This window comes from Caretta caretta, chromosome 7 (assembly GCF_965140235.1).
Source record: "Caretta caretta isolate rCarCar2 chromosome 7, rCarCar1.hap1, whole genome shotgun sequence".
Taxonomy (NCBI): Eukaryota; Metazoa; Chordata; order Testudines; family Cheloniidae; genus Caretta; species Caretta caretta.
This window is the reverse complement of record NC_134212.1, coordinates 114,557,783-115,134,498: the sequence shown is the minus strand read 5'-3', so window position 1 is coordinate 115,134,498 and position 576,716 is coordinate 114,557,783. Positions and strand designations below refer to the sequence as shown.

The 576,716-nt window shown below is 42.1% G+C and overlaps 6 protein-coding genes, 2 long non-coding RNA genes and 1 pseudogene across 17 annotated transcripts; 5 read left to right on the top strand and 4 right to left on the bottom strand.

Moving 5' to 3' along the window:
• Positions 1–23,168: 23,168 nt before the first annotated feature.
• Positions 23,169–25,171, top strand: LOC142072913 (uncharacterized). The gene is made up of 3 exons (XR_012669519.1): positions 23,169–23,231; positions 23,529–23,639; positions 24,841–25,171. It is a non-coding gene; the product is annotated as an uncharacterized LOC142072913 (long non-coding RNA).
• A 258,582-nt stretch (positions 25,172–283,753) lies between these two features.
• On the top strand, positions 283,754–342,482 carry HABP2 (hyaluronan binding protein 2). Of its 5 annotated transcripts, XM_048858502.2 has the most exons (14): positions 283,754–283,853; positions 297,904–297,943; positions 312,112–312,231; positions 314,279–314,386; positions 315,122–315,238; positions 315,546–315,665; positions 317,021–317,192; positions 317,756–317,847; positions 318,791–319,046; positions 321,386–321,528; positions 321,941–322,075; positions 323,522–323,667; positions 324,555–324,756; positions 342,063–342,482. In XM_048858502.2, the coding sequence occupies exons 1-13, from the start codon at positions 283,785–283,787 to the stop codon at positions 324,729–324,731; spliced, it is 1,695 nt and encodes a 564-aa protein (XP_048714459.2). In that variant the 5' UTR covers positions 283,754–283,784; the 3' UTR covers positions 324,732–324,756; positions 342,063–342,482. The 5 variants fall into 5 exon arrangements, with proteins under 5 accessions (XP_048714459.2, XP_048714458.2, XP_074987170.1 ...); XM_048858501.2 differs by lacking the exon at positions 342,063–342,482 and having other exon boundaries at positions 324,555–326,664; XM_075131069.1 differs by lacking the exons at positions 312,112–312,231; positions 342,063–342,482 and having other exon boundaries at positions 324,555–326,664.
• NRAP (nebulin related anchoring protein) lies at positions 326,752–386,073 on the bottom strand. Of its 2 annotated transcripts, XM_048858499.2 has the most exons (42): positions 385,808–386,073; positions 385,337–385,431; positions 384,451–384,538; positions 380,205–380,309; positions 378,481–378,585; positions 377,560–377,667; positions 376,131–376,235; positions 375,706–375,813; positions 373,440–373,538; positions 371,680–371,784; positions 369,437–369,553; positions 366,556–366,660; positions 365,500–365,607; positions 364,665–364,769; positions 362,292–362,390; positions 361,691–361,795; positions 360,129–360,236; positions 359,068–359,169; positions 358,343–358,540; positions 358,019–358,123; positions 355,558–355,656; positions 352,330–352,434; positions 351,375–351,482; positions 349,944–350,255; positions 348,642–348,746; positions 345,427–345,525; positions 343,504–343,608; positions 342,867–342,974; positions 341,850–341,963; positions 340,084–340,281; positions 339,306–339,410; positions 338,147–338,245; positions 337,283–337,387; positions 336,813–336,920; positions 335,079–335,390; positions 332,151–332,255; positions 331,395–331,493; positions 331,170–331,274; positions 329,476–329,583; positions 328,452–328,763; positions 328,022–328,174; positions 326,752–327,227 (listed from the first exon to the last, which is right to left on the bottom strand). In XM_048858499.2, exons 1-42 carry the CDS (start codon positions 385,877–385,879, stop codon positions 327,126–327,128), a joined length of 5,208 nt encoding a protein of 1,735 aa, XP_048714456.2. In that variant the 5' UTR covers positions 385,880–386,073; the 3' UTR covers positions 326,752–327,125. The 2 variants fall into 2 exon arrangements, with proteins under 2 accessions (XP_048714456.2, XP_048714457.2); XM_048858500.2 differs by lacking the exon at positions 380,205–380,309.
• Positions 386,074–389,443: 3,370 nt separating this feature from the next.
• On the top strand, positions 389,444–423,739 carry CASP7 (caspase 7). Of its 3 annotated transcripts, XM_048857846.2 has the most exons (8): positions 389,451–389,694; positions 393,766–393,839; positions 394,181–394,287; positions 415,127–415,275; positions 416,507–416,635; positions 417,045–417,220; positions 419,860–419,998; positions 421,332–423,739. In XM_048857846.2, the coding sequence occupies exons 2-8, from the start codon at positions 393,837–393,839 to the stop codon at positions 421,553–421,555; spliced, it is 927 nt and encodes a 308-aa protein (XP_048713803.2). In that variant the 5' UTR covers positions 389,451–389,694; positions 393,766–393,836; the 3' UTR covers positions 421,556–423,739. The 3 variants fall into 3 exon arrangements, with proteins under 3 accessions (XP_048713805.2, XP_048713803.2, XP_048713804.2); XM_048857848.2 differs by lacking the exon at positions 416,507–416,635 and having other exon boundaries at positions 389,444–389,694; XM_048857847.2 differs by lacking the exon at positions 393,766–393,839.
• A 2,577-nt stretch (positions 423,740–426,316) lies between these two features.
• PLEKHS1 (pleckstrin homology domain containing S1) lies at positions 426,317–454,131 on the top strand. Of its 2 annotated transcripts, none has more exons than XM_048857845.2 (15): positions 426,317–426,614; positions 429,537–429,582; positions 431,311–431,399; positions 431,507–431,613; positions 433,270–433,404; positions 434,825–434,873; positions 435,413–435,529; positions 436,346–436,456; positions 441,718–441,828; positions 442,349–442,452; positions 444,677–444,886; positions 446,506–446,607; positions 449,307–449,442; positions 451,051–451,119; positions 452,157–454,131. In XM_048857845.2, exons 2-14 carry the CDS (start codon positions 429,552–429,554, stop codon positions 451,117–451,119), a joined length of 1,371 nt encoding a protein of 456 aa, XP_048713802.1. In that variant the 5' UTR covers positions 426,317–426,614; positions 429,537–429,551; the 3' UTR covers positions 452,157–454,131. The 2 variants fall into 2 exon arrangements, with proteins under 2 accessions (XP_048713802.1, XP_048713801.1); XM_048857844.2 differs by having other exon boundaries at positions 434,825–434,900.
• LOC142072833 (uncharacterized) lies at positions 440,280–472,220 on the bottom strand. Its single transcript, XR_012669426.1, has 3 exons — positions 472,138–472,220; positions 470,977–471,059; positions 440,280–440,626 (listed from the first exon to the last, which is right to left on the bottom strand). It is a non-coding gene; the product is annotated as an uncharacterized LOC142072833 (long non-coding RNA).
• Positions 455,296–455,665, bottom strand: LOC125640051 (small nuclear ribonucleoprotein F pseudogene; annotated as a pseudogene).
• Positions 472,221–481,447: 9,227 nt separating the features above from the next.
• On the bottom strand, positions 481,448–506,199 carry DCLRE1A (DNA cross-link repair 1A). Of its 2 annotated transcripts, none has more exons than XM_048856150.2 (10): positions 506,040–506,199; positions 503,713–504,911; positions 500,725–502,344; positions 498,595–498,728; positions 496,759–496,877; positions 494,534–494,677; positions 493,460–493,605; positions 490,701–490,855; positions 483,001–483,142; positions 481,448–482,277 (listed from the first exon to the last, which is right to left on the bottom strand). In XM_048856150.2, exons 2-10 carry the CDS (start codon positions 504,188–504,190, stop codon positions 482,048–482,050), a joined length of 3,168 nt encoding a protein of 1,055 aa, XP_048712107.2. In that variant the 5' UTR covers positions 504,191–504,911; positions 506,040–506,199; the 3' UTR covers positions 481,448–482,047. The 2 variants fall into 2 exon arrangements, with proteins under 2 accessions (XP_048712107.2, XP_048712105.2); XM_048856148.2 differs by lacking the exon at positions 506,040–506,199 and adding an exon at positions 505,582–505,968.
• A 292-nt stretch (positions 506,200–506,491) lies between these two features.
• On the top strand, positions 506,492–559,040 carry NHLRC2 (NHL repeat containing 2). Its single transcript, XM_048856153.2, has 11 exons — positions 506,492–506,697; positions 513,301–513,453; positions 528,716–529,171; positions 531,632–531,753; positions 533,791–533,920; positions 545,740–545,839; positions 546,151–546,382; positions 546,840–546,962; positions 551,024–551,233; positions 553,343–553,568; positions 556,440–559,040. The coding sequence occupies exons 1-11, from the start codon at positions 506,532–506,534 to the stop codon at positions 556,694–556,696; spliced, it is 2,175 nt and encodes a 724-aa protein (XP_048712110.2). The 5' UTR covers positions 506,492–506,531; the 3' UTR covers positions 556,697–559,040.
• Positions 559,041–576,716: the final 17,676 nt, after the last annotated feature.

Sequence of the window (576,716 nt, the reverse complement as noted above, 5' to 3'; positions counted from 1 at the left end):
GAATAAGATGGGATATGGTAATTCCATTTTCTGTGAACCTTGGACAAAGTGTCATTATCTTTTTTTGCTGTAGGATATAAAAGTCAGTTAGGAATCCACGCTAATGGGGTTCCTGGAACAGCCTCCATTTCTGGCCATTGAACTGTCCGGGTAATTATATCACAAGTAGAGTTTGCTAATCAAAGAAAATAACAAATAAATGATCACTTACATAGTCCTTTTCATTCTATATTTAATCCTTTCAACAGCCCTACTAAGTAGGTATTATTATCCCTGTTCTGCTGTTGGGGAAACTGAGGCAAAGAAACTTAAGGCCAAAGGGTGGGATGTTCAAAAGCATTAAATGGACTTAGGAGCACAACGCCGACTGAAAGTCAGTAGCACATGTGCACCCAAATCACTTAGGCATGTTTGAAAATCCCACCCAAAATATTCATGCTTTAGGCGCCTCAGGTTAGGCATCTAAATCCATATTTAGGCACTTCGGTATACTGAGTGATTTTCAGAGATGACGACTGCTCATAGCTCCCTCTGAAGTCAATAAGATACCCAGAAACTCAGGACCACAGAAGACCTGGTTGTAGAAGACAGGCTTTGCTCAAGTGATTATGGGACAATTCAGTTTAAACAAAACGGAAGGATAAACAAAAATAGGGATGCAACTAGGGTCCTTGATTTCAAAAGGGCAAACTTTAAAAAATAAAGAGAATTAGTTAGGGAAGTGGACTGGACTGAAGAATTCAAGGATCTGCATGTGGAGGAGACTTGGAATTCCTTTGTCAAAACTGCAGTAACTGTCTGAAGCTTGCATCCCAAGCAAGGGAAAAAAATTCACTGGGAAGGGTTGCAGACCAAACTGGTTGAATAAGCATCTCAAACAGGTTATTAAGAGAAAACAGAAAGCTGATGAGGAATGGAAAAAGAGATGGATCAGCGAGAAAAACTCTGGCCTTAAACTCTATGAGTCTATTTTATTTTGGTGCTTTGGTTTAGGCATACACATTTTTTTGGTGGTGGGGGCGGTAACTGTCTTACCCAAGGCCACAGAAGGAGTCAGTGTCAGAGCTGGGATTAGATGAGCCATAAACAATAGTGCATAAATAGCTAGGCCACATTGCTGTGTGGTTTGCTCAGAGCAATAGTGAAAAGATCCCTGCAACTGAGTAGCACTTCAGCTGACTGAGTTTTTTGCACACCCACAGCATCTTGTGTTGGGGTAGGTTCCTACCCCAGAAGGGAAGGGGTTAAAAAGCTGCTGTGGGCACAATCAGCCCCAATCTGGTGCACCTGTGAGGCATGCCATGCCTGGAGAGAGGTAGCTCCTTAAAAGGCAGGATCCAAGCCCAGTGCAAGGGAAACAGAACTAGGACAACAGAGCTCCCTAGTGCCACAAGACGAGGGCTAAATTCCAAGAAAGAGGCTGAAAAGCCTCTCATGCCTGGACCCTCTGAAGAAGCAGAGGGACCATCTTCATTTTGTTTTCCTTTTTAGAGCCCAGATTTGAGATTTTGACTTTTCATCCCAAGTCAGGAGGGGAAAATTTTTCAAAATCTCAAAAATTGTTGCAGGATGGGAAAACTGTTTACTTTCTAGTCCTAGTCCTTAACTTCCATTGAATTGCTCAGCTCCTTGCAAGATAGGGCCCTTAAAGAAGAAATGAAATGTCTGTAGTACATAAACAAAATTCATTCCACATGGTCACAAAAGTCATGGTCATAAAAGGTCAGATCATCCAATTGTGAGTCAGAATCAGTACCATGTGACTTAGGATATCAGTCGGAAAGGTGGACTAGCACATTCGTTATATCACATAATTGACTGAGCACTCGCTACAAATATTTTGTGAGCAAACTGTAGATCATGTGTGTTGGTAAAAGTTTTTCATCAAGCAGTTTGGAATAATGGACAAATGAATAAAAATACAATGTATTTGTGGACAATTCTTAATCAGAAAAAGGGCTACATTCGTCTAATAAATTGTTCAAAGTGAATAGCTTGGCCACCTCCACTTTTTGTAAGGGAAATCCTAAAGCCTTTATTTTTATTTTATCCCTACCATTTTGCCATCTCTAGTATCAGGCCATGGGGAGATTTATAGATGCAAGTAACTCCAGGAAAATCAAGCTGAATTATGGAGGCTCAAACATCCTGCTGTCATACTTGTGCCAGTCCTGATTGTTCCCCTGTATTATTTAATGTACAAATCCATTAGCATTGCTTTTTCTTACTGCATCAAAGAAGTTACAGTCTATCACTTAAGCTATTCACATGGCATTTTATCCTTTCTTTAGAAGACAATTGTGTCTTCAGTCAAAGACCTCTTGACAAAGAAATATGGGAGGAAGAACTTGAGATGGAATAATGCAGCAAAGTGCTTTCTGTACACCTGTGTAATATGACTCAGTCTGCCATTACTTTCAAAATTACTATGCTGAAAGATGTCTCTTGTTTATGTCTCTTTTTGTACCCTGTCCCATTGCTCATTTAACCTTGAGGCTCCTTTGATTTCCCTCTCCCCCCAAACCTACAACAGTTATTATTTCCTTTGTTGGTTGCATTTTGTATAATTATGTTGCCTCAGTCATCATGCAAACGTTTACTTAGCCTCATTCGAGACTGAAGAGGCTGTGCACGGTAGTTCTGTTTAAGTATGTTAGGTCATTTGTAAAACAGAATCTCCTGTTCCATTTATATGATGCCTCTTTAGGGCCAATTATAAGATTTTGAAGGAGTTGGGGTGTTTTTTAATTAAAGAAAAAAAAACCCACTTAGAAATTTTTCTTTCAATTCCAAAGCTTTCAGGGGCTGATTCCATAGCTCCAGAGTCAATGGGAGTTTAGCCAATGATTTCAATGGAGTTGGATCAGGCCCTGAAAGGATATGTGACAGATTCGCTTCAGCTGGCATAGGGAGCTGTGAATTATGTGCTTCCTATGCCAACCTGGCTCCTTCAATCCCAGGAGGGGATTGACTTAGTGGAAGGCAAGCAGTGTTGCTGCCATCATGCCTCCTGGTGTTTTCCATTAGCTGGGGTGGCTTTAAGTTTTGCTAGAGGATCCATAGGAACAACCCCTGAATACATTTGTCATGTCCTCTTGCTGCCTATTTTGGGGCTTGTGCTGGTCCCTGAACGGCTCTCTGGTTTGGAGGGGACGTTTTTGTGGTCAGTTTCTACCTTTGCCACCCACTCCATGACAGTTTTTTTCACCATCAAATGTCTCTGTTTGGTACTGGCAAAGACCCTGGGCTAAATCTGGTCCACTGTTTGTACACTGAAAAATGTAGGGCCTGATCCACAGCCTGTTGAATTCGGTGGGATTCTGTTAATTGATGTCAAGTCTTAGGGCCTGATAAAATGCCCATTGATGGGATATTATTCTTTCTTTCTCCTTGGCGTCCCTTCCTCTACCCTCTAGTGTTCCTTTATCCCTCACTATATCCTTGTTTACCTGATTTTTCATTTCCTGTGTCTTAATACCAGGCGCAGAGATTGCACATAGAGCCCGGCATGGACTTCTGTCCGCACAGCGGTGTGCAACTCCTGTCCAGGAGTGACCAGTGTGACCAGGGACAGCTGCTGGTGAGCCTGGTGCCTTCCCCAGTGAGCAGGGCTGGGGGACGGCACAGCCATGCCAAAGGAGCTGTCCGGGCTGGGTGCTGGCTCCCGCGAGCGGTGGGCTGACGTGCTCCTGCTTTCACCGCTGCTGTTCCTAGCCCAGTCGCTGGCCATGGCCCTGCTGGTCTCACTCATTGACGCTAGAGCCCTGCAGCTGCATGGCTATCCGCATGCACGAATATCAATTTTGTATCCATGAAGGGCTCTAATTATACAAGTCTCTCCCAACCCTCTTTCTCCATTTCCTAGTTCTTGTTATCACTCATGCCAGCCTACCCAATTCAATGGGAGTCTGTCCATTGGCTTCAATGGGCATTTTATCAGGCCTTTAGACAGAGAGGTGGTTTAGCGAGCACCAGGATAGATGCCAGGATCTAAGGAGTTCTAAGTACTGCTCTGACAATGAGCTTCCTTCTCATCTTGGGAGAGTCACTCAAATTCTCTAGACTCGGTTTCCTGACCTGTAAATACTTACTCGGCTCACAGAGGAGCTGTTAAAAATAAAAAAGATAAAGTTTGTAGAGCTCTCTGAAGGAGGAACATCACATGACGAGCCTGTCACATGATGAAGTAATCGATATTGTTTGTTGTTGTTTTGCCTAGCCTTCATAATTTGGGGGGATTTCTGTGTCCTAACTGGTAGTGTTTTTGGTGTTGTACCTTTCTGCCTCCTTAATGCTGATTTAAGGCTTATTATTATTATGGACCTTTCCTCAAAGCAATTGTGAGAAAACCAGATCCATCTCTTCCTGAGTGCCAGGTTTCAGGCACAGCTTTAACAGGGAGATGGCATTGCTCACTATGAGTGATGATTCCCCTTTGGCAATGGATCCAGGAGAGCCCATGCTGGTTTTGTAGGCACTGTTGTCAGCCTTTGACACCACTGGCCCTTTCCATGGTTTCATGCTGCACCACTGTCTCCGAGAGTAACGACTGAGTATGTACGCATCCCAAGGCATTCACATATAAGGTTTTACAGAGTTCCAGCCTGATACTTCTCCTGTTTAATGTGTATGTACTGTGGAGAGCTGATGTGCCCTGCAGTGTACCCAATATGGAGTGCATATGAGTGACCTAACAAGAGCTCAGCATCTATAAAATAGAAATGATGCTAACTAGAATGGGGCAGCATATAAAAGTATGTGAGGAAGATGGCTCCCTGCACTGCTAAGGCACTTGATGTAGCATCAACTATTGCAACAGAACCTGGACTATGGTCTTGGCAGATAGCAAACTTTTCATCTCACAGTAAATGGTAACCTCCCTTTTCCACTCTCCATTCTCTTGTTTTGGAATTAAGGCTGCTTCTTTTCACTGAGAAGTTGTAAATGATGATGAATTGCAGTTAGTTACCAGCAGGTAATGGCTTTTCATCATTTCAGGGTCAAAAAGAAAAAAGGCTACATAATATTCATTGGATGCATCCTAGGGTTTTAACACTAAAATATAAGAACCAGATTCTTCCCCCAGAACCACCAAAACATTAAAGAGCCTCTGTGGTTTAAACAGAGGACAGTTTTAAAGCTGCAATATGTAAAGGGTAGAAAATGGACTTAACCCTGTCAAAAGCATTTCTATCTGATCTTATTTGCTAAAAGAGCAACATTGAAAGGTCTGTTAATATTATGCAATGTTTAAAGGTGTTTTCCTACAATTTGCCCTGTGATGACATTCCCAGGAGTTGGACTGAGATTTCTTAGTGCTCATCAACGTTTCAGTGAGCTCACACCTGGCAGGTGCCAGCCCTACTGCACACTTTTTGCCCCTACTGGAAACAGTGTTGATGACCCAAGATTTACCCCATTGTTTTAGATATAAGACCACACTATAGTGCAAGTGGCATCACACCTGGTTGTGCTCCTATTACCTCTCACACACAAAACAGAGTCTGGCCTGGTTAGTAGTTTGATGGGAGATCTCTGAGGAAAACAATAGATTATGCAGTAAATGGTGTAGGTGATTTGGAAACTGTATTCATCCTTTGACTCAGCAGTAATTAATGCCCCATGTTGGTGTTAGGCAGTATCATAATGCTGAAGGTGCTATCTTTGTGATTTGTTATAGAAATGTGACCTTGATATAAATCCATGGTATGCCCACATCTTGAATACTGCATGAGGATGTGGTCGCCCCATCTCAAAAAAGATATATGGGAATTGGAAAAGGTTCAGAAAAGGGCAACAAAAATGGTTAGGGGTATGGAACAGCTTTTATATGAGGAGAGATTAATAAGACTGGGACTTTTCAGCTTGGAAAAGAGACGACTTTATATGATAGGGATCTATAAAATCATGACTGGTGTAGAGGAAGTAAATAAGGAAGTGTTATTTACTCCTTCTCATAAGACACAACTAGGGGTCACCAATAAAATTAATAGACAGCAGGTTTAAAACAAACAAAAGGAAGTATTTCTTCATACAATGCACAGTCAACCTGTGGAACTCCTTGCCAGAGGATGTTGTGCAGGCCAAGACTATAACAGGGTTCAAAAGAGAGCTAGATAAATTCATGGAGGATAGGTCCATCAATGGCATGGTGTCCCTAGCCTCTGTTTGCCAGAGGCTGGGAATGGGTGACAGGGGATAGATCACTTGATTACCTGTTCTGTTCATTCCCTCTGGCCACTGTCAGAAGACAGGATACTGGGCTAGATGGACCTTTGTATTGCTGTTCTTATGTTCTTCTGCTCTTATGATCACTGAGGCTTCTAAAAATCCTGTGTAACATTTCTCTAAGGTGGAGTTTCGCTATTCTTCATGCTGTGTGCTTAAACACCTATGTAGTATAAAAGGCAATATTATGAGCCATTCCACCCCAGAGATGGCTGCATTTTTCTAGTTAGTGAAATGAAGTGATCCTTTTATTTTTATAATTTTGTATAGTGGTATAAGGCTCATGATAGGTGCTTTATAAGTGGATCATTAATGATGATACCTATAAATATTTGTCTCTCGAAATCTGGTTATTTAGCACGTATAAAGAGAACTTCAGCTGGTATAAATTGGAGTCACTCCACTTAAGTCAATGGTGCGACACTACACAGATTTACATTGTCTAAGGATCTGGTCATCAGACACTTGTGTGCCAGATATGTGCTAATGTAGAGAGTGTCATATTTATATCCATCTCAGATGCTGAGCTATCAATGCGACATGACGACTCTTAGCCTCTACTGGAGATAGAATGATAGGGTTAGAAGGGGCCCCAAGGGTCACCTAGTCTACCTGCCAGTCGAGATGCAGGATTTGCTGTGTCTAACCTGTCTGAGACAGATGGCTACCCAGCCTCCTTTTGAAAACGTCCAGTACGGGAGCTTCCATGACTTCCCTGGATAGTTTGTTTCATCATCCTACTGATGTTGGTTACACAGGATGAAATCCATACCTTGTTAATTATATTGGGATCAATGATCCTATGTTAATGTACCACGTTATTAGAAAATGTTTTACCCCCAGAGTCCACACTTCCATTGCTTGTTGCATTCAGCTTTATATGGGATTTGATTCCAATACAAGTCCAAACACAAGCCCAACATTTGTTTCCTGCGGATGCGGGAACCATTTTGGGACATATTTGTGTCCATATTGGACTGTAAAACCCAAGTACTGTAAGCACAGTTGCAGATGCATCTCTGGAACACACCTCATCTTGATTGCTTTGCTTCAGGTGAGTTGGGAATAGGGATCCACTGGAGAGAAATTTCACAGCATAATTAGGAAATAGCAGGGTTTTTTCCCCACTCCCTCCTTGCTTCCCTAATTGTTTTTCTCACTTTAAACCTGTCCATGGACTTATTTTATCTCACCCTGGACTTGGGAGCTTGGCATAAAAAGAGCTTTCTCACCAGGTGGCATTTTCCCAAGCGTGTCCAGCTCTAATTCTAACATGAATGCTTTGTACGTGTAATTATTAAACCAAGGGCCAATAAAGTGCAGCTACAGAGCAAAATCTTGACTGTTCTCTATTCTGTTTTAATTATTAAGCCTTAGAGCAAAAACTAGGTTTCAAAGAAAACTTTCTGTACAGGCCTCAGTAGAGTTAAAGGAGAAACATTTTAAGCTGATGAGCTGACACTTGTAGAAGCAAATATATTAAATAAATCATGAATCATTTTGGGGCTAAGTCTGACTTACATCAGCTCTGGAAGAACTGGATCCTAATGAGTGACAGTTTGGTGTTTTCTGTCACTTCCTACAGTAATGGCCCCAAGCTGACACTGCTCTGTGGGAGTCTAATACTTCTGAACAAAAGTTTTTTTTGGAGTGAGACAGACAAGGTAGAAATCCCGAGGTGACTTGGAGGAATGTCTAATGACTGGAAAGACATATTTACTGGCAGTCTGTATGTAAGCTGTGACAGTTGACAGGGCTTGATTGTAATAAATATAGTTGATGAAGAGAAGGCTGACAGGTGAGGACAGAGAGAGAAGAAAAGTCAAAAGACCTGCATTGGCTGAACCTATTAATGGTAAGTTGGTTACAAAGCCCAGAGTCATAAAAGCAAATGGATAGCTTGAACTGATGTCTAAACACTGAAATGTGTAGGGATAGCAGATTGCTGTAACAGGCTCAGATTTGTTGACCTTTCTTCTAGCTGCTTTATAGGTGGTGTTTTTAGTTGTAATTCACACCAGCAGCAGGAAGGCACCTGATATTTTTAAATACTGCATATGATTAATCGTGTAACAGCCTGATCAAGGTCATAATTATGGCTTCAATCTCTCATTTTCAGTACTTTGATCAAGGAATTTGACATTTGAAAATGTGCCTCCATATGCTATGAAGGAAGGAATCTTGCTGGAGAGTGGTTCTGTTGAAAACAAAATAGGCCCCTGTAAAGAAAATTAGCCAAATAAAACCAGAACATGTTTCTTTAAACGCACACCCCCACATGCAGTGATTGACCCTGAAAATGGAGACAACTCTGGCATATTAAATCATGACACTCTATAACTGACTGGTCAGGGTTTCAACAATAGGATTTCAAATGAGCTCTGCACTTTCTTCCCCCAGGCAAATGTCACACACTGAAACTAAACAGGATCTCTCTCTTTTTTTTTCATCCTGCGTGCTGTTTTCTTCGCCTGAGATATGATTTTATATTTGCAAATGCATTAACCCTTTAAAAAGCCAGCCACTCCTTTTCATCCCCAATGATTAGGAAGTTTTACAGCAGGTATGGGCCTGCGATGTGTCTGCTTTGGTGCTGGAATGAGGCAGGATGCTAATTGTGCTCCCAATTCAAAGAGAAAAAGAGAGAAGAAGGCACGTGGGGATGCCTGGAGGAAAGCAGGCAGGAATGACACAAACTGAAAGGAAAAGATTATTAAAGAAAAGTACCTCACGTTCGGAGTGGTTGATGAAGGTGCTTCCGAACAATGGAAATGTATCCGTTTAATGGTAGAGTCCAGAACTTGTTTGCTCTCATAACTTCAGTTCCAAAGTCTTAATTCACCTGGCTGCTTGTGCGAAACACAAAGCCATTTCCAAAATGGTTAGACAACTTTTCTTTTAAAGGATCTTGTTATTTTGAACGGAAGCCATCCCGTCCCCCCAGCTTCCTCCCATGCCAGGGTCACTTCAAGCAGAGCTGCCACAAAACAACATTTAAGGAAGTGCCAGAACAACCAGATTAGACCATATAGCAACGTGATAAAGACTCATATAACACAGTGCTTATGTGTCAGTCATCTCCATGCTCTCTCTTTGCTGGCTGCCTGTCTCCCACGAGGCAGTGATTCTGCCTACTTTGCTTAACACAGCTACCTTTCTGGAACTGCTCAGATCGGCAGTCCATCAGCGCAGGGGATGTCAGCCTAATTGACACACATGTTCTCTTTCTTTCTTAAGTAGACACACACACTTACGCATGTATTTATGCATGCACACGATAGGCCAGATCCATAGCTGTGGTAAATTAGTGTAGCTTCCGTAGCGTTATTGACTTCACTAGAGCTAAACTCTGTGCCTCGGTGTCCATTTTGCGCACACATGCACTATAGGCATGGCAACATTTTTATAGATATACGTGTGTGCGTAAGTTTGTACTGTGCTTGTATGTATTTATATGAGCTTTGTGCCTTGCTCTTTTGTGGACACTTAGCCCTGTATCTGACAGGATGATGATATGCAGCATTGCAGCACATCTCCCAGTGAAAAGTGGCCATGTTACAATGGATACAAGCAGGTAAGGGGATTTCCTGAATCTGTTCCAAAAACTCATTAGACTTCCATGCCATTGGCAAAGTGAGAGGGGTTGGCAGCAAATGCAAATTGAGGATGATCCAGAGGGCTAGCTGGCTCAGTGGAAAGCCCTTTTTGTTGGGTAAAATTCTGGCCTCTTTGAAGTCAATGGGAGTTTGAGCATTGACTTCAATGGGGCCAACATTTCACCCTTTCTGTCAATACTATGTTTCAGAGTAGCAGCCATGTTAGTCTGTATCCGCAAAAAAGAAAAGGAGTACTTGTGGCACCTTAGAGACTAACAAATTTATTAGAGCATAAGCTTTCGTGAGCTACAGCCCACTTCATCAGATGCATAGAATGGAACATATAGTAAGATATATATATAGATATATAGATATATATACACACACACACAGATAAGTTGGAAGTTACCATACAAACTGTGAGAGGCTAATTAGTTAATCCTTAACTAATCTAATTAGTTAAGATGCGCTATTATCAGCAGGAGAAAAAAACTTTTGTAGTGATAATCACGTCTACATCTTGATTATCACTACAAAAGTTTTTTTCTCCTGATGATAATAGCTCATCTTAACTAATTAGCCTCTCAGAGTTTGCATGGTAACTTCCAACTTATCTGTGTGTATGTGTGTGTATGTATATCTATCTATCTATCTATCTATCTATCTATCTATCTAACTGTTCCATTCTATGCATCCGATGAAGTGGGCTGTAGCCCACAAAAGCTTATGCTCTAATAAATTTGTTAGTCTCTAAGGTGCCACAAGTACTCCTGTTCTTTTTGTTCATGCTATATAAATTATAACAACTCCCTTGGACAGATTTAATATCTAGCTCACTGATTTGAATCCAGCCCAAATCATCATCTGATGAAAGGGAAAGCTGAGATTGTATCTTAGGTAGAGCTGTCGAGCAATTAAAAAAGTTAATCATGATTAATTGCGTGATTAATCGTACTGTTAAACAATAATAGAATACTATTTATTTGGATGTTTTCTATATTTTCAAATATATTGATTTCAATTACAACACAGAATACAAAAAGTGTACAGTGCACACTTCATATTAATTTTGGATTACAAGTATTTGCACTCTAAAAAGCAAAAGAAATAGTATATTTAAATTCACCTAATACAAGTACCGTAGTGCAATCTCTTTATCATGAAAGTTGAACTTACAAATGTAGGATTATGTAAAAAACCTCTGTTTTCAAAAACAAAACAATGAAAAATTTTAGAAATTTGTTTACATTTGCAGGAGATAATGCTGCCTGCTTCTTGTTTACGATGTCACCTGAAAGTGAGAACAGACGTTCACATGACATTGTTGTAGCTGGCATTGCAAGATATTTACATGCCAGATGTGCTAAAGATTCATATGTCCCTTCATGCTTCAACCAGCATTCCAGGGGACATGCGTCCATGCTGATGACTGGTTCTGCTCGATAACAATCCAAAGCAGTGCAGACTGACGCATGTTCCTTTTCATTATCTGAGTCAGATGCCACCAGCAGAAGGTTGATTTTCTTTTGTGGTGGTTCGGGTTCTGTAGGTTTTGCATCTGACTGTTGCTCTTTTAAGACTTCTGAAAGCATTCTCCATGTCCCGTCCCTCTCAGATTTTGGAAGGCACTTCAGATTCTTAAACCTTGGGTCGAGTGCTATAGTTATTTTTAGAAATTTTGTTTTGGTACCTTCTTTGCGTTTTGTGAAATCTGCAGTGAAAGTGTTTTTAAAATGAACAACATGTGCTGGGTTATCATCCGATACTGCTATAACATGAAATATATGGTAGAATGCAGGTAAAAAAGAGCAGGGGACATACAATTCTCCCCCAAGGAGTTCAGTCACAAATTTAATTAATGCATTTTTTTAAACAAGTGTTATCAGCATGGAAGCATGTCCTCTGGAATGGTGGCTGAAGCATGAAGGGACATTGGAATGTTTAGCATATCTGGCATGTAAATATCTTGCAATGCTGACTACAGAAGTGCCATGCACTTTCTGGTGACATTGTAAATAAGAAGCGGGCAGCATTATCTCCTGTAAATGTAAACAAGCTTGTTTGTTTTAGCGATTGGCCAAACAAGAAGTAAGACTGAGTGGACTTGTAGGCTCTGAAGTTTTACATTGTTTTGTTTTTGAGTGCAGTTATGTAACAAAAAAAATTCTACATTTGTAAGTTGCACTTTCACAACAAACAGCTTGCCCTACAGTACTTGTATGAGGTGAATTGAAAAATAAACCTGAAACTGTTTATTTTGTTTATCATTTTTACAGTGCAAATATTTGTAATAAAAAATAATAGACACTGATTTCAATTACAACACAGAATACAAGATATATGAAAATGTAGAAGAACATCCAAAATATTTAATAAATTTCAATTGGTATTCTATCGTTTAACAGTGTGATTAAAACTGCGATTAATCGTGATTAATTTTTTTGAGTTAATCGTGTGAGTTTTACTGCGATTAATTGCCAGCCCTAATCTTAGGATAAACTTCCTGATAGTGAGATTTACTAAGCAATGGAATACTCTGCTCCAGGAACTGGTGAGTACCTAATAGAGTGACCCAAGCGCTAATCCTGCATCTGCCAGGAGATTGACTAGAGAGCATAGTAGGTTTTTCCTATCTTCAACATCTCTGATTCTACAATGCCTATGTGTACCCTGTGTGTGATGAGTTTCCATACAGGGTCTAATCTAATCTGGTCTATGTTATGAGGTCAGACTAGATGATTATAATAGATCCTTCTGGCTTTAAAATCTATGAACCTAACCTGAAACAAAACGTTTCAGAACATATATTGAAACGACTTTTAAAAAACTGATTCTGTATTTCTAGAGCTGACCTAAGAACTACCCCAATATTCACGGTAGGCCAGGTCCTGGATTTTGGAGTGAGCCATTTATAAAGATTAGAATCCATTTGCAAGATTGGCCTCTGAATTAGGATTTTGACCATTTAAATTTTGTTCTCTGGGTTTCACTACGAAGACAAAAGACTAAAAAAATAAAACATGTTGCTAGTATCTCAGGTTACGAGTTCCTTCCCCCAAAGATTGTTGGTGTGTTCACATCTGCTTTTCTAGTTTGGGCCCCTTTCTAGTATTTATTTATTTTTACTGCAAACAAACCTTTCATAATGATACTATAGAAATTATAGTACTGAAAACTCTACTGAAAACTGTAGCCTACCTATCTGGCTACAAGTACATCTCTATGTGACTTCAAACAAGTTAGCAGCACTGACATAAAGTTTTGGATTTCATTTTATTATTTTAAAGTAAGGGAGCTGGGAGCGAAGAAATGGCATTGTTGCTACAGCGCGAGGTGGAGGTTAATGCCCAAGGCTTCAGCTGCAACACTCCTGTTTTCTGTTATACCACTTCTTCATAAAAGGCGGCCAAGAACATTGAACCTCATTATATTCCCTGTCGTTATAATCACTCCATCAGAACACCCAGAATGTGCTTCTCTCCTGAGGGTGGGGTTTTGGGAAGAAGAGAAGAGCCTACATTGCTCTGAATTATGAATAGACAGAGAGAGAGAGATGTTTGGGGGCTGATATGCAGGACATTTATCACGACATCCACAGAGCAGAATACATCAAATCGAACTTTAAGGAGAAAACAACAACAACAAAACAACCCCACAGTGGACCAAGTGTATCCCTAGTATAAATCTGCTGAAGTAATGGAGTTACACCAAGGATGACTTTGGCCCAGTGTGTTCCAGCCTTTTCATTTAGGCTGATTACACGGTAACACAGAATTGATTTTTTTTGAGCTTAGGACAGTTGGCAAACTTGACTAGACTTAAAATGAACCTCTTTGATTCCATCTCCAAAATTAGACCAGATTTGATAAAGTAAAGATGTATCCTTTGAAGTATTCCCTATCAACATAAGTGCTAAGAACACTTGAGCAAAGGAATTTTAACAGTTTTGAAAGCAGTAGCAAAGGAACATCAATAAGGATTGCAGCTAAGGGCATGCCCACAAGGCACTAGACTAACTGGATCTATCCTGCAGGCAATAAGCAGTTGCTAAAGATTTCAGACTTTTTAAAGTTCGTGGTTCAACTCATAAAAACTTTATGTTTAACTTATGGTAGGTTTTGCTGTGTGGCTTTTGGTTTGTTGCAAGCTGCTCAGTGCGAGAGGGTTTTTTTTGTTTTTGTTTTTAAATGTTGGTATGCCAGTCTGCGTAGGGAAAGGAGTACTTGTGGCACCTTAGAGACTAACCAATTTATTTGAGCATGAGCTTTCGTGAGCTACAGCTCACTTCATCGGATGCATACTGTGGAAACTGCAGAAGACATTATATACACAGAGACCATGAAACAATACCTCCTCCCACCCCACTCTCCTGCTGGTAATAGCTTATCTAAAGTGATCACTCTCCTTACAATGTGTATGATAATCATAGGAGGGCATCAATGAGTATTTTTCGTCTTCATAGAAAATAATGATTGATTAAAGGCCCGATCCTGAATGGTGCTGCGTGCCCGCGACTCTGGGAGCTAACAAATCATTTAAACATGGGCTTAAAATTCAGCCTCTGATTAAGTGATTTGCTGAATCAGGGTCTCCACAATTGGGAAGATCAGGCCACCAGACTCTCAAATTGGCAGAGTCTACCACCCATGTCCGCAATGAGTAATACCTTTCTCCTTGAGGAGTAATAATAATAGTACCTAGCTCTTATATAGCGCTTTTTAATCAGTTGAACTCAAAGTGCTTTACAAATGAGGTCAGTGTCATTATCTCAATTTTACATAGAGGGAAACTGAGGCCCAGAGCGATGAAGTGCCTTACCCAAGTTCACCCAGCAGGCCAGTAGCAGTCCCACTCTGGTGTGCGATTCACTTGGCCACGCTGACTCTCCCAGCTCCATTAAAATCAATCTGGCTACTTGCGGAGTAATGTACTTACTCACTCTGAGTAAGGGTGGCAAGCTCTGAGCCAGAGTGCATGATTTTTCTTACATGATCCCCCAGTACCATAAATGCAGGGAATTGGGAGATACCTCCTAAAATGAGGATCTGGAGGGGAAAAAAAGTAACAAAACCAAGAGAGAAACAGGAATCTGGGGATTTAAAACAATTAAAAAAATAGTCGTCGCAGGGCAAGCTCCCTCACTCTGGACTGCTCTTTGCAAAGAGGTCTCACTCGCTCCTCTGGGCCATTTATTTACAATGCCTTGTACAGCTTCTTGTCCCATCATCATTCGGCTTTCCCTAAGCTTCGCCGAGCCCCTCAGGCACAGGGTGACAGGGTGGGGTGGCATTTACAAAGTCCACAGCATGGTGAGCCTACCCTAGGCTACTCCCCCACTCTCACACCCTGAATTACAGCTACTTTGGAATGTAGCTCTGAATAACTTTTAGAGTTCGTTGGGGTGGGAAGTGGGTGGAGTCTTTTAGTTAAAAGGTGGTGCGTTTTAAAGTGTATTTGATACCTGTGATATGTGCTATACTGACAGTCCAAAGAGTGAGACTAAAAGTCCTCTACAAACCCACAGAAGACTTACAGCATGGGCAACAATGGTGCAAGCCTACAGCACTTGTATGCGTCAAACCTGCATAGGATTGCCATTTATTAATAAATATAATAAATGTAGCTCACGAAAGCTTATGCTCAAATAAATTTGTTAGTTTCTAAGGTGCTCCCCACAAGTACTCCTTTTCTTTTTGAGGATACAGACTAACACGGCTGCTACTCTGAAATTTGTAATTTATTATAGTTTATTTATAGTGTTATCAACTATGTTCTAGGTGCTGTCCCAACACTTAAGAAGAGGGGACCCTGCTCTGGGAATCACAAAGCCTAAGGACAGATAAACTCTCAAGGGCAGAGATATGTGATTGGTCTTTTAAGTCACATGGCATGGTGCTCCTAAATCACATGGTTCCTGACTCGCTGACCTAACCTTTATAAACTAATTCCACTCAAAGTGCACCTTGACTATTTCCCCAAAATTCACTTTCAAAGCTTTCCTCCCAGGACTGTGCACAACATGAAGAATTCAAAGGGGCTGTGACCACAGGGGAGGCGAAACTGTATTTAGGAGTTATCAAAATGTTTGTGAATAATTTTTCTCCCTGTGGACCTGATCAAAAGCCCATCACAGTTTTCCTATTGACTTCAGTGGGGTTAGAATCAGGCCCTGTTTCCCCAGATTTAATGAAGAATCTATAGAAGGGAAAATTCTTAGCTCTTATTAATATAGTTCCTAGGTGTCACAATGATAGGTGCCTTAGAAATGCATATAATAATAATGAATAATAGTTTACCTTTGTAAACTTCCTACCTAAAAACCTACCTTGTTGTATGCTAAAGTTTCATTGCCGATTAGGTAGCTCCATATGCATTCCTTGAAAGCTAATAAAAATTGGCTGATTAGACAAGCACATCTTAAACAGTCATTAATCATTATACATGGAAACAGCTACAACTGGCTTCTCTTGGAATGCTGCTTATTATTATATAATCCTTTTTCAAGTCAAAATGAATCTGTAATCAAAGCACAAAGCAAACAGTTTGAAAGTTCTGAGCTGGCTGTGCAAAGCTATAATGCATCAACCAACCTCTAAATTAGTGCTCGAAATATTAAATGAGAACTGATACAGAATAGAGTAAGTAATGAAGTAAAAGCACTGATCCTACCGCCTATCTGAACTCATGACTGGACACACAGTGACAGCTTCCCCTGAAATCAGTTGATACAAATCCAGACATGAGAGGAGTGATGACTTTTGTGACTCTGACCCAAGGTCATTTAATTGGGGTCAAGATGTAAAATTCAGTTTCGTACCAAAACTCCTATATGTTGTATCTTTTTTACAGCCACTGTCTCCAAAAAGGATCATGCTAAAATCCTGGATCCAAACACTGAGAGGAGTTTGGAGCAGGATCCAAACTCTCTGAGTCAATTGCATTCCTACATTCCCCCAAAGGCCAGAGTCTTTAATGGAAATTCATAGAGTGCTCACAAAACCGACAGGGGATAACTGGTCTTTGTTATACTGGTGTAAATTTGCAGTAACTTCACTAAAGCCAGTGGAGTTGTTCTGGATTTTTCTGAATGCAAACGAGACCAGGATTAAGATCAGAGTTTAAGAAGTCATCAGACATTGAAACAGCTTTCTGGATTGAAATACCCATGCATTACATTTATGGTACAAAACCTTTTGTCTTTTCCTTCTTTGTAACAGTTACTCTTTAATGTTCCTTATTTATTCTTTACATATATTGCGTGCTATGCTGCAGTAAAAAGCCAAAGACATCTGAGGTTCCACCCCATAGCACCTGCAAGCTACAGGCAACGTGCCATCTGCTTGATTGAGGGAATGCAAGTCTCATTACCACATAGGTCAGGTGATTTTTTTTCCTTAAACACCTGCAAATGTAGGTCACATGGGAGTTTGAACCTATTAAGGATCTTATAATTGAGACAAGGGGTGATGTAGTTGACAATGGTACATGAACAGAAACGATTGGGAGAGATGCTGGTTGGATGGCAGGAAATAATATAACCATATTTGCAACTGAGCTTTGGGAGCATGGTTTTTGTAATGGGGTTAGCTAATCCAGATAGTAATAAGGATAGGAAAGTCAGCAATCATAATCATATTTAATGGATGCCAGATGGAGAAATATAATTGTTCTTATTATCATTGTAAAAACTCCAAGGAAATATAATCTCAAGATACTTTACCTTGACAGACAACCAGGAACAATAATGACATCGAGCCAAGGGTTTTGTAGGTAGAGTTGTCAGTTATTTCCTTTTTGTAACATTCCCTTTCTAGTGTAATGGTTTGATTAACCTAAGACATTTTAATATGAGTAGAAAAGCTATGTTAATGAAATGCCCCTTTAATTGACTGTACATCGTCTATGCTATATGATGTGGTGACTTACTAAGTACAGAGTGGCATTTTTAAAGAATACCTTGTATTTCATAAGACTTTTTGTAATGTGGTTGAAATGAAATATGGCTAGACGTATAAGCCTTTTTGGGTGCAGCTGTTCTTTTTGTTGGGATTATTAATTGGAACCAGTCCCAGGGTCTATTGGATGATATCTCTTATTTAAAACTTAACTGTCAAAAGCTATCCCCCTGCGTGCCCAATAGTGTTATAAAGGGACTAGTTCCAGGTAAACTTTCTTCGTGAGTCTTTTTAACCTCTACTCCCCAGACCCACGCTGTAAACCAGCTGTAAAATGGTGTGTACCCAGAGACACTTGTATCGCAAAATATTTCTTCATGGAAGGTTGATTCTCTTTATTATACTTGTCTTTATGGTGTGGGGGATAGGCCTGAACCACAATGGTTGGATCCAACACGAGAGGTCAGACTAGATTATCACAGTGGTCCCATCTGGCTTTATAATTTAGGAATCCCAATGTTTGCAGTATTCAGATCCTGAATTTTGGATCAGCCCATTTTACTGTAGGGAGCAGATCCAGAGTTTGATTCATGGAGCCCAAACAAGAGGGTGTTTTGGTTTGGGCCAATTTTTATTTCACCCCTTTCTTTTCCCTTATATGAGTAACAGTTTTTCGAGGCAGTGATTGCAGAAGTGAGCCACTCTTATAACTTAGAAAGGTCTTTGCTTCCATTACAGCTCTGTGGTCACTTCTTTAGTCCTGCCCCACTCTGGCACCTCGAATGAGCACCACAGACTTTGGTTTTTGGACTGACTGGTCATCTGCCAACTCTCTTCTGTTGTTCTAATGGCTGCAAACAAAAGGCCCTTTGCTAAACACAGTTTTGTCTGGGAATGGCCTGTTACCTCGTTATCCCTTTTACATGCTGTTTTTACTTAAAGTGATGCATGTATAAAGAGCCCGGCACTGAAGGCTGGAAATGGGAAGGGGGGAGTGAGAGACAATGAAGGAGCAATAATAGAAGTCGTTATCATTGTCATACCAACTGCTTCAGGTAAACAAGGAGGAAACCAAAACCACAGCCCTGCTGTGTTGATGATACTCTTTGTAAGACCCTATATGCTACAGTGACAGATAGAAGTCAAATGGCAGAACTCTCCTTGATTTCAGTTGTAGCAGGATTCACCCCTGTATTTTCCAGTTCCACTCAGAACTAAAGCCCAGCAGACCACATGCTGTGCATGCTGGGAAGATGCATGGCATGGGACAAACCCAATGCTGAAACAGTCTAAATGGGGCCCTTCTGATGCTTGGAAGGATTCTCACAGTGGTGGGTCCGTGGCTTCTTGCATGCTCCACCCTTCCCATGCCCTCTGTCCTTCCACCTGAATGACCCATGTGGAGCCCTCATTGCACAAGGCAATCACACTATCGTTAGTGCTTATAAAAGGTTGGATAGATAGAAGAGTTAAATAGCCATTCCTCCTCTAGCTGCCATTCATATGGTGGGGAACGCTGCACCTGCAGAGCTTGTAGTTCAAGTTAGGAGTCCTTGAATGCTATGTTGGTGGTGGGTTCTCCTTTCCTAGCATGAGCAGAGCATTTCTAATGTGGGTAGTAGAAGACAGCAGACGGTGACCTACTATTACTGTTCTGACCCTTGTTAGTGATGAAAAACTCCTAACAAGAGCTAGGTATTATTATATTGACCTCAAATACCTTGATTTTTATTCTGCAGTTCTTTCCAGTCCCATCCCTGCTAGGCTCTGACACCTGATCATAAACCAAATTCTTCCCAGTTACCGAATTCAGCTGCATCTCCTCTTCTCCCCAGAGGATCACAAGTGCCTACATGTTGGCCTCAGGCCAGCTGGCAACATTCCTAAGAAATTGAAATTGAAGCATAGTCATAAACAAAGAATCCAGCTAATAACTGGAAAAATAACACACACGTTTTCCAGGTAAGTGTCTTCTGGCCAACTTGATCTTTCTGCAGTGGACTTCAAAGAGTAGACTGGACAGGCTACCTAAGCAGTGACTGGTACACTGTCTGATGACTATATGTACCAATGTGATGCCTATCCATTCTGGTACAGCACTAGTGGAGACTGGCATAGAGGTTAGACTTGCTTGAGTAGACTTGAGTAGATCAAGTCTACTCAAAATAATGGTGTGGTTGCTTGTTTGCCAATGGTCCTATGGTGTGTTATAGAAGAGCTGGGGGTGGGGGTCCAAATAGTGGTTAGAATATCAAATTTCTGCAGTGCAAACAAAGTCTGGATTCAGGGACAGCCTAAGTAATCAACTCTACATTTAGCTTCTGTGATGCACTAAGGAGTCAGCCTGTTTAGAAAGAGGGCTAGACTAGGCTCAGCTCTGTGAAGGCAGGGAAGGACCCAGCCTTTTAAGAGAGGGAAGGCAACAACAGAGTTGGTCTCTCTTGCCAGTCCATTCAGCCAGTACACAGTCTACACAGATCTGTTGCATGTTTTGGGACAGGGGAGGGGGTGGGGGATGGGCTGATTCTGAAGTCTCTTTAAGGGTGTGTGAAGAATATGGGAACATTGGTAATATTTCTATAATTCCAATATGCATCTCAGTTTACACAACACACAGTCAACCTGTGGAACTCCTTGCCAGAGGATGTTGTGAAGGCCAAGACCATAACAGGGTTCACAAAAGAACTAGATAAATTCATGGAGGATAGGTCCATCAATGGCTATTAGCCAGGATGGTCAGGGATGTGTCCCTAGCCTCTGTTTTCCAGAAGCTGGGAATAGGCGACAGGGGATGGATCACTTGACGATAACCTGTTCTGTTCATTCCCTCTGGGGCACCTGGAACTGGCCACTGTTGGAAGACAGGATACTGGGCTAGATGGACCTTTGGTCTGACCCAGAAGGGCCGTTCTTATGTTCCCCTCTGTGCCTGGTATTGCTATGCTCTGAGTGTAAGGTGCAGGAGCCATGTGGTGTTTTGTCACATAGCTGTATGGGGTGATATGAATGGGTAGTTAAGGACTGAGTGGGACCAACCCCCAAGAACTGAACAATTGACACCTATCAATTCAGGAGTCCCCAGATTGACTGGATAGAGGATACGTAAACTCAGCAGGGGTTCTGGAGCATGAAGGTCTGGGCTCAGAGAGAGACAGGGCTCTCCTGGAACTAAGACAGAGGGACAGAGAAAGTAGACCAAGATGGTTCCTACAGCCGCATGGTGCAGAAGAGTCCTGGCGTTGGCCAGTATGGACTATATCTTAATCTTTGCTTCTCTAGAGTAACCTGAAGACTTCCCAATGCTGGGTTCCAGTTGTCTAATGAACCCTACTTTGCTTTAAAAGACTGCATAGGGTTGCTGCAACTATTTTCTGAGAGGCATTGATCCCTGAGGAGGGAAACACACGAGGAACAAAAATTTTGCTCAGTTGGACTTGCTAGGCAGTATTCATGGAGAGAAACAGGAGTACTGGAGCCAGAGGCTCAGACTTGAAGGCACTGAGGCCAGGTGACCTACCTTTGTAGAAGCATGGAAACCCTTGGAGATGTGGCACACTGAAGGGGGTATCTCCCAAGGACTGTTTAAAAGCCAGGACATAACATAGATCCTGTGGATCCATAATACCATGCCATGGTACATAGCAGATAAATATAAATTCCTATTTAACACTTGTAGTATTGGGATTAGACTGAGAATAGGCCAGTTCTAAAAAGACAGGAAATAACTAGATGGTTACAAAAGGGAATTTCCAGCTGTGGATAATCATACAATTCCCATATTAACAACGAGAATCCACTGAGCAAGGAAGAGGAACAGTAATTTGCATAAATGTGAAAGATAATGGGTCTCTTCCTAATCAGACCAGGTGGAAAAGAAGCAACAGAGAGAATACGTATCAAGAGAGAAAGGCAGCTTGGTGTGATGTGTTTTAAAAGGCCCTGTGAAAAGGGCTACACAAGAGAAGCCAATAAATCTCAGCTTGTTTTCTCAGGTAGGAAGGGAAGTGCGAGGGGAAAATGTGTAAAAGCATTTAGGAGGATTGGCCAGCCTAGGTGAGTGAGGCTAAGAGCATGGAGGTGACACAGTGAGAAGGGTGTTGGCCACATCTGCTAGGCAACAAAGAGTTTGGTCCTTTCTGTTTGCAGATTCCTACCTGAAAGGAGCAGCCCAGTAAATAAGAATAATACAAGTCAATAATTCATAAAGTGAATTTCACCCAAGGATTTCAAAGCAATTTAGAACCATTCATTCATTTTCACAATGCCCCTGAGGAAGAGTAGGTAATTATTATCCCACATAATTTACAAATGGGGAAACTGAGGCACAGTTGCTCAGTGGCAGAGTTAGGAACAAAACTCATGAGTCCTTACTTTGTTTTACCAACTCTAACCAGTAGATCTCACTTCCTCTTCTGCTAGCCTGTCACATGTGTGGGCCTTTTTGCTACAAAAGGCCCTGTATCACAGGGTGTGTCCACTTCTTATCACATTCTGGAAAAGTTGAATCTCCCTCCTGTAATTTTCTTCGGTCCTTAACAATTCTGTGGACAAATCTAAGTTGTCATAACAGTTATTTACAATTTTTATTTGCGATATGTGTGTTTCTTTATATGTACCTCTCCTTGGATCCCTCACCTTTAAAATCCCTCACTAATGAATGTCACTATTATTCTAAGTGATATTAGCTGGGTTTGATTTGTGGATCTATTTAAAAACTTTGCCATTAATCTGTCTGTCTCTGTCTGTACTCCACAGCAAGACAGAATGGATTTGGGGCAGTTGGAATGGTGGCCGTTGTGTACTGGGCTAATTTTAACAAAACTTCCAATTGTCAGGGTTTTTTGTTGTTCCTTATTTCAATAAGGTTCCTTTTAGGATTTCCTTTGGTCCCCTCTGCACTAAAGCCGAGATTGTGCAGTCACATTACTGAAACATTGCTGGAAGGTTTTTAGGCTCTAGCATGGTTTTCCTTCCTAGTGGAGACAGGCATATTTGCCTTATAGGAATCAGTGTGGCGCTGCTCACTTTTGGGGTTAAACCAGGCTGCTTTTCAGTCCCCTGCTGAGGTGGGGATTGCATGCACTTTGTGCGGCCATGCCCACATTGCAAGCAGAATTACCATTGCCATTGGTCTGCATCCTGGAGGCTAATCAGGTACCTAGTTCTACTAACCAAGGGCCTGATCCAAAACCCACTGAAGGCAGTGGAAGGAATCAAACCCTAGAGACTTGACCTTTCAAAGTGACTTTTTTTATTTTGTATTACACTCTGTATTATAATACACACTTTTAAAAAGTAAAAATCAATTATTTTTATTTTGTCAAAATGTAACATTCCAGTTGATCCCAAATAAATTTGGGAGGTGGGGGTGGATTTTGTTCCAAATTGGAACAAAACCAAATTTCAAAATCTCAAATCCTCAGTGAAATGGAATTTCCATTCTCTACCGCAGCTCTAGCTGTTGTCCTTACATGAACATAATGGCCATGAGGGCAATAACAAAAGTCTACAGGTATGTATGTGACTCATATGTTGCTAATGTCCTTTCCCCTACTCCTAATTAATCCATTTCCATAATTTTTCTTATTATAGCACAGCACTAAGCTGGTTAGCCGGAGTAACTTAATGCACATGGCTGATTTTAGAAAGTACAATAGACTTAATGCAAAAAACTTCCTTTCCTTTCCTTTCCTTTCCTTTCCTTTCCTTTCCTTTCCTTTGGCATAACAACCCAAAGTGTTACAGAAGTAAAAAAAAAATATCAGAGAGGTATCTGTGCTCAGACTGGATAAGATTGTTTATTTTACAGGCAGTATCCCTTGAGAGATACACATCTCAATTACAACTCATGTTCTACTAAGATTGCCTGCAGATAGGAGCCGTCATACCACAGAATTACTTGATCCTTGGCAGACTTGAGGTATTGGTGGTGTACTAAAAATAAAATAAAAATAAAAATAGTTTTATTTTTCCAATGTTTGTTTTTTCTTTTACCTATAGGCAATATGGAGGACATATATCTACTATGTTTTGTAGTTTTGTGCACATCAGGTCCCTGATAATATAATTGCACTGTAATTCTAAGTAAAATAGTGGCAGAGTGTTTTTTAATTTTTCTTAAGAAGTTTCCATGGCAAAATAATATTTACTTGCTTTGTTTTTGTAGTATCTGTATCTTCTCCGTAGTGTTATGGTATGTATCCCAGCCACTACTCTTCCTTAAGAAGGAAGGAACCAAATCATAGATGAGAAGAGAAGTTATTAGATATTCTGGTGCTAAACCCTTGTTGCTTTTTGCTTATCTTTCATTTCCAAATGGTGCAAAATTCTTTATAGCTCACAGTTGGCTGTTTCTATAAAAACTGAACAGTTGCTGTGTTCCAGTGCAGAGGTGGATGCATTTCAGGGTGGGTACTCAATAAGACTAAAAGTCTGGCTGCTTATACCGGGGCCCAAATATGAATTTAGAAGCCTGACAGTAGGCTGTAACTTTTGAAAACCTTGTCCATTATCTGTCTGTCCATCCATCAATCCACACACACAATTTCAACAGCTAAAATGTCAGGATTGACAACTCCAAATTTTTAAAAATGAGGAGTGAAGCCCAACAAAATCATTGGCTTAAAATTCATGATAGCTTTCAAAAGAATGCATTTGGGGTTCTTTGTATTTTTCTTTTGATTTCTGAGTCTTTAGGGTGGACTCAGGTCATGGTTTCAAGCTTTTCTCCATGACCACAAGGGCTAGAAACTTATTATATATAGTATATATAAAAGAAAGCTGACAGTCTTATGGAAACACAGGATTCCAGGAGCTGAGGCTTTAAGGAAAACACCTAATATCACAAGACTCATGATAAAATTGTGAGAGATGGTTCCACTGAATGGTTTGAGGGATCTGTCTTAAACCTTCAAAGCCAGAAAACCAGCATTAAGGGAATACCATCAACTTGAAATCTAGTTAATTTTTTTAAAAATAAGTTAAAAGTTATTAGAGATGTATCTGTGCTCAGACTGGATAAGATTCTTTATGTTACAGGACATATCCCTTGAGAGATACACATCTCAGTTACATCTCATGTTCTACTACAACGATTATTTGTTTATTTATTTGTATTGCAGAAGTTCTGGAGCACTACCAGTTTTGCTAGACACTGTACAACACAGAAGAAAAGGACGGTCCTTGGTGTTATAGCAGACTGAGTTCACCTGCCAGCTTTTGTGGCTTTACCATCTCATATTCCAGGTTTTACCGACCTTTCTCTCTCTCCCTGTTCCTGTGTGAAAGAGCTGCACAAACTCAAGGTGAACCGACTGATGGACTGTACAGGGAAACAATGAAGTTGACTTCACCAACGTGCAGTCAGGAGCACAGAATAAGCAAGCTCAAAAATAGACAAAAGATAATCAATTTTTGAACCGCTGTCAGATACGGTGATCTTAGGTGTTCCTTGTAGCAACAGAAAAGTGTAAAAAAATTGAGACAGATATGTGATTTTTAATTTGACAGTGTTGCTTTAGGGCTGAAACACAACTAAGTTTTGAGCCCAGTTCAGGCCCAGTGAAAGTGTTTCCTCTCCATTAATTTCAGCCCATCCGTGGCTGAGCTGAATTTGGTCCTTTGTGCCTAGATATTGCAGGTTTTGGTATGTGAGATCTTTCAGTGATGGCCTTCTTGCAACAGGTCTGCATCTGCTCTAGAACAAACAGGGTGAGCCTATGATAGCCTTTCAACTTGCGGCTTTGCCTGTTCTGGGTTCAACGTGATATAAGGCAGAGTCTAGCATTTTTCTCCACATTTCTCACTATCGTGCAAAAGGGGGAATGCTGGTGCCCGGCCGCTACTTGCAGTGGCTGAAGCCAGGGGTCGGCACCACCATTTTGCACGACGGACACTTGACAAAATTACCGTATTTAATGACGGACATCATTCATTACCACGGACCTCAAAATGTTTACCATGGACAGTTGTGTCCATGTATGGACACGTTGCTGACCCCTGGTGGAAGCTGAGATTTTCAAAAGAGCCTAGGATCATTAGACATCCAACTCTCATCGAAACTGCCAACTCTCGTTTGAAAATCCCAGCCGAAAATCCCAGCGACCCGTGTCCTACTTCTGCTACCGCCAGTGCTAGAGCAACTGTGGGAAATATGAAGAGAAATGCTAGTGTGGGCAAGGCCTTAAAGTTGCTCAGGGTCCTTTTAAAGTATATTAGATCTGGTGTGTTGGAAGGATTTTTTTTTTTTGAGCCGTTGAGGCGTACTGAAGAAATTTGTGCTGAGGGACTTTTAAAAAAAGGTGCTTTTGACCCAGCAGACCATAATGAGCCTTTTGGCTATATTTAGGGAGCCAACAAGTACCTGGGGACTCCTAAATCCACATAATATTCAACTACCCCATGGAAGTTCTGAATGAACTACTAAATTTACGCTGTTGGCAAACCCCTGTCGTGGCCCCTCTGTGTTTGCTCTTGCCTGTCTGGGTGTGAGCAAAGCCACAACCATGTTACTCCAGTATAAACACGTTCCCGGTTCTGTTTTGTAAGCTGGATAGTCCTCTGTGTCGGCAGAAGAGGAGTATGCTCAGAAGCAAGTCTTTCATTCTCTTTCGAGTCCATACATGAACAGTTTTCCCTCAATGTCTTCCAGGCCAGTGTTCGAAAGGGTTGAAGGACAGAAGTGATATTAGAGTCTGTTTTTTAATTTGTGTTCAATTGTTATTCGTAATAGGCACCCAGAAGTGACTTCAAGAGTGATTCTTCAGCAGCAATGGGTCCTTTCTCCATTGAACTTCCATTTTCTCTGGCTCTGTTTTTACAAAGCAGATAGGAGGTTACAGCAGGTCAAGTATAACATTTGCCTACACTATTCTTTTTTCACTAGTGTTTACTGCACCTGCCCCACTGCAAGAAGAATCATAGAGCAGAACTGGAATAGTCATCCAAGAGGCAGAATGCCTGTGAGTGTAGCTAAAACTAAATGAATCACACTCAAAGGAGTCAAAAGCATGCAAGATAATTCAGGATACATTAACATAATATTATCTTAACCTTGTAGATAAGATTATCTGATGTGTGAAAATGGTCATCTTTTATATTGATTCTGCAGTACCATACAGCAATTCTTAGGAAAATGAATGGGTCATTTAATGTTCATTACTTGATGTTCTCTATCGTCTTTGTTTGAGCAGAAAAGATGTTTTAGCAAATGAGTTAGCAGCCGTGCTGCAGTTTACTTATATTATTAACATGTACGTCCGTCTTGTGCAATAAATAAATGGTATGTCCCTCAAAGCAACAACATCTATGTTGACAGACAGCAGCAAGTGCTTATTATTCCAAGAACATTTACATTTCAGATATTCAGATATGCATGGGTAATTCATTTGGTAGCTGGGAAAGGAGAATTCGGTGAATTGTTGATCTAATACCAAAAGTGCCCTATCAGAGCTCTTTGCAGTGTTATAGCTGTGTGGTTCCCAGGATATAGAGATACAAGGCGGGTGAAGTAATATCTTATACTGGACCACGTTCTGTTGATGAAAGAGACCAAGCTTTCAAACTTACGTAGACCTCTTCTTCAGGTCTGGGAGAGGTACTCAGGCTATGGCTAAACTACAAATTTTGGTCAACACAAGTTACATCAGCATAATACTTAGTATATTGCTTGTGCATGTGCATATTTGGCTCCTGGTATCGACTGTGCAAGCACTCACCAGGAATGCTTGCACTAATGCACAGTGCGGTGCACCATGGCTAGGCAACCCACCACCGTCCAGCGCATTCTTTTGGGAAGTTTTGGCAATGCATGATGGGGCAGAAGCGAGTTGTGCAGGCATGGCTGGGTGCAAGGGGTCAACTTCCCAGTGTGCAACTGTCTCCATCCAATAATTTTTGCATCTTTTTCAAAATCCCACAAACCCGCACGGTCTTCTTCTCTGTCCGCCATTTCTGACACAAGCATGGAGCCTGTACAGCTCTGCACTATTGTCATGAGCATTGCACGCACAGGACGCACGATCCTCTGGTATTTACAGAGCCGCAAGACGGACTGAATCAGTGGGAAACGGGATGATTTCTTGGAGGATAGTTTGCTGTGGGACATAGAGAGAACCAGTTGAAGGTTGTTGATGACATTCATGGAGCAGCTGCAGGTGGAGAAGCGCTGTTTCTGGGCCCGAGAAACAAGCACTGACTGGTGGGATTGCATCATGATGCAGGCTTGGGACAATGAGCAGGGGCTGCAGAACTTTCGGATGCGCAAGGCCACGTTCCTGGATCTGTGTGCTGAGCTCGCCCCAGCCCAGGTGCTGGGGGGGGAAGGGTAGACACGCCCACCGTGCTGCACCTCCTCCCCTAGTAGCAGCAGCAGAGTTTGGGTGTGGGAGGGAGCAGGGGGTTGGGGCATGGGATGGGGTGAGGCAGGCTTTTTTGGACGGCGCTTACCTGGAGGGCTCCCTAGAAGCAGCAACATCCCCATTGCTCAGCTGCTAGGTGGAGGCCTGGCCGCCTCCACCTGCAGGCACCTCCCCCACTGCTTCCGGGGAGCCACACCCAAACTCTGCTGTTGGGGGGTGGAGATGGGTGATTCCGTGTGGTGGCCTGAGACAGCCCCAGGAGCAGCTGGTGCCTCTGGCGCAAGGGCTGTCTGAACTGCTGCTGAGCCAGGCGCACCGGCAGCTGCAGAAGTCACGGAGATCACAAAAAGTCATGGAATCTGTGACTTCCATGACCTCTGTGACAAATCCGCAGCCTTACCACTGGTCTATCTAGACCAGTATCCTGTCTTACAACAGTGGCCAATGCCAGGTGCTTCAGAGGGAATGAACAGAACAGGCAATCATCTAATGACCCATGCCCTGTTGTCCACTGCCAGCTTCTGGAAATCAGAGGCTAGGGACACCCAAAGCATGGGATTGCATCTCCGCCATCTTGGCTAATAGCCCTTGATAGACCTATCCTCCATGAACTTGTCTAATTCTTTTTTGGACCCTGATATAATTTTGACCTTCACAACATCCCCTGGCAATAAGCTCCACAAGTTAACTGTGTTGTGTGAAGAAGTATTTCCTTTTGCTTGTTGTAAATCTGCTGCCTATTAATTTCATTGGGTGCCCCCTAGTTCTTGTGTTATATGAAGAGTAAATAACACTTTCTTATTCAGTTTCTGTGGGTTGTACTGATCATCATAGCAGGGGTGATATGTCTGCAGGTTTTGTAGACATGAAGTTGGTGAGACTGGAGGGTTGTTTGAAGGTCAGAAGAGGGGGTTCAGGAAAGATTTATTGCAGGAGGTGGTCCCCATCAAGTATGGATTGTAATTGTTTAATGATACCTTGTATCAAGCTCATCATCAGAAGCAAGCTCCCCACAGACCAGGACACATCAAGTCAAAGAGGCACCCGATGCAAAACCTGCAGACAAATCTCCACTGCTAGTGTGGTCAATACCCCCTATAACACACCTTTCAAGATCCATGGATCCTACACACGCCTATCACAACATGTGGTATACCTCACCCAGTGCACTAAATGCCCAAATAACAACAATGTGGGTGAAAGCAGACAACTACTATGCTCTCAAATGAACTTGCACAGAAAAATGATAAAAGACAAAAACACCATATCACCTGTGGGTGACCATGATCATTCCATATCTGACCTCACAGTCCTGTTCTCAAAAGGAACATGCACAATACCTTCAAGAAATGAGCCTGGGAGCATGGGCTGCAGGTATTGTAGACAGGGGGAGGCTGTGCCTCCTCAAACAGCCTAGTGTGGTCCTGCCCACACTCCGCCCCGCCCCCCCTGCAGTTCCCAGTGCTCAGGGACTCAGGGTGGCTGGTACTGGGGCCGTGCTGCCTGGTACTCTGAGGCTGGCTGCCTGGCGTATGAAGGCTGGGGGCGCTGTGGCTACACTATCCGGAGCACCAAGGCTGGAGACCCTGCCGCCTGGCACTCTGGGGTTGGCTATCGAGTGTACTGAAGCTGGCCACAGCGCCCGGAGCACTGGGGCTGGGGGTGCTGCCACCTTGTGCACTGGGGCTGGCTGTGCTGCCCGGCCGCCCAGAGCACCAGGGCTGGGGGTGCTGCGGCCGTGCTGCCTGACCGCCTGGAGCATTGGGGCTAGGGCCTCGCTGGGGTCTGGGGCCGTGGTGGGGGTGCTCTGGGCTCCTGCAGGGGATGGGTCCAGAAGGGGAGAAGCAGAGCAGAAGAGGATGGTCGGGGCCTTGGGCACAAGGGGAGGGGCTGGAGGCTAGGCTCCCCCAATGCCCGGGTCACTGGCCACCCATGCCTGGGAGCTTAAATTCATAACTCTGAAAGATACCAAAAAAGATGGACTTAATAAAGACGCAGGATTTATGGGTCACTACAACAATCTGTAACCCACCAACCCTCCATTGTCCTACTACTTATGTAGAGGTGTTAACTGGCCACTTCACCTTTAATGGCAGTTTGCACCATGTGTTAATTTCTTTTCTGTTCCACCCTTGTATTTAGCTGTGACACTCTTAGTACCATTCTGGGACCCAAAGAAGAGCTCTGTGTAAGTTTGAAAGCTTGTTTCTCTCACCAACAGAAATAGATCCAGTAAAAGATATTACCTCAGCCACCTTGTCTCTCTCTATAAGAACTGCGTATTATTACACCCATACCTGGAAAAGAAAGCCCTCTCCACATTATTCTTATTTTCATTATAGTCAGGCCTAGAGCCCCCACCAGAGATAGTGAAAGTCTCTGCCCCAAAGTGTTTAGAATCTACCTAAATAAGACAAAGAAAGGATTCTCATCACCAATATAGAGAGATTAAGGCCCAGATTCTCAAATATATTTAGCCACCTAAATCCCATTGAAATCAATGAGAATTAGGCACCTAAATACATTTGAGAATATGTACCTAAGTATCTTACCTAAGGTCACAGAGGAAACCTGCGGACAAGGCAGGGATCAAACCCAGTTGTCTTGAGTCACATCTGGTGAGGTAACCACAAGGCCATCCTTCCTCTCCCCAGTGGTTGTGTTTACACTAGTCTTTGTTCTGAAAATGTTCCAAAAATTACAGCATGACTCAGAGCGTAGAGAGGGCTCTAGGCAGCTGATGGCACTTGAAGCGCCTAAACTGCCTCAGAGCTGCCTGGCGGTAAAAGCCCCAGTTACATGTCACTGAAAACTGCTTCACAACATGGTGGTAAAAATGCCAGGAGTTACCATTGCCTTGTCTACGCTATTGCTCCCATCAGTGCTGGGAACAGTGGGAAATCTTTCCAGAAACAGCCAAGTGTAGAAAAGATCAGTAGGATTTGTAACTATGTTTCAAACTGCTTTTCAAAGGTATTTGTGTCCACACCTACTCCAATCTATGTTATAAACGTATTAGCCAATTGCATGATAGATTGCCCAGAGGGGCCGTCCCTAGTGTGATTTTGGCTAGCACACTAGTTACAGAAATCCCAGTTTGGGATGCTGGATAGGGAAAGCGTGCCAGGAAAGCTGTGACAATGGTTTTGAACACAGCACAGCTGTGAATGCTAGCACAGTTCAAGCTGTAGCAGGGCCAGGGCCTTGGAGGCTGATAGCGCTTGTTACGGTGGGCCAAAGATTGTTCAGTCAGGGGCTGTGTAATGTAGCTCAGGCCTAACCCGCTACACCACCTGCTGTTTCAATGCTTGGTCTCTCCTAGTTGTGCTGAAGGGTTTGATGCGATGGCGATACTGAGACAAGCAAAGTGACTTCACTTGCCAATGCTGAGCATTCAGACTCAGGAGTGAGCATAAAAACCAAAACAAAATAACCAATCAAACAAAAGGCTTTAAAATCCTGAGCTGTAAAAAAGTGAATTGCTTTTTTGTATATATATTTTTTGGCCTGCCTTTTTATTTTTCTGCTTTTAAGGGGACGCCGCCAACCCCCAATTCATATGGGAACTTTTCAGATTAAAATTTCATTCTCAGTTGAATTGTAAAGGCAGACACTGTAAGGACGATAGATCTCATGATGCAGTGTTCGGCCCCTGTGGGACATATTGGACTCGGCTCTGTGATCCTGTATCTGGTCAGAAGTGGAGAGCTAGGAGTTCCTACAGGGACTGCACTGGGAGAGAGGGGAGCCATTTATGGAGGGTGGGGGGGCATCTCTCCCGCCCCCGGGTTTCATACCACGTTTGGGTGAAGTATGCAGCAGGAAGGAAGATGCTGCCCCACCTTCCCCAGCTGTCTATAGCCACAGTGCTGCCCCTGCCCCCCCGCCATGGAACGAGCTCTGGCCAAGCTGCTCCGGACCAGGAGCCTGCCTCCTGATCTGCTGTGCAGAGCCGGGGGGGGGAGGGGGGGAGTTATGTCAAGAGGTCCCCCTCCCTTGCTGACTGGGGGCCAGGGAGACAGAGATCCTGTCTGTTCTGGTGCCTCTAGCTTAGGCGTGGGTGCTGTGGGCAGCTGCTGCTGTACTGAATAAGTGTTCAGGCTCCCGAGTGCTAGGCTTAAAGAGAGTGTGCTGACACACTCAGGCACACACACGCACACACACAGTCCCCCTCACACACTCCCCTCAATACACTCTCACACACACACATGTGTTGCTGTTTTTACTTCTTCATGCTTCCTGTTGAAATGCGCAATGGACTTGTATTCTCTAATTTTATTCTTTCAAAGCTCATTAAGGATGACAGTGCTGTTATTTTAATTTTTGGACTGGTCTGTGCATTTCCTAATTTTATTTCTCTCTTATGCTTAAATTTAATTCTTTGAGTAGTGAGTTCTAACATGCCTAATTTGTCCTGGCTGAAGTAATTATCATTATTACCATATTGTGTTTTGTCGTTCATTATTTAAAGTGGTACAATCAAATAATAGTATCCTTCTAGAATATAAATTTACCTTGAACTCACCTTAGCAGTGCCTGTTTAAAAAACAAAAAACAAAACCCTCCAAAACATTAGTTAAACACATAACTTTAGACATTGTGCAGATGAGCGTCTCTTATTTTCAAATTGTAATTTTAGTTATTTCTCTAAAATGTGTACGAAAATAAATGCGGCTCCAAGTCTGATACCAATAGCTGTGAGGTAGTCAAATGTTAATGAGTCACGTACATGACTGTGATTGCAAACATAAATGCCAAAATAATTAGAAAATAAATTCCTTTTCTTAATAAAAGAGAAAAAAAACCTTAATCACCTATGTTAGAATTAAGTAAATACGTTTTTAGTGGAGTGAAAAACAATTGACTAAAATAGAGTAGTGAATGGCAGTAACACACAGTGTGTCTGTTGGAGAAAGTTAGCGGATTTTAAACAGATTTTATTTATTTTTAATTATATGCACTAAAGGTAGTGTACAAAGTCTCAAACTTGTGTTTTTGATCTGTCTTAAGTCTCCAAAACTGATACCTCAAAGCTTGGGAATGTCTTGCTGTATTATCTCCTGATTATTCTAAACTTACATATAAACTTAAAATATGCCTTTAATTGATGCTTGTATGTATTTTTTTCTTTCTTTATATAGGAATTAGATATAGTGCTCCTGTCAGCTAATTTCTAAGTTATCATCTGCAAAAAAGCCTAGAGTTTTCAGATGCCGAGGTAGCCCCTGGAATCATGGTTAAAGTTGCCACCCTAACTGAGCAGTTGTGATGCCACCTGTTGGCTTGTTACAGTAGGTACTCTATTCATTCTGTCGCATTGTCATATTTTTCTACTTTCCTATATTCTAAGTAAAGCTGTTCCAGGGTGTCTAATGATTTTCTTAGAGCAATAACTATCATTTGCCCTTATCTGCCAGGCCTATTGCATGGTTTAGGCCAAAGTTGTTTCTGGAAGCTATCAAGGCACCCTAATGGAAGTATATGGTGCATATCTAGGTGGAGGCATTGCCAACTGTGATTCTTCCTCTGAATAGAGAGCTTCTGCAGATGGATCGATAAAAGTTTCCCACCTATCCAACACCACCGTTGGGACCTCCTCAGGATCTCCATTCTCCTGAAGAATATCAGGCACCCGGGCTAGAGGTGAGCACTTTCCTGCTCCTGGGTGATCTGGAAGGGAAGACAGGGTTACACATATAATCTCCTGTCTCCTTCCAGTCCACTCCCTGTGTTACCTCCACCGTCAATGCTCCATGCTCCCCCACTGTCTTCTTTATATAGATGTTGGGACGGGGATGCTACCCATCCTGTATTGTCTCCCTGGAGCAGGTGTAAGATGGATGCATTCCCAGAATACCAGACATTCCACTACTTCTGAGAATGACATGGGTGTGAAGGTGAATAAGAGCCGGAGTGGGTGGAGCAGTGTCCCCTATCTGAAACTGGACAAAACCATGTCTGAGGCCCATCTGGTTTAATACTGGATGAGTGGCCTCCCTAAGCAGGTGGGTGGGGAATAGACAGAGTCTTGGCTCCACCCCCTACTTGCTAGCCAGTGCAACTGACCCAATGTGGGAAGGGATGGTGGCAGAATGTAGGGCAGGGTGAATGATGTTTCCATCATTCACAATTTCCAAAAGTTTAAAAAAAAAACATTTTGTGTTGATCCAAAACAGAAAATTCCTGAATTTTTTGGCAAATAAAAAGTAGAAAACAAAATTGTTTTGGATCAAATGAAACATTTAGTTTTGACAGAACTGAATTTTTTTTTGCTTCAACTTCAACCCTTTTAAAGTCTTTTTTTGAATTTGTAAAAATAAAACCAAAGGAAATTTTGAAATGAAAATTAATTTCCAACCAAAACATCAAAATGTTTCATTGTCAAAATGAACTGTTTTGATTTTTTCAGGATTATTTTTTTTTCCTGAGAGGAACAATTTGGCAAAATTGGCACAAATTCATGAAACCTTGCAGTGTCACCAAATTTTCATTTTTTTCTGGAAAAAAGCTTCAGAATTTTTTTTTTTACCCAGTTCTAGTGCATTGGGATATTAATTTACTCCTGTTGTAGGCTCAAGGGCAAGGGGCAAGCAGGGAAAGAATTCTCTCTCAGAGAAGACTCTCTAAGGTATGATGCCAGTTTGGGATTACTCCTGGGATACTGCAGTTTGTGGTCCCCTCCTTGTTCAGGATGGGGCCTTTAAGTTTCGACCTAGTCCCAAATAAATAACAAGTAGGATTCCATTTTTCTTTCTGTTTTCTTTGGGTGTCACAGTTTTCCAGGGAAGGTTTCTGCACCCCCCAATTCCTTTCTATTGCCTCCCCACAACATCACCTGTCCCTGCCACTTTTATATGACTCGCCTTCCTGCCTAAGGCACCGATCCTGTAAGATTTGAGTGGACAGATCCCTGTACTGATGCAGACCTCGCTGTTATTTTCCTTGCTGGATTGGGGTCTAATTAGGTCATGCTCTATGTTAGATTTAATTTGGGCCAAGAGAAACTGTGTTTTAAAAACAATATTTTCACCGTAAGACCAAGAAGTTTCCAACTTTGGGTTTTATATTTCTTTTAAATGTAGCATTTGCAAATGTTTTGTAGGCACCTGACTACTTCAACAAAAAGATAATCTGACAATTTTATTTTGCTGAGTCTTGAACTTTGGCCTGATTGCATTATTTACATAAGACCACCTGCAGCCATGATATATTTTGTGTTCTTCTAAGGAGAAATAAAATTGTAAGTAGGAGAGCATTATTCAGGTCTTTTCTGGTTCATGAATGGAGCTCACTATAACATGTGCAGTGGGACGTGGGTAGGAGATGAATTAATCCTGACACACTACAGAAAACGAAGTGCCTGGCATTCATTTAACAGTCAATCAAGTATCTTAGAAACCATATGTCTCTTTGTAGTTAAGAAACTGAATATTCCATCATGGTAGTACCTACAATGAGTTGGTGGTAGGAGACATAGTGTCATGGGCTGTTCATAATCATGTGACCTATTGCAATCATTAAACACTAATGAGAAAAAAAAAAACTTACTCCTGGGATGAGCAAGTGTGATGTGAGGATCGCTGAATGTTACACATAATGTCAGTACACAAACACATCTGCAGTCCTTATGTTCCTTTACCTTTGAGCAGACATTGAACACTATCAGACAAGTTGGGCACTATGCAAAGATTCAAAGATAGAAAAGTTTATCACAGTTTTAGGGAAGTCATCCTTTCTCCTGTCAAGATCCCAAGAAAGCTACTTTGTGAAAAATGTATAAGGCTAGATGTGTAATGCTTGTGTCTCATGTATCTTAGCCAAGAATATGTCACTTCACTGCTTTTGAATAGGCTAAACTGTGAATAGACTCCAAGTGGCTCCATTACGGTCAGGATGTGTGTAAAAAGTGGTAAGACTCAGAATCAGACAAAACATACTAAAGCAAGTGCATTTTGAAATTATCCATCTTATTTCTCACCTGTTAATACAATCAGTCTACTTCTCTTTGGGTTCATGAGAAGAAAGAAAGGAATATCATGACGTAGAGATGGTTCATAACAAGAATTTATTCAGCATCTTCAACCCTTTTATGATTCAGGTAAAATGGACTATTCCAGATCCAAGCTATCCCTGAATTTGTTTGTGGAAAACCAGTTCTTAAATGCTGAAGAAAACCAAAACTCACCTGCGTTTCCATATTTTATAGATACACAGATTCCTAGGTTCCAAGGACTGGGACTCCATCATGACCTTTGGTGAATTGTTCCAATAGTTAATTACTCTTACTTTAAAATTTACTTATTTCCAGTCTGAATTAGTCTAGTTTCAACGTCCAGCCATGGGATTGTGTCATACCTTTCTCTGCTAGATTGAAGATCCCATTATTAAATATTTGTTCCGCATGTAGATATTTATAGACTGTTATCAAGTCTCCCCTTAACCTTCTCTTTGTTAAGCTAAATAGATTGAGCTCCTTTACAGATGAGACAAAGTTGGCATATTTTACCAGAACTTCCCCTAAACTTTAAAAATCAGGTTAAAAGGCATTTAAACTAGAACCATCATCCCTGCTTTTTACCAAAACCAAAATATATCATCTTTGGCATGTCCTTCGTTTTCACTAGTTTGTCCCTACAACAGTCCCAATCCTGCAACCTTTACCTATAAGTAGTCGCTTAAGTCATCCAAGTCAGTTAGACTGGAGTAAACATTGTTTGTGGGATTAAGGGTTGCAGGATTACATGCAAAGAGCTGTTTAGGTGTAAGACATGAACAAAAATAGCTATTTCTGTTGACAAAAGCTCAGTGCAGCCTTGATGCAGCACTTGACTCACCTGGAAGATTTGGTGCTGCCTATAAACCAGGAGGCCCTGGGTGTATTATTTATTTATTTATTTGTTTGTTTATTTGTATTATATTAGCACCTAGATGCCTCAGTCAAGGGCATTCTGTACAGCATTCTGGAACTGATCTGAACCTTCACCAAACTCTACAGCAAAATTTTATTTGTTGAGGTTCAAAAAAAGTTGTGAGAACTTTTTTTTTATACCACCAGAGAGATCTCGCCAGACTGGAAGCAGGTAGCATAGGAATTCTCTTGGGGTAGGAGGAGAAATATCCTGTTCGCACAAGATTTCCAGCTCTATTTTTCAAACCCAGGAGTTTGGATAGAGGTGAGGGAGCAAGTCAGGACTGAAACGAACCTCTAAACCTCTCAGAGGTTTATTGGTCATTCATCCCTCTCTGAATCTTAGCTGCAGAAATGTGCTGGATAGAGATTGAATTCAGATTCGGTTAATTGGTTAAATCCACTCAAGTGTCTGGACATCACTTGGCAGGCACAACATGTAACAGTGCCACCTTGTCTTTCCCAGAAGATCATTGCTCTCAAATCCCCCAGTCTCTTTCTCCGTAAGTGATTGTTTCTTTAATTCATTATGGCAGTTTACTCTTTATTTTCTCCTTTTACAAGCATCTTTCTTTAGGGTTAACTTACTCCCCCTTCATTTCCTTCATTTGTCACCTTTGCCAGGAAATAGGCCTTGATTGTTTCAGTCATACAATCTAAGCAGAGATGAGCGGCGGCCAAACCTCTAGTACTGGGCTAATTAATGACACAGTAGTAAAGTTTCCCTGAAGGAAGGCCTGTCACATTACCAAAACTTGCATGTTAGCCCTTTCAAGAAGTGACAAAGTCTTACCCCAAACCTGTCTCTCCATCTCTTGTGTTTCCCATCTACCCCATTTCTTCTTCCCCTCTGAACTCTTTTCTCTGTCTTTCAGCAAGTGTGAAACTATTTCCTCTTTTCACAGGGGCCTAGTGGCAAGCAGATTAATGAACCCTTAATACAACACGGAACACTGCTGCCAAAAAATGTTTGAAATGCATTCAGCAGTCCCCATGGCACACTGTGTGAGGGACAGTTATAGAACACAAAAGTTGCAGAGCAGTTCAGTTAAGTTTCCAACAATCAGAGAGGCTTGGATCAGATCTGGTGAACTACAAAAATGAATCCGTCTTTTAATAAAATGTGGGTTGGCCTGTACCAGTTATCCTTTATGCCTTTATATACAAAACACTATAGAAGTTAGCTCTGCTAAGAATAGGCGGCCTGGTCCCTCTCTGGTGCAAGTGGCACTGACATTAGTATCTGCCTGCTAGAGTTCTCTATATTGCTCTGAAACGGCAGTTAATGTTTTATACTTCAGAATGAACTGGGAAGGTGAGGGAAGTCTCTCATCAGGATTCACTGATCCATGCTAGCATGGCCAATGGTTCTGTACAAAAGATTAGGAAAATAGCTCGGGTTTGGGTTTTTTTTTTAATGAGTCTGTTGGTCCAGCTTGCTCTCTCGGTCTCTTAACACACGTGTGTGTGGAACACTAACTCCATGAAATGTGAAACAGATGGACAAAGTGTGGGACTTGGAGACATTTGTTTTGGAACACGGCTGCACATCAGCGTCTGCGGAAGCATTTCCAGCAGCGAGGTGAGCCTTCTGAGACTTCCCACATTTCAGCACAAAAGAGGGTCCCCAAGGAGAATTTTGCCATCTCCATCACTCCCCTTGAGAGCAGCTTGCAGCACACAAAATACGGACAATATGCTCCCAGGTCGATGCAGAGTGCTTTCAAGTTAAACTGCTAAATGTGGAGCTAGTAAGCCCCTGGTATTTCTACTAGTGAAATGCACTCGATGTAATGCAATTTTAAAAAAACTTCATTAATAACACTTCTCACTTCTGCAGCACTTTCTACCCAAGGAGCTTAGAGCACTTAGAATTAAGCCTCATAACACTCTGTGAAGTAGTGAAGCATTCTTATCCCCATTTTACAGATGGGGAAACTGGGACACAGAAGACAAAATCCTGGCAATACTCACATAAACAAGGCTTAGCGGGATTAGGCTCCTAGGCCAACATTTTCAAAAGTGGCCCCAGGTTTTGGGTGCCCCAGGTTTGGGACATCCAATTTGAGACACCTTTGGGGGCTTTCACTTTCAAAGGTGTGGGTGCCTACAGCTCTCATTGTGCTCAGTGGGAGTTGGGAGCAATTCTGAAAAGCCACCCCAAAATTAGTAGACACCTTTGAAAAAATTGGGCTCGTGCAGGGTCACCCAGGAAATTCATAGCAGAGACAGGACTGTACCTGAATCACAAGACCATCTTTGAAGTTTATCAGCGAACATGGTGATGCTGTACCTCACTGACTTCTCAGGAGAAGGTAACTTCATCTGCTATAAAATGGCAAAGCACCACAATGAGTTTGAGTGGAAATCCTTGCCAGATGTGGTTAGTAAAATGAAACAAGTAACGGCTAGATCTGTTTGCAGTTCAGTAGGGAAGGGCGGACAGTTTGCAGGGAATTATGCACACTTCTTTCTTGCAGTTGTGTGGGATCCCATCCCCCTGGTGTTTGAGGTCAAATGATCAAAAACTCTCGGTGAAACTCAGCCAGAACTGACAAATCTTGCCTGCTTTAGGACTCAAGATAGGTAAAATCATGTGTTGGCCCAGGTTCCTGAACCTCCGTGAATAACGATACTTTTTTTGTTCTTATAGCACCTTTAATGCAAAAATATCAAAGTGCTTTATGAAGTAGTATAATCACATTTTATATTTGAGTTCAATGTTTTTTGAATCTGGCTTGGAAATTCCATTAGTTTATTCAAGGCCACCCAGTGAGACATCGGTAAAGTTAGGAACTGACTCCCAGTTTCCCTGTTCTAACCACTAGATACTACTGCCCCTCACCTTTTGTTGGCTCTGGTTTTCATTCCAGGTTTGTTTTTCCTCGTTATCGAAAGCTGTGCACAGCTCTAATAACAGCATGCAAGGCTTGATGGATAGTTGTAATCTATTATGAACCTGCTTAAGCATTGATTTAAGACCATAGAAGTGTATGAAAATGAACAAGGAACTACTGTGAGAGGTGTGCTCACAAGGGATAATGACAGTGAACGCTGTGGGAAGTACTGTATATAGCATATCAGGAAGGCTTTACAAAGTTCTCCAGTTTGGTTTTTAGATTGCTCTACAACTGTTAGGAGCTGGCAGTGAAAGTCATTGTCAGTGCACAACAATAACAAGTTTTATTTATCCTTTCCAGATCCAGGAACTGGAACTGTGCTACATTCTTCAGCACCCTATACCGTCACCGTCATCTGTTTAACTATTTACATATATACAGACATAGAGCGCTCCTGTAAGAGTAACCGTCTGTGTATTCTAGGCCTCAGGAATGAATTTTCCTCATCCTATTTTTCCTCCTGGCTGTCCTGTGGAATCAGAGATACAAGGTGGGTGAGGTAATATCTTTTATTGGACCAACTTCTATTGGCGAAGGACAAGCTTTTGAGCTAGACAGAACTCTTCTTCAGGTCTGGGAATGAAACTCAGAGTGTTATAGCTAAATAAAACATAAGAACTCAAGAATGGTCATACTTGGTCAGACCAATGGTCCATCTAGCCCAGTATTCCATCTTACAACAGTGGCTGGTGCCAGATGCTTCAGAGGGACTGAACAGAGTAAGGCAATTATGAAGTGATCCATCTCCTCTTGTCCAGTTCTAGCTACTGACAGACAGAGGTTTAGCAACACCCGGAGCATGGGCTTGCATCCCTGATCATCTTGGCTAATAGCCATTAATGGACCTATGCTCCATGAACTTATCTAATTCTTTTTTTAAACCAATTATACTTTTGGTCATCACAACATCCTCTGGCAATCAGTTCCACAGTATGATTGTCTGTTGTGTGAAGAAGTACTTCCTTATGCTTGTTTTAAACCTGCTGGTTATTAATTTCATTGTGTGACCCTTGGTTTTTCTCTTATGTGATGGGGTAAATAACAGTTCCTTCTTCACTTTCTATACACCTTCATGATATTACAGATCTCTTTCAGATCCCCCTGCCTGAATCAGATGGAACATATGGAACAGTTTGCATAGCATAAGTAGTTAACACATATCGTAAGAGACCATTCAAAGTGAAGTGGCCAGTTAACACCTCTGCAGTCATAAGACAAAAATGGGTGAGGGGGGAGGGGAGGTTTAGTGGGTTTCAGATTGTTGTAATAAGCCATAAATCCAGTGTCCATACTAAGACCATGATTTTTAGTTACGAATTTAAGCTTCCAAGCTTGTCTTTGGAAGGTGTTATGCAGGTTTCCTTTTGGGCTGAGGACTGAGAGGTCAGATATGTAGTGATCGTTTTGTGAAAAGTGAGTGATAGGGTATTTTTGTCTTTTATCATTTTTCTGTGTGAGTTTTTTTGCGAGTGTACAGATTGTCTGTTTTTACCTGTTATTGGGACATTTAGTGCACTGGAAGAGGTACGCTGTAGAATCAGGTCACTTTGGGCAAGTTAAGTTTTCAAACAATGGTATATTTTTGATGGACTCTGATCCCCTCCTAGGCACATATGAATGAGGGTGCTGTTTGTTATGTTAGTCTGTTAATCAACTTATTTATAAGTCCAGGCCCTTTGAATCTCGGTGATGAATTATTGTCTTTTCTTGGAGGCGGAAAGTCCAGGAGCAAGAATTAGTTTGTTGCTGTTATTTTTCTACAAGCAAGTATTAGAAAACATGTTCTGTTAATTACCTTTTACAAAACATGGGGCCAAATGACTAGACTTTTTGCAACAAGCTGGGGACTTATCAGTTGGAAGCAACAGAGGAGAAAAAAGATGTGGGTGTATTGGTTGATCACAGGATGACTATGAGCCATCAGTGTGATGCGGCTGTGAAAAAGGCTAATGCAGTCCTAGGATGCAGGCTAGATGATCACGATGTTCCCCTTGTTGACTGGATATTATACCTTGGCTGGGGGAACCAGTCTCAGGTTCATCTCCCTACCCTGTGTCTATCAACGGATTTTGTTTACCCAAAGAAAACTGAGAAGGGAAAAGGTGCAAAAACAGGTAACAGGTTTATTAATGGGTCAACAGTTAAAACAAGTAGGTAAAACAAGGAAGGTAGCACAGGTGAGTAAATACTAAACACTAAAGGACTCCCAAATGTAACAGAAAAAGGACTAAATACAAACAAGGCAAGGCTGTAACAGGAAGGAGGGCTTGAAGCCCTGACCCAAGATCTAATCCCAGGTTAGGCTAGTAAAGAACAAGATGTTGTATCTTTATCATCTCTTGCAGCTCGGTAGTAGGCGACTCACACTGAGACGACTGGTTCGACTCCAGATCTGGGTGACACTGGCAGGTACTGGAAGCAGGATCTCTGGACAGGTAGGTGATTATTCTGTCTTCTTTTGTAGATCTTCTTCCCCTGAGCTGTCGTGGGTGGAAGTGAGCCGAAGTATCAGAACAACAGATGACAGGCTGTCTGTGTGTGCAAGGTGAGTTACCCTCCCCAAACAACCCTGATGTGGTACTAGGCCTACATATTAGGTAAGTAACTGCACTAACTGGATCTCTAAGGAGCAGCAGCTCACGCTACCTCCAAGATGGGCAGCCCCCCCTGACTGGTGAACTGGTCTAAAATACTGTCCCAGTTGCTGGGCAGACTCTCAGTCAGGTGACCTGCCAGTTTCCCGCCTTTGGATGAGAAAAAGGCGGGAAACATGTGACCTCCAGAAGAGGTAAGCGGAATGTCCGGGTTCCAGTAACACAGACACAGGTAACTAACCGCTTTCATGTTCTCTCCACAGGTATCGTTGCGGAGAGTGGACCAGATGATATGTCTGGGGCGAGAAAGCAGAAGGAGACTCCGCTGGTTGGAAGGCATGAGATGCGCTGTCCTGAGGTTGGGAGTTCCACGACCACCACTCCCAAGGGGAGAAGGCGGGTGGTGGTGGTCGGGGACTCTCTCCTCCGGGGGACTGAGTCATCTATCTGCCGCTCTGACCGGGAAAACCGAGAAGTCTGCTGCTTGCCGGGGGCTAAGATTCATGATGTGACGGAGAGACTGCCGAGACTCATCAAGCCCTCGGATCGCTACCCCTTCCTGCTTCTCCACGTGGGCACCAATGATACTGCCAAGAATGACCTTGAGCGGATCACTGCGGACTATGTGGCTCTAGGAAGAAGGATAAAGGAGTTGGAGGCGCAAGTGGTGTTCTCGTCCATCCTCCCCGTGGAAGGAAAAGGCCTAGGTAGGGAGCGTCGAATCGTGGAAGTCAACGAATGGCTACGCAGGTGGTGTCGGAGAGAAGGCTTTGGATTCTTCGACCATGGGATGGTGTTCCAAGAAGGAGTGCTAGGCAGAGATGGGCTCCACTTAACGAAGAGAGGGAAGAGCATCTTCGCGAGCAGGCTGGCTAACCTAGTGAGGAGGGCTTTAAACTAGGTTCACCGGGGGAAGGAGACCAAAGCCCTGAGGTAAGTGGGAAAGCGGGATACCGGGAGGAAGCACAGGCAGGAATGTCTGTGAGGGGAGGGCTCCTGCCTCACACTGGGAATGAGGGGTGATCAACAGGTTATCTCAAGTGCTTATATACAAATGCACAAAGCCTTGGAAACAAGCAGGGAGAACTGGAGGTCCTGGTGATGTCAAAGAACTATGACGTGATCGGAATAACAGAGACTTGGTGGGATAACTCACATGACTGGAGTACTGTCATGGATGGTTATAAACTGTTCAGGAAGGACAGGCAGGGCAGAAAAGGTGGGGGAGTAGCACTGTATGTAAGGGAGCAGTATGACTGCTCAGAGCTCCGGTACGAAACTGCAGAAAAACCTGAGTGTCTCTGGATTAAGTTTAGAAGTGTGTGCAACAAGAGTGATGTAGTGGTGGGAGTCTGCTATAGACCACCGGACCAGGGGGATGAGGTAGATGAGGCTTTCTTCCGGCAGCTCACGGAAGCTACTGGATCGCATGCCCTGATTCTCATGGGTGACTTTAATTTTCCTGATATCTGCTGGGAGAGCAATACAGCGGTGCATAGACAATCCAGGAAGTTTTTGGAAAGCGTAGGGGACAATTGCCTGGCGCAAGTGCTAGAGGAGCCAACTAGGGGGGGCGCTTTTCTTGACCTGCTGCTCACAAACCGGGTAGAATTAGTGGGGGAAGCAAAAGTGGACGGGAATCTGGGAGGCAGTGACCATGAGTTGGTTGAGTTCAGGATCCTGACACAGGGAAGAAAGGTAAGCAGCACAATACGGACCCTGGACTTCAGGAAAGCAGACTTCGACTCCCTCAGGGAACGGATAGCCAGGATCCCCTGGGGGACTAACTTGAAGGGGAAAGGAGTCCAGGAGAGCTGGCTGTATTTCAAGGAATCCCTGTTGAGGTTACAGGGACAAACCATTCCGATGAGTCGAAAGAATAGTAAATATGGCAGGCGACCAGCTTGGCTTAATGGTGAAATCTTAGCGGATCTTAAACATAAAAAAGAAGCTTACAAGAAGTGGAAGGTTGGACATATGACCAGGGAAGAGTATAAAAATATTGCTCGGGCATGTAGGAATGTTATCAGGAGGGCCAAATCGCACCTGGAGCTGCAGCTAGCCAGAGATGTCAAGAGTAACAAGAAGGGTTTCTTCAGGTATGTTGGCAACAAGAAGAAAGCCAAGGCATGTGTGGGCCCCTTACTGAATGAGGGAGGCAAACTAGTGACAGAGGATGTGGAAAAAGCTAATGTACTCAATGCTTTTTTTGCCTCTGTTTTCACTAACAAGGTCAGCTCCCAGACTGCTACGCTGGGCATCACAAAATGGGGAAGAGATGGACAGCCCTCTGTGGAGATAGAGGTGGTTAGGGACTATTTAGAAAAGCTGGACGTGCACAAGTCCATGGGGCCGGACGAGTTGCATCCGAGAGTGCTGAAGGAACTGGCGGCTGTGATTGCAGAGCCATTGGCCATTATCTTTGAAAACTCGTGGCGAACCGGGGAAGTCCCGGATGACTGGAAAAAGGCTAATGTAGTGCCAATCTTTAAAAAAGGGAAGAAGGAGGATCCTGGGAACTACAGGCCAGTCAGCCTCACTTCAGTCCCTGGAAAAATCATGGAGCAGGTCCTCAAAGAATCAATCCTGAAGCACTTGCATGAGAGGAAAGTGATCAGGAACAGCCAGCATGGATTCACCAAGGGAAGGTCATGCCTGACTAATCTAATCGCCTTCTATGATGAGATTACTGGTTCTGTGGATGAAGGGAAAGCAGTGGATGTATTGTTTCTTGACTTTAGCAAAGCTTTTGACACGGTCTCCCACAGTATTCTTGTCAGCAAGTTAAGGAAGTATGGGCTGGATGAATGCACTACAAGGTGGGTAGAAAGCTGGCTAGATTGTCGGGCTCAACGGGTAGTTATCAATGGCTCCATGTCTAGTTGGCAGCCGGTATCAAGTGGAGTGCCCCAAGGGTCGGTCCTGGGGCCGGTTTTGTTCAATATCTTCATAAATGATCTGGAGGATGGTGTGGATTGCACTCTCAGCAAATTTGCGGATGATACTAAACTGGGAGGAGTGGTAGATACGCTGGAGGGGAGGGATAGGATACAGAAGGACCTAGACAAATTGGAGGATTGGGCCAAAAGAAATCTGATGAGGTTCAATAAGGATAAGTGCAGGGTCCTGCACTTAGGACGGAAGAACCCAATGTACAGCTACAGACTAGGGACCGAATGGCTAGGCAGCAGTTCTGCGGAAAAGGACCTAGGGGTGACAGTGGACGAGAAGCTGGATATGAGTCAGCAGTGTGCCCTTGTTGCCAAGAAGGCCAATGGCATTTTGGGATGTATAAGTAGGGGCATAGCGAGCAGATCGAGGGACGTGATCGTTCCCCTCTATTCGACATTGGTGAGGCCTCATCTGGAGTACTGTGTCCAGTTTTGGGCCCCACACTTCAAGAAGGATGTGGATAAATTGGAGAGAGTCCAGCGAAGGGCAACGAAAATGATTAGGGGTCTGGAACACATGAGTTATGAGGAGAGGCTGAGGGAGCTGGGATTGTTTAGCCTGCAGAAGAGAAGAATGAGGGGGGATTTGATAGCTGCTTTCAACTACCTGAAAGGGGGTTCCAAAGAGGATGGCTCTAGACTGTTCTCAATGGTATCAGATGACAGAACGAGGAGTAATGGTCTCAAGCTGCAGTGGGGGAGGTTTAGATTGGATATTAGGAAAAACTTTTTCACTAAGAGGGTGGTGAAACACTGGAATGCGTTACCTAGGGAGGTGGTAGAATCTCCTTCCTTAGAGGTTTTTAAGGTCAGGCTTGACAAAGCCCTGGCTGGGATGATTTAACTGGGAATTGGTCCTGCTTCGAGCAGGGGGTTGGACTAGATGACCTTCTGGGGTCCCTTCCAACCCTTATATTCTATGATTCTATGGCACCAAAACCAAAAGGGGTGGGGAAGAAGGGTACTCAACATGGATTCCTGGTTGTTGTTGTTGGAAATCCAAGAGGGCGTATAGGGGCAAATGTGAGATAGACAAAAATCCCCCTACACTTTCTGACCTTAAAGTCTCTAAGTCTAAGTCACATCACCTATTTATGCTCCAGTATCCCCATGGGGATAATGAAACTGAACTCCTTGGGTGAAGCACTTTGAGATTTATTGGTGAAAAGTGCTACATATGAGGCAGATATTTTACTTTAACTCCACTGACTTCTGTATGCTTACGCCTGGGATGAATTTGGCCTATTATGTATTTACAAAGAATTCGGCTTTGAGCTCGCTGAAGTACTCTGTCTGAGCTTGAACAGTAGGCAACAGGGGACAGAGAGCTGTTCTTCCACCTGTAATGCCAGAAAAAGGAAACTTCTGGAGCTTTTAAACTATAATAACACTACTTTGCATTTAATATTACTGTAATATTACTGTCATAATAATGCTTTTATCCAAGGATCCCCAAGCACTTAACAGACATGAATGAATTAATACCTCTGGGAGGTTGGGAGGTATTATTATGGCTTATTACAATTATATAGAGGCTCTTCTCCTTTAACCTAGCGTGAGCAAACAATTTTCCAAAGGTTCTGGTTCAGTTTTGGAGATCAGCTAAAAGTGACCTTTGTTAAGGCTGGTCCACTGTCTCATTAAGTCTTCTCTGTACCCTGATGCAGGACTCTGATACCCTACAAAGTCATAAAGACTGCACCCCTTTTAAGCTTTTCTTCCATTGTGGGGCTGCTGGGAATGAGGGGAGTGTCAGGAATCAGGGCCTGCAGCTGCATCTGGGACCGGGTAATTGACCTACAGCTGAACAGTCTAATTGACCAGACCCCCTGTTCGGCTGAGAGGTGTCTCCAAGCCTCCCAACAAGCTCAGCAGCTGCACTGGGATGGTGGTTGCTCAGTACCTTATGCCTGCCTCTGTGATTGTTTCTGTGCCTGGCTTGCTGGTTCCAATCTGCTCTGGCCCGGCTTGGTTTCTGATCACCACTGCTCCAACCACTGAGCCTGACAGCCCACGCCCCCTTTGTGACAACTAGAGCAGGGCTAAAAAATTTGGAAAGAACAGTTTTCTGTCAGAAAATGCAATCTCATTAATTCAAAAATTGTAACATTTCATGGGAATGTGTCAATTTCAATGAAACTTTTGGAAAAAGTAAATACCACCTTTAGATTTTATCATTTTGATAATATTGAAACATTTTGTTTCCGTCAGGTAAAACTCTTCTTTATCTTACGAAAGTAAAATCATTTTATTTAAAATTCATTACTTTGATTCGTTTCAATTCAACTTGTGTGTGACATTAAAATGTTATTTTTAATGTTATAGTTATATAGTAATAATATAGATTATATTGTGTTCTTGAAATGAAACCTTTTTACTTTGCCAAAAAGAACCAATTTGATATTATCAACACAAGCATTTCCATAGTTCTCAATTATCATTTTTTGGAATTTTCATTTAATGAGAAATTTTTTAATTTGGTATTTTAGCTCCTCTTCAGAATGGAAAACAGAAATCAAAATATCAGATTTTCCCCTGGAATGGAAATTCCAATCGGCTGTACTCTGAACTTCTCAAGTCTGCCAAATTGAGGGAAGAGCTCATGGAACTGGCTTCCCCATGCCATTTCTAGCCTTTCCATTTCAAACCATGACCATAAGAACATAGATCTGAACTTTTCAGAATTAGAGATGGGCCTGAATTGTGAATTTCACATGCAGGTCTGAGCTATATCCCCAAAGCTTACCCTACCAGCCCTCCTTCCCTTCACCTAAGGAAGAACCCCTTGAGGATTTTTAAAGGGGTGACTACCAATGTTCCCTCTAATTTTTGACAGGCCGTGTGCACAAAACATTTCTTCTGTGCAAATTTTTGACAGGCCGTGTGCTCAAAAAATTTCTTCTATTCAAATTGTTGTGCTTCTGTGCAAATTTTTGTGTGAGCAGTGTTTTGCCGTGTGCGTGAGGTTTAGGATCTGTGTGCGCGCGCTCAGTTTAGAGGGAACAGTGGTGATTACCCTGAGTCCTTTGTGTAATTTTCTCCCTGACCTGGGTTTTTCAGGGGGATATGCCAGAGATGGACAGAAAATATTATATATAGTAATTGCTGGAAGTTGCTTGAAAAAAAAACAGAAGAATACATATTTTTGTTTGTTTGTTTTAAGAAAGTTCTGAGATTGAAGAAATTATCTCTATTTTCAATAGATGTAGCATGCATGACTAGCTAATATGTAACCCATGCTCAACCGTCAGGGCACTCACTCACAGAAGACTGAAAATGTAATATTGGTCAATATAACTAAACGCTTTCATTTTCTTATGACAAATGACTGGGGAGCTAGCGATTATGTTCCCTTACAATGCACAAAGGTTATTTTTATCCTTGTAAACTTGCTTCTCTGAAAGGGATTATTATCAACATTATTTGGCCAAGAGCACACCTTTGAAAAGCCTGTGATGGAAGAAGACAAAAAAGAGCTCTCCACATGAGAAATGCTGGACAGAGAGCAACTGGGAGATGGTGTTTGATACTGGCTATGCTCCTGGAAACAGAAGGATATTTAGGGTACGTCTACACTGCAGTTAAAAACCTGTGCCTGTCCCGTGCCAGCTGGCTTGGGCTAAGGGGCTGTTTAACTGAGGTGTAGATGGTGGGGTTCAGGTTGGAGCCTCAGCTCTAGGACCCTGTGAGTTGGGAGGGTCCCAGAGCTTGGCCTGCAGCCCGAGCCTGCCTACACTACAATTAAACAGCCCTTGAGCCTGAGCTCTGAGACCCCAAGACAGCTGGCATGGGCCAGCCGTGGGGTCTAACTGCAATGCAGGCATACTCTTAGAGGGCAGGGAAGTCTGAGCTTCAATGCTCTGTGGATGAGCTGCATTCGAAACCAGTTAAGACTGTTACATTTGAAATCAGTGAGCACTCAGTACAAGTTACAAATTCTTGGTGATACTTACATATTTTTTGCAGGTTAAACTAAGATTTGCCTTCCACAACGTACAGCTGATGGGACAGAACCTGAGCTAATACCTCCACTGAGTTACACCAGCTGAGGATCTGGCCCGATATGTTTCCATTAATAAAGGTGGGTTTAGGGAATTGAGATAATTTGAACATATTGAGTTTGTGTAGATGTTGTGTTGATTTTACCTCAGCTGTGTGCCAGTTTCCCTTTAACAGCAACCTGATCCACAATGGTAAGAATAAGGATGATGTTGTTGTTCCTAGGATGAACTAGCAAATGATACCAGTAGAAAACAAATTGAAGTCAATGAGAATTGCAGCTGTTCACTACCTCTTAGGATTTGGCCTAATGTGACTTCAGTGAGAGTGTTTGCATGTAGAAGGACCTCATTATTATAATCAAAACATGACAAAATCAGTCATGGAGTTTAGGTAACAAAAGGCATATTTGATTGTGCACAGAACCAAAGAGAAACTCATCTGCCCACCAAACTGGTAATGCTTGCTGCTACATTACATTTAAGAGCTGTGTTGATTATGCCAGTGGAGGCTGTAGTTTGAGTGTTTTATTGGGATTAAATGTTCAGAATAAATTAAAGATTGCTTCATTTTAAGTGTGCTTTAGGAACTTGGCAGGTTAAAATAATCAATTTGTCACAAGAGATTTTCGTTAAGTCAATTAAGATGAGGAGATGAGGAATTCCACATCTTTTATCAACAAAAGGAATAAATTATCGCAGTAGCTAGAGTTTAGAACCCTTAGCCCTCGCACCATTTCTTAGTGCGGTAAATAATGCGTAGCTGTCAGCTGACTTGTAAGCACATTTTCAACGAAGAAATTTGAAGAGCAGTTCAGGTTGGCCTTGCCTGTGAGAACATAGTCTGTTTTTATTGTATGTTGGCACTCAGCATGCATGCCATATCATTTGATCAGGAAGAGGTAGATGAGCTATGTAATTACATGCAAATGTTTCCCAGGATTGGGGTTTCACTCTGTCAGCCTGGAAAAAGTATATCTTGTTCTTCAGAAAAGTTTCCAGACGTGTTCATTAGCGAAATAACAACTTAGCATTTTTTTTAAAGGTTTGTTTTAGGGAACTCGTTTCTCCTCTTAAAGCTGAAATCTACCCTAGAGAATTGTACATTTTGTTTGACTGATTGCCTCCTCCAAACAGCGCATACATGCCAGCATTGGAAAGCAATTATTAGAGACGTTTTAGAAGGAAATAGGGGACATATTGTGGGAATAGAAGTAGATATTTCTCATTCCTCTTCCCAGCTTAGGTTATGTGGCATGGACACCTAAGATGGAGTGAAGTTCACCCCAGTTTGGAGATCTGCAAAATTGGAATCCTGGTTTCAAATACTTCAGCATTACAGATATTAGGATGTGATGACGTGATCATTACAGAGAGAAGGGCCATTTGGAAAGTATGGAGAAGGATTCTAATTTGGAACTTTCTAAATTTGGGGGTGGTCAAATCTGGAGTTGTGGTTTGGGTCTATATCTTGTGACGGGGTCAGGCCAGATGGCTACAGGAGAGTGATAGAAGGCAGATATATTAGCCCCAGGTTAAGTAGGTCCCTTTTCCCTGGGTAAGGTAACAGGAAGGAAGGTTCCAATCAGGAACCTTCTGGAAACAATTAAGACAGACAGGCTGATTAGAGCACCTGCAGCCAATCAAGAAGCTACTAGAATCAATTAAGGCAGGCTAATCAGGGCACCTGGGTTTAAAAAGGAGCTCACTCCAGTTTGTGGTGCGCGTGTGAGGAGCTGGGAGCAAGAGGCACTAGGAGCTGAGAGTGAGAACGCGGACTGTTGGAGGACTGAGGAGTACAAGCATTATCAGACACCAGGAGGAAGGTCCTATGGTGAGGATAAAGAAGGGGTTGGGAGGAGGCCATGGGGAAGTAGCCCAGGGAGTTGTAGCTGTCACACAGCTGTTCCAGGAGGCACTCTAGACAGCTGCAATCCACAGGGCCCTGGGCTGGAACCCGGATTAGAGGGCGGGCCCGGGTTCCCCCCAAACCTCCCAACTCCTGGTCAGACACAGGAGAAGTTGACCTGGACTGTGGGTTCACGAAAACGGCCAAACTGAGGGCTGTCGTGAATCTCCAAGGTGAGCAAATCCACCAATAAGCGCAAACCCACCAAGGTAGAGAAGGAACTTTGTCACAATCTATATTAAACTAAAAGCTACTTTTGTTTCCAGTCCTCAGAAGTTACTTTTTTGCTGTTTTTCTCTCCGTCTGCTTCTTTTGAGCTAAAACAGACTCTGGGTGATGGAAGACTGATGCTATTTAGGTTTTTCCTTGTTTTAAAGGGTTATCCACAAGGAGATAAAGACAACAAGGCAAAAGTTTTTGTCTTGTTTTTTCAATTTTTTTTTTCCCCTCCCAGTTTGATGCAGACACAGACACCATACAATCATTAAATGCAGAGATCACAACTTTTTTCAAAATGGGGTAATCACCCCAAACTACTTGGCAGGGTTGTTCCAGTGCAGTTCTCAATGGGCACCAGTGGCCCTGGTGGAAAATATATAACCGGAAGGTGGTTGTGAAGGCCAAGTCCCCTCTACAACCTCAGGTCTGCCAAGTGACAATGACTGGAAGCCAGAGTCCTGACCCACTCCCCACCTCCTCACTGGAGGTAGGAGAGATGAGATGAAGCAACCATATGACCAATGCCTAGACAGTCCTCTGAGTTACAGGGACCTCATTTGGACACTTTCTAACCCCAAATTTGCACAGGAGCCTGCTGAAGTTAAAACAATTGTAATTTAAACCTCCTGGATGCTGGGTAGAATGTCGAAAAAACCCGCACAGTATTTAGCTGATTTTGCCATGTTGGAAACATCCCTTCCAGACCCCAGAATGGGTGACTGGCCTAGTCCCTGGCATCACCAGAGATCCAGCAACTAGATTATGGGTGGGGCTAGAACAGAGAGCCCAAAATGGCTACCCTGTGTAGGCAGAAAATGGTACTGAGTCCCGTCTACCCCACTACCCCAGCACAAACCCACCACCCAATGGCAATGGCAGCAACAGTAGTGGGACAGGCCCTGAAGCGTGGCACCCCACTTCTCCCCACACCCTGAGCATGAGAAAGGAAGTGGGAAAAGAGCAAAGAAGCAGCCCCCACATGCTGAGAGCACAGGGGTTGAGGGAGGAAAGAAAGAAGACAGAAACATAGACTGGTGCCTCATCTGCTCCCAGATGAGATCTCTCACCCCACCCAAAAAATGTCTCCATTACTCTGGGCTCCCATCTAAGCTCCTAAACTAAACTAAACTGGTTAGTGAGATGAGAATGTTTATATTAGACAGGTCTTGTCTAGCCTGTCTATTCTGGAAGTCTGTCCGGGCAAGCGGAGAACCGAAGGAGTTGTATGACATCACGGGTATGGAGGAAGTGAAGCCCAATTCATAGAAAGGGGAGGTGATTTACATTCTTACTATAGATAAAGCTTTTTTCATGAACTCCTCTAACTCAAACATCCAACAAGTACTTTGAAGAAAAGCTCTTGTGTTAACTCTTCAGTACTCCATCCTCTTTGATTAAAGGGTGAAAGAGGTTCTCGTTCACATATTTGAGTCCTCCCATGAAGGAAGACAACCAGGTAAACAGGGATATAGGCTGGATAAATCTGATACTTCTCAGGCAAAGAACAAGTTGATTTTTAATCTCTGATGGCCTCCCCTTTCCTGTCCTCCTTACAATTTTTTTCAACACAGAACCCTTATTGAAAAGCTCTACTAAAATATAATGGGATGACAACTGCAAGTTTCTATGAAACCAGTAATGTTCTATGAAAATAATTCTCAAAACCTAACAAACATATAATGAGATCCTTGCCACAGGATTATGAATAATCCTACAGAATTCTTTTTCAGGAATATAATTTTGTATTGGATTCTGTACGATGGTTCAAAAAAACCCCTGTACACGTTGCTTTCCTTTTCATTAAATTGTGTAAGTCCTATGCATAAGGGATACCTTTCAAACAGACCTAAAATAAAGGGGAAAAGTCACAGAAATATTTTTGAAAATTTTCCTGTTTTGTTCTGTTGAAAAATGTTGAAAAATATTGACTGGCTTCCTAGTTAGTTAAAAATGGGGGAAGGGAGAGTGGATTTTGTAAGTACATTGGCAGCTTTATCGTTTGGGGAATGGGTTTTGTTTTGTTTTGTTTTGTTTCTGTTTTTTTTTTTTTTTAACAAATTTTGAAATTTCAATGAAATTGAAACATTTTGACAATCTCTACTTTCAGGCTACAGTATTTTAAAACATCCTAAACAAAAAAGGTGACTGACTCTGACTCTCTCCCTTTAAAAAGATAAGCAACCTTGCTATGCTAATCTGTGGCGCAGTCCTGCAAACCTTTACTCATTGTGGTTCCATACTCTGCCATGAACAGCACTCTAACATTTTAAACCCTAGCCTATGACATGTGGCTGAGTATAGGAAATAAAGCCCAGTCTTCTACTGGCACTTATTAGATGGCTTCCAGGGCTTCTGACATCTAACCCACTTGAGGGCAAAGTTAGACAATCCCTTGTTAGAACAATGGCAGCCCCCATGGAATCCTTCCTACTCTAGTTTCTACACTAGTGGTTGCTACCTTTGCTGGAATGGCACTGGTGCTAGTAAGGGCGATCAACTTTTGCTGAAAATGCTAATCTAGAAAAGGCCTAAAAGACAGGTACGTAAGAAAAGACTCAGAATCAGCATTTCCTGTAGGTGCCCCGGACATGTTCCTTCCCTGGCTAGCACCACACACTTCTGATGCAGGGTTTGGAGGTGCTTTGATCTGATTCATGTTCCCCTCCCTCTGGCGCACTTTCTGACACTGAAGACTCACAGCCCTAGGTTACACTGGCAGAAACCTGCATAACTCAGGGCTGAATATAGCCCAGAGTATGTTATTTTTAAAATGCTTATATTAATCTTAGTAATAATAGTATGTGAATCGAGGAAAGAGTTTTCTGTGGTGAAGAAAAAGTATTTCTGGGAAGTCAGGGTGAAGAGGAAATAGCTTCAATGAAGTGATTGATCAGCGCTAAGATAACATGCATTTTAAGGCTAAAGTACTTCCATTTGGTTTGTTAATTTGCAGTCATATCCAATAAAGAGATGGATAATTCAGCAGTGAGTCATTATTAAGCACCATTGAGCCAAAATGTATTTGCAGGCAATTTTTAGGCAGTTAACAGTCATTTGCAGAACTAGTTTCATAGCAGATGCTTTCTTTTCATTTGTGTAATCTGTGGAAAGCCCAATAGGAAAAAAAAATCAACAACCAACATTTATGTTGAGGAATCCTCTGTAGGAATGCTGAATATTTTGATTTTGTGAGTGCCGTTATTTTTTCTGTTGGCTCTAGCAGACAAATACGTCTTTTAATGCAGATCTTGCTAAAAGCTTGAACTGTGGACTTGTAATATGAACCATGGGGACCCGGTGTCCAGTCAAGCAATAGATTCCCTCTTTGTTTCGTTGTTTGTCCAAGTGTTAGACAGACAACATATCAGTTCTCAAGACATTTCTTTATTTTTTTTTAAAGACCATGATTTCTCTCAATAGCCAAGGCCAAGCATTTCACGTTACCAAATAAAGAAAACGTGCAAAGGAAAAAAATTGTTACACAGACAAATTGTTTTAAAGCTTTCTAGGGATTGTATGTCTCTCTGGGATCCCATGGGTAAATATAAAAGAGCTATACCTTGGGGATGTAATGGAAAGTTATTATCAACCATGGTTTACAATAGAGAGAAAGAAGATACAGCCCAACTTCCCACAGGTTATGAGGACAATCCTAGAAGAGAGAATGAATCCAGTAGGGATAACTATGCCATATATGCTAATTGTGTGTATGAGACATATATTGTACCCCGGTGGAAGCCACCTGCTTTTCTTTCTGTACTAGTCTTTTAATTAATGCTTTAATATAATCTTTTAAAAATAATTCTGACCACAGTGACACATAGATTATCATGTATCAGTGTATGCATCATTTTGTTTCATTTGAGTAGTAGAGTGAGAGTCTAACATCTGCTCATTCAGTTCATGACTTTTGGGAATAATGGAGAAATATGTTGCAAAGAAATATTGACTACCTAGCCATTTGCTGAATGAGGGGTCTTGTGAAAAAAATATTTTGAGATTAAAGACTTTATCGTAATGCATATGGGTTGAATTAAGGTTGCACCAAGAACCTCTACTCTTGCATTTCCTAACTTCTGAAGGCCTAAACTTTGCATCCTTACCATTCTTTTAACATAATTTTTAATACCATTTCCTAGTTTAAAAAAAACCAAAAATTGAACAAAATAAATTCTATCATGTGGAACCATGTTGATGCCCAGCCTGAGTCATAAGTCAGGTTTGGAATCTTTAGATCCACCACACAGACCTCTGCCACAGAACCAACAGAGTAAATGGTAGCAGTAGTAGGTTGACATCCTCTCTGTGGACCAGCCACTAGAAGAGAATGAGAGAGACACTTTGCCAGGGGGTTTTCACAGCTATGTGCTGGCAGCAGATATAAGACTGAAGATTGCTAGGGTTCAATTTCAAGTTCTCTATAGGAATGTTTCCTAGTGGTTATATATGCTCCTGCTTCGGTCCACCCACCCAGTCTGTCTCTGTCCTCCTCTCTGCCTCTTTCCATCCCTATCTTCCCTCCTCCCATGCTCCTCTGACTCCCACCCTCTTTGCTCTTATCCTTCCTCCCCATCCGTGTCTATATATTTCCCCAAAATTTTAAACAACTGAAAACTGGGTCTTATAATGTGAAGTGTCAGGGAACCTTAACTCTATGCAGCATCACCTGAACTATCTAAAAATATATATCACAACTCTTGAGTACATCCCAAAATCTTTAATCAGGAAATTTAAAGTTGAACTGATCTGTTGAAAAGCTAGTGATCAGATATAAAAACAGATGTTTTGTGTTGAATTCTGTGATGGGCCAAATCCTATGGTTCCATTATTAACTAAAAGACCAGTGTTCTGTATATCTCCAGAGTTTGGGCTATTCAGAGAAAAATGGCTTTTTCTAAAACAGATATTCAACCTGTGATCCATGGATCTCATTGATAGTCCATGGAATACTTGGAGGTGGTCTGCAGAGAGCTGTTTGGTCTGTGGTGCTGGCTCTACCTCATTCCCTGCTGCTAAACTGCTTTAAAGAAGCTAAAAATGCATGACGTGCTTTCTCAGTATTGCTTCTCTGTGTAACTGATTGTTGTAATTTTCACAGGGCTGATGAATGGGATTGGAGCCGTTCTATGTAATAATGAACAGAAGAGCTGGTGGTCTGCGCAAGACAAGCTCTGCACTGAAAGGTGAGCCATGTTGTGAAAATGTTTGAGTCCCTGTGATGTGGAAGATAAAACAGAAGTGTGACATTTAGACTCCGATCCATGAAGCAATACAAAATGCTGTAAGGAAGTCAATGGTGAAGTCTAGTGGTGGATAATGTGCTCCTGTGGCCAAATACAAGTAAAAACGGAAGCAAATAAACAGAAATGAGAAAATAGAATCCAATTAGCAAAGGATAGCAGCAAGCACTTTAGGAGAAGGCCAAGAGCTCTGAAAGAAGATGGGCAAAAGTCGACACTGGGATAAAAACATTGTTGTACTTTGTGAACTTGGAAGTTACAAGCCAAGTCAGTTAACCCAGGTGATGTTCTGATTTGCTTATGAAATTATTTATGGGGCAACTGTTTGTCAGAGGAAGATGAAAACGCTGAGTCAATGATTGCTGATTATCAGTGGAGCTTGCTAAGTTTTCTATTTCTATTTTGACTTCAATCGGGTTTGGCTAAGAAAGCATATAGGGGGCTTCTCAGATGTGATGCAACCTGAATAAACTGTGCAACAGCTTGTCAGGACAAAATTTGGTAGAAGATGTCTTGTCTTTGTAACAGTGGCATTGGACAGTTTTTATATGGGGGGGGGGGTGCTAAAAGCCATTAACAAAACTATAAACCCTGTATGTGATAGCAAACACTTCAAGCAAGGAGGTTCTGCCACACCCCCAACACCCCTAGTACCAGCACCCCTGTTTTGTAGTAGCTGGCCCCACAAGAACAGGTAGATACTTGTAGGAGACAGGCAGGAGCTGGCAAATAGCTGCCCACTAATACAAACTAGAATCACCCAGTCAAATAAGGCCTAAACCAATCAAGTGGTGTGAACCAGAGATACTGGTGTATAATTCTAATCTTTGTACAGTAATAAGATTTCATGATTACTGCTTTGAGGGCTGCACTCTGGTCAAACAAGATAACTGCTGGCAATTTCCCTGAGCCTGAATTCAGTAAGCTATCACATGTCACTTTCAACAATGCTCCCTGTATGCTGTGTTGAGATCAAAACCTAGACTAGAGTGTATCAAACAGATCATACAGTTTGTTAGGTGATGGTGTAGTTAGGTTGCCACTATCTATTTCAATATCAGAATATTCAGGACAGAGACTTTTGTGAGTCTGCTGCTGTAATTTCAACCAGGGGTATAACAGTTGCAAAGACTAGATACTTAACTGATGTAATTTGGCAATCTGGCCCTTGGATTCGACGGATAAATCTCAGTAAGGATTTGTGGAATGGATAATTGGTATAAAACTTTCTTTTTAAAAAAGCAAGAAAATAAGTAATAAATAGGCCAGACATTTCAGGGGTCAGTTCTCTTCTGTGTTGAGCATTCTTAACATCCATCGACTTCAGTGGGATTTGAGGGTAATCTGTGTGATATATCCGATATGATGGGGTTTGGAACGAGACATAACTGAATTTTCAGACCTCAAACTTGTTGAATTGGTTTGGAAATCTGTGTATGGGAATCGCTTTAGCGAAAAGCTATTGACCAATGAGGTAAGTACTGAGTAACCACTGTGTTACACCAGTGGAATAATAGAGAAATCTGATGAAACCATCTGGTGTAACAGACTGGTGAACCAAGTCCATTATCAGGAATTAGGTATAAAGGTCTTCCAGTGTGACTTAGTGGTGAGAGCACTGGACTGGGACTCAGAAGACCATGATTCTGCCACTGGCCAGCTGGGTGACCGTGGGCAAATCTCTTCACCTTTCTGTCCCTCAGTTTCCCCATAGGGATAATGCTACTGACCTCCTTTATAAAGTGTCAGAGTAGCAGCCATGTTAGTCTGTATTCGCAAAAAGAAAAAGAGTACTTGTGGCACCTTAGAGACTACCAAATTTATTTGAGCATAAGCTTTCGTGAGCTACAGCTCACTTCATGACTGAATGCATCCGATGAAGTGAGCTGTAGCTCACGAAAGCTTATGCTCAAATAAATTTGGTAGTCTCTAAGGTGCCACTAGTACTCCTTTTCTTTTTATAAAGTGTGTTGAGATCTGCTGATAAAAAGTGCTATATAAGAGTCAGATATTGTTATTGAAAGAGGGGCTTATGGCTAAATTACTTGATTAGAACTCAAAAGGTCTGCTTTCAGTTTCAAGTTCAGCTATAGACTTCCTGGGTTAATTTAGGCAAATTATTTAATCTCTCTGTGTTTCAGTTCTCAGTCTGTAAAGTGGGATACTAGTTCCTTTCTCTTACCTTTTTGTGTGCAAGGTCTTTGGGCTTTGTTGCAAGGATAGGTTCCTGGGTTAGTGGTTCTGTTGTGTGGTGTGTGGTTGCTGGTGAGTATTTGCTTCAGGTTGGGGAGCTGTCCTTGCAACAAAGCCTGTTGCCAACTGTGTCCACATATCTATTCAGGGGACACCATCATAGGGCCTAATCACATCAGCCACACTATCAGAGGCTCGTTCACCTACACATCCACCGATGTGATATATGCCATCATGTGCCAGCAATGCCCCTCTGCCATGTACATTGGTCAAACTGGGCAGTCTCTACGTAAAAGAATAAATGGACACAAATCAGACGTCAAGAATTGTAACATTCAAAAACCAGTCGGAGAACACTTCAGTCTCTCTGGTCACTCGATTAGAGACCTAAAAGTGACAGTTCTTCAACAAAAAAAACTTCAAAAACAGACTCCAAGGAGAGACTGCTGAATTGGAATTAATTTGCAAACTGGATACAATTAACTTAGGCTTGACTAGAGACTGGGAGTGGATGGGTCATTACACAAAGTAAAACTATTTCCCCATCGTCCCCCGACCCTCCCCCCCAGTTCCTCAGACGTTCTTGTCAGCTGCTGGAAATGGCCCACCTTGATTATCACTACAAAAGGTTTCCCCGCTCCCCCGCTCGCTTGCTGGTAATCGCTCATCTTAAGTGATCACTCTCCTTACAGTGTGTATGGTAACACCCATTATTTCATGTTCTCTGTGTATATAAATCTCCCCACTGTATGCATGACTGAATGCATCCGAAGAAGTGAGCTGTAGCTCATGAAAGGTTATGCTCAAATAAATTTGTTAGTCTCTAAGGTGCCACAAGTACTCCTTTTCTTTTTAAGTAGGAAGTGAAAGGTTTTTTCCATTTCCCTGCCTCCCCCGGCAGTTAACATGTCTTAGGGCTGCCTGTAATGGACACAGTGATCTTTCTACAGTTGATAATGGATATTTAATTGAGCTTTATTTCCATAGAATTTTTGTACCTTCAGATCATTACAGCACCAAGGGACACTCATAGCCATGGGGATCAACATGGTCTCTCCAGAGGTTCTGTTTGATGAACGAGATTGGAAGGCACTGGCATATAGTTAGAGACCGTTACCATTTAGAAACACCTACAGGAGTAATAAGACTTCTTTTCAACCAGATCCTCTTTGTCCTTTGACTGCTGTCTGTGCCAGAGCTTCAAAAATGTAGCAAAATGACTAATTTTTTTTTTAAGTTTTACAATTCTTCAGCTTTCCTCAAAATTGTAAACATTTTTTCTAGAGGCATAAAACCACCAGCCCATGGAGTTTTTAAATATTGCAATTTTTCCTAGTTTTGGCATATTGTAAAAAGCCCACTGGGGAACAATCCGCTAGCTAATGAAAGGGGAAAATGTGCTCTGTGCAAGAGAGAGAAAGGTAGTCTGGAAATTACATCATTAGCAAGTGACTCAGGAGAACTGGGTATGTTTCTCATCTCTGCCACAGGTTTCCTACCTCAACTTGGGTAAGTCACCTACTTCTCAGTGTCTCGGTTTCCTCTTCTGAATGGCGGAGACAATAATACTTCCCTATTTCACAGGGCAGGACAAATGAGTTAATGTTTGGGTGATGCTCAGATACAATGGTGAGGTGTGCCAGAGAAAAGCAAATAAATAAATACAGTTTGGCCAGTCCCTTTGGGCTGTGTGATATCACAGCCTGAAATACACACTGTATCTCACCTAAACAGATCTGCAGCGAAGGACTATTGCTAGCTAAACGCAAGCTTCCTTAACAATGCCGCTTCACTGACGTTCCACAGCGTAACAACACAGCATTCTTCCCATCATCCAGACTTCAGCCGTTCCTTGTTGTCAGATTGCTGGGTCAAGTTCCTCCCCTCAGACCACTAGTTGGCCCTTTGCACATGATTCCCTCGTGGTTCCTGTCTTGTGTCACTGTGTGTAATGGTGTTGCACACACACCGTGACACGTGGAATAAGGACCTCCTCCGACAGGAAACTCCCTGTCTTGAGTGAGTACTTTAAAGAAGCCTCTGGCTCCCCAGTACAGTTTTGTTTGGCCTATGTTGGGGGGGAGGGATAGCTCAGTGGTTTGAGCATTGGCCTGCTAAACCCAGGGTTGTGAGTTCAATCCTTGAGGGAGCCATTTGGGATCTGGGGAAAAATTTGGGGATTGGTCCTGCTTTGAGCAGGGGGTTGGACTAGATGACCTTCTGAGGTCCCTTCCAACCCTGAGATTCTATAATCCTTCCCTTCTAGTCAGCCTCTAGGGGTTAATGCTATACAGTATGTGTCTCTAAAGGGGAATCACTTTGCATCCCTTGTTCTGGGGGGGGAGGGGGAGTTATTTTATTTATTGAGGGATTTTGATTTGACGTCTTCTTCGTCTTTTATGAGAGTGGGCATCAAGTGAGATGGAACACAGGGGGGTGGAATTAAGACAATAGGGAAGGGGGAAAAAGTCAGAAAACCATCAAATGCAACACAGAACTGCTTTTCTATCCACTTTCCTTGCCATTTTGAGTGGCAGGTTCAAGCTATATCTTCAGCTGAAAATCTGAACCATCCATCACAGCTATACATACAGGAATCCCTCATTTGGGTACCTCCCCTTCTCTACTCCGGGAGTTTATCATTGAGGCTGGGAGAGACCTGCAGATCTGTGGCTAAATGTCACCCACTACTTCTCCCACAACCCCATCATCCAGGTCTAGATGGGAGGTAGAGCTGGGAAAAATTTTCCAGCGCAACATAAAATGCTTGGTCTCATCCTCTTTGTGATGAATAGAAAATAAAAATCTTGAATAGAGCTGGAGGTGCTGTAGCTTCCTGGCATACCGTTCCCCTTCAATCTAGAATTTCAGATGATTTCCTCTTGGTGTTAGGCTGTATCTTGCTGTAAGGGACTGGTACATTCGGTAACACAAAGACAGGGTAGAGTCATTATACTGATCTAATATTTGACATAAAAATCTGATGCTTGGATCAAATTTTTCAGCTCCTCCTTCAAGCTACAGAACCATTGCAGCATCAGCTGCTTCTGATTTCCTGGATGGGGCTGACATCTATTTAAAAAGGAAGTTCTGACTCTTTTCAGGGGCACAAGAAGACAGTAAAAGGGAGAGGGACTTTTCACAGTCCTCTGCTGCCAATTTGACTGGATGTTGAAAAATATCCAATTAGGCGAATGAAAAATATAAGCTGTGTAGGGAGAGATGCAAGTAAGGAGGGTTCAAGTGGTTCCTAGGCTAAAGTTATGCTCTTACTTATCGGATAAATGGATTTTTAAAGAATCTGTTTACAATTGGATGACTTATGCAGCTGACTATTATGTAATTGGATAATGACATAATCTGCCATAATAATAGACAGAAGCCTTCTAATGTCTGGGAGAGGGCTATTATTTTCTTCTTACTTGGATATCTTTCAGATCCATTGTGATACAATTCTTTGCATGATGCTTCCTTTCTTTCTTCCTTGAAATTCTTCTGTGCTCATGGCATTTCATCTATTGTTATACTTCCTCATAAATGTCTTCCCTTTTTTTATTTATGTAAAGATAGACCTGAAGGCAATGTTGGAAATCTCTCTTCCCTTGCTTCAGCAAGTTACAGGCAATGGGTCCAGACCTGCATGGTCCTATCTATTGATAGGAATACTTCTTACTCACTTGGGATAAAACTCATCTCCATGCAGAGGACAAGCACAAGCTCTATGAAGGCTGAAGAGGGACTTAAGTGGGGCATAGGATTAGGCTGGAAATCTGCACAGGGATGAATTTCACCCTAGAATAGTCTAACAGGCTTCAGTGGGACTACTCGCTCAGCTGATGGCTCACGTGACTAAGGATTTACAGGATCAAGTGCTGTATCAGATACTCCACTGTTTACCTTGTATAATATACTGCAAACCTGCTTATGTTTTTGCTGAGAAAATGTTATATGTCAATTTGGGGTTTTTTTGTTCCATGAAATTCTGGAAGGATGTCCCAAAAATCCACACCGAGAATGAATGATGCTGAATGAATTTGCCCTTTCACATTCAATCAGTGGTATGTGGAGTTAGTCAATGGAATGGTTGTCTTAAACATTTTCAAGAAAATGAGAAAAAAATCAAGTTTTGAGATGAGATGTTTTTTCTATTTCTTTTTGAATTTGTGAAAAGCCAAACCATTTAGCCAAATCTTATGAACTGTTGAGGCTTCCATGTGAGAAGAGCACTGTTTCTGGCCTATTGTCCAGCAAAATCCTCAAGGGTTGTCCAGATTCTGAACTTTGGCCCTTGAAATCTCATGCAGAAGGATATCAATTTATTTACATTGAAACTTACATGTATTTGAATTTGCATTTGCATGTGTCATAAAATCATAGAAGATATGGGTTGGAAGAGACCTTAGGAGGTCATCTCATCCAACCCCCTGCTCAAAGCAGGACCAACCCCAACTAAATCATCCCAGCCAGGGCTTTGTCAAGCCAGGCCTTAAAAACCTCTACTAATGGAGATTCCACCACCTCCTTAGGTAACCCATTCCAGTGCTTCACCACCCTCCTAGTGAAATAATGTTTCCCAATATCCAACCTAGACCTTCCCCACTACAACTTGAGACCATTGGTTCTTGTTCTGTCATCTGCCACCACTGAGAACAGCCGAGCTCCATCCATGCGAAACTGGCCAAAGTAGTGTCTCTCTACTGAAATTAGGACCTTCCTTTCCCCGTTATGTTTGACAAACAAGAGTTTAGCATAACAACATTTGTTAATAACATAAACAGATTATTCCATGATCAGGGATTAGCTTAGCTCTAGGCTGAACTAGATTGGTCACATGTAGTGTTACGACTGACACAGTGTCATCAACGGACCGCCCCCTACAAGTGGCACGGTGCTGTTTTAAAAAAAAAAGATAGGAGAGGCAGAAAGAAAAAAGTTTAGAGAACTCGATAATTTCGCAGTTTAGCTGGGCTGCTGTTGATGTTTTGAATAATGCTCACTGCTTTTGAAGAGAAAGCTAGAATTGGTTGGAGTCTTAATAAGAAATAAAAAAATCGGAGGTGAAAGGGCTCAGTGATAAAAGAGCTGCTTTCATTTAGAGCTCTAGGCATCTGCTGTAAAGCAGCCAAAGTGAATGTGAGAGCATCTGAGACAGTCGCAGGAGGGAGGAGGCACCAGTCAGAGCGGTACATAAACATAATTTAAATCAAAACAGCTGAATAACAATTTAGGACCTAAAAGAAAAGAGAAAAGGTCAAATGAAGTAAAGAAAAACAAACCCTCCCAAGCAACTGCAGTCAAATGAGAGAGGGTCCCTCTAGAACTGCAAATGGAAGAGGGAGAATTTAGCAAAGCCACAAGGGTCCAGTGGGTCAGTCCAGTGGTACTTTGTGGTTCCAGGCTCAAATACTCAATCAATGTCATGCTTTCCAGGACACTAGAAGCTCAGAAGTACCAAATTCCTCCTTCAGGACTCTCATTCTTGAGTTCAAGGCACTTTACATCTCTGCCACTCCTTACTTCTCTGCTTGTGCCTTTCTGTGTTATTCCCCTGCTCTGCCCATGACCATGCCTTTGTGTCTTCTTTCATCCCTCACTCATGGAACACCCTGACCTAGTGCTTTTCTCTTTCAGCTCTCTTGCTCAGGACCCACTTCTCCTGTATCACTGCTTCTAGAAATCGGCCAGCAAATGATCACCAGGTTGAGGGGCAGTCAGTCATAGCCGGTGTCAGTTTATTTATTTGTATATTTTAAATAAACCACCATGATCTGGGAATAGTTATGCATCTAGCTGGCCTGGTTAACCACATGAGTTTATTGCTATTAGCCTCATATTCCCTCCCTTTTCTCTCCAATGTATGTGTCACATGCTACTATCTTTTTGTTCTGTGTTTGTACAGCGCCTAGCACAGTGGGGTTCTAGTCCATGACAAGGGCTCCTAGTCACGACAGTAAAACAAATCATAACTGTCATAGTTTTTCATACATATCAAGTACATTTGAGGAAGGTGTGAGAAACTGCATAATGGAATAAGTCACTCATCGGGGAATTATCTACCTAGTCTCCATCAGTTATTGGTTAGTTCATGTTCTGGAACCATGGAAGTTAGTATATCTTATACTTTTTAAAATCTGACCTAATGTAATTGGATGTTCTCATTATAAATACTTAGAGGTGTTGATATGTTTTTTATTCCTTCTAAGTCCTTGGCCTCAATTTTACCTTATGGCAATGAGTGTCACAGGTGAATCCATTTTAAATGTGTTTTCCTTTCAGTTTTGTTGGGTGGTGAGGATAAGGAGAAAATTGCAGGGTTAAGACGGCTAATCAGGAACGTTATTGATGGACTCCACAGAGAGCGATGGCTATCTGATTCATATCCAGAGGATGTTGCTGCAGTGTTAGTCTCCAAGTGGCACAGAAGCAGACATTTCTGATGGGGCGAGTGCAGTGATGTATAGAACATTTCTTGAAGTGGAGGGGAAATAGGAGGAGAAAAGGGAAGACAGGGCTTAGTTCAGTATCATGTCTCAAACTGAAGCTAGTACCAGATTCTCCAGAGGAAGATGTAAGAGACTGCAGTAGGCAGTTATGGAATAGTTTGCCTCCATGGGAATTTCCTTCCTGACCCCACTATTACAACCTTTTTTTGTTCTGAAGCATGAGAGTTTAAATTCCATCCCAAACTCTTGATGTTTTGTTTGTTTGTTGTAATCTTTTCCATGCCACTTTAACACTGCATTCATATAGAATCTGCACTTAATTTACTAGATTTTGTTGTATGGGGGAAAGGAATAATAAAAAAGCTCATTACCAGGAATCAGACTCTGTTATTGTATTTCAAATTAGTTCATGGATGCTCCTTTCAAGGAGTGCTATTTATACACAAGCTTCCAAGTTTCTCTGTGCTTGAGATCTCAGGGGAGCAAGGAGGGACGGGGAAATGTGTGGCAATAATTTTTCACAGCACGGTTGTATATGGGTTTTTTTGGTTGTTGTTTTGTTTTATAATGCATGTCTAATTTAAAAATGGGCTTTAGTTAAGCTTTCTCCAATCTTTTTTTTTTGTCTAAATCGTATTTCGGGCGAGATCAAGCAATAACACTTTCATCCCAAAAGGAAAACGTTTGGGAAAAGTTACTGTATCAAAGAAAGAAAACACTATGTTATAATTGAAAACAGTTTGCAATCTTTACTCTAGCCTTTTCTAGCAAGTGACTGCTATCATGCAGTTACAAAGATAAATTATATATAATAGCAAGGGTAGAGAGAAATGAAGAGATATAGACAAGGGAGGGAAAGATAGCTTTTCATCTTAGATTTGAAACGAAACAGAGACCAGAATCAGCAGGGTAGGAAGTCTGTTCCAGATGGCAGGAGCTGCAGAAGCTTTTTCACCAGTCATAGACGGATTATCAGAAGGAACAGAGAGGAATATTATGGTCTCATCCAACAAGCGCTCAGGTCATGTAAATGAGTGACTAACAGGTGCCAGAGCATTGATTGATAGAGCATTGATACAGGATAAATTCCTGGAGGGGCTAGTCCTGCAATAATTGGGGGAAATCATTGTGACTTAGAAACGATTCACTGTAAGAGCAGCAGAGGAGGTTGGGGGGTTAACACTTTCTTCCTCGGTACAGCTCGGAGTCATAAAGACTATTTTTTTCTCTTGTTAAATGAACATGATTTGGCGCACGTTTTCCATAAAGGTTTGAAGAGCACCTTCTCGAGAGGCAGCTCACAGAGTACAGCAAACCTTCAGTTGTCAGTTTGGTGCTACTGCACCAGATAGTCTTCCTTCCTCAGAACATCTGATTTTATCATTTGCTTTGCAACAGCCAACCGAAACGGAGTCTCCAGCACGCCAGGTGCCCCACAAGAAGAGACAGGCCGTGTAACAAAGAGCTTATAAGCTACATAGACAAGACAGAGGGGAAAAGATATATGATTATCCCCATTTTACAGAATCCAGGCATGCAGAGATTAAGTAACTTGCCCTGTCACACAGGAACGCTGTGGCAATGCCAGGAACTGAAAACCTGTCTCTTGAGTCCCAGGCAAGTGTCTGAACCATAAGATCATCTTCTATCTTAGATAGCTTGTTGGGTAAGACCCAGTTTCAGGGCCTATAAGGGTTAAAGTCTATTCATGAAATCTCTTTTTAAAATGTCTTTTTAAGCAACTGCAACAAGAAATAAAATGCCTGATGAGTGCTTTTATCTCTGTTATACCCTCTATTTTTGCATTAAAGGTACGATTAACAACAGCAAAAATACTCAGCTTTTTGGAAGTCCCCTCAAGATAATAGAATCCACAGCAAATTGATCTTTCAGGGCTTCCATAGCCTAATACTAGTTCCCAGTGCATTGAACCCTGACATATTTTGTTGTTGAAATGTGCCCAAAAAAACAGTTTCAGTGTGTATTTCTTTTTATGTTGCCTAAGACTCTGATAAGCAGCACAGCAAACGTACAGCTTTTTTGGGATCAACACGCAAAAGTGCAAGGTTGAAGTTTTCACTTTGATCTTTGAACCCACACTGATGTTTTGGAAGGATGGATATTTTGGAGCAGTTTGGTCATCTTTGAGTACCGTATAAATAGACAGGGTCTGATAAGATAGGGCCTCGATCCAGATTTGGATGCAGATTAGATTTAGGATGCAGTCAGTCACAAGGTTCAAATCCAAGGCGCACACAAGGGTGAGGGCTTAGGTTTGATAACTCCAAAATTCAGTGAGTTGTCCTTCCATCATTTTAGTTGCTAGATGTCAGAAATCTCATGAGAGCAGGTGATTTGGCAAGATTTCCTCCATTCTGAAATCTTGCAAGATCAGAAAGTTCCTTGCTAGTACTTCACTGTACGGGGTTAAAACAGAAAATGTAGACCCCTTGGGTCGATGAAACCAAAACAGTGAAGTCGTTTGGAATCTGGAACCCTTTAAGTTAAAGGAATTTGATTCAAAGTTATAGTTTTTTAAAGGAGTCAAACCTTATATTTAGTTTAAAACAAAAAGGCCTTAGTTATTTAAGTATTGTGCTTGCTTGATTATCACATAGGCTAACATCTTAAATTTGAGAAGGTTGATTGGGTATAGTAGTCATACTACCTTTGAGACCATGCACACAATATAGTGTGAAACACTATATAGTTTAAAATAGCAGTTGACCACACTGAGAGTGCCACATTCTCAGTTTTTAAATTGCTCCATGATCCTCCATGCAATTCCATTATGCTGCTGGCCCTTTAAAAAGCATCACTTTGTTGAAGGAAAGGCCCTGCCCTGGAAAGGGTCACATGCTATTTAGCAGACTGGAGGACTATGCTTTTAAAGGGCCATCAGCTTTCCAAATAGATATTCCAACCACACTGGGAGCCAAGCAAACTCCACAGCTGATGTGAATTCTTGACCTACATGGGTTGCAAAGGAAAACAGCGGAGAGCTGACTGCTGTAGACCAGTATCAGGGAGTAGCCGTGTTAGTCTGTATCCACAAAAACAACAAGGAGTCTGGTGGCACCTTAAAGACTAACAGATTTATTTGAGCATAAGCTTTTGTGGGTAAAAACCCCACTTCTTCAGATGCATGGAGTGAAAATTACAGATGCAGACATAAATATACTGATACATGAAGAGAAGGGAGTAACCTCACAAGTGGAGAACCAGTGTTGACAGGGCCAATTCGATCAGGGTGAATGTAGTCTACTCCCAATAATAGTTGAGGAGGTGTCAATTCCAGGAGAGGCAAAGCTGCTTCTGTAATGAGCCAGCCACTCCCAGTCCCTATTCAAGCCCAAATTAATGGTGTTAAATTTGCAAATGAATTTTAGTTCTGCGGTTTCTTTTTGAAGTCTGTTTCTGAAGCTTTTTTGTTCAAGTATAGCTACTTTCAAATCTGTTACAGAATGTCCAGGAAGATTGAAGTGTTCTCCTACTGGCTTTTGTATGTTACCGTTCCTGATGTCCGATTTGTGTCCATTTTATTCTTTTACGTAGGGACTGTCCGGTTTGGCCAATGTACATGGCAGAAGAGCATTGCTGGCACATGATGGCATATATCATTATTAGTAGACGTGCAGGTGAATGAGCCTCTGATGGTGTGGCCGATGTGATTGGGTCCTCTGATGGTGTCGCTAGAGTAGATATGGGGACAGAGTAGGCAACGAGGTTCCTGGGTTAGTGTTTCTGTGGTGTGTTTCTGTACTGTAGACCAGACATCTTTTCAAGGCCACGGCGGTCTGTTCAATAGCTACATTCGGTTTAGCGCTGCCATCTCTGGGAAATCTGAGAAGAACAAGATTACTTAGAAAAAACATTGAAATTGCAACCACTATCATTTTGCAAAATGTGATGATGAACAGAAAAGGTTGAAAGAGAAATCACAGTTGCTGAAGGAACCCCCTGAGGTTCCATAAGCACCTACCCTTTACCTCCTCAGCCTTCTTTTGCCTTCTTTTGCCAAAAATATTTTGCTGCTTTTTATGTATTGTTTTGTACTGTTGTGGGCAGGAGGTCTATAAATTGACTTTTATAAATCCTGGTAAAATTTCTATAATGTATTCCATGGAGATACATATATATGAGCACAGCCTATGTTGGTAAACAGACCTCAAAGAAGCCCACAAATTATGGGCACTCCACTGCTAATCTTCCAATGAATAGTTTAGCCAAGCCAGGTGACAAATTCAAGGGACTCCAATGTGCCTGAGACTGAGGGAGCTGCTGAAATGCAAGATTGAGCTCAGTGTGTTGGCACTGGGTCACATAAGCGCTGACTCCATGGGCGCTCTGGGGCTGGAATGCCTAAGGGGAAAAATAGTGGGTCCTCAGCACCCATCATGGATCAGCTCCTCCCCCAGCTCCGGCGCCCTCTGCCCACCAGCGGCCCTGCTGATCAGCTCCTTCCTTTCCCTCCCAGTGCCTCCCGCCCACTGTGATCAGCTGTTCAGCAGCGTGCAGGAGGTGCTGGGGGCAGGAGGAGCAGGGGCAGGAAGCAGTGGGGGAGGGGCGGAACAGAACAGGAAGGAGCGGGGTTTGGGGATGGAAGAGACAGGGCAGGAGGTTTTGGGGGGAAGGGGTGGACTGCGGGCAGGACCTGGAGCAGAGCAGGGGTCGAGCATCCCCCCAGGAACTTGGGAAATCGGCACCTCTTGCTGTGATCTGGGATCTTATTAACTGTACGTGTGAGGGGAGCTCTCGACCAGACACTGTGCGAGGTTGGGGAGTAGAAGAAAATTCCAGTGTGACTTTTTGGTGACGGTGGAATAGATAATTAATCCATCATACTTTTGTGAACCAGGCTGCAATCCAAACCCATGTCTCCAATGCTCCTGAGTCCTCAGCTGCCATTCCAGTCCTCGACGCCCACCTCTCTACCAATAAATATGGCTGCAGGTTTGTCATGGCAGGAAAAAAGCCACAGATGGCATGATTTTCCTGTTGGTCCATGACTTTGTCTCCATGACTCCCCCACAGCGGCAGCTCCTGCAGGGCTGGGTCAGGCTCCCCACTCCAGGCATTGCAACCAGGCCTGTGGGGGTCACAGCTCCAATCAAGTTAGGCCCAATCACCCCTCCATTGTGGCAAACCTGAGTGATGCTGCCCCATAGCATGCCAGGTCACAATGCCTGGGGTGCGGCGCTGGGCCAGCCCCCCAGGAGTTGCTGCTGCTCAAAGAATCACAGAATATCAGGGTTGGAAGGCACCTCAGGAGGTCATCTAGCCCCACCCCCTGCTCAAAGCAGGACCAATCCCCAACTAAATCATCCCAGCCAGGGCTTTGTCAAGCCTGATCTTAAAAACCTCTAAGGAAGAAGATTCCACCACTTCTCTAGGTAACCCATTCTAGTGCTTCACCACCCTCCTAGTGAAAGAGTTTTCCCTAATATCCAACCTAAACCTCCCTCACTGCAACTTGAGACCATTACTCCTTGTTCTGTCATCTGCTACCACTGAGAACAGTCTAGATCCATCCTCTTTGGAACCCCCTTTTAGGTAGTTGAAAGCAGCTTTCAAATCTCCCCTCATTCTTCTCTTCTGCAGACTAAATAAACCTAGTTCCCTCAACCTCTCCTCATAAGTCATGTGCTCCAGCCCCCCGCTAATCATTTTGGTTGCCCTTCGCTGGACTCTTTCCAATTTTTCCACATCCTTCTTGTAGTGTGGGGCCCAAAACTGGACACAGTACTCCAGATGAGGCCTCACCAATGTCGAATAGAGAGGAATGATCACATCCCTCGATCTGCTGGCAGTGCTCCTACTTATACAGCCCAAAATGCTGTTAGCCTTCTTGGCAACAAGGGCACACTGTTGACTCATATCCAGCTTCTCATCCGCTGTAACCCCAATGTCCTTTTCTGCAAAACTGCTGCCTAGCTGCTCAGTCCCTAGTCTGTAGCAGTGCATCGGATTCTTCCAACCGAAGTGCAGGACTCTGCACTTGTCCTTGTTGAACCTCATCAGATTTCTTTTGGCCCAATCCTCTAATTTGTCTAGGGCCCTCTGTATCCTATCCCTACCTTCCAGCGTATCTACCACTCCTCCCAGTTTAGTGTCATCTGCAAACTTGTTGAGGTTGCAATCCACGCCATCCTCTAGATCATTAATGAAGATACTGAACAAAACCAGCCCCAGGACCGACCCTTGGGGCACTTCGCTTGATGCCGGCTGCCAACTAGACATGGAGCCATTGATCACTACCTGTTGAGCCCAATGATCTAGTCAGCTTTCTATCCACCTTATAGTCCATTCATCCAGCCCATACTTCTTTAACTTACTGGCAAGAATACTGTGGGAGACCGTGCCAAAAGCTTTGCTAAAGTCAAGGAATAACACGTCCACTGCTTTCCCCTCATCCACAGAGCCAGTTATCTTGTCATAGAAGGCAATTAGATTAGTCAGGCATGACTTGCCCTTGGTGAATCCATGCTGACTGTTCCTGATCACTTTCCTCTCCTCTTAGAGCTTCAGAATTGATTCCTTGAGGACCTGCTCCATGATTTTTCCAGGGACTAAGGGGAGGCTGACTGGCCTGTAGTTCCCAGGATCCTCCTCCTTCCCTTTTTTAAAGATGGGCAGTACATTAGCCTTTTTCCAGTCATCCGAGACCTCCCCCGATCGCCATGAGTTTTCAAAGCTAATGGCCAGTGGCTCTGCAATGACATCCATGAACTCCTTTAGCACCTGGCCCCATGGACTTGTGCTCATCCAGCTTTTCTAAATAGTCCTGAACCACTTCTTTCTCCACTGAGGGCTGGTCACCTCCTCCCCATGAGTGCAGTAGTCTGGGAGCTGACCTTGTTCGTGAAGACAGAGGCAAAAAAAGCATGCCTGGGACAGGCTCGCTCTCCAGACCCTTCCCCACCCGGGCTGGATTAGGCTTGCAGTACCAGGGCTGAGACTGTTGCAGGTGGCTAATGCCCCCTCATTTCTCAGGGCATTTTTTATCAAAAATCTCAGCATGGTCACTAAACCCATCACTTTTACTAAATTGACTATGACTGCGCCATCATTTTTATTTTTGGCATTGGTAGGATTAAGGCAATATTCTTCTACACTGCCCATCCCCTAATCCTGAGGGACAGCCAGTGAGGGGCAGAGAATAATTCAGTTTCTTCTTGCCCATTCAGCAGTTTCTCTCCTTTAAATGCCCAATGAGAGGTGCCAGTACTGATGGTTTTCTACTGTGGATATTTATTTCATACACAGCATCTGATGGGGACACCTTTCGCTTGACCAGCTCTTCTGGGATTTAACCTCATGAGTGAGAGGTGTCTCTATTTAGAAATCCCCAAAGCCATTCAGCCTCCATCCCCTCACCCCACCTTAGTGTTGACACCCTTAGATTTTATTTCAGCAGCATTTGAGCTTTTTGTTGTCTGAGACAAGATGAAAGATTTTTAACAGTGATGGCACATACCTCTCCTGTGGCAGTTTGAGCAGACAAAGGAGCCTATTTTCCTCTCACCTTGTGTGTGCTAAGAACTCTCTGCCTTCATCCCACAAAGTTCAAAAGACAGAAAATCAGAAACCAAGTGAATAATTTTCCAAGCCGGTTAACAAAACAACCCCCCAAATGGTATAAAACAGCCTTCCTTTGCTGACCCTGGTTTCCCATGACAAATGCTGCTTCCGTGATCTCTGCCACCTCTTAGGAAGACAGAAAACCTTTAGAACTTGTGCAGGACTCTCAAACTTTCAGTGTGGCTTGTATGGTCTGTAATTTAGCCCCAGGCATTTGAGAATCTATTTTGTGTGTTTTGGCAGTGACAGGAGAATGCAGAGAGCACTGTACGTCTTGCAGTTGTGCATTGAACCAGGCGATCTGAGAGGCCTGTCTATAATAGCGGAATCATCTTTTCTTCAATGAAGTGCGACTATTGTTGTGATCTTCAATACAGGATATAATGGATGCATTCATGTGGAGGCTGTTATTTGTGTGTAATTCTCTTGACATACGGCTAAGCGCGCAAGTCTTTTAAACCCTCCTCCACTCCGATCCAGAAAGTTTAACATCTTATGCCAGACAGGGTTGGCTTTTCCCCTGTAAGCTTCTTTTCCTATTATTTTTGGATAAAGTCAATTGACCATGAAATACTTCTTTATTGCAAAATGATATTTCTAAATCTGCACCAAGGGATTGTGGGTCAAAACCATGGGTTAAAGCACATTTGCACTGAGGTGCCATTGAATTAATAAGAGAGAGAGAGAAAATGTTACTTTGAGCCTGCTCTAAAGAATATATTTAAATCAATATGCCTACATTCAAATTTAGATTTAATTATCCATTACAAATCCATTTTCCTGCCTTATTTGCTGGAAGCCTAGGCACTTTTATTAAAATTTGTACCTATCTCAACTTCATTTAACAACACAATGTGAACAGTTTAGAGGGAAAAAAAATCTTCCAACATCTTTTCTTTTTAGGTGAGTTGAAAAGGATGAGCACCTAGCAAGATTTTTTCTAAAGTCACTTTTTAAAGATTGTTATCTATTCATATTAAAGTTAACATTACCATATGCTGTTGAGCTTTTGTTGATGGTGATGCTTAAACTGGGATGTTGTTTCCTTTGGAGATTCTTACTGCCTGTCATTAATTTACATTTTTTTGAAATCTTACAGAGAGTGCTTTGTTGATGCCTGTTTTCATTTTGCTTCTCTCTCTTTTCAGGTCACACATGAAGAGTTTTTTCAAACAGCAAGTTAAGGCAATGGAATGAAATCAGTGACATCTGCCTCTCACTCTCTCCATCCTGTTCACCCGTAACCCCTTTTTTTTTTTGGTAACGCTTGTCATTTTCTTCCACTCCAAGGGCCAAATTCAGCCCCCAGTGTAACTCTGCTGAAGCCAGTAGTTGCTCCAGAGAATGCATTTGCAGCAGAATCTTCCTTTTTGTTGTGGTTGTCATTTTTGGGTTGCCTCAGTGTTTCCACTTGAACTGTGACGCCACCCTTCATAGGCTTTTGCTTCTCGCACAGTCTTGTCCATTTCTGCGTTTCCTCTGATGTAATTAAAGATCGTGCAATGCAAATGAAGTGTCCACCTGTTGACATTATCCTATGCTGACTGCAACAGCCTCCTATGAGTTGGCCTATGCTGTGCTTTTCAATTCTTTATTGTGGCTGACCATCTCCATAAGGATCTAAGTACAGGAAGGCTCACTTAAAAAAAGATGCACAATCTCACTGCTTCAAAAGCTGCATGAATAACACATTTTGTTGAATCATGTCCAGTAGGCAACTATATTAACCTGACAGTTAAGAACCTGATCCTGCAATCACACAAGTAATCCTTGCTCACGTGAGCTATCTCATTGGCTTCCACTCACATGAATAAGGGATGTAAGGATGAGCCCTAACATTTCAGAAACTTGCAGTGAAACAATTTTTCTTACAGTTGGAATTTACTTTTTGTGAACATTAACCATTGAATATGCAGACCGACACAATGGGTTAAATCCTGAGCTTCTTTACTCAATCTTTACTCAGGCAATCGAAGCTAATGGTAGTTTCCCTGAATAGGCTGAGGATTTAAATCCAATTGGAATACCACTAAAATTTCTCCAGTAATGTGCTCTAAGCTTCTATATCATGGTCTGATTAGAAGCAGGGCCCAACCAATCACCCATTGCATTGCAACATGGGGTAGGGATAGGATACAGAGGGACCTAGACAAATTGGAGGATTGGGCCTGATGAGGTTCAACAAGGACAAGTGCAGGGTCCTGCACTTAGGACGGAATAATCCAATGCACCGCTACAGACTAGGGACCGAGTGGCTCGGCGGCAGTTCTGCAGAAAAGGACCTAGGGGTTACAGTGGACGAGAAGCTGGATATGAGTCAACAGTGTGCCCTTGTTGCCAAGAAGGTCAATGGCATTTTGGGATGTATAAGTAGGGGCATTGCCAGCAGATCAAGGGACGTGATCATTCCCCTCTATTCGACACTGGTGAGGCCTCATCTGGAGTACTGTGTCCAGTTTTGGGCCCCACACTACAAGAAGGATGTGGAAAAATTGGAAAGAGTCCAGCGGAGGGCAACCGAAATGATTAGGGGACTGGAACACATGACTTACAAGGAGAGGCTGAGGGAACTGGGGATGTTTAGTCTACGGAAGAGAAGAATGAGGGGGGATTTGATAGCTGCTTTCAACTACCTGAAAGGGGGTTCCAAAGAGGATGGCTCTAGACTGTTCTCAGTGGTAGCAGATGACAGAACAAGGAGTAATGGTCTCATGTTGCAGTGAGGGAGATTTAGGTTGGATATTAGGAAAAACTTTTTCACTAGGAGGGTGGTGAAACACTGGAATGCGTTACCAAGGGAGGTGGTGGAATCTCCTTCCTTAGAAGTTTTTAAGGTCAGGCTTGACAAAGCCCTGGCTGGGATGGGCATCGGTCCTGCTTTGAGCAGGGGGTTGGACGAGATGACCTCCTGAGGTCCCTTCCAACCCTGATATTCTATGATTCTACCTGTTGAGATGCTCTTAACACTTAAAAATATGTTTAGAACACGTTGCTTTAAGGAAAGAATTGGATGCTTGTGTTGCGAACAGCATTTGTGATAAAGCTCATCAGGAAACAGAGGAAATTCTAGATTATAGTATAGTATGAGTGCTTCAGACTTAATGTGCACGGTGAGTATCCAGTGAAGTGAAATCGTCTATTGCTGAAACTTGGATTCCACAAGTCATTCTGTAAAGTTCCTTTCCTGATGTCATTGCAAAGCAAGAGAAGGAGAAGCAAATTGACACGTACTGTGATACATTCCTGTAATGGATTAGGAACAGCGCATGGCTGACACTGAAGTCAGAAGAACAGAACAGTTTGGGAGATTGTTCAGAGATGCTGGCTCTGGTTATTTCTTTCAACAGAGTAATAAGAATGCTGGAAACTTGCCGTGTGTGTGTGTGTGTTTGAGAGAGAGGGAGAGAGAGAATCTGGACTCCAGTCCCTATGGAAATGTATTAAACAGAGAGAGAGAGGGTAAAAGGTTTGGAAAATTACAGAAAACAATAAGAGGCAACTTTAGAAGATGGGTTATACTAGGGTTGCATAATGTTATTCAGATCAGGTCAAATTGTTCATGACTGAGTAAAAGCTGGAGGGAGCTCAGGATTTGGCTTGTAACTACTTCCCAAACAAATCAGGTCGGGGGATTCGATTTTGTCTTCACAAAGGTCTCTGGTATTGGCTTTTTAAGGAGCGGGATTCTGTGCTTATGTAGAGTATGTTGTTGAGTTAGGTATAAAATTACTCTCTTTCTTTCTGTTTTATATGTATAGACACACTCACACACACACCTCAGAGGTTACCCTCCAGCATCTGGGAATAATTTTTCTCACCAAATGATGGACAGGCAACCCCCAGGTATACCCCTTAACCCACCGCAATGCTGAAAAGAGCACGTATGCATGTGCTCTCCCCACTTACTCCCAGGTCCAGAGCAAATCTGTGGTGTTATTGATCTGTGCAGAATACTCTGACTGCAGGGGGAGCCCCCATCCTGTGACTGTGGGGGAGCCCATGGGAGCATTGGGCTTTGGCATGACCCAGTCAGCTTGGGTCATTCTAGCCTAGGCCAAAATCCTGCACTCCCTCCTCAGGGTTTAATCAGTGTTGGCCTGGCACAGGCAAAGCTCCCATCTGCATTTTGTGCAGTTGCTCAGGATTTTGGCCTTTTAATGTCAAAGGGAATTTTGCCTGAGTAAGGAGTTAACAGCTAACGACTAGATGGGGCCGTTTAGACACAGTTCACAGCAAGGGGTGCACGCTGTCCAGGGGGAGACGGGGCAAGGCATAATGCAGAGAGTGTGTGGCTTCTATTACACGCCTCTGTAGGATACAACTTCCTCCAGCCCAGCACAGATGTCTGGCCAGCTCCACTGGCGGGTACGTGTCCGGGGAGGTGTGGATGATCACACCCTTCCTCGTCCCTGGGGGGCCATCCCCAAACTTCCAAAAGAGAAGGCACCTCTCCTACTTTGATGGTGGAGGGGAGAGTAACCGTGACAGCCTCTCCCTCCCAAGCCCATGCACCTACCTGTGCAAGGACCAGGCTGAGTCTGGCTCTTAGAAAGGAGATCAGAATTTGCTCCCCTCTCCTCCCCTCCCTATGCAAAGCCTTGAGCAGAGAGATTTTAGTTCCATGCAGGGTTGGGTCTTCTTTCTTTTCCCCAGCACTGGCCTTGTGGAGGGGCTGCAGGCACTCTATCGAGTGGTGCAAGGACGGCGGTCTGGTCCAGTGTGCCATACCAGCAAGCTATTTCTACCCAGTACTCTGTGCCGGAAAGACACAGGAGGTACAGAACGTGGGGGGCTGCTGGACGGCCCCATGCCGGCAGCTCCTCCAGCGCGGCCGTACAGCGCCCAACCCCGCCCCTGGCCCTGTCCTCAGACAGGACTCAGGAAACGCAGCTGAGTGGCAGGGCTGGGGACAGTACTGCCATGCCAGAGGAGCTGCCTGCATGGGGCCACTGAGCGGCCCCACATTCTGCTCCTTTTGCTGCTGCGGTTCCGGAGAGCCCTGCGGTTCAGAAGTCTCTGGCACAGAGGGAGGAGGACAGAGCCCCCCTGCCCAGGGAACGTGGTATGGGTTATGGGGAGGGGACAGGGAGAGCGCGGGGGCCCTGGGCTGGGGGCAGGGTGGAGAGGGGTCATGTGAGGGGTCATGTGGGGAGGTCACGTGCCCCCCCCTTTAGCTGGTGCCCCCCCTTTGTGTCCCTCCCATGAGTGCAGCGTACCGGTAAGAAATGAATTCTACTTGCACCACTGATTCTATCCCAATTGTTATTGCGCTGCCCCCCTTCATGTGCAAACCGCACTCCGGTCTCTGAGAAGATTAATAACCTCTGACTCCTTGGGCAGGTTAAAATAGGGACCTTTGCCCCTCAGTGAACGGTATGAAGCAGCAGGGAGAAAAAGAGCACAGACTATTCCTGAGGAAGTCTGGCTGCTGGATCTTAATGGAGGATGCAAAGCTATGTAAGTGCTATGTATTGTTATTGTTATTTATAAACTACCCTTTCATATAATATCTGGCACCCAGGTAGCTCTCGCCGAGGTACTGTTTTATTTGCACATGCAAAACAATGCAGCTGTTCAGCATCCTTTCCTTGGCATACGTGTGGCTGTCACAGCCTGAACCTGGGCATTAGGGTGCCTTGATTCCAAAGCTGCAGATCCTTAGGGTAGGTATACAGTTCAGTCAAACATCCATGGCTGACCCGGGTCCTCTGACATGGGCTCAAGCTGTGGGGCTGTTTAATTGCGGAGCAAACACTCAGGCTGGAGCTGGGCCTCTGAGCTCCCAAAAGCTGGGAGGGTCTCAGAGCCCAGGCTCCAGCCTAAGCCTGAATGTCTACACCACAGTTAAACAGTCCCATAGCCCAAGCTTCTATTACACGCCGTGAGCCTGAGTCAGCTGACACGGGCCAGTCACTGGTGTTTAATTGCAGTGTAGACATACCCTCATTAACCAAAAATCATCATGAAAGACCTTTTGTCTCACAGGGAGTAAGTACTTGGGTAGAATTTTTGCATGTGCATCTTTACAGTGATCTGTAACCCAAATAGTTTTCCATGTGTGCTATATACCTGAGCAGACACTATAAGGAGTGGTGCAATAATTTGAAGTTCAACAATCTGAGCATCTAGGAATGACACCATAGTGTCATCAGATTAGCACTATTGCCGATTAGTCAGCTAATCAGGATTGGCACTTCAGAAGTTTTGTGTTTATGGATTGTATTGAAAAATATAAAAATTATAAGCTGTCATTTTAAATTTCAGGAGTTTTCCTCATCCTGCCTGCACTGAGGAGGCTCTGTACGGAAGCTGTGATCTGGGCCTAACTGCAGTTAGTTTGCAGCCAGCCAACCTAGAGTAAGGTGGGGTGAGATGTGCCTCTCTGTTTTGGGCGCACCCTGCTTTGTCTTTCTCTGTTGTGGGGGTTCTTATGTGTTATTCTGAGTTTTAAGAAATAAAATAGAGTTATGTTGCAATCTTACAGCAAGAGTGTTTATATTTTTAAATCCAACTTCTCTGTGTATATCCTGTGAAACATAACAGTTCATTGGCTGATAGCAAATGACCTGTGGCAGAGAGAACCAATGATCTGAACTGCTGTATCAATAGGTGTGTATGTGGACACCATGCTTTGAATCAGTTTTCCTCAACTCCAAATGCACCATAACCCAAAAGGGCAAGCTCTCTCATCATTTCCTGTGTGCAGGGTTGATCAGGTTAGATTGGGCATCTCCAGCAAAAATGAATGCCTTTCAGAGGAGAAGCATTGCCTAGTATCCCTGCTTTGCCCCTCATTTGGCAATCAGAGTAGCGTCATCAAAATATATCTAGTCTATTCATCCCCCAACCCCCAATATGGTGCTTATCTGTTGTTTTCCTGTGAATTAAATACCATGGATTTAGCCAGAGCACAGCAGCAAATCTTCCCTCTATTTTAGCTTTCTTACTCTCCTCTATAAAAGACATTAACTCCAGCACTGATTTATGTATGGTTATTCAGGAAAAGGGTCGGCAAAAGAAAGCTTCAGTCTTTGACAATACAGTCCAGAGATATGCAGTAAGCTTGCATACCTTGCCAGACTAGCTGCCGGGGATGCTCAGTCTACCTCTTGACTTTGCTTTCTCCACTGTTCACCAGATTTCCTGTGTATTCGTAGGTTTGCCAACACATTCATAGAATCATAGAATATCAGGGTTGGAAGGGACCTCAGGAGGTCATCTAGTCCAACCCCCTGCTCAAAGCAGGACCGATCCCCAATTAAATCATCCCAGCCAGGGCTTTGTCAAGCCTGATCTTAAAAACTTCTAAGGAAGGAGATTCCACCACCTCCCTAGGTAAAGCATTCCAGTGTTTCACCAACCTCCTAGTGAAAAAGTTTTTCCTAATATCCAACCTAAATCTCTCCCACTGCAACTTGAGACCATTACTCCTTGTTCTGTCATCTGCTACCACTGAGAACAGTCTAGAGCCATCCTCTTTGGAACCCCCTTTCAGGTAGTTGAAAGCAGCTATCAAATCTCCCCTCATTCTTCTCTTCTGCAGACTAAATAAACCTAGTTCCCTCAGCCTCTCCTCATAAGTCATGTGCTCCAGCCCCCTAATCATTTCGGTTGCCCTTCGCTGGACTCTTTCCAATTTTTCCACGTCCTTCTTGTAGTGTGGGGCCCAAAACTGGACACAGTACTCCAGATGAGGCCTCACCAATGTCGAATAGAGGGGAACGATCTCGTCCCTTGATCTGCTGGCAATGCCCCTACTTATACATCCCAAAATGCCATTGGCCTTCTTGGCTACAAGGGCACACTGTTGACTCATATTCAGCTTCTCATCCACTGTAACCCCAATGTACTTTTCTGCAGAACTGCTGCCTAACCATTCGGTCCCTAGTCTGTAGCAGTGCATTGGATTCTTCCGTCCTAAGTGCAGGACTCTGCACTTGTCCTTGTTGAACCTCATCAGATTTCTTTTGGCCCAATCCTCTAATTTGTCTAGGGCCCTCTGTATCCTATCCCTACCCTCCAGCGAATCTACCACTCCGCCCAGTTATTGTCATCTGCAAACTTGCTGAGGGTGCAATCCACACCATCCTCCAGATCATTAATGAAGATATTGAACAAAACCGGCCCCAGGACCGACCCTTGGGGCACTCTGCTTGATACTGGCTGCCAACTAGACATGGAGCCATTGATCACTACCCGTTGACCCCGACAATCTAGCCAATTTTCTACCCACCTTATAGTGCATTCATCCAGCCCATACTTGTTTAACTTGCTGACAAGAATACTGTGGGAGACAGTGTCAAAAGCTTTGCTAAAGTCAAGGAACACCACGTCCACTGCTTTCCCTTCATCCACAGAACCAGTTATCTTGTCATAGAAGGCATAGAAGAATTAGATTAGTCAGGCATGACTTGCCCTTGGTGAATCCATGCTGACTGTTCCTGATCACTTTCTTCTCCTCTAAGTGCTTCAGAATTGATTCCTTGAGGACCTGCTCCATGATTTTTGCTTTGATTGACACTGAATATGGCAAAAGAGTGGCCCAGAGAACCCAAGAGTATTTTAGTGGAGTCTGGAAATGCAGCCTGCAACCAGCCCTGAGTTTGACCCCAGTATCTTAGGGCTTGTCTACATCTGCAGCTGCACCACTGTAGCGCTTAGTGAAGATGCTACCTATGCCAACAGGAGAACGTCTCCTGTTGGTGTAGAGGCACTTCACCTCCCTGAGAGGTGATAGCTATGTAGAAGGGAGGAGCCCGCCTGTTGACATAACGCTGTCTACACCCGGGGTGTGTGTGTGTGAGGTCGGGTGGGTATAACTACAGTGCTCAGAGTTGTGGATTTCCCACATTCCTGAGCAATGTCGTTATACCGACATAAGATGGTAAGGTAGCCCAAGCCTGAGGTACAGAAGTTCAGCCTGCAAAGATTTAGAATTCTAAAAGGCCAGGGCCCCTTGTCTCTGGTTGTGTTGTGCATAGTGGTTTGTTGTGGAGACCGACAGTCAGGACTCCTGGGTTCTGTTCCTGGCCATGCCACCAGTTCACTCTCTGACACTGGGAAAGTCACTGAATGGGCCAACTTAAGGGAATTTGACCCTGTCTTTTTGTGCCTCAGCTTCTTTAACTGCCAAATGGGGATAATAATGAAATCTTCCTCAGATGGACGGTGCTGAGAACACCATGCTACGCCATTGTTGAACGCCTCCTGCATTCAGTGAGAACTGAAGTCAGTCTGCTTCCCAGGAAGTGCTCTGCACCTTGCAGGGTCTGCCTTATTAGGTGCAATCTATTATTAATTCTTCAGATTATTAATTCTTATCATTGCTCCTCTGCAATGCCTCAGTTTGCTGAGTGAATGTTGTTTTTTCATTGATAGTGATTAAGGAAATGTTTTAAACAGGAACCAATTTTGATTCATCTATCAAAGGATATATAAGTGCAAGCATATATCTGGTCATGCTCTTTCATTCCTGAAAGGAGTATCATCATCATCACCATCATCATCCTTCCTGCACCATCAGGTCCAGATGGCAGAAGCCAAACGGCACCAAGCATCCCTATCCTGAGCTCATTTTTCCAGATCTTTTATATTCAGATGTAACTCTGCTTCAGCCATTATTGTGCAACACAGCGTGTCTCTATGTAAGAGTATGCAAATGTACATGCATACTGGGCTTTTGACAAGTTGCTAATGTATCCCTCGGTGTCTCAGAGTTTGGGCTGTCCAGATGTACAGTATATTCAGCTAAGAGTTTCATGGATTCTTTTCTTATGTAGTTTCTTTGGAACGAAACAATGGAAGTCGGTCTATGTCACTCTTATACAACAGACACTCTGCATCCTCTATTCCAAGTACAGAATGTGATGGTCATACGGGCAGGATGAACTATTTTGCCACTCTGCATCTTACACTGATGATCCATAATATATAATAATGCAAAGAGTCCCGTTAATTTCAGTAGCCCCTGAATCAGGCTTTAGAACAGTTCTCCCTGTCTTTAATTTCTGACTTGGTGTTTTTCATTGAGGTGTTTAACTCAACCCAACTCTGAACAGCGTAAAGAGATGCCACAGCTCATCTGCTCTAACAGGTGGTCTTGAAAAAAAGAGGATTTCCTTGCTGAACTTTTATTCTGACTTTAAAAAAAAAGTCTTTGGTTGACTTTCCTAGGGTCTGTTTTGTTTCAGTAGGGAAACAACTTACTAATTAGGGCAAGGCTGTTTAAGAAAATATGTTTTCTATTGCACTGATAGTCAGTTACAAGCGATAACACTGTTAAATGTAGTGCCTAATAAATCTAGAAAAAACTACCCAATAAATGTAAGTAATAACAATGATTAACAATAAATTAAATGCAGAGAACTAGGAATGTACCACTTTATTTTTAACTAGTCTGGTCCATCAGGTTCTTATTATTCAGTTTGTCCTCCACACCTGGAGTTTATTAGAGTGTAATACAAACTAAACAGTCCCTCAGAGAGGCCATTGAGAGGGCTTAGTATAAAACAATATACAAGTTTAATAGTGGTAACTGGCCTTTTTTTTTCTTTTGCAGAAATATAGCTTTGTAACTTCAATCCCACGGAAATGTAAAGCTTTTTACATAATCCTAATTGCTAATTTTTTGTGCGCTTAATTTAGATGAATTTGTTTAATTTGCAAGATATCAGTTTCGATGGCAAGAGTCAAATGATCTCTCATAATACAAAACAGAGAGTAATCATTGTCCATTTTAGAATCCCAAGCAGACAAAAAGGGTTACTCCTGATAACATCCCTTTATAAATTAGAAATGGGCTTACACCCCAACATTTGGAGATGTCAAATGTCTCAAAGTTTAGGGTTGTTCAGACTGAAGTGGCTACATTGTTTGCCGTAGTGTAAAGATAGGGCTCATTTGCTAAAATATGAAGCCAGGGTCCACTTTTGAACACCTTGGAATATTTAGATCTGAGGTTTTGGTTTGAGTCAATCTTCAGGTTTTACATGCACCTTTTAAAAGAGCCAAATATTCAAAATTATACATGTTGGGTTTGCAGTTGAGATGTATTTGGCTAATTTTCCTTCAGGTTTTAAATTCTCATACCAAGATGTTAGAATTTCTCTCTCTCTCTTTTCTCTCTCTCGTTAACCAGAAAACTAGGGGCAGTGTAAATCTGCTATATCAGAGACTCCTTTCTAATTTAATTTCCTGGATTTCCATTGTTACACTTATGCCATCTAATGGACTGCTGTATTTTCTGTTCTGCCTCCCCCTCCCCCTTTTTGGAAATAAAATAAAATGTAATGCTGCTGGGGGGGGGGGGTTAAACCCCCTCCCCCGCAATAATCCTGTGTTTTAAAAGTTACAAATTCCTTTAGCAATGAGACATCGTTCATAGACCATGATCTGTGACATTCAGCATTCTGTGTATACCAGAACCGTGCTCCCATTGCAGGCATTCTAACAACCATACACTGTTGCAGACAAAAACTCTCTTTGCTTAGATGCCTTTACATGTTTTAAACCTCCAATATCTTGCAGACATCGACACTGGCAAATTAGTCCATAAAAATCCAACATAGAGATAATTAAATAAGAATGTTAAATATGGTGCTACTCAAAGGTGCAAATAAGTCACACAGCATATGGAATTTGATGCAGGGACAGGAATAGGTCTTTATAGCCTATATTATCGTCAAACCTACTCATCTTGCAGGATTGGCTCCAATTTTTACTCACCCAGATAGCGGTGCCAAAAACCACATGCAGCTTGCTAACTGCAAACCTTCATTTTATAATCAAAACCATTTTATTTTGATACACTCTCTGTTCATCTAAGGATTGAGCAACTGTTCCTTGGTTCTGCAAAGATTATCTTTGCTTCGAAAGCAGGATTGTTCAATGCTTGATGAAATGAACAGACCAACATTACAAATAACAAAGAAACAAAAACAAAAAACTAACCAGACAAAGATTCTGAAACAAATAAAGATAAATTAGTGTCCTTTTTTTTTAAAATTTTAAATGACTTGCAGAAAAAATCAAAGAGGGAGTAATATTTATGGATCCTTTTTGTAAATGCAGCCAGAAGAAAACAGAAATGTGTTGTTGCAACAAGAAGGGTTAATTAAATGGATTATAAAGCCTTTTCCTAGTAAAGCTGAACGTATGGATCCACTTTTTACACGTGTACAGGTCCACACTCCTAAAAAATTCATGGCTTGAAAACGTGCAATTCAACACAGACTCTGATGCTCTGCGTTCTAGTTAAAAAAAAAAAAGTGCCCGTTATTCCAGTTGGCAGTGGATTGTGGGGTTAGAATTTAAATACCAGTTCCACTCTTGGTGCCAGCGAACTGATGGCAGGACTTGCCAGTTAGAAGGGCTGCCATTGGTCAGTTCATTACTTTTCACAAATGGGCAGTCATGAACATCTCTTGTTTCCATTCGCAGCAGCACCCAGTTTGTTTAGTTCTCATAGGACATGGTTATTGGTGAGTTTCTGTGTGTTTAAATGGCCATTTCTCACTCTTTGCATGTGGATGATTTTGTGTTTCCATAGTATTTTGCGTTTCTGTTCACTTTACACTGGCTTGGGAGTTTTCCATGCAGTTGCATTGTCACATTGTGCTGGGCACAGACTCCAAGAATACAGACTTAGGTGTGAACTAAGTTCCATTTTTGTTTTGTTTCATGAGATCACCACTTTCGGTGGTGTGTCTTGGCAGCAAGGGTTAGATTAACCCTCAGGAAATGGGTTAAAATAATTGGGAGAGGGATGGCTTGAAGATGGAGGAGGTGCTTTTCGCTGGAGATTAGTCACAGTGAAAGGGTTGTTGGTTTTCCTGGACTGGTAGCTTGTGCAGAATGGTGGGTCTATCTAGACTTGGAAATATACAATTCCATCTGGGCCATGGTCAGCTTCTTAAATCTTAGATAAGATACCCATTGTTGGCCTTATTCATAGCCCATTGAAGTCAATGAAAAATTGGTGAATCTGGTGATGCCTCCTAGCTTCTTTGCTTCCTCCCCTTTCCACTGATGTCAAGATATTCTGAGCCTGATTCTGATCTTACTTACACTGATGTAGCTCTGTTGACTCCCATGGAGGAAGTCTGGTTTTATGTTGGGTTTGGCATAATTTAAGGTGCTGTCTTATATTATTTTCAGCCTCTTGGCTATAATTTACATAACTGGATGTCTGTCCTTATTGGTCCCTGCTCTCATGAATATGCTTCGTGCAAAGGATTTTTTTTTTTAATTTTGCTTTGCTGTGGAATCAAGCACATACTGACGGCACATAAAAATTCCTGGGGAAATGACACCGTTTCTGCAAAATGTTTTATTTTCATTGCACAGCAACCAAAGAAATTGGAGTCAGAGAGAGAGAGAGAGAGTATAGAGTTTTAGTATCAAAGTGGAAAGCTCTCAAAATAAGCTGAGATTGAAATAAAAATGCATAGATATAGGTAATCATAGCTTGGTGGGGAACTGTTCTTTTACGGTTGAATGTATTGAACATATAAACAAACCATAGTTTTTATGGAACACATTTCTTTTGGGAGTCAAAGTCCTATGCATAATTAAGTAAGTTTCTTTTTTACCCTGATGCATAGTAATGTGATGTGTGCCTGCTAAACAAAATAAATAACTATTACAATGTGTGAACCTCAGAATTATTTCATTTCTTCCCCTTGTTTTTTCTCCATGGAAAATCATATAGTGGATCCTATGACTCTAAGATCAGTTCAGCTATCTTATAGTCTGCTGCATCAGAGGAGTCCAGGGATTTGGCAAATATGAAATATTGGTTGGCATATCCTGCAAGGGGTACGGTACAAAGGAGGCAGCAGCATCCAGTGGGATTGGAGTGGGAATCAAGATAGCTGCCGACCTTTCTGAGCTTCATTTTCCCACCTTTAAAATATGGATAACAGTAATTGCTCTTTATTAGAACTTGCCCTCATCAATAGGTGTAATGTGAAGATTATTCCTGCACCTTCATTTGCAAAGTGCTTTGTGATCTACAGGTGAAAAGTGCTCTGTGTCATCATATCCTCACACTGATCCAGTCTGTCTTTCTAACTGGCATTTTGTGGCCATTCCCATGGCAGGATATTGTAGGGACCGGGGCATGGGCCTAATGGTTAGAGTCAGGCACCTGGAACTGGAGCTGGGGCCAACATGAAGGTCATAGCCAGAGTAGGAGCCAAACCAGGGTTCGAAGCTGGAGTCAGTGTCAGGGTAGAGCATATGAACAGTGATCTGGAGTGAGGCAGGAAAGCAGGAACTGACAACAGATAGGGGTCTTAGATAAGAAGAACAGGAACAGATGGACTCAGGAGTCAGGTGAGTAGGCAGGGTCCATAGTAGCAGCCAACCAAGGATTCCTCTAGTTGCTCAGACAACTTCCTTTGCCTCTTTCTGATTTAAGTAGATCTTCCCAGCCAATCGGTGGAGCTGGATGTCTCCCCAATCAGGAGCTTCATGAGTGGGATGCTTTGTGAGCCAGAGCTTCGCTGGCCCACTTCTCAAGTTGTTCAGGTGAGCTGCAGGGTGGGGAGCATTGTGTGGGGACCCATAGCCTAAGTCTGAGGGCCCATAAGCCCTCACAGATCTGACCCATGGGCTTAGCCCTGTAAAATGCTAAGCACTGTCTGTGAGACTGTGGGTGCCCTGGACACCCATTGAAATTACTGAATCACACAAGGAATGCTGTATTGAGCCCTTAATTTGATGCAATGAATGTACTCTCATCTGAAATGCATAGATGCAGAATAGACGCTGGGATCTCCTGCACAGCTTGGCAGGATACCAATTAATAACACAGCTGATGTTGGCATAGGAACAATTCTCTCAGCTAATCAAGCCATGCCTGTAGCACACGATCTAACTTTGTTTTGGTTTGCCTGTGCATCTGGCCGTTGCACGGTGTCTGAATTCACAGAAGAGCAGAATATTCCTTTCAGAAGCTCATTTGCCATTTTAAGGAGAGGCTGGAAACACGGGGCCAAATTACTGCTGTTGTAAATGGATGACAGCCCAGCGAGGCAGATGGCAACTGTTAGGTGCACAGTGCTTTTAAAAACTCAGGCCATTTACTTAGGTGCCTAAATATGGATTTAGGAAACTAGCTTTAAGCACCCATTTTTGAAAGTTTTGGCCTGGGTATCTACATCTGGGCTCCAAATCCAAATGTAGCGAGGCACAGTTTTTTGGATCCCGACTATAGGCACCTGGGTTTGAGTTGGCCATTGGCCTTAGTGGACATAGGCTGAATCCAGCAGCCCTTAAGATATTGAAAACAGGGGGAGATTTAAGTGTTTAAGGAACGGGGCTAGGTCCCTGTGGGATTCCCTTCTGTGCCAAGACAATGCTGAACTGCATTGCCGCTTCCTAAGGTATTTGCCCTGCCAGTTCCTATCAGCTAGTGCCTTCCCTGTAAAATAATTCACAAAGGGTGAAATAGTTCACTCTGGCACAGAGGGCACTGCCAGGACAGTAGTCACATGGGGTTCTCCACACCCTTTATATCCTGGGGAAGGAGTCTTTGCACTGATCCATCCTTAGAGGTTTTTAAGGCCCAGCTTGACAAAGCCCTGGCTGGGATGATTTAGTTGGGGTTGGTCCTCCTTTGAGCGGGGGATTGGACTAGATGACCTCCTGAGGTCTCTTCCAACCCTGATCTTCTATGATTCTATGATCCTGAACAGGCTGGCATGGAGGACAGCACTGGGACAGGCTGAGGGAGGGTCATGAGAGCCGCAGTGATATGGTTCTGGGCACCTTAAGTGAGCGGCATGGAGGGACAGAGGCCGCGGTAGTAGAATGGAGGAGGAGGTGGGGCTGTGCTGTGTCCACATTCTTGGCCGTTGTTCACAAGCTGGTTTTTGCATCCTCGCCACTCATACGTCACCCACATCCAGCCCAATCGCTCAGGCCTGAGGCAGCTGGAGTGAATTTCCTCCATGGCGTCACATTCTCTAGCTCGACTGTGCTCACTCTGTGCTTCTCTTGGGCTGTAGAGGGAGAGGGAAGGTGCTGTTTTTCTCAGCTGGGGATACCTCCACTGTAGGGGAGTCCCCATTGAGCACAGAGTCAGCATAGGCAGCTCCTATGCCAACCTCCCCACAGTCCCAAGAGTAGGAGATAAGGGAGAATCCAGATGGGGTGTAGCTGCAGCATGAAGTGCTTCAATAGTCTGCAGCTGCCATATGGCCTCTTGGGGACTATTAGCCAGCTAGGGAAGGTTAGAGCAGCCCCTGCACTGCTCTAACTTACACCAGGGCACACACAGATTGGCCATAGAAACAGGGAGCTGTCACTAGCTTCTTAATGGTCCCCCTCTGTACTGAGTGGATCTTGATACACTGGGGAACCTGGGCCATTGAGTCTGTCTTGCTAACGTATCTAGGGCCACTGAAACTAACGTTAACTGCTGGGCAATGTTTGGAATCTTACGTCTTTTGGGGAGAGAGGGTGGGTGTGGGGGAATTCTGTGTCTTTTTCCAAATGTTTCCCTCACATTCTAACATAACCGTGTCACAGTGATGTCAGAGACATTGAGCCAATCTGCTGTTTCGTGCCTCTCCAGGAGATTATAAACTTAGGTACTAACTTTGCCAAATTTGACTCTGTTGGAGGGATGGAGAGCTCCTCTGATGGACTATTGTATTTCAATCTGATCTTTGTTATGTTAAAGGGAAAAACAGTTTATATGAAACACTCTTCTCTCCCTATGTCCCATAGTTCTGTGGGGCCCGCTGGATAAGTGGTATCATAAAAGTGTGCTCTTGGCAGGGTTCAGATAGCAATAAAGTTATGTACTTTAAATTATAAGTCTGAGAGAGAAAAAAAAGGAAATTCCTTTGAAAATTGTAATTTCAACCTGATAAAGTTGGCTGAAGAACTGCAGCATCTGATGAAAATCTCTCTCAACAACAGGCTGTGACTATACAATAAAACAATGACATGAGCCTGAAGTGTTCTACCATGAATTAAAAGCGCAGAGTCTATCAATGTGCAGCAGTTAGCTAACGAGAAAAGCAGATGCGTGCATTTAGGAAACGTAAAGCAAACGTAAACCTTGTAAAATTTTATGTATTGCCTCTTGCACCAAAATAGGAAAACCTAGTTAAAAGGAAAAGACAAAAAGAATCTCTTATCTATAAGTTATTTCGGAGACACAGTTCCCTCCCCCCCCCCGCAAAAGGAGAGAGACAGAGAGAATGGATTTTAAAAAGGCAAGCCAAAATATTAAGAACAAAAATAATAAAACAAATTAAAAAGCATTCATTTTTGACTTCCCTAAAACCTTTTTTTAAATCACCATGCTATACACCAGAAAAATGTTCTCTCTCCCCTTAGAGACCCCACTTTTGACCTCCTTGGTAAGCCATGTCTGTTGAATATATTTGAAGAATGGATGTTTTATATAGGTAACATCCTCAGAAGGATATGTAGACATGATGAAGACATTTTTATCAACTGTTTGTTGAAGTCTATAGGTAAATGTTTGTCCAGAGACACCCAAACCCCCCCCCCCCCCAAGTTGCCTCTGGAAGAGCGAAGAGTCTGGAGACCCTGCGTTTTCACTGTTTGCTTATCATTTTTTAAAACAATGCCATTTGCTAACATGTCATTGAAATATGCAGCCCACAGCCTTGTCTCCAGGACAGGTAAGACAGCCTCTTTTCAATCAGCCGTTGGCGAGAATGAGTTAGTTGTTGATTTAAATAAAAGAAAGAGAGAGTTGTGAGGAAGTAGTGACAATGCAATTTGTTTTATGAAGGATTTGGTTTGAAAGGAATCTTTCCAGGATATTAAGTTCTTGAAAAAAAAATCAAAGACTTTCTGGTCTTTTACACATAGTAATAATTTTATTTATAATGGGCCAGATTCTGAAGCCCTTTGTGGTGACAGGTGGCAAAAATGGGAAATTATCTGCGTATGAATGGCCAGTGACAGACCTTAGGTATGTCTGGCAGCAGCTGTAGGTTCTATCACAGTCAAATCCTTAGAATATCGGGAAGCCCACTCCCGCTCCAGGGGCCCCACCCTCCTCAATGCAGAAGAGAATCTGTGCCATAGGCCCTGATTCAGCAAAACACGAATGCACATTTCAACTGTAGACACATGCTTAAGTCATTGACTTAAAAGTTACAGATGAGCTTAAGTGTTTTGCTGAGTAGCGATGGCTGCAAACATGTGCTTAAAGTTAAGTGTGTGCTTTAAATACTCTGCTGAATTGAAGCCTTAGCACCAAACTGCCAAAGGATCTCAGGTGCTAAAACAAATACAGATTAAGAGCTATGACTTTCTGGAAGTCAAAGGGAGATTGGCTAGAGAAAGGACATTAGGACTGGCTCTAATATGAAGTGATGCATATATATCCGTGTGTCCAGGCAGTGCATATAGACCTGTTTATATTTTGATCCTGCAAATAACTCCACTCAGATGCAGAGAGTCACCTATAGTGTACCTTGCAGGACTGAAACCTATGTCTATTTACAGCAGGCTAAATCATCAATCACATAGCTCCATAGGCTTCAGGATCTGGCCCAGCATACCTCTATCTAGCTACTCTATCTATAATACACGGTGAGAAGTTAACCATTGTAAGTGGTCATATAACTCAAGTGCTGAAGGTATTAGACTTTAAAGGTTCAACAGAAAACCCTATACTTGGGGTTTATTCTTTTTAATTTTAATGTGAAGGGCTAAAGTGTTCAAATTTAATCCTGTTGTTGTGTTATTTTCAGTCTATAAATTTTTTATTTCCCTGCAGTTAGGTTCCAACTGAACCCAAAAAGGAATCTGCTCTGCAATTGCCATTCCTGTTCCTTCACAGTAAAGGCAGTTGTCACCTCTGGATTTTTTTCTCTCTCATTCAGCTGTTGTGCAGCAGTTGATCAATTGCAACAGTACCAAAAAACCCCAAGGTTAGTCATACATGATCAGCAAAATGGCCCAAATGATGTCATCCATCAAGATGGACATCGCAATTTGCCAACTATTTTCTCATAAATCAAATCATAGTCCCACAAGGAAGAAGAGCAGCTCATGAAGAGCCAACATGGCAGCAGTTATCGGCAGACTGAGAGAAATGCTCCCTCAAGGATACAGTAATTATTTTACTCGATGGGAAATAAAGAGGGGAGAGATGGTAGTGTAGAGCTGGAGAGTGTCTGCCTCACTTCATTACGATTCCCTAGACAAGGGGTGCAGCATATGCTTTTCATTGTGAAGCCAATAATTTTGAATCTTGGGACAGGTGAAAACTTAAATGACATTTGCAAACCTTGATTTATTTCCCTGCTTAACTCTGGAACATGCTTTAGATTTAGCTATATAAGTTTCCATAGATAAGTGGTCAATGTATTTGCAGTGACCTGTACCAACCCTTTCACTTTCCCTATCAGTTAATTAAATATTTTTGATACTAGTCATTGCTTATTGAAATATTCCTCTTTTCCCTTTGGTGTACATTGTTAAAAGAAGGGTATATAGTTTTAACTTTCTATTTTTAAACTTAGATTCTCTCTTTCTCTCTGGTTTTTCCCCCATGTGCTATTTTAGTTGCTGGAAATCTCATTAAAAGTTATTTATGAGCTGTAAGCGATCCCGTAAGGATTACACCTAATTCAGTCTGTAAAGTTTTTGAGTTACATTGCTTCCCAGGAATAGTCCCAATAGCATAAAAGGACCACCTTTCCCATTGTTTGACTTTCATTATCATTAGAATAAATATTGCATGTGAGCTTTCTAGCAAATGTAAATTTCTTGTATCCTTAACCACACTGCATGATTTAGAGATTATCTGATACGCATTCTTCAGTTCTTTACATTGACTCTTTGTATACATCCTATTCTAGAGGTGAGGAAACTGAGGCATAATTTGTCCAGGGCTCACAGAGGGAGACAGTAAAAGAGCTCATGACTGGCTGAAAACAAAACCAGAGGTTAACAATACTGAGATCTGGAGTAGTTAACCAATCAAATGGACTATACAAATAATGCTTCATGATGGTTACATATTCAGTGAAAGCAATTATTCATCTCTTTATAAGTAAAGAATATATTTTTCCTAATTGTTTATGTCATTTCCCATTTACACTGTTAGGTTCCACTTTTGCACTTAATTCGTGGTGATCATGGATAAATTTTCTCGTATTAAGATGTTCAGAATGTATGTAATAATTCATATATCTCTTTCAATAAAAATGATAAATTATTGCCCTTCAAGCTTTGTCTCAGTTAGCTTTACATCTTGAGTGAACACATCTTTATAACCCCTAAAATAAAATCAATATTTGTTTATTATTTCTATTTTACAGATGAAGAAATGAAGTTAAGTGATTTGTCCAAAGGCACATGTTAGTAAATGGCAGAGGCAAGGAAGAAAATAAAAAGTCCTTTGCTCTAACCACTAGACATCACTGTTTTTCATCACTGTGATTTTGGCAAGACCAAGTTGTTGCAGTTAGAGCAGAATACCTAATTATCCAGTGGTTCGGATCTGAATACTGACACCTCTGAGTACTCAGTGGTCCAATTAATTTTATTTATTATTATGAAGAAGTATCTGCCTTGCAATCATCTATAGACCGCAGCCAAAATTGGGAAACCATTTTGCGAGGCACAGTACTAACACAAAGGGCACAGCGATACTTGGAGCTGCAGGCATAAACTCCTGCTCGCGGAGACTTAACGCAAGCTAGCTCTTGTTGAGCTAGAGTGCTAAAAGCAGTGCAGCCGAGTGAGTGAGAGGGGCCAACTGTCCAAATACTTACCTAGCATCTTATGGGTGGGATCTTCCCTGAGTCAGATTTTAGCAATGCTAGCTATTTATTGTGTGCTAATTCTATCAGAGCTTGCACAGGTATGTCTCCTTGAGCTGGAATTTATGTCTCCAGCTTGAAATACAGATGTACCACAGTGAGAAACAGTCCATACCCCAGTGAGACTACCTCTAAAGAGACCAGAGGCTGAAGGAAGAAGGGAAGTTGTTATTTTACAGGTAGGAAGCTGAGGCACAGAGAGTTGAAATGACTTACCCAAGGTCACCCAAAAAGTCTGAGGCGGAGCTGGGAATTTGAACCCAGAACTCCTGAGTCCCAATCTAGGGCCTTATCTCATAAACTTGTCTTTCCTTTCTGTTGACGCTTAATTGGTTTACCCAGCCCGCCTGGTAAACATTTAAAATCTTTCAGGCCAGCTGTTTAATAAGGGGAGTAATTTTTGAAGGGGGAATAAAAAGCTCAGTTGGGATGTAACCAGTGTTGTTTCATCAGCAGTCAGGCAGCATCGCAGGTCTGGTATGAAGGAAGGGCGGAAAGAAGGAAGTGAAACAAAATTTCTCAGTTGGTCTGTGGGGTGGTGGAGGAGGAGGAGGAGGGAAAAGAACATGCTGACATGGTCTATAGCACCTTGCTTCTGAGAATGTCCTGCCACTTGGTGTCTGTGGAAACATGAAGTCTCTCTAACATATTTCCCCTCTTCTACTTATTGTTCAAGAAGTGACTGCTGAGTTCAAAGCATGGTATGTAACATTGTTTCTTTCCTTTCTAAATACTTGTGTTTCATAAAAGTAATGAGGGAAAGGGAAAGGACAGAAAATATACACTTAGATGAATTGCAACCCAAACTGTAGACATTATTAAGCCAAGTTATATTAAGTAACTCTTGGGAATTACAAATAAAAGAATAAACATTTTGAAATAAGTCTTATGCTTAATTAATCATATAACTCTAAGAACAAAGACCACATTTCTTCAAAGTTCTCAGCTTTCCCTCTCATGCAGTACAAAATCATTTCTAGGATTCCTAGTTCACTCATACCAGAGTACCATTTGGCTCCATTCCACCTGTAATTGGATTTTCAATTTTTCAGAATAATCTGTCTTTTGCCAGTTTTCCCTATTTTCATCCAGGCTAGCAGGAGCCAGTGAGAGAGGATATTCCCCACCAGATTGCTTCAAAACACTTAATACATCTGTGTGTGTGTGCACACACGTGTGCACATGTGTAAATTGGCAAAACCATGTTTAAAATTATCTATAGAAAGATTTTGAATACCACTCCGACTGACTCTGAAGTTTTGTTCAAACTTTATGACCTGGGCTAAATATGTTTAAGGTCAGTAAAGTTTACTCACTCATATATGTTTTTTCTTAGAGGTGCCTGATCTGTCTTCTGTTTCTTTCCCACCTACCCCTTCTAATGGTTAGAGCAGGACTCCTGGGTTCTAGCCTCAACTCTTGTCATTGATTTGCTGTCTGACTTTGGGCAAGTCATTTAGACTTGGTCCTACACTCCTGAGTGGGGGAAGATAGTTGGTCCAGTCAGTGTATAGGCTAGTGGACTGGGCCACAGAAAAACTTGTTCCAGTTCCTGGTTCCTATGTGATCTTGGGTCAGATACTTAATCTACCCTGCACCTCAGTTAGTGATCTATAAAATGGGATTGATACCTCCCTACCTCATAGCATAAAATTTATTAACAGGAGTGAAGTGCTCAAATACTGTGGTGATGAGGGCTAGATAGATATTGAACTCAATGAGACTAGACACAGACATAGAAGTGTTTACAAGATTACATCTCTCTGTACCTTAACCTACTCATCTGTTAGGTAGGTAATTGTTATACCCATTTACCTCCAACTGTGGTTAAATTTACGAAGTGCTTTGAGTTCCTTGGATAAAAGGTACTACAGAAGGGCAAGCATTCACTGAGGAGCAACTGACAATTTATTCCCTATCTCACTGTGCATTAAATGAGGACGTAACTAGAGTTGCACCACATGTTATCGGGCTCCATGGTTTTCACTGCATAGAATCATAGAATATAAGGGTTGGAAGGGACCCCAGAAGGTCATCTAGTCCAACCCCCTGCTCGAAGCAGGACCAATTCCCAGTTAAATCATCCCAGCCAGGGCTTTGTCAAGCCTGACCTTAAAAACCTCTAAGGAAGGAGATTCTACCACCTCCCTAGGTAACGCATTCCAGTGTTTCACCACCCTCTTAGTGAAAAAGTTTTTCCTAATATCCAATCTAAACCTCCCCCACTGCAGCTTGAGACCATTACTCCTCGTTCTGTCATCTGCTACCATTGAGAACAGTCTAGAGCCATCCTCTTTGGAACCCCCTTTCAGGTAGTTGAAAGCAGCTATCAAATCCCCCCTCATTCTTCTCTTCTGCAGGCTAAACAATCCCAGCTCCCTCAGCCTCTCCTCATAACTCATGTGTTCCAGACCCCTAATCATTTTTGTTGCCCTTCGCTGGACTCTCTCCAATTTATCCACATCCTTCTTGAAGTGTGGGGCCCAAAACTGGACACAGTACTCCAGATGAGGCCTCACCAATGTCGAATAGAGGGGAACGATCACGTCCCTCGATCTGCTCGCTATGCCCCTACTTATGCATCCCAAAATGCCATTGGCCTTCTTGGCAACAAGGGCACACTGCTGACTCATGGTATGACTCACTTGCATGGTAAAGAAGAATAATTCTCCCCACTGTAGGAATCCCGGGGAGATCAGACTACATGATCACACTGGTCCCTTCTGCCATACTCTCGGTGAATCTATGGTCATGGTGTATGTACCACTGACCTTAAGCATGCTAGGATTTTTGGGCATCACTCAGCTCCGCTAAAAGGGCAAAGTTGTAACAGCCTCGGGGCACGACAAATCTTGCTTCTGTAACCCACACACTATCTGGGTGTGGTGTTCTGTGCCATCTAGTGGCACTGAGACCACTTCGAGAGAGATTAATGAGTCTGCTCTACAGCCTTAGCTAAGAGCCATATGGCTTTTAGCTCATGCAGTAGAGGCTCATGCACTAAGTTCCAAAGGTCCCAGGCTCGATCACGCCTGCCGACGACCGGAGTCTGTCGGTGTTACACTATGTCACAGAAAACAATGAAGTTTCCCAGGTGTGGAATTCACTCCCTACCTGTGATCAAATTCAGCTTAAAAATTGACATGTTTTATTTAGAACTAATCCTACGTAGCCCATCCCAGTCAGAGCAGGGCTAGCAGCGTGGAGATGGGGAGCAATCATCCTGGGTTATTTCAAATTGGACAAGGAGGCTGGAGTAATACTGTGCGGGGCGAGGATCCCCAACACCATTGCTGGTTGCAGATAAATATGACATGGGAAGGAGCCACAGGAGCTGGAAGCATGAGATAGATAATGCAGCTGAGTTGGTTCCCCGGCCTCCAGCTCTGTTAATTGAATAATGTTCTTATTTCAGAAAAGCAACAGATTCTTGTTTCTCCCTGGAATGGTCATCTGAGGTAACTTTCACGGTAATTGAAATGACACATGTAAAAGTCACCTTGCAACATCTTTCTGAGGGCTGTGTTTCACCTGACACTATAGACAGATAGTGGCCCCACCCATCTCAGAGCCAGCCACAGGCAAATGGACATATCCCACAGCGTTGCTGAGGTCACCTCAACAAAGGAAGTCACTGGTAAGGCTAAAGGGAATTTTTTTACCAGGGCTAAGTGCTTCCAAGGGTTGTGGGAGTAAAAATTTACCCGCAATGACTTCTGTGCAGTTCAAAAACAGGGATGGTTATATTTTATTTATATTCCCAATGCTCCCTAGTCTGAGTAGCCCATTAGTCATTACTGCTCTGAAGGCACAAGGGATGATAAAATGTAGCTCTGGGTGAGTTGAGGACTTCAATACCTCAGGCATAGGTGAGGTTTTTCGCAGGAATGGGTGGGTGATATTCTGTGGCCTGTGTTGTGCAGGAGGTCAGACTACATGATCATAATGGTCCCTTCTGACCTTATTATCTATGAATCTAGTTAGCACTGCATGAACATTTTAGTTCCAAGGGCAAACTGTTATTTATATTGCAGTGGCACCTAGAAGCCCATTGTGCTAGGCACTGTACATACACATAATAAGAGACAGTCCCTACCCCAAAGAGCTTGCAATCTAAATAATAAGATGGATGGGGAAACAGAGGTGAGCAATTTGCCCAAGGTCAGTAGCAGAACCAGGAATAGTACCCAGGTGTCCTGACTCCCAAAGCAGGACACAGGCCACTAGACCGCAATACCGCTCAGATGTAGAATCAGACCTGTTCAACTTCCACCTGTGCCCACAAACCAGCAGATCCCGATGCCTGTGAAGAGCTCCATTGTCTGCAAAGTTTTTCAAGGCTGCTGCTTTCTAAGTGTTTCAGATTTGAGCCTCATTTCTGGAGATGGGTCAGATGGGAAAGTCACATAGCATTTTTCTTGTTTCTCTGCTCGGCTGTGCCTATCTCATGTGATCAGAAAGAAGGGCCAGTCCAGCTCATTAGAAGCTGCTTCTGTGTAGTTTCCTAGAGACTGAGGTAGCATTTTGAAGTATCTCTTGGAGTGACACTGAAAAATCTGGAAAGGGGGAAAAATGTCTCCTCATCCTAGTTCCAATTTGCACCTCTGACTCTGGTTTGCAGAGGCCTTATACATTTAGTACCTTCTCTACTTCCTTTGGGAAGGGTCTTTTATTTTAGCCTGACATAAATATCTCCTAATTATACACAGGAAAATGTATTTGTTTCAGTGCCGGTTAAATTCTGTTGTGCCAATGGCACTTATAGGACCATATCCTCCGATAGCGTAAGGTGGAAAAGCTCCATGGACTTCAGTTCAGTTGTGCTGATTTACTGCAGTAAGGGTCCAGTCATAGTGTATTGCTTCTGGGTAGAGGCCTGTATAGCATGCTGACATTCTGCAGTCCCCTAGATGAAGGGAAAAGTATTGTAGGATTAACATTAGAGATGGAAATGGCCCTATCACAGAGCTGGTCACAAATGATAAGGAATTCTTGTGGAAAAAGTCAAACATTTTTTAATCATTCTCATTGCATAGGTTATTGCTAAGCCAAAGTATACATGTTTAAATCTTTCAATCTTTCCTTATGAATCAATTATCCAAGACTGCAAATATTTTTGTTGCTCTTTCCTGAATTCACTCCAATTTGTTAATATCTCTGTAGTAATGAAATGCCCTGAACTGAACGCAATATCTTAGTTACAGTCCACCTAGTCATGTTTGAGACCTCCCTGTTTTGTAATAGGATGTCTGCATTAGCAAAGTCTATTTGCTGCTTTTTTTTCACTGCCATATCCCATTTCAGTTATGTCTAGTTTGCTGTCTGCTATCACACCTAAATGTCTTTTATCTTTCTTGGCTTTTTCCTCCCATTAAATATAAGTGGTTCTGGAATATCTTCTTCAGATCTTGCTCCTTTCCCAGTTGAATTTCATTCCGAGTTTCATTCTGGCCTGACATTAAGCACAGAGTCTCATGAATGTACAGAAGAAAACTGTTTTTGTTTTACTGATTTACCACCAGATAACTTTCATGGTTCTGATTTGATAGCACTTTTCACTTGCTTTGAATTGGTACACATGACTACATAAGGTACAGGCCAATGGCGAATAGAGTTGGTTGAAAAATGTTTCCTTTTACCCCACAGAAAAACTTATGAAACGAGAAAAAATATCAGGATCTTTTTAAAGTGGAAATTCAAATATCAAAAAATTTTGGCTGAAAACTGAAATATTTTGGATTGTGGGCATTTTTGGGGGGCCAAAAAAATTACATTTTCTGAGGAAAGAAGAGACTTTTCATGAAAAATTTCAGTTAGTTGAAAACTCAATCTTTGACCAGAACTTTTGACCAATCCTAATGGTGAATCAGCCCTAACTTTGCATTAGTCCTGGACAGGGAACGAGAAAGAAAGAGAGAGGTTACAATACACAGTATGTTGTAACAGCTACAGTGCCAGTTACCGTATAATGTCTGTCTGACACTCTCCTCTTTTTGCTTGTTTTTATGAAGCTGAACAATAATTGTATTCAGCTGCTGTTTTGCATGTACAAAATAATCTTTGCATGGGTGAGTGAGTGGGGCTCAGTTATTTTCCTTTTGCCTCCAGTTATTTTAATGTTACATATTAAACACTATGTTCCATTGCTGAAGCACTCTTTGTGTTCTGAAACGTCTGCCTTCCTCTGCTGTGGAGAAGACCAGCTGTCCTGCCTTTACCTGAATTTAAAATATTTCATCTTTTTGGCTCTTCTTCAGCCCTGTGATTTCACACAGTGCAGATTCAGGAATGCTTTAGCTATATGTTTTGAAAACACCAGTATCCCACAAGGGTAACCCACTCATTGAGGCACTCTGGCCCCGTCTAGGGGCAGCTGGGCCATACATAGAGGCTCAAATAAATTTGTTAGTCTCTAAGGTGCCACAAGTACTCCTTTTCTTTTTACATAGAGGTCGGTGAGCCAGCTATGCCTCCGCTAATAGAAAAGAGTCTTTTAGCTCAGGTAGTAGAGGCTTATGCTTTTAAATTCAGAGGTCCCAGGTTCAATCCTTGCTGCTGACAACCCACCCAAGGGCATGCCATTACACAAGCTCACAGTCACCTAGGCGTTCACAATGAGCCCCTGATCCCAGGACCTCATATGCATGGCAGTGCAAGGATTTGTGTGTGAACCTATGTGGATTTTATGAATTCATGTGCAAATAGGGCCAGAGGTAAAGCGCATGAGCTAGTCTGGCAGTAGACCACACAGCTCTAAGATGAGTTAATGTCCTGCTTGGAGTTACATTAAATATTCTGAAATGGCTCCTCTGTTGTTGCCATTATATCCTATGAAGACCACAGTGCTGAACGGTCTAACTTTGCTATCTCACTATGCAAATCTTTATGCATCCGAGTAACTTTGCTTGTGTGATTGGCACCATTGAATTCAATAATGGATTGTGTTCTCTCCAGCTCATTGATCTCAATGGGTCGTTCATGAATGAACTTACTCATTTGCCTGAGTATTGGGAGATCACACTGTTATGTTCTCCTCCATTATTTTCCCCATTTGCCTGTTCCATTCACCTGTTGTGTCTGGTCATAGATTGTGAGCAGTGTTTTAGTTAGTAGAGTGCCTCGTGCAGTGGGGATCCTTGATGGAGATGTCTAGACACTACTGTAAAAGAAATAATAATAACTCTTGTGGGTTTTATGTCATTTGAACATTGTGCTATGCACTTAAAGACAAGAGAACAAAGATGTAAGGCCTGATTCTCCATTGCTTTGCAGCTTCTGCCATCATTCACATGTGTGCAAGGTGGGTGTAAAAAGCTACCATATCCAAATGATGGCATTTTACATAGAGCTGGTCAAAAAGGCACACATTTAGCAAAAAACAAAACAAAAACAAAACAAAAATGCAATAATAACCAAAAAGACCACACTTCCTCAAAAATCACTTTTTCTTCAATGAAAAGTTTCAAAGCTTTTTGGTAAATTCTAGTTTTACATCCGTTTTACACTGGTGTAAAGGATGTCCCAGTGTGCACTAGGTGGTGGCCTAGGTTCCCAGCTCTAAAGAGCTTCTGTTGTCAGCAGACAATGTACAAACAAAAGATGGGGAATAGGATATAATGAAAAGCAGCATGACTGAGCTGTGAAGATCTGGACGTGTCTTGCTAGTTACATGATTTTGTGTGTGTATATAGATCTATGTCTATTGTTTTCAGTCATTTAATTTGCTAACACTCATCTGCCAAGAAACCCAGGGATCTAGACTCTTGGGGGGGGGGGGTGGTGGTGGTGGTGGTGGTGGTGAAATACATTTTAAAGAGAAACTTGGAGAAGGAGTGATTTGAGGCATGCTGTACCAAATCAAAGCGATAACTTGACTTAGAGGCTGCATAAATGATATACAATGTTACAATACAATGCATTGACCTCTTCAGTTTAAGAAGACCATACCAAATGGAGCAGCAAATCATGAGTGGAGGGAGAATAACAAAGTTTTATAATTTTTTCTAGACAATGGAAATGTTTAATTCCTTCCTCTTGAATTACTAATCACCAGTACTCCTAGAAATCTAAGCCTGTAGCCTTTGTTTTGTATATAGCTGCATTTGAATTAAAATTGGATTTTTTTGTGTTCTTTCATTTCTTCAGCGTATTTATAAAAAGGCGCAGAACAGAACATGTGGCATCAGAGGAACACCTGGCAATCAAAGGATGCAGAGCCAGCTGTTGCCTCTGCAATCGGAATTGAAAATCCATGATCCCGATCCTTTATGGCAACATTTGTGTAGGGGAGGTAAGGCTGCATGCACATGTTTGAGGAGCCTCAGCCAGGAATGGTGCTCATTTGTATGCTAAAAAAAGAAAATCTTCTAATCTTTAAGAAGTGAAGGTTTTGAAGCCAGCTGTGTTTTGCGGCTCAGGGCTGTTCCAGAATCCTCTCTGTGCTGGGACACACATTTCTGGAGGACTCACTAGTTTTAACAATGTTGCTGGTAAAGCATCTAAGTTAAACCCACTCCATTCCTGACCTCCCTGCAGCTGATCCGTGCAATATCCTTCTCGCTTGGGTTCATAGGTCTCTCTTCTTCTCCTCCAGCTTATTTAGCTGCTGAGATATTGAAGACCATGGGTAATAAAAGATGCCTCTGTTACTCTCTCTTCCACACTGGGTACTGAAGGCATCGGTCAGGAATGCTGTTCATAAAAAACCAAAACAGCAGCTGAAATGCAGCTTGATTGCATGCGTCGTGCCCAAATAAAAAAAAAAAAAAAAAGAGTCAGAGCCACCATTTGAGAATGTGTGAGTCAATAAAGTTTTATAAAGAGAGCCCATAAACCTGCCATGGAAGTTTAACCACTGCATATAGCAAAGGGGAAGGCAATTCATTTGTGCTGGATGAGGCTATTTATCCATGCTCCTTTTATCTCCCATGCTGGGATCTTTTTTATTGAAAACATATGGGAAACGCTAGAGTTTGGCATGAATGTCTGTGGTGGGGAAAAAAAATCGAAACTGCTCAAACACACACACACACACACACACACACACACCAGATGTGAAGAAATTAAGACTGACTGATAGATGGGGCCTCACTTGCAGTAAAACATGTTTCAAATGATGGCAGAAGGAAAGACCTCGCTTTCCCCATGGCAGCTGATAGACACAAGCACTTGAGCAGTTCATACTCTCTCTGTTGTCCCTGTCATAAGATTTGTAGGTCGCTCTCAGCCAGCCACTGGGGTTAAAGGTCACAGGTCATGACCTGTTGATTTACCAAAGTATGATCAACTCTCACAAATTACAGGCGTAAGAGAGTCCTGACAACTTCAATATGATGAGCAATGAGAGCAATTATTTGTGACATGTGAAACCAGTGTGAGAGCATAATTCTGTCACTGCGTGACAAGGCATTATTAGCAGGGGCATGCAACAGCTTGAACCGGGAGCAGCTGTAAAAGAGGCAGTGAAGAGAGAGGGGCTTTACATGAGATAGCATGACTGAATTTCTCTAGCAGAGTCACAAATATCAACTTTGTCTCCTTGTGGTTAGGCACAAACAAAGCCATTCTACCTCAGAGGCTCTGAAAACGATAACCTTTTTTTTTGGGGGGGGTAGGAGGGAGGTGGAAAAAAGAAAACAATAGGAAGGGATCTGGCAAATGTCTACAGGACATTTTATATTTCAGTACCTGCATGGAGAGGTGCGAAATGTGGGGGCTTTAATTCTGATGGGAGGAACTAAGGAATTAAGACCTAGGAAAACACTATCTGGTGGTGTCGGTGTGGTTTAATAAAATGGTTGTATCATCTTCTTGAAGTTATCTTTGTGGGCCTTTGTCAGAATCTTTTTTCAACTTTGTTCATGTGGGAAACAATTTGCCTGGGGTGCGATGGGAAAAATTGTAGCTTCAGGGCATTTATCCATCAATTCTCCCTAATGCACCATGCTATTTAGATGGGGGCACATACTGGCAGAGGGAGTCAAAAAGATGTTCCCCCTTCTGTGGGATTGACTGAGAGGTTATGGCATGGATGTCAAGTGAGTGGGGAAAGGTTAGTATCTCCGCAGCACCTAATGCTGGGTGACATAGCGCTTTCTGCATCCGCAAACGTGGCAGTTACTGGAGGATGATGCAATGTCATATGAGTCTCTGCACAATTAAAATACAAACAGAGCTGAAAACTGCTTCTTCTCTGGTACAAATCTGGCAGTCCTCACACAGACAGCATACCCATTGACATCAGCTAATGCTCAGCTTCCTCTCTAAGGTGGCATTCTCTCTCTCTCTCTCTCTCTCTCTCTCTCTCTCTTTAACTTACTGGCCCCAGGTCTCAGATGGCATCAATAACAGCATGCAGGGGCTATCTTATCTCCCAGTCTTAACCTCCTCCCGTAGACTATGCCGTCAGCTACTGCTCCTATGGGATGCCTGGATAATGTTAACCTGCTGTTGGAAGAAATCACGTAGTGAGTAACACAAAGTAGTACATCCATAGAAGAGATGGGCATCCCTGTGACACTTGTCCTTATCATCCATCCCCCATATGAACAAATACACGGTGGCCTACCTTTCTCAACTGTGGATTATTCTGGGATCTGGACTATTCCAGGATTACCCTGTGCAGCTCATATTAAATAACAGTGCTCTGATCCATGCAGCATTTGATTGGAACGAATCCTAGAGACCTTCCACTGGCAAGAATCCCATTGACTCCAGTGAAATTTAGCCAGAGTGAGGACTGTAAGAACAGACCTGCTATCAGCAATAAATAACAAATTTACTTAAAGAAAAGTGCTGTCCTGTCCACACAATTCCATGGAACTACTGCATGGCCCAGATGTGATGGGTTGGACCCCTTTGGATGCCACCTGTTGTGCTGAGATACCACTGAGCCCACCTGTTAAGTCAGTTTGGGCACCCTTTTTACCTGTGTTGCTGAGTCAGGCTATTAAGCCTGCTCCAACACACATGCAGGCAGGGCCACACCCAACTGCAGAATGAAACAGACACTGAGATCAGTTCTGGGAAGGCTCAGCTTAAGGGATTTGCCTGAGCACTCAGGTGTCCACTTCCCTTGGAGTGCAAACCCAAAGATATATTATAAAATCTGCTTCCTCCCTCAATGAGGAGGAAGGTATGCATAACTTCTTGCCCCACCCCACCCCACCCCACCTCCAGTTAGAAATTATAGAAACTGGGTTTAATAATAAACAAAACAAATGTTATTAATTATAAAAGGCATATTTTAAGTGGTAAAAGGGGTAACAAACAGAACAAATCAGATTACTGACCAAATGAAATCAAACACGCAAACTGAGCTAGTTTCACTAAATAAATTGGTTACAAATAGTATTTCTCTCCCTAGATATTGCTGCAGGCAGGTTGCAAAGTTTCTGTGGTTCGGAGTGCCAGTTATATTCCTTTTCAGACTGGACCCGTCTCAGGCTGGACTCCCCCCTTGCCTTCCCTTCAGGTGGCTCTTGCAGTCTTTCTTCTTGGGCAGACTGCCACGGAGAGGAGGAGTCCTGTTTGCCTTGCTCCCCACCCTGAAATAGGATTTACATAAAGCGGGGGTTCTTTGTTTCCCAGACTTGACTCCCCTCCCCCTTCCCTTCCAGTGGAAAGTTACAAGAAGTCCCAGGTAATGTTTTAGTATCAGGTGACAGGACCACCTGACCCTGTACTATTACAGTGTCCATGAGTCAGGGGCAGTACGGAGTATCCGCAGGAAAGCCAAGCTTTTCACAGTCCGTTGTCCTCGCTGATGGGCCATCTGCCCTGTCTGGTTTTTCCATTGTTGTACCTGAAGTGTTGGCAGTGGGCATCTCCCAAAGTAGCATAGTTGAAATACAGATACATATTCAATATTCCTAATTTCAGATACAGAAATTATACAGGCATACAAATTGGCTAATCACATTCAGTAAATCATAACGTTTCCAATATTACCAGCAGGAGAGTGAGTTTGTGTGTGTATGGGGGTGGGGGGGGTGAGAAAACCTGGATTTGTGTTGGAAATGGTCCACCTTGATTATCATGCACATTGTAGGGAGAGTGGTCACTTTGGATGAGCTATTACCAGCAGGAGAGTGAGTTTGTGTGTGTGGTTTTTGGAGGGGGGTGATGGGGTGAGAGAACCTGGATTTGTGCAGGAAATGGCCCACCTTGATTGTCATACACATTGTGTAGAGAGTTGTCACTTTGGATGGGCTATTACCAGCAGGAGAGTGAGTTTGTGTGTGGGGGGGTGGAAAACCTGGATTTGTGCTGGAAATGGCCCAACTTGATGATCACTTTAGATAAGCTATTACCAGCTGGACAGTGGGGTGGGAGGAGGTATTGTTTTATGATCTCTGTGTGTATATAAAGTCTGCTGCAGTTTCCACGGTATGCATCCGATGAAGTGAGCTGTAGCTCATGAAAGCTCGTGCTCAAATAAATTGGTTAGTCTCTAAGGTGCCACAAGTACTCCTTTTCTTTTAACGTTTCTAATGATATCTCATATGAGCCATCTTGCTTAAAGTATATCTCAGTTACGTCATATTCATACCATACACATATTTTCATAAAGAATATGGAATCTCACATCACACCAGGTTTTAATGGAAACCATACAAAATTACATCAACTTCCCAGTATGTTATCTTCACAGTGAATGTATTGTACCCAGCCCAATGCTGAGTTTATTTGTATCCATTTGATTTCCATTTGGGGAAGGAAATGCTCAAAATAAGTATAGTGATCCACTATAGTAACATACCAAAGAAACCTAAAAACATTTATTTTGTAGCCACCAAACTGGCCAAAGCATCTGAGGTATTAAAGATTAAAAACCAGGATATTTCTTCATCTATTTGTATCATAATGCCTTTTTTAAAAAAATAAAAGGAGACAGTGCTTTAAATATATCTATGTAGCTAACCTTGGGTTTAAACCAAACATCATAATATTTAAAGAAACATTGAATAAATTATTTATTAGCCTGGCCATGCAGTTTATATAAACACATTACAATTCCAGCCATTCTAATTGCTGGGTTTTAAAAAAAACATCCAAAAACCTTAATGCAATTTTAATAAACCTTACAAGAAACCAAACTCTTGTTTTCAAGCTAAACGGTTTGCTGTTGCTGAATAATAATCATTCAAGACCTAAATCTAACCGAAAGAGTTCAGTGTGCAGAAGAAATATACTTGCTGGGAAACTGTGAACAAACACACATTTGATTCAGGACCTGAGTCAGTAAAACTAGATGCAGGAGTCTAGTGAGAATGGTTCTAAATAATATAAAAAGAAAGCAATCAACCTGGAAAGCAGGGGTGCAATTGTTTAAAGAATTCATTAGTGAACGAATAGCTCTGTGCACAGGTGGAGTACACATTAGTCAATTATAGATCATTATTCCCTTAAAATAAACAGGATTATCAGATGCTTCTGAAAAGAGGCAGATTCATCTGTGTTTTATTGAAGCATATGTGCCATGAATTGTACGGGAGAGTACATTTTTGTCAGGGGTCCAGACTGTGACAATCTTACTGATACTGAGTAATACCTCACTCCACATATAATCCCACTGTTTTTAGTGGGACTACTTGCAGTTTATGATAGGGTGACTAATATGGTGTGTGTGTGTGTGTGTGTGAGACAGATTCAAATACAATATTAATAGAACCAGCTGAGAAGCGAACAGCAGAGATGCTAACAGAGGGAGTTTGCCTGGGATCCGTCTGAGAGGAGGTACACTAAGGGCTGCATTAGGGAGGCCGTGTTGGTGAGTGTCTGTTGTGGGGACAGTTTGACTGTATGCTTGATTGGTTGTTTGTTTGAAAAGTGTGAATTGGGAGTGCTTTGTTCCAGGTGAGACTTGAGTGGGCCTGACTGTTATAAAAAGCCAGTGAGTGGCGAACAGCAGAGAGGCTAACAGAGGGAGTTTGCCTGGGAGTTCGCCCGGGGAGAGCCCACTGAGGCTTACATCTTGCCGGCTTCTCTGAGTAGTTACTACAACTCCTGAGGAAGCTCGTAGAAGGAAGGTAATATGGATGGGGAGCGTTCAGCTGTTGTGACCTGCACTGGATGTGCCATGTTTGCCTTTCTTCCACAGGACAGAAGTGACTTTGTCTGTACAAAGTGCAAGCTGGTCTCCATATTGGAAGAGAAGGTTCAAGGTCTGGAGAAACAAGTATCGACCCTGCGTTGCATAAAAGAAACTGAAGATTTCCTGGACAGAAGTCAGGATATGCTTCTACGGGCACAAGGTTCTGAAGATTCAGAGCAGGCTGTGCAGCAGGGACAGAAGGACGGTGAAGAAATTTGGCAGCATGTGACCTCCAGAAGAAGAAAGGGGAGTGTCCATGTACCAGCAGCGCAGATACAGGTAAGCAACCGTTTTCATGTTCTCTCACAGGTACTAATGCGGAGAGTGGACTAGATGATAAATCTGAGGGAAGGGAACAGAAGCAGACTCCGCCAATTGGAAGGCATGAGATGCACTGTCCTAGGGATGGGGTTTCCACGACCACCGCTCCGAAGAGGAGAGAGGTGGTGGTGGTTGGGGACTCTCTCCTCAGGGGGACTGAGTCATCTATCTGCCGCCCCGACCGGGAAAACTAAGAAATCTGCTGCTTGCCAGAAGCTAGGATTCACGATGTGACGGAGAGACTGCCGAGACTCATCAAGCCCTCGGATCGCTACCCCTTCCTGCTTCTCCACGTGGGCACCAATGATACTGCCAAGAATGACCTTGAGCAGATCACTGTGGGCTACGTGGCTCTGGGAAGAAGGAAAAAGGAGTTTGAGGTGCAAATGGTGTTTTCATCCATCCTCTCCGTGGAAGGAAAAGGCCTGGGTAGAGACTGTTGAATCATGCAAGTCAACGAATGGCTACGCAGGTGGTGTCGGAGAGAAGGCTTTGGATTCTTTGACCATGGGATGGTGTTCCAAGAAGGAGGCATGCTAGGCAGAGACGGGCTCCACCTAACGAAGAGAGGGAAGAGCATCTTCGGAAGCAGGCTGGCTAACCTAGTGAGGAGGGCTTTAAACTAGGTTCACCGGGGGAAGGAGACCAAAGCCCTGAGGTAAGTGGGGAAGTGGGATACCGGGAGGAAGCACGAGCAGGAGAACGCGAATGGGGAAGGCTCCTGCCTCATACTAAGAAAGCAGGACAAACAGCAAGTTATCTCAAGTGCCTATACACAAATGCAAGAAGCCTGGGAAACAAGCAGGGAGAACTGGAAGTCCTGGCACAGTCAAGGAATTATGATGTGATTGGAATAACAGAGACTTGGCAGGATAACTCACATGACTGGAGTACTGTCATGGACGGATATAAACTGTTCAGGAAGGACAGGCAGGGCAGAAAAGGTGGGGGAGTTGCACTGTATGTAAGGGAGCAGTATAAGTGCTCAGAGCTCCGGTATGAAGCTGCAGAAAAACCTGAGTGTCTCTGCATTAAGTTTAGAAGCGTGAGCAACAAGGGTGATGTCATGGTGGAGTCTGCTATAGACCACCAGACCAGGATGAGGCTTTCTTCCGGCAACTAACGGAAGTTACTAGATCGCAGGCCCTGGTTCTCATGGGAGACTTCAATCACCCTGATATTTGCTGGGAGAGCAATACAGCGGTGCACAGACAATCCAGGAAGTTTTTGGAAAGTGTAGGGGACAATTTCCTGGTGCAAGTGGTGGAGGAACCAACTAGGGGCAGAGCTCTTCTTGACCTGCTGCTCACAAGCCGGGAAGAATTAGTAGGGGAAGCAAAAGTGGATGGGAACCTGGGAGACAATTACCATGAAATGGTCGAGTTCAGGATCCTGACACAAGGAAGAAAGGAGAGCAGCAGAATATGGACCCTGGACTTTCGAAAAGCAGACTTTGACAACCTCAGGGAACTGATTGGCAGGATCCCCTGGGAGAATAACATGAGTGGGAAAGGAGTCCCGGAGAGCTGGCTGTATTTTAAAGAATCCTTGTTGAGGTTACAGGGACAAACCATCCCGATGTGTAGAAAGAATAGTAAATATGGCAGGCTACCAGCTTGGCTTAACAGTGAAATCCTTGCTGATCTTACACACAAAAAAGAAGCTTACAAGAAGTGGAAGATTGGACAAATGACCGGGAGGAGTATAAAAATATTGCTTGGGCATGCAGGAGTGAAATCAGGAAGGCCAAATCACACCTGGAGTTGCAGCTAGCAAGAGATGTTAAGAGTAACAAGAAGGGTTTCTTCAGGTATGTTAGCAACAAGAAGAAAGTCAAGGAAAGTGTGGGCCCCTTACTGAATGAAGGAGGCAACCTAGTGACAGAGGACGTGGAAAAAGCTAATGTATTCAATGCTTTTTTTTGCCTCTGTGTTCACGAATAAGGTCAGCTCCCAGACTGCTGCACTGGGCAGCACAGCATGGGGAGGAGGTGGCCAGCCCTCTGTGAAGAAAGAAGTGGTTTGGGACCATTTAGAAAAGCTGGACGAGCACAAGTCCATGGGGCCAGATGTGCTGCATCCGAGAGTGCTAAAGGAGTTGGCGGATGTGATTGCAGAGCCATTGGCCATTATCTTTGAAAACTCATGGCGGTCGGGGGAGGTCCCAGACGACTGGAAAAAGGCTAATGTAGTGCCCATCTTTAAAAAAGGGAAGAAGAAGGATCCTGGAAGCTACAGGCCAGTCAGCCTCACCTCAGTCCCTGGAAAAATCATGGAGCAGGTCCTCAAGGAATCAATTCTGAAGCACTTAGAGGAGAAGAAAGTGATCAGGAACAGTCAGCATGGATTCACCAAGGGCAAGTCATGCCTGACTAATCTAATTGCCTTCTATGACGAGATAACTGGCTCTGTGGATGGGGGGAAAGCAGTGGACGTGCTGTTCCTTGACTTTAACAAAGCTTTTGATATGGTCTCCCACAGTATTCTTGCCACTAAGTTAAAGAAGTATGGGCTGGATGAATGGACAATAAGGTGGATAGAAAGCTGGCTAGATTGTCGGGCTCAATGGGTAGTGATCAATGGCTCCATGTCTAGCTGGCAGCCAGTGTCAAGTGGAGTGCCCCAAGGGTCGGTTCTGGGGCCGGTTTTGTTCAATATCTTCATTAATGATCTAGAGGATGGTGTGGATTGCACCCTCAGCAAGTTTGCAGATGACAGTAAACTGGGAGGAGAGGTAGATACGCTGGAGGGTAGGGATAGGATACAGAGGGCCCTAGACAAATTAGAGGATTGGGCCAAAAGAAATCTGATGAGGTTCAACAAGGACAAGTGCAGAGTCCTGCACTTAGGATGGAAGAATCCCATGCACCGCTACAGACTAGGGACCGAATGGCTAGGCAGCAGTTCTGCAGAAAAGGACCTAGGGGTTACAGTGGACGAGAAGCTGGGTATGAGTCAACAGTGTGCCGTTGTTGCCAAGAAGGCCAGTGGCATTTTGGGATGTATAAGTAGGGGCATTGCCAGCAGATTGAGGGACGTGATTGTTCCCCTCTATTCGACATTGGTGAGGCCTCATCTGGAGTACTGTGTCCAGTTTTGGGCCCCACACTACAAGAAGGATGTGGAAAAATTGGAAAACATCCAGCGGAGAGCAACAAAAATGATTAGGGGAGTGGAACACATGACTTATGAGGAGAGGCTGAGGGAACTGGGATTGTTTAGTCTGCGGAAGAGAAGAATGAGGGGGGTTTTGATAGCTGCTTTCAACTACCTGAAAGGGGGTTCCAAAGAGGATGAATCTAAATTGTTCTCAGTGGTAGCAGATGACAGAACGAGGAGTAATGGTCTCAAGTTGCAGTGGGGGAGGTTTAGGTTGGATATTAGCAAAAACTTTTTCACTAGGAGGGTGGTGAAACACTGGAATGGCTTACCTAGGGAGGTGGTGGAATCTCCTTCCTTAGAAGTTTTTAAGGTCAGGCTTGACAAAGCCCTGGCTGGGATGATTTAGTTGAGGATTGGTCCTGCTTTGAGCAGGGGGTTGGACTAGATGACCTCCTGAGGTCCCTTCCAACCCTGATATTCTATGCTTCTATGATTAAAGAGCACCCTCATGCTTGCCACTGGTATTATTCAGAGTGAGTAAGGATAGCACAGCTTGGCCCAGAATAAATAAATAACTGTGTTAAAGGTAATAAATCAAAGTAATCCATTTTGAACAAGGAATCACTTTCAGTTGAAGAGTTGGCATTTTTGACATATATATATGCACCCTTTTGTTTGTGTCTAAAATAAAAAAGAGTGCATACATATACTTATTAGCTACAGCTTGCAATCAATTGATTTGGTTTTGTATTTGGCTTTCTCTTTCGCATACACAGCATACACAGCAATTTTCATGAAACTTTATAGGTGAAACCAATAGACACAAAAACAAGACGAATCATAAACTCTCAGTCAAGAATTATAAGCACTCATCAAGGTAATAGATGATACAATTTGGCCATTTCCTTTTGCTTTTCAGTTTTCCTAATGGGGCAAAAGAGCATGAAGAATAAAGTCAGGCATCCTTATTTGGCTGAAATAATAGCCCGTATACCAGAACTTCAGACAAATCCTTTTTGCTTTCTCTCACTGGCCTTAACCATTTTGATCTCATTTCATCATTGAATGGACCCCTTAACAGACGGTGACCCTATATTTAAGGACGGAAAAGATACACATTGTTAGTGTGAGTTTATTTTTTGTTGTTTGAAAAGTGGGCAAATGTAGTCAAAGCTTGCACAAAACATCACAAGAGGTTCTTTCTTCTTTTATCGCAGATTGAACATGTAAAGTGATCATTGTTTACAATACGGAAGCAGATAGCAAAGACTTGTTTGTTGTCTCACACTGGCTCTAATTATGCATTAGATTTTGATTTTGGTTGTTTTGCCTCTCCATGTTATTTTAATTTGAATTATGATCACTGAAAAACAAAAGAAAAAGGAACGGATCATTGAGGTAGTAGTCCCTTCTCTACAGAGCCCTTATGAGACTGGACCTAGGATACTGTATTCAGTTCTGGGTACCTCATTACCACAATCAAATTGGAAGGAGTTTAGACAAGAGCAACAAACATGATTAAGGGGCTGACAGGACTAACTTTGGAGGAAAGATTAAAAGAGTGAAATATATATAGGTTGGGCATAGGACAACTAAGCCCCCCACCTCCCAGCTGTCTCCCAGAACACAAAGGATGTAAACACCAAGGAAGGAGGGGAATTGTATAGAGTGGGGCCAAGAGACGCTAACTAGGAGCAATGGGATGAAATGAAACAAAAGCAAGTTTAAGTGCAATATCAGGAACATTTCTTTTCAGCAGTGAGAGCTATTAGGCAGTGGAATAGTCTCCCAGGAAAAGAGTGTCCTTAATTCAGGACACTGGACTGAGGAAAGCACAAAAAAATGTACTGTAGGGAAGAATCCTGGACTGGCTGGCGATGGACAAGCTGAACTAATAGGCTGTTGTGACCTCTGCTTCTATTATTTCTTTTTCTGCTCTGTGTTAGCTGCTACTTCCTGGTGTGTGTGGTGAGTTTATGTATCAAATGGACAGAGCTCTAATCTTTATAGTCCTAAAATGATGTGTCCTTTTGTATGTTCTTATTTAAGGGCCCATTCCAGCCACGCGGGATGCTCCCAACAGCCACAAAGCCCTGATTAACTTCAATGTGAATTCAAAGTTCTCAGCACCGTGCAGGGTTGGGCCCTACATGTGGAAACAAAGTGTGTGGTGGTGAGTGTATTATTAATTCGCTCATTGTCATTTCTGCCCTGGAAGCTGGGTAAGAGGGGGTGGCCTGGTGATTAATGCAATGATCTGGAGAGCTGGGTTCAGTTCTCAGCTCTGCTACAGACTCCTGTCTGACCTTTGGCAAGTCTGTGCTTCTGGGCCTTCAGTAACCACTGGGATAATAATGCATCTCTACCTCCCAGGGATGCTAATGCAATACATTAGTCAATGGCCGTGAGGTGCTGAGATACCATGATTATGAGGCCAACTGTGGGAAGGGCTTTTGGTCCACAGTATGATTATGGACTATGATTCTGAGATCTTAGGCATCTATTAATGAAAGTGAACATAGTGATTTATGATCTGTGTAAAATATGGGGCTTCTTGGAAGGAGGCAAAATTGGCTGAAAAGTGTGAAATCTCTACAGTTCCCCCTCCTCCCCACCCCAATTTCGAATTTTTTAACAGCTCTAGTGAGCATCTTGAAAGTAAGATGATTAACATGAAAAAATTACTCATTGCAAATGTGAAAATATTGATTGAAACTGACAGTTAGCCAGCAACAAAAGCAAAAGACATAACTAAAAAGCAATTAAAAATAAATTGAAATTAACAAATAAACAAAGACTTTTCCCTAATACAAGGCCCAAATATTTAGAGACAGAGGAAAAGAAAAACTGTACTTATATGTGTATATATAAATGGGTATAATGATAGATAGAGAGATAGATGAAAGTCAAAAGTAAATGAACCAGGGACTTGATCCAAAGCCCAGTGCAGTCAATTGAAAGACTCAGGCCTTGTCTACACTACCACAGTAAGTCGACCTAAGTTATGCAACTCCAGCTACTTGAATAATGTAGCTGGAGTCGACATAGAAGACACCGCACTGGGTCAACGGGAGCCACTCTACCATCGACTTACCTTACGCTTCTCGTTCCGGTGGAGTACCGGAGTTGACGGGAGAGTGATCTGCGGTTGGTTTAGCGGGTCTTCACTAGACCTGCTAAATCGACCCCGGTGCATCGATTGCTGAAGCATCAAGCCCAAATAAGCGTAGACATGCCCTTACATAGATTTCAATGGACTCTGGATGAGGCTCTAAATCCTAAACAGACACTATCAAATATCACAAATCAGTCTTGGGATCAAATTGCATCCATGTAATCTAATTGCAGATGAAACTACATAGTATTTATCATCTCATTAATTTAAATACCTGGGGCCATATCATGGCATCAATTTTTAAGCAGATGTCCCCATCAGTATCAAAGAAGTGTTGGTATAATATGGTCCATATATCTGAACCTTTAGGAGGAAAAACAGAGACCATTAAAAGGAAAAGAAAGGAAAAAAAGAGAATGGAGAAGAGAAATGTCTCTTCTCTTCCCTTTTCTTTTTCAGTTCATTATTGCACTTTGATCTACCCCATTTTGAAACAGAAGTAGGTCAAAGTGCCCAAGCTAATTGTTAGTTTGCATCAGCGGGGTCTACAAAGGCAGTTAGTATGCAGTGGGCTAGATTCATACCCCAGCTGGCCATGAAGTAAATGTTCATGTAGACAGGCCCTTAGCCTCTCTGTGCCTCAATTTCCCATTTTACAGATGGGAATGACAGCTCTTCCCTACCTCACAAGGGTATTGTAAAAATAAATGCATTGAAGATTAGCACTTTGACACCTACGGATGAAAAAGAGCCATTATTACTATTGAAAATTATTTTTTTCATGGGAAAATATCATTTTCATTAATTTTTTTATTTTTCAAAGAGAACTTTAGAAATGATGTGAAATGAAACATCTCCTTTTTTATTTTGCTTTTCAAAAACAGGAAAATGTTCACAATTTTACATTTTGTTTTTTTCCCTTTCCTTAGCTTCCCCTACCCCTGGTTTTTTGCCACTGATTGGAACAGAATTAATGATAACTAAGGGTATTGGGGGTTAGTTTGGTTTGGGTTTATTTTCCACTTTTTCCTTCTATTTTTTGACTCTGTAACTTTTCCAAAATGTCACAACTTCTGAAAAGTCACAGCGTGCCAAATGAAGAAAATATAAAACACTGTACCTCTGCTGATCTGTAACTTGTCAAAATGGAGGAAGTTTTGTTCCCATTCAAACTGCAAAATGGAAACAACTTTGGCATTTCACATTTTTGTGAAATTATTTTTCCATTTTTCGACCAGCTCGAATGAAGATGATTTGTGATAACTCTGGGACAGACCCTCAACTGGTGTAAAATGAATATAGTTCCACTGACCTCGGTGAAGCTTTCTTTGTGCATCTCCACCAGCTGAAGGTCTGGTTCAACATAGTGCAGTGATTCCTAACATGTGGCCCGCAGGCCGCTTGCGGCCAATCAGCTCACAGCTGTGCCCCATGTGACATCCTCAGGGCCATACAGGTAGTATATATACATTGTATGGATGTGGCCCACATCACACAGAGAGAGCTGCATATGCGGCTCACAGTGGTAAGTAGAAGCACTGCTGTAGCGTAATCCTTCTAAGGAACCTCGTCTTTTTGCGCCTCCCCCCTTAAAATTTGTTGAATCCCTTTTCTCTCTTAAATAAAAAAGAGGAAAGGGGAAGAAATAGTGAGGGGAAAAAAAAGAAAGTTATTTATGGACTTGCTTCAGAAAGCTACTTCAGCTCACGCCTATGAGCAGTCCCAGCGAGTTCAATGACTATTCACATACTTAAAATTAGGCACACGTTGAAATACTTCCAAGGCCTAAAATCAGTATGGTCCTGTGCAGCTGATTCAAGATTCACTTTAGTTGAAACAGATACTGAATGGTGCTGTGTAAGCCTCGTCCTGTTATAAAAGATGAAGATTGGCCTTTGTCAGGAAATGTAAAACATTGCAGCTCAGATACTGAAAGGTGTTTAGGTATCTAGAAATTTCCTAGAAATCAGTGGGAGGGAGGTGCCTAAATATCTCTGAGGATCTGGCCCTCCCTCATTACTTAGTTCTACTCCAAGAACAAAATAATAAGGAAACTCAGTACCTAGGTCTATTCTGTCCTGCCTATCCATGAAGGATCTCCACCTATGAGTTTGAGTAGGTTAAGATACAGCACGCTGAGGAATATCAGGTTTCAGAGTAGCAGCGGTGATAGTCTGTATCCGCAAAAAGAAAAGGAGTACTTGTGGCACCTTAGAGACTAAGTGAGCTGTAGCTCACGAAAGCTTATGCTCAAATAAATTTGTTAGTCTCTAAGGTGCCACAAGTACTCCTTTTCTTTTTGAGGAATATCAGTCTTTGCTTTCCGTAAGGGAGTTTATTACAGGACTGTCAATGAAGTTTTACAGTCCACTCTTATCATATAATAATACAAAGATCACTAATAAAGTTCTCAGTGGAGACTCTGGTAATACAAAGCCCATAATATAAGAAGAAGAAATATTTTCTGAATCTCCATACTTCTGCTTTGCAGTTACAGTTTTCACAGGTAACTGGAGTGTTGAATGTTCTTTCTTTTAAGAAAGATACTCCTTTACCTGCACTAAAACCCACAGCCTCCACTAGGTACTTTACAAGAATAGATTTTCTCTGGGTATTAGGAAACTAAGATTCTATGCCTCAGAGATATATTAGGCTACTCCTGCTTCTTGTGAAGTAAAACCCCCAATCCTCCAGTTTGTTTCACATGGTCCAACTCTGAATCTATGTGGTAACCCACTGACTTCAATGAGGTTCCATGCCAGTGCATTGGTCTGCCTAGGTGGAACAACTGACATGATCAGGGTCTAAGATATTATCCGGTTCCAAAGTTTGTATCATTGCTTGCAGAACAGGACTGAGATTTTCAAAGGAAATTAAGGGATTTTTGGTAACTCATAAATTTAAGATGATTTTCCATCTTCACAGCCCAGCTCACTTTTATAACTTTTTTATAACTTTTATATGTTCATGATTTTTCAACTAAAGAGCAAAGAATATTGGCTTAACATTTTCAGAAGTTACTTCTGATTCTGGTTGCCTCTAGTTTTGAGTATTGCAGTATCCCTTACAGTCATGCCTCACTAAGGTGTCCCAGTTGTGCACCCAAAATCATTTGTTACAAGAAATGTCGGCCATTGCACTGTGAAGAAACAGTGCCCCAGACTAGAACCAAAGCTTATCTGAACTACTCTGTCCTACAGTGCCAGGGTACCTGGCTCCCATATTACAAATTTTGCTTCTGGCCAATAATCCAATTTTAACATTTAAATTTTTGTTCAGGCTTCAGGTTTATGATCCTGAAAACTGCCAAAATCTGCTGTCTGTCTCTCTGAGCTTGTCACTCAACTCTTGAAAAGCTGGGGCCACCTACTATTTTGGGCCAGCCTGTTTTCGTGTGTAATCCAAAGTTTTATATATATGTGGGAGGGGGGAGGGTAGGGGGACACACACCTGTAATGCAGGCCCAACTTGTATCTTTGCAGGCTGATAGAACCTTTCCTTTTATTTCAGTAGAGTTCGGATTAGCACCTAAAACAGGAGGATATTAGTTTTACTGGACAATTACGGCTTATTTTGGAACATCTCAGTCAGTGGTAGGATGGATTTCATTTGAACAGAGGGGAAACCAATGTACGGTTTGAAATGATTCCATAGAGAAAGCTGCAGTGGAGAGTTTAAAGAAGTGGGCAGAAAGGAAGGGTCAGGACCATGGGAGAGCTGGGACAGAATCCAGGGGAGAGGAAGAAGCAGATAAAGTAAGCAGATGTGTGGGCAGGGAGGGAATAATCATAAGCAGTGACACACATAATGTAAGACCCAGCAAGAAAAAGAGAAAGACACACTGGGAGAGAATGTTAAGCGAAAAACTCAGGAAATGGAACTAAGGAAGCATGAGAGAAGTTCAGCGGTCACCTGGGGGAAGTTTCTAAGGTGGCTGTATATAAATGCAAGAAGCATGACAAAGAAATCAAGGGAAATAGACATCCCAATATGTAACACAGATAGGATTTTATCACCCCTTTCTCACTCTCTTTGAAGCAGTTTCAGGCCCTGATTCAGCAAGGTATTCAAACACATTAGTATCTTTAAATGCATGGAGTAGAACCATAAAGTTGCCCACATGCTTAAGTACCTTGCTGAACGGGAGCCTTAAAATCCCTGGCTATTTAAGCCTGCAGTGATCTTTATTAATGTATTGCTGGTGGAAAAGAACATCTGGGTGTAACTGAAATTGGAAAGTTTGGAGGAAGTGCCATGGTCTCTCCTCTTGGGCCAGGTCTACACTACCACTTATCTCGGCAAAACTTATGTCGCTCAGGGGTGTGAAACCCCCCCCCCCCCCCCCGAGTGACATAAATTCCGCCAGCATAAGTGGTAATGTGCAAAGTGCTCTGTTGGTGGGAGAGCTTCTCCTGTCGACCGAGCTACCGCTGCTTGTTGGGGGTAGTTTCATTATGTTGACGGGAGAGAGCTCTCTCCCGTCGGCATACGGCATACAGGAGCGAGCTTACAGTGGCATAGCTTGAGTGGTACGGGGGTGTTTGCTGCTGGAGAGAACTTGGCCCTAGAAATCCTAGCGCTCTGGGAACCTTCCCACTCAGCCTCTGCTGCTCTGAGAGGAAGGGGTTGCTGGAGTCTCTGTAGAAATCCTCCTGAACTCACCCGACCTTGGAGAGGGGGAGGTGGGACAATGCCCAGTGTCCTCTCATGTAAGACATTGTTCCAAGGGAAGCAATTAAAATCAGTATCCTGCGGCTCCTCCTCAAAGTTACTGTTGCTCTGGAGAAGGCTCAGGTTCTGGAGGCTTCTCCTGATAACTGTGCCGGTCATTAATGACAGGTACTCCGGGGGTTAAAGACAGCATGAGTCTTGAAGGGCAAATTTCAGACCTTGCAACTTCCTAGCTTCCTTTGCCAGCTTAGCAGCCGTTATATGTTGTAGCCTCTTGGCAAGAAATCAGATAGGCATAATATTCTGATTCCTAAAGGGGGTGGGAGATTAGCATGTATGGAAAAGGTCAATGAAAAAAGCAAGTCTCAAGCTGCTTTCATCTTGATCAGGGGAGCAGGTAAATCCTGCAAGCATGAGTTTAGTAGGTCTACAGCAGTATGCTAGTCATGTTTTTCTGCAGTAAATAGCTTCTACAGGTCCTTCTCTTACACAAGCACATACACACTGTGTTGGCCTTCAACTGGAGAATGCTGCAGGATTGCATTCATTTATTTTGGATGGATATGGGTACAAACCCACACAATGAGGATCCTGATACCAAACATCTCAAAATTTAAGAAAAAAGAAAAGGAGTACTTGTGGCACCTTAGAGACTAACCAATTTATTTGAGCATGAGCTTTCGTGAGCTACATCGGATGCATACCGTGGAAACTGCAGTAGACTTTATATACACACAGAGAATATGAAACAATACCTCCTCCCACCCCACTGTCCTGCTGGTAATAGCTTATCTAAAGTAATCATCAAGTTGGGCCATTTCCAGCACAAATCCAGGTTTTCTCACCCTCCACCCCCCCACACAAATTCACTCTCCTGCTGGTGATAGCCCATCCAAAGTGACAACTCTCTACACAATGTGCATGATAATCAAGTTGGGCCATTTCCTGCACAAATCCAGGTTCTCTCACCCCCCCACCCCCCTCCCAAAAACCACACACACAAACTCACTATCCTGCTGGTAATAGCTCATCCATAGTGACCACTCTCCCTACAATGTGCATGATAATCAAGGTGGGCCATTTCCAGCACAAAACCAGGTTTTCTCACCCCCCCACCCCCATACACACACAAACTCACTCTCCTGCTGGTAATAGCTCATCCAAACTGACCACTCTCCAAGTTTAAATCCAAGTTAAACCAGAACATCTGGGGGGGGGGGGGTAGGAAAAAACAAGAGGAAATAGGCTACCTTGCATAATGACTTAGCCACTCCCAGTCTCTATTTAAGCCTAAATTAATAGTATCCAATTTGCAAATGAATTCCAATTCAGCAGTTTCTCGCTGGAGTCTGGATTTGAAGTTTTTTTGTTTTAAGATAGCGACCTTCATGTCTGTGATTGCGTGACCAGAGAGATTGAAGTGTTCTCCGACTGGTTTATGAATGTTATAATTCTTGACATCGATTTGTGTCCATTTATTCTTTTACGTAGAGACTGTCCAGTTTGACCAATGTAAATGGCAGAGGGGCATTGCTGGCACATGATGGCATATATCACATTGGTGGATGTGCAGGTGAACGAACCTCTGATAGTGTGGCTGATGTTATTAGGGCCTGTGATGGTGTCCCCTGAATAGATATGTGGGCACAGTTGGCAACGGGCTTTGTTGCAAGGATAAGTTTCTGGGTTAGTGGTTCTGTTGTGTGGTATGTGGTTGTTGGTGAGTATTTGCTTCAGGTTGCGGGGCTGTTTGTAGGCAAGGACTGGCCTGTCTCCCAAGATTTGTGAGAGTGTTGGGTCATCCTTCAGGATAGGTTGTAGATCCTTAATAATGCGTTGGAGGGGTTTTAGTTGGGGGCTGAAGGTGACGGCTAGTGGCGTTCTGTTATTTTCTTTGTTAGGCCTGTCCTGTAGTAGGTAACTTCTGGGAACTCTTCTGGCTCTATCAATCTGTTTCCTTACTTCCGCAGGTGGGTATTGTAGTTGTAAGAAAGCTTGACAGAGATCTTGTAGGTGGATTTGTGCTGGAAATGGCCCACCTTGATTATCATGCACATTGTAGGGAGAGTGGTCACTTTGGATGAGCTATTACCAGCAGGATAGTGAGTTTGTGTGTGTGGTTTTTGGGAGGGGGGGAGGGGGTGAGAGAACCTGGATTTGTGCAGGAAATGGCCCAACTTGATTATCATGCACATTGTGTAGAGAGTTGTCACTTTGGATGGGCTATCACCAGCAGGAGAGTGAATTTGTGTGGGGGGGTGGAGGGTGAGAAAACCTGGATTTGTGCTGGAAATGGCCCAACTTGATGATCACTTTAGATAAGCTATTACCAGCAGGACAGTGGGGTGGGAGGAGGTATTGTTTCATATTCTCTGTGTGTATATAAAGTCTGCTGCAGTTTCCACGGTATGCATCCAATGAAGTGAGCTGTAGCTCACGAAAGCTCATGCTCAAATAAATTGGTTAGTCTCTAAGGTGCCACAAGTACTCCTTCTCTTTTTGCGAATACAGACTAACACGGCTGTTGCTCTGAAACCTGTCAAAATTTAAGAAGATGCTGATCTGGGTTTGGGGTTTGATATATTATAAAGATAGGAAAGGAGCTATTTACAAAATACCTCCTGACTTTCCCTCCTAGAATCAGACTCCGGGCCTTAGCCTCCTCTGAAATGTGCTTCCATGGGCTATCATTTAAAATATGTTAGTAGATCTGTTTGGGACACCTGTAGAATAAATACTAGGCCATCACTAGAGAAAGATAATTTAATACCCAGCATAATTTTGAATGGTGTCTGTCTACCCTTTGGAGTTCCTGTAGCCATATCTTAACCTGCATGCTCTAGCTACCCCCTTTTCTGCAGCTGGACAAGCTAGCCAACAGATCCCAGTCATCGGTGGCAGGATCAAACTGGGACCTCTGGAGCTTAGTGCATGAGCCTCTACAGCATGAGCTAAAAGCCAACTGGCTATTAGCTAAGGCTATAGAGCAGATTCATTTAACTCTCTCTAAATGGTCTTGGTGCCACTAGAGGGAACAGAACACCACACCCAGAAGGTGTGTGGGTTACACTAGCAACTTTGCTTACTGAGCTTAATGACCTAGGCAGCATGCTAGTTCACCTGGTGGTGTGTAATTTGCTCCACTTTGTCAGCACAATGATGTTTGTTACTCATATTAGAAGTGCCGTGTGCCATACAACAGAGTCTCTTTAGCTGCATGTTCTTAGCAGTTTCTCTGCATTGGCCCTTTCAGCTTAGAAGGGACTGAAGCAAAGTTCTTGATGCGTATGTTGTTAATAACATGGATAATGCACAGAGGCTCAATTGCAGAGTTAGGTTCAGCTACAAATAATTGTCAATGTCTTTCACTCCAGAGATTTAGAGGGACTATATGGGATGAACAGATAAGAGGGCGATCACTGTGACTTGGAATGAATCCATGGAATCCGCAAGAACAGGGGCCTTTGCCAGCTCTCCAACAAGCTACTGAAAGCGAGCAACGCATACTTTCAAATAAATGAGAATGCCTACACCAAAATCCAAATAGCATTGTGTATAAAGAGGGCAGGCTTCATAGACCGAGGACTGTAAAGGGGTCTTGGTAGAAACCAGAATATGTTTTTTCCCATAAAATAATTGTTGCTGGAATAAAACAAAGGGAATCGTTATCAGTAAGCAGTTATTATTATATACATTCTTCATTCCATCCAGCCCACCATGCTACTCTATACGTATGTGTGTTTGAGCTGCTATTATTATGAGTTACCCAACAAATCCAAATGCCAACCCTTTTCAGATTTCTTTCTTGAAATCACTGTGCTGTCGCATAAGCTAAGCAGTCTAGTTCAGGTTTTGGAAGGGGCCCCACCAAGCGATTCCAAGGTACTGCAGGGAATGAGTTTGATCATTCAACAGGTGGTACTATTCCCTCTACTTCATCAGTGTGGGAATACTGCAGCACGGCATTAGCACCATCTCTACTGGGGTATCTTTTGAATGACACGTAAAACCAAGGTCTGAAATATTTAGGATGGGATTTTCAAAGGCGTTTAGACCTAACTCTGCTACCATTCAATGCCATGGGCGCACAATTAAGCTGATTTAGAAAAGGTTGGAAACGTAACACTCTAAATAATGATAAGATTTTACTAGTCTTTATTATCTTGCCACCATTAAAACCGAGGCAAAAGTGCTTTAATCCTCCCCCGCCACTGCAGCTCTACCCTCCTGAGAAAATGAAAACCCTGTCATCATAAAAACATAGAAGGGGACTATTGGAAGGATCCAACCAGTATCCCACCCCCTTCGGTCCCAAGAAATGGACCCTGCGGGACACACCCAACTGATTGTACTGGGAGATCGCTGCTCAGAGCTGTCCCCCAAACAGTCAGTGTGAGAGAGAGAGAGATGATATTGAAAGAGTTCCAGATTCCTACTGTATAGCAGAGACACAATAAAAACCAGACTTAAAGAGACCCAATACATTCTCCGAAACAATATGCTATTGTGATGAAATCTAAGGCTATATTCTGTTTATTTACCCTGGGAACACACTTATATCCTTGGTGTTTAACCCCTAATATAATAATAATATCCAGTTCTTTTATAGGCTTTCCATCAGTAAATCTCAAAGCACTTTATAAAGGAGGTCAGTATCATTATCCCCATTTTATAGATGGGGAAAGTGAGGCACGGAAAGGAGAAGTGACTTGCCCAAGGTCACCCAGCAGGCCAGTAGTAGAGCCAGGAATAGAGCCCAGGTCTCCTGAGTCCCAGTCTAGTACACTATCCTCTAGTTAACACAGCCTTATTCCTGGCTCTTGGTGTTGGGATTTAGACCCCTTTTACCATCATTTACTTGACTTCTGGTTACTTTGGTTACCAACAAACCCTCCAGCCCGGGGAAAACTAAGGTCAGGCTTGACAAAGCCCTGGCTGGGATGATTTAACTGGGAATTGGTCCTGCTTCGAGCAGGGGGTTGGACTAGATGACCTTCTGGGGTCCCTTCCAACCCTGATATTCTATGATTCTATGAAAGCTTTCAACCTTTCCCACCATGCTCTCCGGGTCATTGGCCTTTTAAGTCTGGGAGAGGCAAGCAGCTATAGCTCTAAGGGGATCATTTGGCATCTGACTGCTATAGGTCGAACCTCCCTCCCTTATGGCTAGCAGTGTCTGTTGTTAAGTTTTCTCCTTGCTTTCCTTTTCTCTTTCTCCTGAGTAGGTGGCAAACATTCACATGCACTAAACTTATGGTACTTGTCAATATTCTTTGGGGCAAAGTTCCTTACTGACTCACAGTCTGGTTATCCTTGGTATGATCATGCCCACTCTAATTTGAGCAAGACTGCCCCATAGCTAATGCCTTTGATCCCATGTATCTGTAGTCTATGAAAAAAATTGGTGTCTCAGCAACTGTCTACATAGAGTGCTTCCGCCGACGTGCACGGGCTGAAATTATGGAAAAGCAGCATCACTTGCCGCATAACCTCAGCCGTGCAGAACACAATACCATCCACAGCCTCAGAAACAACTCTGACATCATAATCAAAAAGGCTGACAAAGGAGGTGCTGTCATCATCATGAATAGGTCGGAATATGAACAAGAGGCTGCTAGGCAGCTCTCCAACACCACCTTCTACAAGCCATTACCCTCTGATCCCACTGAGGGTTACCAAAAGAAACTACAGCATTTACTCAAGAAACTCCCTGAAAAAGCACAAGAACAAATCCGCACAGACACACCCCCTGGGGTATTCTATCTGCCTATATTCTGCAGATAGAATACCGACCTGGGGTATTCTATCTGCTACCCAAGATCCATAAACCTGGAAATCCTGGACGCCCCATCATCTCAGGCATTGGCACCCTGACAGCAGGATTATCTGGCTATGTAGACTCCCTCCTCAGGCCGTATGCTACCAGCACTCCCAGCTATCTTCGAGACACCATGACTTCCTGAGGAAACTACAATACATCAGTGATCTTCCTGAAAACACCATCCTGGCCACTATGGATATAGAAGCCCTCTACACCAACTTTCCACACAAAGATGGACTACAAGCCACCAGGAACAGTATCCCCAATAATGTCTCGGCAAACCTGGTGGCTGAATTTTGTGACTTTGTCCTCACCCATAACTATTTCACATTTGGGGACAATGTATACCTTCAAATCAGCGGCACTGCTATGGGTACCCATATGGCCCCACAGTATGCCAACATTTTTATGGCTGACTTAGAACAACCCTTCCTCAACTCTCATCCCCTAATGCCCCTACTCTACTTGCGCTACACTGATGACATCTTCATCATCTGGACCCATGGAAAAGAAGCCCTTGAGGAATTCCACCATGATTTCAACAATTTCCATCCCACCATCAACCTCAGCCTGGACCAGTCCACACAAGAGATCCACTTCCTGGGCACTACGGTGCTAATAAGTGATGGTCACATAAACAACCCTATACCGGAAACCTACTGACCGCTATAATTACCTACATGCCTCCAGCTTTCATCCAGACCACACCACACGATCCATTGTCGACAGCCAAGCTCTACGATACAACTGCATTTGCTCCAACCCCTCAGACAGAGACAAACACCTACAAGATCTCTATCAAGCATTTTTACAACTACAATACCCACCTGCTGAAGTGAAGAAACAGATTGACAGAGCCAGAAAAGTACCCAGAAGTCACCTACTACAGGACAGGCCCAACAAAGAAAATAACAAAACGCCACTAGCCATCACCTTCAGCCCCCAACTAAAACCTCACCAACGCATCATCAAGGATCTACAACCTATCCTGAAGGACAACCCATCACTCTCGCAGATCTTGGGAGACAGGCCAGTCCTTGCTTACAGACAGCCCCCCAACCGGAAGCAAATACTCACCAGCAACCACACACCACACAACAGAACTACGAACCCAGGAACCTATCCTTGCAACAAAGCCCGCTGCCAACTATGTCCACATATCTATTCAGGGGACACCATCATAGGGCCTAATCACATCAGCCACACTATCAGAGGCTCGTTCACCTGCACATATATGCCATCATGTGCCAGCAATGCCCCTCTGCCATGTACATTGGTCAAACTGGACAGTCTCTACGTGAAAGAATAAATGGACACAAATCAGACGTCAAGAATTATAACATTAAAAAACCAGTCGGAGAACACTTCAATCTCTTTGGTCACTCGATTACAGACCTAAAAGTTGCAATTCTTCAACAAAAAAACTTCAAAAACAGACTCCAACGAGAGACTGCTGAATTGGAATTAATTTGCAAACTGGATATAATTAACTTAGGCTTGAATAAAGACTGGGAGTGGATGGGTCATTACACAAAGTAAAACTATTTCCCCATGTTTATTCCCCACCCCCCACCCCCCACTGTTCCTCAGATGTTCTTGTCAACTGCTGGAAATGGCCCACCTTGATTATCACTACAAAAGATTTCCCCTCTCCCCCCCCCCCCCCGCTCTCCTGCTGGTAATAGCTCACCTTAAGTGATCACTCTCATTACAGTGTGTATGGTAACACCCATTGTTTCATGTTCTCTATGTATATAAATCTCCCCACTGTATTTTCCACTGAATGCATCTGATGAAGTGAGCTGTAGCTCACGAAAGCTTTTGCTCAAATAAATTTTTTAGTCTCTAAGGTGCCAGGAGTCCTCCTTTTCTTTTTGTGAATACAGACTAACACGGCTGCTACTCTGAAACCTGTCTATTTTTGTTGTCTCAAAGGTTGTTGGCTTTGTTCTTCTGATGGATTGTGTTTTTAAGCATTTGTCAGGACATCTAGAGCCTAGGATAGATTCTTATGTGTTGAACTCATATACATATAAATGTAGAGATTTGTTCAATTCAAAGCTGATTTGCATAATCACCGTACTCCCTAAATAAAAGATAATGGTGTGGGTGTGTGAGTGCAAGCTAAATCCGCTGAAATGGTTATGATTTTAGTAATTATATTACACGCAGTAGTTCCATTTTTAAACAATGTGCATCTAAAAGGTCCACTTTCTAGACAGCCTTCAATCCATATGTGCAAATCCTGTTGACACCAACGGAAACTGTGCTTGGGGATGGGAGGATTGGATGTGGCCCTCAGTGGTGGGCCTGTGGATTATGTCTTGTTTTCCTCACATGTCCTGCGAGCAAGAAAATAGAAAGTTTTAAACATGGGTAGCAGAAAAGCAGCACGACTTACCTCAAAAGACTTCAGAACAAACCCAAAGCATAATCGGTATGGAGTGGTGCTGACACATTGGGAAGTCGGGAAGCTGACTATGGATAAACTTACCTATTTCAAGACGAAGCATTCTGAAATGAGAGATGGTCAATTTATTTACTCTGAATAACTTATCCAGTGGCGTGGCCCTCCTTTTCTGTTGGTATGAGATTTGTGAACAACATTGAGTTTTACAAAGATACTCAATCACTGTGGCTGTTTGACAACAAATTTCAGCCTATGGGTCGTTCACAAACTGCTACTTCAACTATTCACTAATCATGGTGTGTAATTAGTCGCCTAAGCCATGTGGTATTCTGTCCATTCCCTGATTGGATGACTGAACAGAAACTGACTGATGAAAACTTTTGTTTGTGCATGAAATACTCTTGTTCTCATAAGTACAGAGGTATTAGAAGAAAGAACAGCCATTCAACAAATGTGCATGTACCAAAACCTACTAGCACATATGTTTGTGAACTGTACATCAGAACTGCCATATTGGATCAGACCAATGGTCCATCTATCCTAGTATCCTTCCAGCAATGGCTGGTGCCAGACGCTTCACAGGAAATGAGCAGAACTGGACAATTGATGGAGTGATTCAACCCCGGTCATCCAGTACTAGCTTATGGCAGTCAGAGGTTTAGGGATGTCCAGATGTTTGCATCCCCGACCACCTTGGCTAATAGCCATTGATGGACCTATCCTCCTTGAACTTATCTTATTCTTTTTGAATGCAGTTATACTTTGTATAGACCTAAAGTATACTTATAACAATGAATATAAAGGAGAAAGAATAGGTCCCAAATGAGCTGTTATTCAGAATACGAACAAATATTTGACCAGGTCTACACAAAACCAAAAGACTGGAGTTATTTTTCTGTAATTGAGAGACAACTCAACCCTTGTGAACATCTTAACTCCTCCCTGACAGCCTCCTCTTCTACTCCCCAAGCATTCTACTCAAGTTGAATTGGAATTAATTTTGTTTATATCTTCCTTGATCTGTAGCAGATAATGCTTCGGAGAGTCCCCAGATAGCTGTTTTGTGTTCTTACTGGTGTAATTTCTTTTGGCTTGTAATTTCTTCTGTTGGTTGCTGAAGCTTATGTCCATAAATCCAACGAGTGTATATTACAGAAATGGTGAGAAGGGGTAAATCCAGCCTCCACGGCTGGGAGAGAAGGCTGGATTTGGGGGGATGCATATTGCACAGAGCCCAGCTCAATGGGGACGGTCTGCATAGGGGAGGGAAGGGGGCAGAATACAGACTGAATTTTCATCACAATAGTCTAGCATTTTGCAGAATATATTTGTCTGTTTCTTATTGTCTCTATACTATCCAACAGAAATCTGGAGTCCTTTTGATATCATCTCTCTCTGTGTTTGGTGGGCCTCTTCGTGGGCAGAGCTCTCCCAGTACAATCAGGTGGCCATGTTCCGTGGGATCCATTTCTTGCAACTGAAGAGGGTGGGTTAGTGGTTGGATCCTTCCAATATTCTCCTGGTATGTTTTGATGATGACAGGGTTTTCATTGTCTCAGGAGAGCAGAGCAGCTGGGGTTGTGGGGTGGGTATTAAAGCTGCGGCTCAATTTTGCCTTATTTTTAATTGGGGCAAGATAATAAATGGTACAATCCTATGGTTAATTAGAGTCTTTTATCTACAACCTTTTAGAAATTGGTATCCAGTGCACAACTTTATTCACTGATGAAATGGAGTCACCTCTTGGATGAAGGGTAGAAGCCGTTTAATAACCTGCAGAATGCTGCTCAACAGTTTGACATAAGAAGTGAAGAGTGTGACATCTAAGTGAAAGCGCAGAAGGAATTTACATAATCAAAATGTAATTGCCTGAGTGCAAATGTGGTCAGAAAATCCCTATTCTTGCCAAAAGTGGCATGAAACCATTAAATACTTCAAGGGGAGAGTTAGCCAAAGTTTTCTCTGCTTTGCAATTCCTTCCCCAGCAGTAGAGGTAAGTTGAGGCAGAGAATAGCTACCACAGTGATTCAGAGACTTTAAACTACAGCCCCTTCCATCTGAGGATCTGAACGTACTTCATCAGCATTTCTACGGGGCTTGTCACCACCGTAGTACCTGAGCGCTTTGGAAAAACTGGGCAAAATTCCTGGCCCCATTGAAGTGAGCAGCAAAATGCTCATTTATTTAATTGAGCCTTTGAGTTGATCCTCAAAACACCACTGTAAGATAAATCTTACCGACCCCATTTTACAGATGAGGAAACTGGGATGCACAGAAATTAAATGACTTGCCCAAGGACGCCACACAGGAAGTCAGTGGCAACAGCAGAAGTAGAACCCTAACTTCCTAGCTCATTGATCTGACCCTCAACTCCATGGCCATCCTACCTCTGGCTAACTGAATTAGGCATGTGAAAGGAGTACTGTTCCATAGCCTATTAATATCCTAGGGCAGGGGTGGGCAAACTACGGCCCGGGGCCACATCTGGCCCTTCAGAGGTTTTAATTTGGCCCTTGAGCTCCTGCTGGGGAGCGGGGTCTGGGGCTTGGCCCACTCTGTCACTCCAGCAGGGGGCTTGCCCCGCTCCGTGCGTGCTGTGGCTCTGCACAGCTCCCGGAAGCAGCAGCATCTCAGTCCTCCAGCTCCTATGCATAGGGTCAGCCAAGGAACTCCGCAGCTCCCATTGGCCGGGAACCATAGGAGCCGGAGTGGGGATATGCCGCTGCTTCCGGGAGCTGCTTGAGGAAAGTGCCATCTGGAGCCTGCACCCCTGACCCCTTCCCGTGCCCCAACCCCCTGCTCCTATCCCCCTTGCGCCCTCTGAACCCCTTGGTCCCAACACAGAGCACCCTCCTGCACCCACAGCCCGTCATCCTCAGCCCCACCTCAGAGCCTGTACCCCCAGCTGGAGCCCTCACCCCTTTCTGCACTCCAACCCCCTGCCCCAGCCTGGAGCCCCCTCCCGCACCCTGAACTCCTAATTTCTGGCCCCAGGCGGAGCCCTCAGCCCCTCCCGCACCCCAACCCCCAATTTCATGAGCATTCATGGCCCGTCATACAATTTCCATACCCAGATGTGGCCCTCAGGCCAAAACATTTGCCCACCCCTGTCCTAGGGTCTTGCAGTCTATTATTGTCAATGGCTGTATTACACACAGGTGCAGCAGAGGGTATGATCCTCTAAATGCAAGTCCATTGATATCAGAGCAGAGAGGTCCATGGCCTAGATTATCTTAGTCTTGAGTCTGGAGAGTTATTCACAACACTCACAATGTAAGGCCCTATCTAAGCCTATCAACCTTCTTTTATAAGCCTGTTATACAATCCTAACTTTTTCATTTCACACCCTTTGAAAAGTTTGATTGGACGTTGATTTCTCTGAGAATCCATTTTTTTTCTATGTTCTATTAACCCTCCCTCCGCTCTGCTTTGTCATTGTGTTCTTGTTCTGTTGCCATTCAAACAACTTGACACAGGAGTTGGAGGGGGTAGAAAGGTCAGAGGTTACACTTTGGGAGGCCAGAGAAAATAAAAGAGTAGCAGATATACAAATGGCCTGGTTTTGCAACATCCTGAATGCTTTGCAACTCCCATTGCCTTGGGAGATATGGGAATTTAGTGCCTTGCAATATTCAGTCCTTTATAGCTGCTTTGAAAATTCATGACTAAATTAACTGCACCCAATCCATATTCAAACTTTGTACCATAGTTTATCTGTGATCCAGTGCCGAATTGCTACTGATACGAGCAGCAATTTTGTGCATCAATGGAGGCAGTATTTGGGCCATTATAATGTAATAGTATGTTTGCATAAATCCTACAATGGGGCAAATATCTCAATTATAGATCCACAGGGGTCCTGTACTGACCTTTTATTCTTGATTCATACAACAGCCTCTAGTGATTTCAGTGGCTTTTTTTGTATTGCATACCAGGCTAATACACATCATTAGAGCTTGGCAAAACTTTTTGGGGGGAATTTTTTGACTAAATGGAAATTTCCATAAACAAATCTCAATTTCTGGAAGAAAAAAAAGGGGGGGGGGATTTTTTTGTTTTGATTTTTCTATGAAAATCTTAAAATTTTCCAAGAAAAATGTTCTTTTTGTCAAACTGTTTCACAGTGAGAAATATAATTTCCCAACCTGCCTGATGTACTATTTGTACTATGGATAAGAGCTATGAAGAACAGATGGGAGAGAAAAATGCAGTTCTCACTATCAGAAACGCTCAATCTAGTGATATCCAAATCACAAGAAGTACCACCATCTCAACTAGTACCTTTAGCAGAGTCTAGTGGTGAAATAGGCATGGGAACAGAGCTACTCCTTTCCTCAGGGTCATACCTACAAGTCACTAGACTCTAGAACTCATCAAATGATTTGATGTGAATAATAGTTATTGCATCTGTAGCTCTTTAAAAAAATATTCACAAACAGTCCGTGATTTCTGAACACATACTTATTAAATGTTCACTGGACAGTTTGGATGAACCATTTTCTGCCTCTGGGCTGTTCAGCAATAGTTTATTTCATCTATTCACACTTCATGGGCTTGGACTGGTCACCTAAGTCACCTGGTATTCTTTTGGATCCCTGGTTGGATGATTGAAACTTTTTGAACAGAAGGGAGAGTAACAGCTACTCTTGCTTGTGTTTACGTGGGAAGATGGGTATTTGCATGAATAAGAGAGATTTCCTAAACATTCAGGCAAATAAAAACCCCATTCATCTGGGTGTTTGTGAATACTGACCGATAAGTAGGTGTGAACACCACTGAACTGGACAGTGGCTGGGAATTTGCAAAAAGAAAAAAAAAGAAAAAAAGAAAAAGTGTGCCTACACTGAAATCAGAGGTGTGATTTGCAGCTCCTATGGGCATACAGGCACTTGTTTTAATTCAGCTTACTCACTAGAAATACAGCGCAGCACTGAAGATACAGCAACACAGGCTAGGAACCCGAGCACATACCCAGGTTCCAGGCAGGCTTGTACAGCCAATGGTGAAGCCTGCGCTGCTGTGTCATCATTGCTGGTTTTACTGAGCTAGCTAGGTGAAACCACACACAATTTAATCAAATGTTGACGTGCCAGGCTGAAGGTGTTCAATATTCCCTTTTCAGGTGGCCATACAGTAGTCATCCATGTTTCGGAAATGAAGTCGAATTGAAAGTGGTTCTGCCATTTTAAGTTAGCTAAAGGCAATATATATTCCCAACAAAGCTGACATTTGGAGCAGCTAGTTATCATTTGAGTCTAGCGTTTTGTTTTCTCTTTCATTTTTTGAGGTGCTTCTACTGGTGAAGGTGCAGGTCCAGAGCTGGGCACCACGAAACACTTGCTTCATTCCTTCAGATCCAGCAGTGATAACAATTTGGAAGTTCATAGACTAAAAGACTATTTAAATTCAAGAACAGTATTTCTCAACCACACTCGTTCACCTGAACCCCTTGGCTTCTACACTCTTGTTTAAAATACCTACTACTAGGGCATTACTAGTTTTAAATATCAGATCCCGAACAAAGAGCTTTTTCTTATGTTCTAAGATGTAATTTTAGTGAAAGCTGAGCATAGCCCTGGATTTATATTAAATTCATCCTAAAGGCTTAGCATCCATCCCTCCTGAAACCCAATCTTACAAAAGTTTATATGGCTTCTCAGTGGGTACCATATATAATGGTATATATACATCCATAGTGTAAATTTATACTAGGTTCCAGAATTGGTCTATCCAAATGAGCTCCCGCCATTTTATCCAGTGTCCCACATAAACTTGAAAGAATATCTTCTAGTACAGCAAAGTTAATGAATCAGTGACTATCTTCCTTTTGTAAGATTCACTATAAATAATATGTGCTGTTTGATACTAGCTGGAAAAAATTCTGTTAGACAAAGATGAATGTTGGGTTGAATAATATCCTGTCTCCCTATTTATTTTTTGTCCGTAGTTTCTGTTTCTTTCATTTGTGAGTATTTTTAGTGAGCCGAGGAATTATTTGGTAAGATATTCAAGATTTCTAGTGGGATTTCTTGATAATGGACAGATTCTTTCTCGTCATAATGATAGCTGAGCTTCTCGAGAGCAAAGAGATACTTTGTTCTTTGTTCTCAAGGAGACAAACTGTTATTTCTTTCCCCTGAAGAAGCTTCTAATATGATGGGTGAAATATCAAGAATAATTAGACCAAATGATGATGTAAATCCCACTAGAAATAATGCATCCATTATTTCATTTTATGCCTATCGCTCTAGTTTCTGCCTGATTTAAGTCAATGTGAAGAAAGCTGTGGGTATTCCCTTTATAAGAACTACAATAAAATTCCTCATTGAATATTTACTAGTCCTGAGTTGCTCCTTTTTTGTTGGACCATCATTACACAATTTTAAAATATGATGATAATTTATCCGTTTGCTAGCCCTTTGTTGCTTAATTCCAGCAAGGCAGGCAGAAGGGCTGATAGTTCAAAGGTTAATATGTTTCAGTTGTTGGGCCCCTGAGGTTCACTTTCTAGAAAAAAGCTTTCACTTTTTATTAAGAAACCCGTGTAATGAAAGGGGAGGAAGTGCTGTCTCTTGCTTAGCAGAGAAGGTCTAGTGGAAGCCAAGATTCTAGGCCTGGCTCAGCTGCTGACTTGCTGAATGACCTTGGTCAAGTCACTTAACCACCCTGTGCCTCAGTTTCCCCAATCTACAAGATGGTGGTAATACTTATGTGCCTCACACAGGCCTTGTATGGTTTAAGGTGCTTTAAGTTCCTGGGACGAAAGTTGCTACACAAGGGCAAAGTATTATATGAAACTAAATTGAAAAACAGTTTACTGTATATTACTCTTGCAAACAAGTCCTGGACTGAGCAGAGAAGGGGTGAAGCCCTCACATTGGTGGTTCCTTCAACTTTGCAATTATTATGAAGGTTGGGAAGTTAATTTGCTTGGCCAATGTAGGTGCATCAATGTCATGTCCATTACAGGACCACATTGGTAACTCCCTAGGAATCCAGTGGTAACAATTTGTGGAATTGAAAATCTCAGCCAGACATTCTCCATCTTCAGCTATGCAGCCTACATACTGTAGCTGCTACAAAAGACACCTATTAAAGGCTTTGGGATGCATTGCACAAATGGCTGCATTTGTCTGATGCACTTTGGTCACCCTGTGATGTAATGTTTTCCAGTTGGTTAAAACGCTTAATGACCAAGAAGAACCGCCTCCCTCAAGTCTTGTCTGGCCTCAGGCCTAAGACGTGAAACTTAAAGAAGTGTACTTTGGGGAACAAGAAATTAAACCACAAGAAAACACTGTCAGCATTTTTCCTAAAATTGTACCATTGAAGCAATCTCCCAGATCCCTTCCCAGTGATACTTCTCTTTTGTGCCCCTGCTTGTTGTTTCATTCTGAGCTATGATCTCTTCTGACAATTGACAAGAAAAGTACTATTTTTCTAAGATTTAAGCAAGGCTGGGAAATACACATTTTATGCAATTAAATGTATTCACGTTAGCATGCTATTATAATTCACACGTTCACAGAAAAAGAGAGAACTCCATGCCATTTAAAAAGAGTGATGTTTGGTGCAGAGTAGACACAAACACAAACACACAGAGAAAATTTATTTAGTGGGGTCAACACATTGTGAGATAGCCTTAAATGAGAGAGTTAGTTTTACCCATATGCTGCCAGTGAGTGAACATTCCAGACCTGAGACCTTTCATATAAATATGGGCATTGTCTTAAAACTCTCCCATTTGGTAAATTAGCATGCAAGTGGTATTGCTTGACATAATTAACTCACTTGATTTTAATGTCTGAATCACAAGATTGTAATTCATTATTAAAAGAATTTTGTAAAAACTTCCAGAATGCTGATGACTCAGACTGATGTTTTGACTATTATAAAATCCTTGAAACTGAACCCTTAAAGGCACAAGGAGACACTAACAAATACATAAAAAAAACTAGTTCTTTGGGTCAGAAAGTTGTATGTGTTACAGGCTTCGGAGAAAAGGTTAATGAAAGAAAGAAAACAAAAAAATCCCTGATGGCTTGTGGTGCAACTGTCCAGAAGAGTTTTAAGAATGTCCCTATTTTTTGTTTCCTTCTGGAAATTGTTTCCCTCTAAGCCCTTAATGGGATGTTTTTAGTGATGATTCTCTGTCCCAAATTAGCATCTGAGATGAGCATTAAAAGCAATGTGGTTTCAGTTTGGGGAGTCGCACACATTATAAAGTCTCCTTAGACATTGTTCAGTATGAGACATGGGTGGGTTTGCTGTGCTCTCCTTCTAGTCCCAGTCTTTCTGCAGCTTTCTGGATCTGCTTAATGAAACGGCTTTTAAGCTGAAGTGACTTTAAAAAAAAAAAAAAGCACACGAAGTTCCAAACCCCCAACACTCACCCTGAAATCTTTAGTGATCGCTTGTTTTAACAAAATAAATCTGTTCTGAAATGGGGGAGATAAATGATCTTTTATTAGAGAGAGAAAAGATGAGTGAAACATAATAGGGGGAAAAAATCTCTACAATTCTGCTTGGAAGTCAGTCTCATAATTCGTGCAGATATTTTGAAGAAAAATACCTCTCTGAAGCCTGGAACAATTTGACTTTACTAGATTCATGGAATAAAATGGGTTTGTTTTCATGTAGTCCTAGCTTTTAGAAAAGAATTGCAGCTCTAAAAAGAAATCCAGTATCCTGCTAATCTGCTTACCCCTTAAACATGGTAGGCTGCTCAAAGAAAGAAAAATATTTATAATCCCAGAGAAATTGGTCATTACCAGCAGATAATGATGGGTGGGTTAATTAATGGAATGAATACAAAAGAGAACTGGGACAAACTGTTGGTTAATTTGGTAATGAACTACATTCAAAGAGACCTGATGACTATACACACTGTGTATTACAAGGGAGTAATTTTTATGCTTGTCCGTGTTAATTTTAGCAACCATAAAACACATGGAATTTGATGATTGAAAAAGAGGTTATTTCTCATTCTTAACAGACAGGGTTCCCTCCCCCCAGTCCCACCCCAGTGATCAGAATGCAGGACAACACTCAGTTTGAAAATGACACTTAAAATATTCCCTCTTCATCCACAGGTATTCACAAAAAATGCCTTCCGATGAGAATGGTGATATCCCTGCACCACTGTTGAAAAAGGCTGCTTTTCAAATGTCCTAAAACTATTTTTCTTAAACAAAAATAGTTGGGTTAAAAGAAATTGAAAAGCATAAAACAATCCAGCTCCAGAGTTTTAAAATGAATGTGCATCAGAAAATATAGCTTTGGTTCATATTTTTAAATACAGTCTAAATAACGTCTGAAGAAATAGTTACACCAACTTTAAATATTGGTTGCCAAATGATAATTATATTGTTTAATTTTAAATCATATGATAGAGTTGTACCACATGACGCTGTAAACATTAAGCAGAAACATTTTTTTGTTATCATGAGGGATTATATTTTAAAAACCACATAAGCATCTTAAAAATCAAAAGTAAATAGCTATTTTTATTACAAATGCTAACTTTTCCTATCTTCTTTTCCAAAAGTTATCATTGAATTCTAGATAGCATGCCAACTTCTGGTGGTAAATGTTCCCTAAATTTAGCCATATGCTGTAAAATACACTTATATAAACATTTCAGTGTGTTGATTCAAACCTAAAAATTGTCTTTTATGTATTGTAGTTCAATACCCTCTTTCTCGTCGAGGAAACTTTTGGAAGGAGAGACTCATTACAAGGCACAATCTTATTATACACCTACCAAAACAGTAATTAGGTAAGATAGCAACATTACTTAAAAAACCAAAACATTAGTTTAAAATTTAAAATAGTCCCAATAATCTAAAAGGCTGGCATGCTAATAGTGTTTGAAATAGTCTATAATTTGAAATGTAGATACTCATTAGTTCACCCTTCCGTCCTGCTTATGTAGCTGTTGTTTATGAAATGCCAAGGGCATTTCTGTCTCATTATCAAATACATAAATAGAAGAATATGCATTTAGTATGGGATCTATTTTCTCATCAGTTTTTTCCCTCCGTATCATATTTCTTGATGTTATCTCTTCCCTTCTCCAGCCTGTATATTTCCAAGAAACTCTTTAAAGAGCTGAAGACAACAAATAACATCTCCAACCAACAGAATGGAATTTTGAAGCAAAACAACTTTCTTTTACTCTAATGAGCATCTGAGGAACACTCGTGTTCCAGACCTTTCTCTTCTCCTGTGCAGTTTTTTTTTTTTAAAAACAGGCCTATCGTCTGGTAAAAATAATTTTTTTTAACACTTTACCATTTTGTGATGTTTCTCAGATTTTGCAATTGTAAGTTCTTGCGAATATTCGGGGTTTGATCCAGCTCCCATTGCAGGCATATTAAGACTCTCGGGGCAGAGCCTCAGCTGGCATAAATCATCATAACTCCATTGATTTCAGGGGAGCTATGACAATTTACTCCACCTGAGGATTTGCTCCCATTGACTGCAATGAGCTGGATCAGGCCCTAAAGCCTTACACAGGTAAAACTGCTACTGATACCAGTTATGAAACCCCATTGACTTTAATGGGAGTTTTGCCTGAGTAGGGAGGGCAGGTTTGCACCCCTAACATTCAAATGGAAGGTTTCAGAGTAGCAGCCGTGTTAGTCTGTATTCGCCAATGCCTGAGATGATGGGGACTTGTCTCTAAGGTGCCACAAGTCCCCATTCAAATGGAAGTCTTTCTATTGTCTTCAGTGGACTTTGGATCAGGCCCTAAATACATTGTCACATAAACAAGGAGCCCAGCAGGTAGCTATTGTTCAGAAAAAAAAAAAATCCATAGAAGCTAATGGAAATTTTGTCTGAGAAAAAAGAAGCAGGATCAGGCCCCAAATTATTACAATAGTGTCATTTAATACATCAGTTATGGGGAACATGGTAAGATAACATGTTCTGATGTGTTTTTTTAGCTTATGAGGTTAATATCCCCTGGGTTTTCTTAAGACAGATTTTATGAATATTGAATGTTGCAAACCAAATCCAAAGCAAAAGCCCAATTTTATTTGCTTTCTTTTGGTAATTAAGAATAGGAATTTTGTGATCAGTTTCTTTAAATTAGGAACTAAGAAAACAAAATCTTTCTGGCAAGTAATGCATTTAATTGACTCACAGTAGGAAGCAAACAAAGAGTCAAGAATGTTTTTCCTCAGAGAGCCGTAAGATGCACCATCCCTTGTTTGTGAATGAAAAGATAAGGATGTAATGAAATAGTGTTTGGAAATAATTGAGCGGGCTTTGAAAATAAAGTAAGAATAGCACTCAAGGAATAAAATAATGTGAAAATAGGTTCCCTGTATTTTTTTAAAAAGAAAAACCCCAAACTTACAAAAGTAGAGGACAACTTTTTTCTCTCCAAGATAGCTGTCTGCAAACGAGATATTTCATTTGTACAGCTGCACTGCTGCTGGAATTCTTCCTCTTAGATCAGTTTGGTTCTTGCCAATGAAATGTTCCTCCTCCTCATGCCCCCCCCCCCCCCCCCCGTAAAACAGTCCACCTTCATATTGGTATTTGTAGTTGTTTTAAAATAATCTGCCTGCTTTTCCCTTAATTTTAGCTTGATATGTCCATAATAAAAGCATTTTATATGGTTAAACTTGTTAGCCTAGACCTCAAGAATTATAAACAAATGATAAGTGCAGTACTTTATCCAGATAGACAGACTTGGCTTTTCACAAGTGCCAGCTTTATCTTCCAGCCAGCTCCGTCTTCTAGGTTATACTCTGCTGCCCCCTCCTGTTTCAAAGACTTATCGTGAGAGTTTCCATCCTTTGCCTGTCTGTGAAGAGCAGCAACTTCCTCACGCTGCTTTACCATACTTGATTTAATCAAGCACTATTAACCTATAACTCACTAAAATCTGCACCGTTGTAATATCAAGCCTGCTATTATTGCTTTGAGAGTCTGAATTTTCACAATGGAGCCTCTAAAAATAAATTGTTCTGAAATTATTTCCTCTGCTGTGGTAATGGTTGGGAGTAGGAAGTTGAAGGGGAAAGATGGTGTTGTTTCTATTGAACCTTCGGTCGACTGCTGCCCATAACCTAATTTGCCTACTAGAATTTAATGGGATGAAATTAGGAAAAGAAAATTTAGGTTGGAAAATCTTCTTGAGACTCTAAAGGGCCAATAGATGCTGGAATAGTCCCTCATGGGAAGTTGTGGAAAGCCCCCACACCTGAGACATTTAAAACTACACTGGGTAAAATATATAGCTTAGGGAACAAATTGGCATTGGCAGTTAGATGGACTAGTAGGTCTTTACTATCTTTAAATTCTGTGGCTCTCTGATTCTATACTAGTCATTTATTTATAAATCATTTGTTAACAGAACTCCTTGTGTTAGACGAATAGCCTATTATTTTAATTGTATTTTTCCCTGTAGTAATTCTTCATCATCATTTTATTTTTGCACAGTCTTTGTTCAAAAAGCTATTTTTCCCATTTAGTGAAGTGTTTAATGACCCAGGAATAAATGTAGAAATGCATGTGTAAGTCGCTGATATTTCTACGGTAAAGGAATCAGATTGTATAAGGGTTTTCTCACCAAGTCTAAAAGGTAGATTGAAAAAGAATCCAATTATTATTACAATTAAAATTGTCATCATGCAGGCTACGATTTTTAACCCAAGAGCAAAGATTTCTCTCCCCATATGTAGACGAGAGGAAAAACAAACAGTTTAAATTGATACCAAGAACACTATAGTTAGAGCAGCCGTCACGGTATAATTTTATAGACACTTAGGCAAGCCACGATGATCCTTAGGCTGGGTATACTAGAGGAAATAGAAATTCAACCCATCCTAAGACAAAACCTGTTATATGCAAGGCTAAATCACCCTTTGTTAATTATTGTTTAAGCATAAAGCTCCTCCCCCTTCCCCGACGGTCAACAAAGCCCAAATGGGTTTCTGTTCATGCTTAGCTAACTTTCACAGGAAGGCCATTCTAGACGTAGTGAAATAGGCCGTTGTGTTTAGTGTGGAGGTGCTGAATGAAGAGTGGTGTTCAATAAAAAAGGGTGGTTCACATCAGGTTAGTGAACACAGCTTCTGTTGCAGCTCCATGCGTTTATAGAGAGCAGACTCCTCTCCACCGAGCATCCCGTTCCAGGTGTTCGGCAAAGAAACAGTCACTCCATTCTCTGCCTCTGCTCGGCTGGCTCTATTTATTTATTTAGTTATCTATCTGTCTATTTCGCCCATGGCAAGGAAGGAAAGGTAAAATGTCAGGAGAGGGGGTTGTTCTGCGCCACCAGGTTGGCCACCACATTTCTGCCAATAGTGCTGAATAGGAAAAAAAAACACAGAGCAATATCCCATATAGCAAACAACTCTCCTGCAAAATGCCCTCACCCCCATCCCAGTCAACACAAGCATTGGTCATTCAGATGTTTGTCATCTGATGAGACCAGGTGTTCACGGTCAGTTCTGGATTGACTTAGCTACAGTGAGCTATAGACAATGACAGCTCATAGACATGTCTTAAAGTTTCTCTCAAAACTCCTATAACATTAACTGGATGCATCCGATGAAGTGAGCTGTAGCTCACGAAAGTTTATGCTCAAATAAATTTGTTAGTCTCTAAGGTGCCACAAGTCCTCCTTTTCTTTTTGCGGGTACAGACTAACACGGCTGCTACTCTGAAACCGGTCATTAACTAGACTGAACGCTACGTTATATCCATGGCCTCACAAGCTAAATCATAAGCCTCCTGCAACACTCACGTGACTTTTCCCTTTATGGATTTGTTCTTGAAGGACTTATGACCATGGCATACTCTATTTTCTAGCATGTGCTTCAGTGCACAGAGGGTGGGTGTAGTGAGAGCAGGGGGCTGGGATACAAGGTACCTGGGGTTCTAGTCTGTACTCTTCTGCTAACTTGCTGAATGACGCAACAGATTTTTTACAGATGGAGAGACTGATGGGGCATGGAGAATATAAGTAATGTGTCCAAGGTCACACAGCAAGAAAGCAGCAGAGCCTGGACTAAAATCTAGTACTACTCACCCCCAGTGTCCTGCTTTAACGAGGAAACCATATTCCCTCCATGATGCAGAGGATCAGAAGGAAGCACCAAGTGCCTGATTCTACAGTCTTCATTCACGTGTGCAGCCCTTATGTGTGTGACTAATCTTGAATTTAAAGGGACCTCTTCTAAGCATGGTGGGATTGGGCTCTTACGCAGTTGTTTTTAAGTCTAGCACTTGGTTCCAGCTAATGAACTACAGGGTGGAAGGGGTAAGCCAGTGCAGTAATCTGAGCCAGCCCATTTTAGTTCAGAGTCTTAACCTGCAGCAAGAGCAGAAACAGGAACATCAAAACCAGGCTAAGGGTTAATCTCCCAGATGAGAAAATTGCACTGCTTCTTAGAGAAACATTATTGCTAAGTACTAATTTCACAATAAAGAATTTACAGCAACGCAGCAATTCTCTTGGCTCAAAAGAATCCTTAAAAAAAAAATTCGGGATGGCTCCCTTGCCTGTTAGATGTCTGCAGTCCTGCCTAGAGTACTACTGTTGGGAGTCCAGGATTTTTTTAACACCCAATTAAATTAGTGTAATTGGGATAGAGTGGCAACTTCTTTGCCTCCAGCTGTGAGTCATAATCTGTTTAGCACCTGAGTGTTGTTTCACGTTATTTTTAGTACCTAACCAACCCATGTTTGGAAGAGGAAAAACAAACCCTCCCATCAATCAGGATTTTTTAAAGTGTAGATTACTTATCGTTAATTTAAACCTGGCATTTAAATGGCCGTTCACAGGTGGTTTTAATGCCATTATTAACTTCTTTTGGACTATGTAAGGGATACATTTGAAAAATAAATGGCAGCCACAGGTATAGCCAGCAATATGTCACCCTTGCTACATCGTGGTGAAAATTGTAAGATGAGAGAAGAGGTTTTTAGTGCAAAACCAAACAAGGAGGGGTTAAAAAGGATCAGAAACTTGTTCTTGTTTGGGCTACCAGTTCAATTTAAAATACATTTTGAAATGATAAATCAGCTGGAGAGAAAAACATAATCCAGATGTTTTCTGTGTTGTTCAGTGTATTTACTTCATTGTGGTTTGATTCATGCAGGTAATCTCAAGGAAATAAATGTTACAGTGCGTCCAATCAGTGAGAAAGAAATATTGAGTGTAGAGGGTTAAAAGAAAACATAGTGTTAGGCAAACAGCTCAGAATAAAATATAAACCAACCTCAAACTTTGTCTATGGCTCAGATCTTTGGCCATACCTCAAACCATACGAAACACAAACCCTGAAAAACTCCTTTTCAATATGAAACTGTGCCAGAGATGGACAAAAGCAATCTTGATGGATTGGAAAAGCAAGACCATGGAGCAATCAGAGAGCACTGGATTTCTACACTGTTGAATATAGCTAAATAAGACAGAATCTCGAACACATGCAAGAGTAAACAGGACAAATGTTTTAGCGTGTAATCCTCTCCTGAAACTGCACTGTGACTATCAGTTTGTTTGGCTTGGGTTAGCTTTATGTGCTAGAGGCAGGTGCCCGATGGACAAGGCCCATGACTACGAGTCTGGACTCTTGGGGCTCAATTCTACATTGGATAGCCATTTAAACAAGCGGAGTAGGGATGTAACAGGCTACCGAATCAGAATGGTAGTGACTTACACTGGCCTGGCATACACTGTATTGGTGTAAGTATCAGCATGTGGTGCAGGACAATTACTTGTTGTGTGACCTGGGGCAAGTCTTCTAAGCTCTAAAGCCTCCGTTTTCCCATTTGTAAAATAAAAACAATAATACTTGCCCAGCTGGGATGTTCAAATGAAATGGGCTGTATCAATGCAGATATTTATTATATTTGGTCTACCTTAGTGCAAACTTCAAATAAGTTCTTTCTTTCTTTCTTTCTTTCTTTCTTTCTTTCTTTCTTTCTTTCTTTCTTTCTTTCTTTCTTTCTTTCTTTCTTTCTTTCTTTCTTTCTGCTATTGTATCTGCCTTACAGTTTCAAATATAATTGCTCCATCAGCCTGATTTCTAAGAATGAGAGCTTGACCTTAATATTTGCGTGTACATGTGTGAGATGCCAGGAGAGACACAGTCCTTGTGGTAGTCCCAACCTGGCCAAAACCGGGATCACACAAGACAGCTCGATCTTGGGAGATCCTCAGTATGCTTTCCACACTAAAGAGATGCAGATAAGAATGGGAAAGGATCATGGTAGCTGGAGATGAAACAAAATCACTTAGATTATCAAGTTTATCTTCTTACGGGTCCAACAAATTACCTGGTGAAGGTTGTGTCAGATATGAAATAGATTTTATACCTTATACCTGCACTGAAACTCAAAGATGTAAAGTAGAGCAGAATATTTTAACAAAGAACTCTGGATAGATGGATACATCTAGCTAGGACCTTTAGAGGTTTCCCCATCCTTAAAAAAAAAAGCAACCAAAAACTAACTTAAGTTAAATGTAGCCTATTTATGAAAAGATTAAAAGCTGGGGTAGGGTTTGGAAGGGGCGGGAGGGTGAAAGGTTTCTGTAACTATATCTGCATCTCTAATATAGCTGCAAAAAGTAGCTCTTTAAAAAGATGTGTGCATCTTTATTTAGTTCCTCTTTGTGGAGACTGTTTACTTCAGGCCGTAGATGTGGTTATGTCATGTTTCCACTGTGTTTTTCATTCAGTGCTGCGCTGTATTTGTGGTTTTTTTCATTTGTGACAGTCTAGTAACTGGAACCATTTGTACCTGAGCAAATAATATCAAATCTGAATACTTTATAAATATTTACAGTATTTGGTGTGTCTCCCATTCACATCAAATGCAAAGTATAAAAAGCAAAAACAAACAGAAACAAACAGCACCCATGTTACGTTATAATAAATATTTACTGTACGTATTATTGACTAAAGCTTCCCATACAGCTATGTAGGGAGAGTCGGCGGCATTGTTCCTGCCAGGCTGTTCTATATTAAAACGCTCTAAATTAAGCTGTCTGAGAATAAAAATGTGTGCGTTAGGGAATGATTGATGTCTGCGACTTACTTAATTTTTTTTTTTTTTGCACTGGGAAGTCTTTTCTGAACATGTGGGTAGTGAATTAGGTAGAAGCCTGGGACTTTCTGGCACAGCTGCAGAATTCATTGGCATGAGGGTCCTGTGAAAGGTTTCTAAAGAACGTGACCCTTCATGCCCCGAAATTTTTTTAAGGGCAGATTCTAATTGCAAACAATCAAGTTCCCCAGCCTTGCTTGCTGCACTGAATATGGAGCCAACATTCATTTGAGCAGCAGCCTTGCCCCTGAAATAGTAAAAGAGTGCTCAACAAAACAAGGCTCAAAGCACATTGGGGAAGTACGGAGTTTGAAAGTGTGGAGCCTTAATTTTTTTTCTTTAAATAATGGCTTTATTCACTGAACATACTGATACTTGAGCGAAAGAGCATTACAGAATCTCTGGACTATTTAAAAGAAAGGTTCATCAGATCCTGTTCAGGGAGCAAGCTCAGATTCGCACCTGCAAACTCAGTCCCACAAGGGACCTCCTTAGCTTTCATTTTTGAATCCCTTACTGGAGTTTTTTTTTTTTTTTTCCTTTCTGTTCATTCCTCTCTGCTCTGTAATGCAGTTGCTCGTCGTCTTTTTGTTCTTCTCCTTTACAAAAGTTTTTAACTTTGCTTCTTCTAACTCTGTGTTTACTTACGTGGCACCCATTCCCATAGTATGTCACAGCCATTAATATATTTATGCTCACAACACCTCTGTAGGGAAGTACTACGATCCCCCTTTTCCAGGTGAGGAACTCAAACTAAGTGCATCCAAACAACTTCCTAAGGGAGAATTTCCCAGAAGCCCTCTTATTCCCGTCAACACCATCATTTCAAATTCAGCCCCTGGCCATGCAGCATGATCCACAAAAGGGGCCCTTTATGCCTACATTGAATCTTATTGAAATCAATGTCTGAGTAAAACCTAGTAAAAATCATAGGCACTGACTCCGTGGGTGCTTAGAATCCACCGGCAGCCAGTTCCCCCCTCATCCCCCAGTGCCTCCCTTCCACCAATCAACTCCTCCCCATCCCTCCCAACACCGCTCGCCCACTATGATCAGCTGTTCCACGGTGAGCAGGAGGTGCTGGGATCGGGGAGAGCAGGGATGGGGTGTGCTTGGGGGAGGGAGCGGAACTGGGTGAGAAGAGGTGGGGCGGGGGCGGAGCGGGAGCAGCAAGAGGCAGGGTGGGGGTGGAGGCTTGGGGGGAAGGGGTGGCTGGGGGCAGGGCCTGGGGCAGGGTGGGGGGGGTGGAGCATCCCCAGCGCCTGGAGGAAGCCAGCGCCTGTGGTAAAAATATTAGGATTTGGCCCAACCTAGCTATAAAATAGGGCTGGTCTGCACTAGAAAGTTAGGTCAGCTTAGCTACATTGCCCAGGGATGTGAAAAATGTTATGCCCTGTGCGATGCAATTAAATCAACCTAAACCCCAGTAGACACTTCTAGGCTGACAGAAGCATTCTTCCGTCGACCTAGCTACCACCTCTCAGAGAGGCAGATTTACTACAACGAAGGAAGAACGCCTTCCATTACTACACTAAGCATCTACACTGCCGTGCTAAGGCGGCAGTGCTGGAACAGTCCTGCCGTAGTTTTCCTAGTGTAAAAGGACCCATGTAAGGCAGCTCCTCATCATGACAGCCAATTTAATTTGACAGTGGAGATGTTAAAAAGCTCTTTTCTATTGGAAATTCCAGCCAAATTGTTCCCAGTTGACAGGAATGCTTTACACTAATGCACCCTGCTAGGTTCCTATTGTATTAACAGATTTCCTCTACAGGGAGGTAGGAAGAACTTGCAGAACCCCCCCCCTGCACTTGTAAACAAAGAGGCAGAAATGACTGCATGCACACAGACATTTTAGTTTCTTGTTTCTGGGACTCTTTTCCAAAACAGGCAGCAGAGCAGAAAAGCATTCCAAGTATTGCTATGCAGAGAAAGACAGGCCCAGGAAGTTTCAGGTGCTGGAAGCAGGCTGTTCTTTATCCCAGCCTGAGGATTCAGTGACCATTTTCAAGCTGTATCCTGTGAACCAGGGTTAGAAAATCACAGCCTCTGCTGTAGCTCACGAAAGCTCATGCTCAAATAAATTGGTTAGTCTCTAAGGTGCCACAAGTCCTCCTTTTCTTTTTGCGAAGACAGACTAACACGGCTGTTACTCTGAAGCCTCTTCTCTATTCCGTTTACACCCTTTCTATACCGTTCTGGCAGTAGAAAGGGGCCTTAAAGTTGGTGGAATTTCCCCTCTGAAAATGGCCCGTGCAAAGAACGCCCCACTACATTGCCAGCCAGCTTCGAACTGGTGTAAAGGCTCTACATTAGCCCTTCTTTCAACCCCCAGAGTGCTGTGCGCTTCAGCTATTTTCTACTTTCCAGGGCCCAGAGAGTGCTACTGGTAGCAAAGTTTCACTTTGAGCAGTGCGGAGACTCCTCTAACTTACACCAGGGGATGGGTAGGTGTACAGCAGAATAAGGGAAGCAAAAAGGAGGATTAAAGCTACCTTTGCCACCCCCGACACCCACTCGTGCCCCAAGTGCAGAAATGGAGTAACTTGGACTCTGCAAGAATTGGAAGCTTTCACCAACTTGACAACGCGTTTCCTACCTTTGGTGGCTCAGGAGATAGCAGACCTTAGAAACCACATCATTTGGATTATGCCCTTTCCTGTCCACCCTGTCCTGGCCTTGTAGGATAGCACTCTGCCCTTTGACCAGCCATTCTGCCCTACCTACGTCCAACTGAGAGAGTGACCACACTGCCAGCCCTGCTGGGCTCTCAGAACCAGTGCCCTTCGTCCCATGTCCCAGCTGCAAGCAGGCTGGTTGCACTGGCAGTGGTTCAGGCATGCCAGCAGGAATCATTTGTACAACACAATGCCACTGTCAGCAACGAAACTAGGATCATTCTGCAGTCCTCAGGACAACCTCACGCTCAACACTGTGGCAGTTTCCGCACGCCCCTACCCTTAAGCGAGGATCATCACTTGCACACACTGTCTATCTAGATAATACACAAAGAACAGAAACCTGTCTCCTTTTGTCTCCAGAACGCAAATGCATCTCTGTCCTAAACCATAGCTGAGTCAGCTGGAAAATCATCCCGGGCTTTGGCATGTAAATCAGCAGCACACATACCACTAGTGCTCTCGTCTGTGAAAAATCACCCTTTTCATGATAAACAACACACAAGTGAGGCCACCTGAAGCTGTTATAGAAGGCTGGGCTTGGCTCATTGTGGTCGGGGAGGAGGGGGGTCCTGTGGAAAATCAGTGTTCCATTTTGGTTGTCAACAGGAGCGGCATGGTTTATAGAAAAGTGGCTGGAAAATAAAGATCCTCATTAATAAGTTGTTTTTTGGTATTTTTTAATCAAGTTTTTATTTTTGAAGCTTATAGAGAGAGATAAATCACGTGTGCACAAATACTCAGAGGGGAACGTATGCATATTTATGCACTGTATAAGTGAATATATGCGTAGTATGTGGTGAGTACCCTATAACAAAACACCTTTCTTTCTTTAGGCGCAAAAGACCTACTTTAATGGTACCCATTCAACCCATTTATTCTGAGATGGTTCTGAAGAAGAATACCTAGCTAAATGGCTTGAAGTTACATTATAATGACCTGTCGCCCTCAGCCATTGGTATATTGGTTCCCTAGCACCTTCTTTCTCTTCTGTGCCCTCACAGACCTTTATGGTGCACAGATGACCTGCAACAAAAGCGTGAGGGAAGCTGGACTGAGGATCAGTGACTGAACTCTTTCTCCAAAGTGGGCAAATTGTGGCACAGAAGAGTTTCTGAAATCTTATGCCATGGCTCTGCAGATGACAGATGGACAATGTTTTCTTTAAATTTTGCCTGGTGCTCTGGCCCTGAGTCAGAAAAGCATCCCTGCTCAGGGATGTACTTAGCGCCATCAAAATCAACAAGACTCCAAAACTGGGGTCTGCTATGCTTTGACAGCGGGTACCGCTACATATGTATTTTAATTTTAAAAACTCTAAATAAACAGGGAATAAAAATCTTAAAAACAGAAAATACATTTTTAAAATAGTGATGCGAGGAATTGGAAGATTTGGGGGTCCCTGGAACCTTAAAACATTGTGAAATAAAATGTTCGTTCTCTGCCAAATGCCTTAGTACTTAGAACTTCCTCCTCATATTCTCTAACCCTGTTGTTGTTGTTTTGCAAAGGAAGTGATAAAAATGTCCTGCTCTTGCTAAATTGATTACTTCCTACCCGGTGGCATGAAAACTGGCAGATCCCATCAGCAAGCAAAAGGCTACTTACAGTAGCAGTGACTGACAGTAACCAAAAGGTTAGTCTGCAAGACACTGCATTCGATCACAGCTTTTACAGCTACGAATGGAAAGACTGCCATTGACTTCAATACATTATGGCTTAGGCCCTTTTTTCTCAAGGAGTCGCATTGCAGTAGGACAGAGGCAGGCTTAGGTCTGGTCTCCCCTAGCAAATTAGGTCGGTATAACTTTGTGGCTCACGAGTGTGAAAAATCCACACCTCTAAGTGATGCAGTTAAACCAGCCTAATCCTCGGTGTAGACAGCACTAGGTTGCTGGGAGCATTCTCCTCTGGACCTAGCTGCTCTCAGGGAGGTGGAGTACCTACGCCAACAGGAGAACCCCTCCTGGGTGTAGGTAGCGTTTTCATTGATGCACTACAGCCGTGCAGCTGCGCCACGGCAGGATTTTAAGGGTAGACAAGCCCTTAGCATTGAAGAGTTCCGACTCCCAGTTCTAGGCCTATTCCACTGTCTCTCAGTTGCTCTTTCCAATTACTGTTGGTGTTCTTGTGTAATACAGCGAGGCCACCATATTAGTTAATTCTCTTGCTTTAAAAATGTGCAGGGCAGAGAAAACCTATCTGAATGGTATAAAGGAGCAGTAGTGAAACATGCATTTGTTTTACACACAGGAGACATTGGTGGGGTGGGGGGCGTTGTGTGTAAATTCTTTTTTGTTTTCTCCTTGTCAAATTCAGTGGCTAAATTTCGTAGAGAGGCCTATTCATCCTTTTCACTACTGGTCCCCGATATACCACTATGGCAGCACACAGAAGCCAGAAAAGCCCCACAGTTGGCTAATTCACCCGAAGCATGTCCCTGGCAAGCCCCAGCACAGGCAGAATGCCAGGGACAGGAGGAGGGTCCCATTGCCTTTACTGCTATGGAAACGGGGCAGCTCTGGGTTGCGGAGTAGCTAATAGTTAGCCCAAGGAAGGAAGCAATTTTCAGTGGCTCTGCAAATATCCACTGCTTTTTGCAGAGCCAAGTCCATGGCTTGGAATAACCCTGCATTGACCCAGTTATCAACTACACCACAAAGAATTTGGTCTTTAATCAATCCATCTGTCAGCTGTCCGGATTTACATGGCTTAGCTTTTTTAGTAGGTAGATGTGTGACTGCATGGACAATGGTCTCATGTGGTCATTGGTTTATTGAAAAATGTGCCTGTTCTCTGTGTCATTCTTTCACGCCTTAAAATGGTCTTGACATTTCTGAGTGGCTCTTTTTTGCAGTTTGCAGTCCCCCTTATGCTCCCAATGGGATGTACTGTAGATCTTAAAGTGCCCTTTTTCCCTTCCTTTTTGTGGCTCTTAGTGTCATGAACTTGCCTTCATTAGGTTAAAGGGCACAGAAAACCCAACTGGGGAGGCTGCTCAGTGGTAGTACAACATGGCTACTGCTTTGCTCAATATGGCCCTTGCAACTTCATAAGCATCGGAGTAACTCCTTCCTGCAGTACGGCATCGCCAGTGGACCAAATAGCCCAGTGCTAGTAATTGCTTTTGACACGATGCACTGCAGTATTATTCACACCAGGCAGACTCATATTCCCTACCCAGACCCTTTCCCATCCCCTCTCATTTGATTCTCCCTCTGGAAAGAATCATGCAACTGAAAACATTTGCTCATATATTTTCATTGCAAGCCCAGAAAATAGAGAAGAAGAAAAATGAACAGCTACATTACAGATGTCTCTTTCACTGCTTAACAGCACTTCTTCTGTCCCTCTTTACAGTACTGTATTCTGCAAACCTTTTTCCCTGGAGACTCCCAGCTGAGCTCCCCCGACAAGTGCTTAAGTCCCCTGCTGTCAGCTCGAACCCTGCTGATTATTTGGGTCGGATTGAACCCGCAAAAACTTGATGCTGTGAGTGCCTGTTTCCCTTTGGATCTTCCCAGTGTGTTTTGCACCTTTTGTTTTCACTTAGAGCTCAGTCTTTCTCACTGGGAATAGTCCCTTTTATTTCAGGGCAAGACATAACAGGAAGATTTCTTTGGGGTTAGTCTCATGAACAGAGTGCAGATGTAACCCTAAATGGAAAAAAGCTTGCAAAAAAACACACTTGGTGAGCTTTCTTTCTTTCTTTCTTTCTTTCTTTCTTTCTTTCTTTCTTTCTTTCTTTCTTGCAAAGGCAACTTCTGCCCGTTGAAGCTGTGTGTGTGTGTGTGTGTGAACCCCTACACACAGCTGTATCCCTGACATACTTTCACACAGCATCTGACAGAGTGTGAAAGGTTAACTTACAGTGGCATGTACAGTATGTGGCCCAGATGTTCCTGCCATCTCCTGATTTGTTCTCGTGCAATTAGTTCCATTAACGATAAAGGTTACGGACTTCAGATATGGGGGAAGTGAAGTAATATGTGAGAGGTGAAACAAAGGCTAGCCCTGACCCTTGTGAGCTCAGCTTACATGATTGCATGTTCCTGTTTGAGAAATCGGGAGGGGTGTGTGTGTGTGGGGGGGGGAGAGATACATTTGCAAGAGATGGGAATATATCCTCTTTCTGCCAGGTGCCCCTCAAAGCTCCAGCCTGACGCAGGCCTGGAAATTCTCCACAGTGCTCTTGAGGGTTTAACAATAGGAAAGAGGAAATACTCTGTGCGTCTCATTAACCTTGAAGTACACACCGAGGGTACGTTCAAGGTCTGACAGTTATGACGATAGGAATGATCATCTGGCAGGCAATAACTGGCAATCTGGACTGATAAATAATAAAATGAGCCATGGCCCATGCTTCCCACTGAAAGAGCCCATTGATCAGCACACCTGATGAAAACTGGAGTGCTAATACAATCAGCTTGACATTGAAAAGCATCCCTTTGTCTCTAGTGCGAGCAGAGCACACAGGAGAGTGTGTTGGGGTCTCTGTATTAAGGACTCCTTCCTGGTACTTTTCCCCACTCCTGTGGCTGCCTTAGGGCTGCTAGGATTGTAGCCAAGGGCATGGAGGAGAAAATACAAGGGGCTGCATGACTACTGCTTCCCCAGCCCTGAAAGCAAGTGAGCAAAGATGAGTGGGGATGGATAAGGAATGGGCAGAAACATGGATCTGTCCCTGTGACGCTTCCCGGGGCACCTAGGACACCTGCCTTCAGTACGGGGGAGTTTTGCCTGTTCTGGCCAACTGGGCGTTAACTCCCTAACACAACCAGCCCATCAGTCACTCAAGTCACCCTCCTCTGGGCTGTTCTAGCCCTGCCTTTACCCTACCGGTTGACAATAGGTTCACCATTAGCCCTGGATTCCCTTTCAGGTGTCCCTCTTGTAGTATCCAGCCCCTGACCACCGGATACCCACAGAAATCCCAGGTCCTCCTTTTCCAAAGGAGGAGTGTAGCCCAGTTTACTGGTTTTATCTTAGCCCACTGCTCCTGTATTACCCACAGCGCTTGATTTCAGTGATAGGAAAACAAAATGAAATTGATATTCAGACAGAAGAGAGCATCAAATAGAAACAAGTGTGTGTGATGGAAACATATGGCTATGTACAAAACAAAATCATAAATAGTGAACTTTCTTAGCTAAGAGAGTAGAGTCTCACCCCCGGGCTCAGTCTTTCTGCAGCATTTGCTGGCCTCAAGGAGCCAGGACCCGATCTTTCATGAAGCACACCTACTATTTCAACTCCATATGGCTAAATGCAGTGCCTTGCATAATGACAGGTTTCAGAGTAGCAGCCGTGTTAGTCTGTATTCGCAAAAAGAAAAGGAGTACTAGTGGCACTTTAGAGACTAACCAATTTATATCAAGCATTCTTACAACTACAATACCCACCTGCTGAAGTGAAGAAACAGATTGACAGAGCCAGAAGAGTTCCCAGAAGTCACCTACTACAGGACGGGCCCAACAAAGATAATAACAGAACGCCACTAGCTGTCACCTTCAGTCCCCAACTAAAACCCCTCCAACGCATCATCAAGGATCTACAACCTATCCTGAAGGATGACCCATCACTCTCACAGATCTTGGGAGACAGGCCAGTCCTTGCCTACAGACAGCCCCGCAACCTGAAGCAAATACTCACCAGCAACCACATACCACACAACAGAACCACTAACCCAGGAACCTATCCTTGCAACAAAGCCCGTTGCCAACTGTGTCCACATATCTATTCAGGGGACACCATCATAGGGCCTAATCACATCAGCCACACTATCAGAGGCTCGTTCACTTGCACATCTACCAATGTGATATATGCCATCATGTGCCAGCAATGCCCCTCTGCCATGTACATTGGTCAAACTGGACAGTCTCTACGTAAAAGAATAAATGGACACAAATCAGATGTCAAGAATTATAACATTCATAAACCAGTCGGAGAACACTTCAGTCTCTCTGGTCATTCGATTTCAGACCTAAAGGTCGCAATATTAGAACAAAAAGTCTTCGAAAACAGACTCCAAAGAGAGACTGCTGAATCGGAATTAATTTGCAAACTGGATACAATTAACTTAGGCTTGAATAGAGACTGGGAGTGGATGTGTCATTCACAAAGTAAAACTATTTCCCCATGTTTATTTCCCCCACTCCCCACTGCTCCTCGGACGTTCCTGTTAACTGCTGGAAATGGCCCACCTTGATTATCACTACAAAAGGTTTTCTCCCCCCGCCTCCCACTCTCCTGCTGGTATTAGCTCATCTTAAGTGATCACTCTCCTTACAGTGTGTATGGTAACACCCATTTTTTCATGTTCTGTGTGTATATAAATCTCCTCACTGTATTTTCCACTGAATGCATCCGATGAAGTGAGCTGTAGGTCACGAAGGCTTATGCTCAAATAAATTGGTTAGTCTCTAAGGTGCCACTAGTACTCCTTTTCTTTTTGCGAATATAGACTAACACGGCTGCTACTCTGAAATATGGTTACATTATTCCTTAAATATTACCCCGTATGCACATCTCACAAGATTGTGAGTCTGGATAAGTTACAAGTTTTCTGTAGAGACCTCACATGCTATCCTCTATGGATAAATACCATAAAAGTGGTGTGTTAGGTGTAGGGAGTTTGTCAGGTCTGTGAAAGGAGTTGCTTGTCAAGAACTGTGAACCCTTTGCCAGTTGACACCCAGGGCCCTCTTTTGTGCACTGGCCAGCAAAGATCTCCACATTATGAGTGGGCAAGTAAGCTGCACTCCATCAGAGTGACACAATTGACTGACCCACCCAGCGCAACGAGGGAATGGGAGGAACTGTGGCCCAGATCCTCAAAGGTATTTAGGGTCCTAACTTCCATTGATTTCAGTAGAAGTTAGAGCCTAAATACTTTGAGGATCTGGACTGGTGAGTCTGAGTCCCAGAGGTCTTCCTGGGATATCACAGCTTTCACTTTCCCCATCACAGAACCGAAAGGCTAGCCCTTGTGGAGCACGGTTCTCAGCCCAAAGGTAATTCCATCTGCAATGATCATTACAGGCACAAATGCTGGTACTTAGACATTGTGGTACTTGACTTTGCCCTCAGATCAGGAAGTTAGATGCAGCCACACACAAAATGGAGGCTGAGCAAGGCCTCCTTTTAAAAATTAGGCTCAATATGTCTCAGTGAAAATGTTTTTATGTAGTGTCTCACAAGTATATACGATGTATTTTATAAGCTATTCTTCTAAGGGTCTTATATGGTGCCCATCACCATTGTATCTGGTCACTTTTAGGAGTAAAGAACAAAAAAAAAGACTAATGTCTGTCATGATGATTTACAAGCAAGATAAATTGAAAGTTCATGGAGCTTCAGCACGTTACACCAGCTGAGAAATCCAGCTCATCAGGCCTGGTTTTGCTCTCAGATATATCCAAGCAACCTAAGGGCAAAATCTGACCCCATACATAGTCCCTCTCTCTCTCTTTATATATATATAAAGAGTAAAGTGTATGTTACATTCAATATACTGAAAGTATGTGCAACCTTAATTCAGTTGCCTTGTGAGCATGCATTATGATACAGTCTTAAATGACATGATCACATACTGTTTTTTCCATGGAACCCCTGCCTGATTCAGTGCACAGGATGGCATAGTACTCATTTAATAAGCAGCTATGCAATATTTTGTTTTAATCTCATTGTTCAATGTGTGGCCCCAGGCTTTACTTACTGCACACTATGTACATGCTGCTTTGAAGACAGAAATATTCTTTGCCTCATCGGCTTTGCTATGGTGCTCATCACTGTAGTATCTGAGTGCTTCGCAAACATTAATTGTCTGTCTTCACAACAGTTGTGTGAGGTAAGGAGATATTGCTATTCCCATTTTACAGGTGGGGAACTGAGGCGGAGAGACATTAGTGTCAGAAGTGTCCACTAATTTTGGGTGCTCAATTCGAGATGCCTCTGGCTTAATTTTTCAGCACTTTTTATAGCACATCATTTGCCCATAGTACAGCTCTTATTGCAGTTGTGAGTGCTACGCACTTCTGTAAATCAAACCTTAGGTCTCTCAATTGCGACACCCAGAACACAAACAATTAGTGACCATTTGTGAAAAGTTTGGTTTAAGTGAGTTACCCAGCATCACACAGGAATTCTGTGGCAGATGCAGGGATTGAATCTAACTCACCAGGGCAGCACGAGATCATGTTTCTCTTCTTGAAATCCCCTGCCTCATTCACTACACACAACTTCTGCAACAAATGAGGCAGGGGTCCTACAGACAACTGCTTTCTTCCCTACATAACATGTTTCATTCCCTGATCATCATCCATCTGTGCACTGAAGTAGGGATCCTGTGGGGGGAAAAAAAAGTGATCATGTAACTAAAGACTGTGTATCATAATGACAGGTTTCAGAGTAGCAGCCGTGTTAGTCTGTATTCGCAAAAAGAAAAGGAGTACTTGTGGCACCTTAGAGACTAACCAATTTATTTGAGCATAAGCTTTCGTGAGCTGCTCACGAAAGCTTATGCTCAGATAAATTTGTTAGTCTCTAAGGTGCCACAAGTACTCCTTTTCTTTTTGTGTATCATAATGCATATGCACAAAGGGGCTGCATTAAGGATGTGCAGGCAATCTTCATTCTGGCATTTCCTAACTTTTGAGTGGCTGTCTTCAGACTTCTGCCACTTGAGATAACAGAGTAGTAGGTTGTTATTTGCTCTGTGGCATCGGCACTAGAAGAAGATGAGAAACAACATTTGCAACAGAGTTTCACAGCTATTCGCTGAAAGCAGAGGAATGGGGAAACTCAGGAATCTTGGGTTTCACTGCAGGTTCTGAAGGATTGTACCCTGGTGATTGCAGATCCCTGAAACCTGCCCCATCTTCAGATAATCCCTCCCATCTGTCTTTGTCCCAATCCTAGTCTCCACCGCCCCATCCCTTTGGCTCCTTGGCCCAGGCTTCTCCCATTCCTTGGTTCTACATCCCAGTCTACCACTCCCAGCTTGGCTCCATGTCCCAGTTTCATTCCCACCTGGCTACTCATCTTCATCCCATTCTCTTGCTCTCCCCCCAGATCCTCATCTCTGTTCCCTCCCAATCTCCCTGCCCCTTGACTGAATCTACCTCCTCGCTGACCCTAGGCCCAACTCCTTTGCATTTCAGTCAGGCTGTTTCCTCCTGCTCCTTGCCCTGGGCACCAGCATTGACAGCACAAAAGAGAGAGGCTCCCTGCTCTCAGTTCCTGTACCTGATGCCACAGCAGTCAGAAGCAGCAATATTAAGGGAAGTCCCTGCGTGCGCCATGTGGATGGATTCTTCAGAAATCGAACTCTAGCAAGGCTCTGCTGAGAATGTGTGAACTGCAAATTTTTAAAAGCTTATAATATGGCCAAATTTTGGTGGTTTTTTCCCTCACAGGGATAGCACAAGGCACATTCCTGATTCAAAGGCCAACCCGCTGTCAGATTTTAAGCCGTTATTCCAAAGCAGGGAAGCACTACAGCGTCTCAGCAAAACGGCTATAAGAATTGTTTAACAGAGGCAAGCCCCCACCCCTGTGTTTTCCTCTTACCTCTTTCTAAGAAAGGACTGAACCCTCTAGACTGAAATTTTCCAGAAATTTTCCAGAAATTTTCCTGAGGCAGATACTCTACATGGAAAATTTCATCCCAAACAGTTGAAGTCTGGCAACTATAAACAACTGAAAACAGGATCTTATAAGGGCGAGTGTCGGCAACCTTAACTATAGGCGTTGCTGTCTTCACTGTTTGTAACACACGCTGCACTCTGCGTGTGCATCTCCAGTTAGGTGTTCCGACGGACCAATTGTAGTTTCCTTCAGAAGTTCCTTTCTAAGTTATATGCTCGCAATGTACAGGGCATAGAAATAGCATTCCACTTTGCTATGTTCAGAGTGTCAGCACTAACAATGAAACTCATGTTCATTCAAGGAGGCCATCGTGTTTGCTGGGAGACCAGGCTCAGTTTAGAATGTCAAACACATTTTATGGGTTACATTTTTCAAAACTCCACAGGAGAAGCGAGGGAGCGTTATTTGCTAACTATTCCAGGGGGGGCATTTGGTGATTTCTCAAGAGGATCCAGAACTGTTGATATGAAAAGCCCTTAGTATTTTATTTGTGCTGTTTACTTTGCCTGTTTTGCCTGGAAAGAGAGGATATAGGAAAATGGAATTTATGTCAGAGAAGATGATATGGTAGCCTTCCAGTATGAGACAATGTTACATACGTAAGGACAAATTCTTGCTCTGAGGTGCACCTACTTCAGAGTAAAGCGTGGCCTATGGATCACAGAATTACAGCTCTTGAGTTTCAGCTTGATTCTCATGCATAAAACTGTTATGATTCTGAGTGTGCATCGTGAGACTACCTAGCACGTAGGGACTGATCCGAAAACCATTGAAGTCAAAGGACAAACTTGCATTGAGTTCATTGGGCTTTAGATCAGGCCTCTTATAACACATTTGATAACTTTCAGAGTCCTTGACAGACTTTATCTAGTTAATCCTCACAAAATCCCTACAAATTTGGTGTTGTTATCCCATTCATATGATGGGGAAACAGAAACACAGAGCGGTGAATTGACTTGTCCAATGCCACCGGAGTTGTCCGGTTCGCGCCAGAGATGATATGAAGGGCCATGTTGATTGCTGAGTCCAATTAACCACAGTGATGACTAGCCCCATGCTGCTGCACAGTATTTGGCAAATGCAATAATTAGGGCATCGGTAGGTATCCATTGCAGCACTAATGCCCAATGAGTTATTAGCAAGGCTGAAGAGGAGTGTGAGTCTCAGCTGGATTTTAACTTGTCTTCTCACTGTGCTGTTGAAAGGACGGGGAGCCGTCAAACTTTATCCCCAGATAAGTAGGGTATGGTTCAAAAACGATTGGCTGATTGTTCAGAGGGATGTGCAGCTGTCGATGAGCTAACCAGCTGGCGAGATGGAAACAAGATTATATTGGCTTTAGTGCATTTAGTTTGAGTCACCAGTTCAAAATTTACTTGGCCAAGGTGTCAAGGTCAGATGACAGGCAGAGCTCCTTCTGGCTATTGTTAGGCAGATGTCATCAGCATACGCTAACTGAGTTGCCAAGGTGGGTGGCGAGTCAGCTGTGTACATATGAAAGAGCATTGGAGGGAGTACAGATCTCTGGGGAAGTCCGTTGTTCATGTCACATGGGTAACTTGAACCATCTCCACACTTGACAATCGCTGTTCTGTTGGAAATCATCCGCATAATAAACTTTAAAAGTTTTTTTCTGGGACCGTGGAGTGTAATTTTAGGACTAGTCCATGGTGCCAAACTATTTAATACGCTGATGAAAGGTCAACAAAAACAGTGCTGGCCTATTGTCCTGCCTCAAAGGCGTCCTCAATAAAAGATGTCAGTCTTTGATTCTCAGCACTACGACCCTGCCTGGTAATGAGGTAACTATGGGTTGATTCAAGGCAACAGTCGTTTAAGTACCAGTCTCTCAAGCAACTTAAAAATTATGCTGATTAGAGGGATTGGGTGGTAATTCTTTGAGTCATCCACCATCCTTCCAAGCTTAAGAAGGACCATAATATGTGACTTTTGCCAGACCTCTGGAACCATACAGCATTCCAGACAAGTATTCTAGAGTTTTAGCAGAAAGTTGCAAAAGTATGAGCTCATGTGATGCAGGAACTCCCCATGGATATTGTCAAGCCAAACAGCCTGGTAAGGTTTTAAGAAAGAAACAGCTGATTCCACTCCCTTGTGAATGGCTGAGATAAGCTGGAGTCAGCTGAGGGGGCTGACCAAATCTTTCTGAGAGCAGACAATATTTTCTGATCATGATCTCTGTGATTGCTGGTAGGCTGTTGGCCACAAGGTGGGTGGCCTGTTGGGTAACCTCGGGCAAGCCACTTCATAGCCCCATGCCTCAGTTTCCCCATCTATAAAATAGGGATAATGATGTTGACCTCCTTTGTAAGGTGCTTTGAAATCTACCGATGAAAAACACTTATTACTTTATTTTATTATTTTATTTTATGTTATTAATGTACTGATGCTAGAATTTCCAAAACAGAGTCCAAAGGGAGTTAGATACCTAAATTTCAATGGAATTTGGCCCTATAGTATCTTCTTCATAGTCAAAACACTTATTTTCTGGAGGAGGAAAAACTTTCAGGCCATGAGCAAGGAATAACCTACCATATTAATCATTAATAGCTACTGATTCAAATGCCTTACTTCCTCTGATGCTATAAATAGAGTAATTACCAAATGAAAATTCAGAGAGAAACCCTGGTATTCTAAAACATTGAAAAGAACCACAGCTTGTGAATAAAATACATAATTACATTAAAGACAATTTGTGATTAATTAACATAAAAATGAATCCATTAATACTCATATGGGGGAAATGTTACTCTCTCGGAACGGTGGCTCTCATGGTATTTCCAATCCAGACATACCCATGCAGTACAATACTTGAAATTCCATAAGGAATTTCTACTAAGATTTGCTGCTGAACGTTGATAGGCACAGGTGGTTTGGATGAGCTTTGTATAAGCATCCACACATCAGTGGGTTTATCCAAACAGAGCCCACCCAACAAACCTTGTCATGTTCGTGCTTCACTGGTTTAAACCAGCCCGCCCACTGACACAAACTTTCTTGTATTCTGAATCTTCTTCTTAAAAGAGGAACAAAATATAGGTAAAATGGGAATTGTTCCATCTTCAGCATTTCATAAAGGCTCTAAGAATGACACAAATGTCCCATTAGGTGACTTTCCATCCTTTGCTTTTGTGTATTTATAATTTCACTGATAAATTCACTAAAAATTCTGCTTAATCTATTATTATTCTTATAATACAATAGATGTGCACAGGACTGAACAACAGGGGGAAAAATACCACATCTGCTACACAAATTCTCTCTCTCTCTCTGGCCTAGGGTTTGCTAAGGTGCCCATCACAATAGTATGCAAGCGCCGCATGGTGTCCCTTCCCCAGAGAACATGCAGTCTAGAGGCAGATGTGGTTACAATCTGGAACAAAATCAATGGAATGGGAGTTTGGTTTTATAACTGGAATGCTTTCAAGAAGAGAGCTGGTTGGGAATTTTTCCCAGTAATTTTTTTTTCCTTGTTGGAAAATGCTGAATCATTGAAACCAAAACTTCTCATGGAAACTTTTGTCAGGACAGTTTTTCAGGTCCAGGATGGAATGGGAGAGTGGGAGACCCACTCCACAATAACTGGTTGGGGACCCACCTCACTAGGTATTCCCATGGGAAGTGGGAGACCCAACGTTCAAGTCCCTGCTATAGGATCCAGGCACAGCAAGGACCTGAGCCTTGGTCTCCCATATGTGCCCTACTCATTGGCTATTGTGGGGTCTCTCTGTTTTGTTATTTTCCAAAAAATTTCAAAAGGTCTCTAGGACAGAGCTTACTCCCATCCCCTGTTAGACAAGGAGTTAAGAGCCAATTACTGCACCTGTGATTGATGGATCGCCTCCTAGGGAAGCAGCGTGAGGGCTGGAAACAGTGCAGGGAAGCAGCAGTATGACTGAAGAAACAGACCAAGCTGCTTAATACAGGTCTCTAGGCCAGAACCCAGAGTAGAGCGTGAGCCTGGGTTCCCCTAACAGCCCTCGAGGCAAGGCCGTGCAAGCCCAACAGAAGGAATATTAAGTTCAGCATGGGGTTGCAGTCTGACCACAAACGACAGGCCAAGGAATAGCCCAGGAAGGGTGCTGAAGGCTCACATATGTAGGGATGTTTTGTGAATTTTCAGTTGGATTTTTTTGTTAACTTGGAAGGGGACTGAACTTTATGTGACTTGGCTGAAGCCATGGAAGGCCTGGTGAGAGGCAGATGGCCTGCAGGAGGCGCTGAAGACAAGGACTCCTTGCAGAATTGCACCCTGACACAAGGGGGCACTGCAGATGGTGAGTACACTGTCTTAGTGTCTTTTTTCTTTCATTCCAATGTGGAACAAAAAACAAACTGAAACCTCAAAATTTTTGCATGTTCCTACCAGCCCTGCCGGTGAGGGTTTTTTTTTAATTCTTTGAAGAAGGGATGATGCTGGTAGAAAATTAACCCAGGGGATGCTTCAAATGTAAGGATGGAAGAGAGCACCAAGTAAGGGATACTAAAGCAATGAAAGAGAGCAGTCTAAAGTCCAATTATATATTCAATGTAGATTGAAACTTTTCAATCTTCTTGTTCTACAGCTAATATGACACTGACCAAATGACTTTTTTTGCAGCATGACTCCATCCATTGTTATCAAAATCATCTGTATGTCTAACTTAACTGGTTTAGTTAGTTAGCAGATGAAGCTGATTCCCCCCAGACATCTTGGCTTACAGTGGTATAGATGTCAGATTTCTACCTAGAGCCAAACTAACATGTCACTGATACAGAGTGATCTGGATCCTCCTGATAAGGTAGGTGCAAGCAAACCATATATGTTTTAATATGACCCAACGCAAATGTATACATCTAAGAACAAAGAATATAGGCTATACTTACAGGGTGGGGGGACTGTCTGGGAAGCAGTGACTGCAAAAAAGGTTTGGGGGCTATGATGGGTAATCAGCTGAACATAGGGTGACCAGACAACAAATGTGAAAAATCGGGACGGGGGTGGGGGGTAATAGGAGGCTATATAAGGAAAAGACCCAAAAATCAGGACTGTCCCTATAAAATCGGGACATCTGGTCACCCTAGCTGAACATGAGCTCCCAGTGTGATGCTGTGGCCAAAAGGACCAATGCAATCTTTGGATGCATAAACAGACGAATCTCAAGTAGGAGTAAAGAGCTTATTTTACCTCTATATTTGGCATTGGTGCAACTGCTGCTGGAATATTAAGTCCAGTTCTGGGGTCAGCAATTCAAGAAAGATGTTGATAAATTGAAGGGGGTTCAGAAAAGAGTCATGAGAATTATTAAAGGACTAGAAAACCTGCCGTATAGTGATAGACACAAGGAGCTCAATCTATTTAGTTTAGCAAAGAGAAAGTTAAGGGATGACTTGATTACAGTCTATAAGTATTTACATGGGGAACAAATATTTCTCTACTAGACTTTAGTCTAGTAGAGAAAGGGATAACAATATCCAGTCATTAGAAGTTGAAGCTAGATAAAGTCAGACTGGAAACAAGGTGTAAATTTTTAACCATGAGGGTAATAAATAATTGGAGCAGTTTACTAAGGGTTGTGATGGAGTCTCCATCACAGGCAATTTTTAAATCAAAATGTTGGATGTCTTTTCTGTAAGAGATGCTCTAGTTCAAACAGGAATTATCTGGGAGGCGTTCTGTGACTTGTGTTAAACAAGAGGTCAGACTAGATAATCATAATGTTGCCTTCTGGCCCTGGAATCTGGGAAACAATGGGCCAAATCCCAAAGTCAGTCCATTGTCTACCATGGGAGTGGTGCCAGAGTAGGAAATTTGAGGATTTGGCCCATAACTGAACATTTTACTTCTGTAGATTTTGCCTGAGGGCTGGTCTATGTGGTGAGCCACTGCATGGCAAGCTGGGTGTGAATCTATAGTGGAGCAGTTTGCCGTGTAGTAACTCACCTTGTGAACGCTTCTACAGTGCACTGAAAGTCCCAGAAGGAGGCTTAGCATACTACAGTTTCAAGCAGCAGCATGCTAAGCCTCACTTCAGGACTTTTACTGATCTCTAGCTCTGCCCACTCAGGACGTTACTATGTGGCAAGCGGGTTGCACTGTAGAGTCACATCCTGGCTTGCCACACAGTAACTCACTGTGAGACAAGGACTAATATCTAGCATCACGTTACTCCTTGGGCTTTCTCTCCTCAACCAAAGTGCTTAGATGAGCATTTCCCCACCCCCACCCAGAACCAAAAGATTTTGGAATAGCACTCCTTTTCTTTCTTTCTTTCTTTCTTTCTTTCTTTCTTTCTTTCTTTCTTTCTTTCTTTCTTTCTTTCTTTCTTTCTTTCTTTCTTTCAGTTTAAGAGTGTAATCGTATAGGTATTTAACCTGCTCATCTTTAGTGTTTGCCCAAAATGTTCACTATCCCTTAGAGGACTAATGGAGATTTGAAATGTACAAGAACATATTTAAAATTCTTGATCGCAAGGCTCCACTTTTTAAATACAAAACCCAGAGATTCCAAAAGCCCCCCTGAAGTTCTGAGTGCATCCCTCGACTATGGAGCAGGAGATATTTTATTTCAGAAATTCTTAAACAGAGAAACACCCAATTGATTTAGTAGCAGAAGTGTGAAATCATTTACACAGAGAACAGCCAACTGAGGCCAGAATGCCGCTGTTTCTGGAGTGTCCATGCCTGAAAACAAGCCCAGCTTGCCATTTATAATCATTTCCCACCCTCTCAATAGGCAAACAACGCATTTGTCAAAATCTTATGCTGATGCGTTCAGATTTAGTTCATTAGCTCTCGTTGTGTCGGGGGAATGGATCACTTCGAACGAACACCAAACAGCCTCCTTACTTTGTATTAATTGTATGTCAGCAGTCCCGTGAAAAGGCAACTTTTCCTCTCATCTCAATTTTAGTTTTGAAAGATATTATCAGTTCTGGGGACCCAAAGCAGAAACGTATGCATTTATACCGGACTCCAGTGGGTTTTCTTGTTTTTAAGTTCCCCATGCCAGTTTTATTCACCTCTCTTTGGCTCATTGAGCTCCATACTAGGAAACTCGGAGACACTGTAATTTAGGAGAGAGTTTTCCCAGGACCCCAGGCTTTAGGCATAATCAGTGCAAACAACTTCCTGAGGCCCCCAAATTTTCCTACCGCTCTTCCCCACCCCACAACAATCCTTTGTTGACTTGTCCACACTGGAACTTCACAAGCACTGGTTTAGCTGCAAAACCTGAATGGAGACAGGCTTTACACTAGCACCGTGTGATTCGTACCAATGCAGTGACCAGCTCTGAACCTGGAGTAAGTTGCACCAATGCAAATTTTACTGCACCAGTTAGAGCAGGAGATTGCATAACTGAGCTAATGCGGCCACACCAGTGCTTGAAATCCCCGTTCAGGTAAGGCCTCATTACAGGCTAAGACGGCTCCCCCCTCCAGCTGTGGGAGTGCGTGGGGAGAAAACTCCTTTCCCTAAGGCAGCTGGCAGTCAGATTTCCTCCTTTTGCCCATCAAACACTGACTGATTCCTCACTCTTTCTGGGTTGTGTTCATCTCATTTTGGCTTTAGTGGGAAGGACCCTTCTCAGCGTCAGTTCAGAGCTGCCCTGAGACATCTCCGTTTCCATGTTGCGTCAGGGCTGGCGTTCTAATTGCAGGTGATGTGTGGGCTTGTTCCCATTGTCATGTGGAAGTCGTCTCGGGGTGGGGGGAGGACGTTATACTTTCAGCTAGGCTGGGGTTATTGACAAAGAATTTGTAGGACTAGGTAGTTCTCCTCACTCAGCGTAAAAAAACCCACAATACTCTGGTGATAGCTTGAGGTCTGTGAAGCTAACTGGTTTAACGAGGTCTATTAAAACAATCACTTGGCATGTCAACTACCATATTTCTAGTGCGTGCATTGCTACAGGCAATATTGGCTTTTATGACAGGTTGTTGTAACAAAGTGCTGTTGCAGGATAGATCATCTCTTCAGCACCCTCAGGAGGGAGGAGATGTATTTGTCAAAGATCTATCCAATGGTCTTAGATCACACTACATAAATCCCCTGGGCAGTACAGGCAGTCAGGGTGACGGAAGCTCCCTAAAAGTGTGTGTGGGGGGGGCCACTGGCGCCCGAACTGTGGCCCACCCCCCGCGTAGTCCCTTCCCTCTGAGGGCCTGCTCCCACTCTGCCCACTCACCCCCATTGCCTACCCTTATGGCTGGTAAAAAATGATGGGGCCATGGCCCCCTGGACTCCCCTCTACTGGCACCCCTGCAAGCAGTGTCCAGTGGCCTCCATATATAAATGCTAACATCCATAGGAAGACAAAAATACTGTTTAAATAGCAAAGTTTAGTGAAGGCAAGACTTTGACGTGTATTCCCTTAGGACAGGAGGGATGAGCTCAGCAGCTCACTAGGGATTTGGATGTTGATATGTGGCCTCTTAGCAGCCAGTCCTGTAAGATGATGAGCACCTTAAATGCCCATTGCACCCTTTGGGGACTGAGGATGCTCAGAAGCTTAGGAGAGGGGTCACCAGATTGGTCCCTCATGTAGATATTGCTGTCAGCTTAAAAATCATGTAGGTCCAGCAAAGCATTTAGGCATGTGCTTAATTTTAAGCATCTGAGTAGTTCCAGGTCCATTCCAGAAAATCACTCAACCCGGTGTTTAAACTAAGGAGTGAGGACATATATTCCTCCCTGTGTCACACAATGAACAGAGATCTCCTTTGAGCTGTCCTTAGTGATGCCCACATCTTTTTCGAGAGCAGTCACAGTTAACCTGGAACCCAGCAACATATGTGAGTAGTACAGAGGGTTCCTTCCAATGTGCATGACCTTGAATTGGTCAGTAATGAATGTGCTGTATGACACTCCAGATGACCTCCGATCTTTTCCATCTCTAACATGATGCTGCTGGAGTAATGGAGACTTTAACTGGCTGAGGATTTAATTGTAGAAAGGAGTGAAATGACTGAAGCAGTGAGGGCTATGGACATTTCTAAAAATAACTTATGCAATATGGTCTGATTCAGTCTGGCAATTCCTAGATCTCATCCTGCAATCCTTAAGCAAAATTTCCATTGGCTTGTGTTGACCTTGGTGTTGAGACTGACTTCAGTGGGAGTTTTGCCTGAGTGAGGACTTCAAGATTGACCTTTCAAAGTAAAAGAAATCTACTGTTTTATGGTGTGTTTGACGGGATTACACTCCAGTCTTGTAAATGATGATGTAAGATATACCTGTCATAGGAGCCAATCTTGTGTACATTTCTTACAAGGCATAGTGTTTACTTTCAGGATCAGGCCCTGAGAGAGGGATAGTTCTGGCAAATTTGTGATTGACCTTTTATTAGTGGAAACATGTGATCAAAATAGAAAAAAATAGCTGTTATTAGGGACAGAAAATTCCCTATTATTATTCTGCACCAGCAGAAAAGCAGGTGCAATACTGATTTAGCCTACGGTTCTGGAGGAATCTTGACAGAGTGAAATTCATGCTCTTTTAATTTTCTCTTCATAAATACATAAGCAGTAGCAGGAATAAAGGAATTATTCTACCTAGATAGTTGGCCAAAAGTTAGGTATGATACGTGTGAACCCTTCAAAGTTCTTATTTCCTTTGGATAGGGCTGAAAAGTATAAATGCTTGTCGTAGTGTAGCGGAGCTATCTGGTCCTCTTGAGTCTACATTATTTGGCTAGAAATGTTGCAAGAACAGGATTTCTTGTGAGATTTCCTCTGCTTCCTGCCTCAGGATGGGCCAGGAAGACAGTGAGAACTGCCTTGCTTATGATATATCATCCCTTCTGGTTTCAGAGGGATGCTGAAAGGATTCTGTCTTGTCTGGTAAACGGCCAATACTTTTGCATGGTCTAGGGGACCACTTTATGGTATGATGTGTCAAACCAGCAGAGAGAGAAACTAATGTTAGCATGGAAGGCATTTCTAGCCCCGGGGGACCTTAAAATTGCATCATTCTGATTACTATCTTGCCTCAACTCACTTTCAACAATCTAAAAGCTTGTAATCCCCATTTTCAGATTGTGGAAATCATTAATCTCTTAGGAGAAGATTTTAACTTCGTTGGGCCATTGTAGCTGTTTTAGATCTTGTGTACAGGAAAAGCACATGACAGTAGCAGCATAGGGTTTAAACAGTGGGAGATGGAATCACGGCTGAGGGGGAAACATCAGCTTTTCTTTAAGCTTTGTGAAACTGTTGAAAGTTTTTGCATAACTCATATTCAGTAACTAAAAATATGTATCGGAGAAGATGGCAAATTAGATGACATGTCGACTTTAAGGTTAACGCTACTTGGATTGTAAACTCTTTGGGACCTGTCTTTTTTTATGTACTGTGCCCATCACATTGGGGTCCTCATCCCTGAATGGAGCTCAGTGGTGCTACTACTAAATGAAAAATAACAATTTAATTTACATTGTCGAAGCAGAGAAACACATTACAAAACAGAAATGCTTTCAAGACCAGTATATTTTTTCTAAGCAAATAGTCCCATTGGATTTACAATCTGTATATATTCTCGGAAGCAGGCACCGTCTTTTTGTTAGATGAATGTACAGTGCCTAGTACAGTAGAGCCCCAATCCCTGACTGGAGCAACCAGGTGTTATTGTAATAGAAATAATTAGAAATGTTCAGTACTATAGTCCCAGGAACTTCACCTGCTTTGGGGCTATTTCCTGCCCTGACCTCCCGCACCCAGCATTCACAACCCCACCACTATCACCCACTTATATCCAGCATACCCAGCAGTACCCAAGACCAGCATTTAAGGTGGGCCTCAGAGATGGTGGAAATTTGTTCAAATTTTGAAATTTCAACAACGTTTCAGCAAAAAAAAAAAATGTGGAAAAATGTGGATGACATTTCTCTCTTCTTCCACCAACGGTAGAATTGACTGGAATCTTTTGGAACTATTGAAAAAAATTTGGGAAATTAAAAAAAAAATCTGACCGTTTGCCCCATCTCGACGCAGCTCCAGTGAAATATATTTGCACTGGGTGGAAATGGACACTTACTTTCCTGAACTGAGGGTGGAAGGGAAGAGATTGGTAGTTATCTACGGGCATGAGGAACACCTCCAATGTGAAGCATAGCCTCCTGGCCCGACTGCCTCTGGGTTCAGGCACAAGAGCAGCAGGGAAGGAGAATCATTTAAAAAAAGAAACATTAGCCAGAGATTTTAGAACCTTCAGATAGATTTGATTCAACTGAGGCATCTGGCTGAGCAGGTTGGTTGTTCTTATTCTTTTAAAACCCAGTCATCATATTCTTACTGCTGTCCAACACACAGCCCATTGTATAGTGAACACCCAAAGCTCCTTATGCATGCTGAGGCTTGTATGAATTTATCAACCCTGTCAATCCTTAAATCTACTCTTCCATTGGAATTTCCTCCTCATTTGACATCTGCTTCTTGATTCTGTCTATTACAAGTTAGGGTGACTAACTAGGTTAGTCACAGACCCTTCAGGAATATATCCTCGAAGGCACATTGTAATTGACAATATTTAACACAAGCCACGACACAGCAACTATTATGGTTTCTCTTTGCTTTAATTTTGTATACGCAAATTGGTTGACTAGCTCAGGTCTCCTTTTTCACAAATGAGGTCTAGGGAAGACAGCATTGCCTGGTGATTAGAAGAGGGGACTGGAATTCAGCAGGCCTGGGTACAATTCCCCAATTCTGCCACTGCCTCACTGTGTGAGCTGGGGCATCTATAAAATAGGTATGGTAAAGTGGATAGTATTCACTACTGGTACATAGAGGCCAGAAGGGACCACTATGATGATCTAGTCTGATTTCCTGTAGAATGTAGGTCATAGCACCTCACCCAGTCATGAGAAGTGGACAATTATAGGACATGGAGGGACATGGACCCTGGAAGCCTTGAGGTCTCCATTTCCAGGCATGGAGCCTGGAAGGTGAGCTGGTGGGCAACCAGGCAGGAAATCTGCTAAAATTGCCCCAGTGAAACATTTCAACAAATCGGCAAACTCTGGTGGAAGAAATGTTTTTGTCAAAAAAATTCTGACCAACTCTACTGAATAGTCTAAGCTGCTGTCATAAACTAGCCATCTCCCCATAAACCATGGGTTCGAATCCCCGCCCCCGGCATATCTATACATGAAGTGTAAGTATTATTAATCCTAGTCTGTACATTCCATTATGCAATTTCTATCGTGTGCATATAGGTGCATTTTTCAATAAATCAAAATAATAGGTGCAGCTGGCTGGATGCCCAGATATCACAGTTATATGCACGGTGTAAAACTCTCGATAGTTGTAACTGTATAATGACTACAAAAGCCTGTATACAAAAAAAAAAAAAAGCCGAAAAGCTAGTCATACAAATATGGTCAGGCACATGTAGTCATATCCCGGTGTTTGTTAGAGTAGGGGTGATATTATTCTGAAATTTCAGTTCCACCAACAAAACCCCATTCCATCTTTAGTGGTAACTCTCCTGCTCCACAGGATTCATTAAATGTGAATTGTTTTGTCCAATAAACATCTTGTTGCTAGCTCATATAAACCCTCTTGCTTTGTACCACTTGCAAGCAGAGTAACAAACGTGAACATTCCATCATTTGTAAGTGTTTCTCCTCCCACTAGATTTCATATTTTAAGCTAAGGTCAGCTTCCTTTGTTTAATTTATTTTTACAGCCTGCATTGAAAGGGGTTACAGCAATAGTAATGTTTTTTAAAAAAAATAAGGAATAAATGAATTATTATATTCTTCTTGTGGTAGAATAATGGAGAAAGGTCCTCATGTTAGGCTGGTGGAATGCATGTCACTGTTTTGATACTTAAGAATTAGAAGTGATTCACTGCACAGAGCAAAATAGCAGCTGTGTTCAGATCCCAGACTTTCTCTGTTGGGAAAGAATGGCTGTTAGTCATAAAAACTAGCATGCTCATTTTCTCCATCCTGGGATAATGGAACACTGTGGGACTGATCCAAAACCCATTGACCTCTTTTTCATTAACCTCACGGAATCAAGATGAAGAGGATTTGTTTGTTTTTAAACAGAAAGGCAGAAACGTTTCCATTTTTCCCCCCATGTAATTTAAGGGCAGGGGAATTGTTTTATTTGCTACAAATAAAGACCATCAGTAAACAAAATTAACAGGTCCTGACTGGGGAATATTTAACAAGATTGACAAGACAGTTTAGGCTACAAATCTCCAGGTCTGTAAACTAACCCACAAAAGGAGATTCCCTGCACCCAATATGGAATACCATTCACCTCCAATGGGTATGCCATTAGCCATCTGTAAAATGGTATCTGGTTACTTGCTTACTGTACCCCTCCAGGTTGGTGTGAAGCTTAGCTAATATTGTAAAAGTGCTTTAAGATTCTCTACTTAAAATCATAGAATCGTAGGACTGGAAGGAATCTTGAGAGGTCATCTAGTCCAGTCCCCTGGACCCATGGCAGGACTAAGTATTACCTAGACCATCCATGACAGGTGTTTGTCTAACCTGCTCGTAAAAATCTCCAATGATGGAAATTCCACATCTTCCATAGGCAATTTACTCCACCCTGACAGAGAGGAAGTTTTTCCTAGTGTTCAACCTAAATCGCCCTTGCTGCAATTTAACACCGTTGTTTATTGTCTGATCTTCAGAGGTTAAGGAGAAATATTTTTCTCCCTTGTAACAACCTTTTATGTGCCTGAAAACTGTTATCATGTCCCCTCTCAGTCTTCTCTTCTCCAGACTAAACAAACCCAATTTTTTTCAATCTTCCCTCACAGGTCATGTTTTCTAGACATTTAATCATTTTTGTTGCGCTGCTCTAGACTCTCTCCAATTTGTCCACATCCTTCCTCAAATGTGGTGCCCAGAACTGGACCCAATACTCCAGTTGGGGCCTATTAGAGCAGAATAGAGTGGAAGAATTACTACTTATGTCTTGCTTACAACACTCCTGCTAATGCACCCAAGAATGATGTTTGCTTTTTTTGCAACGGTGTTACATTTAACTCATATTTAGCTTTATGATCCCCAGATCTCTTTCCACAGTACTCCCTCTTAGGCATCATTTTCCATTTTGTATGTGCGCAACTGATTGTTCCTTCCTAAGCAGAGTACTTTGCATTTGTCCTTATTGAATTTAATCTTATTTACTTCAGACCATTTCTCCAGTTTGTCCAGATCATTTTGAATTTTAGTCCTATCCTCCATAGCACTTGCAATCTTCCCAGCTTGGTATCGTCTGCAAAATTCATAAATGTACTCTCTATGCCATTATCTAAATCATTGATGATGATATTGAATAGAATCGGAGCCAGAACTGATCCCTGCAGGACCTCACTTGATATGCCCTTCCAGCATGACTGTGAACTACTGATAACTACTCTCTGTGAATGGTTTTCCAATCAGTTATGCACCCAGCTTCAGTAGGTCCATCTGGGCTGTATTTCCCTAGTTTGTTTATGAGAAGGTTGTGTGAGACAGTATCAAAAGCCTTACTAAAATCAAGATATACCACATCTACTGTTTTCTCCCTATCCACAAGGCGTGTTACCCTGTCAAAGAAAGCTATTAGGTTGGTTTGGCACCATTTGTTCTTGACAAATCCATGCTGACTGTTACTTGTCACCTTACTATCTTCTAGGTGTTTGCAAACTGATTGCTTAATTATTTGCTCCATTATCTTTCTGGGTACAGAAGTTAAGCTGACTGGTCTGTAATTCCCCGGGTTGTCCTTATTTCTCTTTTTATAGATGGGCACTATATTTGCCCTTTTCCAGTCTTCTGGAATCTCTCCCATAGGGTGACCAGATGTCCTGATATTATAGGGACAGTCCCGATTTTTGGGTCTTTTTCTTATATAGAGTCCTATTACACCCTCCCGCCCCCCCGTCCCAATTTTTCACATGTGCTGTCCGGTCACCCTACTCTCCGGTCTTCCATGACTTTTCAAAGATAATTGCTAATGGCTCAGATATCTCCTCAGTCAGCTCCTTGAGTATTCTAGGATGCATTTCATCAGGCCCTGGTGATTTGAAGACATCTAAGTAATTTTTGACTTGCTCTTTCCCTATTTTAGATCTGATCCTACCTCATTTTCACTGTCATTCACTATGTTAGATGTCCAAACGCCACCAACATTCTTGGTGAAAACCAAAACAAAGAAGTCATTAAGCACCTCTGCCATTTCCACATTTTCTGTTGTTTTTCCCCCCTCATTGAGTAATGTCCTACTCTGTCCTTGGTCTTCCTCTTGCATCTAATGTATTTGTAGAATGTTTTCTTGTTACCTTTTATGTCCCTAGCTAGTTTGATCTCATTTTGTGTCTTGGCTTTTCTAATTTTGTCCCTACATACTTATGTTATTTGTTTATATTCATCCTTTGTAGTTTGACCAAGTTTCCACTTTTTGTAAGACTCTTTTTTGAGTTTTAGATCATTAAAGATCTACTGGTTTAGCCAGGGTGGTCTCTTGCCATACTTTCTATATTTCTTATGTAGTGGGATAGTTTGCTCTTGTGTCCAGCCGCCCAAAATCCTGAATTTAGCTTTAAAATCATGAGGGTTTGGGTTTTTTTTTTTGTTTTTTGTTTTTTTGAAAAAAACATAGTCCCTTGGAGTTTCTTTTTCATTCCCTTCAGGTTTCTTAACAATTAGGGTGCGAACACAGTATTGCCAACTCCAAATGTTCAGCAATCAGGAGTCTGGCCCTAAAAATCATGAGATTGGCTTACAGATCACGAGGTTTCTTTAAAATAATAAATGTGTGTGTGTGTGTGGGAAGGGGGAGGGGTTATTTCTCTTCTAGCTAAGTTGGGATAGAGTGTTAAGCATAAGGGATTCACATATGCTGGAGGTGACCACTGAAAATGAAGCTGGCAATTGTAGCATTAGCAAGCAGTGAGGTGTGCTACAAATTGTTATGAGCCATAAAACCAGTCCCTGAATCAATGATTTTTAGCTTTCAGGCTTGCCTCTTGAAGGTACTGTGCAGGTTTCCTTTGAGGACAAGGACTGATAGGTCAGATACGGAGTGAAAAGTGAGAGTGTCCAGCTTCCATCTCTGAGCAGCCCTTGCGAATGCCCACAGCATATTTTTCAGAGCACTGTAAGCCAACTGCCCCACTGTTAATTTCTTTGGCTGCATCTTGTATCACAAAGTTCAGAAAATAATAATTGGTCTCGTGTTTAGCGCTTTTGCCATGTGTATCTGTGATAGGGAGGGGAGTTGCATTTGCGCAGAGTACGGGAGATAAAGGAGCTTTTGGCTGGAATTACAAGGCTGTGGACTAGCTCTATGCCTTGACCTGTAACAAACGGCTGTAAATGCTTCAGCTTTTGTTATGTTTTCCAAAGGTCATGGTCTTTAACAGTTTGTTTAGTGGAGGAGGAGGAAAGACATCCTGTTAAATTGTTCAGTAGTATCTGATGATTGTTTCCCTCAGACTGGCAGCTGGTGCTCACACAGTGCTGTTCTTCGGGTGTTACTTTGATGGAGAGTTCCCCCTTACACCGCAAGAAGCAGCAGGGGTGGCAGGAGGCTCCACTTAACCAGCTTTGGTTGAAGAAGAACCTGCAGAGTCTGTCAGAGTGGGACCCATAGCTGCCTCTCTATCCTTTTCATTACATTTCAGATGGAGACCAAGCTTTGCTCCAGCCTAATTGCCTACAGCCGAAATGAGCTTTCGCGGAGATCTAGTGGAGGCACAACTGCAGGATTGCAGTGGCAGGCCTATACTGGTACAACAATGTATAAGTAGGGGCATAGCGAGCAGATCGAGGGACGTGATCGTTCCCCTCTATTCGACATTGGTGAGGCCTCATCTGGAGTACTGTGTCCAGTTTTGGGCCCCACACTACAAGAAGGATGTGGATAAATTGGAGAGAGAGTCCAGCGAAGGGCAACAAAAATGATTAGGGGTCTGGAACACATGACTTATGAGGAGAGGCTGAGGGAGCTGGGATTGTTTAGCCTGCAGAAGAGAAGAATGAGGGGGGATTTGATAGCTGCTTTCAACTACCTGAAAGGGGGTTCCAAAGAGGATGGCTCTAGACTGTTCTCAATGGTAGCAGATGACAGAACGAGGAGTAATGGTCTCAAGTTGCAGTGGGGGAGGTTTAGATTGGATATTAGGAAAAACTTTTTCACTAAGAGGGTGGTGAAACACTGGAATGCGTTACCTAGGGAGGTGGTAGAATCTCCTTCCTTAGAGGTTTTTAAGGTCAGGCTTGACAAAGCCCTGGCTGGGATGATTTAACTGGGAATTGGTCCTGCTTCGAGCAGGGGGTTGGACTAGATGACCTTCGGGGTCCCTTCCAACCCTGATATTCTATGATTCTATGATTCTATGAACAGCCAACCCCAAACTAGTAGAGTATGGAGTCCTGGGAGGCAAAGACATTTAGAAACCCCAAGTGGGATGAGGAAGAGGAGATACAGTTTTACTGTGCCATGGGCTGTCTTTGTGCCGCAAAGCTACTTGATGTGGTGTGATCACATTGCGACTCCACACCATAATGCAGCATCCATATTTGAAGGGATGTTACTATGGTAAATGTTGCTTTGGGAGGCTGGGTCCTCCCGTGCTTTCCTAGGCAGTGTCTTTCAGATGCATGGTTATGCCCTCCTGCTCTTCCCTGGTAGTTATTAAAATGGAAGGTAAAGATGCCAGGGCCCTTTTCAAAAAGGCTGTTCTCTCCATTGCCTTCATATACATCCCCTTCATTGGATAACAGGTTTTACATGACAAGGTTATGTGGCATCTACTGCTGAGCACAAAATGGCTGTTGCGTTTGCTCCTTGCCTGTGTCCAGCTCCTTGCCTGTATCCAGCTCCTTGCTAAGGTTTTGAGACCTAGAGCATAAAATATGTTATGTGAAACCAGATTCATGAGGGAGATCAGGTAACAGGAGATGGCACAGGAAGACTCTAGGCCTGGTTCTACACACAGTCCCCATACAGCATTCCCACTGAAGAGAAATGGAGGTGGTTTGCTAACTAAGGCCCTGACCCAATACCCATCAGTAGCAAAGGGACTTCAGTGGCCTTGGGGTTGGGCCTTAAAAGAACAAAGATTTTTTTCACTACTCATGCTGGTTTTCCCAAGGATAAATTAGGCTATGTCTTCACTAGAAATGCTGCAGTGGTACAGCTGTAATGCTTCAGTATAGGCAGTCAAAACAGTCCTGGGAGGGGGTCTCCCATCACTGTAGTTAATCCACCTCCATACGAGGTGGTGGCTGGGTCAGCGGAAGAATTCATTCTGCTGACCTAGCACTGTCTACCCTGGGGGTTAGTTTATCTTAGCTACATTGCTCAGGAGTGTGGATTTTACACACCCCTGTGCAACGTAGCTGGATTCACCTAACTATTTAGTGTAGATCTGGCCTTAGATTAACAAATTCTGCCAGCGGATGGCAACCACTCTACCTGCTGGTCTCTACGAGCACCCATGTTCAGAGAGAACTCCCATCTGGCCAAATAGGTTGAGACAGCTGGCCATTAGGACCTTAAAAAAAGAATAAGCAGAAGAAAGCTTACTTTCTCCTAGGCATGTGGCTGAACTACACAAAACAAACCAACATAAAAGACAGACCAGTAGAACAGGGGGGAAATGCAGTAGTAAAACTCTTCCATCGTGACAAGAACTGTGATAAGATAAAGATTCAGTGTGTTTACCTTTTGCATGGAGGGATTAAGGTGAAAAGAAGTCCTGATACAAACCCCACATTTCTGTTCACATTTCTTTTAAAATACATGTCTTTCCACCTTTTTAATTTTAAAAAGCATGTAGGTTAAGCCTACACTTCTCTGTGGCTAAGAGGAATGGGGTCTGATTTGATTGTAATAAGGGACAGTCTAAATGAAGTGCTTGGACTTGCCCCAGGCTCTTCTATCTGCAGGTGCTGGTGAGCCCTCACCCATGAGAATGACTTTATGGAACATAAGTGATTATTTACTGCTGAAACAAGCCAAAGGCTATGCTTTTCCTCGCTGCTCCCAGCCCTCGGCCTCCAACAGGAAATGTATTTAGTTTTCAAATCCCTCTCCGAGCAAAAGAAATTCCAGAAAAATAGCAAAAAACTTTCAGAGAGTCTCCTCTTCTGTAAGAAAATATTAGCTCGGGTTTAAAAGAGGGTGTCCTGTGGCTAAGCTACTCTATGACTGGGATGGAGTTGGGCTGTTGTATGTGGGAGTCAGTGACAGGACCCTGGAGAAGGCCACCCCACCCTATTCCACCCCACACCCAATTTTTGAAACACAATAAATCACCAACAGGATGTTCTCAAACAATGCTCGCAAAAGAACTTGTTGTCTGATTCTTCTCAATCTGTCACTGATTTCCCCATCAAAATAGTTTGTGCAACCAATCCCAGCTGTATCCCTAGTGTTTTGTAGCTAATAAATAAAATCCAAATGTTAATTCTTTGGCTCACAAATCTCAGTGCCAAGAAATGAATAATCTGTACAGGGCTAAACAAACAGTATATTGATGGGGTGGAGCTGGGGGGGAACAGGGGGGACTGAGTCAGAGAGACAGACATACACAAGCATAAGGACTGCAAATGGTGCATCAAAGCTTCTTCTGTCAGAAGAGTCGGACACATGCTATTTGTTTTTTGTCTGCTAATCTCGTTACGTGTTAAACTATTAGTCTTTCTAAGCAACACTGTAGGCATTTTAAAACACAAAAATGGCAGAATTGTTCTCCTATACACTAAAATGTAGTAAGACTCGCCTTATTTGTCTTTCTATGTTAGCAATGCAACAGTAGCATTTGGCCTCCATAGCTCTCGGCAGGTGGCTAAGTGCAATCATCCTCATTTGACAAATGAGGGAAACTGAAATTCTTGGGCTTTTCACAGGAGCCCAAGGGAGTTAGGCACCTACATCCCCTTGAAATTCAATAGGTTCAACTCCCTTAGCAAATCCAAACCTTTTCTCCAAGGTCTCACAGCAAGTCAATGCAGAGGCAAAAATAGATCTGAAGTCTCTGGCATCTCAGTTTAATGCCCTAGCCACTGGATATGGAACAGTCATTGCGGTAGTCCCTGGATACTGACTCCTGTCACGGACAGGGTATCAAGATTTGCATCTGTGACCCAAGTCAGGTGATTGAGGCTAGGAACTGAAAATGATCCATTTGCCAGCACTCCTGTGTGTCATACCTTTTTCACAAGCCACACTGTCCTTCTCTGATGAAGGGATCAGTCCTCTTTTCCAACAAAAGCTGGGCAGTTCTATATGCTGGGTGAATAATGGAAACGAACATTAGTTGGAAAATTTATATTAAAGATCTCATAAAGTGTGTTGAATAAGTTGATGGGTGACCTATTATTTTACCAGCTCTAATTAAAACAATAATACTTGAGTTCCTGATGATTCATGTAGGCTGGAAGCAGCTTAATTCTGAAGGAAGTAACATGCTGCAATTTTCAGGTTGCAAAACTAGCTTAAATAAAAGACTTCTTCTGATCAAGGTCACATGGCATTAGTATTCAACAACACACACAAGGTTATTTGGCATTCAGTGGAATTCTCAGCTGTGTGTGTAGGGTGGATGGGGATTCAAGAAAAACGGGGAGGGGAATACCTAATAAAATCACCAGTTGTGACAGCAAGTTATAAAGGTGGGTGAGCTAGTTAGGTCTGTCCAGGGTTAATGTAACTCATGTACGGTAGTTGGCACTTATGTGCAGATAACTGATGCTGCTGTCAGCATTACAGCAGGAAGATTGTATCTTCATAGGATAAAGGACTGTATTTTCACAAGGGTAAATTGATCTGGAAAGGGACATGTTAGGTATGACCAGGCTTTTCCTATGCTGTCTTTTATCACCTACTTTTTCCTTGATCAAACACACTCAACTTGTATGGTCAGTGCAAGGAAAGTCATATTTCCCTTTATGCTGGATAAACCTTTTTGTCCTCCTTATAGTATTGCTGGCTCAGTCTACCTATCTAATTATCTTCACAGCCCTGATGGCCGTAGTACTGATGGAGCTGCAAAGACAAGCTTCTCCTTATTTTGTAATGCCCAGGGTTGTGTTAGATATTTCACAGAACACGAAAACCAACAATCATAGAATCATAAGGCTGGAAGGGACCTCAAGAGGTCTGCTAGTCCAGTCCCCTGCACTCATGGCAGGACTAAGTATTATCTAGACCATCCCTGTCAGCTCCAATGACAGAGACTCCACAACCTCCCTAACCAATTTATTCCAGTGCTGAACCACTCTGACAGGAATTTTTTCCTAATGTCCAACCTAAACTACCCTTGCTGCAATTTAAGCCCATTTCTTCTTGTCCTATCCTCCGAGGTTAAGGAGAACAATTTTTCTCCCTCCTCCTTGTAACAATCTTTTATGTACTTGAAAACTGTTATCATGTCCCCTCTCAGTCTTCTCTTCTCCAGACTAAACAAACACAATTTTTTCAATCTTCCCTCACAGGTCATGCTTTCTAGACCTTTAATCATTTTTGTTGCTCTTCTCTGGATTTTCTCCAATTTGTCCACATCTTTCCTGAAATGTGGTGCCCAGAACTGGCCACAATACTCCAGTTGAGGCCTAATGAGCGCAGAGTAGAGTGGAAGAATTACTTCTCGAGTCTTGCTTACAACATTCTTGCTAATACATCCCAAAATGTTTGCCCCCCCTTTTTTTTCCCCACAGTGCTAAGCTAGTTCTTGTTCCCAAACAGCTTATGAACTATACTGATGTGACATAAGTAGGTATGAATAATAGTGGGAGTGAAGGAGATAGAAGGAGAAGGAGGCAAAGAGATACAGCAATCCCTTGTCTACACGGAAAAGGGATTGTCTGTATAGATATACCAGTAGAGCTTTAAGCAGCATCTCCACTAGTGGGGTTTGCTGGTATATTGGCCACAGTTCTTTCGATGGTATAGCTTATACCAGTTCCCCAAACAGAATAGGCTATATTGACAAAAGAACTTTTTTTGCTAGTATAAATGCATACAGCTATGCTGGTAAAACTTTCTAGTGTAGACTAGGCCAGCAGGTTTTGCTGGTATAGCAATACTGACAAAACCCTCTGGTGCAGATGTAGTTGTATGAAAGTGCTTAAATTGGTATAGTTGCATTTACAGTAGGGCTTTACTGACATAGCTACATTGGTAGAAATATTACACTCCTAACCGACATAGCTATGTCAGTAAAACATCTAGTTGTAGACCAGGCCTAGGATCATGTGCAGATTCAGATAGGGGAGGATAGAGCAAGGCAGCTGAATTAAACGGTGTTCTCGGTTTTTTTTCTGAAAAATATTTATTAAAGCTATTTTATCACTGTATATCGTATTCTTGACAAAGAGGCATTGTAGTCTTTGTTCTGTTCCGAGGACCTGATCCCATACAGGGCTGAGACACAAGCTAGCTTCATCTCCCTTCTACACATCATCACCCTGCAAAGCCTTACTCAAAACTTGAAGAGTTTTTGAAAATTGCCTACTTTCCTTTCCCCGTGAGTGTTCTGTTTGGCACAGTTCTCACTTCTGGGCTATGTTTGGAGCTACCCGGGGAAGTGTGAAAGGCCAGAAATCTCCTGAGGCAGCCTAGTTTGGCAGGTCCAAGCAGTTTGGTTGCTGTAGATAACCATCTGAATTTTGGAGTTGTTTATCTGAACCAACTTCACATGCTACACCTCTTGAGATTGACTCATTCAGGGTTAGTACAGTGGAAGCTGGCATCCCCGATTAAGAAATAGGTAGAGATATAATGGTTGTATGTGACCAATCCTAATAGTTTCTTGCCTTGTACTGGAGACACCCTTCCCTAGCACATGCTGGAGGTCAAATGTGGGAGGTTCGGATGTCCATACCCACCGAAAAGGAACAACACACACTCACATGCTGTTAGAACACGTACAAAAAGGGCCTTCATTTCATTTGCTCAAACAGTTAGGGGTCGAAATAAAACTGTAATAGCAGCTCTGGGAAAACTGCAGGGTAGCCCTCCATCCTGCCTTAGACACGTCTATGAATTAGCCTGAGCTCTAAGATTAGACCAGACAATTCATTGGACTGTATGGATCAGAACTACAAGTTCATTTCCCTCTCCATCTCTGACTCTCCACCCACTATTCCCTGCTCCTGCTGAATTGCCATTTCTCAGAAGGGTCTGTGCAGATCATGGCAATTCCTTGCATTCTGCCCACACAATAATGTATATAACACCCTAATGTTCTTAACAAAATCAGAATAATATGCCGAGGCAAGGCGCCTGGTGATCTGTGGCTTGAAAGCAGGTGGGCATTGAGCTGTCGCTACCAGCCTCCATCATTTGAGGGCACCCTAGTCTTTGATGTGGGGAGTAGTATATCAGCCATCTCTCATGACGGGGCAGCTGTCTTTCATTGAAATGCTCTCTTTCTGCCAAAGCCCTGGGTTAGTGCTGCTGGGAATTGCTTCTTTATTGGTGGCGGAGCACATGTCGGACTCATAGATCACCAGTCTTATTGGTATACTGAGGATTGAGCGGGATTGCCTCCAGGGGGGAGGTGTTGGCATACCAGCACTGCCATTGATTATTCTTAATTATCATTTAATTTAACCTCCAATTAGAGTTAATCAATAGTCACTTTCTCCAGAGTTTTACTGCCGAGATGATTTAGAGCAAGGAGGCACTTGTCTTGAGGTTTCCCCGGCTTCCCAGATGGCTATTTTATATCCTTTTCCTTCACTTGTAATAGAGCCAGGCAAATAATTGATTTGCGTGAATTTAGTCTCCTCTTCTGCGTCAGATTTGTCTGCAAGCAGCTTTCGATTGTATTTATTAGTGAAAAATTATTTCTCAAGTAATAATTCTTGGGCTGTGGCTTGTGTGTGAGCAGCTATTTGATAACGGAAGTTCGCGCTGTGTGTTTAGTTTTCATTGGCCCTATAGTCAGGTCACATGGCATTGTTTCAATTTCCTGATTGGATAGGCATAACTCTTGGAATCTGATTTTGGATGATCAGGTTCAAAATTACTTTTCCCAATATTTGCTTAAAATGCTCTGTTTCCACTAATATTTTGGCCAGGAAAATCATTTGCTAATATATAAGAAGAAAGCAAACATAAACAAGAGTTACAAGTGGAGATTGCTTTCTGGCTGAGTTATCTGCAGGGGCTGATCCAAAGATCTGGGGATTGATCAGGATGAATTGCTATTGCTTTGGCTAAAGGACAACGCTATTATATGAGGGGCAGCAGCAGAATCACAAACCTCCTAATGGTTCAGCCACTAGAGGTGGACAAAGACCAACGTTAGTCTTAATGTCAGTTACACAAGCATAGCCATTCTGTTTTCTGTTTGGTTGAATAGTCACAGAATTTTTGACAGGTACTGGCCCAACGCCACTGGAACAATATTGGCAATAGCTCTTTCTATCCATGTGCATTACAAAAAACATCAATTAAACGCCACAATTGTTTTATGTAGGTCACCATTTTACTGGGAAAAGAGATGGGTCTCGCTGGGGCTTATTGGCATCTCACTCTATGTGACTAGATCCCTCCTGCGTGCAGTCTGAGACTGTGGTGAGCCCGCTGTGCACCCCTGATCTCCCCCTCCCTTGTCCCTGCTTGCCGGGAGCCGATCAAAAAAAGAAGCAACAAGCTGCAACAAGCTACAAGCCAAAAACTAGCCAACAAGCAACTCACAAGCCAATTAAGCCAAAAACAAGCCCAATTTCTGCATTTTTTTCCTCAGGTTTGGCACATCTGCTCATAGGCCTAACAAGATCATTGCAGAGCCCTGATTTTCATCCATCGCCAGGACTGCCTGTGCGGTGCAGTCTGTGTGCTGTAACCAGACTGACACAGGAAAAGATTGAGGTAGTCAGATACCCAGGGAATTATCTTCTCTCCAAAACTTTCTCTCTAACCTTACCCAAGGGTGGAAGGATAGAGACAAGATGATAGCTGGCCGGTGTGTCAGCAGCCAACGATGGTCTGTTTGAGTGGTCATACAACAGCTCCTCTGTGCTTTGCAGAGGTGTCATGTATTTGCCAACTGTCTTTGGTTGGTCAGATTGGCTCAATTCTCCTTCCCCACCGCCCCCAGCCAGCACTGCAGCAAAGTGGAATTTTAGTGCTAAGGGAAGGTGACAATTGGACAACCCTGGAGAGTGAAGTCCACAGATAAGATCAGTAAGGGAAGTGGCAGTAGAAGCTACCACCACCACTTCCTCTCAGGGTGTCTTGGCCCTGGCCTGGTGGGGCCCCTGAAGGAAGGCAAAAGTAATTGTGTCTCCATGCTCATGGAGTTTCCCTGATGAGACTCCCAACATGGGTGCCATTTTTGAGGAGAGAATTTTCTACCTCACTAAACATAATAAACTAAGAGCCTGATGGCTGAGGAACTGAGAACCCCCAACTCCCACAGAAATTCTCAGGAGGATTCAAGGGTGCTCAGCACCTCACAGGAAATACTCAGCTCCTTGAGGGACTTAACCCTACGTTCCACATCTTTTGTCTTGTTTTAGAAACTATCAAAGTCATCGGGCTGGTTTAAATTGGGTACAACAGAGCTCTTCCTCTTCCTACTCAGCCGGCTCCGACCTCAGCAGCTCGAGTTACATAGGCTTGTGTGTCCTCGGCAGCCAGTTACGATGTGGTTCAACATAATCTCATTAGAAGAATTTAAGTTAGAGAAGAGTTTTAGTAACAAAACAAAACAAAGGATAGAGTAAAGCAGATCCACTGCTCCACAGGAATAAAAAATGACCCTGTATTCCCCTAAGCACATGGGGCTAGAGAACACACCCATTCTACAATGAAAATAAAAAAAAGTTAAAGCTTGTTTTGTTCCAGTAAACACGGGACTTGAACTTTACTTTCCACAAAGCTTTGACGGGGCAGTGGAAGAAATTTGAGCTATCTCACAATGTTCCCTTGGCATAACACGGTGCTTTCAGTCTCATTATTATTGCATTATATGTTGCACATCTGTTACTGGTCAGGAGCCAAACTATTTAATTCTATTAGATACATCTATACAGCTAAGTGATAATCTACACCAGGTTTATGGAACAAGCACTTAATTCTTGGCAGGGAGCAGCTCAAGACTCGCACAAGAGCAACACAATATATGCAGCACGGTTGTAGATCAGTGTCAGAAACTGGCCAGAAATCATTTCTGCGTTCTTCTGCATGTAGGCATTCTAGTGTGGGAAACTATTCATTCAATTTATTGTTATAACATCTGTAAGTTATTGTTGGGGAGGGTGGGGAGAGAGAAGAGGGGGGGAATGCGCAGAGTGAAAAATGTTTACCTAACAAAATACTAACCCTTACAGGGGGTTTCACGTCAGCACTCTATAAATAATAGGATTCTTTTAATGCACATGTGGTAGTATTTACCCTACAGAGAGGTACACAAATTCATGTCCTGTTCAGTAACTTCTGTACCCAGGGGTTGCTTGGGCATGTATCTTTGCCATGCATATTTGAGCAAATCCATCTTTTATCTATTTAACATAGCTACTGAAAAACAGGTTACGTTGCATGGCCTTTCTCTGTGTGAGTATGTGTCTGGGTCCACATGCCAATCCTGGATTTCAGAGCGTTAGTCTAAAAAGAATGAGATCAGATACTCAGTGGGTGTAAACTGGCATAGCTCCCATTGAAGTTAATGGAGCAACACCAATTTACACCAGCTGATGATCTGGATTGCATTACTCCTTTCCCTCCTTCAGCACCATGTGAAAGCCACAAAACCCTCCTCAGATGTTAACGAATGAAGCCCTAGCAAAATAACACCCTCAGCAAGGTAAGTAAATATGTGCAGGAAACTGAGGCACAAAGAGATTATGACTTGCTCAGGGTCACACTGGGAAGTCTATGGCAGAAGTGGGACGAGAATGTGGTTCTCCTGACTATCAGCAGCGCCTGTGCCTTTACCCAGCGGACCTCCCTCCCTCCCTCTAGATTGAAGAACTTAAGTAATTCTGCTGCTCTGTAAAAAAAAAACCCATCTACAAACTTCCCTGACCTTCCATTACCTGGGTGTGGTTTTGTTTTGTTTTGCTTTTAGTCTCTGTGCAGGCAATTGAACATATTTCTAAAAGAAGTGATGTCAGGAGTCTTCCGTCTTCCAAGAATCGTTGTTTCCATACGCATGGGCTATATAGACTGGGACAAATACATAGTTATAGTTTGAAGGTATCTGGTAATTTGAATTGGGGTGATGGCCAATCTTTAAGGGTCTATAGCTGGAGAGGAATTCATTTACTCGATTGCCTTTAGGGACCATCAACATTTTTAACTGTCCTTTACCTCCAGTGTTCTGTTCTTGCCCTCTATTGGGCATGTGAACGACATACCCTGAACTGATTTAATTCCTAAGGGCCTGATCCAAAACTCATTGAAGTCAGTGGAAAGACTCACATTGACTTCAGTGAGCTTTGGATCAGGTCCTTAAAACTCCATGTAAATGTAATTGCTGCCCGTAATTGGACAATGAATGTTCTGTTAGCAGCAAGCTGATTGGCCAAATGTTCCATCCTATTACTGTTAAATATATACTAGTACTCAAGTAAATGGCACAGTCCCTGCCCTGGAATTTACTAGCTAAATTCAACACGACAAGTGCAGCTGTGAACAGAGTGAGAAAAGATGAGGGTGACAATAGTATCACACGGTGAGGCGCTGCAGAGTATCCATCTGTAAAAGGAATTGACAAGGTTGTGCTGCACTCTTGTAACTGATCCCTGAGTCAAAAACTGGCTGCCCCTCTGCCATATCAAGACTGGACTGGGAGCAGACTGGAAGCAAATCTCTGCTAGGTGCTCGTTCAGTCATTCCTGTGCTACACTCACGATGTGCATATAAACAGCTTGATGGTGAGGTTAAAATTGTTATGGTTATTTTGTTACCTGCTTCTTCCCCTTCCTCTCCTCCCACAGGAAGGATGGTCCAGTGGTTAGAGCACTAACCTGTACTGTGGGAGACTGGGTTGAATTCCTGCTCTGCCACAAACATCCCGTGTGACCCTGGGCAAGTCACTTAGTCTCTCTGTACCTCGGGTCCCTCTCTGTAAAATGAGGATAATAGCACTGCCCTGCCTCACAGAGATGTTGTAAGGATACATGCATTGAAGATTGTAAGGTGTTCTGATATTCTGTGGTGATGTGGGTTGTATAAATACCATAGACAGATATACATATGTCTCATAGGCAGGACATAGAAGGAAAGCTATAGAAGGGACCTCATACTGGTGAGGGCAGTGGCCTGGCAAAGCAGTAAGGTTAGCTACACCTGAAAAAGAAATCAAATTTTTTTTAAAAAATTTTCCCCCATGTTTTTGGCAGCTGGTGAGAATTTCTGAAAAATGTGAATGATTTCTTTTGAAAAGGGACAAAAAAAATCCCCCCCAAAACCTTTTTTTTTTAACCAACCAGCTTTTCAAAATGACAGTGTGATGTTTATTATTGCAAAGACTGGGCAGCCCTGCTTTTAGCCTCTTACAACACAGTCAAAGCATGGTGGATATTCATAGTAATAATACTTTGCGTCAATATAGCACTTTCTTCCCAGTATCTCAAATGACGTTATAAATAGGAATGAACAAATGAATCCTTATGAGATTGCTAAACTTTGCATTATTCATCCTATTTTAGGGATGGGGAAGCCAAGGCACAGAGGTGAAGAGACTTGCTCAAGGTCCAATAGATTGTAGCAGAGCCAGGAATAGAACTTAGATATTGTGGCTCCTGGTACAATGTTTTAACCACCCTGCCACTCCACAATTACCTTTCCTAGTGCATGTTGTGTGGCTATCTGACATATGTGCTATCATCGTTAAAAGTGCTGACACTTAAAAATACTTCAGCTTATTATTTGTTTGCCAATAGCAGATCCTTCCTGAAGGAGGGCACTAGGGACCATGGCATGAGAATGCTATTGCAAAAAGGTGAGTGACAAGCATTTAATTTCCAGGGCTGTTCAACAGATTTTTTTTTTGTTGCACTCTTCCCGTGGGAGAGAAGATGATGTAAATGGAATACCCCCAGGGGAGTAGCTTGTTGAAACTTCATATTGAGCCTGCAAACCAGACGGTGGACCCGAGTTAAATGTGCCAGCCCTGGCCTTTTATGTTAAAACTGTGAGCACAACATTGCTTGCTGTGTGTTTTGAGATACTTACCTTGTGGGCTGTCCTCGGTCATATGGCAATCTTGACTTTGGATTGATTGATTGTGCCACGGGGTTTTTGTCATTCACTGTTGTCAGTCATAATCTGGACTAGTCATCGGAACATAGATGTGGGGAAATAACCATTACTTCATTAAGTCTGTCCCCCTGCAACTATAGGATACAATCCCTCCTGAAAAAGAGGGAGCAAGACTGGCATTCTTCCACAACACCCCAAAGGCCAAATATACTCATTTATTACAGAAGTGTGTGAAAGGGTGATAAATATAGTAGACCAACCGCCATTTGCTGTTGGTTATAGGGGAGGGTAGTCCAGTGGTTAGGGCCTAGCCTGGGCTCTTGGAGACCTAGGTTCAGTCCCTGTGCCTCAACTCCTCTTCTGCAAAATGGGGATAATACCTCACAGGGATGCTCTCTGGATAAACACATTAAAGACTGTGAGGTAGATACAGCGATGGTGGCCATACGTACTGTTTCATCTGCACTAGCTTCTAGAGAATATAGGAATTTGATTTTTCCCTCATATCAACAGTACAGTAACCCCCACACCCCACAATTACCCAGAATGCCTCCAAATTATCCATACTTCCACACTATGTTGAATACCTGTGATATAGCACCATTGCTGGAAGCAGGCCTTCTAGCAATGACGGATAATGATTTTCATTTTCAATGTGCTTTACAGACATTAATTCATCCTCACAAGTTGCTTGTAAGGTAAGTAAGTAAAATAAAGCATTTATTTTCCATTGGAGATTTCAAAACATTTAAATTTTGTTTGGAAATTTTCTGCAATTTTTTTGCGGGGGGGGGGGAAAGGAAGGAAATGAACCCCAAACTTTTTTTCCGTTTTGAAAACCAAAAAGGTTATGCTCAAATAAATTTGTTAGTCACTAAGGTGCCACAAGTCCTCCTTTTCTTTTGAAAAAGGTTTTGGCTTTTCTAGGGTTTTTCCCTCTTTCTCTCCTTTTTTCCCCTTCTTTTTCCATTTTGTCGTGAAAAGGGGAAAGAAGGGGAAAAAAGAGGACAAGGAGAAAAGGGAGATGGGGAAACGCTGACGCCAAAATTCGTTTCTTTTCTTTTTGTAATTTTTTCTTTGTAAAAGTGAAATTTTGAACAGTACAAACATTTCCATTTTACACTTTAATAAAAGGGTCATTTTCACTGAAAAATATTGTTGAATGAAAAATGTCAACATCTCTGGGTATTATCATCTCCATTACATCGATGGGGAAACTGAGTCAAAGAGGCAAAGTGACTTAACCAAGGTCACAGAGGAAGTCACTGTTAGAGCTGGGATTAGAATCAGGAGTCCCTGGATCCCCATCCTCTGCTCAGAACTCGCTTGTCAAAAAAATCACCCAGGTGACCCTACAACAATGGGCACAAAGGTATCAAGGTTACAAAAAGCCCAAGGAAACTCTCCATGGTGAGAGAGATAAGGGTTAAAGTGTGCTCCTGAAACTTGGTGCAATTTCCTGCTTGAAGATCTCAAGGCATTCTGCCCCCAGGAGGGATGGAAGAGAGGCTGGCAGCTCTGCAGGTGGAGTAGGGGCAGAAATACAGCAGAACCTGCTCAACAGTGAGGTAGATAAAGTTCCACCCACATGGCTCCTGACATGCCAACTGGTACACCCTGCCACTGATTCCCCCTCCCACAGCATCCCTAATAGAGTAGTATCATCAATGTCAGGGTGGATTTCTCCAGGGATCACTGATAGATTTTCAGGGGAGTGTCCTTGGCAAAGCAGCCTTTCTGTCTCTATGGATGCCCCTCAAAACCTGTAATGCCAAATGGTGCATGCTCATAGAAGTGACTTTTTACTGGTTTGAAGGGTGTAATCATCTCTCCCCTCCTTCCGATCTTTTTTGGGGGGAAGGGGTGCTTTATTCCACTGGGGGACAGATATGGGACAGGAAGGATGGGTTGCAGATAGCATAGCTCCATGTTGTATTTCAGTGGGATGGGGGGAAGCAACAGGGGTGGGGTGTAGTATTGGGGAGGGGGAGGAGATGTTTGTAGATCTATAGACGCTTGCATTAATTGGCTGCAGTTTACAGACTGGGTTTATCGCTCAGCTTTTAATTAACTGTTTCCGGATTTAATCTCACAAATGTTCCATCTTTGTCCTTGTTTAATCCGGCATTCTAATGGCGAGTTTATTTATGCAGATCAATACTATTTACAAACATGAAAGCCGCCTGTTGGTTTTTGAACTTTAGGCACGATGGCATTGGTTATCAATAACGAAAGCAGCCTCAGCAGGTGGCCTGTCAATATGCAGCCAGTCAATATTCAGAGAGCAGCGAAGATTAAAAATTCTTTTAGCCGGAGTGGGAGGGGGCTCCCTGATCTCCTTATCCTGTTATCATATTGAGGATTTAGGATCTATCCCTCCCCTTTATTTCCCCTTCATTCCCAGCCATCTGAATGGAGCACTAATGAGGATAATCAGGTTATTCAAGAACATTCATTGTAGGGGGAAAGAAACCCAAAACCATTGCACAAACCTGCTTGGGAAGGTCTTTCTTTTTTAGAATTTCCTTCAGGTGTCAGCGAGTTTCTCGCCATTGAAGACTTGAGGTGACAGGGAGGAAAGGTGTGCTTGTGTTTTTCGCTTGCTCTCAGGACCTACCTTACCATTTATTTACTTTGAAGTTACTGATAGCGCTGGTTATTTTTTGCTGAGCTACTCCTGTTTTTTGCTGGTGAAACTCCATGGCATTCAGTGGAGTTACACCAGCACGAAACTGGAGGAACATACTGGAAAGTCAGGTTTAGGGGCTATATGTAAAACACTTCCTTTAAAAAAACAACACATATTGGACAGTAATCGCTTGGTTTTGCTTTAGGAATAATATGAAGTCCTGGAACAAAGGACTGGGTAACTCTTGATTTACAGGATGTACAATGTGTGTTTTCCATCTGTGTTGCACAGAGTCAATGACAAAGGCCCCAGTCCTGCAGAGACTTATGCACATGCTTATCTTCACGTGCCGTGAGTGGTCCCTGTTAAAGCGAATGGAACTAGTCGTAGAGATTATTGTTAAGCACATGGGGAAATCTTTTCAGAATGAGGGCCCGCGTCCTGTAGAGAACCAGGTCCAAAGGGAATTTTCCTCAGTAAAGGTTACAGATCAGGGCCTGATTCTGATTTTATAGCAGTGTAATCCTAATTTACAGTGGTGTAAATGAGGCCAGAATCAAGCTCTTAGTTCGCACAGCTCTATAATTATTGTTTGTTTGTATTACCATAGCATACGCTCGGTGCTGTACAAACGTATATGTTGATTCCATAGTTTCTATAAAGATGGCTGTTAGTTGCTACCCTTCTATTCACAAGCTTCTAATAATCAATAAACAATAGTGTTGGTGAGCCAGAAGCATAACCCATCCTGTCTGTAATAATACTTTGCACTTAATTACTGGCATTGGGCCTGTTTCTTTTCTCAGTTATACCAGTGTATGACCAGGTATAATTCCATTCAAATCAGTAACGCTGTAACCTGTGTGCCTTTTGGTGTAGCACTCTCTGTATAACGGCAATGACTGTTTAGGGCTATGTTATCAGACTGCCCAGGGCTTTAATAATTCAGGTTTCAGAGTAGCAGCCGTGTTAGTCTGTATCCGCAAAAAGAACAGGAGTACTTGTGGCACCTTAGAGACTAACAAATTAATCAGAGCATAAACTTTTGTGAGCTACAGTTCACTTCATCGGATGCATAGAATGGAACATATAGTAAGATATATATATATATGTATACATACAGATAAGCTGGAAGTTACCATACGAACTGTGAGAGGTGCCTCTCACAGTTTGTATGGTAAATTTCCATCTGTATGTGTGTATATATATATATCTTACGATATGTTCCATTCTGTGCATCCGATGAAGTGAGCTGTAGCTCACAAAAGCTTATGCTCTAATAAATTTGTTAGTCTCTAAGGTGCCACAAGTACTCCTGTTCTTTTTAATAATTCATTTCCGTATTCAACTAAGGTGCTGTGTAGGTAAAGTCTGGGCATAGATTAAGGGATCCCGTCCTTTTATTTAGACTTTTGCCTTGACCTTTAATTTTCAGACATCTGCCTTGTTTGCTGGCATGTTACACTTTGTTTATTTTTGTGTTCCTTTTCAATTATTTCACCAGGGACAGGCCCCTTCTGATTACAATCATGCTATTGGCAGGCGGATCCCTCGCATTTCTTGTAACAAAGAACCTCAACAGAATCCCAAGAAGCTATTTTATTGCAACCTACCTCAGGATTCCACAGGGAATCTCATTACTTGGGTTGATTTCCCCCCTCCCCCAAATTACCTGTGAGAGGGAGAGTGGTCATTTCTGAACAAACTACCGGAAGCACAGGATCACACTAGGAAGCTACAGTAATGCACTGCTCCTTAAAACAGAGCCCTGAACATATTTTTACACCACCCACCCTTGAATGCAGTCCTCGCGGCTACAAAGCTGCCCATCTTTTCTCTAGCAACTTGTGGTGCACCACAGCCTTTGTAACGCTGGCAGAGTAGGAGCAAATACTCAATCATTTCTGCTTTATTCTCTGTAGCCACAAAACCCAGCTCCCAAAGCAGGTTTTAATAATGACATCTTGAGCACCTTTCAGAGCTTGTCTGAAAGCAAATAAGGCCTTTAATAAGTTATTTTAATGCCCTTAACTCTGGAGAAAAGGAAGTGGGGGGACATATATCTCTGCAAAAGTTTCAAAATCTGGAAGAATCCGATTCAGAAACAAAAGCCTTTTGAATCTCTCTTGATTCCCTCCCCCACCCCCCATTCCTGATCCTCCCCCCTTCCTTCCTTCACTTTCCCTCCTTCCCCGCTGAGCAGTAACAGTGCCAACTTATCAGATACATTTAGCTGCCAGCTTCCCAGATCCTTTCCTTTCAATGTGACCTGGCAGCAGCTTGGTGGAACTTTTCAACTGCTCTATGTGTCATATGATATGAAGAAGAAGAAAAACGGAACTATAATGACTACTGGGATACATGATTGATGGTAAAGTGAAGAGTGGGGGAATGCGAGGCAATTTATTTTAACCCATAGGGCAACTAACTGTCCAACAGGAGACGGAGATCGGGAAACAAGCATCATAATATTTTGCCTTCATCTGGGGATCTCAATCCCCTTATAATCAGCTATGAATTAAGGCTCATGACAGCCCATTGGCAATGGCATGAGTAAAAGCTAGGCGGGGGGTGTGAAAATGAAGGAGCCCTGAAGCAATATGGATAGCAAGCGGGATGTCTAAAGTGGGTGGCGGGACGGTGGTTACACCTATGCCATGGTGGATGTGTCATTCAATCAGTCTGACACGGGGAAAATGAAGCATGTGGCCATTAAGTGACTTGTCCATAGTAAAACGGCAAGTCAGTAGCAGATTTGAGATTAGGAACCAGCTATCTTGACTTCCAGTCTTCTGCTTTCACCAGTAGATGATACTGCCTGTCTTTAAAATGAAAATTCCCAGCATAGAAACATGCAGCTTCACCTCTGTGAGTACCTGTTCAGGAAATGGCCTGTTCCAATATATCTAATTGTTATAAAACCAATGACCATCCTGTGTGTTGTTGCAATCATTTGTTTTTAAAAAGTGGGGAAGCGTGACTCAGAACACCTGGGTCCTCCTCCCAGCAATGCCACTGTCTCACTGAGGCCAATCACCTAACCCGCTTTGTACCTTAGTTTACCGCTCTGTAAACCAGATATAGTAATAATTTTTTGTTATTAAGCACCTGGAGGAAGGTCTCAGGCACAAATAAAGACAGCCCTTGCCCCAAGGAGTTTGCTGGTCCTCAGCTGCCCCACTAGAAATGTCAGGAGACTTAATGAATTACTTTTGCCAAGCGCTTTGAGATGTGGGGTGGACCGGCACTATAGAAGTGTAAAGTATAATGATTAATTGCCTTTTCTTGGTGGGAAGTTGGCCACTTCTCTTCACTTTCTGTGCCTGGCAAACAAGAGGGAGTGTTTAACTTTTAAAAACACCCAACATCTTTACAAAGTAACAAATTAAGATGCAAATCTGGAGTGGGTTTTTTTTTTTTTTTTTGCTAATTGGCAGAAAATTAATGAACGTGTTGCTGACTGAGCAGATGCTCTCGTCAAAAAAGGCAGATTTGGAGTTTCTCTAACCCTCATTTTTGAAAACACATCAAGAAGGCAGTAGCATGTGGCAGGTCAGAAATTAAGCGAAGGTAACTGTACAGATTGTAAAGAACACAAAAGAGGGTTTTGTGCGTGTCTGTGTGTGTGTGTGTGGTTTTTTTTTTTCTTCTCTCTCTTTTGTTTTAACTTCCTTGCATTGGATTTTACTTTATTTTTTTAAAGCCCATATTCCTCTGCAGCTCATAATTAGCAGCCAGGCCTCTGGGACCTAATTAACCAATTCAATTAACAAAAAAAAGCATACGAGTCACCCTGACATTTGTCAGCCATTAGGAGGGATGTGAGGCTGGCAGGTTCTGCCGACACACTAATGATGATTAACTCATTTGTAGCTCACTTTTACCCTAGATGTCCACCTGGAGAGACTGGCACAAAATGCTCTTCAGAGAGACAGTGGCTGGGGCTGGGGCTGGAGCCGGGACTGGGAAGAACATGGCGTGACCCTCAAAGGGAGTTTTGACCTTTTATTGAACGTATAATCATTATGTTTTTGCCTCAGTTAAGAGAAGCTGCTGTCCCCTCCACCAGCTGCTATGCTTGCTAACCTTCAGAGGAGCACTAGCCCAGAGAGCCAGGGGTCCCATGCTTGCCTCAGGGGCTAAAATCCCTTGTTTTCAACTCCTTCCGTGGGAGAGGCCTTTCTTTTCCTTGTCGATAGCACTCTTTGCTTGCTTATCACAGCAGGGCTCCTTCACTTGGCTGGGCTGTTTCTTAGTTCAAGCCAAGCTCTTTGTTCTTGGGATTGATTAACTGCAGCACTCTATATAATATACGCAGATATTGGTATAGGCGTTGCTCCCATCCCTGCCTCTGATTTTTCTTAATTTAACTCCATTTCCCCAGAAGCTCTGGTTTGGTAACAAGTGGCTGATTGTGATGGAAGTGAAACCCCAGAAAAAAACGGGTCCAAAGTGCTGACAGGTTCAGGGGACATGTGCCAGTTGCTTTTTAACAAACACCTGAGAGCAACTTTCCCTTTCCCATTTAGGGGGGATGTCCCTGCCCGATTTCAGTCTCTCTAGGTATTTGTGTAGCACTTGTCAACCTAGTGTGAGCCAGATCCAGGTGCTGTTGAAATCAATGGAAAGACACCCATGATTCAGTGGGATCAGGCCCTTGCTGAGCTTTGTCCAGAGGAGTGAAATTTACTTATGCTTCAGGGGATTCACTGTGGGTGTATGCATGGGGGGTGGGGGCAGGTATGGACTGGGATTGTATGCAGTGGAGACGTGTTTTGCACCAAGCACAGCCTGGTGGGAGCTTTTGGAGGGCTAGGAGCATGGTCCAATGATGTAGGCCCTGGGTTGCAAGCTAGGCAGCATGGGCACTGTTCCCAGTTCTGCTGCTGACCTACTGTGGAAAGTCACTGCACCTGTTTGCCCTCCCACCTGTTGTTTAGTTAGGCTGCAAGCTCTTCGGGTCAGGGACTTTCTGTGGCCATGCATAGTGGCTAGCACCATGGGGCTTTGTTCTTGGTTGGGCCCCCTGGGTGCTATTGTGAATCATACAGTAATAATGGCTAGTGCTTACGCTGATCCAGTGATCACAATCCCCTATGCAGGGTTTACACAGGGGTCATGGCAACTATTTCCTTAAGTGCATCTGGAGGGGCTGTGGAGCTGCCCTCACTAGCACTGGTCCCCACTACCCTTTATAGATCTCTACACAATCCATTTGCCTGGAATCTTCCATGAGCTTGGCTCTATGAATGTCATTCTCGTTACCTATTATTCTGGTCTACAATAGTTATCCACCTGCCTCAAGAAATGGCACCTTTGGAGATCACAGATGGATATGAATAAGCAGGTTTCGGCCTGGGCTGATGTTTCTAGCAAGTTTTCTGCTGAGGGGATAAACTGTCACTTCTCTGTATCCAGAGATGACAGCAACAGCAAAGTAAGGATTGAAAGACACAAGGAATGACTTTTTACTGGAGCAGAAAACATCCTGTATTTGAAAGGGATCCGGAAGCTGTCCTTAATTTTAAGTCATCTTAGTTCCAGGTATGTCTTGATTAATTACCATGAGGCTGATTAAGCTCCATGCACAAAGCAGAATCTGTAGCACTAGACAGAGCCAAACATTCCATCCAGGAAATCTACGGAGCACAATAGTAAACATAGAGAATTGGAACCATTCATGTATTAACAATCTAGTGGCGGCAGCCTTTTATTGTCATACACATTGTTAAATCCACAAAGAGCAACTGGTCGGTTAAACCTATTTTACCTGGCAAAGCTCAACAAAAATCCTTGCCACCAAGCATTTGATACTGATCACAGTGTCACATCAGGGAACAGCAGCTCAAAAGAACAAGTAATTTTTATTTCTGAACTTTACAGGCAACATCCTCTCCTCTGCTCCGGCTCCCCAGGTCTTAGTCCTCTTAGTAGGAGAAGGGTTTTTTGTGTGTGCTACTCAATGACAGCAGATTCATGGGGGGAAAAAAGAAGGAAACACACAATGCTGCATTGAGGCAGCAGAGGTGAACTGGGAACTCATTCAGCGCGAACATTGTGCACCCGAGGGAAATCAAATCAAACCTTGGAATTACAACAAAGGGCGTGGCTTCGAGTTTGACTTTTGACGGCACCATTTGGAACAATCATGGAATAAAACAGCTGCAGTATCATGGTGGGATCTCTGACCTAGCCTGTCTCCCTAGAGACGTCCTAAATGGGAATCCACACAAAAACCTCTACTCGGCTTAGTTTCTTTAAGTTACAGACATTGGCAGTAATTTATATATTTTTTCCTATGTGTTTTCTTGGCAATAGGACAAATATATGCCCAAATATACAAATATACATATTGTTCAAAATAGCCCAAATCTGCTGATCTACTGGTCATGCTGAAAAGACACTTGTTTGAGAGGGTTTTTGTAGAAGGCTGAGGGTTTGCTTCCCATAATGATGATGTGGTGGAAAGGAGTTTCTATAGTTGTCTGCCTGGCTCAGTTCCTGTTCTAATAGTTTCTTAATGCTGCAGGGGAGTTTACTGTGTTTTTAATGAGGTGTTAGAGCCTTGTATCTTTGTTGTTGTTTTTTAAATCTAAATAAATGGCCGTTGATTTCAGTAAGAACCTCTCATCATGGGTCATTGGAGGACCTTGGACCTTCAGCACAGAGCTTGGTCACTGCCACTTAAATTAAGGAGGAAATCCACTAGCGGGAGCAATTGTGGACCCTTATTTTCTATGCTAGCTACTAGCAAGGCACATGCCCTTAGTTAGTATGTTACATGTGGACTGACTATATGGATGAAGATAGGTTTTCGATTAAGAACTGGATATTTGGAAGAAGAAATGAATTAGTAATGGAGATACAGAGTCCTTGGCCTCTAAATCATGTGTTCAAAAGTTGCTACTATCTGATGGCTGGTTGCCTATGAATGACAAATCAGTTTGTGATACTAGTCCAGTTCTTAGGGGTCAAATATTCCCATTACCAAATGTTCTTGTTAGTCTAATTCAGCAGAAAACCCAAAAATGAAAGTGTATGGAGGCTAAAAGACCACCCGCACCAGAGATTGAACTGAGGACCTCCAGAACTAAAAAGCACAAACTGCTACAGCTTGAGCTAAAGACCTATAGCTAGGATTGTAACAGATATATCCTCTGCAGATCAGGTCAGGCACAGAGGCCAACATATACACACACTCACCAGTGGTTTACCCTAGCAGTGAGACTTGCCATGAAGGCAACGGCAGCATCTCACTTGACAATAACCAAGCAGTGCAATATGACTCATATGACTCACCCCTGCCCCTTCTGGTTCTCATGTTAGTCCCCTCATCGTGTCATGGCTGAAATGAGTTAACAAGTTCCTCAGGGCAGGGATCATGTCTCCTAGTCAAGAACCCAGCACACTCGCAGGGGGAACTGTAAGATAATAAGGGGAAGCCCATCTCACCATCCTCAAGGCCCACCAAGAGGGATCTAAGGTAGCCTATAGCCATTAGCATATCTAAGGAGACAGGCACAAGTTGGCTATTGCCATGCTTTTAAGTACCTTAAAACTCTTCTCTGTCCTTACCACTGTGTCCATGCGCCAAGGACAAGTCCCTAGAAGAGGCGACAGTGAGTGAATGCAGTATTAAGACTAAACCTCTCCAACCAGAACTTCAATGCTTGGTTTAAATTTACAGACCCGACACCGACCAGTGGCTCTCACACAAGGTCCAGTGGAGATGGGTTAGTCACCGTTGAGAATGCTGAGAACTGAATAACACCCCTACCTGCCCCAGCAACTAGAGTAACCTAGGCAGCATCACTGCTCTGATGTGCACAATGCCTCTGAGGAAGGCATCTTGTGCCACTGCCAGTCAGCACCCGGAGGCTGTTGGCTCAGCCATAGAAGAGTAATGCTGTAAATTGAACACTGCCATCTTGTGGCAGTTTGGCAAGAGACAGCAAGAAGAAAAGCTGTCGGGTGCCCATGCTGCTCCAAGGCTTGCAGACTTTAAAGAGGCTTTAAAAGGATGATTATTGTTTTGAAAATGAGTATAGCACTGCAGCTAATTTGTGGTCCTTGTGGCTGTCACTATGTTGCACACCATGGCTAGTTTCACAGTGACAGCAGGGATAGAACTTGCATCCTCCTCCTCCAAAAGGTCAAACACCTCTTTGGAAGAGACTCTCCATTAGCATTGGAGGCAATGACATACAGTTGAGTCGCTTTAATTATATCCACTCGCGGGCTGCGTGCGCTAGATGGTATATTACAGTCTTGCTACTTTTTATCCCTCCCGACTATTTCCCTTCTGAACTGTTTTGGGAAACGGCCTATCCTGATCTGGTTTTGAGCCTTCATTGGCTATCCACCCTGGATCCAAAAGAGACAGTTTCATTGGCTATGGCTTGCATTGGTGAGCACTTACTTGCATATATATGGGCTGCTTGTGCTCAGCAAAGCGTTCACAATCTGTCCCTATGATGCTATTGATCGGGAAGAAAATCCCATGGCCAAGTTGCAAACAGAGAGTCTCAGAAGCCTGGCACAAATAAGACATCTCTGGGTGTTGTAGAACACTGTTTTTAGACTCTTAACACTGATAGTACGGGAAACATCTGGCTACCGCTGAAGCAAAAATTTACATGGCTTCTGAGCACTAGTCAGGGCTCAGGAAGGGGCTGATGGTACCATAGCATGTATGTTATTACATACTCGCTGAAATATTCAACAACAACTCAAAGGGCTGATTGAACAGCAGACCACCAAACCACTACTGAAAAGCAAAGTGTTTGGCTAGGGAACCCACATGAAGGACCCTGGACTCAGTCCGAGATGCTTGTGCTTGAAAACATTATGTTTGTGTTTATTTCTTTGGCTGTTTGCTACTGGTTGAATTTTAAGGTTTCATTTACCAGAAATTAAAAGAAAAATGCCCCTCAAGGTTCAACATGAGCTTCATTTCCACAAAGATGGGAGGGCTCCCACAAAAACAGAAGGGCTGCAGTTTTACAAAGCGTCCGGCAATTTCTCTAGAAAGTGCACTCCAGCTGAAACCGTTCTCAGAGTCATTTCCGGGCCATGTTCTCCACTTGGAACAGGCCCAGTTCAGCCCATCCTATAATAGGCTGAACAAATAGGTTTTGTGCAGGGAAGTAACTGGACTCAATCTTCCAAGCCATGGACCGGTTGTAGGGCTGCAGTGCAATCCCTCTGTAAGGCAGCTGCCCCTCCAGGCCCTGTCTGCAGGGGTTTCTGGGAAGCAGATCTACAAACGCACACATCCAATGGCTCTTTCCCCACCCTGTTCCAATGCTCTCCTCTGTGTTGGAGTAGATCCCAGGCAAGGGGTTGGAGCTGTGCTGTGGAGGTTTCCCTGTACCTCCTGGTAATGCTGTGAGGGGGGATGTGCAGGGCATACACTCTCCAGAAGAGGGAAAACTTTGCTATTCGTGTGCTTAATTCTCATTAGCATGAGTGAGATTTTATCTGTGTATGTATCCCACATGCATCCATTGAGGAGCTCTGTCTCCTTCTAGTGATGGTTGGGCCACACATGGTTGATGAGCCTGCTTCTACAGCCTTGGCACTCAGAGGATGAGGGTTATACTAGCAAGTCAGAGACTGAGACAGCCTCAACCAGTTTGGGATCTTAGCCTGAATTCCTAGTGTACGCTCACACTGACTTCCGTGGGATGTTAGGATGCACAGGGGATGGCCCCTGCTCCGTACTTCCCAACATTTCCTGAGGCTGAAGAGAGACAAGTCTGATTCTGCTGCCAGGTGACAGGAGGCCCAGGCATGGGAGGCCTGGTGCAGGCCCAACCTTCCCTCAGCGCATAGCGGCAGCTCCGGCAGTGTCTGTCCCAACATAATCAGAAAGTGAAATTGATCAGTTTCATTCCCCAGTCCCAGCCCAGTGATCTGCAGTAATAGGCTACAGAACAGCATGCATAATGAATAGAGCTGGGTGTAGAAAATTGTCACCAAAAATATTCAAAGAATTTAATGAGATTTCCGATTTTTGAAAAACGTTGACCACTCGACAGGGAGTCCTCGGCCTTACAACACAATTCGTTCCTCAGAATTGCGTTGTAAATCGAAATGTTGTAAGTCGAAACCGCTTTTCCCATTGGAATTAAAGGGGGGATTGGTTCCTGATCCAAGGCTCGATACACTAGTTTCATCACAATAACCCATGTACTAGATGAATTATAGCTGACTAATGTTGCAATATCAATGTATTTACTGTACACTGTGATTCTGTAGCATTCAAATAAACATATCAACTTTCATATGGCTGCTCAGAATGCCGGCAACACATGCTCAGAAAGCCAGGAAGAACAGCACACACGCTAAGCCACACCCAATCACTGTTCAAGCTTTCTGATTGGCTGAGCCCAGGGCCAGGAGCCAATGAAAAACAAGCGGCAACCCAAGCCGGAAACAAGCTACCCTGCTGCCTCTAAGCCAATCAGAAGCGCCCCCTTCCAGCTCCATACCAATGTAACGGAACCAGCAAGTGATTTCAAGCGAACTTTATGCAAATCAAGCATTGTAAGGGCGAAACAAGTGTCATAGGGGCAAAACGCGCAGTCAGTGGAAAAGCATTGTAAGTGGCATCCGACATAAGTCAGGCATTGTAAGTCCGAGGGCTCCCTGTATATGCAGCTTGAAAACAGCAAAAATATTCAAAACTTTGAAATCAGCTCTAATAGAAAGGGCCCTAGGTCATTTTCAAAAGCCTTTTCTTTGAGAGGCACTGAAATGTTACTGGTAACTCTGGAAAGCAGTGTCATGGTAAGGCCAAAGAACTGCTTTCATTGGCCTAGGTTTTCTAAATTCAAGTTCTGCACACAGAGGAGGCAGTGGGGTTGGCGTACTCTTTCTGTACTACAGTTGTGTTTGGGCTTCATATATTTTAGAGCCAGAAGGGACCACTGTGATAATCTAATCTGACCTCCTGGATAGTACTGTCCATAGACCCTCCCCCAGTCATTTCTACACTAGCTCATAACTACTCTTTGAACTAGAGTGTCTCTTTTACATTCAGACTGGATATTGTCTTAAAGAATTCAAGTGATGGAAAATTCACAAAATCATATATTCTTAGATCCAAGACCAGAAAGGACCACTGCGATCATCTAGTCTGATCTCCTGTATAACACAGGCCAGAGCATGTCCTCAAAAAAATTCCCAGAGCAGATCTTTTAAAAAAAATCCAGTCTCGATTTAAAAATTGCCAGTGATGAAGAAGCCACCACAACCCTCGGTAAATTGTTCCAATGATTAATTACTCTCACTGTTAAACATATACACTTTATTTCCAGTCTGAATTTGTCTAGCTTAAATTTCCAGCCACTGGATCATGTTTTACCTTTCTCTGCTAGATTAAATATTTGTTCCCTATGTAGGTGCTTATAGACAGTAATCAAGTCACCCTTAAACCTCTCTTTATTAAGCTAAATAAATGGAGTTCCTTGAGTATATCACTATAAGGCAGGTTTTCTAGTCCTTTAATCATTCTCTTGGCTCTTCTCTTTACTCTCTCCAGTTTTTCAACAGCCTTCTTGAATAGTGGACACCAGAACTGAACGCAGTATTCCAGTGACAGTCACCCCAGTGCCAAATACAGCGATAAAATAACTTCTCTACTCCTACTCAAGATTCCCCTCTTTATGCATACAAAGATTGCATTGGCCCTTTTGGCCACAGCATCATATTGGAGCTCATGTTCAGCTGATTATCCACTGTGAAGCCCATATCTTTTTCAGAGACATTGCTTCCCAAATAGAGTTCCCCCATCCTGCAAGGGAGGCCTCCATCTGTATTCCTAGAGGTACACCTACATTTAGATTTCAGAGTAGCAGCCATGTTAGTCTGTATTCGCAAAAAGAAAAGGAGTACTTGTGGCACCTTAGAGACTAACCAATTTATTTGAGCATAAGCTCACGTGAGCTACAGCTCACGAAAGCTTATGCGCAAATAAATTGGTTAGTCTCTAAGGTGCCACAAGTACTCCTTTTCTTTTTACCTACATTTAGCTGTTTTAAAATGCATTTCGTTTGCTGGAGCCCAGAGATCCAGATCACTGTTATAGTGACCTGTCGTCTTCATTATTTATCACTCTTCCAATTTTTGTGTCATCTGCAAACTTTACCAGTGATGATTTTGTTTTCTTCTGTCATAAAAAATGTTAACTAGCATAGGATCGAGAACCTGTCGGTCCCTAGTAGAAACACACCCACTCAGTGATGATTCCCTGTTTACAATTACTTTTGGCCAGCTTTTAATCCATTTAAGGTATGCCATGTTCATTTTATATCATTCTAGTTTTGTGCCTCGTCAAGTGCTTTACAGGAGTCTAAGTATATTACATCAACACAATTATCTTTATCAACCAAGCTTGCAATCTCATAAAAAAAAAGATATCGAGTTAGTTTGACAAGATCTATTTTCCATAAACCCATGTTGATTGGCATTCATTATATTACTTTCCTTTAATTCTTTATTAATTGAGTACCGTATCAGCTGCTCCATTATCTTGCCTGGTGTCAGACTGACAGGCCTATAATTACCCAGGTCATCTTGTTTACCCTTTTAAAATATTGGCACAACGTTTGCTTTCTTCCAGTCTCCTGGAACTTCCCCAGTGTTCCAATACTCCAGATAACAAAGCTTGAATTTGTCTTACTTCACCTCCTAGCCACCGAATCTTGGTATGCCTTTTCCTGCTAGATGAAAGAACCCTCTGTTACTAGAAATCTCTTCTCCCTGTAGAGAAATGTGTACTCTGAGGGTGCGGGCTGGTAAGATAGGATGACATATTTTCTTGAATTGAGGGCGACATGCCATCTTAACAAAGATATAAAAGCTTACCATGTGGATATTCTTTATTCCCACCCCCCAACACGCCCCGATTTAATGCTGGTGAAAGGTGAAGCCAATAGACTACTCCTGTGAGTAAAGATTACTTGCAGAAATAAGGACTGTAGCATCAGGTTCCATCTCGTAACCACAGGTCACATATTGTGGATTCTAAAATCTCTCTTGAATTAATTACATCTCTTTTGGCTATGTAGTGACAGTCTACATGATGAAGCGTCTGCCCACATGATCACAGATCCTTTTTTTTTTAATAGGCATTTTCAATTCTATCCACTCAGGAATGATTTATTTTATACATTTTCATCCCTTGCTTTCTAAACACAAGCACAAGAAATAGCTTCACCTCGGGCTACATCTGTTTTAGAAAGGTTTACTATAGTCCCAACAAAAGCATCTGATTTTTATGTATAAATCAACATAAAGGACTAATTTTTGCTGTAGGCTAATTGTGAAATTACATGGACGTTTATAAAAAAGAAACAACCCCCAAACTCCTTAGTGGAAAATGGGTGGTCAGGGAGAGAGAAAGAAGGAAGAAATATTTGAGTGGAGGCTGCTGTATCCTAGATCTCTTAATGGAAGTCCCCCCCCCCCCGGGATTATTTGCAAGGGACATCTGTGGGTACATGGTTAAGAAGTTTGCAGGAAGTCATCCAAGGTAGAAACAGCTTGAATATTAATTTACCCTGAATCTCCCCACACCTTTGTGTAAAATATCAAGGAGCTTATTAATGATTAGCAGAAAGCCTCATGCTTTCTGTGATTCACACTATAAATTCTGTCCTGAGTCCTTTTCAATGGGACATACCAACTTGCCATTCACTTCCACCAGCAGCGACTGACTTGAAGTGCCTGAAAGCCCTTACATCTGATCAGCGCTGAGTAGTGGATTGATTTGTCATGGCTTGTCCTTCTCATGGTCAATTGTCTGAGTTGCTATTTTATTTATATTGGATGCTGTTTAGGACATTGGAATGCTGAGCAGCAGATACAGCCTCTTTTGTGCCAGTCTGTTTGGTCAAGATTTCCAAAAATGGGTGAGGATCCTGAATCCAAATTTAGCCTCCTAAATAAATTGCCAGATTTTCAAAGGTGCTCGCAGCTCCTATTGACTTCTCTAGGAGTCACTATGGGCTGGATCCTCAATCGTATTCAACCACCTAACTCCCTTTGCAATCAATGGGAGTTAGATGACCACATACCTTGGAGGGTCTGGGTTTTTGTGCAGTTCTTTTAAAAATCCAGCGCTTATTAGGTACCTAAAATATGGATTTAGGAGTCTAACTTTCAGTCCCCATTTTTGAACATTTTAACAATTTAAATCAAGACTGGGTGTGTTTCTAAAAGAGAGGCTATGGCTCAAACAAACGTCATAGGTGTGATGCAGGATTAATTGGGTGAGGTTCTATCTAGATCTTAGATGGTCTCCATTCATATAGTATCTAAGCACCTCACAATCTGTAATGTATTTAGCCTCACCGCACTCATGTGAGATAGGGCAGTGCTATGATCACCATTTTACAGATGGGGAACTGAGGCACAAGAGATTAAGTGACTAGTCCAAGGTCACACACAAAGCCTGTGGTGGAGCAGAAACTTGAGCCCAGTCCTCCCAAGTTCTAGGTGAGTGCCTCATCGCTCGATCATCCTTCCTATGATTTATGTTTTGAAGGAGATCAGACTAGATAGTCATAATGGTCCCTTCTTGCTTTAAGGTCTGTTAAAATCTTGATTTCTATGTGTACAGGAGGCACTTAATTTTAACAGCTAAAATTAGAGATAAGTCAAAGACCCTCCAGGTCTGAACACCCCAAAGTTTGATTAGAGGTGGACGCCCCTAAAACTTCACCCAGAACTGGAGCCGCTTCCTGATATGCATCTTTTCTTATAGTTCAATTAACATTTTATAGCTATGTTTTTAATCTTTGTGCGTGTGAAGGATAGAACTGGAAATGGCCCCTAAGAAACCTGAGCTCACGTTTTCTGCTCAGTCTAGCAAGCCTAAGTAGGTCTGAGAAACGTCCAAACTTCTGAGTGCTTCTCAGAGCTGACTCTACCGATCTTCTGAGGTTTACCCATATTAACTCTGATTCAGCCCCAGACTCTTTGGGCAGTGGCCATTTGGCATTCAACTGATTGAGTTAAAAGAGCTGAAAGGATGGGGGATGGTCAAGAGAAAAATGGGCGGATCTGCTTTTGAAAGGAGGCAGGGCCAGCTACCATTTTTCACCAACATCTGCCAATGCAAACCAATTTGTTTGGTGCTGGGCTGAGTTACACAGGACACAATTTTTAAAGCATTGCTGGATCAGGCCCTAACTCAGCTCTAGTACACTTCATGATCCCTGCAATGGAGCACCTTTTTTTTTAACCCAGCTACCATAATACAGGGTTGTACGTTGTCCACACTAGCTGGCCAACTCCAGTCGAGTCCAGTCACAAGCCTGTTTAAATAGTGCTTTGGCATGATTAAACACTATGGCTTTTTGTGCTGTGGAGATAGCCCTTAATATGTACATCCAGACTCTGTTACATGAGGATTACTAAACCAATGTTGGGTCAATACATATTTAAACCATGGACCTTTTCAAATGCAGATTATTATCTCAAGATAGTGCATCAGCTTCTCTGGAGACATTGTAGCCTATCTTCTCATACGCAGCATCAGGCTGCTAATAATTCTTAAGAAAGGGAAGAAAATCTGGTTAGAAAACAAGTTGTTTTGCACCTGCCAGAGGGTTTTAGTTGATTTTTTCCAGTATTTGTTGTATTTTTAAAACAAAAGCTTTGCCATTCACCTTCACTCCAAAGGACTTGCTTTTATATATCTCCTCACTTATGCCTCAGTCTAATCCCTCCCCCTCCACTGTAGGCAATTTCTCTACAGGATAGGAAAGATTGATTTCTATTGCAAAATGAAGGCAGCCAGTGCAGTTTGCCTGCCTCTGTGCTCTGAAAGTTCCCGAGCCCTGCATTATTAATAATCCCAAACCAAAACCCACAGTCCTCGCTTAGATGAAACTGCTGGTGAAGTCAACAGAAGTTGCATGCCTCTTCTGAAAGGAGAGGTTAGTCCAACAAGCTTTCTACAACAGAATCATCTTGTTGGAGGGGATATGGCAATTCTCAGTTATCAGTGGGCCCTGTTTGAGTAGCAATGCCATCCATGAAACTGCAGCGAGCTGGACAGGCCCAGGGATTTGGGTGCAGATGCTGTTCCTTCAGCATGCAGCACTTCAGGATGCCTGCCTCAGTCCAGTGGCAGCTACAAGATGCCAGCATGATGACCTTCCATGTGTACTTAGTGTAGGGTGGTCGCAATCACCCTATTTAGAGGTATTTGATTGGCATTTGGACAGACTCACCCTACTGTACCTCAGTGTAGCCAGCTCTTAGGTTACTATGCGAGCAATGGTCCTAGGCAACACACATCAGTGGCCTAGGCTTTAGGCCGGGGGCTTCTGGGTGCCTCATGCTCATGTTTCCTCATTCGGTTCTCTTCATAGCCCTTAGTTAAGGCTGTAGAGCAGACTCATTAATCTCTAAGGCCTGGTCTACACTGTGGGGGGGGAGTATCGATCTAAGTTACGCAACTTCAGCTACATGAATAATGTAGCTGAAGTCGACATACTTAGATCTACTCACCGCGGTGTCTTCACTGCGGTGAGTCGACGGCTGACGCTCCCCCCTCGACTCCGCCTGTGCCTTTCGCACCAGTAGAGTACAGGAGTTGATGGGAGAGTATTCGGGGGTTGATTTATCGCGTCTGTTTATCGACCCCTGCTGGATTGATCCAGTGGATAGTATAGACATACCCTAAGTGGTCTCGGTGTCCCTAGATGGGACAGAGCACCACACCCAGAAGATGTATGGGTTACATACTTCCTCTAGCTGAGCAAGTGCATCCCGAGCTTCAGAGACTTCCTGGGATCAAATCCCAGATGAGCCCCCACTTGTAACACCGACAGACCCCGGTTGTCGGTGGGCGGGATCAAATCTGGGACCTCTGGAGCTAAATGCATGAGCCTTTACTGCATGAGCTAAAAGCCACATGGCCCTTAGCTAAGGCTGTAGAGCAAACTCATTAATCTCTTTCTAAGTGGTCTCGATGCCACTTGATGGGACAGAACACCACACCCAAGAGGTGTGCGGGTTACACTTACAGATTTGAAATGTCATGTGGATAAATAAATATTTTCCTCTTCTTCTGGGTATGTCTGCAGCAGGAGTGCTGTCTACATGTCTTGGGAGGGAAAATCTCCCCTGAGTTTCAGACCAAAACTTTAAAAGTAGGAGAGGCAGGGAGAGGCCTTTAGAATCTCATTTTAAGTTCTACACAAGGCCCAGGTACATGGGAGTGCTTAGTTTGTTCTAGGGCAACATCCCAGCTTAGCATGTTTAATATAAGCGGCTAGTTCTTTTGGATCAGGATTAAACTGTTCAAACCTCAAACTTAAGTGATTTTAGTTCAAAGATTTGGAGGTTTGGTTCATGGCATTATAGATATCAGCCAACTGTGAAATTCAGATCTAGTTTTAGATTCTGAAATCGCCACAGTCCCTGGTTTCTGTTTTAGGCCTGTCTCTAAAATTAACTCATGTCTTCTGGTAACATGGGACAAAACAGCACCTCTAACTTTCCCTCTCAGGTGAGGCCCCCATCAACAGTTATACACAGGTCTCTTGTCTGCCATTTTGTTTTAGTGGCATAGGAATGTGTCCACTCCTCTGAGTTTCAGAGTAAGCTCCTGCAATATTCAGGGCTGTTTTCAGTACAGAGAGGGGGAAAGAAGTATGTGGGGTGGGGGAGGGAGGCTGGAAATTGGATTTCCAAAGGCCCCATATGGGTTGGGTTTTAGTCTACCATATCAGCCTGCAAGACCACCCACATTCTGGCATGCTAGGTCACTTGAGCAGCACGTTTATGCCCTGAATAAGGAACAAGCTTTGCAGAGCTCTGGCTCCATGCAGGAAGGTACTCTGCTGGGTAATGAATGAGGAGTCCAGTGGGAATGCAGCCTGTACGGGCTCAATAGCAGACAAGTGCTTCAGAAACAAATGCACTGGTGAGACCAGCACAAGGGGAAGGAGAATCTATGCTGCTCACCTTCCAACCCTCTGAGCTCGGTGGGCAATATTTTAAAAAAGTACCCACCTTATTTGCATGTAGCAAACTGGTAAATATGCACCTAAGTATGAGCAGACATGTATCTGGGTTTGCCCACATGCTTTAATTGCTAGATTAGCAATTTTGTCCCCATATGTGCCACGAGGCTCTCTCTGTAAAAGCAACTTGGCCGTTTTCATCCTTGCTTTCAGTTGTGCCACTGAATTTCATTCCACTCTCCAGAGGCTCACAAGCCTGGAGAGCTTTTGTTTCAAAAATGTATTTTGCTCACCCAGTTAGATTTCCCCCCGAAATTCTCTCAGCTCTGATCTCCTTGTAAAACCGTGGCTTTTTATGGTGAATGTACATATCTAAAAGGTGCCAGTCTATTCGACCTCAGAATGGCTGCAAGATCAACAGCATTCTCTTCAGGTGAGGAGAAGAGCCACAAAGATGCAGAGATCAACTGAATGGAGAAAGTACACTGAAAGTGCAGGTAGAGAAGTGGGGTCCGATATATAACAGCTGCTCATCAGGGGAGCACACCAGGCAGACAACTCCAGGTATCACCTCACTGCTCAGAGAAGCTGCAGAAAGGTATGGGCCTGCTTTATCCTTGTGTGTTGGAAGGAGCCTTTGAAGTAGGCTTCACCCACAGAAACAACACCAGAACCTGGGAAGTGCCAGAGTGGAGCAGATCCACGGTCCATCTAGTCCAGCAGTCTGTCTCTGGCAGTGGTCAGTACGAGATGCTTCATGTAAGAACCCTACTGCAGGCAGATGTGGGATAACAAAAGGGAGGGTCCAATACAATAAAAACAAGGACCAACGAAACAGCTGGGGGCAAATAAAGGACAAAAACAGGGATGGGAATGAGGTCACAGTTTGAAATAAGGGCTGAAGAAGGGGACACTGAGCAAAGCCCCTGATGCTTAAAGGTGGAATTCTCTTTCTCCACTTAATAGGCATAGTACTGGTCAGCAGTGGTTCAAACTCATCCCAGTACCAACAGAAAAATCTCCAGGGGCTAATTCAGTCTCCTGTTTAGTGTTTGGCCTCTTAGCTGCACCCACCAACAATGGTGCAAGTTACAATGATGTGAACACCTGTCCACTAGGAACTGGAGAGCACAAACTGATCTCACAGGCAACTGAACCACCATCCGCTTACGGTCGCTACTGACCCTGGTGGGATTCAATGGGTGACCTCGAGGTGAAAGACTTTGTATCCTGTTACTAATCTCCTGATCCTTCTGTCCAGGCCTCCTTTTCTTGCTCTCTTATTTTTTGAAGGGTTTATGCTGCTCCAGCTGCCAGAACATCTCAATTGCATTGTGTCAGAAGAGCCTTCTCAGGCTGATATTTTATACTCTGTAGGGCGGGTTTAACTCTTCTATTAAAAAATTAAATCCATCTGCATCCAACTCAAAACAGGCTCTGTTCTAAAAGAACAATAAATGTCAATGACTTGAGACATGCATGGCTTTTTATGATGTATGATGACAACTGGTATCACTTATAGAACTTGCATCATAAAGAAACAACAGTGATGTTGCATGTCAACAGACAACGTTAAATGTCAGAAGATATCTGTTTATCCTTTGTTTTTAGATCCAAGTTTGATTCAAGTGTCTAAGTGAAATCTAAACATTCTGGTGTTTATCGTGCAGCCTTATGCAAAGTGTTGGGGCGTTTTCTGTTTGTTTGCTTGGTTGTTCACTGGCAAAGATACATTCCTGTTCTTTCAATCTAGTTTGTGCCTACTAGAGCTTTCCTGTTGTGAAATAGTCCCTTCTTTCTCCACCCTCTCTTTCTCCCCTTTTATTTTTGTGGACCTTAATCCTATAGTGAAATCATGGTTCTGACTGACTGCTAAAAACCCTAAGATAATCAATGGCTCTATTGGACATGGGATGAGCATCACGAATGTAATGTAATGGAAATAAACCATATGTTTGTTGAAGAGGTTTGGAGACAGTGAGTTATAGATGAGAACACTGTCTCTAGATTCTTTTTTTTTAATGCTATATAAAATTAGGACTGCCTGGGCAACTGCACCAGAGCCTTGTGGTTGAAAGAAAACAAACTCTGTCTTTGGATATGAACCTCAAGGTCCTATTTATAGCTATGTAAATTAAAAATAAATGGCATTATTATGATATGGTCCCTCTGCTAAATGTTCTACTTGCATCTATTCTGGGTGCCTTAACAGCTATTGGTTAGGTATAATATATATAAATTTAGCCCACATATATATATTTATAAAAAAGGATGTAGGATATTTAAATATGTGGGCTAATTATATAGATATATAATATGGAGGATATTTAAAGAATGGAGGATATTTAAATTGATATATATATTCATAAAAAAGGATGGAGGGTATTTACATATGTGGGCTAATCGTGAGCTCCTTACTCAGTCTTTACTGAAGCAAAATCCTATTGAAGGCCTTTGCCTGAATAGGGATGGAGTAATGGATGCATGAGCGATTTGGCCCTATCTTTGTTTGGTTGTTTTTCATTTTTTGCTTTTGTTTATGTGAGGATTGTAACAAGAGTAGAACACTCTGTGTGTGTGATAATGCCATCCTTCAGGTGACAGGTCAAATGAGTCAGAGAATACTGCTAGGCAAACCTCAGGAGGGTTGTCTCAGTTTGGATCAGCACTCAGAAGTCTGAGTGTGGGGTTTTCAAAGCACTCAGCACTGGACTGAGTTTGCTCCCATTCAAGTCTATGGGAGCTTTAATGTTGACTGCAGTGGGAGCAAATTCCGACACAGGAGCTTACTCTGAAACTCAGAGGAGTGGACACATTCCTTTGCCACTAAAACAAAATGGCAGACAAGAGACCTGTGTACAACTGTTGATGGGGGCCTCACCTGAGAGGGAAAGTTAGAGGTGCTGTTTTGTCCCATGTTTTGAAAATCCCACTCTGAATGTCTATCTTCATCTTCTGTAAGTGCCTAGATGTCTACACTGTGTGAAACTCAGCCGATGTCTCACAAAAACATCCTTTCTTGTGAGACTTCCACTGCCTCCTACATACAAGGCCTTTACAATATTTAAACTATTGAGGGTCCCCAATTAACACTTGCCTAGTCTCTGGGAAACTTCAGAATTGGAATCAAATGATGCATTTGACCCCTTTCTTTATCATGGGGGATGTTAAACCACATATCCTTACACATCGGAGAAAGTTTAGATCCAGAACTGAATTTTGAAGCTGATCTCTATTTGTAAATTGATCTTTGACCTCTGAATCTGAGCATCCCTAAAGCTGTGGAAAGTTCTCACCTGGATCTTAATTGTAGCTTAGGCTTATCTGTGAGTTCAGCATTTTTGCTGCTAGGTGGATTCTGGACATGTTAAAAAGTGGTGTGTGCGTGCACATGCATATTTCAGTGTTGGGTTTGGGGGAATCAGACCTGAATATTTCAGAAATTTCAAAACGTAGTTTGGTCCAAGTCCAGTCCTAGAAATAAAGGTTCTGGCAGGTTTTTATTTTCTTTTTTGGAACATATTTGTCTTATCCCTGATTAGGGAAGTGGCTAAAATAAATGTAGCAAACTAATTGGAAAGGTTTTTTAAAAAACATTACATGTTGTCCCCCAATTCAGTGAATCAGAATAATCCTGGCAGATGGTTAGGACATTTAGATTCGCTGACATTTTAAAGCACGGGGGAGGAGGGGGAGTGAAGCGGGGGAAGCAGAGGAACAGTTATTTTAACAAAGGAATTTTATCAACATATTTTTTCTCCAGTTGAATTTGTGGTTGAATTGTTTAAATTATTCCTGCTCCCAAAGCAAACTGAGTTTGTTATATAAAATAAATTTTAAGGTTGTAAGTCTGCTGGAAAAAAATAGACATATGGTAGCAGTCAAAGTAGGAAAGTTCTTCTGGGAGACTACAAAAGCATCAAAAAGTAAATACAACCTAAAAAAAAAAAATTCAGACTCTCATAAGCAATCGGAGATACTGAGTTGCATTGCTTATTTGAATGTCTGTAGCCACAATGCTATGCCAGCTCATAGCTATTTCATAGCACCATTGGTGTCTGAGCCGTAGGGAACCATGTGAGAGGTCATCTGAGCATATTTATGGGTTCGCTGATTTCTTTTCAGTGTACTTTGGAAAATAAAACAAAAGTTGAGAGACGGGAGCTGTATCCAACACAATGGTTTGTCACTTGACCTTTCACGTCTTCATCAAAAGCATGGTAGCTGGTTTTCCAGCTACACTGCAATATCTGTGTGCATTAAACATTGCATTACAGGGGAAAATACGCCCACAGACTCCACAGTGGACTCTAGTACAGTACAACCTCAGAGTTACGAACACCAGAGTTACAAAAACTGACCAGTCAACCACCAACCTCATTTGGGACCAGAAGCATGCAATCAGGCACCAGAAGAGACAAAACAAAGCAAAAAAAGCAAATACAGTACAGTGTTACTGTGTTAAACGTAAACTACCAAAAAAGAAAAAAAAAAGGAAAAGCTGCATTTTTCTTCTGCATAGTAAAGTTTCAAAGCTGTATTAAGTCAATGTTCAGTTGTAAACTTTTGAAAGAACCACCATAAGGTTTTGTTCAGAGTTACGAACATTTCAGAATTACAGACAACCTCCATTCCTGAGATGTCCAAAATTCTGAGATTCTACTGCAGGGGTTCTCAAACTGGCGGTCGGGACCCCTCAGGGGGTCACAAGGTTATTACATGGGGGGTCACAAGCTGTCAGCCTCCACCTTAAACCCCGCTTTGCCCCCAGCATTTATAATGGTATTACATTAAAAATACTTTTTATATATTTATGGGGCGGGGGTCGCACTCGGAAGCTTGCTATGTGAAAGGGATCACCAGCACAAAAGTCTGAGAACCATTACTTTACTGTATTGTAATTGCTGTCTGTAATTTGAGATTTAGTGCAGCATATTTTGGGGGTATGTTTTATCCTAACTTGACTCTCCTCTGTTTATGTGTGAGCTTTTCCTTCCCTGAACTTAAACCAAGGTCAGAGTGGTTGAAATGAAAGAGCATCCAGCTTCAATAATACCTCTTTCAACTTCTATAAAACCTTTTCTCTGAAGATTGCCAGGCACTTTACAAACAAAAAGGGATAAACTCTGCTCTCATTTACACATGCACAGCTCCAGTTGAAGTAAATGGGAGCCACATACACAGAGCTGAGAGCAGAATTTAGACCAGGGATCGGCAACCTTTGGCACATGGCCCATCAGGGAAATCTGCTGGCGGGCCGGGCCGGTTTGTTTACCTGCAGTGTCAGCAGGTTCGGCCGATCGCAGCTCCCACTGGCCGCAGTTTGCCGTTCCAGGCCAATGGGGGCTGCGGGAAGTGGCGGCCAGCAGATCCCTTGGCCCGTGCTGCTTCTCGCAGCCCCCATTGGCCTGGAACGGCGAACCGCGGCCAGTGGGAGCTGCAATCGGCCGAACCTGCGGATGCTGCAGGTAAACAAACCGGCCCGGGCTGCATGCCAAAGGTTGCCGATCCCTGATTTAGATCTAACTAATGAAATCTCGTAGTACCCCATTGGTAGGTACTTTAAGAAAGACATAGATCATGTCACTAAGGCACTTTTGTCGGTAAAACTTTTGTCAGGCAGGGTGTGACATGGGTTTCACTGACAGAAGTGCCGGTGTGGACAGCGCTCTGTCAGCATGAAACACTCCCACTGAGATAGCTACTGACACTCATGGGGGGTGGTTTAATTATGCCGACGGAAGAGCAGCTACACAGAAGACCTTACAGCGGTGCAGCTACAGCAATATGGCCGTGTCGCTGTAAGGTCTCTGGAGTAGATATATTGCTTGATTTCCAGAGTGGAGCACAGAAGCTTTTTAACACATCCAGCAACATTCCACAAACATTTAGGACCAGAACTGTAGAAGAAAACCGTACCCAAAGTGAAACTGGAGAGCAGAAAAGTAGGCAGGCCTAATGGGACAGATCTTCCACTGGTGTAAATCAGTGTCGCTCCATTTACTTCAGTGGCGCTTTGTCACTTTATATTAACTGGGGATCTGGCCCAGCATACATGAGTTCACAGTTGGACAAGACATTAGAGCTAACACATCTGCAATTGCAAGCAGTGCCGTGATCCTTTATGACTCCAGTGGCCCATGCCCACAAGTTTGTGGGACCTCTGTTTTACATCTCATCATGAAGCCAGCACCTTCCTCTAGCAATGGGTGAAGAGCCAGTGTAGGACAGCTGCCAGCTCTTAAACCCCTAATGTCTAACCCTACTCAAAGCAGGAGACATGACAGGGTGGTAGAAACACTGATAGGTCTATAGTAGCCCCCCGCTGTGGCTAACACTGATGATGGTGATGATAATTTACTATTTGTGTTACCGTAGCACCTAGGAGCCCTAGTCAAGGACCAGGACTCCATTGTGCTAGGCTGCAGTGCTAGAACAACGGTGGGAGATGTCCCAAAAATCCTACACAAGGCTTCAGAAGCCTGTCATCCATGTACAGACGTGGCCTAACCTATTGTGTAAGGAAAGAGGGCTTGAAGATCTAAAAACAAATAGAGCAACTGGAAGATGCTGGGAGAAGGAGCTGCCAGCAAGCTCCTCCTGGCCAATTTTAGCTCATCAGCCTTTGCTGACAGCAGGCAGAGAAATGGAGTGATTTTCATTCATTACTATGTACCTGCCAAAGTAGATAACCAGAGCTTTCCACCTTAATGATCTGAGTTTTGCTCAGTTGTAATCTTTGAGTGATCTTTAAACTTCAGACTAGATGATCATAATGGTCCCTTCTGGGCTTAAAATCGATGAAAACCAGAAACAAAGCCCCTTTCTGGACTGAGATTGCATTTAATTAATTACAGGATTGATATTCTGCCTATTTTCATTCTGGAGCACATTTTTTAATGTCAAATGCTGACCCTCTTTGGTCTTGGATCCAGTTCTGCTGTGCTCAGATGGCTGTAAAGCATGCTTCCCACTGGAATGGTACCTTTTCATAGTCACAGGAAATCTGCTTCAGAGTACAAATGGAACCCAGAACTCTTGACTCTCCCGTCCATGTCTGAACCACAGGTCATTTGTTGGGACACCTGTACAGAACGAAGGGAGGCAGAGGAGGAACAATCTGGGGAAGGATGACAAAGGGAAAAATTAGCCAACCCCATGTGCACTGAACATCATGTTAAATGTATGGCTGCATGCTATTTGTCTCTCTTGTTTGTTTAGCTTGTTAACCCTTTGAGGAAGGGACTGTATGTAATACAAGCAATAATACAAATAAATAACAACACATTATCTCTCCTGTTCAGTATTTAGGAAAAGGCCATGAAGGCTAAATGGGTTTCATCCAGCCTTACTCCAGACTCATGGGATTAAACCTAGCCCTGAAGTAGGGCTTTTCCCCTTGCGGGCATTACTGTTCATGGTTAAACTAGGAATGTGTGAACTAGTTCTGATAATATAATACTAGTTAAACCTTCCCACAAAATCCAAATCAAACCTCTCTTGAGATTCAGAACATTATGGTTAACTACTTGGTGTGCTTTTGTACTTCCATGTTCCAGCCTGAATGTCCCAAGTTCTGAAATCTTACAAAAAAGCCAGTTCCCATGAAATTTCCAGCCCGATTTTAGAGGCTTAAGAGGCTTGTTTGATGGTTGCAGGGCTAGATGCGCCACTGTCTGTTTTGTGGTCTCTGATTGGACCCCCTCAGGTGTTGTGCCTTTTGCCTTTACCTTCCTGGTGTGGAATTCTGCAGTTCTCCCACTTCTAGAACGAGCCCTGGGCTACTGTGTATCAACCATGCATACTCAGCAGGTCTGACTAAGTTTTGTATCTGCAGTTTTTCCCTTTGAGACTCTGTGACCAGTGGTGTTTATAGTGACTGGACAGCCTTCTTAAAGCCAAAGTATTGTTCATTTTAATGTTGGGACAAGGCGTTTAGAGAAAAAGAATTTTAAAACAACAAACAGTCCACACACACATCTGTCTTACCTCCTCCTGATTGTAACCTAGGCCAGCCTAATTTCTTCACACACAGCAACAGATGCCCGTGTGCCACTCTGGTTCCGCCAAACAACTCTGTCCCATTCTTGATAGAGAGAGAGCCATTTTAAACTGTTATGGTCCTTTTGTACTTCTGCTTCCCTGGGCTTTGGCCTTGCTGGACAAAACCAATTTTGCAGGTTGGCTGGAGAGGAGATAAATCCTTCAAGATTAACAGTTCAGGCCATAACCCTTAACAACCCTCAAGTGTTTGCAATCAGGTGACTTATCCTGAGCCATTTTTTGCCCTTCCTGCTTATTTCTCCTTGCAGCCCACTATTAATCCAAAACCAATACAGTCAAACAGTAAACATCCCAATAACCAGGCCAGCATACAGTTCATAGATTAGATCAGCTCCAGTTTGGAGTCTGCATATAAGTTCCAGATGAGCTTCCAAACACTGGGCGATTCAGCATTTTGTATCTATTAAGTTGACAGTTCTGTTATGTTTAATTACCTTGCTGAATCGGGGCTTGGGTTTCTCTCCATACAAATCTTGTAGTTCAATTAATCCCTGATGTATCTCCATTGACTTCAGTGGAGCTGAATCCTGGCTGATTTTGCCCTTGGAATCATAAATTGTTTGATTTTCCTCCATCACTAGCCCATATCTGAACAAAAATAGCTTGAGCTGTTTTCGTAATTCAGTGTGAACATTTTAAGAAAGAAAAGTCCATCAATGGCTCTGCTAATTGTGCTTACATGTTTGTTTCCACATGATTGTGTCCAGCTGTTTAGCTTAACTCTTGGAACAGTCAGGCCCCATTAACTAATCAGACCTTCAGTGAAAAAAATTGAGTCTGACAGCTTCACGGACATAAATGCCCTCCAGCACCTGGCAATCACTGTAAGTAGCTGTACTTTAGATGTATGTATATGCTTTGGTAAACATCTTGTGTGGCTGTCCTGAAGAGTTACTTAACTATAACTTTACTGGCCTCTCATTTCCCCAGTCGGTTAGAGGAGATTTTAATGAAGTTTATTTTTTAAGCAAACAGCATTTTTTCCCCTCGCCCTTGAGCTCTGTACCAAATTAAAGCTACTGTATGTGGGAAACATCATCATGCGACTGCTTTGTTTATTCAGCTTTCCATGGCCTTTTTCCCTTAAATATCAGGAACAGATGATAGTCATCACTGATTCCTGATCAACCTTGTTGCCACATTTTCTGCAGCCTGGATGTGTTTTTTCTTCCCTTCAGCATGATTTAGTCCAATTGCATTTCTTCACAGCTGGAGTAAACTTCGCTCACTCTAATGAGCGGTGAGAGCAGGCAACTGGGAGGCAGGACTCCTGGGTTCTATTCCCAACTCTTCATGTGAATTTGTGCAAGTCATGGAGGGTCTCATCTGACTTCTATTCAAATCAGCAGGAGTCTTTCCGTTGTCTCCAAGGGAAGTTGCATCATGTGTACTCTTTGCCACAATTCACCCATCTGTAAAATGGAGATGACCATGTTTATTTACCTTGCAGGTGGCAGGGGGACACCTAATGTTTTGACAGTACTTTGAGGACTGAGATGCTTTGGTCTTACTAGCGTCATTGGGCTCAAAATAGGGGTATCAGGGTGAAATTAAATAGTCTGCGATATGCAAGAGGCCAGACTCGATGATCTAAAAGGCCCTTTTGCTCTTAAATTCTATTAAATGAACCAGATCATGCTATCCTTCCACATGACTCCTATTTTCGGAATTTTGTATTTGCTGAAATGCATTTGCTAAAAGTGATAAAATGCATTTGCTAAAAGTGCAAATATTATTAGTATCCACCAGCATTATTAGTTTATTTATTAGCAGATGGAGGGAAAATGCTCAGTTTAAGAAACGCCAAAATTTAAAATGTTGGTTCTGAGAAAATTTGTTTTTTGATGCCTCTGTGCCATTAAGGAACAAGGTTGATGAGTCGTTTTGTGGGTTCTTAACTCTGAAATATTCTTCTCAGTCATTTCACCCTCCTCTTCTTGTGGCTTCTAATCTTTTTTTGTGTACACATGCTGGGGTTGCCCAATTTTCAGGAGATGATATATGTGGAGACTGTAAGATTTAAGGGAGAAAAAGAATTTCATGGTATGCTTAAAAAAACCCGCCAATGTCTTAGCAAAGACACTGTCCTGTGCAGAACTCATGGTAACACCCCAGCACCATGGCGCAGTTGGATTTCCAGATCCTGCACATGATGACTCCTGGCAATATGCTTATTCACACATGTAGTCAAGCAAATTTGCAGGGGTAACTGTTTGCAAGATTGGGTCCTCATTTAAAATGTTATTTAATCTGAACATGATGGTAAAAGTGAACTCTAATAGCCGCGTTGTGAAGCTCCTATGTGAAGCGAATCCAGTGGTCTTAGCCCTTTTTCCCAGTGGACAAGTATCCACATCATAATAATGGCTACCCTTCGTTTTTCCCCAATCAATCTTTTTCTGTCTGTTGTATTTTTTTAGGTCATCAATCCCCCATCACCTGGACTCTTTAATCAAGGCCAGATGTCTTTCTAAAAGGGAGGCTGTAGTTCAACCACACTTTTTGGGGCTAGATGGGTGACATTTTCAGGTTCTTGTTATGCAGGCAGTCAGATGCGATGATCATAAAATCGCTTCTGGTCTTAAGTAAACTATTAATCTATTAAATCGATCACTATCATATGGAGACACCAAATTATAGCAGAATTTTTTAAAAGAAAAAATAATCGAGTTTTTGATGAAATTTCCTGTGCTTCCTGGCTAGGAATACTTTGGTAACAATTGCTAGCAGTCTCAACCACTGCCTGGATGTGGCATGGGCATAGTTTGGGGAGGTGCAGTGGGGGTATTGCCTCACCCCCAAACAGAGGTGAGTTGTGGGGGAGTTATGCGGAGTCATGTGCCACTCTCCTACCCCCGATTTCTGTGAGCGCCTCGGTACCCTACAGGGCTTGTTCTGTGCAGCCTGCTGAGGGGGAGGAGGAGGCTCTGTCCTTCCCATACTGCACCTCCCCACCCCGGGCACATTTCAGCTCCTGGTGGACACCACCTCCTGGGTCCTAGTGCCCACCTGTTTCCTGTACAACGGTGAGTGCCTGCGGGGCAGCAGGACAAGGGGTGTGGGGGGGGAGAGACAGTGGGGAAAGGGGTGGTATGGGGAAGGGGGTGGGGAGAAGGGGATAGGGCAGCAGACAGCGGGGAGAGGAAGGGGGAGAAGATGGTGAAGAGAAGGGGATATGGGAATGGGTGGGAGGAAGCAGGAGCCTGGCATGCAGCATCCCCTTGGCAGCAGAAGCCCCAGCAGGGAGGCAGCCGCAGCAGCACCAGAGCGGTGACATCGCTGCACCAGCCCATGCCAGAGTGGCTGCCAGCAGCAGCTGGGGTTCCCCTGTTAAGCCGACCCATTACCCCCCGCACCCCCCCGAGCACTGGCAGTCCAGGTACCGCTCCAGGTTGGGGGAGAAAGCCAGGGAGCCAAGGGGTGGTATGAGATCTGGAAAAGGTACGTGAAAATGGAGGGAAGAAGCAAGTTCATTGAACCTTTTTTTAACTTAAAAAAATGTTTAAATTCAATTTGTGCTCTAGGTAAAAGTCCAGATGAATTTTTATAAATCATATTGTAACAGGGTAAGCTGGCCCTTTAAGGCAGGATAGAGACTCAGCACAGCCCTGTTCCTAGTTCAATCCTGACCCAAAACATTCTGGAACTTGTAGTCCAGAGGGACTATGGGCGCTGTAGGCATCTCTGCAAGGAATGTTAGGAATGGTGGCTTGTATATAAGAGTTCCCTTTTGAACAGTGTGGGTCTATTTGGAAGGAAGTAGGACCAGACATTGATTGTCTGCAAAGAAAGTGCTAAGGAGGGACTTTAGAAGAGCTTGTGAAGGGACCTAGATGGACAACTTGCTACATACCCTGAGGAATGGGTGGTATTTTGGCTAGGAAGCCAGAGAAGGTCATGAATTAAGGGACTGTAGCAGAGCCTAGGAAAGAGCCCTAAAGGAAAATGAAGTGGGGATATTTTGAGATTACATAAAATGGCTGCTTCATTGTTTAGAGTTTGAGATTAACTACACCTTGAAGGACCATCGTTGTTATACCGCAAAAAGGGGGGTAAATTGATAGACCCTCAAAGGCGAGCTGCCACTAGAGCTGGTTGAAATGATCTGAATGAAAAGGTTATTTTTGTTTTTGAAAATGGCTTTTTTGACAATAAAAAAATGGGAAGAGGGATTTTTTCTCCTCTCCTCCCATGATTTAAAAAGCCATAGAATTTTTTTATCAAATTTTTTGTTTACTGAAAATACATTTTTCCAGTAAATAAAAGTCAGTAACCATTTAAATAATGATAAGAAATTATATTAAATTCTCTCTTGAAAACTTTTAAAAAACAATGAACCCTGAAAGATGGAATTAACATGGAAAGAGAAAAGAGATTGGGTGAAGGTCCTGGATTCTTCCTGTGTTTATTTTGAACTTCGGCTACCCTGTAAGGGGCAGAGTTGAAATTTTTGCTGGAGGGCTAAAATCCATCCCATTAGGGACATTCTATTATATTCTGTCCGGGTTCTTCTACCATAATAGACTCATAGATTCTAAGGCCAGAAAGGCCTAAGATCATGATCATCTAGTCTGACCTCTTGCACACTGCAGGCCACAGAACCTCACCCATCCTCTCCTGTAATAGACTCATGACCTCTGGGTGAATTACTGAAGTCCTTAAATCATGATTTAAAGACTTCAAGTTACAGAGAATCCACCATGGATGCCTCCAGTGAAGGAAAGGTAAGCCACTGTTACACTTATCCAAACCAACTTGCTTATTGCTAGTTTAACCCTTTCATACTGGCCTCAGTGGAAGTTTTGACTAAGGACTTCTGATATTTGAACTGGAATATTAGGCCAAGCCAAAAAACAGAACTTAAGAGGTGATCCCGCAATCATCAGGTTAACTTTGCTACATGGATTTCAACTCAGCTGTTCTTTTTATCCACCTTTTCTGTTGTTCTCTTCAGTTCACTTCCGTTGGTGTCCGCAGGTACAATAAAATTGTGTTTGGGTTTTTTTTGCTTCTGGAAATGGAAAGAGAGCAAACTATATGACACGTGAGAGGATAAAAACTGAGGGCCAACGAAACTATGCAGGGTTTGGTGAGGCTGGGGAAACCTGCTTAGGAGCCAAACTCTCTTTTAAAAAAAAAAGTTTATTAATTGTCTGGGTTCGTGAGCCAGGAATGATCTCAGTTACAGGGGAGAAAAATCTGAAAGTCTTTCTTTTGTAACTTAAAAAGTCCTGCTTCTGGTCCCAGATAATTATACTGTGCCCTCGGAAGCTTGGCATGAAAATTTGTTTGCTTCCTGTTGTCCTGTTTGTCTCCATCTTGCATGTGACTCATTACTGAGGGTTGTTTGTATGTTTGTACATTTGTTGTTTATAGGATTATTGTATTCACTGATGTATTAATACGGAGTTTCTCCTGAGAAATAGCAGTACGTGATGGATCCATTAGACTACCAGGGAATAAAGGGGGCTGTTAAGATGGATATGGACATTGTTGAGAAGCTAAATTATTTCTTTGGAACAGTGTACACCACAAAGACATTGGGAAGGTACATCTAAGCAGTCATGGGGTGAGAGGCAAAGTATTATCCTAGACTAGAAATCATTAGACTCATGCTTCTAATGGATAATAAAAATCGGAAGAATATATTAGATAGGAGTATAAACCAACCACTAGTCAACAAAAATTAGAAAGAAAATTCCCCTGTGGAAGGTTACGCCATAATTGTGCGCTAGAGGGTTTCTTGTACCTTCACCTGGAGCATCTGGTACTTACCACTGTATGAGACAGGATACCATGTTGGATCTGGTATGAAAATTCCTATTTTGCTATGAATTTTTTTTAAGGTGAGTAAACCTGACTCCCTGAAAACTTCCTTCCCCTCCCTCCTTCCTTATCTTCACCTCTGTACATTCCTCACAGGTCTGCATGTACCCTTTGTTCACTCCAGCCCTGCTGAGGTCCCACATATATATTGCCACTGCTAATTTGCATGCCTGTGCAAACTCGGCCAGCAAGGTGCCACTCAGGGCATGCAGTGTAGATTCTTGTGTTTACATAAATGCTGTTAATTCCTGGATCCTATGTAGGACAAATGCAGAACAGCTAGAGAGCCCTTTTTATCTAGGAAGGCTCCATAAATCCATACAGCAGGCACTTGAATGTTATGGGAAAAGAGACCAACTCCTCTTGCTAAGTTTGACTCTGTATCATGGTGACTGAAGGCTTTGCATCAGGCTCTGTTTTTGTTTTTGCTACCATTGGGCTAGTTGCATTATTTGTTAAACAAACATCTCCTGTGTGCCTTTCTGTGCATGTGTGCATGCCTCTCTCTGCTCCATGTTGCCACTGTATGGATTCCTCATTGCAATTCATATGCCTGTCACTTTTGGGAGTCATTGCCTCCTGCCATGCTGATTAAAAACCAGAAAAAAAAAAGGGGGGGGGGGGAATTGCCGTATAAATAAAAAATTATAGACTTGTCACATTTGAAAAAGGGACTGATGTTAAAACTGCCAATTTTCAGCACAAGGCTTGTTTCCTGATTACCTCTAGCTAGGGAGAAAAGCATCAAATGTCTTGTTTTTTAGTGATTAAGTGGTTAATGATTTAATGAACTAAAAAAAATCTCATTTGTTGCATCCCTTGGACTTAGAAAAAACCTCAAAGAGCTGATTTTCTGTGTACCTCAGTCCAATATTGCTACCTGCTGGGATATGAACACAATCTCTAAATAAATTGCAAGTGGCCTTGGGCAAATGGAAGAGTTTCACTTTGATCTTGCTAGAGAGAATGAAGTCAAATGTTCAATCAATCAATCAAATTCATAACTTCTAGCTACAGTCGGCCTGACAACAGCCTATTATTTATTTTTAAAATCACATATTTCATTATTGCAAAACACACACTCTCTTGGGGGGGAAAGAACTAAATTATTGATAAGCCTTATATGTGACTGAGTTTGTTGTTTTTGACATGCTTGTCACTAACTATTGTCAGGAAGAATTTACTAAGATGTTGAGTCTGAAAAGTTGGCCGCGAATGTGTGTGGTGCCAGATTTAAACTGGGTAGAGTAAACTTTAATGGCCTCTTTCTTAGTGAATTCCGAGTTGGTAAAGACAGCTGAAGGCAAACAAGCTTTCTAGTGTGAAAACAATGCTTTAAAAAGAACCCCCTTTGTTTTAATTGGTACGAAACAGATGATTCAGGCTCTGAAATTATCCATGAGGTGGGGATATGAAACTTTTGATTTATACGTTTCTGGAAATAACAATTCTCAGTTTGCAGCATAACTGTATAAATAGAAAAGGAAGAACAATTAACCCACACATCTCAAGAGTCTGTCTTTATAAGAGTGTCTGTCAAAAGCATCAGAAGAGCTGCAAAGATGAGAATACATCATATAACAATGTGTGGGGAGAGTTACAGTGTGCATTTGTTCGGTTGTACTATTGCAACTAACTAATTATTGTTAATCAGGGTGTTCCAATGGCGGCTCTGGCTGGATTTAGTAGTGAGGGAATTGCATGGACGCTATACATCTTATAAGTCTCTAAATTATTTTACAGCACCCAAAAGTGTTCTAGGCACCTCAAATCTGTCTAATTGTATTTGTCCCCATGTCCATATTATCGGAGTACCACGGAACAGAAAAAAATTTAGAGTGAAATTCTGGCCCCACTGGATATGTCTACATTGAAAACAAACAAAATCAGAGCAGCAAGTCTCAGAGTCTAGGTCAACTGACGCAAGTTTGCATTACAGGGCTAAAAACAGCACACTGGTCTGTAGATGTTCCTGCTCCGGCTGGAGTCTAGGCTCTGAAACTGGTGAGTGGGGAGGGTCTCAGACCCTGGGCTTCAGCCGACGTGGCAACATCTAAACTGCTATTATTAGCCTTGTCGCATGAGCCCAACTCAGTTAACCTGGGCTCTGTGTCTCGCTGCCATGGGTTGTTCGCTGGTTTGGTTTGGTTTGGTTTGGTTTGTTGCTGTGTAGAGGTTCCCATTAAAATTAGTGGGAGTTTTTGCCATTAACTTCAGTGGTGCCAGGGTGTCACCCTGAGTGTTCCCTGTCCCAGTGCTGACTGAGATAAATGAAAAGATTATCAGTGATTTCCTTGGGTACTGGATCAGATCCTGAGACCCCCAACTCCGCAAAGAGATCCACATACTGGAGCCATATGCTCACATGTAGTCCCCCAATAATACATAGCTCTTATATAACACTTTTCATCAGTAGGTCTCAAAGTGCTCTACAAAGGGGGCATCACATCCTTATCCATTAAGAGATGGGGAAACTGAGGTACAGAAAGGTGAAGTAACTAGCCTATGCTCACCCAGCAGGCAGGTAGCAGTCACAGGTATAGAGTGCCACATTCCTGATCTGAGGCGGTGAAGGGGAGTAACAGACAGTAGGGAGGAGGCAGGGCAGTAAGGACAGGGATGAGCAATCAGATCATGTGGTCACTTCAGAGACAGATAGAGTTGATACTTCTGGATGTTCAAAAGAACCGAAGGAAGGATTTAAGTAAAGAGGGCATTAAAGTGATCTGATTGTAAGGCACTTGGACACTTACAATAGTTGCTGCATATTGTCAACACAGAACAGCAATCGCGCTCTTGATACTCTTTATAAACAATGAAACTGCAGGCAGCTGAATAATTTTTTGGAAAAATATTTGACAAGTTTACAGAGTGGCTGAAATGTCTATAAAACTGCATCTGCCCCCTTACCCCAGCTCTAAATGAAACCTTGCAACATCCTGTGAGGTAGGAAAGCCAATAATATTATCCTTATTTTATAAATGGGGAAATTGAGGCACAGAGATTTAGTAATTTACTTGATTATGCTGAAATGTTTGATTTTTTTTTCATTAGGAAAATTGGAGTGAAATATTTCATTTCAGGTTGGTTTGACACAAATCAAATATCTGTTGAATGAAATGAAATGTTTCGGGTCAGTTTGACAAACAGAAATGAAATAGTTTGATTCAGGGCTATTGATGTATTTCATTTTAATCAATGCCAAAACAAAACATTGTGCCATTTCCGAACCAAAATTTTTCAAAACTTTTTGTTGATATTTCCTCTTTTGATTCAGGATTGTAACAGGCTGCAGGTGGGCCCCTCTAGCTTCTGCCCCTGCTGCGCCCACAAACCAGCCATAGACCTCTGCTTCTGTGCAATCACCCGCGGTCTTTATTTACAGTAGAAGTTTCCACCACCTTGTACCTACAGACAGCGTCAGGCTTATAACCTCAGGGACTGCTAGCTTCTGCAGCCAGCAGGGGAGAATGGCCTCTAACTCCCCTCCCTCGTTCATCGGTTTCCTCTCCCCTTTACTTCCTTCCTGCCAGCCTTTATGTAGCCCCTGGCTAATGAGGCAGGCAACTGTTCCCTGTTTGCCACTTAGTCCTGGGCTTACTCAGCCAGCTCCAATTCCCCTTTCCTGACTGGAGCCAGCGTGACAGAGGTATGGCTCAGGGTTTCTTAGCCAGCACCCTGTCACAAGGATCAACAATGCAGAACTATTGGATTTCCTGCTGTGTGGAAATTTTAAGTAGAACAGAAAATCAGAAGCATAAGGCACTCTTGACAAATGTACCCTGTGTCTAACAGAGAGACATGTGAGCTTAGTGGTCAGAATTCCAGACTAGAAACCATGAGCTCCTGAATGCTGCCCCTGCCTATCTCATGAATGTGTTCTACTGTACTGAACAAGTCAGTGAATCTCTCTGTGCTTCATTTTACCCCTCCGTAAAATGAGTATAAAATGCTAACCTAACTAATATGGATGCTGTGTGGATTAGACCCTGATTCTTCCAACACAGAGAGTATGTCTACACTTATCGGGGATTGACGCTACAGCGATTGATGCACCGGTGGTGGATTTAGTGGGTCTAGTGAAGACCGGCTAAATTGACTGCAGATCGCTCTCCCATCGACTCCGGTACTCCACTGGAACGAGAAGCATAAGGTAAGTTGACAGGAGAGTTTCTCCCGTTGAACTAGCACAGTGTAGACACTCAGTAAGTTGACCTAAGCTATGTTGACTCCAGCTATGTTATCTATCTAGCTGGAGTTGTGTAACTTAGATCGATTTACCCCCATAGCGTAGACCAGGTCTAAGTCATGTGGGGAGTCTTTACATAGCCTGCTAGTGGGTGGGACTATTCATGTGAAAAGCTTCTCAATTAAGGGTTTACAGAGTTGGGCCCTAGCTTATTAGAACTTTTCACTGTAGTTTTCCTTTAACTAATTTGAACCCTGTTTGACGGATTACCCCCCACTCTGGGGTGCCACCTGATATACTGGGTATCACTTAGTCTGCCTGTTCCACCAATCTGGGCTCCCTTACACTGCCCTGCTGAGCCAGGCCCTCAAGCCTCCTCCAGCATACACACAGGTAGGGACACAGATACTGAGATCAGCTCTGCATGGGAACACTCAGCTAGAGATTTGCCCAGCACTCAAGTGCTCTCCCCTTCTGGAGAATAAACCCAAAATTGTATTGTCTTGTGCTGCACAGAGAACTGTACAGCGTAAGCTAATTGAAATTCGCCTCCTCCCTCAATGTGGAGGAAGATATGCAGAGCTTTTTGTCCCCCAGTTATGAATTCCACAAACTGGTTTTAGAATAAACAAAAACAAGTTTATTAACTGCAAAAGGTAGATTTTAAGTGATAATAAGGGATGGCAAACAGATCAAAGCAGATTACCCAGCAAATAAAACAAACATGCAAACTAAGCTTAAGACACAAAAGAAACTGTTTACAAGCAGTAATTTCTCACCCTAAATGTTGTTTTAGGCATTTATTTCACAGGCCAGACACCTTTCCCAGCCTGGGCTCAGCTCTTCTCCCCTACCCCCACTTTTGTCTTTATTTCATAAATGTTTCCAGCGGTCATCCTGGGCAGGGATTCAGTGAAGAATGGCCCTGATTAACTCACTTCCCTGCCTTAAATAGGATTTACATATGGCAGGAATCCTTTGTTTCCGAGTTTGAGCCCCATCCCCTATTAGTGGAAAAATACTTGTAGTCCAAGCTGGAGTCCAGTACCAGGTGACATGATCACATGACCCATGAGTCTAAGGTTGTTTGCAGCATCCCAGGAAGCTTCTCATGAAGGTGGGAGATTAGCATCTTCAGAGTCCTATTGTTCTCCCTAATGGCCCATCCAGGCTGATTGCATTCTGTCTGGTAGGCCTTCACCAGGTGTAAACACAGTTGTAATAGGTACATAGACAACATTCCCAACTTTAGATACAAAATTGATACATGCATACAAATAGGATAATCATAATCAGTACCTCATTACCTTTCCAATGATACCTCACATGATCCATCTTGCATGAAACATATCTTAGTTATGCCATATGTATATTATAACAATATCTCTGTGAAGAATATGGGATGTAGTGGCACACCCTGTACTAGCCAACTTTGTTTTAGCAACACTTCCTCACTAGCCACAACACCTGTATGCCAGGGAGTGTATTATAATGAAAGAAGGATGGATTTTTCCTAGTGTTTGGGTCCTCAGTGGCTGGAAAGTACAATAAGGCTTTTGACCTTGCAAGTTGAATGACTTGTAAATGCTGCAGTTCAGACTGGAATCATTTTCTGCTTCCGTCCAAAGCCAGGTTACGGATACTTTAAATAACCAGAGGATTTTCAAGTCAGGAAGAAGGTAAAAGGTGACAGTTATGAGGATCACAAATGCCATTGTGCAAAACTTTGAGTGACAGTTCGCTTAGCAAGAAATACACAGAGAGAAATCCTCCTACTTCTGGTTAGTGCAAAGCGAGCTCATTGTCAGAGAAGTGCAGTATGAAAGTCGAAGAGTGCCCAAGCTGTAGCCTGTTGGCTAAGTGCAGTGCACACCCTCACTTTGAAGAGGTGTGATTACTAGAGAGGAAGGAAGAGTTTGAGGATAAGTCAACTGAGTGGGACTCAGGCAATAATGGGTCAATTCCCACGGGCTTCCTGTGTGATCTCAGGCAACTCCTTTTCTCTCTGTGTGCTTTAGTTCACCATTTGGAAAATGGATATTATTATTTCTTCCATCTCTTGTCTATCTAAATGGTGAGCTCTTCAGGGCAGGAACTATCTCTTGGTAAGTATATGTACCTAGCACAATGGGGCCCCCATCTTGGATCGGCTTCTAGGTACTATAATAATACAAATAATCTGTCTAGATCACATGTCCTAGCAAGCCATGTTCCATATTGATTTAAGTAGGACATTGCTTGTGTCAGACCTGGAATCTCTGTGGAATAAGGCATCTCGTTGAATATGATGATGGCTGCAGTCTGCTCTATTTGATGAAAACTAGGTTCACCATTACATGACAACTGCCAATTCAACCCTGGAAAGAACAAAGTTTAGCTGTCCCTGCTGTAGCAACAAGAAGACTTCCTGTGTCATAAATAATCAGGATTTATGCATAGAACTGTGGGTGAGTTGGAAAGGTGAATCCAGTCTTCCAGCTAAGGCCTGGGATTGGAATAGTGGTCACAGCCCCTCTGTGCTACTTGCACAAGTCACCAGGGCCACTGGATAATGATCTTGGAGGGATAGGAATACTTAATCAAAGCCCCACTGCACAGAGATCCAACCCTGGGCATAACTGGTACAGAAGCTGACCAGCAGGCTGTCAACACCTGGGTGAATTTCACCCTCAATGATCAGAGAACACTGGAAGAAGAACAGAAAAGCCTCACAAAGCCCTTCCCGGGTTCATCAGTTTGCAGAGTCATCAGAGGCAATGCTACAGAAGTATCCAGCCTATATTGTTGATGGCACTTGGTGCCAACAAACATGGATGTGGTTCAAGACATTCTCTTCCCAGTGTTTCCCTAGCAGCTTGAGCTTGGATTTGTATTATCTGTCAGTTTTGTGTCATGCTTGATCGTCATATTTACAGCTAGGCTTGGATCCAGCGCATGAATGCCTATTAAGCCACAGACTAATTCTTGCTTGTTAAAAAGCCCTGAAAATCAAACCCTTCCTGGATTTTACTCCTGAGGCATCATTACACCATATAATTAAACAAACTAATGGTATTTTATTACAAAGGTTTAGTGAGATGAGCAGTGGGACACTTAGTGTCTAATGTGCAGCTGACTTTGGCTTTGATTTCCATTGTGTTGTTTGTTAACGAGGGGAATACAAAATCCATTTATGATACCACTAGATGCCCATCTTTTCTGAGTATAAAGAGAGTTTAAGGTTAGGAATATTATTTTTTATCCCTTTCAGAATGTTACTTGTGACTAAAAAGTTGTTTGGAACAATTCTGATGAAAAAATAAATCTAGGAACCTCCCAATCATAAGAAGAGGATATCACTTACTGCATTTGCCATGTCCAGCTGAGAATGTTTCAGAATTATTTTTCCTGTCCAAGTTTCCACAGATTTATAAGGAATTGTTTCATAAGTACACTTTTTTTCCTTGGGTTCTCCAGCAAAGAACTATTGCCTTCACTAGGGCTAAGCTTTTTCATATCATATTGATGATAATACTTACTTGTCCTTCCATGAGTGCAGGAGACTCGACAAGATGACCTCTCGAGGTCCCTTTCAGTTCTACAATTCTGTGGTTGTCCACCGACTAATCTAACATCTTCCCTACAAGTGAATCCCATTTTAGAACCCTGTAGTATCCTAGCTTAATCTTGGAGGGTTTTTTTCTTAAATATGGGGCATTACTATCTAATACATTGCAAGGACAAGTGAATGATTTGTCAAGTATAGTTAGTTATTCATCAGATTTTGTTTCTCATGATTAGATTGTAATGTTCTCACATTTATTTGTTTGAAATAGTTCACTAAATATTTTCCCTCCATGTGAAAAGCTAGTGAACGTGTTTTTGAGAAGATTTGACTTGTACTATGTTGGTTACTTGCTGTAAAGAAGTCACCCAGTGAGAGAGAGAGGATTGTCCAGTGGTTAGGGTGCTAGCCTCAGACTTGGGAAACCCAGGTCAATTTTCTGCTCCCCCTCAGACTTTCTGTGTGACCTTGGGTAAGTCGCTTGGGTCCAGATCTTCAAAGGTATTTAGGTGCCTAAGTAGGATCTAGGTCTCAGCTCTCCATCTGTAAAATGTGTCTAATAGCACTTTCCTACCTCACCGGGGTATTGTGAGAATAAATACATTAAAGATGGCAAGGTGCACAGATCCTACAATAATGTGGGCCATAACAGTACCAGAGACATCTAGATAGATATTGTTTCTGTTCCCTGACTTGCTATTTTATAGATCTAACCAGCACAGATTTGGAATCTTACAACAAAATAGCATGCCAGCTTTAGATTCCCTTTTTTGATGTGTGTGGTGTGTGCTAGGAAAGTTCTCCACACTTTCAGTGATTGTGCCAGGGTTGTGAAGAGTCAAATACAAGTATTTGTTTAGTTCAAATGAACAGTCACAAAAAATGTTTCCCACTATATGTTCAGTTCTGTTACTGAGAAAGGGCAGGGTGGAGAATGTGGCTCAGCAGAATTGTAATTAGAACACGTTCTGCTTAGGGTAGTCAAAAAATGTTTTCATGGGGGGAAATGGCAGAAAAAATTATCATAATTTCATGTTTGGTTTGTTTTAACCAGTCCTACTTCCCTTCCAGTTCTATCACAAAGTTACTGTGTAACCTGGAGCAAGTCATATAACCTATCTGTCATCTTATCTCTCTGTAAAATTACCTGTAATTACACCCTGGACAGATCTCCTACAAGAATTGAACCCAGAACCTCGGAATCTAATAATTATGAATCAAAAGACCATGCCTGTTAGCACATATCTTAACACAGCTTACGTACTTAATCACATGGAGTGAAATCCCATTGTGGTCAAGAGAAGTTTTGCCATTGACATCAATGGGAATGGGATTTCAGTGTAGGTTTTATATGCTTAGTTAATGAATGTGTGTAACATCTTTGGATAATACCACTTATTACTGGACTGGGTTGTGTGAAGATTAATAGTTCTAAAGCCCTTTCAGATTCTCCAGTGAGAGTGCTACTTAAATATGAAATATTACTGTCTCCAGCCCATGTTTGCTATGCTATTTATTGTTCGCTTAACATTCAACATTGAATTCATGCTCTTGAACGCAAGGGACTAGTAGCACTGCTTCTTACCCAGGCAGGTGCTATGCAAGCTTACACCCATGGGTTATGTCTACACTAGGACCTGGGTGTGTTCCTCTGCTCGCATACACATACTAATGATAGTTCTCATTGAACTAGTAGGAGTATAAATAGCAGCGTAGCTGCATGGGTGCAGCAGTGAAGGCACAGTTTAGCCTAAGGGCTTGTCTACACTACCCGCCGGATCGGCAGCCAGTGATCGATCCAGCGAGAGTCGATTTATCGCGTCTAGTATAGATGCGCTAAATCGTCCACTGAGAGCTCTCCCATCAACTCCGGTACTCCACCAGAATGAGAAGCACAAGCGGCGTCAACGGGGGAGCATCAGCTGTCAACTTACTGCGGTGAAGACACCACGGTAAGTAGCTCTCTGTCAACTTCAGCTACGCTATTCACACAGCTGAAGTTGCGTATCTTAGATCGACCCCGCACGGTGGTGTAGACAAGCCCTTTAGCCACCTGCGCTACCGTAGCTACATTGCTATTTATGCTTGCACTAGCTCAATGAAAGCTAGCGTAAGTATGTGTATGCCAGATGCGAAATCACACCCATAGCTCTTACTGTAGACATAGCCACACACAGTTCTATCAATGCACCTCAGAAGTGACCTGAAAGGCCACTGCTAGTCCTTGGAAAAGTAACAGGTTCCCCATTGTTGGCTGGCTACACAATGTGCATTGCTGGGGTTGTCCCCACCAAATGGAATCCATTTTTGATGTATGGAAAAATGTGAACTTGGGTCTCCAATCAGTGAATGGCAAATGCACAGATATATCCGGCTGTGTAGAATGTCTCAATTCCTTCTGATATCTTTAGTAATATCCTTGCCAAAGGATTGTCCTGGCCAATTTCCTCAGACCCTTACAATGCAGTTCATCTGTGTCTTTTGTGCTTTATTAACATGTAATAAGTAGGCAATTATATCTATCTACCTGCAAAGATATACTCATTTTTACATTTCATTCCCAAAATAACATGGCTATAAAAAACTAGGTAACTAATCCATATTTAGACAGCTAAATGAAAGAAGTCTGATTTTTCAGAGCTTCTGCCCTTGCAGTTCCCATTGATTTCACATAAGTTTGAAAATTGTGGCCTATATACCTCTGGGATAACTTCTGAGTCTACAATATAACCCAATGAACAATACACTCAGGAGATATTTCCAGAACATTAGAAGTGATAGTTAAAAGATTAACAGGAGCACAAAAACACAACAGTCAAATCCAAACTAGAGAGAGGCCCAAGTAGCAACGTTTTAGATCTTGATTCCTTTTCATGTTTGGTGTACCGGTTCAGTCCATCATAATGAGACAATCAAATTGTGACGTTCAGATTGGACCCAAAGTTTGCGGGGGGAGTGTGTTGGTTCATTTCTAGGAATGACCAAAAGCTGTTTCATCATAAATAGGTCAGTCAGTAGCCACCAGATGGAAATGTGACAGTGGTTTCAGTTAATTTCTTAGTGGATGAGTGTCTGGAGCTGAAGAAGAACAGCTGTGTGTAGCTCAGACTTGTCTCTTTCGCCAACAGAATTTGGTCCAATAAAAGAAATTATCTCACCCACCTTGTCCCTCCAATATCCTGGAATCAACACCGTTACAACAACACTGCAAATGGCAGTCTCAGAAGATAGACGAAGGATGGATGGAGACAGAACAACCCTCTATCCCCTAGCAATACTCCCCAGAGCAAGGTACATTGGCTGGGCAATATTGTGAACTTGCTGTGCCACTGCCTACACTTACACCTTTTCTATTAACAAACAAATGATTCTGGTTTCCAGAAGTCAATGGAGTTATTCAGATTTACTCTGGTTTACCTGAGATCAGAATTTGAACTCAGCACTGGTATCCTTTCACCAGCACAAAAGTCACTAAAACACTAAATATATATATATTGTCTCTAAAGACAATAGCAAATATGGCAGGCAACCAGCTTGGCTTAACAGAAAAATCGTCGGTAAGCTTAAACACAAAAAGGAAGTTTACAGGAAGTAGAAACTTGGACAGATGACTAGGGAGGAGTATAAAAATATTGCTGAAGCACGCACGGGTGTAATCAGGAAGGCCAAAGCACAATTGGAGTTGCAGCTAGAAACGGATGTGAAGAGTAACAAGAAAGGTTTATACAGGTATGTTAGCAACAAGAAGAAGGTCAGGGAAAGTGTGGGATCTTTACTGAATGGGGGAGGCAACATAGTGACAGATGATGTGGAAAAAGCTGAAGTACTCAATGCTTTTTTTGCCTCTGTCTTCACAGACAAGGTCAGCTCTCAGACTGCTGCACTGGGCAGCACAGTATGGGGAGGAGGTGAGCAGCCCTCAGTGGTGAAAGAGTAGGTTAAGGACTATTTAGAAAAGCTGGACATGCACAAGTCCATGGATCTGGATCTAATGCATCCGAGGGTGCTGAGGGAATTGGCTGGTGTGATTGCAGAGCCATTGGCCATTATCTTTGAAACTCGTGGTGATCGGGGGAGGTCCCAGACTATTGGAAAAAGGCAAATATAGTGCCCATCTTTAAAAAAGGGAAGAAGGAGAATCCGGGGAACTACAGACAGGTCAGCCTCACCTCAGTCCCTGGAAAAATCATGGAGCAGGCCCTCAAGGAATCTATTTTGAAGCACTTGGAGGAAAGGAAGGTGATCAGTTATAGTCAACATGGATTCATCAAGGGCAAGTCATGCCTGACCAACGAGAAACTGCAGAACTGGAATTAATTTGCAAACTGGACACCATCAAATTAGGCCTGAATAAAGACTGGGAGTGGATGGGTCACTAGAAAAACTATTTTTCCCCATGCTGATACACCTTCTGGTCAACTGTTTGAAATGGGCCACCTTGGTTACATTGAACTCGTTAGCACTACAAAAGTGATTTTTCCTCCCTTCTTGTCAACTGTTGAGAATAGCCCACTTCCACCTTAATTGAATTGGCTCTTTAGCACTGACCCCCCACTTGGTAAGGCAACTCCCATCTTTTCATATGCTGTGTATTTATACCTCTCTACTGTATTTTCCACTCCATGCATCTGATGAAGTAGGTTTTAGCCCACGGAAGGTTATGCCCAAATAAATGTGTTAGTCTCGAAGGTGCCGCAAGGACTCCTCGTTGTTTTTGCTGATACAGATTAATATGGCTACCGCTCTGAAACCTTTCAATGATGAGATAACTGACTCTGTGGATATGGGGAAAGTGGTGGAAGTGATATATCTTGACTTTAGCAAAGCTTTTGATATGGTCTTCCACAGTATTCTTGCCAGCAAGTTAAAAAAATATGAATTGGATGAATGGACGATAAGATCAAAAGAAAGCTGGCTGGATCGTCTGGCTCAGCGGGTAGTGATCAATGGCTCAATATCTCGTTGGCAGCCAGTATCAAGCATAGTGCCACAGGGGTCAGTCCTGGGGCCAGTTTTGTTCAACATCTTCATTAATGATCTGGATGATGGGCTGGATTGCACTGTCAGCAAGTTCGCAGATGACACTAAGCTGGGGGGAGAGGTAGATATGCTGGAGGGTAGGGACAGGATCCAGAGTGACCTAGACAATTTGGAGGATTGGGCCAAAAGAAATCTGATGAGGTTCAACAAGGACAAGTGCAGAGTCTTGCACTTAGGATGGAAGAACCCCATGCACTGCTACAGGCTGGAGATCGACTGGCTAAGCAGCAGTTCCGCAGAAAAGGACCTGCGGATTACAGTGGACAAGAAGCTGGATATGAGTCAACAGTGTGCCGTTGTTGCCAAGAAGGCTAACAACATATTGGCCTGCATTAGTAGGAGCATTGCCAGCAGATCGAGGGAAGTGATTATTCCCTTCTATTTGGCACTGGTGAAGCCACATCTGGAGTACTGCATCCAGTTTTGGGCCCTCCACTACAGAAAGGATGTGGACAAATTGGAGAGAGCCCAGCGGAGGGCAGCAAAAATGATTAGGGGGCTGGGGCACATTATTAAGGGGCTGAGGGAACTGGGCTTATTTAGTCTGCAGAAGAGAAGAGTGAGGGGGGATTTGATAGCAGCCTTCAACTACCTGAAGGGGGTTCAAAAGAGAATGGTGCTAGGCTGTTCTCAGTGGTGGCAGATGACAGAACAAGAAGCAATGGTCTCAAATTGCAGTTGGGGAGGTCTAGGTTGGATATCAGGAAACACTATTTCACTAGTAGGGTGGTGAAGCACTGGAATAGGTTACCTAGGGAGGTGGTGGAATCTGCATCCTTATAGGTTTTTAAGGCCTGGCTTGACAAAGCCCTGGCTGGGATGATTTAGTTGGTGTTGGTCCTGCTTTGAGCAGGGGTTGGACTAGATGACCTCCTGACGTCTCTTCCAACCCTAATCTTCTATGTTTCTGTGATTCTATGACTCTTAGGGTATTGTCTACAGTGCAATAAAAAACCCATGACACCAAGCCACAGAGCCCAGCTCAATTGACTTGGGCTTGGACTGCACGGCTAAAAATAGCAGTGTTGACATTCCGGTGCAGTCTGGAGCCTGGGCTCGAAGACACAATCCCCTTATGGAGTTTTTGAGCCCAGGCTCAGCCTAAGCCCAAATGTGTGCGCTGCCATTTTTAGCCCAGCAGCCTGAGCTCTGCGAGCCTGCGTCAGCTGACGCAGGCCAGCCACAACCATGCCCTGAGTCTCCGATTGCAGTGTAGACATGCTGCTAAGGGCTAGAACCCCAGCCTCAAATTGACTTCAGTGGAGCCTTGCTGATTTGCATCAGCTGATGCTCAGTTTGCTGTTGATCTTGTAGTTCGTCCTGACACATTTTTTAGCTCTAGCTCCTTATATTGTGAAGTGCTGTGTTCCCATATTTATCCTCTTGGCAGCGTAAAATAAATACATCTCCTCTTGCAGACATAAGACTTGGTTATCTGTAATTGCATGGGGGAAACTGGATTATGCAAATATGATTATTACTCTCTAAGGTTTGTTGTGGTGTTGGTGGCTTTTTTTAAAAAAAAATCGGGCTCATTAACACCCCAGGCAACATGGATTTTTTTATTTTATTTTATTTATTTTTTTTGCTGCACTTTCAACAGAATATGCTGGGGGGAAAATTGCTTCCACATCTTTTCTGTCTGGGCTGGATGCATTTAAAAAAAAACAGACTTGAAATTGTTGACCGTTTTCCCAACCCCCTTCTCTCTTTTTTGGTCACAAGCTGAGAGTATCAGCCAGGAGCAAATATACAATATTTTTGTCGTGGTTTCCATAGAAATTAAGGCAGGTTTTTGTGCGTCACCTTAATCGCATATGTTGCAGATCATGGTCATAAGTCACCATGACAAAAAGGCCAGGAAACCTTAATATTTTTGTTTACAGTATGTTAGACAGATGTTTTTTTCAGTGTAGCGATAAGACTATGTTAAATATGATTTCATAAATAGAGCCTCTCTCAGTTCCATTCCTCTTGGGACTGCTCTGTGATTTGTTCATTGGATGATTATAATGGGTTTTAATTATACCTGTGAGCCAAGGTATATCAGAAGTAAATTCCAAAGCACCTTACAGTCAAGATTTTTCAACATACAATAAGCTAAATAAGGCTATTTGTCCAAAACGACAAAGAAAAACAATTTTCCCCACATTATTAACTTGCAAACACAGCCGTGACAACACAGAAGATTTAGACAGATAAGCTCCTAAACATTTTTGGAGGGGCAATTAACAAGCACTTATGAGTTAACCACTTATGAACCACAGAGTGGGCAGGGCTTTCTGTGCTTCTGGTATTTTCCTACTCAACAAATATTAGGTGGAATGTCCAGCAATCAGTTTTGCCTCATTATGGTTCTAAGGCTTGTCATAAGAATATGTGAGCTAAATATTATAATTGATTTAAAACTAAAATGAATATTTTAAAGTGAAGGACAACAAGCAATAATCAGTACTCCAGGGAAAAAAACCAAACAAACAATAACAAAAAGCACCACGGTACAGTCTCTTTCTCTGAGTCATCTACAGCTGCCCCATAGACTACAATGAACATCTTTAGTTCGATGCACATTTATCTATTCCGTCTAGAAACATGAAAAAGGATGAATATTTTATCCATAAACAGCGCTTAGTAAAGTCAGAAAAGCCCAGGAATTCTACACAGACACATGGCTCGACAAAACCATTTTGCACAGCCCTGTAAGAATGTTACTTAAAAAAGAAACAGGTGCTGTTATCTATCGGCCCATGGAAGTTGATGAAAATACTCCCACTGGTTTAGCTCAGATTGTGATCAGGTCCAGAATTTATGGCTTCTGATTGCAGTTGCACTAATCTGAGAAACAGGGTAAAATTTTCAAAAGCAGCTGAAAGTGATTTAGGCTCCTATGCCTGTTTTCAAAAGTGACTTGAGCACTCTGATGCTAAGTTTTATTGACAGTCATTAGTTCCTAATGGCCTAAGTCATTTAGGTGCTTTTGAAAATTGTATCCATTCATATAAGATCTTTTCTAAGATTTTTTCCATATAAAAATCCTAAGCCTAAGCCTCTCTTTGCAGATGCACAATTTCACACTAAATGAAAAGAATTCTTGGTGTTTGGAAAATGTGATTTTTTGGGGGGCCCAATCCTGATGTCTTTACACTGTGTCGCTTAGTCTTTAATCAAGCAAACCTCAGGACTTGGTTGCTGCATTTTGGGGCAGTTTGTTTGCTGACTCTTAGGCCACGCAGCCAGGAGTAGGTGGGGAGTCCAACAGTATCCCATGGGAGCCTAGATGTGTTTGGACGAGCCCTGCTTTTCAAACAGAGGAGAGGATGAAGGTTCAGGTTGTTTTTAATTTAATTTGAATGGCTTTTCTCCGTTTAATGATGGGTACAGTTATTCCACCTTAAACTCTCTGGTGCTGCACACGATGCTCTACTCATTCCAACATCATCTCTGGGAGGCAATCACAAAGAGATGCTGCTGTTCATCAGGGGAGTAATAATGGAGTTCAATTTAGTATAACTGGGAGCCAAAGTATATTACTCTGTGTGTTTATTTGTAGAGGGCTGTGTGGTAAATGTAAATTCTAATGAGTGACAATTTTTTTTACTTTTGAATTATCATTATGAAGAGTTATCACTGACCTTGCAAATAAGTCCTTTGACCTGTATTTCAAAGGCAAGTCTTCAAATTACTGGCTGCTTTGGTGAAATAAAAACATTCCTTAATTAATCATCCAGGTCTGCACTTTTTGAAAAGCGCACGAATCAATGCTTTCATAATGTGACTGTTAAATGTATCAGTCTATTTGAACAACAAGGCTCCAAGTTCTTTGGCGCTGTATAAAGAAGGAGGTCTTCGAGAGATCTGTTCCAAGTGACACATTAGTTGACACCACCACGGGCAAGGTAAAAAGTAAATGCTAGCATCCTTTCAAAGTTATGAAGCTTCTTGTTTGTTTATAGAAAAGTTCTTGATTTGTTTTTATCGTTTTTAATTTGGCCAATGACAGACTCATCTGGAAAAAGACAGGAAAAATGTTGATTGTGAATGGATGAATGATTAATTGTAAATATAGTTCTCAGAAAGCTGGTAGACAGTGTGTAATCAGCATACTGATTTTAATAAGACACAGGGGAGGTTAGGAACTCTGCAAAAATACAGTGTATGCTCTGCCAGTCATTGTTAGGTATTTTCTCACAGATGTGGTGGAGCAATGTGTTTGTGGCAGCTAGCTGGTGGTATATAACATACAAACGTTTCCATCTGTGCTCAGAGCAGCAGCAGTTCTAGGATGGTCGTACCAGAATGGACCTTGTCTCTGTTTCAGCCACTGCAGTTCTATTTGTGTAGATTGTGACACACAAAGCTACAACTACTGCTTGGGGCATACAGGTTTTGAGGAATGCAATTGCTGGGAAAGAATGTGCACAGGGCTCTGTGGTCATTGAGGGGCCTCTTTTCAGCTTCAGAAAACAAAAGGAGAGCACAATCCATCCTTTGTTAATTTCATTGGTGCCCTGTGGGTGCCAATACTATTAAAGATACACATATTTTAGCTGATCAGCTGTTAGGGGCTGATCCAAAGTCAGCTGAAGTGAATAGGAGTCTTTTCATTGTCTTCCATGGAGTATGCATCAGGCCTTGAACTGCCTCGGGCAAAATTAAGCTCTGGAGCAAGCAGGAGGTAACTCTCTGAATTTGGCCTAGTGACCTGTGGCCGGATCATGTAGGAAACCAATACCTTTTTTACAAGAGGAGGCTGAGTTGTCTATTGTTGATGCAGTGATAAGGATACCTTAGTGTAATGGCTTTCATCCTGAAGGATGCCCAGACACCTCACTGCAAGTGTTTAATATGGCACAGAAACTCTACACTACAGGAAAGTGGAAGTATAAGGACAAAAAATGAAGAATGCCCTAACCAGTTGAAACTCCTGGAGGGATTTAGGCAGGCTCAATGGTGCTGCAGTATAACACAACTTTGTTTGCTCTTGTTAATTATCCAGTCTGTAATTTGTCCAGGATCACCCCACTGTGTCTTTCATGACCACAGCTGTGACCTCCATGTCATGCAGAAACTTATTGTCTCGTGATGCCATGCTGGGTCATTATTTCTGTACCAAACTGTAGGCAAGTATACAACCTACTAATCGCGAACCCCACTTCCTGTGGCTCCCCATTTTCCTTAGACATCTCAAGTACTGACCGACCTAGCCTGGCTTGTGAGAGCTGGCAAGGAGGGCTGGTCGGAAAAGTTTCATTGGAATGATTTTCCAACAGCGAATTCCCTTTTCTCAAAATTGAAACTTTCTGAAGAAAACATTCTGTTTTGCTGAAAATTTTGTTGGAAAAATCAATATGGTGGTTCCCCAGCTGCTCAGAAGCATCTTGTTGGTTTCACTTTCTGTCACTGAAACTGAACAAAGCTTTCCTGGAGGGCTGCCCAGGCTAAGTACCCTGGCTCTCTGCCTCTCTGTCCCTAGAGCTGAGCAGGGAAGCTAAGTGGCTGTGCTTCCTGCTTCTCTGACCTCCAGACTGGAAGGCTCTTTAATTGACTAGAACCTTTGAGTCCCACTGCCAAGAAACTGAAAAATTCTCCCAGAGTGAAATTTACCCTATAAAAACCCCTCTCATGAAAATTTTCATGTTTCTATGTTTTGTCCCAATTTTGGACTCCCTTGTCCCCCAAAATACAAAATTTTTCACTGGAAGGAACTTACATTATCCAGCCAGCTCTAATGGCAAGCTAGAGCTGGTCTGACTGCAAACATCCACTTCTACTCTGCCAGGGCAGAAAACAATAATGATATATAATGTGTTTCGCTTACACAGCGAATAAAGGCCTATAGTAGCTCTATAGATGTGTAGAATGGAGATGTGTAGACCTTGCTGGTTGATTCAAAGACAGTCCTTTATCTTTTTGGTGTACCCTTTGTTGCAAGATGCCTAGAGATGTGATACTCAAAAATGCTCAGTGTTGATTTACCTCTGTTCCCACTGACTTCAACAGGAGCAGAGTTAGGCCAACAACGAACGTTCTGGAAAATCCCATCCCTAGCTAACAGAATGCAATGGCTAGTTTTCTGTTTTTGTGGCAACCAGAGCTTTGATTTCCAAACAAACTCTCCTTTTATTATAATTTGAGATCAGAAATGCTGATCCACACAAGTGAAGATCTAAACTCATCAAAGGAAACTAAACTGGCCTAATTTCTAGATTCCTTCTCTCTTTCTATGTGATAATCCAGCCCTTCACTGCCATAGAGTCCAGTATCCATCTGCAAGTGAAAGATGAGTATGCCTACAATAACAAGAGAGATACAGGAAGGTTATAACAACTGTAGCATATAGGATTATAACAAGTAGCTTTCAAACTGCTGTCAACTTTGACAAGCATTCCATTGAAATTCAGATACCTCATTCTTATACTGAAAGCATAAATTAAATTAGCAAGAGTCTGTTGCTCTAGTTCTAATGAGAAATATGAGGAAGGACCCACTCTTAATAATAGGAGTACTTGTGGCACCTTAGAGACTAACCAATTTATTTGAGCATGAGCTTTCGTGAGCTACAGCTCACTTCATCAGATGTTTACCGTGGAAACTGCAGCAGACTTTATATACACACAGAGAATATGAAACAATACCTCCTCCCACCCCACTGTCCTGCTGGTAATAGCTTATCTAAAATGATCAACAGGTGGCCCACCTGTTGATCATTTTAGATAAGCTATTACCAGCAGGACAGTGGGGTGGGAGGAGGTATTGTTTCATATTCTCTGTGTGTATATAAAGTCTGCTGCAGTTTCCACGGTAAACATCTGATGAAGTGAGCTGTAGCTCACGAAAGCTCATGCTCAAATAAATTGGTTAGTCTCTAAGGTGCCACAAGTACTCCTTTTCTTTTTGCGAATACAGACTAACACGGCTGTTCCTCTGAAACTCTTAATAATGATATATAATCCATAATCATGTCATTCTGTGAGCTCCTCGGTGCCCAGACTGTGTCTCCCTATAAATATGCACGTGCTTAGCACATTTTGAGTATTATTGTTTTATAATATAATAATGGGCAAAATCTGCCCAAGGCTCACACTTGAACATGAGGCTGGAATTTGGAATTGTTGCTGGGATTTTAGTAATATCAAGTGAAATAATATTACACATTTAGATATGAAACATCTACTTCTTTAAGTCTTTATCTGCATTTAGAAGATGTTAATAAGTATTTCTGATACTCTAATATCCTTCCATTTAAACATTATTAAGAAACTTCTCTCTTCCTTTGTTCACTGGAGCTAGACATTTCTGAGCTTTCTCGTCATCTGAGAAGCAAGAAACACACAACAAATTGCACTTGACTAATTTTGTTAAATTCTGCAGGAAAGCAAATGTGAAGTCAAGTCTCTCGTGGCTGGAGTCTTTGGCAAGAAGAATTTATAAGTGGCCTACATATCTATTTGTTCTCTGATTATTTGCCCTGCTGATAGTAGACGAAGGAAAGAAGAAGCAGAAGATTTGTACTAATTTAGAAAAAGGTTTGAAAATGTTGAGCTTGTAGATCCAAGTATATTAGCTAAATATTATGCAGTGAAAATGAGAACAGGCGTGTATCAGCTTAAGGACTTCGGATCTATATTAAATTAATTTGTATTTATTTAACCCTACTCTCAATGGCTCTTTGTTCAAGTTTCTGTAGCTTGGATTCTCTTGAAACAACGGATCTCTCTTTCAATCTCTTCTTTATTTTAGTAATCAGTCAAAGAGTGATATTCCCTAATGAAGTTAGAAGAAGCCATAAAGTAAATACATAAAGTTAAGAGTTCACTTATAGGAGATAATATTGTTTGTATTAGACAGACACCAACCAAAATCTGGGCCTCATTGTAGACCTCCCAACAATCCCAGCATTGGTTTCGCTGTCCCTTTTGGACCTACCAAAATCCCTGTCCTGGTTGAAGCAGCTACTTTCCCTCAGGGCTGGCTGGGCTTGGCTCCCTGCTCCAGGCATTGCAACCTGCTCCCCTTCCCTCGCAGCCCCTCTTCTCCCTGCTCTCCAATGTGCTCCTCAGTGCCAGCCCTCCCTGAGCCTGACATGCTCAGAACAGGGGAGCTGAGCCAAGCCAGCCAGACCCTCCCACCTTCTTGAGGGCAGCACCTATCCCACTTTAGCCACAGAAAATGTTGGGTGGTATGTCATTGGTAGATAACGCACAAACACATCATAAGAGCTAGTCCTTGTCCCAATCCTACATATCCAAACCAGACGAGAGATGGGAGAAAAGGAAGTACTATTATCCTTATGTTACAAATGGAACACTGAAGCACAGAGATTAAGAGACTTGCCCAAGGTGCTGCAGGAAATCTGTGGTAAAGCCAGAAATTGAACCCAGGTCTCCTGAGTTTCAACTATTATTTTATCCACACAACAGATCCTCCTTTTACTGGAGCTACAGTTTGCAAACAGATGCATTTTCATTAGGAAGGGGCAAAATATTTGATCCAACTAAAAGTGCAAGAGGAGCCTGACTGTGAATAATGTGACTGCTCAGTCGGAGAGACACTGGGGCAAACGCCACAACCATCCAAAGTGGTCAGGACCATAATTTTTCATCTCATCTGGAAAGTCAACCCTGCCAGCTGCACAGTGCCCACCAACACCCTGCTGGACCATTGTTAATACTGACTCAGAGGGAATGTGCCAGCTACTAAATCATTGACAACACTTCCTGACAACACTCAGCCTGAGAGGTCTTGCATCCAAGTACAGCTTAACCCGTGAGCTCTGATGCAATCACAGCCCAAGGTGGTATGGCTGCATATTGACACCAAATACTGAAGAAAATCCATCCAAATGTGACCTCTGTTGGAAGTAAGCATTGAGCTTTGAAATATATTTACTTCAAGATACGGGTCAACACACGGCTAGCCTCATTAGTACATGCTGGAGATTTAGACCAGTTACTAATGTGATCACTCTCGAGCCTTCCACTTTAGAGGGCCAAACATATTATGAAAAACTGATATTATATTACCAGAAGTGGAGAATTCTAAACCTATGAGGACTTTTGTCTTGTAACTTTAGCTGTATCTGAAATAGTTGGCATACAAAAGAGGCAAAACTGAAACCTCGTATCTCAATCTATTGATATTTCACAGGCTTTGGATTCAAAATGACATACTAGAATCCTCACTGCCTAAGCTTTTGGTTCCAACTTGGATCCCAAATGACAGGTGCTTGTAATTTGGTACCCATTCAGCTGCACTCAAATCTCACGGACAGCTGGTTTCATGAGATTTTGGTCCAAGGTAGTAGAACTCTCACATGTCCTGCTGTCTGAACACCATGTGTAAGCCACATCTCTCCAGCCTTGCTCTAATTCTGCATCCACATATTTGCTGTGTGGTTTCATTAAAGTAAAATAGAGACATAATCCTGGTGCTTGATGTTCTACCTGTCTTGCAGGATGGACTCTATTAAATAACATTTGAGTTCTTGTGAAAAAGAGATGGCCTTCCTGCTCATGAAATGTCAAGTTAGCAGGACTGTGCAGAAAAGCAACACTTTCCTGGTTTTTAGGGTTCCCTGGCTTCTTAATGACTTGCTTTGGTTTGACAACAAGAATTTGGTTTGACAACAAGAATGCAAGAATTCCTTCGGTCTGGTAAAATATAAGGAAAATGGAGCAAATCAGCAAACACTGGGGATGATTTCAGATGTGGGTCTGAGGTCTCTTCTGGTGGCTGCACAGGTAGAAGTTAAAGATTCAATGACTGTTCATGAAAATGAATAGGTGAGAAGTCTTATCATTCCTCCCTTGTCTGAGGGCTCAGTTATGTTAAGTGCTAAGTACCTTCATCTCCCACTGAACTCAATGGGAACTGAGGGCCCTTGGCATGTGGCAGGATCAGACTCTGAATGAACAACTGCTGCGCTATTGCCTACACAGTCATGTTATTTACAGCAACTCGTTGTTTTGCAGAGCGCTTTGGGAAAAGTCAGAGACAGACATCATTAAAAAAATAACAACTATCATAAATTCCCATGTATTTCTTTAGTCCATCTGGATTTAGGAAATAAAACATTGGACAGGATGATGTTTAGCATTAGCGCTAACAGGTTAGCATGTGCACTCTAAGCTAGGGCTTCCTGAACTTCTAATATTGCTCTGACACTGACTCACTTTGAAGCCTTACTAGCGCTTCTTTAAATTACCCATCTGTAAAATGGGCATAAATGTACCTGCTTACCTACCTTTATAAGGGTGTTCTGAGAGCATATTAGTTATTATTCATAATACATCTTATGTGAGATGAACAGTGTTATAAAGAGTTAAATATTCTCATTTGATACTTAAGGTCTGATGCTGCAAACTTGACTTGCCGAATTAGTTTTCAGGCCTATGAGTTGCCCTGTTGAAATCAGTGGGTCTTCTCCTTTGAGTGAGAGTCGGCAGAATTAAGCCCTGTCAATGCATTTAAAATAAGCTTGCTCTCATTGGGTTCAGTGGGAATCTAGCAACTGACTTCAGCTGAAGCAGACGCTGGTCCAAAGTCACAGATAGGGTTGCCAATCCTCCAGGATTGTTCTGGAGTCTCCAGGAATTAAAGATTAATCTTCAAAATCTCCAGGAATTCAGCCAAGCAAACCTGGCAACCCTAGTCCCGGACCAAGGCTGAGGGAATTTGAATGATATCTCATATCTGGCTGTTAAATGAAAAGTACTTTGTTTTTCCAGACTGGCAAGCAGCCTGTTTATAGTGAGAATGCTTGTGCATGAAAGATGGTTTATTTGGATTTCTATAATGAAAACTGGGTAGTCTATGCAAAGTGCTAGGTTGACCTTTTTCAGAAAAAACCTGCCAAAAATTGCAGATTTGGCAAACGTGAAATGTTTCATGAATTCCCATCACTTTTGCCAAACTGTTCATTTAAAACACAATCAAAGTTTTGTTGGGACATTTTCCAAACAAAAATTGTTGTTGTAAAGGACATTTTTCAAAATTTCCTTTAATTTTATTTTTTAAAATGAAATATTTTGATCATGTGAGAAAGCGTTTCATTGAATCTATGATATTCTTTTGACTCTTGGATATTGCCAACGAACCCAGAAATCCATTATCCCTCCACACATTTAAAGAACAAAAATTAAATAGCAGTTTAGCTCCAAGAGTCAGTGTAACACCGACAGACCTTGGGCAATGGCAGGTGGGATCGAACCTAGGACCTCCAGAACTTAGTGCATGAGCCTCTACTGCATGAGCTAAAAGCTATATGGCTCTTATCTAAGGGGGTAGAGCAAACTCATTAATCTCTCTCTAAGTGGTCTTCGTGCTCTGTCCCATCTAGTGGTACCACACCCAGGAGGCGTGTGGGTTACATCAGCAGAGCTCAACCCTCAGCCAAACAAACAACTCACCTCCCCTGCACATCTGCTCTCCATGAAATCTCATCCTCTGGGGCAGCCTGCCCACACAGAGGTAAAACTATAGCTATTAGCACATTATGTATAATTGTTGTGTGTATACTGTAATCTAAAGTCTATATCCTCATCCATTTTAGCCACGCTCAAAGCAGTACTAGGGTCTGAGGGTGAAGGTGGCTTTAAGGCACCCCTGTGGTCCTTAGAACATGGGGCCATTTGGGTATAAATCCAGTTCCAAGCATAAGTCAGAGGAATGTATGCCCAGTTTCCCACACTCCCAAGGGGCTCTTTCAGTAGCTGGGCACAGCCAGAGGACAGATGTACGCTGGCCACTTCCTTGTTCCTGAAAGAGCAGTCCCTGCTCTGGAGCCATTGTACCACTAGAGATTTCCCTCACTCAAGAGGGAATCCCCTTGTAGGTCTTCCAGACAAGCAAAAGGCAACTGCATCACAGGCCAGAATTAGGCTGGCCAGATAGCAAGCCTGAAAAATCGAGATGGGGATGGGGAGTAATAGGCATCTATATAAGACAAAGCCCCAAATATCAGGACTGTCCCTATAAAATTGGGACATTTGGTCACCCTAGCCAGAATATATCCCTAAAGCCCTGCTTTGTTCATCAGTGTGAGTAAGAGGATAAATAAGCCTTAGGTCACAATTCTTGGATTTAACAAGAAGAGGTTCTAATTTGTATTTATTTAGATATGACCATAGAGGGGAGAAGATGAAAACACTATTGTTCCTGTATCATAAAGCTTATCTAAGGAATCTCTGGCTTTGTGCCCCTGCCTCTTCCACCTTCTCTAAACCCCTGCAGTGAGTCTGTATGGCTTTTTTTGGAACGTGGTACAGAAAAAACATTTCCAGTGCTATTTTTATGGTCTTGACTCAGAGGATCAAGGACAGATGTGAATATACTTCTTAAACTTTGTAACCTGCTTTAAACAATAGGCAACTGGGGAAGAAAGATGCATAAAATATGATGTTATTTCCTGAGCTTTACTTCTGTTTTAATGGGTAAATTGGGAGAACTGGGCTAAAGAATATAGATATTTAATTGTTTGAAGAAATACGACTTTGGGAAGCAAAGGTATCTAGACATTTTTAGATACTATTTTAAAAATTTCTCTAATTTTTGTGCACATCTTCATTTCATTATAGAACCCCCCACAGCCAAAACAGTTAAAACTGGCTTCATTCAAGCCAGAGGTATAATAATATATGATATAGTACAAGCTAATGTGACAAGTAGGTCAAGATGTAGCTGTAATTTCAGGAGCTTTTTGTTTTTTTAAAATACTCAGAACAACTGCTCCCTTCTATCAAGAAGCAATTTTCATTGGCTGTTAAAATGTCTTGTGCTGTACAAGGAACATTTGGCTTTTTTCCTATCTGGTAAATCTGAATCTCTGTTCAACTCCTCCTCTGTCTCAGGTTGAGCCATTTAAATTTCATCTGTATGCTAAATGATTCGGCGAGTGAAATAGGAAAGTCTTCGAGCTAGTTAGATCTTCATACTGTATGCTTGGTATGATGCCTCCTGATGGGAAGCACTCTAATAAAGCTTCCATTTTCAAGTTGAGATAAAAGCATTACCTATCTGATAGATCTGTACGTAGACACTAATGCCTCGCTGCTTTGTTTTCATATATTATATGCAAAACTAACATTAATTGTTGCATTTCTCTTATGTCTTTCCAGTATGTTTTTAATCTCCATGGGCTATATTGATTTTTTTTTCTGTGTTGCTTCTGCACTTGCCACCAGGACCTCCTTGTAGATAAGCTGGTTCAATTCAGTGTGTGATATTTCTTGGGAAAATGCACTAAAACACTTTTTTAATGTTTTTTTTTCTCCTCTCCCTTTTGCGACATAGTAAAAGGAAGACACTGGAAAAGAATTCAGCGCTCAAAGCACACCCTTGCAATGCCCCTTCTCTTTCAGAAAACTCTTTTATTCTACTGTTGGGATTGAAGCAATTCTGTTATAGCAAATACAGACTCTTGTTTTATAGCAAAAGCTGTTTAAAAGGTTACGCAGATGGTACATGGAGCCGACCTAATAGCAAGCGCGCGCATGTATGTTTTATATTGGGAAGAAGGAACTAGATGCTGCTAACTTCATAACCAGCCCTGTTAAGGAATGATCCATCCTTTTTCATTGTTACTGTCTTCCTCAGCTCTAATTTACAGTTGAGGCGGATTCTAGAGGAGAAAAGTTAAGGCAAAATGTTAAACTGTCATAGACTCAGATGGAGGTTAAGGAAGGGTTATCCAAGACCATTCCCATTGTCATGACATCCATTCTTCCAGTACGATGGATGGACAAATAGCAAAAGCAAGTCTTCAAATGGGGTGGGTAAATTCCGTGATTGCAGAGGCATATATTGCAACATTTGGTGTTGTTTTCAGGTGTATAATGAATCCCTTTAAAAAAAAATAAGTGTGTGTGGGTGGGTGGGGGGTGCTCTTTATTGTTTGAGTCTATACAACATAAGATGGGTAACAGTATCACAACATTGCAGAAGGCTATTCCACCACTGGCTCAGGCCGAGGAATTTTTTTGATAGACGAGTTAAAAATCGTCACCATCACTGTAAAGCGGGGAAGGGGGAGTATGCGACTTTAGTGCCCAGACTGGTGATGGCAATTACAATGATGCATTTCCAGAACACCACATCCCACCCAGCAGTGTGCACTCATGCATTGACTCTGACACGTGCCAAGAGCAAGGCTCAGGTTGGCAACCTGTTGTTAAAAATAAAGCTGCAATTTTGTTAACTTCTTTTTTATCAAATCAGAATTATAAAGATTACATCTCTGGGATTTTAAGGGGTCAGTTTAGCTATTCCGAGTGACTTCTGCATTCAGGGCCATCACCTTGTGTCAAAAGTCCTAAGGAAAGGCTACCCCATTACCCCACATGCATCTAAGGCACTAGATGCTGCCCATCCAAGTTCTGTACCACCTCTTCCTCATGCAAGAGTTATAAGCCAAGATGAGGAACTGCCTCTGTCCAAACCTTTCAGAGCCACAGCCCAAGGCCTAAATTGCCTAATCGTATTGGGGCTGTCAGCGTGGGCCTTGCAAACTCCATAACCCCACTTGGACCTCTCCCATTAAGAATGCCAGTGACTAGCATGGATGTTTCCCCATCACACCTCACTAAGCCGGTACCATAAAGCTATAAGGCTAAGCCGGTACCATAAAGCTATAAGGAAACCGTCCAAGCCAATACCAGATGGGTGAATCCCATCCTCCCTAACTACCCCATACAGATTTTCTTGTTTCGGTGCTTGATTGACACATATCCTGGCCTAGTCTGGTGGGCAGGCCTTCTTCTGGAGCATCACTCACCACACAATCAAGGCCATGAGAAAGAGCTGCTTAATTGAGCCCAGGTGTCTCTTATTTCTAATGAACAGTACAACCCTGAGGGTTAGAACCAAGTCATTTTCCTACAAATGAATGAGACCCTGTGATGGAGGGAATGTCTCTGTTGACAGCGTATGCAGGAGGGGTATGATCTGTTCGCACAGTGTGTCAATCCTACTGTGCCAGAACACCAATAATGTGTCAGCATATCCCTAAGTTCAGTGGGCAAACTTGGTCGCACCAAGTTAAAATGAGTAACAAGAAATGACAAGACCGACACTGCAACCTCCTGCCTTTCAGTGCCTCAAAACTCACTCCCTTAAAATCTCCGTCACACTTACAAAACAACAAAAGACACTGATGCTGAAAGAGAAGGGTGGACGTAAGAGCCCAACTATTGTGACTGCCACCATCCCACAGACTGGATTTTACGGGCTTCCATACTCAAGGAGACAGCAACTACAGCAGCCCTGCCCCTACAGGAATGTGAGCCATAATCATTTGGTGGTAGGCCCAGGAATCTGATACCTTTCCTCACAACCACTATGAAAAGCTGGCAACGAAATGCTCATCCCATTGTATAAAAAGGGGGTTTGATGTTGCAGGCTGCCTTACCAGAAAATCCCACAGTGCCTCACCCATTGAGCCTGGTCACCCCCACTTTTCATTGGGACTGTCTGGGTATCCCTACTGTCTTTATTGGAGTACTTTAATGTCAGCGATATGTAATCCTAACTGCACTGTATAACGTCCCCCAATAATCCTCTACCTGACCTATTCACTGATCCTGCTACAATCTCACTTACCCGGAGGGCCCTAAAGGCTCTGACTGTGAATGGAGCCTTCAGAAATACCAGCCCATGGAGCACACCTGTGGGCAAGGCCCAAACCAATTCCAACAGCTCTAGATTATAATAAGTCACCATGGATTCTCTAGCTCCAGTTACTCAGAATGTGTCTCTCTACATGTTTCACTCCATGGGCTCTGAGCATGGGTCTGGGAACCTAGCCACTCTGCTATAACATATTCATCTAGATCTCGGGAACAAGGTGGCAGAAGAGAAAAGCTTGCAATGGACCAATTCCACCACAAACTGCATGACCCAGCATAGGCCCCAAAATGCCCCGAACTCAGTGAACTCTGCAAGCCCTGCAGTATATGCCTCAAATGACGTTGTAGTGACTGGGCTTGCCACCAGTGCAAATGGAGTTAAGATGCAGGTTCCATAGGGCAATGGAAGTAGGGGCTGGGCCCCGCCTCGCCTGGTCGATTTGTAGGGAAGACAGAGCTGTCTTGTTGTTTGTGATTGATTGGGACAAATCTTGCAGTAACATGACTATCCTGTGCCAGACATAGAAGTGCAAAATCTTGCACCAACTACTTCATCTCTGGGGAATGGGAGACAGACTGTTCATCACCCACACTGGAAGTTGGGTGTCACTCCAAAACCTGACCCACTTACTGAGGGATTCATTCCACAATGGGAAAGAGCTCCAGGAAAGTGATGTCCCTGCCATGGCCCTGGTGGATCCAGTTCTCTGGCCAACACTGACCACACCAACTAACCTGCAAATAAATCCCCCAAAGCCTTTCCCTCTTGCGGCGGTGTCCGACTGCACCAGCAGATCTGTGGCTGCCAGCCAATCTACTTGCCAGAATGAAACTCTGCTGTCACCTTTTTGGAAGATTTGTCTCCCTGACTGTTGCCCAGTCCACAAGGGAGCTGCATGTTTCATAAGTTACACAGGGTAATGAAGAGCGCAATGGCCTACAAACAGCACTTACCCTCCAATCGAAAGCCCACTAGGTTTGAAATCAGACACATGAATGGGAAGAAGAAAAGGAGTACTTGTGGCACCTTAGAGACTAACCAATTTATCTGAGCATAAACTTTCGTGAGCTACAGCTCACTTCATCGGATGCATACTGTGGAAAATACAGAAGATGTTTTTATACTCAAACCATAAAAGAATGGGTGTTTATCACCACAAAAGGTTTTCTCTCCCCCCACCCCACTCTCCTGCTGGTAATAGCTTATCTAAAGTGATCACTCTCCCTACAATGTGTATGATAATCAAGGTGGGCCATTTCCAGCACAAATCCAGGTTTTCTCCCCACCCTCCCCAACAAACCCACTCTCCTGTGCCCACATGTCTATTCGGGGGATGCCATCTTGGGGCCTAGTAACATCGGCCGCGCTGTCAGGGGCTCGTTCACCTGCACATCTACCAATGTGATGTATGCCATCGTGTGCCAGCAATGCCCCTCTGCCATGGACATTGGTCAAACTGGACAGTCTCTACATAAAAGAATAAATGGACACAAATCAGATGTCAAGAATTATAACATTCATAAAACAGTCGGAGAACACTTCAATCTCTCTGGTCACGCGATTACTGGAAATGGCCCACCTTGATTACCATACACATTGTAGGGAGAGTGATCACTTTAGATAAGCTATTACCAGCAGGAGAGTAGGGTGGGGGAAGAGAAAACCTTTTGTAGTGATAAACACCCATTTTTTCATGGTTTGTGTGTATAAAAACATCTTCCGTCTTTTCCACAGTATGCATCCGATGAAGTGAGCTGTAGCTCACGAAAGCTTATGCTCAAATAAATTGGTTAGTCTCTAAGGTGCCACAAGTACTCCTTTTCTTTTTGCGAATACAGACTAACACGGCTGTTACTCTGAAACCTGTCATGAATGGGAAAAAGGCTGAATGATGACATACTGTCACACTCTTCCAATGAGTCCCATACATCCTCATAGACTCATAGACTTTAAGGCCAGAAGGGACCATTATGATCGTCTAGTCTGACCTCCTGCACAATACAGGCCACAGAATCTCACCTACCCACTCCTGTAACAAACCCCTGATCTATGTCTGAGCTATTGAAGTCCTCAACTCGTGGTTTAAAGACTTCAAGGTGCAGAGAATCCTCCAGCAAGTGACCCGTGTCCCACGCTGCAGAGGAAAGCGAAAAAATCTGCCCTGGAGGAAAATTCTTTCCTTACCCCAAATATGGCAATCAGCTAAACCCTGAGCATGTAGGCAAGACTCGCAAGCCAGACACCCAGGAAAGAATTCTCTGTAGTAACTCAAATCCACCTATCTAGCGTCCCATCACAAACCATTGGGCATATTTACTGCTAATGTCAAAGATCAAGCATGGACACACCAGAATCAAATGACAAAATGCAGACGGAACAGAGAGCCCGTGTCAATTGCATAATTCACCAAATTCCCTCCGAGGATAAGCTAAATGATGAATTAAGTGATATTCCCTGCAATCTACTTGGGCTCCTAAGGAAGCAATACACAGGTCGAGAAGGGGCAGTTGGGGCTAGTTAGCCTGACAAATCACATAGGCTAAGCCCTTGACTGTTTTCAGATTTCTGGCCTTACTCCTTGATTCCGTGATCTGAAACCCACACAGAATCATCCCCATCAATGAGTGCCAGCATCCTTATTTGGGCCATCTCACAACAACAATCTGAGAATGCTAATTTTGTGTCATCCTGGGGCCTTCTCCTGCATTACCTGGGCCAGTGGCTGCACGGGGAGGCGGGAGCACACTATCTGACTGCCCTCCCCGTGTGCCCCTTGTGGGCTGTGCAGAAAACGCATGCTGTGCTGCCCACTGCCCTTGGAGCATTCGCACCGATACTTGCCAACAGCACAAACACATTTACTCACATTCAGCTGTGAACATCACACCGGGCACGGGCCTGCATTGGAATCCAATGACTACCCTCTGCCTGTGAGGTGATCGCTGGCAGAGTCAGCTGCTCCAGCCACAGATCATGATCTGGGCATTTCCACTGGATGCTCTAAATCTTCAGCTGCTCTTTAAATGAAATTCTTCATACTAGCCACACTGAGACATGTACCCCAAAAGCGTTACACGGGCCCTCCTAATTGTATCAATATCCTTGAGGAATGACGCACTGTTCCCTGCATCCTTTTCAGAAATCACTAGCACAAATCAGGAATGCAGCACTCCACTTATCCAGATGTTTGGACCCCTGGGGCTGGCTTGCCCTCTCTGATTCCTTTCTGTTGTCTTCTGCTTTGCTCTGCACAGTCTTGCCTAACTAGTAATGGAAATGTAACTACGTATTCACCTCTCCAAGTGTTAGCCTTTAACTTCAGAAGGTGGTGGCTTAGCCCAGGCTGTTCTGGAGTCCCCCTCTCTGCTACCTTCCCCTGGAGGCCCAGCCACAGCTCCCCCTCAAAGCCTACCTCCTATTGGCCAAAAGCTAAACCCTGGAGAGTGGGGTCGCTGGCTGGGTTGAACTTGGGTCCTCCAACAAGCAAACCCCACTCCTGAGCCCATGCACGGGTCCCTGCAGCCTCAGAACCAAAATCACTGCCTCAACTCTGACACCCACTGCCGGAGTCCTAACCTCTGTGCCACTGTTAGGGGGAGGGTGAGAGGGGCAACCACCTCAGTCATTCCGGTCAAGCTACCCACTTTCTTCTTTACCAGACACCCCCCCCCCCCCAAGCATGGTAAACACCAACTCAGAGATTCTGGGAGCTGAAGGCAAGCTGATTGCTATCTGAAAAGGTCCCAGCAGCCCTGATTGTGACCCTGGCCGCACATGAGCCAGGAGGAGCCCTCAGGGCCTCCTTCCCCCCCCCACCTTCAATTACAGCACTGAAGTGATGCCCCCTCGTTCCCCATTGTGCTCTGTGGTGTGGGACTTAGAGGGACTCATGTCCTCACATCATTGCAGGGCAAGCACTCCTCCAAGCAGGCTTGCCAAACAGCTATCTGCTCTTAGAGCACCTTGTTCAGTAACAGTCCTGGAGATGGAAGGGGAAATCGGGCCCTGAGGAAATTAGCCTCCACTCACCACCTAGTGCAGGAAGGCTTTCACCTAACATGATACCCCTGCTCCCTCCCCCAGTTGGATCGCAGCCCTATGCTGTCTTTGCTCCTGCTTGGAAGGGCTCTGCGGGGTGTTCTCCTCAGCTGCGGGTGGGGTGGCATCACCTTCTGCTCCCAGTGCCATCCAACCCGTCCAGGGCCATGAGCCAAATCACCTCCAGCAAGGCAATTCCGGCTGGCAGACTTTCAGATCCCATGTCAGGGCTACATCTATGTCCCCGTCCTCAGCTTCTACTGCCAAGAATCTTCACTTAGCGCCACCGGCTGCCAAATGCAGGCTGGGAGGAGTAATAAGACCCTCCCTCCCGCGAGGAGGTGAGGGAGGAGAGAGGGAAGAGCAAGCCAAACAGAGCCCCTGCTTACTCAAGCCAGCCAATCAAGGATTAGGGAAACAGACAGGACCACATCATCAGTCCATCCCAGCACACATGGAACAGGGGGCAGAAGCCTCTAGCCCCATTCCCACCCCCAGTGTCCAGACTGCACCCAGAGGGAGAAGTGGATGAAAGGAGCACCAACCACTCTGCCCAAGTGAGCAGAGTGGGTATTTCCAGTGTCTAATTATCCATTTTCACCCCTGCCCCAATTATATAATTATCCATTTTATAATTAATGTAATGATATAAAATCCGTCACCTCCACCGTTTAGTATGGGCGCTGGAGTGATGCAGCTGTGCAAGGTGGTTTGTATAAAATACACCCCTCCAGAGAGCCAAAGATGAAGCCAGCTCTGCTCTGAAATGCACCCCAGCTTCTTGTTGAAAAGTTTTGCAAAAGGTGAACTATTCTGCAGCTTATTTTGATTCGAGACTGATCCAGCTAACACTCGAAGAAACTGTGTCGGAGTCTGACATTTTAACAAGAAAAGAAAAGAAAAAGAGGGTAAAAGACTAAAAAAAGCAAATCAGATCTTCCCAATGAATTTAAAAAAAGAAATCTAAAGGAAAATGTGCCTAGAGCTCTGCTGTGCTGATGCATCTTCCAAGAGATCAGTTTTACCTGCACCACAAGCTGCCTTGGTTGAGTTCAATAAGAAAAACTTGTAGAGGTTTTTACAGGCCATGGGAGATTTGAAGCTGTAAAATACCGAATGAGCAACAGACTGAATATTCACCCATGAGTTTGAAAATATTGACTCTTCTTAGGCAATGAAATCATAAAACTTTGTGATTTCATTGACTAGAAGAAAGATCAAATTGGGGTACATTTTCTCTGTCTTGAGGCCCAGCCTCCCCTTTTTCACCAACACAATTTGTCGCTCAAAATTGTGTGTCTGCACTTTCAAAATGCATCGCAGATATACCTCTCCTCTGAGCTTGCAATCAGCTTGTTGGAGGTACAAGAACAACCTCATGTGCAGCACAAATTACACCTACAAAGAGGGGCCTCCCTACAGAAATTTTACTTCAATATAAAGTTGCGAAGTACAGCACATAGCGCATAAGCCAAGACCAAAAGGATTGTACTGACAACAGGGTCAAGCAATACGGATTCTTTGAACGATGGCCACGCACACATATGCAAAAATTGAACAAGTGGTTTGGGATTCAAAATATTCCACCGAGGAAATCTCCTAATCTCTGATGTTTTAAGAAAAATTAATGGCAAAATTCTCTCTGATCCCACAAAGGGATGGTCTGGGCAGTACTCTGTACTTGTTCCACTCCCAGTGTTCTCACGGATGCTAACAGAAAGTGTACATGCACAATGAGTGCCAGAATGATGTGTCTGTAATCGGGGAGAATTTAGCTTTAAGTAGTTCAAATAAAGGCCTCATTCATGTCAAACATGATGGTTATTACATAGGCTGGTGGTAGTCAGGGATGGAAAAGACATATTTGATTAAGTACATTCTCTTGAAAGGGCAGGATATAGACCTTGATCCTGCAAACTTTATTCACACCAATTGTTCTTACTCATAGGAGGCTTCCTGTGGGAGTAAAAACAAACTCCTAAATTATTCCTTCCTCTGAATTTCCCAATACATCCTGTCTTTTTTTTTCTTCTTTCTCTCCATTGGATTATAGAGGTTGGGACTATCCAGTGTTGTTGTGTTTTGTACAGTATTGAGAATAGAAGATTGCCTGTGCTTAACAAATCGTAAATAAAGCTGCCTGTGTGAGATGAGAGAGATTAAATACCAAGTGTTTGGCTGTTTAAAAAAAAATGCCACTGGGGTTTCAGTAGTTAAAATGAGCATCGACATGTATTTAATAGTTATGTAACTATCTGCAATCATTTTCATTTAGCACAGTACCTTATTAGAGTTACCAGAAAAAGTTCAATCAGCTATCATTTTTTTATTTCTAGGGATTTTATTTTTAATCTTTTTGTTTCATATGAGAAATCTAGGAATCCTGGCTGATGGGAATTTTTTTTGTAATGGGAAGAAACTAATTATGCTTAACAGTAATAGTAAAAGAAACTCTATTTGCATAAAGTATAAGAAAAATTATTGTTAAAGAGGGACCAAATCAGATTATCAAATTTTTCCTTTATCGGGGAGGTTATCTTCTGAGAAATTTAAGGCCACATTTTATCAAGCCTGTTTCAATCCCTACATCTTGCTTATTCCAGTCAGCTTTTATATATTTCCTATTACCTTTATGTGGTATATTCAGATTTGGGGCTTTTAGTCTTTATGTGTTGAGGATGCCTTTTTAATGTTTTTTCTTTACAGCTGTATTTTTACTGTATCCCTCTTCATAATAAAAACCCCCGCAGGTAAACTGAAGTGCACCAAATTCCCTTATAATATAAAAAAGAATTTAAAATAAAAAGGGGTGTTAGGGAGAAAAAAATCAAACTTCATGGTAGAAAAGTGTCTGTAATCAGTCGTTATAGGATATGCATAAAAAGCCGTCACAGTATGAATGATAATTCAAAGAGGGGAAAAAAGAGTGGTGGAAAGACAGAAAGAATGAAAGGATTTCAATTAAAATATACCAATCTTAACTGATTGTACAGCTAGAATATCTTTATGCAATGGTGATGAACACTATAAAAATGCCTGAGAGAGATTCCCAGGGCACAGCAAACAATTTGATTCTAAATGAATTTCAATACAATTATTGTTTTTGGTCTGACAAACAGCTACAACAGAGAGTCACATTTTATAGTACAAGCTAGCAATGTATGAAACATTGCATTGTACAGTATTTATGAACCCTATTTTTGTTTCGAACCTCATAATGGTTGAAACATATAGCAATGAATATACCCTTGCATCGGTTCTTTGTTCTGGAATTTTATCTGTAGATATAATTACAGCAAAAGAAGAAACCGAATCAGATCTAGGAATGTCCCCCTCGCACAGAATAGTTTCACACATTTTAAGTTCAGCAGTTTCAGTTTGTGTAGCCTTGTGCTTTAATGCCCTCTCGTGGTTGGCTGCATTATCATCTGTTGACGGAAGAAAATATTAAGAAATGACAAGCATGTCCAGATGTAGAAAGCAGAGTCAATCCTTGTTGGATAAAGAGACAGGTAGGTTCAGATCCAGCTAAGCACTTAAGCATGTATGTAACTTTAAGCCCAGTTTTTGTCTCAGTGGCTTCAATGGGACCACTCGCATTTTGCATATGCTTCAATATAGGTGCTGGAACTGCACCCCCAGGCTTGAAGTGGTTTCCATTATATACAGGGTTTACAGTTTAGTTCAGTGGCTTTCAGCACTCCCACTATAAACATTGTTCCAGCATCCCTGTGCTTCCATGTAGTACTGGATCAGGGTCTAATTGGGCATCTACATAAATCTCAAAAATGGGTCCAAACTATAAACTTAGACCTAAACTCTCCCAAATTTTTGTGAAGTTTCAATCTGGATTGGAGCTTCTTGGATGGTCTCTTACCCATACGAGCACCCTGGATCTGAACACCAAAGCTCTTTGTACCTCAGACCTGTCGCTAATGGATGTCTGTCTATACAACTTCTTTTATTAGAGGCACTATATGTATTATAGGATGGCTGCATTAGTATCACTTGCTTTCAGTGTGTGCATTTCAGAGTCTCCCCTGGCAAAACTTTTAAATGCTTTCAGTTAAAATGTACCTCCCTGTCTGTTTTTTCTTTCTACCACTTTTCCAATTCCCCTCCCTCTTCCTATATATATACATATTGAGTTTCATGAATTGCAGTGCTCATACAAATTTGATTTGATAACCTTAGCTGGAGGACTGGAGATGGGCATGCTATGGACAGTCGCTGTGTAAGCTTCCTTCACACATCACTGTCTATGCTCTTAATTCCTGACGTGAAGCTCCTTTTCTACAGCCTAGCCCTGAAGCCTGCTGTCAGTCATGCTGATTTGTACCACGCTGTATGGTATGTATGTTGTGATGTGGACAGATCTATTTATCTAATTCTAAATTGAAGTCATTTATCACCATGGTATCTAAAGTCTATTTAGGAGTCAAGCTGAGACCATCACATTCAGATCACTTATGACATAAGCTATATTTAAACACTTATCTCAAGACGCATAAGCCTGTGTCTTCTGACTTTACTTTGGTTTTAGATTATGGTAGAAGTCAGAACCACCACTATAATTATATCTATCCCTCTTTCTCAGAGATTTCAACAGTTGCCCATCACCATGGAACAGAGGGTATAATATGTGAAGGCTAAAACAACCTAGATCTGATATCAAACTTAGATCTTTTGGGTTGAGTTAGGTATTCTTTGCAATTCCAGAATTTAATGCAATATTCTTTGCAATGCCAGAACTTAGTGCAAGGAATAAGTCCTGTCTGTGCTGAGTATCTTCGATAGTTTCCATAGCTGTGTGGTACAGCTTCAGAATTTAAGGCTGAGGAGGTTATATAAATGGCACAGATCTATATTACAGGCTAAACGGATCCCACTTTTAATTCTACTGAACTCAGTAGAGTTGCAACTGGAGGCATTTGGCCCAGTATGTTTGGTGTAGCCATTTTTTTGAGCAAACAATCACACAGTTCCCTCCTCCATTTTGTGTCATGGAAGGGACAAAAGGAGCAAAATTAATTGAGCAAATTCAGCATCATGCTGCTTATTTTTTGTGACAGCACCTTCCTCTGAGCATCATTCATGTGGGGCTGTATGGTTTTGAGGGGCAGAGATGGGAAAGCCTGCTTTCTGTGGCATCATTGCCTTCCAGACCAGTGGGGATTTCCCCTGTAAGCTTGCACTGATCTTGCTGGCCTTATCTCTCATGGATTCCAGGGCTATGTTGCCATTCCTCTTGCAGAACAGAATTGGCCAGGGAGACTTCTGAGAAAGTCATGCTACCATGAGAAATGGGGAGGCAGAGAATCCTGCAGAGCTACTGGTACACTGCATAAATGCCCTTGTTCTCGCTTGGTCATCCAGAGATTTTAGGGCATCCATAGCAACAGGGCAGGGACTGCTTTTGTGTTCTTTGTCTGTACAGTGCCGAGTACAATCAGAGTCAATCCTTGTGTGGGGTCCTTAGGTACAACCACAATAGAAAAAAAAATAACAGAAAGCCATGAGCTCTGCTCACTCAGCAGTGACGCAAACCCTAGTCCTGATGGAATGATTCAGTGGGATACCTTCACTTTTGTCAAGTTTTCCTCATCACTTTGGCTCGCCAGGACCTCTCTTGTAGGAAGGCATGAGTTAGCCCATAGCTCTTTGTACATGTGTCCAAACCCAGTATTTATATAGATAATCGTTATTTAAATGAAGGTGGATGTTCTCATTTAAAGCCTATTTGTGACTGGATCATAGCTACAGCCTTCACTGTTCCACTTTGAGGGAATTAGTGGATTTAAACATTTTCACCTCAGGAGGCAGGGCTTCAAATCTTGTTTTCAGGTTACAGGTGAAAATATGTTCATGGTTTCGTCTGATTTCCTACTTTCCTATATCACAAAACTCTGCATGATTTGAAGTCTCTGTCCTAGGGAGTGAAATCTCAGGAGGTGCTACCATACAGGATGGAGGCAGCGACCTGGCAGTGCTCTTCACCTTGCAGGGCAGAGCTCTCTAACAATGGATGGTGTCAGAGCTGCATAACAGGAGTGTTAAATGACTGGGCCGAGGTGTACTGGTGGAGCTGGGTGACAGGGCCCAGAACTAAAGTACAGGGACAATGCAGGACTGAGGTGCCAGAGCCTTCGTTTTCACAAGCACTAAATTTGGCAGTCAGTTTTAAGAAGACATTTTGTCTTTGAGAAGGTTGGCACAGACGAGGGCCACCTGACAGGCAATGATTTCTGTCTAAACACTGTATTATAGCCATTTAATTCTAACTCTGCACGCATGTAGATCTCAATCCTGTATTGTATGAACCCTTAGAAAGAAAAAGTCTCCTTTACATAGTGCATAGTCACTTCTCTTCAGCTCTCAGTGTTTCAGGTATCGCCAGTATTTTTGGTTGACACACTGCGGGAACGTGGCCAGACAGTAGGTTCACCCAGTTAATGAATAGACCTGGTGCTAGGAGGTGCTAGGAGATGCTGAGCAAACACATTACTGAGCACCGTTAATGATGTTAGGGCGAGCTGTGGACATCCAGTGACCCCCTAAGAATCGAACTCTAAGATGCATGCCAGTTCCCATGGTGATGGTGGGTGCAGTAGAAACACAAGGCTGTTGCAGTTGATTGTTGATACGCCAACACACCACTGCCACCAACAGTCAAACTATTGTTCAAGACAGCTCTATTAGGCAAAAGAAAACTTCCGCTTCATCTGCTCAGGCCAATGGGATCTGTGCTAAGTGTGTATCAGCCTGAATTCCCTCTTGTATAGCTCAGATTTCAATAAGCCCTCAGAGCCTCGTGTCTGTATGGTCTTGTTGCTGATTGCCATTTCATCAAAGCTAACTGTTATTTACAGAATGACAGCTGAGTGCTCAAAAAATGGTTTGGAAGTCAGTAACTAAGGCCGGGGTTAATGGTTAGCTGTGTGCTAACACAGACTCTGACCCATCATCGGAGGGCATTGCTAACCTCTTCTCACACAATGCAGGACGGAACAACATGGAGCCAGTGAAGAGCGTGTTGTCTCCTGGTGTTGTTCCCTCATCTCTCATTAGCAGCAGCCTCTGCTGCAAGTGACATCGCTTTCAAAAGTTAAAGTGAGTGTGAATGCTTTTCAAAAGTGTGCTTGTTGGAAGAGTCAAGCTGAATGGCCGTCTAAGCTGGGGAGATATATGGGACTTAAAACACCATATAGATACTTGCATATTAGCCAGCTCATATATGAGCAGACCCCTAGATTTCATTACCACAGAGGAAACAAACTGAGCAATTCACCCATCATCAGAACACTTCCCCCTTTCTGCTGCATGTCCGTGGAGCACTGGTGTCATAGAAAAAATGGTATTTAGCAGACCACCAGTATTCATCACTTCTGCCTTTCTCTTTTCCCCTTCTGCCAGCCAGTGTAGCTGACCACCTAGTTCTCTGTCTCCAGCATTTCCACATCAGAAATGTGTCCCAGTTGCTACATGTGCTGGAATCAGTGTGGATTAGAGCTGGTCTTCACTGAAATGATTTTTTTAAGGCAAAATGTCTTTTTCATCAAAATCGGCCCATTTAGAAACTTGTGTCAATTTTGACAAAATTTCATTTCTAAAAAAAGAAACAAAGTGTTTGGATAATGTTGAAACATCCCATTTTGACATTTTCCAAATGGAATGCTTAGATTCTTTTCTTTCAAAATGACTGTCTGAAACAAAATTCCTTTTTATCTACTTTTTTTAAGTTTAAAAAGGTCAAAATGGGAACAAATTGTTTTGATTTTATCAAAATGAAATGTTTTAATCGGCCCAAAATGAATTTTTTTTTCAGAATTGCATTTCATAGGGATTTTTTTTTTTTTGTAAATTTTTTTTGGCTCTGTTTTGGAACAGAAAAAAACCACAAAATTATGGAATTTCCTGCAAAATGGAAAATCCAGTCCCCACTCAACTGCACTGGTGACCGGTTAGGCAGAAATTCTGCAGGTGGAGAAGATGGGTATTGTCATGCTGGTATGTAGTGACTATGGTCCCAGTATTGTTGTGAAAAGAAAAGGAGTACTTGTGGCACCTTAGAGACTAACCAATTTATTTGAGCATGAGCTTTCGTGAGCTACAGCTCATGGCTGTTCCTCTGAAACCTGTCAGTATTGTTGTGGCACCTTCTTAGGTTGTGGAAATTCAGTTAGCTGCATGCTTAGCTTAGAAAGAGGAGAAATAGTTCCACTATGTGTGGAAAGGAGAGAAGCCATTTCCAAACTGCTTCCTGGGTAGATGTATTCCTCAAAAGAAAAGCTTCTCAAGGAGGCAGTGTTCAGATCTGGGCTAGGCTGGTTCATGATTCAGGTTCCTAGACTCTGTGCTAGGATTTGAGTTCACATTCAATGGCACTGAACTCTATATATTCCCAGAAGATTTCTGCTCTAACCTGCAGAAATCTCTTAGCAGGCAATCATTCTTGTTAGGTTTCTCTGATCAAAACTTGCAAGAGTGGCTGTTTTATAGAAATGTTAACAGTCTCAACCAAAAAATAAGCACCTTCTGAGTTTGGATCTGACCCAGAACCAAAACCATAACAATGAGCTCAGTGATCCAAAGTTTCAAATCTGAACTCCTCAAAATTCAAAGTTTTTCTGATTCAAGGATCCGGTCCCTAGAACAGGCAAACACTATTATGGAATGGTGGCAGAAAGTGTTCTCCTCAGACACATATATATGGCATTGTGCTAATGGACACAATTCCATCATATTATAATTAGCCAACTAAGCGAAGAAAGTGTGTCCTTTCGGTCTGCAGGGACTAAATCTGGGGCAAAGAAACCAGATAAGGGACACTAGACGTCAGTTAGTGCAGGGAGCTTGAAATGATATTGGGTTCATTTCACTTTCTTTCACCTCTCCTTCTTGATTCAGCGTTTTTCATCTAAATGTTTTACAGTCATAAGTTATATTGCTGCAGCCCTGGAAGGGGAGTGAGGTAAACTTGCATTTTAAATGAGGAACAGTTGAGAAGTGTGAGCATGTCTGAGATTTTGTCATGCAATGTTGACAATGTTGCTTGGTAGCCTTCTGCTAGCTGCTGGGCTTCATCACTGATATTGTCTGATGCACACATGATTTTGCATCTACACCGACCCATACCCTCATCCTTTGTGCACGGTCACCTTGTGCTCATATGATCTAATTTATCGCATGTCCGGGCGATGGAATTTACACATATGGAATTCTGTCATACTAACAGTGACCACAGCCATGTGCACCTACAAATTGCATACATGTAAGTGGTCTCCCTGAGAATCGGGCCCATGGTGCATTCTGTGGGCTACACTTTGGCTTCAGATATTTGCACGAAACTCCCACCAAAGTCAATGGGGGCCCCAGACCCACCTCCGAAGCCTTATGAGCCCATGTATCTTTTCATTACAAATATGTGGGCCAGATCCTCAGCTGGTGTGGATCACATAACTCCATTGACTTAGATGGAGCTACACCGATTTACATTGGTTGAGGCTCTGGATCGATACGTATGCAGCTCCACCTGTTCCTGCAGTTTACAGGTTGCGTTGGTGTTTCCAGTATAAAAATCATTCTTTTCAAGGGATTGTCTGGGGTGCAAACTTCTGAGCTGAAATGTGCAGTGTAGCTCCACAGCAGTGAGGCATTTTACAATGATGTTTACTATTTACATCTTTGCTTAGAAGCTGCCCTCCATTAATTGCCAGCTTCCATTTAACAGACATCCCTTTCCTATGTGCATTTACCATGCAAGCTGCAGGGGAAAGTAATTATGTTTAAAACAAGCCACCCTTAGCTTGAAGCCACAGGGGGAAGTAATTCAATTGAGCAGAGGCCACAGCTTCTAGATGAAGATGCACAGTGCCTGTCTCTCAAGCAGTAATAAAGGACAGGGTGGGTAGTTACAGACTGACAAAGAACTTGAGGCTCTGTGTATTATGCACACTAGAGGCAAATTTGGAAGCAAAACTCCCCAAACTGTGCAACAAATGGAGAATTATATAGCTGCCCAACAGGATTTGTGGATGTAAAGAGGGTTAGGCTCCTTTTCTTGCACTATATTATTTAAAGATCCCTTCTTTGCACCTCACCCCCAGATGACATTGGTCTGCCTGCCACTTATACCTTAGTTTAGTGTGTTGGGCCAAATTGTGTCATTGGTTTTACTGACTCCAGGGGAAGTGACATGCACAGGGCTGAAGTTAGGATTTAGCCCCTGGGGTGTCTTCTTTCCCCATTTAAAATGTTTTTAACTATAATTAAATTGATATTAAGCTCAGATTGATAGAAAAATTGATCAGCTTTGATACCATACAATGTTGCCAATGGTATTATGCATGTATTTCCAGAGTGCGGAAGCCAGATATAGAATATTACAGTAGTATCAAGAGGTTTCATTGAGATCAGACTCCATTGCCCAAGGTGCTATACATACACTTAGTAGTAGACAGCCCCTGATCTGAAGAGCTTACTGTCTAAACAGACAAAGGATGGGAGAAAGAAAGTATTATTATCCATGTTTTGCATATGGGAAACTGCGGCAAGGAGAAATTAAGTCACTTGGCCAAGATGACACATAATGTCTGTAGAAGTGCCAAGAATTAAATGCAGATCCTGAGTCCCAGTCCAGTGCCTTGACCACAAGACCATCCTTCCTCTTTATATATTGTTTTTTGACAAATCGGACCTTAATGATTACCCTCTCCAGTAGACAGGCAACATTCAAATATCTAAGGCTGGTCATTCACATATCTGCCCTAACCTTCCAAATCACTGCAAATGGCACCACTGCTTCCCATTTGCATGTCAGGGCTACCGTGGTTTAACTTGAACTAATTTATCAAATGAAGACTTATGCAAGGAGTCGTATAAGGGCTTGAAAAGGTAGTTATTGTGCTTTTATATTAATTCAATTTCTTATTAAATGTAGATTTTTATTGATTGCATTTCAGGGGCCAGATCCTTAACTGCCATAAACCAAGTAGTTCCTTTTGACTTCAGTGAAGCTAGGCAGACTTATAGAAGCAGAGGATCTGGCCCTAAACATTTATATGCATACTTTTGAATGCACTCCTTCATGTCATTATGAAGGCCAAGGTTACTCCTGCATTGTGCCTAGTTTGTCTGAATGCAATTCTCAGATGTATTCATAAATAAGAATGTAACCTTTTTTTATTCATTATCCTTTCTTCCAGGGATTTGATAAAGAATTTCCATCCCATCTACTTTGTTCACATTTCAAGGAGCTGATGGCAATTATTTTATTAGTCATTTTTTTTGTTCAAAACCCAGTTCCTTCGATAGATTTCAAGCTGAAGGTGAACCCATGTCAATCATGAAATATACTATAGATTATACAAGGTCAATCTACAAAACACATTCCATTGCATTGTCCTCTATTCCATACAAAGTCTCCTCCAGCTCATAAACCCATAGAGTAACAAGCTTATCCAGGTTTGCAATAGGATTTTTAAAAGAGTTTTGAAAGAAATTTAAACTCTCAGGCATAAGAGAATGTGTAACTATTGGGAAGAAACTTTCCCTGCTCCATAATTTCCTGCTTCCGGGTTTCTAAAGCACCTCATACTGGCCACTATTTGAAATGGGATACAGGACTAAAAGGAGAACTGGTGTTACCCAGTAGAGCAGCAGTTCTCAAACTGTGGGTCGGGACCCCATTTTAATGGGGTCGCCAGGGCTGGCATTAGAATTGCTGGGGCCTGGGGCCGAAATCCGATGCAATGAAGTTTGAGTATTTCCTTCAGTAGAGTAATCCCTAAGAGTCACTACCTAGTTGGCTGATTCAGCTAGAAATCAACAAGGCCCAAGTAAACCTCCTTTTCCTTATCACCAATAACCTCATGGTGCTTTTTCATCTCTCTTTATTGCTGAGCCAGATGGAGGTTGGATGAACTTTCTTTCTGTAGTAAACTGCACAAGCCCTGATTCAACTGAGCGTTTGTTGTAGTTGATTGAGTTTTGGTGAAAGGTGCTGGATTAACAGCCTTGGTGATTGAAATGCCCCATTGATCTACCAAACAGGAATAGCATGAGTCAGAATAGATCAAGCTTCACCACATCTTGCCCCATAAATGTGTCTCAAGTCTGAAAGGCCCACCTTGAAGGGAACCACAGGGTATTTCAGCCCCTATGACTCAGCAGGCCTTTGCCTCCTTACTGAAACTGCCAGTAATTGTATTATATCTACTGTAGCCATAGAAGTAAATACATCCATATAGAAACATAGATTTTTAATATGCTCACAGTCTGGAACTGAGGGTTCTTTTAAATATTTCCCTGTGCAACCATGGATCACTTTGCACCAGAGCTGGGTGGGAAACAGTTTTCCCATCCCATGAGAATTTTTGAGTTTTTGAAAAATAGTCCTGTCTCAAATCAGGACAAAAGGTTAAAATCTGAAAATTTTTCACTAGCCAAACCCATCCCCCGTCCCCCCCAATATTTGGACTGGGTCAATTGAAACATTTTGTTTTGATTAATTTTGAAATATTTCATATCAATTTGACTTTTTTAATTATAACTTCAGTTTCAAAAGGAAAAGTCATTCATGGTCCCTTCTGTCCTTGGAATCTATTGTGATTATCTGTCTGACCTCCTGTAAAGAAACATTGAACTTTGTGCTTTGAAAGTGTTGAAATGGGTCAATTTGACAATTTCCAAACTTTTTTTTAATTTTATTTTATTTTCAAAACTGGAAGTTCATTGAAACTGACCCTCTCCCACAAAAGTTTCGGTTTCAATGAATTAGCCTTTTCCAACAACAACAAAATTTGTGTCAAAATATTCCCAACCTGCACTGCTATTGATCAGCTCAAGATTCACCCCTGTGGGGCTGTAACGTATGTGCTGAGGTCTTGGTGACAAGTACAAGATAAAAAGATTTACAAAACAATTAGCTTATAGTGTTCCCTTCTACTTGTGGTTCTCCTCTGCTACAGAGAACTGCCTGCTGTTTAATTGCAAAACTTGAAGCCATCAGAAAATTCTTAATCATCCCATTTGAGCTATTAAGTGAGTCATCAGAAAGAAACCATACTAATTGTCGGGGAATAATAACTTTATTTATAGATTTTTTTAAAGTTTTTTTTAAAGTATTTATAGAGTAGCCCATGCTTGCAATCCTCTGAGGAGCTAACAAAATACAGTATAACAAAAAACATGTCTCACAAAAACCTCTCTACGTGATCCAAGAAATGCCAAAGCTGGTGCAATAACATTATTTTTATTTATTTGGGCCTACTTTAAGGGATGTCAGGAGGGCTTTTAGCTCATGTTCTATGGGGCATCCCCTTGATGTCCTCTGTGAATGGCTGGGTGCCATATATGATAGCCTGAGGAGAGAGAGACACTCTAGCAGCAGTGATGACTTCATGTTTTAGCAGAAGAAATCTCCAGATCAGCTGTCTGACTTTAAGCAAGTTTTATGAATATAAATCCACATCCTTCCCCAAAGCCCCTTCACCATTGAAACAGCTAATGGGTGGAAGGTTTTAATGAATACTAAGTTCAGTTACTATTACCCACAGGCTCATCACTGGAATATGCCTCAAATTTTGAAGTGTTTCTTTCTGCAACCACAGGTAGTTCCCATCCCACAAAAGCAAATTCTTAGCTGGAGGCCTGTGGGTTAGTGGCTTATTGGTTACAGCTGTAGTCTGATCCTTTAAATCAATGAGAAAGATGGATAAACACCACTTCAAAGGACATGAATCCAAGATGGTGGCGATGAGATGTGTTTGGTCATGCTAGGTTGTAAAGACCAATGGGTCTGTCTTAGGGTACTGTGGAAAGGCAGTGTGGTTTCGTAGACAAAGCTGGCTCCTGGTTGATAGCAGGCAAGTCACTTCAACCCTCTGTGCTTCAGTTTCCCCATCTGTAAAATGGGGATGATTATATTGACCTCTTCTATACAGTGCTTTGAGATCTACTGATGGAAAGCTCTATATAAGAGCTACGTATCCTTATACACATAGAATATGTACAGCATTGAACACAAGGTTTTGAGAAGCCCATCACTATTGACTTGCTGCTGGGCCCCATCCCTTAATATAATGTTTGTGAAAGTTGCAAGATTGACAGAAAAAAGAGAATTAAGAGTCAGATCATGAGCAAGTGTAAATCAGCATACCTCTATTGTGTAGTGGAGCTGTGCTGATTCCTGTCAGCTGAGGATTTAACCAGAAGTCTTCTGCTAATTCACAAGTGCACTATGGCCTCTGACAGTGCAAGCTTCTTGTACCCTATAAGTACATTTCATCCCAGACCAGGACAGATCACATCGACCTAACTGCAAAAGAATAGTTCATTTTCAAATACTCATTCAACTTTGGCCTCTCTGTTGAGGTGCCTATTTGCTTTCTAGGGAGGATGACAGTGAGCTTTAGGACGGACACTACTGAAAACCAGGGCGCTGGTGATCTTAATTTATGCAGGTACACTATATCTCTTAATATCTTCCTTCCAACTACAGTCCCTGTATATTGTAGCTTTTATTTTAATTATTGCATTCCAAATGACTTGCCTTTCAGTCAGCATGACTGAAAGATCTTGAAAGACCCCAGAAGTAATTTATGTGCAATTATCTGATTTTCATTTTTAGCAGTTTGTACTGTTCCAGTTTCTGTCACCTTGGAATATTCTTCACTGCAGCCTAGATAATTTAACTAATAGGAGGGACACCCATTTTAAAAGGGAGCTTTAAAATGACAGGCCCTGCTGAGCCTGCTGACACTGGCCTGGGTAGTTTGAATTATTACAGTGATGCTCAGCATTTTCATTAAGATCCTCTGCATTCTCAGGGGTTTCTGATCTGAAACTTTCCATGCACGGATTCAGCGAAATGACAATCTTTCCACTCTTTGTGGCTATTGGAAAAGTGGATAAAAAAAAGTGTTCAAGACATTCTGAAGGGTGTAAATTAAGAAGCCTGCACATGGTGGTACATAGGCCTTGCTCTAGCTCTCTGCACAGGGGTGAATTACACCCAGCCCAAAACAGAGGGTTCAGGGAAATCGAATCTTCTCCCCTAGGATGCTGAACTGTTTCTGAACTGCTACTGCACGCTCAGAACGACAACAGCCTCAGCGGTTGCTCTGCTGGCTCCTGCCAAAAGGAGCCACCCACTGAATACCATTTGCTACAGGCCCAGTGGCCATGTTCTTGCTCCACTTTCCACCCCAAAATCCTGCCTGCATGTAAGTGAAGAAGAGAGCCTGCAAGGGCTCCCTGAATCCTCTCCACCCCATAATTCTTCCTTGTCCTCAGCTGAAGATGCTCCTCTCTCTTTAACATTACAAGCTGCAGTAGCAGCGGGGGTTCTGCCTCCACTTGGTGGGTTTGCAAAGTACAACCGGGGGCACTACGTGCTTTCTTTCTCCGCTGCCCCTTTAGGCCAGTCGGACGCGGTCACAGTTACCCTGCCGGCAGGTGGGGAGAGGAGAATGTAAGGAAAGCTCTGTGAGGTGTTCCACACGGATAGGTGAAGTCCATGCTCTCTCTCTCTTTCTCTCCTTCTCTCCAGCAAGTGGAAATAGTTTAATCAAAGAACGAAGGTTTTGAAGGAGCAGTGAGAGCAACAGGCGCTGGGGTGGGGTGAGGTCCAAGCAAGATGCCTCATTTCCCCAGACACACAACTAAGCAGGGTATCCCTCTGGGTGTACCTAGGCACATGGGCTGGCAAAGGGAGAACAAGAGCTCCTGGGTGAGGAGCTAGACCCCAGGAATGGCGACTGCCCTGGCAAGACTAACATTACTCTTGCTAAGCTTCATTCTGTTTCCTCACTTAGAGCTGGTCTACACCGAAAACTTACATCAGCATAGTGACATCTCTCAGGGGTGTAAAAAATACCTGAGCGATGTCGCTGATGTGACCTAACCAGCGATGTCATCAGCACAAGGTCAATGGAAGAATTCTTCTGTTGTCCGAGCTACTGGCTGTGGAGGAGGTGGATTAACTACAGCAATGGGAGAGTTGCTCCCGGCACTGTAGTTAGTATCTACACTGAAGCACTCCAGCAGCACCGCAGTAGTATTTTGAGTGTAGACATACCCTTCTATGATGCAGCTCTTTCCCTCCCACCTTTTGTTTATCTTGTCTGTTCAGACTGTAAGCTCTTCAGAGTAGGAATTGTCTTCCTATGTGCCTATGCCTGGTGAAGGAAGGATGGTTTAGTATTTAGGGCATTAGGCTAGGCCCTGGGTTTGGTTCCCTGCTCTGCTACAAACTTTCTGTGTGACCTTGGACATGTCACTTAGCCTCTTAGTGCTTCATTTCCTTATCTGATAAGTGGAGGAACTACCATTGCCCTACCTCACAGGAGTATAGTGATGCTCTCAGATACTATGTTCATGGGGGCCACATAAACACCTAAGATAGATGTACAGGGCCTGAGTCTCAGCTGGGCGCTAGGATAATACAAATCGTGAATGTCATTGAAAAGCTTATCATGTCTTTGATTTTTATGCAACTTCTTCTTTCTGATAGGTTTACAGGTAGATATTTGGTAGCGGTATGCTTTTTCCATAAGCAAACAGTATACATTTAATCAGAACAACTTATATTTTTTAATTAAGAGTGCAATGGGGCGGCGGAGGGGGAGGAGGAGGAGAACAGTAAAGTCTCTAGGAAGGGGGGGGGGGGTGTTCCCTCTGCAATAATACACAGAACTGAACACAAAAATGACTGCCTGTCCTTGCAGACAGCAAAGACCTTAGAGATAGAAACGTGCAATAGGCAGGGGGAAAAAAGCATGACAGGTACACAGCAAGATATATCCCAGTTCTCTGGGAGACTCCCCCCACACCTTATATCTTTTTCCATTCTTCTTGAGTGCAGTATGGGAAGATGGCTCACAGGATTTGATACATACTGGCTCTGTGGAAAACCCATCCCTAGTTTTGGGTATCTTCTTCTCCCAATCTGAAAGTCACAGCCTCAGACTGGGGTGTAAGGAAATGTTCACTTTCTCTCCCCCACCCCACGACTCCTCGGGTCAACGTTTTTCGTGTGTTACTCATAGTTTCTTTAAAACAGTGCTTCCACTGATACACCCCAATGTGATGAATGTTTTTCATGTATTATTAATGTATTCCTTTGTACCATGTTCTGAAAAAAAAAGTTTTGATTTATTCTGCACCTTAAACCCGATGTGACAAAATTGAGAGAAGGCAGCGGGCTGGCTCTTTCTTTCTCCAAGATTTGAAAACTGAACTTAAAAGTCTGGAATTACACTCAGATGCCTTCCGCTCTTGGAACATTAACATTTTTTTTTATTACCTGAACTATTTCCCCTCTCTCCCTTGACTCCCACAGCAGGGACCCTCATATTATTTCCTGCAGTGTTCCACCCCCGCTTTCAGAGACCTGGATTTGAGGAGCTGCCCTACCATTTATCAAAGCTTTTCCCTTGGTCATCAGAGAGAGTCTTGTCTGGTTTGGGCTCTATGAAATTGTCTGCTTCTACTTTTTTTCCTTGCTTTTTCTGCGTTTTCTTTGTATTGAGTTATCTGTTCAGAGCTGAGTAATCTCACTCGAACTGCTGGGATGGAGATCTTCTTCTCTTGTGTCAAAGACACAGAACCTTTCTCAGCTCAGCTGAGGGTTTGTGATATAGATGTGTTTTTATAGCTACACAAACAAACTGGCTATGAGGAGAGTGTGATGGCAATACCCTTGCAATTAACTGTATTTATCAGGCGTCTTTTGCCACCTCACCTGAACCTCTGCCCACTAACTCATTCCCACTAGGACTAACGACTTCTAACATTCTAAGCCACTGAGCATCTTTCAGGCAGTAGCTATCTTCAAAGAAATCCAACCACCCACAGAAATGGGTCCTTCCTTCCTCAAACATGTGTCATTTCCTCCCCAATCTCACACGTCTGTGATGTAACATTTGCAATATTCATTCTAGTTGACAGGGTTAAGGTGCAATATTTTGTCAACCACCCAGGTTAATTAAAGGCAGCGTTGCCTATTGGAGATTTGAGAATGCCCTCTTTCCATAGACAAATAAACTTTGGTGCAGCATTGCTACATAGAGGAAATGTCTTTTAGATCATTTTGAGAAGTTTCTAACATATTAGTTCTGCTCTGTTGAGACCACTATAGCTAGACTCAGGTACACTTTTGCGCAGGGAGCTGGAGTATATAGTACGAACGCAATTTTATCCATACACATGATGATGTGATGTGGTTCTAAAGTAAATGTTTTGTTGGCACTTTGTGTGAGAAGCTGACAGATTCATCCCAAATATCTTGCCTTCTGCCATATGGTATGACCTCTTTAAGCTCAACTCCAAGGCCCCTACCCTGTTTATGGTTAAGTCCCTCTTAGAGTATGTCTACAGTGCAATCTTCGCCCAAGTCTGTAAGGTGTAATTGAGCGTCCACACTGCACTGTAAACCTGGGTTTACAATTGCTGGACCTGGGTCTCACAGCTGTGCTACCATGCCCATGCTGCAGCATGCAGACCTTCTGACTCAGGTCTGTGGTTGGACCTTAGTCCACACGGCAAACTGACAGGGCTTAGACCCCTGTTACAGCGGGACTAGGGCTCTGAATCACGTACGCCCAGCAGAGTCTTCAGACCTGTGTCCTGTGGGCTTCCTGACCCAAGTCAGACTGATTTGTGTGTGGACAGAAGGCAGGCTTGGGCTGAAACCAGGCTTAGTGTGCAATGTAGGCATACCCGTTAAAACCCACTTCTACTGTACTGAGGATAGTAAATCAAGCTGATTTGTATAGAAATTGCCAGTGGTTGTTCCTATTCTTCTAACCTCTGTCTACTTGTCTAACTGTCCTGAGAGTGTGAACTTCACAGAACAGACACCATCCTTTTTGAGCTATTGTGACGCATCAGCCCAAACAGACCCTACTATAAAAATAACAATGGCCTGCAGAAATGATTTGTGGCTTTGCCTTGCCTGGATCATGCGGTCACCCCACCTGGTGCCAACACCTTTACACGGGACCATGCTGTGATGTTATGAATATATGTGTGCTTGAGCTGGGATCATACGGGACCTCATAGACCTTTCCCAGGAATATTTGCTTGAATATAAATTTGATTTTGCTTTGTCTCTGTTTACATTACAGGCAGTTGGGGGAAAAATGAATTTTGAAATTTTTTGATGAGCAACAGACAAATTTGTCATGAAAAATGTTTGATCTAGTTCGCTCCATTTTGTGGATTCATTTTCTGTGAATCATTTAGCGAATACGTTTACTGGCAAGAATTTTTGCAGAAATAGTGATTGTTATGTGAATTTTAGGAACTAGTCACACAGAATGAGTTTTGGACTCCAAAACATGAGTGTTTGGATTGGAAACCTGTTACTCTTAGCAACAGTCATCATCAAATCAGGAGACAAAAATGAATACCATGTGATTTCATTACCAACCACAAGTGACCCAGCTCAAATTTCAAATACTGAATGCTTGCAACAAACTGCTCGCGAACAATGTACAGAACATGAAGACATTAAGGTTCAAATGTTTCAAAACAGAAAAAGTGGGAAAATCCATTGAATAAATTGCACATTAAAATTTTTGCTCCACTTCTTTGGTGCGCCAGCATAACTCTGCCCATACTATGCTAAAAAATGTTTTAACTCATGTGTGATCTTAATTGTTGTGTCTATATTTATGAGTTGCCATGATGTATCTGTAGTAATAGAATTATTAATGTCTCTCTTGCTTACAATGGAGCACTAAAACAATCAATGCATGAAACACACCAGCCTGCAACAGTAGCTGGTTCATTAGTAGTGACTGCCCCAAGGAACATGAGGAACATTAAGGAATATGCATTTATCCTTAGCTGGTATTCAATATTCTGTACAAATCCAGCAAGGAAAGGAGGAATGGAATTTGTGAACATTTGATAGGCAAAGACCCTGTTTGAAACAGAGCTATGGTAAAGCATAACTCAGAGCAGTAACCTTAAAGTAACTGGTACCATCACAATGTCCTTGGGAAGAAAGGTGCATTTCCAAAGCACTTACTGGGGAGTTAGACTGAGGTTTACAGATAAGTCTAAGGGAGTTAGATGCACACACCCCTCCCCTAGTGAACTGATATGCTTGCTTGTGTTGAGTAGAACCCCACTTTGTGAGTAGCCCCATTGATTTCAGTGGGGCTACTCACAGTAAGGAACTACTCAATGTGAGCAAAGGTGGCACAATCTTAGGTTCTGGTGAAAATCCCAACCCTAACCGGGCAACGCCCATGTAATGTTGCAACTACAGTCTACTCCCAATTATTCAAATAGCCTGGGGGGAGACACATTTTATCTGGATAATCAGGAATTTAGATAAACAAGAGAGCGGGAACCACTCAGCAGCCTCCCCAGTGGTTGGCAGCTCATCTTCCTTCTCCTCCTTGCAGTCCTGGTCAGGGATCTCTGCTCTATTATCCGAACCTCCGAATTATCTAATGCCCTTCCTTGTCCCCCATGTATCTCATGCTGGGGACAAGGAAGGGATCTGGATAATGCGTAGGCTTGGATAATAGAATTGCAGACCAATGGGAGTATTCTGTAGCTGAGGAGTTCTTGCAGATTGTGAAACAGGCACATGGGTGGCCTAGATGCTGATTGGAGCACACACCTCCAAGATCTAGGAGGCCAGTTCCGGCACCCAAATTGCACCTTCCTAATGAAGGTGAGGAAGGGTTCTATGATTTAGGGAGCTATAGTAAGGAGCTCTGGACAACACAGAGTGTGGACCTTATTCAGATTTTAAAACATCAATCAATCAGCCTGGAAGTTCTGCTGGTCATCTGGAGAGAATCAATTGCAATATGATGAGGTAGTGACCGTTTAGGAAAATGTCATTGTCTCTAGTATTTCCATTATGCTTGTGGCTCTCAGATGTGTGTCCAGCACACTGAAGTTACATGCACAGTATTTTTCAAATTAAAGAGGTCTGTGTATGTTTGATGGACATGTCAAACTGAGGAGCGGAGCTGAAGTTCGGATTAAGCTGTCCTGCTAGTTTAAATCAAGGATACTTTTTTCCATGACAATATTTTGTTTATTAGGTGAACCAAACCCCCGTACGCAGATAGTTTTAGGATTTCAAAGTCCCTTCATACAGGTTGTAGGAAATAACTTCCAAAACATGCAGGTATTTATACAGAGATCTTTAATAAATCAAAGAGACACTTACAACAAGGAGCATCACTCAGTCTAGATGATTAGTTCTTTACAGTCATTAGGATTGGAGACCAGAGTGTGTGTGGACTAGTCTGTATAGATGATTGATGGGATAGGAGAGATCAGAAGCAATATTGTAGACAACAGATGAGCACAGAATATTAAAAAAAGCAAAGGGGAAGGATGGAAGCCCTGCTGAAAGATTAAAGAATAGAAAGAAGTACAAATGAGCAAATCAATTCTTGTGTGAAGATTTCTAGGATGTTGTTTAATTCATATTGGTCTGTTTTATATTTGGTTTCCTCACAGTTTCTTTTTATTGATGTTTCTTTTAGCTCCCTCTCTGGTATCTGATTCTAAGATGCCTCCTTGAATGATCCTTTGAGGGGAAGTGTTACAAAATGGGGGGCACGAGCCTGCCAATGTTTTCTGACACAAGTCATCCTTGCTCACACGAGCAGTTGTACGGACTTCAATGAGATCATGCCCGTGAGTGAGTACTACTTGGGCGAGTAAAGTTGAGCAGGACCAGGCAGTTGTGGGGGGTGGGGGGGGAAGTGTGTGTGTGTGTGTGTGAGAGAGAGAGAATATGCCCATAGAAAAGATTTTGCGCTCCTTTAACAATTTACCAGGTCTGTGGGAATCTAGCATCTCATCCCATAGACAGGATGGCTGGAAAAACAAAGTGGGGGCAGATCTAAGAGGCAGTGTGGCTAGCATTTGCCCCTGCTGAAATAGAAACAAGGGGTCGGAGTGCCCCTGAGGAGCAGTTCATTGCTAGCCAACTCTTCGGCTCCTGCTTTCCTCCCAGACTGAAGCCCCCTCTCCACAAAGATGTCCCATTGTGCCCAGTTGCAATACTTTCTCCTCCCTCACTGCATTGTTTGTCACCACTGTTGGGCCCAGCTCACTTAGCTGTGCAGCCAGCTCGGGGGAGGAAACTGTTTCTGCCTTGCTTCTTCAGTGGGGGAACTATGGGCAGCCTGCAGGGGAGAAGTAAAACTGGTCCCTCCCCTCCCCCCGTTTCCCTACTCAGCCTGAGGCACAAAGCAGCACCGTCGTTGGGTGGGTGGATGGGGAGGGGCAAGGGCAAAATAAGTGTGGGGGACAGCCGTGAGGAGCGTGAATGGAGGGGTGACGGGTAAATGAGTGCATGAGTGTTTGAGGAGCTGGGTTGGGGATGTCAGGAGGGTACATGAGTGTACTGAGTCTGGGCATGGACATAGGGGTGTGTGTGGGTGCGTGTGTGTTACAGAGAGCACACCGATGGATATTCGTGTTGAGGGTGACACCATCAAGGGAGTGAGGGGGAAGGAAGACAAAATTAAATATACCCTTAAAATCAGTTTAATCTAACCTGCAGACACTAAAATACTTTAATCATACCCCTATGGTTATTACAGGGCAGAGGCGTGGCTGGCTTCATGCCCTAACTGTGCAGTCCCACACTTTAATGGGTTCTGATTTCTTCTAAGTTTCCCCCTAACTCTGAGTTTCTTGGGTTTGCTGTAGTAAAGTGGTCATGATAGGGTTAAGTGGCTTACCCAGAGTATTATGAGCCAAGCTCCACCACTCCCCTATATCCTGTTTTGTAAGTGGGAGACCCCACCTTGTCTAGTTTTTCACTGAAAAACCCGACCACCCCCACCCAAAAAAAATTGTTAAACATTTTCGATTTTCAAAAACTGAAAAGTTTACCGGAAACTGTTTTTGAAAACTGAACTTTTTTTAAACCATAATCAGTTTTTTCCTTGGGATATTTTGACCCAAAAAACCCCCACACTCCAATCATTCAAAATTTCCTGCAAGCAGTAATTGCCATTTTTCAACTATTTCATGTTTCAATTACTCAGCAGAGGGGATCCCACAACGGTTATAAGAACAAAGACCTGAATCTTGTAACTTGTTCCATGTAGATGGACCATTAATGGTGCTCTGCCTAGGGACCAATTGATAAAAATTCACCATCTCACCAGTGCTATGCAACCTAAAAGGCTCTCCTGCCTCATGTCTTAGCAGTCACGATAAATTAATAATGTATTTGAGGTTAGAGCAATATCCACACCTCCTGAAAGTGGATGTCATCCCAACATCCCACTGAAGATAATGCAATCTTTGTTTAAAATGACTACACAGAAGCAGATAGGGAGAAAGGAACTGAGCAAAAACAGTTACTGGTTTTTGGCACGTGCTCTAGAGTTTTAAACGCAAGCCTAGTTCACACCAGCCTCGAGATGCTAACATAATTGCCTGGAAATCTGACTTGTTTACAGTTTTGTTTCTTCAGTGGAAAAAAGTCATCACAATGTTTGTTATACTTGTCTTCTTTGGGGATTATAAAAATAAAGATGTGGTGGGGTCATCTGTATCACGCCGTGAAGGAAACACAGACTCAGATGTTAAAAGAACCACTAAACAATTGCAACGGGGCCTGATCCTGAAAACCATGGCTCATCTGAATCCCACTGACTGCACTATTTAAGGTTTCCCAGGTTCCCTGGGATGGAACTTGTATTTTATAAAATATAAAGAGACAGAGTATTGTCTAGTGAGTATGGAAATGGGCTGATGCTTGAGACGTGTGTTCTATTCCTCCTTTTACCACTGACCTACTGCAACCTTGGCTAAGACAACATCACCTCTTTTTGCCTCTGTTTTTCCTCCCACTTCTTGTCTTTCTTGTCTATTTAGATTGCTAGCTTTTTGGCGTAGGGACTGTCTCTCACCAGATGTTTGTACAGGGCTGAGCACGATGATCTCAGTTGGGGACTCTAGGTACTACTGTAATACAGTCTTCGTCAAGTGTTGTCTGCTGAGATTTTAAAGGACATGGTTCTGATCTCACCTGTCCCAGGATAGATCAGCAGTAACTCTGTGCAAGTCAAGGCACTGGGCCAAGGAGTAACTAAGGGTTTTCCCTTGTGGACTCAGTATTGGTTTCTGTTCTTTCTCTTCCCTACATTCAGCAGCTTTGCTTATTGTTTTGTTTTTTTTTTTATTTTTATTCTTTTGCCTTGGCCTCTTCCTCCTTCTCTTTTGTCATCATTGTAATTCCCTGCCCAGGCTTGTTGTGGAAAGGCAAATTTTGCACTTTTTTTTTTAAACCTAATCACCAAGCTTTTTGCACCGCTACTTGTTCTCTAAAGCAAGCAGGCCGGCATTCACCACTAGCGTCAGCTCACGCTCACACTGAGGCTGTAGAGGCATTTCCTCTGTGTCACAATTCTCCCTTTGCACTGATCGGGATCAGTAGCTGCCTGTAAGTCCTCTGCTGGGGAATTTCTTGGTGTGAAGGAGTTTCCAGAGGGTGCAGAGCAGGCAGAGCTCACTCTACCTCGCAGCTCTATGCAGAGAAGGATCACCAGGGGTGTGGCCAGGGTTCAGTGTGCCCCAGCAATCCCCAATGGTGGTTGGTCCTTTATCAACAGGCGTTTGTTACAGTAGACACCAGTCTGCTCCAACCTGTACCTGAGGAGTGGCAGAGAAACAGGAAGCCCTAAGTGGCTCCCTGATGGCCTATCCTCTCTGTTATGGCCAGCATAAGATGGTCAGTTACAGCAGAGAATCTGGCCCTATTCAAATGGGTAGTTCTTATGTATCTAACCCTATTTATCAGTCACTGGCAGAACAGGCCTTAGAGTGGATTTCAAGGGTCGGGGGCATGATCTGTGTCCATTTAAGCCCCTAATTTGGATTAGTCCATTAATCTGCACATACCCTCATTGTCTGGTAGGAATAATTAGTGGGATGCTGTGCAGCAGGCTCTTGATAATTAGAATACAGACACACCTTATCACAACTTTGGCAGCATAACTGTGTATCGGTTTTGGGACAGTTGGGCAGAATTTGGCTCTTTCACCTTTCCATAGAACAATGTTACCCTACGGTAATTTCTGTCTACTTTTGATGAATGTGTTCAGCTGTAAAGCAGCATTCCCTCTTTCAGCAGCCGTTTTACTGTTCTATGGCTTTTTAGCAGCCAGCTGCAAGAAAGTAAAACAGGATTGGATACACCAAGAATATCTGGAGTTGTTATAGTAAGGAATAAAAAGAACACACAGGAGTTTTGGAAGGGCTCTAAACCCTCATGCTTGGGGCATAAGACAATGAGTAATGGGGGGTTAGGAAGAAACTTTCCCTGTGGCAGGTTATTCTGTGACCACTAGCTGTAAAGTTTCTTGCGCCTTCTTCTGAAGCATTTGGTACAGGCCACTGTCAAAGGTGGGATACTGGACTGGATGGATCTACTATGGCACTTCCTCGGTTCCTAACTTTTTGAGCTTGGTTCTTTTCTCACTTGCACCAATTTTAATGATCCATTGAGGAGTTACTCCTGGCTTACACCGATGGAAGTATGAGAAGAATGAGAACCTACACTGTAGCTGGGAACAAGTCTTCCAGCCCAGGTAGACAGACTCAGCTAGTGAGGCTCATGCTACCTCTCTAAAAGTAGCAAAATGGACATTCTGGCTCAGGTGGAAGCTTGGGCTCTCCAGCCTGCCGGACCCCCTAGACTTCAGACCCTGAGCACTAGCCTGAGCCGGAACATCCACACTGCTCTTTTTAGCGCTCTAACTCGAGTCCTGCTAGTGGTTTGCTCCCCACTGTGGTGTAGACATGCCCTGTGTATCTTACAAATCTTGCTTTTCTATTGCCAGCAATCATTCCATTTTTGGCTGTGCTTTTGATCTGACACACAGGAAGCAAAATAATCAGTGAGATGATTGTGGATTATTAAACAAAATGCAACCACAACATTTTACATTTCAAAGTAAGTGGTGTCTAGGCCTCACGCCGGCTCTCTGCACCAGGATGAAGTTCTTCCAGAAACTAAAAACTCCAAGATTTGGTATTAAAAGCCAATCCCTTATACTTTCTCTCAGTTTTGAGCCTTCTGTATGGACCATAACAATAGAGCTGCTGCTTTCCTTTTTTAGTCTGTGGTTTTTAAAGGTAGGTAAAGAAATCATGCCCATTTATAGGGAGTTTTATGTTATCATGTTATTGGAGAAAAGCCATGCTGATGGTGAAAAGTGCCAAAGTAATGGAAACATTGGCATTGATCCTGGAAGCTGCTATGCTTTTTTGGCAATCCCACTGTGCTCCATAGGACTGCTTGTGGGCCTCATGGAAAGACCTCATGAGCATCATTAGGCTTTGGATCTGGTCTCATGTGCATAAAGTTGCTCATAAGGAAATTATTTGTTTTTGAGGAGTCAAGTGTTAAAGGAGTTGATTTTTACTCTAGTAATTTGATTTCCTCATTTATTATCATGGTGATTTTTCTTTTTGGTGCTAATAATTAGATCTGTGCTTGGGCCATGTACAATATGTTTAACATTGACTGGGGCAAATATATGTAAATCTTGTCAAACTTGGCACAATATCATTTAACGCTTGTTTCTTTTACCAGGTGCCATGAAGAAGCATCCTTGACCACGGTGGAGTTCTCTGTCACTCAGGATTCACTGGTATTGTCTAGTGCTGGTAGAAAATGTTCCATAGAAAAGTTTTTCCCCCCAATGGAAATGGCTATTTTTGACCCAAAAAACCTCCATAAAAATGAAAATAAAATAATGGGGTTATAACCAAAAACCAAACATTTGGTTTTTGGCAACCAAAACGAAAACATGTCAGCTGAAAAGTCAAAAGTGAAAATAAATTTTTTTTTGTGGGGGAAAAAAAATGTTTTTGTAGGGACCCGCCTCTAATCTTGACCTTGGTGTGACCCAGCATTTTTGCCGTACTGTTGCTCTCTCTCAACTCTCATGCCGTCTTGGGCATAGCCTGACACCTTTCAAGGTCAACTTGGAAGCTGTTTCTTCCGTTTTATTACTGAACCCTCCTACCTACTCAAAACCCAAATGTCAAGTCATTAATGTGTTTAAAAGAGTGAAGATCACAGAGACCACTACTCCAGTGGCATCAACAAAATAATGTAGCCCTGCATGTGCTATTTATCCTATGTCGGGTCTGCTTGTGCAGACCCTTGTGCCGACTTGCTTCAGTGGGACTCCACACTGGCAAAAAGGATCTGTGAGACCAAGAGCTAACAAGACACACCCAAAGCCAGGTTGCTCACACATGCAAAGTAATTAGGCTGATGATCAGTGAGTGTCATGGTTGGTTCCAAATAAACTATCCTCAACTACAAGCAGACCATTAGTTCCCTTTTAAATTTATCTTCATATTAATTGTTCGAAAAACCTCAGCTCTTTATATAAACTATCCCCAACTAAATGTGGATGAGATTCATCCCTGTGCAAAAGGCCAGCATGAGGCTTATGTCCCACTGAAACCTGCAAAATAGGGCTTCAGCAGCACAGAGGCCTTGTGCTGATGACTTGCACAGTGGTGAATTTTGCTGCATGGGACTTGATTGATCAATAAATACAATATTGGATCTTTGTGTACAGTCTGACATACCCATCACATATAATATATAAATGCTTAACTGTTGGTGTGTGTATGTATATAGTCAGTCACATCTCCTCAAAGTCATCTGATTTTTCTTTTAGACTGAAAGCATTCCCCCTCCACCCCCAAATATTCTAACCCTTGGGAGGCATTCAGATATTACACTGCTGGGCCCTGTGTATGCACCTACAGTAGAGAAATAAATCACCTACTGCAGTGTGGTTTATTCTGTACTGGAACCCATAGGCCGGTGAGCAGAACCACCAGCCGTGGAAGAATTATAATGAAGATGAGTAAACACTTTCATCAGCAGCAGTTTCAAATCCTTTCCTTGAGGCTTTCTGCTATTGATTCGTAAACAAAGGATTCCAAGCAACGACCCCTCACAAAGAGCAGTGGGTCCCAATTGCCAGAGGCCTTGCTAACTGGGAGGGGAAAGGACAACCCTTCCCTCTCCCCAGATAGGCACTGCCACAGCCTTTTCCCCTCCACATTTATATCCTGGCCCGGATCACCCATGTGTGATGGATGGGTCTGGGTCAATCCCTCACGCATAAGGACTTTGGACTTTCCACCTTCTCGCACATTTCCAAAAGGTGGTTTGTGTGAGTAAACAGCTTTTGGGAGTAGTCAGATGATTTGCATGCACACATGCTTGTGGTTTGCAGGTGCAAATGACTGTGTTGGTAAGGCTGCAGTCGTAAATGCAACAGGTGGGATGAGGTCTCAGAGCTACTGGAAAGGATTTACCAATTTTCAGCGTGCTAATGGAAGGGCTTGAATATAGCAGAATTGCACACCATCCTACTGTGTGTGTGTGTGTGTGTGTGTGTGTGTGTGTTGTGGGAGCAAGTTTCAGAAACCGTGTATGGGGGACACTATATCTTCCAGTCTATAGCACAGCAGAGCTCCCTGTCTGTTCAATGCACTGGGATGAGCCAGGAGGATTGGAGCGGGTGGGAGAGTGGTTCCATTCACAAAACCGATCTGCTGGCCAAAACCTTGCACCGGGGAGGAGCAGTGCAACATGTCTGAGTCTCCTTCCCATGCCTGGTAACAATGACCGTGCTTGGCAGGTTGGGGATGAGGTTTTCATTTTTCAGCCCAATGAGTTACCACACAGAGCTAAGCCTGTTTACCCAGGCCTCATTATTTTTACCCAGTCTAAACTTTCTCTTAAGGTTATTAAAGTTCCCTCGTTTTGACGCAATGGTCAAAACCATAGTCCATCTTTTCCCATTAGCAGAAGACGCTACAAAGCTTGACTTTCAATAGAGCAAAATGTGACATGTGAGCACCCTTGCCACGGATTCATTGACAAGTATAAAACTGGGTGGTGGAGTAGTCACAGTGGGCAAAGTTGTCCCCTGTGCAAAGGGTCAGCAGAAGTTCTATAAATTAAGTTTGTTATTGAAGACTCATGTGAGATTTAAGTGCTGGCCTTCAGCGCAGGAGTGAAGTTCACCCAAGAACATGAGCAGCTCATTGAAGTGTTAAACAGCATCCAGGATAATACGTTGAGATGACAATGTACCATACAGCCTTTTCATGTAGCTTGAGCTACGCACAAGGGCACATCTAAATAAAATGCATAGGAAGTAGCATCACCCAAATATGATCTACATTTTTGTTGATCAAAGAGGCTGTGGAGAAAAAAATAATTAAAAAGTAAAAGCCTTACGCAATGAGATTTAAAAGAAAACTTTGGAGGCTGACAAGATGCATCTGGCACAACTTCAAAGTACATATAATCAATGTTTGTCAATAGCAGTTTTGCATCCTTTAATTTATCTTTCATGGATATAAAGCATGATGTTATTAGGATCCTGTCCATACCTTAATTCTGTTTGAGATTTGATGAATCAGGGGTCTATTAAAATTCAGTGCAAATCAGCTTATTCAAGGACACATTAGCTAAAGCTGAGCATTATCTAATTCCTTTTATCTTGCTGTCTTCCTAACTAGTTAAAGAATCTTGAATTGTTCTCTCAAACTTCTGTGTGACCACCAACATACGAACACCCCTATTATGTTGTGTGTATATATATAATTTACACACACACATATATATATTACACCAATATAAAATATATTACATCTAAATAGTATATTACACACTCCAAAAATTCCTTGAACATATAGCTTGCAAAGTCAAACCCTCAAAAGTTAGGAAATGCCACAATTAAAGTCGCATGTGCAACCTTAATTCAGCCCTCTTGTGTGTATGCGTAATGATGCAGTCTTTAATTACATGATCACATGCTATTTTTTTCCACAGGATGGCTGCCTCATTCAGTGCACAGGATGGACCGTGCTCATTTAATGAGCAGTTTTTCAATATTTTCTTTTCACCTCATGGTCTCATTTTTTTATTTACTGCCCATTATTCACATCCCTGCTCTGAAGACAGAATTATTCATTTCATCATGGGCTTCTATGGCACTCATCACTACAATATCTGAGTCCTTCATGAACCTACATGAAATGTATTAATAGGACTCCCTGAGAGACCTTGGGCAGGTCCCTTAATCTCTCTATACAATAATACTTCCCTTCCCCCACCCTTTTCTGTCTTTTTACTTAAGTTGCAAGCATTTGGGGCCAAGGTCTTATGTGTCTTTACAATGCCTTGCACATTGGAACTCCTAATCTTGGTAGGGCCTTCTAGGAGCTACCAAAATACAGTTGCCAACTCTTCTGCTGTTTTTATGAATCTCATGGTATTTGGTATTTCTCTTAAAGCTCCTGCTCATGGAGTCATGTTATTACATGAGACTCTCTGCTTTCATTTTAAAAAGAAGTAAATTCCTAGCTCTCCTGGTTGTGAGGGAAAGCTTGAAAACATAGCCCCTAAAGAATCAAAACCCAGAAGCCAATAAAAAAGAACCTAAAATTTATTATTTTCTCTTGATTTTTAAGCCAAATCTCATGGGGTTTTTTGCTGCTTGATTGTCTCTGACTCATATCTTTGAATGTCTAGAGTTGACAATAATGTTGATAATAATAAATACATACTACTATTTATTACCCACTAGATTGTTAAACTTTGTAATTTACTGTTTTGACATGTTCCCCAATGATCAAGACAATAATGAACTGGAATGGATTCACTGGTAGCACATATTTGATCAGGATAGTCTGTTGACCAAACATTAAACATTAGACAATATTTGAGGCATAGTTAATCATTTGCATTGCATGAACTTACTCTCTAACCATTGTAGTTTGACTTTACAGAAAAAAAAACCATAGTCAACAAATGCAAGATTATTTGTAGAAAAAAATTTAGTTTGTGAGGATGGTTAATGGAGCTGTGTCCCTTTGGGTTCTTCCTCTGATCCTATTGCTGGGGAATGCACCTTTCTGTGTGAGTATCCTTTTAAGGTAGTTACTGCTTGCATAGTTCTTTGCAGAACCTTTACCTAGCCATTACAAAATGAAGCTATATCTCAGAGCAGTGCTTAATTTGCAATGAAAGAGGTGCCGGGGCTCAAGAAATTTTTTTACATTCATAACTGATGCAGCAAACCCAGAGATGCTGGGGCTATGAACTGCCAAGACTCGAGGTGCCGGGGCACAGACCTGGCACTAATTAAGTACTGTCTCAGAGATTGGAAGGACTGATTTAGCCTAGGTTCAGATCCACTGGAATGTCGTGGGAAAGGTGGAAACCTGAGCATTATTGAATAGGCATTCCACCTCGGAGAGCCCCTTGGGGAAGAGGACACCCAAAAGGGACAGAGAAGGAAAATCCAATGCGAAAATAGGTTGAAAGATGGAGCAGAATAAAACAAGCAGAGAGAGAGTGTAAATAGGCAGATGGGGGACACAGAGTAGAGTGAAAAAATAAGTACTGTGGGCCAGATCCTCCGTTAGTATAAATCAGTGGAGCTCCGTTAAGAATCTGTAAAACACACAGTATTTATTTGAAAACGGTCAGGCAGCTGGTGTGCTGAAACCATTACCTATCATACTAACCAATGTTGTCTCATTGTTTCCTTGTACTCCCCCCCGCCTGTCTGGATCCACCTGTTGACTATTGTCTTATACTTAAATTGTCAGATCTTTGATGTAGGGACAGTCTTTGTTCTCTGTACAGCGCCTAGCACCATGAGGTCCATGACTGAGACTGCTAGGTGCTACTGCTATGAAAATAATAAATGATGACATTAACGTAGTGCACCCCCTTCTACCTGTCTAGCTCTTGAAGAATGTTCTTCTGTCCCTAATACATAGAACTGATTTCACTGTAGCTGGGAGAAAACATATGTATTAATAAGTCTCCTGATCAACACACTTTCTGAGTAAGCTTTTTAAACTATCCCCAGTTCCCAATTATCCTTAACAACTGGACCCAAATGATCTAGTTTTGACTCCTCCGGTATTATTTATTATCCATATAGAGTCAAGGTGTACATGGAGCTGTGCAATACGTGAACAATGCCAGACATATAATTGTACCCTGCTCGGAAGACCTGAGAGTCTCAAAACAAAGCACACACCAAACGTGGCATGTGGTTCTTAGAGCTAGTCATGGTTCAAATGGGTTTTCTACAATTTTTGGAGGAGACATTAAACATTAAAGAGACTGGTTGCCTGGATGGAGTTGTGCGTGCATGTGTGTTAAACAAAATGTTGGAGTTTGTTTAGGCTAATTCTGGTGAATGTTTGAGTGTTATTAAGTGTGACATTAGTACAGTAGCTCTGGACAGAGTAAAGCTTACAGCTCTGCTAATGTTTCCATACAAATACTAACACATCCCAGTCTTTGCTAGGTGGAGATGGCTTCCAAAAGAGGCTAGATTAAAAGGTACTATTTGGCCAATTTGTGTGAGGAGACAAGTACCAACAAAGCCAGTAGGATGTTTCTTTTTCCACAGTCCCACAATGCAAGAAAGGGAAACAATATGTTCATAGCCAATAAAAGGCAATACATGTTACCTCTTGTTAACCTATGGAACAACCTGCCACTGGATTTATTGAAGCAAAGATTTTTAAAAAGTTTTTTTTAACTATATAAGATCTTGGAGCTTTTGCTTGCTTCTATTAAAGTCAATGGAAATATTCCCCTAACTACAGTGAGAGCGTATTAGGCCCTTAATGAGTCAGAATCTGAACCAGAATTGCAGTTGCTGTGATAAAAATAAGGGCTTTCAGTCTTCATGTTTAATGGAGTAAAATAGGGCTCCTGAAGGAATTTGTCTCTCTGTAGTACAGTATTGCAGTTAGGTCCATATGTGTTTTTTGCAATGACCATTGCTGCAGAAAGGATTAGATATTCACCTAAAAGGGTCAGTCGTTTGCTTTGGTTTGTTAATTTTGCAAACTAATTCAAAGAGGATGAAATTCACTTAGCCAGATAAGTGCTTGGGTTGATTTAGTAGGGCTACTCACAGAATAAAATGCTATTCCCTATGAATAAGAGCATCAGAAAGTGGTGCTGAGCGGGTGATCTGTCTGCCAGATAACAAGAGATGCCAAACAGCAGCTCCTCAACATCAACAGAACCCCCAGAATATTCACATCTCTGACTATAGGGGGGAAAGGTTAACAGCAAAACATTCAACACAGCTAGAGAACTCCAAACCCTAGTCCAGGGGTCAGCAACCTTTCAGAAGTGGTGTGCCGAGTCTTCGTTTATTCACTCTAATTTAAGGTTTCACGTGCCAGTAATACATTTTAACGTTTTTAGAAGGTCTCTTTCTATAAGTCTTTAATACATAACTAAACTATTGTTGTATGTAAAGTAAATAAGGTTTTTAAAATGTTTAAGAAGCTTCATATTAAATTAAAATGCAGAGCCCCCGAGACTGGTGGCCAGGACCCAGGCAGTGTGAGTGCCACTGAAAATCAGCTGGCGTGCCGCCTTTGGGGATTGCCTACCCCTGCCCTAGTCTTATCAGAGCTAGAGAGAGACTTTTCCAGATCTGTTAATCCCATCACTAAAGAAGAATAAAAGATTGGCTTGTAACCCAAGAGAAGTTAAAAATCACTTTTAAAAACATTCCTCTGTTCCTCCAAATATTTCAGCCACGCAGATTTTCTTACAAAAGAGGTTTGGTTTTTTTACTTATTCTTTAATGAAGATTCCAGTTGATGAGAATTCATCTTGACTGAAATTCATTCTGAAATTCTTGATGTTGATGTGCTTAAATTCAGTCCTTTGGAAGAAAAAGAGAGAGGGTTTTTAATGGCTTATGGATCTTTTTGAACTGGCTGGTGAATACATGATCAGTGATTTTCACTGCACAACAGAGTTTTCTTTAAATAGTGTATTGTTAGGGCTGTCCATCCACAGACAACAACGGATACCACACACTTGATCCAATGATGCATTTGGCGACATTCTGGGGGCATCAATACTCTGGTACTTCAGTGTCAGTTTTACAGATTTTATGAGAACCCAATCAAATCTAAACAAGTCCAGAATGATTATGCTGCTTTAATTCACACCCATTGCAGAAGGTTGGATCCTGTACTAAATCTTGTACAGATTTTCCCATTGAGTCCTAAATGTTAGATCAATTAATTAGCTTTGATGGTTTTAATCTGACTTTCCTATAAATATCGCTGAGGAAAATGGAGTATATATATATATATATATATATATATTACCCCCCGCCCTCCAAAATTTCATTAACGTTGCTCAAATGCAAAAGCAATTCTGCTGTCACCGAAAAGCAGCACGGCAGAATATTCAGCAGGCTAGTTTTTAATAAAACATGTTTTTATTCATAATTAATAGAACAAGGTTTTTTGGCTTAGCACTTGGCATGAATCCCAGTAGGGGAAAAAAAAAGGCCCGGTTGCTGTGATGTCATGACATGACAAACATGTTACAAGAGGACATTTTTGGCTTAATGATTTGGTCCAAAGAAGTTGCACAGAAAGCAGTCTGTCAAAAAAGAAAAAATAGACTTTACACTCTGCCAAACTCAGTGGAAAAATTAAATTAATGTTTCCTTCCTTTCCATCATCATCCTCTTCATTTTATTTTTTATTATACTTGGGTTTTAGGAGTTTTTAATTCAGCAGTATAATTATTAAAGGGTTATTGTTATAATATTGCAGAAGCCAAATGACATTTCATGCATTCATTCGGTGTAGCCAGTCAGAACTGAACGGAAAAGCACCAGGATTTCAGGATCAGGGTCTAAGGCAAAATTCTCCTGTCCGTTCAATGCAATATGGTCGGAAAAGAAACCAGTTACAAATGTGTAAATCTGGAGTAAATCCATCCAGGGCTGTGGAATTACAACATTGGTGAAACTGAGAGCAGAATTTGGCCGTATTTAAACCTGACATAATTGAACTATAGGCAAGTTTTGCTTCAGTGACGAGAGATCCTTGACATTATTTATTTATTTTGCTTAGAATTTCAGTAGGAATTCACTGGTTATCACATCACTATTCTGAGAACCTGAGCTTTGCTTTTTTTTTTTTTTTTTTAATAATGACTGTCTCACTCAACTTCATACCAAATATCTAGTAGCAGAGAAATTCTCAGAATGAGGTCTGATATCGTTAAAGATTTGTTACTTTTGCAAAATTAAAACAAAAGTCTGTTATTGAAACACTGAAGTGGCAGAGTTCAGCACATTAAGAGTTAAGACATTGCTTCAGCAAAGTATCTTTTCTCAGCAAAGTACCGAAGCTTGTGTTTTAAGTGCTTTGCCTATTTCATCGAGGGTTTAAATTAGGGTGACCAGTTAGCAAATGTGAAAAATCGGGATGGGGGTGGGGGATAAGAGGTGCCTATATAAGAAAAAGTCCCAAATATCGGGACTATTCCTATAAAATCGGGACATCTGGTCACCCTAGTTTAAATACTTTGCTGTGTCAGGGCTTCAGAAGTCAGTAAATATGAGAGCTGTGTTTGTGCCCCGATTCCATGATGATGGGTGAATTTAGAAAAGTTTAGATAGGAAATTAAGGCCCTGATTTAGCAAAGCACTTATGCACGTGGTAGGTGTTAATGGGACTTAAGTATGTGCTTAAGGTTAAGCATACGCCTAAGTGCTTTGCTGAACTGATGCCTTAATGTTCAAACCTTTCCTCATAAGAATAGTCCCACTGACTTCAACAGCACTACTCACAGGAGTAAGGCTGACTCAGGTGAGTAATGGATGCAGAATCAAGCCCTTACCTCGGCCCATTTAAGTAGACCTTTCAGAAAGTATGAAAACTAAAAAAATGCAGGGTTATAATGGAGAATGTTTTGAACCCACCAGCATGCCCACTGTCTTAACCTATGGTGTATTTGCTCGTGAAGCGTGAATTATTAAGAGATTATTAAGATTTTTAAAATGCTGGTGCTAGAGGTCCCAGAGTGAGGCTATGTCTACACTACCGCAGTAAGTCGACCTAAGTTACGCCACTACAGCTACGTGAATAGTGTAGCTGAAGTCGACGTAGCTTAGGTCGACTTACTGCAGTGTCTACACCATGCTGGGTCGACGGGAGACACTCTCCCATCAAATTACCTTACTCCTCTCATTCCCAGTGGAGTACCAGGGTCGATCGGAGAGCACTCTGCCGTCGATTTAGCGGGTCTTCACTAGACCCGCTAAATCAACCCCCAGTGCATCGATCACCACAGCGTCGATCCCCCAGAAGTGTAGACAGGTGACAGCTTGTGATGCTGGCTGCCGCACTTGTCAACAGAGTGCATTGATGAAATAAATCAATGATTCTGGTCTATGCATATTCTCCTCATAGTTCTGTGGTACGCACAAATGGGCAGCATGTGCTATCGCATCATAAAACAATTCCCCATAAAGAGGAATATGAGTAGTCAAAGCAGCATTGATCATTGGTCCATCAAGGCCAATATCTTGCCACTGCAGCACTGGCCTAAATTTGCCTGATGCTGCAGGAAAGCAGAAAGCCTTCACAATGCCCCTAGCCAATTGTGCAATGCTATAACATAGAGGGAAATATTCCTTTCTGACCCCCGAAGGCAATCAGCTTATGCCCTGAAGCAGGAGGGTTGATATCCCTTGTAACTAAAGGGACTTAATGGCTTTGCATAAGCTTTAAGTCTAACAGCATAACCTGCATTCTCAGCACAGATTGCAGAATGTCTAATACCCAGCACTTCTGTCAGGGAGATAGAATCTACTTTTGCAGCCCCATTGAAACTGATTTTGCAGCCCCCTTTTTTGCTCCGGTTTCCTGAAACTGAGCCTGTTTTCCATGTAAGCACAAATGCACAAGCTCAACAACTGAGCCAGTTTGAAGACACCCACACTTTCCCAGGAAGCTTCTTGTGGTGCAAAGATTAACTCATGGTGCAAACATTGTTTTGAAATACAGTAGCCAGGAACCCTTGGGTAGGCAGCAGAGGTGGTTACAACAGCATCTCCAATAGCCATGCCTTCAGCTGCCTTCTGGGCCCCAAGAGGTTCCTGTATCAGATGCTAAAATAGGAAAGGGTTTCAACTTAACAGTGCCAAAAATAGAGACATTAAATAAATTCAGTTTCTGATATTCTGAAACCGGGCACATTCAGCGCTTGTCATCTGATCTCCTAAAGCAAACAAAAAAGATTTCAGCATAAATATCCTATTAGAATATATTTGGTTGTCTTTTCTCCTCAAGACTCTGGGGCTTGTAATGGAATCAAGAGGCAGACAGCATCTATATTGCTAACTTGGAAAAGGCAGGGGTTGCCGTATTGGGAAAGAAAAACCTAGAACCCACTACCATGATGTAGTCCTTTAAAGTAGACCATTTCCCGCTCTAAGGATAATGTGTGTATGTTCCCTGTATGCTCTATGCGAGAACACACCCCGCTTCCATTATAATCCAGTTATAACATTGACTGAGTAATGCAATGCCATTGGGAGGTTGGGGCTTTTCCAGCAAAGTTCCTGGAATGTTGCCATTCAACATGTTAGTACCCAAGAGTTTGGATGCTTGTTAGACTGTCAGAACATCTGATTCCTTTCTGGTCCGTCAAAAGCCCAGACAAAAGATCCCTTTGAAAGTTGTCAGAGTGGACAAGAGATTCACACTGGACAGGCAGGTGTGGCTATAGTTATAGATCTTTCAGACTTACTGTCAGTGATATCCCACATGATCATTTCTAGCAACTGCACTGGTCTTTCCCATCTTCTGCCTCTTTCTTTCAAAGATCTTTTGTCATGTTCTGCATAGCAAAGGGCAGCTATCTGAGAGTTCCTTGCCCTTCTACATTTCGTTCTTTCCCCAACCTGCCTCTTGATGAGTGTTACCCAGGGTATTTTTGTGGATTTAATTTATTTACTTTTATTTGAATTTTTATGGCAAGGGTCCAAGGAGAAAATTCTGGCTCCATGCAGAAATAGGCACAATTCTCATAGAGAGTTTTAGAGATGAGAGGCTGAAATATAGTCTCAAAAGCACCCAAGTGACTTAGGCTCATAAGTCCTATGTCCAAAAGAGACTTAGGAGCCTAAACCCCCTGACTTCCATTCACAAGACTTAGGCTCCTAAATGCTTTTTGTAAATTTTACCTATTATCATGGTCAGGTAGACATTTTTCTCAAAACAAGAACCATAAGAGTTTTAAAAAGCATTCTGCAGTTATACCAGTGGTTCTCAAACTAGGGCTGCTGCTTGTTCAGGAAAAGCCCCTGGTGGGCCGGGCTGGTTTGTTTACCTGCCGCGTCCACAGGTTCGGCCGATCATAGCTCCTACTGGCCGCGGTTCGTCGCTCCAGGCCAATAGGGGCTGCAGGAAGCGGCGCAGGCCAAGGGATGTGCTGGCCGCCCTTCCCGCAGCCCCCATTGGCCTGGAGCGGCAAACCTCAGCCACTGGGAGCTGCGATTGGCTGAACCTGTGGACACGGCAGGTAAACAAACTGGCCCAGCCCACCAGGGGCTTTCCCTGAACAGGCGGCGGCCCTAGTTTGAGAACCACTGAGTTACACTGTATATAGGTGGACAAACTAAAAAGTCAGTATTTATCTTACTGTGGCTGAGATTGGTTCACTGCAAGGTATAGGAACATGTCACAACTTACTCCAATGAGGTAACTAGCTCAATTCATGTTTTGTTTTTATTCATATATTCAGATATTTTAAGGCCAGAGGAGGCCATTATGATGATCTAGGCTGACCTCCTCCATAATATAGGCCATAGAACCTCTCCCGGAAATGTCTTCATCAAGCTCATAATGTCTGTTTGAGCTATAACTTATCTTTTATTAAGACACCCAGTTTTGATTTAAAGACTGCAAGTGTTGGTAATCCAACCACATCCCCAGGTAAGGTGTTCTAATGATTAATTGCCCTCAGTCTTCAAAATTTGCACCTTATTTCTGGTCCGAATTTGTTTAGTTTCAGATCCAACCATTGGATCTTATTATGCCTTTTTCTGCTAAATAAAAGAGTAGTCTACTATCATAAATCTCTTCCCAATGTAGGCACTTCTAGACCATGATCAACTCACTTCTTAAACTTCTTTTAGATCAACTAAACAGAGTGAGCTTCTTAAGTCTCTCAATATAAGCTATTTTTCTAGATCTCGACTCATTCTTGTAGCTTTGTTCTAAACCCTTTCAAATGTGTCAACATCATTTCAGAAGTGTTGACACCAAACTGGACACCATATTCCAGTAATGGTCTCACTAATACTGTATACAGAGGTAATAATACCTCCCTAACACTACTTGACATTCCCCTAACACTACTAGACATTCCCCTGGTTATACATTCAAGGATCACATTCACCTTCTTAGCTACAGTATTGCACTGGAAGCTCATGTTCAACTGGTTATCTACCATGATTGCTAACTCCTTTTCAGAGTATGACCTACATTTTTTTATTTGTAGACATATGACCTTGCATTTGGCTGTGTTAAAATGTGTGTTGTTCAAACGAGCCCAACTTATTACCAAACAATCCGGGTTGGTCTGTATAACTGACCTGTCCCCTTCATTATTTGCCATTCCACCAATTTTTATTTTACCTGAAAATTTTACTATCAATGATTTTATATTTTCTTCCACATCAATTAAGATAATGAACAGCACTGGTCCAAGAACAGATCCCTTGTGAGACCCTTATAGAAACTCTCCCAATGGATCACAATTCTCTGTTTACAGTGGTTGTTTGAGATCTATTACTGATCTAGTTTTTAATCCACTTCATATGGACTGCATTAATTTTATATAGATCTAATTTTTTATCATAATGTCATGCAGAACTAAATCAAATGCCTTATAGTAGTCTAAGCATATTACGTCAATGCACTTACCTTTATCAACTTGTGATATCATTAAAAAATGGCATCAAGCTTGTTTGATAAGATCTGTTTTCCAAAAAAATCATGTTGATTAGCTTTAATTCCACTACCATTTTTAATTCTTTACTGATTGGATCCCATATCAGCCATTCCATGATTTTACCTGAGATTGATGCCTCTTGTTTCCCAGGTCATCCTATTTACTCTTTTTAAATATTTGCACAACACTGGCATTTTCCAGTCCTCTAAACCTTTGCTATTGTTTGAAGATTTCTTAAAAATCAATATTATTGCTTCAGAGAGGGCCTTAGCCAGTTCCATTAATACTCTTGGGTGCAAGTTCTCATCCTACAACTTTAAAAATATTTTACTTCAATAGTTGCTGTTTAACATCATCCCTAGTTGCTGATGGAATACAAAGCATTTCATTACCACTGTGAAATATTACAATGTTCTGCTTCTTTCCTAACACAGAACAGAAATATTTGTTGAATATTTCTCTCTTTTCTGCATAACGTTATCATGCCTGTAAATCAGAACAAAAATCAGACCTTTAAGATTGCTAGGATTTATTTTATTGTTCCTGATAGATTTAAACAATTCCTTCTTTATTTGTCCCATTGTGTTTCTTTCATCTGAATCAGGATTGAAGGCTCTTTTCCAGCCATCACCTGAGGATATAGCCACTTTCAACCAGTCCTAGTGCCTGGTTTCCCAGTTCTCAGGATGCTCCAAAGGAAGGACACCCCTTTCTGAGCACTTGAGAGTGAACACTGGAAAATCAGTGAGTAAATTTGCTTCATGAAAAGGGACTTGCAACAAACAGCCAGATGCTTACTGGCAATTCCTGCTTACAACTAAGGCCATATCCTGCATTCTTTTCTCGGACAAAATTGCCATGGGCTTAAATAGGAGTTTTGCCTGCAAAAGGGCTGTAGGGTTTGGGCTTCAGTGCACAAAATACACAGTTCTGGCATTACAAGGTCCTATCTGTTACATTTAACTAGCTGAATCCTTTTGCTGTCCATGAAGTTAGAACATAGATGATAAACACCTAAAATGAAAAAATATAAAGTAGCAAACATTGGCAGTGTCTGCCTTTTGTGTTCTAAGTCATTAATGAGCTAATGTCTGTCAGTGCTTTGGAGAAATGAAGCCTTGGAGAATTGTTTATTCTTATTGCTGTAAAGTCCTGTCTAAGTTTGGCCATTTTACATTTCAGCCATTTTCCCAGTGCACTTCTAGCAGGTCCAGATATAGGTGACTCCAGGCTTAGCAAATTAACCAGATACATTTTATCTTAAATATTTTTGTAGGACTTTTGTTTGTTATGAGACTGAAGAATTACAATTTACAACGAGGTGCCTCTGACTTCAAGCTTCATCTTTTGTCTTTCTAATGACCTGATGGAAACAGGATTCACACATTCAGCAATTTTTTTTCTCTCTTGAGAACACAAAGTATCCGTGGCAGGCTGCAGAAATGATCATGTTTGGTGAAAGAAAACCCAGAATCTATTATTTTTCAACTTCTTTTGTTTGAATCCTGCTTATGACTTGTTTTATACTTCCACTGAAGAACAAGTGCCCCCTCTGGTGGCCTCGTGAAATATAGCAACATGCCAGGTGCAAGCATATAAAAACACAGGGAGGGCTCAGCCCTAGACTTTGATACTCACTGTGCATTGCTGTGAATCTTGGAAACTTGGCTACCCTGCTGATTTCACACAGCAACTCAAGGTGCTAATGCAAGAGCAAGAGCTATACCTTAGGAGCTGAGGAGGGTTGCACTTCTGTGCCATCTAAAGAAGAGAGCTACAGAAAGTTTTTGCAAAAAGAAAAGGAGTACTTGTGGCACCTTAGAGACTAACCAATTTATTTGAGCATAAGCTTTCGTGAACTACAGCTCACTGAAGTGAGCTGTAGTTCACGAAAGCTTATGCTCAAATAAATTGGTTAGTCTCTAAGGTGCCACAAGTACTCCTTTTCTTTTTGCGAATACAGACTAACACGGCTGTTACTCTGAAACCTGTCATTATGCAAGGCACTGCATTTAGCCGTATGGAGTGGAAATCTATCCACGGTATGCATCTGATGAAGTGAGCTGTAGCTCACGAAAGCTCATGCTCAAATAAATTGGTTAGTTTCTAAGGTGCCACAAGTACTCCTTTTCTTTTTGCGAATACAGACTAACACGGCTGTTACTCTGAAACCTGACAGAAAGTTTTGTACACAAAGCAAAACAGGCAAAATGTGGCTTTTTGCCAGTAAGCAAGAGAAAATTCCTTTAAGTCAGTATGGTTTGGTGAGTTCTCAAATGTAATGAATGCACCTCAGAAGGTTTGGGTTGGAGAAGCACTTCAAAGGCGAGAGGCCAATTCTCTCCTTCATTGTGCTAAGGTGGCTGGGTCATCAGAGGTAGCACTGCGGGAGGGGAAAACACAACACAAGATCCTGATGTTAAGAGTAATGGTTAACGCCCTGGTCTGGCACCTAAACGTTTTCCCTGCCTCCCTCTGCTGAGAAAAGCAAAGCCCTCACCCACATAGCCCTCGTGGCAAAGCCCTAGCGTAAATGGAGTTATATAGAGATGCAGTTTATTTAGCTGGCGGAACTGCTACAAGCTATATTGCCAGAATAAACTAGATGCCCACTAGGAGGGTTTGCCAGAATCGTTATACTGGTATATTTCTCCTGGCAAACCCCTTTCTCGTGTAGAGAAAGCCTTAGACATACCCCCTTTATGGAAAAGTCTTCTAGAAATCCATATGGCTCTCCACAAATTAATTCCTTAGTACTAGGAGTAATGTCTGTATTGCAGCAGCACCTAGAGGCCTTAGTCCAGGATCGAGCTTAATGTTAAGCATCTGCGTCAAGTCTTTGCTGTCTCAGACGAGGTGCCCCGCAAACAGTGATTTGCAGTCCCAATTGGACAGATAATGCCATGCATGATGGAATCCGACAAGGTGGGGAATTTGGGTTAAGTGCAGAGAGACATCTCTAACGAATGGGAAATATTCTTACTTTTGAGGGAAGGGGATTGTAAATGTAGCTTTGCTTTGTACCATTCTTGGCTTCTTGCTTGTTTCTTTTTGTTTAGTATATTTAGCCAACCAGGATTAAGTTCCATTTCAGAGTTTTGATTTAGACTCATCTCTAATATGTAGCCCAATACCCAATTTTGTACATTGTCTTACCTTGCAAAGGGTGAGATCAGATGCATTTTGCTTGTACAATTGCCTCTGTATCTGGGCTCTGGCAAGGGACTTGGGGAAACCTATACCTGCCCTAATGCATATATACCTAGTGTATTGCATTTATGGACCTATAATTGTCATCATCCCAGTCATTGACCTGAAAAAATTGCATGAGTGTGCTTCATCCTAGTTGCAAATGATTTGGTTAGATACTTGGATGATTCATTTAATTGCAGCTATATGGAGGCTCTGCTGAGAGGTCTGGGGAACGCTGCTCTGTTAAGTTTCAGAGTAGCAGCCATGTTAGTCTGTATTTGCAAAAAGAAAAGGAGTACTTTGTTAGTCTCTAAGGTGCCACAAGTACTCCTTTTCTTTTTGCTCTGTTAAGGTTCCTGTTGTAGTCAATGGAGTGGGTGGATTTGGAGCATCTCTTCTCCCTGTTTCAAACACCGGAGGGACACAAACACACCCACAACAAACTAGTTTACGTATTCAAGTTTGTATTCACAGAATGTTGTTTTCTGCGTTATTTAACCAGTTCATTGTCTCTCAAGCATAGATAATGAACCAAGTAAATAATGCAAAAAAGCAAAATCGAAACTCTCCAAATCATTCTGTGAATCCTAGTTTGAATACATAAACGAGGTTGTTTTGGGCATATTTGTACCCCTACTGTACTGTGAAATAGGGATATCTACCTTCTCTATACTATTAAGTATTCTGTATACTCGCATCCCATCCACAAAATCATGTATATAATGGAACTGTATGTGTTTTAACACAAGAAGAGGTGGCAGGTTAAAGCCTATTTAGTGTCTCATTGCTAGGGATGTTCATGCCAGTTTGGATTCAATAAAACACTCTTCAGCCACACCTTCTCTTAAAACTCAAACACTTCCAAAACTGGTAAAGGTTTGTTTAGCTTTCTTTCTCCATTATTTGTTGTTGCACATTCAGATGCTGACTGGGATCAAATGAGGAAGGGACAGAGCTCTGCAGGAGAGGTTGAACGTGTGGAATTTCCACACGGGAATTTCTGGAAAGCCCATGCAAACTCCTGTCATTGTTCTGAGCCTTCTAGCTTAGATTTTCAGGTCCTTTTTCAATTTTTCAGTTTTCAGATTTTCAGTTTTCTTTAACTTCACCCATTGATCAACAGGATCTTTGCACTGACTTCAGAGGTTACTGAATCGAGACCCAGGCAAACATCTGAACCAGCTATAATTCTAAGAGGCAATGTTTAGTTAAACAAACAATGCAGAGTCACTTAGTAGGGGAACAGGCAGTTTGAATAATTCAGACAAGATTTTCTGAAGTACGCAGGACAATAGTGGGTGGAACTTTTTGGCCAAAAGCCTTTTTTTCTCTGAAAAACGCAGATTGGGTTGACTGAAACATTTCCCAAATTTGTGTTGAATTTGCCAAATTGTTTTGGTTGAAAACAAAGCAAAACCAAAAAATTCAGCACAGTTTGTTTTGAAATTTCCCTTTGATATTATTTGTTTAAAAAAATTAAGTGAAAAATGCTCCATATAGAAATGAAAGGGTTCATTTCACCCCACATAATTTTTTTCCTGACTTTTGGATGAGCTGAAAATTTCAAAAAATTCATTTTTGGTTTGGCCAAAACAACCGTGTGTGAGTATATATAGAGAGAGAGTGATTTTTTGTACATTTAATTATTTTAAGGAATTACCAGCAAACCAAAAAATCTCTTATTCACTCCAAGCTCTACTCAAGATCCATAATAGTAGCTGGACTTTTACAGCTCAATTCCTATTTAGGCACTTCAATAAAGTGTGTGAATTTTCAAAAGTGTTTTTGAGAACACAGGAGCTAATGGGTCCTGAGTGCTTTTGAAAATGCACCAGCTTCATTCATTAGAATTCTTGGGAAACTGAAACTGCAAATACATTCAAACTAGGCTCCTATTGTGTTTTGGATTCAAAAACTTACCAGTCCAAAAATTTACCATCCTTTGTCTTCTATGCAGCTTTCCAGCCTCTTCTCTTCACTAGTTGACTTTCAGATTGGTAAGTGGTTCTGATTTCTTGCATAAAATGGTCTCCGTACATTATATTATGATTGTGGACCTGATTCAGCAAGGTTCTTGGCACATATCTGAATTCAGATCCTACCTACTTCAGTGGGACTACTCATATGGGTCTGTATTATTTCAGCTGCACACAATGCAAGTGTGATTTCTGTCAGAACACCAATTTAATTGTCATTTTCTGTGAGCAGTTGAGGTCAGAATTTGACTTCTATGACCATTTGGCCATCTAATTGCATAGGTCTCAGGGTCAAATCTTGCCCTGATTTACATCCTGTACCATCCAATTCACTGGGATTGTATAAGATGTAAAACAGATTGTAGCCTATATGATCAAACTGATATTGTCCACCTCTAACTTCCATGAATCTGTGTTCTATTCGTGATAACAGGGTCCTGCCCTAAAAGGTTTGGTACAAGCCTAAAACTTTAATTTATAAAACAAAAAGTCACTCGTCATAATGTTCTGGATATACACCTCAGATCCCACAAATAACCATCACTTTAGTTTAATGGCGTCACTGCTTGAGAAAATCAGGATATACAGCCTGAGAGCTACTTATATGGCAATAATATGTGGACTACCAAACCATTCAGTTGGATAGGGGTTAGCAAAATATTTTAAAACTAATTGCAAAAAATTTAACATGCTCAAGAATTGGTCTTAGGATCCATTTTATTCAATATTTCTGTTAATGTCTTTGGCACAGAAAGAAGCTCATGAAATGTGCTGGTAATATCAAGTTGGGGGCATGGTCAATACAGAGGAGGATCGGAATATTATACAGGGATATCTGGATGAACTTGAAGCCTGGAATGATAGAAATGGGATGAAATTCAATAGTACAAAGTTCAAGGTCACGCTCTTAGAGTCTAATAATAAGAATTTCTTCTACAAGCTGGGGGCTCATCAGTGGGAAGCAACAGAGGAGGAGAGAGACCTTGGTGTGTGGGTTGATCATGACGTGACTATGAGCCATCAATGTGATGCACCTGTGCAAAAGCCAAATGTGATCCTTGGAAATATTAGACAAGGCATTTCCAGTAGAGTTACAGAAGTATTAATGCCATTGTACAAGGCACTGGTAAGACCTCATCTGGAATACTGTGCATAGTTCTGGTCACCCATGTTCAGGAAACATAAATGTAAACTGGAACAGGTACAGAGAAGAGCTATTATGATGATCAGGGGAATGGGGAGCCTATTTTATGAGAGGAGACTGGAAGAGCTTGTCTTGTTTAGTTTAGCAAAAAGAAGGCTGAGAAGGGATATGATTGCTCTTTATAAATACATCAGGGAGGTAAATACCAGGGAGGGTGAAGAGGTATTTAAGCTAATGGGCAGTGTTGGCACAAGAACAAACAGATATAATCTGGCCATGAACAAATTCAGGCTGGAAATTAGAAGAAGGTTTCTAACCATACAGGGGTGAGGTTCTGGAACAGCCTCCCAATAGGAAATTGGGGGGCAAACAACATGCTGGTAATTAGTTTTAAAAGAGAGCTGGACAAATTTATGAGTGTGATTTGTATGACGGGGGTCACTTGTGATGCTGGAGGGCAAGGCTCAGCAGCCTTGGGGCTCACTTCCAGTTTAAGTCTTATGTTCCTACAGCTCATGCTCCAGGGTTTCAGCTGGCCACGAGCAGGGATCAGGAAGGGATTCCCCCCCACCCGCCACCACCATCATCGTATTCTGGGAGGAGTTTTTTTATGTTTTCCCTCTGAAGCATCAGCAATAGCCATGGCTGAAGATGGGGCACTAGGCAGGGTGGGCCAGATCTCTGAGGTGGCACTCGGCATTCTCTCTTTCAGTGCTTGACTGGCTGGTTCTTGCTCACATTCTCAGGGTCTAACTGATCATCATGTGTGGGGTCATGAAGGAGTTTTTCCCTCAAGCAGATTGGCAGTGGCCTGGTGGGGTGTAGGTTTCTTTCTTCTGCAGCAGGTAGATGCGGATCACTTGCCAGGATTACCTGGGTATATCTCACTTAATTATTTCTCAACCACTGCAGGGGCCTCAGACACTGGTGTACCTCGGTCCCTCCTCTGCTCTTCCTGCAACACATAATAGTCTAGTCCCCTGTGAGCTGTAATAGTTTGGTCTCATTTTGGTTGTTGGATTTAGAGTGCTGGGGCTGGGTGGTGTTGGTGGCCTGCAATATACAGGAGGTCAGACTAGATGATCTAGTGGTTCCTTCTGCCCTTAAACTCTGTGACTCTAATATCATCCCAGAGCAGAAGTGGAAATTAGTGTTGGTGGTTGAACTGGCCTGAGCAGAATAACGACATTTAGTGATGGGAATTACACTGGGAGCTAACCAGATGGCACTATAGCCACTTCTGTCTTCCTGTACCAGTGCCTCTGTTTGGAGCATGATCTTTGTTGTTGGTTGGAAGTTGAGGGAATAACAAACCTATCTAGAAAAAACAGGAGTACTTGTGGCACCTTAGAGACTAGCAAATTTATATGACCATAAGCTTTCGTGGGCTACAGCTCACTTCATCGGATGCATTCAGTGGAAAATACAGTAGGATGATTTTATATACATAGCGAACATGAAACAATGGGTGTTACCATGCACACTGTAACGAGAGTGATCAGTTAAGGTGAGCTATTACCAGCAGGAGAGGAAAAAAAACCAAAACCTTTTGTAGTGATAATCAAGATGGGCCATTTCCAGCGTTGACAAGAACGTCTGAGGAACAGGAGGGGGGGAAATAAACATGAAAAAATAGCTTTACTTTGTGTAATGACACATCCACTCCCAGTCTTTATTCAAGCCTAATTTAATGGTGTCCAGTTTGCAAATTAATTCCAATTCAGCAGTCTCTCGTTGGAGTCTCTTTTTGAATTTTTGTTGTTGTAATATTGCCACCTTTAGGTCTGAAATCGAGTGACCAGAGAGACTGAAGTGTTCTCCGACTGGTTTTTGAATGTTATAATTCTTGACATCTGATTTGTGTCCATTTACTCTTTTACGTAGAGACTGTCCAGTTTGACCAATGTACATGGCAGAGGGGCATTGCTGGCACATGATGGCATATATCACATTAGTAGATGTGCAGGTGAACGAGCCTCTGATAGTGTGGCTGATGTGATTAGGCCCTATGAAACCTATCTAGCTGTATGGTGCTAAGCAGAGCCTATGGGTCCAAACATGCATCCTATACTGGGTGTAAGGCTTTCCACAGTGAATCAACATTAACTCCAATGGGGCTAGTCACTGTATTAAACACTAGGCCGTGCAATAAGTGTTTTTAGGATTGGCCTCAATAGCAGAACTTCCCCTCCCTCCCATCTCCCCTGCCCGCCTCAGCCTCTATATTAAACTCAAATTCAGACCCAATTGACACCATGTTGGAATTATTTAAAAGTGTGGTTAATTTAATTATTTTTATTGCTTTTGCAATTGCTTTTCAAGGTTGCAGCTACTTCCGGCCAAGATCAGATGTGTAAGGGCCAAAATATCCTGGGTGAAGTCTGGGCTCCATCTGGAATTTTGCCATTGACTAAAATGGGGCCAGGATTTCACTCCAGGAGAATAGCTTTTTCCATGTTATTTTCAGTTGAACTGGAAACAGAAAGTGCCAGAAACCTAGCAAGAAAGCCCATCCCAGGTAGATCAATAGCTCAATTAAGCAGTCCCAAGAGTTTCTGAGAACTTGAGTAAAGTTTGGATAAGCATGTGGCTGCCTTGGTTCTTATTTGCGATAAGCTTTGGCTTTGCCCGGCACTCATCTCAACACCTACATCCCAGCAAAGTTACCGTGCAGTTCATTGGAGAGACAAGGTGGATGAGGTAATATCTTTTACTGGACCTACTTCTGCTGGTGAGAGAGACAAGCTTTAGAGCTTACACAGGGCTCTTCTTCAGGTCTGAGAAATGTACTCAGAGTGTCACAGCTAAATACAAGATGGAACAGATTGTTTAGCTTAAGCAGTTAACACATGTTTCAAGGGACCATTCAAGATTAAGTGGCCCTGCTAACACCCCTCTAGTCAGAGGGAGGAAAAGAAGTGGAGGGGAAGGCAGCTGTGGGGGTTTTAGTGGGTAATAGATTGTTGTAATAATCCATAAATCCAGTGTCTCAATTCAGTCCATAACTTTTAGTGTCTAGAAAAGTTATGAATTTAGCATGACACTAAACTGGGAGGAGTGGTAGATACGCTGGAGGGTAGGGATAGAATACAGACGGACCTAGACAAATTAGAGGATTGGGCCAAAAGAAATCTGATGAGGCTAAACAAGGACAAGTGCAGAGTCCTACACTTAGGACGGAAGAATCCCATGCACTGCTACAGAGTAGGGACAGAGCGGCTTCGCTGCAGTTCTGCAGAAAAGGACCTAGTGGTTACAGTGGATGAGAAGCTGGATATGAGTCAACAGTGTGCCCTGGTTGCTCAGAAGGCTAATGACATTTGGGCTGTGTAAGTAGGAGCATTGCTGGCAGATCAAGGGACGTGATCATTCCCCTCTATTCAGCATTGGTGAGGCCTCATCTGGAGTACTCTGTCCAGTTTTGGGCCCCACACTATAAGAAGGATGTGAAAAAATTGGAAAACGTCCAGCAGAGAGCAACAAAAATGATTAGGGGAGTGGAACACATGACTTATGAGGAGAGGCTGAGGGAACTGGGATTATTTAGACTGCAGAAGAGAAGAATGAGGGGGGATTTGATAGCTGCTTTCAACCACCTGAAAGGGGGTTCTAAAGGGGATGGATCTAGACTGTTCTCAGTGGTACTAGATGACAGAACAAGGAGTAATGGTCTCAAGTTGCAGTGGGGGAAGTTTAGGTTGGATATTAGGAAAATCTTTTTCAGCAGGAGGGTGGTGAAGCACTGGAATGGGTTACCTAGGGAGCTGGTGGATTCTCCTTCCTTAGAGGTTTTTAAGGCCTGGCTTGGCAAAGCCTTGGCTGGTATGATTTAGTTGGGGATCGGTCCCGCTTTGAGCAGGGGTTGGGCTAGATGACCTCCTGAGTTCCCTTCCAACCCTGATATTCTATGATTCTATGCCAGGTTCATCTTTTGAAACTGTTGAGCAGGTTTCCTTTGCGGATGAGGATTGATAGGTCAGATATAGAGTGATCAGTTTGTGAAAAGTGTTCACCCACAAGTGATGTGGGGTTTTTTGTCTTCTGTCATTTTCCTGTGTGAGTGCATTTGAGATAATAGTGATTGTCTGGTTTCACCCACCTACTTGTTATTGGGGCATTTAGTGCATTGGTTGAGGTACACCACATGTTATGATAGGCCTGTGTAGGACCCATGGATCTTGAAAGATGTGTTGTGGGGGGTGGAGATATGTCTGCAGTTTGTGCATCTTTTGTTCTGGCAGTATCTGGTGCCACTTTGAGTTGGTGGGTCCTGGTCTGTGGGGAGCTTGCTTCCAATGATGAGCTTGGCAAGGTTGGGGGGTTGTTTGAAGGCCGGAAGAGGGAGTTCAGGAAAGATTTCTTTCAGGATGGAGTCCCCATTGAGTAGAGGTTGTAGTTGTTTGATGATACCCCATATGGGTTCCAGTGTGGGGTGGTAGGAGAAAAGTAGGGGTGTTATTTCTCTATTGAAGTAGGTTCTCTTGCAGTATTTGGGTGGCCTGTTCCATGATGTGATCTAATTCTCTGTGGTGGAGTGTCCTTGTTTGGTGGAGGCAGTTTTGACTGTGTTAAGTTGTATATTCTGGAGTTTCTCCTCAGAGCCTGTTCTGTGGTATCTGATTGCTTGGCTGTAGGTTACAGATTTCTTGGTGCCTTTGGGGTGGTTACTGGATCTAGGAAGGTAGGTGTGGTGATCTGTGGGTTTCTTGTATATTGTTGTCAGAAGCTGATTTTGGAAGTTGATGCTGGTGAGGAAGTATTCCAGAAAGAGTTTAACGGATGGGTGGTGGTTGCTGCTGAAGTTGTGGTGGAAATCTATGAGGAAGTTTGTCATCTGGAATCCATGTCATTCAAGTGACATCCCATTTCCACTTGGAACATTAGTCACGGCTTGATCCACTGATCAAAACAGCATGACTGCCAGTGTTGGGACAGCTATTCTCTCAATAACAGAGCCTATTAAGCTAATGAATAAGAGGATATTGATCAGAAATCCACTAATTGATTGACTGGTCTCAGCAATGAAAAAACCTGGAGATGAAAACTGAACAGTTTAAAAAGATCATCCAAACCTCAAAGATGATTTGAAGCTTTAAAAGTTAATCTCTGCCTATCAATTATAGTGTGTGTGGGAGGGGAGGGAAAGGGTTGTACTACACAGAGAAAAGTTATTCTTTGAAAATTTGCATGCAGGATGTCTAATTTAATTTCATGTCATCATCACATTTCAGTGACAAATGTCAGATCACTGCTTTTTTAAGCATGCTAAGGTTTCCCGGCACTTACAAAGAACGAGCCCTCTGATTCAATAATATGTTTAAATCAGCCAGTGTATCAGACTTTGTGCGTTAATTATGTGCTCAGATAAAAAAAAATTGTTGCTTTTGCTTTACTAAACCTATGGCTTGTTATGAATAATTAAAAAAATGGAATGGGAACACTTCTTAAATCAGAGATGTGGAAGCCAAATAGTTATTTAATGCTGAGGCAATGATAAAGAGGAAAACAAATGTTATTTTGATGCAGGAATGTCATGTATCTGGGTGTGGGGGGGAGTTATTGTCACATGTAGCTGGGAGAGTGTTGGGTAAATGAGAGATGAGATGGACACTCTAGGGAATCTGTAGCAGTTACTTCAATTTAATGAACTTGTAGTTAAGGTATTGGAGTGGGACCTAGGTGACCTGGGTTCTCCCAGCTCTGCTAGTCTTCTTTGGCGATGTTGGGCAAGTTGCTTAGGGGCAGGTTTTCACAAGTGCCCGGCCAGGTATTCCAAAGTGCTCTGCACTCATGGACAGGGTCAGATTTTGCCAAGCAGCTCCAGTTGCTCTCAGTGTGGGGAGGATTCTCTGTTGTTCCCAATGGGGGCATGAAGCACCCTTTTAAAAATCTGGACATAGCTGTCGGGTGCTGAGTCTTTCTGAAAATTGAGGCCTTAATGTCACTGCTCCTCATGTGTCGAATGGGAATGATACTGCCCTATCTCACAGGGGTGTTGGGAGGATTCCTTCTGTAACATCTGGGAGGTGCCCAGACCCGGTGCACTGGCCAACACCAAAGGTCCCCTGTTAAACCCTCTGTCCCCTGGCATGGCTGAATATAGGGACCATGCTTTATATTCAGGGCACATCTATAAATAGTTTATAAAGGGTCAATACGTGATTAGTAAATGGTTAGTCAGTTGTTAATGAGTGGCCATAATGTTTATAAAGGGTTAAATAACGTAGGAGACGATGATATTGCCACCTGTTAAGGTCCTTTTAAAAAGCTTAATAGATGACATTCCGCATTCAGGTTATTGATGTGTACTGTGGAACAGTCAATAGGTGCTTCTAACCCTCTCTATCACAATGTTATACATTATTATTTGTAATGTTGTTTTTATCATGATAGTGCCTAGGAGCCCTTGTCATGGACCAGGCTCTGTGACAGAATGTATCCCTGTGTCCACACCCTACACACTATTGTAACAATCATTGTATAGAGTATGTTTTGTGAGATATCATTTAAAAACTCACAATTTGGTGATCAGTAATATCACGGCAAAATGCAAGTAGCAGCATTATATGTGAAACTGTAGAATCATAGGGTTAGAAGGAACTGCAAGGGTTATCTAGTCTACCCTCCTCTGCCAAGATTCAGGATTTGTTGTGTCTAAACCATCCAAGACAGATGGCTTGCCAGCCTCCTTTTGAAAATGTCCAGTGAAGGAGCTTCCACAACCTTCCTAGGCAGTCTGTTCCATTGTCCTACTGTTCTTACAGTTAGGAAGTTTTTCCTGAGATTGAATCTAAATCTGCTATGCTGTATTTTGAACCCATTGCCTCTTGTCCTGCCTTCTGTGGCAAGAGACAACTTTTCTCCATCTTTTTGTGACAATCTTTCAAGTATCTGAAGACCGCTATCATGTCCCCCCTTAATCTCCTCTTTTCCAAACTAAACATACCCAGTTCCTTCAGCCTTTGCTCATATGGCTTGCATTCCATCCTTTTGATCATCTTTGTCAGTCACCTTTCTATACATTGTTGATCAAAATTGGAGACATTACTCCAGCTGAGGCCTAACCAATGCCAAGTAGAGCAGCACTATCACCTCCCGTGACTTGCATGCTATGCCTGTGTTAATGCAACCTAAAATTGCATTTTCTTTTTTTGCAACTGTATCACATTGCTGACTCATGTTGAGGCTGTGATCCACCACAACTCCCAGATCCTTCTCAGCACGCTGCTGCCAAGCCAGTTATCCCCCATTCTGTATTTATGAATTTGGTTTTTCTTCCCTAAGTGTAACACCTTACACAGTTACTCTTTGTTTGTGGTAGTTTAACCCCTTATGTATCCACCTAATGGTAGTGCCGCTAAGCCCGCATTTCTCCAGTTTACTTATCATAATGTCAGGGGGGACTGTGTCAAAAGCCTTGCTGAAATCAAGGTATATTATGCCCACCACATTTCCCCTATCCACCAAACCAGTTACCCTGTCAAAGAAGGAAATTAAGCTGGCTTGGCATGATTTGCTCTTGGGAAATCTATGCTGGCTGCTAGTGATCACCCCTTCATCCTCCATGTATTCGCAGATTGAATGTTTTATACATTGCTCTAATAGCTTCCCGGATGTAATAATTGAAGTCAGGCTGTAGGGGCAGGATTTCAGAATTGCATTAGAAGAATTAATGTATAATTTGATTTCATCCTGCTAGCCACCCCATTTGAATAGCAGAAAGGAATGACCCTCTGGGACTATGAGATTCTGTTTTCCCATATGCATTACAAATTGGGACCTCTTTAGTTCTTTGTTTTAAGGTTTAGTTAGTAAGAGACAGGATTCTGTATTGTGTATATGTTAAGTAGATTAGAGGAACATTGAAGGCCTGGGTCTCAATGTAAATTGTCTTGGTTATTGGTTGTAAAACTTAGCAAGGTTTAATTTGCAATGCCTTTTTCCTCGATATAAAATACTACTGTTTGTATTCTCAAAGTCTTGTAAAAGATTGTTTGGTCTCTGTAAAAGACTGCTTGTGTGAATGAGGAATGCACGCATCAGGAAAAAATAAGGTGTGAAGTCTATTGTTAACCAGATGGTCAAGAAAGGAGGAGCGAAGACACTTATCAGGATTTGTTGATGCCAAAGAACCATCAATGCGTATCCATGATTGAGAAAGGGCAAATTGACAACCCTGAGGTGAAGGCTGGCATCCCTAAAGACAATTGATTAACTCAAAACCAGGATAGGATAACCCTCTCAGAGGTGTTCTGGAATGTTAACACCAATCAAGAAGTAACCAGTCAGAAACTGACACAGCAAAATCTATAGACTTCAATAGAGAAAAAGGACTATAAGAACAGGGTGCTTTGCCATGGGACTTTGGGTTCATCTTGCCACACTCCAGGAGCATTGGATCACAACCGACAAAGCCCTGCTCCCCTCTGTGATCAATCTGGCTGGCCACTAGATTGATCCAGACTCTGGACTGGTAACTATAAACATCAACTAGCAGGACTGTGTGCGTGGTGTGTGTGTGTGTGACAGAGAGCGAGAGAGATTGAAAAGCATATGCTAACTGTTGTATTCTCAATAAATGCGGGGTGCTGCCTTCTTCCCTATAAAGATCCTGTGTGCTTCTTATAAATATAACAAGGCTGACTGGTCTATAGTTCCCTGGCTCCTCCTCCCCCCCTCCCCCGACCTTTTTAAGGATGGGCACTATGTTAAACTTTCTTCGGTCTTCTGGGACTTCTCCTGTTATCCATGAGTTTGCAAATATTATTGCCAGTGGCTCTGCAATTTCTTCAGCTAATTCCTCCAGCATCTTGGGTGAATAGCATCAGGCCCTGCTGATTTCAATTCATTCAAACAACAGTTCTTAGTTAGGTGTCTGAAGCCCCCTGGGTCCACCAAGCAAGGCTGATATTAGACTCACTGGGGGCCAGAGCAGAAAGCTAAAGCCCCGCCACCTGGGACTGAAGCCGAGTAATTTAGTTTTGTGGGGCTCCCTGTGGTGGGGGGCCCTGGCCAAGTGCCCTGCTTGTTATGTGCTAATGCTGACCCTGGCTTTTATATGCAGAAAAACAATTGTGACACAGGTGGGCCGTGGAGTTTTTATAACATGTTAGGAGGGCCTCAGAAAAAAAAAGTTGAGAACCCTTGGGTCAGAAGATCTGACTTGTTCTTTACTTATTCTGATCTGCATCCCTTCCCCTTTATTGTCTACGGTAAACATAAGCTGAGATCACGACTAAAAGTATGTTTTCCAGAGAAGTCTAGGGTGTCCAGTTCTTTGGAGACAAAGGGCAAGCTGACATCTGACCCAGATGTAAACACTGCTGTCAGGCCATTACTTGCTAAATGGCCATTCTTTGGCAGGAAAGGGGATGGGGCAAAAAGAAATTTTAGCAAAGAAATGGCATGGAGTTCCCTTCCACACCGAGTGCTTGTCACCTTGTTTCCCCATTGGAAATGCTTCTCAAAAGGGGGACTATCAAAAGAAGGGGCAGACACCCCTTTGCCTCCCTCTCTTTCTGTCCATTGATTCACTGCATGAGAAAGAACAAAGGAAGCAGCCATTAAACAAACGAAGGGGTCCTGAGCTAACAAATTTGGCCAACAAGACTGTTGAGAGCATGTGGTGAGAAAAACTTTGCTTTGAATTTAACATAGTGTGTTAAGTTAGGCACTAGTTTTGTTTTGTCTTTATTTTTCTTGTAACCGTTTCTGACTTTTATGCCTCATTATGTGTATTCACTTAAAATTCATCTCCTTGTAGTTAATACACGTCTTTTATTGTTTTGTCTAATTCAGTGTTTGAATTGAAGGATTTGGGAAACTCCGTTTGGGGTAACAAGATGCGCGTGTGGGAGTTCTATTAATAAAATGACAGATTTTATATACGTTTGTATTGTCCAATAGAGGGCAGTATAGGCCATATATTTGTGGGGGGAAATACAGGATTGGGAGTGTGTTGTGGTCACCCTGCAATATAGCCCAGGCTGGTGAGAGCCAGAGTGTAACTCAAGTGTGGCTGGCAGGCTACAGTTGCACGCAGGCACTCAGGCTGTGGCTTGCATCCTGGAAGGCTACTTGTAAGCAGCCTAAGTGGGAACGTCTTGTGCCAAGGCATTGTAAGGCGCTCAAGGTTACGGGCAGGGGTGACTCAGCTACTCATCATTGTGGATTATACCCTGGGTATGTCACAGGCCTCTATTGTGCTTGGTGCTGTATAAACACAGAACAAAAAGATGGTCCCAGACCCAGTTTGTTGCAGTCCAAGATGTATAAGACAAGAGATGACAGAAGGACATTGCATCTATTACGCATTTATTAACCCTGCGTAGACCTTTTATACATTTCTTTTATATAAAGTATGTGCTAGGATCTGGCTACTCAGACCTTTGCAGCAATTACTTAAAGATGCCTATTGAAGCAAAGTCACCTTTCCCAAAAGATATTTAATAATAAAAGGGGGACGGAGGCTGGGGGTAAGGGCAGGGAAGAATCTAACTCCTGCAATATCTTCCCTCCTGCACAATGTCAGCTTGAAGGCTGAACTCTGGGCAGACGTTCTTTTTGTTTTCCTTTTTTAACTTCATCACTTTAAACTTTATTTGCTTGCTGAAGGCAATGGCTTTAGCTTCCAGCCAGATCCTTATGTTCCTCAACCAGGTGTGCTCTCCTTCAGCACTTTCATAACATGGAGACTCAGCTCCTGAGAAATAATGAGCCAGGAAAAAGGAGTCTGGATTTGACATAATGATAAATGAGGTGAATCTTCCCCCCCACCCCCACTCCCACCCCCCAAGAAACCAAGATTGGTGCATAGAAAAAGAAAGGGGGGGGAGATGTTTCTATTTTAATATGAAATATAAAACACCCATTGTACAAAAGTGGATTTTTTCGGAAGCAAAGAAGGAGTAAAGGTAAAGGCTACAAGCAAATGAATGAGGAGAAGAAACTAAGATAATGCAGTCGATAATCAGTTCAAGGTACAGCATGATCTGCAGGGTCATCGGCCCAGCCCTAGGGGAGAGCTTTTTTAAAGTTTACCTATATGCATTTTAGTCTGCTCATTAGCATACTTTGCCTTTGAAACTCATCAGAGTGGCTCCAACTGGCTGCAGTGACACCTGCTGGAGAGATGGGATGGCCCAAGCTGATCGGTTCTCCATCTGCAAAACATAAGCTGGAAGCGCTGCTGGTTCCGGCAGTGTTTAGGTGCACTCCAGGCTGCTACCTGCGTAATGTGTCAGACCTTAGGAGACAGGCCAGTCCTCGCTTATAGACAGCCCCCCAACCCGAAGCAAATACTCACCAGCAACTACACACCACACAACAAAAACACCAACCCAGGAACCAAACCCTGCTACAAACCCCAGGGCCAACTCTGTCCACATATCTATTCAAGGGACATCATCATAAGACTTAACCACATCAGCCACAACATCAAGGGCTCGTTCACCTGCACATTTACCAATGTGATATATGCCATCATGTGCCAGCAATGCGCCTCTGCCATGTACATTGGCCAAACCAGGCAGTCTCTATGCAAAAGAATAAATGGACACAAATCTGACATCAGGAATTATAACATTCAAAAACCAGTGGGAGAACACTTCAGTCTCTCTGGTCACTCAATAACAGACCTAAAAGTGGCAATTCTTCAGCAAAAAAACTTCAAAAACAGACTCCAACGTGAAGCTGCAGAACTGGAATTAATTTGCAAACTGGATACCATCAGATTAGGCCTGAATAGAGACTGGGAGTGGTTGGGTCATTACAAAACCTAAACTTAACTTCCCCAATACTAATTTCTCCCTACTATTACTCACACCTTCTTGTCAACTGTCTGTAATGGGCCACTCTCTTATTGCTTATCAAAAGTTATTTTTCCTCCCTTGGTATCCTAATGTTAATTGATTTATCTTGTTAGACTGACCTCACACTTGGTAAAGCAACCCCCATTCGTTCATGTATTTATACCTGCTCCTGTATTTTCACTTCATGCATCCGATGAAGTGGGTTCTAGCCCACGAAAACTTATGCCCAAATAAATTTGTTAGTCTCTAAGGTGCCACAAGGACTCCTCATTGTTCTTCTTTCTTACTGCCCTCTAAGATTGGAACAATTATTATTTGTCTTCCAGTAGTGTTTAAAAGCCCTAATTGGGATCAGGGCCCTATTGTAATAGGTGCTTTGTCTACAAATAGTAAGAGACAGTCCCTGCTCTGATAAGCTCATAGCCATCTTATAATATCACGTAAATAACTGCATTTTTAATACAATGGGCCACAGAGATATTAAACTTATTTCAATGAGGTTTGTCCAGGATATTGTCATATGTCACAAGGGGGGCGGGGAAGCAAATGAATAATAGGACCTGAGATGCTGACTGTCTACAGGCACTGCGGGTGTGATTCACAAAGATATTTAGACATCTAAATCCATTGACTTCAATGGGAGATGGGCACCTAAGAATCCCACCCTGAGGGTATAAAATAGTGCAATGAAATGCGAAACAACCACAGAACAGTGGGATCATCCAAATTATATTGGGGCACTGGAAATTTTCAATGCTGTGAATGGATGGATTCACAATATCCTGGACAAAGTCCCCTCAAGGGCACCATGGCATGAAGCTGCTTCCAATTCTAGCCGCTTAGGGGAGCTGCAAGACTGAGCACTGTTGCCTGATCCAGATTTCTGATTCACTCCAGCCCTCTCAAGTGAAGCAGTGAAGGAAAGGTAGCCAGAACGTTGCGATGAACATGTTACTGTTTGTGTGTGTGCGCTCTCTCGTGCACGCAGGAGCACCACTTCCGTCTATTGGATAGCCTCAGACCAGCTCATTTATGTGTTACGGGCCTTACAAAGCTAACAAAGAATACTTGTACTTTTATAGGATCAGGAAGAACTGTATGTGATGCGAACTGCTGTCATGACATCCCAAATGGCCCCAGTGTGCAGCAGAGTGGCAACCCTGGAGAAGGGATATTTTACAACACTATCTTTCCTTTAATATTATTTTCTCCTCTTTCCTTCCACGCTCCTTTAGACAGGACTGATTACTATGAATACAGCGATGAGTATGTTGCACCAGAAGAGAACACCGCCGCCACAGACAAAGAATACCTCACATATCCCGACTGGTTCTACGAATACTTTGGCTACAATGGTATTAAAATAGGTGTTAGCAATGCAACATTTTTAAAGTATGTTGGGAGGTGTCAGGGGTGGAAAACCCACCATTCCAGTTCTAAGTGTGGCAAATCTCATTGTCTCACTCCCCATCTTACCTTATCTGCCAGCGGCCTCTCAGAATGTCTGAATCAAAGGAATTAGTTAGGAGGGTTTGCCTGCAATGTTCTCCTTTGTATTCCTCTTGTAAGGAGCCCGTGTTTTATCTCCTGCTTTCGCAGAACGGATTCTGATCATGCAGAACATTTCTGATTGCTACTACAAAAAGCCCCGGCTTATTTGTCTACAGACAGCGTGAGATGTAATTGCTGCTTTCCTGGAATGTATGTTCTGTGACCAAATGTAGAGCAAATGTTTTTTCTGAGTCACATGTTATTTTCTATACTTCAGTATAGCGAGAAAGTACCTTGAGCCAGCTGCTTGGCACCACTTCCGCGGGTAGATAGCCCCTGGGGACCTATAGCCAACCAGGTGTCGTTTAAAGTAGAACTGAGGCCTACACCAGAAAGCTAAAGAGCTCCCAGATATCCCCAGGGTCAGAGGGGAGAAAGATAGCAACTCCTCCTTCACCCCTCCGACCCCCAGATGCACTGCACAGAGGTTGGCACTCCTTTCTATCTAACCCTTTATTTTCTGTGGCGCACAGTCATTTTGGTGAGAATAAGTTTATGCAGGGCCTAGCTCAATGGGGTCCCTCTGAGTAAACAGTAAATAATAATGATTACGGCTACGTTTTAGTCATAGGTATTTTTAATAAAAGGCCTGGACAGATCGCGGGCAGTAAACAAAAATTCACAGCCCGTGACCTGTCCATGACTTGTACTATATACCCCTGACTAAAACTTGGGGGGGGGCAGCCCTGGGGGCGCCACAGGTGCTGGAGGGGTGTGGCCTGGGGGGCGCCGCAGGTGCTCAGGGGGGGGAAGTCGCGGCTGGGGGGTGCAGGTATTGGGGGGGAGGGTTGCAGCCCAGGGAGTTGTAGATGCCGGGGGAGGTGCGGCCTGGGGGGGGGCGTCACAGCCTGGGGGGGGGGGGCGTCACGGGTGCTGGGGGGGGGGGACTGGGGAAGGCTCCTGGAAGCAGCAACCCCAGCTACTAGCTCCATGCTCCACACTCCACATGTTGCCTCCGTTTTGCTCTAAGCCCCGGTTCTGCAGTTTCCATTGGCTAGGAACCGTGGCCAATGGGAGCTGCAGGGGCGGTGCCTGCAGGCAGAGGCAGCATGTAGAGCTAGGAGCTGAGGGAGGGGAGTTCCTGTCATCCTTTTGGGAACCCCCACCCCAGGTAAGCACCGCCCCGCATCCCAATCCCCAGCCGTGAGTCCCCCCCACACCCAAACTCCTGCGTCTGGGTGTGGGCGGGGCCGAGACTGCCCCAGCAGCGTCCAGTGCACCTGGCCCTCGGCTGCCCGAGCTGCTTAGGCGGCCCCCAGGCCAGCCATTGCAGAAGTCACAGAGGTCACAGAAAGTCACAGAGTCCGTGACCTCTGTGACAAACATGGAGCCTTAATAATGATATATGACATCTTCAGGGGAATCTAACAACTACATTGCTCCAAGGAGAGATGGGCCCAAACACTTCCACGCTTTAGTGAAGTCCTCTATACCTGGAGCCAGACTCAGTAGCTTGGGGTCATCTCTGGTTCCTAATGCATCTGGTCCCACAGGCCTTATTCAGGTGAAACCCCCATTGATTACAATGGAAGTTTTGCCTGAGTAAGCAGTGCAGAACCTGGTTCAGCGCTGACTGGCTAACTGTTGTTAGGTGTGCTTCTGTGCTTAGGAAGACAGCATCAGATTGCTCTGGAAGGGGAACCTGTCAACTTTAGAGCAGGGTCACATTTTGGGGGGCGATCTGACCTGGGGTTCCACCTGAAACCAAATCAGAAGAACATGATCCAGAAACTGTCTATTGTCTAAACACATGAGATTTGTTGAGACTCTTATGGCAACGTCAAGCTAAGAGCCTGGCAAAAAGTCGATACTGGAGGGTGTAAATAAAAAGTCTCCATGCTCTCCTGGTAGATCCATGTTCCCCCAAGCCTTGCAAGAATAATGGTGAATGCAAAAGAAATGGAAATCACTACACCTGCCTCTGCCCTATGCCGTATGCCGGAACTAGGTGTGAGAAAGGTAGGTGCTGCTTTCATAATTTCATTATTATTAAAGGGAGGAAAAACCTCTAGCCAAAAAGCTCTAGAAAAATACATTGCCTTTGATTCACTTCTCAAAAAGCATCAGGTTGTGAAATAATCCAAAGGAACTGGTAAATGTGTGTCAGGTTTTAACTAGACCTGGTCGACAATTCATTGTTGAAATGTTCTCAAGGAATGTGTCGATTCCATCAAAACTTTCAGAGAAAACCAGGCAGATAGGTAGGCAGGCTGCCTGGCTTCTTGGTAGCTCACCCACCCTCGTGACTTCTTGGCAGGGCTTCTTGGCTGCCCACCTGGCAAGTTGCTGGGGAGCCCAGGTAGCTGGGCAGCTCCTCAGGCTCCCAGGCAGGCAGCTGGTAAGCCACAAAATTCCATTTCAGTTCTCCTGAAATGGATTTTTGGTACCCTTTTCTTCCCATGAAAAATATCAAGATTTTTTGTTGTTGTTCCGATTCAGAATGGAAAAAGAAACCATAGTCTTGACATTTTTCACAGGAAGGAAAATTCCATTTCTGCACAACTCTAGTTTTGACTTTAGGTGCTTAACAGGCAGCAGCACCCAAAGCTATAGCCAAAAATGGTGCAAGAGATTCAATTGAAAGTACATCTAGCCTGGCATCTATGGGACTCAGCACCTGTTCAGTGAATGCACGTCTAAAATGCAAGCAATTAATCTTATCTTGCTTTTCTGTTTTATCTGGCTCCACCACAGTGAAAAACGTGTGTGAAAGGAATAGCTGTCGTAAAGGAGACTGCGTTATAATGCTAACTCCACCTTATTCTCAGTGCGCTTGTAGACATCCTTATAAGCCACCATACTGCAACAAAGGTGAGAATAACAGCAGAAAAAAATCCTACGTGTTTGTGTGTTCAGTAAGTGGGCATGGAGCCTGCACTATCTGCTCACCCCAGAGAGGTGGTCTATTCAGGGAGAGTCAATCTGGCAGGATAGTGCTGGGGAAAGCCTATGTTTCCTATTGAATAGTATGTGTTACGCATCCGCTCTCTGCCAGACCCACCAAGGATGAGTCTGCTGCATCTCCCAGCTAGGGGAGTAAGTCCCTTAGGGGAGTCAGTTACCGCCGACCAGCTTCTAGCAGAATAATAGTGCTGTTTTATGCTTTAAATGTTGACAGTATCTGCAGCTTGCAAACCAAACCCATGTAAAAATGGAGGCGTCTGTCTACAGCGGAGACTCAGATCAAAATTCTCCTGCCAGTGTGCTGAACCCTTCAGAGGGAGGTTCTGTGAAATAGGTATGCCGGGATAGGTATGTTGGGATTTGCCTTTTTTCCACCAAGGGTGGGGAGAAGGTAATTATTAGGCTGCATTTGTCCAAAGCAAGGTTCAAGCCTGCAATCAGATTCACTAGCGCAGCTCCTAGACCAGGAGCCCAAGGGTAATATCCAGGGTAATCCTGGGCTCAGGAAGGTTTCAGAGGACTTCTTTCACCTATCGTAGGTTCTCTGTCCCCCCAAGTGACTAGTGAAAGGACGCTCAAGTGTTAGCAACATTAACTCCCCCCATTGCTCGGCAGGCACAACCAGTTGTTTGTAAGGTTTCTCAGGGCTTTTATCGTTCCCCCTCTGAGCTTTCCTGTACAATCTCCCTTCCTCTTAAAAAAAATCTTTCCCAATTTCCTCTCTTTGGGGCCCTCTTCAGGATGTACCCACACATTTTGGGGTTCACCCAGGCCAGAAAGGTGTTTGGTCACTGTCTGCCTTGTAACTCTGGAGTGTTTTGTGGCTGTGAAGCTTTGGTTCAGAACTCTGACCCCAACAGCCAGAAAGCCCCCCAAAAGACATTTAGGGTTACAAGGCAGATGGTGACCAAACCCCTTATTGGCCTGGGTGAACCCCAAATCTCACAAAAGGGTTCCCAGCTCTGATGTTTCCAAAACTGTGCTCCAGCCATTACCCACTTCTAGAAGAGTGTGACTGAACGAGGGTGCAGGGGCACACATTTGTAAGGGTAGGAGGGTGGGAATCGTAAATTCTCTATATACGTATATTAAAGGCTTCAGATCAGCTCCACGCAACAGACAGCCTTGTCATGAGCACTCCTCATTGCCATAATTCCTTCATTAACCTTTAACCCGCTCTTTCCTCTTGCCGGTGTGTCTATCCTTCTAGCATGATACCAACTCTCTGATCAGGTCTATCCATCATACCGGCACCCTCTGCTATACACAGCTCAAGTGGCAGGTTGCTACAGGAACAGATTCTGACCAATTGCTGACTTTTTAATAATGGAAGTTCTCCAACGCTACTTTGCTGAGCTGTTTAGAGCATGAGGTCTCAACCTGGGAGTGGCAAATAGGTTTCAGGGATTTGCAGTCATTTTCCTTTTCCTTATAGCTAGGTTGGAGTCGGGGGTCCTGAAACTTTTTTCCATTGTAACTTGGTGTCACAGTATAGATATGGTTGAGAATATGGATTAAGGTTCAGTTATTCCCACCTCCCTCATCCAAGACTACATTTGGTCCAGTTGCTCGCTGGATCTTGCAACAGGCATGACATTAACCCACGTCGTCCTTGGTGGGTGACACATCTGCTGTGTAGGAAATGAGTGACAGGCAGGACCTTTTCATACCAGCATTGTCTTCTTGTAGGACCAGAGGACTGTTATGAACAGGATGGCCATGAATACAGAGGGAAAGTGAGTCAAACAAGGTCTGGGGAGACATGCCTTCATTGGAATTCTAACCTGCTCTTGGACGAGAGTTACAATGCATTTATGGAGGATGCCAAATATTATGGCATCGGTGACCATAACTTCTGCAGGTAATCTACTGAAGCTACATATGCAGAGGTCTCCTCTCACAAAAAATGTGCAGAATAATTCCAGTGGGAGCAGCTCATATGGATCCATAGGGAAGTAAAGGGAAATCTCCAGGGGATGTAAAGCTGCCATCGCCTGCTCTACGCAACCTGCCTTTGTCATAATGAGAGTGACAAGGTGGGTGAGGTAAAATCTTTTATTGGACCAACTTCAGATGGTGACGTACACAGACTCTTCTTCAGCATCTGAAATAGTGGACATTCTGGGGCACTCCTCTAAAGAGCTCTGATGCTCCTGTCCTAGAAGAGACCACTCTAATTTGCACTGACCCAGCCCCTAGCTACTCCCAGGATCAGGAGGGTGGAAAAGTGGAAGAGAGTCACCTATGCCACCCATCTCCTCAGGTGTATCCCTTGTTAAAAATGAAAATAGCTTCTAGGGAAGCTTGGATCTTTATTTGGAGCATTTAGCTGCTCTGTTATGCACCCTTCAGTCCAACGGTTAACCTGTTCTCCTGGAGATTTCCTCACTCTGATTGGTGGATGTTGGAATCTGTTCCCTTCAGGAATCCAGATGGTGATGTAAAACCCTGGTGCTTCATCAAAACAGATAACAAGGTGAAATGGGACTGTGATGTTTCGCCCTGCTCAGTAACAGGTAGAGTGGAGAATAACACTGAACCTGCTCAATGAGTCTCAGAGGTGTTAAGGGCTTTCTCTTTGCCCTTCCCCAGGTTCTCGTCCCACAGACAGAAAACAGAAGACCAGAAGTCCAAAGTGCAAGCAATGCAATGTTTATTGGGGAAATCAAGCAAGCATATAAATAGCTCTGTACACCACAGAGCCTTTCCCATGTCCCCTTCCCGTTTCTTAGCAGGCATAATTATACCTGTAGTGCACACCCTTGATCCCAACCCTTATAATTTATGTCATGTTCTGTTTTGGGGGGTCTGGGGGCTTCAGAACCACCTCTTTTGTATCCCGTGGGAGGAGTAAGGAGTGAGGTTGTGCTTTGGTCAGGGTCAGGCATTTCTTTGGCTTTTAGTGTTTCTTATAACCCCTCTCCCCGCATTCCCCTCACCTCTCCCAACTGGTTGCTTGACCTTATCTCGGGAGAGCAGTTGAGACAGGACTGTCCTTCAAGTGTGCGCTTGTATATTAAACTCCCACTCTACCCAACAACACTTTAATTTTATTTCTTATCTCTTTTTACCCCATCTGCTTGTGGCCAGATGTAACACACAGTGTCTTTGTTCACACAAGAATATAAAAATATCAAAAGTCAAATGAGCAAACAAGACCCCAAATTCTATCTCAGGCAAAACTTGCTCCTAAGCTTCCAAGAAGCTCTGACAGCCAATCACCACTGCTGAACAGTGCTGCAGATGATCCTCCAAGTGGCTCCTACAGTACATCTGGCAGGATTGCCAATGTTGCTCCCAAACCCAGGTCTCCCCTATAGTATGTCATAACACTTCCAGTCCTATAACTGTGCGAGAGATTCCCAGAATGCGTTGCCATGTCCATTCCTGAGATTTATAATCATTATAGCAAGTTCAGTCTCTGCCTGTAGCAAGTTCAGTCGTATGTCTCCCCTGCAGAAAAGACTCCAGCGACTACAGTCGCCCTAGCCATTCTTTCTGTAGTGGGTAAGACATTCAATACATGTGGACAGCCAGAGGCTCAAAGAACACTCAAAAGGATTTATGGTGGGGCCAAGACCATGTCTGGCAAACATCCCTGGATGGCATCTCTGCAGAGCAAGTGGCCATGGAGGCCTCCCATGCCAAAGGGACACTTCTGTGGAGGAGCTCTGATTGAACCATGCTGGATTCTCACTGCTGGACACTGCATTCAGTAAGTACATTACCGGTGTCCTGCTAAGCATGAAAAAAATCACATAGTAGTTATTTGGTTGAAATTTATCCGCTGGAAACCGTTGGTAACAAAATGCCAGGTTGAATTTTTTTCCTGGAAAATGTCAATGCTGGCAACACTTTCTGATTTGTGTTTTTAATGGGAAAATTTCAAACAAAGCATTGAGATTGAAAGTGTTAGCATTTTTCATTTTGACATTTGAGTGGACATTTTTCCGAGCTTCCCATTCCATTAAAATGTTTGATAGTTTGATTTTTTTTTTCCATTCTGTTCCAGGATAGGGGAAAAAAAAGTCAAAATAGCAGAGTTTCCTGCAGGATGGGATTTCTGTGTTCTGAACAGCTTTAATAGCATTATAGAAATGTGTGGTGTTGTAGCCATATGAGTCCCAGGTCATTAGAGAGACAAGGTGGGTGAGGGAATATCTTTTATTGGACCAACTTCTGCTGGTGAGACAGACATGCTTCTGGGCTTACACAGAGCTCTTCTTTAGGTCTGGGAAACATACTCAGAGTGTCACAATTAAATACAAGATGAAACAGATTGTTCAGTTTAAGTAGTTAACACATGTTTCAAGGGACCGTTCAAGGTAATGTAGCCTGTTAACACCCCTACATCCATAGGGAGGAAAGGAAGTGGGCAGGGGAAAGACAGCTGCAGGGGGCAGGGAGAGGGGGTTGTTAATGGGTTATAGATTGTTGTAATAACTGCTTCTAGAAATGCTGAGTATGTTTCCCAGACCTGAAAAAGAGCTGTGCGTAAACTCAAAAGCTTGTCTTTCTCACCAGCAGAAGTTGATCTCATAAAAGATATTACCTCCCCACCCTGTCTCTCTCATTGAAAGATAGAGTCAGATCCCCAACTAATGTAAATCAGCATTAACTTCAATGGAGCTACACCACTTTGTCAGCTGAAAATAAAATCCTAAAACATTACTTAGGACTCGTATTGAGGGTTGCCAGAGAAAGAAGAATTAGACGGTAAAGGAATGTTGTTACCATATAGTTATAAACTCACAGAAAATTTAGATTAAAAACACCTATTAAATCATCCAGTCCACGTCCCTCCCACTGCATGAGTGTCCCAGAAGCTCATTAAAATACATGTTGTCCCTTTCACACCTTTGCTGCAGTTGCTCAAAGAGGATCTGACTTCTGCTTTTAATCAAATGCTAGTTAAGTTGAAACAAGGTTATACCGTGTGTACAGTACGCTACAGAAGGGGCTGTGAAGTGAGAGAGAAGGGAAGAGAGCGGATATTTCTACATGGAATATTAGGGAACTCCACTTCAAGAACCAATACGTAAATTGACCTTCTTCTCAAATTGGATTAAAGTTCAGAGGAGTCAGTTTCTGCTTGATTTAGCTGTGGTTGGTATTTTTATTAAGATCACATGCTAGTGAGTAGCTATGTACAGGAAGTTAAAAGGATATTATAAAAACATGTACTGATCATCCCCCCCAAAAGGTGTTACCTATGAAATTCTCTCCGCCCTCCTCTTACTTCTGTGTAGTGTAGATAAGGCAGTTGGCTGATGTGTTGGTGTTTTTATCACACCTTGCTGTAGGACTGATTCAAGCCTTCAATTAATTCCTTAGGGAAATGTTGTCAGTATCTGAAGGGGTCCCCTCTCTGAGGGTTTTCAGTGTCTGCTGGAGGAAAAGAGGAGGAATGTAGCAAGCTTTCTGGTGGTTGAAAGGAAAGTCCTCTGAAGACCTGGGGTTGGGGTTGACCACACAACATATGACACTACACACCATGGTATAAGGAAGAAAGCAGCGAGAGCTCTAGAACAGTGATTCTGTGATTTTTGCCTCCTGTTGCTAAACCCCAATTAGCCTCTGCCTAGAATACTATATTTCATTTTCAGAGGAGCATATGCCTCGGGGGTGTGTAGAAATGTCTAGGTTTGGAGACTGGTAAATTACAAAATGCAGGAGCTCATTCAAGCATTGCTGACTTGGTCACCATTCTGACTGCCTGCATTCCAAGCAGGCCGGCCACTGGGGGGCAAAGAGGACAATTGCCCAGGGGCCCAGTCAATTTAAAAGGACCCGGAGGCCCCTGACCCTTTTAAATCACCCAGGCGGGCCACAGGGTTCCTAGGCACACACGACCGCTCCAGGCCCCATTTGCTGGCGCAATTGGCCAGCACGGTCTGGCTCAGAAGTGACAGATTCATCACTTCCACCCCAGGCCCCCGGCCCCTTTAGGGACGGCCCTAGCCAGGCCGGAATTGCTGTCAGTGGGCCTGATTCTAAGCACCAAAGCTAAAAAGTTCAGCAGGCGATTTGTTTTTTTTTTTTCCTTCTTCTTAGCCTTCACCCAGACAACCTGCAAGTGTCCCTTGGAAAGCAAGACCTGGAGAAGACAGAGTACAATGAACAAAAATTTGATGTGGAGAAGATCATTCGGCATGGACATTACAAAGAAAGGAACGATATTCCATTCAATGATATCGGTAAGCTCCCACAGTGTTGCAACATGCGTGGTGAACTCTCTGATGAGGCATTGTTGGTTGGACCTTTTCACAGATGAAAATGGAGGTGCGGTTTCTATGGGCTGCACCTCTCTATTGGGCTGATCCTGCTCTCACTGAAATCAATGGCAGAACTCCTGCTGACTTCAATCTGTGCGAGGACAGGTTCTAGAAAAGATGAAGCCAGTGTGTGATTGTGTACAGTGTAGGCATTCTAGATTTTCAGGATAGTTACATAAACAAGTAAGTACATAGTAGAAGAGGGCAGGGTCCAGCAACAGGTACAAATAGTAGATTTCAGGCATTTGCACAGTGCACATGTGTACATTGTAGATTAATTTTAATCCCTTTTCATCTTTATCAATCGATATATTCTTTGTTACCCTGTGTATAGCTTTACTTAAGCTGAAGCCAGTTGATGGCCATTGTGCTCTAGAAACGAAGTATGTGAAAACAGTGTGTTTGCCCAGTGCTCCATTTCCTGATGGGACTGAATGCTATATCTCAGGATGGGGAGATACTGAAACGGGTAAGCTATTTAAGGGTTGGCTGATCTCAGTTATACCCATGTTAGAATAGAGTAACTCTCTCAGCAGAGTTGCTCTGCAATTCCCTGGATCAGAATCTAGGCCCTAGTATCTAATATTCAGATTAAGCAAAGAAACTTAACCAAATACTAATCATGTGTTAACCTGTCTAGGTAAAATAAGTATTGACTTGAACCTTCATCCAGTATCCAAACCTTTCTGGAAAATCTGAAAAAATTCCATTAACCTTTTTCTTTGCCACCTGACACTGTGCTTCTTGGCTTCATTCAGAACCAAAAACAGAAGCAATAAGGTACCGTGAATGAGGCTATGCTTTACTTACAGTATTTCCAGACAGGATCAGATACTGGAACTCTTGCAAGTTTTCCACACCCATTAAGCTTTTGATCAGCAGCATCTGAATTTGTTTGCTGCTTCTACACATCAAACATCCAAATCATTTCAAGTTTGAGCAATTCTACCCAAATCTTTATTACAGCCAGTAACTCTGAGTGGGAATTATGCTTTTTTTTTAAAAAGATCATGGCAATTTTCTGAAAAAAGTGTATTTTCTCGTGTTCTGATTGATGTGTTGCTGTAAAGTAACAGAAGGATCATGTGTCACTCAGGCTGCGTTAGGTGGCTTAGTACTTTGCAACTGATAGTCTGATATGACACATAGGGCCAAATTCTACCTGTTGATGTGACTCCCATTGAAGTCAACAATAGCAAAGCATGTCCAGTTGTTCAGAATGCGCCAATAGAATGTATATTTTTTAAAAAAATACAAATTGAACAGTTCTTTTAATTGTTTATTTAGAAAACCAATTACTTTATAAGCGTTCAAACTGGCTCTTTCTCTGAACAGAGCTATTATTAGCATTTCAGGAAATCACTGAGATGGCAAAATGTTTCCTGTAACTCTGGAGTAAGACCAAACTTATAAACCAGCCTTAAGTAGCTGCAGATATAGTGCTTTGAATCGGTGGCTCTCACCTTTAGATATGTCATGTCTTTAGATTCCCATTAGTTATCTCCTTTAAATATTGTAGGATTTTACCTTGCTTATCTGTTTCATTATTTTGTGTGTTAAAAAATATATAGTGGCTTGATTTTCAGAAGTGCTGAGCACCTACAAATCTCATTGAAGTCAATGGAGGCTGTAAGTGATCAGCATCTTTGAAAAATCAGGCCATTAATGCCACTAACAAATGTGTAGGTGGAATGACCAAATCCTGTAGACCTTCCCCGCCTCTACTCAGGCAAATCTCCATGACTTCAGTGTTCTGATTGAGGTTCCCAGGCACAGCTCTAACTAAATGTGTATAATTTCAGACAGACTTCCCTCCCCCCCCATCCAAATTACAAACAAACTCAGATTAAAAACATAACATGAAGTGGGGAAGGGAAAGGTGACTTTCCGCATTTTCCTGGCGCACATCTTGTAGGTGAAGGATCTCGTCAGCTGTTAGATGCCAGAGTAAAGCTGATCTCCAAGACGCGGTGCAATGCACGGTGTGCATATGATAACAAACTGGATGAAAGCATGCTTTGTGCAGGAAATCTGCAGACACCAGGAGTTGATACTTGTCAGGTCGGTTGCTTTTTCTGTATTTCTCTCTTTAAAAAACATCACATAAATAGGCTGTGCAGAGTAATGGCTCTGCCAGGATACTACATATATATTTCTGTTTCTCCTATCAATGCATTAAAACAGCCTTCTTCTTTCTTCAGTGTGATTTGAGAGACACAGTCTTAGAATTAATGTCATCACGATCAATGACAGAGAAGGTTTAGAGGTTCCGTTGGAAAACTTCAGATGCTTACCCAGAACTCTTCTTAATGCATATACCTTCTAATCTCTCTCTCTCCCCTCAAATCTATCAGATTCTTCTTTGTCATGAGCAGCAGACCTCCAACTTGATCTTCCTCATCAGATCTCATATTCATGGGGGGAAGTCAGGATTGATTTTACTGTTACTGTGGTGTAAATCTGAAGCCACTCCAGAGTTGAACTATTGTAACACAGCAAAACCTGGCTCAGTATGCCTCTGGAGTTTTTCCATAAACCTTTAAATGAAAATGACAAAACTAAAGACGGGCCCAACTCAGTTTCACAGATATTTTGATCCACAATCTGACTCTGCTCGTATAGTTATGAATCAAGGTTATGACCATAATGCCAAGTGACTTTCATTCATGACTCTGGAAGTGTCATGTGAACTTGTGAGATTTCTGCCAGTTTGAGCCAAAACTTCACAAGAACACTTTGAGTTTTCACTGTCATTTTAACGGAATCCAGAGAGGTGTCCTAAACCTAATCAGGATCTGAACACCACCTCCTTGGAACATCTGTATTAAGAAAAAAAAAATCATTCAAAACCTCAAAATCTTGTGCTTGAGAGAGAAATTTTGTTGTTGGGCAACATTTTGCTTTATTTTAGAATGCAAAGAATGGCTCTTATTTTTTTGTCTCCTCAGGGAGATTCTGGAGGTCCTCTAACCTGTGTACAAAATGGTTCCTATTATGTCTATGGAATTGTGAGCTGGGGCGAACAGTGTGGCATAAAAGATAAACCAGGAGTTTATACCCAAGTGACAAGATTCCTTAATTGGATTAAATCAAAAATTCAGCAGGAGTCCAGGTCACGCAAGTAAGCGACACTTTCTGGAAAGGCAAATGGTAAACCTGAGAAATTTAATTTTCTTTATCCCTCCTCCTCCAACTTTATTGATGGCACTATGACAATATACCCAAGATGGTGGTGGCTACAGAGAAAATAGCAATAGCTGCTGCTTCAGAACTCATGCAGCAACCACAAATTTCCATCCCCAGCGAACAGTAAAAAATGTGTGTATGTGTGTAATATTTAGCTGAAAACTGAAACTCTCGTAGATTCTCTTAAGGTCTTTTCAGTGACTTACAGGGCCTGATCCAAAGTCCGCTGAAGTCTTTTGGTGGATCAGATAGAAGGAATGAGAGCTGCTCTGCTTTGCCCAAAATCAATCGGACAGTCATTTTCTTATTTTCTTCTGAGATTTTTGTCTTGTAAAACACTTATGCATGTGAGCAGCTTTACACCGCTAAGTATTCCCCTTGACGTCAATGGTACTATGCATATGCATAAAGTTACTCATGTACATGTGTTTGCAGGCTCAGGGCCCAATTTGTGTATCTCAGGCTATCAGCAAAAATATATAAAATATTTCTATAATGTAAATCTAAATTATTTCAAAATTTTGAAAATGTTGATGATTTTTTCTGTTTTTTTTCTTCTTTGTATCCGATGATAGCTGGATTATTTACTAAACCTAGATTATAATCTCTGAATTGTTAGACATAAAACTGGAATTCCATTTTACAGATAGAATTGCATATTTTTGTCCAGTTATTCTACAGTCTTTAAGGAAAATTTGGAAAATATGGGATTGACGTTAATTCTGAGATGGAAGCGTGCCCACTGGTTTATGTGAAGAGTCGGTCTGCAAAGTGTAACAATGTCTCTCTCATTTGGCTATTTTTGGCTCTTTATGGTTGGTTTTAAACCTCATGCCATTGAGATGTTCTATAAACCGCCTGTGACGGGGTTGGGACTCACCACCACAGCGCTTCCTGTTGGTACCACCAGGAATTAGCTCAGTCCATGTGGAGCACCCTCTGCTGGTGGTGTCCTGTTGTCTCTCGCCCTCTGTTGGCATCTGGACCCACATTGCTCCCTTCTCGCAGCATCCTCTTCAGGACACTGCCATCCAGCAGTACCCCCTGGTCCACGCTCACCCCCTTCCGGGGGGGTGGGGGGGGAGGGGTTAACAGCAGTCCTTCTGCTTCGCCCCAGCCACAGTGGCGAACCAAACCCCTAAAGTCTAACCCCTTCTGTCAGGGGTCAGGTGCAGTCCGCTATGGCTGCGTCTAATGGCTGGGTGTAATACAAGGGGGAAGATCCAGGCCCACCCTCTACTCTGGGTCCCGGCCCAGGGACCCTCTGGCAGCAGCCTCCCTGCCCTCCTTTGCTCCCCTTGTCCACCTCTCCTCCCTGAGCCGCTTCCCCTTTGGCCCCTTTGTACCTTGTGGGCCCTTCTATCAGGGCCTGCAGCCTGGCAGGTACTGGGCTTGAGTTCCCTTCTGCTCCCCGAAGCCTGCGCTGCGCTGCGCTGTCCCAGGTGCTGGTCTCCTCATTCAGGAGACAGACCTTCCCCCTTTGAAGGTCTGGGAGAGACTGACTGTCTCTCTCCTGGGCAGCCTTTATATAGGGCCTAGCCTGGCCCTGATTGGCTGCCTCTTGCTCAGCCCTGATTGGCTCTCTAACAGGCGCTCCCTGATTGGCTGCCGCCTTGCGCAGCCGCTCTGGCCTGCTGTAACCCAATCTGGCATGTGAGTGGGGCAGCCACCCCACAACACCGCCCCATAAGCCATCAGAAGCAATTCCTATTGTAGTAACTTCTAACCACCTTCTTCAGCGGTTTGCAACAGAAGACTCAGGTAGTAATTGTGATCTCTGTCAATCAGGGATAACTCCTCTGAAGTCCCTTAAAGAATACGACCCAATTAATCAATGCTAATTTAGGTTCCATCAGCCCTTGCCTTGTGCATAGTCAGCTGCCAAGCCTTATCTTGTGTCCTTTAACATCAACATGCCAATAAACCAGGAACCAATCCCTAAAATATCTACAAGCATCATTTATGGAAACAAATGCATTTGATTTATTCAATACAAATGATTGTACATTCTACAAATCAGGGCTTATTCATCTTTAGTACAAAGCTGAGCCTGCCAGTCATCTAGTACTAATTTCATTGACAGCCATAAATAAATACCATACTTTGTATTACATAAAATTATAAATCACTTGTCTTAAAGTATCCACACAAAAATATAAAGATCAATATTAAATTGCAGGGTCTGGGTGGTTGTTATTTTTTAAAAGAAACTGAAATACACCAAAACTGTTCTTAGATGCCATCTACTGTGCTCCTTAGTCAGGAAAGCTACAGGACAAGCTGAAAAAGCTAAATGTTTTCATGTACCCTGCAGTGCTGCCTCATCTTTCTATTCATTTCTTGAGCAGCTGCATCTTCCTCCGCTTGACTTGCAGAATTTCTGAAGCATCAGGGTTGATGTTGACCTGCTGGGATCCTTCTGCCTCTGCCCGCTCCTGCAAAACCAAACCAACTAAGTTGTGGGGAAGAGCCACTACCAGGGTCACATGCTCCTCTGCCATGCAGCGGTGTGAGGAATTTAACAAATTAGGGGCCAAATCTGAGAAAAGGGAGAGAGGAAACACAGGAGAATCTCCACCCTCCCGCTCCATGCGTTAAGGGCTTTAATCCCCTGCTCTCTCTAGAACTGCAAAGTGCTGCGTGTTCTCCCCCACATCAAGGTAGATCTCTAAACAGAAATCATCCTGCAGTTATTGCCATTACACTGCTAGAAGCCCACCCCAAGAGGCTTTCAACATAGCTGTCAAAGGGGAGTCAATGGCGGACTAGTTCCTAAAGGCATCTTGCCAAAATTAGGGAAAGGGAAGACCAGGGGAGCCATGCAGGGACTCTGAGCCTGCTGCTCTCATGAGTATACCAAGATCCCTGTGGACCGAAGGCCACCCATAGGACAAAACCCTCTGCGCGTTCCCCAGGGGAGCCAAATCCTGTCCACCCTATGGAGTTTCCTAGCCCCAGCCTGGACGCTGAACTTCATGGAGAGTGACCTGTGCTCTCCTCCCTAGAGGAGATGCCTCTAGATGAGGGTTGAGGACAGTGATAGGGTTGTGTGGGGAAAGCATGAACGGACACTGCCCTTGTTCTGTGGTTAAATAACGGGGAGACTGCAGCCTCCAGGGCCTCTATCTGGTCGCTTTCACAAGCGCTCAATGGGATGACTGCTCAGATCCTGTCTAGGGGGCTGGGTTGTGTCCGAGGTTTTGTGAGAAGTGCGGTTTATTCCACTTACCACTCTGTGTTCATACTGGGCATAAGTACCCTGAGCTGCCATTCCCTGAGCATATGCCAGCTCCGCAGCTCTTCTTGCCATTTCCACTTTGTAAGAGCCTGGGGGAGTCCAGCCAATGCCTTTGATCCAGTTCAAGTCAGACTTGTATTTGACCTGGAAAAATGCAATAGACACCATTGGGTATTATCAGGTGTGACTCTAGTCAGACCACACACATTAAAGGTTAGACAGGACACACGCCAGGTGCTACAGGATCGAGGATCAAACACAACTATTTATTCTTAGAAAACGGATGCTCCTTTTTTAATTACAATAGGATTTTTGTATTAATCAAGACTAGTAAGCAGGGAGGGGTCTACAAGGATCACGAGTAGCTGATAGCCCTTGGAGTGAGTGCTGAAGACATAGCCTATAGAGCAAATATACTTACATCACTCTGGAGTCTGTAGGCCTGTTTAGCATGCTTCAGATTCAGCTGCTCGGGATCACAAGTGTACTGGTGCAGGGGCTGTTTGTAGTTTACATTGCTGACTAGCTGTTGGCTCTTCTTAGCATGGATGAATCTGGGTTGATTAATGTGACTCGTGAACTGTGTCCTGTTTTGGGCAAACTCCTTCTTGTATTGGTTGTCGCTCTGGAGTTTTCCCACCCTGACAAAATGCCTCATTTTGGGATCGTCATTTATATTACGGAATCCAATCTGTTGGCCTTTATCCCTCAGGAAGGCCTCTTTGTACCTGAACTACAGATCATTGGAGAAGGAAAATCTCATTTGCACATGCACATTATGATACAACTGCCTTATTAATTGAATTGCCCCTGCCCCATCAATAGTTCTCTCTTCAGCAGGCACAGGCTCCCCCTCTGTGCACTTAAACCAAGAGGAGTCTGACCCACGTATATTTTTTGTAACAAAGCCATTATTTACAGTACAACTGTGTAACCACAGTAGAATAAACTCTTTGGTAATTGTTAAAGAAACAGGACAAAATGTATGAAGCCACCACCCCTGCCAATGCAGGACCATTTCTTGGAGAGCTGTATGCCTTTTTCCTTGAGCTGGCTAGTCCATTTATAAATGACTCAAGCAAGGTCACTTCAATTTCCTTGCCTATGTGTTGAAAGGGTGACCCAATGTCTTGTGCATTCACACTCAATCTAATAAGTGGCCTAGGTAAGCCCACTATTTTGACTAATCAAAATCTTGTACCCAATTCACAGTACTATATCATCAGAAATCTACCCCCCGTGACTGGGTGCTTCAAAAATACTCCCGTCAAGGACGGTATATTATTAAACGGCATTCCTAGTGGAAAACTTCGAACTCAGTTCTGCACAAACATCTGGTTTGACGACATAACCACCTCACCCAAACTGGCCTCCACAACCCGCTTTTTTATGTCAGGGTTTAATGGTTTTGTAGGATTGTATTTTGTAAACCAAACACTTCTTACATCACTCGCAATTTCTCTTGAAGCTTTAGCTGTCTGGAATGGGATGGCATCCAACCTAAAATCATAGCCAGCTGCCCTTGTCTGTTCCCAAGCTGTTTTATACATTTTCTGTGTTAAAAAGAAGAGGAGAAAACAGTCAGTTTATTAAATCTAATTTTGTGGCTGCTGTAATACATGTTTTATTCTAAAGAATTCATTGTCATGATGAATCTGGATACCAATCTCCAAAGATTTGTGATCAGATTCTATGGCACTTCAGTTTCTTTCCTATTAAACACAATGATGAAAACTCTCATGTCTAAATACAACCATCAAGATTTCTTTTTGCATTTGCACATGGATTGGTTTTGATTTTATTTAGTTTATATTAGCGACTTTGATGCATCAGCCACATCAGTACTGCATCTGTACTTATTCTGTCTTTTGATGCATCCACTTGCAGTGCCTGGGGTTTTGTGTCTTCAAAATTTCCGTACCAGAGTTTCAGTAACTAGTCATTTCAACCTTTTCTAATGTCCTCTGTTTCAGTCCCATGTTACATGTGGTTTCATTAACTCATCTGGAATAACATCTGCCTGTAACACATTGGATATGACTTTGAGGCTGTGAAATGCATTCTCAAAGTGAAAGTGCTCTAGTTCTGGTTCTTGCCCAAGTGGAATTTATACAATAGCTTTCAGAGTGGCTAGGATGTAGTGTCAAATCCTATTTGCTGGCTACATAAACTGCTGTATCTGATTTTTTTAAGTCTCAGCTGACACTTCTATTTTTTCCCTTTCTAATTTTATTCACCTGCACCCTCTGAGGCTGTAGTCTAGTTTTTCTGGTGTCTGTTTTACACCTGAGCACATCACCAATATATATTTCAAGTTCTAAAATACATTAACCCATTTCTCATGTTTTGCAAGTGAAGGTGGTGTTTTAGCAAGACAGCAGATTGAGCCAGGAAAGGTTCTGAACAGTTACAGGAAGGGAGGTGGCAGTGTAAGGCCCACTAATGTGCCCTAGTCCTGGTTCAGTCTCCAGACCTCATCTGCCCCTTGCTTCTCTGCTGAGAATTCCAACCAGGAAGTTCACATGTGGAAACCGGGATGGTTGTTCTTCACGTGTGGACACCTGTTCACCTAGAATTGGACTGAGGCCCCTCAATAGCCTTCAGTCAGTCATTATTAGTGTGGGTTTTATAAGACTACCTGCTGCAATGTGAATCCGATGATGCTTATTCTCTCCCCAACAATGACATCTGCCCCGATGCTGAACTTGTACCCACAATGCCCCTTTATGTTTAGTAACTGCTGGGTGCAGGTTGTTTGCGACATCGCAGTCATTTCCTGTCTGATTTTTTTTTATTTAATCTCTCAAAGCTTTTCGTTGCCACTGTGAGTCTTAATATTACATGGGTCCTTTGATCTGGAACCCCAGGAGTCATTTTTCTTTATCACAGTGTGCAGAGTTTTGTCCTCATCCTCACACATTACATCCATTTGATTCGCAGTTATCTCCACAGCTTTAAAATATCAATGGCTCAGGTATGTCTCTGTTGTCCTCTGGCTTTTTCATTTTCAGTCAGAGTCACCAAAGGGCACCTTAACTTCTGTATCTATAGGAAAACTTCCTAAAGCCTCTTTTCCTTGATGAAGCAGTCCAGTTTATTACAAAGTCTACCGCCTGAAATGAAATGATCTGTCACTTACATCACTGATATGAAGTGCATTCAGGCGGGCTCTGATAAAATCTGGGTGGTCAGGAGGTAGGGTGTATCTGTGCATTGCATCAGAGTCTCCAGACCTATACAGCCTCTGTGAAATCAAAAAGTATTCAGCGTGAGGACTGTTGCTGGTAGCATTGTTGAGAAAAACCAATTGATGCACTACAATGTAACAAAAAGTTAAGGTCCATTACAGTAAAAGGAAACATACGTCACTGCACTGGATGTAGCTGTGCTTAGCATGGATCAGGTCTGGAGAGTCAACCACTGTGGTGAACTTCATACTCTCTGGCTTCTGACGATACTTTGCCTGCAAGTGAAAAAAACAAGAGGCTTCTATTAAATAGTGATCAATGAGAATTTTGCATATGTGACAACAGGAACAAAATGACCCAAAAAAAAAAATCACTATCCTGAAACCATGGTGTTAAAAACAAAGTGTTTTTGCTTTAGTGCCAACCCTTATTTGAATGCTGGCAAATGTGGTTCCAAGATGCCACTGCAGTGTGCACAAATAAAAGTTTCTTTTCTTTTTGCAAACAGGAGTTTGCTCTAACAAACTCCCTTCTTATATACAGATCTCATGTACTCTAGTTAGGAATGCTACACAGAGTTTCTGCAGTAATAAAAGATGCTGGTTAGGCTAAATCAACCTCCTGATGATGTTATGCACAATAACATGCAATTTTAAAAACTGGAGCTCATCCACTTAACATTTCATACTGGTGTTTACTGCATTTATTTGTTTGCATATTTTGTTTTTAGACAAGCATGTCCGTTGGAATAGAAAATATGCCACGAGTGTCACAAGTGGACTCTCATCGCCCATACTGCTCTTTGGTAACTTACGCTTTGTATAAACAGGCTCCCACATCAAAAGGAAATGATAAGCTACATTCGTAAGTGTCATGTAAGGAGGAGCCTTGATGGTAAACAATTCCAAATCCCATGAAAAATTTATCAGTACCTCACTGATGAGCTCTCCAGCCTTCTTTACATTTTCTATCTGTGGAGATCTTAGAGCCAACCAACCAACCCCTTTCATGAAGTTCAGGTCTGATTTATAGCGAGACTGTTAAAAATGAAAATGGTTAGCTTTTCTCAGTTTTGTATCCACAGCTATGACTCCCAGATTCATATTAAATGTTTCGACTTTTTCATTCTCCATGCATATATCACATCATAAAACCAAACTGTTTGCATTTGTTCATTCCACCAGGAATTAAATAATGAATCATATGCAAGTCATGAGAGGAGGCCTCACAAGTGAATTAGCATGATTCAAAGCAGAAATAACCTGTTTGTATGGGACGCAAAAGATCCCTTTTTAAAATAATTTTCTGAAGTAAGTTCACTCAGCAATACTAATTATTTTATCCAGTGCATGTTTTGTAATTAGCCTGACTTTGTAAGAGGACAGCAGTTCTCTGCTCTATATGTTTTAGAGCCCCATCTGCAAAGAGAATGGGCTAACAAAATGAATAGGGCCAATTGTTAAAGCAAGTGGAAGACGAACAAAAAACCTTGAGGTTCTCCTCCAGACTCTGCAAGTGACCCATTGTGTGACTTTGACCAAATCATTGAACAGTGCCATGCCTCCAGCTCTCCATATTTAAAATGCAGAGAACAGCAATTACTTATTTCAAAGGAGGGTTGCAAAGCAATCAAACTTATCTTAGCTTCTCAGGTGACAGGTGCTGTATAAGTGCAGAATTTTTATTCTTACTGGGTGGTAGATGGGATGGTAAAATCTGTTGTCTCGTCTGATAAGCTCCTAGACTATTTGGGTGACATCCCTCGTCAAATCATCTTGATTATTTTTCTAGCTTACTCATAACGTTTCTAATCACATGGGGCCAAATCCCAAGGTCCTTATCAATTCTTTACTCAGTCCCTACCAGAGAAACTCTGATGAACTCCAGTGGCAGTTTACCGTGTAAAGTTTGAAGGGTTTAGACCATGGAAATGTTACTTTTCTGTAACGTAATGCACAGGTTATCATAGTTCCTCTGTATCAAGGTTCTGTGTGCCATTTGGTCCCTGATGTGATTTCGGGGCACAAGAGGGGATTGGATGAAAAGGTAGCAAAGGACCGGTGTAAGGCAGGCAGCCTGCAACAGCCCGCCGAATGCCATTTCAATGGCAGGGAAGCATCAGAGCACAAGGGTACTCCAGCCAGGCTCTTGAAACCATTGTACACCTCTGCACCACTACAGAACTCCTCTATACAGGATCCACACACCTCAAGAACTGAAAGGGACTTATTCCCCACTGATCATCCAGCCCCTCACCAGATAGGATCCTTTCCCCACCTAACCAAACACAGCAAGAGGCTGAAGAACAACCCAGTCACCATCACAACTGCAGATATGAGGACCAGCTGTCAGACAGAAGGAGCCGACAACAGGAGTCTTGATGATACACTGAGGGGGTTGGTAAGCATGGTGAGTCAGGAGGACAGGACTGGAAGGTAGGGGTGGAAGGACTGATGGATTTGGGAAGGGGAGCACAAGAAACTGAGTGAGGTTTTTGGGGCAGTAGAAGGAGGAGGCATATGGAATTGATGGACAGGTTGAGCAGAAACCAAAGAGTATTTTATGCAAGAAATATGATATGTTGCTCATTGCAGGGGAACATTTTGAGGGACTTGATGAAACTTTCAGCAATACACTCCTGACCCAAAAGAAGTTGGCAATGCCTGCTTTTTCCCCAATGTATTCCCTAGTGGTTAATGTCTGTGTAAACTCTGTGCTACTGTCAAAGCAGAGAGGAAAGGAATCTACGGTTCCCCCCTCAACACAAAACTAAGCCCCCTGCTAATCGCTCTCTTTTACATTGGGATCCTCCATTTCCACTGGCAAATCTTTTGCTTTCTTTCCATTCTAACAAAGAACAAAGACAATTGGATACATTTATAACATAGAGAGGCAAATCCAAGAGGGATCCTTCAGTAGGATCGTGGCTTTCATCAGAAGAGATGAGGTGCATAAGACTCTTTCAAGGTGCCTTTTGTTGCAAAGAAGAGTACAATTTGGATATTACATTGTAGGTACAGTAAGTAAGAAAGCAAGATGCAAGCTCTTCAGAGCTTTGATTGCTGCTCAGACACTCTCATAAATGGACTGTTTACTAATATTTCTTCATCCAGATCAATTGACTCTAACAAATATCCTATTATTTGACCTCAATAAAATCTGGAGTTCAGCCAACAGTCAGTTCCCTGAAGATGTATTAAGAATTAGATCAACATCACAAGCTACATTCTTACACTGTATCGTTCAACCTCTCTTTTCCCATGCAACAAAAATGCAGCCAAAGGAGCTTTATGATGTGCAGTTATCAATTACAGAAAAGCTTTGTGGCCAAACTGCCAAAATGTGGCTATTTGCATGCAGGCAAATTTATATACGCAGTCACCTGTGCACACAATTTTTGAGTACTTTCAGCGGCATATGTGAACAATAGTACGTGCAAGTGCAAATGGAGCATGGGTTTTGCCTGTGTAGAGTTTATTCTTTACATAACATAATGGTGTGCAAAATCTGCATGAAACAAGCCATTTGCATGTGTAAATTTGTACCTACACAATTAGTAGCTGAGCTGACTCCTGTTTGAAAATTGGGCCATTGATATTACGGTCTCCATTTGCAAAAGAGCCTCCACAACTGACACTTGCAAATGAATCTCTGAATACGCAACCTCCTTCCCAGCGAACATTTATGCCTGGGGAAGATGTGGATCTAGTTGTACATGTGATCAAACATTCTGTAAATGCACGTGCAGAAGTTTGCAGGCGCATTTTCAGAGTGTTTGGCATCAACTTGTGGTTTGTGTCAGTGGTAAGTTTTGCTGTTTCTAAATCTGTTTGCAATTAACAAGAGGGTTCTGTCTTTACCTCACTCTGTAGCATGTGGGCTCTCTTTGCCCACTGCATCTTCAAGTCTTCAGGGAGTGCTGTATACACATGGAGTCTTTTCCTATAATCTTGCTCGCTCACTAAGGCCTGGGCCTTCCTAGCATGGACTAGATTCACCATGTCCATGGGCAGATGGTACTGAGACCAGATCTCCTGGGACCCTTTCTTATACTCCTGTTCGCTTTGCAACTTCCCAGCATGGAAGCAGTGTAGCAACCTGGTGTCATCCACAATGCTTCTGGCACCGATGTGCTTTCCTCTTTCCATCACAAAGTTGTGTTTGTATTGACACTGAAAATAAAAGGAGAAGGTGCTTAACTTCAGATTGTGTGTTATTTTAACTCCTATGAACTTCCTTTTTTTAGATATCAATTGTAAGAGGCCAAAAGAGAATGCAAAAAGAGGCCAAAAGAGAATGCAAAATCTATCCAAAAGAGAAACATTGTACACACTGTAACCTTCACCTTTACAACCTCCATCCAGTTTTTGCAACCAACTGTTGCTGGACCATAAACTGATTTGAGAGAGGAGTGTAGGGTACAGGTCTGAGCATAGGAATAAGCACCAGGAACGAGTAAATTCTCATTCTAGCTCTGACTATGATTCCCTCTTTGATTGTGCATTTATCCCCTCTGTGAAATGGCAAGGATTATTGTTGTTGTAGTTATTTATATAGCATCAACAGTGTGCAGGGAACTTTTAAAGAGAAGGTCCAGGACTGGCCTGAAAAGGTTATAATGTAGTCTAAATGGAATAATAATACTTATCTACCATGCAGGGGAATTGAGGGGATTAAATTACAGTAGCTAATGTTTATAAAGTGCTTTGAAGATGAAGAGGCAAATTCAGTCCTGCTGTAAGTGGACGTAATTTTATTATGGAATTGCAGATCTGAGGCTGCAGCCAGAAGCACTATATCATCGCTAAGTATAGCTACTTCGTGAAATGTATACACGTGTTTAAAGCATTCAGATTTTATTCCCCTAGACATAACAAAATATGCAGCTCAATGCTATGCAATATCAAATATTTATATTTCATTTTAATTATAGGTGATTCTTATAATTTGTTTACAAAATCCCTCGTGGGAAATGAAAGGACTTAAAAATGCCTAATGATAAAATAGCACCATGTCCTAATATATTCTGAAAATGATAATCCAAACCAGAGAAAATTCTAAAGAGGGACATATGTATTCCTTGCCTGGGAAGTTACTGAGACGTATATTTGCAGGAGAGTCCACTAATTTTCAGCACCCAACTTGAGATGTTTATGACCTGATTTCTGGAGGATCTGAAATCACAGCTTCTTGTGACTTCGGTATGAGTTGTAAGTGCTCTGTACTTCGGAAAGTCAGGCCCAAGGTGGGTGTCCAAAAACAGGCAGACACCCATAATTAGTGGATGCTTTGAAAGTTTGGGGCTGAAGATCTAGATAGATTGGAGAGGGGAAGAATTTCCCTACCTTGCACCATACTTAAAATCACTGGATGTTTCCCAAATCTTTGACTGGGTTTGGTTTCTAATTAGCTGTGACTCTTCTTTAAAAAAAAAAATCACACAAAGAATCACATTCATATGTAATATATTCTGTCTCACACTCGTCTCACATGGTTATGGGGTTGCTTTAATTCAGTAAAATCTGCCTTAGACATTGTTTAACATGAAGTTAACAGAAATTAGGCAAGATGGAAGGTTGAATCATTCAACTCACATCACTGGCAATTTCTCTGGAGGCCTTGGCGGTCTGGAAAGGGATTGCTTCCATTGTCAGCTTGTAGCCTTGAGCACACAGATTATGCCAAGACTCTCTGTACTTTGCCTACAGTGGGAAAGGCACATGTAGATTTCTCTGTTTCATTTTTAAATGCATGAAAGAACGAACAAAGAAACCCTCTTACGTTTGTTGTACAGTTAGTGAGTCAATTTCTCACTACCAAAGGATTTTTTATTATCTATAGAAGATCTTATTATCTCAAACAAACACATGCAGCTTATTCTTTATGTAGATTTATTTTACTCACATCTGTGTACATGTAATGGCCACAAGTGTACATGCAATCAAATCAGAGAAAACAGAAATAGAATATATCCAATAGTTCATCTAGTCCTAAACCCCTGCCAGTGCAGAACTGTTCCTCAAGGTAAATCCAAATATATGTAAGGGCAAAAACAAACACTTACATCACTGAGATTAGCTGCATTTATTCTTGCCCGTGAAAACTCAGGCAGACCTAGGGTTAGTGTGCAGTGATGCAGAATGTCTTCTCCAGCTGCTTTATACAGGCGCTAGGAAAGAGATTCGAGAATATAATTGCCATTAATTTTCTATAATGTTTAAATAATATAACAACAGTGCACAGCCTTACATATTTTGCTAGAATAAAAGTATAAAAGAAATATACCAAAGCTTACTGCAACTATATAGGTGTGTTGGGGGATTTTGTTGTTTTAGAATTAGGTTTGGTTTTGGTTTTTTTGAGTGAAGGGATTGTTCCAAATATCAAGGAAAATATTTCAGAACTGTTAGTTCTATCAGAAATTCCATGAGCAGATATTAGGTAAGAGGGTCTCAATGAGGGGTGAACTTTGGGGTGGTTGGATTGTTCCTGAAATTGGCATGTTTGCCAGGTCATGGTGAATTTTTCAAAAATGAGAAAGAGGTTCTTGTTCTCAGATAGCATTAGGTGGGCTCTAATGTTGCTTATTCAGTACTATGCAAATGAACCTCGTCAAAAATGTACTAGAATCTACCTTCTTTGCATTTTGCTTGCTTTCAAGTAGAAAAACCTGATTACAGGACTTCATCTCAAATGGAGGCTACCTATGAAGTTTTAAAGGAGAGATCTCATTGACAAAATGATACTAAGTGTTTGTCCGGAAATAATAAAATATGATCTAACTGTGCCAAAGCACAAATCAATGATGCCTTCTTTCCTTTTGATGTATTATGTTTCTCAGAATGAGGTTCTCTCCCTCCCACTCCTCCTTCCCCAGCTCACTGCGTTTTAAAAAGCGCATTTTCTGATCCACGTTACTAGAGCCTACCTCATTAGCAATCATGTTGCTGAATTTTGCATGAAGGAGGCCAGGAGAGTCTGTCACCGATGTATACTTGAAGGAATGTGGCTGCTGACGATATTTACTCTGAGTTCACACACAAAGAAAAATGAACAGAAGCACTAAATTGTCTTGTCAGATAAGGGACCTGTCTCCCTAATACTAGTGCTTTGGTTTTACTTCTTGTGCTTAAAATGGTGCTTTGTAAAGAATGTTCATCTATTAACCATTAGGCCAGTTTATCAATTGCTCCTATTAATCTGGTGCATTCATGTCTCATTAGTGACAATGAAGAACAGATAGGGAATATTGTATGGTTTAAATCAATGTGCTGCCAAACTTAATGTAGAAATTTTATTATTTTACCTCTTCCTGACTACTGAAATCAGAGTTTCCTTGCCAAAGGCTCAATCCCTAGTTGCTGCAGTTGAACTTTCCACTTTCAAGCCCTTGGAAAAGTTGAGGTTTCACATACTTTGAGGAGGTAAGTGAGAATTATGAACAAACACCAGAGCTCATCACAAAGATCAAAGCACCTGGTCTCTTCATCGGAGTAGGGCTAGAGATGTGCAGACTCATTTTGCCTAGTTCCAAACGTATTTGAACATGGTCACTGGATTCATCTTTTGCTTTGAAGAAACTAGCAAGGTGGACAGCCAGGAAAGAGCGGAGAAGGAAAAATCAAATGGGAAAATAGGGTGGAAAACAGAATTCTGAGTATGCAGAATGCAAAACACAGAGAAACTGAAAAAGGAGCAGAGTGGGGGCAGGGAACAATTGAATGTACAGGTCACTCCAGTGTGCCAGCCTAGCTTTTGGGGAATGTTACTATGTGTAATAGAGGGCACAGGTTTCCTCTTAGCTGGAAAGACACTTTTTTTATATAAAATAATGTATCTTAAAAATACCAACCACATGCGTTCAGAACACAGGAGGAAAAGATTGTGAAAATAGTTAATGAGGTCTGCAAAACCTTGAACTCCATCAGGTTCACCCATCTGAAATCAGGACATTAATGATGTGATCAAATAAAGGGGGAAGGGAGCCTACCATTAATCCAATGAGTCACTTTGCCAACCCAGTTTAATAGACACACATCTGGCAAATTCTTGTTTGTAGTGGAGAAATCAAAACCCTCTTTTGTTACCTCACTGATGAGTTCAGAAGCTTTCTTCTTCCCTTCAATCTCTAGGGCCCCTGGAGTAATACAGCCAACTCCTCTCATAAAGTTCATGTCAGACCGGTATAAATTCTATGGGAAACCAAAGAAAAGTAATTACAAGTTTGTATTTAAGATGCCCCCTCGGCACCCAGGTAGACACAATCTAACATTTTACAGATTATCTGAGTGAGAAGCCTAGGTTATAACAAGACAGCTCAAATGATCTTAAAGGTGTAAAACTGATCTATAGGGGCATACAGAGGTGTCTTTCTGAGGCACAACACTGCCTGTGGCGGCTTAGGCCCTGGATTTGTAAAGAATTGTGTAGCTCAAGATTACAAAGTGGGCCAAATTTGTCCTTATTAGAACTCCACTGATCATGTAGATTTAGTCTGAGGCTACAGTTTACAGGTCTCTTATGAAACAGACTTTTTAAAACTGCATGCAGCCTTCTTCTGAATATAGGCACCAATTACATTTAGATGCATAGCAGGTCAAAGGCCACAGGGCAACAGTTTACACAATCAACAGGGCCTTTAAAATGCCATCTCACTCATGGCAGAATTCCTTCTACTGTAACCCGTTACTGCCCAAGTACCAGACTGATACATGCCTCATTCATCAATGTAATCAAGGGAGAACAGTCACTGTTTACTCCACAATTGCTGCTCAGATATATATATCTGTGGATGTAATGGTCTGGAATATAACTATCATGTGTCAGACCCAATAGGATAATGGCACTGGGGTGACTTTCATTTACCTCACTCTGGAGTTTATAAGCGTTCTTAGCACACTGCAATCTCACATCATCCGTCACAGAGGTGTACTGGTGAAATAGTTTTCTATATTCCTGATCGCTGACCAATGCCTGGGCTTTCCGGGCATGCACTAAGTTTACCATATCCAGTGGCAGATGGAACTGGGTCTTCATATGCTCAAAACCTTTTTTGTATTTTACCTGTTACAAAAATAAATGGATCACTTTATAGACTGAGGTATGGCTTAAAATTCCAGCTCTGCCTAAAGGGATAGTCTCCACATTCCTCCAATTTCCCTTACAAATCATTCTCTTATTTTAATAAATTCCCCAGCCCAATTTAAGTATACATGAAATTAGATTATATGGCAGTCAATTTTTGGCCAAAAAAGAGTAGTCATCCACATTAGTTTTAAATAACTGCACTGTTATCTATATTTGGAGTCCTTTTAAGGCTGAATATAATTAAAGCTAAAGAAATAAGTTATTGGTAAAATTGCAAATCTCGCAGTTGATTTTTAAAAACTAATTAATTTTTACAAAGCACTGACAAAACCTTCAAGATATTTCATGATAATAAACCTATAGAGCAATATCTGAACCTTTTAGAGAAAACCAGAATCAGCCCGGACCTTCACGCAAAATAATTTTAAAGTTCTAACATACTTGTGTAACCTTTGAGACATTTTTAAAAATATTTTCACAGGAGTCTTTGCTCTACTTACTTCTGCCCAGAAAAAGAAGATGAAATAGTAGAAAAATTCAGAGAAATCTTATTCTCACGAAATTTCTAGATGACTTATGCTGACTCAGGAGGTTCAGATAAACATTCAGAGTTTTTGGTGCTAATCAAAATGATTTAATAAACTTGATGGGTGGTGCAGATGGTTCTTTATACAATAATTATTATTTTATTAAAATCTGCTCCAAGCTGACCTTTTTAGGTTTTCACATCATGAGAACTAATATCCATTGTTGGGCTTACAACAAAAAATATGATGTTCTCACCTTGATACAACAAAGCATTCCAGTACAAACCCAATCCAACAGTTGTTGAAGTTCATGGAAACATTCCTATCTACTTCAATAAGTGCTAGTTGCCTTGAGTGCCCCCAATGAATAAAACTATTAAGCATGTGACTAGCAGTATTGACTTCAATAAGACTACTCATGTGCTTAAACTCATACAAGTGCTTAAGCACTTTGCTGGATCAGGGCCGTAGAGTCTGATCCTGAGTGGCACTGGGTAGCCACAATTCCCATAAGAAGTCAATGAGAGTTGTGGTGCTCAGCACCTTTCAAGACCAGGACAATATACTGAATGTATGACAAAAGAAGCAACCTGAAATTCCATATGTTCATTCAACATATAGGCTCAATAGAGTACAGTGAGTAGAAAATACTCAATGTAAAAGTTAGATCTCCAAATTATATAGTTTAAATCCTTACATGAAAGCTGGTAATTCTTCTTAACCATTTCTAATTGTCCCTTGGTGATATATATACCTAGAATAACATACTGTATATCTGGAAACAGTTGCATGGCATAAGAGGCCTGTACAGAGAATGCAGTGTAGGGCTATTTTACACTCAGATTAATAATAATGTGTTTAATGTAAAAGAATAATCATGCAATTAATATAAAGTATTTAGCCAGTGTAAAGGAAGACTTGAGTAATATACTAAAGAACCTATGCCTAGCTAAGTCTATTTTTCATGGTCATTAGAAAAGTGTTTCTACATGTTCATTCCCAGATCCTTGTACTTACATCACTTTGTAGCAAAGCTGCATGCACTGAGTGAGCAATGTTAAGATCATCTTCCAAGCCCTGTGAGCCAACCATCTGTCCTTTCATTTTCTCAAATGCCTCCTTATATTTGTACTGAAGTGGAAAAAATAACAGAAGTTTGATAAGGGCCCAGTAACAAAAGAGGTGAGTTTCTGACCAAAATTGAGCCTTGCTTTTTTTTTTTTTAAACAGTAATTGAACAAATGAATTGAATGAACAAGAACTGCTGAAGCAGTCAAGAAGTCTATTCCTCTTTTCGACACAAGTCAAAGACGATGTAAAGAATTCTCTGACGAAGCAGTTGTAAATCTTTGGACTATAAATTCTATTTACACCTGCTAAGACATGTTATGTTTTGCCAAGTGTTAAGATATGAATCCTGAATAAATCTGAAGTGAATGCTGAGGGAGCCTCGTCAGTACACATCTTTCAGTATCTTGACTTATTTAGAAGAATATACAAATGTAGATATTTAGAAAGCAACATGGGTCCCACCACATGCTATCATATGATGGATATGACATTCTTTCCGAATGCATTTCTCTGTATATGACTATGTTGGCATAGTCTTTTATATACATAAAGCCTGCTATACCTATTTTTTCAGTAAAAAATCCGTTTCAGAGGACTATGTGTTTTAAGAAATTAAAGTTTGGTTCTGAAATCTCTTTCTTACCTATAGATTTCTGCTTCAGATGTAGTTTAGGTTGGTAATGACTGAAAGCAGTCAACAACCCTTATGGCTGTTCAGTGTATATCTGAAATGAGTTGGTCATCTCAGTACAATTCCATATTTGAAAGCCCTCAGTCACCAATGACACCTCATTGGGTCTTAGTCTCAGAAGGGAGGCCAAGAGTTGAATGGAGCATGGGGCAGATCCCTCTCAGCATGTAGGATGGAAATACTGTTTCCATGAACACTGACACACATCTACAGAAACAGTCTGGAGTAGCTGGTATTTTATACTGGACAAAATTAGCAGTAATTTCACTTACATCACTTATGATTTCACTTGAAGTCTTTGCTGCCTGGAAGGGAATGGCATCCAATTTCAGTTTATATCCACCATCTCTTATCTTGCTCCAGGATTCTTTGTAGTGAGTCTGTTTGGAAATATTGAACAGCATTTAAATTCATTTACTACACAGCAGGTTGACGTTGCACCTTTGTTGTTATAATAGAAGCATCATTGTGTTTGCTTCATTTTATTCAGACAGATGGGGCTGGTATAAATAAAGCTATCAATACAAGACAGATGTACAACAGAACACAAATCTCAGTAATGGGGCTGTAATTCACTTTCTCGGTTGTTCATTTCTAATCTGTCTAGTGGTCTGACTTATAGATTTATAGATTCCAAGGCTAGAAAAGACTATTGTGATCATTTAGTCTGATCTCATGTATAACACAGGCCAGAGAATTTCCCCAAAGTAATTCCTAGAGCATGTATTTTATAAAAATATCCAATCACATTTGATTTCTTATTTTACCAAGAGGATAATAGGGCCATAGAATGATCATATATGAGAGACAGGAAGTACATAGCAGAGTACTGTAAAATTAGCAAGATACTCTAGGGGTGTTTTTCACTTTTCTTCTGAAACATTAAAGGCCAGATTCTGATATCCTCACCTCACTGATATTCAAAGCATTTAATTTAGCCTGAAGGATTTCAGGAAGATCTGCTGTTTGTGTATAATGATGCTTTACGTTCTCTCCGTGCTCCTTGTACAGCCTCTGAAATGCAGAAAAATTTCAAATAGAACACTCACTACACATCTGATCACAGATTCAGATAAAAATGATAAGGCCTGAATTTATGAAAAGCAAAGAATACAGAAAAGCAACAGCAGTACGAATAAATACAGGCAATTGTATTAATCGAGAGGTCTTGAAAAGAGTTGGGGCCTGATACTTCTCTCAAGCAGGGTAAACTGGGAGTAACTCAACTGAAGTCACATGGGTATAAAACCAGTGTAAGACCCTAGATTTCTTAATATTAAAAAAACTGTTATCAATTTCATATGTGACTAAAGAGATAGCTAATTATTAACAGGCTATTCATTAAGGACTTGCAACTATGAGGGGTTGAGCCACCTACAATTCCCACTGAAAACACTGTGGATCCATTGGCATGCCTTTTTAAAATGATTGTCAACCCTAAGTAAATGCATATGGAGACAGTCATCTTACCATCCCCTCTTTTATAGAATAAAATGGGACAATTACGGACTATTGAAAGTTTGGGTAGTCAATCCCACAGGATAACACTGCAGTTGTTACTACATCTGCTACCAATACACGTATTCTAAATAACTAACTGATACTTGGCATACAATACGTGTTTTAGTATATCTAAACCTTTTGTGTGCAGATACATCTTCTGAAAGATTTTTTCACTTTACCTCTCAGTTTCCCCTTGCATTTAGATTTACAATGTAGCTACTGGGAGGACTAGTACAGTTGTCCAACATTTTGACTGCTTTTGACCATTTCGTAAATGCAAGATCCTCTCATGGACCATCTTCTCTTTCAATCTGCTTGCCTTCCCTATAGACTGTTCTGTCTGTTCTAGTGTTTAGGGTGTCCACAGCTTGAGACCCATTAGACTGCACCCCTATGCTTCTCAAATACTCTACTCTGCTGCTGTTCATTGATGTAGAGGGGCCCAGTTCTGTAGATGCTCCCGAGTGGAAAGCCAGTGACAGCTCCAAACATGGAGTAACTGTAACATTGCGCCGATGCTGAGTGCTAACTCATATTTACTCTGCTTTAGTATTAAGGACTTTGAATTTTATTAAGTCTACCAAAGGCAAAGGTACTGGAATATCACATTAGCATTTGCATTACACAAAGCTCTGTCATCTTTTTCTTGATTTTAAAAATACCTATTTTCACAAGTGTTTTTTCTCCTCAATAAAACATTCTCTCTTGGCTGAAACTTGTCTTTGTTGGGTGACTTTACCATTCACTTCCACATTATCTCAGTTAAGTCTACAACAGTTTCAAATAGTCCTGCTATTAAAAATAAAGGCAAAATAGCTTCTATTCTTCCCTTTTAGGTTCGTCCTCCTGGATTTCTCTCTCAGCAGGATGACAGCTTAAAATTATTAATTTATTTTTTCAGTCTTGTCACGTCACTTCACATTCCGTTTCTAAAGTCTCAACAGAAACTAAAATTTAAAACATTTGGGTTTGAAAATAGTAACCACAGAAATGTTTTTTTTTTCTTTGCTAGACCTCAAAAGGTCAAAAATTTCTAAATAAGGAAGGCAGGTCAGTCCCACTCCCAAATCATATTCCTGCAAAATATTTTTGTATAGAAAGCCTTCTGTGTGTGGAAGTCCCATTGACTTCAATGGGAGCTCTGTGCATAGAAGACTTCCATACTAAGTAAAAATCATGCCCTTTGTAAGGTGCACCTCACTAGAACATAGAAGCTTCGTGGTTCCCAAGAATAATCTTAGAGAGAGAAAGAGAAAACCAGTTCTTCAGTCAGGTTGTTCAAAGAGGATACCACTCTTATAATCTTAATGCATATACATTATAACTTACATCCACAGCCTGGTTATAACTAATTCTAGCCTGGATCATCTCAGGAGTGTCTTTAATACTGGTAAACTTCAAAGCACATGGATGCTGACGGTACTTCTTCTGTTGAGCAGAAAAAGATCAAAGCTGTGAATTTTGTGCTGCTCTTTCATGCTATTTGAAAGGGAAAAATCATAGGTTGCTTGAGATTAGAGTGAATTTGTGAACATAATTATTATTCCTCTTTCCTCATCTTTATGTCCTAGGTACTTTCCGATTAATATTTGTTTCAATTTAACAATAGCCATTTGCCGATTAATATTAAAGTATTTCTACCTAAATATAAAGGAAACATTTCAAAATCAGATTATGCCTACTAGAATACTCTGGGACCCACGTAAGAAAGCATTTTTTAAATGGCTTCAAACACAGTACAGTTGATTACATTTTTTATTTATAGTTCCTTTAAGCAAGAAATGGTACCCACTCGAACTGCGCTAAAAAATGGCAGTGATTACACTTATTGTTGGAAGTTTTATATTTCCTGCTAACACCTAAGCACGACAAATTGAACTAAAATCACTAATACTGGGTTTAATTATTGCTGCATATTTTACAGGTGCTGAGATTAATTCCGCTTATTTGAAAGGGCCCATAGTATCTTCTGAGAGGTCTTAAAATATAAATAATTAAAATGAAGGCTGCATATTGTCAAGCTTACACTTTGTCCATATGGCCCAATCCTTAAAGGCCACACATGTGTAGCAGTCAAATCAGCAGCCACTCTTCCTGCACTAGGCTGTACTACTTCCAGCTTCATTCTTATCTCCACGCCACATAGAGTCCGGCTGCGTGAGTGGGGCATTTGTGGCTCTTTTAGAAACTGCTCAGATTTCAATGTCCGAGTCTAAATCCCTATCCCTGCTACATCCTGTAACACAATTTTTAGGCTCCAGGGCCAAATCCTTAAGTGATGAACGACCTCTAAGATGTACAGACTTTAAATGGAGATGAAGGTGGTTTTGGACGTCTCAGAATTTGTCCCAAGACTGAAAACAGATCTGCAGAATAATTGACTAGAAATTCATTTAATTAAGTGCTGAGAGATATTGCTCTTGGAGATGCTTTTTAATCCCATCTTGCCAGATGCAGCCAGACTTTTAAATAAACAAACAATGTTACTGAGCATTCATAAAACGGGCCCGATTAACAGTCTTGGAGTCTGAGGTTCTGTATTCGAAGAACGGACAGACACAACATAGGAAGTAGGAACGCAACTTTGCTATAGTCTCCTGCCAGCGTGGGCCACACCTCACCTACACGGACCACTTCAAGGGGTTCAGCCTTCATATCCTACTGAAACACTAGCCTCCCAACTGACGGTGGTGTCCAGTTAGTGACAACGAAATGCGGATTTTTGTGACATCTGCATCATTTAGAAGTTTGTGGGCCAGATTTCCAGCTCGTATAAACAGGCAGAGTGCCACTGGCTTTAGCGGAGCCGGCCGAATACGTGGTCAGCTGTCTTTTAGAAGTCTGTTTTCTCTTACTGCAGACGATTACATGGAAATATATCAATAATGCCAGCACTTAGGATGCAACACATGCTAAAGGATAACTGCAAAGCTAAATTATTTGGTGCATCTTTATTCTCAATGTGTGGACAGGTGACCCCTCTAGGTTTTACCCAGTGATGAGCTGCCAAAAACTTAACAACCGGTTCCCTCGTGGCCCACCCCCGCCCCCCGGGACTCCTGCCCCATCCAACCCCCTGCATTCCTTGACGCCCCCAGAACCGGGCAGGAGGGTCTTGTGGGCCACCGAAGTGGGTGCCCGCCCCGCCCCTAAGAGCCAGAGAGACCTGCCGGGGGGCAAGGTGGGGAGTCCCAGCGGTGCTTACCTGGGGCAGCTCCCAGGAAGCATCCGGCAGGTCCCTCTGGCTCCTAGGGGCGGGGTAGCATAGCTGGGGGGGAGCAGGGGGAGCGGCTGCTCCCCCCACTGATCACATCAGAAGTGCTGCCTTAGGCACCAACTCAGTGGGTGCTCCGGGGCTAGAGCACCCACAGGGAAAATTTGGTGGGTGCTCAGCAGCTCCCTGCCCAGGAGCCAGAGGGGCCTGCCGGATGCTTCCTGGGAGCTGGCCCCTGCTCACCTCTGCCTCCTCCCCTGAATGCACCACCCCGCTCTGCTTCTCTCCCCTCTCCCTCCCCCCGCCCCGGCTTCCCGCGAATCAGCTGATTCGCGGGAAACTGGGGGGAGGGAGAAGCAGAGCGGGGCAATGCGTTCAGGGGAGGATGCAGAGGAGGAGCGGAGGTGAAGTGAGCTGGGGCCAGGCACAGGCGAGCTGGGGTGGGGAGCTGCTAGTGGGTGCTCTGCACCCCCCCAAATTTTCCCCGTTGGTGCTCCAGCCCCGGATCATCCATGGAATCGGCGCCTACGGTGCCACTTTTGGCCGGTTGTTAAATTTAGAAGCCCTTTCAGAACTGGTTGTCCGGACAACCAGTTCTAAAAGGGCTTCTAAATTTAACAACTGGTTCCAGCAAACCTGTGCGAACTGGCTCCAGCTCACCACTGGTTTTACCCATGGCTATCTAACATGTTGTAAGTCTTTCCGTTTTCTACTGACAAAGATTTGGTCAACAGGCCCTCCTTCAGAAACCTGCAAACTACTGAACTGATTCTGCCAGTGCCTCCTTTGAAGGACTGCAAAAACAGGCACAAAGGAGTCTCGAGCTCATCTAAAGAGCATTCTTTTTGAGTGGGTAATGTGGAAGTCACGAGGATAATAAGGATCAGATTCCACAGAGACAGACAGCTGGATCGAGAGAGATCCACATAGATGTCCATGTCCAATGTGAATATATATGAAAAAGAGAGCAAGAAAGAACGTCTTCAAAAGGAGGCTCTGGGTGCAGTAAGTGCATCTTTTCATCATCTTTCCTGTTTTGCTTCATTAAAAAGGTAGGCTAGTAGGTAGCAATTGAGCACTGTTTGACTGCCATTATTATTCATAATATCATTTGTCACCTGCTTTGTTTTTGCAAAGGCTAGATGGACTCCTACTGGTGTGTGTTTGGTATCTGGTTTCCCTCTAATTACCAGTCCTATTCCCGGTTTTGAGGGCTTTCATGTGGTATGCCTTTTTCTTTCCCCTTTGAGTGGAAATTATTTTAATTTTATACAGACATTTTGCACACATTATGCAGCAAGTTCTGTTACATGCTGTCATGAAATCTCACCTCGCTAATGAGTTCTCCTGCCTTCTTAGCTTGCTCCACATTTAATGACCCAGTAGCTATCCATCCAACTCCTTTCATCCAGTTCAAATCTGCTCTGTATTGGTTCTGACAAAGGGAAAAAAATGCCCCATTGTTGTTCATACATTTAAAGTGCCATTAGAGGATTCAGACATATCAGGAACACCAACTGAGCCAAATTAGTGCGTGCTTTTGTTTTATCCACGTCTGCGTAATTGCAGGTAAAACAAAAAATTACCGAGAGAGGCGGCAGTATAACCATCTATTATCAGTTCTGCTGCAAGCTTTGCAAGGCAATCTTTTAAAAAGGTTGGCCTGTTCCCTCACTGTCGTCTTCAATTCTTACTCTGAATACAAAAGGTAGGTTTGTTTCATCGTATGCAGTATCTTCCTGGATATTCTTTGTTTAAAAGGACACTGCAGAGACAATGAGGATTCTGAGGGTATAGATCTGTTTCAGAGAATTTCTTGTAACACTTAAAATGTCACAATGACAGGAAATGGTCTCAGCTGATATCGTCCAAGGACCTTGAACAATGAAGGGTGTTTAAATGAACACTTTTTCCCTAACACTGGTGACATTTTTCTACTCACCAATTACAAGGAGAGATCAAGCCCCCACTCCTCACCATCCCGCCCCCAGGCAAAAAAATAGCCAGTCATCAGTGCTGCAATTTTCAATGAGCCTAAGGGAGTTAGGCACACAATTCACAACAAATTGAGGAGATTTGGACACCTAATTCCCTTAGGTGCCTATGAAAAATCCCAGCCTCACTCATTAAAGAGGCAAGTCTATCTTACAACAAACACATATCACCTTCCCATAAAAGGAGGCAGTGTCTCAAGTGGTTAAAGCAGAGACTGGACTCTTGGGTTCTGTAATTGATTCTGTCATCATCTTGGGCAAATTACTTAGCCTCTTTCTACCTCAATTTACCTGTTTGCAAATGGTGAATAATAAACCTCACGGGAGAGTCCTGAGCGTTCATTAATGTCTAAAAGATGCTATACAAAAGACTTGACATACCGAACTGGGCAAATAAGTGCTGATTCTAAGGACTCCATTTTCAGATCCAAAAAAACATTTGTCCATGACAAAAAGTTCCATTGATTCAAGTGTTCTTATGAGCTAAATGGATTTTGTGAATATATAAGGTATATTTTTCTGGTCCTAAATGTATAAACCTAGATTTTAATTAATGAGCTATAGAAATTCATTTAAGTCCTAATGGTCTGAAAGAGCTGAATAAAACAGTTATGCAATGTATGAGATGGTGAACTTACATCACTTTGCAAACCATAGGCCTTCTTGGCCCATTCCACTTTCAAGTCAGTAGGCAGAGCAGTGAAACAATGCAGGGTTGTCTTATATCCTCTGTCTGTGATCAAATTCTGGGCCCTTTTGGCATGGACAAGGTTTATCATATCCATGGAGACATGAAACTGAGACTTTGTGTCCTCAGATGCCTTCTTATACTCCAGATCACTCTGTAACTTGGACATGTGGAGAGAATGCGCCATCTGTGAGTCTGCTTTCACGTCTTTCACTCCAATCAATTTACCCTTGGTCTTCTCATAACTTTCCTTATACTTTATCTGTGAAGAAAAAATGGATCATAGATACAAAGAGATGCAGCTGAGCTGTAGCCATTGATTAACTGGTAACTTAGCCACTTATCAAATGGTAACTTAGCCACTTAAAGTAAAGACGGCATTCCATTTTTGCCATTATTCAGGTTCTCTCAAAACGCATTTGCCTTTCCGTCTCTGGTAGAAACACTACAGTAGTGAGATCCACATTTGGAAACTGAACTCCCCTCAAAGATTCATAGATTCCAAGGCCATAAAGGACCATAGAACTTCCCCAAAATAATTCCTACAGAAGATCTTTTAGAAAAGCATGCAGTTTTGACTTAGGAATTACCAGTTTCCCAGGGTAGAGTCGCCCATCCTGCAAATATGGCCTACATTCTTTGTTCCAATTTGTATACATTTACATTTAGTGGTATTAAAACACATATTTTTGGAGCATCTCACTTACCCATTTAGATCGCTCTGTATGAGTGACTGTCCCCTTCATTATTTACCACTGCCCCAATTTTTGTTTCATATGCTAACTTTATCAGTGATGACCATATATTTTCTTCTACGTCATTGACAAAAACATTAAATTGCAAAGGACCAAGAACCAATCCCTGCAGGACCCCACTAGAAACACACTGGCTCAATGATGATTCCCAATGACAATTACATTTTGAGATGCCTATGATTTCACAGTAACACAGGAAAGAAAATGGAGCAAGACCTAGTCTCTAAGGCTTGTGAGCTTTCAGTACAAGTAATCAACGTGTCTTCTTTCCAAAAGGGAATCAGATTGGTGATAGGCGTATCTAAAAGAGGAAGCTTTTTTCTAATATTACATGTCACAATCTAAAAGATAAAGAATTCAGCCAAAATAATCTTTATTTGTTCGAAAACCAGCCTCTCTTCCAGAAATTTTCTGGCTTATTGGCCAGACCAGTGACTTAGATGCATTATTCTGCAGTGCCACTTAGCAAATTTTTGTTCAGTTTCTGGTTCTGAACATTCACCCTAAGGGCTAGAAGGGGCTAGGGTAGAGGTTGCATGGTCAGGTTTGTGGAGAAGGTTTATATTTTTCTACAACAAACCATCAGGTTAATTATGGAATATCATCTAATTAGAATCTGTACTCACATCACTTGCCAGATCCCTCTTTGCCTTAGCTGTCAAGAAAGACAGTGCATCAAGATGAAGTTCAAATCCTTTTTCCTTCTGCTTCTCCCAGCTACTCTTGTACAATTTCTAAGGAGATATCAATAACAACACTACTTTATTATGAATAACACAAATAATTTGCATTACAGTAGCACGCAGAGATCCATGTAAGATTGGAGCTCCATTACGGTAGGTGCACATAGTCAGAGATGGCCCCTGTCCCATAGAACTTAAAGTTTAAGGGGCCTGATTCGGATACCTTTACTCACACTGAGGAATACTTCCTCCACAAATCGCCCCATTGATTTGAAAGGAACTATTCATGTGCCACTAAAACTAGTGAGACTACTCACATGAATTAGTTGAGAATGTTTTAAAGGCTTTGAAGGATCGGAGCCTTCAGAGCAGCACTGGGATTGGCCAGGGATTCAAGCAAAAGCAAATAATTTGGTTCTGAAGTTTTTCAATTTAAATATTCAGATCAGCTCATGGGAAATGTCCTTCTATTAACTATAGAGCAATTACTTCAACAGCAGTAAAAAGAAAAGGAGTACTTGTGGCACCTTAGAGACTAACCAATTTATTTGAGCATGAGCTTTCGTGAGCCACAGCTCACTTCATCAGATGTGTACCGTGGAAACTGCAGCAGACTTTATATACACACAGAGAATATGAAACAGAGGTATTGTTTCATATTCTCTGTGTGTATATAAAGTCTGCTGCAGTTTCCACGGTACACATCTGATGAAGTGAGCTGTGGCTCACGAAAGCTCATGCTCAAATAAATTGGTTAGTCTCTAAGGTGCCACAAGTACTCCTTTTCTTTTTGCGAATACAGACTAACACGGCTGTTCCTCTGAAACCTGTCATTCAACAGCAGTAAATACCATTTGATAAGTTAAAGGGGTGGTGCCCAGCCCCAACCATACAGCACCTCACTAATATTTGCGGCATTTGCTCTGGCCTGTATGAAGAGAGGTTCGTCTTTGCTGATGGTGTAATGATGAAGAAACTGCTCTTTCCCCGACTTGTATGCAACCTGTCCATAGGAAACAAAGCAAACAATGTCAGTAGCATCAGGTTATGTTCAATTTCAAATGACAATTGAGTCTATGGAAAGAAACAGGCAAAAATATTTAAAGGAAAATTTACTTGATGATTTAGCCTTTAGTCAGGGTCCTTTTTCCAAAACCTGAATGGAGATGCTCTCCCATAAAGCATGAATCAATTCCAGGTTAGCCAATTCATTTATTATTAATTGTCAGTGATGTGATACAAAACACATACATTTGATAAAACAATAAACATCCTTTTATTGGGATTCTCTATTTTACCCTGATCTACACTACCTTTCCTCAATTCCCCGGGCCTCACTGGTTTTCCTTAGCCAAAGAGGGAGGGATAATGATATATTTATACATGCTATTCATCCCAAAGTACTTTATTTCAATAGACATAAAAGCTGATACAAACTAATGTTCTGTACAAAGTTTACACAAGAAATTACTTCATCTATCATGGAAATGAAGCTGCCTCTGCCATGGAATGAGTTAAGTTGTTCAATAGCACACAGCAATGCTACATTTTAGGGCAGGAAATGAAGAAGAAAACAGAATGCAACTAAACCTGCAGGGAGTATTTATGTGAGCTGGATATAATGAATCACATTATAATCTGGCCAGAACTAACATCCCTGCTTTAAATGAAAGTGCCAAGGATTTTTAATGGTCTGAAGCAGCAACCACCTCCATTTTACATCTCAGTGCATTTCTAACAGCGCGTACATTCCAGGAGGAGACACTCTGCTTCAGAGTCCATTGAGTTGCTTGTAGATTGGCTAGAAGGTTGTTGCATTCAGAGCTACATTTCGCTTAAAGGCTCAACATTCTGCATCTCACAGAGATTAGGGGTGGGGGGGAAGTTGTGTCTCCCACAAAGTGGCACAGAACCCTAACCCCAGGGCTACCAAACTTGCCTCAAGACACAATCTTTATAGCTACAGGGAGGCAGAATAATCTAGTGGATAAGACAAAAGAGAAGAGAGTCAGGAGAGCTATGTGCTTTTCTGATTCACTTTGAAAACCAACTTTTTAATGAGGTTTGAGCTATATGGATGAAAAAATGAAACTGCCAAATATTTGTAAGCAGGGTCTGAATGAGTTCTCCCCTGACAGCTAACTGGGAGGGGCAGAGACTTCAGGAGCAAACTGTATTTACATGAACACACCTACTCTGCCAAGATATCCAGCAGATAGAGTTGTGTTGCTCAAAGTGATCAACTCTGGCTGGTATTGGGACGGTGTCCCTAACTTCTGTTTGCCAGAAGCTGAAAATAAGCGACAGGGGATGGATCACTTGATGATTACCTGTTCTGTTCATTCCCTCTGGGGCACTTGACATTGGCCACTGTCGGAAGACAGGATACTGGGCTAGATGGACCTTTGGTCTGACCCAGTATGGTCATTCTTATGTTCTTTTGTAAATCACTTTAGTATTGAGAGCAGGGGGGGGTGAAAAGTAAGGCGGAGGAGGGGGTTTGGTGTCCCAGCCAGTAAGTGTGGACTCTCCCTACGAATCCCCCGGTCTGGTTTAACCTGTTCCTCCCCACTGTTCAAAGATAGAGCTAAATAGGCTCCATTAGGAGCCTTTGTTATTTTAAGTGCTTAAATGAGAGCTGAAATCACTTGTGGTGGGACAGCATTTCTGCCCAGCCTGCTAAAAGCTGAAAATCACTAAGAGACTGACCTGCAGAGGTCACAGCAGAGAGGCAGATGCCAGCAGAAGGTAACTGAAAGTCGGCCGGTGGGAGCGGCAAGCGGGAGTGGAACGACCGGATGGCAAGGTAGCCAGCAGAGAGGAACCGTGGCTGGTGGGGTGGCCAGCCAAAGCAAGTGCTCAGATGGCAGAGCAAGCAAGGTGCCTTCTTTCCTGGGTGGGAGGTGAACTCTCACAGATGCACCTCTCAACCCTGGGTCCTTACTGACCAAGGACAACCGCTGTGAGTGGGGTTTGGTGAGGGAGCAGAGAGGGGCACAGAAAAGGAACTTTTGGTTGTAGAACTGAGGAACATGAGGAGGAAGGCACTGCCCCACTCACTCTGGGACGGATGTCCTGCTCACAGTTTTATGCTTACGAATCCTGCTTGTGGCAATTTTCCCTAATTAATGTTGGGAGACTGCCTGCCTTTCGTTAAAAGTTTCTTTTCAACACTCAGACTCTGTGCTTACATACCAGGGGTGGTGCTGTTGAAGTAATTTTCCCAGGTTACTGGGTGGGGGCTCGAGCCAGTTCTGTATTGTTGAAAAGGAACCCCCTAGATATTGAACCCCCTGGTTGTTGCTGGCTCCACTGGCAGAAGGGTTACATATTAATAACACAGATGAACAAAAAAGGAAAGCAGGCAGCTGTTTAGGAAAGACCAACCAACCCAGGATGAAGTGTTGCTCACGTAATACTTGGACAGCTGCCAGTGTCCTCAGTTCAAGCCACAACATGTAACATATCTCATTCTCAGCAATTACCACTCTCACTAAATTAGGTGATCAGTACATTTAACAACAGGTGTCCCTTGATTTGAAAAATTAAAAACTGGTTGTGGTCCAGCTGTGCCTTCACCATGCCAGGAGTTCACAGATACCAGCTGGCAAGGTCATTGCTCTATTTCTCACATCTAAGGAAGGAAAGGGGAGTGGCAAAAAAAAATAGCAACCTTGAGAAAAAGCTTTATTTCCCTAAAAATAGCATAAGCATCTGTGCTCAGAAAGATGCAGTCCTAAGTGCACAGGGTATAGTTAAGGATTTGAGTGAGACAGGCAGAATAGTCTCACTGAGGAAAGAAAAACAGCAGAGGTCCATGCCAAATGCAGAAGTTGTAAAGGATTCGGTTTAGTCTCTATCCATCTATCCAGATGCCTATATGACCCTTATCACCACAGTATCTGAAGTCTGAGACTTTGCATATATCTGTTCCCTATCAAGTTTAAAGGTTTCTAGCTGTGAAGCAGGGGAAAGTTTAAAAAAAAAATAAAAGGTTTAAGAAGTAAAGCTCAAAGTTATTTAAAGTCATGGCAAGATTCAGAACTGAAGCCAATTTCTTTTTCAGTGGTTCCCATCTGTCCCCAAGAATTACCAAGTTAATGATAAAGCATCAATGAGGACTCACATCACTCTGCAGTTCTTGGCTTTTCTTCGCATGTTTGATCTGGGAACTGTCGGCCACACTGGTGAACTTTAGAGCATCGGCTTTTTGTCTGTATTTTTTCTGATTTTAAAAAAAAAAAAAGCATTCAGAAATTGTTATCACATTTATTTTCCCAAGTGAATTCAGTGCTTTTCAAAAGGGGAAGATTGAGAGCTCTGGAAACTGACATCTTCTTTTTACAGGTACCAGTACTGTCAGCGTCCACATTCTATCCTCTCTGAACCGGAGCTGGTGAGATCAGTGCGAGTGCTGAGAGCAGTGCCGTATGCATGCCCAGCCAATCAGTGTTCTCTCTGCTGAGACTGAAACCATGCATACTAATTAATGCCAGATATTCTGACTGTATGACCTAGATCCCTTTCTTGGTTCACATTGACAATGACCAACCTTCCCTACCTGTCCTGGATTTGAATCAGTAACAGAGAAGTTAAAAGGCTCTGTATGCCATTACCCATTTCCTGAGCCACCCAATGCATGTTACAACCACATTTTACGATATAAACCTTTTCAAACACAAGTTTCTGTTGTTCCTTTTGTAGTTTGTTAGATTATGGAAGAGTTTAATGCTGCTGTACTATTTGACAAAGACCTCAAAGCACAAAGGACATATTTTAGCCCTCTTGATACAAACTTTTCCCTATATATCATTGTGACAATTCAAAATATTACGCTGGCATTTTTCTCCAATATCAACTGGATGCTACTACAGAGTTTTGTCTTTAGTGGCAGCTGTAGGTGCCCCACACCCAGGCTCCAGGTTTGGGTGTCAGAAGGAGCATTCCATTCCGCCCAGCCCAGTGCATTAGTATCAGACAGTTAGCCCTGTTGCAGAGGCTTTGTGCAAGGAACCCGCGTTTCACCTTGCATGAATAAGACTGTCCTTCTGATCAATACACCATAATATTCCTTAATGGCCTGATCCAAGGTCCACTGAAGCCATAAGAAAGAGTCCTACTGACCTCAGTGGGCCTATTCTGAATTCATTTCAACAATCGAGCCTGGTGTTCCTTTCAGAGCAAACAACAAATTTCTGTCTGCTTTTGAGACAGTATAAGAAAACACATCATAACTATTTCAAGATAGCGTATGATGGGGAGACCAGGCAAACTCTTCTTATGTACTTTAATTGACTCTTTATTAATCTAACAATTCAGCAATCAAACCAACCATTCCTTGTTGCAGGGGTATATGTGACAGTGTTTCTATTACATCACAATTCGACAGTGAAAACCACTGTTTGAACTGATAGGTGAACAGATCAGTTCACACTGGGACTTTCCCAGCTGCATGCAAAACAGAAGTTAAAAAAGCATACTCCACTTCAAAGAGGTCCTCATTACTTTGTATTTAGAATTTAGAGGGGATGGAGGCAGATTAAGAACAGTGTGTTTTTGTCACAATTGTGTGCAACATAACATAATGACATTCTGCAAGTAAATGACAAAATGCCAGATTCTGGCTGGAAATTGAAATATTTAAAATAATATACACTTTTCATCTTAGGAGGTTAGTATCAGGCAGATCAACACAAATTAAATATTTGTGGCAGTGATCATTACTATTGCAAGCCGCAGCAGTAGATGTCAGTCCATCTCTAGCAAGATATTGGATCTGAGCGCTGTTGCTTCTTCTTTTGCTTCTGACATGTATTTTTCATTTTTGGGAGTAAAGAGTTGGATGTCGAAGGCCCAAGGTATCAGAGTATGTGATTTCCAGTAACTCTAACAGGCTTTTTTCCCTTCCTTTGCCTTTAAGGCAAACTTCTCCTAATTGTTTCTTCTTTCTATCCTCCTGCTTTCCTGTGACCAACGCTACAACTAGACTGGAGCTAGAAGGTTGAGAAAGTGTATTCCCATGAGGTTAATGGCAGTGGTAGGACAGGAATGAACCAAGGAAAAGAAATGAAGAGCCCTGCAAGCTAGTGCTGCCACCAAAGACTCAGAGCAAGTTCAGCCCTGACTGGCCATAGAGCAAAAAAAACATCTAATTTTTTATTTTTATCACTTAAAAGTTTGTGTGCCCTGTTTTAGCTCCTTGCTTTACTAAGATTTGAAAAATGGCCTAAACAAAAAAAAAACAGCAAATCCCATTCTTTCCCAGTGCTAAAGGGGCAGGCAGATGGAGAAGGGTAGGAGGGAACAATTATGATTACACAGAGATCTGTGTGAGAGCCCTGTAATGGAAATACTGAGTTCCAGGGAAGAAGAGTATAGTTGCATGATGGGCAAATATTTCCCAAACCGCAACCCAAAATTTCCCAAACCGCCTTGCCACACACATGCACCATCCCCATCAGCTCAGACATATCTCAAATTTCCAATATGCTTGATTCTCCCAATCCATTCCACATACAGCATCTATACTCCTGGTCAACCAGGCTTCAACCTTCCAGTCAGAAAAACATCCAGAAAGTGCAGCTCACCTCGCTAACAAGATCTCCTGCTTTTTTGGCTTGTTCTATATTAACACTCCCTTCTGTCATCCATCCAACTCCTTTCATCCATGTCAGATCTGCCCTGTACTGCAGCTACAGAGGAAAAAAAATGTTTTAGACTGAGACACAAATCTGAAAGTTAAAGTATGCACACTTTCCAGTTCTGCATTCGTGAAGAGACATTTTGAAGATGAAAACAGATAGAAAAGTGCTAAGGAATATTATTAAGTCATTTTGATCATCTAATATATCCCGATAACTCTTCAACCCTCAACCTGCAGTAACATTTAAAATGGGTTTGTCTGGCCTTACCTCACTCTGAAGTCCATAGGCCTTCTTGGCCCACTTTGTCTTCATGTCTTCTGGAACCACTGTGTACTCATGGAGTTTCTTCCTATATTCAAGGTCACTAGCCAAAGCCTGGGCTTTCTTGGCGTGCTTCAGGTTTACCATGTCCATGGGCAAATGGAAATGTCTCTTACTCTCCTCAAAACCTTTTTTATAAGCAATCTAGGATATAAAGGAACAATGCATTCACCATTACTTTAAGAGATACAAGAAAGAAAGCAATGGCTTATAAGTACTTTATTTGATATCACTATAGAATCAGGCATTATTTGTCCACAAAACCTATACTTAGTCTCCATCATCATTTGCAATAGAGTGAAATAAACTTGCCTACCCTGCTGCATATTAGGCAAAGAATTATAGGACTGAGGTTTCAAAAGCGGCCACATTGTAGCCCCAAAATGGCAGCATGGATTTGCAGGTTCCACTGGCAATTCCTCTTATGGACCCATAACACAGTCCAGCTCACTTCACTCTGTTCTTTTATCTTGCATCTCTTTGCAAAGTCTATGGGTTTTGTTTGTTTGTTTTTGTTTAGTTTGTTTTTTTAAGACAGGGTTCAATGTGCTTTCCTCTTCCGAAAATAAGATCAATACCAACAATGCAGTGTTCAAGATCTCCTACCCTAAACTAGCAAAATAGTATAATGATGAAAAACATCTTTTAAGTAAGAGAAATCAATCATTTACCTCACTACCCATCTTGGCCACTTGCAGAGAGTGCAGAAGTCTTGAATCTTTGTTTCCAATTGCTTTGCCTTTTGTCTTTTCATATTCTTCTTTGTATTTAATCTTTGAAGAGGAAAACAATTTACTGTAAATAACAGGTCATTTTCCAATTGCCACAAAGATATGCAGTATGTTTAGGGATTGGCCATTTGAGTGCAGGGCCTGGTTGCCAATTCAGAGCTCTCAGATATGCTTATGAATTCTGAAGGGCAATCAGGTTAGCCTTAGTTGTGTCTTCTTTAACCTATTAGAAGAGCTCAACCTTTCCTCGCATGGATATTTTTCTAGATATAAAACCTTTGAAACAGCTAAATCATTCTTTTGTTTTTAAGAAAAATGTGTTGGACTGAACTCTGATGTTCTTATTGAGGCAAATACGTAATGGGGTTCTAAGCAAAAACTGAACAAGGTCTTCGAGGTTTGACTTGATTTAACATAAACAGCTTCTATTCTATTCTGCAGGTTGTTATATTGCCCTCAGCAGTGTAATATCTGAGTGCCTTCCAGTAACTCATTAAGCAACTTGAATAACATCTGTCATATGTGATTCACTCTCTCCCTCAACATCTCCACAGGGGAGAGAATGATGCATGCAGTGTAGTGGTTTGTTTTGGTAGGGTTTTGTTTTTAGGATTCTTTTTAAATGTACATGCTGCTATGTGTTTATGTTAAAGAAGGTAAATCAAAGAAGAATGCCTTGTACTTGCATTGGAGGTGGTGAGGTTTGTGTTGGTCTAATTAATTCAAATGCTGAATTGTACAACATGGACATGGAGCTACTGCTCTTTTTCTAATTTTATTTCTTTATATACACAAAAAAATAAGCATTTTTCGGAGAGTGGGGCTGGTTGCCTATAGAAATTATTCTGAACAAATTTTTCTAGAGTTCATCAACCATCGAGAAAGATGAATGCATAACAGTAAAATTCAGGGCTTAAAACAGATGAAGCAACATATTTATTTCCCTGTTCTATAGCTGACTTCTGTTAGGAATAATTCCTAGTTAATTAAATATAACCTACATCGCTGGCAAGATCCCTTGAGGCTTTGGCAGCAAGTAAAGACATGGAATCCAGATTCATTTCAAAGCCCCGACCCTTGGTCTTCTCCCAACCTTCTTTGTACTTAATCTGAGAATGGAAATACAACAGCATGTCACTAACATCAATATACCTGCTTAAACAGCTAAAGCAACCATGGAAAATCATGAGGAACAAAACAAAAGTATAATACACTCTTTGAAATATAATATATTCATTTATTATTATTTTATGTTAAATAATTGCTTCTGGAAGAGGCCAGATTTAACCTCCTGGAGCTTGTGGTCTCCAATTATGCACAGAGCAGGTGGCAGGAATTCTTAGATTGTAAGGGTGGGATTTTTGAAGTGCCTAAAAGAGCCAGGGGCTCAACATCGATTGAAAGCCAATGGAAATTAGGTGCCCAATTCACTCAGCTGCTTTCGAAAATCCCACCCGAAATTCTTTGGAACAGAGGCCATCTTTACCTCTGTGTTTGTACACCACCTACCACAATGGGGCTAATTCTGATTGGGGCCTCTGGGCATGACCATCGCAACAATAGAGATAATAACTGTACATCACATGCACTGTGCATCTTCCCACATTTCTCCACCAATACACCTCCACCTTGAATTGGAGGAAGCACAATGGAGTGTGAAATCCCCATTAAGGATTTGCAGTATTGCCAGCCCCAAACACTGAAAAAACCACGAGATTGGCTTAAAAGGAATGAGATTTGTAGCAAATAATAAATGTACAGGGTGGGGGGTAACTGTCTTCTGTCTGATTCCAAGAGTTGCAGCTTTAAGTAAAGCACCAAATATTGTGATAAATCAGGGGTCGGCAACCTTTCAGAAGTGGTGTGCCGAGTCTTCATTTATTCACTCTAATTTAAGGTTTTGCATGCCAGTAATATATTTTAACATTTTTAGAAGGTCTCTTTCTATAAGTCCATAATATATAACTAAACTATTGTTGTATGTAAAGTAAATAAGGTTTTTAAAATGTTTAAGAAGCTTCATTTAAAATTAAATTAAAATGCAGAACCTCCCGGACCGGTGGCCAGGACCTGGGCAGTGTGAGTGCCACTGAAAATCAGCTCGCGTGCAGCCTTTGGCATGCGTGCCATAGGTTGCCTACCCCTGCGATAAATCATGAGAGTTGGCAATAGTGGCACTTGATCCAAAGCCCGTTGCAGTCAATGAGAGCCTTTCCCCTGACTTCAGTGGGCTTTGGATCAAGACCTAAATCTTTGGTCTTTGCACTAGCCCTGCCAGAAGAGTAATACATCCAATGAGCACCAATTTGGATGGTCAGTTTTGTGGTGTGGACATTTAATCTGCTAGACAAATTCAAGTCATTTCATGAGATCTCAGAACAAATTCCAAGGCTGTGCTTCACATTTTATCCCTACTAATTTGGATAACTTTGTCTCAGATTGTTGAATAAAGGCACAACAAAGATGCCTAGTTCTTCCTGAACAGTCTCAGCATCCGTGTGTTCATTATTGCTCATATTTGAGGACAATACATAGATCTACATTTGCAAGTCACTTTGCTTACCTCACTATATAGCTCAGCATTGGCTTTCGCCTTGACTAACTGAGGAACATCCCGTGGTAGAGTGTAATTCATTTTGGTTTTCTCATACTGGGCTCGGTAAGTCAACTGCCACAGACATTGAAACAAATTACCTTCAATACACCAAATGCAATTCCATTTAACTTGAAGAGGTTATTGTTTGTTTTAATGTGTTAAGTGCCATAATAAAAGTCTGTAATAACTAAATAAAATTGGGAATAATAAGAAAAGGCAAATATAACTTTCCCCTAGTTATTCAAAGAAAATTCCCAGTAAATGGTATAATATAAATAGGCCTGTAGGACAAGTCCAATAAAAACAAGTGTTAACAAATCAAATAGCCAGAAACTGAAGTTATATAGCTTCTTAAAGTTCAAGAAAGCATTTCATATTTCTTGATCTACTGATGTGGCCACTTGGGCTTTGAAAGCAATTTCATTCACTTTCTATGGTTTGTTTTAGTTTTAAACCTACTTATCAACTATGATCAACAAGAAAGAAAACACATGCAGTGAGAATATTAGGAAATAAAATATTTTCTTATCACTAATAAACAGAGATGGTCAGTGGGAGAAGGACTTACATCACTGAGCTGTTGTGAGTTTATTTTGGCTTGAATAATTTGTGGAGTGCTGGTAACAGAGCTGTACTTCAGTTTGTCTATGCTTTGTCTATAGTTTACCTAAATTAAAAATGAGAAACAAAAAAGGAAATGCTCAGACTGGCATGTGAAAGGTATGGTAGAGAAATTTCGTTTAGCTGAAATTTGGGGGTAAACCCACCACTTAAGTCATGAAAACTGAGGTGTAGAACAATTCCCAAAACCGGGAGCTGTGGATGAGATTAAGCACAGCCAATGCTTAATCCCCAGAACATTCCCTGTGCTGAGATTATTTCTTCTATATTACTTGAAAACGAACTTCCCTCAAACACAGTATGTGGATTTTATTAATGAGACACAGTTTCAATCAGTTCCTATAAAGCATTCCTATCCAATTAATATCCTGCATCATCTCTTAGGCTATGTCTACACTACCACGGTAAATTGACCTAAATTACGCAACTCCAGCTACGTGAACACTGTAACTGGAGTCGACATAGTTTAGGTCAATTTACTGAGGTGTCTACATCACGCTGTGTCAACAGGAGACACTCTGCCATTGATTTAGCTAGCAGGTCTTCACTAGACCAGCTAAATCGACCCCCAGTGTATCGATCACCAAAGCGTCGATCCCGCATAGTGTAAACATAGCCTTAGAATCCCTTTTATTTTGTAATCAGGAACTTACTTCAGTAGTGGTCTGTCCTGCCATATAACTACACAGAACAAATTGTATTCCAATGGGCTCTATTACTACTTGTCTTCAACTAGTTTTTAAAATGTAATAACTGATCATAAAAGTTTCTTATATGGTAAGAGTTTATTATGGAAGGGAAAATATATATGGTGCAGGGAAAAAACATTTCAGTGTCAGCCATCAGTAGGATTAGAGTGCACTAAATTCCTAGTATCATAGAATCACAGAAGATCAGGGTTGGAAGGGACCTCAGGAGGTCGTCTAGTCCCACCCCCTGCTCATGTATATGAATACAGTTGCAGCAATAATACATCTATAAAGATAAATATATTAAATCCCCAAACTATGCAAGATAAAATGTCATGGAGAAATTTTCTTTTAAACCACTTCCTGTCAAAGGCCTCAGGGTTACATTGCAGGACACAATTATTATCCTCTGTAGGCCGTAATATAAATTGCAGTTAATCACCAAACATTGCAAATTGTATGTTTCTTAAAGCTAGTTCTTTAAGAATGTTTTTTGCCATGAAGTGGAGTGTAATTCTAAAGGCAGTTAAAGCTATGAATCCATTTTAATAGGATCCTCTTTATCTAAGACACCTGCACATATACACACTTCTGCTACCCACCATGTTAACTCACATTACAAGAACTGCATGATTTATCTCACAAAGCCAAAAGTGATCAGTGTACTTAAAAGAGTTCATTCACTCTTTCTATATAGGTATCTAAGGCTCTCTTCAGCAGAGAGTTTCTTTTCTTCTTTTTAATTTCCTTCTTTTTCTCTTTAAACTTAACCACATGTACTTATTGCTGATGATGATCTTAGAACTGGAAATGTTGGCTGTGTGGTAATCCACAGAACCCACATCCAAATTGCTCAAGTGAGCTTTAGCCTCTGGACAGGTTAGGCCCAATGCTGTATTTGATTGCAGGTTCTTTCTTTGGAGCATATAGATCAATTTGCCGCAATGCCAGTCATGCACAAGTCCTGTCTGGAGTCATGGCAAACATGTACTAGATAAAATGCTCCAAGCCCAGTCTGCTCTTGGATAAGTGAAACGTTGGTGCCTACAGTCTCTGCCCTTGACATTCTTGCTTCACCTCTTGGGGGATGTACGTCTTCCACATGGCAAGAGGTAGAGAATAGTTAATTCGAATTCTCTTTCTCCCCTCCTTGACTCCCTAGCCCTTTCCACAGACAAAATGGAACTATTGCTGGAGAAGAAGCAATACAATTCCCGTTAGCAGTTAGAATATTAGGTATGGAAGAACCCACAAAAGAGATCAGCTATACCTATTCCACTAATATTTTCGGGGGGGGGGGGGTGTTAATGTTTGGAAAGGTGCCAGAATGACAAACTCTAGACTGAAGTCCTCAATTTATTGAGGTACAGCATAGGCAATAGTAGTGTAAACATCTCCACACCAATTCATCTTTAGGTTACCAATAATCTGGGCTGAACTGAAATTAGTGACTAGGGCTGGCAGTCTCTGTTTCCCATTCCCAATCCTCACAGCCTTCCTGACCACACTGAGCCTTGTGTTACCAGCTGTTTGCCACCAGGATAAAATCACACACTATGCTTCAGATTTTCTCCTCCAAGGAGATAATGAGCCATGCAAGAAACAGGATGAAAACCCATACGATTATTTACATCTTTCAAAGGAACCAACTTCCTTGTTGTTTGATATGAAGGAGTGAGTGTAGCTGGGTAATTGTAGTCAACATCGTCGTGCTTGTAATCAGATTTATAGGCTATCTGAAACAGGGAGAACAAAAAAAATCAGTCTTTTTTTAAAGCTGTCATTTGTTTGAATAATTATCCATCAAGAGGAAAGGAGAAACAATAATATTAATATTAAACACAAGAAACAAAGTAAGTTCAATGTCATCAACGACAAAGAAAATGAAATTATTTGCATAGTTTAGCCACTAATTGATTCTTTTTCAACTATACAATTAATCCAATGCCAACAGTCAGAGCATTAACTTAACTTCCACCTATGACACATCTCTTTTATCTTTCTGCTTAGTTCTTGAGTTTCTTACAGATTTGTAAATAATGTACTTGAAGGAACGGTATGTAACAAAATGGCTTCTTGACTAATCCAGTAAATTAACCAGGGTTCAGAAACCTCCATTAAAGATTGTTTTTTCACCTGACCCTACAGGGTGTTGACCAACTTCAACTCTTATTGATGTCCAAGAGAATTGAGGGAGCTCAGAATTTTGCAGGATTGGATACCTAAATGAATAATTTAAACTTCTTCTGCACAATAAAATACGTGTAAACTAGTTCAGGAGGGTTCCCAAGATTTATAGTCTTCTCAGCAAACCCATCCTCAGCACCTTCCAACATAATTCGATCTAAGATTTCTCATCAATTGAAGGCTGGCAATATTAAAGACAAAAAAAAAAAAAAGAAGAAGACATCTACATAACTGAATACTACCGCAGTACCTATTATAATATGAGTGCAAATGACTTACATTGCTTGCCAAGCTGCCAACCTTCATAGCATGCAGAGTGCGCCTGTCCATGCCAATGCCTTCATAATGACCTTTCATTTGATTCTGGTATTTTTCTCTGTATTTAAGCTATACACAAAAGCAAACATTGTCTCAGAAAATGTATTTCATTTCACTATCTGTTACAGCAGAGAGACAGGTACTGAGCATAGGAAAATATAGCCAGTTCAAATGATCTACTAGTGTTGCTATAGTGTGAAAACTCATCATGTTTATACAACAACTTGGACACCTAAAAAAAAAAAAAGATTATTGGCACACCTCCCAAGAGACCTTCATTTCAACAGATGTCAACTGTATTCCCAAAATTACCTACGTGCCACACAAATTTGGTGCCTTCTCACTTCACTCACTTGCTGAAAATTATTTACCTCAGAAATAACGGATCATTAAACTGAGAAAGAGTTATTTATAACAAAGGAATTAATCCCATGGTATTTTAAGATTCCTGCATGAATACTCTTTTGTGTCCTCATTCAGGATAGTCACCCATTTTGCCCTACTTTTGTGCTGATGGAGATCATCTTACTAATGTATTTTAGTTAAATATGTTTTTAAAATGAGTTATTGCTACACCAATAATAGTAAGCATTAGTTTTACAGATATTTAAATATGTTCTGCTCAATAATTTATTTCTCAAAAAATGGCTCCTGAGATTATCTGCTTATATGTCACTTCAATTAACAAATGGACATAAGTGATGAAGTAAATGAAAGTGTGACAAATAATGTTAATAGTCATCTTTGATTAGCTTAGCAATGCATTATAGTAAGTAATCTCTTTTCCCTATATTAATTATTATTATTTGTATTACTGTAGTGGCTAGGAGCCGTAGTCATGGACCAGGTCCCCATTATGCTAAGCGCTGTACAAACACAGAAAAATGACTATTCTATTCAAACTCCCAATGCAGCTTTTACTCAGGGCTTACATGGAATACACACAGATGAACTGTGAGTCCAGCAGCTGCTAAGTTAAACTTCCACTGCACTGCATACAAGGTACTGAGGACTTACATCACTGGTGTATTTTGAGATCTTGCTCACATTCTTGAACTGGGGAGTCTCACAGTAGTTAATACTGTGGCCTTTACTGTTTTCCAGATCCTTCTTGTACTTCACCTTAGAAGCCAAAAAAAATTCAAGGGTGAGATGTAGCAAAATCTGAATTCACTGCATAAAATATCTATGCACATAAGTCATACCTTAAATCCAGATAAGTTAAACATAAGGATTTTATTATATGTCATACAGTAAACTGTAGATTCCACACTTCTAATTCTACCCTTTCCAATAGTAAGCCCTATAGCCTTGATGATGATTTTGGGGCCTACGTTTTCAAAAAGCGACTAGTGATATTAGATGTCTCAGCTTTGGGTCCTTAGTATGAGACGTTTTTCAGAAAGTGCTGATTACTCAGCATCTACATATGAGGCCCCCTGGAGTATGCCTACCTTGCATCTGGGAGTGAGTTTCCCAGCTCAGGCAGATAGACTCGCACTAGCAGAGCTCAAGCTAGCGTGCTCAAAAAATAGCAGCATGGATGTTGAGGCTCGGATTCTCAAACCCACCTAGGCTTGCAACATTCCTATTGCTATTTTTACTATGCTAGCTCAAGCTCCACTAATGCGAGTCCATCTAACTAGGGTGGGAGGCTCACCCCCAGGTGCAATGTAGACATACCCTTAAAGACCTCTCAAGTGCGGCCCCCAAAACAAAGGCATCTAGAATCACGTATCAATCTTGAAAAAGTTATCCTTATTCTCACAGCACAATTCTATGAACAAATTAATACATGCTAATGTTCTTGATAAATAGACTACGTAGTTGCATCCCCAAAGGATGTACACATTATTTCAGTTATGCTGCTACAAAATAGATTTACACTTGATATCACAAGAGTACCCAAATGTAGAAGGCTGTGTCCTGGCACTTCAGTTGACACTGAATTGTTCTGGGTAATTGGAGAATACTCCTGACGCACTGCATCCATTAATCAGAGAATAGTGGACATGCCTTAACAACTCAGAATAGTTTGAGAATTCCTCTACATTGTTCTCTTACAAGCAGCTTTGTCTTTTTTGCATTATTTGTAAGCGACAGTCTTTTACAGGATGCTGGATTCTGTTCTCTATACATTAATACAGATGCACAGGTATAATGGAAATTGGATTTTGGCCCATTTTGCATATATTTTTCAAAGGTTAATTTTTCCAATGATCTGCAGAAAACACTTTAAAACACCGTAATATACACTTCTAAATTATCCTAAGTTACTTCTGTTTAGAACCCCAGAAAATGAGAAAACACAGCACTAAAAGCCATGCACAGAACTTCCTTAGGTTCGTATACTCGGTTGGCCAGAATCAGAAATATGCTGCTTTCTCTCTCTCTGTAACAGTGATGTCACTTTATAAGTCAAATTGAGATTCCCTGTATGAAAGTGTTAATTAGTATATCCAGTACTGTTACTGAGGGTCTAATTCTTCTCTTTAATTCACATACAAGTTTCCCATTGATTACGTCACATGTACATGTGGAGGCAGAAAAGGGTACAGAATTAGAGCTCAGCTGTATATTGGATTTGGATTTCATATTGAAATAGGTAAGCAAATCTTTCCCCAAAAATGTGAAAGTTCTGAAGTATAGAACTTGTATTTAAGCCACATCTAAAGACATACATACATTTCAGATACATTTGAAATTCAGAAAAGTAAAATAATAATACTCAGCATTTATGTAGCACTTTTCATGTATAGAGCTCAAAGCACTTTACAATAGAAGGCAAGTACCATTACCCCCATTTTATAGGTGGGAGAACTGAAGTGAACAGATTCCCAAGTTGACACAGCATGTCAGTGGCAGAGCTAGAAACAGAACTCAGGTCTCCTGACTACTAGTCCAACAATCTGTTCACTAAGTCACATTGACAACACTTTGGAAAACTTTATCTGAAACAAAATTCTGCATTTCTTGATCTCCTCTGCCTATAATATGTATATTCTTGGTTTCTTTTCCTTAAAAAAAAAAAAAAAAAAAAAAGAGGAGAAGAAGGAAGGGAAGATGTATTTTGGAGAAGGGCAGGGGTGCAAGTGGGCCAGTATGGGCCGGTACAGCATACTGGTAAAAAGTGGCCACCGGTATCGGCCCATATGCAGCTGACGTTAAAGCACTGTGGTAGCAAAGGACCCTGTTTAAAGCACTGCAGCGACAAAGGACCCTGCTTAACTCCCCCACCCCGGGCCGCCGACAGGGTGGGGGCAAAAGGAGCAGCTGCGCCGGGGGCCGGCGATTTAAAAGGGTCCGGGGCTCCGGCTGCTGCTACCGTGGCAGCGGCTGAAGCCTTGGGCCCTTTAAATCGCTGCTAGAGCCCTGGGCAGCGCGGGTCAGGCAGCTCGGATGGGCTGGCTGGGGGACGCTGACCGCCCAGGCCCGCCCCTTCCACCCCAGACCGGCCCCCATACCGGTAAGTGTTGAATGTTCCTTTCTCCAAGGGTGAAAGTAATTATGTGAAAAAACACCGGCGGTTAAAAGTGTAGTTCAAGAAACAGAAAAGCTATTTTAGTTCATCTGGAGATGGGTTCATTTTAAAAAACACAGAAAGGTGAGGGGAAGATCCTCAGCTTGTGTAACTTCTCAAAGCTCTACTGAAGTCAATGAAGCTATAACAATTTTCATCAGCTGAGGATCTGTCCCTGAATGTTTCTCCCAAGGAATGGCCATATTTTATAACTGTACTACACATTGATTGTTTTCATGTGTGCTAGTCATTAAGGACAACAACTGTTTACTTCCCTAGCCTGAGAAACCAGAACTTACCTGCCAGAGATAAATAGATATAGCTGTATCTAGTATGGGCTGCTCTCCTATCAGTCCATAATTGTATTTGACGCCTTACCTCACTGACAAGCTTGTTGACATTCTGGGCTTGTTTAAGAACTAAGTTGTCTTCGGCTGAAAGAGAATGGAAGTGGGCTGCCCCTTTCATCTTTGAATGATCCTTTTTGTACTTTATCTAAAAAAGGGAAAAATCATCAAAACAAAGATATTTTTTGTCATCGTTGTCATTTCCATTCACTTGAAGAGCCAGAGTAAGACTTTTCCTTAATTTCTACTAGTTTTAATATGCTTTAACAAAAGGGTAAATAAGTTGGAAAGGTAAATTAATTGTAGCCTGTTACTTCTTAAAATCATCTCCAGAGAAAATCACTAGTCACGTAATCCGACTGTTTCATGTGAAAACACTTCACAATTTACTATTTTTGTACAGAAGTTTTCCCATTGGCTGGACACACTTGTTCTTAGTTACTTGAACAGACATCTTCATATTAATAATCACTAGCAGATTCTTGGCTAGCAACTGATTGAGGCTTATACCCAATTCTATTAAAGAATTCAGTTCTCAGTAGTCTACGTTAGGGTGCCAGTCAGAGAACTATAGATGGTTACCCACTAGAATTTTCCTTCTACAGAAACCAGTTTATTGAGTGTACAGTACTTTTTATTTTTCACTCTTATGTATTGTTTTTTCTTTAAAGATGGCGATTCCCTCCTGTAAGGTAGTGCTAAGTGATATTTTAAAAAGGGGGGAGGTGAAGGAGGTGCCAATTTAGATTTGGAGTTCTACCATTGACTTAAATAGGCCAAGATTCTACTTCTGGGTCTGGATGATTATATTTGTGTTTTGCCTAACTTCTGCACACAAATCAATTAATTTTCACATGTACACAGACAGGCTCCTCACCTCATGCAATTGCAAATGCTTAACTTTGAAATTCTACCCCGTATGTTATGAAACAAAAGATATTTTAGAGTGTGCTGAAATGTTGTGATTATTCAGATTTGATTTTGGAGTCTGTGTTCAGTTTCTCAGACTTTAAGAAGAATTAAATTGCCTTATACTACGATATGTTCATACCCCTTGTACAGCAAAAAGAAAACCATAAAACCAACCCCCATAACAATTTGCCAATTAGGAAATATAATTTTGATTTTTACCATTCTGGAGACCTGTTACAATGGCATCTTTAATCAGGAAAGGTTAAATATTCATTCTTAAATTGGGCATCACTGGTTTTGTCATTGAAATAGGCCACAGTCATAGGAGGTCTTAGAAAGACAAGGTGGGCGAGGGAATATCTTTTATTGGACCCACTTCTGTTGGTGAGAGAGACAACTTTCGAGCCACACAGAGCTCTTCTTCAGATGTGGAAAAGGAAAGAACTCTGTGTGGCTCGAAAGCTTGTCTCTCTCACCAACAGAAGTGGGTCCAATAAAAGATATTAACTCATCCACTTTGTCTCTCTAATATCCTGGGACTGACACAGCTATAACTACACTGCATAGGAGGTGTTAGTTTTTTTATATTCTCCCAGTCATCAGTTCAAGTAATAAGATACTATGGAACCTTTCACCTCTAGGTTGCTGCTTGTGCCTGGCTTGGGTTGGTATTGACAGAAAGATTTTGCCATCTGTTAGCTTTTTAATGGTCTGCATGAGTTGATGGGCTCAGTCTACTCCCAGTGGACAGGTGTCCACATCACAAAAATTTCCACCAAGAGGCAGCCTTTTGGGCTGTCATGCTAGACAAAACAAGAAAGGATGGGAATGCAGTTAGACACATTTTGTGACTACTAGAGGTGGTCCCTTCAGAACTGAGCTGAGGTTCACTGGTTGGTGGTTGTATGGAAAAACCTTATGCTGCCACATCTAAGTCTGTTCCTCTTCTATAGATTACAACTAAAAAAAAAAATCAGTGTACTGCAGATAAGGAATTCAATCCTCATGATATGCCAATGTCGCATCCTATGTTCTCTTGTCTCAGTATCAATTGCTTTGTACTAAAGATACAATACAACATAATCAAAAAACTAGAAACTGTTTAGATCATTCAAGCTATATTTACTCACTATGGGAGTTACTGTAGCAAATCTCACAACTAAAACTACTAAGAACATAGTTTGCTTTGGTGATAACGGACATCATCAATCCCCCGAGCCATCTAGTCCTCTGCAATGCAGTGAAATGTCATTGTTTGTTTTTCTAGTTTAATTTTAGCATTCTGCTTCTAAGCACTACTTCGACAAACTGCTGCTTTTAATTGTTTATGTATTGTATTGATTATTCATGTTTTATACTTACATCACTTGCCAGTTCATTTGCTTTCTTGGCATTTTGATAAGCTGGAGTGATCATAGCAGGAAAGCTTCCTTTGCCTCTGTGCTGTTCATATTCATCCATATAATCCTGCAGAAAATTCAGGGTGTTTATTCATTACATATGAGCAAGTGGATGATTAATGACTTTTCTAAGCTCCCCAGTCTCTGTAATGTGCCTGTATAGTTCATTACTTCTATTTGTCTGTAAAGTTTGTTCATTTCATACTAGAATATATGTATTTAATCACCCACAATGTAAACTTTCTCTATGGCCTCTTTATTTATGTTGCAATGGAAGCACGGGTAACTTAGCTACTTTCAAAAAGGCATTCCTCCAGTACAGAGAAGATGAATACAGCCTCCAAATCTCACCCCAACTCCCGCAGGCCAAAAACTAAAAGAAAAGAAGAATGGGTCTCATGGTTAAGACACTCAGGAGATCTGGTTCAAGTCAGGCTCTGCATCACATGCCTTCTGTGATGCTGTGCAAGTCTCAACGTCTCTGTGACTGTAGTCCTCATGGGTACAGTAATACTTCTCAACTTCACAGGGGTATTTTGAGGATGAATTAATGAATGAATGAGAGGTGCTCAGGTATTATGGTGGCAAATACTTTAAAAAACAAAAAAGGGCCCACTCTTTTTTTATTATTATTATTTATTATTATTCTAGAATTAGTACCATAAAGCGGAATGTGTCTTTAGACAAGATTCTGCCCTCAAAAGCATATGGTTAAATCTCTTTAGCTTTCAGATTGCATGAGAATATCCAGGACGTTATCCCTATGTCAGGACAGAATTGAACCATTTCTGGACTAATGCCAGGTTTACAGAAAAAAGATTGTTCTGAACTTTAAAATCATTTCGCCAAAGGATTATTTATAACTTTTTCATAAACATATTAAGGGTTTTTGAAAAAGAAATTGTTAAATATTTTATTTTAAACAATCTTAGCAAAAGAAAAAACAATTTCCTCATTAGAAACCATATCATGTATGTGCTTATTATGTAACTTTGTATAAACCTTTTGTAGTAATGTGCCAGATCAGGTGAAATGAGGATGCCTGCTATAGCAGGAGTTGTGTAAATGCTACAAATATTCATGGTATTTCTCCTATGACTTCTCACAGCAAAGGGGTTCATTGTAGGTCATGCTATGTCACATCACATTTCACATGATAAGTTGAGTCACACTACAGTGAAGTCTATCAATAACATGGTAACAGCATCTATAGCTATTCTATACCCAAAATGTACTATAAGTATGTACAGAGAATCCAAAATAACCATGAATAACCTGTCACTCTTTTAAAATACTATTCTTCCAGCTGAATTCTAACTTGCTTGTAACTTCTGTTTTTCATAACTTCCTCAAGCAAATTTCTGAAATGTTAATTAATATTAATATTATGATATTAAATGCTAATCAATATTAGGATTTTTTAGCATTGCCCACAATAATTATATTTCCTGAAAAATGGAAAACAGCAAAGATGAATCCATAAAGAACAGGGTTGAAAGAAAACCTGTTTGTTCCCCTGCCAATGGTACACGCTCATTTACATACTCAGACTACAGTATTATCATGCTACTCTCTCCTTGAGGTCTTGATTTCTCATATGGGAAAACAAAGCTTACAACAGGAGACAGCAAATCCCATTGCCATTACTAAACTCTAAGCATTCGGCAGTATTAACAATCAGCTGTAGCATGGGTACATGGGTATCTCTTAGTTGTTGCATACCTGGCTAAAGTGATTTTCTTTTGTGAAAGCATCATCTGTTCCAGTTGCATGGCTGGCTTTTCCCTTCATCTCTTTTTCATATCTTTGATGATACCTCACCTAACAGAAAGAAAAGAAGATCAAGCCGGATGAGTTTGGCCTGTTACATATATGCTGCATCATAAATCGCATGCACATGTTAATAATAAAGGTTTGCCAAAAAATTTTTGCTTCAACCAGTCTTCAGAAGCCAAGTTTTCTACTTGTATTTAATAATATTTTAAGAACATAGGACTTGCTATATCAGTTCAGATCATTAGTTTGCCAAGTATAACATTCTACATCTGGCAGTGGCTAACATCTGATGTGCCAGAAGGTTAAAAATAAACATATAATTCACCTAAGTGCAGAGTCACTATGTAGTGCCTTTCATCCTACCTGATCTCAATGTGCTTTGCACACTCTACAGCAGGATCTTTTGCCCACCAATAATTATTTTTAATAATAAGAAGCTTGATTCTGAGAGGTGCTGATCACTAGCATGTCCACTAGGCCCAATGGTAGCTTTAGGTGAGCAGCTTTCAAGTTCAGGCCCAAGATTTACAGTATCTCTATTGAAGCCAAAATAATGCCTACAAGCTATACGCAAGCTTGCCTTTTATCCTACATAGGCGATTTTATACACCAATAAGAGTACCTCCACAGATCAAGGGCAGCGTATAAAGTTTCAATGTTTAGCACTCATCTGCCTTTGACTTTAAGACTAAGGCCTGGTCTATGCTGGGTGGGGAGAGGAGAATCAAACTAAGTTACGCAACTTCAGCTACCCGAATAACGTAGTTGAAGTCGACGTACTTAGATCTACTCACCTCGGTGTCTTCGCTGCGGTGAGTCGACTGCTGACGCTCTCCCGTCGACTCCACCTGTGCCTCTTGCCCTGGTTGAGTACCAGAGTCAACGGGAGAGCGCTTGGCGGGTGATTTATCGCGTCTTCACTATACGCGATAAATTGACACACACACACACACACCCCCGCTGGATCGATCGCTCCAGAGGTAAGTGTAGACATGCCCTAAGGGTCCTTCTTGACTTTCACTGATGAGTTAATAACCAGAAAATTCTCCATCCTGGTTTTAAAGTAATTTCTATGCAGCTAGCATAATATGCTATACGTATTTCCTTTCCCTGCCTGTGTAAAAATTGATACTAATGAGACAGTTTGAACACACATGATTTAATTTAACCTCCTAGGAGGCTGGTAATGTTATCTTCCCTTGAAACTGCTTTGTTAAATCATCACAACTTCTGGCAGTCGGGTTGGTACCCATTTAACAAATATTGCAATTGTGGCACTGAGGCAAAAGCAGACAAATTATATTCACTAAAAAGAAAAGGAGTACTTGTGGCACCTTAGAGACTAACCAATTTATTTGAGCATGAGCTTTCGTGAGCTACAGCTCACTTCATCAGATGTATGATACATGTATGATACATCTGATGAAGTGAGCTGTAGCTCACGAAAGCTCATGCTCAAATAAATTGGTTAGTCTCTAAGGTGCCACAAGTACTCCTTTTCTTTTTGCGAATACAGACTAACATGGCTGTTCCTCTGAAACCTATATTCACTAAAGATCCCAGGCTCACGCTGCTCCCTGAAGGGTCAATCCTGAAAGATGCTTAGCACTCCTGAAAGCTGCCACGTGAGTTCAGCTCCAAATGACTTCAGTAGGAATGCAGAGCATTCAGCCCCTCACAAGAGTGCTGAGCACCATGCACGATAGTACCCCAAGACAATGGCAAGAGAGGGATGTGCCTCTCAGTCAAAGCTCACTCCTGCACCAACATAAAGGGAAGGAGAGGGAATCAGGGATGAACTAGGGAAGGGACAGAGCTCTGGTAAAACCAATCCTCCTGTAAGAGGGACCTTGTGCCTGTGGTATAAATTAGAGCTCCTCTCTAACTTATACCAAGGCCTAGCAGAACAGGGTCAGAAAGCCACAAGTGGCTCCTTATGGCCACTCCCCTCATTCCTCTGTGTCCAAGTGCAGCTTGGGAGGGCCTTCTGCCCCCAGAGATTAACAGTATTGCTTTCAAAATATAATGGCCTTATTTTCCCTGATGTATAACACGGGACCTGTCCGTGCAAAAAATAATTACCTGAAATCCTACAGGCCACATTCTCTGCTGATGTAACTCCACTGGCACTGACAGGATTTTGCCAGAAAAAAATTTGGCCCTAAATCTGTTGGATTTTTTTCCTCAAAGAGATATTGCTTTTGATACTTACGTCACTGGCTAGTTCATTAGCTTTCTTGGCTATCTGATAAGCTGGAGTGATCATAGCAGGAAAGCTGCCTTTCCCTCTCTGCTGTTCATATTCTCCTGTGTATTTCAGCTGTAAAAAAAGCAAGATAATGTAGGAACAAGTATATTGCACACATTTATATATGCTACACACAAAAAAGCTACATTAAAAGAACACTACTGAGGTTGCAAAGTCAACTCAAAAGTCAGAAAATATCAGAATTAAGGTTGCCTGTGCAACCTTCATTCACCATCACCCCGCACAGCCTTGTATGCATCGTCACTAATTAGATGATCAAATACTATTTTTCCCAAAAGACCCCTGCCTCATTCTGTACTCAGGACAGGCCTGTTCTGGGGATTATTCAGGATTGAAACAGGTTGCCTGTTCTCTCCTGTTACACTTACATCACTCATAAGCCTCCCTCCAGCCTTTGCGTGCAGTAGATCTGGAGTGTCTACAACAGTGGTATAGCTGGAAACCCTGTCTTCATGTCCTCGCTTATATGTCACCTGGGAAGCAGAAGATATAAAGTGCATTTTAAAACTATTTACTAGCAAATATCTGGGTATTTCCTTCCATAAGGCTTGAAAAGGCAACAGAAGAACTGACCTTTGTTTCAGATAATGAATTATTCCCAGTTTTCTGTCCTTAATATAAGTCCTTCAGTTGTAAATACAAAGGTAGGTGTATCTACTACTGACTAAAAGTGACTGTCATTACAGTGTGTTCTAATTTTACTCATCAAACTATGTGCATTAGCTTAATTGTTCTATTATTTCACTCAGCCTAATCTATCAAGTGCCAAAGGTGTTCATTTTATGGCAGTTAAAGAAAACTGCACTATGGGGAAAAAACTATTTTTTCTGGTACTTCATACAGCGTTCTCTCTTTATTAATATAGGGAAACAGAAAAAAAAAGACTGGTTATGCTGATATCTACAACATAGTAAGCTGTCTACATATTACGGTCCCCATGCAATGCCTATAAAAGTCAATGGAAAGACTCCAAACTCAGTGGGAGCAGCTGGATATGGTCCAAAGTGTTTGTTTTGGGGGAACAGTATTCTTCAATAAAATCACTCCAAGATTCTTCAGTAATGTCCCAAACCCCTCTTGCTTACAACTATATTATTGCAACGGTTGACATGGAAGCCACAACAGCATTTTTCAAATGTTTTGTATGGTTCTTATTTTCACTGGATTTCTTTGGATTGTTATTTTTATAACATGGTACATTACGTGCATAGATAAGTTAAAGTAAATTCTAGGTAAATCAATTTACTAGTGTATTGTTATATAATGTTACATACTAAAAGGGAAAGAATGAGAGACGAAAAAGTTGGAATAAGTGGATAAGTAAATGAATAAAAATAAAAAAGGAAAATAAGAGCAAATAATTCACAGGGTATAGAATGGTACAGCAATTAATTGTTTTTAAATTTGAGATGGCGTAGAATGGTACAGCAATTCATTTTTTTAAAATTTGAGATGGCCATTATGTTATAAGTGTCCCATATATCTTAGAAAATGCCCATACTGTCACTTGTTATACATGAAAGACAAGGTGGGTGAGACAACATCTTTTATTGCACCAACTTATGTTGGTGAAAGAGACAAGTTTCAAGCTCCACTTGTTACATGGGACATTCTTCCAAGGCTATCTAGTTTGCTAGAGACTCCTGTGTTAATGTATCATGTTCAAGATTTTTTCACTTTTACAGGAATTATTTTACAATTAGTGTTGGTTATGGAATGCACCTTTTAACGTGAACTGTTTTAAATCCAAGTTTCGCTGAACTTCAGTAAGTTTGACACACACAAATTGGGACTTACGTCACTGCTTAGCTGAGTGGCTTTCTTAGCTATCTGGTAAGCTGGAGTCATCATGGCTGGAAAGCTGCCCTTGCCTTTCTGTTGTTCATATTCTTCAGTGTATTTCAACTAGAAAATTATACAATTTTTATTTTCTTAAAGAAAAATCCTCTGTCCATCAATGTGACACCTCTTTTAATGTTCACATTCTAATTGTTATGGGTTATATTATCCTGATGACTTTTAAAAACCATAATGGACTTAACCAAAGTGGAAATCCCATCAGTTTGGCTACACATGTTTAAAGAGTTTTAAAATAATTGACACATAAAAGAAAATGTATTTCTTAAGTTCAAAATTTAGGAACATTTCCTATGTAAAGTGGAAAAAATCTGTATATAATCCTTTAATATTTTTACGAACAAAATATTTACTATTAGTTACTAGTTTAGTAAAGACCACCTTGCATAGGCACAAGATCTTCAATTCTTATACCAAGTTTGATTTCCATTCACTTCAGGTTGATGGAAAGGCAATAGATCCTTATCTACTCTACAAAAAATAAGATGTGTAATCCACTGTTGGTGCAGCCTATAGGTGATAGCACCACTGGAAGATGTAGAATACATTAGACTCCATCTACAATCAAAGGTACTTAAGATGTTACTGTCCTGTAGCTGAAGTGTAACTTAATTGCAGAAGTTCATGGTAGTTCCATTTGAATATAATTTCTAAGCTTGGCAGTAACACTGTTAGGTGACCTTGACGGTATATATAGATAGCGCTCACAAGGCTCAACACTGTGTCTCAACATAGCAGTAAATGCATGTCACCTTCTCCTTTTGTAATTTGTAATTGAAACTTTGGCTATTCTAAACTGGAAAGTCCTCAGAACACTATAACTCATACAAATAAAGTTATTGCAAACATCAGCCCACATACATCATTGAGAGTCTTCTGTGCCTGAGCTATCCTGACCGTTTCAGGATCTGGGATGGTTCCAGAATACCAGGATTTGTTTTCTTCATATGCAGCTTGGTAGGCTTTCTAAAAAAAGGAAAGATTAAGTCAGCAGAAATGTGTATACTCATTTTTAAACCTGAATAGTTAATCTGCCAGGCAGGGAAAAGAAAACCATCATTCATTATGGGTGACACATACTCCTATGCAGACGGAAAGCATGAGGCCTATGCTCCTCTTCAGTCTCATTTTGAGAACACAGATGGATCTTAAGTGATATGAATTTTGTGCTGACCCTTTCCACATCAAAGAATATTTCTGAGCACATTCCATAAGATTTGCTTAAGCAATACGAAATTAGGGCCCATGTCCTGAAACTCCAGTAAAACATTTGCTGAGTGACGCCGAACATCACGCAAACAGCAATGAATTTGCTAGCCCAGCATTACTATTAGTGCTAAATCTGTGCCAGATGTTGTGCAGGCAAATCTGAAAACTGAAAATTCAGCAAATGGAAGACAGATACATTTTCTTTTTTGTCAGACCTATTTCATAAGAATTCAGAGTGTGTGAAAAATGCTAGATTGAAAGCTCTGAAAAGTGAAGTCCTCTGTTTACCCGTATAGGCAGCATCTACTTTGCCCAGCCAAAAGGGACAGCTTCTTGAGATGACAGTTATTTATAGACTTATGAGTACTTGGGCTGTCTTCTGAGACTGCCAAGAAGAGTGATAATGGGTTTAGACCATTTCAAAAGCAGCATATTTTAGTTATTACTGACGTGGGATGGGTCTGATCCACCAAAATAAGATGAATGGTTCTATAGCCTAATAAATCATCGAGCTAGCCCTCTACATTTTCTATTACTGTTCCAGTCTCTGCGTTAAGGGAGATTTATTTTTTAACACTAGCAAAAACCTTTTATTTTTAAATAAATAGTTATCTTGAGCAGTCATTTTCTGTTCTCCCTTTATTACTAGCTCACATAGATGAATTTAATCAGGGATTCCTAACTCCCTGCCCAATTTCTTTCTGTCCCTGATCCTGTGTTTGCAACACTCACCTTGAAAATTAATACTGTCACAAATTCAGCATTATGGCTCTACTTCAGGATCAAGTCAGAGGAGAAACTGGGGTAGGCAGAAAAAAAACACTAGCAAAACACAATGGGTGAAATCTTGGCCTCAGGGAAGTCAATGGGAGTTTTACCATTGACATTAATGGGGCCAGAATTTCATTCAATATTTGCAGTAAATAGAAAAAGTGGCAAGACAAATGATGGATTACAATAATACTTAGCACTTACACAGCAACTTTCATCTGAGGATCTCTGAAAGTTTTACAGAGATGGGCAAGTCTGATTATACTCATTTTAGGGAAGGGGAAACAAAGGCACAGAGAATGTAAGTGACTCGACCAAGCTCACGCATGACTCCATGGCCAAGTCAGGAATAGAATCCAAATGTCCTGACTCTTGCTCTCCTCTCTTTAATGACTAAAATATGCTACCTAGAAAAGCAAGTGCAATTTAAACAGGCTATTAAGGAAATAATAATAAATGGACTCTCATGACTAAAATATGGTGAATAAAAGCATAGCAATAATCATCCCATTTAGCATGGGGCAGTAGCTCACACCAGGCCGACGTTTGGCGGGTTGCATACTAGCTGCTCACATGAACATGTGTACTTGAAGAATGTCTCTAACCTGACTGGCCAGCTGTTGAACTCTATGGGCAGTTTCCATATCTGTAGATGTCACATCCCAGTGAAAAAACAATTTGAATTGTTCCCCCTCTTCTCGATATTTAATCTATAAAAAATAATGGCATCATTATGTATAGGTTTTTCTCACATCATGGATGCATGAGGCTGTCATTTTAAGGTGGGAAAGTGCTGAACGCGCCTGGGTACATAGTACTATACAGTAAGTGCAAAATGCAGCGAGAATAATTTTAAACCAGTGCAAGACTTTGTTTACTTCCTAACATAACAAAGCTATGATCAAATGCACACCTCTGCTACTTTGTGTGTATATCTATGTACCAGATCCTCAACTGGTGTAGACTGGCATTGAAAGCTATGTCAGTTTTCATCAACTGAGGATATAGCCGTATATTTTTAAAGATATACAGATACAGAGAGACACCATTTTATGTTAGGCCCTGCAAAACAAACACAGGCCTAGACAACCCAAACTCTGCAGCCCTTGAGAAAACATTGCTCACTGCACTCTCTTCTCCCTTTCCACCCCACCAGAGTCCCCTTTACTTGGCCAACTCTACTTCAATCCTTTTGTTTATCACCATCCTCCCTCTGCCAACTGCCATACAGGAAGGCCACACAAGCACTAGATTCTGTGCCATGCAAGGAACACAGACCTGCCTCCTACCACTGCCTAAGGTATCGGTGGAGAAGGAGGTTAGATTTATCCCTTAGTACAAACATCTGTTCTCTGATCCACATAGTGGCTTCTGACTAAGATATTCTGTTCCCACAGGAGCAGCACACTGGAATTGAAACCTACCATGAAAATCTGAGAAGAGAATTTGGTTCTTAGACACCAGTAATATAACAACAACTGAAATCAAGAGAGAAATCTGCACAGAACATACAGTTCAAGTGTTAGTATGAAACATTGGTCCTGTGTATCAGTCAGTGGGTAATATTCTACCTCCTTTACCCTGTGCAGCCTCAGTGAAGTCAGTGAGGTTGCACAAATGTAAATTAATGGCAAAATTGAGCTCCATGTCTTCACTTTATTACAATTTAGTATTAGTTTTGCAATAGCACCTAGAGGCCCCAACTGAGATCAGGGTGCTATCTTTGCTAGGTATTGTACCTGCACGTAAGAAACAGCTGCTGCTCTGAAGAGCTTACAATCTAAATAGACAAGACAGAAGAAGGCTGAAAATGTGTATCAATATCTCCATTTTACAGGTGAAGAGAAGTAGCAGAGAGAGATTAAGTGACTTGCCTGATGTCTCACAGGAAGTCAGTGGCATAGCAATGAATTGCACTCAATTCTTGAGTCCTAGTTTAGTGCCTTAAGAGCAAAACCATCCTTCTTCTCTAATGTAATGTAATGTTCTCAAATAAAAGCATATTCAGTTTTACCAGTTGAATATGCTTTTTACTTGATTCAGAGTAACAGCCGTGTTAGTCTGTATTCGCAAAAAGAAAAGGAGTACTTGTGGCACCTTAGAGACTAACCAATTTATTTGATTAAATCAAGTTGATTATCATACACATTGTGAAGAGAGTGGTCACTTTGGATGGGCTATTACCAGCAGGAGAGTGAGTTTGTGTGGAGGGGGGCGGAGGGTGAGAAAACCTGGATTTGTGCTGGAAATGGCCCAACTTGATGATCACTTTAGATAAACTATTACCAGCAGGACAGTGGGGTGGGAGGAGGTATTGTTTCATGGTCTCTGTGTGTATATAATGTCTTCTGCAGTTTCCATGGTATGCATCCGATGAAGTGAGCTGTAGCTCACGAAAGCTCATGCTCAAATAAATTGGTTAGTCTCTAAGGTGCCACAAGTACTCCTTTTCTTTTTACTTGAGATCATTAACATTTCAACTCAAACATTTTCTCAAGTGAGAATTCTTTTATACATTTAGCATACATAGTTCTAGACCCAAACCTGCCATATAAGTGAATGGGGACTTTCAGTGAGTAAGGACTGCAGAATCAGGCCCTTAAGTACACTTAGCTACCCCCTCTTTGGAGTTCAAAATTCCCTATGTGATTGAAAGGGACAGAAGTTCCTTTAGGTGAGAAAAAAAGGGAAAGTGATCTCTGAACTATAATTTGCCTTGCGTGTATATATACACACCAACACACTGGAAGTAACAGGGTCTCATATCACAGTCTGCAAACAGAAATAGAACCTGCAATAATCCCAGACTCATTCCAGACCAGCTCTGTCACACAAAATTTAAAGGAAGTATACTGGTTGTTGTTTTAAGATTGTCTGAGTTATTGCAAAAACCTGATGCATAAAAATGGTGTGCAAGAAAGATGGGAGAAAAAGTGCAACGTATGATGAATGCTGCTAAATGGATGATGCCAGCATTGTCCAGAAAGCAGAAAAAATATGAACAGTGTGTGCAATAATTTAAATAAGACAACTTCCTTCCCTTATTTTACAGAGAATTTTTAGTAGGACGTGAAATCATATATGAACACACTGTTTATGCTTACTATATATAATAATCACAATAGTTTTTATAGTATCAAAGGGGATTAAAGTCAATAAAGCTACATTACATATGGAAATGGGCCAGTTACCAGTGGTTATTTGCCATCTTACTATGTACTTTTTTAACGTTAAAGTTACCAGAAATACAAAATTGAAACAAATGTCTTTGGAGGAAAACACCACAAGACAGGAAAGAATGCCATAAAACAAAAAGACTTTGAGCTCCCCCAGTGTTTTTCAGGAGCACAACAGCCTTTGATACAGGTACAGGTACAAGAAAATCCAATGCGCCCATAATATTTCAGTTAAAATGTTCTCAAAACAAAACCATGCAAAACCTGACTTTGTATTTTTTATAAATCTCAGCCAAGTTCATCAGATGCTTGAAAAACCTTCTGGGTACAGATTATAATAAAACTGAAGCTGCTTTGTGGCTTGGTATCAAAGACTTGGGGATTTCAGTCAAGTTTTGCTTGGTGTTTGAACTCAGAATTCAAAGCAAGTGATAGAAAGTTTACAAAAATGCCTTCATGAACCCACATGATAGAAACTATCAAGTTTGCACAGCTTTGTTCAGCATTCCACCAATTTTCTGTGAGCACTGTCACTTACAATATTAGATAAGTATCCCTTTACACACTGAGCCTGCATTTCTCAATCAGGAAGATTCCCAATAATATTAATAGATTTGCTACCCGAGTAAGGACTGTGAGGCCCCAAATGTACAAGAAGTAAGGCTATATTTCTACCTTGGGGGTTCCTAGTGATATTGACAAAATTATTCTTTTGCTCTTTTTCTTTGCAATGTAATTCAACGGCTTTATAATGTAGAGTTGTAAGCAGTGTTGTAGCCATGTAGAGTGATAAGGCAAATTGAGGTAACATCTTTTGTTGGACGAATTTCTGTTGGTGAGAGAGACAAGCTTTTGAGCTTATGCAGAACTCTTCTTCAGGTCTAGAATACATGTAATATGTGTTAACTACTTACACTAAACAATCTGTTCCACCCTATATTTAGTAGTGACACCCTGAATACATTTCCCAGACATGAAGAAGAGCTCTGCGTAAGCTCAGAAGCTTGTCTCTCCCACCCACCTTGTTTCTCCAATGTAGAGCTGAACAGGCACAATATATTATTCCTCTTTTTAAAATGAATACTCAACACGTAGGATACAAATTCACCAGAGATAGAAAAAATTTTCTTGTTGAAAAAAGGAAAAAATATTCCACAAAATTACCTCATCCATCTTGTCTCTCTAATATCCTGGGACCGACACAGCAACAGCAACACTACATATAAAATTTTAGACATTTTCCCTCATTTCGTCTAAATTTCAAAAGTTTCCAGCCAGCTCCAGCATTCACTGAAATATTTATAACAAATGTTACAAACTGTGTCTTCTTCTACATAAAACTGATATATTTCTAGGGAAAAATTGTAACAAATCTGTACATCAGCATAAGCAAGCGAGAGATGGGATCAAACTGGGAAATTTGAATCAAGATCTGGATTTCAAACCCCTTAAGTATGGGAGTATTTGATTGTTGTGGCCCATTTTCAAAATTCTGATCCAAACCTGGGTACAAACTTTTAATACTCTCAAAGAGACCATGGGAGAGAAGAAGGAGTTTCTGCCTGGACTTTGTGTTTTAGAACATTTCTAGAACAGAACACATGACTACAATGGTGTCTTTTGAAACATAAAATACAGCTGAATATAAAACACATTTGTTCCTAAAGCTTCTTACCTCACTTACTGCTTCTGATTGTTTCTTCACATTTATATTTACAGGTGTCTCATATACGCTTGTGAATGTGTTGTTTTTTGGGTTATGTCTATAAAAGAAAGTGTAATGGGAAATTAGAAACGTTATTGACCACCAGAAAGATAGGTTTTCTTTTTAGTCTTATATTTCTTAAAAACACTGAACGAACCCGTCCCACTCCCCAACATGACTATTGGGTTACACACAAGTTATTGTTTTATAGAGTAGGTGCCTACAACTAAATTAATTTTAATGATCATATCATATCAATGCTTGTTTCTAATAACAAAAGAGAATAATAGAATAAAAAACAACTGTCATCTCTTCCTTTCAAATGACAAATTTGACAGGAATTGATCATTATGAAATAAAAAACTTTCAGAAAAAAACCTCCCTCTAAAATCTGCATTTTACATATTTTTCTGGCTACTAAGTGAATTCACATCTTGTTAACTCTTAATTGCCAATACAGAAATCATAGTATAGTCACAATAGTTTACTTTTCTAAATACTTCAAATGACACTTATTTTGGTGTCTTCTAAGCTACAAGACAACATGACAAATGTGGAAATGTTACATATGAGGTCAGATTCCGATCTCATCTGCCAGTGCTGCCCATATTAATCCAGAGTAATTCCGCTGAAGCATCATGGAATCATAGAATATTAGGGTTGGAAGAGACCTCAAGAGGTGATCTAGTCCAATCCCCGGCTCAAAGCAGGACCAACCCCAACTAAATCAGTAGAGTTATTCTGGTTTCACACCACAATATGTGAGACCAGAATCTGTCCCAAACATACTCTTCTAATGAATTATGGTAACTTAAATTTTACACCGTGATTATTTTTTATAAGGAAGCACACTTACGCTTGACAGTAAGGCTTTTTCTGATAGCTGATAAAGTTATTTACAGTCAGCATCATCTTGCAGACTTCACAGTGAAAACAGGCTTTGTGCCATGTCTAGAATTGCAAAAGATAAAAATATAGTGAAAGTTTCTTGTATTTCATATTGTATTATTCTAGTGATTTTTAAACACCAATATTGATCCCTTCTATCTATATAATTAATAACCATTTCCCATGTGTGAATGGACATGCACTAAATAGATCAATTGTCATTTTGAATTTGTTTGTTGTTTTTAATTTTGTTCCAACAAACTTTTATCATGAAGTTCATCTCAGTTCTGAAATCCAGTATGAATAAAGAATGTACAGTTTGGGGAGTTTTGGCAGTGTCTTCAATGGAAGCAGGATGAGGCCCAATATTAGTAAGTAAAGTACCAATGCATATGTTTATTAATGTCCAAAATGATCAAGATAGAGAATGTCTACTGACCTGATCTATACAGTTTATCTTCTCAGCAGAGTAAACCCCAAAACCGCATCTAGCACAAGGCTGAACATTCATCTTGAAATCAACAGAGTGAAGAATATATATATCTATATATACACAAAAGGTTCAAAGACTATGAAGATGACTTTCCACTCTGTATGTAACACACTCCAGATAGCGCAATCAAGCCCTTTTGCTCTGCAGTCAAGGATCACATTAAAGTTCTGAATCGAAGTGTCTCACTCTCTTTTGCTGACCTTCTGCTTCGAAGTCAGCTGCTGGCTGGCTTTTAAAGCTGCCAGTTACTAAGAGGGGTTATTTTGGCAACTGGGTAAGTATGTACAGAAGGGGAGCTCTCAGTGACATATTTCTCTAAATAGAAGAGTGAACTCATAGAAAAGAATCATGTTCATGTGAATGATAGAAACTGGTCATTCAGTTTCTAGGCTTTGCAGTTTAACACGAGTTGTCATAACCCCAGGATGGAGCTAATGGTATCAACAGTACCATTATCAAATTAGTAGGTAGCTGGTCACCTCCATGTGGGGTATATGAGCTCACTAGAGTGACCAGACAGCAAGTGTGAAAGATCGGGACGGGGGTGAGGGGTAATAGGACCCTATGTAAGAAAAAGCCCCAAATATCAGGACTGTCCCTATAAAATCAGGACATCTGGTCACCCTAGAGCTCACTAAGCGATAGTCTGTGCCTTTAGGAACAGCTCTGTATAAGGTAGCTGTGCCACCTATCAAAGTCAGATTCAAGGCTCACAGAATTTGTCAGACCACTCTGTTTATTAGCAAAGCGCTTTGCCAGTGCACCCAGATATGTGAGCCCCATACAAAAGCTCAAGCTAATTTATTTATACAGATAAGCCAAAGCCAATTTAACATAACAGACAAAAGGAAGAGAAACTGACAAATATACATACATATCTTATTTGCATACTAACCTTTACCAATCTCCTAGCTCAGTAGGAGCTCTAAGTTAATTAGTTTGAGGACCCATTGTCTCACACTCCTTAATGTTTCTCTTCCTGACAACTATATTTCAACAAACCTTTCAAGCAGCATTTCTTTAATGAATTATAATTTAAATGGTTTCAGAATAACAGCCGTGTTAGTCTGTATTCGCAAAAAGAAAAGGAGTACTTGTGGCACCTTAGAGACTAACCAATTTATTTGAGCATGAGCTTTCGTGAGCTACAGCTCACTTCATCAGATGCATACCGTGGATAGATTTCCACTCCAAACGGCTAAATGCAGTGCCTTGCATAATGACAGGTTTCAGAGTAACAGCCGTATAATTCATTCTACTTTCACACACCCCAGAAGGAGTTCAGGGAAGAAAATTGAACTCAGAGATTCACAATTTCCTCCATGCTCCCCATTTGCTCCTGGGGGGTGTAATCTGCTACATCCCAGACAAGAGCAAATTACTTCCCCTTACCTACGGTGACCAGATAGCAACTGTGAAAAAACGGGACGGGGGTGGGGGGTAATAGCCACCTATATAAGAAAAGTCCCAAAAAATGGGACTGTCCCTTTAAAAACGGGACATCTGGTCACCCTACCCTTGCCCCAAGTCACCTGCACTTGGTGTGCTGTGGGGAGGCAAAGCCAATACCAAGCTCATTCTCTGCCCCTCTCCCCCTCCTATTGCTTCTGCCGTTGAGATACAGGGAGGCCCCACCTGGGGTTGGGGGAAGCCTTTTATTTCAAAGAATTCCAAGCATTAACAAACCTAACAGGCTATGTAACAAACGGGACACTTGGCCTGTCAACCACAGCCAAGATAATGGCCCTAGTTACATCACAGCTAGAAAATCTAATCTAATAATATTATTAAATAACTCACTTGAGGTTCTTCCGTCCAGGAGAGGAGATGACAATGGCCATTGCAGCAATGGTGTTGATTATATTCATATTTCGTATTTTTAATTACTGTGAAAGCCATGGATGGGTTTGAAGTAAACCAAAGCCAAAGCCATGGATGGGGTTGAAGTAAACATTATAAGAATAAAAATAAAATGTTTTAACTACTTTTCAACAGAGGCCTAGAACTGGAAGAATGAAACAGGACTGAGTCCCGCCTGGTATTTCCAGTTCTTGTCGGAGTTCCTTAGAGAGGTACTGCTCTCTGTTTGTTGATTTCATTATCCTTCTGTTTTGGTGCAAGGCCACAAAGTTTTCACACCTGCATGTTAAAATCAGGCTTACAGATTATGCTGCGCATCTAGGATTTTTGACCTAGATATTCAATTTTTAACCATTTAAGGCTTTGATCCTGCAAAGTGAGGTGCACCTGCAGATCTATGCATGTCACAGGGGGTTGAAATTATTTTACTACTGTAATTTATTCTGCACGGTACACATTTAACTTTGTAGTCACCTGGAAGTGGGTCCTTTAGTGTAGAAAACCATTCCTTAGCTATGTGAATTTTATCAAGTGAAAAAGGATTTGTTTTTGAACAAAAAACATGCTTATTAGAAACAAAAATTGAGCTGTTCCAAGTAAAACCAAACCTGTTTCCTAGCAACAATGGCCTTGCTTTTAGAAGAGGGTGTTACCAAGTTTTGTGATTTTATCACAAGTTGTGTGGTATTTGGGGTCTTTCTAAAACCCTAGCTCATGAAGTCATATGAATACATGAGCTCAGCTTTAAAAAAATATATATTCCAGCCCTTAGAGGTGTGGAGAAAACCTTAAAAATGTAACCGAAATGCAGTGTTGATTTTATTGGGGGGGGCCTCACAAATTTTAGAAAAACAAGGTCAGTGAGATAGTCTCTTTTATTTAACCTTCTGTTGGTGAGAAAGATAAGCTTTTGAGTTTACACAGAGCTCTTCTTCAAATCAGGGAAACATTGTCACAAGGTGGAACAGATTGTTTAGCATAAGTAGTTGAAACAGGTATCAAGGGACCATTTAAGGTGAAGTGCCCTGTTAAGATCTCAGCAGTCATAGGGAGTTAGTTTAGTCAGTTACAAAATGCTTAATTTTTGTTAAAGGCCCAGCTACCTGAACCATGAGACTCTCAGCCTTCATTTAAAAAAGAAATAGGTTTCTAACTCTCAGGGTTGCAGAGAAACACCTGAACATATGAAGCAAACACAGCTGGATCAAAAGCTAGAAGAGAAATAACGCCCTGCCCTGCCAATTTATTATTTTAAAGACACCTCATGATTTGTAAACCAATCTCAGGACTTTTAGGGCCAGATTCCTGATCGCTGAGCGTTTGGACTTGGCAATACTGTGTTCACACCCTAATTGTTCAGAAACCAGAAGGGAATGAAAAAGAAACTCCAAAGTACTACGGGTGGGGTTTTTTCAACCCGCCTCCCCCTAAGCCCTCCTGCTTGTTAAGCCAAGCTCAGCATTTTGGGCAGCCGCCGGACACAGGATTTTGAAGGCTAGGGGTTGGCAGGAGGGCAAAGAGATTTGAGAAAATTCCCTTTTCAGGGCTCCCATGCTGCCAAACAGCGAGAAGGTGCAAATTTCCCCACCAAATTCGGGCCCTGAGGAGTGGCTGTGGGGCGCAGGGCTCCCCACAGGGCTGATGGGGGGCAAGTTTGGGGAGCTTCGCCTCGCCCCCTCTTGCGCTAGGGGGGCCGTCAGCAGCTCGGTCCCCACCCCGTGCCCCTCAGGGGCGGGATAGGGGGCAGCCGCCTGTGAGGCAGCGGAGGGTGGGGCTCGTATCTGCCCCCTCCGAGCCGGAAGAGCCGCCGCAGCTGCCCGCCCGGGCACAGGGCGGGGACGCTGGGCGCGGCCCGTGGGTCCTGCCGCTTTTCCTTTCGCTTTGCCCGCGCGGTCAGAGACCGCCGCGCTGACGGGAGCAGGAGCAGGAGCAGGCCCTGGCCCTGCTGCGGACGGAGAGGGGGACGGCGCAAGGTCAGTGGGCCCTGGCGAGGCGACCGCCCCCACCTGTCCGCGTCTGATCCCCCCTCCCCCGGGGCGGGGCGGGTCCGACCCGGCCCTCCCAGCCCTGATCCTCCCCCCGGTACCTGAACCCCCCCCCGACCCCTGTTCCCAGCCCTGACCCTCCCCCCGGTACCTGAACGCCCCCCCCCCACCCCTGTTCCCAGCCCTGACACTCCCCCGGTACTTGACCCCCCCCTCAAACCCCCTCCCACCCCTGTTCCCAGCCCTGACACTCCCCCGGTACTTGATCCCCCCCACCCCTGTTCCCAGCCCTGACACTCCCCCGGTACTTGATCCCCCCCCTCAACCCCCCCCACCCCTGTTCCCAGCCCTGACCCTCCCCCCGGTACCTGAACCCCCCCCAACCCCCTCCCACCCCTGTTCCCAGCCCTGACCCTCCCCCCGGTACCTGAACCCCCCTCAACCCCCCCCACCCCTGTTCCCAGCCCTGACCCTCCCCCCGGTACCTGAACCCCCCCCAACCCCCTCCCACCCCTGTTCCCAGCCCTGACCCTCCCCCCAGTACCCAACCCCCTCCCACCCCTGACACTCCCCCCGGTACCTGACCCCCCCCTCCCACCCCTGTTCCCAGCCCTGACCCTCCCCCCGGTACCTGACCCCCCCCCCCTCAAACCTCCTCCCACCCCTGTTCCCAGCCCTGACCCTCCCCCCGGTACCTGAACCCCCCCCAACCCCCTCCCACCCCTGTTCCCAGCCCTGACCCTCCCCCCAGTACCCGACCCCCCCCAACCCCCTCCCACCCCTGACACTCCCCCCGGTACCTGACCCCCCCCTCAAACCCCCTCCCACTCGTGTTCCCAGCCCTGACCCTCCCCCCGGTACCTGACACCCCCCCCCCTCAAACCCGCTCCCAGCCCTGACCCCCCCCCTTAAAACCCTTTCCCACCCCTGTTCCCAGCCCTGACCCTTCCCCTAACCCCCCCCCCCCCCCCCCCCGGTACCTGATCCCACCCTCAAACCCCCTCCCACCCCTGTTCCCAGCCCTGACCCTCCCCCCGGTACCTGAACCCCCTCCTCAAACCCCCTCCCACTCCTGTTCCCAGCCCTGACCTTCCCCCCCGGTACCTACCCCCCCGCCACCCCTGTTCCCAGCCCTGACCCTCCCCCCAGTACCTGACCTGACCCCCCCAACCCTGTTCCCAGCCGAGCTGATCCTCTCCCCAGTACCTGACCTCTCTACCTCACCCGCCCCTCAAACCGCCTCCCGCCCTGTTCCCAGCCCTGACTCTCCCCCAGTGCCTGACCCCTCCTCAAACCCCCTCCCACCCCTGTTCCCAGCGCTGACCCTCTCCCAGTACCTGAACCCCCCCCACCTCACCCGCCTCTCAAACCCTCTCCCATCCCTGTTCCCAGCCCTGACCCCCCAGTATCTGACCCCCCACCTCACCTGCCCTTCACACCCCCTCCCACCCCTGTTTCCAGCCCTGACCCTCCCCCCAGTACCTGACCCCCGCCTCCTTCCACCCCTCACCTCACCTTCCTTTCAAACCCCGTCCCACCCCTGTTCCCGCCCTGACTCCCCCTCCCCCAATACCTGACACCCCCCCTTCCACTCCTCACCTCACCGGCCCGAGTGGGGCCAAGCCGTGTGGTGCGGTCCCGACCCAGCGCCCTGGCCGGAGTGGCCTTGGGGCGCAGGGCTCCCCATAGGGGTGATGGGGGGCAGGTTTGGAGCCCCTCTATCCCCCTGTCCCCCCCGTGCCTAATCCTCTCTAACTCTGTCCTTCACCCCCCTCCCCAATCCTTTCCCTTCCTTCCCCAGTGTCTGCCCCTACTGACTTAACCCCATGTTCTACCTCCTGTCAGACCCCTCTAACCCCCACTCCAATTCTCTCCTCTCCCTTCCCATATCCGACCTCCGCTCTAACTCCGCTCTTTCCACCCCATGCTTCCACCCCCTCCCCCAGTGCCGGACCCTAACCCCTTCATTCCACCTCTCACTCCATGCCTGATCATCTTCCTCCCACCCTGTAACCATGGTTGCCCTGTTTTTTGTCCTGGCAAATCTGTAAGGGGGCTCTCAGTACACACTGCCGGATATCCTGTCTTATGGGCTCAGAATCATCCTGTACTTTGTACTTCAGAGATGGCAACGCTACCTCTAACCCTCCTTCCGCCACCCCAGCTCCTGGACCCCACCTTCCAATGTCTCTCCTTTTTCCCTGTCCCCAAGAATCTGACCCTGTCCTCCTCCTTCCCCACTGACCACTAGCAACTCATCCCCTCTAAGCTCCTTTTTCTTTCTGGCCCCAGAGCCTGATCCTGTCCTCCTTCCTACGCACCCCAGAGCTTAACCCTCCTCCCCCCCCTTTTCTGGCCACACTTTCTAACCCCCTGCTTCTCCCTAGCATCTGACCCTCCGCTTCCAGTGCCTGAGTCTTCCTCCAATCTTCAATGTTTCATCCCTTTCTTTTCTTCTTCCTTGAGCCCCAGAGGTTCTTCCCTTTCTGCCCCCCAGCCTTAGGCCTTGTCTACACCAGAAAGGTGGACTATACTGGTGTAGTTAAAGTGAAACAACACTCCATTTTCCGTGCCGTGTGGATGCAGTTCTGTTGGTATAAAGGTGCTTTATTCCTGTCTATTCCTGTACAGGAAAGGGAATAAGCTATATTGCTATAAGATAACTTTATACTGATATAACTGCCTCCACACTGATGTAACTATTTTTGTTAAAAAAAAAAAAAAAAAAAATCACACCCGAGAGGCTAACAGTTCATTTAGAATCCCGCAATTCCCGTAGGTAGTACAAATTATTCCATCCATTTGTGCATTATTTTGCATTTATTAATACTCATTTTCTTTCATGCATTCATTCACCTATCTGTATTAGGTCCCTTTGAAATTCCTCGTCTTCCCTAAATAATCTTTTCCCTTTTGCAATAATTTGCAAATTCCGCCACCTTCAAAGTTCATATCCTTTTCCAGATCACCGAGAAACATATTAAACATCATCAGACTTAGCCCTAGTGCTTTATGAACTGTGAGTATTCATATTCTGCGGGGGCTGAAAACCACTTTCCCTTTTACTTTCAACCTGCACTGGGGTTGGTACACAGTATTCAGATCAATGTCCACACAACCTATCTAATATCTGTTTGCATAGTCCTACATTCCACTGGTATCTAATCTGACAGTCCACGTTTCTAATCTGTCACTTGATGAGTTCAATAGGACATGTATGAGTAAGGGCTACTCTAATGAATAATTGTTTGCAGGAATGGGACAAGCATCAACTGTTCTGCTCTCCACTAAATACTGTGATTTTAAAAAAAACCTTTTCACCTGGTAAATAGTATGTTTTTTCTTATACAGGGGAAATGATTGCTTTCAGTTACACTGGCGTAATTCTGAAACAACTCCACTGACTTTGTGAAGTTGCTCTGAATTTATATTGGAGTGATTGAAAGCAGAATTTGTCCCAAGTGAAATAATTTACCTAGGGGGCTGCTATGAAATCTTAGAAGAGTAATATGCTTTTTAATTTCTGAGCATAACTTTCTTTACTTTTTTAAAAACACACGAATCTTAGGAAAATATAAAACAAATAATGTGTGAAGTAGACAGAAGTAGTGAAATTCAAAATTAAGACTGATCTACATCCATGAGTCACATCACTGTACTTTTCCCCCAAACACAATTGGATATATGTATGTGAGAAAAATCGAAATCTTCCATTCGTGTATGTTGTTGTAGTCATGCTGGTTCCAGAATATTAGAGAGCCAAGGTGAGTGGAAGTAATATGTCTTATTGCACTGACTTCTTTTGGGGAGAGAGAGAAATTTTTGAACTTGCACAAAGCTCTTCTTCAGGTCTGGGAAACTAGTTAGTTTGAAGTCTGAAGAAGAGCTCCGTGTAAGCTTGAAAGCTTGTTTCTCTCACCAACAGAAGCTGGTCCAATAAAAGATATTACCTCACCCAACTTGTCTCTAGAAAAATCAAAAGCATTCTTTTTGAGTTTTCAGGATATCTTCCAATTGGATTATAACTACAGTGGAATAACCTAAATATTTTGGTTTCAGATTTTTAGAGCTGCCTTTCCAACATACTGGTTTTGGTCCACTTTGACTGAATTACAAAGCATCTTGAAAACATGGTATGAGGACCTTTCACTAAAAATGTATTTTTATTTTTGATCTTAGCTGCAGTTTATGGACAGATTTTTAGAGTCACTTTTTAATAATTACAATAAAAAATGTAGCAGAGGTGGTTGAATACGTGTAGTATTGGATTGATGCAGGATCCAAAAAACGATGGTTACTCCTAGCCTATGAAACATCCTGCAACATAGCAGACTGATGATTAACCCCAAATACATTTGGGGTTATGCCTGGGGGATTTATTCGGCTTTTTAGTTACAGAAGTGTTTAAAAAAAATGATAGCACTCCTCAAAGGACACTTATATTCAAGTTCTCTGTTTTATTCTGTGTGCATAGATGGAAGAAAATCAATCCAGTCCTGTGCCCGCAGAGAAGGATGGAGATCGAGGTGATATGCTGGATGCAAGGCCAGACAGAAGTTTGAGACTCTCCTTGTTTGAAAAGTAAGTTTAGTTTTATTATATTTTTACATTTCAGTCTATATGCAATGGAATGAATCCCAGACCATCTATGCCCCAAAAGTGAACAGATACTGCTGGAAAAATGTTAAATATGCCATCTTAAATCAGGATTTAGAAAATTACATTCCGTCAGCGCTGCTTATGAATTTATACACCCCATGTCCATTGAAAGTATTTCTCTATCCAGACAGTGCATGATTGTATGGGAAGGAGAAACAGACCATGATGCATGATGCTTATTCTTCACTTTTACTGTACGCCCATGATTTCCAAAACGAAAATCTTGGAAATTCCTAGTTGGCTTAATTTTAGATTTTATTAATAATAATTATTTATGGTTCTTTTTCAAACATGGTTGCTTAGTGTTGTTTTTAAATTCATATTTAGTCATCTAAATAAGTGGCCTGTCTTTCTGTCTTGAACAGAGAGTCTGATCAAAGGGTTAGAGCACAAGCCTATGAGTCAGATGATCTGAGTTTTCTTCTTGCCACAGACACAGTGTGAGCTTAGGCAAGCCCCTTAATTTCTCTGCCTCCATTTCCTTATTTCTAAAATGAGCATTTTGTGAGGCTCAATCAGCATAAAGCACTTTGAGGTTCTCTGATGGAAGACACAATAGGCTAAGTATTATAATCAATTTCCTAAATATTTTGAGTACAGCATTACATTTTCTGCAGATATAAAATGGAGGATGTAACATTTCACTTCCAGAATCAACAAAACTTTTTTTTTTAAAAGGCTTATTCATTTAAAATGAATTAAACTTGTTTTAACAGTATACTAGCTTGTCTGTTCTAAGGGGAAATAGTCTATTTCTATCCTTATGCTAAATTGCTTACAGTTTACCTCTTGTTAATGAAGACCATTCATTGTGTGTTCGAGCAATCTGACTGGCTACTGTACCAGGCATCTATTCTTTGGGAATACCTTGAATCTACAAATTGAAGCTATATCACTCTTAAAATACTTCTGGACGTTTGTTGTACCTTAAAGCCAGGGTCTCAAAGTTAAAGGCCACATGCAGTAAGTCAGCGCCGGGCATAGAATCCAAGCGTCTTGTCTGCCAAGACCATGCTCTACAAGCTAACATTACAACCCAGTAACACCTCAGTATGAGACATTTCCTGGTGGTTAATTTTGGTTGTATTTAATGGTTCTTGGCTTTGTTCTTGCCATCAACTTTTCCTACCAGGTGGTCAGTACTTTCAAGGAAATATGTGTTATGCACTCAGTTTATTATTGCTAAAGTACATACGTGGGCACAAAAGGAAAACGGTTAACTTGGTGCTGTTGACAAGGCACCTCTTTGTTCCAATGTAGAAGGAAACAGAATTGTGACACTATAGAAAGTGAATTGTGAACCATGCAGAAGGGGAAAACTTTGCAGCTCCTGTTAGCCCCTCTGTGGCTGCAGCTTGGGGATTCGGTTCCATGCAGCCCTAGAGCAGAGAAAGGAAGTAGTTGAAAATCTACACCAGTCTGGTGTATTTCTCTCAGTGCAGTAAAACTTACAACGCAGACCACAGCATAAATTGGTGCAGTCTCACCAGAAATCATTTCCATTCTGTGGCTTTTCCACAGCAAATCTGTGATGCTATCAATCCAGTCGCGGGCCTCTGCCTTAGACACATGGCTAAGTGGCCCAGTGTCAGCTATCGAATTGCAACATGGCAATTTTCCTCTTCTTTTCTTCCAGTTGGGGGAATTTAATTCTGTATGTTTCATCTCTTTGAAAAGCTTTCTAGATTTATTACCATTTTAGGAAACAATGTGGTTCAAGGAAATAAGCTGATTTGTTAAAAATCACCTGCTTTTTTGCAAAAAGAAAAGGAGTACTTGTGGCACCTTAGAGACTAACCAATTTATCTGAGCATAAGCTTTCGTGAGCTACAGCTCACTTCTTCGGATGCATACTGTGGAAAATACAGAAGATGTTCTTATACATACAAACCATGAAAAAATGGGTGTTTACCACCACAAAAGGTTTTCTCTCCCCCCACCCCACTCTCCTGCTGGTAATAGCTTATCTAAAGTGATCACTCTCCTTACAATGATAATACTCTCCAGCACAAATCCAGGGTTTAACAAGAACGTCTGAGGAATGGGGGGGGGGGGGGGGAGGGGGAGGGTGTAGGAAAAAACAAGGGGAAATAGGTTACCTTGCCACTCCCAGTCTCTATTCAAGCCTAAGTTAATTGTATCCAATTTGCAAATGAATTCCAATTCAACAGTCTCTTGCTGGAGTCTGGATTTGAAGTTTTTCTGTTGTAATATCACAACTTTCATGTCTGTAATCGCATGAGCAGAGAGATTGAAGTGTTCTCTGACTGGTTTATGAATGTTATAATTCTTGACATCTGATTTGTGTCCATTTATTCTTTTACGTAGAGACTGTCTAGTTTGACCAATGTACATGGCAGAGGGGCATTGGTGGCACATGATGGCATATATCACATTGGTAGATGAGCAGGTGAACGAGCCTCTGATAGTGTGGCTGATGTTATTAGGCCCTGTGATGGTGTCCCCTGAATAGATATGTGGGCACAGTTGGCCAACGGGCTTTGTTGCAAGGATAGGTTAGTGGTTCTGTTGTGTGGTATGTGGTTGCTGGTGAGTATTTGCTTCAGGTTGGGGGGCTGTCTGTAGGCAAGGACTGGCCTGTCTCCCAAGATTTGTGAGAGTGTTGGGTCATCCATCAGGCTAGGTTGTAGATCCCTAATAATGCGTTGGAGGGGTTTTAGTTGAGGGCTGAAGGTGATGGCTAGTGGCGTTCTGTTATTTTCTTTGTTAGGCCTGTCCTGTAGTAGGTGACTTCTGGGAACTCTTCTGGCTCTATCAATCTGTTTCTTCACTTCCGCAGGTGGGTATTGTAGTTGTAAGAATGCTTGATAGAGATCTTGTAGGTGTTTGTCTCTGTCTGAGGGGTTGGAGCAAATGCGGTTGTATCGCAGAGCTTGGCTGTAGACAATGGATCTTGTGGTGTGGTCAGGGTGAAAGCTGGAGGCATGTAGGTAGGAATAGCGGTCAGTAGGTTTCCGGTATAGGGTGGTGGTTATGTGACCATCAAAACCTGCTTTTTTGTTTTGTTTCATTACCACTAGATGGCAGGCTAATATCATTTTTGTTTGTTAAAAAAAAATCACCAGAGAGTGATCACTTAGAGAATCACAGTTGTATGAGCAATTGATATGGTTTTTATTTTGCTGAGCAGAAATCACAAGGTACTGCATGGCAAGCTTGATGACAATAAAAGTGTGAAAAGTTAATGGTTAAAAGAAAATTTGGCTGATGATTTGAAAAATATATGTGCATTCTCCATGTGTTCTTTGGAAACAAAAATACGCTTTTTTCTCATCTCCTTTGTGTGATTCTGTAATACTTTTATGTGCCTTTTATCTCTTTGTAAAAAATTCTCATTTCTTCACAGGATGCTTTAATATCTTACCTTTCATGCACTTAAGCATCACTTGAAATTTCAAAGATGTCACCCCAAATAGTAACAAGGCATTTTAAAATTCATGTTGTGTTCTGCCTCCCTCCACATAATTGCTCTGTCCATTGTGTGTCATATGAAAATATGTGTGTGGTGGGCATTGGAGAAGCACAGGAGCCATCATTTCTTTTAAGCATCCAGAGGCCAGAATTCAACACAAATGGTAAAATTCTGGTCCCATTGAAGTCAGCGAGAGTTTAACCATTAACTTCAGTGGGGCTAGGATTTCATCCACAATGTATTTTTAAAACCAACTGAATGCCTCTGTAGTATGGCAGAGTAGAGCTTGCTTTGTTAGCATCCATGGTTGTATTTTTAGTGCACTTGGCTAAAGTGAAGCATCCATGGGCAGTGGCTGTAAGAATTTGGATACCAGTACAACTATTATTGAATTGTATAGAACTGTTTGTCCTTGGGTTACTTTACCTTTTGCCCACTGCTCTTCTCTATCTCTTTTACATTTCATATTCCCCTTCTCAGGGCATATCTACACTATAAACTTAAGTTGACTGTGTGGAGAGAGGAGAGCCCGGAGGGGGGTGAGGGTCAGCTGGGTTCCCAGTGGGGAGATCCGTGCCCAGTGTCTGGTTGGCTGCCACGTTCCCAGAAGGGAGCTGAGAAGCCCAGTGCAGTTGTCCCATTCCTGGCAGGGAGCGGGAAGCCGAGAGCTATGGGTCAGCCAGGCTTCCGGTGGGGACATCCGCACCCAGAGTCTGGTCAGCTGCCATGCTCCCAATGCGGAGCTGAAAGCCCGGGTGGCAGCCCGAATTGGAGCCAGGAACCTGGATGGCAGCCTGGCTAAAAGCCGGGATCCCGGGAGCCAGCCGAGCAGAGAGCCGAAGTGGCAGCCTGAGCTAGGAGCCTGAGTGGCAGCCTGGCTTGGAGTGGAGACCGGGCAGCAGGCCAGCTATTTTTTTGTCAATTTCATGGCTCCAGGGGAAGCCTCTAGGGGTGGTGAAAGTTATTACATCAGTATAGCAGGGCACTTACATCTGCAGGAGCAAGGCTGTAGTGTGTACGCTGACCTAATTAGGTCGACCTAAGGCATCTTACACTTCAGTGTTGACCAGACCTCAGTTGGAAAGAATTTTCTAGTATATAAATAAGTATCTATTTAAGAACTCTTAAGTTACTGTAACAGCATCCAGGCTCAGACCCCCTCAAGTGCACCCCTTAGGTGACAGGCCTGGCTTCATGCAATTAACTCTATATGGAGTTAATATGCTTCCACCATCTTAGACAGGATCTCCAGGCTGCAGCCTCCTGTTTCTCAACCATGTTAACAACACAGACACAATTCAATTTTGGCACCTGTAAGCTTTTCCCTTTGGGAGCCTGTGACGCTATACATTTGCTCTGATGTATAAATAGCATCTTTGGAACAAATCATTATTTATTCATTCCTCAAAGGTGCAAAGGGTAAAAACAATAAAAGACCCTTAACTTACACCGTACGTTTTTCTTGAGATGGAGTTAGCTGAGCTGATTGGGTCTCTGTAATATTGCTACAGTATTTCTATAAAGTAGTTAATTTTGCCTTCAGTAAGAATCAAAGCAAAAACCTATAACAATTTGAGAGCTCTCATTTTAATTAAATTGAGAAAAAACATCATCAATCTGTGTTTTGCTCTTCAGCTCATCAGCAGTTATGACATCCTCAGTTAAATAGACTATACACTCAAATTTTACATGAGCTTTCTCTGTTTTGCAAACTGAAATTCACATGAAAAAAGACTTACAAGTATAGAGAACTTTTTCATATTTCCTGTTTCTCCCAGGGCTATAGAGCATCAGGTTATGAGAACCATGGACTGAAATCATAGAATTGTAGGATTGGAAGGGACCTCGAGAGGTCATCTAGTCCAGTCCCCTGCACTCATGGCAGGACTAAGTATTATCTAGACCATCCCTGACAGGTAATCTTTCACCACCCATGTCTCTGTGTATCAAAATTTTTCAAAACAAAGAGCCAAATCTTTAGCTAGTGCAAAGTCTGCATAGCTTTATTGAAATAAATGTACCCCAATAAACACCAGCTAAGGTTCTACATTAAAATGTCATCAAAAATTCCTTCTTTCTTTTTTTTTCTTTTTCTTTTTGGAAGCGGGGGTTGGGGATGGGAATTGTGGCGTTGGTGGTGGGTTTTTTCCTTCATGCATTTGCACAAAACCAGAGTCTGCTGCGTGATTCTCATGCTGGAACTAGAATGGTAGGTTGGTAGAGCAATTTGTTCAGTGAGACCTGAATCATTTGAAGAATATACGTGTACATGGATTAATAACCAGTTACAATGACAGCTTTGGAGATTTAGGGGGATGGGGAATTTAAGGCTGACAAGAGATGCTCTTTTGTTGTTCTCTTTCATCCTCCCGGGAGTTATTTTCCACCCACCTTTGATTACCAGCAGTTTCCTTTTATTTGTTTGACAAGATACATCACAGGTAAGGATTTCAGGAGGAATTGTTTCTCAGAATGTGCTCTTGTTTGGTTTCCCCTCACGTCCACATACAGGGTGGGCAACTTATAAAAATGTATTGTGCAGGCCACTTGAAACACTGAACTTTGGGAAAAGAGCCCCTTCAGTACAGCACAGCATTGCCTTATTTACAGAAAAGCAAGTAGGGTAGGGTTGAAAGCATCTGCTTACAAAGCAATTGTAAAATTAGTCACTTCATGAAGTCTGAGTGCTCCTACCTTGTCCTAGTGTTGAAATCCTAATGATGAGCTGAATGACACCTCATTGGTTTCAGCAGCACCTTTGTATGTTTTTTTTACTGCAGTGTGCAGTTAAACAGTGAGCTTTGAAGCCACCAAATATTACAGATTTTTTTTAAAAATTAAACATTTATGTGACAAGTATTTCCTGTGTCCTCACAACAGCTAGGATAAAAATTGTCAGGCTTCCTGCTCCAGTTAATAGCTGATTGATCTCTCGCTATCTGGAACCATAGACTGACTGTGTCCAGATACAATGGTGATGGACACAGTGTGAGTAGATGGGCTTCTGGATGGATGTATCAGGAAGATATTTTATCCACATTGTATTGTCTTGTGATTATGGCAATGGATTGGGAACTTGGGAGATCTGTATTCAATTCCCAGTTCTGCCTCAGGCTTCCTTTTTGTCCTTTGGCAAGTCACTTACCATCCCTGTGTCTTAGTACCCTAGCTGTCAAATAAAGAAAATGATCCTTCCTTTTCACCCATTCTTCCTCTGTCTTGTCTAGTTCAATTGTAAGCTCCCTCAGGTAGGGGCTATCTTTCTTTGTGTTTCTAGTGTACCAAGCACAATGAGGGCCAGTCTCGTTTGGGGCTTGCAGGTGCTATTATAATCTAAACAGTAAGTAGCAATGATAAAAATCATATGTGCTTTCTGTCTGAAGCATTTGGCATTTCATCAGTTTGAGAGAGGATTACTGAACTAGGTGGTCTTTGCTGGTTATAGCAATTCCTGTGTGAGTAATAAAAGTATACTTTGGAAGATTTTTTTTCTCATATAATACACCAGGAATTTTTCACTTCTAATTAGTCTTTCTTTACCTTTTTTTGGTGAGAATCTAGAACTCAGTCACTAGAGAACACCTGCAGCCAGGCGGGTGTTGGCATAACAGTTCATTGAACCCAATCGGTACTTGTTCTTTTCTCCTAGAGACATTTGCATGTGGTACATAGTGTAAATGCTCAGCTATCTTGGAACTGTATTTTAGCAATCACAGCAGCAGGTAGGGTTCCCACCTCTGAGGTACAAAAAACCAAGACATCCAGGATAAAAAAACCAGGACATCCATAAAATCGAACACTTGGCAGTGTGTACCGAGCACCCTCACAGATATCTTACAGGACAGCTACTTCCAAAAAGTGATCCTAGCAAAACCTGGATAGGTGGCAACCCTAGCAGCGGATCAAGTATCAGGTTTGCTTTTAATTATAGTAATTTGCCTGTCTCTTTGCAAGGAAGCCAAGATAATAAAAAATAATTCAAAGTTTAGGGGAAAGCAAATCACACGTCATTTATTATTTTTTCCATTTTTTACATAAGCAACCAACAACAAAGAAATGGAAAAATGCAAACAAAATGTATAGGCATTAGAATACATAAAAAGTAAATTATATGGGAACTATTTCTAAGATACAGAGTACTAAGGATTTGTTGTTCTTTTTTAACTGTCTGTTCACTTGGGTTAAAAGTTTTCAGAAATGCTCTTTGTTATCCTGCTGTGGTGGGTAAGAGTTTGTTAAAAGGTAAAGTTGTGCTATTCCACCTCACTTTCCTTTCCTAAACTCCCTCACCGGAGCACTGATAGAATCATAGTGATGAGATGTTTTCTGCCTGTCAGCAAAGGTGGATCAGGCCTGCATGACCTCAGCAGCTTGCTAGGCCATAGCCATGGGGGTTTGAATAGCCCCACAGAAAAGTCCAGCGTAACCCACTGCTGACATAGGCGAACCTTTGGGCCTGAACGCAGAGCATCCTGTTTCACTGTCCATTATAGCCCTGAGCATGGTGGGCTCTTAACATTACTAAAGAAGATTAAACTTGCTCTTGGACACAAGGGTGAAACTATTTTCAGATGCAGAGTGGAGTGATATTTGATGATGAGCCAAGGTACTGTACAGTGTCATATCTCTCCTTCCTCCTCGGTTGCTGCCTTTGTGGGAGTGTCATGAATGAATTCCCTGAAATAATTCAGACATCGTGTTCTCCCCAGCTAAAGGTCACTCTGATGGTACAATGCTCTTGCTATTTCATATGCAAAGATATTCTGGAAAAGTGTACTTTTTTGCTTTGCTTTGTTTAGTTTTATTATTAGCTTTTATTAGTATGATGTTTATATAAAAATGTCTCTTTAGTTTATTAATATTATTATTATATTATTATTAATACCTGTGGTGATGGTGGTATATAGCAAAATTAGAAATTATCTGTGTATGTTATACAGCCTAAGATCCAATCCTGAGGGATCTCAATTTGCACAACTCCGATGGGAGGTTCATACATATAGGACTTGCAGAACAGAACTGTCTCCTGAAAAGTTATCTGTCCTCTTTTGTGTTTGTAAAGCCCTTAGTGACTTTTAGGTGCTATATAAATCATATCATGTATCACACAAAAAATTCATGAGTTACCACCCAACAGAGTGTTGGGCAAAGTAACAGAAATGTAAACCTAGGGTTAGAGAATAGAGCTTGCACTTTATTGGCTCCATTTAATTGTGAATATTACACTGCAGTGCTATCATGTAAGAGTGTGAATAGAAATTTGCAGAAAACAACGTGCTGTGTACAAAAGAACAGGAGACTGCTGCCTGACTTCTTAATTTTTTGACTGTTGCTAAATGTTTACACAATACTTGTCAGATATAGCCTATGTCCAATATTTGTACTAACATGTAACTGAATGAGCCCCACTTTGCTTCCTATAGTGAATAAAACTGCAAAGAAAGAATTAATTTTGAATACTATTGACTGTAACTCAAGTTAATATGTAGTTATAAAAGGACAAGAACAATGTATTTGTTTAGATTTTATAAACTGCTCATCTCAAACTCTAGGTGCATCTACAAGATGGAAAACGTGCCAGAAGTTACACACTAAGGTTCTGATCCCGTAAACAGCTGTACTTGGTAGACCCCGCCATTCCACAGAGAGCCATTGACTTCAGTGGCTTTTCATGTGTGGGGAGCCTTTGTGGAGCAGCTTGCAGGATGAGGGCCTAAGCCATTGGATGGCTTAAGAGAATCTAGGCCCTTTGTTGTTTAACTCCCTCTTTGAATTCAGTCTAGGTGGGTAACAGAAAGTTACTTCCTTTGAAAACTTTTAAGTGGCCTTTGTGCAGTGAGTTACAGTCACAGTATAGTTCCAAAGTTATCCTAAAAAATGCCACTGGGCCTGGAACTGATTGTCAGTCTTAGCAAAGAAGCTGAGAACTGAATAGTCACTATGGCTAATCCTGCAGACTTTTATGCACAAGCCTAACTTTACAGTCACAAATAGCCCCATTGATTTCAGTGGGCCCCCCACAATAGTAAAGTAAGCACTTGCATAAGGGTTTGCAGTATTGGAGCTTAAGCCTGAAGTACGCTTGCCCTCTTCTCTCTCCTTCCCAAAATTGAGGCTCAAAATTGAGGCACATATTCACTCAGCTCCTGTCAGGACCAACATTCCCTTTTTCTTTTCTCTCCTGAAGGAAGGGTTTCCTGTTCTGGTGAAAAGGTTCTTATGGTAATATTTGATAGTCCCCTCACTTTCTCATTGGAGTATTTTTCTAAAGCATGATTTAGAATTCTTCCAAGGTTGGTTATTTCATTAGTGAAAATCCTTCAAAGCTGGTAGTAATTTCAGTTAAATGAGGCAGATACGCTGGTCCCCTTAGGCAAATTAGTAGTGTAAACATTTGTTTGAATTCCATTTATCTTCCCTGTGTTTTTGAAGGTTAATTGTTTCTTTGTCATCAGAGGTTGGTTACTTGAATTGTTAAACTACTGGCCAGTTTTTCTTACAACCATTTCCTAAAGTGGTATGACAGTGAAGATTGACCTCTGTTAAACAAGATGGAACAATTATTAGATTTTATAAAATGCTTACAGTTGAATAATACTTAGGGCTTACATCGCATTCTTCAAAGCACTTGAGAGGAAGTTAAGATTTATCCCCATTTTACAGATGAGAAACCTGAGAAACAGAGAGATGAGGTGAATTGTCAAGAACATAGTGACTCAATAGCAGAGATGGGAATGAACCCCAAGCTCCTAATTCCCAGTCCAATGTCTTATCCACAGTACCATCCTGCCAGTTACAGTGATTTCAGTTATAGTGATTTCAGTTCCACATTTCAGTGTCTTGACTTCTTACATAAAGGGCCCGACCCTGAATACTTTATGCACAAACTTCGTTGTCAATCCCAATGCCAATTTTAAAACTTGGTGTTCAAGTCTGGTTCAACCGGTGTAGTTGGGGAAGGCACTCACCAAATATACCTACTCCTTAACCCACCTAATATCCTTTCTGTCTAAAGACTTGTAACACACAAGATTCTTTGCACAAATAAAATACGCAAAAAGAAAAGGAGTACTTGTGGCACCTTAGAGACTAACCAATTTATTTGAGCATGAGCTTTCGTGAGCCACAGCTCACTTCATCAGATGTGTACCGTGGATGTGTACAGTTTCCACGGTACACATCTGATGAAGTGAGCTGTGGCTCACGAAAGCTCATGCTCAAATAAATTGGTTAGTCTCTAAGGTGCCACAAGTACTCCTTTTCTTTTTGCGAATACAGACTAACACGGCTGTTCCTCTGAAACAAATAAAATACGGGGCATTTGGACATTCAAGCATTGGCATGTTCCTTCCACCCCCAAAATGGTATTTCTCTAATACAGAGTTGAGGGGGAAAGGGGACAGCATAATTATGTATGTGCCACTTTACTCAAGTAGATGTATCAAAGAACAAAATCTCTGCTTCAAAGAATTTATAACCTAAAAAGTACCAGTCAGGTACAAACAAAGAGTGGCTTGTGTCTGTTATTGCAGACAGGCTTCAAGTACAGGTACTTGTAAGGTGTGATGTGATAGGAGAGAGAAGGGTAACTGCCGGTGTTTGATAGATTAGGAAATCTGAAGAGGAGGAAGGAGTAAAAGAGAGCGGTTAGGAGTGAATCTTGAGTAGAATGTAGGAATGTTATGAAAACCGTATAATAACAAACCAAAGCATGGCCATAAGAATGCCACAGATAGAAACTGACCACAAAAATTGTATCACTTAAGCTGATACTTAAAAACAAATATGAAACCAGAGACAGCTATTTTTAGAAGTACTTTGGTAATGAAGTCCTAACAACAATTCCTCCAGACCACTTGAGAGGCATAGAGCAACACATTTTCCATGCTGAGGAAAGCACCAAAGTCCTTACAAGGTTCTGTTGACATTTTAAACTAATACTGTTTCCTGCTCACCCATCCAACTTACAATATTGTGACATAATGGGAAATATTCTCAAACACAGATTAGTAGTTGGTAGATAGATGTCTGTATTACATCACTACTATTCATCCATCACTTGCCGGCTCTAATAGAAGGCAAAGACTGAATGGGCCATAGCAGGACTGGCATCTGATACTTAGGATCATGAGATAATCATGATCAGAAGTATGGGATAGTTTATACTCTGTGAACAGAAGGCTTCAGTTTCTAGAACAGGCAATAAATTCTCTTTTCAATAGAATTTTATGTTCAGTCATACAAATGAATGACTGTCCTTGCAAAGCACGTTAAGGCAGCGGTGCCCAAACTTTTCCTGTTGTGCCCCGCCCCCTTACCAGTAATGGAATCTGTCCACCTCCCCTCCATTACTGCACAGTTGTCTCAGCAGTGGAGCGGGGGCTGAAAGCAGGACTGGGCGCAGAACTGGGGATGAGGGAGGAGCTTGGGCTAGAGGAGGAATTGGCCTGGGGTAGAGAGGGAATGAGAGCAGGGCTGGAGCTGGGCTGGGGACAGAGCAGGGCTGGGTGGCACTCCTTCCCCTCTCTCCATGGGGGCTGGCCTGGGCCGCACCATGCAGCCCCGCCTCTCCCCTCCCCCCCTCCCCCCGAATGTTCCTGTGCATGCCACAATTTGGGAACCACTGCGTTAAGGGGACATGTCAGCTTAAAAAAAGCACACTGATCTTAAATTTCTTCAGTATTCTTATAGATACCCAAAATGACTACAACTAGAAGAGATCAGAGAATTCTAGTTTGAGCATTTGACAGCACATTGTTCACTGTCAATTTCATATTCTTCCCCCCTTTTGTATAGTCAGTCAGGTAATCGGTTTTTCCCCAGTTGTTTATGTGGGTCTTCCATAGAGGAATAGTGGAGGCAGAACACTTGAAAAATGTGCTTGTAAAACCATCCAGATTGGCAGGACTCTGGAGCCTCTCTGCAGTATCTCAAGCTACTTCTAACTCACTTTGATCCGAATAGGCTTCAAGTTGACAGTGTATCTTTAGCTATACACATCCATCAATAAATCCCCAAAAGCCCCTAACCTTGGGGGGAGAAGGGACTTTCTAAGCCTCCTCCCTGCTTTCAAAACCAAAGTCTAGTTTACTGCAGAGTGTCACTTCACAATTCATTTTTGATTAAGGGCATTCAATTTCCTCTTTAAAAAAAATTCCCTTTCACACAGGAGTGGACCCTTACTATTTGTAATTTTGTCTTTATTCTCCTACTCCTCTGTATAGCCACTTCATTGACTGACTATTCTCTTCCAGGCAGAGATATTGTTTCCTTTATATACAAATCACCATTGAGCCTATTCCTCACAAGGTAAAGAAACTCATGGTTTTCAAAAGTTCACAAATGGAAATGGATCCTTGTCAGACTTTTTTTTTTTTTAATCCCTGCTAACTTTCAGCGGCAGTAATGGGATTAGTTTAGCGACAGCTTGTGTGGGTGAGATCACATTTTCTTCCTGCCAATACTTATCTTCTCTTCTTGCTGTAGAATTTCCCAGTTTATGTTGCTTTTCCAAGAAGTGGCCTTGCTTACCTGAACAAAGTGCTATTACAGACTCTGGCCTCTCTGGCACAATGTTCAATATTGCTGGAAGCTGCAGAGTTAAATCCCTTTTGCAATGTGCTGGATATCTGTCCTTATTAATAAGGTCCACCACTCATTGGGTCCAGTTTGATCATCATGTTGAGACTGCAATATCTTTTGTGGAAATATACATAGCTACAGTTACAGAGTGTTAGGGGGCTTATTCCTTCACCCACTTACTTCCCTGGTCCTTCTCGCATGAACAGAGAGCAACAATACCTGAAGTCCAAAGGTGCAAACAATTCGATGTTTATTGGGGTGAACTTCCAGCAAGCATGATTCCAGTTTCCTTCCTTAGTATCCTCCTTCCCAGCTCTGACACCACAGAGCCTTACACCTGTGTCCCTGTTCCCATTCCTACCCTTAGCCAAACATGATTCCAACTTCCTTACTCCCATTTCCCCCTTTAGCAAAACATGATTCCAATTTTCTTACCCCCATTCCCTGTTCCCATCTCCCCCACGCACCCACCCACTTCCTCATTGACTACAGATTATATAGTAAAACTTGAGTTCTGCTTAGCTATACCTTAACCAATCATTTTCCTGAAATTTAACTAACCAATCCTAACATATTGTAACATGATTATGTAACCAATTATATCCCACCACCTTAATTAGTTTACACCCAGCAAAATTAATTATACAGCAGACAGGAACAATCACAGAACCAGACAGAGATTATACAGACAAACAATAGCAAAGTGGGAACTATAATGACAAGACAATACAGAAGTGAGGATTTCACATCCCAGCTATTGATAAGTGAATTCTTGCCAGACCGGATGCTATCAAACTAAGTTTCCTTTTACATTTTCTAGGCATTTCCCTTTCTCTGGAGGTGATAGGAATACAATTCTGTCCTGATAGTGCCTAACAGCCCAATAGCACCTTATTTCAATGTGACTGGTTTGGAATGTGAGGATGTGACTGTTCGCTTCCTAGCTTATGGCTGCCTCTGCTGCTTAGCCAAAGGCCTTAGCCTAAGAACAGGGCCTCAGACTGTCACAGTAAGAGAAGGCCCTTACACCAGCAGACAGTGATTTTGATTCTTTCTTTTGTACCTCTAGAACTATCCAAGTGATAAGAATACACCTAAATTCTTAAAGTACAGGCCTTTGCAGACAGGCCTGAATATCTTTATCCTAACACTCCACCCCTTTTTTTTCTTTTGGGATCCTTCTGCCCAGGTATCCCTGGAAAAGCATAGGACATATGGCGACACATTTCCTGATAGGGCCAGGCATCAAGGTGGAAGGTGTCGATATTCCATTTGTCCCACTGCCCCTTGTGCAGTATAGTGCCCTGCACCTTCTCTCATATGGGCATACCACGCCTATTCCAATTAGTGTTCCAATTAGTGTCCCATTATAGTGGGCCCGAGAAGGTTAGGTCCAGGTTGTCTAGTACACTGCAGGATTTGGAGGGCTTATTACATTACTTATAGGTTATCTCCCTATGCAACGTAACACAAGTACAGTTAACAATTCGAAATCCCCAGCAACACTGAGTCCTGGCCACTGCAGTATGGTCCAACATCCGAGACACCCCCAAAACACTGCCTCTCCTCCTTCAATGGGGTCATGATCTTGTGTCCAGTTGCTGGCAGTTGCAACAAGCTTCCCCTGGAGGTTTTGCTTGCTTTTGTCCATATCATAAGTCCATTGAATGTTCACAGAGAAATGGGATATTGTCCAAATCAGCTTGATCACTTGGTATGGAATCAGGCAGTAAGCCCTGGCTTATTCACAGCAATAAGATTCACAGATCCATTTGTGCACCAAAGTCCATATAGCAGCATGTAGATGTGTTTAGTTTGGTTATGGGCTGGTGTAATTGTGCCCCCAGTAATATGTACATTCCCAGCAAAACACCTTATACACAGTATACCCAATTGTCCACCCCTTGCATAGGCCATTGATCCTGCTCCTCTATAGTCATAGGAGAGGGGCACATCCAAACATCTTCTATTGATTTACACTATTTTACACACCCCTCCATTAATTCCCAGTGAGCTCCTCCCCTTTTCATTATTTCCATAGGGCTTGTGGGGGCCACCTTAGCTGCCATTCCATTTCCAGGTACCACAGTAGCTATTACACAGGTGCTGGCCTCCTAGTTGAGCATTTTGCATTCCCATACACATCTTTCCCCCCAAGGTCAGCCTTTTGAAGCCATCCCCCACCCACATCATGAGGTTTTCTGTTCATTAAAACACAACAATGCTAGCAACAAGACAAACACCACAGACAAACAACACAAAACATAGATCCATGGTATTCTGAATTATTCTTCCGCTGGCACCAGCTTGCTCGTAGAGTGTCTGAAAAACAAAATAAACAATTTCCACCCCCCTGGTGGGGACAGATTATTGCTTAATAATAATACCACTTTCTTTTACAAATTTCCTTGCTAATTGCAGGAAAAACAGAAGAATTACCTCCAGGCTGTCCTTATTTTGTTCTATAGTTAGGCTAGTGAATTACCTCACTCACTGGTCATTTATGAAATTCATGAGATGGTGTACCTCAGTTTCCCCTCTTGTACAACAGACCAAGTTTGCAATAGTTTCTCTGCTGTACCAAGCTTTAAGTTTATTCTCAGGTAATAGCTGAGACACAGCTTCAGATTTTAGCACTGTACACACACACACACACACACACACACCCCTTAAGGTTAACCTGTCCCCCTTATTTTCAGGCTTGACTTGTTTTTTTCACCTCCCTTTCCTGGAGGGCCGTAGCTCACGAAAGCTCATACTCAAATAAATTGGTTAGTCTCTAAGGTGCCACAAGAACTCCTTTTCTTTTTGCGAATACAGACTAACACGGCTGTTACTCTGAAAACTGAGTCTTCTAGTAGCTTGTTTGCTGACCAGATGTATTGGTTATTTGCAGCTCCTTTGTGCCCATCAGCTAGGTAATTTGCATTTACACAGAGGCTTACTAGCTTGCTTCTGGATCCAAAGCTGTTAGCAGCTGAGACACTGTCTTAAAAGGGAAGCATTTTACTTCCATCAGAGTTCTGATTACTTTCATCTCCTGCTCCAAATCACACAGAGATCTGAAAAAGAAAGCACAACCTACTGTGGCCTCTTTTAGAGCCCTAATAGGATTTTAATTAAGTACCATGTTTTATTTGCATTTCTTTTACTCTTTCTCCAATATACACTGCACACGTCCTGGGAAAATGCACATTCCTTCCATATAGTTTAACCTCCATACATTATATTAGCCATATTAATTATACACAAGGTGTAACTGCCTCCCCCATGCCTACAGAGTTTTCATGCACACCCACCAAAGCAACAATCTAATCCCCCAGAGCCATCCCAAGGCTCAGTGTTCCCATCACAGAGTCTGATCTAATGTCTTATATGCATGGAGCTCCCACAGAGTCAACTGGAGTTCAATGCACACACGGCTGGTAGAATCAAGCCTACAATATGGATTGGAGTAAATAAATGAGCTAGGGTTACAAAAGGAAACACTAGAGCACACAAGGATAAGAGTCCATGCACTGAGCTTATTGCACAGCTTGTGGATTCTGAGAATGGTAAATGTAGTGCAGTGGAAATGGGGGAAGGGGGCATTGATATCCCAAGGAAAGAAGCCCTCTAACATGAAGAGAAGAAGACAGTAATACTGAGAGACTCCATTCTCAGCAAAAGAGCTTTTTCCCCTTAAAAGTGGTCTTTAGACATGTTTAACTATTAAATGGTAAAAATGTTTTCTAGCAGTTTAAACCCATGGGCTCAAATACCAAGGTCTTTACTCACTGGAGTAGTAATTTGATCCACAGTGAAGCAAGATGGAAATTACTTTATGTCCTCCCTGTGAATCTCTGGCGTCACGAAGTTCAGCAACCGGATGATGAACAGGATGAGACGGGCAAGCAGAAATACTAATCTTTTTTATCAACATTACGCTCATTTAAAAAATAGTAATCATTATCCCAGGGTAGACACAGAGTAAGTCCAGCCTTTGTAAGGTAAGACTCTAAGACACAATACCACTGTCAAGCCTAAGCCAGGACTTAGTGTGCACATTCTGGTTTTCATTCTGCCTTTACCTGTGGACAAACTGATGTTGCCAAAGGGGAATTCAGTTTTGCTGGACTCTTGATCTGACCAAAAGGAGGAAGAGGAGTGCAGTGCCTGAGAGGGCAGAGTGGGGGACTGGGCTGACTGACCAATGGAGGTTGACCAATAGTGGCGTGATATAGAAGAATTGTGGCATAATTTAGATGTAAAAGCTGAGAGACCACAACCATAACATACCATTGATCTTTTAATCCAGACAAAGTTGAATAAAAAAAATGGGGAAATTGCAGATTTTGGATTTCAGTGATGCAATATGAAAAATAGAAACTGATACTGAGTGTTCCTATTCAATCTTTCTTGTAATAGGAAAATGAGGGGACATCCATTGAAACTGACAGGTAAACAATATAAAAGTAGCAAAAGGAAACACATATTTACACAACTGATAATTAACCTGCCGAATTCCCGAAACAATAAATTATTGTGACCAGGGAGGTTAGTAAAAGCAAACAACAAAAAAGACATTTATATGGCTAATGAGACCATCCTCAGTTAAACAAGTTGAAGGATAAAAATGTTTATACATTTATAAAGCTTCATGCTTCCAGTCATAAACCAACTTCTCACTTACTAGTTTTAGGTAGGAACTTCCCCTCTGGGCAAATTCTTACATAATTGTCCATTATGCAATTTCTTCTACCTTTTTCTTATATATCTTGTATTGGGCTCTCTCAGACAGTAGATTTTTATCTTCTGCTGCTAGAAAGACCATTGATCTAGTCCAGTATGGCAATTTGTATTTGCCATTTGGGTATGTGGAGACATAGGGTGATCGAAAAGTTGGAGTCAAATAACAGATTCCGTGCTATCTGGGTTGAAGATCCAGTATGTACATACACCACAAGTTTGTTCCTTAGTGATTTGTCAGGCATTGGCTTGGACTATGACCAGGAGGAATTTGCTAGAATTGCTTTGTTGACTGCCAGTAAGTACACTGTGGGTCTGATCCTGAGAGGTACTGAGTGACTGTCTTGTCCCTTCAGCTTCCATTGAAGTCAACAGAACTCCTGCTCTCTTCTCAGAACCGTGCCTTACATGTCACACAGGAACAACAGAGAAATGGAATACATTCTTGTGTGTCTGGAGAAGATCTCATACTGTGATAGGGATCAGTTAAAATATTTGATGGGGACTATATAGCTGGGTTTTGGGAAGAGTACAGGTTTTTATATGCAGTTGGGAAGACAATGGGTTTACTGGATGCCATGGGAAAGTGTGTCAAGGAATGTTCATGGGATGGGTGCATCCTGTAAATTAACAATAATTGTGTGCTGATGCCACTTGAGGATGTTATATTGCATGTATCAACAGTGCTTCTTTATTTAGGAAACCAGTTAAAATATTTTTTCTGTCAAAACCAAAAGCTGCATAAGCCTGAAACCATCATGGGTTGAGGACGCTGTATACTGTGCATTTACCTGGATATAAAATTTTTAATGCCCTGCTCTTATTTTGAAATTGCCTTTCCTAGCATCTTTGCCAGATCTTGTGTATTACTGCAGGATCAGATTACAGACGGGAAAGATAATTTTAGAATAAAATAAAAATTGAAGCCCTCCTTGAAAGTCAAATTTAATAGTCCTATATTGTGGAGCTAAATGTGGATAACTCTTTCTGGTACCTCCACTTAGGGCAAAGTTGAATAATTGCCTTGACTGTTCTGATTGCTTCCAAAGCCCACAAACAATCTGAAGGAATGAGAGTATCAAGCAGGCAAATGGCTGACTACCAGAAAGTTTAACTTCGAAATATTAAATGCTTTTGAGAGTCTCCATAACTAGAGACTATTCAGGAGCTTTAGTAATCTAAGGAGAAGAGTAAGAGGAAATATGATGGAAGTACAGTACCATAATGAATGGTGCAGCGAAGGCCTCCTAGGTGCTGTCCCTTATCAGCAGAACACGAGGACACTTGAAGTTAAAGGACGACCATTTAAAAATGGAAAAGAGTTGCATATAAAAATGACAAATAGCATTAAGAAGAGCAGCCTGGTTTCTTGCTTACCCTGACCCTAATACTAGAGCAAGAGGGCACTCAAAGCTAAAAGGCAACCATTTTTAAATTGGGGGGGAAAAAAGAAAATGCATTTTTATAGACAACAATCAACTTGAGCTCTCACTGCTGCAGGATATGGTTGAGGCAAATAGCTTGGTAACTTTCTACAACGGCTTAGATAGAGGAATAAGAATAGCAGTAGTAGTTAGGTTAATTAGGCTAAAATTGCAAGGATATAGGCCCATCATCCTTGTATGATGAACCTTTAATTCTTTGTATTAAAAAGAAATTTCCCCCTATAATATAGTGTTGTGGACTGGAGATATGCCTTCCCCTGGGGCATCCAGCAACAGACACTGTTGGAGACAGGATACTGGACTAGATAAACCCAAGAGATCTGCTGATTCAGGTCCTCTGCCCCCTCCCTGACCATCACTTCAGATGTTGAATATGATCCAAAGTTCACTGAAGTCACTGGAAAGACTCCCATTGGCCTCAGAGGGGGTTAAATCAGGCCCTTTGTCGACTGTTATCATCTGACTTTTGTTTTATAAGCAGCGCAGAGGCTATAGGTAGTTTGCATTGCTGTAGTCCCTGTGTAGGAGACCTTGCCAGCACCAGATGCCTACTGCCAGGCCCCTGCCAACAGACTGATCAGGCCCCATTGGCTCTACCTATAGTAAAATCAGGGCCTGAAATAGCAGCTAACTTCCGATACACTTCCCCCACCTAAAATTAGCTAGAGGAACAACATTATTGCCGTGGTTTTGTTTGTTTTAAAACTTCACTTACAGTAAAAACTGTGAGTAATCTTCCTGTCATCTCTCTATAGAAAAGGTCCTCTTGACTCTAATACAACTGAAGTCTTTCATTACTCAGGAAGAAGTACAGTATGTAATTACATGAAAGAAGTGTATTTTTATCTTTCTAAAATTTTGTTGTATTATAAGAAAATCATAAGAAGAGTGCTGTTCCCAGGTGTAGTGCACTAGCTCAGGTTAAAGATACAGGTGTTTAAACCAAAAATTGAAGTCACGTTCACTTTCTATAATAGGCATTTGATACTTCATTGGCAGACAAAGTTTACATATGTCACTAGGTCATATGTTACTTTTAGGAGTGGGAACATTTTCATCCTGCGTTGTTACTCCCAGGGCTTGTAGAGCAAAGGGGCCTGTTGGGTCAGTCCACTGGCTCCTGCCAGGTCATAAGGTCAGCTCAAAACCCTCTGGCTGATTTTGGGGAGCAGCAGTGGATAGCTCCAAAGAAATCCCAATCATTTCTTCCTTGAACTGTTCCTTGAACCCTCTGGCTGATTTTGGGGAGCAGCAGTGGATAGCTCCAAAGAAATCCCAATCATTTCTTCCTTGAACTGTTTGCAGTGAAGTAGGCTGGTAGGTTGTGACTGGGACCATAGGCTGCAGGACTGTAGTTCCAACTGGACTCCCAAACTAAAGGATGATGATTGTGACATGCAGGGTCAGAGTTTTTGTGTGGGATGATCTTTACAGGTCTAGCTAGAATATAGAGGACTCTGTAGGTAAAAGAAGAAGAAAAAAGGTAGGGTGGCAGCGATTCTGGAATAAAATAAGGGGCTACAGAGCATGTGATTTCTGTCATTCAACATCCCTTCTGGTTTTGTTCTCACAGGAAAAAGAAGAATGGACAGGAACAGCAGCCAGAGGCCCCTGTCGATAACCAGTGCCGAATTGTTAACCCAACATTCAAGTATAATATGGACTACAAGAAAGTTGGCAAATGTATTATTATAAACAACAAAAATTTTGAGGACCAAACAGGTATTTCTTGTGCTTGTCTCATGCTTCAATTTGTTTCCCACCCTCTGCATTAACATTCTTTACAATGGCTTTAACATCAGTTGATGAACAAGCCCTCTTCCCCGACACACACACTTTTTTTTTTTTTTTTAAAGACATGGAACTTTGATAAATATTTTTCTTGCGTGGGAAATTGCTTTAACCATTTCTCTGCCTACTTCACATTTATTCACTACAGCAGTGCCCAGAGGCCCCCTTTTGCTATACCATGTGGTTCATGTCTCAAAGAACTTACCAGCTTGCTTTACCATGTTATCCTGTGCACCCAGCTTCCATGCTATGTTGGTAAAATTTGAACTTTTTCCATGACCTCCATCCTGAATTATAAGTGTCCCAAGCGGTCATATGGGCCAATGCTGTCATAGGCCGGAAATCCAAATTGAGCAGTATGTAAGACTTCCCAATACAATCTGGAGATTTCCCCTCCCCCTTACCTTGTTTATGCCGCAGAGTGGGTGTCATATCTTCACAGAACAAAACCAAATTACCTTATTAATGCACACAAGAGGGAAGGTGATATTATATAACATTTCTATTGTGGTAGTGCCGTGGAGCCTCCTCCAGATCAGAACCCCTTTTTCCTAAGCACTGTATAAACATAGTAAGTGGAAGTGCTTGCCTCAAAGAGCTTATATCCATTTCCTTTGTATGGGAGTTGTTGGGGATTTCTGGTCTGCAAGGGAGGGAGGTTGAGGACATGGGACTAAATTAAAGTTGAAACCTTAACTATAGTTTTTCTGACTTCAAAGCATTTTGTGGTTTGTGGTTTTGTTTGTGTTTAAATATAACAAGTTTGTTTGTTTGTTTGTTTGTTTTTTTAAAAAAAACTCTCCACACCCTCCCATTGTTCTTATCTTTGAATGCTGTACACATGAGTTGTACTGCCTAACCACACCAGAGAGAGAGAAGGCCACAGGCCCTACTCTGCAAGATGCTGAGGATACGAAGCACTTTGCAGGCCCAGGCCCATTTTAACATTGAACCTTGCATTATTTTAAATAAAAGCTAAAAAATCTTGCAGGTGGATCCGAAGATAATGGGGTTATTTGTGAATGTTTGTTTCAAAATCACGTCACCATATTCTTTTCTAAGCTAAGCAGTAAACTATAATCTAGAAAGTCACCTGTGACCATTCAAGTTATTTGCTTTGCTTTGTGTGTAGCCAGCTGTGGTGTTCTTCATTTTCTGCCAGGTATGTTTACACGCAATGGCACCGATAAAGATGCTGGAGAGCTTTCTAAATGTTTTAGAAGGTTAGGATTTGACGTTGTTACGTACAATGATCGATGCTGTTATGATATGAAGAAATTACTCAAGCAAGGTAACAGTTCAAGTTCCTCGTGTTGATGTACTTTTCCATATAATAAAAGACATGGTATCAGAACAGACTGAAGCTTTCATGTTTTTCCCCTTAATTCAGAGCTATTTTATTCCCTGGTTTTACTCAACTGAGAAAGTGGCCTATGCCAGTTGCTCTGCCTGCCCAGATCTTGGGTCTGGTACAGAGCTCAGTCCCTGCTCCCCGGATACTCTCCCAATTATCCACAAGTGGTTTATGTCTCCCCTCACATGCAATCTGTGGCACTGAAAAATCACTTCCCTGGTTGGAGTTGCATAGAGGGTCCCACTGTACATGTAGTGCTGCAAAGAGATGCTGTTTATAGTTCTTTCACTTATATTAAGTTTAATGTGATTTCCTTTGTGCTGAGAAAATGTTATTTGATTTGCAGCTGCAGATGAGAACCACAGTGATGCTGCTTGCTTTGCTTGTATCTTTTTAAGCCATGGGGAAGAGGGCTTCATTTATGGCACTGATGGAATTTTGGAAATCAAGGATCTGACCACATTCTTCAGAGGAGACAAGTGTAAAACTCTGATAGGCAAACCCAAATTATTTTTCATCCAGGTAACAACCTTACAAAGTAGATACTTCTGGGAGGAAAAGAGTTACCAGTTTACAAAGATGTTTGACCAGCAAATCGTAGATTGGAGGGTAGCTGGCTATAGATGTTGTGCATTTGACAATATATCACATGTATATAATACAAATGTGTAAAAATGTACATATTTTCATTGCAAGTCTCTCCTCCCAGCTCTTGTATGTTGCTTCTCTTCCTAGATGGTAATACAAGCTCTTCAGGCGGAAGGATTGTCTTCCTGGGTGTGTAGGAAGAGCTGAGCACATTGTAGATGGTACCCAAATACAGATAGCATTACTGTCCAAATTTCTGTGACCACAGGTTGTCCCTATAGACTATTGCATTCTATCAGGAGAAATCTGTGCATGCAATTATTATAGTGTATTATTACATTATACATACAATTAATAATGTTTTACTGAAACTTGTCAGTGACCTGCTGTGCTGGTGAAAGGTGCCCAGTTGACAGCCTAGGGGACTGAAGCCCCCTATTTATCTGTTTAGTATGTAGATTTTGGGGTGGCAGCAGGAGTGAAAGTTCCCTTATGCCATTCCACCATCTTCCCTATGCCACTCCACCTGTTGTGGAGGGTAAGAAGTACAGCATTTCAGACTCTTGGCCCTCTGCAGATTGCCAGCAAGAGTGTGAGAGTGACACTTGTGGTGTGTACAGTTTCCCAGTACAAACAACCAGTTCCTTGCACATAGTCCTACCAAACAGCAATCAAATGGTAACAGCTTTCAATCAGAGATGAGCTTTCATCAAGAGGTGAAAAATACTTGTCTGGAGTTCATTCCAACGTGTCAACTCACCACACAGCATAGCTAAATAATAAATAAATATTAAAAAAGAAGGGATTTGTATTTTGTAATTGTATAAATGTTAAACATGTAAAGTACTACAGTGGCATGACAGTGAATGACTTTGGTACTAAGGAGAACATATAATTCTGTACTTCATTATTACACTGCACAGTAACATTTACATTTCTTGTAACTGTGATAAATAAAGGGCGGGTAGCTCCCGTTTATGGACACCCCGCCAGCAAGTTAGCTATAAAATTCCTCTTAGTAGCTGTTCTCTACTCGCTTTACCTGTAAAGGGTTAGCAAGCCCACAGGTAAAATAAAAGGAAGTGGGCACCTGACCAAAAGAGCCATTGGGAAGGTAGGTATCAGAGGAACAGCCGTGTTAGTCTGTATTCGCAAAAAGAAAAGGAGTACTTGTGGCACCTTAGAGACTAACCAATTTATTTGAGCATGAGCTTTCGTGAGCTACAGATGAAGTGATGAAAGTGAGCTACTGATGAAGTGAGCTGTAGCTCACGAAAGCTCATGCTCAAATAAATTGGTTAGTCTCTAAGGTGCCACAAGTACTCCTTTTCTTATTGGGAAGGTAGAACTTTTTAAAATTGGGAAAAAAACTTTCCCTTTGCTGCTGTTCTCCGGAGAAGGAGATGGAGCAGCAATGCAATAAGCAGGAATGCTGCATAAGGCGTGAACCAGGTATGAAAATTCATCAGATCATATGTAGAATTACTTATTTGAAACCCCGCAAATATGTAAGTAAATTAGGAATGTTTAGCTAGACTAAGGTGACCAGACAGCAAGTGTGGAAAATCGGGACGGGGGTAGGGGGTAATAGGAGCCTATATAAGAAAAAGACCCAAAAAATATAACTGTCCCTATAAAATCGGGACATCTGGTCACTCTAAGCTAGATGCGATCAGGTTTATTCTTTATTTTGGCTTGTGGATCTCCTCTGTGGTAACCCCAGATGCTTTTGTTTGCTTGTAACCTTTAAGCTGAACCCCCAAGAAAGCTATTTTGGGAGCTTAATTTTTGTAATTTTTTCTTTTAAAATCTAGCAAAAAGCCTAAGTTCCAGATGTATTTTTTTCGTTTTTGTTTTTAATAAAATTTACCTTTTTTAAGAACAGGATTGGATTTTTGGTGTCCTAAGAGGTTTGTGCATGTTGTTTGATTAGCTAGTAGCCACACCTAATTTCCTTTGTTTTCTTTCTCAGCTCTTCCCCAGGGGTGGGCGGGGTGAAAGGGCTTGAGGAATACCTAAGTGCTCCTTCCTGGGTTCAAATGTGTTTTTTTGCATTTGGGTGGTGTCGGCATTTACCAAGCCAAGATGAGAGAAGCTGTAACCTTGGGAGTGTAATACAAGCCTGGAATGGCAAGTATTCATTTTTAAAATCCTTGCGGGCCCCGACTTCCTGCACTTGAGGTGCCAGAGTGGGGATTCAGCCTTGACAGTAATTTACGGACATAATTGATCATCCACTCAAACTAATAAACTAGTAGACTAGCCAAATTGGTTATGGTTTAAAATGTTAGCGAACATATTTTAACTAACCCAGTTCTAAACAGGATTTTGTACTTTGTGTAGATAAGGATATATCATGTTTAAAAATGTATCACTAGTTGTGGTCAACCCTAGACTCCCCCTACGGTTCAGGATGATCAACTAACACACTTTCCAACAAGACTTTCCCTGTCTATACTCGGTGCAAAGTCCTGTTTTAAATTTTCAGTTAAATCACAGTAACCAACAGTTTTTAAAACATGACCAATTTTCCCATTTTAGACACGCTCTTCTTGTCTTTACCATGTTTTCAGGCATGTAGAGGATCTGCATTTGATGACGGGATACAGACAGATTCTGGACCTGCAAACAACACGGGGGTAACAGATGCCAATCACAGATACAAGATTCCAGTAGAAGCAGATTTTCTCCTTGCATATTCCACAGTGCCAGGTAAGTAATGGGAAAGACAGGCTGACATCCGTATGCAATTGGCTGCATTGGCAATTAGGCATGCATTTTTGCACCTGAACTTTAGAAATTCAGCCCCTAAGATGGATAAGTAAATGTAAAAGAAATTGAATATTTTGGGACAAAATCATTTGCCTGTTAAGTATATTTTCTTGTAATTTTACTGAGTGACAGTTTATCCATTTTATTGTGGAAAGGATAATAAATAGAAGTGCCAGACTAGCTTTCTTTGCCTTTCAGTACTTCACTTACCTCTGTTGTTCTACTCTTCTTTTTTAATAAAAAGTGTTATTAAAGAAAAAATATTCTGTATATCTGTAGTGCTCTGGGAATAGAAATTATGATGTTTGGTGGCGGTAGGAGTTAAATATAAAGTACACAAAATAAAGACTACAAAGCTGAAAATGAAGTTCTGGCCATGAAAACTTCTTTAAAGGAACAGAAATAAGTTGCTTAAAATACATGCTGAAGTATAGTGGACTGAACATGGGCATCAAAGTCAATAACTCCTGAATTCTAGACCAAGCTTTGTTGATGACACAGTGTGCAACATTGAGCAAATCATAAACTCCTCAGGTCATAAACTGCCCCATTTACCCTGCATCAAAGGGCTGGAGTGTCATAAAGGTGGCTCTGAAAGCTCCAGAGGCAGTCAGGGGGAAATTCTCTGGCACCGGTAGTCTGGAAGACAGCTGAAAGGCTGTGTTCTGAGGACCTTTTCCAAGTCCTGGCATAGTGGGCATGAGCTGGTAAGGCTGCAGAACACAGCATATCCTCAGATGCACAGCACAAAATTTCACCCCTTAAATCAGTTTCCCCATTGGTGAAATTGTAATAGTGATACCTCATATGGGTATTGTGAGGCTTAATTAATTATAGATACTATCTTGATGATGTAGAATGTGCTGTATAAGGGCTAAGAATTATTAGCTTCTTTTCTAAATTGCTTCAGAAGTGGGTCATAACATAAGAACATAAAAATGGCCATAATGGGTCAGATCAGTGGTTCATCTAGCCCAGTATCCTGTCTTCCAACAGCGGCTGGTGCCAGATGCTTCAGAGGAAATGAACAGAACAGGGCAGTTTATCAAGTAATCCATCCTCTGTCCAGTCACAGCTTCTGGCATTCAGAGGTTTAGGGACAGCCAGATCATTAGGTTGCATCCCTAATATTCTTGGCTAATAGCCATTGATGGACCTATCCTCCATAAACTTATCTAATTCTTTTCTGAACACAGAGTCCCATTCCCCTCTATGTGCCAATAAGGGAGGAAAGATAATCCATGTGCTTTCTTATCTCTCTCGCTCCTTGTAGGTTATTTTTCCTGGAGGAACCCAGAGAGAGGCTCATGGTTTGTGCAGTCTTTGTGCTCCATGCTAAATGATCATGGGAAACAACTTGAGATAATGCAGATCCTCACCAGGGTCAACTACATGGTGGCCACAAACTATGAATCAAAGTCGGATGACCCACGCTTCAGCGAAAAGAAGCAGATACCCTGTGTGGTCTCCATGCTCACTAAAGAACTTTACTTCTGAAAGCATATTCAAAGAGTTGATGTTAGGGCACACTTCCTCCTCCCCTCCCCCCAGGAGATTTTATTGTATACTCGGTGCATATCTCATGATTTGTACTGGCTTCTTATATTTGGAAAACGTGATGTATCCGATTGCTGAGCCCTAATCAAGGCTTTATAGGAGGAAAAGCAACTCTGGACCAGACCCTCAGCTGATGTAAAGTCCATAACTCCATTTTCGTATATAGAGCTATACCGATTTAGACTAGCTGAGGATCTCATCCTCCATACTTAGCAGCAGAGAAAGATTGGAAGCTGTCCTCCATATTACTTGCTCTGTACACTCAACTGGATGCTGTTGAATTCTCTGTAGTAACTTTTTTCAATTTTATGTTTCATTTTCTATAGTTTGATTTTCCCCCCTCCCCCCATCTCAGAAGTTTTGGAAAACAAATCTTTTTTTTTTTCTGTCTAATTTTGTCCCTTCCATTTGATTGCTGATATTTTTGACTTCACATTGTTTCTAGTACTGCATCACTAAAAATGTGGAAGCCTTTCTACTTACTACTTCATGTTTAAGAAGAGCTGTATAATTATACATACAGTAGTTCTAGGAACCAATGTTAGTTAACAGTTAGAAGGCAGCACAGGGAGAGTACAGATTGCATTGGGGTGTGACTAATGCAAATTTTGTGGATGATGATTTATTTTTGCTGCTTAATTTCTCATTGATTAAATAGTGGATTTACAAACATTGATATTTAAAATCCAGAGAGCAGTTCCCTCTAGCAGCTCAAAATTAGTCTGATTTGGATCTAAATAAGTTGGCAGTGTCCCTTTCTAGCTTGCTTTCATTAGAAATCTGGTGATTGTATATACAAGTGTCTTTTTGCAAATCTTCCAATTCTACCTCCTTTTCAAAAAAAAAAAAACTGTTCTTGTAAAACGTAGGAACTACTTGAGCTATATCTTTTTCCAAGGTGGAAAAAGCGACATTCAGATTCTTGCTGAGTAATAGTTATTTCTCTTGACTTGGCGTTACCTTTCTTGCATTCTGTTCAATGCTAAATAACTGGATAGCGAAGATGCATTGTAACTCAACAGTTATACCAAAAAAAATGTTTTGTCCGTCCAGAGAAGTTAAACAATTCTGGAAAATAGTATGTCTAACTTTTACATTAAATACTAGCAAAATAAATTCTGGGAATCTTCCATTAAATTACTTCTCCCCAGGAACAACAGCTCTTCCCTGAAATCTTCATAGAGCAGCACCATTATGCATCACTTCTTATTACAGTTTGTGTCCTTAAAAATCTAACCCATAGTTGGGGTGGGGTTTCTGATCTCAGACATAAACCTCTTTCTCTAAGAAAAATAAAGAATAGTGACAGATATCCTTGGTTTACAGTGCTCTAAAATTTACTTAATTATAAGTCAAAAACAAGACAGGTAAATAAAGAGAACATCTTTAGAGAGTTAGTTAAATAGAAATGTAATGTTAATGTGGCAAAGATTTTCATCCAATTTTCTTATCACACAAGTAGATTTTTGCAAACTACATATAAAATGTAAAAGCAACCTGAAACAGTGAAATTACTGATTTTTGCGTGTAGGTTATTCAGATTAGGAAGTGTCTTGTTCAGAAATAGTTTTAAAATCAACAAAGAATCCATTAGTAGGTTTTATTTTAAAACACATAATTTTATTGTTGAATAGAAACAATGACATTTTTCAGTAATAAGTGTGATTATTTAAGTTGAGTTTGTCTGTTTGTTCCATTATGCATACACTGAAAGTACTTCATAGCAAGGTAAACATTAATCAGGTAGCAGAACTGCCTTTAACTGCTGTGCTGTCTTTCTTGTTTTCCTTTGGATCTGAGCTAGCAAATGCTTGAGTTCCTCTTTAATATGATCTCTCATGAATATTCAGTAGCTATCCCAAAAATGTGAGGCTAACCAATTGTTCACTTAACTGGTAATGGGTGAAGTATTCTTTCTTTTCCTAATCAAAATATACAGTAGGGTTCCTTGAAAACTTCTAAAAATATGCATATTAGTGCCAAATTTGTAAGTTTCAATATATTTTCTTACTGCTGTGACAGAATGAGGCACTTTTTCTTAAATTAAATCTACATGTCTGTGAATTTCATAAATAAATATTTTATGGAAAACTTGATCAATAAATAATTTAAATTTCCTGCAAACGTCTACTTGAGCATCATTTCAGGTGGTAATGCAGAATGCAACCTCTCTTCAGAAGAGATGATGGGTCTTTTGTGCCTTTGCCTACATGAGCTTTCCAGCCATGCCATGGAAGTATTTTGGAAGAGTTGGCTGCTCTCCATGGTTTTGATTTGGTGGGCCAGATCCTCAGTTGGAATAAAACAGCATAGGTCAAGTTACTTTTATGGAGTTATGCAAATTTACACCAACTGAAGATCTGTCCTTTACTCAGCAGACAAACCAGTTTAATGACCTGGTGATTAATCCAGCTAAAAGTTGAATTAATCGTTTTATGGAACTAGTTAGCAAGCATTTCTTTTTAAATCCCATTCCCTAGCTTCCTGACACTAGGGACTTGCCTCTGTTTGATCAAGAGAAACACGTCCTCCTCTCAACATTTTCAGTATTTATTTTTCCAGAGTTTTTCACGCTCATCATGGCCTGTTAGTAGCTGGTTTACTGAGATTTCGCCTGCCTATAAAGTTCCCCTATAGAATGTTCTGCTGTTTCAAAGGCTCCTGAATTGGAAAACTGTGGGGGCAGAGCCACAAAATATTGTGAAACCTCTACAAGCAACCTCTGCTGAACAAGGATTTCTTCTGCATATGCCCTTGGGAACTACGAAAAGACGCCAAGAGACATGGCCTAGCTTTGAGGGTTTAAAGCTTTTAAAATGATGCTGCGAATTGTAGTAATTGTTCTTAACATCCTTTTAAGCAGCAGTTCTTCTCTCTCCTGCTCCAGTTGTGCTCTTGGTTAAGAGTGGTAGAAAATTATATTTAAATAAGAGAGAACAACTGTGGCAAACTTATTTCAAGCAATATTAGTTACTGGGGTAAAATTAACTTGTGATGAGGAGGGATGTGCAAGACCCTTTTTACTACCCTTTGTGCATCCCCAACATGCTGTGGAGTTGGTCTCCAGGTCAACCCATGTGGGGCTAGTGAGGAAGGCCAGTTTGGAGTTAGGTTGGGTGAGGATTCTGCATCAGCTGGTTCCATATGAGAGCAACTAAAGCTGCTAGCCATACTTTGCCAACAAAGTGATCTGAAATTAGACACCAGTGAGGACAGTCTGGGAAGTCCTGGTGAGTAGAGGAAATGGCAGCTGTCCAGCTAAGGAGAAAAGCGACCTAGCTGTGCTGTTCTGAGAGGGGTTGAATCACTCCTCTGTTCTCTGTGGAGAACTGTTAACCTGGCACTCTCAACAGTAGTGAGACTGCTTTGCGGCTAAACCAAGTGTGAGCTGGAAAAGGATGATGCAACCAAATTCCTTTCTCATTTAGGCCCTGATCCAAAGGTCATTGAAGTCAATGCCTTTGCTTCAAGCCATAATATAAACACATTAATTGCTTTATTTCCCCCAACCCCTTTAAAGAAAGACTGTAAGAACTTGCTATTTTCCTCTAGGGGAAATCCAGGTTTGAGAGGAAACCCAGAGACAAGTTATTTGGGCAGGAGATGGGACAATTTCCTGAATTAAAATCTTTGTGTTACACTCCTCTGAAAATCCCTTCATGTATATTTATTGTGATATTTCAGGGGCTGCATGTATGCTTCTCTGTGTGGGAGGTTATTATCCTTTCTGCTCTATTCAGGTACTTATGTGTCTCCCACCTCCATAGCATTAGAGAGCATAGCAAGTGGATGTGCTGCTTAAGAAAGAGAAAGAAAGAAAGCTCAGCCCCAATCATCTTTCACTCCAATTCCAGCAAATACAATATACAGATCAAAGATCAAACCTACAGTGTGTGCAGATAATGCCAGAGAGGAGGTCAACTTTGGAAAGTTATCCAAAAGAAAAGGGTTTTATGGAGGAATTTGAAGAAAGAGAGAGGCTTCTTGACTTGTAGGAAAAACACTGTTCCAAGTATAGGGACCAATTTCTGTGTCTAGATGGACTATTACTTGAAATTATTTCTGCAAATATTCTTTTTTGAGTGATTTCTACAAACACAAATAGTCTCCCACCAGGGGAATTCTCAGCTGACCGTCTGTGTTCACATTCTAGCTCCTTCACTCTGTCTGAACAGTGAAAAGTAGCCAGTCAGGAGAAAAGAATCTGACCCAGTATCTTTGACTGGATGGCTGAGTCGTACTGAGCCAGAGAGCATTTTGGTAGAGATATTCCATTTAACAGGTCCTTTTGGTGACCTATATGACATGGGTTGTTGAACAACATGGTTCTAAGAGGGCAGGTATCAGAGTGACAAAACTCATTATAACTAGCACCCCTGTTGGATATCTCAGCAGAGAAGCCAATGAATGGGCATAAGACACCTCTGAGGTGGTGTCTCCATGCCAGGCTGAAAGTGCATTGACAGGGTAGTGTGGGGAAGGCTGCACCATCTTTCAAGGGCTGTACATTCAGTTCTAAATTTTTATATCAGACTCCTAAATGTTTGTTGGATTGTAAAATAACATTATCTACAAAGAATGATAGAGTAAGCAAAATGTCAGGCTTGTGCTGAGGAAAAATATAGACCAACAGCAAAACTGAAACAAGAAAACAAGGTTGTCATTGTTTTTCTTCTGTCTAGGAGACATTTATGGCTAAATCGAGCATGCATTTTTTTTAAATTAATCAGTGTATATTAATCTCCTGGATTTCCCCTTTTTGAACAATTTGTCATTCAACTAAGCTGCTCTGGTAAAATGTGCCATATGGTGGAAGCTTGGGAATTTCCTTGTGTGTCATATTTCACATTGTTTGTGTTTCGCCAACTGGTATAAGTAGGTAGTAACAGGGCATGGCAGCAACACAGAATAGTGAGGTTGGGAGACCGATACAGTGGATCTGTGACCATATAAAGGTGCATGTTTCTAAGATCATCTACACAGTAGCCACCTGTTGCCTGTAAGTACCAATACAGCTTGTTTGTCGTTCACAGTGTTATGTTTGAAGTTTAAGATTAACCTCCATGTTAATTCATTTGCAGGACTTAATTTGCATTTTTAAAGGCTGAAAGAAATCAAATCTCTTAATACAAAAGCCTGAAGAAGTACAATCATAAAATTGCCATTGTCTATCCTGAATGAGATCTTCTCTGTTTAAAAAGGTTCCGCCCCCACCCCAATGAAAGAAAATGATTAATCTCAATGATTAAACTGTTTACAAAATATCAGTTGAGATAATGTGGATGACTAAGAGCCCGATTGTAATTTAGTTTCTTTTGTCTTTCTACCCACATAGCCTAACCTTTACTCAAATTTAGATGAGTCTTTTTTCCTGCTCCCTTTGTAGACTCCTGCAACGTTGCTTTTGTGACTGTTACAGCCTTCTGAAGACTTTGTTAATCAGGCTTTAAAGAGCTTTCCTGGGCCGTCCATTGAAACAAAAAGGGTGTCAGAGTAATATGAAAATTAAGACGTAGAATGCAAGTGGCTACGCGTTCTTTTTTTCAATGCTCCAACATTTTTATTTGAAGTTTTAAAGGGCAATGGATGAAATCGTATTCAGTACATTAGATAACAGATATTCCACCATAGCATTTAACTACAAAACCCCCTCTCACAAGGGAAAAAACACACGGGTTTCCAAAAAGAAAAAAAAAAGTACAAATTCTCTCTCGAGGTCTCTAATGGCACTAGGTTTGCAGTGGGTTGTCTTCCCACCTGAAACAGCAGCCACCTGAGTCAACTGCTTCGATCTCTATCCTGGAATATGGTTGGGGTCACCCAAAAAGTTAAATGTCAGGAGACGGAGGCCAGAAAATAAAGAACTATCTCTTACCACCCACTTCACTGTCACACGTAGTGTCTGATGAAATTGGAGTAAAAGAAGCCACCTGAATCTCTCAGTCTGGAAGGGAACCTGGCTAAGCACTAGAGGAGGAAATTGCAACACTTTCAGATTTTCCTGGCAACGGGAGGCATTGAAACTACTTGTGTGGGACTAGTTAGTTATTGCTGCTATAACTGATAGCCAGGTCAAATCAAAGTTGTTATAAGAAGCAGACCTGTTACAAGTAACAGTGGCATTTTTTAGAGCTATTGAGAACTGCTTCCCAAGTGAAAGAACAGAACAGTATCTAACTGAGAGTGTCATCTACAAAAGGCAAACAAATGAAAGAGACCAGATTTGTTTTTCAATAAATGTGGAAGTAATTGCACTCCCATGCACTGCTACAGACTAGGGACCCAGTGGCTAGGCAGCAGTTCTGCAGAAAAGGACCTAGGGATTACAGTGGACGAGAAGCTGGATATGAGTCTACAGTGTGCCCTGCTTGCTAAGAAGACTAAGGGCATTTTGGGCTGTATAAGTAGGAACATTGCCAGCAGATCAAGGGACATGATCATTCCCCTCTATTCGGCATTGGTGAGACCTCATCTGGAGTACACTACAAGAAGGATGTGGAAAAATTGGAAAGAGTCCAGCGGAGGGCAACAAAAATGATTAGGGGACTGGAACACATGATTTATGAGGAGAGGCTGAGGGAACTGGGATTATTTAGTCTGAAGAAGAGAAGAATGAGGGGGGATTTGATAGTTGCTTTCAACTACCTGAAAGGGGGTTCCAAAGAGGATGGATCTAAAGACTGTTCTCAGTGGTAGCAGATGACAGAACAAGGAATAATGGTCTCAAGTTACAGTGGGGGAGGTTTAGGAAAAACTTTTTCACTAAGAGGGTGGTGAAGCATTGGAATGGGTTACCTAGGGAGGTGATGGAATCTCCTTCCTTAGAGGTTTTTAAGGTCAGGCCTGACAAAGCCCTGGCTGGGATGATGTAGTTGGGGATTGGTCAGGCTTTGAGCAGGGGGTTGGACTAGATGACCTCCTGACGTCCCTTCCAACCCTGATATTCTATGATTAATTGTAACATAATGCAAAGGCATCCAGCACATGGAGCGTGGTGACATACACACAATAAAGTAACCAGCTGGCACAAGTTTGTTGCTGTCAGCCCAAACTGCAAAGAAATAGGAAGGCAAAGTATAGCTAGAAGACAAAGCTGTGATTGTGATGATGCAGAAATGGAGTTCTTGGTTGGATAAAAGTGTTGAAAGGCACGATACCTAAAGCAACAACAAAAATACAGCAAATGGAGTATTAATCTAAAATCACTTCCTACCACCAAACTCCTTATGGGTTCAGTTCCACATTAGGATTCTGATGTAGGTCTGGTACTACTAAAAACTTATTTTTTTAAATGTTGTTAGAAATACACATCAAAGCACCTCTGCAAAATTCTACCCTACTATTAGACAGGTTCTTTTTCCTTCTCTGTTACTCACTGGGTATATAACATTGGGCAGATCACTTAACTTCTCTTGGTCACAGTGCAATCTCAATTACATCAATGAAAATGTGGAGTAATTCCAGTGAAAAGGAATCTGAATCTATACCGAGATAACTGAGAACAGATGTTCTCCCTCAAATACCCAGGCTATAAAATACATATCTACCCCCTTTGTTGTGTGTCATGGGCCCAGACCTTTCTAACTTCCATTGAAAATCATTCTGTTTTTCAGTGCCAATCACACTGGGCACTGCCAGAAACAAATAATCATAATAAACATTGTTTCATGGTTACAGTTGCTGTTTATTTGTGAAAGGGACAGAAAGTAAAATTCTTTGGGCAGGTTTCCTTGGTGCCAAGCAAATCCACTTGGCCTATATAAAAAGATATTTGTGATCATTTTTGGGAAAGTTTGTGATGTGTTTTCTTTACTAAGCGCTAGATTCTGCCAGTGGAGTTCCTTGCCAACAAAGGCACTGCTCAGCTCACGTCAGGGTGAAAGAATCTAGCCCTAAATCTCTGCTTGTTTTCATTTTCTAGGTCAAAGCAATCGGAATGGCTTTCAAATCTACAAAAAACTCCACAGGTAAGAATTAGAATCTACTGAGATTTGTCAAATGAAAACTTGTTCCAGCTTTCAAATTATTACAGTTCTTATGTAACATCCACACCAATGAGGTGCTGGGCATCTCACAGAGAAGGAATGAGGCAAGTCTCTTTCCTAAAGACATTTCAATGGACAACATAGAACGTACGGGAAAGGAATGCAGCATACAAAAAAGTGAGAGGTTAAATTGGCATATACCATATGTTAATGCCATAATTCTACCCCCTGTGGCTTCTTCCAGTAACCACATGCTCCAACGCAGCCTTCTCCCCTAAAAAAACAGCATCTTTTCCTGTCAGACTTGGTTTGAACTGAGTTTGAGATGGATAGAGTGTAAAGCAGTGGTCCCCAAACTTTTTATGTTGCACCCCCTTACCTCTGTCTGCGCCCGCCTCACTCCCTCCCTCCCTCCGAGAACTGCAGTCGGGAGCTGGGGCCATGGTCAGGGCTGGGGCCAGAGCTGCAGCTGTGGTTGGAGCCAAGGACCAAGAATGGGACTGAAGCCATGGCTGGGCCAGAAGCCAGGGCTGCAGTTGTGGCTTCAGGTTGGGGCAGGGCCGGGTATAGGGCTGGGACCGAGTGTGGGAGTGGAGTTGCTGCCGGGCCACGGAGCCACTTCTGGGCCATGGTCAGGGCCAGCAGCCGTGTGTGGGAGCAGGGCTGGGAGCCGGGGCCGGGGCTGGGAGTGGGGCCAGAGCAGAGCTGAGGCAGGCACTCCCTCCCCGCCCTCCTGGGAGCTGGCCTGGACCCCCTCCCCCCGAACCTTCCTCCAGACCCCCCAGTTTGGGGACCACTGGTGTAAAGGAACTAAACCAAACAAGTAGGGGACACATTTGGTAGTTCCAAGACATTCATGTCTTTTCTAAAGGCCATGGCAAAACTCCCATTGACTTCAGTGTGTATATCTATCTATCTATTTAGCTAGGTCCAAGATGGGGTTTGCTGTGGGTGAAGGCATGTCCTTTATAGGCTCTCCAGCTGCCTCAACATAGTCCTTGGGCACCTTAAAAATAAATCTACATCTTAAAGGCTGGCTTCCAGGTTATAAAGAGTTAAGACTAGAACTTGCTTATCTACAGCCCATTTGGAGGAATTGCAAAGCACATTAAATAGGAAGGAGTTAGATTTTGATTAATCAATTCCACCCAGTGATCACAAACTGAGCTAGCTTGCCGTGGTGTGCTGCATCATGAGTCTATGCATTTGGATTTGTTTTCCCCAGAGGCATTAGCTTGCATTTTCCCCATTTTACTTTCTGTCCATGTCGCTCCTCTTGTTAGATCCTGCCTTGCACCAAAGTATTTTCTGTCCTCTCTGGTGTTTGTAACTCTTCCAAATTGAATGCCATCTGCAAATTTCATTAGTGTGCTATTTACTCCCTCTTGCAAAACACTGATGAAGAAGTTAAATTAGACCAGACCTAACACAGACCCTTGCACCTCCTCAATGCAATACATTGTCAGTTATCACTACCCTGTGTTTACAATTTTGGGGCAGTCGGCAGCAATAAAATCAACATAAATGGGAATGTGATTGGACCTTGCACTTTATAGCTGTTATTTGTGCTTGTCTTCTCACTGAACAGGCTTCATGGCCTCTTAAGCACAGAAGCCAAGTGCTCAGGAGCACTTTGGAAGCAGGCCCATGTAGGAGATTAATTAACAACAAATGGAGTGACGGTGCCATTCGTTTCTCTTTGTTTGGTAGGAAATCAAGTCAACTTTTTTCAGGATGATGAAGTCTGCAAGCACGGTGACTTTATCAAATCCCCACCTCCTCAGCTTTTCACTACACAGGTACAGTAAACCCAAATTAGTCATCCTCCAGCAATCCCTTAACACGCCTCTGTTATTTCTGCTGTTCTGAGTTTTATCGAGAGGCAAACTGACTTTCCTTTCTGCAGAGTTCTTGGAAAAAGCGATGTTTTACCTTGTGCAAGTCTAGCAAGAGATGCTACACCCTGAAGTACCTTAAAGGCCAACAGATAAAGGGTTTCATTGCAATTGACCAGTAGGTATCTGAAGTTCATCACTTTTTCTTTTAAACCACACATCAGCAATCTGAAATGAGATCACAGATTTAACCTTTTGCTGCTGATTTAGCCCATGCAAGTCAATGGAAAGACTCCCACTGACTTCAGAAGGCTTTGGATGAGCTTGAAAGTGTTGTATTATTTGATAGACTTAATGGGATTTATATATACAAAAACCAAGCTACAACTGTGTAAAGGATCCAGGTATTATATCAGCTGCACACACTGCTAAAACAAAGGCTTCTATTACCTACAGTCATAGGTATCTTATCTTCTCCAAGGACAACATCAAGTACTCCTACATACAAAGGGATTCTGCCACACTGATGCTGATGAGCACCTTTCTCCACACTGGGACTTTACACGGAAGGATCTATTCAGCTTCGGGAGGGCTTTCAGAAACTGGTCCAAGGCTGGTGCATTTCAGCTGGATATACACTCTAGGCCTGATCCCACACTCCTTGTGCACTCCAGATACCTACATAGTCCTAGCAGGACCTAATTTTGTCAATTAGGCAGTGGCCCCTTGTGGGGAGCTCAGGGAGGGATTATATGGGCAATAGCCCAGGCTGCCCTGCCTCTTCCCACCCACGCTGGGATAGCACGCGACCATGGCAGTGCATAAAGGGATTAGTCACTGCACAGCACCGGGCACACTTCTTTGGGCAGGCTACAGCAAAGGAGGTTCGTTGGGCACTCTCTCCGGCCTTTGGCTGCGTGTATATGAACCAATCACACTCTAGCCCGGGGTGTTTGGGATATATAAGAAATGCAGGATCGGGCCCAGAAACAATAAAGCTTCTCCAATGGTTTTTGCACCTTGGGCCTGATCCAAAGCCCACTGAAGTGCACAAGAGTCTTTACATTGGCTTCAAAGACCTGTGGATGGGCCCTTCCCCCACCCCCACAGGCCTCATATTTCTGTTGTGCTTCTTCGTATAAGAAAGCAAACAGTGCAGTTCTCTTTAAGCAATTCTTTATGTCTGAAAACTTTCCAGCCAGCTGAATCAAAAGGGTTATTTTGAATGCTGTAACAACAGATTAATTCTACCCAGAAAGCTGTGGGGGGTGTTTTTTTTTTCTTTTACGAATATAAAAGTAGCTTTTTTCACCTCTAGTTGATGAATATTTTTTGTTTCTTTTAAAATTTTCTGATTTAAAAAAAAAAGGGAGGGGAAGGAAGGAAGGAAGGAAGGAAGGAAGAAATAGCAGTTTCAGGTTCCAAAAACTGAATTTTTCCCCATTTTCGAAAAACAAACATTGTGGGAGCATTTCCATTGAAAACCCAGGACATTTTTATTTTATGTATTTATTGACTTTTGCGTAACCCTTTCTGTGGAAAGACCTTACATTTCTCAGCCAGCTCTATTGTTAACGTTGGCTGTGTTTTAAAACATGTTGTAATCATTACAACAGTGCCTAGCAAAGTGAGGGCCTGTTCTTGGCTGGCCCTGAGGAACCACCATAGTAAACGTGATTCATTAATCTCAGAGGAAGAGTTATTGAAGCAAGAGCATAGAAATGATCAGGAAGGCTTTGATCTTCATGGCTTTTATGGATGATCATTTCACAGTGTGCATCAATGTATGGGATAAGCCTTATGTAAGTAAATGTTTCATATGCATGTCCAACAGGATTTCAAATATAAAGATTGGCATAAGTAATTATGAGAAGATGACAGCAGTAAGGAAGATGTTCAAATGCCACCCTGAGGAAGTGATATCCATCAGCACAAATAGCAGGGATTACTACCTCATTGGGAAGGACAGGTACTTGTGGTGAGGGTGGGGGGATGGCAGAGGGCATAGCCACCAGAACAAGTGTCTCTTGGGATCCATGGGGAAAGAAATTCTTAGCCCTGCTCACAGAGAATCAACTGTAGGGGACATGCCTGCCCTGGGGGAAATAGGGCAGGATCATTCTCTACAGTCCAGAGGGAGAATAGACTGTAGGGGAATGATTCAGGAGTTGACCCCTAGCTGCCTGGTTCCCACACATGTCCCCACTGTACCTAGAACCTACTCCCACTCCACAGGTGGAAAACAGAGAAAGAACCAGTGGAACTCTTTGCCAGAGGATGTTATGAAGGCCAAGACTGTAACAGGGTTCAAAAAAGAACTAGATAAGTTCATGGAGGATAGGTCCATCAATGGCTATTTTAGCCAGGATGGGCAGGGATAGTGTCCCTAGCCTCTGTTTGCCAGAAGCTGGGAATAGGCGACAGGGGATGGATCACTTGATGATTACCTGTTCTGTTCATTCCCTCTGGGGGCACCTGGCATTGGCCACTGTTGGAAGAGAGGATACTGGGCTAGACGGACCTTTGGTCTGACCCAGTATGGCCGTTCTTATGTTCTGTTGTTCTTAAAGAACAGGAATTAATGCTGCTTCAGCAGCCAATAGAAATTTGATCAGGAGGGAGCATGCTTTGTAGAGGGGCTCCCAGCTGTTTTGCCCCAGATTTTCTCCCTTTTCTTCCCCTCCTGCTGCTGTGTCAATGAGAGTGTTTTTCATCAAAGTAAGTACTGCAGGATGGTACCCTGTACTCATAAGCGAAGCAGGAAGAACATGCCTAAGCCCAAAGAGAAAAAACACCAAATACCTAGTTATCATTCAAGCATGCATTCACGCGGTGCATTGTTCCCTTAAGTCATCTAGTGGGAAAAGTTCCAGAGCCCATCAAATTGGTCCTACTTGTGAACAAAATGCAGCGTCTCCTTCCTAGTTGTCTTACAATGTGACCATGGTGTGGAGCCTGAGACGCACCTCACAGGAATTCTCCACACATGCCAGAAGTGAGCTTTTAGAGACCATCTTTCCACTGTGTAATCTCACTGGCCTTTATTAGCCAATGCTTTGTGTAATGGGCTGTAGTCATATGCTCCTATGCACAGCCCAAACTTGGTTTTGAATGGGCTGCCTACAGAAACAGGAGCCTCCTCACAGAACCAATCTTTCCGGGGACGTTTTGGCCAATGGGTCTGCATAGTTTTTGGGTCTGTTGGCCACACTCCTACCATTCCCTAAGGCCACCACGCTACAGCAGAGTGAGCTCCCCTAAGGCAGTAATCTACCATCATTGACATCAGTGGATGTAGGTTTAGGTTATTAGGAAGACAGAGATGCACCATTTATTTTTTCTTGTGCATGATAATACTGAACTTTTCGTTTCATCATTCCAACCCACAGGGAACAAGTTGAGGACTGGTTCACTTCCCTGTCTTCAGCCCGCATGAAGGTAAAAGAAGATGGCTTCTCTGCTCAGGTGACGTTATAGTACCAAAAGAGTCAGCTGTTACATGCACAAATCAGCCTCTTTAAAAAGAGCGGTTTGTAATTTCATTAGTAACTTGTGAAGAGAGGGAATCTATACATTGAAATTTGCTGGTTTAGACCCTAAGTATATTAAGTGCACTTTCCCTATAACACCGGTTTCCTAATGAACAAGAGATTCCTTTAGGGTGAAATCCACCCCTGTGCAGAGGCCCCGCACAATGCCTGCTCACCACTTAAGACCCACTTAAACGCTAAAGAATTTCTTGTTCATTAGGAAACATGTACTTGTAGAAGTAAAGTGCACAGGACTTAAAGAGTACATGGGCCTTGTGCAGGGGTGAATTTCACCCTTCATCTCTCAGAATGACAGTGTATCCCTAATTCTCATTTCTTGAGCCTTGGAGCTAAAACTCTGCAACACTGGGAACCACGTGGGCTTCTAAGAGCAGATTTTTGTCCATGGACCCATCTGTCCTCATACTGCTGTCACTGAACTCCTAGAACCAGAATCCTGCAGCTCAGAGAAGCAAAGGTCGGCCCCTCTCTTCGCCACCAGCCTTTGATGAAACAGTTGTGAGCACCCACGAGGAGATTCCGAGTGACTGCAACAAAACTGAAGTAAGGGGCTATTGCTAATGAGTCTGCTGCTAGTGCTACATGTGACCCTTGGTGTGTATAATTGAACCTCTCAGTGAAAAGGAAGTTCTCCTGAGCTCAGGGCAGCATGCACTCGGGCAAGTGGCCTGACAGGAACATTTTGCTTTCTCTTGGGATTGGAAAGTAGAAGTTAAGGCTCGAATGTGAGGGAATTCTGATAAAAGGCTCATGCTGTCTGGCCTATCGGCATTTAAGAAAATTTTGGGGTTTAGGATGGTGATGGCCTCAGCTGGAAACCTCACTGGCTATTTCAGCAAATGGGCCAAGGATGATGGGCCTGGAGACTGAACGACCCTCCCATCCCTAAAGGAGGTCCCCTTTAGCACATCAGGGTTGGCACATCTTACCAAAGCCAAGTGCAGGATGCTTCCCCGGCTGCCACCTGTGAAGTTCCTGATTGGTGGTTAGGATTTAAGGTCTGAAGAGAGAATCAAAGGCACAAATGGGAGGTAGGTGTCCGACTTCCATTGACTTTCTATGGGAGTGGGGCACCAAACTGTCCTTTGTCAATCCCGCTTCCCCCTCAATATTTAAAAAGAAAGGAAAAAAGTACTGCTGCGTTCCAGGTGTGCCTGTAGACTTGTCTAGGGAAAGCAAATGAATAGCTGCCAGGAAAGCAGTGCTTAGTGGAGTCGCAAAGTACCACACGAACAGGCAGCGCAACAAAGGTCCAGAGGGAGCGTAACAAAGACCGTGCTCTGTTACCAACCGACCCCCACCAATAACACAGCTGCAATACTCTGCACAGGGTGTCAGTGTTTTCCCTTTGGTGTGCAGGTGGAAGATCCCGCAGATGACAAGAAAAGGCCCCACTCAGATCCTGGCTCTCGCGGTCTCCCTGAACAGCAGCCTCACCACAGCTTACCGGCGCCTCTTCATCCTAGTCTGGTGAGCATGGCTAGCGGGGCCTGTAACGCCTCTTAGACATGGAAAGGTTGCAGGGATGCTCGTGAACCTGGGGCACTAGAAAGTTGACAGTGGCGCAGCTGCACTGATGCAGCTGCGGTGCTGTCAGGTCTCTCATGTCGCTGCTAGGACCTAGGGGTGACAGTGGACGAGAAGCTGGATATGAGTCAGCAGTGTGCCCTTGTTGCCAAGAAGGCCAATGGCATTTTGGGATGTATAAGTAGGGGCATAGCGAGCAGATCGAGGGATGTGATCGTTCCCCTCTATTCGACATTGGTGAGGCCTCATCTGGAGTACTGTGTCCAGTTTTGGGCCCCACACTACAAGAAGGATGTGGATAAATTGGAGAGAGTCCAGCGAAGGGCAACAAAAATGATTAGGGGTCTAGAACACATGACTTATGAGGAGAGGCTGAGGGAGCTGGGATTGTTTAGCCTGCAGAAGAGAAGAATGAGGGGGGATTTGATAGTTGCTTTCAACTACTTGAAAGGGGGTTCCAAAGAGGATGGCTCTAGACTGTTCTCAATGGTAGCAGATGACAGAACGAGGAGTAATGGTCTCAAGTTGCAGTGGGGGAGGTTTAGATTGGATATTAGGAAAAACTTTTTCACTAAGAGGGTGGTGAAACACTGGAATGCGTTACCTAGGGAGGTGGTAGAATCTCCTTCCTTAGAGGTTTTTAAGGTCAGGCTTGACAAAGCCCTGGCTGGGATGATTTAACTGGGAATTGGTCCTGCTTCGAGCAGGGGGTTGGACTAGATGACCTTCTGGGGTCCCTTCCAACCCTGATATTCTATGATTCTATGATTCTATGCTCTGAGCCAACAGGAGAGAGCTCTCCCACTGGCTTAACTACTCCAGCCCCACAAGCTCTGTTGGGGGGAGATGCTCTCTCGCCAACATAATGCTGTCCACCCAGGTATTTATGTCAGTGTCCCTTACATCACTCAGTGAGGTGATTTAAGCTGCAGCATGTACCTAGCTTTATTGTCATGCCTCATCTACCCTGAATATCTGTATGAACGGTGACTCAACACCCCCCTAGCAAGTCTAGCTGGCTCCGACTGTTAACCTCTTCTAACTGGCTGTGATTATTTCTTGTGTAGCTCTAACAGTTGCTCCTTCCCCTTCTGAGAGCATGACTGAGAATTCCCTCACAGTGGGGGCAAGTTGTCACAGCTCCATTGATTTTAATGGAGTTACAACACTTTACACAAGCTGAGGCTCTGCCCTTGCTAACGTAGTTGTAGACTGTGCCCATGTTCTTCCTGAATTGTCTTTCAAGCATCTCTCAGGGGTTGCCTACACACAAAAATTGCACTGGTTTAATTCAAATTGATTAAAAACCTCTTTAGTTAAACTGGGTGCCCTGCCCTGCATGAATACTCTTGAATCAGCATAAACCTGGTTTAGCTGGTTTAGCTTACACCTTTAACTGATTTCAGCCAGGCTTAAAATAGGAGTGTTTACACATAGACAGTTGCACCAGTTTAACTAAATCAGATGAAAATTACACCACTCGTTAAACCAGTGCTATTTTGTGTGCAGACCAGACCTCTGGCTCACCCACTTCTCTTTTACCTGCTAATCCTTCTCAGGTTTGTATTGCCTTGGAGCAAAATGCTGGGCCCTTGTTGTGTAACAGGCAGCATAGAAGTCCCTTTCTGCTGCGGGTGCCAGTTCTGGGCTGACGGACTAGGAGGACTGTGGACAGGAGAGGTGGGGCACACAGGGACTTCACACGACCTTCAGTTTGGATTGGGGGAGCTCTGTTTTCTGTTCGAGACTATGCAAAAAGTACAATGAATAGCCTTGCCCAACAGCTAACAAGGAATAGCATTCATCATGGTTTATTTGATAATAAGAGGTAGTAAATTTCTTAGTACAATATTATCAGCTCCAGATCATTCCTGCACGTATTGCTACTTGGATAGCTGTCTCCTGGCTTGTACTTTTGTGTTTATTTCCTTTTCTAGAAGTATGACTCTACATTTACTGGTATTAGATTGTAGTGAATTACTAGTGACTCACTATTGTAGGCCCTGATCTGTAAACTCTTCCTCAGGTAATTAATTCTGACTCTCACAAATAGACATGACTGGGTCTACTTGTGTAAGGACTCATTCATCTGAGTAAGGGTTTGCAGGATCCAGTCCCTAATCTATCCAAATCACTCCACACTTTGAGGCCAGGGACCCGTCTCTTTGTTGTCCCTCTGGTTCCCATGACAGCTAATTCCAAGTTGAATTTACATACTCTAAATAATGAATATGTTAAAAGGAACCCAGGTCCTGACTCCCACTCCCCGCTACTAACTCCTTGGATTAAGCTATTTATTATGATTTTATTACTTGTATTGCAGTAGCAACTAAAGGCCCCACTCAGAATGGGGGTCTTACTGTGCGAGGCACTGCCAACACACATAATGAAAAGGACTCAAAAGGGCTTATATTCTTGGCAGAACTCCTGATAGGCACTCCAGGTGGGGGAACACCACTGATCGCTATTCAGCCAGTTTCACATCCCACTTTGTGCTATTTTTAATCTGCGTGGTACTTATCCAATTTCTTCCTAGTTTTATGATGTGCCACTATGATCTGGATTCAACAAGGTACTCAAGTCATGCCTAGCTTTAAGCATATAAATACTCTCACTGAAGTTAACGACGCTACTCAAGTGCTTAAAGTTAGGTGTATGCTTAAGCACGTGGCTGAATCAGGGCCTATATCAAATGCCTTTTGAAATCCAGCACTGCTGCAGTATATCCTCTGCATTACATTTTTGTCCTGAATCTGTGATAATAGCTAATAAGATTATTCCATTTGTTTGGCAAGAGAGAATTTAGATACACATGTGTTGGTGTAATTTAGGGCTCAATCCTGGAAGGTAAGGAGTAGAGCTAGGAAGGAAATAGTTTTCCCATCCCAGAAAAATTTGAGATTTCAAAAGAGATTCCCATTCCAAATCAGGGCAAAATTAAATAAATAAATAAACCCCCAAAACAAACAAACGAACAAAAAACCACCTCAAATGTTCACAACTCAACGATCCCCAGAAAATTCTGTTTAGCTCAATCAAAATGTTTCATTTTTACTTTTTTTAAATGTTCCATTTTGTGATGGTTTTTTATTTAAAAAAAAAAAGTTAAACTATAATTAGCTTAAAATTTGAAACAAAATGTTGTTTTGAACCAAAAAACTGGAATTTTTCACTTCAAAAATGTCAGAAATACAACGGACAGTTTCAAAACTGTTTTGTTTTGTTTTTTAAATATTTTGAACTGAGAAATTGGTCAGAAATGACCCATCTTGCATGAACTGTTTCAGTTTTGACAAGTTAGCGTCTGACCAAAAAAAATGGTTACTTGAAAAATTCCAGCCAGCTCTAGTGTCAAGCTTCCTTCCCCACTCTAAACTCTAGGGTACAGATGTGGGGACCTGCATGAAAGACCCCCCTAAGCTTATTCTTACCAGCTTAGGTTAAAAACTTCCCCAAGGTACAAACTTTGCCTTGTCCTTGAACCCTATGCTGCTACCACCAAGCGTCTTACACAAAGACCAGGGAAAGAGCCCACTTGGAGACGTCTTCCCCCAAAATATCCCCCCAAGCCCTACACCCCCTTTCCTGGGGAAGACTTGATAAGAATCCTCACCAATTTGTACAGGTGAACACAGACCCAAACCCTTGGATCTTAAGAACAATGAAAAATCAATCAGGTTCTTAAAAGAAGAATTTTAATTAAAGAAAAGGTAAAAGAATCACCTCTGTAAAATCAGGATGGTAAATACCTTACAGGGTAATCAGATTCAAAACACAGAGAATCCCTCTAGGAAAAGCCTTAAGTTACAAAAAGACACAGAAACAGGAATATACATTCCACCCAGCACAGCTTATTTTACCAGCCATTAAACAAAGGAAAGTCCACTGAAGACAAGGGAGGGTCTGTCTCCACTGACGTCAGTGGACCTTAGATCAGGACTGTAGAGTCCCATCTTTGCTCCCATTGGCTTCTATGGGAACATTCTTGGACCTGTGTTGACTCTAGGCTCCAATAAGTGCCAGCCTTTGTGTTGTAATCAGTGAATACCAACAAGGCACAAAAATCGATTGGTCATTCCTCATTTCTGTTCAATGCCAGTTTCCTCCTTTTCCCTGAAAGAAAGAGTGTAATTAGTTTGCTTTATGTTGAAAACAGTAATATATTCAGTGGCACATTTAGTAGCTTTAAAATGTATTGCCATGGAAGATGTAATAGAGAGATAAAGAAGGAATGCATCAAACATGGCATGGAGAAGTTTTCTGATAAGAAGCTAAATACTAATTATACTCTGCAGGACAATCAAATCAAGAGGGGGAGGGAATGTAGAGATGGCGGATTTAGCTTGGAGAAGTGACTTGTTCCTCCATGACTTGTTAAATACTCCTGGTCTTTATGAAGGACCATTCTGTGCTAGCTCCTACTGAGGGCAAAGCAAACCATCCAGTATATACTGGGCTCAATTTCTACTCTCAGATAGCCAGGCATAGCTTCCAGCCCACTGAGCTTTGCAAGTCAATAGCTGAAACTGCTGTCTAGCCAATAATTCACTCTTTATTCAGGCAAGACTCCCACTGCTTTTAACAGAGGGGATCAAAGATGAATAATGTCTCCTTTTCATTGAAAAAAGTTGACACTTTTCAACCAGTTCTAGATTTCAGTGAGGGTGTTTGTTTAAGTGAGGACATCAGGACTGGGTGTGGAGCAAAGAACCCAGGTACAAATCCTCAAAGATATTTAGGCCCCTAACCCCCATTGTTGTCAAGGGGGTTAAGCATCTGAATAATTTTGAGGATTGGGGCCCCAGTGTGCACAAGGGACACAACATCCATACGGGATCCTGTGTAAATTTTTGACCATTAGACCTGATGTTTGAACGCAGCAGCTATTTCTGCATATGCAGTCATTTGCGAGGGCAGGCAACGGTGGGTACAAACATTGCATCCACAAATCAGCTATTTAGATATCTACAGTAAATGATATTAATACTCACAGCTTTGCACCTGCAGCTGATTGAGTGTATAACTGAGGGCAAAGACAGAAGCCTTGTTCAGAAGTCAGACGTATGGTGTTATTATTTCTGCCTTTGAGGAGCAAGTCTTCCCACAACCCTTCCCAACAGATTTTTGCCAAGGAAATGGAAAGAATATGTCAGATGTAGATAATGTAATGTCCTATTAAACATGGAAGCATTTTTTTTAAACAGAATAACAATTCTGAAAAGACCAGCCAATGTCAGCTGCTGCTGGATTCAGATGAGAACACCGGAGAGAAGGGGGAAGAATATTATGCTTCTCCAAGCAGTGTTCTAGCACAGGTAAGCCACATCAGGTAGGTTTCTCTGTTGATCCTGCTCCAAGAGAATATTCAGTTGTCCAAACCCAATGGTAGCAAGGTTGCTTGAGAACCTAACTCACAAATCATTGGCTAGCAGGAATCATAGAATATCAGGGTTGGAAGGGACCTCAGGAGGTCATCTAGTCCAACCCCCTGCTCAAAGCAGGACCAATCCCCAATTTTTGCCCCAGATTCCAAAATGGCCCCCTCAAGGATTGAACTCACAACCCTGGGTTTAGCAGGCTAATGCTCAAACCACTGAGCTATCCCTCCCCCCAGTTAAATTAAGATGGAAGAGAAGAACAATGTAGTGCACACTGGTTTGGGAAGGAATGCATCTGAGCTTGGATTAGCAGAGTATTTTGGTTAACTGAGGTTTGGCTGAGCTGCATTAGCCACAATACAGCACAAATGGACCCTACATAAAGAAGCTGAGGGGACTCCTTGGTGGATGAAGAGAGAAAATGTTTACCTCCCACGTTGTTTTTCATTGTCAACAGCTGGAAAGTGAGCTATCGAAGTCTGATCCCCCAGTTCAATCACACAACCCAATGCAGAAGGAGGATCATCTCAGCAGGAAGTTGTACGTGTTGATGAAACCTCTGTAGGTAGCACTTTCTTTTAGTATTTAAAAATCAATACAATGTAACGATATGATCAGAGCTGCATTCTTGCTGTCTACAGGAGGAAATCTACAGAACGCACCCTGTTTGGGAGAGGCTATCTTGGGGCTATGGGCAGAGGTGAAAGTAAGCCGGTATGCCCCAGTATGGCATACTGGCAAGAGCCGGTGCACGGTGCTTTCCCCAACGGCAATATAAAGCCCTGGAGTAGCAGCGGCGGGGCTCAGGCGGGGATTTAAAGGGCTGGAACGGTAGTGGCTGCCGGAGCCCCAAGCCCTTTAAATCTCCGCCTAAGCCCTGCTGCCAAAGCCCTGGGGTAGTGGTGGCGGGGCTCCGGCGGGGATTTAAAGGGCCATGGAGCTCCAGCCACTGCTACTGCCCCAGCCCTTTAAATCCCTGCCAGAGCCCTGGTGCTGGAGCCCTAGGGTAGCGGCAGTGGGGGTCCGGCAGGGATTTAAAGGGCCGGGGCGGTAGCAGCGGCTGGAGCCCCGGGGCCCTTTAAATTCCTGATGGAGCCTGGCCGCTGCTACCCCCGAGCTACCAGCTGCAGAGGTGGCTGGGAGCCCCGGGGCTCAGGAGCGATTTAAAGGGCCCAGGGCTCCAGCAGCTGCTACCACAGCGGAGCCCCAGGCCCTTTAAAGTTCTGCCAGAGCACAAAGCCCCAAGGTAGCGGTGGCAGCCGGGAGCCCCCAGGGCTCCTCAGTGATTTAAAGGGCCCGGGGCTCCGCTGCGGTAGCAGCTGGAGCCCCGGGCCCTTTAAATCACTGAGGGGCCCTGGGGGCTCCTGGCCGCCTCTGCAGCTGGTAGCTCAGGGGTGATTTAAAGGGCCCTGGGCTCCCAGTCTCCACTACTGCAGATGAAGCCCTGGCCCTTTAAATCAAGATTTAAAGGGCCCGGGGATTTAAGGCCCTGCCTCTTCCTGTTGAGGCCATGTCTCTTCCAGTTTAAGCCACGCCCCCTGCTCAGGACTCCGGCGTACCCGTAAATCCTTTAACTTACTTTCACCCCTGGCTATGGGGGAGAGATTACTAGAGTGAAAATCAAATTCACTTCAGCAATTTATATATTATGACATCCTGACAGGCTTACACAGAATAAAATGTGGCACTGTAAGAAGTTGACTGATGTTTTTTCTGGGCTAAACAATGTAACATCTGCAGCCATGTACATTCACAGACACCCAAGCCAGACACTCATTAGAGCAGGCAATGTTGTGCAGTTGTTAAAAAAGAACTGTTTCCTGGTATGCCTCTGCCTCGCTGGGCAATCTTGGACAAGTCACCTCTCTGTACCTCAATTTTCCTACCTATAAAACAGGTCTAATATTACTTACTTCATAGATGTTTGCTTGATGTTTGCAATATGCATCAGTATTGTCACATGAAAGACAGTACAGAAGTGCAGAGTATTAATCCAGGGTCACATAGAAACTTCACAGCTTTCACTATGCACCAGAGGGTGGCCACTAAGAACTTCAGTGACAACAGCATAGAAGTCAGATCCTCCAGTTCCAAAATATTAGGCCCCTAACTCTTGAGTTATAGGAGAATTTCCATTGGCTGTTGTCATTAATACTTGTGACACACAGATGAACAATTCTGATTCTCTCCAATGGAAGACAGTAGTCTGTACACACTCATATACACCAGTTCATTACAATATTATTTAATTGCACATTTTATATTAATATTATATGTGGAACTGGGAATAGAACTCAAGACCTTGCACTCCAGATCACAAGTCTGTCCCATTTGAGTTAAAGGATCTCTCCATTAACTGTTGGTACTAATTGGTACTCTTTTCAGGCCTCCAGCCACTAGAAGGTGCAACAAATAATCTGACAAGCATTTGAGCAGGTCTGACACATTGTATCCAGTAGAGGTTAATGATGCATGCTCCCACAAGCCAGTATATTGCAGTGCCAACAATCTCCACTTCCTTTCCTTGTTAAACCAAGTTGCTTGGAATAGTTTTCATTTTTAATAAATATTCTTTCAATATTGCAAGTGTTTTGGTTTTTATGCTCCATTTTTAGAAGGCCAGTTTAGTTCATTTAGCTGTAATTTTGGCCATTGGATTTGCTACAAGAACTTCTTGTTCTTTGCCTCACTGACATCTATTTGACACAACTTCAAACACAACAAGAGTAACCGTGACTTGACATGCCAGCCCTGTGCATTTTTTATTAGCGTTCTTATTCATTAGGTTGCCTGAAGAGAAACTCCAGCCCACATGCAGAAGTGATGAATTCCTGACCCTTCCCAGAAGCCAAGAAAATAGCATAGATTTAAGAAACTGCGAGGCAGATGAAAACCAACAACAGCTCATGCAAAGCAGTACCAATAAGCAGCTAACTGAAGAGAGAAAGCCAAATGCATCGTCACTATCCGTGGTTCAGTTATCTATAATAATCAAGTAAGGATGATTTGGGCTGAAATATGTAATAGAATGCTCTTTAAAAGTAATCACATTAGGCCCAGATCTTTGAGATAGCTATTATGGACTTAAATAGCGGCATTGCTCCTTGTTCTAGTCAATATCACACAAGCCAGAAATGGATGAATGTAAGAATTGTGAGCTTTGACTTTGCGATGGCCAGGTCTTAAAAACCAAACACACCGCATAACACTTTTAAGAGTAGGTGCTGTTGCTCTTTAGGGTCTGTTTTGGGCTGAGGAAGGAGATGAAAGCCCTGATCGTGTTTGGAAAGAGTTTACTAGTGGTGTTTTTATTTATTAATATGCACAATTAGAAGTTTTCTATCTGCTTCCTTGTCTCTTGCAAGATAGTGAAGAGTGTGATTTCTAGCACAAAACAGCAGTAAAAGCGTTAGAAGGTGTTTAGGCATTGAAATCAATGGGAGTTACGCATCTAAACGCCTTTCAAGATCAGAGCCAGAAGAGTCTGCCTATTAAACCCCCTATTTTACCTATCTCATCCAAGGAGAAAGGAGGTACTGTGTTAGTAATAAATAACAGCCACACCTTCGCCATCATCTAGACCAGAGGTAGGCAAACTACGGCCCGCGGGACCCTCCTGCCCAGCCCCTGAGCTCCTGGCTGGGGAGGCTAGTTCCTGGCCCCTCTCCTGCTGTTCCCCCTCCCCTGCAGCCTCAGCTCACTGCGCAGCCGGTGCAATGCTCTGGGCAATGGGGCTGTAAGCTTTTGCCAGGCAGCGCAGCTGCAGAGCCGCGGCCTAACTTGGTGCTCTGTGCTGCGTGGTGGCGTGGCTGGCTCCAGCTGGGCGGCACGGCTGCCTGTCCTGGTGCTCTGGGTGGCGTGGCTGTAATGCCGCCAGCCACTGGTGCTCCAGGCAGCACGGTAAGGGGGCAGGGAGCAGGAGGGGTTGGATAGAGGGCAGAGGAGTTTGGGGTGGTGGTCAGGGGTGTGTATAGGGGTTGGAGCAGTCAGAGGGCGGGGAACGGGGGGGTTGAATGGGGGCAGGGATCCCAGGGGGGCAGTCAGGAAGGAGAAGCGGGGTTGGATGGGGTGGTGGGGGGACAGTCAGGGGCAGGGGTTCCTGGGGCGGTCAGGGGACAGGGAACGGCAGGGGTTGGATGGGGCAGGAGTCCAGGGGGCCCATCAGGAGGCGAGAAGCAGGGCGTGAGAAGCAGGGGGGGGTCGGATAGGGGGCAGAGGCTGGGCCACGCCTGGCTGTTTGCGGAGGCACAGCCTCCCCTAACGGGCCCTCCATACAATTTCGGAAACCCGATATGGCCCTCAGGCCAAAACATTTGTGCGCCCCTGATCTAGACCTTGGGCAAGCTTCTTAATGGTGAGATCTCATGGAGCAGAATATTCTCCAAGAGAAATGCTGACAAATCCAGCATCTGCAATATTTAACAGTAGGCTAGATAATGCCCTGAAGGACAGACTGTAGGGAACAATAATGAACTTTCACAAGGGTGAGGAAGGAAGGCACGGATTAGATGACCTGAATGATGTTTTCCATCTCAACTTCCTATCATTAGTGAGTATGTGCTTCAGTTCTCTGATTGGTACAGTCTGACTTGTCTACAACATCCTCTCTTACAGCAAAGTCACAGAGGACAGCCAACTACAAGAGGTGGATATTTGCATCCCTCATGCTGATGTCACCAGTAATCTAACGCTTATTGAAGCAGCAGGACAAATATGGTAGGGCCTTTACGTCTGATGGTGGTGGGTACTTGTCCAGATGTAAATGCCTGTCAAGCACTATATAAGAGCTAGGTATTTCTTGTGTGTCAGGCAGGGGGTAGTAACCATTGGGAAAGCATTAGCCTAAAGGCTATTCTTCTAATATCAGCATGAATGGCATAATTTGTCAGTTGTCCATTATGCATATGGTAAACTCACTTGTGTTTATGTGACCCTCAGTGGAACAGGGGCAGGGAAGGGCCAATAGGATGATCAGAGGAATGGAAAATCTACCTTACAAGAGGAGACTCGAGGAGCTTGGCTTGATTAGCCTAACCAAAAGAAGGCTGAGGGGAGATATGATCATTCTCTATAAATACATCAGAGGGATAAATACCAGAGAGGGAGAGGAGTTATTTAAGTGCCAAAGCTAACACAAGAACAAATGGATATAAATTGGCCATCAACAAGTGTAGGCTTGAAATTAGATGAAGGTTTCTAACCATCAGAGGAGTGAAGTTCTGGAACAGCCTTCAAAGGGAAGTAGTGGGGGCAAAAAAAACTTAACTTGTTTCAAGACTGAACTTGATAAGTTTGTGGAGGAGATGGTGTGATGAGATTGCCTACAACGGCATGTGGCCCATCTGCAACTGCTAGCAGCAAAAATCCCCAGTGTCTGAAGATGGGGCAGGCTCTGATTTACTACAGAGAATTTTTTCCCAGGTATCTGGCTGGTGGATCTTGCCCATGTGATCAGGGTCTAACTAATTGCCATATTTGGGCCCAGGAAGGAATTTTCCCCTGGATCAGATTGGTAGAGACCTAGGGGGGTTTCACCTTCCTCTGTAGGTCACTTGCTGGTTTAAACTAGAGTAAATGGTAGCTTCTTTGTAACCTGAAGTATTTAAACCATGATTTGAGGACTTCCGTAACCTCTGGCTGAGTTGCCAGTCTATTACAGGAGGGGGGTGGGTGAGGTTCTGTAGCTTGTGATGTGCAAGATGGTCCAGTCTGTCCTTAAAGTCTATGAGGGCCAGGGGGTGCACGTCTTGTTAAATATCAATAAGTAAAAGCTTTTCTACCAAAAATCTCCCAGCATTTTGTATGGTTGGACAAGTTATTAGCCCCATATTATGGGTGGGGAAGCTGTAACCCAGGAAAATTCAGTGATATGCAGAAAGTGTCCGATTCTGACCCCAGTCTACCACTAATCAAGAGGCAGTTTTGTGGGAAGATGTGATAATACTTTGGGGTGGGGGAGTGTGTTTTGATGGTTCAAAGCATCAGAAAGATTATGGGCTCGTATTTGGAGCAAGGGCCTAGGAGGCAGGACTCTTGGATTCTACTCCCAGATGAATCGCTGGTTTGCTTTGTGTCTTAAAACAAATCACTTCAGCTCTTTGCACCGCAGGTTAATATTACTATGCACAGATGAGCAAAGCTATCTCACATGCCTGTGGTGTGGTTTAAATAAGGAGTGTTGGCAGAGAGCCTAGGGTTCAATGCAGACTGTAAGTGCAAAGTGCTAGTGAGTTGTTTCAGACAGGCTGACCTGAGTGGGAGTCCCAGCATAATGGCAGCCAGGTATTCTCTAACCATTTTCAGCACTGGGAATAGTCCAGACATGGTCACTCTTGGATGTTGGGTGCACAGTTCTCCCAGCAGCGTTGCAGGGTAAGTAGGCAGTGTGGAAGTCAATCCCCTCCCTAGATCTTCAGTATCAATAAAGTAGCAGAGAGGAAAGAGGAGCAGGGTAAAGGACAGACCGCGTGGAAGATTAGTTCAGTGTTTCATCCTTGTCCCCTGCTGTGCCGCCTCTTGCTCTTTCACTGCTGCTCAGCAGTAAGAGTGGCTCTCGCCACGGCTTTGATGTACCACACTTATCAGCTGGACTGTGCGTCTGGAGGAAATAATTTTTTCAGCCCCTATCCGCGAGAGCAGGAAACACCACAAAAGAATCAGAGATGGGGCCCAGCTGCAAAACTTGGATCTGGACCTAAATACCCAGGGCAACCCTAGTGGGAATTCATACTGAAAGGATTTGGCTGCTTTCAGCTGGCAACGGTTTTGGAAAAGAGCATCAGATCAAGGGGTCAACGGGCTTCCAGGCTGCTAATCCGCCAGGAGAAGCCAGGAGAGATCAGCAGCAAAGAGAGGCCAGCTGAAGGATTCTAAGGGAGTTGACTGAAATTGCCACAAGGGTAGTTGGAGGCAGAGTTTTGATGCATCCTTTTACAGGGACAGCCACAACGCTCTGATCCTGCTGTTCAGATGCCGAGTTTTAGTTCCGTCTGGGCTGCAAAGGTGGCCTGGAAAGAGCCTCTCAGGTAAATGAAGAGCTAACTTCTCTCCCTCAGAGGCAGTGTAGTTACATCAGCAGAGTGTTTGTCCCCGCACTGTTCAGAACCAAACAGGGTAAGTCCCTGCCCTGCCTGGTGACCCTACCCAAGCCAGACCTCTTAGATTAAGGGAGGACAATGCTGCATGACCTGTAATCAGATCCCCGCTAGAAGTACCAGCTGGAATGGATGAAGCCGTTTGGTTAAAACCAAGAATCAGACCAAAAAGCAATGATCCCTTTTAACCTGTTTACCACTTCCCATTTTGGTTCAGGGCCATGCAGCACAGTTAGAGTGAAACAGTTCAGTCAATTGTGTTTGGACAGTGGGCCCAAACAATCCCATTCATGCTCTTTGTCTCTTCTTCCCCCTCCCTAGTGTCTCTCACTGGAAGGGTCCCAGCCACTTAGGCTGTATATTTCACCACGGGGATCACATAGTGGCTGTGAATGACCTGCGCACACAGAGCATGGATGAGGTTTCCTTGTTTATCAGCAGGTCCATGAGAAAGAAGGTAAACCCTAATGGTGATTGGTCAGGGAAAAGAGACATAGCTTTGGGGGTCAGATTATGATCCCACAAGGGCTTCTGCCAATCCAAGCCTCAGAGTTTCAGGAGCTCACTCCTGTCCTGAGGAACTATGGAGAGTAGCTGAGATTAGCTGTGTTCCCTCACATCTCTTGGTCCCTAGCAATATCTGAATGGATATTGATCATCATCATATGACTGGGAGATTAGCCCTGGGGGCAGGGTTCCAAAGGTTGTGACTAGGGCCAGGAAGAGATCCAAATACATGACACAGCAGTGCTGGCAAGAAATCGTTACACCTTTCATAAAAGGCAGACACCCACTGAGAGTTAACCCTTTCTTAGCAGTCTATTCATGGCACCCACTCCATCATATAAATGTACATGTCTGTATAGTTAAGGTTGCAGAACAGTTTAACTTATAACCTTGGGTTTTCACACACTTATAACTGCCCACAAGTCACACTTGGGACTGATGCTTTCCATGCACGTTCTGTCCCAAAGGGGGAAATTCTTTGTGGGGGCGGGAAATCAGCGCAAACTCCTTTTTGCCATTTTTGAGCTCTGCAAGGGTTTATACCCGCCCTTTACCCCAGTGCCTGGCAAGCAGATAGCTCAAAATCACTCAACTTTGGAATCTGCATTCCGAGGGCTATTTACGTGCCAAAAGTCTATTGAATGTTTTTTTTTTAATTGGTTGGATGCTAATAAAGTTATAAGCAACAGAAAAATCATTTCTGGTCAGGAGCCTCAGCAGGGATAGAGGCTGCTGCTGAGACCATTTGCACAAAAGGTGGTTGTGAACACAAAATCCACCCCAACCACTGTTGTCTTAGCTCCAGGCATAGGAGGTAATCACCAGTAGCATCAACACCAAAATCCCACTCTGTACCGATTTGCAATAACACCCCAGACTCCCATGGAATGGAAGGGCCAGAGTGTCCACATTGTGATTCTTGAGATGCTGAGCAGTTATAAATCTCATGCAGTCCGTCAGTGGATGTGACGGGTGCTCAGCATCTTTTGGTTTCAAGCCTTTAGGCTGTTAGCTTCTTGGATTAAGGAAATGCCTGTTTATTGTGTATGTAGGAGGTTGCTTGAAGTGTTCAATCCATAGGATGTTTTACTCACACTCAGAATGTTGGGAACAGAACCTAGGAGTCCTGATTCCCCTTCCCTAACCGTTGGGCGTAACTCCTTTTTCAACACTCATCTCCTTCTGGTAGAGGGCTGGAAGTCTGAGTAGGCCCTCACAGTACATAGCACCGATATATGTTGGGTCCCATGTGGAGAGCTATATTTCTCTCAGCTAAGCTGCAATCTTGGCACGCATGATCTCCGCACCCCACCCTCCCCATACGGGCACCTTTATGTTTGGATCTGCTGAGGTCACCCAATGCCAGTGTAGCCTGAGCAATAGAAAGCCTGTCTCAAATACCAAGAGACAATCCAAATAACACTGTTAATAGATGAGGGTATTTAGATGGGGGGGTTACGGGGAGGCTTAGGGGAGCAGTGATATTTTATCAGATGTGGATTTACTGAGCTATAACAAGGTGAACCTTGTGTGTGTGTTTTGGTTTGTTTTTCTAAAGGTGAAACTTACTATCCGTCGGATCCCAGATTCAGACATTTTCCATATTAAAGGATGTTCATGTTCCTAGGTAAGTGCCACCATTTTAATGGCACCTGTTACTGCAAAAGAGGTTGTTTCTTCCCACCCTAGGAGTAATATAATTCACTGTACTCAAAGCAATGCACGTTTATTCTACCCCAGGCGAGGCTTAAGTTCATGTAGGGAGAAAAAAAATCTATGTTTTTATTGATCACGTTTATTGCAGTAGTGCATAGGGACCCGATTGTGCAGGGATTGTACAAACAGTTGTATAGTCCCTGCCCCAAAGTGCTTAAATAGATGTGCAGACAAAGGGTAGGGGAAAGGGATATAACATGTGATAAAGAAATAGTGCTTTCATATTCAGTACCACACAATCCTTCCAAACAGTCTTCCCCATTCAGAGTTGTCGCTGTTATGTGCGGCTCTATGAAGAGTAAGAACTGACTTTTTATTCCTGATTTGCAATGGTCTCCACACAAAAGTATCTCTCTCCTTGCTATGGAAACCTCTGTTTCAGTGCTCTCTAATGCGTAATAAAAGCTGACCTTGTCCCATGCTGTAGGGACTTCTGCCTACTGAAACAAGGGTGATCATGTTCTGCTGTAACATATACAGATTCAAAAGAGTCTTATAATAAAGCACGGAACACCTTGCTTGCCATAGCCTCCTTGAGAGTAGGTCAAATTTATTATGCCAACTAGATCATCGTATAGGGACATATTCACCATTGGTACTAGCAGCAGTAGATTTGTCTAAGCTTCAGCTAGTATGTCTGGATTCTAGCCGAACAGGATGGGCCAAAACTTACCACAGGTGTAAGAAGCAGCTATAACTCATATCCAAGTTGGTCTGGTTGCCCCCTGTTTACTCCAATAGTGAGTTTACCCACAAGTGTAGCATGTACACTTTGAAATTCCATGTGAACCTTCCCCCAAACCCAAGATTTTGCTCACTCAAGATGGCAACAGTATCAGTGAAGCCAATCATAAGGATTAATAATGTTTATACAATGAATTCACTTCATTTCTGCTCAGAAGGTCAATTTCTGAAGGTTTTCAAGCCTCTGTCTCTTCTGTTTTGCAGATAAGTGGTTGCCATGTGCATATTCCTGAAGATGGAAGGATCATTACTTAATATTTCTATTCCAGTTGCACTCAGATGCCTCACTGTGTTGTGCCCTGTATAAACACATAGGGTCCTATTTAGAAGGCATCAACTGTGACACTGAAGGCAGAAGGAAAAAGGACAACATCTGCCTGAAGAACTTCCATTCATTCAAAGTGGTGGTGGGGCTGTTTCTCTTTAAATTGTCTTTTTTGAGCAACATCACTGGTGCCACAACAACGCCGTTACTTGATCGGAGGACTGTTTTTCTCATGGCTAAGATGGCTTCAGATGTGATTCAAATTGGGAGTCGTCTTTGGTTTTGCTGACAAATCAGCCTTCAGGACAATCTTCCAGCCTTGAAAATGGCCACCATGCCATTGAATTGCAGTACAAACAACTAACTTCCTTCTCCTAACTAGGGGGGAACAAAGGAGGTAGAAATGGCGTTAGAAGTAATTTCCTGCCACTTCCTGGAGCAAATGTTCATGAAGGGAGGCATTAATAGGTATAAAATCTGTCTGCAGTTGTCTTTGGAAAAACACTATTGCAGAGAAATTTGCATATATCCGTTGAAGCAGAAAATGAACCATGCAATCTGCATCTCTCTGTTACGGCTCTCACTATTATGGCAATAGTGTTGTTCCTATGGCAAAATGAAGTTTTGGTAGATTTGTCTAGCACTGCAAGTTCATTTGTTTTCAGAAAATTTCAGAAAATTTGGGATTCATTTCCTACTTTTGTGAGTCAGAACCAAGGTGCTACCAAGTGATTGTCAGCTGCTGCTTGCTATTATGTCAGATTGTGTACAGCATAGATATTACATGGTGTGATTTTATTTTTGATGCAGATTGTATTCTATCTATAAAACACAGAGGTGAGAGCCATGTGATGAATTAGAGGGACATGAGCTATGTTCCACAGGGATGTGATGCAATTTAACACGTTCCTATGACTGCATCACCTGCCCAAAATTATCCCAGCTGGACTTGCTCTAACATTCCAAACCTTTCTGGGGCTTCAAACACCCCCTGCATTTAAACAAAAAATTGCCACAGAAGTATTGCCACAGAAGTATTGCTTTCTTCCCCCAATTACACCTGCCCAAAGCTCTGGATGGGCAATGTACAACCCGCGTCCAATAACAACTTTTCTAGACCTACAAGACTTTTCTAGACCTACATCATGGCTTAAATAGTCAACATCTCATGGCCCTTCTGGGGTAGCAACAGCAGCTTTATACTAATGGGAATGGGAGATACCCAACTCCCATTATGACCCAACACTCCCCTCTAGCAATGGAAGGCCCAAAGGCAATGACTTTAGACTTGTGCTATTCTTAGGTCGAGAGGTGTTATTTTTAGATCACTTTTAGGTGTTTTACCTTTAATTTTAAAGTTCTCTGAGCTGTGCACAGCTGAACCATAGTCCTTCTCTTTGTATCTAAGTGTTATATAAAATATAATATATTGTATGAATGATGTATGTGCCTTTGTAGCCATTACGTTCTACTGTGTGGTTATCCTAGCCAGCCTGGTGTAAGTTTAGTGCTACCTTGGGTGTTTTTTTTAAAGCAGCGAACTTCTGATGCAGTGCTTAAGGCCACATGACACCAGAAACTGAGGTAGTTAGCAGCAGATGCTCTGCTGGCTGGTTAAAGAAGGCTGCCTGCCTAAAGCCATGGCAATCCTGCAGGAATGTCAAAACCTGCTCACATTGCTGATACCTTAAGCTAACCGGCTCGGTGCCTGGGGCCAGTATCTGCCATAATATCTAGCAACACTCTAGGTGTATCAGCATCTGCAGAACTGGGCTCACCAGCTAGGGCAGCAAGGAGGAAGGGAGGTTGGAGCGTTAATTGTCATGATCAGTTAAAACATTAACAGGCTGCACATCTATTGTACTGTGATTTCCTGTAATCTAATGCAATAAATGCCTGTAAGAGGGTGAATAACTGACAGTTAATTTCCATTTTCCCATGGCACACACTTTCATTACTGGCCACTTTTCTTTTTTTTAAATCTCAGATATTAACTGTGACCTTTGTATCTCTCCATGATTGTTATGGTAAAGTCACTGGTGGGGGCAGGGGAGAATCCACAATTAGTCAGAGAGAAGAGGAGCTCATTAGAGGTTGATTGTGGGAAGGGACTTCTCCAAATTGACAAACTTGTATTGTGAAAGGTGGGGGAGGGAGGCACAAAATCTAACATGTATAAAACAAACTGTGGCTCATAATTTTTCTTGGCATTTCCCGTGCCATGAGACACATCAGCTGGGAACACCTCCTAATGGCTTGTCCCAGAGGACACAGAGGTCTTGATTAGTTGGCCAGATGTGGGCCTGTGCACCAGACACAGTAGCATGAGTCCAGCTATTGGACACGGTCTCTGCTAACTAGCTAAGCCCACTCCCCTATGTAGTTACTGATTAACAGATGCAAAGTACGGTATATAGCCAAGATTTTGTAAAGTGACTAGTGATTTTTAGTGTCCAACTTGTTACCTTAAAGGGGCCTGTTTTTTAGAGGGCAGGTGCTCAGCACTTCCTGAAAAATGAGGCCTATGAAGGTGTTTCAAGATGGGCACACAAAATCCACTAGTCACTTTTGACATATCTTGGCCTGTGTGACTATCCCATACATTGAGAGGCCTGTTCTCCAGCACACGGTGCTCTTTCTGTGTTGCTCAACCCCCCGAAGGGCCCTATAGTGCTGACTCCACAACCTCCCTCCCGACAGCGCTGGCGGTAGGGAGAAGAGGTTTGTCAGGACAGGAATACTGGAGGCAGCAGAGAATCTGTCCTGTACGGTGCATACTAAACGTCTATAGGCTAAATTCTGGTTTGTCCTGTGCAGGGGATTTGGGGATGGGAAGAAGACAAAGGGGTTTTTCTGCCCTGGAGCAGATCTGCAAAGGGTCCTGCCACAAGGCAGGGAGGGTGTAGCTAGACAGTGTGAGGGTTTGGTATCTGACAGCAGATGCAGATGGAGAGCACGCTACCTTTCCAAGGCAGCCGCTGGGCGTGTTTCCCCAGCACACCTCTGAGCAGAATGTCCACTGTGACAGTGTCAGGCCAGATGGCTACAGGAGAGTGGGTTTTTTTGTTTTTTGGGGGGTTTTTTTGTGAAAAACTGATCTTTATTTTCCAGAAATATACAAACTTATTCTCTCATTTCTCCATCTTTTTCTTCTTCTTCTACTTCTCTGATGTACAGGACATTGTTACATCTTATCAAAACTTCACCAAGGTGTCCTGACAATGCACCATCTATGTATTCTTCTGTGTTTGTGAGCTGCATGTTCATGTAACGGTCAACAGACACCAGGTAGCCCTTGTACTCCATCCCTCATTTCAGCTTCACCATCACCGGCTTCCCTGTCAGTCCGTTCAGGAAGGGCTTGGGGTTCAGGGGCAAGCTCATGGTAACGCGGCCTGGCACAAGACAGCGGTAAAAACAAAAATTACTTGCAGGGCCGCACGTGCACCCGCTTCCAAGAGAAAGGCAGGCAGATATATTAGTCCCAGATTAAGCAGGTCCATTTTCCCTGGGTAAGGTAACAGGCAGTTCCAGAACAGGAAGGAACTTGCTGGAACAAATTCAGGCAGGCAGGCTAATTAGGACACCTGGAGCCAATTAAGACGCTGCTAGAATCAATTAAGACAGGCCGGCTAATCCGAGCACCTGAGTTTAAAAAGGATCTCACTTCAGTTTGTGGCGTGCGTGCGAGGAGCTGGGAACAAGAGGCACTAGGAGCTGAGAGTGAGAAGGCGTACTGCTGGAGGACTGAGGAGTACAAGCATTATCAGACACCAGGAGGAAGATCCTGTGATGAGGCTAAAGAAGGGGTTGGGAGGAGGCCATGGGGAAGTAGCCCAGGGAGCTGGAGCTGTTGCGCAGCTGTTCCAGGAGGCACTCTAGACAGCTGTAGACCACAGGGCCCTGGGCTGGAACCCGGAGGAGAGGGCGGATGGGCCCAGGTTCCCCCCAAACCTCCAACTCCTGATCAGAAATAGGAGGAGTTGACCTGGACTGTGGGTTCCACCAGAGGGGAAGGTCTCTGGACTGTTCTCTGACCCATGTGGTGGATCAGCAGAGACTGTGGGGATTGTTCTCCTTTTTCCCCATGCTGGCCAGTGATGAGGTTATCTGAGTGAAGAGCGGATTTGAGCCACAGAAGTGGCCAAACTGAGGGCTGCCATGAATCTCTGAGGCGAGCAAATCTGCCAATAAGCACAGGCCCCACCAAGGTAGAAGAGCAACTTTGTCACACCATGGACACTTGTCCTACAGCTCCATAACCCCAGCAGTCCCTTACTAAAGGACAGACTGCATTTCCCAATTGTCAAATCCCAAAGTCAAAGGAAGCTGGACAAGCAATCGGGCCAGATCCTCATCCCATTTCTGCACCCAAGTTGCTGGAAGGGGACTTAGAATTGCCCTATGGGAAGATTTGAGGTTCCTGTGTCCTAAGGAACTCCCCTGGTTGTGTAAAGCTGCCACAGTCAGATTTACACTACATGCTCCCTCAGTTTCAGGACAGGAAGGGATGGAACAGAGTGGTGGCTGCAGCATACCACTCCAGAGAGTATTGTCGAGTGCTTAGTGCACTAGCCTCAGACTTGGGTTCAATTTGCTGCTCTGCCACAGACTTCCTGTGTCCCCTTGGGCAAGACACTAAGGCTAGATCCTCAACAGCTGATTAAGCTACTTTGTCTCCTGATCTCAGTTGCACTGACTGTGACCTCAGTACAACTGAGTTCTCTACGATCATATCCCACTGTATGAAACAAAAAGGGGTGTCTCTCCCTGAGTTTCAGTCTATCATGCCCAGACAAGACAGGAATGAGAGAGATTCACCAGTGGCTCTCTCCTGCGGTGGTAAAAAATGGACACACACACCTGATTCTGATGGATGATAAATACTTGAGAGGAAAGTGACTTTACTCTCCCTTCTCCCTATTAACCCTACCAGTATGCCCCGGGGAAATTGTATTCATGGCTGCAAATTAGATGACGCATCCACTCCTGTGGATGGGAGTGAATCACCCTGGTTAAGTGACTCATCCCACTTATAGGCAGTTTACCACAAGACTAAGAAATTAATCTCACCACAGTGGGTCCTGCCACTGCTTCAAACCCACTGTTGACCCAAGGATGGTCAGTTAAACTTAGCCAGGCCTCTGCATGTGCCTCTGCTGTCAGCACAGGGGATGCAGAGCCAGGCTCTGAAGCCCGGTCTCCTGAGTCCTCCTTCACCATGAGCCCATTATTAAGGCTATGATTTAGTCGGGTATTTTGAGGAAAAGTCATGGACAGGTCACAGGCAATAAACCAAAATTCATGGGCCGTGACCTGTCCATGACTTTTACTAAAAATACCTGTGTTTAAATCTTGGGGGGAGGGGGAAGGATTGGGGGGGACACTGTGGGTGTTTGTGGGGGCTGATGCTGGGGGGAGGGGCGGGGGGCGGGGACATTGGTGGGGCAGTGCCTGGGGCCAGCTGCTTGGGAGGCCCTGGGGTCAGCCACACTGGTCCCTGCAGAAGCCACAGAAAGTCACAGAATCCGTGACTTCCACGACAGACATGGAGCCCTACCCATTGTCCTTCTACTTTCTGCTGAATAGTTTTCCCAGGGAATAGCAACCACCCCACATGTGCAGCGCTAGTTGCCTGAATCCCCCTTTTGCACACACTCCCTTTTGGCTAGAGGATCACTACAAGGAACTTGTAACTTGTGAGGCAGTTCCTAGAAACAGCACGGGAATTTCAAATGCTGCCTTTGGACCTTAATTCCCGTCTAAATTATTGCAACACTTCAAGAAAAGGAGAGGTTGGCTGAGGTTAATGAGAATCTACATGTACTTTCGTTTAACAGAAAATGAGAGAAAGCCCATTTCCACATTCTCCCGTTATAAAGACAGTTATCAGCCTAGGGTTATTCATTATGCTTTATGACTTCATGGCTCAAATCCTCCAGTTAGAAATCACATGAAGGTCAGATCCTCAGCTGGTGTAAATCTACCTGATCCCATGAAGTCAGTAGATCAATGCCAGTTTATACCAGCTGCAGATCTGGCCTGTGTTCTCTCAGTTCTAAAGTGTCTGGATGATTCTTAGAGTTAAGTACAGGTAAAGTCACTCTTCTATTTTCTTTTAAGTCATATTGGTAGAAGCTAAGACGGGTAAGCAGTTGGTTTTAGTGCTTAAACACCCGAGTCAATATGGACATGAACCTCAGATTTGAAAAGTCTATTTTTTGTATTACAGTAGGGCCCAGAATTCTGTTATCGAGCAGGACCCTACTGTGCAAGGTGCTGTACAAATACAGAACAAAAACATGGCCCTTGCCCCAGGGAGCTTACAAGCTAAGTAGCAGCTATTCATTTCTGACTGTTCTTGACCAAAAAACTATGAATCACCTGGCTATGGAGTGGCATTTTGGACAGACGGGGTTGACAGGGCCAGTGGAGCTAGATAATGCAGTCAGGCAAGTGAGTCCAGCTGCTCACACATCCACAATGCACAGCAGTGCGATTTCTCCGTTGGGACTAGTGAGACAATGGCCATTTGGAGATGCATGTAATTCAGGAGTACTGGAGACAGAAACGAGCATGTGTCAGTTAGTCAGGCTGAAGCAAGCACGGACTGAACCGAAAGCATATTGTGTCGGCAGTTCAAGAGGTGAACCCGGATGCATTTCCAAAGCAGCAGGTGAGACAAGAACCACAACTTTGGAAATGTTTCAGAGGAACAGCCGTGTTAGTCTGTATTCGCAAAAAGAAAAGGAGTACTTGTGGCACCTTAGAGACTAACCAATTTATTTGAGCATGAGCTTTCGTGAGCTACAGCTCACTTCATCAGATGTTTACCGTGGAAACTGCAGCAGACTTTATATACACACAGAGAATATGAAACAATACCTCCTCCCACCCCACTGTCCTGCTGGTAATAGCTTATCTAAAGTGATCAACAGGTGGGCCATTTCCAGCACAAATCCAGGTTTTCTCACCCTCCACCCCCCCACACAAATTCACTCTCCTGCTGGTGCTAGCCCATCCAAAGTGACAACTCTTTACATAATCAAGTCGGGCTATTTCCTGCATAGATCCAGGTTTTCTCACATCCCCCCCACCCCCATACACACACAAACTCACTCTCCTGCTGGTAATAGCTCATCTAAACTGACCACTCTCCAAGTTTAAATCCAAGTTAAACCAGAACATCTGGGGGGGGGGGGTAGGAAAAAACAAGAGGAAACAGGCTACCTTGCATAATGACTTAGCCATGCAACACAGATGTCAAAACACCAAAAGCATTATCAGTGATTGCTGCCATCCTGTTACCATGGTCTTCAAGAGCAACACATCTGTTTTCTTTCCATACGTGAGTTTACATAACCTGTTTTCCTTTTCCTATTTGCACCTGGGATTCATTGTTTCAGTGTGTGTTGTATGTTCCCCCTCTAGTGGCTGGTTCACAGGGCAGCCTCCTGCAGTCCCTGCTAATCGTGTAAGCCCTGGTCTACACTAGGACTTTAGATCGAATTTAGCAGCGTTAAATCGATTTAAACCTGCACCCGTCCACACAATGAAGCCCTTTATTTCGACTTAAAGGGCTCTTAAAATCGATTTCCTTACTCCACCCCTGACAAGTGGATTAGCGCTTAAATCGACGTTGCCGGCTCGAATTTGGGGTACTGTGGACACAATTCGATGGTATTGGCCTCCGGGAGCTATCCCAGAGTGCTCCATTCTGACCGCTCTGGACAGCGCTCTCAACTCAGATGCACTGGCCAGGTAGACAGGAAAAGAACCGCGAACTTTTGAATCTCATTTCCTGTTTGGCCAGCGTGGCAAGCTGCAGGTGACCATGCAGAGCTCATCAGCAGAGGTGACCATGATGGAGTCCCAGAATCGCAAAAGAGCTCCAGCATGGACTGAACGGGAGGTACGGGATCTGATCGCTGTTTGGGGAGAGGAATCCGTGCTATCAGAACTCCGTTCCAGTTTTCGAAATGCCAAAACCTTTCTGAAAATCTCCCAGGGCATGAAGGACAGAGGCCATAACAGGGACCCGAAGCAGTGCCGCGTGAAACTGAAGGAGCTGAGGCAAGCCTACCAGAAAACCAGAGAGGCGAACGGCCGCTCTGGGTCAGAGCCCCAAACATGCCGCTTCTATGATGAGCTGCATGCCATTTTAGGGGGTTCAGCCACCACTACCCCAGCCGTGTTGTTTGACTCCTTCAATGGAGATGGAGGCAATACAGAAGTAGGTTTTGGGGACGAAGAAGATGATGAGGAGGAGGTTGTAGATAGCTCACAGCAAGCAAGCGGAGAAACCGGTTTTCCCGACAGCCAGGAACTGTTTCTCACCCTAGACCTGGAGCCAGTACCCCCCGAACCCACCCAAGGCTGCCTCCTGGACTCAGCAGGCGGAGAAGGGACCTCTGGTGAGTGTACCTTTTAAAATGCTATACATGGTTTAAAAGCAAGCATGTGAAAGGATTACTTTGCCCTGGCATTTGCGGTTCTGCCTTTGCAAAAGGTTTCTGGGGAGGGCAGCCTTATTTCGTCCTTCATGGTAGGACACTTTACCACTCCAGGCCAGCAACACGTACTGGGGAATCACTGTAGAACAAAGCATTGCAGTGTATGTTTGCTGGCATTCAACCAAAATCCGTTCACGCGGTGGGAGGAGGCAAAATGCGACCTTGTAACGAAAGCACATGTGCTATGTATGTAATGTTAACTTTCAAGGTTTACCCTGAAAGAGTGTAGCCACTGTTTTATAAAATGTGTCTTTTTAAATACCGCTGTCCCTTTTTTTTTCTCCACCAGCTGCATGTGTTTCAATGATCACAGGATCTTCTCCTTCCCAGAGGCTAGTGAAGCTTAGAAAGAAAAAAAAACGCACTCGCGATGAAATGTTCTCCGAGCTCATGCTGTCCTCCCACACTGACAGAGCACAGACGAATGCGTGGAGGCAAATAATGTCAGAGTGCAGGAAAGCACAAACTGACCGGGAGGAGAGGTGGAGGGCTGAAGAGAGTAAGTGGCGGGCTGAAGAGAGTAAGTGGCGGGCTGAAGACAGGGCTGAAGCTCAAAGGTGGCGGCAGCGTGATGAGAGGAGGCAGGATTCAATGCTGAGGCTGCTGCAGGACCAAACCAGTATGCTCCAGTGTATGGTTGAGCTGCAGCAAAGGCAGCTGGAGCACAGACTGCCACTGCAGCCCCTCTGTAACCAACCGCCCTCCTCCCCAAGTTCCATAGCCTCCACACCCAGACGCCCAAGAACACGGTGGGGAGGCCTCCGGCCAACCAGCCACTCCCCCACAGAGGATTGCCCAAAAAAAAGAAGGCTGTCATTCAATAAATTTTAAAGTTGTAAACTTTTAAAGTGCTGTGCTTAAAGTGCTGTGTGGCATTTTCCTTCCCTCCTCCACCACCCCTCCTGGGATACCTTGGTAGTCATCCCCCTATTTGTGTGATGAATGAATAACGAATGCATGACTGTGAAGCAGCAATGACTTTATTGGCTCTGCAAGCAATGATTAAAGGGAGGAGGGGAGGGTGGTTAGCTTACAGGGAAGTAGAGTGAACCAAGGGGCGGGGGGGTTCATCAAGGAGAAACAAACAGAACTTTTACACCGTAGCCTGGCCAGTCATGAAACTGTTTTTCAAAGCTTCTCTGATGCGTACCGCGCCCTCCTGTGCTCTTCTAACCGCCCTGGTGTCTGGCTGCGCGTAACCAGCAGCCAGGCGATTTGCCTCAACCTCCCACCCCGCCATAAACGTCTCCCCCTTACTCTCACAGATATTGTGGAGCACACAGCAAGCAGTAATAACAGTGGGAATATTGGTTTCGCTGAGGTCTAAGCGAGTCAATAAACTGCGCCAGCGCGCCTTTAAACGTCCAAATGCACATTCTACCACCATTCTGCACTTGCTCAGCCTGTAGTTGAACAGCTCCTGACTACTGTCCAGGCTGCCTGTGTACGGCTTCATGAGCCATGGCATTAAGGGGTAGGCTGGGTCCCCAAGGATAACTATAGGCATTTCAACATCCCCAACAGTTATTTTCTGGTCTGGGAATAAAGTCCCTTCCTGCAGCTTTTGAAACAGACCAGAGTTCCTGAAGATGCGAGCATCATGCACCTTTCCCGGCCATCCCACGTTGATGTTGGTGAAACGTCCCTTGTGATCCACCAGAGCTTGCAGCACTATTGAAAAGTACCCCTTGCGGTTTATGTACTCAGCGGCTTGGTGCTCCGGTGCCAAGATAGGGATATGGGTTCCGTCTATAGCCCCACCACAGTTAGGGAATCCCATTGCAGCAAAGCCATCCACTATGACCTGCACATTTCCCAGGGTCACTACCCTTGATATCAGCAGATCTTTGATTGCGTGGGCTACTTGCATCACAGCAGCCCCCACAGTAGATTTGCCCACTCCAAATTGATTCCCAACTGACCGGTAGCTGTCTGGCGTTGCAAGCTTCCACAGGGCTATCGCCACTCGCTTCTCAACTGTGAGGGCTGCTCTCATCTTGGTATTCATGCGCTTCAGGACAGGGGAAAGCAAGTCACAAAGTTCCATGAAAGTGCCCTTACGCATGCGAAAGTTTCGTAGCCACTGGGAATCGTCCCAGACCTGCAACACTATGCGGTCCCACCAGTCTGTGCTTGTTTCCCGAGCCCAGAATCGGCGTTCCACAGCATGAACCTGCCCCATTAGCACCATGATGCATGCATTGGCAGGGCCCATGCTTTCAGAGAAATCTGTGTCCATGTCCTGATCACTCACGGGACCGCGCTGACGTCGCCTCCTCGCCCGGTATCGCGTTGCCATGTTCTGGTGCTGCATATACTGCTGAATAATGCGTGTGGTGGTTAATGTGCTCCTAATTGCCAAAGTGAGCTGAGCGGGCTCCATGCTTGCCGTGGTATGGCGTCCGCACAGAAAAAAGGCGCGGAACGATTGTCTGCCGTTGCTCTGACGGAGGGAGGGGCGACTGACGACACGGCTTACAGGGTTGGCTTCAGGGAGCTAAAATCAACAAAGGGGGTGCCTGTACATCAAGGAGTATTTCAGGCAGGACTGCACGGAGGGTTCCAATAAGAAATGGTGCACCTAAGTTATCGTTGTTATTGGAACAAGGAGGTTAGCCTGGCCTCTGATTGATACATGGCTAGATTTACCTCGCTGCACCTTCTCTGTGAGTGACTGCAGTGTGACCTAGAGGAATGAGTCCCCTAGACAGGGGAGGAGGCAAATGAGTACAAAACAAATCTGGTCTATTTCTTGTTTTGACCCACTCCATCTATCTTTTACATCTTTGGCTGGCAGCAGACGGTGCAGAAGGACTGCATGCCATCCACATCTCATGGCTGCTTGGCAGAAGATGGTACAGTACGCCTGCTAGCCATCCCCATCTCTTGCCTGCCTGGCAGAAGATGGTGCAATACGACTGCTAGCAATCCTCATCTCTTGCCTGCCTGGCAGAAGATGGTACAGTACGACTGCTAGCAGTCCGTATCGCCTGCCTGCTCACCATAAGACGGTTCAATAGGACTGACTGCAGGACTAAAGAGAATGACCTGGTCAAGTCACTCCAAATTTAGTCCCTGCGCCCATGTCTGCCCAGGCGCTCCCAGCCGACGCGGCCAGGAGCACCTCGGACACGATGAGGACGACTACCAGTCGTATTGCACCGTCTGCTGCCAGAAGGCAAGGGGTTGCTGCTACTGTGCAGCAAAGCCGTACCGCGTCTGCCAGCACCCAGGAGACATAGGGTGACGGTTACCTGAGCGGGCTCCATGCTTGCTGTGGTATGGCGTCTGCACAGGTAACTCAGGAAAAAAGGCGCGAAATGATTGTCTGCCCTTGCTTTCACGGAGGGAGGGAGGGAACGGGGGCCTGACGACACGTACCCAGAACCACCCGCGACAATGTTTTAGCCCCATCAGAGCGCTCCATTGTGACTGCTCTGGACAGCACTCTCAGATGCCCGATTGTTTGCCATTGCTCTGACGCTGGGAGGGGCGCTTACAGGGTTGGCTTCAGGGAGCTAAAATCAACAAAGGGGGTGGCTTTACATCAAGGAGTATTTCAGGCAGGACTTCACAGAGGGTTCCAATAAGAAATGGTGCACCTAAGTTATTGTCCTTATTGGAGCAAGAAGGTTAGCCTGGCCTCTGATTGATACATGGCTAGATTTACCTCGCTGCACCTTGACTGCAGTGTGATCTAGAAGAATGAGTCCCCTAGACAGGGGAGGGGGGGGAAGCAAATGAGTACAAAACAAATCTGGTCTATTTCTTGTTTTGACCCACTCCATCTATCTTTTACATCTTTGGCTGGCAGCAGACGGACTGCATGCCATCCACATCTCATGACTGCTCGGCAGAAGATGGTACAGCACGACTGCTAGCAGTCCGTATCGCCTGCCCGCTCACCATAAGACGGTTCAATAGGACTGACTGCAGGACTAAAGAGAATGACCTGGTCAAGTCACTCCAAATTTAGTCCCTGTGCCCATGTCTGCCCAGGCGCTCCTGATCGACCTCACAGAGGCGACCAGGAGCACCTCAGACATGACAATGACGGCTACCAGTCGTACTGTACCGTCTGCTGCCACAAGGCAAGGGGTTGCTGCTACTGTGTAGCAATGCCGTACCGCGTCTGCCAGCACCCAGGAGACATAGGGTGACGGTTACCTGAGCGGGCTCCATGCTTGCCATGGTATGGCGTCTGCACAGGTAACTCAGGAAAAAAGGCGCGAAATGATTGTCTGCCCTTGCTTTCACGGGGGGAGGGAGGGAACGGGAGGCTGACGATATGTACCCAGAACCACCCGCGACAATGTTTTAGCCCCATCAGGCATTGGGATCTCAACCCAGAATTCCAATGGGCAGCGGAGACTGCGGGAACTGTGGGATAGCTACCCACAGTGCAACGCTCCGGAAGTCGACGCTTGCCTCGGTACTGTGGAAGCGCTCCGCCGAGTTAATGCACTTAATGCACTTAGAGCATTTACTGTGGGGACACACACACTCGAATTTATAAAACCGATTTCTAAAAAACCGACTTCTATAAATTCGACCTTATTCCGTAGTGTAGACATACCCTAAGTCTTTTAGCTTAAGAGACAGAGACCCATGCTTGTAGTGCGGGCGCACCTGGATTCTGTCCCCATTGATCACCCGCAGGGAGGGAGGTTGTTACACAGAGTTTACTCAAAATATTTATCACCCTGTGATTTTGAACGTGCCCTTGAAGCTACTAAGAGACACCATGAAGGATCATGGGGCCCCCACCATTTGACCCACCTTTATTTTCTTTTAGCTACAAAGGCCATCTCATCTTTGTAGCTGCCACTTTGCTTCAGAGCAAACCTTCCTAAGCGGTCTTTTGTAAAAAGAAGAAGAGTGAGTGCAAGCCTCCCACAATAGCAAATCATTGCTAAGGTGTGGGAATCAGGAAGGAAAGACATTTGAGTTGACATTTGAGGGGCTGCATTAAATAAGAGGAAAAATGAAGGCATAGCTTGTGGAACTGGAATAATTTGTTGTAAATTCATTTTCTCTATATTTGAAAAATGAGCTGAGTGTTCCTAGCAACAGGACAAATGGCAGCACCTGCTTGCAGAGACCATCTGAAGCATCAACATAATTCAGCGTAAATGTGCCCAGCTGCTCTTGCACTAAAATGCTGCCGTCAACAGTCCCCGGTAGCAGCTCCCTGAGTAAGGGTCTTACGTCCATTTCCAAAAGTTAAAATAAAGAATTGGTTGCTGAAGAAGATCTATGATGCTATGGAGAAGCTAGGAATAGCTCAGGAATGTTTTGGAATCATATCACTGAGATATAAGGACAATGGAACAGAAAGTGCCTATGGAGGCCAGAGGGTTTAAAAAAAAATATCACGCTACAAGGGCTATTAGGCACCATGTAGCCCATGAGTGCTGGAGTAGAACATTTCTTGGCCTGTATCCCATTTCTGGGCATGAACCCCCTGATAGCTACTTAAGTCATGCTACTAGGACCAGGTCTATTGTGCTGAGAGCTCTAGCAAACACAGGGCTGCGTCACAAGGTGCCTCACACACCCACACAAGGGAGTAAGTGCATTGTTGGTCTGTATATGGGGTGCAAGGGAGGGAGAGCAATTGTCACAGGGCTGCTAGCACCCCTCCCCACACAGGTGGGCAGGAGCAGGCAGAGCTTTGGCTCCACCCCATTAACATCCTGGTCAGCACAGCTGTCCTGGTATGGAGGAGGCCGTAGACTATATCCCCTTAAGGTTTCCTCATGGGGCAGCATAAATATGGGCTGCCACCTATACAGGGCTTGTGTCAAGGTCATAATTGAGCCAATTGAGTGTGGGGGGAGGAAACTGAAATGGATTTCCTCTCCATACATATCTTGGGGGCATAATCTATGTCATATTCCTGCACCTAAGAGGGGCCTAATTTCAAAGTGCTGAGCCAGCTCCCATTGGCTTTCAAGTGTTTTTAAGCCTCATACTCTTACAGTGCTTCATAAACAACTCACAGCTCATCCAGTGTCCACTGAAGTCAATGGAAAGATTCCTATGGACTACAACAGGCTTAGGATCAGACTTCTTGCTTAAGGTGAACAGGGTGGGAACAGACTGGGCTGACAACAGTGAAAGGCACCATACCAGAAAACAAGATGCTCCAAACATCTGCTAACTTGGATTGAAAAGTCAATGAGCATTCTGTTCTGTTGCTCTGTACACCTTGAAATTTAACTAATTGCTTCAACATTTCAGTGCAATGCTGAACCCTTTCAAATCCTCATGTTCTTTAGAAAGGGCTGCTGTCAGACTCATTACAGATGCAAATAGAGTACTTGGTTTCTTTTTCGGGACTCTCTTCTGTGCACTTCAGCTGCTTCTGAAAACACCACCTGCCTTTGGACTGGGCTCTGGTTTGCATGTAACACTCTACTGGTACAGTAAGTACTGCTCAGAAGATTTAAGAAAAATGAGCCAGCAACAGAAAGAAGCCACTTAGTTTTGATTGTTTGCTGGCTACGTTCATTTCAGAGCTCAGCATACCTGCTGCGGTCACCCAAGTTGTTCCAGGGCCCTTTTGATTTCATTCAGGAATGAGGGAGAGCGCTGCTGCAGGTTGATGTATGACACAGGTGAGATAAATCAAGCGGCGAATGGCTAGAGCGGAAATAGATCGGATAGCAGCTGTCTATTTATTTGGCTGTGTGCTGGCTTTGAATGCGTTTGGCGTGTAAATCAGGGACTGTTAACATATTCAGCCGTATTTCACAAGCCTGCCACATTCAGTGCCCACGCAAAGCTAATAATAGTAAGCATCATTGAAAAGCCTTGGGCAGTCAGTCTTCCCGATGAAGTGAGCTGTAGCTCACGAAAGCTCATGCTCAAATAAATTGGTTAGTCTCTAAGGTGCCACAAGTACTCCTTTTCTTCTTCCCAAAGCAGATGTTTCACTGCAGATTCCCCTTTGGTTCTACTGGTAGGTTATAGCATATTTTACAGATACCTTGCTTTTGCCCAGAGCACTCTCAGTTCATAGTGATTGACAATAGGTTTAGAAACACAATCAACATACTTAATGGAAAATAAATGCAAGGCGGGTAGAAAGCAGACAATCACCTGTAGACCCATCCATATGCTTTACATGTTTAAGGGCCTGAGGTGCGGAGAACTCACAGCTCCCATAGGTGTCAGATTTCAGAGTAGCAGCCCTGTTAGTCTGTGTCCGCAAAAAGAAAAAGGAGTACTTGTGGCACCTTAGAGACTAAGAAATTTATTGGAGCATAAGCTTTCGTGAGCTACGGCTCACTTCATCAGTGCATTCAGTGGAAAATACAGTGGGGAGATTTATATACACAGAGAGTCAGACCCAGCTCATCCTAAATAAAAGAAGCAACACCAAAGAAGGGCAGGTTGCTGAAGGAAATAGCTCCAGAGATGACAGCTTTAAAGACTCTACCAGATCAGTGTCTGAGGAGGTGCAACTGGAAAAGAAGGTATTGAATTTGGGAGCATCTGGATATAGCCTGGGGCCTGCCTTTGTATAAAGATTTTGGACTTTTTGGAGAGGAAAAAGGCTTTGATGCCAATTGGGCTCACAAAGCATGGAGATTTGTGGGGAAATGAGACCACAAGAAAATGAGTGCAGATGGGGGTAAAATAGACATGAATAGGGGCTGCGTGGGAACTTCATTTGTATCCATGCCTGAACTGCTAAAAGCACTCAGACTAGCCAAGACACAGCTGCAGACATCTGTGGGCTCCTTTGCAAAATTACTGTGGACCAGAACATTCTCTACTCCTTAGTGCTCATCACCAGGCTATCCAACTGCCACAGATATGCCTGTAGTTAGACCACCAATAATCATCTCATTGTTACCCTGTGCGCTCCCCTGCCCCCATCTTCTACAGTACATTTTATCTCATCAGCAACTTATTTATATTATAAGCTTGTCACCAGGGAAATGCTTTGGTGGGCCAGGATGACATGACCACCACAGAAATGGGGGAGGGGAAGGAAGCCAGAGAACCTAGCAGTTCTTAAGAGAGGATGTCCATAAAATACAAGATATTTCCGGTGATTTTCAAGCCTCACCCCCCCCCCCCCACCTTGTTACATTGAAACGAGCACACAAACTTAAAGACCGACCCATCCCCTAATGCATTACATTGTTATGGGCAGCCCCTATCCATGTCTATTTTACCCCCATCTGCACTCATTTACTTGTGGTCTCATTTCCCCACAAATCTCCATGCTCTGTGAGCCCAGTGGGTATCAAAGCCTTTTTCCTCTCCAAAAAGTCCAAAATCTTTACACAAAGGCAGGCCCCAGCCTATATCCAGATGCTCCCAAATTCAATACCTTCTTTTCCAGTTGCATCTCCTCAGAGACTGATCTGGTAGAGTCTTTAAAGCTGTCATACAAAATACAGTAGTAACTCTCAGTTAGATTCTGTTGGCTCTCCTTCAGATAAACTGCAGGACTATTTCAGTGACAGCATTTGGAGAAAACCTGCCTATGACTTTGAAGAAGCCCAAGGCTGTCCAGGCCTCATAGGTGCTGGAACTAGGGGTGCAGTCGCACACCCTGGCTTGACATAGTAATAACAACCCAAATGCATGGTTTCTGCCTTCAGCACCCCAGAACTACTGCCATGCCTTGGTGAGAAAGGTGGGTTTTGTGCATGAGCTTGACAGCCCAGCTCAGTGGAATATTCTTTCACCCTGCCGCTGAGGCAGTTTCCTCTTTGTGTTTAACAAAGCAATATTTTTCAATACATTGCAGTGCGCTTTCGGTTTCCTACATGCAACATCGTTCTCTGTAGTTGTGCTCCAGGCACTCATTGTAAAGAAGGCAGAGCAGATGGGAATTGACTTGGAGACTGGCCTGACCCTAGCACACCTTAGAGGAGCAGATGAGTGTTTGCAAACAGGGCTTTATTTCCAGACAGACTGTATGGATTTTTTTCAGGGAGGGTAATGCTCTGAAGGATTGCCTGAATGTACTGCAAGAGACAAAGAGTCATATAAATTTCCACTATTGCTTTTGGCCATAAGAATGGCCTCCCAGATGAAACATGGCAGGTGCACGCTGTCCCTTAGACAGTGTAAATCAGCAAAGCTTTGATACCAGATCAGGATCCAGCCCAGCAGGCTATTTCCTGGGGAACCGTGCCCCAGTGCACTAAGTCCCATCAGCGAGTCTCATCTCAAAAGCAAGATGTGACCAATTCATGTTACTGCAAGACGTTGCATGGGAAGGGTCGCTGCATTGAGTCTCCGCTGCTGCTGGGGGAGCTGCTCCTTGGAAAGCGCCTGCTAGGAGATGACGAGGGAGGGGAGCGATTTAAAAATGAGAACGATTAAATTGTACTTCCCACAACTCAGCTCCTCTAAATCACTGTTTCTGCTGCGTGCAGACAGGCAGGTGGGCGGCGAGGAAGGACGGGAGGCGGCAGGAGTGTGCTGAACCTAATTGCCAGCTAAAGCCTCACTCAACCCATGAGGCAGGCACTTCATGCGCACTTCAAGCACCCACTAGCACTGAACACCTGCCCTGAATTATCCCCCGCTCCAGATTACTAGGAAATGGCATATCCCAGGGAGAGCCGTCCAGAAAATCAAACGTGGTCCAAACTGATCCACGGAAATACTGTAACCGACTGGATTCTGACTTTAGAAGGCTTTTACGAGTCAGATCAGCTGATTTAGGGACCAGTTGTGACACCCTTACTCGGCAAGTTGTCTCACTGATTTCAATGGGAGTTAGGCACCTATGCGATTTTGAAAATCACCTGGGATGCCTAACTACCTAAATACCTTTAAAAATCTGGCCCTCAGAGCATTCTGCTGAAATCAATAGCAGCAGAGGATATTTAGTGTCTTTGAGGACGGGGTTCCATGGCAGGGCAATAGCCAATTTAGCATTGGACTATGCCCCAGTCTCGGTTTCCCCTAAATGGAGTTCTTAAAAACTGCATCCAGACGCTTGCAAGAGAAATAACGCCCCTTCTTGGGGCCTAGTTTATTGAAACATCTGTTCAAACATTGACAGAAATCAAAACAAGTATTTCTCCACCTCTACAGTCTTTGTAGCCACTTGCTCAGCTCAAGAGGTCTTTCCAAAATCCCAGATTCTGCTATCTGATGTTTCTATTTCCTCCTCCTCCTCCCTTTGTGATGTAATGGTTATGTAAGCAGAGCCGGATTAACTTTTTGTGGGCCCCCCCCTCCGCCCCGCCCACAGAGAGCGGGTACCTACCTGGTTCTAGCCCATTCTCTTCGGCTCTCTCTGCAGCGAGCCGCTCTTCCTCCCGCAGCAGGAGGACAGGTTCTCTTCCAGCCCTGGGTGGGTGTTGGGAGCGGGAGGAGCAGAGGCTAATGTGGTTACTCCTATAACCGGACTTTTAGTTTCCAGTCAGCACTGCTAACCGGACACCCAGGTCCCATTTTATACTGGAGTTTCCAGTCTAAAACTGGATACCTGACAACAGGGCTGCCAGAGAAGCCAGTGGGGGGTGGGGGGGGAGCAATCATTTTTAAGCGGGGGGGGGAAGCAAGTGGTGGGTGGGCTAGGGAGTGGAGAGGAGCTAGTGGGCAGGGCCATGTCTGCAGTACTGCGCAGGTAGGCTGGAGGCTGTGGGGATCAGCTGATACAGTATCCCCAGCCCAGGTGACGTGACAGCCAGGAGTGGATTTAGAGTTAGGGGGGTGTGGGTGTGGACTGGTGTCGTGGAGGTGCTCACGGCAGGGGGGTGGAGAGGGTATGCCCCAATTCCAGCCCCTTCCCCAAGGTCCCGCCCCCACCTCTTCTCCCCCTCCCCTGAGCGGGGAGTGTGCTGAGGCTCCGCTCTTCCGCTGCCGGCAAACAGCTGATTGGCGGCAGGGAGGGGCAGAATGCAGCACGCTGCGGGAAGAGGCTGGGAGTGGGGAGCTTGGCTGCTGGCGGAGCCTGCCCTGCTGCAGCAGGAGCCCCAGGAGCCGGCAGCGTCAAGCTTCTGCCCCCACAGGAGAGAGCAGGGGGCGGAGAAGAGAGGGCCGGGCGGGGCCCCTTTGGACTGTGGGCCAGGCGCCATGGTAAATCCGGTACTGTCACCAACAAAAGAAACCAAACCCATCACCTGGGAGGCAATTAATTAGTCACCAGTGTGACTAAGCCCAATTCTCTTAAAGGGCCATCCCAACCTAGGACGGGTTCTTTAAGAGTAGTCTAAGGCTCCGATCCTAGGTCTGTATGAATAGGAGCTGTAGCCGTGGGCTCGCTTTTATTCTGGGCTTTGCCACTGATTCATGCTGTGACGCTGGATAACTCCCTTCATCTCTCTGCCTCTGCATTTCCCCATCTATACAATGAGTTAATAATGCAAATCCTCCCTTTGTAAAGCCCTTTGACATCTATGCATTAAAAGAGCTAAGTACTAACCTGTGAATCCCCTGCACTGGAAAATTTTCTTTTTTGCTTCCTTACCATCCATGCTGCACATAGGGAAAAATCACGTTCAATCCAAAAGCCAAAGACCTTAGGTTTTTTTTTTTAAATTATTTGTTTTATGTAAGTGCCTATTAGAAACTGACACAAACAAGCTTCTATCAGCTCCATGATACTGCAGCATATACAGATATGACAGAGTGGAAAAGCATCTTTGCTGCCAAAGTACTCGCCAGAGACTCGATAACAAGGTGCCATTGTGTAACACTGGGTAAAGGTTCAGAGAATAACAGGCGGTAGAAACAGAAAAGGCATTTTAGGTCACCTAGCCCAGCAGTTCTCAACTTGGGGCCCGGGGCCCCCTGCGGGAGGCCATGAGCAGGTTTCATGGGGTCCGCCAAAATAAACCAGAGAGCAGGGCCAGCATTAGACTCCCTGGAGCTCAGGACAGAAAACCGAAGCCCAAGCCACGTGGGTCTGAAGGCAAGCCTGGGCAACTCAGCTTTCCAGGGCGTCCTGTGGTGTGGGAGCACAGGCAGTTGCCCTGCTTGCTACCCTCTAATGCCAGCCCTGGCTTTTAATCTACTGGATATGAAGAAAAACAGTTTTTGTGGCACAGGTGGGCCATGGAGCCTTTTATAGCATGCTGGGGGGGCTCAGAAAGAAAAAAGGTTAAGAACTCCTGACCTAGCCCATCCTTCTGCCATTGCAGGACTGCTCCTAACGCCAGTCTTTCTTTGGTGAAATACTTATAAACCTCTCAAGCATTACGGTGTCAATCCTTGTCATTGAAAAATGGTTCCACCCTAACAGCAATTACAGCTAATCCTCTTGAAAGGACGGATGGTGTTGTGGGTAAGGCGACTGGCCGGAGACTGAGGGTTCAGTCCTTGATTCTGTCAGACTCCCTGTATGAGTAATCTCTCTGTGCCTCAGCACACTATCCTTAAAATGGGGATGAGGATACTTCTTTCTCCTCATTTATTTTATTTATTTAGAATGTTAAGGGCAGGAGTCTCTCTTATTTTGTGTGCTTATGGTACTTAGGTCAATGAGGCTCTGACCTTCGTTGGGCCTGTTGGCACTATCATCATACTAATTATTCAACCTAAATCAGGGGTTCTCAGATTGTGGGTTGGGACCTCAAAGTGGGTCTCGACCCCAGTTTAATGGGGTCGCCAAGGCTGGTGTTAGACTGCTGGGGCCAAGGCCAAAGTCAAAGCACGAGCCCCAACACCCAGGGCCAAAGCCCTAGAGTGTCAGCCCTGGAAAGGCGGGCTAAGGTTACATGCCTCCTGCCCAGGGCAGAAGCCCTTGGGCTTCAGCTTTGCACTCCCCCCTCCCCCCCCCCCACGCGCAACCTGGGGTGGGCCTGGGCTTTGGTCTCCCCTCCTGGAGTCATGTAGTAATTTTTGTTGTCAGAAGGGGGGGTCACGGTGCAATGAAGTTTGAGAACTGCTGACCTAAATATTCCTTTTTTTAACTTTCTGGTGGTCAGAACTGAACTCTATTGCAGTTGAAAACCCATAATCAGAACCAGTGGATGAAATTTAAGAACGAGAACTGCAATTTCTAATTCTTGACATGATCAGCTTTAAATTCTCTCTGAGTTTCATTCAACCACGTCACATTTTTCTCTCCAATCACTAATCATGTCCATTTTTAAAACTGACCAATTGGAGTGTCGAATATAAGATACAGGCAGTTCCAAATTGCATCACTCCATGTATATGTCAAACACCCATAAAACCTGGAAATGTAAAACCAAATCCCCAAAATATAGTACCCCATGATTTGTTTGGTTCTGAAATTAAAGCCAGCTGTTTCCACCTGGCTGGGAATGCACAGGTAAAGAAAGTTTTGTGCTGAATTCTTTATACCAGCAGCTCGCAACCTTTTTCTTTTTGAGCCCCCACCTTTCCCAACATGCTATAAAAACTTCACCTGTGTCACAACAACTGCTTTCTGCATATAAAAGCCAGGGCTGCCATTAGGGGGTAGCAAATAGGGCAATTGTCCGAGGCCCCATGCTACAGAGCCCTCTCCCCTCGCGAAGCCACATTTCTTAGACTTCAGCTTCAGCCCCATGCGGCAAGGCTTTGCCTTTCTGCCCTAGGCCCCAGTCAGCCTAATGCAGGCCCTGCTTGGCAGACCCCCTGAAACCTGCTCGTGGGGCCCTAGACCCCTGGTTGAGAACCACTGCTTTACACTTCCCCATTTATCACTTAGCTGCTTTTTGTCAGAATATGGCTGCTAAAATTATTCAACAGACACAGACTAATATGCCAGTGCATCAATTGCACCTTAGTTTGGCATAGGAACAAGTCTCCTACATAACCCAAGTAAATATACTTCAGCTCCAAAAAGAGATTTTTGGCAATTAGCCGCAGAGACAATTTGAATGGTTGAAGTGTTTGAAAAAAGGTCAGTGTATACAGTTTCAGAGTAACAGCCGTGTTAGTCTGTATTCGCAAAAAGAAAAGGAGTACTTGTGGCATCTTAGAGACTAACCAATTTATTTGAGCATGAGCTTTCATGAAGTGAGCTGTAGCTCACGAAAGCTTATGCTCAAATAAATTGGTTAGTCTCTAAGGTGCCACAAGTACTCCTTTTCTTTTTAGTGTATACAGTATCTTTCAAAAATATACAGCACTAACCACTACTAGAACCTACTGAGATTCACTAAAAACACAGTGATAGATGGAAAGGACAGATACGGCTAGATGTAAATGGGATGCTTTGCCCCACTGTAATGAAGTTTCTGCTCATATCGGAGCACTTTCCTAAACAAATGAAACTATTGCTTGTTGTTATTTTATGGCTAGATTTTTCACAAGTACTCAGCACCCAGCAGTTCCCATTCATCTGCCTCTGAGCATGTTTCATGCCACTGTTTTTATATAGAGTTGTCTTTAAGTAATCCCTTCCCAGAATCCTTTGCAATGGCTACTGTGGAAGGTGCTGGGGCACAGGCCCCTGTGAACAACCCAGCTTCCATAGCTTACAGCAACAAACAGAAAGCCTTTGTTTGACTCAGCAGAATGAGATTATTCTTGTCTCTTTTCCTTTTCCGAACAATGTTGCTTTTAGTTCATTTATCTGCTTATCAGAGAGCGATATGTAAACAGAGCACTGAGTCCTGATGGGAGGTACAGAGTGATTCTTTAGAGTGGTTGGCTTTGAAAAGCAGTCTAGGCAAGTGATCAATCCAGTGTTAAGGTTCCCTGTCTCTTTGCTCTGACTCTTGTCACCACCAGACAAACTGGAAAAGCATCTGATAACAGGACCATTGGGCTTTACAGCAATTTTTTATTCCAAGATCTGACAACTATTTGGTGACTCATAGATACATAGAGTTTAAGGCCAAAAAGGACTGATAGATCATCTAGTCTGACCTCCTGTATAACACAGGCCATAGAATTTCAGCCAGTCCACCCCTGCATCGAGCCTAATCACTTGGGTTTGACTAAAGCAGTGGTCACCAACCGATCAATCGCAATCGACTGGTTGATCCTGGAGACTCTCCCAGTTGATTGCAATCTCCGGCTGCCAAAAGTCTCTGGTGCAGCGGGGCTGCTGCTAAGGCAGGTTTGCTTCCTGCCTGTCCCAGCCCCGTACTGCTCCTGAAAGCAGCCAGCACGTCCCTGTGGCACCAGAGGAAATGGGGAGCAAGGATCTCCATACGCTGCTCCTGCCTGCAAGCACCACCCCCGCAGCTCCCATTGGCTGGGAACAGGGAACTGTGGGGACAGTGTCTGCAGAGAGGGGCAGCATGCGGAGCCACTTGCCCCCCCCCCCAGGGGCTGCAGGGGCGCACTGGTCCCTTCCAGGAGCAGCGTGGGGCCAGAGAATGCAAGGAGCCTGCCTTAGCCCTGCAGCACCACCGACCAGGAGCCACCCAAGGTAAGTGCACCCCAACCCCCAGCCCCCTACCACAGCCAGCACCCCATACCCCCTCCTGCACCCCAAACCCCTGCCCTGGGCCCCCTCCTTCACCCAAACTTCCTCGCAGAGCCCACACCCTGAACCTCTTCCTGCACCCAAACATTCTGCCCCAGCCCAGAGCTCACTCCTGCACCCAAACTCCCTCCCAGAGCTTGCATCCCTCATCCCCTCCTGCACCTCAACCCCCTGCCCCAGGCTCAGCCCGGCTGGCCCCCTCCCACACTCCAAACAGCTCGGCCCCAGCCCAGAGGCTGCGCTCCCTCCTGAACCCCAACCCCCTGCCACAGCCCGGTGAAAGTGAGTGAGGGTGGAGGAGAGCAAACGACAGAGAGAAGGGGTGATGGAGTGAGCAGGGCAGGGCCTCGGGGAAGGGTAGATCCTGGGTTGCACTTAAATTCAAAAAGTGATCTTGGGCATAAAAAGGATGGAGACCACTGGACTAAAGCATCTTCCAGACAGGCATCCAGTCCGGATATTTAGACACAAAGAGATGGAGAGTCCACCACTTCCCTTGTCAGTTTATTCCAATGGTTCATCACTTGCACTGTTAAAAACTAGAGCCTTATTTCTCATTGGAGTGTGTATGGCTCCAGCTTCCAACTGTTGGCTCTTGTTCTGCCTTTCTTCCTTAGATTAAAGATTCCATTAGTACCCACTATCTTCTCCTTGTGAAGGTACTTAGACACCAAGACGAAGTCACCTCTTCAGCTTCTCTTTGATAAGATGAAGCTTTGTCTCTCTCGTTAAGGCATTTTTTCCAGCCCTCAAATCACTTTTGGGGTTCTTCTCTGTACAGTATAATCTGGAGTAATTCCAGTCAAATCAATGGAATTACTTTGATCTTTCTGTAATGTAACAACAATCAAAATCTGTCCCCTAGTATTTAAAGTTGATTTCTACTTTGAAAAGCGGCAATATAAAAATGGCACCTTCTTATTCAACAGTAGAGTTGGTTGGGAATTTTTTGACAAATTGTTTTTGTCAAAAGATCATAGAATCATAGAATATCAGGGTTGGAAGGGACCCCTGAAGGTCATCTAGTCCAACCCCCTGCTCGAAGCAGGACCAATTCCCAGTTAAATCATCCCAGCCAGGGCTTTGTCAAGCCTGACATTAAAAACCTCTAAGGAAGGAGATTCTACCACCTCCCTAGGTAACGCATTCCAGTGTTTCACCACTCTCTTAGTGAAAAAGTTTTTCCTAATATCCAATCTAAACCTCCCCCACTGCAACTTGATTCGTCTTTCCAAACCAAAACTTTGAGAAACAACTTCCTGACTTGAAAAAAGGTCAAGACAACAGTTTCCAATTGTCAAAATGTTTTGTTTTGACAATGTCAGTTTTCCAGTTTGAAACAACTTTTTTGTTTCAAAATTTAAGCTAACTAGATTGTAAAAAGATTAAAGAAAGGTCAACGATGAAATCAAATGTTTCATAATTACCAATACAAAACGTTTCAATTGGCCTGAAATGCACAAAAATTCAGTTTTTTGGTTTGTAAATATTTTCAAGATTTTTACTTTTCATCCCAATTTAAGAGGGGAAAAACTTTCGGATCTTCAAATATATTCAGAGAATGGGAAAACTGTTTCCCACCCAGCTTTATTCAACAGGGCTGTTGTCTCCGTGTATTTAGAGTCAGAGCTCCAGGCTTGAGTAACAGAACTACATAATGTTACTTCTGTAAAACGATGGCAGCTAAGGGAGTGAACGCAATTCTATTCCTTCATGTGCAACAATGGAGTTGTTCCCTAGAGTATGTCTACACTGCAATTAAACATCCGCAGCTAGCCCGTATCAGTTGACTCTGGACTGCAGGGCTTGGGCTGCGGGATGGTCGAGCTCAGGCTGGAGCCCAGGCTCTGGGGCTCTCAGGATGTGAATGTTTACACCGCAATATTACAGCCCCGCAGCCCGATCCCTGCAAGCCTGAGTCAGCTGACCTGGGCTAGCCATGGATTTTAATTGCAGTGTAGACATACCTTAAGTTCCAATTAGTTAAGCCTGTGCAACTTCTTTGAACTGGCAGAACTTCCCAACCACTAACCAGAGTGAAATCCTTCCTGTTACTTTATTCCAATCCACAGGTTCTCCAGCCATCTCATTCTATGGCCCATTCTGTATGAGAAGTCTTCAGATCCTCAAGGGTATTTAGACACCTAACTTGGCACCTACATTCCTGCTACTTGTTCCATTGAGGACAAGATCCTCAGGAGGTGCCCTGTGGAATCAAGCATAGCTTGATGTGAGGTTGCAAAGATAGCTATAAAGAATTCGGCACAAAAATAAGTTTCATCATACATTTAGGCACATCAGGTTTGATCTGTTGTGATCAGCAACCTTTCCATGGGAACAATCTAGAAAAGAGAATGGTAGAGGTTGGGTCTTATTACAAATCTTTCCACAATATTCTTGTTTAGTTAAATGACTTTCCACAGCTGCTTATATGTCCTGCCTGGTAATCTAAGAAGCCACTTCCTGTTATTAATCGTCTCTCTCTTTACAATAAGGTGAATAAAAAGACTAATTTCTTCCTGAGCTTGGCCTCTCAACAGTCATTTTTTCCACCAGAATAAGGCCAAGTAAAAGGGGAAAATGGAATGCTGTTAAATACAAAGGTGGATGAAATGTTGAAGAGTTGAGGGCCACATTTGAAAAAGGGTTGGCAGAAGTGCAAATATAAACCAGAAAGATAGAGGAATGAGTGCAGATAGAGGGCACCTACGGGACAGTATACAAGTGAAAACAGACCCGGATACATATCGACAAGAGAGGAATCCAATACAGAAATGCTTTATAGATTGAAGAAAATATCAGCATCTGTTCCAAATCAGAACAGAATTAACTGACTGAAAACCACAAGTGGATCACATCAGCTAATGCCTATGTCAACGAGTGTTTTCCAAGATATATAATTTTTGTGGTTAGTTTCAAAGAGCCTTTTAAAATCCTTTATTCTGGGCAACAGAAGCCATTCGATACCCACAGAGGGAGTAAATTCTAATAGCATGCAGTACACTGAAGAGCCAGTGTGAAAAGGTGTTGTGAATACGCTATTTATAATGAAAGTTAGTTCTAACATTTGGTTCCTTATTAAACACAGTAAATTATAAGCAACTGAATTACAAGGCTATAATGTCATCAAGTGTGCACTCCTGGGACATCTGTCCATGACGACAGAATTATGGAAGTAAACTTGTGAATTAGGCTTTGGCTTTCAGTGTGATTACCACACTGTACATATGCTGTGTGCTTGAGCAGTTTTCGCTTACAATTAATTTTGTTCACCTACCCTTTGGTACAAAATTCTCTCTCATTGTTTGCTACAGAAAGTCTTGTCTGATCACAGCCAATATCTTCTTGTTTCCTTCCTGTACTCAAAACATACAATTTAAAACATACTTTTATCTACTTACACAGTGTCACTGGAAAATATACAAATTGAAAAATCTGATGAGAAATGCGGCTTGGATTTTAAATAGCTTCACATTATTTGTACTACAATAGAGTCCACCTCATCTAGTAATTGTGAACGCATAGCATAAGATGACCATCCCTACCCCAAATAGCTGACCATCTCAATGCCGGGGGGGGGTGAGATTCTCTTCCACACCTCCAGGATGGGGAGCAGATTAGGTGCAGCCCAGAGGAAGAGGACAAAAGCAGCTTTAACCCATCTTTGTGTCATTCTAATTCTGGGCTGCTCCAAGGGCTCAAAAAGCCCTGGTGTAACTTAGGGCAGCTCTCTCTCATGTGCTGCAGCCATGGCCCCACTCCCTAGCACATCCCTCCCGCGCCCGAACAAGGTCCCAGTAAACTGTGTGTGTCAGTTCAGTCTCCGATTTGCATTGCTTCTAGCCTAGGTGTAGGGGGTATGTTCAGAAGGAAGGGAGCCTGGCCAGAGCGAAACTGTGCTCTGGTCATTCCTGGGTTGATGGAGCATCTGCTTAAGGGCTGTTGGCAGCCAACACTAATTAGAGAAGTTCTGAGGCTGCTCTATGTTATGTCAGGGACCAAATCAGCCCCAATATCAGGGTGAAGCATGAAAACCACCTTTCATGACTCCCACTCCTGTGCTGAACGCAGCCTGGCCTAATCCAGGGACTGATGCCTGTACAAAGCTTTACTAATCAGTGGTATTAAGTAGCTCTTGTGATGAGAGAAATTCTCACAATTAATTGAGGTTAATCCTGAATGCTAAACACTGGTTAAAGTAAAAACCTGACAGAATCTCAGATTTTTGAGTTGCTTAATGTAGATACAATTATGTAACTGACTGCTACATTCCAGTACATCTAAATGTAATTGCTTCTAGTTGAAAAATTTGTAATGTAGCCAAGATCTTTTTTCAACAAAAAGACGTATACGGGAATATTATTTCCCTGTGAAAGAGAACTATGAGACTATTTGCTCATCAAAACCACAGAGCTCACTACTATAGGAAAGTGTCTGATTATCTTTACAAAGATCAGTAAAGAAATGTTTTCCCCAAGAAAATCCGCCACCTTTCTGGATTATTTTTGATAAATGATGCTTTTTGTTGTTGTTGTTTCTTCTAGATATATTCTCCTGAAATGAGATCTTATTCTGATGTTTAAATTAAAATACTGGTGTGGAAGCCCACAGTCACTTTCTTAAACTATGTGAGCATGGTGCAGGATTCAGGAAAAACAGCACAGCAGGCAAAACCTATATTGCTACTGCCACCTCCTAGTATTTGCTTCCCTTCGTTCTGTGGGGCAGAGGACAGACCCGCCTATATGTGCAGACTTAGGACCTGATCTTGCAAATATGCGCATGGCTTCGTTTTAAACACCTGAGAAGTTTCATGGACTTCAGTGGGACCAAATGCATGCTTTAAAATGTACATAAATGTTTGCATGACCCAGGGTATGGAACCAATCTTGCATGCCCAGGGCACATGTGTAACACACAGTGTCTTTAATGGCCATTCTGAATTAAGGCGGCTTGTTAGGCTGGCCTTGCAACATGTACTCACATTCACTTCCTCTTAATTGTGAAGGCCTTTATCTGAAGAAAAAACAACAGGCTTAAATTTAGATTCTTTATTTAAAATGGATTTATAAAAATGTTCATATACTGAATGTTAAAATACACAAGGGTGGGAATATCTTTATAAACATTCATTATTCTACAAAGTGCCTAATTGCTAGCAGCCCAAATTGGTCCTCTGTTATGGTGTAAAGTTTGCAGATATGTGAAAACATTAGCGTTATAACCCTTAGCTCTGCCTCACAATGCAACAACCTGCTCTCTGAATTTACACTGTGCCACATAAATGGATGTCATTCCCTCATTCATTACAGTCATTTCTCAGAAATGCTTGATCTGGTACTGAAATCTCCACCTCCTTTTAAATGATTTAATACCATGTTAATTCAAATGTCCTCTCGTACCTTTAGTAATATGGGATGGTCTGTTCCCCATTTTAAAGGCCAATGTCATACATCTGGACATTAGACTGATATCAGAAAGAATGTATAATTCTGACACACTGGTAATAATCATGGTTCCATTTCTTTCGTTGAGCTCTGCAACATCCTAAAGCCATATCATGCAAGCAAAAGATGGCAAAGAGGAGTGAAACTTAGGCTGGAATCCAGCACTTCAGCATGTGCCTAACTTTAAGCATCTGAGCAGTCCCAGTGAAGTCAGTGGGACTATTCAGGTGCTTAAACTTATGAAAGTGCTTAAGTGTTTTACTGGATAGTTTTGTGGAAAGCAAATACACTGAATAATTTTCCAAAATAACCTGAAAGACACATTTGCCATTTTTTTGAAAGTATAAGCTAGGAGAAAATAGGCTAATGGTTACACAGGAAAGTTAGGCCCACTTGTGGGAGAATCTGACTGTACTCTCTCTTGCAGAACAGATTCAATGCCATTGAACAATGGCAGCTTGTTTCTTCTCAAACGAGGCTTCATAGAAAAAGGAAGGCTAGATAAAATTCCTGGGTAGTTCAATCCCTCCCCCAGCACACATGCTTTGGAACGTACATTCTTCCCTCAGCTCAGTAGGCTCCATCTTCCAGTCTCTAAAATGCTTTTCCATCATGTTTCTGGCTCTCCAGTCACCAACATTTACAGTGGGAATGATTTTCTGTGGCTTCAGCCACTGGACAAATCGTTTCATTTCTAGGTAACTGCTGTGTTCACTGTAAGGAATCCCTGTAGCAAAACAATGCAAAGATACCTCAGGCAGTCTGCTTAGCTGTAAGTCTTACTAAAAATATTTTTGCAAGAAACAAAGAAATACTTAAAAAGAATATTTTAATTAAATGGAGATTTAAACTTTACTCCAAGGATCAAGTAAAAATCCAGACTTCATTATTGGAAGGATTAACTAGGATCAATCTACAGTGTCAATCATTAGTGCAAATTCAGTGACCCCAGCTACTTTGTTGGGTGACAAGAGGAGAGATTTTCTAGGAGATTTAACTCCATCCATAAATTGTTTGCCAGAGACTGCACCAATAAGAACAGAAGAAACAGGCTGGTACCTACGGAAGCTCTGCAGCAGGCACAGGGTCTTTCACATGCAACCACATATGGAGGGAAATCCTGGCTCTGTTGAAATCCCTGGCAAAACTCCTATTGAGTTCAATGGGAATCGCATTTTACCCATGGAGTCTGTGTTTGTCTTAAAGCATCAGATCAAACTGTTTTTTGAAAGAGGGGCACTAAAGGAAACAGTATTTAAAATCTGCATTTACAGTGTTCCAGACTGGTCAATTCTTAGACTTATCCTGGAGACATTTATCTGCTCAGCTTCTTAACAGAAGTGATACCAATAAGTAGATAATATGATGAACAGTAAGAGGTGCTAGAATAAAATGTATACAAACAATCCACACAGAATTAAATGTACTGAGCCATTTATAATGCTTGTACCATATATGGTGATCTTTCCCCTGGTCTGAGGTTTGATATCTGCCAGAGCGTGACACGAATCGGAGTATGTCCATCCAGTGGGCCTGAAAGCCAGAACTTGGTCAAACTTCTCTGAGAACTTGCTTAAGTGGTTTTGCAAGCCCTGTTAATAAAAGACAGCACATTCATAAAGGCTGTTAAACAACACCACAGTCACAATGATCCAATAGTCTAAAAGGTTTTGGGGTTTGGAGAGGGAGACATTGGAGATTAAACTATATTTCTGTACAACACTTTAACAGGCACTTTCCCTTTTTTTGTTTTAAATGCCAGCTGGCTAGAAAACAGTTATGATCAATACTTTACACTTATATAGCACCTTTCAGCTAAGGACCTCAAAATGCTCTACAAATACAAACAAATATTATTAGCTCCGTATTACAGATGGGAATGCTGATGCTCAGAGAGAGAAAGTGACCCACAAAAAACAACACAGCAAATCACTTCCTGTGATATGTATAGAGCCTCCCTTCTCAGACCACTAGACCATGCTTCCAAAAACCAAACTGAACATGACCTGAGGGAATAGTTTCTCTTCTTTTAACTCAATTGATTCCAAAGATCTGACCTGAAACTCGCATAATTTGCCTGAAGCAGCCTTCAATTTTGTTTATGGGTTAGCAAAGGAATAAGGGTAAAAGAGGGAGAGGAAGAAGTGTAAGGAATCTTCAATCCTACATTAGCATAAAGAGAAGTCAGAAATAGGAAATCAGTTTCACTTGTGTACTGTAGATATCCACCGTGTCCATCTGAAAGCCCTACAAGATTTTCGATTTCAGAACAGTTAACAACAAGCCAGGAGCAGGAAGAAGAACACAAGATAAATAATGACTGCTTGAAAGAAAAGAGAATAACTGTGATTTAGCACCAACTGAACCAGCAGACGCTGCAGAGTTTGGGGAAAGGGAAGTGAAATGCTGCCACCAGCAGCACCATGGTTCCAGTATACACTCGACAGCAATATTCACAACTACCAAGAGAGGCACATTTGAAAATAAAGGACCATAAATAAATAAGTACATTCTTTATTCAGTAATGGGAGCTACGGCCATTCTTCAAAGACTCCATTTACCTAGTACAGTGGAAAAGGTTAGGTTTCATTAAGATGGCAATCATAAGCCTAAAAGGACTATATCTGCCCATCATGATTCGTTTTTAAGGAGACTGACATTTCGTACTGCACTCTTCATAAGATAAGACACATGCATTATACTTGCCCCTCCTGTCTTAATAAAAACCAAGGACAGTACATGCCGTTCTAGTAGGACAATTATGAGATGAACTAAAATTCAGTAGAACAATTATGAGATTAGCCTGCTCTCAGATTTTGTTATGAGTTTATTAATCAGGTACATACTGTTAATTTTTAAGGGTGGGATTTTCAGTCTGACAAAGTCAAATGTGCTTCTAAATCACGTAGGTTATGTCCACACTGCAATAAGATACCCACGGCTTGCCTGTGCTAGCTGACGTGGGCTCATGGGGCTTAGGCAAAGGGGCTGTTTAATGGTGTTGTAGATGTTTGAGCTCAGGCTGCAGCCCAAGCTCTGGGATCTTCCTACCTCGCCGGGTCCTAGAGCCTGGGCTCCAGCCCAAATGTTTACCCTGCAGTTAAACAGCCCCTTAGCCCAAGTCCATGAGCCTAAATCAGCTGGTACAGGGCAGCTGTGGGTTTTTAACTGCCGCGTAGGCATATCCTTAGACTCTTCTGAAAATCCCACCCTAATGCTTGTATATTATAGTCGCACCCCATTGTGGTAAGTCATGAATAGAACATATAAAATATATAGAATATAAAGACATAGTCCTTGCCCTGGAAAGCTTGTACTCCTTGAAATTCTTCCACTATGAATTTAAATGGAAAAAGTCTCATGATTTCACTGATACAAACAGATGTTTGAGTGATTCAAGGGGAATTCTTTTAATGTTAATATTTTTAGGGGGAAAAAGGCTTCCTTCCTACAAGAACATGGCGAACTTCAGAGCTTCTTCATAAAGAGTTAAACAAGAAACATATTCATACTGCTTTTTTAAAATTCCTCAGACCCTCAGTCAATACGGCTCCAAAACCTTCATCCTTTTAAAATAGAAAATATAATTCATTCCTCAATCAACCTCCTTCAATCACCATGACAGCCTGTTATCTACTATTTTGCTGAAGTCAGCAGCAGCATGAGCAAATGGATCCCATATGGTATGAGAAGGCTCAAACATGATTAAATGGTTAATTTACAATCAGCCCCAACAACACTTCCGTGCAGCTTGCTTATTCAAGAGCAGATATTCATAAGTATTTAAATGACCCCAGCATTTTTTTGTAGTAAAACTAAGCATTCCATTGAAGTAACCAGTCTCTTTGAATTACCGTTTGCCCTTTCTTTTCACATAGCAAATCCATTTGCATTACTGGAGCAATTAATCTATTTTATTCTTCCTATGCTTTCAAAAACAAAGCTTTGCATAGTAAAGGATTTGGAAAAAGGACATCCGTAATGTGAACCTGTAGCCCTACATCTTGCTTCCACTTGATAGAATGTCTGTAAAATAGTTGTATTTTAATATCTAACTTTGATTCCTTTACTGGTCTCAAGAAAATGTTGCAAAATTACTAGTTAATATTGACCACACTCATCCAGTACCAGGCTGAAAGCAGTCGTAACTGTAACAACTGCAGATAGAGAATATTGATTTGAATTCCACTCTTTGACTTGGATAACAAGCAGGGATGCTATTTTTAGGGCAAAAAGGGTGTGCTTGCTTCCAGGTTTGGATTTGTTTCTTTGATACAGTCTTTGATGCAATGTGACTTGCCCTTCCTGGTCTAGCTTGGGGGTTTTTGTGAGAACTGTTATTTAACGTATGTAAAGCTTTTGTAGACATAAAGTTCTATATACACTCTACTGGGGCAGTTACAGCCCCCACCTTCAATGCTGTAATAGTCATTAGTGCAGATTGACTGTACAAAGAAGAATGGACCCAGGTAGGGAGAAGGATACACACTCTCTGCACAGCACAGAACTTAGCTAACAAGCATGGAGCCCAAGGGAGGGAGTATGGCAGGGATATGCTTGGGATTCACTGGAGCCACAGAAGTCTACTTTGATCCTTAGTCCTGCCACTTGACCTATTATTAGGTCATAATCATAACTAGTACAGAGTCTTAGAGTAGTGATATTTGTCTGCTTCAGGTCTAGGCTGAAGATGCTGATATTAAAAAAAATCTTTAAACTCTGGTCACTATTTAGGAGAAAGGGAGAGCGATTTCTTTGGTTTTTATAATTAGCCAAGTGTCTTTAGATGAGTGAGGTTCTCTGCTGAATCAACGTAGCACCTATAAACCATAAATGGAGAGCTAAACTACATATTGGCAAATAATTAAGTAGCTTCTTCCAAAATGAAAAAAAAAGAACCTGTTTTGATTTTGCTCTTGGAAATCAACATGGGATGAAGGCGCAGAGGCCAAATAAATTGAAATCTGGAATTAAGCAGATGTACAAAAGTTAAAAAAAAAAAATCACAACATACACATGCTTCTGCTACTTTAGTTTTGGAATCAGGGAGAGTGAATAAAAAGGTAAGATATACAAGAGAAAACAAAAACACTAGGAAGCAATTTGAGGTTAGAAAAAGGGGCTGTGAGGAATGAAGTGAACAGAGCATGAGTCTGTATGACTTGCAAAGTGCAGCTACAAAATATCAGAATATTTATCAAAAAGAAATAATCAGTTATCCCTACAATTATATTTAAAAGAAAGTATGTTTCCTAGTATAGCTGTAGAAGTCTACTAGAAGGCTGGCATTCTGGAAGGAAGTGAATGTGCCTATGATCGCTTCAGAAGACCTGTGAGTGAAGAAGGAAGTCACGGAATGCAAGACTCTTTCATAACACTGAACTCATTTTTGTTAACCCACTCCAGGTACCATCTCATGGATAACTTTGTTCCAGACAAGTTTTAAAATATTCACTGTTTGAGAAGAGGCAAAATCTGACTTGACTGAGTGGAAATAAAAGCCAAAGACATCCAGCTTTGATCCAGGGAACCTCAGAAGTGTTCTTCAGAAATGTACAATTTTACCATCAGCTATCACCTTAAACTAACCTTCAATCATGAAAAGCCTGTTTAATTTTTAGAGCTTCTTTTTCAGTTCTTTACCTGGAAGCAGGTTATTGGGGAGGCATTAGCCGTCTAAGTGAGAAGAACTGCAGCACAATCCTTAAAATTGACAAGACTAACCTCTTTGCAGCCAGAACAGTTTTTTTGTTATGTGTCTGTACAGTGCCTAGCACAATGGGGCCCTGGCACATAACTGGGGCTTCTAGGCACTGCTGCAATACAGAATAAATAATAATAATGTTATGCATCTCTTAAAAGCCACCTGATGTTTGAGATCACAGATGGATTCAAAACATAAATTAAATGCTGAACCTGAGCTCCTGACTGAGACAAATTTCCCTAGTGACTTCATAGACTTTGTAGGTTTCTGAGCTAGCACAAAGCTTTAGTTATCAGAAACCAATGGGGCTGAGGAACAATATCAGGACTGGTCCCTAAATAGGGCTAGGGATTGAACAAAATGCATATCAAAACAAGATATGGGGCAGACCCAGAAATCTTGATATAGGATGGACTAGTGGATAGGGCACTGGACTGGATTGGGACTCCAGAGACCAGTGTTCAATTCACATCTCAGTCAGAGAATTCCTGTGTGATCTTAGGCAAATTAACTGTTTCTCAGTTCCCCATACGTAAAACTGGGATAATATTTCTATAACTCACATTATGGGTTCAAAGATAAAATTGATTAAAAGGACAGTATGGTTTACATGTGTTTCTATCTGTTGTACATGACTGTAAAATGACAGTAATGAGGGCATACAAGTAGCCAGATTTCCCAGGTAACGAGTCTGCAATTCATGACAAAGGTTGCTCATCTGAGCATGAAAAAATAAAAGAGGGAAGAACCACCTGGGTAAAGAAATGTATACTGTATAAAAATGACTCATATTATTTATTATTCCTTAATCCAAACAACAGACTGCCAGATACTAGCTGATTTATTGTTTACAGTATTGTTCTTTTGATTTTCACACTTTTACTAAACAGACACCAGGTTAATGCTGCATGGGCTCATCCATAAGCATTGAACACCTGTTCAACTGAGTTTGTGATCTCCATACATCTTAATGACATCACTGGCACCCGGACACAGACTCCAGCTATTGGCTTCACTGAAAACTTATCACACTGGCAGATCTAGATGGTTCTTTTTTTGGGGGCAAAGTAATCCTCATAATGGTAACTGGAGGCCACACTGAGGTGACAGAAATGGTAAAATTACATGTCTGTACTTACATACTAAAGGGACAGAAGGATGGGATTTTAGCAGGAAGAGCATCTAGAAAGGATGGTGAAAAAGATTCTCCCTCAACACATTTTTTCTTACACTTTCTGGTTGGTTGTCTTCCTGTACAGCCCGGGCCTTTCCCCTCCGCCCCACAGTGTAATTTACAGCAGGGGTTCTCAATCTTTTGCTTTCTGAAGCACCCCCAAAAGGCAATAAAAACTTCATGGCCCACCTGTGCCACAACAACTGTTTTTCTGCTCCAGGGCCACCAGTGGGGGGGAGGAAACAGGGTAATTGCCCAGCACCCCACACCACAGGGGGCCCCATGAAGCTAAGTTGCTCAGACTTCAGCTTCAGCCCTGGGTGGAGGGGCTCAGACTTCAGCTTTCTGCATGGGCCCCAGCGACCCCAACGCTGGCCCTGCTCTCTAGTTTATTTTGGCGGACCCCCAGCAACTTGCTCACATCCCCACAAAGGACCACGGACCCCCGGTTGAGATCCTCTGACTTATCGCACTACATGTGTTTCTATCTATCTACCTAAGTCAACTTATATGGCCCCCATCCCTGGAGCTTGAACACCTCAGTCTTAACGTAGTTATTCTTACAACACCCCTCTGAGGTACGACAACAGTATCATCATTTTACAGATAGAGAATGAGGCAGAGAGAGACTAAGTCATAGAATATCAGGGTTGGAAGGGACCTCAGGAGGTCATCTAGTCCAACCCCCTGCTCAAAGCAGGACCAATCCCCAATTTTTGCCCCAGATCCCTAATGGCCCCCTCAAGGATTGAACTCACAACCCTGGGTTTAGCAGGCCAATGCTCAAACCACTAAGCTATCCCTCCCACCCACACTGGTAGTCTGTGGCAGAGCAAGGAACCGAACCCAGGACCCCAGATTAGCATCCTCATCACTTCCTCTTTGTTTTAGGTCACCTTTAAACATGGTCCAATTGTTCTGTTTTTATTTCTTTTTTAGTATTGTCCTGTTTAAAGGCTAGACATATTTGCCTATACACTATGCATCTTTCATGACATGGAAATTTCCTGAGATTCAGTCAACATAACTTAGTACCTGTACACTAACATTAAGGTGTAATGTAGAATTTACCAACTTCTCATACAATTAAAGGGTGCAATGTATCTCAATTAGCATACAACAAATAGAGAGCTCCTCCCTGTTGTGCTGACTGCCTGTTGTTGCTCTGCACTTTCTAATCTATTTCAAAAATGCACTGTTTTCCCATTCCCCCTCAACCTACATACTCTGGTAAAATCAACACAGACCTATAAACTCACCTTTAATCTGCTTTTTATGGGAGTCAATATTCTAGCTTTTAAATAAGAAGGGGGAATGAAGCTTTTAAAAACTAAAATAAAACTAAAATAAAAACATGTTTATCCCTTCCATCATCTATGAATACTTATGATATGATCTCAGGCTTCATTTCAGAACAAACAGATGGCACTTGATTCCCTTGTATAAAACTTGTACACAAAAGTCAACTTCACAAAAAATAAAACACACTTCTGTCTAAAATCCTTTTACTTACTATTGTTACAAGTAACACCTGATATTCTTATAACTGAAAGACGGGAATCTATTTCTTCTTCAGTTTGATCATGATGTTCATTTAACTACATTCTGTGTCAGTTTCACTGTTTCTCATATAGTCCATTTCCTTCTGTAGTTTGTGCAGGTCTTCCACACAGCAACAGAGGAAAGAAAAACTGTCTACAATGAGGAAAGGTAAATGTAAAGCCATAAAAACTAGCAGTGGACTCAGGGGCATGTGTCATAGCTGAAATGACCTTTTTTTTTTTTTAAACACAAGATTAAAACTTTTGATGATGTCAAGTTGACAATATCCCTTCTATTAACTGCCTAAAAAGAGAGGAAGTTTGAGGAAGAGAACCCCTTCAGTCCTTTTTTACAACACACAAATTAATGGAAAGAGAGAAGCCAGGACTAAGTGTCCCAGTATATTAATTGTTAATAGGAGAGATCCTGCAATCATTAAATAAAACCTACTTCAAAAAAAGGCCACAAATGGCAAGCCTTTGAACAAGTCTCATCTAATCTTGTTCCATGAACACTACATTAGAGTGAAATTACACTTTCTGTGCATTATGTTTGGAGCCTGTTATTAATGTTTAATTGCATCTCATTTTCAATGTGTTGCTATATGTCAAAACATTGCTAAATAAATATGATCTGACAGGTGGCAAAAAGCACCAAAGGTACCCTATTGCTGTTATATCATCCAGGCTAAGGTTAGCCAACAGGTGCAGATGATATTTTCTACACTTACCCTAAAATTAATTTGCATCATGGGAAGAAGGTGAAGCAAAGTATTGTTCCAGTCCATGGTGATGAGGGAATTAACAGCTGCTGATTCCAAGCACTGCAGCATTTTGTATTTATCTTGGGACATGCTCACTTTAGAGCCCAGAACTTGAGCAATTGCTGTAGGGTGAAAGGGAAAAGATCAGACATAATGAAGACAAAGTTTGCAAATAATAAAGATTTCCATTGTTGTTTCCGAGATGTTCCTGATCATCTCACTGATTCACTGGTTATCATTACAAAAATCCATGCTTGCCAACAAAGCTATTTCATATTCTAAAATATATAGAGGAGAACTGTGATAACTGTTGGCAAACACTGATTGCTGTACAGTAGCTTCAGAATTATTTGCAGAGAGAGGAGTAGTAAAAGTCTATTAATAGGTTACAAATCATACCTCCTCAATAATATATTGATGTTCAAGGGAGCAAACTGACATTTCTTTCTAAGACACTAGAACCTGGTACAGTTCTGAAGAAGGGACAAACAACCCATGTTAATGATGGCCTGAATTTCAGTGAGAGAAATTCTAGTACCAATGACTTTGAAAATCTTTTAAAAAGTATGAATGTTGCATGGCTGTCTGCTCTCGAAAGTACAGTCTGGTAATCACTGTGCTGATTTAAGCCTGGGGCACAACAGGCTGAATTAAAGACAGAAAACAGCAGGAAGAAGCAGTGAGCTGCTGGGAATGTTTTTAATAAATAGTTCATTTGTATGACTTGCTTCCATTTTACAGGGAAATACATAATATCGCCCTTGGAAATAAGTGTTAATAGAATTGAAATTTAAAAATAATTACATTTCTTTCACTGTGTTACGAATAGCACTTGAGATTATTAAAATTGAAAACAAATTTTATAATCTCACCAGTGATGCTGGTTTGTTTTTGTTTTTTAAAGTAAACTATTGGCACTTCACTTGCTATGGTTAAATTAGATTGCTTAATTTCACTTTCTGTGTGTAGTCACTTTGTGCATTCTATGCAATGGCACAATATGGTTTGGTTAACTTTGCAAACACGGCAGGTGAATGTTTCAATCATAAACTAGTTTTTAATTGAATTTTTAAAACTTCCTGACATTTAAAAAAATTAATATTAGATTTTAAAATTTACTTTCTCTTAGGGCTGTCAAGCAATTAAAAAAATTAATCGTGATTAATCGCACTGTTAAACAATAATAGAATACCATTTATTTAAATATTTTTGGATGTTTTCTACATTTTCAAATATACTGATTTCAATTATATCACAGAATACAAAGTGTACAGTGCTAATTTTACATTTTTGATTACAAGTATTTGCACTGTAAAATAACAAAAGAAATAGGATTTTTCAATTCACCTAATACAAGTACTGTAATGCAATCTCTTTGTCATGAAAGTTGAACTTACAAATGTAGAATTATGTACAAAAAAATAACTGCATTCAAAAATAAAACAATGTAAAACTTTACAGCCTACAAGTCTATTCAGTCCTACTTCTTGTTCAGCCAGTAACTCAGACAAACAAGTTAGTTTACATTTGCAGGAGATAATGCTGCCCGTTTCTTGTTTACAATGTCACCTGAAAGTGACAACAGGCGTTTGCATGGCACTGTTGTAGCTGGCACTGCAAGATATTTACATGCCAGATGCGATAAAGATTCAGATGTCCCTTCATCTTCAACCGCCATTCCAGAGGATATGCGTCCATGCTGATGATGGGTTCTGCTCAATAACTATCCAAAGCAGTGCAGACTGACGCATGTTCACTTTCATCATCTGAGTCATATGCCAGCAGAAAGCTGATTTTCTTTTTTGATGGTTTGGGTTCTGTAGTTTCTGCATCCGAGTGTTGCACTTTTAAGACATCTGAAAGCATGCACCACACCTTGTCCCTCTCAGATTTTGGAAGGCACTTCAGATTCTTAAACCTTGGGGCGAGTGCTGTAGCTATCTTTAGAAATCTCACATTGGTACCTTTGTTTTGTCAGATCTGCAGGTAAGTGTCCTTAAAATGAACATGTGCTGGGTCATCATCTGAGACTGCTATAATATGAAATACATGGCAGAATGCAGGTAAAACAGAGCAGGAGACATACTATTACCTCCGCAAGGAGTTCAGTCAAAATTTAATTAACGCTTTACTTTTTAACGAGTGCAATCAGCATGGAAACACGTCCTCTGGAATGGTAGCCGAAGCACGAAAGGACATATGAATGTTTAGCGTATCTGGCACGTAAATACCTTGCAATGCCAGCTACAAAAGTGCCATGCGAACGCCTGTTCTCACTTTCTGATGATATTGTAAATGAGAAGCTGGCAGCATTATCTCCCATAAATGTAAACACACTTGTGTGCCTTAGCAACTGGCTGACAAGTAGTAGGACTGAGTGGACTTGTAGGCTCTAAAATTTTACATTGTTTGGTTTTTGAGTGCAGTTATGTAAAACAAATGTAGGGGTTTTTTTTTAAGTTGCACTTACACAATAATCAATGTAGAAAAACATTCAAAAATAGTTAAAAAATTCCAGTTGGTATTCTATTGTTTGACAGTGCAATTAATTGCGATTAATTTTTTTGAGTTAATCGCGTGAGTTAACAGCCATACTTTCTTTTGCTATACACAAAATCTAACTGTTCAGCCTAAGCTACCTTCACACATACTTTAAGGAAAAGCTCACTTTACGTTGATTCAGATATGCATATATTCATTTTGATTTGATATGTCCATTTACACACCTAGAAAGACCTTTTCTTTTCCAATGGAATAGGTTCCACAAACGACCAATGTACGTGGGTTTAGAGTTACTGTCTCAAAGGCAGTGTTGATAGCAAACTGGATAACCTCTTGTTGAGAAGGAAAAGTATATTCAGGACTGCAGTATCTAATAAATGGAAATTGGATATGAATATGTAACAGAACAGAATACAGGAGGCATCCTACTTTATAAATAGGCTTTGTCAGAAACTGCACACAACAATGACAGAAGGAAGAGAAAGCCAAGTTATTCGTCAATATCAATTCAACTTATTATTTACTTATTAAAAATCATGGTGGCATATGGTAATTTTTTTAAGATTAAAGTTTAATCTTTTTCAATAAATACATTTTAAGTTATACAATGTACACTCTTGTCTATATGCATATTTAAGAACACCGCCAATATTCACTCATCTGACACTATGACTAGTGAAATCTTTCCCTCTTTTGAGTACTATTTTTATAAATAGTCACATACTAATTACATCCATAGGTCTATTATTTTTTGGCATGCACATAATTGTCATACAAGGCATTATTCATTCACAGTAATAGAATATGGGTCAGAAAACAAAAGCACTGCAACTGGGTATTAGTCATCATGTACTGAAAAACAGTTTCACATGGATGAATCAAAAAAAGGTATAATGAAAAATTGGACAACTGACCCCAACACTGAGCAGCCTTTCACTGTTTGAATGTTTGTTTCTTGCATTAAGGGCCTGACCCATAGAAAGCCAGTTTCAATTTCATAAACCTCTACTTTTACAGGGACAAATGGCACTCACAATTGAATACCACTTATGATTAATTTGGCCATCTCAAATGAATACTGCAAAAACCTTTATGCCACACACAATTATTATATCCCTATTTGTATAAAGTCAACAGACATTATGCAAATGGCCTTTTAACAAATACCTTATTTCTTTACATACTCACTTAGCTCTGATGAGTGGTATCAAAACACTCATATTAATTTTTTTAGCTATAAAGTACTATTATTGGACACAGTTGTTGTTGGGACAGGAAAGAAGGATATACTAGCTTACGTAGTATCCAAGTACAGGGTGTGAATCTTTCGACTGATCAGAAGAGGACAACGCTCCATAGAAGGATCTGCCCTGAAGTCCCCAGTGTGTAGCATGACAGTTCCATTGGGAAGGCAAAAAAGGATCATTGTGGCACCTGGACAACTAGGAAAAGGAAAAAAAAAAAGAAAAGAAAAAAAAAACAACCCACAACATATTCTTATTTCCAAAGTGACATCCATTACCACACAAAATATACTGCTTTCAAGCAGCAGGGGGGATAAAGCATGGTAAATTACAGATATTCAGCCCCACGCATCGGCAGATCAAGACGGAGAAACTCCTGCTTTTTAATGCTACCTATGCCACCTACTTGTCTCGCGACCACAAACAAACAACCACCTCTCAAACTGTGTCTCAGTTTCCTCATCTGAAAAATGAGGATGATGACTGCCCACAGTGCTGTTGGAAGATTAATATCTACACAGGATTTTGAAGTTGTGAAGTGCTATTTAAGTGCAAAGTTTCTTTCATCTTCCAATTCCAGTGAAGCTAAAAAAATAAACTCCTGTTTAAGTCCTATTAATAGACTACAATTTTTAGGTTAGATGGACTGTGGGAGAACAACAACTACACCTAAACGACTAATAAAGCATTGGCTGCCTTTTGTGTTGATCATTCTTCCAGCACATGTGGCACAAAAGATACTCCAAGCTCATCTTTTTACGTTTATCAGTCTCTCTGGTCCAATATGAATTTTAAATAAAGGGGAAATGGCAGGCTGGGGAAAGAAGAGGCATTGTTATGATTTAGGAAAAGCAGAAACTGAATAATTGTAGGTGCCATCTTCAGTGCTGTGGGAGTTGGTGCAATATTTGCTTTTTAAGTTCTCTTTGCAGATTTTAAACATTATTCTGCATCCAGAATTTATTGTTGGGTAGGTACCATTTCCTGTTTGCTGTGATTGCAGTGAGTCCATTGCAACTAGTGCAGCTCCTCACCAAAGTTAGTCTGTTTTGTCGGGCAGCCAAAATAAGAGTACTTTGGACAAGAGTCATATACAGAAAGTTTAAAAAAAAAGGAAGCACTGGCCATAGATCGTAGCTTAGAAGACAGAGATGGTAAGTGCTCCAAAAACTTGAACTTTATACCTATAGTTTATATTCCTTTTAAAATGCAGGGGAAAGGAAAAACTGAAAAATGTCCAAATTACATAAGCTACAAGGCTTCTTTCATTCCCAGCAAGCATTTTCAAAGGACTTTCTCGGAATCTTATCTCTCAAACTATAAACAACTCCTAAGATAAGTATTATTCAAACCAGCTGCAACAGAATTCTGCATTTAAATTTATATACTAAAAAGAGAGGACTTTTATGCAATATAAAATAAGGTGCCAAAAGGCAAAATGATCAGTACTCAGGACTGAAAGCCAGGAGCTACTGAATTCTAATCCGGACATTACCATAGACTGTCTACATGGCCTTGGGCAGTTAAGGTCTGGCCCTGCACCATTGAATTCAATAAAAGCTTTGCCAAAGATTTCAATGGGAGCAATATCAGGTCTTTTTAGAGCCAAATTTTCAAACTGTCAAATGATTTCTGTGTCCAGCTTGAGACCTCGTGGGCCTGATTTTCACTATCTGAAGTGCCCATTGTCATCAGCAAACTGTAAAGTTCTTAACATCTCTGAGAATAAGGCCCAGCACGCCTCACGTTGGGCACTAAAAACCGAAACACTCAGAATCTGGACAACTTTGGAAACCCTAGTCCTAAATCTTGCTGTGCTTCTATTTTCTTACCTACTTCAGAGAGGTGTTCTAAGTATCAGTCAGGATTAATGTCTGTAAAGAAATGTGAAAATTAAAGCACACTAACACTAGCATCTAGATATCTTGGTGATGAGCTTATTACAAATGCACAAAATATTTTTAGGGTAAAATTTTCAAAGGAGCCTAATTCCCATTCTTAAAAGTAACTTTGGCACTTAGAAGACTAAGTCTTATTGGCATTCAATAAGATTTACCCTCCTATGTCCCTAACTCACTTTTGAAAACAACATTTGTGCTCCTAAATCACTTAAGCACTTTTAAAATCACTTAAGCGCTTTAAAAAAATGTATCCTTAGTCTTCCAGATCCACTGAAGCCAAAAAAATCATGACAGTATAAACCACTTCTAAACAATAACTTATCTTTGACATTCACTATTTGTAAATGATGTATATAATTCAGCTGCAAAGATACATACTGATTGGCATCAAGCAAGATCACTTTGATTCCATTCACTATACACTCTGTTTCCATTGGCAATGTATGGACATACTGTTCTTGCACTCGAAGTTTACTCTTCACCAAGTTGCCAGTTATCTGAAAAAGAGAAAGAGTTTAGTACTAAGGGCTGGTCTACACTACATAGTTAGGTTGACATACGGCAGCTTATGTTGACCTAATTATGTTAGTATCTATGCTACAGCCTTCCTCCCGCCGATGTAAGTACCCTATTACATTGACATCATAACTCCACCTCCACAAGAGGCATAAGGCTTATGTCGGTGTAGTCAGGGCGACACAGTATCTGGGTAGACACTGCGACCCTTACATTGGTGTCTTGTCAATTTCAGGGTAGGAGAATGGACCCTGCTCCCAGCTAGTAGCCAGGGCAAGAAGCCCTGGCAGCTTCCAACCCTCCTCCCAGCTGGGAGCCAAGACGTGAAATTGACAAAGCTGCTCAGCTCCCAGTGGGGAGCAGGCCGAAAAGCTGGGGCAGATGGATCCTGCTCTCCAGGGGCGAGAAGCCACGGGCAGCTTCCCATGACCCCTGGCAGGGAGGAGAGAAGCCCCAGGAGGCTTCCCCCACTTCCAGTGGGGAACAGGAAATGGAAGTGGGGGGCAGTCCACCGGGAGCCCAGGAGCCTGTGGAGCAGCCGGGCTCCCTGTAGGGAGCTGCCAACAGAGGTGAGAGACCGGGCTCTCAGCTCCCCACACTGCCCTTCTTAGATCGGTAGAAGAACTCCTGGTGAGGACACGCACTACAAACCCAAGGAGGGTAGTATGGACATGCACCACAGCAGTAATTACTGTGGTGGCTGTAAGTCAACCTTATATACACAGACATATTCTAGTGTAGACATACTCTGAGGCAACAAACAAAAAGACCACGTCAACCCCATGTGCTTTACCTGATAGTTAACGTAGAAAGACAAAGAAAAACATCTAAACATTTCAGAGAAAAACAATTAATGGGAACAAAGTTCACTATTTTAATGCTCAGGGTTTTTTTTAAAAAAGTCATTTTCCTAATAGTGCCAGCAGGTAAAAACCCAAGCATAAATACCACACAGTATGGCTAAAGTTATGGCAAGGACCATTACAAACAGAGGTAGCATCTCTGGTGTTTAAAGCCTGAGACTAGGAGCCAGAAAGTTCTAAGTTCTATTCCTGACTCTACAATAGACTTTCTGCGTGCCTGCAGGAAAAGTCATCTTTATGCCTCCACATGCCAATCTCTATACTTGTTTATATCACAGGGATGGTGCGTAAGATTCTTTAAAGATATAAGCATTGTGGAATTTCTAATTATTATTTAATTTTATTAGATTATATTGTAAATATTTAGAAGAATCTCAAAGCCACAGAGCACAATATGTGCATTATAAAAGATTATGGCTACAACACTGGCCTGTGCTCCAGCGTCTTAGAACATCTGCTATATCTGGGTTACAGAAACTCCTGGGTAGGGGGAGAGCCTCTAGTCCCCTCACGTACTTCCTTGCAGCTGGCTCAAGAAAGAGGATCTAATAAGGACTTCCTTACATCTGTCTGATCCATCACTACTATAACAGCTCTTTGGGGCTGTTAGCAACCGGTACTAGTTACAGCAGCCTCTGGGATACTAGCCTGATACAGAATCACCTCATGAGGGAGTGAAGGCTTCCTTTACCCAAATTCGCCATGCCAAATGCTCCTCAGCCACAGCAGAGGTTCTGGTTCTATATCCATAGAATCTGAACGCTGTATTCTTTTGGTTTTCATTCATAGTTGCATACTGATTTGGTAATTATCAAGTAACCCTAGGAAATCTTACCTTATTACAATAGATTGGAAATGTAAATTTTTTTGTTAGGCCAGTATAATGATCAGAATGGAAATGAGTGAGGAAATAGGCTACGCAGCCTTCGATTTCTCCATACTGAAATGCATCAACTGTAAAACCAGTTCCTACAACATAAATACAACAGAAGCAAGTCAAATAATATGAATGGAGTAGCTACAGCCAGTTACTGGTCAGATTTTCTTTTCTTTTAAGCAGAAAATGCATTAAAATAGTTTTTATTTTCCAGTTTCCACGGTATGCATCTGATGAAGTGAGCTGTAGCTCACGAAAGCTCATGCTCAAATAAATTGGTTAGTCTCTAAGGTGCCACAAGTACTCCTTTTCTTTTATTAAAATAGTGTACTCATTTTTTGCTGAATGTGAGAACAAATGCAGCTTGCAGACATTATCCAAACAGCAAGGAGAGAGATAGCTTCACTGATTAAAGTCATAACTAAGCAAACTAAACAATCTTGAAATACAAACATCGACATATTACTCCCAAATAAATACCTGTCGTTCATCTGCCATCCTATTCAATTATACCTGATAAACTGAGTAAACAGACATTTGTATTCAAAATGGCATTTCTGAAATGCTTACACAGTGCAAGCTGCCCAAAGCACTGATTATGTATTTCACTTCCATTTTGCACCATGCCAGTTCCATACATATAACACTCTTGCTAAATGTTACTACAATTAGCAGGCAATTGACCTGGGTTCTTAAAAAATCTCCATCTGCTGATGGTTATATATCACAGATTTGGTATTATATATTGAAATGAGTTATTATTTCTCATGATAAAAACAGATGTAAGGAGTCTTTTCTATTCTCTGCAAATGAGAAATCAATAATGTAAAAAAACTATCAAATTTATTGGTAGACATTTTCTTTAAATTTAGTTATATATTCCAAAAATTGCCAAACATTTCATACAATTGCTCCCATGCCATTCAACCCATTAAGGTGTAACCATTTAAAAAGTACATTTCTAAGTTATTTGAAAACATTATAGAAAATAAATTCAGAAATATTTCAAATAAAATGGATGTGGTTCAAAACAAAAGCTAGATAGGCAGCCAAGGAAACTGACAATTATACTGTAGATATGGGGCCCGATCCTCCAGACTGATACATGCAGAGGATCCTCAGGACTAAACTGACATCATGGGGCTCCATTCAAGCTTAAGGGTCTACCTGCATGCATCAGGTTGCGGGATCAAGGTCACGGACAGTAGGCTACGTGCTTATTACATTTACTACCCCAACTCCCATCTTCCTTGTATCTTTATCCAGGATTCCAGAATCAAAAAGCACAACTAAGATGATCCTCTGTTGGTGATCTGAAATCTGTGAAGTTTAACCTTTTCAAACTATTGATCAGTCTTCCTTATACTTTGGATAATTATTTGAAAAGATTTTGGTAAATTCTGAGCTGTTCCTTTAGCTTTAGAAAGTATTTTTTAAGAACGCTACTAATTGACACTGGATAATATCATTCTAGTGTAATACTATACCTTAAACACAAAATGAAGCTCAATTAGTGTACGTGGTCTATGGTAAAGTAATTACAAGAGTGACAAACATTTTGTTCTATAAATGGCTATTAGCCAACCTTTCTTATGGCTTCAAAATAAGTTATGTAAAAGTTACAAGTGATGAATTAGACAAGGCAAACATTAGTTGAGAGATTTGAAAAGATACCTACAGGATTTAGGAGCATGTCTCACTTTCAATGGGACCTGTGCTCCTAAATCCCTTAGATGCTTTTAAAAATCTCCCCCTTAGGCTATGTGCCCTGTAAAACATAATTTAAGTCAAAACGTTTATTCTTCTAGCACTATCTTTAAAAGATTATATTTTTACAAAATTATTTCCTTCTTTCATTGCTGCTCAGTCATAGAACGAGACGCTGTAATCTTGTAAATGTCTATGGCCCTGAACCCTACTAACTTCAAAGGGGGTCCACCCAAGTGGAAATCATTAAAGGATTGAGGCCTAAAAGGTTTTTGCAATGGAACAGAATAAAAAAGCCTCCTATTAAAATGGGAAAGAGCTATATCCACTAGACAGTTCTAAAATCAACTATTACAATTAAAAGTCACAATTACATCTCACCTGGTATCTTCTTATAAAAGGGGCACTTTCTGTTTTTTGTTACTTCTTCTGTAGAAGATGATTCTCTAAATTTTTTTCTCCAACTTCGCTTCCCACCAGATGTTGTATCTACACAGACTCCATTTTTATTTGAACTTTCTGTGACCGCATCTATGTCCCCCACAGACCCTTCAGCTTTCCTCTTTTGTTGTCTGGACCTCTTTCCAATGGGAGTTACAGGACTTGAGGCCTGTGTTCCCTCACCAAAATGTTTCTTTCCTTTGTTCTCTTCTTTTGCTTTGGGTTTTAACCCAAAGAAAACACCAATGTCCATTTGTTTCAGTTCTTTGGCTGAAATAGATTTGGCTTTCATATTTGCAACAGAAACAGATGGCAGCATTTGAGAGACCGTACTGGGAAGGGGTACAGCCGCTGTATTAGGAAGCCTTCCTTCTTCCTCTATTACTGGCTGTGAACTCTTCTGGTATAATGTAGTTCCACTTGTGTTAGTAGTCATTTTATTTCTATTGATTAGGAAATTACTAGGTTCCTTCGAAACTTCACTTTGCCTTGACAGAAGAGATCTACCACCTTCTTCTTTGACTTTCAAGGGCAATGATGGATCACTCACAGCCAAGTTTGCATAATCCAAATGGCAAGCATTAAAATCTTTTACCTCCAAATTACCTGTATTAGAAACAGAGGCACTGAATATTGGCCAATCAAATTCCTTCTTAGTTATATCATAATTAAGGGAAAGAGAGGATTGTGCAGGTAGTTCCCCTTGTGGGTGTTTTAACTGATTAGCAGCACTTCCTGAATTAGAGAACATGCTGTTCATGTGCTCCTGAGAAACAGGTTTAACAAAACCATCTGAACTACTCAGTCCATTCAATACTTCACAAGGTTCATTTTGTATTATGAAACCACCTATTTTAAGGCAGCCATACCTGTGTACTTGCTGAAGTGGAGAACAATCCAATTTAGTACACAACATACAGCTAGATTCCTCCTTTTTGGTGCTCTCATCTTCAGAGTTCTGGGTGTGAAATAATCTCTTTTGTGATTTTTTTACTTTCTCCTCCTCCTCCTCCTCCTCTGTTTCCTCTTCATTTTCCTCATCAATATTAAGTGGGGAGTAGGAAATTTCACAGTCACTGAAGTCAGCTTCTGGAAGTAGCAGCTTTAACTGGTTTGAGTCATTCTGACTATCCAGATCTCCACTAGCTTCGCTTCCTTGAGAAAATGGAAACTCCAAAGACTCAAGCTGGCCGTTATCATCTGCAGACTGTGTAAGTGGAAGAGTCTGTTGGGGCTTTAGAATGTTTGTGGAAGACACAGTAGTTACATTGGTTACATTTGGAGATTTTGCTTGTGTTGAACTCTGTATCAACAATGTATGATCCTCATTTGGGGCATTTCTTACATTCCTGGTCAATTTCTCACACTGCAAGGTTCCATCCACAAGGCCTGGGAAACAGCTTGAGTTAGCAGCATCAGAGCACGTGAACTTTCTCTCTGGGCTATATGTTGAAGAGCTGACAAGATAATCCCCTGCTCTGCTTGTAGCAAGTATGAAATGGGTATAGCGCTTGTAGTGCGATGGAATAGTGGAAGTGCACATTAGACCATCAGGACACTCTAAAGAAACAAACAGAATATCTTGTCAAAAGGCATTTTCAGCACAAACACATACAGTGATTTTATATTAATGTTATGGCATAGCTGTTAAGAGCTTTCCCTTAAAAACAGAGTTGTCTGAGGCCAGGGCCAGGCCTGAGCTATTCTGAATCACATTAACCTGACATTCCACCTCCCAGTTGTCAGCTGGGATACAATGAATTTTTAAAAATGCCACTGGAACTATTCACAGGAATTAGTGGTTTTATGTTCAACCTTATGAAATAGTCAGTAGTTGTCTCTCTTTTTTTGTTTTTTTAACATTGTCACAAAATGTTGAGGTCTATGTCTTACTAACCTAATGCCGTTGAGAATTTTAGGATCAGTGGATAAATCAGTGCCAAACAGCAAGATTCAACAGCTGTTTCGTTAAAGCTGGAAATAAGGTGGGAGATACATTTGCCTACAATTAAAACTATAAAAAAACTAAGGGCTAAGGGCTCCATTTTCATAATACAACAGTGACTTCAAACATCCCTTCAATAAAAGACAAAAGATATAAGAAAAGGGGCAGCCTTTACTTTAAGTTAAAGTTTCCTGGCTGTGTACTTCCTGTTTTTCAAACAGAAAAAGATATATTAAAATCACAGATTAGGTTCCTGGAAGATTTACAAGGTCTCCACAGACCCATGAAAGCACTGGGTATCATCACATAAAACTGTAAGTTAGAGGGTCCCACCCCTCCCAGACTAAAATAAGCCTGTGATCTCTTGTGTTCTCACAGCATACCCAGTCAATATAGGGTTGCTAAAGTACACAGGCCCTGGGACTGAGGTCTGAAGTATATCATCTCCAGACTTTGGTAGACCGAGCATTCAAATCTTGATCTCAGCTTCCAAGTTTTGTAAGTATCCTGGAAAATCTGAAAACAGCATGGGCCAATGTTCCTCCCCACCCCAAGAAGAGGGGCTGTGTGGCAGAAGGAAGCAAAAAATTCATTATTGATTCAGACCTAAGTGTCAGTGGTTTAGATCTCAAACCTGTGAGATGCTGAACAAGCAATACCCTCAAGACCTTCAACTCCTATTTCAACCCAATGAGAGTTGAGTGCAACACCTCTAAGAGGGAGTCAGCACCTTTAAAGATTGGACCTTCAATCTTTATCAGTGCTTCAGAAAAAGAAATCAGACAGCCCCAGATCTGATATGAAAATAATGCTGATAAACAATAACATTGTAATAGTCATTCCAACCATACTATAAATTCTCTCAGATTTCAAACTGATGTGAGGTTCTATACTACTAAATATGACCTAAATTTCAAGCAACTTTCTTTGAATAACCTTTAAAATCTATTTGAATGGGCTATTTCTCCTCACCAGAGCCTTACCTTTTTCAGTGGATCCTTGAGTGTCCAAACATTCAGTAACATGCCACCGTGGTGTCTGGGCTAACAGTAAAGAGAAAGGCATCTGGCAGCTTGGGCAGTATCCATCATAAACTGGCCTTGCATTTGGTGTGGTTTGTTTTTTGTTACAAGTCCTGCTTCGCTTTGTTGGCGTAGTTACACTTTCCTGGGACTGCACAATATGGTCATCTTTAGATAGATTTAAGTTCTGGTCAGGTTTTATAAGTGGTTGAATACTTTTCTGTCTTGGTCCCTGTTCGCTTTTCTTAGACTTGTCCTTGTTTTCAAATACCTTTTTATTATTCCTACCTCCACTTCCTTTTGATTTGCACTTCCCATCATTTGCTTTCTGCATAGATGTAGAGATGTTCACTGAATTATTATTTTGATATAATGACTTTGGTTTCCGAACGGATTTGTACTCCCAAATATCTTCTTCCAACCCGTCATTTTCAGACATGGCAAAATAGCAACAAATCAAATATTTTCCTCAGCTTTAAGCAATAGTATTTCAATGTTCCTAAGTCTGGGGATTGTTCTTTTAATGCTTTTCCTTTTTAATTTCCCTCGACCTGAAGCTGAAAGGCACTTGAACTCCATTTGAAATGTTACATTGGACCACAAACTGGATAGCCATCACAGATGGGTCTGAAAGGCCATGAGCTCTAGTTTTAAAAGAACTCGGGGAGGGTTGTGTATTTTAATGCTATTGTTAAATGAAATCAAAGTGGATCATAGGTGTACTTATTTGTGGAGGAAGCCATTTGCTGCAGTTACTCTTCTTCCACTGGAGCACTGTAGATAACCACAGCCTCTGGAAAGCAAGGTTAGAGATTGCAAATCCAAATCTGACAGAGACTCCTTCCAGGGCCTTGAGGGCCTGAAAGGTGGGAGCCTGAAAACAAATGAGATTTTAATATGTATGCGGATGCTCACAGAACAAAAAGCAACATGAGGTGACAGATTGAGCGGCTTTATCGAGCAGATGCAACTCCTGCTGCAGTCAGTGGCAAATCTTCCATTGACTTTAAGGGGACTTGGATTAGGCCCTGCCTTTGGTCCACTCACACGTCACACTTGCAGTCTTCTGCCTCAAAGGCACCCCCGGGCTCAGACTGCCAGCACCTCAGTGGAAGGGTTAAAAACTGACCCAGTGGGAGGAGACCCCTGATCTGGAACACCTAGGATGATCAGATAGCAAGTGTGAAAAATCAGGACACTACTTTTCCTGAGGGGGGATGGGGTGTATCGTTGTATATATAAGGTAAATCCCCTAATCAATGATGGATTAACGCCCAGGCTCATGAGACACGGGCCCAAGGGCCTCAGTCAATTTGAGGGCCTGCACAGGAGCATCAGAACCTGGGTAGAAAGGGGAGGCCATCACACTGGAACTGTGGCCCTGCTCCTCCTCTTCCCTCCAAGACCCCACCCCCTGGCCAGGCCAGAAGCTGGAACCAGGCAGTGGTAAGAGCCACCCAGGGAGCCTGGCCTGCTGTGGGGAGCCCTGGACCCTCCACCTGTCCTGAGCAGGGGCCAGAGTGCCCAAGAGCAGCCCCTGGCCTGTGTACCCACCCCCCAGGCATGCTATTGCCAATGGGACCCAGGGGCAAGGGCTCTGGTCCTGCCTCCTACTCCCTCCCCAGAGCCTGTAGACATGCTCTGTGGGGAAAAGAGGCCCTGCCTGGCCTAGGAGGAGGAGCTGGGGAGCCCCAGAAAGGTCACAGGCAGGGAGAGCTTCTGCAACTACTGGCCTGGCCTCAGCGGCCTCTGCACACCTGAGCTTGCTCAGTGCCTGTGCCCACTCCCGCTGGCAGGCTGCCCCCACCAGCTGCCGTCTGGGCTTTGTACCTGAGGCAGCAACCACGTGTGGCACCGCTCCTCCTGTCGCCTCTGGCCCGAGGCTTGCAACTGGGGGGGGGGAAATTGCCCCCCCCCACTATGCCCATGCCACCACGGCACCGTGCATGCCTGAGGCTACTACGTCCGTGTTAAAGAGTGGGCGGGCACGGCCCCCTTGGGCCTCCCCCCAGCTCTGGGGCCCCTGGGCCCCCAGGGTGTGCGGGACCCAACTGTTCTTGGAGCCCAAGGGCCCCAATAAATCTTCATCCACCTCCGCCCCTGATGGCGGGATGCCTAGTGCCCCGGGGCACAGCCCCTCCGCTCACTGCTTAACCCACTTCTACGGGAGCAGCCGCCCCACTGCCACAGGGGCCGGGGCCGCAGGGGTCTTGTCCCGGGAGGGGCCAATCCCCGTCCCGCTCCCACCCGGACCAGCCCCCTCCTCTACCACACCCGCCGCAACAGACCTTCCACTCCCTCCCGGCAGCATCTCCCTATCCGCTGCCGCATATTCCATTCCACTGTTTAGCTCCACTTTCCGCCTCTCCCAAAGGGAAGAGGGACTCAATAATAATAGCCGAGGTTGTTTTAATCCTTTGAGTTTTTCAGGTCGCTCCCATCATTTTTTTTTTTTTCAATAACCGGCTGACCAAATGTGCTGCGTCGAATCTGCTGAGCCGAAACTACCACTGGGATTTTTTTGTGTTTGTTTGACGAATATGCTACTGGAAATATGAAGGGTGGTTTTAATCTTTTCAAAAATTAAACGTTTGTTTTGCTTTAAAAATATAGGACCTTTTTATTATTTTAAATTAGTGATTTTTAAAAAGACACATCTCCCGTTTGTTGTTGTTCCTATCGTTCGAAGAAATGGAAGGTGTGGGTGTCGAATACGCCGAGAGAAAAAGGCAGTTCAGTAAACAGTGTCTGTCGTTACACCGGCCAGGCAGGGAGACAACATGGCGGCGGGTGGCGGCCTCCCTGGGCTCCTGCCTGCCCAGACCCAGCTGGAGTATGCCTTGCTGGACGCCCTGACCCCTCAAGAGAAGGACAACCTGGTCTACCAGTACCTGAGGAAGGTGGACAGCTGGGAGCAGGACCTCAGGGTCCCCGACTTTGGAGGAGGTGGGTGATAGGCGAGGGCTGGGGGCTGGTGCCACGGTGAAGCCGCTGACGTCGGACTGCGAGGCGGTGAGGTGGCGCCCTACTATAACGCGACACCGGCATGCCGCTCTGGGTTGTTGTCACCTCCCTCCCCGTCCCCCCAGATGGCCTCTGGCACTTGCCGCCAAGGCCCTAGGAATCGCACCCAGAGAGTTGGGCTGGTGTGAGAAAATCAATTGCCATGATTCATTTTCTGGGTATACAGGACTGGGAGATGATAAGCCCTGAGTTCTAATCCCACTCCTTTCTGTAAAAAGAAAAGGAGGACTTGTGGCACCTTAGAGACTAACAAATGTATCTGAGCATAAGCTTTCGTGAGCTACAGCTCACTTCATCGGATTTATGCTCAAATACATATGTTCGTCTCTAAGGTGCCACAAGTCCTCCTTTTCTTTTTGCAGATACAGACTAACACGGCTGCTACTAACACTCCTTTCTGTATGCTCCAGGAGGTGGGTGGTCTGTGAGCATGAGAGGCACAGGACTGGATGACAGGAAGCTCTGAGTAGTCATCCCTCTTTTCTCTCCATCTAGTTATCTGCCTTTTTTCCTGATCATGAGCAGTTAGGTTAACGTTGTGGCCTCTGTTTTCCTAGTTGTAGAATAAAGACAGGTCTCCAAGAATAAAAAGTTAAGCAAACACAATGGCACTGCCTTGAGATAAAAATGCACCAGACTTCAGTGTTGCTAGCTCTCACAATTTTATTGTCAGTATTTCAGTGTTTGGTGTTTTTCTTTAAGCCCTAGCTGCTGGAATCAGGTTATTAATTGGGAATCTTAGATTTTCTTTAAAAAAGTATGAAAAAAAATTCACCCTCGTGGTTGCAAGAAATGTGAACCAAAGACTCCAGTCAAAAGGTAAATAAACAGAACACCATTAAAAATTATTTTTAGCCAATCTCATGGTTTTGGAGGGGAGGGATCTGCCCCGTTATTTTTAATGCTGGGGTTTGGTTAGCAGTTCTGTTATCTGGTGCATTGTAGTAAACACACAGGGAGGTGTAAACACAGTGTCCTTGATTTAATAGCAGTCAAGAAATAGTAGGGTAAGTAGTATAATTATCCTCATGTGGGAATACAACCCAGCAGGCTGGGTGTAAAATCCATTGCTCTAATCACTTGTCGTAACTTTTTTATTAATTCAAATAAATGTTTATTACCTTTTTTTGACACTTGTATATCTTCAGAGACAAAGTGTAAAAAAATGATGGAATTAAAATGTTTTTAGTGATATTCATGTCTTTGATACTGAAGACTTAAACTTCAGTAAAATAGTAAGTGTTAAATATTGTAGCAAGAAAGACACTTATCTGTTAAATTGTTTTTCTCCCTTTCCAGGATCCCCGCTGAGCTTCTCTCTAAATGCCCCACTTTGTGTTATTGCCATTCCGGCCAAAAAGGAAGCAGCTCCAAGTTTTCAAACTGTGGTGAAACAAATTAAAAATTGTAGCCTTGGTTGTTTGCAAGACAGCAGATCTTGAAACATCTCTTCAAATCTTTACTTATCCATTTGCTTGTAACAAGTACTAATGGCTGGGTAAAATATCATTAGAGCAGTGATACTCAGACTGGGGCTTGCGAGCCACAAATGCCTATTTATTGCAGCACATAATATTAAAACACTGTGTTATTTAATTATTAATCAATCTAAGTTATTAACCGTCAGGATGTTTTTACTATGTTTATTAACCAATTCTAGCTGATAAAATAATAATAATAGTTGGCCAGTCATTTTGCTGTGAGAATAATATATGAAAACTAAATATTTTCCCTGTCATACCATTTAAATATGACTATATAGTACTACAGTAAATGAAACCATGAATTCACACTACTGTGGCTCTTTTGAGTAACGTTGATTGCTAATTTGGCTCCTGAAACACTGCAGTAGAATTTTCGTCATTATGGTAAGGATCAGCAAGTAGATCTTACGTGTGGGCTAGTAATTTTTCAAATCCTTTTGGAAAACTGCCTATGCTGGTCCCTAAATATCCTTTGGCTGACTTAAGATAATATTAATAGCCACATAATAGTATTGTTCGCTAACCAGAAAACTGTTGGAGCTTCTTTGACTTTTATTATTTTGCATAAAAAACATACGAACGGCATTACTGGGTCAGACCAAAGGTCCACATAGCCCAGTATCCTGTCTACTGACAGTGGCCAATGCCAGATGTTTCAGGGGGAATGAACAGAACAGGACAATTATCGAGTGATGGATCCCCTGCTGTCCAGTCCCAGCATCTGGCAGTCAGAGGCTTAGCCATCTTGGCTAATTGCAATTAATGGACCTACCCCCACGAATTTACCCAATTTTTTTTTAATCCCATTTTACTTTCGGCATTCACAACATCTGGCAACGAGTTCCACTGATTGACTGGGATTTGTATGAAGAAGTACTTCCGTTTGTTTATTTTAAACCTGCTCCCTATTAACTTCATTGGCTGAACCCTTGTTCTTGTGCTACATGAAGAGATAAATAACACTTCCTTATTCACTTTCTCCACACCATTCATGATTTTATAGACTTTTATCCTATCCCACCTTAGTAATCTCTTCTCCAGGCTGAACAGTCCTAGTCTTTTTAATCTCTCTTCACGTGGAAGCTGATCCATGCCCCTAATTTTTTTTTAAACCCTTCTCTGTTCCTTTTCCAATTCTAATGTATTTTTTTGAGATGTAGCAACCAGAATTGGATGCAGTATTCAAGGTGTGGGCATACCATGGATTTATATTGATATTTGTTTTATTTTTCTATCCCTTTCCTAATGGTTCCTAACATTCCATTAGCTTTTTTGACTGCCGCTGCACACGGACCAAATGTTTTCAGAGAAGTAGCCACAGTGATTCCAAGATTTCTTTCTTGAGTGGTAACAGCTAATTTAGATGCCATCATTTTATTTTGTATGTATAGTTGGAATTATGTTTTCCAGTGTGCATTACTTTGCATTTATCAACATTGAATTTTATCTGCCATTTTGTTGCCCAATCACCCAGTTTTGTGAGATCCCTTTGTAACTCTTCGCAGTCTGGTTTGGACTTAAGTATCTTGAGTAATTTTGTACCATCTGCAAATTTTGTCACCTCACTGTTTTCCCCTTTTTCTAGATCATTTAAGAATATGTTGAACAGCCCGGGTCCTAGTACAGATCCTTGGGGGACCCTGTCATTTACCTCTCTTCATTCTGAAAACTGACCATTTATTCCTGACAGTTTATTCCGACCATTTATGTTTCTTATGTTAATATTGTTCACTTGATTTACTGCTAGTGATAAAGTCAAGGGAAGTTCTATGAGTAAACATTATATTTGAAATAGTATAATGGACAGACAACCTTCCTTTATTAGGTTAAATTCTTTTAATGTCAAAAAGTATCTAAAAGAATATGGTCCAGATCCCGAGCTGTTGTAAATTGGAGTGTGGAGCTACCTCAAGCCAGGAAACTGTTGGAGCTTCTTTGACTTTTATTCTGCATATCTACACTAGGAGTATTTGGGCTCCTAAGCAATTGAAAAATGCTATTGCTTCTTAAATGCAAAGCTAGAATTTACTAATTATTTAACAGGGGACCTTAAACAAATAACTTCACCACAACTACTTGGCATTATACAGACTTCCAGGCTTGTTCTTTCCCACACAAATACTGTAATTTTTCTATAATAGATTTAAGGACTGCTTCAGGATTTTTCCCAAACCCTAAAGGATGATGTCCCATTTCTGCCCTGATACGCTATTTACAGTATTTAAATGAAAACCTCTTCATATGTATCCATCTAATACTAAAATAAAGCAAAATTATTTACTTTGATCTCCATGGCAGATGTTCAAGATACCACTATTGTCAATGGGAACGCTCATGTAGTGAGAGCGAATGGTCAAACCATCTTTTGTTCAGTTTTGAGAGGAAGAATTTTGTCATGTGTAATTTAAACTACAATTGTAGGTTGTTTTTTCCTCTCCAGTTTCCACATTTTTCCTCCTGTTGTATGTGTGGAGACAGTTTGACAGATTCTCCCCAGCCTTTCCTAGATCTTAGGCTACTTTAAAAGAAAATAAGAATAAAGACGTTTATTAGCAGTTTCATTATTTATGAAAAGACCTGTCTGTTTTTGTCTCCAATATATCTGATACCATACTCATACTTTGTCCTTGTTGATCACTGTGACCGCCTCATTGAATCTTTCCTGAGCTTCCCCTGTTACATTGCATGAAGTTCTTGTTCTCAATTTTAAGACCGTTCACCACTCTTCCTCTCCCTACTTGTCTTCTTTGATCTTTTTTATGTTCTTTACACTCCACATACCAAGTCAGTGATACCAGCCTCACATGCTGGAGTCTTAAATACTGCAAGAGGGTTTACCTACACAGAGCCATACTGACTCAGGCCGGGGGTTGGGGTGTGCGTGTGGGGTCTAGGAGGGAGTTTGGGTGCAGGAGGGGACTCAGGGCTGGGGCTAGGGATTGGCGTACGGGGGGGGTGTTTGGGGTGCAGGCTCAAGGAGGGGGTTCCAATCTGGGGTTGGGGTGCAGGAGAAGGTTCAGGGTGCAGACTCTGGCCAGGCGGCACTTACCTTAGGTGGCTTCCAGTTGGCGATGCAGCGGGGCTAAGGTAGGCTCCCTGCCTGCCCTGGCTCCATGCCACTCCAGGAAGCGGCTAGCATTTCCAGCCCCTTCGTGGAGCCATGCTGCCTGCCCCCACAGGCACTGCCCCTGCAGGCGCCGCCCCCGCAGCTCCCATGGACTGCGGTTCCTGGCCAGTGGGAGCTGGCGCTGGGGGCAGAGTCAGCACGCGACACTTCCCTGATCGCACCTGCGCCTAGGCACCGGAGGGACATGCCAGCTGCTTCCAGGGAGCTGTGTGGAGCTGGCAGGGAGCCTGTCTTGCCTCTGCTGCACCATCGACAGAACTTTTAATGGCTCGGTCAGCGGTGCTGACCTGAGCTATTAGGGTCCCCTCTCGACTGGAACCGGATGCCTGGCAACCTTACCATATGGAGCAGTTTGCTGGGTTGAGGCCTAAATGTATAAAATTCAAAAAGCAGCATTGGATAGGTTAAAATGAAAGTATCCATCATGGGAGTGCATTTGATTTGTGACTAATGAGGCAATATGAGCTGCTAGCTAGATTTAGGATTCTTGGATTCCATTCTCAGTTCTGCCACTTATGTGCAAGCTCACCTTGGGCTGGTCACTGATAGGTTAGTCCTGCTCCCCTGTGCTTTTTGTCAGGGCCTGAAAAGCAGCACAAATAAATAGCAAATGTTTTCTATTCCCTGCATATTTGTATCCAGCTCATGAAAGATACTTTAACTCCAGTAAGAGAAGTACTCCATAAAGTATAAATCTCATTCTGTTGCGGTTTTTAATAATTGATGGTCTGGTAGTGTAAATAGACTCTTCTTAGCTTATGTGAATAAGTGCCATTAACGTTACCAGTGCTGTAAATATGTAGCTAAGGCCCAGTCCTCTTAGTGAAGGAAAAGGCATAACTCCTATTTACTTCAATAGCAGGATTGTCCCGGAGCCTATGGGCTGATGAGAGTCTAGTCTGTTGAAGTAGTCATAAAATGGAATTTTCAGAAGTGCCTAAGTGGCTTGGGAGCACAAGTCTCATTCAAAAATATAATAACATTTATTGTCCTAAATCACCTAAGCTCTTTTGAAAATCCCACCCATATGTTGATCTTTAGTATTTTCAGAAGAAGTGTTTTCTACTGTTTAAAGCATATGATTGTGAGATAGTGCTAACGAGACAATTCAATTAAAAATCCTATCCCCCACTTGGTAAGGCAACTCCCTTTTCATGTACTGTGTATATATACCTGCCTACTGTATTTTCCACTCCATGCATCTGATGAAATGCGTTTTAGCACACGAAAGCTTGTGCCCAAATAAATTGGTTAGTCTCTAAGGTGCCACAAGTACTCTTCGTTGTTTTTGCTGATACAGACTAACATGGCTACCACTCTGATTCCTAGCTTTGTTACTGACTTCCCATCTGTCCTTGGGAAGTCACTTCTTATTGGAATAGTAGTTTTTGTTATTGAAAATTAGTAAGTAAACAGATATTTGTAGCTGTCGTTTAATATTGTTACAGTAAAATTTAAGGGGAACAAAAACAGAAACATAGCACAGGTTATTGAAATATTCTTTCAGTAGGAGATTTTACATCTTTATAAGTCATTAACAACAAAGTTCAGCAGGTCTTTAATTTACTAACATCAGTTATTTCTAAATATCTGTTCATTGCATCTTTCTCGTGTGGTTGCGTTTTGGAGATCATATTTTCTGAACAGAACAAATGTTTCTAAGGTTTATCTGTGAATTATCATTAGCCTAAGTTAGATTTCTAACTGTACACTAATGTTCCTTTAAAATAATTAATTATGAAGAATTACAGATCATAAAAACACATTTACCATCTGTAAGATTTTTGGCTTGCCTTCCTGTTTGCATAGAAAGTTATGTTTTATATTGTACTGAAGTGTACCAAGAATGTTGAACGCTGTCATCTGTTCTTTCATTCTTTAATTAACTGAGTACCTCTGTTTTCTAAATTCCAGATTTAGAGTGGCTGAACACTGACGGTCCCATTTCTCTGTACAAAGACCTTTGCGGAAAAGTGGTGGTTTTGGATTTCTTCACTTACTGCTGCATCAACTGCATACACCTGCTGCCTGACCTCCATGCCTTAGAGCACAAGTACTGTGATAAAGGTATCAGTGCTTTAGTTTGCTTGGAATAGAATTTCTTAGCAATGTCACAGGTGGAGTAGCTGAGTCACTTTGTTGCTGGTTACTAAACACTTGGCAAGACTTCAGTGGTGTCTAAAAGTACCTTCTAATCTATGGTAGCCTGAAAAAAGGACGACTGTATGTACTCCCACAGCACTTCTGAAAGGTGTTACATTTGGCAGTTGTTGCACCTGTGAATTTAGAAAAGCGATATTAATACGTAAAAGTCCAGGTCTGCTACTCTCATAAATAGGGCTGTTTGCAGAGTAAGGTACTACTCAATGTGAGTAAGGGTGCAAGAACCGGGCCCTGAATTTCTAGACATATGTGTTCCGCTGAATTTGCTTTCAAGGCTTGATAGGTTAAAAAAAAAAAATCTGATTTTAAGTAGATGAGGTTCCCTACCTGCTCTGATCAGAGTATACGTACATTGTGGATGATCTATACTTACACCATTCCTGGGGTTTGGTTTTATTAGTGACTGCAATAACAACAAAACAGAAACCTGAGCTAAAGCTTTTTCCCAAATTTGGCTGTTCCTACGGTTTTTCCTGTAGGACCTCCTCACCTCCACTCCTACTCTTCTTTGATCCAGAGACGCATTTCATCTCTTCCTCCTTAAATTCTGGTTGGAGAGAAAATCTGCCTACTATCTTTCTTGACTAGGGTAGACAGGTAATATCTTTTACAGGACCAACTTCTGTTTGGTGGGAGAGTCAAGCTTTCAAGCTACATAGATGGGTAGTAATTGCCCTCCATCTTTAAGCAAAATTCTGATCTCCTGACATCAGGATGAGTCAGAAGAGGAGAATTGCATTCTTACGCAGGCTCCTAAATGCTTCTAACCTGTGATGGACACTTTTTATGACATATTGGAAAGGTATTTTCTTCTGATGAGATGAGGAGGATTGAAACTAATTTCATTCTTCAACTCTTTGTTACAAACTATGAAGATTTATTATGTTTAACCCTCCCATGCACCTCTCTTATTAGTTATCTTGTTGATATTTAACTTTATTGCATTGTTCACTTCAGTTAGAGTACTAAAACTTAGCTAGTCTTGCATAAAGTACTGTTGTTTATATGCTGTAATAAATACACATAGCTCTTTTCAGAAGACTTAAAAAGAGAAGTTCCCTGCCCTGAAGAATTTATAGCTTATTTCAGAGAAATACAATACTTGGTACAATGGTAGAGATGCAAGAAGTTGTGGAGAAGTTGCCAGTGAGGAAATACTGTAACTGCAATTTGTGAGAGAAGCTAACTTTAGGTGGGACGGGGAAGTGATTGACACGCAGAAAATGGGCTGTTCTGGAGTGGCAGGAAAGGTTTAAGCAAAAAGTGCTGTGTAAGATGGCACTGGTATTTCTGTGAATAGTATATCTTTTCTTCTTCTGCTTCTAGCCTTAGTCTTATCTATATGGCATTGACTCTTCGAGTTCCACTCCATTCCAGTCTGTCTTGAAGCAGTTCCTTGGAAACTCTGCAGCTAATCAAATAATTTTGAATGAAATCCATCCATCTAGTTTTTGTCTTCAAGTCTTCTGTTACCCTCCACTCCTAAGTTGAACACCCTGTTTCCTATGTATTCTTCCGATCTTCTTTTCACATGCCTAAAACATCTAAGCTTTTCTATAACTGATACCACCTTCACACTTGCCCTAATTCAATCATTCTGAATATGATCCATCCTTGTAACTCCAAGCATCCATCTGTATTTCCACTGTATTCAAGCTCTGCTCCTGTCTCTTCCTCAGTGCATTCAGAGCCATTCAAAAGTGCAGGCTTAATTAGAAGCATAGAATATCAGGGTTGGAAGGGACCTTAGGAGGTCATCTAGTCCAACCCCCTGCTCAAAGCAGGTCCAATCCCCAATTAAATCATCCCAGACAGGGCTTTGTCAAGCCTGACCTTAAAAACTTCTAAGGAAGGAGATTCTACCACCTCCCTAGGTAACGCATTCCAGTGTTTCACCACCCTCCTAGTGAAAAAGTTTTTCCTAATATCCAACCTAAACCTCCCCCACTGCAACTTGAGACCATTACTCCTTGTCCTGTCCTCTTTTACCACTGAGAATAGTCTAAAACCATCCTCTTTGGAACCACCTCTCAGGTAGTTGAAAACAGCTATCAAATCCCCCCTCATTCTTCTCTTCTGCAGACTAAACAATCCCAGTTCCGTCAGCCTCTCCTCATAAGTCATGTGTTCCAGACCCCAATCATTTTTGTTGCCCTTCGCTGGACTCTCTCCAATTTATCCACATCCTTCTTGTAGTGTGGGGCCCAAAACTGGACACAGTACTCCAGATGAGGCCTCACCAATGCCGAATAGAGGGGGACGATCACGTCCCTCGATCTGCTTGCTATGCCCCTACTTATACATCCCAAAATGCCATTGGCCTTCTTGGCAACAAGGGCACGCTGCTGACTCATATCCAGCTTCTTGTCCACTGTCACCCCTAGGTCCTTTTTCGCAGAACTGCTGCCTAGCCATTCGGTCCCTAGTCTGTAGCTGTGCATTGGGTTCTTCCGTCCTAAGTGCAGGACCCTGCACTTATCCTTATTGAACCTCATCAGATTTCTTTTGGCCCAATCCTCCAATTTGTCTAGGTCCGTCTGTATCCTATCCCTGCCCTCCAGCGTATCTACCACTCCTCCTAGTTTAGTATCATCCGCAAATTTGCTGAGAGTGCAATCCACACCATCCTCCAGATCATTTATGAAGATATTGAACAAAACCGGCCCCAGGACCGACCCCTGGGGCACTCCACTTGACACCAGCAGCCAACTAGACATGGAGCCATTGATCACTACCCGTTGAGCCCGACAATCTAGCCAACTTTCTACCTACCTTATAGTGCATTCATCCAGCCCATACTTCTTTAACTTGCTGATAAGAATTAGCGTCTTGTAGACCTGACTTTTCAATTGACAGGCATTCTTTATTGCAGATCACTTCTCTCCATTTCGTCCACGTCTTTCCTATTCTGATTATTATAAGTTCGTTGTTGAGTTCACCATTATCCTGTACTCTTGAAGCTAGGTGCTTGTACTGCTGTACCTTTGTTAGAGCCTGACCTCCCCAGACTTAGTCTCATTGTCTTCTTGCAAGGTATCATGGGATCTACAGACCATATATTCTCTTTTATTTATGCTGATTTTCGTGCCGTGTGTGCCCTTGGTTTTCTTTCAGTCTCCCACTTCCTCTTTGCTCTCCTCCATGAGCACTACATCATCTGCAAAAAGCATGCACCAAGGTGCCGCTCTCTGAATGTTTTCTGTAAGTGCATCAGGCATCAATGTGAATTAAAAAGGGCTTAAGTTCCGAGCCTTGATGTTCTCTGACTCTTATTAGAAACTGTTTACTTTGTCTTCTCACTGTGGTAGCAGCACCCCCAGACATGTTCTGGAAGAGTCTGATGCATCCTTCATGTATCTATTTCATTCTAATGCGTCACTGGGATGACTTCTCTCAGAACGTGGTCCTAAGCCTTATCAAGTTCAGTGAATGCCGTGTGCAGCGTTTTCTCTTCTCTCCATATTTTTTCACAAGCAGTCTTATTGCAAAGATAGCATCTAGTGTTGACTGTCCTGACATGAGTCAAATCTGATTGTCCTGACCTCTACTGCTCTTTGAAGTCTATTATCAATAACTTTCTCCCAGATCTTCATCATGTGGCTCGTGAATTTAATGCGCAGTAGTTACCACATTCTTGTGTGTAGCCTTTTCTCTTAAATATTGGTGGTAATTTTTTTTTTTTTCAGGCATCTTCTCAGTCCTCATGAGGCTATGAAACAGTTATGTCAATATGTTCAGACCTACTTGCCCCAAGCACTTGTGTACTTCTGGTGGTATGCTATTGGGGCTGAGAGCTCTGATGTTCCTTATTGCTCAATGCCTCTGCAACTCGAATGACTGGTGCCACCAGATCCTGTCTTGGTTTTATCATTTGGCATGCTTCTCTTAGATTCTCTTCATTCATAATCGGTTCAAAGTTAGTTCTCCACTGTTCCTTAGTCTGTTTCGCATTGATCAGCATATTGCCACTTTGATCTCACTGATGTCTTCAGTTCTCTTATCACAGGTCTTTGCCACTCTGTGTATTTTTCTAAACCCTCCTTCATTTCAAGATGGCTATGTACGCCTTCCATGGCTTTAGGCTTAGTGGCTACCACCTCTTTCTTTGTTGTCTTTTTGGGTATTTTACACTGCTGAAAATCCTCCTGTTGGAGCCTCATTTGTCAAAGTTTAAAACACTTTTTATTTTCTTTCACAGCTTCTTGAACTTCTCATTCCACCACCAGATCTCACTGGGGGAAAAAGGCTTTTGCTTTTGTTTCACAAATAGGCTCTTTGCATGTTCTTAAATTTTGCCTACAATATGATTCCACCATTGATTCTGTTTATTAAAATTATTATTATATTAAATGTTTGAAATTCATGGCTTTATATTAGCATACTAGGGTCCTTAGCACTCGGCTGAATGCCAAGTTGGGGAATTTTTCTGTTCTGTTTTTTTCTGATTATAATAACTTACTTAACTTTCCTAGCACTGTGCCTATTATGGTGAATGCAGGTGCTACTACAATATAAACAATAATAGAGTAATCAAGGTGAGAGATTTCTTAAGTTAGAGAACGAGGGTTTTAGTAGTGGTGACAGTGAAGGAAGGTGTGTGTGTGTTGATATTAAACAGGAAATTGACTCAAGACTTAGCGATCATTTGAATAAGGAGAAAAGGACCAAGAGCAACATCAGAGTTTGTGAACCTGGGGAGATGAAGAATAAGGCTGGAGAAAGAAGGAAAATAAATTGGAATACTAACCTATTTTATGTAAAATATTCATCTAACATAAAAAATGCAGTAAAAAGTGTGAAGAAAGCTTGGTTTTAAAATAGAAATTTTTTAACAGACATTTTGTTTTTCAAATCTATATGCTTCAGGCTTTAAAAGCATATATAACTTAAAGTTCAGGAGGTTTTAAACTCCATTTGTGTCCCTACAGCCAGCCAGCCAGCCATCCGCCCACTCTCAACTGCTGCCCTCTTAGCTCTTAAAGGGTGGGTACAACTCCTTTCATGCTTTACCTTCTGGTGGAAAACCTGAGTCAGGAGTTGGATATGATCTCAGTTTTAGCTTTCTCTTCTAGTAAATAAAACTTTAACGATGCACACCTGCAACTGTAGCTCTGTTGAACTTAGAAAGCAGATGTGTGCTTCAAGAAGAAGAAGAAGAAGAAGAAAAAGTTTTAAAAGGCCTTCTTTGGCCATACTGTTCTCCTTTCAGTAACCTTTCACCAGAAACCTGGGATATTTTTTAAGTTAAACTGTTTCAGTATGTTTCCTAAAATAATCTAAAGATTGACTGCAAGCTAAACAAATTGTTGAATGCAATGATTGGGCCTTCGAGGATTAAGGAATTGGGAAATGAGTCTGAAATAGGAGTTCAGGAAGAGCTCTAGACAGCTTCAAAAAGTCAGAGTTGGACACAAAATGATTTTTAAAAACAATGAAAAGATTTGATGTAGATGGTACAGTGTGTTTCTACTTCTTCTCTCCTAAACTTTTTTAAAACATTCCCCCTGAAAAGATATGTCCAGTAAAATGGAGATAATATTTTAAGAATGTTAAGATATGATTGATTAATGTTAAGATACGATTATTAATGTAGTGCCTCGATGGGCTGATGTTCAGTGTATAAGAAAAACCTTAGAAATGTAGATATAATACATTACATAATATTACCCTATGTGCGTAAGAGTCCAAAACCACTTTGCAAACTATACACATACAGCATCACTGAAATGATGGAGGATGTCAGCCTGGTGGACAACTTGTTTCACAATGGAAGGGGTAGGGGAAGTTTTGGCCATACACCGCGGGAAAGTTCTGTTCTGACCAAAAGAGATTTGGGATCTTTTAATGTCTACCCCAGCATTTCTGCTCTGCATAGGTATGGGAATGGTACTTCTTCTTCCCACCACCCAGAGGCTGGGAGGGGTGCTCGACCCCTGCTGTGCCCCAGGTGCAGCACCCACTTCACCCTTTCCCCCAAGGCCACATCCCCACCCTGCCTCTTCTCACCCTGTTCCATCTCCTCTCCCAAGGCACCCGCCTTTGCTCCTCTCCCTCCCCTCCAGCGCCTCCTGCATGCCACAAAACAGCCAATCGTGGCAGGCAGGAGGCACTGGAAGGGAGGGTGAGGCTCTGATCGGCGGGGCTGCCAGCGGGTGGGAGGCACTGCAGGGGCTGCCGGTGGCTGCTCAGCATGCACCATTTTTTCCCCGGAGCACTCACGGAGTTGACACCTATGCCACCAGCTCTTAAGCAGAGTCAGACTTGTTTGCTGCTAAAAACCTCCAATTTTGATTTACCTGAGTGCTTTGCCCTGCTATAGGGTTCCACCACTGCTTGTGACAAAAAATAGCTTCGGGTAGGCAGCTCAAAGGGAGATGGTGGCTTAATGCCTAGAAGTTTCCCTGCTGAAGAGGTTTGCAGAAGACAGGCTGGGAGGGGGGGGTTCAAACTGTGGGCCATTTTAAGCAGCCTGCGAGCTCCCGCTGGGGAGCAGAGTCTGGGGATTTCCCAGCGGGGCGCAGGGTCAGGGGCCGCACCACGGCTCCCGGAAGCCGCAGCATAGCCCCGCTCCAATGGCCCCCTCTATCGCTTCAGTGGGAACTGCAGGGGCAGTGCCTGTGATTGGAGCGGCGCGCAGAGCTTTCTGGTTACGCTGCCGCATAGGAGCCGGAGAAGGGACATGCCGCTGCTTCCGGGAGCCGCTTGAAGTAAGTGCCGCTGGGAGCCTGCACCCCTGAGCCTCTTCCCACACCTCCACTCCCTCCCCCAGCCCTGACCCCCTCCTGCCCTCCAAACCTCTCGATCCCAGCTTGGAACACCCTCTTACACCCCAAACTCCTCGTTCCCAGCTCCACCCCAGCCCAGAACCCCCTCCTGCACCCTGAACTCCTAATTTCTGGCCCCACCCCAGAGCCCACACCCCCAACCACAGCCCTCACTACCACCCGCCCCCGCGTCCCAACCCCAAATTTGTGAGCATTCATGGCCCGCCGTACAATTTCTATTCCCAGATGTGGCCCTCGGGCCATAAAGTTTGCCCACCCCTGAGATTGGCAGACCAGAAGTGAGAAACTTGCTCTATGAAGGGGGGCAGTGATGACTAGGGATAATGGGTTAGGGGAAGGAGAGCTGTTTCCAGAGAAGGGATGGAAAAGGTGACAGAACAGTGAGGGTGGCAGGTTGGTGCAGGTTGGTGGTGAGAGTGAGAAGAAACAGGAGCTGAATTTACTTGTCTCCCATTCGTTACTTTGTAAGAGTGAAAATACTTGGTGTTTCTGTGGCTTAATGTATGATTTGGATATTTGAAGGCACACTGCCTTTTCCCTTCTGCTTTACTACTACTGGAAACATGCATTAATGGCCACATAAACATGCATGGGAGTATCTTTTTTCAAATTATTGTACTGTACACTAACTTCAGAGTATTTTTTGACATTCTAACGTTTATTTTATGATCGCATGGTGCAAGTACCATCTTAGCATACAACAGTATGATACCAGAATGATGGAACTTTAGCAATATGCTGCTGTGACATTAGATGCCTGAACACAAGAAGCTGTTGTTTTAGGATGATCAGAAACATCAAATCTATCTACGTGCACATACACACTTTTATTATATGGATCTTCAATGGGTTTGTCTCAAAATAAAGCTCACTTTTTCCATTGGACTAAATGCCACACGAGGTCTTTATCGGATGGGTTTTTGCTCGTATCTGTAGCAGCACTATTTCTGTTTTCAGAGTGGCATTCAGTCTGTTATTTTAAACCCTGGGGCATATTCAGTTCATGTTATCAGTAGACCAGAAATTGCCTGTTGGATTTCTATAAGAAATACTTTTTAATATTCATAAACAGTTTGGCAGAGGCCCAAATTTGTGCTTTTGTATAATCCTTGAAACTAAGGTTTTAATCTGGGGTGTATGGCAACACATTCATCAGTTCATACAATAGTGTGCACAATTTAGATTAAATTGGCTTTTAAAAAGAAAAAACCCAAATCTCCTATGGGCTCACATATTGTAGGATATATTTAAATCCAGTGCAGATTAAAAATCATTGAAATAACTAACTTTCTTAGATTCCTACCACAAAACCATTTATGTTATTTAAAATTATATGAAGGCAGGAACTGTGTAGCAAAAATAACAACTTTAGCTTGGCAGCCATCTTTACAGAGCAAATCCAGTGAGCAGTAACAGTAAAAAATGCATTGTAGCAGAAACTTACTTTTTCTGGAACAGGAGACAGAAAACCATATTGTATTTGTGTATGCTGAGTTCCTTTTTTGTAGCAAGAAGGGAAGGGATTGCCTTTTTTATCTCATAGTACATCAAAAAGGGGGAACAGTTAATTTCTCTCATTATTTATATGGCACCATAATTGTACATGACACTGTAGAGTGGATGGAATGTGCTCAATAGTTAACAGAATCATGCTTCAAAGATAGAGACATTACAAAATAATACAGAACATACTAAACAAAGAGTGGAGCTTTAATGCTTTGCATGCTAAATGGGTCCTTAGAATCTTTGAATTAGGAACTGGAGCGAACTGGATGTACATTAACCATAATTCCAGATGTTTTGAATGCTGGGAAGAAAACATGGGGTTACTATTTACTTTTGGGGGAATTCTGTGCCACTGTGCAATGCAGAATTTTGCAAAAATTAATGTTGTGCACACAGAATTTCCTTTTTCCCCCACAGAAATGGGCCGCAGAGATGTTGGCTGCCACTAGGGGATGCTGGACCTGGCAAACCCCAGCTCATAAATAAAAGACAAGGCCGGGGGGAGTGGGCGGGAACGGGAGGTTTTCCAGCAGTTGCCGTTTCCAGCATGTCCTGAAGGAGGGTGACCGCGACGTGCAGGAAACTCCAAGCAAGCCCAGGACCCAGCATCAGGCTGTTTCTTCCTCTGGATCCCTGGGTTCTAGGAGATAGGATCTGTGAGTGTCTTGGCTGGGGCAGCCCACAGCTGGGCTCTGAAGCACAGAGGATATGAGTGTCTGGGCTGGGGAGGGGACCCTGCAGCTGGCCTCTGGTGGGTAGGGGTAGGTGGTGAGAGTGTGTGTGAGCTGGGGGGGGGGGGGGGGGCTGCAGTTCACTTCTGGGGGAAGTGGGCTGGGGGGGGGCTGCAATTGGGCTCTGCGGAGGGGGGCTGCAGCTGGGCTCTGGAGGGGGAGAGGGAGGGAAGGAGAATGTCTGGACCGGAGGGGAAAAGTGAGGAAGAGAATGAGTTTGAGAGAAAAGAGTAACTTCCTTTAGACCAGTGGTTCTCAAACTTTTGTACTGGTGACCCCTTTCACACAGAGAGCCTCTGAGTGCAGACCCTCCCCCCTCTTATAAATTAAAAACATTTTTATATTTAATATATTTAACACCATTATAAATGCAGGAGGCAAAGCGTGGTTTGGGATGGAGGCTGACAGCTCGCAACCGCCCATGTAATAACCTCACGACCCCATGAGAGGTCCCGAACCCCAGTTTGAGACGTACTGGACCAAATTCACTGTTGGTATAACTGCACTGACTTAATTGAACTTGCTCCCATTTATGCCTGTAGTGAATTTGTTCATTGGATGGAAGGTGGTGGCAAGACATCGAAGAAAAGTGATCAGAGAGGGCAAATGGAGATGTAGAACTGGACATAGATCACAGGTGGATAAATATTTGAGAATAATTATTGTAGAGGTAGATAGCTGAATCAATAAGAGCTGATCAAATGAGTTTAGGATATAAGTGTAGAGGTAGAAAAGACAAGGACCTAGGATGGAATACTGTAGAATTCAGGGCTTTGGAGCTGTGCTCCGGCTCCACTCCAGCTCCAGGCAAAAACCTGCAGCTCCACTGGTCTGGAGCTGCTCCGCACTCCAGCTCTGGGCTCCGCTCCAAAGCCGTGGTAGAATTCCAGCTAAGACACCTGGTAGTAATATTCTTTCACTACTGATGCTCAATTGTAATTAATTTTGGTTTCTGTTGAAATGAAGGCGCTATTCTGTTGAGAGTATTATTAATGGAAACTCTATAGATTTGTTGTAGACATTACAATGTTTGAGTGAGAATTTATTGTCGAACATTATCTTTTAACCACAACCTAAAATACAAAACAATTCAAAGCTCTTTTATTCTACTACATGAGGACTCTGAAGTGTGTTGCAGAAATCAAATTGAAAGGAAAATCTGATAGTTGCCACTGTCTTTAAAAACTTGTTTTTTAGGTTTTAGTTTATTAATACAAGACATGTTGTGTATTTACAATTTCATTTATGATGATATTCTGTCAACACTGTATAACAGAAGGGAAAGGAAACATTCTTCTGAGAAGTTCTATGTGAGGTGCTGAAAGGTTGACGTAACTTGTGTAAAGATTTTAAAAAATCAGTCTGTCAGTATAAAGTATAAACTAAGCTTGTTTTCTCACAAAGAAAGATTGATTTAATCCTTGGCATACGTATTTCAGTGCCTTGGACCTACACTGCTGTATACAGAAAGTCAGTTTTCAAATGTTATCTGAAAGTTTCGTTGCTTAGTGGTTTTAAACACTTCCATGTTTTTCCACATCTTAAAATTATTATATTAATTTGTGATTATTCAAACAGTTTTTTAAAAAGACTTACAACGAAACAAGCATTCACCTTTGCAGAAATTACTTTAATACAGTAAAGAGCTGTACTTTGATTTAATGCTTAGTTTATCTGTATTATTTTCCTGTTTGTTTCATTTGTTTCATATTACATAACATACTGTGCAAATTATACACAGGCTAATTGTAAAGATTTCCTAAGCATACACTGTATTAAAAATGGGCTGGAAGAATAGATCAGACACACAGTTATCTATGAATATTTGAAGACTATGTTCAGTAGTCAGAGAGAGTTCAGTGTGGTACAAAAAGGGTTAAAATGGAGTAAGTGGTTGAAATCACAAAAAGGAAAACGAGGCTGAAAAAACTCCTAATGGTAAGATCTGCTGTACTGTAGACTAGTCACCTGTGAGGACTGTGGGAAACCCTATTATATGAGACATTTAAAGTAAGACTGGACAACGTACTAGAAAACATATTAAGAATGGCCATACTGGATCAGACCAGTGGTCTGTCCAGCCCAGTATCGTGTCTTCTGACAGTGACCAATGCCAGATGCTTCAGAGGGAATGAACAGAACAGGGCACTTATCGAGTGATCCATCCATCCCCTGCTGAAGGAAACTATCCTGCAATGGCAAGTAGAAGGAGTAGGGCTCTGATTCTGAAATCAGATCTGTGCAATTAGACACTTACCCAATGGGGTTTCCCATGGGTCTATATCAATGCTGCAGCTGGAAGCACGTCTCCCAACTCAGGTAGACAGACACGTGCTAGCTCTGCACTAGCTAGCACACTAAAAATAACTGTGTGGATGTTGTGGCAGGGCAGTGGCTTGGGTTAGCCACCCTAGTTCAACCCCTGGCAGTCAGGTGGGCTTGGACTGAGGCTGCTAGCCCAAGCCACTGCCCACCACAACATCCACACTTACTTTTAGTATGGTAGTTGAGCAAAGCTAGCACAAGAGTTTGTCTACCCAGGCAGGGAGGGATGCTCCCAGCTGCAGCGTTGACATACCTACTGACTTCAGTATTCTCGGACTAAAAACTTTAAAATGTGTTTCAGTGGAGTCCAATAAATTCCCTCCTCCCACCTACCCAGAAACATGGACTTTACAAAATATTCCTCACTGCCATGTACTCTTTTGTTATTTACTATCACTCCACCTGATTTACCACCACTGCATAATACAGTTATAGTTTAAGAAGCAGAGTGACATCTATATTCAGGTAGTGTACACATTTCTATTCAAAGGAATCGTTTTTGTTTCTTTAACACTTTCCCTTTTACCTGTTAGACTGAAATTTTGGCAGGTGTTCAGTGTGCAAGAACTTCTAAAAATCTGAGTCAAACGTTTCAACCATTTTCCAGAATGAAAAATATTTTCCCATTATTTAAAAAAAAAAAAAAAAAACATGCAAGCTAGAAACTTGAAATCTTGGCAGGGAGTTGGTGTCTTGGTCGCTAGGATGTGCCTTTGGGTGGACTGGTGATTTGTCAATGGTATAAGAGTTTAAAAACATGTTTGTGTGTTTTGTGCATGCACGAGCATGCTTGATTGATTGTTACACAATATATTCACAAGGAGAGAGAGAGGAGATGCGGGAGGGGCAATAGCCTATCCGCTTCTATTCACCCGACCCCACCCCACCCATGGCTCCCACCCAAGCACTACAGGAGGTCTTCATACTGTCGACCTATAGTACCAGTTTGACAAATTTACTCAGGTCCTTCAGATTAAGTCCTGTCTGGTGAACCACAGAGAATTCACCTGAGAAGCAAACTGCTTCATAATCAAAGTTGGTAGCTCTGCTCTTGAAGTAATTTCATTTGCCATTCCCCCTCTCCCTGCTCCTGTTTATAATGGCTAGGAGTATGGATGAGCCTTGAAACTGAAGGCTCAGCACAGAGAGACTCAATCCTGAGTGCTACTCTCTCCTAAAGGAATAATACAAATTGGAAGTGGGGTGCTTGGAATCTCTGGTGTCATAAACTTTTTCTGTATGCATGATCAAAAGAAAAGTTGACATCAGATGAAGAAAAGAATACAAAAAATGGTCAATTATCTTGAATTTGGCCCTTCGTGCTCCACTCTGGCGAGGAATGGATGGATGGGGAGGGTACTATGCGCAACCTGCAATGGAGCAGGGAGTGGACTCTAGAACGGACAGTGGGGACTGGTCAGTGCCCTGGGGCATGGGGTTCCCCGATCCTCCACTGCAAAACAGCACACCCAAAGCCCTCCCCCGGCAACCAAGTTGGAGAGGATAGTTCGATGCATGCTGGCGGGGGGGGTTTCCAATACTCCCCAGTGCAAAATAGCATGCACATACCCCTCTGCCTGCAAGCCAGACGATGAGAAAGGGAGGAGGAAACCTTCCGGCTGAGCCTCTGCTGCTCTCCCAACCCCAACTTTTTCCCCCTCCCCCCAAAAATCTCTCTTCCAAACCCTAACTCCAAACTCTCCCTACACATGCTCTCCATGCAGGCTCTATCAGGCAGGGCAAGTGGATGGGGTTGTGTGCCCTGGAGCTGTGCTGAAGGGCCAGGGTTGGGAAGGGAGTGGAAAGATACAGTTTGGGAGGGACAATGCCCCTACACGCCCCCCCAGTCTCCACTCCCTGGATGTGACATCACAACATGACAAACATTGCTCTTATGTGGTAGCTATGTTCCTGTTACCAAGTGGACAATTCACAGTAGGGAAAGTCTTCTCAACGGAAATATTGCTCATAAGCGGCGGTTGCTCTTACAAGGTGTTGCTGCAAACAAGGGTCTACTGTACTTGGATACCAAGGTTGAGAGATTCCAGATATTATTTATGGTTCCAGAACACTTACACTATTCAGAAGCATGAGTGATCTTGGAAAAGTACTGGCTATATTATGCTTTGCCAGGGTTTTCCATTGTATTAAAAATTCTGATTTCTTATCAAGTAGTAGCTTTATACAACTGCCTAGTTGATGTAATTTTGCTCCATTCAAGAAAAGGAATGGGAGACTAAATGGGATCATAGCTGTGAGCAGCGCAATCTGGGAAACAGACAGATTCCAGAACTTGTCTGAACCACAATCCCAAACTATCTGATCTGTTCCACTCAGATCTGTAAGGTTAGGAAGAACAGAGTTCATGAATTACTTATGTATAACATAAAAATATAGTTATGGCTAATAGCACTCTAGAACTTTGCTAAGAAAGATTAGGAAATATCATTATGTCACATGCACAGTTAAATTCCTTTAATATAACAGCATAATCTCTCACCAAAACACAATATAAAACCTTAAATAGGATGTACCACTCCAAATAGTACTGTGCTTTCACCTCTGTTCTAACTACAAACAACGTGGGACTGTGTGTGCCTTTTATGTAATATATATAGTTGTGTCCTGAAATTTAAAAGTATGCAGAAATGATATAGGTAAAGGTATACAATGAACCTTGGACACTAATATCGATTAATCCTTCTGAGACAGTTCTGGTTTCTCCTTGCCAAAATATGGTAAATAGAAAATTAAATAGTCTCGGCTTTGTTCCTTGGAAGATTACTAAAAGGTGAAGTGAAGCTTCTTTCTCTTACTTTCTGGCAGGAGAGCAGCAGCGTCCATAAGTGCCAAGTGTAATAGAACTAAATAAACTTAACCTTTGTCATGAAAAGAAAATTAACTAGAAATGAAAAACTTGCTTTGAATTTTATGAAAGCAGAGAAAAAGTAGTCAAGGAACTTGAGGAAGGTGACTAGCTGATTGTTTCCATCTTATTTATGGGTGACCTAGGGTGGCTGCTGGTGTACATTACTTTACTTTTCACTTATATAGCACCTTTTCTCTTAGGATATCAAGGCTGTTATCCCCTCTGTTTCTTATGGGGAAAATCAGAGGCAGTTTGGGTTCTTTAGCTGATTTCTAAGACTCTGTATTAGTCCTCCCTAAAATGAAGTACATGAAAAGTTTCATATCTGGCTTGTCATAAGCACTATTTATTATACTGATGTGTTTCTAATGTTTGTTGAAACACTGAATGTTACAGTATCTCAATCTCCAACTATTTCATGGTAACTTTGAAAGAATTATTTATATCCTACTTACTAGTTCCAGATTTCTGTGGTAAGTTTGATTACCAGTTTTAGAATGTAGTTTTCCATTACTGTATTTTTCTAAAGCAGAAAAGCTGTGCAGTAGAATTAAAAGTAATATGTTGATGAAATGAACGCTTGAGAAAATTTTAAATTTCAGTGGAACCATTAGCATCTCCATATTATTACTTGTGAAGGGGACCAACCAAATAAAAAAAAAATTTTTGATGCACTAAATCTTAACCAGCTTGGGAAGTAATAGCATCTAAACTGTACTGAAATCTTACTTGTAAACCATAGTATTTAGTATTAATGGATAGGTTGTGCAGCCATTACTGTATTGAGCTGTGATCTTTATTTTATTTAACTTATATCACACCTCTTTCACTTTGTAATGAAGTCAGTCATGTTGTGATTTAGGACTGTACTTTGTTTTTAATCTCTTATTCAAACTCTTATTCAGATGCAGGCATGTTTCAGTGCAAGACTCTTTTATTTTTGCTTTCAGATGGTCTTCTTGTTGTTGGTGTCCATTCAGCGAAGTTCCCAAACGAAAAGGTTCTCAATAACATTAAAAGTGCTGTTCTTAGATATAACATTACCCACCCTGTGGTAAATGATGCTGATGCAACACTTTGGCATGAGCTGGAAGTGTCTTGCTGGCCAACTCTGGTCATTCTTGGGCCTCGTGGAAATATGCTGTTTTCTCTTGTTGGAGAGGGACACAAAGATAAATTATTTTTATTTACTTCTATTGCTCTGAAGTTCTACAAAGAGAAAGGACAAATCACAGATAACAAAATTGGAATAAAATTGTACAGAGACTCTCTGCCTTCTTCTCCCTTGCTGTTTCCTGGCAAAGTGACTGTAGACAATTCAGGAAATAGACTCGTGATAGCAGATACCGGACATCACAGGATTTTGGTTGTCAGGAAAAATGGGCAAATCCTACACACCATTGGAGGTAAGATTTACATTAATTTCTCAGAATCATGTTATTTTAGAGCATAGGCTTTTCAGAGAAGTTCTGCATTCTTTGTGTTCAGCGCTCAGCATATTGTAGACATTTGAAAATAATTACTGATTTTTTTTTCAACTATTTTGTTTAAGCATTTTGCTTACAACTCCCTTTTAAATATTTTTTTTGGATAGTAAAATAACTTTTAGAACAAATCTGTGTGAGAGACTCTATGAATACACTTGTTTAAGGTGCCTCATGTTTCTAATTGTTAGAGTAATTTTGACATTTTTATATTAATTTCAACATGCAGTACAGATAGCAGAGTATAGAATCTGCCCAGACAATTACTAGTTATAGATCGCTTTGTGTACATGGTGCTGTACATCTAAATAGCAGGTACTCTGTCGCTCCTTCCCTGACACCACAAAGATAGAATCCACTGCAAGGGAGTGGGTGAGCCAGGGAGATGAGGCGAGACACAAACACCTCCCTCAGTCCACTGAAAATGCAATACTGATGAACCCTTTCTTATTAGTGGAATCCTGAGGCCAGCTGCTAACTCGGGATTCCCTAGGAGCATTGCTCTTTAACAATCTCATGTAGTGTCTGCAACAAATTAATTGAAGTCTTGAACTGTTGTATAGAAACCTAAAAGTCTAGAAATTGACTAGAAATAATTGTCAAACTGCCTAGTCCTTTTTTCCTAACAAAGCAAGAATGCAAAAGTAACATACTGCATAGTGAGAAGTAAACTACATATTTAAATTTAGTTACTAAGATAGCCTGGGTAGCAAAGGTAATTTTTAATGTCTCTTTAAAAGTGTTCAGCTTTCTCTTTTGTTCACCACACAGACCTAATCATTCTTCTGCACCTCTTATCTGCATTTTTTGTTATAATCTTACATAAAAAAAGTGAACAGTGATTGCATCTTATAGGTTCTTTTGGTCATATCTATATTAAACGTAAACCTGTTATAACAGCTCAATTACAAGCCGTCCTACTGACAACCACTATTGACAAAATTTTTTATGGGTCTGATGCAAAACCATTAAAGTCAAAGGAAAGTTTCCCATTGACATCAGTGAGTTTTGCACCAGGCCCTCTGTGTATATATGGATTATTTCAATTCATCTGCCATTGAATAACACCTGCTTCGTTGTAGGATGTTGCAGTTACTAAAACAGTGCCAGCAATACTACAGTTTTTAAAACAGAAACCTTATTAGTTGAATGACAGCAGATTAAGTAGGCAGAACATAATTATCCAAGTAAAAAATCTGATCAGGACACCAGCGTTAGCACCTTCCACAACAGCAGAGGTTTTATTTGAATTCTTATGACCAGTAAGATGGTGTTTCTAACAGCAAGGTGTTCCTTAATATGATGTTGGGTTAGCCATTCAATAGTGATTCAAAGGGAAGAGTACTATCTATTTTAATTAATAAGACCACTTATCCCATCCTGTGCAGTCTCTGAGAGGTCTTGCATCCAAGTACTTTTTGAGCTTGATTCTGCATAAATAATTAAATTTGGCATTGTCACATCCTGTATTTGCTATCTGTAAACCCTAAACTGTCATCTTACAATTTATATGTAAAAGTTAATAGTAATTTGTTTATTTTAGTGACTCAGTAAAAGAGTTGTGGGCAGAAAACAATGTAGCAAAGATTATAATTCAGTAATAAGTGTTGGTATCCACTAAGGTTAAAATAACTGAATTTGCGTCATAGATCGTGATGCAAACTTAATAAAGTCTAAATGTCTTCCTGTGACAGCTGCCGCTAATTCATTTTACAGTATATTCTGTCTCTCATTGTAAGATATGATACTTACGTTTACAGTTTTTTATGTAGATCATGATGCTCTTCTCTCTCCTTATCGTGCTGTCTAGAAGGCTAACTAGATGCATTCTTCATGCTGCCCTTTACATGCAGTTCAATACCTCTTTGTTGCTAGTAATTACTGATCAAGAACTATTTTTGCTAGCTGAAAATTACCTTGATTTGCAGCTTATCCAGAACACTAAATAATTGAAGTAAATAAAAGTAATGAAGTTAAAATGTTTGTAGCTAATTTGCTTTGATGTAGCCAGGATTAAATACTGAGAGATGGCTTTTCTAAAATTGTGTCTGTCTTAGTCCAAGAAAAGAGAAGCAATTTAGAATCCCAATAAAAAACTTTTATTGTGAATGTTGCTTGAGCGGAGAACCCATGTATGCCTAGAACTTGAGGAGAAAAATGTCAGAATATTGAATTGTATCATTGCTGTTGCACAGCAAGGTGATTCTAAAATGAAACTATACAGAAGAGATCTAAAAAATAACTGAACTGTATGCAGAGCTGCAAAAGCACCTTGTGGAAAATGCTTAAATCTGTAAAATAATTGTACATGTGATTGCTTACTGTTTTCCTTTTTGTGCAGTGTGAAATTTTATTCTCTTGATTGGGTTGTTTCATGTTTAGGACCAAACAGTGGGAGAAAAGATGGAAGATTTTCAGAGGCAGCATTCAATTCACCGCAAGGGGTGGCTATAAAGAATAACATTATTTTTGTAGCTGATACAGAAAACCATCTGATTAGAAAGGTAAAATTTTCATTTAAAAGCAAGTTAAAGGATAACAGTGCAAATTCTATTCCCAGTTGCACAGATGAAAATTGACATCAAAGAAATTATTCACAAATTATTCTGTGTAACTGAGAGTAGAATTTGGCCCAGTATTTATCAATAACTAAACCAATACTTTCTGCCCAATTTGTTTTTAGAGGAATCATGTCCACTTTTGCTATATTTAAATACTTGAAAACTATTAATAACAGCAATTTAATACTTTCCTGATGGAAAATGTTCAATAATAATTGAAATATTGTGTGCCATGACATTTTTTCCAGTAAAATGATGCATACCTGATTGTCCTGACAAACCCCTGATTTGCCTATTATTTTGCTATGAGAAATATCTACTGTTAGTAATGAATATGGAAATTGTTTTCCCTTCATTTCAAGTTACAAACCTAACATCATACTTTTATGTACAGTACAAGTATTGTGGCGCTGTGGTAGAGTAGGACTCATAGTTTTTGTAGAGCTATGCAGTAGATAACAAGCCACAAGTAGTCATTTATATTCTTATAAATTTAGGATTCTCACTATGTGAATTTATAGACTCGATTCCTCCCGGTTATTAAATGAAAGGCTATGCTGTTGTAAATGTGGTACTCCTTAAATTTGTGATTTGGATCTTGGATGTGGCCTGTGATTGATTCAGAAGACCAAGGAGTTGCAGTTCATGGGAGCAAAAAGATGACATCTTACTGATGAAAGCATTTTCTACATATCATAGAAACTTATTGCTTTAGCAAATAGTTATTCCTAGATGATTAACCATTGCCCTTTTTCTGAAGGGGTACTTCGATAGCACAATCTTTAAAGAACTGAGGTAATCTAAAAGCTATTTTTGTGTGCTTTCAGTTGTTTTTGATGCTAGCAAAAGACAAATTTAAATGTGAAAGTGGAATTATTGGTACAGATGTGGTGTAATATTGCATATAAACAGGCTCCTCTTTATTCCTTTTTTACATAATCATCAGGAGTAATTAATGACAAATTGGAGGAAGACTCAATCAGAAAATCCTTTGTGAAAATTGAAAATGAATGCAGGAGGAGAGCGGGGGATTGGGAAGGCAGAAATGAAACAGAACATTTTTTTCACTGAAATAGGCATAAATTAAGCTTTGTCTACATTAGCATTTGTGGAGGAGTGGAGAGCTCCTACACAGGAGATCTTATAGCTGTGCAGCTGGAGTGGTACAGCTGTGCTGCTGTAAGATCTGTAGTGTAGACATAGCCTGAGTTGCACATCTTACTAATTAAGTAAATTCTAGAGTATTATTTGCCGTGTGCACATTATGATACATGGTATGTTTTTGTGTGTATATAATTTTTTTAAAACACATTGTTTTATTTTAAAATAAAATTCTAACATAGGTGTCCATTGTCCGTGCACTTTTGTAGAGAAGACCTGATATATTTCTTTAGTTGCTTTGACTTAATCATGACAGAAAGGTCATTTACCATTTTGGTGCAGATGGAAAATAAAATGAGGCTTTTCAATAAGTCTACTAATTTTAGCAAAGTTGTTAATTGTCTTGTAAAATACGTGACACTCAAATTGGCAATCAGTTTCTGTCTGTAGGCAACTTGTTACATAGCAGACTTTCTGTTTTAGGGTAAGTCTACACAGGAGCTAGAGCTGTAATTCCTAGCTTGTGTAGACATATCCACTCTAGCCCTGATCAAACTAGCTTGTTAAAAACTAGAAGTGAAGCTTCCATGGCATGAGCAGTGCATTGGGCTAACCACACGTGAGAATGGTCCTGTCTGACACCATGGGCACATACTTGGAGTGGCTTGCCCGTTCCATCGCTCACAAAACCACAGCTATATTTCTATTTTTAGTGTGCTCGCTCGATGAGAGCTAGCATGGGTGTGTTTACCCAACTGGGAAATTACATCTCCTGCTCCAGTGTAGACGTACCCTTAGACATTTAGGTCAGTTAGCTAAGGAAAAAGTCAATATCACCGCCTATAAAATCATTGTATGTATTACTTTTTTCCCTCTTAGATTGATCTTGAATTAGAGATGGTGAACACTGTAGCAGGCATTGGAATACAAGGCACGGACAAGGAGGGTGGAGCAAAAGGAGAGGAGCAGCCCATCAGCTCACCATGGGATGTGATCTTTGGAAGTTCAGGTACTGTATCGATTGAGCTTGAAATTTTGCACATTTAAATAAGCATTTTGGCATATTTAAATCGGCTTGCCAAATATATATATTTTTACTAATTGTCTAATTCTTAGATGTAAAATCAGTTTGTTTTCATAATCTGGCCTAATGAGCTATGGCTTTCATGCACACAGATACCACAGTTTTCCGCAGGTATCAAATCCAGGATTGTTAGCATAAAAATGAAGGCTCTGCTACCTGAGGAGAATTTTGTGAATTGTAGTAGGCTGAATAATCCCTGGGATCAGACACTAGAGGGAGTCATGATCACTTGCACTAGCTCCGGGGTAGGCAACCTATGGCACACTTGCCAAAGGCGGCACGCGAGCTGATTTTCAGTGGCACTCACACTGCCTGGCTCCTGGCCACCTGTCCGGGGGTCTCTGCATTTTAATTTAATTTTAAATGAAGCTTCTTAAACATTTTAAAAACCTTATTTACTTTACATACAACAATAGTTTAGTTATGTATTATGGACTTATAGAAAGAGACCTTCTAAAAATGTTAAAATGTATTACTGCACTAGCCCATTGTATTGCACAAGAATCATTCAGACAGCAACTGTAATTTAATAGGCTCTTTTAAAATGTGTGTATACATTAGAAAGCTAATGCACCACCTTCCTACAATAGGCCATCAAAGATCTCTAACCATTTGTAAACATTAGGATTTAGGAAATGGAAATGACACTAATTTGGGTTTTGCTGTGTTCATTCCTGGATCCGTGACAAAAAGCATTGCTAGATGGAAGGACCGTTGTTGACTACAATCTGGGCTAAAAATGAAAGCTCTACACAACTGGTAAGACAAAAAATATCTCAGCTTCCCACGGATATATAACTTTCTTTCCCAGTACAGTTGATACACATTTGAGCTTGACATCACATAACTGTGGTTTATTATTTTACTTTTTCACTCAATGTCTATTCCAACATGATTTAGCAGCTGCTATTTCAAGATCCATAACAACTAGAAACCAATATTTCATATCACCTTAAAGTTTAGAACCTCAGCATTCAGTTGGTATAAAAAGTTGACTTTGACCTCCAGCATTTCTTCTAAATAAGCCTCTAAAATAATGTCAGAAGTTGAAGGTGTAGGCAAAAAAGAGTGTGATATGAATGGTATGAGTTGAGTCTGATATCTCTAATTAGAAGTACTTTGGTGAGCCCAGTACAAATACTTCCAGGACAGTAAAGTTTTCTAAGCACTAATCTTGGGTCAGATATCAGAGAAAAACAGTCTGAGTGTGAATTTAAAGAATTTAAATCTGTGTAATGGAGAGTGGTACCACCCGTGGCCTTGGTTATTGGGAAGTGTGACAGGTAACTGCACCCATATGTATTATTAGCATTTTTAGCTTATCCTGTATTAGTGCTACATGATCTTTCTTATATGTGTGGTTTCTGTCCAAAGAGTTTTCTCCATATGGTTAGGGTTCATCAATAACCTGCCTACAAAAGGCCCAGTCACTAATGTGAAGTGAATGCCTTGCCTTGTGCAGTGTGGTGTAGCTAGAGGCTGAGCCTTCTGAACTTTATCCTGACTGGTTATGCCATTCTCCTTTATTTCTGGAACCTCATGTAATGAGTAGCCAATTGCCTTGGTTATATGAATATGGTCTTTTGTGGGACCCTTTGGGACCATGCGACACCCTGAACTTGGATAAACAGATACGCACAGCTTTGAACTGTGCAGTGTGTAACTTAAGCTGCTTAGTGGAGTAGTCTGAAGTATCCAATAGGCAAGTGTATATTTTGCTTATAATTTATTTCATGGTGCTGGCCTCTATTTCTATCAGGTGCCAAAAAAATCTGTTTGTTTTTTAAAGATAGCATTGATTGTTAAATGAGGCATTAACTGATGGGCTCTTTGTGAGAGACAAGAATAGAAATTGTGGATAACAGCCTAGGCATCTGACACATTAAAAATATGGTGCCTGGTTTTCCACTGCCTTTCTCCTTCTGATCTGATAGCGTTTTACTTTCACATTTCACAAATATAAATGACTGCACATAATGAAAGGCAGCAGAGAATCAGGTCTACAATGGTATTTAGCTTCATGACATATTGATTCTTGATACAGTTGCCAGATTTTTATATATGCCAGTTTTTGTAAATGCTCTTACCTCAGAACTTGTGAGGATTTTTCATACTGAATTGGGTCCTAGCAATCAATTGTCCATTTATGTGCGTGTCTACTAGACTTAGATCAATACTCTCTTTTTTATTTGTTTACCTTTTAAAAAAATGTTTAGTGCTTCTCTAGGGCCAACTAGACAGCCCTGGAGACTGAAATCTTCTAGCTAGCTACAGAACAGACACAGCAGGGACATCAGTAGGGCCTGCTTTCCTGACATTCTGCCTCAACCCTGACCTCAAGGTCCATCTCTGTTGGTGAATGAGTAGTTCTTTTTAGGCCCATCTGGTCTTTTGGTGTCTCTGTTGAAGCCATTGAGTACCAATTCTGATGTTTTTAGATACGTATTCTCATTGTGCTTAATGGAGGCTATTGAACAGCCTTTCAGCTCCTAATAATTTTTATCCATCACCAGCCTGGGCCAGATTTGTACCAAGATCCAAAGACTATGATCTGCATGCCATTTCCAGTCCCCCTTAATCAGTACCATTTGTATGACTTCAGTTCTTACTGACTGATACCCAACAATTTAGAGTTGGCAGGATATTTTGATAATTTAGAGCAGGGGTCAGCAACCTTTCAGAAGAGGTGTGCCAAGTCTTCATTTATTCACTCTAACTTAAGGTTTTGCATGCCAGTAATACAGTAACAATAGTTTAGTTATATATTATAGACTTATAGAAAGAGACCTTCTAAAAACATTAAAATGTATTACCTGCACGTGAAACCTTAAATTAGAGTGAAAAAAGAAGCTTCTTAAACCTTTTAAAAACCTTATTTACTTTACATACAACAATAGTTTAGTTATATATTATAGAGAGAGACCTTCTAAAAATGTTAAAATGTATTACTGGCACGTGAAACCTTAAGTTAGAGTGAATAAATGAAGACTTGGAACACCACTTCTGAAAGGTTGCCGACCCCTGGTTTAGTGCGATCCTTGCCTTTGCTTTTCCTTGCTGAGTTTTCCAATATCTGGCACGTATTTGGATAGTTTAAGCTGCACACGGGCTTCTGAGTGAACAGTTGTTAACAGGTTCTGAGAGAGACAGAGGACAGATTTCATGTGTGAAAATAGCTGTTCACACAGGTATGTGGATCCAAATGCTGAAAGCATTGCAAATGCAGTTTTCTTCAAACAGTTAAATTTCACTGGCAGGGGTGTCCCAGCAGGTCAGAATAGAGGCCCCATGATCTCTCTCGGTAGCTTTAAGTGCACTCTGCAGATCTCCAAACTTCGTTGCCCACAATTCTGAGCTTTTTAACTGAATGAGCTGCATTTTGAAGTCTTCAACACTCATTCACTGAAATACAGACAAATCCAAGTCGCTTTCATTGAACTTTTCAGGTTTAATTAGAAAAGAAAGCATTGGGCCAAATTGCTGGAAATCTTGAAATCTGTCAGAAAATTCTGATTCCAGTTCTTGCATGTACATTCCAGTCTCATCAACACTGACAGTGCAATGTGTCGATAGCTCTTTTATGTGTTGGAAGTAGCAGAAAGTCGAAGTTCGAATATCCCGAGAAAAAACTGCGAGTTTTACAACAAATGCCTTCCAGGTTTCATAGAGATCCAGAACCATTTTCCCTGCACCCTGGAGACTGAGGTTGAGTTCGTTTAGGTGAGCGATTATGTCAGTTAGAAACATGAGCTTACACAGCCATTTGTCATCATCCAGTTCGGGGTAGTTTTGTCCTTTTTCCAACAAAAAAGCCTTGATTGCATCAAAACAGTTTACAAAGTGCACCAAAACCTTGCCACAACTTAGCCACCAAATGTTGCTGTGAAGTGAAATTAATGGACATCTAACTTTGCTTTCTTAGGAGCTGACATTTTGTCAAATGTACCCCTCAACTTATAGTGGGGGGAAAAATTGCGACAGACAGCATGCACGACGTCAAATGCAATGTGCAGTTCCACATGACGTGATAGTGATGTAAGCAGCAAATCAGGACTTTAAAATATCCCAGTAGAGTGGCGCTGGAACAATTTTTAAGATGGGGGTGCTGAGCTGTGCCCCCTCTTCCCCTGTCTGCACCCCTCACTGCCCCAGACTGGGGGCAGTGAGCCACAGCTGGGGGCGGCTGCAGAGCCGCAGGCCAGCGTCCGGGACCCAGGCAGTGAGAGTGCCACTCAGAATCATCTTGCATGTCGCCTTTGGCACGTGTGCCATAGGTTGCTGACCCCTGATTTAGAGTATATTTTTATGTTTAGATGCTAGGTTGCATTACAGTCCTATCACTTATAGTAATGTATCTATGTAAAGGACATTCAGATTTATCTTATATGGCGTTCAGAAAATATTAAAAAGTAATGCTATATAAAATACAATTTTGTAGGAAGTGTTCAATATCCTGGCTCAAGAAAGTAAAGGTTCCATTTCCAGGCAGAGATTCAGCTGTCCTGTTGATTTTCAGTGTGCTGTGTTCAGATAAGTAGAACTGATATTCATAGTGCATTGGGGATTGATGTTTTAATGTCTGTGTTGTGGATTTGGATGGATGAAATAAAGGACTGGATTTTCAAAAGTCACTTCTGTGCTTGTCCAAATGCCAACAGGATTCTACAGTCTCTAATTTGCATATGCAGCAAGTGTCTCCGGGCAAGCTGGGGGTTACACATGAGCAAATCAAGGTTGATGATACACGAATTGTTTCATTTGACTTGTGTTACTAACTGGCATAGTGTATGGAATGGAGAATACCTATAGCACACATTTTCACTTTCCTGCATGCTCGCTCCTCTCTTAGTAGGATGTACATAACTTAACTATGCCCCAGATGCACCAGGGGATTTTTTTTTCAGAGCATATATGTATACAGATTTCATAGGGTTTTAAACAGGAGACAGTTGTGATTCTCCTTTTTTATGCCAAAAGCCATGATATTTAGGGTATGGAAGGCAGGCAAAAAGGGTCTTAAATGCTTAAGCTCTGTATATATTATACTAGACACTTACAATATAAAACAACTTGTGCTGACCTTTTTCAAAGTCTCAAAGAAAAAGGTTACATCTTAAAAGTGACTCACCTTTTCCATATCAGTCTGTTGTCTTAAGAGATTAATCCTTCTCTATAAAGTAATTTATAGCACGTATTAGTATTTTAAAAGACTTCTATACTAAGTTTTTTTTAATTGCCTGTGTGTTTCACTGGAGAACAGAAACAATTTCAAATCTTTTGTATTGGTTTAAAAAACATATTGTTTGTATTGGTATATCACTGGTGCTCTTACAACATTAGATCAGTTAGTGGTCAGTTCTATTTCAAAATGTTCATCTTCAAAATGTTCATCTTCAAATGTTCATCTTCATATACATCTTCGAAGTATATGGTTGTGTTAGTTATAACATTTCATAGTGTTTGGATTCCAGGTGATGGGCTTTGGATCAGGCCCTTACTGTGGAATTGTGGCTTGATAATTCAGGAAAGGTGTCTTATATCAAATATATGGCTCATAGATTTTTGCCTTAGGTTTTTGAGTAAAGCGTTTCACAAAATTTGTTCTGAAATTTGTTTAAATTCCATGTGCTTGCTGTTATTTTGCAATATATCAAGAAGCAGACTTCTAAATTCTAGTGTGAAAAGCTGTGTAGTAGATGGTCTGGTCATCCTAGAAAACACTGCAGAATTTTTATTTAGAGGGACAAACCATTCAAACAATCAGACAATCAAAATGGATTGAAATGGATACACTAATGGGTATTATTCTAGGATCATCGATACGGTCTGTGTGTAAAGATCAGTACTTGATGGATTTATGCAGGGCCTGGAAGGAAGGTGCATTGTACAAAAATGGTCATGGAAAAGGAAAATACTTGGAGCACATTTCATCAAGGATCTCAGTGTCCTGTTTATCAGGCCTCACAACATCCCTATGAGGTTAGTTAGCTTTTTGTATACCCATTTTACAGTTGGCAAAAACTGAGGCAAAGAGTTTAAGTGACTACTGAGCCAACATAAGAAAACTGAAACAAATATATCTTTTTAAGGTAGGGAATTTATGAAGACAAGGCAAATGATTAAATTAACTGTTGATAAAATCCTGTTTTTTATCTCTGATTTCATTGCTGTGCCCATTGAAATGTTGTCTAAGTCTGCTTTATAATTCTTGAGTGAACCCCATGGGTTAAATCCTGGCCCCATTGAAGTCAATGACAAAACTCCCATTGACTTAAATGGAATAGGATTTCACCCCATTTTTTCATATGGAGGGGTATGCCTTTAAAAATGTATTATTAATTTTGAAGCTCTCTTCTATTTTTATTCAGTGGCTGTTGAAAGCAAGTGATACTTAAATGCACAGTTGATCTAAGTGCGAAATGTTCTTGATAGCTGCATTCTTACTGGAAGGAACAGAACTGTGACCCATGCTTAGTGACATAGCTGTGCGTTTTAGATTCCAAAATCCAGTCTTGAACTACATGATTTGCATCTATTTATAGAAACGCCGAGTATTGACCACACTTCAGTAAACTACCTACCTGGAAGTTTGTACTTTCTTCAAACCGCTGTAAGTTTTATGTGGATCAAATTTAAATGAAACTGCAGTATTTTATTAAAGAAGTACAAATTCTATAACCTTTAAAAGGCAAAGGAATGTAAGATTTTTCCATGTTTCTGTGAACAGCTTATTTACAAAAATTGCATACTATAATTTTTCTGAATTATTCCTGATGATTCACCCATAATTCCACAAGTTGATAACAACTGAATACCATTTAACAGGTGCTCTTTGATTTCTCAGACCATTAAGGCACAGAAAAAGCTTTGAAATTTGGCTCTTTGTTATCACAGAGTTTGACTATTTTAGGCTCTCTAAACGCACATTTCTCGTGACCTCATTACACAATGTGTATTTTAATTTACAGAAGATCTTGTAATAGAAATATAATTGGAATGTAACAGTAGGGGCTACAGATGTATTTGTGAATGAGATCCCAAAATACCCAGATACGTATTTGTAAAGGAAAACTTAAGGGTCTTTCTTTCAAATATTTGGAGAACAAAATTAAAAATTGCTCAGTAGTGAGGACAGGGCTCGACAAATGAGTGGAAGGTGACACTGGGATTTTATTTCCCATATCAAAAGTACTTAAAGAGAAAAGGTCTTTTGAGAAATGTGATATAAAAAAGTCACAGCAAAACGTCATGCCATGCACAAGTGGAGTAGCCAGGAAATTTTTCACTGTTTTGGAAAGATTTCATAGTGTGTGATTTCCTTGTACATATTATCTGAATGTATGGAACAGCTGTCTTCAGTCTTGCTTACAAAACTCACAGAAGGAAAGAATAAATAGATATAATGGGAACTTTCACATGTCCTAAACAAGTTGTATCCTGGGTTCTCCACCCCTATCCGGCAAGTGTAATAATTCCTAAATTGGTAGTGTTTTTCCATTTAGGCTTCTGAAGGGAAACTAATCGGGGAGAGACTTGGCACAGAGTTGATATAGTTTTGTGTGGTCAAGTAGTCAGCTACTCTGGCATACTTCGTACAACTACACAGCAATCAATTTAAGCTATTGACTTCTATTTACTGTCCTTTATCAAGCCAAAAGAGTGGTGTTTAGGGGATAAGATTGGTGTTTAAGGGATTATTAAAATGCCTTATATTCCATTAATAATTTAAATGTACATAATAGAAATATGTTACAAGAAAAAAATGGGTGTTTTTAATATTACAAAAACTGCCTTTTACTAGAAAAAGATCTTTTGAACAGAAATAACAAGGAAACACTTCATTCCATAGAGTGTAATGAACTGTAAAGGTGAACTTATAAAACTTAATTTGACAGCTGTAATGTCTAATAATTTAGACTTCTCTGAATTTTGAGAAAGCAGATGATTATGATCCTTTCTGATAGTAAAATGAAACGTTGGTTCTAGCAAAGTTGTCAACGTAACAGAAGGCAAATTTGGTATTTCCCAATCTGCAAATTTACAATGTACTTTGTAAAATATTATGATATTTCTACATGCAATGGTGATTGCATGTTCTGTTTTCCACAGTCAGTAACTTTGTTCTGTTAATCATATTAAGACTGTGATTAAAAAACCTAAACAGTGGGCATTAATAAATGTATTGTGAATTAGATTCCTAAGCACTGTTTGAAGTTCTGAATTTTTTTCTGTACTGTGAATGCCAGATGCATAGCTGCCAAAAATAAACATGCTTGACAACTCCTAAAGAGATTTTTAAGTTGTCTTCTGTTGTTCTAATTCAATGTTAAAAGTTCTTTGGAATGTTATCTAGTTTAAGGGGAAAATTACCATTATTGCTGCTCAATACTTTTAATATATTTTAATATATTATCAAAACAAGATATGTAAGCATGCTTAGCTGTCTATCTTTGATTTTTCTATAGTACCCATCACTGTAAATATCAGAGCACTGAAGTGTTAATCTAGATCTGCCTATTGATGTTCATAGTGGGCTTTATCAAGGATTCTGCTCTTTACCTTTTCCATGTTTTAGGAAGCAGTGTTAGCTTTCTATTTTAGGAAGCAGGGTTAGGTTTCTGTTTTGTTTTTTAATACACTTTGGATATGCTGGTAAAGATTTGGTTGAAATATTATTGCATTATTTGTTCTTGTTGTAATCTTCATCCTCTCTGGTCTCTTCTGCAGCCTTTGTTTGACATTCCTTGCTGTTTTATGTCTAACTTTGATTGAAAGTTCATCAAGTCAAGGATTTGTCTTAATTTTTTTCCTCCAGCGGGCCCTGTGCACCTGTGGAGATGTGTAAACATACTTTGCCATGAAATTTAAGAAAAGGAATTGTATTTTGCACATGCAGCAAGGCTGTGTGCTCTTTCTGCAACTGCAGTTAACTTACAAAGAAAACTCCAAGAACTGTGCTGTTTCACACACACACATGTTTTTTGCCTGATAAAACAGTATGTATGTGATTTTGCTGTTTTATAATGCAAAAAAAGCACAGGAATTTTAACTCCCTAAAATACTGGGAAGAAAAAATCAAAAAGGACAAAATCCCCACCTACTCGTAATGGTACAGACTCAAGCTATGGCCATCTTTCTTGGATTTACTCTCTCTGGATTTGAATCAGGCTGAGGGAATGATCTAAGGACTGTTTTTTTTTCTTCAGTGAGATAATCCACTAATTTGTAGTTATTGGGTGAAATCCTGGCCCTATTGAAGTTAACTGCCAAACTCCCTGTGACTTCAGTGGGGCCATGATTTCACCCATTTTGCCTATCTACATATACTTAAACATGAGTGTGGTCTGCTGCATGAAAGTTATTCTTTCTTGCCTCTTATATGTTGGCAAGGGATGTGTGTACTAACAGATTTCTCCCCTATTTTTTTCAAAAAAAGATAAAATTAGTAGCTGGGAAAAATATTTGCAATCTTCAGTCTAGTTAGGAAACGTTAGTGCTGCCGTCCAAGAGACATGGCTTTGATTCCCAGCCTCTTTATCTCCAGACTGGAAGTAGGCATGCAGTCCCAGGACAGTGGAGGCTGGAAATTTGCTGTAATCCTGGGAATGTGATCCTTTGACAGAGATTGTTACTGACTAGTTATAAAGTAAATCCTTTCCAGTCCTCCTTGCTGAAAAAATTGTGGTTATGGCACAGGCCCCAATCCAGCAATCACTTATGCATGTGTTTAACTTTACTTTGTGATTTAGTCAACCTTAAGCATGTGCTACTATTAAATATGTTCATGAATGTTTGCAAGATCAGGGCCATAGACCCTTAACAGTAAGGATATAGAAGAGAGGAAAATAGGGGATCCCAGAAACTCCAGAAGTAAAGTGGAGATCTGCTTGGGGAAAAGTGCAATTTGAAACGATGTCGGTATAATTTTCTTATTTTGCAAAACAAATGCTGTCACATGAAATAATGCATCAAAAGCTATAATTTGTGAGTGAATCTTTATAATGCAACTATATCATATTAACAAGAAAAACTTCTGCTTTGATACTGCAAGCAGCACTAGAGATAAAACTATGTATTCCCAAATAAGGAGAAACTACATTGGATTTAAAAAAACCTTCCAAGATAGATTGGAATGTAGTATTTAATTGTGTAAACGTAAAAGAATTACTTTGTTCTTTTTATTGGATAATTATTTTATAATAAAGCCTTTGAAAATAAATAAATCCTCACCATACAAGGATTATAAGGAGTACTTGGTATTATCACATTAACTGCAGTGAGAGTAAAGTCTAGTTCAGCATTTGGTTTCCTCCCTGCTTTTGTCGGTGTCTTCTTTCTATGTATTCTCCTGGTTTTGCTGTTTTTTTTCTAAATTGCTGCTGCTTCAAAGTAGAGCACTTTCTGTCATTCATGTAAGAAGAATAAACTTTTGTAATATGTCTATCATCAGAGCACTGTATAACAAACTAAGTGACTTACTTTTAAAAATACCCACGGATATGCTATGACAGATGTTAATAGTTTTGCTTTTCTGTGATAATTTTGAGATTAGAGATCTTTTCTTGTTTCTCATAATCCAAACATTTGGTCTGTTGCCATATCTGTTTCTTTTTTGTTGTTGTTGTTGATCTAATAGTTGTCTTAGAAAGAACTACTTGACTTGCATGACTACAGTTGTTGAGTATTTTTCACAGTTCTTCTGTCTCCATTCTTTGGGGAGAGGGACATTTCTCTATACCAATATTTCATATATTTAATAAAACTTAAAATAAATACTGATACTTGGTTTCTCAGCAACACATTTAGTGGGTTCTACAGGCACGTAATTTGAAAAGAATATTTAGATTTTATTATCTTTACACCATCTTTCAATGTTTAATTTTCATTGAATAGAAATGCCTGTATTTGAACAATATTAGAATTAGTCTTTCTAGGTTGGATTTTCATAAGCTGTCAGTGTTGGCCTAACTGCTGTCACTGAAATCTATGGGAGCTTTTGAAATCCTGAGTGCTTTTAAAAATCCTACCCCACATTCTGATTTTGGTAGAGCATCTTTGCATACTCATCATTCCCAAACATCATCCTGTAATCTTGTAATCACCACTCTCTATCTTGTTGCAAGAATACATCTGAAATCCATGACTTCAACAACTAATTTTTTTTAACCTTGCTTTTTTTCTCGTTCATATAATTCTTTATGGTGTTGTCCCAGTTGTTGTTCAGATGCTCACTTAAATATTTAGTTCACTTAGGACATGTACAATGGTAATCTGAGTGTGGTTGCTGGTGAGTATTTGCTTCAGGTTGGGGGGCTGTCTGTAAGAAAGGACTGGCCTGTCTCCCAAGATTTGTGAGAGTGATGGGTCATCCTTCAGGATAGCTTGTAAATCCTTGATGATGCATTGGAGAGGTTTTAGTTGGGGGCTGAAGGTGATAGCTAGTGGTGTTCTGTTGTTTTCTTTGTTGGGCCTGTGCTGTAGATATCGTTATTCAATATTATTGTTGGGACACTGAGTAAAATGTATATCCACTATCAGAATGACTGCTGACTGCATTTCCTAGTAGAGGTGGTATCTTCAACAAAGATTAAAAGGTACAACTTTTTCTCCCCTAGTAAAGCTACAGAAGAATAATGGCTAAGTAACTGAAAGTAATTCACTTTTTTTTCATGACCGAGGTAATTCCTTTTTGCAAATGTTGCCCGAGGTCCATTCTACGATATTTATACTCATATTTGGTAAAGTTTCAGGGGCCCATGAAGATGATGTTCTATGGATAGCCATGGCAGGTACTCACCAAGTCTGGGCTCTCATGTTGGAATGCGGAAAACTCCCAAAAGGAAGGTACGCCACTATAATGATAGATATTAGAAACAGCTGTTTAGCTTTTGATGAGCAAGAGCCTTTAAACTTCAAGGAGACTTATCCTCTTGGAAAACACTTATACATACATTTAATTAAATATTGTTTTACTTTGCATTATGCTAAATCATTTAAGTATTAATTATAAACCAAGGTGAAATACAAATTAAAATAAAAGCAGTTCAAATACCATTATTTTGGTAACTTATATTTACCAAACAGAAACTATATAAGAATTCTGAAAGAACTATTTCAGACTTGTCTTTGAACCTGGGCACTTGTTTTTTCTTCAGTGATTTAAAGAAAGGAACCTGCCTTCGATTTGCTGGGAGTGGGAATGAAGAGAACCGAAACAATGCATACCCCCATAAGGCAGCCTTTGCCCAGCCTTCAGGTCTTTCTCTGGCTTCTGAAGAACCCTGGAACTGTATTTTTGTAGCAGACAGTGAGAGCAGCACTGTGCGAACAATCTCACTGAAAGATGGAGCAGTGAAACATCTTGTAGGAGGAGAGAGAGATCCATTGGTAATAGACTAACACACAACTTCGGTCTTCCCAGCGTCACCCTACCAATATTCCTCAAGCCTGATCTGGAGGAACCACTTTTAGGGGCAAGAGGGTAGTTCTGTCTCCAGGCTCATTCATTTCTTAATTTCACTGTTTAGTGTCTAAGCACAAGTTTTGTAATGCAGATTGTTGGTCAACAAGAACTGGACTGACCAACTCATTCACAAAATCCACTGAATAACCATGTATGGCAGTGACTTTTGATTGCTATTGAAATGGGCTGGATTGGTGGCCTAGAATGCAAAGGCTCCACACCCATATCCAGTCCCCTGAGTGCTTCATTTCCCATGAGTGCATTTTTTAAAAATTAGCCAGTTAATTTCCATTTAATTACAGTGATTTGCACTGTCTACTGCCTTATGTCAACATTGCATAACCAACTAATTGTACAAATTTAATTAATTCACTCCTTTAGAATTTGTTTGCCTTTGGTGATGTAGATGAAGCAGGAATAAATGCAAAGCTGCAGCACCCCCTTGGAGTAACTTGGGACAAGAAAAGGAAACTGCTTTATGTAGCAGATTCCTATAATCATAAGGTAAGTCGGTATAATATATTATGCAAAACAGTATTTATGTAACTCATTTCACCACCAGCATCAGAGTCAGGTAGCATCAGAAAACATGTCTCTATGGTTCAGTAACATAAAATTGTATTATAAGGAAGTAAATGACATACTTTTTTTTTTTTCTTGTTTTTGATCTTGGACTTTTATCTGGTCACCTGGTTTACTGGGTGTCTAGATTTGTGTACTGATGGGCAGATACACTTGCTGGGGAAGCTAAAATAAAGCTCCAAACAACAGTTCAGTCCAAGGCCCTTTCCTCAGGGCTGGTTTTATTAACACAAAAAGATGCAAAACAAGAGCAGAGTAATTCAGAATGCTTGGTCACAGCCACAAGAGGTCTTTTCAGCTTTGAGCAATTTGGAAAGAGGATATGCCCCTCATCCGTTTAGCCTCCTATATCTCTGAGAGATAGAAGGGTTGGTGGTTATGCTCATTGGCTCATCAATGGGCCAGTCATGAGGTGAGATAAAGATTGTGACGTGTAGATGTTTTATATCCCTATTTTTGTGAGTGTTATAATTCCTCATTGATTTGTTTTAATTGAGTACATAAGCTAATTATTTACCCTGGCCAGGTCTACACAACTTTGTGTTGGTTAGCGATGTGATTCTCCACCTCTTCCCCCACCCCCACACTGACTTTTCTATACGGGCAAAATCCTAGTGTAGGCAGAGTTTTACTGGCATAAAAGAGCTTTTGTCTGTATAGCTTTTTTTGCTCAGGGAATCATTATAAACTGTATTGTCAAGAGCACCTTTTTATGCTATAAACTGTGTCTATACTACGATGGATTGCCAGCATAGCTATACCAGCAAACCTTTTCTACTATAGGCTAACCCTAAATCTCTTTCAAGAAGGGTTAGACTCTATGAATAGAGGGTGAAATCCTGGTCTTAGTGAAGTCAGTGAATGTTTTGCCATTGACTTCACTAGGGCAAGGATTTCATCTAGTGTATAAAATGCCTTCATGTTTAGATTTAAAGTGATTGAATGCTTGTTAGAAGAATTTTGAAGCTATAGCATTTGATACATAAAACAAAGGAATTGTCTTTGGAAGAAGGCTTAGATTTTTTTAAGAGCTGCATCGGATTATATTTTGGAAAAAGTTTTCATTAAATTATCCAATTCTCATTAAAAATTCTTATTACATTAGAAAATTATTTCTTCACATACAAGAGCAGAAAACTTTTATCAAAAAATCTTTGTCTGTGGTTATAATTTTTAATAATTACATTGTTTTGCATGAAAGACCAGTTGAGAGGTAATATTGGACCAAACTGTTGGTGAGAGAGAGCAGCTTTCAAGCTTACACACCAACAGAAGTTGGTCCAACGAAAGATGTTGCCTCACCCACCTTGTCTCTCTAATATACAGGGACCAAAATGGCTACAATAACACCGCATACAGTTGTTCAGCATGAACAGCTGTACCCTTAAATTAAAAAATGACAATTTAAGAATAGCAAAATGTTACTCAAGTTAGCAAAAAAATGCTGAATCTTGTAAATTATTTTCTTGATGTGCCTTTAATCCTGAGTTTGCTTAAGCATGTTAAGATTATTTATTCTTAGTAATAAAATAATCACCTGGATAGTAATAAATTATTCCCGAAATTATATGGGTTTTTTGTTTGTTTTTTCACTTAAGCTGAAGAGTTAAGTATCTAATGTTACTCAATAATTCTCCAATTTGCAGTGGTAGATATTTAAATAAAAGACTCTTTTCTTAAACAAATAGAAAAGTAAATATTTGGTATATATTTTTCTGCAACACTTTCAAAGAAAATTTTATTTATTCTTTTAAAAACTGTTCAAGAGCCAGGAGCAAAGCAAGTTGGCAGGCTTCATTTTTTATATGTTACAGGAAACATGCCATTCAGCAACATACAGCTGTAGATACCACATTGATAGATGGCTTAGAAATACCTGATGAGAGAGAGCACTGAATAAAGACCAAAAGAAGGAAAGTTGTCCAGCAGGGAAGCATGGGAAGTCAACAAAAGAAAGAAGCAGTTGGGATATGTATTAAAAACAATATAAATACCCACCAGATTTTTAATTATGAGGCAGTACTTCCATCCTTGGATTGTGGTGATTACATAACCCACTCAGGTTTCAGAGTAGCAGCCGTGTTAGATGCTGGTTGGATGGAATTCCATCCAAGGAATTCCACCATGATTTCAACAATTTCCATCCCACCATCAACCTCAGCCTGGACCAGACCACACAAGAGATCCACTTCCTGGACACTACGGTGCTAATAAGCGATGGTCACATAAACACCACCCTATACCGGAAACCTACTGACCGCTATACTTACCTACATGCCTCCAGCTTTCATCCAGACCACACCACACGATCCATTGTCTACAGCCAAGCTTTACGATACAACCGCATTTGCTCCAGCCCCTCAGACAGAGACAAACACCTACAAGATATCTATCAACCGTTCTTACAACTACAATACCCACCTGCCCTGAAGTGAAGAAACAGATTAACAGAGCCAGAGAGTACCCAGAAGTTACCTACTACAGGACAGGCCCAACAAAGAAAATAACAGAACGCCACTAGCCATCACCTTCAGCCCCCAACTTAAACCTCTCCAACGCATCATCAAGGATCTACAACCTATCCTGAAGGATGACCCATCACTCTCACAGATCTTGGGAGACAGGTCAGTCCTTGCTTACAGACAGCCCCCCAACCTGAAGCAAATACTCACCAGCAACCACACACCACACAACAAAAACACTAACCCAGGAACCTATCCTTGCATCAAAGCCCGTTGCCAACTGTGTCCACATATCTATTCAGGGGACACCATCCTAGGGCCTAATCACATCAGCCACACTATCAGAGGCTCGTTCACCTGCACATCTACCAATGTGATGTATGCCATCATGTGCCAGCAATGCCCCTCTTCCATGTACATTGGCCAAAACTGGACAGTCTCTACGTAAAAGAATAAATGGACACAAATCAGACGTCAAGAATAATAACATTCAAAAACCAGTCGGAGAACACTACAATCACTTTGGTCACTCAATTACAGACCTAAAAGTGGCAATTCTTCAAGAAAAAAACTTCAAAAACAGACTCCAACGAGAGACTGCTGAATTGGAATTAATTTGCAAACTGGATACAATTAACTTAGGCTTGAATAAAGACTGGGAGTGGATGGGTCATTACACAAAGTAAAACTACTTCCCCTTGTTTATTTCCCCTTCTGCTGTTCTTGTCAACTGCTGGAAATGGCCCACCTTGATTATCACTACAAAAGGTTGTCCCGTCCATCCGTCTCCCCCCCGTCCCTCCCGCGCGCGCTCTCCTGCTGGTAATAGCTCTCCTTTCCTGGTCACTCTTGTTACAGTCTGTATGGTAACACCCATTATTTCATGTTCTCAGTGTATATAAAATCTCCCCACTTTATTTTCCACTGCATGCATCCGATGAGGTGAGCTGTAGCTCATGAAAGCTTATGCTCTAATAAATTTGTTAGTCTCTAAGGTGCCACAAGTACTCCTTTTCTTATAACCCACTCAGACATCTCTCTTATCGTTTACATTGCCGACCCATGAAGTAGAACTATAGCCCTGTACTCTACTTCATAGCTAACAGAAAACTGTTCTGTTGTTTTCTACATTTAGGACATACTTTTAGTTCACTCAAGACTAATTTGATATGAGTTTGGTTACTTTTAGTCTTTGGTTAGGTAGCCTGTTCTAGAAAAAATGTAATTAACTTATTTACTATTTATATGTCCTGCATATATATTTCTAGCTTTATTTTCAGGAAAAAAGGGAAATTGGCCAATAATTTCAAAACTGACTAGTGAATTTGGGTGCCTCAGTTTTTAGGTGTCCAACCTGAGACACCTAAAAGTATCTCGATTTTCAAAGTGCTAAGTGGTGTGTCAAGTTGGGCACTCAATAATTAGGGTACCCAAAATTGTTGGTGACTCTTGAAAACACTAGCCATAAGATTTTGTTATATTTCTGATGACTTTTCAGAGTTTTCATTTTGTTTTCCTTAGGTTAAGTTTGTAGATCCCAAAATGAAGAATTGTGCTACACTGGCAGGTACAGGAGAAGCAAGTAATGTTGTTGGTTCCAGCCTTACGCAGTCAACTTTCAATGAACCAGGAGGATTATGTGTTGAAGAGAATGGCCGTCTGCTCTATATTGCTGACACAAATAATCATCAAATTAAAGTGCTGGACTTAGAAACAAAAATTGTTTCTATGGCAAGTAAAACTTACTGAAAGTTTTTGACACAAGATTTTGTTAGGGTAAATTATTACTATAGGTTTTTCCTACTATATGAGCCTACATAATCGGCTCATAGTGATTTGGGGCGGAATAAAATAGCATAGTTGGTGAATTTATTCAGTGCAGTAAATGTATACCTGTAATATTTTGTGATAATCGGACAAACAGAAAAGCTGTCTACTTTAAGGATATCCTGTTAGGCTTAAAATAAATATGCCATCTCTGCTCGGAGTTTGGGAAGGACACTTATGCATAGAGAAAGAAATTGATAAACTTGCATGAAAGAGTTAGAATACAGAAACTTCATCCCTCCAGAAATAGTCTCTGTTGGCCCAGTCCTGCAAGATGTTGATCACCTAATCAGGGCCCTGAACAACCACAACTCGTATTGGAATTAATATGAGTTCAGATTGCTGAGCAGCTCACCAGATCAAGTCCCAAAAGAAAGGGCTGGTAAGACCCTCTTGCTGATATTGTTGCATGTACAGTTGCCAGTGTCTGTAGTTCTCCAGCTATCTTTCTGATTTCTAATGAAGGCAAAAGGCATATGGAAGAGTAGGAATGCAAAACACAGCACAACAAAGTTCACTTGCAACAAAGACCTTGAGAATGGTAGCGTGCTGTTTTTATTTCATGTGTCCATCAATGGGGAAGCAAAATACCCCGTCACTCTCTTATAAACACATGTATTGCTCATAAATATGTGTTTGTTTTATTAAATTGGATGTTTTCCACATCCAGTACAGCTACAATGTTTAGCACTGACAGCTATTTTTTTTCAATGGCCCTTAATCTTGCATGAGCAAATACAGAGTTTTGTGTGTTCCTGATTTCTTCACAAATAAGTGGTCAAGTTAAGTGCCCTTTCAAAACTGGATTCCACCTTATTTGCTTATTACAAATAAGGCAAAACAGATGTGAATGAATGATGACATCATTTCTCTGTCTGATGATGGCATGATATGTAGCTGAGTAGCTATTGCCATGTAGGTACACCGACACAAAGGCTAAACTGTCTTCCTCAGAACTGTGTAGTGTATTTAAATAAATTTGGTAACTTCTACATTTTTAATGTGTTTAATATTTAAATACCAACTGCACAGTGCTTCCTGTATGACAGTGGTTCTCAACCAGGGGATTTGTCAGCTGATCTAGATCAGTGTTTCTCAACCTGGGGGATTAGGGAGATTTAGGGGGATTGCAGGTGCAGGGCTGGCATTAGGGAGTGGCAAGCAGGGCAGTTGCCAAAGACCCCACACCACAGGGGTTTCCACAAAGCCAAGTTACTTCCTTCAGCCCCATTGCCTGGGGCTTGGACTTCAGAGAAGGCTTATAAGTGAAAAACAGGCTCAATTATCACACTGAAATGCAAGTACAATATTTATATTCCAATTGATTTATAATCATATGGTAAAAATGAGAAAATAAGCAATTTTTCAGTAATAGTGTGCTGTGACACTTCTGTATTTTTATGTCTCATTTTGTAAGCAAGTAGTTTTTAAGTTCGCTGAAACTTGGGGTACGCAAGGCAAATCAGACTCCTGAAAGGGGTATAGTAGTCTGGAAAGATTGAGAACCACTGCTATATGAGATAATCATGTCCTGGACTGCATAATCTGCACAGTCGAAGACCAAGAATTTTATTATCTCAGAATAGTTTATTTCCAAGCTAACAGAAAGCACTCTTGGGTTATTATTAAACTGGTATCTGCAACGAAATCATTCAAATTTTAAGTGAGAGAAGACAAAAAAAAATCACAAAAAAATAGATGTGGGTGTTGATATTGCTTAAAGGTAAATTATTTTCTTTTCTTTTTTTTTAAATAAAATTTCTCTTGGCATTTCCCTTTCCCTCTCCCATCGGTGCAGAATTTCTGAATGCTGGTTCAGAGGGTTCCAGTTCTATACAGTAAATATATTGAAATGTATAAATCTTAATTTCAGTACAAATTCCTTGTTCACCCACTAGCTGTGTATTTTGGTGATATGAATTTGTAATTGCAAGATGCTCTGCAGTCTTATACCATAAAGCAGGCTTTCAAATAGAAATACTAGTTCATATTTCTTTTGGTTTCTTTTGACAGCTGCCTATCCTGAACACTGAAATGTTTGATGTTGTAGATCATCCATTTGTCCAAAACAATAAGACGGCAAACATCCCCAAACTGCCTAAATCTGCACCAAACATCCAGCTTCCTTCATTGACTGTAACCCCCGGCCAGACCCTTCAGTTTTTATTAAGGTTAAGCCTTCCTGCAAATATGAAGCTGACTGAAGAAGCACCCAGTTCCTGGTTTCTCACAGCAGAAGGTAAAGTGCCTGCATTTTTAGAAAGACCGCATATATTGCAGCCTTGGAAAGTTCTACTAGCTCACTCATCCAGAGTGAATAATGTATTTGACAGACAAGTAAAATATCAAGTTTTGTTCATTATCAACAATCAGAGCCCAGCCCCTTTATGCTCTTTAGATGGTTGCCCTCCCGTTGTCTTCTGGGGATGGGCTGCTCCACCCTCATCATCTGTCTTTTGGGATGGTGACAGATCTACTAAGAATTTTTAGCAGGAAAGATGATGTATACCATTTATGGAAGTCACATTTTTATCCTGAGTGAGAACTTATTTTCAAGTTAAACCAAAATTTGAACCCGATTCACCATACTACATACACACACATACAGAGCAAGGCACACAGTTACACTAGAGGGTGGATTGTATTGTTGTTAGTTCACTGGAAACAAGGTGAACTGGATTCTTTTCCTCACTCTTCTGCTGACTTCTTGTGTAATCTCTCTGTGCCTATGTGTAAAATGGGACGAATAATAATACTTCCTTGCTGAGTGTTGTGAACGTACGCTCATTGTCTCCTAGGTGCTCAGTTATTATACTTATATTACATTTATAAGCACCATAGAAGAGTGCATTAAAATGTTTTCTGTACATTCATGATGTGTAGCGCAATAATGTTGTTCATGCTAAGGCCTGGCTCAAATACTAGTAGTTGCCTACATTTATGCCTTTTTCTACTGAATACGGTACATTTTCCATCTCACCGTAATTTCTAACATATCTGAAAAATATTGCTAAAGTTCAAAGGAAAATTTATGTACGCATTAGCCTGAAAGTTTGAAAAATTAGGAAGCTCATCTCACCTGGAATTAACTTAAATATACTTCTGAAAATGGGTGGATGTTTTTATTACAGGCACACTACAAAGAAAACTAAAAAAATGTATCCTCCAAAACATATGTAAAGTATCCCTTGATAACATTTCTGTCTCTTTGCCAATTGTGAGTCCGACCTTTGTTCAGACAAAGGCCATATGTTGGACTAATCTAAGAATGGCACAAATGCTCCCCGTTGATTGATTTTGCAGTAGCAGTTGAAACAAAAGAATCTCCACAATCAACTGGGAAACTGGTGTGTGAGCATCTTAAGAAGACACTACTAGTTGCTTCTTCCTTATCTAATGTTACATCCTTCAGGTGAATATCAGCCAGCATTTTCAATCGGAAGAACTGTCATATTACCCCCTAATTGAGAGTGCCAAGTCTGTGCCTAGATATGTGTTTCTGTCTGTCTGTCTGTCTCTCTCTCTCTCTCTCTGCGTTCCTTTACTAACACGTGCTTCTCCCTATATCTTCTAGAATTTTGGAAGCTAATGTACCTATGCCTTCTTAGTGCTGCGTCTTTGCTCTTTTTTCATTCCCCACCCTTAACATATCCCATCTCTAGGATTCTTTTGAGTGTTGAATTTAGAAATTACACAAGTACTTTAATGGTAGAAAAAAGGTGTGTAAAAAGTTCTACTAGAAGCCCTAAGCCTCTACCATCCCCCTTAGTAAAAATCACCCACTGTTACCATACCCAAACTAGGGCTATTATGGTACTATGGGCCTAAATTAAACTGCCACCATAGGATATTGTATATAGAAAACATTTCTCTGTACTAAAATGAACACCATATTGCCTGCCATTCTTAAAAAGTGAGTTCATGATCTTTGTGCACTTAACCGGGAACATTTTTTCTCCTAGATGTTTTAAAGAATAGCATAACTACCCACTGGTAATCTCAAGATGTCTAGAGAATAAGTGATGCCTTCAGAAAAAGATGTAGTCTGCATATAATTAGGTGAACTCCTTTGTGCCAGAAAAGTATATTGAAAGGCGTACCAGTCTGCTTTTCCTAAGCATCACCTAAAGGGAAATTTTTAAAAAGTTAAGAATGAAATTTTTTAATCTTATTTTTCCACTTCTGAGGCCAGATTTTCAAAGGTCCTGATTACATTTGTTCCTGCAGTAGATTGCAGATACAAATCTAAAGACAGTTTATGGCCCTTTAAATTGTCTTTACTCATCTGCAACACTGAATTAGACAGTGTTTTAATCTTTTGAACTAAGGGGATTGATATGTTTTTAGTAGATGTTACAGAGCTGTATTTATATTCCATATAGTTTAAGGGTTAGTAAAAATGTAGAATGTAAGTAGTTTAGCACACAAGTCATTTTAAGCTCATAAATCCAACAGGGGTTTTTTTGAAGTTGTAGTTATTTTATGAAAAACGCCAAAAGAGTACTTCATCTGTCTCACTTATGGCAAGACATAGGTTGGAGCAGTAAATTAGCCATATTCTCATTTTGCATGTCTATATTGTTATATATTCTTAAATATTTAAACACACAGGAATTTCAGGTCTCAGCCAGCCTAAACATTATTAACTTCCAGTAAACCATTATAAAGCCAACATTTTTATTTGAAAATGTTTCATAAGAATCTAACATTTTATGTACTTTTGGAGCATTCAGTCATCTTATCCTGAGTATTAGGTCTCTGATATATGTGCACAGCTTCCTGTCAATGGGGAAATTGAAATATCAGCTAACAAAGCATATTGGAGATGCTTTACCTATGCCTAGGACAGTCAGCGTAAGGTGCACCCATATGTTTAAATCCAAGCTTTATACAGTAAAACTTCGTAACCTAAAATTACTTCTAAAGAAGTATTTGTGAATTATTTTTCAATTTTCAATCAGAATGGGAGAATCCAAGGACGTTTCCACTACTGTTGCATGTAACAAAATATGATATGTAGTCCTAAAGCTAAAATCATGCACAAATTGATACCTTGTGAGATTTAACTTTGTGAATAAAAGGCAGTGACATCATGCTTTTTCTTTTCCAGGTAATGAGTGGCTGCTTCAGGGACAGAATCCATCTGGAGAAATTGAGGATATTTCCCTTCAACCTCTCATCGCCTTGCAGTTGCCCAGTCGCTTCCTGTCATCTGAAGTTGTACTGTCTATCAAAGCGTGCCTTTATTACTGTAGCAAAGACAGCAGTGCCTGTACGATGAAAGGAATCTCATTCAGTCAGCCTTTACAGGTAGCTAATACAAACCAAGGTAACACAGCTCAAGTAGAGTTGACATATGCATTTTAACTAAACCAAAAATCCAACAGATTCACACTAGTTTTTACTTTCTAACGTTTTTACAGGCGAAAAAATATTAGTAGATCCTCCCCCTCACCCGCCCCGGTCTTCCAATAGCATATGAAGAGTTCTAAAGCATAATATGCTTTGTAAGATGAAGCAGAGATGCCTTGTGCTGAATCACGAAAAATTGTAATGAAATCTTGGTCCCTTCATTTCTTTTTGTTGTTGTGTGAGCAATAACATCCTTAAACTTTGTCTGTTGACTATTGTGAATAGATTGGGCCTAGGCAATTTTAAGCAGTGAGCAACAATTTTAAGAGTCCATTTTTGAAGGACCAGTATTACATTGTGATATTACTGATATTCTTTTGCACTGCATACTGTAGCAACGTTGGTAGCAACATCAAAATCATTTGGGGAAGAACTGCAACTTTCCTTTTTTTTTATGCCCTCTGTTTTTAATAGAATGTTAAAAACTTGATTTTTGTTTCTGCAGGTCATAAAAGAATTATTTTTCTTATTTTACAGTGAAATCATTTAAAACACATTTAATGTATTTTGAAAACACAGGGCTGTTTATTTTTGTGAAAATCAAGTCTGTTTCTTAAAACTAGATATTTATGCCTTATTTGAAGAGCACAATTGTATGGAAAAACTTTTGGGAAATGAACTTTTTTAGGTCATATAGAAATGTTACATAACAATGAATGTGCCTATATAAAATTGGCATGCTGGAGTTTTTCTAATTAGTGTTTCCATTTGTATTTTAGAGAGTTGAGTGTAAGTAATATTTGTGACTCTAACTTGCAGCAATTAAATGTCAACTATTTCTGTCAAATGAATGGTTTCCCTTTCATGTTTTTACAACTCCCGTGTGAATAGTATAAGATTCCTAATTCTGCAAATACTTGTGGGTAACTTTATACACTTAGGGCCTGATCCAAAGGTCTTTGAAGTCAATGGGAGTCTTTCCATTGATTTCAGTAGGCTTTGAATCAGAACATTGTGTTCAGTAGGGCAACTTATATGGTAAGTAACTCGTGCGTGTGCTTGGAGGATCTCAGCCTTCATTAGCAATCAGTGCTAGTCTTCTCTTCCAACAATGATACTATAATACAAAATTCTGTTTGCTTCAAGCAAGTTTTTTCAGACTAGTAAATATCCTTCATTTCATCACTATCAATTATCATGGTAAATGGCATAAGTAGATTTCTTTACATGGATTGGATGGACTCCTGTTGACTTCAGTGGTATTTGCATCAGGCCCAATGCTCTAATCACAAGGTTTAATTCTGATAAGAGGGGGAAAAAACCAAACAAAATAGACTTTAGCTTTCTAATGTGCAACATGAATTTGCACGTAGTTTTAAAATAATAGCTGTTATAAAGTGTATTTTAGTATGTGTAAGTGAATGATATTTTTAATAGCCCGTTCTCCTAAAATAGTCAGAATAGTTCCTAACACCTGTGAGTAAATGGCTGAGATGATTTGTTGAAGGTCTTTCCTGCTCTGAAACTTGACGAAAACGTTGCTTGTGAACTCTGAGACTTTTGTTTTAAGGGAACAATACACAGTGGCGTGCCTTTTCCTTCCCTCTTAAAATCAAATGCAAGCATATCTGTGATCTGGAAGCTCTCTATTTAGGAGTGCTACTGTTTGAACATTAATCTTTTAAGCAGCCTTCTTCACCTATGCTTTCAGCTTTTTTAGGACAAGCCAATGATCCTAAGTTTTATTTTAGTGTTTGAAATAGACAGAAAAATTGGCTTCTGGATCTACTTGCTGTTTGCAAATGATATTTGCAGAGTTAAGGAAAAGATATTGAGAATTTACCAGTCCTTATAGTTAGTTTTAACAAAAGCTGTGCTCTTTTTAAAATACATATTCTCTATATATAATTTACATAAGAATCTTGGATAATAGCCAAGAAACCTGAGTTCTACTTCCATCTAGTTCATATTTTTTTTCACCTACCAATAAAACCAAGTATGAGCTTCAGTAGTTAGAAATGACACATCAGACTATTTCTGTTGTCTTGAGTAAATCATTCAGCCAAATTGGACTGTTCTCTGAATTTTAAGATAATTAACTCCTTTTTGTCCATTCGAGTTTGTCAGGATAATAAAAATTTGGGTCAATCGATTTCCTAGATTAAAAAAGCTTGTACAGAGTTAACCAATCTGTTACCTTAAAGTATCACTTTTTTGAGTTTCTTGCTTTAGAAAAATTATCCGTGTGTAGCTCTTATTTTATTTAAATGTAATGCATCAGAGCTTTAAATAAAGTATTACAGGTATTATTCTCTGCTTAAATGTGCATGTATAAACTGATTAAAGGGCCATACCGTGATTTTTAAAGCTTCGACTTCTTTTTCTGCTATTACTAATTTAAAACTTCTCTCTTTCATATATAAATTTATTGGGAAGAGATATTACTAAACACTGGGATTACCATCACAGGCACATAAATCTGAGGTCTAGGATCAGGGCATAACAGACCTTTGAACACTTTCATCATGGTCAACTTTGAGTTATCCTAGTGTTGGGAATCAGCTACATTTTAGCAATGGAGGCTAAGAGTTGGTTTTTTATTCAGAGCAGTTTACTCTTTTCTGTAGAGAAGAGGAGTGCAGATTTCAATTGTGGGTGGAATCTCAATGCAAATTGTAGGGGAAGGGAGTTATAAGCAGTGTAAGTATAAGAAGGCAGGCCAGAGCCAAGAGTCTTTGATTAAATTTATGACTATTTGCTCACCTCATTGCACTCCACAAATTATCTGTGCAAATAAATTGTACCCATTCCATTTTTTGGTCTTGCCACAAAGCTGGAAATCGTCCTTAACTACATCATTGAGATGGTTTCATGCCAAAAATAGAAAACATAATCGCCCAGATGCAAAAGATACAATCTTGTCTCAAGCAAGCACTTCACACCTATTATTTTAAAGGAAAAACTTCATTTTTTTCCCCCAGAAATGCTACATATTGTGTATGCTGATCCCTGACACACAATTCCCTTTGTCCCTGCTTCAGTTCAATTTGTAGCTCATAGAAACTTGCACTCACTTTAATTACTGTAATGCAAATTTTCGTACGTCTGTGATATCCATAGGAAGTTAGAAATTGTGCTTAGAGCAGGCAGAAGGCTAGGACAGATGGTCTAATAGTTAGGGACTTGGGTTAGAGAGACCTGGGTTCAGTTCCGATGTGACTTTGGGCAAGTCACTTGGTCCACCATGTGCTTCAGTTCCCCATTTGTAAAGGGCAAAGGGAGAGGGCAAAGCCAATGATGTGGCTCAGACTTCTTTTTTTAAACCATCAGTGAACAGGGGACATCCATCATGTAACTGGCATCCATTTCACCCCACAGATCAAAGACAATGGACTTCATTCTGATCTTCATTACAATCATGTAAATGCAGAGTCAATGGAGCAATTATAGATTTCACATGCATTTTTTACCTCTCTTCACTGGAGTTACTCTGGATTTATACTAGTGTTACTGCCATCAAAATCTGCTCTATTACCTCTGACCTATAAAGGAAAATCCCCAAAGTTGCTTCAAAACCTCAACCTCCCGCATAGCATCCCAACACACTAGACAGGGTTATGCTAAAAAAGTCTTGATTTTATAAAATAAACACTTCAGTCGCTTGGTTTGGAAAATATACCTTTTTTCTTTTTCTATCTTGTTGGTATTTTGGTGTCTTTATTACCAAAGGTTGACACTTGTGTCACAGTTGGAAAGTTTGAAAATCCTGGCTGTGAGTTGGGAATGTTTGCGCAGCCATTGCTATTCATTGTTTGGTGTACCTCTTCTTTGCTGGCCTGCTTTTCTCAAGTATACCAGAGAACATTTTATCCTACCGAAGGCCCTAGCACTAAGCAAAAGAATTGCAAATATTTCCAAATCCTTTCTAGTTCCCATACTGTATCTATAATGGTGAGTTAAAAAAAAACACTTGTAAAATACACTCCTAAGTTCGCTTCATTGAAATGTTCTGCACTTAACATTTTGCAAAGGAATGCACCCATCTAGCCATGCTAAATGTTTCTCTTTTCTGTTTAGCCTGTTTAAGCTACAACATTTCTGTGAAACCTGACAATGGCCAATAAAACAAGATGATTTAAAACTGAGTTGGGGATATTTAACATTTAAAGAATAGGAGAACTCATTTTTTCAGTTTTTTTTCTTTAAATGATCATCTGTGGTTTTAAACCACACAATCAAGATTACTCTGTTGGGCTGTGATTTACAAATTAAAATATCATCTTGTAATGACAGCAAAGTGGGAGGAGCAAAATTGCTACTTGTGTTGATGTAGCTTCAACTTTAAACTGGATTTATCGAAATAAAAACCTTGGCCTGATCCTCTGCTGTTCTGTATCAACATAGGCCCGTTGAAGCCAACAGATTGAGATCTGTCCCTCTGTATTTTTAATATGGAAATATGCATGATGATTGTAAAACTCTATGGGTTAAATCCTGGCTCTCTTGAAGTTAGTGGCACTTCATTGAGGATATGGCCCTAAGAATTTTAAGAAGTGTGTCATATTTTAGCAATGTTGGAGATCAAGTTTTCACACCTAAACACCTTGATAAATGTCTCTTAAGTTTTTGTTTTGTTCTTCCCTGAGTATAAAAAGTTCAGAATTCCTTTTGGGACATTGATGTTAGAATAGAGTATTATTGTTGTCACGTCTGCTGTTCCACATATAATGCAGCCACATCCCTTTTTAAATGTACATATTACAAGATAGTTATATATTAATTGGTACAGAACCTCCAGAGAATTAAATTAAGGGATCTCCATCTGCAACCAGATGTGTAAGCTCTTTACATGTAGCATTGTGTGTTAGAATTTTTTAACATCTTTTTAGGATTACGTTTTTTAAAAAAAAACACTATCTTTTTTAAATACAAAGCAAATGTACTGGAATATCCTGGAAGGAAAGAAATTGCTATAGTAGATGTGGTGGCTTCAGAGATCAACTCTAATGGATAGACAAACAATGATTATAGATAAGCATGAATTTTCTCTGGCTGTTTTCATTAAGATCTAGTGCCTCTTCTAAAGCTTTGTAAACCATTTTCATGGAAAAACAAAAGATTAATATATACATTTTCTTTCTAAAGCTCAGCTTGCTTGATACTTTTCTCATGGAGGTGGACATGGAAATAATGAGACACATATTGTTTGCCATAGTATGGTTACATGCAGAAACTGCAACTTTATTAAAAGCATCAGTCAGTGTGGATTTTAGCTGGGTTGCCCCCTCTATGCCCTCAGGCCTGCCCAGGGACCCTGGCTGGAAGTCAAAGTCGCAGCCCACTTCCCTCAGTGCAGGAGGTAGGAGAAATTAGATGAGTGAAGCCACACGTTGGACAAGACATAGCAACATACCCCCTCACCCTCCATTCATCATTTTGGAGAACCAGCTTTGGGGGTTCAAATCACATTGTCACAGCTGTGATCAGAAACGCAATGGGCTTCTTGAGCAGGGCTATGTGTAAGTCTGTCTTCTTTGGTGCCTGAGTCACTGGACTCCTCCCTCAGTTGGAATTGGGTTTTTAGGACCATTGACAGGGGCCAGAGCAAAGGTGAGGAACGCATCTGTTGTGAGTCATGAAACACTTGTACATATTTAGCACGATAGCAATATCTTCTTTTTCTCTTATATGCAAAAGGTATTGGAAAATGATAACCATGCCCTCAGTTTAGTCTCTCCACACTTTTAATATCCTAAGCAATTCCAAATGTTGGATTTACCAGTCTACATGGGATCATTCACACTCCAATAGCCACATAAGAGAGCATATATCAGGGCTACCTAATTTACTAGAGCAGAACAAACCACATAAAATCAAGGAACAATTAGATAAGGATGTAAAGATTGCAATAGTAAAATCATCAGTGATTAGCCAATCTTTAACTGCACCTCAAATACGCACACCAGGAAAACTCCTACATTAGAACTACAAGGTTATTTTTGGTCTTCAAAACTTTAAACTTCTGTTGCAATGACAGTAATTTTGAAAACCAGCGTGCACTAAGGTACCACTTGTCATTATTTTTGAATGTTGTCTGTGTATCACATGCCAAGGCAAGGGCAATAAGTCAGGTTTAACAGCTTATTTATATCCCAGGGCTTGGCAGGGCAAATTACTTCCTTTGTGAAGATCTGAACCCAAAATACAAGATCTCACGTAAACACTGAGCACTTCAAAAGTACAGTCAATTTTCTCCCTTTCCTGCAGGTATGTGTAAGTAGTTTGCTGGCTCCCGGCTTACTGCATTTACTGATTTGAAAAAAAAGCTTTATAGATAATTACAGCAAGAAAGCAAAAAATAGCCAGTATTATTTCTTTTTTAAAAGCAACAGTTTAGCTCTCACTTGCAAAGTGGTGCTGTCTGTGGAAAAAGTTATAAGTAGGTGCAATTTTGCAAGCTGCTGTGCTGGGCACTCCATTAGACTTGAATGAACATTGGTGCTGCTCAGAACCTAGAAAGTTCATTTTAGGGCTGAAACAATCCCATGAAAGCTATGAGCTTATTAATAAAAAGAATACAAGTTTACATTATGTTAGCAAAATTCACTTTTTTCTTATTTTTAACTAATAAGTGTTTAACTTCAGCCAATGTAGAAAATTCTTCAGACATGTAGAAAATAAGCAAAGTTATACTAAAGCAAGCTTTTAATGAACGAAGATACAATTCTGACCTGGCAGCGTGACAATGTATTTGCAATGCTGTTATATGCAAGAGAAGTAGCTAATAATAATTCCTCTTTTTTCAGTTGTAATCCTTTCCACTGTAAACTAAAGAAAACTAATTTTGGGGGGGAAATTCACAGTGAAGGTTCAATTTGTGTGTGGGTGTGGAATATTTAAAGGCTACATCTCAGCATTAAAGTCTCAGGCAATCTCCTCCAAAGAGAAGAAAATTCAGCTGGAGGTTGGGATATATAAAGTAAACATTTTGGGGCCAGATTGTCAGGTATTTTAAATCAGTTCCATTCAAGTCAATGGAGCAATGCTGATTTTTACCAGCTAAGGATCTGGCCCAAAAGTCTACATTTCTCATGTTTTCAGTAAAGAATACAGTAGATTGAGGCATTTTCATCTAGTTGCAATTGACATACTTTAATCTATACTTAAAAGGACATTCGGGTAAATTTGATAATTTTATATTTTAAAAAGTCCATAATTTATAATGATCATTTAGGGGTTTAAAAATAAATACAAATCTTCATCTTTTCCATTCCGTATTTGTTCCTGGTTTCACATGAAGTTGAAATTGGTGTGGTTTAGTTGTTTGTGCTCTAGAATCTTCAGTGGCATCACTGGCCGACATTTTCACATGTGGATGTCTAAAGTAAGACGTATACATGAAAGTGGACTGATTTTTCAGAGATGTTGAGCACCCACCAAAGTCAGTGGACTGACCCTTTTAGAGGAGTTGGGCTTAGCCTTGCCTGTGATGGATCAACTACTGCCTCCTGCCCCCACTGATTCAGATCAGGTAGAGCAGCTGGGGAAGAGGCGTGATTTCTATGAAGGGCTGAGCTCTCATTTGGGGAGGAGAAGTGTAGGAAGGAAGGAAGGAATTGTGAGTGGCCTTGAAGGGAAAGGGTAGTTGAGGAGAAGGATGGTCCCATGGCAGGCCCAGGAAAAAGCCCCAGCAGTGGCATGAAGGTAGATTGATAGTAAAGGAACCAACCTGGGAGAACCTGGGGGAAGGACTTCAGCAAAGAAGACCTATGGGTCAGCAGCTCAGGTAGTATCTGGGTCATTAAAGAGACAATCCAGAAGGTCAGCACTTTATGAGAGAGCAGGGTGGAACGGTTGCCCATAAGGGATGAAAGAACCCCTCATTTTATGTTTTCTTTAGACTAGAGACTGCTCCTTGACAGATCCTCCCTGAAGGAAAGTAGGACTGTTGGCAGGACTAAGAAGGAAATGGAAACAAGTTGCTTCCACAGTGGGCCACAAGGTGGGTGTGGAGGGTGGGAGCAACGCACTGACTCTAGGTGACAGGTTTCAGAGTAACAGCCGTGTTAGTCTGTATTCGCAAAAAGAAAAGGAGTACTTGTGGCACCTTAGAGACTAACCAATTTATTTGAGCATGAGCTTTCGTGAGCTACAGCTCACTTCATCGGATGCATACCGTGGAAACTGCAGCAGACTTTATATATACACAGAGAATATGAAACAATACCTCCTCCCACCCCACTGTCCTGCTGGTAATAGCTTATCTAAAGTGATCATCAGAATGGGCCATTTCCAGCACAAATCCAGGTTTTCTCACACTCCACCCCCCCACACAAATTCACTCTCCTGCTGGTGATAGCCCATCCAAAGTGACAACTTTTTACACAATGTGCATGATAATCAAGTTGGGCCATTTCCTGCACAAATCCAGGTTCTCTCACCCCCTCACCCCCCTCCCAAAAACCACACACACAAACTCACTATCCTGCTGGTAATAGCTCATCCAAAGTGACCATTCTCCCTACAATGTGCATGATAATTAAGGTGGGCCATTTCCAGCACAAATCCAGGTTTTCTCACATCCCCCCCCACCCGCATACACACACAAACTCACTCTCCTGCTGGTAATAGCTCATCCAAACTGACCACTCTCCAAGTTTAAATCCAAGTTAAACCAGAACATCTGGGGGGGGGGGGGGGGGTAGGAAAAAACAAGAGGAAATAGGCTACCTTGCATAATGACTTAGCCACTCCCAGTCTCTATTTAAGCCTAAATTAATAGTATCCAATTTGCAAATGAATTCCAATTCAGCAGTTTCTCGCTGGAGTCTGGATTTGAAGTTTTTTTGTTTTAAGATAGCGACCTTCATGTCTGTGATTGCGTGACCAGAGAGATTGAAGTGTTCTCCGACTGGTTTATGAATGTTATAATTCTTGACATCTGATTTGTGTCCATTTATTCTTTTACGTAGAGACTGTCCAGTTTGACCAATGTACATGGCAGAGGGGCATTGCTGGCACATGATGGCATATATCACATTGGTGGATGTGCAGGTGAACGAGCCTCTGATAGTGTGGCTGATGTTATTAGGCCCTGTGATGGTGTCCCCTGAATAGATATGTGGGCACAATTGGCAACGGGCTTTGTTGCAAGGATAAGTTCCTGGGTTAGTGGTTCTGTTGTGTGGTATGTGGTTGTTGGTGAGTATTTGCTTCAGGTTGCGGGGCTGTCTGTAGGCAAGGACTGGCCTGTCTCCCAAGATTTGTGAGAGTGTTGGGTCATCCTTTAGGATAGGTTGCAGATCCTTAATAATGCGTTGGAGGGGTTTTAGTTGGGGGCTGAAGGTGACGGCTAGTGGCGTTCTGTTATTTTCTTTGTTAGGCCTGTCCTGTAGTAGGTAACTTCTGGGAACTCTTCTGGCTCTATCAATCTGTTTCTTTACTTCTGCAGGTGGGTATTGTAGTTGTAAGAAAGCTTGACAGAGATCTGTCAGAGAAAGAGGGATTCTAGGTGGACTTCTCCTGAAGGTCGAAACAGCAGACTGGACTTCTACATAGAGTGCTTCCGCCGACGTGCACGGGCTGAAATTGTGGAAAAGCAGCATCACTTGCCCCATAACCTCAGCCATGCGGAACGCAATGCCATCCACAGCCTCAGAAACAACTCTGACATCATAATCAAAAAGGCTGACAAAGGAGGTGCTGTTGTCATCATGAATAGGTCGGAATATGAACAAGAGGCTGCTCGGCAGCTCTCCAACACCACTTTCTACAAGCCATTACCCTATGATCCCACTGAGAGTTACCAAAAGCAACTACAGCATTTGCTCAAGAAACTTCCTGAAAAAGCACAAGATCAAATCCGCACAGACACACCCCTGGAACCCCGACCTGGGATATTCTATCTACTACCCAAGATCCATAAACCTGGAAATCCTGGGCGCCCCATCATCTCAGGCATTGGCACCCTGACAGCAGGATTGTCTGGCTATGTAGACTCCCTCCTCAGGCCCTACGCTACCAGCACTCCCAGCTACCTTCGAGACACCACTGACTTCCTGAGGAAACTTCAATCCATCGGTGATCTTCCTGATAACACCATCCTGGCCACTATGGATGTAGAAGCCCTCTACACCAACATTCCACACAAAGATGGACTACAAGCCGTCAGGAACACTATCCCCGATAATGTCACGGCTAACCTGGTGGCTGAACTTTGTGACTTTGTCCTTACCCATAACTATTTCACATTTGGGGACAATGTATACCTTCAGATCAGCGGCACTGCTATGGGTACCCGCATGGCCCCACAGTATGCCAACATTTTTATGGCTGATTTAGAACAACGCTTCCTCAGCTCTCGTCCCCTAAAGCCCCTACTCTACTTGCGCTATATTGATGACATCTTCATCATCTGGACCCATGGAAAAGAAGCCCTTGAGGAATTCCACCATGATTTCAACAATTTCCATCCCACCACCAACCTCAGCCTGGTCCAGTCCACACAAGAGATCCACTTCCTGGACACTACAGTGCTAATAAACAATGGCCACATAAACACCACCCTATACCGGAAACCTACTGACCGCTATTCCTACCTGCATGCCTCCAGCTTTCACCCTGACCACACCACACGATCCATCGTCTACAACCAAGCTCTGCGATACAACCGCATTTGCTCCAACCCCTCAGACAGAGACAAACACCTACAAGATCTCTGTCAAGCTTTCTTACAACTACAATACCCACCTGCAGAAGTAAAGAAACAGATTGATAGAGCCAGAAGAGTTCCCAGAAGTTACCTACTACAGGACAGGCCTAACAAAGAAAATAACAGAACGCCACTAGCGGTCACCTTCAGCCCCCAACTAAAACCCCTCCAACGCATTATTAAGGATCTACAACCTATCCTAAAGGATGACCCAACACTCTCACAAGTCTTGGGAGACAGGCCAGTCCTTGCCTACAGACAGCCCCGCAACCTGAAGCAAATACTCACCAACAACCACATACCACACAACAGAACCACTAACCCAGGAACTTATCCTTGCAACAAAGCCCGTTGCCAATTGTGCCCACATATCTATTCAGGGGACACCATCACAGGGCCTAATAACATCAGCCACACTATCAGAGGCTCGTTCACCTGCACATCCACCAATGTGATATATGCCATCATGTGCCAGCAATGCCCCTCTGCCATGTACATTGGTCAAACTGGACAGTCTCTACGTAAAAGAATAAATGGACACAAATCAGATGTCAAGAATTATAACATTCATAAACCAGTCGGAGAACACTTCAATCTCTCTGGTCACGCAATCACAGACATGAAGGTCGCTATCTTAAAACAAAAAAACTTCAAATCCAGACTCCAGCGAGAAACTGCTGAATTGGAATTCATTTGCAAATTGGATACTATTAATTTAGGCTTAAATAGAGACTGGGAGTGGCTAAGTCATTATGCAAGGTAGCCTATTTCCTCTTGTTTTTTCCTACCCCCCCCCCCCCCCCAGATGTTCTGGTTTAACTTGGATTTAAACTTGGAGAGTGGTCAGTTTGGATGAGCTATTACCAGCAGGAGAGTGAGTTTGTGTGTGTATGGGGGGGGGGGGGGGGGATGTGAGAAAACCTGGATTTGTGCTGGAAATGGCCCACCTTAATTATCATGCACATTGTAGGGAGAATGGTCACTTTGGATGAGCTATTACCAGCAGGATAGTGAGTTTGTGTGTGTGGTTTTTGGGAGGGGGGTGAGGGGGTGAGAGAACCTGGATTTGTGCAGGAAATGGCCCAACTTGATTATCATGCACATTGTGTAAAAAGTTGTCACTTTGGATGGGCTATCACCAGCAGGAGAGTGAATTTGTGTGGGGGGGTGGAGGGTGAGAAACCTGGATTTGTGCTGGAAATGGCCCAACCTGATGATCACTTTAGATAAGCTATTACCAGCAGGACAGTGGGGTGGGAGGAGGTATTGTTTCATATTCTCTGTGTATATATAAAGTCTGCTGCAGTTTCCACGGTATGCATCCGATGAAGTGAGCTGTAGCTCACGAAAGCTCATGCTCAAATAAATTGGTTAGTCTCTAAGGTGCCACAAGTACTCCTTTTCTTTTTGACTCTAGGTGCTAAATTATAGATCTAGGTGCCTTTAGTGCTCTACTTAGTCCGTGCATTCAGATGTGTCTAATTAGCCCACAATTAACAGTTGAGAACCATTCACTCATACAGCAGTTGTTGGAACATGCTTTTAAAAATTGTTTTAATTTTTAAATAACAAAATTCAGCTACTATGAGCTCAATAATCTGCCTTATATCCACAAAAGCAAAGGTGTTCCAGTTAAAAGGCAAAGTGTGATGCTAAAAAGTATGGGTCCCTTTACAGTGCTTCTATGATATATAAAGAGAGTGTCAAACTTTGTTATTTTTAAAAAATACATTCAGAATAAGTTCTGACTTCCCTGATTTTGCTGGAAGACTGGCACTTAACCTCAAGAATGGTCCAGGAAAGTGAGGACTCAGGATCTGACGGTGTTGGGTTTTTTCATGTAAAAATCAATCAGAAAGAAAACTTTTTGAGACTGTCTTTATCTACCTTTTAAGGAAAAGTACAAAAAAGCAACTATAGGGCCTCATCATACCACCTTGATCTGAATGCAGCTGATCCCATGTGTCTGCAGATGTGTTCATGGCTGCAAGAATGGTGGGGGGAAGGGTTCCTCTGGTTTAACACATGAGAATGAGGTGGGACAGGGAGAGAACAGGGCAGTTTTGTTAAGTTTGGGGCCTTCTGCTACCTTGTTGGGTGGGCTCAGAGAGCATGTGGCTCTTAGAAGTATTGTTTTATCGTCTCTGTAGAATCATTGCTGCATATTGTTCCAAACAAAAGCCAATCTTTGCCACAGGTGTTCTGGTTTTACCATATTCTAGAAAAGTGGGAACTAACTTGCACATGTTCTCGCTATGCATGTTTACTGGCTGGTACCTCTTAATGTAGATTGTATTTCCATAGATGTCTGTAACTTGAGCAAAACATCTTTTTCTTTTTTTTTTTAAGGGAGGGGGATTTAAAAGCGGGAGTAATCTACTAATTCTATGAAATCTTGCTTCCATCACTCCAGCTGTACGCTCTCTCCCAATGGCGCATGTGCAAATCTCCCATTGTTCTTCCACCTGAAGTTTCAGCGACACACACAATAAACAGAAAGATGCCTCCCAAACTGGTCGGAGTAAATCATTAGTCCAGTAATTCTGCAAGGATCTAGGGAGTTCAGTTGCATGAACATCCTCCAGATTCAGCCCATAGGGGGAGCTAGATAGTTCATCTTGCCCTTTATACAGATGTTTGATCACATGCTGGAAAAAATGTGATTATCCAGGAAGGTGGCAGTGTTAGGTTTGTTTAGTTTGTTCCTGGGGATAAGGAGGAAGTTTTGCTATTAATCCACTTTTAAACAGCATAGCACATGCATGCACACTGGGTCTGATCCTCTTCTGGGGTACAGCCACTTTGTTTCACACTGTCAGCCAATTCAGGGCACACGGCCAAGTTAGTTGCTCAGAGGAGAGTCCCCACAGCATAGCAGAATCCTCTAGGCTAGTGACATACTAGGGTCAGCATAGAACAGGGGTTCTCAAACTGGGGGTCGGGACCCCTCAGGGGGTTGCGAGGTTATTATTTGGGGGGTTGTAAGCTGTCAGCCTCCACCCCGAACCCCGCTTTGCCTCCAGGATTTATAATGTTAAATTAAAAACACTTTTTTATATATTTATTAGGGGAGTCGCACTCAGAGGCTTGCTATGTGAAAGGGGTCACCAGTACAAAAGTTTGAGAACCACTAGCATAGAAGCTCCTATGCCACCTCCCTACCTGCTTGGATGGGCTGGGAGAAAGTGGTATGGCCAGGATGACCCTATGCAAGAGTTGGCTTTTTTAAAGGCCCATTGGGACTATTGTCAGTCAGCACAACTCAGAACCAGCATCAGGTTTCTTTGTTGCATCAGGGACCAGCCCGCACCCAGGTAGCAAAGGATTTTAAGGGGGCACACAGGCAAGCTTTGCACACCCACCTCGTGAGTTGTGCTGTGTGATCCTTGGCTATGGCCAAAAGGCTGAGCCAGTCTGTAGGACCTTTTATGGAAACGTTTTGGGCCCACGCAGGGAGAGTTACACAAAAGGATTACATGCATGTTAGACTGTATAAGGTGCTCGAACACTGTGCTGGTGATTCTGTTCTACTTAAGTTCTTATCCTGCCCTTGGCACAGTAGTATCTGAGCACCTTCCTGTAGTGCATTAAACAACATGACTAACGTATCATGCATGGTCTATTCTTTCTCTCATCCTCTCCTCCTGGGGAGAATTGCATGTGCAGTGAAGTGTTTTGTAGGTTTGGGGGCTATTTTTAATACACATACCTGCAGCTGTAGGTATATATTAGAGAAGACAACCTCAAAGACGCTCATCTGGCACTTGGAGCAGAAGATGGTGAGGCTTGTGTGTTGGTTCTTCTTCGAGTGATTGCTCATATCGATTCCGATTAGGTGTGCGCGCGCTGCGTTCACAGGTGTCGGAAAGTTTTTCCCCTCGCAGCACCCGTCAGGTCGGCTGTTGAACCCCCTGGAGTGGTGCCTTCATGGTGCTCAATATATGACCCTGTTAATCTGGTGCCCCCTCAGTTCCTTCTTACTGCCCGTGACAGTCGTTGGAACTGTGGTGTCTTGCTTAGCAAGTTCTCCACGTTTCCCTTACTTGTTTTATAGTAGTTGTTATAGTAGTTATTCTAACTTTTCTTTAATTCTTGTAGTTTATTTTTGTTGTAGTTAGTAAGCAGTTGGGGCTGGGGGGTTTACCCTCTGTCCCGACCGCTTTTTCTTGGGAGGGCTTTCATGCCCAAGTCCCAGGGATTCAAGCCCTGCAAGTCCAGCTCCAAGCCCACGCCAATGGGCGACCCCCATGACTCTTGTCTGAAGTGTCTGGGGAAGGCTCACGAAGCCAATAGGTGCAGGATTTGCAAGGGGTTTTGTCCTAGGACCACAAAGGAGCATAACTTTCACCTCGGAACTGCCTTACATGTTTTTCCACAAGAATAAGGTGCAACTCAGACCGCACGCAGCCTTCCTCCCCAAGGTGGTGTCGAACTTCCACACCAGCCAGGACATTTTCCTACCTGTCTTTTACCCAAAGCCTCATGCTAGTTCCCGGGAGCAGCGGCTACATTTCCTCTGTGTCCGGAGAGCCCTAGCTTTCTACATCGAGTGCACTAAGCCATTCAGAAAATCGAACCAGCTATTCGTAGTGGTGGTGGACCGGATGAAAGGCCTCCCGGTCTCATCTCAAAGAATGTGCTCCTGGATCACGTCCTACATCCTTACTTGCTATGAGCTGGCCGGGGTGCCGACCCCAGCTCTTACCACACACTCCACTAGGGCCCAGGCCTCGTTAGCTGTGTTCCTGGCCCAGGTACCGATCCAGGAATTTTGCAGGGCAGCAACTTGGTCCTCTGTACATAACTTCACCTTGCACTACGCCATCATGCGGTGCATGCCAGAGACGATGCGACTTTCGGTAGAGCAGTGCTACATTCAGCATTTCTTAACTCTGACCCCACTGCCTAGGTAAGGCTTGGGAGTCACCTAATTGGAATCGATATGAGCAATCACTCGAAGAAGAAGAAATGGTTACTTGCCTCTCATAACTGTTGTTCTTCGAGATGTGTTGCTCATATCCATTCCAAACCCGCCTACCTTCCCCTCCGTCGGAGCCAGCAAGACAGAACAGAGGGGGCGCCGGGTCGGCAGGGTCATATATTGAGTGCCATGAAGGTGCCACTTGAGGGGGCTCCACAGCCCATCCAACAGGTGCTGCTAGGGAAAAAACTTTCCGACAGCTGTGCACGCAGTGCGCACGCCCCCAGTTGGAATGAATATGAGCAGCGCATCGCAAAGAACAAGAGTTATGAGAGGTGAGTAACCGTTTCTTCTTAGTTCTTTTGCAGATTTCTTTCACAGTCTCAAACTGCCCCTCAGTCAGCTCCGTCTCCTGCACAGAGGAAAGTTCCATTGGGCCTGAGGATCCAGTGTTCTGGATCCTGTAACTTTAGGTGGCATTTTATATATATTGGTTCGAGGCCATTGAGCTATGTGAGACCTTAGCCGCAGCAAGGAATCTAGGAGCACTCTTAAGTGCAGTGTAAATGCCTGGAAACATAAATAAACTTTGCTCTCAATGGGACTTCTGCAGTCATATATAAATCCTCCCCTAGCCTGCTTTGTTCTTACAGAAATTCTTTGGGATTAAACATATGACGTCCTAACCTTATTTGCTCTCATTTTACTGGACGTAATTTATGAAGATTCATTCCAATATGGGTGGGATCCAAAGTGCAGTGTTTCATTAAATCTGCTTCTACTCTTCCAAGACTTTCTGATTTATTTATTTTTTCACCTTTAAGGTAACATCTGCACTTTTCTTTCTTTTTGCTTAAAATAGAGGCAACTTAAAAACAAAAGCACATCTTAATGTCATATTAAGATTGAGGAAGTCAGCACCCCAACCCAAAAAATTCAGTAGTTAAAGTTCTTTCATTAGCTTGGTCAGATGGTGGGCATGTGTCCAGTTGGGTTTGACTCTGGAATTTAAATGGGATTTGAGGGCGCTCAGTACTTTGCACAGTGGGGTTCTGTGTTAGCATCCCAATACAATGGACTTTAGTTCAGCGTTGTTAGATCCGGTTGACATTTTTATCATGAAAACTCTTCCCATTGGAAATGTAGTTTAATGAAAATTCTCCATGGGAATTTTCCAATAGCTTTTTTCAGTTTCTCCGTGGGGAGAATTTTTTTTTAAAGTGTCAAGTAAACATTTCAGAGTGAGATATTTTGTGTTTCATAATTCATTTTGATCAAAAATGTCAACATTTTTAGTTTTCAAATGTCAAATTGTTTCCAATACCAATCCTCTGGAATTTTTTAATTCTGGGAAATCTTGGTGCGGTTTTTTATTTTTATTTCTTTAGCTTTTTCCAATTTGAAAAGCCAACTAATGTCAGAATGTCAGTTTCCATGGGATAAACATTCTATTTTCCAGACAGCTCTGGTTGATATTATTTATACTGCTTTAAAGCCTAGACACCTCAACCCAACTGTTCTAGGCACTGCACAAACATACAACAAAGAGATGGACCTAAAGAGTTTACAACCTAAGTATAAGCCAAGAGGCAAAAGGTGGATACAACAAAAAGAGAGGGGCAGCAGTGTCATAAGCAGCAGTCACAACGTGTGTAACCAAAGCATATCTTTTCATCCGCTGTTACAGATACTGCACAAAAATGGAGTGTTTGGCCATTATAACCACGCTTTGTGAGTGAATAATCCTAGACAGATGATGACGATCTGTTAGAGAACTGGTTTTAGGAACCATGTTCATTCTAAATCCTATTCAGTGACCCCAGTCCTGCAAGCTCTTATGCATGTGCTGAAGTACACTATGGTGAGTAATCCTATTGACTTCAATGGGACTCTTCACAGGAGTAAAATTACTGGCATGTGTAAATATTTGCGGGATCAGCCTCTTGGTTTGTCCAATGCTTAGCATAACGGTGCCCAAGTCCTAACTTGAGGCCTTTAGCTGCTACATTTATAGAAATAAATTATAATTGTGGATTCCTACTTGCATACCCATGATGGATTTAAAAATAAATGCTACAGTCTTGTTTAAAAGCTTTCTGTGCAGAAAATGGTTTGACTGCAGACCACTCCCACTCCTGGAGAATTGACAACACCTTTCTAAACCGGCATGTTTGATGACAGATATATGATTATATTTAAATAACCCCGTCACACAAAGCTTTTTATCGAGGGGTTTTTTTGTGTGTTTTTTTTTTTTTACTTGTCTGGTATTTGAAAATCTGCATTGCACTTTCTTTCGTTTTTAATGAAAGCCTTCTGCAGTTTGAACATTCTTTAGATTTACTATTCAGGTGATCTTTATTCATAATGCAAAAACAAAGAAATAAAAAGGTAAAATGTGCAAATGGGTTTGCAGGAGTAGGGGGGAAATACTGTGTTCAAAAGGCAGGCAAATTTGAGGCTAACTTCCAAAGGAGGGCCTCTGTGGCTCACCTCTGGTCTCCTGTTATTTTAACTCACCAGCTTTAGTGCTGATAAAACCTCCTTGTTATGCAAATGTTACCTATATTAAAGTTTATTTACACAGCTTCTTAAAACAGCCATTTTCAATGCTGTGGTTAGCATCTATTGTCAAGGTTTTTATGAGCTGTCATATAAAGATTCTCTGTCCTGTTCCAAGTCATTTCCTCTCTGTATAATCTTTCCTCTAAAGCACTACCACTGGCTCCCAGATTTATCTCTGGTACTCCCTTGCTCCTTTGTTTAATTTTGATATGTGTGAACACTTGCCTGTAAGGTTGCACATACTGAAATAAACGTGATTTTAAAAAAAAATAAGTAAATGGAATTAAAATTTGATAATTGAATTAAAAATCAAAGAGGAAGCTGGTAGTCTGATGATTACCTACACGCGAAGTATCTCACCACTGGAAAACATGGGAAAGATATAGATTTACCAAGTTGTAAGGTGAGATCTTCTAAAAGTGGCTACTGATTTTTTATTTATTTTTTTTTTTGGGGGGTGCCCAACTTCAGATACTTTAAAGGGGCCTAATTTTGGGAGGGTGAATGCTTAGCACTTTCTGAAAACCAGGCCCTTTTCATTTGGGCACCAAACAATTGAAGCAACCAATTGCTTATCCCTTTTTTAAAATTTAAACCAGTGTTCTCTTTTAATGTGTCTAACTTATCTGCAACCCCGGGTTAAACTTACAGTGGCTTTGAAAGTCTGTACCCTGCCCAGGCTTTTAAACGATAAGATGCTTTACCTGTTTTTGTGTATAATGTGCCTCATTAAAGAGAACTGATTTAAATATCAGTAAAATGGCAGCTCCCATTGCCAGAGATACCAGCACCATATACAGGTTTGGTAATAGTGAAACAGTTCCAGGAACTGGAGGACATGTGGCACTTTAGAGACTAACCAATTTATTTGAGCATAAGCTTTCGTGAGCTACAGCTCACTTCATTGGATGCATTCAGTGGAAAATACTGTAATTCTCAAATCTTCTTTAAATTCATGTTGGTATACAGGTTACTTAATTATACAGGTCAAAATTTTCAGGAAAAAGTGCTTAAAATTGGACTTCTAAGTCCACATTCAGGCATCTAGGGTGGGATTTTCAAAGTCCTCCACATTGGCCTAACTCTGCTCCCACTGAAGTCAACAAAACCTTCATCATCTACTTCAATGAGTGCAGAATTGGGCCAGTGCCAAGAGTGTTTGAAAATCCTGCTTCTGTGTAAGGAACATGGGGGTGAAATCCTGATTGCCCTGAAGTCAAAGGGAGCTTTGCCATTGGCAAACTCAATGACTCAGTGGGGCCAAACTTTCACTTCTGATTTTCCAGTGCGTGGAATTCAGTGGAAGCTGCTGGTTGCTCAGCAGTTTTGAAAATCAAGTCTATGATTAAGCTGCCATGCTCAAATAAATTGGTTAGTCTCTAAGGTGCCACAAGTACTCCTTTTCTTTTTGCTAAAAATGGATGTAGCTTTAGGCCCCCCTTTTTTCAAACTCTTGGCCATTCATTGATACAGAGTAGACTCTCATCTTTATATTTAGTTCTAAACTAGGTACAATTTTCAAAGTCAAACAGTTGACTTTGGTTTAGCCATAGGCTCCAAAATGGTGATGTCCCATTTTTTTTCAAATGAGATTCAAGCTCAAAGTACCTAAAAGTACCCAAAGTGCTTCTGAAAATGTGACTAAGGGCAGGTCTACACTTAAAAAGCTGCACTGGTCTAGCTGCCCCACTGTAGTGCTTCAGTGAAGATGCTATTAACCCAACCAGAGAGTTTCTGCCTTCAGCATAATTAAGTCACCTCTGCGAGAGGCAGTAGTTATGTCAACGCAAGAAGCTCTGCTGTCAACATAGCACTGTCTATAGCGGGCATTAGGTCAG

Excerpts from the sequence above, each read along its gene's own strand:
- NHLRC2 (XM_048856153.2), top strand. The coding sequence starts at position 506,532 with ATGGCGGCGGGTGGCGGCCTCCCTGGGCTCCTGCCTGCCCAGACCCAG. Across the intron at positions 513,454-528,715 it reads GCACAAGTACTGTGATAAAG|ATGGTCTTCTTGTTGTTGGT; the intron begins GTATCAGTGCTT and ends TTTTGCTTTCAG. Across the intron at positions 531,754-533,790 it reads AAAACCATCTGATTAGAAAG|ATTGATCTTGAATTAGAGAT; the intron begins GTAAAATTTTCA and ends TTTCCCTCTTAG.
- HABP2 (XM_048858502.2), top strand. The coding sequence starts at position 283,785 with ATGGTTAATGGAGCTGTGTCCCTTTGGGTTCTTCCTCTGATCCTATTG. Across the intron at positions 315,666-317,020 it reads AGGGAGGTTCTGTGAAATAG|GACCAGAGGACTGTTATGAA; the intron begins GTATGCCGGGAT and ends GTCTTCTTGTAG. Across the intron at positions 323,668-324,554 it reads CAGGAGTTGATACTTGTCAG|GGAGATTCTGGAGGTCCTCT; the intron begins GTCGGTTGCTTT and ends TTGTCTCCTCAG.
- NRAP (XM_048858499.2), bottom strand. The coding sequence starts at position 385,879 with ATGAATGTTCAGCCTTGTGCTAGATGCGGTTTTGGGGTTTACTCTGCT. Across the intron at positions 341,964-342,866 it reads CAAGTGAAATCATAAGTGAT|TACAAATATAAGGAGGCATT; the intron begins GTAAGTGAAATT and ends TTTCCACTTCAG. Across the intron at positions 337,388-338,146 it reads GCAACATGATTGCTAATGAG|CGCCTGTATAAAGCAGCTGG; the intron begins GTAGGCTCTAGT and ends TCTCTTTCCTAG.
- PLEKHS1 (XM_048857844.2), top strand. The coding sequence starts at position 429,552 with ATGGCTTTCAAATCTACAAAAAACTCCACAG. Across the intron at positions 431,614-433,269 it reads GGTTTCATTGCAATTGACCA|GATTTCAAATATAAAGATTG; the intron begins GTAGGTATCTGA and ends CATGTCCAACAG. Across the intron at positions 449,443-451,050 it reads GCAGGTCCATGAGAAAGAAG|GTGAAACTTACTATCCGTCG; the intron begins GTAAACCCTAAT and ends GTTTTTCTAAAG.
- DCLRE1A (XM_048856150.2), bottom strand. The coding sequence starts at position 504,190 with ATGTCTGAAAATGACGGGTTGGAAGAAGATATTTGGGAGTACAAATCC. Across the intron at positions 498,729-500,724 it reads CTTTTATAAGAAGATACCAG|GAACTGGTTTTACAGTTGAT; the intron begins GTGAGATGTAAT and ends TTTATGTTGTAG. Across the intron at positions 483,143-490,700 it reads TGATGCAAATTAATTTTAGG|GGCTTGCAAAACCACTTAAG; the intron begins GTAAGTGTAGAA and ends TTTTATTAACAG.
- CASP7 (XM_048857846.2), top strand. Across the intron at positions 394,288-415,126 it reads AGACTCTCCTTGTTTGAAAA|GAAAAAGAAGAATGGACAGG; the intron begins GTAAGTTTAGTT and ends TTGTTCTCACAG. Across the intron at positions 415,276-416,506 it reads AAATTTTGAGGACCAAACAG|GTATGTTTACACGCAATGGC; the intron begins GTATTTCTTGTG and ends ATTTTCTGCCAG.